This window comes from Odocoileus virginianus, chromosome 33, assembly GCF_023699985.2.
Source record: "Odocoileus virginianus isolate 20LAN1187 ecotype Illinois chromosome 33, Ovbor_1.2, whole genome shotgun sequence".
Classification (NCBI taxonomy): domain Eukaryota; kingdom Metazoa; phylum Chordata; class Mammalia; order Artiodactyla; family Cervidae; genus Odocoileus; species Odocoileus virginianus.
The window spans coordinates 31124267-31585213 of record NC_069706.1 but is presented as its reverse complement, the minus strand read 5'-3'; the positions used below and the strand labels follow the sequence as shown (position 1 = coordinate 31585213).

Here is a 460947-nt window from a genome sequence, read left to right as displayed (position 1 = left end):
CAGGCTCATACACATATTTTTAAAACTGTTAATTAGAGGTGCTGTCACAATCCCCAATTATAGCCGAGTCCTTGGCTCACAGATGTTGGGATTGGCATCTGAGAAAGTGCCGCAGAGAGGAAACCTTCCTCAACCACAGCTCTGAGCACGCCCGCCTGCGCTGCCCCCGGAGGAAATCCTCTGGCCTCGCTCTGGCATCTGGGGCCCAGCCCCAGAACAGCTCCTTCTGTATCTCCCAGTGTGCCTTGGGCTCCAGCCAAACCATGTCCTCGCTGTTCTCAGAACATTCTAGAGGCTCACATACCTCCACGCCTCTGCCCCAGCTTTCAGCCTGGCTGGCCCATCCCTTTGCTTTTCTTGATAAGGGTCTGCCCCGCTCTGTGGTCCAGCAGGAAGGTTCTCTTCTTGTGCCGCCTCCCCCGGCAGTCCCGGCCCAGCAGGTGCTCTCAGAAGACGCCACACAATGTCCTACTGTCCCCTGAGGGGGGAAAAAAAAGAGCTTATTGAACACACAGCCTAAAACAGTAGCTCCTAATATCTCCTAAACGTACGTGTGCTCTGACCCTTTAGTCATGTCCGACTCTTTGTGTCCAGCAGCAGAGAATGAGATGATTAGATAGCATCACCGACTCAATGGACATGAATTTGAGCAAACTCCAGGAGACAGTAAAGGACAGAAGAGTCTGGTGTGCTGTAGTCCATAGGGTCGCAAAGAGTCAGACACGACTTGTCGACTGAACAACAACAATACCATCTAACTCCATCCACGTTGTAGAAAATAGCAGGATTTCATTCTTTTTTGTGGCTGATAATCCATTGTGTGTGTATATATTTATATATTTTCTCATATAGGTTATTACAGAATATTCAGTAGAGTTCCCTGTGCTATCCAGTAGGTCCTTGTTAGTTATCTATTTTCTATATAGTACTGTGATCAAGATTGCCGGGAGAAATATCAATAACCTCAGGTATGCAGATGACACCACCCTCATGGCAGAAAGCCAAGAGGAACTAAAGAGCCTCTTGATGAAGGGGAAAAAGGGGAGTGAAAAAGCTGGCTTAAAACTCAACATTCAAAAAGTAAGATCATGGCATCTGGTCCCATCACTTCATGGGAAACAGATGGGGAGACAGTGGAAACTGTGTCAGATTTTATTTTTTGGGGCTCCAAAATCACTGCAGATGGTGACTGCAGCCATGAAATTAAAAGACGCTTACTCCTTGGAAGGAAAGTTATGACCAACCTAGATAGCATATCAAAAAGCAGAGACATCACTTTGCCAACAAAGGTCCATCAGGTCAAGGCTATGGTTTTTCCAGTGGTCATGTATGGATGTGAGAGTTGGACTGTGAGGAAAGCTGAGCGCCAAAAAAATTGATGCTTTTGAACTATGGTGTCAGAGAAGGCTCTTGAGAGTCCCTTGGACCAGTCCATCCTAAAGGAGATCAGGCCTGGGTGTTCACTGGAAGGACTGATGCTGAAGCTGAAACTCCAATAATTTGGCCACCTCCTGTGAAGAGTTGACTCATTGGAAAAGACCCTGATGCTGGGAGGGATTAGGGGCAGGAGGAGAAGGGGACGACAGAGGATGAGATGGCTGGATGGCATCACCGACTCGATGGGCATGAGTTTGAGTAAACTCCGGGAGTTGGTGATGGGCAGGGAGGCCTGGCTTGCTACAATTCATGGGGTCGCAAAGAGTCGGACACAACTGAGCGACTGAACTGAACTGATATGTGTTTTGTTTTTTGTGTTTGGGGAGTTTTTTGACAGTACCACACAGCTTGTGGAATCAGTTCCCCGACCAGGACTTGAACCCAAGCCCTCCACGGTGAGAGTGAAGTCAAGTGGTAGCTGCACAGTCTTGTCTGACTCTTTGCGACCTCATGGACTGTAGCCTGCCATTTCCTTCTCCAGGGTCTTCCCATCCCAGGGACTGAACCTGGGTCTTCCGCATTGCAGGCAGATTCTTTACTATCTGAGCCACCAAGGAAGCCCCACCGTGAGAGTGGGGAGTCCTAGCCATTGGACTGCCAAAGGATTCCCTGAAATGCACCCTCCTTTCTTGGGGGGTGGGGGGCACACCATGAGGCATGTGGGATCTTAGTTCCAAGACCAGGGATTGAACTTACGCCCCCTGCATTGGAAGGCAAAATCTTGACCACTGGACTGCCAGGCAAGTCCCTAGTAGTGTATATACGTTAATGCCAATTTTCTAAAGATTTTAAGATCTGTGACTTTGTTTCCATTTTAGAAAAGAAGTTCACTGGTATCTTTTTTTTTTTTTTTTTTTTTACTGGTATCATTTTTATTAGAGTCTATATTTAAGTGATATCATATGATGTTTGTCTTTCTCTGTGTTACTTCCTCTGTCCTTTTTTTTTTTTTTTTTTTTGGCCTGCACCCTCGTGGCTTATAGGATTTTAATTTCCCAATCAGAGACTGAACCTGGACCCTCAGCATGGAGTTCTAAACTCTGGACCACCAGGAATTCCCCCTCTGCCCATTTTTTAATCAAATTGTTTACTTTTGCTATTAATTTTTGAGTTCTTCATAGATCTTGGATGTGTTGTATGTGTTAAGTTGCTCAGTCATGTCTGACATTTTGCAACCTTATAGAGTGTAGCCTGCCAGGCTCTTCTGTCCATGAAATTTTCCAGGGAAGAATCCTGGAGGGGGTTGCCATTTCCTCCTCCAGGGGATCTTCTCAACCCTGGGACCAAATCGGAATCTCTTATGTCTCTTGCATTGGCAGGCAGAGGATTCTTTACCACTAGTACCACATTAACTAACCCCTTATCAACTGTATGATTTGCAAATAGTTTCTCCTATTTGATAGGTTGTTGAAGCCTCATTTTGGCGGGGAAGGAGGTCTCTGACACTCTTTCCTTCTCCAACAACTTGCCCTACTCAGCAACTAAAAGATCCTATGTGCCACAACTAAGGTCTGGCAAAGCCAAATAAGTAAATAAACTGTTGCTCAGTCATTAAGTCATGTCTGACTCTTTCCAACCCCATGAACTGTAGCATGCCAGGTTCCTCCGTCCTCCACTCTCTCCCAGAGTTTGCACAAATTCATGTCCATTGAGACGGTGATGTCATCTAACCATCTCATCCTCTGATTAAAAAATAAAAAACAAAACAGCCAACATGTAACTACAAGACCAGAGCTGTGAAGGAAATGAACAAGATATAAGGAACCAAGGCTAAAGTCGGCTGGGGAAGAGACAAGGATGAAACTGAACCCTTAAATGTCAGGAGGAGTCAGCCAGGCAAAGAGCAGAAGGCAGGCAAATGCCCCAAGAGAGAGGGAGCAGGGCATGGGGCCCTGGGGAGGGGAGTGGGGAGGACATGGGCTTCTCTGTGGAGGTGGGGTGAGCGGTGGGTGAAGGGGAGAGAGTGTGAGATGGGGCTGGGGGGGCAAGACTTCATCCACAGTGCCCTGGCTGCCGCCAAAGAGTTTTGTTTTGTCAGGGGAGCAATAGCATCCAATGATGCTTTTTATTTTTATTTTTATTTTTTCCAATGATGCTTTTTAAAAACTCACTCTGGTTGCTGTGTGGAGAATCTAAAGAACTCCAACAACTCAAGAGAAAACACATACGACCGAACTGAAAATCCGGCAGAAGACTTGGGTGGCTATTTCTCCAAAGAAGATATGCAAGTCATGAAAACCTGCTCAACATCATTAGTAGTCATTAGGGAAATGCAAATCAAAGCCACAATGAGGTATCACCTTCTAGCTGTGCTCGTCACTCAATCGTGTTCGAGGACTCTTTGTGACCCCATGGACTGTAGCCCTCCAGGCTTCTCTGTCCATGGAATTTTCCAGGCAAGAATACTGGAGTGGGTTGCCATTCCTTTCTCTAGGGGATCTTCCGGACCCAGGGATCTAACCTGGGTCTCCTGCATTGCAAGCAAATTCTTGACCTATGAGCCGAAGAAGGCTATTATAAAAAATAAAACAGAAAATAGCAAGGGTTGATGAGGATGTGGAGAAATTGGAATCTTCCTTCATTGCTGGTGGGAATGAGAAATGGTGAAGGTTCTGTGGGTTTCTCAAAAAGTTAAACATAGGATTGTCATGCAACCCATGTGATATTGCAATATGATAAGAAATATATATTTTGGCTTTCATCTGTTTTCCCAGTACCAGCTCCTAAAACCCTTGGGATTTCCTGATGAGACAACAAAATGTCTTTTGTAGTTCATAACAAGCCCTTGAAATGTATCTGCATTATGTTAATGAGGTGACTTTTGGACTGCCCCTAAGGAAGGGGGCTGGTTGACAGGTGAACAAACCTTAGACTGGATTTGACTATTCACCAGTAGTCAAATGATTTCATCAGTCTTGCTTACATAATGGAGTCATCCTAAAAATCCCTACGGTACAGGTTCAGAGAGCTTCCATGTCGTGGATGAATCAGAATGCCTCCACTTGCCAGAAGGTTAGCACGCCTCAAACTCCACTGGGACAGAAGTTCCTGTGCTCTGGACCCTTCTGGATCTGGCCCTCTGTACCTCATCACCTGGGCTTCCCAGGTGGTGCTAGTGGTAAAGAACCCGCCTGCCAATGCAGGAGACATAAGAGACGCAGGTTCGATCCCTGGGTTGAGAAGATCCCCTAGAGGAGTAAATGGCAACACTCTCCAGTATTCTTGCCTGAAGAATCCATGGACAGAGGAGTCTGGTGGGTTACAGTCCCCGGGATCGCAAAGAGTCGGACATGACTGAGCGACGGACACACAAAAGACCATTTTTCCTACCATCCATCCATGTTGGGAAAAGCATGTAATATTGACCATACCATCCTCAGCTTGCCATCAAAGACTCCCTGGCCCAAACCCAGGTGATCAGAAGCCCGTAGACACTTATAGGTGGGTGTCTGGGAGACTCGAGCTTGTGTCGATCCAACCCAGTCCTGCAAGTCCCTCCAGAGCATCTTGAAACTCCCTCGTTGTAAAGAAAAAGTACCTGCCGAGAGGGCTTTTTGCCAGTGATGGTAGTGCCAGTGCTAAGTACTGTAAATGCCACAGTAGGTGATGCCACCAAGAGGAAGCCCCTGTAGATCACTGAGTGGCCATGGGCACCAGTAAAAGAATGGTTCAGGGCCCAGTGGGAGCTGAATAACTCTCTATCTAGAGGAGGGAAGAGGAAATTCTATCTCCTTGGATCATGGGGATCCTTTTTTTTTTTAATTTTTTGGCCACACTTTACAGCATGTGGGATCTTAGTCTCCAAAAAAGGGATCGAACTCTCACTCCCTGCATTGGAAGTGCAGAGTCTTAGCCCCTGGACCACCATGGAAGTCGCAGAATCCTTTTTCGTGTCTCTATCCTGCACATACCAACTGCTGGCCAGTTGCTCAAAGGTTCAGGAGTCACACTCCTCTCCCAAGCCTGAGTCTGACACACGGAGGGTTTTCTTGGGACCAGTGGGATGAATGAGTGGGTGCCTGAGGCCACAGACAGCATGCTGGGAGCCAGGCAGGGCCACCCCTGCCCAGGGTGACCCACAGGAAGTTGGTGGCTGACTCACGATTGAACCTGGGTACCCACTCCCAGTCTGGGCCTCTCTGTGTATCTCGGGGGTGCCCCCCGCCACACCGGGAAGAGGCCTCTCCACCCTCAGACCCTGAGCAGGGGTAGCTGTTGTCAGACACTACTCTCTCCACCAGGTGTTTGGTTTTTTTCCTTTTCTTTTGTTCTCTTTCTGAGAAATCTGAAAGCCAACACTGAAAGCCAAGCCATCTCATCCTAAGATTTAGCAAATGAAAATTCGGGATGCTCTGTTAAATGTGACTTTCAGATCAACACCCAATCATTCTTTAGTCTATGTATATCTCGTGCAATATTTGAGATAGAACTTATACTAAAAATAATTATTTGTTGTTGATCTGAAATTCAAATTCCTGTATTTTTCTGGCAACGTTACCTTGGCAGCCAGACTCTGCTAATCTGCAAAGAGAAGGTGGTCTTTGAGTTGGGGGAGATGGAGGAAGAGGCAGAGCAGACAGGCTTGGTTCAGCTCCCCTCTACCCACCGCTGGGCCTAGCGGGCCCGCATCAAGCTGAGCTGTTGTTCCTTCCACTGAGCACCTTTGAACAATCCCAGAGGCTCTCTGCTTGCTCCCAGCCTGTCTGCGTTTCTCAGAAGCAATCCAGACACCTGCTGCAAGATGAGGAAGTTGTTCAGACAGCCAGAGTTGACAGGAAGCCCCTGGCTGCCACAGAGAGGAAATTGGAGCCAGGATGCAGAGCTGGGGGAGGCGGAGCCAGGACCAAAAACCCCTGTGGCCCCCACCCCCTCCCCTCGGTGGCAAGGAGTGGGGAGGGTGAAGGCTCCAGAAATTGAAGACTCACTGAAAAGCCATAGATCAGCGGCATGATTTTGTGTGTGATTTGGTCTGGACACCTGGATCCCGTGTGCCGCAGCCCTGCTCAGCTGCAGGTACGGTGGGATCCAGCTGCAAGTCAAGCCCCACCCCACCCCCAGAGCAGGCAAGGTAACTGAGGCCTGCTCCTCAAAGCCAGGATCACTTGGGAGCCTGGGGCCAGCGCTACATTCCACCAGCCCTGCTAGGTCACAGGTCAAGGCTCCTGCTTGGCATCCCCTGGCCCCAGCTTCCCTTGGCCACGCCCCCTCGGGGCAATTAAGCCTGTATACCACAACTACTGGGCCTGTGCGCAACAGCCCTACTGCAACTACTGAAACTCTGGCGTCCAGAGCCTGTGCTCTGCAAAAAAAGAAGCCACTGCAATGAGAAGCCTGAGCAGAGCAATGAAGAGCAGGCCCTGCTCGCCACAACTAGAGAAAGCCCTCTTGCAGCAATGAAGACCCTAAATGCACAAATAAAGGGGGGAATTTGGACACAGAAACTGACAAGCACTGGGAAGACAATGTGAAGAGACCCAGGGAGAATGCCATGTGCAAGCAAAGGAATTCCAAAAACCACTGATAATCCACTGGAAGCCAGGAAGAGAAACCTGGAAGAGGTGCTCCCTCCCACCCTTAGAGGGAATCACCCCTGCTGGTACCTTGATCTTGGACTTCTAGCCTCCAGAACTATGAAACAATACATTTCTGATGCTTTTATTTTTAGTTTATGGTACTTTATCCTGGCAGCCCGAGGAGGTTAACACCATAACTAAGAGGGACTTCCCTGGGGGTGCAGTGGTTAAGATTTTGCCTTCCAATGCAGAGGATGTGGGTTCAATCCATGGTTGGCGAGCTAAGATTCCATATACCTCGTGGTCAAAAAACCAAAACATAAAACAGAAACAGTATGGTAACAAACTCAGTAAAGACCTTTTTTATTGAATTTGAATAAAGACTCAATGACAGACATCCAAACATTTATATTTATACATTATTTATTTATAAATTAAATATATATTTGTATTTATGTATTTATACTACTATTTCATCACACATATAAAGTGAAAGAACGTCTTAGTTGCTCAGTCGTGTCTGACTCTTTGCGACCCTATGGACTGTAGCCTGCCAGGCTCCATGGAACTTTCCAAGCAAGAATACTGGAGTGGGTAGCCATTCTCTTCTCCAGGGGATCTTCCCTGACTCATGGACTGAACTTGGGTCTCCTGCATTGCAGGCAGTTTCTTTACTGTCTGAGCCACCGGTGATTCATACACAACATTTTTTAAAAGAAAGAAAGAAAGAAAGAAAAAAAAACTAAGAGGGGAAAATGGACATATTGGGAGGGGTGCTGTAGCTCAGTATCTGGAAAGCAAATCTCGGTTCCCACGTTGGGCTTCTGACCCAGATGCGTTACCATAATGGGCACAGGTTCAGTTCTGGGCTACATGTTTCCTGTTGTCTACTTTGGTGCCCAAGGCGGCCTGGAGCCCGGTGTAACGTGTACAAGTTAGAACTGGACTTGGAGTGTGGAGCTGGAACATGCCAGGGCAGGGGTGAGAGAGCTCTGGTCCCAGCACACACACACACACACACACACACACACACACACTCTGTTGGAGATCACCATTGGGACAGTATTCGCGTGGAAAATGAGCTCTTAAGCATGTCGGTTTGTGCATGCCTGCATTCACTAAACACAACTGATTGACTCACTTTGTTCCAAATGGAGGAATCAGATGAAAAAGGCCCGTCCTAGGGAGAGACAGACCTGGGGTATTACAATGTAGACGGCACGGTCGTCCCTGGTGGTCCAAGTGGTTAAGATGCTGTGCTTCCAACGCAGGGGGCCTGGGTTTGATCCCTTGTCCGGGAACTAAGATCCCACATGCTGCACGGTGCAGCCAAAAAAAAAAAAATGTGGACAGTGGTGAGAAGTTGCTGTATAACACAGGGAGCCCAGCCCGGTGCTCTGTGATGACCTAGCTGGGGGAGATGAGGGGAGAGGAGGGAGGCTTGAGAGGAAGGGGATATGTGTATGATCAGGGCTGATCGGTGCTGTGGTATGGCAGAAACCAACACAAGCATTGTAAAGTGATTTCCCTCTGATTAAAAAACAGATGTGGACAGTAGCAGTGAGAGCTCACACTTCCCAGAGGGGTGCCTCTGTGCCAGGCCCTGCTCTAAGCACCCAACACATACTAGCTCATTGAAAGCTTGTAATAACCCTTTGAGGTATGACTATTATTACCTCCCCTCTGCGTCAGAGAAAACTTGCTCAAGGCTACAGAGCTAGTAATAGGCAAGGCCAGCATTTGAACTCAGGAGAGCGAACTTCCAGCTCTCACACTGTTCATTCTCTCTACAAAACTATTACAGTAAAAGGAATGATAATAAGGTGCTACAACAGTAAATACGGTAAGAGTGAATATGACCCTAAGAGCGGGCACAGTTTCCTGCAGAAACAGAGGGAAACATGACCCACTCTGCCTGGATGGGCTGAAGGATGTTTCCAGGAAGGAGCCATCTCTTAGCAGAGCTTTGAAAAAAGAATTCACCTGAACCCAGTGGTGGAAAGGTCGTTTCATGCATGTACGAGACCAGGCAGGTGTGAAGGGGTTGGCCATGTTTAGCTAGCCTTGGTCTGTTTGTTCCAGAAGTGTTCTTAAAATATTAAAGATGAAGGGCTTAAGGGAACACAGTTCATCATTAGGTCCTCTCTGCTCACTTCAATTGCAATTGAAGTCATGTTTCTTTTTTAAAAGAACTATTGAAATTTTTAAATTAAACTTTTTTTCATTTAAAATATTTTGAAAATAAGTATTGTTCTTTCATAGCTAATCTCATTGATTCTATGACATGCTAACGATTTTGAAGCAACCTCCAAGGATATAAAAGGTCCAGGGACTTTCTTGGAGATCCAGGGGTTAGGACTTTGACTTCTAATGCAGGGGCTACAGGTCCATCCCTGTTGGAGTGGGGGGTGTCCACACACACCTCATGGCCAAAAAAGACCAAAACATAAAACAGAAACAATATTATAACAAATGCAACGAAGACTTTAAAAATGGTCCACATCAAAAAAAACTCTTTAAAAATAATAAGAAGAAATAAAAATAACAAAAAATTAAAAGTTTCAGTTTGCAGATCAAAGATTTCCAGCAGTGATTAGAAGAAGATCCTGGAAGACAGCAAACATGGATTCTCCACTGAACTGGAAGTTTATCAAAATTTTCCATGAGGTGGCAGCAGTTCTTCAAGTAGTTGCAGAAAATAATCTCGCTTGAAATTTTTAAAAACATTTTTACCAATGAAGCGTTCTCTTTCCTGCCCTTGAATTTTGCCTGTCTTGAAATAAAATCTGTGATTTATGAGTCCTTTGATTTAAAAAATGGAAACTGTTTTCAAGTGTTGCCGCTCTTCTCTTGACAGTATTTTTTCCCAAGGAACACGAATTGAGGGTCTCCTGTCTTTCAAGGTCATTTCCAAAGCGTCTAACAAAAGATGCAAAAATTCAATTCCCACCGCAGCTACTGGAAAACAGTATTTAATTTTAGCCCTGCCAAACAAAGTGAAGCGGGCGGTAAGTGATTTTGGCATCTGGAAGTGTTTCATGCTTCGAGACCAACCAACTGTGTCCCTTACTTTTCTCTCTCAGGATGGCTGCCCTCTTAATTCCTAGTTTCTCGGCAATTACACTGATCTCAATTTACACGTAAGAGAAAGATTAAGAAAAGAACCAAGCTGGCTGAATTGCAGCAGAGAACAAAAGGTAGAATGGATGGGCCCTTACAGAAGAGAATTGTTTCAGTCTCAGAACAAAGGGGACAGATGGATCAAGCCAGGCTGAGCCCTGGCTCCGCCCCTTGCCAGCTGGGCCCCTCACCTGATCTCTCTAAACCAGCTTTATTCAACCACAAGCATAATGACAACGATATCTATTCACAGGATTGGAGAGAGCAAAGCCGAGTTGTTGCTGTTGTTGTTGTTTAGTCACTAAGAGGTGTCGGACTCTGCAACCCCATGGACTATAGCCCGCTAACCTCCTCTGTCCATGAGATCTCCCAGGCAAGACTACCGGAGTGGGTTGCCATTTCCTTCTCCAGGGGATCTGCCTGACCCAGGGATCAAACCCGTGTTGCCTGCATTGCAAGCGGATTCTTTACTGCAGGGTCACCAGGGAAGCCTCCAAAGCAGAGAACATACCCTTGAAAACACTTTGAATTAACTGCTTCATGTGCTATACACGTTAGCTGGGCTTAGGTCAGCCATCTACCAGGTCACCAGAATATTTTTACCCACTGGCTTTTTTTAATCTGTGGGACTCCCATCCAGCACAGACAATGGAAGTAAAACCAAAGTCATCACCCTCCTGTCAATCAATTCTTAGCTGGTTTTCCTCCCTGAGTCCCTAGGGGAGCCCTCACCCCAGCCCGGGGGCAGTGGACATAGTCCTTCCGGGGTGGGGTGTGGACTTGAATCAGCCACTTCATAAACCTCTGACTGTCCTTGACAGGACTTGGCCTTACCCCGAGTGGTCACATGGTTTCCTTGCTGAGGACACTGCCAGCCAAGAAACCGAAGATTTTGCTTAAATGAATCTCTTAAAGAGCTGCTTCAGATTCAACCTAACAGATCCCTTCGGGCCTAAAGCCGGCCTGACCTCACTGAGTTAAATGGACATCCTTTCATTCTAGTCTTACAGCAGCATTTTAACTAGCACCTTTATAGAATTATTCAACATTGAAAGTGCATATCTGTGGCCTGTAATTTGAGAGATCTTTAATTTAATATAATTATAGGGACACTTCTGAAATTAATGTCCAAATAACCGAAGGCACTAGATGACTACCATGATACATTATTTCAACACCTTCCTCCATTCCTCATCTCTTCTTCAAAATGATGCTTAGATTCAGAGCTTTTAACTAATTTTAAGTACTTCATTTGTTGTGACCAGGGTTTAGTAAGTCCCTCTAGTGAAAATATTAGCAGTTTTTGGTTAGTTTTAAGTCAGAGGCATTAATTAATAAAGAGTCATCGAATATAAATATTCCAGGGAATTCCCTGGCAGTCCAGTGAGTGGTTAAGACTCCACACTTCCAATGCAGGGGGTGCAGGTCTGATACAGAGTCAGGGAACTAAGACCCTACATGCTGCATAGCATGGCCAAAAAAAAAATTCCAGAAATGTTTTCCATACTATCTGATCAAGATTAATTTGCTATATTACCTTTCTCTAGAAGGTATCTGCATACATTTGAATTGAACTCATTATTTTTCAAAATAAGTCCTAAGTTTAAAAAAAAGCAAAACACTATTCTGTAATAAAACAAAAAGCTTCATATAACTTCTCAGGATTAATAGCAAATGAAACAAGTTCTTCTTGTAGAATGTGGTCCTGAAACGTCCTAGTAGACAATAAATGTGCATTGAACATCCCCTCTTCAGAAGCAACAGTATCTTGCAGCCTTGGAAACCAAGGAAAGGCAGCAACTTCTGGCCAAAAGCAAACTGAGGCTGCTGGGGTCCAGGTATTTCTCTATTACAGGCCACACATCCACTGGGATGCAGCCACACTGCATGTCTGTAGCGCCTTTTGTTACATCATCCGAACCATATCCTTAGCCCATCCTAACTACTTCTTTCATTTTTTTACTTAAAATAGAGTTGATGTACTCTTTTATGTTAGTTTTAGAGGTGTGTATTTCCTCAGTTGCTCAGTCCGACTCTTTGAGACCTCATGGACTGTAGCCCTCCAGGCTCTTCTGTCCATGGGAATTCTCCAGGCAAGAATCCTAGAGTGGGTTGCTATTTCCTCCTCCAGGGGATCTTCCCAACCTAGTGATCGAACCTGCATCTCCCACGTCTCCTGCATTGGCAGGTGAGCCACTGGGAAGCCCTAGTTTCAGGTGTTGCTGCTGCTGCTGCGAAGTCGCTTCAGTCGTGTACTACACAGTAATTCAGTATTTGCATACAGCATAAAGTGATCACCCCGAAAAGTCTAGTAATAGACTTGGTCTGCAGACAAAGTCTGCCCCTTTGTAATAACAAGGGTATTACAATATTATTGACCATATCCCTTATGCTATATATTACATCCCTGTGGCTGATTCACTTTATAACTGGAGACTCATAACTCTTAATCCCCTTCACCAGTTTCACTCCCTCTCCCCCCAGAATCCTAACTTCTCATTCATACTCTGTGCCTACGAAGTGCTTATGTTTGACAACTCTCCCTACACATAAAGTCATCCTCTGTGAGTCTTACAAGGCCATAAAACAGTCATGATCTTCTGCAGATAAAGTAAATTAAAAAAAGATTATTGTTGGTTTCCAATGTTGCATTAGTTTCTTCTGTACAGCAAAGTGATTCGGTTATACATATTTTTTCATATTCTTTTCTATTATGGTTTATTACAGGATGTTGAATACAGTTCCCTGTGTTATACAATAGGACCTTATGGTTTATCCATCTTATATATAATAGTTTGTACCTGCTAATCCCAAACTCTCAATCCTTCCCTCCCTTACCCCCCACCAACTGTTTCAATTGTGGTCAAATGAACATAACATCAGACATGCCATTGTAACCATTTTTAAGTGTACAGTTCAGTAGTGTTAAGTATATTCATGGTGTTGTGCAACCCAGCTCCAAAACTCTTTCCATCTTGCAAAACTGAAAACCCATCCAACAACCCCTCTTTCCCCCCACATCTCTCAGCCCCTGGCAACCACCATTCAATTTTCTGTATCTGTGAATATGACTACTCTAAGGACTGCATACAAGTGGAATCATACAGTATTTGTCTTTTTTGTGCAAGCAAATGTTTGTTTGGTTTTGTTTTTAATTTTTTTTCAGGCCAAAGTTTTGAACTATAATTGTGTCCCATCCAGTTCACAGCCAGAGGGCAGACGATCAGAAAACTTGAACTTTGTAAGTATGTAAAATAGATTTACACACATAACACACAGACTGCAGACCACACACTTCCCACAGCCCAAGCTTGGGACAGAGTCCATCTGTGGGGCCACTGAAGGGCTGTTGTGCAAACCTGCTGCCCCAGGTATTTCATCTGAGTGAGCAGAGAATAAAGGTGTGCTTGTGGGCACCGGGAAGGGTCAAGGTCTTTCAAGTTACACAAGAATGGACCTGCAGAGAAGGTTCTTGGGACACAACCTGGAGCTGAAAGTTGACATGCAACCAGTTGCCAGAGGCAACAGCAGCCACCTCCGAGACCACACCCAGGGCCAGGTGTGCAAAGAGGCCTTGGGGCTCAGAGCTCTGGCCTGGGAATTGCGCAGAGGGCTCCATCTGGTTCTGCAGGTTTGGCTTTGAGGCTGGCTTCCTAGGCCTCCCAATGTGATTTGCATCTCCCAGGCCAACTTGGCCCAGGATCAAGGCAGACTAGATCCAGGAGAAACCCGAGAGCAGGTGCCCTGAGGACTGCGACAGGAACACTTCTTACTGTCTGGACGCTGAAAGCCACTGTGTTCTTCCTTTAGGAAAGGTTCTGGCTAATTTGCTCAGGTGTGGAAGCCATGGCTGGCTGGTCTGTTGGTGACGGGGCCAGATTAGGCCCCGCAGAGGCCGGCCATCTGGGTGTGCCGTGCTGCCTGGGACCCGGTCCGGGGCTCCTAGCCTGTGGCTTCTCCCGCGTCCACAGGAGGGATATCAGGCCCGTGGGTGGGGAGCAGCCTTCACTGAGGGCTCTGCGCCGTTCCTCTTCCCCTCTCCTTTTGCCGCTGTGAATCTACCCGAATAGTTCTTCCCTCCCAGAGGGCTTGCAGGGACTGGCTGCCTGTGCTGGCCGCCAGAGCTCCAGTGGGCCCGAACAGGCGGCTCCCCCGAGCCTGCCAAGTGAGCGCAAGGGACAGGCCCCTCCTCGGGCCTCCCGGCCTCCAGCCTCAAGCCCAGGGCCTCGCCAAGGCTGAGTGGATGCTGCCTCTCCAGCGGCCCACCTCCCGCCGCGTCCCACCCTGCCTGCTTTCCGAGGCCTTGATCCCCGGCCTCCAGACTGGCTCCGCCCCAATCTTCCAGGGACTCCTGGCTGCACCTGCCTGGGGCTCTTCCATGGGGGCGCCTAGGGTTCCATGTAATATTCCGTGTGGTTTTATGGATTGGGAGGAGGCATAGCTTCCTCGGGACGCTGTACTGGCCATGATGGTGCAGCAGGGTCACAGATAAGCAAGGGTGAATGAGTGCTGTGGGGCCGCCCTGCAGGCGCCTCCCTCCCTCAGATGATCCCCTTGCATTCCAACTTAATTCCCCCACTGGCCTGAGGGACGCTCACTCTTTATCCCTCTCTTTTTTTTTTTTTTTTTTTGTTCTAGGACCAGGGATCGAACCCATGTGCCCTGCAGAGTCTTAACCCCTGGGCCACCAGGAAAGTCCCTCTCTCCTCTCTCTTATCTCTCTGCGTGCCCCACCACCACCACTTCCTTCCTCTTCTCTCACAGTTCTGCAGCTTCTTAAAAGTTAAACACACATTTTCCTTAACACCCAACAATGCTACCTCCAGCTATTAATCCAAGAGAAGTGAAAATGTGTCCACACCAAGGCTTACACAGGAACGTCCAGCTTTGTCCATAATAACCCCTAACTGGAGACCATCATGGGTGAACAGTGAGTGGTACATTAGTACAAAGGACTGGTATCCAGCGATAAAGAGGAACAGGTTACTAATACCTACAACAGCGTGAATTCATCTCCAAAACGCTCGACTGAGTGAGGGGAATAAGCCTGACACAGAAACTACATAGCGGGGACTTCCCTAGTGGTCCAGTGGCTAAGATTCCGTGCTCCCAATGCAAGGGGCCCGGGGTTCGAGCCCTGGTCAGGGAACTAGATCCCACTGTCACGATAAAAATAAATATAAATTTCTATGAAATTCTGGAACAGGCACACTAGTGACAGAAAACAGATCAGGTAAGGCCAGACCTGGATTTCGGGGGAGAGGATCAACACACGCAGAGGGGCGGGAGGGGATTTTTTTTAGGGTGATAGAAATGTGCTATATGTTGATGGTGGCGGGGGGTTGCAAGGGTAAACACATTTGTCAAAACTCCTTTAACTAAGCACACAAAAAGGAATCATTTTATTCCATGTAAATAAAAGACTTGAATGAAGTTTTTGTTGTTCGTTTAAAGCAGCTTAGTCCGGCTTCCCTGAGTGGGTGGCACAATTTCGCCTGGAAATAGCAGCTGGAATGACAGGCATCCTGACTAACGTGTCCAGCACACACTTTTTAGGCGGCACAGAAGGCCCATTGTCATCAGATGTGAGTCCCTCCGCAGCCTGGTCTGTGCCTGGCCCCGAGTCCCAGCCGGCACCAGCTGTTTGCCACCCCCTCTGTGAGCTGTGCACCGTGACACTTGGGTACCTTTCACATGCTCTTCTCTTTGCCTTCCCAGGCGGCTCAGTGGTAGAGAATTCGCCTGCAATTTGGGAAACCTGGGTTCAATCCCTGGGTCGGGGAGATCCCCTGGAGAAGGACATGGCAACCCACTCCAGTATTCTTGCCTAGAGAATCCCCGGGACAGAGAAGCCTGGTGGGCTGCAGTCCACGGGGTTGCAAAGAGTTGGACACAACTGAGCAATTAACACTTTCACATTGCCTTTAATATCCTCCACCCTCCATCTCCTTTGCTAGAAACTTCCATGTGTCCTTCAAAGCCTGACTCAAGAGGCCTTTCCCTACCTCTTCTGGGCCTCCTGACAGTGCATTGGTCATACTATGTGATGACCTCTTTACGGCTCTGTGCTCTCACCCATCTGTAGACTCCCTGAGAACAGGGCCGTATTCCTCCCCGCATCCTCCAAAGCATTCAAGCATATTCTCTTGAATGCCTGTTAGTCAATATGGCGGACTTCCCAGTGGCACAGTGGTAAAGAATCTGCCCGCCAATGCAGGAGACACAAGAGACTCGGTTTCGATCCCTGGGTTGGAAAGTCCCTGGAGTAGGAAATGGCAACCCTCTCCAGTATTCTTGCCTGGAAACTTCCATGGACAGAGGAGCCTGGTGGGCTACAGTCCATGGGGTTGTAAAGATATAGGCTATATGGCAGACCTAAATAAGTTCTCACAGTCTCCCTAAGAAATAGACGGTATTCTCCCCGACATGCAGATGAGGATATGCAGCTCAGAGAGTTTAGGCAAGGATGCGAATATCTCAGAGGCAAGATGTGGTGGAGTTAAGTCTAAGGATTCAGAGCCTGAGCTTTACCTTCATTCAGTCAGTCAACAAACACCAAAGGTCTACTGTGTGCTGAGGCATTGTCGTCCTAGACCCATCTGTGCTTAGTTGCTCAGTCATGTCCAACTCTGTGCGACCTTATGGACTATAGCCCACCAGGCTCCTCTGTTCATGGGGATTTCTCAGGCAAGAAAACTGGAGTGGGTTACCATGCTCTTCTCCAGGGGATCTTTCCAACCCAGGGATCGAACCCAGGTCTCCCACATTGCAGGTGGATTCTTTACCATCTGAGACTCCAAGGATGCCCAGAGGGTGGGACAATAAATGAAGCTCATTAATGGACCACTCATTACCTGGTAGTCCAGTGATTAACAATCTGCCTTCCAATGCAGCAGACGCCAGTTCCATCCCTAGTCAGGGAACTTAGATCCCACACACCTCAGGGTGTCTAAGCCCACACACCACAATGAAAGATCCTGTTCGCCACATCTAAGACCTGATGCAGCCAAAAATAAATAAATAGGCATTTTTTAAAAATGAAGGTCATAGAGAGAAAAGTTCACGAAGAGTGGAAACGTATACTGGATGGATGGAAACACTGAATGAGTGAGTGAGTGAATGAATGAATGAAGACTAGCTACCTTACCTCCTCTTTGCTTTCTGTACCAGCAGGTATATATATACAGCAGGTACCCACCGTTTCTTCTCTACTCTCCTAACCCCCACTCTGGAGGAAACTAAACCGTAGAACCTTTGCTCACTCCCTCTCAAAGACAGCCAGCTATGGATTGGTTGGGCTAATGGATTTCCAGTTCTTTAGTAGGCTTATAGTCACAGCTGTGTTTTGTATTGTATTAGAAAAAAATCTGGTTGGTTTATTAACCAGGTTTATGCCAGCACTGCTTGCATTTTTGCTAGAATCTGAATTTGGAATATGTGGCCATCACACATGTAAAGGGCCAAACAAAGATTTCCTATCAGTTCATACATCTTAAGGGCTTTTCTGGGGCCTTGAACAATGCTGAAATATAGTAAATGTGAAATATAAAAATGCAGATATTTGTTATGAATAAGTTTTGTCCACTTCATTTACTGAAACTTGATTTTGAGAGAGTGGACTTTCTCAGTCTGAGTTCTAAAGAAAAAAAAAAAATCTTTCCCATGTCTGTCTGCAATATGTCAGGAAATAGCTCAGAGATCATTTCACTTTACTTGAAAACAAAGTTAACCTTTAATTTGGGGCTGAGTGTTACTTGTTTCCTGTTGCTTTCCAATTCATTGGTGAAGCAGAAAATATTGTGCTGTTTTCCTATTAATACATGGTCCCACCCAGAACAATGCAATTTATAAATTAGTACCAATATTTTGCTTTATGTTTTTACAAGAATTAAACCTATTTGGACTTCCCTGGTGGTCCAGGGGTTAAGACTCCAAGCTCCCACCGAGGGGGGCACCAGTTTGATCCCAGGTCAGGGAACTAAGATCCCAAGTGCCATGAGGCATGGCCAAAAAAACAAAACAAAGAAGCAAAGAACACCTATCATCAAGCTAGGATGAAACAAAGAATTGCTACTTAGAACAATGTGGATGAATCTCACAATATTGAGGGAGAAAAAAGAATACAAATGTCATGATTCCATTTCTTTATTTTTTATGATTTTTATTTATTTATTTATGGTTTCGGTTTTTCTCTTGAAATCAAAAACTTGTCAACAAGGAAAAGTTGACGGATGCACACTTCCCAGTTTCAAAACTTATTACAAAGCTACAGTAATCAAAGCAGTGATAATGGCAGGACAGACATTTAGACCAACGGAATAGAAGAGAAAGCCCAGAAATAAACCCAAGGCTATTCCATAGGGAAAGGACAGTGTTTTTGACAAATGGTGCTGGGAAACTGGAAACTAAATATTCATATGCATAAGAATGAAATTAGACACTTTACCCTGAACCACGTACAAAAATTAACTCCAAATGGATCAGACCTAAATGTAAGAGCAAAAACTATGAAACTGTTCCAAGAAAACATAGGGGAATATCTTCATGGCCTGAGATTTAGCAATGGTTTCTTAAATATGATACCAAAAGCACTGGTAAGTAAATAAATAGATGAATTAGACTTCATAAAAAGTAAAATTTTGTGCATCAAAGTACATGTTATTTCATTACTGAAGAGGGCAAAGGAATAAGTTGGGAAGTTGGGAGTGTAATATACACACTACTATATATCACACTGGCCAAAAAAGTTCATTTTGGTTTTCCTTTAAGATGTTAACGAACTTGAATGAACTTTGGGCCAACCCAATATAAAATAGATAACTATCAAAAACTTGCTGTATAGCACAAGGAACTCTGCTCAATACAGTGTAATGACCTGTATGAGAAAAGAATCTAAAAAAGAGTGAATCTATGTATAACTGATTCACTTGCTTTGCACATGAAACTAACACAACATTGTAAGTCAACTGTATCCCAATAAAAACTTTTTTTTAAAAAAGAATGAAGAGACCATGCACAGAATGGGAGAAAATATTTGCAATAAATAAATCTGATGAGAGACTGATATCCAGAATATATAAAGAACTACTACTACACCTCAAGAACAAAACAGACAGCCTAATTGAAAAATGGCCTGGACTTCCCTGGTGGTATGGTGGATAAGAATCCGCCTGCCAGTGCAGGGGACACCGGTTTGATCCCTGGTCTGGGAAGATCCCACAGGCCATGGAGCAACCAAGCCCTACATCATGACTGAGCCCATGTGCTGCAACTACCGAAGCCCAAGAGTCTAGAGCCCGTGCTCTGCAACAATGAGAAGCCTGGGTACTGCAATGCAGAGCAGTGCCCACTCGCCACGACTAGAGAAAGCCCCGAGCAGCAGTGACGACCCAGCACAGCCCAAAATAAACAAACAAGAAAAAAAAAATCAACCGACTCAATTTCTCCAGTGATTTAAAAATGGCCAATAAGCACTTAAAAAGATGCACAACTTCATTCATCATTAGGGAAATACAAATCTAAACAGGCACCATGAGATACCGCTTCATACCCACTGGTGGTGGTGGTGACTTAGTGTATTTGCTATTGTTTAGTTGCTAAGTCGTGTCCAACTGTCTGTGATCCCACGGACTGTACCCTGCCAGGCTCCTCTGTCCATGGGATTTCCCAGGAAAGAATACTGGAGAGGGTTGCCTTTTCCTCCTCCAGGGGATCGTCCCAACCCAGGGATTGAACCCATGTCTCCTGCTTGGCAGATTCTTTACCACTGTGCCACCTGAGAAGCCCTCACACCCACTAGTATAACTAATATTAAAAGCTGGCAAGCACAGACACACACACTAATAAAAAAAGAAAATTGCAAGTGGTAGCGTGGATGTGGAAAAGCTGGAACCTGCCAATTATTGTTAAGTGGGAATGTAAAATGGGGCAGTCCCTGTGGAAAACAGTTTGATGATTCCTCATAAAGTTAAACACAGAATTACCATATGACTGGACAATTGCTCTTGCAGGTTTATATCTAAAAGAAATGAAAAGGAGGATTCAAACAGATACTTGCACATGAATGTCCATAGCAGCATCATTATTTTTTTTTAGTTCTACCAGTTTATTGCTACCAACCCATTTCCCCCCACCCTCATGCACACATGCTCAGTCATGTAACTCCATGGACTGCAGCCCATAGCCAATCAGTTCAGTTCAGTTCAGTTGTTCATGTCTGACTCTTTGCCACCCCATGGACTGTACCACGCCAGTCCTCCCTGTCCATCACCAACTCCTGGAGCTTACCTAAACGCATGTCCATTGAGGTGGTGATGCCATCCAACCATCTAATCCTCTGTTGTCCCCTTCTCCTCCCACCTTCAATCTTTCCCAGCATCAGGGTCTTTTCAAATGAATTAGCTCTTCACATGAGGTGGCCAAAGTATTGGAGTTTCAGCTTCAACATCAGTCCTTCCAAATATTCAGGACTGATCTTTAGGATGGACTGGGTAGATTTCCTTGCAGTCCAAGGGACTCTCAAGAGTCTTCTCCAACACCACAGTTCAAAAGCATCAATTCTTCGGCACTCATCTTTCTTTATAACCCAACTCTCACATCCATACATGACTACTGGAAAGACCATAACCTTGACCAGACAAACCTTTGTTGGCAAAGTAATGTCTCTGCTTTTTAATATGCTGTCTACGTTGGTCATAACTTTTCTTCCAAGGAGTAAGCATCTTTTAATTTCGTGGCTGCAATCACCATTTGCAGTGATTCTGAAGCCCAAAAAATAAAGTCTGCCAATGTTGCCACTGTTTCCCCATCTGTTTGCCATGAAGTGATGGGACCAGATGCCATGATCTTAGTTTTCTGAATGTTGAGTTTTAAGCCAACTTTTTCACTCTCCTCTTTCACTTTCATCAAGAGGCTCTTTAGTTTCTCTTCACTTTCTGCCATAAGGGTGGTGTCATCTGCATATTTGAGGTTATTGATATTTCTCCTGGCAATCTTGATTGCAGCTTGTTCTTAATCCAGCCCAGTGTTTCTCATGATGTACTCTGCATATAAGTTAAATAAGCAGGGTGACAATATACAGCCTTGACATACTCCTTTTCCTATTTGGAACCAGTCTGTTGTTCCATGTCCTGTTCTAACTGTTGCTTCCTGACCTGCATATAGGTTTCTCAAGAGGAGGGTCAGGTGGTCTGGTATTCCCACCTCTTTCAGAATTTTCCACAGTTTATTGTGATCCACACAGTCGAAGGCTTTGGCATAGTCAATAAAGCAGAAATAGATGTTTTTCTGGAACTCTCTTGCTTTTTTGATGATCCAGCAGATGTTGGCAATTTGACCTCTGGTTCCTCTGCCTCTTCTAAAACCAGCTTGAACATCTGGAAGTTCACGGTTCACGTATTGCTGAAGCCTGGCTTGGAGAATTTTGAGCATTACAGTAGGTGGCAATGATCTAGCCAATGAATAGCTACAGCAAATATAGTACATACATACGATTGAATATTATTCAGCCATAAAAGGGATGAATTTCTGATGCATACAACAACATGTAATCTTAAAAATATGTTGATTGAAGCCAGACATAGAAGGACAAATGTTGTATGATTCCACTCTGAAGAGGTATCCAAAGTAGGCAAGTCCAATGACTCTTCTGTGGTCCAGTGGCTATGATACCGTGTTCCCAATGCAAGGGGCCCAGGTTTGATCCCTGGATGGGGAACTCAATCCCACAAGCTGCAACTAAGACCCAGTGCCACCAAATAAATAAGTAAAAATAAATATATAGAAAAACACAATAAGCAAAGTCAAAGAGACAGAAAGTAGAATAGAGGTGACTAGGAGCAGGGAGAGAGAGAAGTGTGGGGGTTATTGCTTAATGGATAGCTTTTTGAGGTGATGACAAAAGTTCTGGAAATAGGGTGATGGTTACACAACATGAGGAATGCATGTAATACCACTGAATTATACACTTAAAATGATTTCAGTGGTAGATTTTATGTTATACATATCTATTTTACTACAATAAAACAGAATGAAATCCATATCAAACTGAAACTTACTCTTCAGCTACTTATAAAGGCTTAGAAGGCATGTCAAAGGGAAATCTTTCTCACTGTTTAGGTAACGATGCTGTTTGTCTGAACAGGACTTGGATGAGGATTAAGGAAGCCAACCCATGCTAAACAAGCTCGTGCAGACTGAACTAGAAAACCAAAATACCTATTCACCTAGTCACAGTTTATAATGAGAAGCAGAAGCGTGCGATGAACCAAAGGTGCTTTTGTTTAAGCTGTTTATGTTCTGCCTGCAAACTGTACCGAGAGGGAAATCCCTGCCAGGCTGGGGATTTCCCCGCTGGTTGGCAGCGGCCGGAGAGATTGCGGCACGGTTCAGTGGTACCCTTGGCCCTTTCTTCCGCCTCCGAATCCAGGACCGAGTATCCTAGGAAACAGTTCCTTTGGCCACGTGCTTCCGGGATTGGCACGGATGCTCGGAATCAGCGCGCTGCGGGCCACCGATGAAGCCGATCAGCCGGTGGTGCTAGCGGAGGGGAACGGCAGGTCTACCTCGGCCGCGCGCCTGGAAAACGATGGCCCGGGGCTGTGAGGGAAGTGAGGAAGCCTGCGGGGTCTGGGAGCCCAGGAGGTGGTCCCAGGCGCGGACGGTCAGCGCGCCCCACCTGGACCCGCGGGGACCCAGAGTGGGAGCCTTAAATGGGGCGGTGAACTGGAAAGCCCCAGGCAGGCCAAGCAAAGGAGGGTGAAGATGAGAGATAGAAATACAGAAATCTTGCTGTGGGGAGAATATGTGGGTGTTTGTGTATACAGGCAGCTCCCTCCCCTCACCCCTCTTTCTCTCTCTTCTCTCTTGGTGTGGGAGAGGATTTTCTTACCATTGGTTAACACCAAAGACATTGGGGGGGAAATGGATAACTCGGACCACGTAAAAATGAAACTTTTCAGTTCAACAGCAACATACAAAAAATGTTACAAAGACAAACTGGGGAAATATTTGTAACCCCTTAAACACAAAATTTGCTTTCCTTTAGAAAAGCAGTTAAGGAAGGGGGAGGGATAAATTAGGAGTTTGGAATTAATATATATATTACAATATTGTGTATAAAATAGATAATTAACAAGGACCTGCTGTATAGCACAGGGAACTCTACTCTAAAACCTATAAGGGAAAAGAATCTGAAAAAGAATATACATTTTATATATGTATATATATATAAGACATGTCTATATTTGAACCACTTTGCTGTATGCCTGAAATTAACACAACGTTGTAAATCAACTGTACCTCAACTAAAAATAAATAAACAGCACTCATGCAATAAATAAAGGGGAAAAAAAGAGACCAAAATACCTAATTGTGAAAATGCAAATGATTAGTTTGCAAATACATAAATGCAAATGGATAATAAAAATATGAAAAGATGCCAAACTTTGTTCACAATGTGCAGATTAGAACCACTAAAAAATCTTTACTTTCCACTGAGATTGGGCAGATATGGAGGAAATGGGCATTTTCACCCTATATATGTATAGTGGTGCTATCTTTCTGGAGAGTAAACACAATACACAATGTGGATCAAAATTTTAGGTGCATTGATTTTTTTCTTTCACATTAAAAAAATCATTTAAATTTTTTATTGTGGTAAGAATATGTGACGTGAGAGCTGTGCTGTTAAAGTTTCAAGTATATATTATAGTTGACTACAGGTACAGTGATTTACAGCAGAATTCTAGAACATGTTCACCTTGCTTAATGAACTTCATCCCTGTTGATTAATATCTGCCCATTTCTCCTTTTCCCCAACCCCTGACAACCACCATTTTGTTCTTTGAGTCTACAAGTCTCACTATTTTAGATATCTCACATTATTGAAAGAGTTGTATTTGTCTTCCTGTGACTGGCTTATTTCACTTAGTATAATGTTCTCAAGGTTCATCCATGTTGTTGCATACTGCAGACTCTCCTTTTTAAAGGATGAATAGTATTCCATATGGGCTTCCTTGATGGCTCAGAGGGTAAATAATCTGCCTGCAATGCAGGCGACACAGGAGACGTGGGTTTGATCCCTGGGTCAGGAAGATCCCCTGGAGGAGGAAATGGCAACCCTCTCCAGTATTCTTGCCTGGGAAATCCGGTGGACAGAGGAGCCTGGCAGGCTATATAGCCCATGGAGCCGCAAAAGAGTTACATATGATTTAGCAACTAAATAACAACAACTATACCACTATAGGTTTTCCTGCCTGCCCCACCCACCAGGATGCCTCTGATTAGAGGTATGGGATGTGTCAATGAAAAATTAAGCAGTCAATCTAAGAAAGAAATGGAGAATTTATTTGAGCCAAATTTGAGGATTATAACCCAGGAAGAGCATCTCAGAAAACTCTGAGATCTGTCTGCCTGGTAGAAGTCAAGGCACAGTTACATAAGTTTTCTGGGACATTTTATTAATGTACATCAAATGTCATATGATTTTTAAAATTGATTTATTAAAGTATAGTTGATTTGTAATGTGTTCATTTCTACTGTACAGCAAAGTGATTCCATTATACATTTATGTACACCCTTTTTCATGTTCTTTTCTGTTAGGTAGTTAGAATAGGGAAAAGGAGTCCAAAATGGCGGTGGCTAAAAGACAGGAAGGAAAAGCCCACGAAAACAGAACAGAGGAAGGTCAAAGAAAGGTCCGAAGACCGGAGTGAGGACTTCAGGTAGAACTGCGCTCCTGCCTAAGCCCAATTTGCATAGGACAGGCCCAGGAGGAAGAAAAACCATATAAAAAGAGGAGCCAAATCTCTCTTCTCTCTCTCTCTCCCACACGATGGGGTGCTCTTCTCTTCGTGTCTTTGGATCGACATGCCCTCGAAGATGGATTTTCCTGCTATCTTCTAAATAAAATAGAGCTGTAACACTGATTCCTCTAAGAGCTATAACACGGTCTGTCCAAGACCCGAGAGCTGTGACACGCAGAGGGGGCTTTAATGTCCGTCACTCCAAATTTTTGTTGTGATGAGACAAAGAACCGAGGAGCATACACTCGCCTGCCATTTTCCATTCTGGTTTATCACAGGATGTTGAATATACTTCCCTGGGCTGTACAGTAGGGTCTTGGTGTTAAGCCATCCTATATATTGATGTAATAGCTTGCATCTGCTAAGCCAAACTTCCCACCCATCCCTCAGGAATGATCTCTTTTAAGGAGTTGTCTTGTTGATGCTGAGAGAAGGTTGCTCTTTGTGGTTGAGCATGTTGAGGATCCAGGAGGTGTGGTCGATACAAAATGCAGATACAACAGATAGGGAGAGAGAGGAGGTCAGAGAAGGAGGAAGGCAGAGAAGAATTTTTCTGTTTCCATTTTTCTTGTCTTGCCATAAAACATGGATTTTATTTCACAGAAATCTAAGAGAGTTTCTCCTCAATTAAAAAAATTCATGTTGTTTTGTTTTTAAAAATTCTTTTTTTAAGATATATGTCTTTATTTTTATTATTATTTTTAAAGTATTTATTTGGTTGTACCAGTTCTTTGTTGTGGCATGCAGAATCTTTAGGTGCAGCACGGGAACTCTTAGTTGCTTCATGTGGGATCTTAGTTCCCTGACCAGAGATTGAACTCCCTACTCCCTGCATTGGCAGAGTGGAGCCACTGGACTGCCAGGGAAGTAGTCATCTTTTTTTTCAGTTCTACCAGTTTATTGCAACCAACCCATCTCCCTCCACCCTCATGCATGCATGCTCAGTCATATAACCCCATGGACTGCAGTCCACCAGGCTCTTCTGTCTATGGACTTTTCTAGGCAAGAATACTGGAGTGGGTTGCCATTTCCTCCTCCACTCATCTTTTAATATTCATTGCAAACGCTATCTCTTCCATTTAAAACTGCCTGCTTTCAGAGCTTCCCTGCCAGTCCAGTGATTAAAACTCTGAGCTTCCACTGCAGTGGCCCAGGGTTCGATCCCTGGTCAGGGAACTAAGATCCCACATAGCCAAAAGGAGTAGCCAAAAATAAAAAAGTTTCTTGCTTTATCACCAGCCATCTCATACTGTCTCATTGTGTTTATCTGAGTGTACCTTGTATTTGATTCATTTGTCACATCAGCCCAGCTGAGATGACTTTAGCCTGCAAAGACATCAGTAGTGAAGAATCCAGACTTGGAGACGTGCTGATTTAGCTTAGAATCTGGATTTTGCCATCTGTATGTTAGCCAAGTAACTTAACCTTTCTGAGCCTTTTTTAGCATATGAGGAAGTTCTAAGCACCTACCACAGGGGGTAGTTGTCAGTGTAGTGAGGTAATCTCAAGTGCTGAGCACAGCATGTGTCCTGGAGGGAATGCTCAGTAAGTATTTCCCCTTACTCTACATTTCTGAAGGACAGAAACCTTGTCTCAGTCTTTCCGGAATTTAATCAGTGCTCAGCCTCTTTGCTGTTGCTCACTTTGGGATCAGTTCTGAGTTCATTTGGGATTGAACTGCACAGTTTGCTGGAAAAAATGGAAATCAAAAACCCCAGGTACAACCCCAAATCTGGCTAACCTCTCTCCTTAGATTCTGGGGAAAGAGAGATAATGGTTGGTGTGCCATTCCACTGCTGGGGAAACAGTTTAAAGCAGTACTTGACCCACTGATGATGGGCTAACTTCAAATTTGAACAGTATCATTTTTGGCTTCTTTCCCCACTAATAAAGAAATAGAGGAAAACAACAGAATGGGAAAGACTAGAGATCTCTTCAAGAAAATTAGAGATACCAAGGGAACATTTCATGCAAAGATGGGTTTGATAAAGGACAGAAATGGCATGGACCTAACAGAAGCAGAAGATATTAAGAAGAGGTGGCAAGAATACACAGAAGAACTGTACAAAAAAGATCTTCATGACCCAGATAATCACGAGGGTGTGATCACTCAACTAGAGCCAGACATCCTGGAATGTGAAGTCGGGTGGGCCTTAGGAAGCATCACTATGAACAAAGCTAGTGGAGGTGATAGAATTCCAGTTGAGCTATTTCAAATACTGAAAGATGGTGCTGTCAAAGTGCTGCACTCAATATGCCAGCAAATTTGGAAAACTCAGCAGTGGCCACAGGACTGGAAAAGGTCAGTTTTCATTCCAATCCCAAAGAAAGGCTATCCCAAAGAATGCTCAAACTATCACACAATTGCACTCATCTCACAGGCTAGTAAAGTAATGCTCAAAATTCCCCAAGCCAGGCTTCAGTAATACATGAACCATGAACTTCCAGATGTTCAAGCTGGTTTTAGAAAAGGAACCAGAGATCAAATTGCAAACATCCGCTGGATCATCAAAAAAGCAAGAGAGTTCCAGAAAAACATCTATTTCTGCTTTATTGACTATGCCAAAGCCTTCGACTGTGTGGATCACAATAAACTGTGGAAAATTCTGAAAGAGATGGGAATACCAGACCACCTGACCCACCTCTTGAGAAACCTGTATGCAGGTCAGGAAGCCACAGTTAGAACTGGACATGGGACAACAGACTGGTTTCAAATAGGGAAAGGAGTACGTCAAGGCTGTATATTGTCACCCTGCTTATTTAACTTATATGCAGAGTACATCATGAGAAACTCTGGGCTGGAGGAAGCACAAGCTGGAATCAAGATTGCCAGGAGAAATATCAATAACCTCAGATATGCAGATGACACCACCCTTATGGCAGAAAGTGAAGAGAGAACTAAAGAGCCTCTTGATGAAAGTGAAAGAGGAGAGTGAAAAAGTTGGCTTAAAACTCAACATTCAGAAAACTAAGATCATGGCATCTGGTCCCATCACTTCATGGCAAATAGATGGGGAAACAATGGAAACAGTGTCAGACTTTATTTTTCGGGCTTCAGAATCACTGGAGATGGTGACTGCAGCCATGAAATTAAATGATGCTTACTCCTTGGAAGGAAAGTTACAACCAACGTAGACAGCATATTAAAAAGCAGAGACATTACTTTGCCAACAAAGGTCAAGGCTATGGTTTTTCCGGTGGTCATGTATGGATGTGAGAGTTGGACTGTGAAGAAAGCTGAGCACCAAAAAATTGATGCTTTTGAACTGTGGTGTTGGAGAAGACTCTTGAGAGTCCCTTGGACTGCAAGGAGGTCCATCCAGTCCATCCTAAAGGAGATCAGTCCTGGGTGTTCATTGGAAGGACTGATGCTGAAGCTGAAACTCCTGCAAAGAGTTGACTCATTGGAAAAGACCCTGATGTTGGGAGAGATTGGGGTCAGGAGGAGAAGTGGATGACAGAGGATGAGAAGGCTGGATGGCATCACCGACTCGATGGACGTGAGTTTGAGTAAACTCTGGGAGTTGGTGATGGACAGGGAGGCCTGGCATGCTGCGGTTCATAGGGTTGCAGAGAGTCAGACACGACGGAGCGACTGAACTGAACTGAACTGATTATTGATTTATTTTAATATTTTTTATTTTTATTTATTTTTATTTAATTTACTTGGCTGTGTGGAGTCTTATTGCATGGGAGCTCCATCTGGGATCTTCAGTCATGGCATGGGAACTCTCAGCTGTGGTTTGTGGGATCTTAGTTCCCTGAGCAAGGATTGAACTTAGGGGCCCCCGAGTTGGGAGTCTTAGCCACTAGTCCATCAGGGAAGAATTCCTTTTGGTGGTGGTTTAGTCACTAAGTCATGTCTGACTCTTGCCACCCCATGGACTGTAGCCCACCAATCTACTTTGTCCATGGGATTTTCCAGGCAAGAATATTGGAGTAGGTTGCCATTTCCTTCTTCAGAACTCCTTTTATTCTTCGATGAAAACTTACCCATTGTATTTGCCTTAATTATAATAAACACAGGTTCAGGAGGGGGTTAAAAAGATTGCTTTGATTCACCAGAGAAAGAGGCTTGGTAAATGCAAAGATAAGAATCAAGCACCCAGACATGAAGCTGACTTTCGAAACAAAAATAGAAAAGGGAAAGAATGGGGCTATTTTTTTCCCTCAGTATTGAGTCCAATGCTGATTTTACAAATGATACGTTGCAAGGCTATCAATTATACATTTTATTTAGAAATAATTTATTTGATTGGATTTTTCCTCAAAGGTTTCTGAATACAATCTTCCTGGCAGAGATAATATTCTAAAAGGAAGTGCTGCTTATAATACCAGTTATTTGATTAGTTGCATCACCTGATCTGTCAGATATGATTACAGGTTCACTGCATCGAATGATAAAGTGTTGTTGTTCAGTCACTCAGTTGTGTCCAACCCTTTGCAACCCCATGGATTGCCCCATGCCAGGCTTCCCTGTCCTTTACTATCTCTCAGATTTTGCTTAAATTCATGTTCATCGTATCCAATGATAAGTTTAAGTATCTGTGAATATATTTTCCTAAAGCTCAGAATAAAAAGCATTTCAAAAATCCTTAAGTAGTTAGAAAAGAAACATGGACATTTTGTTCTTAAGATATTTTAAAATACTCCTTTGAGTGCTAAATTATACCACTTAATATTTATAGAACACTTAACTAAGATTTTATAAAGTATTTTCATTTACATACTGCCTGATTCCCCCAAATCCCTGAGGGAGGCAGGGAAAATACTATAGTGATCTTATGTTTTAAAAAAGAAGTTACGCAACAATTACAGCAAAAGTCACATAATACTAAATAGAAGATAACACTTATCTGCATGTGTGTGTGCTAAGTTGCTTCAGTCGTGAACAATAGACTGTGTGACTATTGTGTGTGTGACCCCATAGACTAGTCTGGCAGGCTCCTTTGTCCATGGGATTCTCCAGGCAAGAATTCTGGATTCTCCTCCGGGGTCTTCCAGAATTTAAGTCTCCTGCATTGTAGGTGGATTCTTTACGATCTGAGCCACCAGGGAAACCCAACATTTATCTAAATCCAGCTAAGTAAATCGTGTCCGACTCTGTGCAACCCCATGGACTGTAACCTGCAAGGTTCCCCTCTCCATGGGATTCTCCAGGCCAGAATACTGGAGTGGGTTGCTGTTCCCTTCTCCAGGGGATCTTCCCAACCCAGGGATCAAACCCAGGTCTCCTGCATTGCAGGCAGATTCTTAAACATCTAGCCATCAAACCAACACATAAAACTGTTTATTTCATTTGGTGTTACATGAATATTAGATTCACAGCTCAGGCCAGATGTTTGCACAAAAAGGCATAGCAAGAGCTAGAAGGTCTATTTAGGTCACATCTACATTATTAATTATTATGAATAAATTATAACTTCGGTTTATTTATTTTTTCCACCTTTGGAAGAGTTCTGTCAAAGATACTGTTTCCACAGTTGTAATATTCAAATGGTTCAAACAAAAAGCTGTTCACAAATAGTGTTTTATAAATAGTTCTTAAAAAAGCATCCTTGTAATAATGAAGGATTTATCTGTTAGAGGGCAGATACCCAGGCAGGAGCTAAAGATGTCATTTTGGCCTTTTCCATGTGATCTGGACAAGGCATGAAATTCCTAACTAAACCCAGATCTAAAAGATCAAACTATTATTTTCATCAAGATATATATTTTTCATCCTATTCTCTCTCTGTAAGTACTAGATGGTTGGGTGGCATCAGTGACTCAATGGACATGAGTTTCAGCAAGTTCCGGGAGTTTGATGGACAGCAAAGCCTGGTATGCTCAGCCTATGGGGTCACAAAGAGTCGGACATGACTGAGCGACTGAACTGAACTGACACCATAAAGAAAACCCAAGAAATTGGATCCGAAATTTATTGGTCCTCCTTCAAGCCAAGTTACAGGGAAAAAGACCTCTGTTTAGTGTTCATCAAAAGATGGCTCTACTTTGAAAAATGGGTATGTCAAGAGTGTCTCAGCTTTTGCTAGAGTTATGTTTTGGGGCAACATAAAATATAGGACAGGGTCACAAAAAGATTAATTCTTCAGTTTGGATTCCAACCAACCAACTTTTTAAAAGGAGCACTAGGAAATTTCCTGGCTGTTCAGTGGTTAGGACTTGGAGCTTTCACTGACAGGGTTTGGGTTCTGTCTCTGGTGTGGGAGCTAAGATCCTGCAAGCTGTGCAAACAAACCCAAAAAAATCAAAGAAAAACTCAATCACAGTGACCTTGACCAAGTGGTAGAGATGCGTTTCTGCCAGCAAAGGCGGCTGATAGGGGGATGGATCCTGTGATGAAGGAGAAAGCAGATTCCTGACACCGGTATTAAAAATCCAAGATGGTGATGATTTTTCAGAACTAGTGAAGGCATTCCAACATTGCCATGTGACTTGCTATTTAAAAGCAGTTAACAAGGTTGTTTGTGCTTGGAGAATGTGTGAAGATGCATTTAAGTTGGTAGAAGAGCTCACACTTGGTTTAGATCTGTCTCTAGCCTGGCTGAGTCTCCTCTGACTTGGCTTTTGTCTCCCACAGACAGCAGCACCCCCGCCCCCTTATCTGCGGTTTCACTTTCCACGGTTTCAGTTACAGGCATTTGGAAAACATTACAGCCATCCCTTGGTCTAGAAGGGTGATTGGTTCCAGGGACACCCCCACCTTCCCAAAACCCCCAGGTGCCAAAATCTGCAGAAGCTTAAGTCCCTTATATAAAATGGCTGTAGGATTCACATACAGTGTACACACACCCTCCTGTGTACTTTTAATTATCTCTGGATTTATAATACCTAATACCATATAAATGCTATGTAAATCATTGTAAATATGATGTAAATGCTATGTAAATCGTTGCTGGGCGCCCACCCAGCAAAAGCAAGTTTTGCTTTTTTGAAAGTTTCTGGCATTTTTTTATTTGTTTGTTTGTTTTGGAATATTTTCCATCCACAGTTTGTTGAATCCGCAGATGCAGAACCCGCGGATATGGAGGGCTGGCTGCAGATGGAAAATTCCAGAAATAAACAATTCATAAGTTTTAAATTTCACACCCGCCCGCTCCGTCCTGCCCTGGGTCGTGAATCATCTCTTTGTCCAGCGTATCCTGCCGGGTAGTCTCTTGGTAGCTGCCTGGGTTATCAGATCTACTGCCGAGGTATCAGCAGTGCTTGTGCTCAAGTTAACCCTTATTTTACTTAATAATGGCTCCAAAGCGCAAGAGTAGTGATGCTGGTGGTTCAGATATGCCAAAGAGAAGCCGTAAAGTGCTTCCTTTGATTGAAAAAGTGAAAGTTCTCGACCTAGTAAGGAAAGAAAAAAAATCTTATGCTGAGGTTGCTAAGATCTACGGTAAGAACGAATCTTCTATCCGTGAAATTATGAAGAAGGAAAAAGAAATTCGTGCTAGTTTTGCTGTAGCGCCCCGAACTGCAAAAGTTACGGCCACAGTCCGTGATGAGTGCATAGTTAAGATGGAAGAGGCATTAGATTTGTGGGTGGAAGATATGAACAGAAAGCGTGTTCCTATTGACAGCAACATGTTGCGTCAGAAAGCACTGACCCTCTATGAAGACTTCAGCCAGGGAGCCCCTGAAACAAGTGACACCAAGCCCTTTACTGCCAGTAAGGGATGGCTATACAGATTCAGGAATAGGTTTGGACTGAAAAACATAAAAATTACTGGGCAGGCTGTGTCTCCTGAGGAAGCAACTGCTGCCCCGTTTCCAGGGGAGTTGAAGATGTTGATTAAGGAGAAAGGATGTTATCCAAAGCAAATCTTCAATTGTGATGAAACCGGGCTCTTCCAGAAGAAGATGTGCAATAGGACTTTTATTCGTAAAAGTGCAAAGGAGGCACCAGGGCGTAAAACGCGGAACAGATTAACTCTGGTGATACCTGGGAGCTCACCTCATCATAAGAAGGGTGAGTATAGTGTAATAAGGTATTTCGAGAAAGACACCAGATTCACATAACTTTTATTGCAATACATATTGTTATATTGTTTTTAGTTATTATTAATCTCTTGTGTGTATTCACTCAGTTGTGTCTGACTCTCCGCGACCCCCTGAACTGTAGCCCACCAGGCTCCTCTGTCCATGGAATTTTTCAGGCAAGACTATTGGAACGGGTTGCCACTTCCTTCTCCAGGGTATCTTTCCATCCCAGGGATCGAACCTGCATCTCCTGCATTGGTAGGTGGATTCTTTACCACTGCCCCTCCTGGAAAGCCCATTAATCTCTCACTGTGCATAATTTATAAATTAAACTTTGTTATAAGGGACTAACTTGGTGGTCCAGTGGTTAAGATTCTGTGCTTCCACTGCAGGGAACTTGGGTTCAACCACTGGTCGGGGAACTAAGATCTTCATGCATGGCCAAAAAAGCCCCCCAAAACAAAGAACTTTACTATAGGTATGTACATACAGGAAAAAAAACGTAGTATACGGAGAATTCAGTACTATCCTCATAGATAAGGAGGGGCTACTGTATGCAATAGAATGGAGTGTCCTGTTTTTGGACACTCACCTGCAGGACTGCATATGCTAGGTTGAACATTAAAAAGAGAGATGTATATGAAATAATTTGAAATAATCTGCAAGATTCTGCCTTGGCAGTTTAGTGGTTAGGACTCTGAGCTTACACTGGAGGCGGTATAGGTTTGATCTCTGGTCGGGGAATTGAGATCCAACATGCCGAATGGTACAGTCAGACTGCAATCTCAGTCTTGGTACACACATCCTGTTATGTTGAATGTGATTTGAAACAAAAGTTGAGTGTGATTTGAAAAAAGGAGTATTCCACAAGAAATCGTTCCTAAATATACAAATCAGTGATTTTTTTTTTTCATTTGTTGCTCAACCCCTAAAACAGCAGTGTGATCTTGTGTTGGAAAACAGCTGGCTGTGCTGAGTTGGTATCTCAAGTGGCTTGTAATTCTGATCACCATTAGCATAGCACCTGCACCTATGAGGGAGGGAAAAACCGGCTAACCAACAGCAAGTGCACCACTAACAGCCAAGGTGAGCCGGGTCTTAAGACTGAACATGTATGATATTTATGACTGTAAGTATGGACTTGAGGGTTAAATCTGCTAATAGCAGTACATGAGGAAAAAAGGTTGACTTCTATACACTGTTCGTTGTCCCCCAAAGGTCCAGCTTTCTGTCCAGAGGCAATTCAAAACCACCTAAAGTTTTAAGACCAGCTTTAGGATTCAATAGTTCAACCTCAACCTCAAGGAAGCTGGAGTTGTTCATGAAGCAGCAGCAAAATTTCAAACGGAACTGTTAACTTCATAAAAAGGGGACTATCTCCCAGATAAGTTTTTAACGACAAGGGTAGTCTTGACTAAATGAACTCTTGTCTTACTTCCTAACACCCTTCCAATGCTTCTCCATTACTCCACCACACCCAGTGCATCCTCCCATCACTGTCCTCAACTTCTCAGTATCCCCAATAATCCGTTCAAGACCAAAAAACAAACAACAAAAAAAGTTGTGTTAGTCCCTCAGTCGTGTTGGACTCCTTGAGATCTCATGGATTGAAGCTCACCAGGCTTTTCTGTCCATGGAATTCTCCAGGCAGGAATATAGGAGTGGGTAGCCATTCCCTTCTCCAGGGGATCTTCTGGACCCAGGGATTAAACCCTGGACCCCCTTGCATTGCAGGCGGATTCTATAACATCTGAGCACTCAAGGCTCCTATCCCTCCATAAAGCATCCTCAACTGATGCTCACAGCAGCTGAGTTTGCAGCTCCTGGGGTGGTTGCTATTAACCAGCTGAATTGTAGGCTTCTCAAGAGTTAATGTTTATCCCTAAGTATGTCAGTTGCACTTGGTATTGGGAAGATGGAGTTTAAATATTCCAAAATGTTAATGAAGTATGAGTGTAAGAAGAAAACTGTTCTTATGAAAAACTAAATGCTGTGCAGAAACTTGACAAAGGAGAGTCCTAATCGAATTAATCGAGGACAAAATGACAGTAAAAGATTGCAGGGGAAATCGGGAAAATGTAGACATCTTCTGGAATCAGATTGTTTCGCAGGGATCTTTTAAATTCTCCATCTATTTTAGAAGAAATCCAGGATGGACATTCTAGATGAGGCTTTATGGGTGCGGTCTACGGAAGAAGATGGGGAAGGCTAATCTGCGAACCTAAATTCAAAGGAAAGGTCTTGGCCCTACATCAAAAGACTAGCTGCTCGGAAAGTTTTCTTGCGAGCGACAAAGGCTGGAAAAAGCGCCGTGGTCGCCACCTACCGAGGAGGAGGGGGAGGGGGGAGGATGGCCGGCGTGGCCAGAATCTCCGGCAGGGAGGAACATCACATAATCACTCGATTTTGTCTTTTTACATAAACATCTAAAATCTCTGGCCTCGAGTTTTTTAAACTTCTAACTTGGGATGAATAGTAATATCTCACCATTTTCGAAATTCGCGAGCTAATGAAAGTTGAGAAGCAAAAAAAAAAAAAAAAAAAAAAAAACCAAACAAACCGGGGGGGTGGGGTTTGAGAAAATTGCTTAGCGGTTGACAGAACAAAACGGGCTGCAAATCACGTTTTCTGTTCGCCCTCCATGGCTTTTCCGTCTTAAGTTTCCTTCTACATGTCGAGTGAAAAGTAAGCAAAGCCTGGAGATGGAGGGGTAAATAAAAACAGAATGGTGCCCTTCCCTCGCCCAGTCCGAAGTTGCGGCAAGAGTCTCTCGAGGCAAGCTTTAGAAACTAACAGGAGTTCTTTGTGTCCCGGAGGGTGGTGCAGGGCGGAGGAAGTCCCTTGGCGGAGCAGGGAAGGCGGCAGGCCGGCCTGGGGCTCCCCGGCTTTTGCAGTATTCCAGCCTCTCAATTTGCAGGGAATCTCGGATGCAAGAGTGAGCGCGAGCCATGGGACCGTGGCTGCGGCCGGCTGAAGCCTGGCAAGGGTACCGACTCGGCCTGGATTTTCATCCCTGCGTCCCCGCTCCCCTCCCCCACTCGGGCAGCCGCGCAGGCCCCAGGTGCAGCCATGTTCCTCGCTCCCACCACCCGCGCCTCCATTGACAGTCCTTGCCCGAGAGGGCCGGGCGCCGAGCTCGCCGCGTCCTCGGGCTCCGGGCTGGTCGGCACGAGGCTTCCTGGGAGTAGTAGTCCAGTGTCCCCCGCCGTCGCATTGGTGGGGACGATTCAGAGACTACAACTCCCGCTGGGCGGCGCTGCGGGTGCGCACGCGCAGCGCGCCTTCTAGGAACAAAAAAAAAAAAAAAAAAAAAAAAAGAGGAGGAGGAGGGTGAGAGAGAGAAGCTCGGAGAGCAGAGAAAAGGGGCCACCGATCGCCCCCCCTCTTCCCTGCACGCGCTCTCTAGCCGTGGCCGCCCGCCTGCAGCGGTTACCCCGGCCTATCCCTCGGTTCCCCTGTGAGAGGATCTAGGCGCTGAGCGAGGCCGTGCCAAGGGCGGCCATGCGGCGGTGACAGGAGCTCGGCCGAGACGTTAGGGCCCCCTCGCCCTCTCACCTCCTGCCCGCTCGCCGGCCCATCTCAACCCCAGGCTGCTCCGCCGCGGCCACAGCTCGCGCGCGCGCGGCCCACATTCGCTTCCCTTCGGCGCCCCCCCAGCCCCGGCGCTGCCTGGAGGCGGCTGCACTCGGGTGAGTCCCCGTCTCCTCATCCCAGCGCCCCCCCCCCCCCCCGCCCCGGTTGCCATCTCGAGCAGGGCTTTTATTTTGAAACTTGCCCCTCCCCCCGGGGGGGCCCTACACGGACAGCTGGGGGGTCTGGGGACCGTCGGTGGCCGTGTTGGGGGGGGGCCCCCACTCCGCCCCCCCCCAGCAGCCCCAGGCCGCCGGCGTTGGGGGTGGGGCAGGAGCAGACGCGGTCGCGGGGGACGACAGTTGACGCGCGCGCCTGGGTGCGTGGGGGAGGGGCGCGCGCACCGGCGCGGCGTGTGGTGGTGGTGGGGGGGGCGCCTCACGCGTGAGGGCCCCGCGCGCGAGCGAGCGAGCCTGCGGCCTGCGCATGCCCGGCCCGCTGATTGGCCGGCTCTGGCGGTGCGGGTGCGCGCTCGGTGCCAGGCCCCAGCCGTGGGGTCGCGCTCGGACTGGTGTCTCCGGGGCTCGTGCGCCCGGGCAGCAGACGCGCCGGATTGGCCGGCGGGCGGCGGGGGTGGGCGGTGCCGCGCTGCTTGGTAACTGCGGCCGGCCGGCGGGCGGGCAGCGAAGCGCCGCCCCTCCCCGCCCCTGCCCGCGCCCAGGTGGAGCTCGGGAGTGGGCTTTGTCCCGGGCCCGGGCCGGCGCGCCTGCCCCCGCGGGGCCTTGCTCTTTGGGGGAAATAAACACAATGACCGGAAGGAAAACCTCAGCCTGCAAGCTTGGGAAAATAAGCCATCGGGATTCGGCCAGTATCCAGAGGGGGTTCAGAGAAGAAAACGAACCCCCAAAAGCAAAACCCCTGCCCTCGTTCCTCCCGACTTTGTGCTTATCCAAGTTTTGCCTTTTAATAAAGCGATTAAAAAAAAAAGTGTTCATGGTTTTACGCTCGTTGGAGTCTGAGAATGTTCAGACATCGGGTCTAGTTGGAGTAGCGCCCACTCCTCGGAATCCGGGGCTCCGGGCACGCTTCTCAGCTTTTTGCGTTCAACTTTGCTGCAGACAATGGCTTGATGGGTCGCTGTGCGTAAAAGTGCTCTCTGGGTGCTCAGAAAACAAAAGGGGAACTTAGTTTGCAGACGAGCGTGTGCATTAGAGTGCCGGGCGGAGGCCGGTCTTACCCGCGCCTCCAATCCCTCCCCCCACCCCCAGCTAAGCCCCAGGATTTGAGGTGACCGATTTTATGTTCTGCAGCATATTTTTTCCTGGTCCGTTTTCCAGCTACTGCAATCTGCTACCGTGCACTTTTCGTTTTTCGCCTGCTTCTTGTGATCTTGGCTCACACCTGTAGGCTGAAATGACTTTTTCTTCCCTTGAGGCCGTGGAACTCTTATTGCTCATATGCAGTCACTTCTTTAAAGCCTTCTCTTATAATGTTGGGTCAGAATTTGTTGCTGCTTCTTACGGTCAGTTCGTTTGCCCCTCTATTTCCTCTTGGAGTTTGGTTGGTTCTGCTTTGTGTACACGTGCCTTGGCCTGGTCACTAAGTTTAAACTCCTGGAGAGGTAGGGATTAAGCCTTTTCTGTCTTTGTCTTTATTCCCCTTCCAAGTCTACAGCCGTCAAAGCTCATATTAGTAGCGACAGCTAGTGCTTGAATAATGTCTTTATATGTCAGGCATTGCTCTTAGAAACTTAACGTGGTTTTCTTATTTAATATCCATAACAACCCTCTGATTCCACTGTTTAGAAGAGAAACAAGTCTAGAGAAGCTGGGTGATTACCTGTTGGTCACCAAGCCAGTAAAACTTGAACCTTTTTGACTCTTAGACCTTAGGCTATCGGTTCTCAGAGCCCAAGCATTCCCTGCGGGGCTTGTTAAAACAAAGTTGCTGGGCCCCACCCCAGACATCCTGATGCTGCAGGTCTGGGATGGGCTGGAGAATTTGCATTTCTGTCCTGTTCGCAGTTGATGCTTCGGCTGCTGCTCTGAGGAGGAACACTGTGAGAACTATTCACTCTGGTATGAAATTAAGTTGTGAGGGAAGTTTATTCTAGGTGCATGCTTTTCCTTACATTGAAAGATCTTAAAGAACCTAAAGATCTTAAAGAATCAAAGTAATTCAGACTGCTTACTGTAGATTACTTGGCAAACAGGGAGTTAAGAATTTTTGTTTATCTTGGCAGGCAGAGCAGCTGGAACTCCCCAACTCTTCCCCCCCACCCCCAGTTCCATGCACCAGTGATGTGACTAACTTTTAAGAAAGTGACTACAAAAACTTTGTCATTGAAGCGTAGGCTTTGGCTTTCATTGTCTTGGGGCACAAGTCTTGGTGAGAATGATTTTAATTTTTAGTATAGTGGATTTCTGTTTTGGGAAAGTAAGTAATCTTAAATTAGATAAGGGGAGTGGGATTAGTTTCTAGTAATGTTCTGTCATTTTATTTGGATGATCCTTAGATCGATGGTGTGTTCCAAAACATAAAATAAAAAAGACAAGGTCTCTGCTCAAGTAAATCAGAACACTGAAAAAGTACCAGACACTTCACCTTTTATGTTATTACTGGTGACCAGCTATTTACCTTGCATTCCACCTAGTTAAATTCTGTCATGTTTCATTCTTCATTGAAAATATGAATTTTTCAAATATTGTAGTCCTCTTCACATAACTGCTGTGGTGTAACTAACATGAAATTGTCTTAGTGGCTTAAACAGATGCTGATCAAGTGATTTTTATGTATGTCTAAGGGAAAGCATTTTTTTTTTGAAGAATTGTTTGAGATGTAATTCTCTTTGAGAATAGTATTAATATTTAACTTTTCCTGAAATGTATTAGAGGTAATCTGCCTGAGTTATGGGCTTCCCAGGTGGCCCAGAGGTAAAGAATTCACCTGCTAATGCAGGAGACAAAAGAAACTCGATTCAGCCCCTAGGTTGGGAAGATCCTCTGGAGAAGGAAATGGCAACCCACTCCTGTATTCTTGCCAGGAAAAGCCCATGGACAGAGGAGCCTGGTGGGCTACAGTTATGGGGTCGCTAAGAGGCAGGCACAGCTGAATACGCACGCGCACACACCTGAAAGATAATTGCCAAGAATTTTTTAATAGCAATTTACCAAAGGTTCTTACATTGATACTTTTTTTCTTCAAAAGTTGTCTACATTTATTTGAGTTAAGCTTATTCATTGTTACTAAAAGAAGGTAGGAAATTAATTAATCAGTTGTTCACTGTAATTGTAGAGTTGGGTTTCCTTGTAATCAGTGAGCTTAAGTGGCAGTATGGCAGTGTGAAGATTGTGAAGTGAAAGTCGCTCAGTCGTGTCGGACTCTTTGCGACCCCATGGACTCTACAGTCCGTGGAATTCTCCAGGCCAGAATACTGGAGTGGGTAGCCTTTCCCTTCTCCAGGGGATCTTCCCAACCCAGGGATCGAACCCAGGTCTCCTGCATTGCAGGCGAATTCTTTACCAGCTGAACCACAAAGGAAACCCAATATGAAGAACAATCCTCGATTAACCAATGTGTAGCTGAGGCTACTTGTGTGGGGGCAGTAAAACTAAGAATTAGTATTTGAGAGAATGTGTGTAAAAATTAGGTGTATAAATCACAAGCACTGAATGCATCTTAATACTCTTCTTTTTCTTTTTTAGCAGTTTCTTCTTTCTTGGCTTTCCTTCACTGGAGTGCTCCCAGATGCAGCTTTCCCGGTTTTGGTTTTTCTTTTTTCCCCTCTTTGTCTCTGCGATCCTTGCCTTCCATACTCCACGCCTGTCTCTGATGCTCCTCCTCTGCTCCTCCCACTTCCACCTGGTGGGAAAATAAGAAAAAGTTGCATAGGGATTGTCAGAGTTGATGGCAGATTGACTCATATTCCTTGGTTGTAAGTTGAAAAATTACGGAGGACTTTAAAAGAATTCGGTTATTTAAAAAGTGTAACTTCAGAGGCTAAATGAATTTACGACTGAGTGAGACGGAGTATGGCTTAGTGGGTGCCTATTGACATAGGTTCTGAAATTATTCCCTCTGTGTTACCTTGAACAATTCCCTTTCACATCTTTGTATCCCAGTTTCCCTGTTTTAAAAAAGGATGATGATAATAGAAACTGTTTCTCTTTTAGGGTTGTTCTGAAGATTGAATGAATTAAAATTAAATACTGTGTTTAATACTTTACAGAAATTGAATTTTCTAAGGAAATAAAAACTGCATGTAGATACCAATCCCTGTTATACTGATTACAAGGTTAATCTCCACAGACTGGAGAATATAAATTCTGTGAGGGCAGGAATTGTTCTTTGGGGATTTTCCCCCTCTGACAAAGTGTTTTTGTCTTTGTAGGATGGCAAAGGAAATACATCCCCCCTCCCCCACCTTAAAGTACTGTCTGTGATTGTGCCTGGGAGTTCGTAGGTGAGAATTGTGGAGTGGGTTGCCATTTCCATCTCCAGGGCATCTTGCCGACCCAGGGATTGAACCCCCGTCTCCTGTAGTGCAGGCAGATTTTTTTCTCATCTGAGGCACCAGGGAAGCCTGTATGTGATTGTCTTCTGGTATAATTGTAGAATCAGAGCATAGTCAAGTATTTGGTCCTGTTTGGGGTATCTGGTTAAAATGAGCCCTGGTTAGTAGACAACTGTCTATAATGTGAATATCTATAATGGAGATTAATGTCTGCCTTGTAATTAGTAAACTTAAAATTGGAAAATAGTCTTTAGAACTGGTTATCCAACACAGAATCCCTCCACCAGTTTTCTTCAGCTATCGTTCAAGTTTTCAAGGCAGTACCTTCTCCCCGCCACCCCCCCGCCCCCCAGGCTATTGACATATTTGAGATAGAAACTCATAAATGTGTTGAAGGGCAATTGGAATTTCTTTGTTTTTATTGGGCAATTAAAGAAGGTAAGAAAAGTTTAGCTGTCTTAATTGTGGTCAGGTCTCATTCACCTTAGTGTTTTCACTAGAAATTGACGGTTAAATGATACCTGAGAAAACTGCTTATTTCTTGTTCATTATTAAGAATTTGATATATTTAGAAAAAGCTCTTAGTATTGACTATAACATAAATGTGAACAGAGTTTTGTCTCGATTGAATTTTCAGACCAAAATTAACTTAAAATGAGATAGTGGAACTGAACTAAAATTAAAAAGTGTTCTTGGCCTCAGTCTTAAACACTTAGGTTAGATTAGTTTATTGAAATGATAATTTGACAAAGGAGGATGACAACATGTAAAATGCCCACTTTATCAGTAAGGAAAGTGCAAAGAGATTGACCCTCCTACTGGAATTAGTTTGAAAAGTGCCTAAAGGGGTTTAGGGAAATTCGGTAGATTCCCACTTTTCTCCTGTTCTTCTCCTTTTTTTCCATTTAAAGCATTTTTAAGCCTTTTAAATTCAGTGCCTTTAATTACAATCACAGCATTGTATAACCATCACCACTATTTCTAAAATCTTTCTCATTGCCCCAGATAGAAGGCCATGAAGTGGTAACTTCCCTTTCCTTCTTCCCTAGAGTTCTGGGAAATCTCTTAATTTACTTTTAGTCTCTGTGAATTTGCTTATTTTAGATAGTTCATGTAAGTAAAATCATGCAATACTTGTCCTTTTGTGTTTGGCTGTTTTACTTGGAATAATATTTTCAAGGTTCATCTGTGTTGTATGTATCAGAATGTCACTCCTTTTCTTTTAAATGGCTGAATAATACTGCATTGTATGATGCACCACATTTTGTTTTCTGTTCTTCTGTTGATGGACGTTTAGATTGTTTCTACCTTTTGGACATTACAGTGTTGCAACATGAACATTGTTGTACAAGTATTTTGAGTCTTCCCTGTTTTCAAGCTTTTTGTGTGCATACTTAGTGAAATTGCTGGGTCGTCGCTTTTTCTTTGTATCAATTTCCTTGGGGCAGAATTTAGATGGATCTGAACAGACCTCTCAATAGCAGAGAAACCGCTGAGAAATGAGTTTGTCTCTTTGTGAAGAATTTGCGTCGGCCATTTCCACTATGAAAACCTCTTTCTTTCAGATAGTTCCTTATAGTGATTAAAAAAAAAATTGTGGTAAAATATACACGGCACAAAGCAGCGTTAAGTGCAGCTTGTATAGTCACAGGGTTGAGCAGCCATCATGAGTCCAGCTCCAGGACTTTTTCATCTTCCTAAACTGAAGTTGCCCATTAACCCATTCCCTCTTCCTTGCAGCCCTGCACTCACCGGTCTACTTTCTGTCTCTAGGGATTTGACTGTGATTTGTTTCATTTGGCTTTGCTGCACAGATCTTAGTTTGCTGTGTGGAATCTTAGTTTCCCCACTAGGAATCAAACCCAGGCCCCCCGCTGCAGTGGAAGCAGAGTCTGGACAAGTCCCCGTATATGTGTGTTTTAGAAATAAGGGATTTAATTAAATTTAAAATTAAGTGCTTATTCAGTTTATTGAATGCTTATGTTTAGCACGCTGTCAGGTACTTGACAGATTCTGATAGGAACCTTGTGAGTTAAGTTCACATATTTATTGTCATTTCCAGACTAGGAGATTTGGGATTAAAGAATCCCACAGCCAACCATATCTAATATTGGAGCTAGGCCTTTAATTCAGAATTTTGGCCTGATTCCAAAGCTGCCGTTCATAATTGCTTGGCTCTGTTCCCTGCTTTCTGTGGACAATACATTAAAAAGAGAAGAGATGGAATTTTAGGCCAGTTACTTGATTTTCATCTCCTCCTCCAATTCATACAAAGTTAGAAAAAAACAAGGGAGCCAGGTTAACAAGTAAACCAAATGTTTTTTAAACTTGAAGTAAAGTAAAAGGAGTACATTCTTTGTGTATTGGTAGAGAAAGCTGCCACTTTAAAAAAACTCTGGACTATCAGTATAAAAGTATACTTTATACATGTGTGAAAAATTTCAAACTAGTGCTGAGAAAAGTTGTGGATTTTCCTGAATAGTTGATAAGGTATGTGTTTGTTTTACAAAGACAGTGTTCTGGATAGTGTGAAACTCAGTATTGAACTTGTGATCCACTATTGGGGAAGATCCTCTTTCCCTGACTCCATTTAATTATTTTTATCATTTTTTCCTTCACCTGTTTTTTTTTTTTTTCCAAGTTATTTTACTTACTTGACTACATCATGGAGCCTGTGGGATCTTAGTTCCCTGAGCAGGGCTCAAATTCAGACCTTTTGCTTGGAGTCTTTAACAACTGGACCACCAGGGAAGTTCCCTGGCTTTTTTATTTTTTAATATTTTATGTATTTATTTGGTTGCAAAGGGTCTTAGTTGCAGTGTGTGGGCTTAGTTGCCCCAAGGTATGTGGGATCTTACTTCTCTGACCAGGGATTGAACCCATGTCCCCTGCATAGAAAGGCGGGTTCTTAACCACTGGATCATCAGGGAAGTCTCTCTTGGCTTTTTAAAAAAGAAAAAATTTGACTATTTTTGTTAGCTGTCTCAACAGTTTTTTGGAAATAGGGTGGAGAGGGTATAATGTTTTAAGTATGAAAGTAAACACTTGGAGATCATTTCAAATCCTGACCTTTGCAATGTATTTTGTTTTGTCTTGAGAGATCACTTGATGTTTACTGATAAAATTACAAACTTTATTACTGCAGAAAATAAGAATTTCCACTAGTGGTAAAGAACCTGCCTGCCAATGAAGGAAACAAGAGATTTGAGTTCCATCCATGGGCCGGGGAGATCCCCTGGAGGAGGAAATGGCAACCCACTCCAGTATTCTTGCCTGGAAAATCCCATGGACAGAGGAGCCTGGCAGGCTACAGTCCACAGGGTCGCAGAGTTGGACACAACCAAAGTGACTTAACAGATCTTAAAATGTAAGCGTAGCCTACTGTAAAAACTTAAAAGCCTTGACTTAAAAATCAGTCTTGATCCATCTTGAATTAACCGGTGTCATGAGTGCTCACTGTGGAGAACTGGATCAAGGACCTGTCCCCAAACCCAAATGCACTACTGTTGAAACTAAAAGACCCTGATAAACCATTTGATTGATACGTAGTCTGTAGGAGTTTTATCTGACAATCTTTAGATAAAGTTGTGTGTGCATGTTTATACTTTTGACATGAAATTCTAATCACTCCTTCCTTAAAATGCAAGAAGCGGAAAAAAAAATCCAATTTTATTTAGCTAATTGGGACAAATTTTAATCAGTAATTATAGTGTAACATTCTTCACTCTCCCAGTTCTAATACTCCACTTGTCACTGCAAAAGCAAGAAAGTTAGAACTCCTTTGAAGTCAGGCAAAAGTAGGAGGAATTTTAATTAGTGCCTATGTTTTAATTAATATGCATTAAATATTTAAAAATTATTTTGAAACACTTTGAACAAAATAATTATAAGAAGAGCAAACAAACAAAAATTTCCCACATAGCCTTCATCCTGCAAGCCCATTCGTGTTTTGCCAAACACCACTGTATGTAGCACAGGGCGCCCAGCAGCACACTGAGTTCTCTGTCCAGGGATTGAACCCTGGCCTCTGCAGTAAAAGCTGAGTCCTGACCACTGAACCGCTGGGGGATCCCCAGCATCACACTCCTCATCCAGTTGTCCCATCTCTATAATATACTTCACTGTAGAGCGGTTCCTCTGTCTTTGATGTTCATGCCCTTGGCCTTTTTGAAGGGTACAGAGCAGTCATTTCATAAAATAACTCTCAACTTTGGTTTGTCCAGTGCAGTTTGGACAGGAATATCACAGTGTTCTTGTGTTTTGTTGGGTGGGCATGATGCTTATTTGTCCCGTGACTGCAGTTACTTTGAACACTTGGTTAAGAAGGTGGATGATGTGCGCTATATTTTCCTTTGCCTAGTGTTTGTGAGGCAATACCTAGGGATAATGAAAATATCTCTTGTCTTTTTAGCATTGTGGAATGCTGGGAATTTTAAAAATTTAGGCTGAGAATTTTAAACTTTTTTAGGGGTGACGTTTAGTGCTTAAACCTAAAAACCTTACGTAGAGGAGTTACCTCAGTCCTTGAAAACAGTGAAATTTAAATATTGTGGGTAGTGGAATTTGAAAAATGTTAAAAATTGGGTTATAGTGTACAGTGTATGCTGCTGCTGCTGCTGCTAAGTTGCTTCAGTCGTGTCCGACTCTGTGCGACCCCATGGACTGCAGCCTACCAGGCTCCTCCGTCCATGGGATTTTCCAGGCAAGAGTACTGGAGTGGGGTGCCATTGCCTTCTCCGGTACAGTGTATAGTGTAGTTTAAAAGAACTTGGGAATTAAGAGCAGTCAGAAATGGATGAGACTCTAGTAATACAATAATTCTGTGATCGTGGGCAATTTACTTTCTAAGTTATCGACTAGTCTTATGTTAGAAAAGGTCTGCTTTGTAAAATGTGTCTGGCAGCTGTCACAATAAACATGTCAAGATACTAAGTTAGCTTCTTGGGATCTTTCAGAAGTTAAACTAATGGAGTCAATGAATTACTGTAAATACATTTTCTTTAGAAACTGCTCAGTGGACATAATTAGAACAAATGGTTCGTGCATGCTCAGTCGTGTCCAACTCTTTGCAGCCCCATGGACTGTAGCCCTCCAAGCTCCTCTGTCCAGCTCCTCTTCTGTCTTCCCAGGCAAGAATACTGGAGTGGGTTGCCATTTCCTCCTCCAGGGGAATCTTCCGGACCCAGGGATCGAACCTGCATCTCCTGCATTGCCAGGTTGATTCTTTACTGCTGAGCCACCTGGGAAGCCCAGAACAAATGGTACTATGCTGAAAAAAATTAAAGATCTTTATAAAATCTTTGTTCACAACCCAAAGTAATTTCACTAAATATATACTGACATTTTAGGGATGAGTGAGTTTTCTCTCCTAAAAACAACTTTAGCTTTTAGGATATTATAGCTAGAACACAGAGGTATTAAATACCAGTTTCAGAGGTAGAAATTTTTAGGCAGCCTAATAGATTGCCAGTGTGTAATATTACATGATAACCTATACTAATTTTAATGGAACTGAATCTTGTTTAGGATAAAATCAGCTGATTCAGCTATTAGGTCCTTGCCTTTTATTTTAGGCACCATCTTAAGACAAAATATATAGTATCTTAGATGATGAATTTTAGCTTTTTCTTAGTTCTCTTCATTAAAAAAAATTACTTTTATAAAATCAGAATTTTGTAAAAGTTTGAAATTCCATTTTACTGTTCTTCTAATTGGGTGATACTGAAAGTTATTTTGCATTTCTCGCTGAAGATGAGTGTAGTTAAGACTGTAATGATGCCTTTAGTCACAGTTTTGCTGAAGTTTGGCTTTCATGGCTCTTAGTAAAATTAAATGAATTGGTAAATTTGAGCTTTAGCTAACCTTATAAACAAAAAATAACCTGAGACTAGATCTCAAATAATGGAGACAACTGAAAAAGATGTGTGTGTGTGTGTGTGTGTGTTTAGTCACTCAGTTGTGTCCGACACTTTGTGACCCTGTAGATTGCAGCCCGCCAGCCTTCTCTGTCCATGGAATTCTCCAGGCAAGAATACTGGAGTGGGTTGCCGTGCCTCCTCTAGGGGATCTTCCCAACCCACGGATCGAATGCACTGCAGACAGATTCTGAGCTACCAGGGAAGCCCAAGAATACTGGAGTGGGTAGCTTATCCCTTCTTCAGGGGAATCTCCCTGACCCAGGAAACAAACTGGGGTCTCCTGCATTGCAGGCAGATTCTTTACCAGCTGAAGCTACCAAACAATAACCAAAAAAAACCAAGGAAGAGATAACTCATCCTAAATACTGGTACAGTGAAAGCAACCACAGCACAGGAAAGCCATGCTGCATTTTGTTGGATTGGAGGTCAAAAAATTAAGTTTCAGTGGAAGATTTTCCTGGTTAATTAAAGTATTCCCCCCCCCTTTTTTTAACTCTTAAGCCTGTTTAATTGCAGAATTGAATACCATATTATCTGTCCTAAATACTGTCTGTAGCCTTCCATGGCCAATATCCTAGGGGTAAGTATGTAAATTGATTTTTAATGTTTTCTCAGTTTTAATTGATCCAGGTATCTGCAGTTTAGTAATTATGGCTCTAGAAATAAAACACTGAGTTCGGAAACTTACTGTTTTTATAGTAAACTTTATTTCACCATACTTAACTAAATGTACAGTGTGGACCGTAGTTGCTTATAAGTAAAAATAATAGAGAACTTAAACTGCCTATAGACAGCTAAAAATGAAATTTTTGAGAAGAAAATATTGAGCCTGGTGCCTGGCTGAGTTCAAATCCATTTCTTCTTAGCTGACCATGGATCTTGGTTTTTGGATTTTACTAAAATAAAGTGTTGCTTAAAAGACTCATGGCTGTTTGTCATTGTTAATGGTGATGTGTGTGCCTGACAGTGCCTGTCAGCAGAGTTTTGTGACGTAAGTTAGGCGTTCATCTAGACAATTGGTCTGCAAATCATTCATATTTTTTTCTTTGAACAATATTCTTTATTATTTCAGAAAGTGCTGTTGATGTTCATATGTACCCTTCAGTGTCCCTCTAGTATTTGCCTTTTGGACAGAAAGGATATACTTTTGCTTCAGTTTGCTTCTAAGTGCCAGTTAATTTGCTGCCTTAGAAAGATTGCCTAGTAGTATAGTTCTAATCACCTTTTAACGTGCCTTTCTTGGATTATTTTTGTGCATGAAAGTTGGAATTTGGAGATACAATTCTAGTCCCTGGTTATAAAATTAGCTGTCTCTATGACTTTATTCAGACAGCTAATCTTGTTGGGTTGGGTTTCTCATTTCTAATATAATGGAACAAAGAGGTTGCACTAAAATATCTTGAATTTTCTTCTTGATCTAAGATTGTAAGCTTTGGGACTGAAATGGAAAAATGCTTGTTGAAAATAACTATAGCATCACAAAAAAGAAATAAGACATAAATGTAATAAAAAAAAACAAGATCAGAGTTATGACCCCTCTTCCCCCACTGATTTAACAATCTGACCTGAAGCTTAATTTGAAGCTGTATTACTTAATTTGAAATTTTAGTAATACTTTAGAAATCAACACAATCAGGAATCTTAGAGTCTCGTTTTTTCATTAGAGTGGATGGCCTATGTCAAAATGTTATAGAGCTCTGTTTGACTCACTATAAAATCTCTTTAATTGTGCTGCTCAGCATTAATGGCAAGGATCAATAAATTAAAAGTGGAAGCATGGTCAAATGAAAACACTCTCATGGGGACTTCGCTGGCGGCCCACTGGTTAAGACCCCATGCTTCCATTGCGAGGGCCGTGGATTCCATCCCTGCCTGGTTGGGGAACTGATATACTACAGGCTTTGTGGAGCAAGCAGCCATAAATAAATAAGTAGCAGGCACACTGGTTACAGCAAAAATAAACCATAAAAAACCCAAGCACTTACATGGAATTAATTATTGGCTTATTTTGAGGTAGAAGAAATCAGTACAGTAAGGACACAGACAAACCTAATCCCCGAAATGGATCTCCAACAAGAAACCCAAGAAGATTTTACAGAATGGCTGGAATCCGTTTTCAGAGATGTAAAAGAAGGCATTGCTTCTTTTTAAACAATAGCTGACAGGTTAAAAGACAAAAAGGTGAAACAGCAACAGGCCAATTAAGTTCAGTTTTGAAACTTATAAAGGAGAATTAAAATCAAATCAGGGAAACAAAAGATGAAGTTAAAAAAAAACATTTGGAGTTGAAGAAGTAAGGAAATTGAAAAAACGGGAAAGAAGGTGGAACGGACTCTGGTAGTCATAATTTTTGTGTCCTCAAACACTTTATCAACCCCTTTCTCTGATGACAGTGTCCTGCTTTGCCTTTTGAATAACTGCTTACCTTCCTATTCCATGCAGTTCTGGCTGTTCTGCCAATCACAGTGTATCCCAGGTAATCTTGTTCTGACTAGCCACTTAAGTGAGCTTGGGATACAAATCCCCAGACCTTCTGTGCAGAAGGTAGCAGGAACATACAGGGATCACAGAATAGGTGTGTGGTCAAACTTGAAAGATAACACACATGGCTGCCATCTCTCTTAGGAAAAAACCCGTCTTCTTAAGGAGAAGTGAGGTCGGCCGGGAGGGAATAGAAGTCTAATGATGTCCCTTGTGTTCCTTGACTGGCTTTGTATGGAGTCAGTGCCACCTTTAGGCTGAATAAAACAAGAAAATTTCCTTTGTTTAGTTGTGGTGCTTTGAATTGGGTAACCTTGCAGTTTAAGAATAGTTCTGGGTAATTCATAAATGGTTCTTGAAGATAAAGACTACTGTAAATTAGGTGTTGTTCCCAGAGTTGGTGGGACTACTAAGAATGCTCTAGAATTATACAGCAAAACTTTTGTAAAACTACCAAAAAGTTGGTAGGAATTTTGAAGATCTGTTATGAGGAGGCTAATTTTAACGGGAGGACTGGGGACTTCCCTGGGGACCCAGTGGTTAGGATGCTTCGCTTCCACTCCAGGCGGCAAGGGTATGATCCCTGGTTGGGAAACTTAAGATCCCACAGCTGCACAGTGGGCCAAAAAAAAATTCTTTTTTAAGGGAACTAATAGTAGAAGTGGAAATCTCTTTTGCTTTGAGGGCATCTGCCAGTTCACCATATGAACCTGGGTTTTGAAAACCTTTTGGGATGAAGAGGCAGAAACCAAAGCACAGAATCTGCACAAAATTCAGGGGTCAGATTCGCCATTCCCCTCAATAACTTGAGACCCCCGATTGAATAAGGCTGATTAAGAAATAAGCCAGCTTATATCCCTGTTTGTGGTCTGGGTTAACATCTGGGGGATCTGAGGAAGGTGAATCCTTGGATTATGGTGCTCTCCCAGGCAGGTACTGTTCCCAGACACCAGGGCTCATGTTTAAAACAAGGTTTTGATGTAAAACGACCAGCATCCAGTAAAAGACAGGTATACATGGGAACAAGAACCATACATTTGAAGGTAGAACTATGAGAAACATCAGAAGTACAACTGCAAAGAATTATCCTAGACTATAAAACAACTCCCACTACTATGTTTAAAGAAATATGTCAAGCTTGAAAATCTTTTGGGTGAAGAAAATTTTAAATGTGACATAGCAGCAAATAGAAATTGTATAAATGAAAATTATAAACAAAGTAAAAAACCTGATGGGTAGTTTTAACAGCAGAATAAGTACAAGTGAAGAAAAAAATGAGTGAAGTGGAAGATAAGTCAGAAGACCAGAGTTTAGTTCCAGGAGGAAAAATGAGAAACATACAGAAGAGAGTAAGAAATTTAAGGATTAACATACATTTAATCTGAGCCTCAGTGTGGGATAGGAGATAGAAAATGGGACAGAACCAATACCCGAGGAAATAACGTGTGTGTGTGTGTGTGTGTGTGTTAGTCACTCGGTTATATCCAACTCCGCAACCCCGTGGACTGAAGTCAGCCAGGTTCCTCTGTCCATGGGATTCTCCAGGCAAGAATACTGGAGTGGGTTGCCATTTCCTTCTCCAGGAGATCTTCCCAACCCAGGGATTGAACCTGGGTCTCCTGCACTGCAGGAGATCTTTACCATCTGAGCCACCAAGGAAGCCCCGAGGAAATAATAGCAGAGAATTTGCCACAAACAAAGGATGACAGCCCTTAGTCAAGATCCCCAGTGAGGGAGGTGGGAGGGGGGTTCAGGATGGGGAACACATGTAAATCCATGGCTGATTCATGTCAATGTATGGCAAAACCCACTACAATGTTGTAAAGTAATTAGCCTCCAACCAATAAAAATAAAAAAATTAAAAAAAAAGATGCCCAGTGAATGATAAACATACTGAATAAAAGGAAATCTAAACTTTGCACACTGTGCTCATATTCTGAAGTGTTTCAGTGCATTTTTTCTTTCTTCTCTGTGTTTAAAAAGATTAAAAGCAATCTGCCATTTTTGTATTTACTCTTACATGGAGGTCACAGTCGTTTTGGTCATTTCCCTTTTTGTTCCAGAGAACTCACTGTCCCATTTTAGTTACTTGAAATTTTTTTGTTTCATGGTCTCTTTATTTGGGAGACTTCTGAGTTTTGATATGACAGATCGTATCCTGGGGGTTTTTTGTTGTTGCTCATTTCTAGACATACAGAGACAGACAGACAGGCAGCCACAGACACACAGAGACAGACAGACACACACACCCCTGTTTAAATTAAACCAAAAGAGTGCCTGTTTCCTTTTTGTGAGGTGTTGTCTCCTTCAAAGTTCTTTTTCTCCTAGGCTCCCTGGATACTTCCGTTTTGCTCTTATTCTTCCTCTCTCCCAGGGTTGTTGTGAATATTTAATAGATGACTAATGAAACATGATAGCTATATTTAATAAATGTTTATTTCTTTTTTGTCTATCTTGCTCTTATTTTAAACTGACTCTTTATATAGGGTGAGAGGTGAAAAGACCTTTCCTGGGAAGTGATTGGGTGTCTCTGGTCAGAGAGGAGGCGGCCCACCGGGGTCTCAGAGCTGGCTGATGGTCTGGGGGGCCCCCAGCCTGGCTTTCGGGCCCCCGGCTCTGGGAGGACCCGCCCATCAGGCCTCGTGCTCTGGAAGCTCGTGTCACCACCCGGCCTGGTGTGTCCTCGCGTGGTCACCATTAATACATTGGTGTGATGACAGTTTCTTTCTGGCAAAGGGCAGAGGAGAGGATGCAGTCACGGGTTAGGGGTGCAGGGAATGTTCCATGCACCGTGTTGACTAAGGGCTCTGTGGGAAGTGATCCAGATGCAGCCATTTCTAGAGAGCAGAAAGCCCCAGACAGAATCAGCCTTCCCCATGGAGCCCAACAGGACTCCGCCACCTCCAGGGTTCTTCCCATCAAAAGTACTGAGATGAGAAAAAAAAAAAAAAAGTACTGAGATGGTCCCAAAAGTTCTGATAATGAAGCCGGAGCTCTCGTCTCCTGTGGCTTCTTCACAGGCTGTTAGGATGGTGATCCTCCCAGTTACTAACACACTTTGAATGTGATGGATATCATAGCATATCTGTGGCAATTGAAGGTGAGAAGTGGAAGCAGCAATAGGCAAGAAATTGTTCTAATGTTATAGTCTGGCTCTGAGGGTGACTGTATGACCTTGAGAAATTATTGTGTTTGTAACATGGGAACACATCTTTTTTCTCTTGCTAGAGAATTAAAGGAAAAGTGAGATTATTATTAAGAAATGCTATGAACTTTCAGAAATAATGATAGTATTAATATATTCTAAATGAAAATTATTATAGAAAAACAGCATGCCTTGTCCATTTTGATTTAAGTAAATTTAAATATAACTTTGGGCTTCCCAGGTAGCACTGTGGTAAAGAATCCACCTGCCAATACAAGAGATATGAGAGACTCATGTTTGATCCCTGGGTCAGGAAGACCCCCTGGAGAAGGAAATGGTAACCCCCACTCCAGTATTCTTGCCTGGAAACTTTCAGACAGAGGAGCTGGGTGGGCTACAGTCCATGGGGTCACCCAGAGTCTGACACAACTTAGCAACTGAATAACAACAATAGTTAAATACCCAGGTGTCTTTAGTAAATTAATTTATATATATGTATTTGCTTTATAGAATTACTGTTGGTCCTTAATTTTTCAGTTATCCTCTCATATTTCATTTCATTATTTGGTCTCTTGCTAAAACCTAGAATTAACTGAATTGAAAAGGGATAGTTTTTAATAGGCATCTAATTTGCATGCTATTTATAGGAAAACAGTTCTTTTAGTATTAGAATTTTTTAAAGTTTGCTTTAGATTTTGGCTTCTTAGAATGTCTTTATATGATGTATTTTTGCCTTTTAAAATTTGTATTATATTAATATCTAATATAAAATTTACCATTTTAACCATTTGAAATCTCCCTGGCATTAGTTACATTCACAGTGTTGTGTGACCACCATCACTGCCTATCTCCAGAACGTTTTTGTTGTCCCAAACTTAAACTGTATGCACTGAATAAGAATTTCTCAGTGCTGGCTTTTTCTAGTCCCTGGGAACTATCATTCTGCTTCCTGTCTCTTAGTCTGATAGGTAATCTCTTTCGAGTGGATCACACATTTGTCCATTTGTGTCTGGATTATTTTCACTTAGAATAATAATATTTTTAAGGTTCATCTCTATTACAGCATGTATCAGAACTTCAAACGTTCTTAAGGCTGAATTACATTCCATTATATGGATGTATGATATTTTGTTTGTTCATTCATCTGACAGTGGGCCTTTGGGGTTCCACTTTTTGGCTCCTGTGAATAATGCTGCTGGGAACACAAGTGTGCAAATGCCTGTTCACGTCCCCGCTTTCAGTTCTCTTGAGTATATACCCAGAAGTGGAATTCCTGCATCATGGTGATTGTGGATAATTTTTAGAGGAATACCAAACTGTTTTCCACAATGGATGCACCATTTTACACTCCTGATAGCAATGCACGAGGATTCCTATTTCTCCATATCCTTGCCAACGCTTCCTATTGAATGGTTTATGTGTTGTATTTTTATAGTGCTTGAAATTCAGCTGAGCCTCTTTGCTGATACTACAGTTTTCTAGAGAGAAAGTGTTTTAAAGGAATCTTAGATGTTATTTGTCCTGCAGCCTGTTTCCTTAGTGGGAAAGTAGAAATCCTGTGCCCCACGGTGGCTGCTTCATCCACTCTTAACTAATCAGTGCCCTCAGGAGAAGGGGAGGCGGTGTGTGTTGAACGGTGATAAACTGCCTGGACTGTGAAGAGCGCTACCTCTTGCTGTCATTGGGAGACTTTCTGGGTGACAGATAAATTTATTTTGGGAGGTGATGCTGACCTAATTTTATGGAAATAAAACTAGATGGAAAATTAGGGGATAGGTTCTGTATCTTATAGGGTAATAGGAGTTTGGGGCAAATAGAATACTTTTCTTTTTTAACAAATTTTATTTATTTAGTTTTTGGCTGCACCTTGTGGCATGCAGGATCTTAATTCCCCAAGCAGAAGTGAAACCCATACCCCCTGCATTGGAAGATGGGCTCTTAGCTACTAGACCACCAGGCAAGTCCCTAGAATACTTGGTTTTTGAGTCTCCTACTTTTTCTCTATCGCAAGAAAACTGTAAATTAGGCAATTCATGGAGGACCCTCCCAGTTCTAAATATACATTGAGCCGGACACTGAGTTTCCAGCACTCACTTCCTTGATGCTTCTCTTTCCTAGGGATCATGGCCCAAGTAGCAGTGTCTGCCCTGCCTGTCGAAGACGAGGAATCCTCCGAGAGCAGGATGGTGGTGACGTTTCTCATGTCTGCTCTCGAGTCCATGGTGAGGTGGCCCAGCAGTTGTGTCAAGTTTTCCACAGTTGGATAACATGGGGCTTGTGAAAATGCGATTGATTGGTTTTTGGAAAACGTATACTATGTCTTTTATTTTTAATATATACAGATTGTTTGCTTGACTAATAGTTAATGGGTTTAAGCCTTTCAAATCAAATGTTACTGCATACTATGTTTCAGAATGTTCTTAACTTACCTGAATGTGTAATTTTTTACATTTAATTTTGATTTTCAACCTCCTAATTGCCTAAGAAGGTAATCCCTTGTTTTGCAAGCCTTAACTTTGAATTTAAGTGTATTTTTGAAGTTAGTCTGAGTGAGTTTGTATATTGTAGGGTATTGCTGGTGTCTTACTGTATAGGTGTAAAGAACATTTCCACAATTTTGGGCCTTAAGCGCATATTCACTATTTTACATCTGCTCTTTATTTTATTGTGCTTTGCATTCACAATTTTCTGAATTTGGTGACCTTCTACCAAATATGTAGTGTAACTTTATTTTTTTAAAAACTTATACATAATTGCAAAATAATTATTTGTTGTATTTCTATATTACTATCATAGTACTATAATTTGCTTATCATGTTTTTATGACTATGTATGAGTTCATAGATTTGAAAACTATCAGACTTACGTATTTTCTGACACAATGAAATTATGTATTTTAAGCAGGAGGAGGCAGTGTATTTCCTGTCTTTAAGTATTATATATATATAATACACACACGTATATATATATAGCAGGATACTAGTGGAATCTCTTGTTTTTCCATTCGGGCATTTTCTCCCCTTCTTTCTACTACATAGGAATTTAAAAAATTATCTCCTTCAAGAAAGCAATTTTAGAGTGGTTAGTGACTGTGTATACTATTACTCTCTGAATGTCACTTATTTTTCGCTTTTGGTCTTAAAAATCAGTCAACATTTGTGGCTGTCATGTTAAATAATTTAGAGATTAAATCTACTCTGTTGATATTAAGTCATTTTCTTTAACACGGATCTCTGCATAGCGTGACATAAAGTTGCATAGGACCCATTCTCCTCAGACTGTCTTCGTGGTGTTCTCACCTTTGGCAGCGTTTCCCTCCTCACCAGCAGGAGTCTCTCCTGTCCCCGGTTGTGTGTTGTGAAGTATGGCAGGTCACAGGTTGGCTTCATCCCTCTTCCCCTGGCCCATAGGCTTCTTTGATCTAAATCCCTAGACAGTGCATGAATCTTGCTTTGCTCTTTCACCAGCCCTTTGGTGACAGGGTTGTCCAACTAAGAGTGGGTAGTGCAGCAAGGATGCACCCTCATCTGTCACACGGTACGTAAATAATAGTTTCTTACAGGTGAGCAGCCAGGGCCCGTCTCACGGAAGTGTATATAACACAATTAGGGTACCGCAGTGTTCGTCATGCTGAGGTGGTCGTTGGCTCACCTCAGGGTCACAGTTTCTCTGCTGTGGCTTTATCATAGCTCAGAAGCTTTCTGATCATGAAAGTAGGTATAAAATGATTTATTACAGATAACATTTTAAAGTGACATTATGCAAGTGATTTCCATTTAAGAAATTAGAGGGTGGTAATGGTACAAATAAAAAACAACTGGAGGAAGCTATAGTTTTCAACAAGTGATACTGAGAACATAGGCTGTTTGGGGGAAGAAAGTCTTTATTGTGTGTTAAGTTAAATTCTAGATGAGTAAAAATTTAAAGATAGTCATGTTAAGATTAAAAAACCAGGAGAAAATGTATGTAAATATGTATTTAATTCTGTAAACAACTTTTCTATGCCTAATATTAGTGAGGTACCTTTATGCATTAATAGAGAAACACTAATATAGTATAAAAATAAGCGAAAGATAAGCCAGTTTACAGAGAACTGTCTTAAGTCCCATATTCTTTAATACCCTTTGATTTTGGTGCTAATCACTGGATTATTGGGGGTGTTTTGTTTTGTGTTTGTGTTTTTGCTGTGGCTTGTGGGACAAGTCCCCAGCTAGGAATTGAACCTGAGCGCCGAGTCCTAACCACGGGCCCACCTGGGAGTTCCCGGATTATTGATTACACTGAAGTGTAATAATGGTTTATACTTTTTAAAAAAATGGTTCTGGGAAAGTCGCACAGTAACGTTTGCTAGGATACTGAGAGTTAGCCCTTCTAGAAGTACAGATGGGAGGGGAGTGTCAACTGATGACCCTTCTTAGAAAGCAATTTTTAGTAGGAGTCTAGGTTTTGAGGACCTTAAAAGTTTTTACTTTTGAGTGTTTTTGGACTGTTGTTTCATGTCTCTGACTGTCTTCTAAGAAAGTCAGTGAAGATACACATAGCTATTTTGTTCCCAGATGATTTTTTCAGTGTTGTGTTTCAGAGTGATAATTGGAATCAGCAACATTTTCTATAAGGGAAGAATATTTAGTCTCTTAGGGATGTACTCAGTAGAAGTGTACCTTTCTGAATGGGTTTCCAGTGGTGTATACATATGGAGATACTTGTGGAGGTGGGCGTTTGTGATGGAAGCTGTAGTGTGGCTTCTAGGCCCCCCTCCCCTGCAGGACCGCTGGCTCCTCTGTGTCAGAGGCTCCCTTGCCCAGGCTCCCCCCTTCCTTGGGGGAGGCCCAAACCAGCTCCCGAGTTCATTCTCGCTCTGCGGAACCCTGCCGCCCCTCACCGCGCAAGGTGGTTGTCACTGGGAGTGCTTGCCAGCAAGCCCGTGTCCACATCTGAGTCTGTCTCTTGGGTTTTTGACCTGTAACAGGTTACAACTTTTTTTCATACAAATTCTGTGACATTCTTAAAAATCAAGGTTGTAAACAATTTAGAAATAGCGATCTCTTAAAAAAAAAATGCGAACTCTCTTCTAGATATGCTAACTTAAGGTGAGAAACTAGAAACTTTACCTTATTCCAGATGAGGCATTAAGGCTGGTCAGGTGATAAGATTTTTTTATTCATCTCAGCTGAAAGAGTGCTGTTAAACGTCTGTGTGTAACATAAGGTTTACTATTTGTGTATTTTAGTGTAAAGAATTGGCCAAGTCCAAGGCGGAAGTGGCGTGCATCGCAGTGTATGAAACAGATGTGTTTGTTGTTGGAACCGAGAGAGGACGTGCTTTTGTCAACACTAGAAAGGACTTTCAGAAAGATTTTGTAAAATATTGTAAGTATTGTATTTTTATCTTCTGTATTCCATAAATATTTATATTTATGGAGAGCACATTGTTTTTGCTTCTAAAGCTGAATGAGATTTATACCCCAAAAAAGACTTCTGAAGTCCATGGTGACGTTTCAGAATGCTCAAAGGAAATCACTGACGTAGTTACATATAAGGGGAAATACTGAAGAGCTTAAGAAAAATAGTCACTGTTTATTGTACTGTTCTCCTTGCTTGACTCTGGCTTAGTGAAATACCTTAGAAGGTAGAGAAGCGTCAGAGTGATTAAAATTTCTTAATTCAGATAAGCAAGTCTTGTCCCTGATAGATGTTTGATGTATTGGAGGAAAAAAAGTTTCCTCTGCATTAAGTTTGAGTCAGCATGAAGAAAGTTCCACAGGTCTTCCTGACCGACCCCTCAATGGAGTCATCTTATCCTCCGTTCTCTGAGGTTTGTGATCCTCCAATCAGGAGTTCATCCAGGTAATGTGTTTATTTTATATTGGAACAAATGCATTAGAGAAATTTACTGTAAGGTGTTAAAAGCTAGAACCTCTCACAGTATGACAGTGTTCATATCTGTGTCTAACCTAACACTGTCCATAGCTTTTGTCTTTAAGATCCAAACTTAAATTTCCATTACCAAGTCAGATCCAATTTGTGATACATTAAGGCAGATAATGGGTGAATAAAAGTTTATTAATTCATTCATTAATTTCAATTCTCAATTGTATTTTAAAAAAAACATCTCTCCCCTTCACTGTACCCGCCGCCCCTGCCCACCATTATCTTTTTAGCTTCATGGTAGTAATCTGTTTAAATTTTTTCCCTCATTGTTTCTTACCATTTAGAGAATTTTTAAGACTTTGATTATGTTTGTGTATTTGAATTTATACTAATAATGTTGCTTTGATTATGTGTGTGTCAGTTGCCATCTGTCCCATGAATACTGTAATCCCACTGGCAGCTGTGTGTACATCCCTGTTCCCTATATGCTTTGCTAATGGGCTTCTTCAGTGGTTAGAACTAAGCATTAGGGGAATTGTCCTCAGTTGCAAATTATAGTCCCTGCCTGTTAGTATTCATACTTTTTTTATTACCAAAATGTTGATGCCACAGAGAATAATCTTTTGGTATATAATGCTTAAGTACCTCTTACTCCTATAAACTATTCTGCAGATAAGATCAGTTGTCTTCTGAAACCAAATCAATGGGTTTATGAGTCAGTTTAGAAATTCTTAGTAGAGAGTTCTAAGCTCTTTTCCAGGGTTTTGAAAGGCAGTATCCTATGGAAATAAAATAATGTGACTCACTTAGGTAATTAAAATTTTTCTAATAAAAAGTAAGGAGAACGCATCGTTTGTTTTAGTGGATATATTTTAACCTGACATCTAAAACATTATCATTCAACATATATAATCAGTATAAAAATTTTTTTGTGCACCTGTGCAAATCCTTTATTAAAGCAATAACCAAAATACAGGATGGCTCACATGGTTTTTTTTTTTTGCTTTTTTGCCTCTATATCAACTTACATATTAATCATTATGTTTATACTTTTAAATAATTTTTAAAAGGTAAACATTTATAGCTCACAATCAACAGAGTGACATTTCCACCAGATGTATTTTTCCATCTTATTTCCTGGTTTTAACAAAGGACATCCAGAACCAGGGGCACAGCACATCAAACTTAAGTGCCAGCACCTTCTGTGAGCAGCACTAGGTCGTCTGAGAGATACACTGAAGGTTTACATTTTTCATTAAATATAATTTATGCCAGAATATTCTTAGACCTGTTTGCTTTCTGTTTTTGCATTCTCTGTGAGCTTCAATTTTGATGGTGGCATTCTGAGAATTAGACCCCTTACAAATGAAATCACTCTAAAAAAATCTCAAAGTTCATTATCACCATCATATAATATTTTCTTGTATAATAGACACTCAGTCCTTCAGAAAGCACACTAAGCAATTGTTTATTCGATCTTCTCCCCACCACTAATTTGTTTAATCCAAATCTTGTTAATCACTGTAGAAACGCTGTAAGTCATTAGGAAGATGAACTTTGTTATCTCCTAGAGAATCTTAAAATGAATAGGTGCATGTGAAAATGACTAGTACCTTGAAGGGTGGGTGGTTGTTTAGTTGCTAAGTTGTGTCTGACTCTCTGTAATCACATGGACTGTAGCTTGCCAGGCTTCTCTCTCTATGGGATTTCACAGACAAGAATACTGGAGTGGGTTGCCATTTCCTTCTTCAAAAAATTATTAATGGGGTATTTTGCATACAATTTTTTGTACTAAATCTTCGAAATCCAGGCTATATTGTAAATTTGCAACACATCTTAATTTGGACTGTGTACATTTCAAGTGCTAAGTAGCCACACGTCAAGTGTCTGTAGAGGTTTTTGTGTTAGACTTGGCAACAAGAATGATTTTTGTGGTGATCATCTTCCCATGTTAAATTTGTAGTTACTCTAAAGTATTTTTTCATTTTAAAATTACTAGTATCTAATTTTTACTGGTAGAATTGTCACCTATAGTTGCTCTTGTTTCAGAGATGATCTCTGTTTCTTATAATTTCCATTCATTTGTCTTTTAGGTTCTTATTTTTAAAGTTCCTCCTCCTCCCTTTCCTTTCTGTCAAATCATAAGTGTTAGCATTTGGAAAAAATATTCTTAGCAAAAATCACATATGGATAATGGATATGGACCTTTTATCACATTAATATTTTATAGGTGTTGAAGAAGAAGAAAAGGCTGCAGAGATGCATAAAATGAAATCTACAACCCAGGCGAATCGGATGAGTGTCGATGCTGTAGAGATTGAAACACTGAGAAAAACAGTTGAGGACTATTTCTGCTTTTGCTATGGTAGGGTTATATACTTGAATTGCCTAAAAAATATGTTATATAGTTGGCTTTTCTAAAGGGCAGATCAAGTAACTGACTTAACAATCACGTAACACATTTTGACAATTGAATGAGTTGATTCCTAGATACTGGGTTAACATTACGAATGACCTTTCTTTAGCTGTTAGAGTTGTTTTTTTGTTTTTTAATGCAGTTTTAGGTTCACAGCACAATTAGAGAGGAGGGTGTAGAGATTCCCTGTCTACCCCTTGCCTCTTCTACACATGCATAACTTCACCGGCTGCATCCCCCACCAGAGAACCTCCAGTGACACAGCGTAATGACCTGAAAAGTCCTGTTTATTTTTGACAAGTGTGCTGATCTCAACAAGTCCCTGGGAAAAAAGCACTTTTCGTTAGTCTGGTTATGCAATATATAGCTCTTAAAAGGGAAAGAAGAAAGAGGGGGAAGATATAGGTTACACTGTGAAGTTGTAGGTAAAGCTCAACTCTGGGGACTGGAGTTTCCAGCATCTGTGGGCCCTCTGTCTGATACCCGCAGACAGCCGAGAGGATATGTTCGTTTGTGAATGTAGGGGTGTGTTTACCTAATAAGGTTTCAATGAGAATATTTGCCCAAAATTGCCTTGTGTTTTATGGTAACAGTAGGATTCGTCAGGGTTCCATGTTCTGAGGCTCAATTGTATATGAAAAGATTGTGTTATACCAGAGTGGGCCATTGCTCCTTTCCTTTTGTGTGAATTTTAGGTGTGTATTCTATCAATATATACTTTCCATTTTGGCCTTTTGGATTCGTTGCAGGTTTAGACTACTGCTAACATAGGAATAGGGCCCTCTAGTATTTGAAAGAGGTTTTGAAATCAAATACTGCAAAAGCATGAATGCGGGGGAGGTCCCTGGTAGTCTAGTGGTTAGGGTTTTGGGCTTTTCACTGACGTGACCTGGATTCAATCCCTGATTGGGGAACTGAGATTCTGCAAGCGACATGGCAAAAAAAAAAGAAAAAGAAAAAAACCTACTAATGCCATTTATTGAACCACGATAACTGATCATGGTTAAGTTTTTCAAATCTTACCATTTAATGATTACTGTCTTTCTGCCTTTTCCATATCTTAACCTCAGGTAAAGCTTTAGGCAAGTCAACAGTGGTACCTGTTCCATATGAAAAGATGCTCCGAGATCAGTCGGCCGTGGTGGTGCAGGGGCTTCCAGAAGGAGTAGCCTTCAAACACCCTGAAAACTATGATCTGGCAACCCTGAAGTGGATTTTGGAGAACAAAGCAGGGATTTCATTTATCATTAAAAGGTGAAGTACTTCCTCCCTTGCCCTCAATAGCTTTTTCAAATAAAGTTGAATGTTCACCTTAAGTTAAATATGTTTTTATTATTGTTTACCATAGAAGCCATTTAACTTTATGCTTTTTGATAACTTTTTGTGTTTACATGTAATATTTTGTTCTGTTTTACTACAGACCTTTCCTGGAGCCAAAGAAGCACCTAGGTAAGTGATTGCTTTGCTTGCATAATAACAGGACTGATTACTAAACCTGTTGTGTCAAAATTTAATATATTGTAATGATGTCTCCTTTTTTAAAAAAAATTTTTTTTAATTTAATTTTTTTTTCATTTACTTTTATTAGTTGGAGGCTAATTACTTTACAATATTGTCCTTTATTTTCTTTGAGAATATGATGTAAGACAGTTTGGAGTGGAATGGTACATGTTTATATAAACCAGTGAAAAGTCTATTGAGACTTACTGTTTTCAGCTCGGCTGCTTGCTTTAAGATGTATTCAAGACTTTGTGTTTGCAGGGCGTAAGGATCTGCCCTCATACCCCAGAATTATGAGGGGTTTAATTTACATAGTATCCACTGAGCGGGCAGAGAGAGATGGAGCACAGGATTGGCCGGGGAGGGGATGCACGGCCGTGTGTAAGCATTAAAGGTTTCCAGAGCAGGTGTCTAAGGGTGGAGTCGCCGACAGAGGAGCTCGGTGGACACCCTGGAGGAACGGCTAGCGGAGGTTCCAGGGAGGAAGCCCAGGAAGGAGTTTACGAGGCAGAGGGAATTAAGATGGGCCATTGAAGAATGAACAGGTTTTCAACAGGACTTCCTTCTGGGAAGTCCAGACACTCTCTTTGAAGGGAAAAGGGGGATATTTAAAAGACTAGCACCCCTTTGAGACTTGTAAAAGAAAATAATCACTGTCATTGGCAACTTCTAAGCAATATAAATGTGAAAGGACAAGATAACATATGGATACCCAAGCATGTATTGTTTTCTGATCGGTAACCTCTGTTATTCTCACCACGATGAAAAGATTAATTTTTTAGAAGCTTTATTGGGGTATCGTTGACATGCCATAAATAAAGTTGACCCATCTAAAGTATACAGTCCATATGGTATATAGAACGGCTTTGGCAGTTTGGTTAGTTGACCCTGTTTATTTTTGGACTTCGTACAGAGTGAATCGTGTTGTATGTAAATCAAGACAGTTGACTTCGCAGTCTGAATATTTTTTATTTCTTAGTCTTGTTGCTCTGGCAAGGATGTTCAGTTCAGTATTGAGAAGAACATGGCTATAGCAGACATCACCTCGTTCTCCATTCTAGGTGGAAGACATTCGAGCTTTCACCGTTGAGTTAGCTGCAGGTTTTTGTATGTGTCCTTTTTGAGATTGAGAAAGTATAGACTTGATTTTCATGTTTCAGTTAAAATTCATTTTTTCTTGATCAACATTTTTTTACCCTGATGTATTGCAAATTAGCCGTAGTTTGCCATTTGTATTTTATGAAGTCTGTGATTCTAGAAACATGTTCTGAAACATTGAGGCCTAGTGGTTAGCTGAAGAATATTTCTATAGAGTATTTATAATAATGAGTTGTCCAAGTGGGTGACTTTGTATGGCTGAGCTCTTTTGCCATACTGACTTCCAAAGTAATTGAAAAGTTGCAATTATAATGGGATTGCATTTTCCAGTGTAAAAACTTTTAACAGGCTTATTGAAATATGATTGGCATACAGTAAACTACACATATTTAAAGTGTATGGTTTGCTAAGCTTCCACACATGTATACGCCGTGAAAACTGTCATTGCAATCAGGATAATGAAACCTGTCTTACCCCCACACTTCCGCACACCCCTTCGTAATTCCTGTCCTCCTCTGCCTTGTCCCCAGACTGTCACTCATGTTGTTGTCAGCAGAGATTTCCTATATTTTTTTATGGAAATGGAATCTTAGAGCATGTACTCTTTTTTGTTTGTTTGGCTTCTTGCTTTGCGATTTTCCTGCATTTCATGTATCAACAGTTTCTATTTTTTTTTTTATTACTGATTAGTATTCCACTGTACAGATACTCCCAATTTGTTTACTGATTCATTTGCCCATGAACATGTGGGTTTCCATTTCTTGGCTTTTATAAAGAAAGCCACTGTGATATTTGAGTGCAAGTTTTTATGTGGACCTTGTTTTCATGTCTCCTGGGTAGATAACTTAAAGGGAATGGTGAGATCATAACAGTAGTTGGTTGCATATTTACCTTTTTAAAACACTGCCAAAGTGGGTTTCAGTGTGGTGGTTTTGGTTTACGTTCCCACCAGCAGTGTGTGAACTGTAGTTCTGCATCTTTGTCAGCATTTGATGGAGTCAGTCTTGTTCTTTTTTCCTGTTTTTTTATTTTTGCAATCATAGAATTCACCGTTTTGTGGTATATAAGTCAGTGGGTTGCAGTATGTATACAAGATGTACAGCTATCAACCTGTCTCATCATCCTCAGAAGGACCTTGTACCTGTTAGCAGTCACTGTTGTCCAGTTCTTCTGAGTCAGATGTACTCATGCTAGATCTTAGTTCCCCAACCAGGGATTGAACCTGTGCCCATTGTAGTCGAAGTGCAGAGTCTTACCCTATGGACCACCAGGGAAGTCCCCAGATCTACTCCTAATAGAAATCTGACTTGCTTTATACATCAGTATTGTCTTATTCAGTAATAGTATATTGGTGTACTTATTTCACTGATAAAAATAGGAGCTTTCCCATTAATGGGAGGTTTGTGGAGGGTTGAGGGGCTAAAAGCTGTTAGATGATTATCATCCCTAAATATCTTCCTTAGAGAATGAAGGACACTCTTTCAAACTAACAGCAGTACTCATTTGAATGACCCTGAGCTGTGAACTCTCTTTCCCCTGTTCATTCTGTTAGGACCTTTGGAAGCATGGTCATACTTCATATTAGTGTTGGAAAAATCTAAATCTTAATTTTTTTTTTTTGTACCTAGGTGGTCGTGTGATGGTTACAGATGCTGAAAGGTCAATGCTATCTCCAAGTGGAAGGTAAAGCATATTTCATTAGTACTAATAAATCTCCATACTTCAGCAAGTTTTAGTGTTTAGATTATTGATGTGTTAGAATATTAAAAAGGCCTGCGTTTGAACCCTTTGGAGGGCCTGTGAAAATGCGCTTTTTGACTTAGTAGTTATGAATGGCAGTAGTTAACCTGAATGAAGTTGGTGTGATTAGTCTGGTGACCACACTGTGAATAGGAAGACCTTCTAGTAAGACCATGTTGTTTTATTTTACTTTTCCCTTCAAAAATGTTGATTGGAATTAGATTTCTAAATTCAGTTGACAGGTCATTGATGCAGGAAATAACTATGTGAATTTTAAAGTGAGTCACTTTTGCACTGACTGGGTCAGGTGAGTGTTTGTCCTGTGAGATCCGGGCATTTGAGCGCCGTGTGTAAGTGACCCTCTGTGCAGAGCTTCATCAGGGCTCCTTTTCCTTTCAGCTGTGGCCCCGTCAAAGTGAAAACTGAACCCACAGAAGATTCTGGTATGTACCAGTGCTTTTAGAATCAGTTGTGAAATGTAAGTAAAGAAGACTTTCCCTTAATTTAGAAGCTTGTATTTGGACTCATTACTTACTGCTTTGATGTGAGGTAGGACAAGTTTATTCCAAAAGGTGACATTATTTGTTAATTTTGCTGCTGCTTCGTGTTCGTGATTTGAGGAACAGCTTCTCAAATCTTGCAGCGTATATAAACAGCTCACACTTGGGTAGTGTTCCCTTGTATGGGATATACTACTTTTTCTTTATCCATTCACAATTTAATGGACGTTTGAGTTCTTGCCAGTTTTGGTAATTTTGAATAACAGTGTGAACAGCTGTATATGTGTCTGTGCGGAGATGTGTCTTCATCACCTTTTTTAGTAGATTCAGCGGAGTGAACTGTGGTTCTTCGCTTCGCTTTTTAAGCTCCTGACGAGTTGTTTTCCTGAGTGACTGTATCATTTTATGCTCTCGGCAGCTGCGTGTGAGGGTTTGGGTTTCCATCGCTTGACCAACGCTTGTTATTGCGTCTCTTTTTTGTTTTATTGCAAGTCTAGTGTTTTCTTGTCTGTCTTCTTTTTCCCTCACTCCCTTCTTTTCTTTTGCTAAGAGATATATGTTGGTGCTAGATGTTACTGCTGCAGTTGGGATGTCATTTCTTCTAAGTAGGCAAAGCTGGAGAATCTGTTTATGTGTATTTGTATTTTCATACATATGTTTATCCATTTCCATCTATGATTTTTCATGCTCCTATCTTCAGTTCCATTCTTGGACACCCCAGGGTTTTTTTTTGTTTGTTTGTTTCCTTCCTTTCCTGGAGAGCTTTCTGAGTCATGGAAACCTTGTTTAGCATGTTTAATATATGTGAAATATAAGTGTATATATGGCCAATGAATAAAAATGCCTGTGACCTAACCCTCAGTGGGATACAGAATATTAATAACAACGCCAAGAAGGGTCTCTCCTTCTCCCCTCTCATTACTCTTCTCTGAAAGTCAGCTGTTTGCTTAAGTGTGTTTTTTTAACCTAAGGCTCACATGCATTTTAATTTTTTTCAGCTTTCTTGAGGTATAATTGACATTACTTGAATTTTAGCAACATAGATTTCTTTTGTCTAATTTTGACCTTCCTCTACATGGAATTGTACAATATACACTCGTTTATATCTGGCCACAAAGATCTACTTCAAATTATTTATCCTCATTGTGGGCAAAATGTTATGCTAAAAGGTATGATTTGTTACCCTTATTAATAAAAGGACATGTTAGGAGGGAAAAAAATCAAGTGTATCTCATTATTAAAATCATTAAGAAGTATGCCATCTTTACTCTAGAATATTGGGTCATTAAAATTGATGTACAGGTGATTTTCATTGACTTATAAAAATATTTTTAACTATGAGTGAAAGCAGTGTGACTAATTTTCTTTAATTGTAACGATAACTTGATGGAGGACAGATTTAGCATTAAATAATCCCAGAATGTTAGTAGTGTGGTTAAAACTTTGTCTTAGTTAGGTTTTAGGTTATTTTTGTCCCCGTGACACCTTGCAAGCTTTTGTCTTTTGGAAACATTTAAAATATTAATTGAATGCATTATTTTGCATTAATAGCAGAGCACAAGGGACTTCCCTATACAATCTGAATGCCTCAGAGTATAATCATATAATTTAATTTTCTTTTATAGGCATTTCTCTGGAAATGGCAGCTGTGACAGTGAAGGAAGAATCTGAAGATCCTGATTACTATCAATATAACATTCAAGGTAGTACTATTAAATAAAGTTTTTCTTTACAGAAATTATTGGTGGTTATAATTAAAATTTGTTAATTGCCTGAATTTCTTAGATATTGTTTTATTGATTGGTCCTTTGGTCCTTGACTAGCAGGTGTACTTGTAATTTCTCATTGGAATAAAATTGATTTCAAAATGGGGCACTCAAAGTCAGTCTACAGGGGAGATGTTAAATAATCATTAATATTCTTAAAAAGGACAAGTAAAAGTTGTAGCTTAAGATAGATTTCAGTTTCACTTTTCAGAGTTATTTGCAAGGCATAAAAGGTCTTCTAAACCTTTAATATCTATTTGTGGGACAAAAATAACTTCACATTATTTTTATTATTTTAAAAGTCTATAAAAGATAAGATATAAAAGATTAAAGACATTATTAAGTTTTAGGTATTTATCATTTTATTCTGTATCTTTGCTTGAATGATAATCAAAAAGGAATTAAAGGTCATAATTTCACAATGCAGTTTGCTTCTCTGCATTGATGGATTTTAGTTTAGAAGAACATCTCTAGTTTATGGTAAGTTTAATTGTCATAGATGCATAAAGTACATTAAACATTTAAAGTATAAGATCTGATTGGTTTTATGTTTACCCATAGACCCAAAAACATAAGTCTTCACTGCACTCAAGATAATGAAGTGTCCATAACCCTCAAATTTCCTTGAGCCTCTTTGTAATTCACAGCTCTCCCCAGCCAATGGCTGATTTGTTTTCTATCATTTTATTTTAATTTGCAGCTTTAAGAAATTTATATAAATGGAATCATCATAAAGTATGTACTGTTTTCTTGGGGTGGGGAGCTGTGACTTTCAAATTCCATGTAATTGTTTTGAAATTCATCCACAGTGTTGCATATGTCGATAGCTAATTCCATCTTGTTGCTGAATGCTACTCCATTGTTCATCTGTACCACAATTTATCCCTCTGTCTATTGATGGACATTTTGGTTGTTTCTAGTTCAGGGCTATTAAAAATAAAGTTGCTATGAACATTTGTTTGGAAATACGCGTTCATTTCTCTTGAGTAGATCTCCTAGAACTGGAATAGCTGAGATCTGTGGTAGGTATTTAAGCTGTTTTCCACTGTGCTTTTACTGTTGTACATTTCCATCAGTGGGGACAGTAGTTCTAGGGGCTCCATGTCCTCGTTAACACTTGTATGGTCCGCATTATTTTTAGCCACTTTCTTGGGTGTCTTGTGATACCTCTTTTTGATTTTAATTTGCATTTCTCTAATAGGTTTAGTTCATTTAAAATAATAAGTTTTTATCAGTTCTGGAGTAGTAAAAGTTAGGGATAAATTTATTCTACTTTGTAACCATGTATGCATATATATTAAATCTATATACATATATTAAGTTGTCTCCTAGTGAATTTCATAATTTTTATGTCAGCTTTGATTGTTTTATTGCTATGATGCTAGTAATCACATGGCTAGAAGGTTTAGGTAAGTCTAAGGGGTTTTAATTGAAAAGTTAAAATTTTGGAAAATATTTAGCTGTTTAGCAGTTTTTGGTACCTTGCTAACATACTTAATAAACACTGTTTAATAAAATCTTTTTTAGCACATTATATTTAATTTTTTAAAATAAAATTCTGCCTTTATCTGTGGCATTGTCTTTTTAGCTTTGCTGTTACTGCACAGGGTTATATAAGATTTTTTTTTTCCCCTTTGAAATAGGGAGTGTGAGTGATTTAAGGTAATGCTTGAGTAATGGGAGTGGAAATCTGATATTTGTAGAAGAAAAGATTGCTGAAAAGATCAAGTGCAGTTGAAGGCGGGAACCAGACTATTGATTTTCATCTAGTCTGAAAGATAAAGTCCATGCAGTTTTGGTATTTTTTGCAGTTCTTTGTATATTCTGAATATAAAAGTAGTTTGTGATTGGATTTGCAAATAGGTTAATTTGATGATATCCAGTTTAGTGGAGAGTTTTTTCCCTTGTATGAATTGTGCTTAAGTACCATATCTTAAAAAAAAAAAATCTTAGTTTACAGAGATTTTCTTCTGTGTTTTATAAACACGTTTATGGTTCTACATTTAAGTCTATGATTGGTTTAGACTTAACTTTTATATAGTGTGCAGAATACCAAGTTCAAACTTACACATACAGATATCCAGTTTTTCCAGCACCTTTTGCTGAAAAGACTATTGTTTTTTTATTGTGATACTTTTACATCTCCGTCAGTTTTCTCCAGTATATTCTGTTACATTGTCAGTTTTCTCAAGCATATCCATATCTCTGTTTCTGCCTTTTTCCAAAGTTGCATTGTCTTGAAGATCACAGTTTATAAAAGCCCTTGGGGCATTTTGGTGGAGATTATGCTCAATCTATAGACTAAATTTGGTTGAGTATCTTAACATTGAGTCTTCTGATGCATGAGCATGATATGTGGATGTTATCAGTTTAGCTCTTCTGTGATTGATCAGTGCTTAGTTTTCAGCGTACATATCTTACACATATTTTATAAGATTTGTATCTAAGGGTTTAATGTTTTTCAGTGTTACTGTTTACTATAATTGGTTCTGGCTCTGGAACTGTTTCTGTTTTTTGTTTCTTTTTTACTCAAACTTCTAGCTTTTGCAAAATTTCAGTAATTGTTTTGTTGTTGCTCGTGTGGTGTGTCTTTTTTGTTGTTGCCTTATTTTTAATTCAGTTTTGTTTCTTAACATGGGAACTTAAACCACTGAGATATTTTCCAATATAAGTACTTAATGCCGTAAATTTACCTTTTAAGCATTAGTTTAACTGTACCCTATAAACTTAGACATATTAGTATTAATAGTTCTTTTTATTCGGTTCAAAACATTTTCTAATTTTCCTTGTGATTTCCTCTTTGTCCTTTGGTTTACATGGAAAGTGTAGTCTCTTCAGATACTTGTGCAGTTGTCAGATAGCTTTCTGTTCCTGATTTTTCGTTATATTTCCGTTAGAGTTGGAGAACATTCTTTGTATAATTTCAGTTATTTTAGATTTGTTAAGGTTGCTTAACAGATGATCTTCAGGTCTGCTGTATTCTCACTGGCGTTTCTCCCCTCTTGTTCTGTCCACCACAAAAGTACGGACACCTTCAACTGCCTCTGTTTCCGGCCTCGTGCGTTCTGAAGGCCTGTTAGGGTCAGTATGCTGGAGGCTCCTTTTCCCTTGGCAGGCCCCTTTCCAGCCCTGTTACCAGTGTCCTGAATGGTAACAACCTCAGTTAGTTTTGTCTGTTTTTGTAGTTCACGTAAATGGAACCCATCAGCATGTATCAGGCCTCTTCTGTAAAACCTGTAATTTATGAGACATGCTGTTGATTGTACTTACAGATCATGTATTTGCACTGCTGTGTTGTATAGTCAGTACCCACGGGAATGGGTTCCAGAGTCACCCCCCCAACCCCCTGCAGTATCAAAATCCACAGGGGATCAAGTCCCTTATATAAAATGGTGTAGTATTTGTATGTAACCTACAAACATCCTCCCCTATTCTTTATTTAAATCATCTCTATATTACTGCAGTATCTAACACAATGTAAATGCTATCTCAGTAACTGCCAGCATGCTTGAAGTTCACATTTTGCATTCTGTAACTTTATGGAGTTTTTCTGTTCCAAATATTTTTGATCCGCGGTTGGTTGAATCTGCAGATGCTGAATGCACAGATTCAGATGGCCTAATGTATTCTAAAATGCTTTTTTAAAATGTTTAAAACCCAGAAACATAATGTACATGTTCCCAGGTTTACAGAATCTCACATGAGGTGACACGTTGACTGTGTTATTGACTCCCTTCTTTAGGCCCTTCCTATTCCTATTTTTTCTCTGAGTTAACCACTTTATTGAAATTGAGGTTTGCCCTTCCTGATAATGATTTTATACTTTACATGAGTATACAGTTCCACAGAATGTATGTGTATCCAGGCACATAACATTTTATGTATTTTCTCAGTTTTCAACTTTGGAACAAACAGTATCATACTCTATATGTGTTTCATGTATGTTCTCCTGTATCAGTACAGGTTTCTGAGATTTACCTATTTTGTCAGGTACAGGTTTTTTTTTTTTTTTTTTTTTTAGTATTTGTCCTTTTTTTGTGACTGGCTTATTTCCTTTATTTATTAATTTATTTTTGGCTCACTGGGTCCTGATTGCTGCACACAGGCTTTCTCTAGTTGCAGCGAGCACAGGCTGCTCTCTCTGCAGCGTGCTGGCTTCTCACTGCTGTGGTTTCTCTTGTTGTGGAGCACCGGCTGCAGGCACGCGGGCTCAGTGGTTGCGGCACACAGGCTTAGTTGCCCCGCACCGTGTGGGATCTTCCTGGACCAGGGATCGAACCCAGGTCCCCTGCACTGGCAGGCAGGTTCTTACCCACTGGACTAGCAGGGAAGTCCCATGTACTGATGAAATACTGTCATTGCAGTAGTTAACAAATGTGATTATACTACAGTTCATTTGTTCGTTCTTGTACTTTAAAACCATTCATGTTTTCTGCGAAACTTTTCGAATTCCAGAATAGACTTGGACACATCTCTGTGTACCTATCAGTCTTCCTCTAAGATGGCTCAGATGTGAGCACTGGGAAAGCGTGATTTGTCTGCAAAAACTCCTCAAGTTGTAAGGATGCATGTGGGACTCATTTAATGACAGAGTCCAAGTCATGTGCTATTAAAACGTGTCTAAAATTAAACAACATAATTTGATAGCATAGTGATATGTGAAGGTAGCTGGGCAAATATTAACCAAAGGAAACCAAGTTTAGTAATAATAATTTGAGGCCAAAAAAAAGAAAAAAGTAACAAGTATAAAGAGTAAGACTATATAATCAATATACTAAGTTGATAGGATAATCATTAACTTTTATTACCTAGAAATGTAGCCTAAGTAAAAAATTGATTCAATTTGATAGAGTTGGTAAATTTGTGAATGTAGTCATATGGGAGATTTTAACAAATGATGAATGCTTATAGAGTAGAGTATTTGAACTCTACAGTTGATGAACATAAACCAATTCATGTATATCCAGAATTCCATACCCAGCAAATAAATGTTTATTTATAAAATATGGAACTTTTACAAAAATTAACTTTATAATTGTTTATGGATAGCCTTAAGAAATTGCCAGAAAACATTGTAATTAATTAGAAGTCAATAATAAGCATGTTATTTAAAGTAGAAATGCTATACCATGGGAATCCTAAGAAATATACTTTAATTGACTTAAAGAGGACCTTATTAAAATAATTTAGAGCAGAACAATATTGATAATGATATATAGCTAGACTTGTAGAAGAGCAGCTAAAGCAGTATTGTGAAGTCAGTACATTTTGCTACCATACAGTACATTTTTTCTGGATATTTTAAGCCAGGGTTACATGACTAGGAAGCAGTGAATCTGGCATTTGAAGTCAGGTCTCTCATTGAACATTTTGCTCTTCATTTAGCTTCCAAATATAAATAATTTTTCTGTTTTCTGTGAAATTATTTTCTATGCTATGTCCTTTACTTATAATGTATAGTTTTGTGCCTCTTCATGAAATTCCTCATGCATTTGCAAAGTCTTAGGATGTTTTCCAAAAAATATTCAGAGAAAGTGAAGCAGTTTGTATTCATATTCAGATAAGAACATGTTTATGTTAAGTAGCCATTGAGAACACAATGTTTTGTTCTCTCTTAAATCTGTTACTGTCACTAAAAGCATAATACATGCAAGTGTGTTGTCAATATCTATAGCATTCTGTGAAGGTTTAATTAAGACAAAATATATTGTATATTAATTATTGGGGAAAACCATGTTATTAAAAATTTTTATGGATCTGTAGGAAAGGATTTTGAATTAATAATTGTCATATTTCTATTTCAGTGGAGTTTCAAGCTTATTAATAGGTTAATTGCATGATTTTAGAGATTCTGAGGAAGGCATAACAATTTGATTCTGCATTTTTCTTTAGTATGGCAAAGCATTAAGACAAATATTTGTCAAGGAAGAAACAAATGCACCTTGTAAGATATATCTGTGCTTGTAATCTATATGAAGTAAAAGTTACAGTTTGCTGTCACAAACATGACCCATATCCACCATTTTAGACATATCATTCCCATTCACTTCATGTCTAGTCATTTTCAAAATTTCTTTTGACTATCTGTATGTGGCTTTATCTGAGTACACTTTTTCCATTCACTAAGACCATAAATTGACACCATTCATTTGTCAGTCTCTCTCTCTCTTTTTTTTTTTTTTTTTGCTTTTTTTTTACCCATGAAAAGGCTGTAGTATTCCATATCTCTCACCCAAATTTGTTTGCTGAAGTGACCCAAAATATATTTTTGGGATTCATTTTGAAGTGTTATCTTTGTGTCCCAAAGCAGGCCCTTCTGAAACTGATGATGTTGATGACAAACTCCCCCTTTCGAAGTCTTTGCAAGGTATAACTTTTTCACTTCCATTTTCCCACATAATGTTCTTATTTAATGTTTCTTTATACTGGACAGACTGTGTTTTTGTATTTATATCTGTATTATTACTTTTCTAAATGGAAAAGGAAATGTATTGGCCTTTTTTTTTTTTTTGAAACATAAATGAACTTCACAAGCAACAATTTTTGAAAACCAATTTTCCCTTTTGTGAATCTAGTAATGAATCTCGAAATGGGTACATGACACACTTTCATATTTAAGGTAAAGTACACATTTATACCTTATATCAGAATAGTCAGAAATAAGGCTTATATTGTATAGTTAGTGATGTAAATATCAGTAAGGTCATGTTGATATGTTTAGAAAGATTATAAGATATCATTTGTAAATCCCTAGTTTTATTGATTGAATGTCTTTTGGGGAATTTCTGTGTAGTGTTCCCTCCCTTGATGACCATAGGCTATTTGTGATGGCTTTACTTTACCTCTGCTTATTCCGGCTTTGAGTGCGTTAGATTTCATTCTTTTTTCTTCTTTGGTTGCACTATGCAGCATGTGGGGTCCTAGTTCCCCCACCAGGGATTGAACCCATGCCCCCTGCATTGGGAGCACAGAGTGTTAACTACTGGACCGCCAGGAAAGTCCCAAGATGTCTTTTCTTTAGCTCTACTTTTAATATAAATGTAATTGCTTAATTTACATTTTGAAAGAACAAAAAGCACCCACAGAATCATCGTTTACATGTACTGTTATCATGTTATGACCTGATGGATAACCTTAGTTATTCTTAGCCAGTCTTCCCTTTTTAAGTACTGGTCCCTTCTCCATTATCTCTCCTTGTTTTGACCTCACATTTTTGTTTTCTTTGGCATTACAGTCAAAGAATCCAGTGCTCCATAAATTCAAATGTTAATGTATAATGGGGAGAGGGGAGCTGTGTGTTGAGAAAGCGTAATTTAAGAAGTTAAGTAAAGAATAATTCTTGGCTACAGAGTTACCCGTTGTTTTGAGCTCAGGTGAGTTTTCAGAACAAAAAATAAATGGAAAAGAATCCCAAGATAACTAGAGCTCCATAAAATTAGACATGGAAAACCCCAAATTTTTGGTCTTAGCATGGCACTTTAAATTGGAAGGTGCTGGGCACTGAGTGACAGTTTTGTTTTTTTAAACTGTAGTCAGTGTTCTTTAAAAATCAAGATAAAGGCATAGAAAACCTGTGTCTGGGGGTGGGGGTCACCTTTAGTATAGTTTCTTAAATTAGTTGTCAATGGATGACAAAATAGACCTGATGTTTCCTCCTGCCCCCTGCTTTATTCTTCCCTATAGGTAATACATTTGTATTTCTACACGAAGGCAGTGGTTTTCAGTCTTCTCGATGTTAGTACCTCAGACATTTAAGGACAGAGGATCAATAGTCAGGGGCAGTTTGGGCACTTAACCTAATTGGCTCTCTTGGGTTTTAGATGACTTCTTTCCTGTTTATGAGTAAAGTTTCTCCATTAGGATGAGCCTGTTCACTGTTGAATGCCTAACCTGATACATTGCTTTATGTTCCAGTTTGTAGAAGCAGGCAGATTATATTACCTGAATTAAAATGCTTTTGAGACTAAAGGTAGTATCTTAAGTTTTAACTTCTGCGTTTCCTTTAAGTGCAACTTTGATTAAATAATGGGGATTTAGTTTCCATAGCTTCCACCATAGTACAAATGGAAAGCAAGAAACATTTCACAGCCAAACCTGAACTTATGTTTCTAGACCTGATAGTCTTACGAGCAAAGAGAGAACTGACTGTGATAGGTGTTTTTGTGTGTGCATCAATGGCAGATGAGCTTGGCACTCTGAAACATACTATTCTACTTCTCAAATTCGAATATCTATCAGTAATTATATTGTATAGTTCTAGTAACTAATATTAAATCCCCAAACCTACTTAGGTTTACTCTATATATTTGCATTTTAAAATAATTCTTTTTCATACCAGAAGTGTTACATGTTTTTCTGAATTAGATAATATTGTTTGAATTAACTGCTAAGAAGTTAAAAGAATCAGCTTGTATTTGTATTTGCATTGTTACCTAGTTTCTCTTCTCCCAGCGTCAGTCTTTATTGGTTTATTATATGGGTTTATCTTCTTTTTAGGAAGCCATCATTCTTCAGAGGGCAATGAAGGAACAGAAATGGAAGTACCAGCAGAAGGTTAGATATGGGAATTTTTACTTTGCTGTATTTATATTATGTTATTCTGTACTACAGGGAATACTATCCTTAAAAGCTTATTTGGAAATAAAATGATTTTTATGGTATGAATGCCTTCTTAAGCCAACAGGTTTTCTTTTTTAGCCCTAAAGATGTTATACCTCTTTTACTGTATTGAATAATAAAGCATGTGGGGACTAAAATTTAAGTGGTAAGTAAAATTCTTCATGATGCAAAGTGTTGTCCATTTTTTCTTGGTCATCTTATGCCATATTTAGAAAGAATGGTTTTAATATTTAAAATTTAAATTATTGCTGGCTCTGTTCATATTAGGGTAATGTAGTCTACATAAGATTACTAAAAAGAGAGATGATCTCGCTGCTCATTTTTATACCCACAGCCACCCCGTGGACTGCTTTGTTAACCAGCCATCCTCCTTTGTTGGATTGAATGAATATTCAGCTACAGCTTTTTAAGTTATTGGAATCTTGAGTTAAACTGTTACCATGCAGAATGGCTTCCAATTTGTAAACTGTTTAGATAGTTCCAAAAGAATTTTTGTAGGTTTTCTCCCAAGGAAAATAAGTGGTAAGGCAACTGGATCTTATTTTAGAATTACTGTTTCTCACATAAGCTGGTCATGTCAAATCTTATTTTTTTAAGACTAAAAAAGGAGTCTATTCTGTACCCTTTTATTCCTTATATTTGCTTTTTAAATTTTTTTTTAAATCCATAATTTGGTATTTTACGCTGTTTGGGTGGTGGGAATTCTGAAGGTCCCTGGAAAGTTGACTGATCTTTCTAAATTCAAATTTAGAATTGTAGTATTCTAATGGAATACATTTCTTGCAGAAATACTGAGATACTCATTTAAAATAATATTTTAAATTTCTTGTTGAATTTTCTTGATAGATGATGGTGTTGGTAAATTTTTTTTTTTGGTTTGTTTTCTTTTACTGTGTGCAGGTAATTAGATATTTTCTGTGTAACAAAATCCTGTTTTAGATAGGCAGTATTTACAACAAGGAAATAACCTGTATACAAGACGAATCGTACTGGTGTTCATTGGGCAATGTGATTTAGATATTAGGCTTTGAATCACTTTATTTTTGAGGACATTTTTATTGTCATATTGCAGTGTTAATAGAGTTGAAGTTAGGTTCTAGTCTTTATTCCTTTACTAACAAGTAAACATAATCTTTGGCAAATCAATTAATCTCTCAACCTTTGCAAAATGAAAGGAGAGTTGATGAAGATACTCTCAAGCTGAGCTTCCAGCACTAACATTCTGATGTACATTTGTTTTATGTAGTAACACAAATATTTAATTTTATAAAGTATGTTACATGCAAAGTTAGTTAGGTGATACAGTCCTGTCTGTATTTGTTACAGTAATCACTGTTTTGATGATATGAAGGTTCCCACCGCAAAAACTTTGTGGTTTTATTTAACAATATAAGCCACTCCTGGTACTTCTGAAAGAAGAGGAGAAATAGTTTTTTTTTTTTTTTTTTACATAATAAAGCCTTTGTTTATATCCTAGCACCTTCTAGTTACAGCAGGAAAATAATTTTAACTTCATTATAATCTTACTCCTCTAGAAAGTTTGAGTCCTTTAATGCAGGTAACTTGGTATTGTCTAGTTTTCCAAAGTTTCTCTACTTTTTGTTTTCTCTTCTCCCTGTTTAAAAGGGTCAGAGATTTTCTTTTAACAAGTATGAGCTGAATTCAAATGACAGTAAAGTTTTATGGTAGGCTGCTTTTGGAATATCAAATCCGTAAAATGTTGGAACATAATAGAAAGTGCTTTATAATGAATGTCATTTTAGAATTTTATTTTTTTCAAGATTCTACTCAACATGTCCCTTCAGAAACAAGTGAGGACCCCGAAGTTGAGGTGACTATTGAAGGTTAGTTATCTAAAACCCTTGATTCCAAAAGTGTACTTCTGGTCATAAAAATTATTTGTCACATTCACATTGCCAATTATGCATTTCATTCATTTTTAAAGGAAACTTGTGGGAAAAAAAAATGGAAGCATATATGTGTATGTGTGACTAAAGTAACCACATCCCACAGCACACCCAATGCTTTGGGAGTTTTATTCAGCAAAAGTAAGCTGTGAAGATGAACGGTGGACCAGGCTATATACTGGTACTTTCTACCATTGGGAAACAGAATTTTTAAAAAGAGAAAACTATGACCAGACCGGGTGCACACAAAAACAGATTCATAACCTGTACTGAGCTGTGACATAGGAGACTTAACTTAGTGCCAGGACCCCGGTTGTCAACCTTAGTGAAGGGGAGGAGAAAGTGTTGATAGTTCAATATCTAAAGCGAGTTTTCCCCATAAAATGCTAACATACAACGTGTCCTCCAAAACTTTTGAAGCGGCAGCTGTAAAAATACTCTAAACTAATGTATATAAAGTTGCTTCAGACCTAGTTTCTTCTTCAGAGACAGCGCATGAATGCAGACGAGCCAGTGTGTCCTGCATTATTTAAAGATTCAGCTAATTATTAACAGGAGCATACCTTATATTTCATAATTTTTAAATATATTGGTTTTTTTCTTTTTAAGTTATCTTACATGACTCCTATAGGTTTTTATTCTCCTTAAAGTAATTCTTTTCTAAAGCAGAAAAGAATTTTGTTAACCGCCCCTCTCCCCCGACTCCAGTGTCCCTGTTCTCAGTGATAGGTGTCACTTTATTGTGAAATCTAAAAATAAGTTAGATGTGTACACATACATGTAGTTTGGCAAAAATTAGTAGGTGTTTTCAGTGTACAGCTTTATAATGAGCAAGTAAAATACACATATATCACATTTCCCATAGTGTTTTTCTCATAACTTTACATCTTTGTACTTCACTTTTTTTTTTTAACTGCTGCATAACCTTTTCTTGGTTTGCCATCTGTGTCTCTCCTTTTCGTCTTTATTTATAATAACCTGTCTTCTACTGGTGTCCACTTGGTTATTTATGGTGTTTGGCTATTTCAGACTATTGAAAATATTTTGCTTCTAAATTATAAGCTGATTGGTAGCTTTTACCCAGTATCAGAAATTTTCTCCTACTTTGCATGTTAACATCTCAGTTAATTTAATATACACATTTTATCATTAGCATAATTTTACTAACCTAAAATTGTTTTGAATTGTTTCTAGTCTAGCATTTAACAATTTAATTTATTCATTTATTCATTCATTCATTTATTCATTTATTTATTGGCCACACCAGGCAGCTTGTGGGATCTTAGTTCCCCAACCAGGGATTGAATCAGTGCCACACCCCCTGCATAGGAAGTGTGAAGTCTTAACCCCTGGACCACCAGGGAAGTCCTCAATAGTTGACTTTAAATTAGAAGCTCAACTATGAGAAGAAAATCTAGGTTATATAATATCTGGATATTATAAAATGAAATTATAAGTTAAAATCTAGATATTACAAATACTCAGAACCTTTTCCTTCCTATAGAGATAAGAAAAATAGATGATGATTAAAATTATCAGTAAAGGGACTCCCCTGTTGGTCCAGTGGCTAAGGCTGAGCACTCCCAACGCAGCAGACCCGAGTTCAATCCCAGATCGGGGAACTAGATCCCACATGCTGCAACTGAGATCTGGTGCAGCCAAATAAATATTTTATAAAATTATTAGCATAAACCTTTAAAATAGGACTAATAACCACACTGATTTATCTTAAACCTTAAAACCCATAAAGGCTATATTAGAATTGTTTAGAAAATAAACACTTGCTTTTGATAGTGTAAACCTTTAAAGGGATGTCAAAATAATTAAGAAATCAATAGCTTACAAACCTAAAACGTGTGTCAGTCTTTTCAGTTTTCATTCTTTGAAGGGAATGATAAATCCCATTTCTTTTAAACTAAGACATAGTGCCAAGATGTTGTTTTATCATCCAAATTTTCCAACTAGTAGAATTTTGCTGTTGAGGCTGCTGCTTTATGTTCAGAAGACCAGAGAAATACCAGGTCTGTGGAAAGTAATTACTTTTCCTAGTACCATTTTCCATGGGATATATGCTCACAAACTATATACCAACTCTTAATTAAATTGCTAATTGTTATCCATATGTCATGGAAGGTAAATTGTAAGTCTGTGATATTAACAAGGAAGGTCAAATGAGAACTCACAGCCACATCTTTTTGATAAGCATATTGTATTTTTTTTTTTCTAGAAAGATGACTATAGATGGTCGAAACTAGAAAAAAATCTATGGTTAGAAAATTAAATTTTGATATTTTAATATTAGAAAAATATCACACATTGAAATGGTAACTTAAAACATACAAGAGATCTGAAAAAAGACCTCTAGTGTAATATGCTTAGTAGCGGGGTGGAGGGGAAGAACCTGCTTTCCCGAACAAGGCACATTTAAAAGGAGAAGTGTACCTAGAGGACTATGTTAGTTTTCTTTAGGAAAATCCTTGTACTCGAAAAGGTTAAGATAATCCTGCTTGCGTGGTGGTGCTTTTGTTTTCTCCTATTGTATATTCCTGCATTTCCCAAAAAGTTTATAAAAAGGAAAAAACTTCAAGTGAGTTTTGTAATAAGATTCTCCACACTAACCTTGATATCTTTATTTGCCGCTATGTGACGTGTTATGAAGGGTCTGCTTGAGACCGACGCAGACACGTTATCCTGCGAGAAATAGCCCCCTGAGCTGAGATCTGCTCTTCCATTTCTTTAAGTTCAGTCTCTCAGTCGTGTCTGCCTCTTCGCAACTGCAGCATGCTAGGCTTCCCTTCCATTTGTGGTGATCTGTTTGCTATTGAAGTCAGTGGTGCACATGTGGAACCTCTGTGACCTTTGGGAAACGGCCCTTAGAGTTATATGGCTGTGCATGCCTTGATTTCATAAACACCATGACTTCATTTGGGTAAAATCAGACTGTTGTCAGGTCTTTGGCTTAGGCATGTGTTTGATAAGGGCAGAGAAAATCTTGCCTCAGAATTATTTGAAGTCTGGCTGTCATGAATGAGCTAAAAATGGGAAGTATTTTGCTTTAAAAGAGGTTTCCTTATATGCAGTTCACTTTCAAACATTTTTCCCCAACTTGAGCTATTCACACGTGTTTATTTGGCTGAGGCATGACCCCCTGATTATTATTATTTGTCTTCAGATTGCTTTTAAATAGATTAAAAGGGTTTCATATCTTCTTTTTTTTACAATTTTTAAAATTTCATGTCTTCTTAAGTAAAACTCTTGGAAATTTAAAGTTTTCTTTGGTAAATAAATTAATTACATAAATATTTACACATAGGAATGCAGTTCATAACACTGCATATATATACATGGACTACTCTTTGGATAATACTGTTTTAGGGTTGAGTAGTTGGATTTCATCCTCTGATGGTATCCTTTTTTGGCTGAAATTTAGAAATTTTTGACTGTCAAATATAATTTTCAGGATTGTGCTATTCAGATGTTCATTTATCAGTCCACAGATACCAGACACCTTGTATGTACTGATGGCTGGAATAGGTGTTAGAGATTTTGGAATGAACAAGATAGGCAAGTCCATTGGAGGGTTTTGAGCAGGGAAGTAGTAAATTCTTTTTGAAGAAACAGGGCCTCCGTAAAGCCTGAGAGAGCAGATCATGATGGAAGCAAAGCTATTATAGTTACTCAGAGGGAGATACTTTAGAATTGCGTGGTGACAGTAGGAACAAGGAGTGATTGAATTCTGGGTATTTTTGAAGATAGAGCGATTGTTTAGGTTGGTTGTTGTTTAATTATTCTTATAAATGTTACTTGAGAGTTTATAGAATCTGTATAGTTGGGTATGTTATCATTTGAATATTTTGTTTTTAATTTTATAGTTGCTAACAAATCACTTAGTTGACATCCAATTATTATATAAAAATTAAGACTTTTGGAGGCTTTAGGACCTGGATCTGTGTGTGAAAAATGCCATTTATTAATTTGAAATGTGGAGGGTAATTAGTAGTTCCAAGTAATTTCGAGGGAAAGAATACCTGATTTATTTTTATTTCATTTCTTTTAGTTTGAATAGGTGTCAGATGATTTGATAAAATGACCAATTTGATCATGTTGAAAATAATAAGTATCAGAAAAAAAGTTTTTATATGTTAATGCATTCATCAAGAATTAGATAAATTCAGTAACACATTTGAGCTCTGATTTCTGTGTTATCTATGGGCATATCTGTAAGTAGTATGTTGCAAAAAGGAAAGCCGGGTTTTTCTTGATAGAAATTTTGAATCGGGGACTATCTCTGCCCTTTTTTTCATCGGATAGGAGGCTTGTTTTTAGCACTGTGCCATAGCTAGGCCATATTCCTCACTCATTTGCAGCTTTTGCATGCTAAAATACCTTGAAATTCATTTTATAAGCTTTTAGTTTTGAAGATATAAACATTTTTAGTTTGAGCTTAAATTTGAAGCATCCAGAGATGCATGGTTATTTTTTACACAAAAGTGATTGTTTATAATGTGGAAGTATCATGATAATTAGAAAACAGTGCTCCCTGCTGAACTGATTGTTAGAGGCAGACTGATTTCTGCTACAGAGAAATAATTTTAATCCTTTGTGAAATGGATTGTGAGGTCAAGAGTAACGTTTCCTCATACTTTCCCAGAATCAGTTTTTTGCTGCAGTAGTGGAGGAAAAAAATAGGTGTGTTTGAGTTCATAGCTCTTCTTGATGTAATTCCATATTTCATATAAATTAAAACACTTTATAATTAAGTAGTAAGTATATGAAATGGGTTAGTCTTTTAATAGAATTTATGTTGTATTTTATCATCACAAATAACTTCATCTGTTCATATTTAATAAATTAAATATTATTTATATATTATTAAATATTAAATATTTAATAGATTGACTTCATTACTGTCTCAAGAGAAATGTGATAAATGCTTTTTAATGTTTTAAAGTCTTTGTTAAATCATTTGTTAACTTGTTAAAAAACACTCCTAGATTTGTCTTTTTTCTAGTTATGGTTAAGGAGGTTATTTTTATAAAATATATTTATACTGTGAAATCCTTTTGTTTTAAAGTAAGTTAATCTGACTGAAGAAATGAGGTTGTTGAACACTAAAGAAAAGCAAAGCTGTCTTGCCCTTTCCCCTTCACCTCGGTTTCAAACTTCTCAGATTACAGTTGGGATGAATTTCGTTAACATCATAAGCTATATTTTCTTTTTTCATTTTATACTCTTTCAGTATTCATTTTATCTAATTTTATTAACAATCATTTAAAGTTATAATTTATAGAAATATTTAGGCTATATTAGCCTGTAAGGAAAATAGTTTTGTTTTAAATATCATTGCTTAATGTTCATAAAGAAATACACTGAACAGTTAAAATGCTTGGACAGTGTTCATAGGTCAGATGAGTATATTTCATTTTATCCTTTGCAAACTAGCCTAAAAATATTCTTTGGCTTCTAAAAATCTGTTTGGAAATTGGAAAAGAAGGATTTTGTCTGTCTGTTTTCAGAAACCAAACATTAGAGATACCTAATATGTTTTCCAAAATGTATCTACTTAGGGCCTTAAATAATTAGGTTCAAACCTATTATGGAATCTTTTGACTATTTTTAATCCTTGCGCTAACTTATGAGCCCAGAATTCTTCATAGTCAAGTTTTTATTTTACTGGTAGTTTGTCATTTTAAAGTCGTTCTTTACTACAGATTTTTTTTTCTGGTTTTGAGCGTGCTTTTCTGCAGTGGAATTTAACACTTGGAAGTTTCTATGGTGTCGTGCGTTGCTCGTATGATACCTTTTGTCTGAAACAGTACCCGTTGGAGTGAGTGCTTCTAGATTCACCAGCGCAGGTGCTGTGCTTGGTCGCTCAGTTGTGTCCAGCTCTTTTTGACCCCATGGACTGTAGCCTACAGGCTCCTCCATCCTCAACATTTTTCAGGAAAGAATACTGGAGGGGTTGCCATTTCCTTCTCCAGATTTACCAGCATGTAAATAGGTCCTAATATGACTTTATCTGGCCCCAGTGACTCAATACCTTTTTCTCCTGTTGGTTTGAATGGTCAGTAAATAATTTCAGGTTTCTAGGAAATCTGTTGATGTTTTAGTTGGCCCTCCATATCTCCAAGCTTTAACCAACTATGGATGAAAAGTATTTGGGAACAGCTTTTTTTAAATTTTCCATTTATTTTTATTAGTTGGAGGCTAATTACTTGACATCATTGCAGTAGTTTTTGTCATACATTGAAATGAATTAGCCATGGATTTACATGTATTCCCCCGGGAACAGCTTTTTTTAGAAAGTTCTAAAAAGCAAAATTTGAATTTGCCATGTGCCAGGGAACTAATCTGTACAGCACTTACGTTGTCTTAGGTATTGTAAGTTATCTAGAGATGATATAAAGTATAAGGGAGGATGTGCATAGGTTATATGTGAATAATATGCTAATTTTATAGTGACTTCAGCATCCCTATATTTTGGTATCCACAGGGTTTGTGGCACCAATCCCTATTAGCCGTAAAGGAAGAACCCACAGTCAGTGAACAGGAGAATCGTTGTGCCCTGTCCTCTGATGCTGTGATAGGAGTGACATTTAAGTATTTTAGGCTTACACTTAGATTCCCTTGATTAATATACAGAGTATATAAAAGTTACCCTTTGCTCAGCAAGGCAACATAGTATATGATGCTAAATTTAGATTTCATGTTATTCTTTGAGAGCTTATCTATTAGTTAATAGCTGAAAGAATTATATCCATGATCTCATAACATAGTTAAGTCATGTAACATTCTCTGATCCTGTTTGTTTAGCTATAAAATGAGAATAGTTACCCTGAAAAGGGTAATTTATTGTATCTTATGGTATCTCTTTGTTACTGCTGTTTCCTTTAACTCAATAATTGTTTTCTTCCTCATTCCACATTTATTTTAAGTGTAGATTTCTTAAAATGATATTTTCAATAATTTACAGATGGTGTTTGAGTAGAAATCTTAGTCGTGTGCCAACTGATATTTTCCAGGGATCAGAAGAATATGACAGTGACAGCTTTTCTTACTTGATCCAATGTCCTTAATTCTAACACCAGATATACTGAAGCATCATAACAGAGTTGAGTTGTAGCCATAGCTACAAAGAAATCTTACTATAGATGTCTTGGGTGGTCTATATTCTGTGCTTAAGTATATGATTGCCATACATAGGTATTGTATCGGATGAATCAACAATGCTTGTTTCACAAATAATGTAATCTTATTTCTTTTAGTTTTGTTTATTTAAAGTTATCTGTACAGTTAGCTATCTGACATCCTTTATGTGCTTGAATATTGTATAAGTTTAAATATTTTTCCAAAAAAATAAAAAAATAAAAAATAAATTTTTCCATTCAAGCTACATATTCTTCCCCCTTTCTTATATATTTGTATGGTTTCCTTAGCTGTCTCCATTGAAGCCTTTTTCATGAAAGACTTAAAATACACTGTCATTCTTGACAGCCCTCTGAGAAGAGTTAGGAGAAAAGGAAATTTCTAATGACTTAATTCAAACTAATTTCAAGCAAATTGGAAAAAGAAGACAAAGGAAAATGAGGATGATTCACTTGATCAGCTCCCAGAAGAGTAGGAAAGCTGGAAATGTAACTGGGAAAAAATGATGCTGAAATGGCAATACAGAAATTAACAACTGACGTTCCAGTCATACTTAAATCCCCCCACGTCTTTCAAATGTTGAGATCTTTACAGGCAGTGGCTGTCATGCATTTTGCCTGTCCCTCCAGTGATGATGGTTTTCTTTTTCAAGATGATGACTATCCTCCACCTGCCAAGAGACCAAAGAGCAGTGAACCTCCCCAGCCACCCGTCACAGAACCTGCCAATGCCGGCAAGCGGAAAGTGAGGGAGTTCAACTTCGGTAAGATCCCGGTTAAGTGTGGTATCTTCCGTTGTTAATTAGAATTGGTAGGCTTGAGGACATTCACTGGTGGTCCAGTAGTTAGGACCACTTTCACTGCTCGGGCCCAGGTTTATAGTCCTTGGTCAGGGGAACTAAGAGCCCACAAGCCGTGGTGCAGCCATCAAAAATGAATGGGCAGGTTGAAGAATCATTGTTACTGACTTAGTAGTTCAGTTATCTGTCTGAGATTTAGATCACTTTTTAATTTCAAATATAATTTTTTTGAAGCTTGATTTTATTTTTTGGCTGTGGTGGGACTTGGTTGCAGTGCACGGGCTTCTCTTGTTGCCTTGCACAGACTCTAGGGGTCTGGGCTGCAGTAGTCATGGCTCACGGGGTCAGGTGCCCTACAGCATATGGGATCTTAGTTTCTGGATCAGGGATCGAAGCCACATCCCCTGCGTTGGCAGGCGGATTCTGAACGACTGGGCCACCAGGGAAGCCCCAGACAGAATTTTGATGTTAATTTTTCTTGCTTTGTGTAACTACTAGCCTCTAATCTAATCAAATCCCAGTGGAGACAATGTATCCATTTGAAGGGACTAAGTGAAATATTAGTGGCAAATTGGGTTTGTGATCCTTATTTTGAATAGGTAGAACAGTTAGCTGTATGTATTTTAAAAAATAGTACTTTAATATATTTTAACTTGTCTTTAGTCATAATTACTGGGCTTCCTAGTGGTGCTAATGGTAAAGAATCCACCTGCCAATTCAGGAGACGCCAGAGATACAGATTCAATCCCTGGGTTGGGAAGATCTCCTGGAGAAGGAAATGGCTACCCACTCCAGTATTCTTTCGTGGAAAATTCTATGGACAGAGGAGCCTGGTGGGCTATAGTCCATGGGGTCACAAAGAGTTAGACATGGCTGAGCATGCATGCAGTTCACCACACCCGTACTAAGTTTACATGTGTTTTTTAGCATGCTATTATGAATTACAACTATGCATAAACTCTTTATTTCCATACAACTCAGACATGTGTTGGAAGGTTTCCTGCACAGTCTTGGAGACTGTCTCTCTCATTTTTGCCTCACTTTGTAGTGTTTAATTGTATGGGTCTTCTCTACCCTCCTGCTTTACAGAATTTATGAATTTAGAAAGAGGTACTCAGTAAAAGAAGGGTTTTTAAAATAAACTTTAAATACCCCTACCTCCAATATCTTATTGAACCAATTCTAAGTACCATTAAAAAAAAATACAACAAAACAGTTCTTAGGAAAGCAGTAAAATTATATAGATGGTTAGTTTCAAATTAGGATATATTATGTAGAAAATAAGTCTTGAGATGTTGGGTCATGTTAAGAGCATATTAGTGCCCCAAAGAGGGATTTATTATTGAGTTTTAACTTTTTCTCTAAATTTTCAGAGAAATGGAATGCTCGAATTACTGATCTGCGTAAACAAGTTGAAGAGTTGTTTGAAAGAAAGTATGGTAAGTCAGTAATTCTTGTGATATTTTGTTCTTGAGCTTTTTAACCTTGGGCTGTTCATCTAACATGAGCAAGTCCCATTCTGCCAGTGTCATGCCTGCCTTTTTTAATCTGTCCCTGAGAAGGCCGTGGATCGTGTCTGTCCACATCTTAGAAGTTTTGTTTCTAGGTTATAGCAAAGCTTTACAAGAGTTTCCTTTATTTAATTATCAACTAATATTTCTTTTAACTTTCAGCTTGCATATTTGAGAGTTTGTTTATATATATTTGTTGTAGACTTTGATGCAAAGCATTTTAAACTCCGGTGTCCAAGACATCGTGTCACATCACCTCTCAGAACTTCTCGCTGAAAAGTGCCAAGTCCAGTGAGAGGAAGGTGTTCTCTTAGTCTCAGTTCCATTGTCACACCTAAAAACGTTGTATGTGCTATGGAATACCCAGTTGCGTTTACATGTCCCTTATTATTTAGACAAACTGACTCTTTGTAGTTTAATAAAAGTATCAGTGTCTGTTCATTATATTTGATTTGTAACACTTCCCATCCTTTTGGCTTTTTGCACCTGTTGTATTCTTTTGCTCTTGGATACATAAATCCTAGAATTTCTACATTTCGGAGAAATGTTCTGCTTCAGTTATTTTACTAAAAAATCCTTTTTACAAAAGTATATTTTAAAAATATTGCTTCTTCATTATATGCTATTTGTACTAGCTGATATTAACTGGTATATTTTTCTGGATTCATTTGTGGTTAAAATTTCAAAAGAAAGTCTGCCTCTATCTGTATTATTTCAAAATAATACATTGTTAATATGTCCTTGCAGTTTGGTTAAGTAAAGCACTGACATCTTTGGTGTTCTTTTCCTTTCAGTTCTTTTGTGCTGTTTTTCTTTTGATGCTGTGATAATAAATGGAATTTAAAAATAAAGTTATAAAAATTACAGTCATATCTATGTATTCGATTATTAGTCTTTTCTGCCGTCTGTGCTGAATCCTTGTCATTTCATAATTTTTCCTTTCTCTTTTTACCTTTAAAGCTCAAGCTATAAAAGCCAAAGGTCCTGTGACGATCCCGTACCCTCTTTTCCAGTCCCATGTGGAAGATCTTTATGTAGAAGGACTTCCAGAAGGAATCCCCTTTAGAAGGCCATCTACTTATGGAATCCCTCGCCTTGAGAGGATATTACTTGCAAAGGAAAGGATTCGTTTTGTGATTAAGAAGTAAGACTCTTAAACTTCTTCTTTGACCTTGATTATTGCATCTTTCTATGTTGTTGACAGATACTCACTGGCCACTAGGGGCTATATCTAAAATAAGGTGTTTTATTTTCTGGTTTTCAGTGTGGCTGTGTAAGTTTTGACAGAGTTGCTTTTGGAATATGAACACCTGTCCAAACCTGACTGGCATACAACCAGTATTTTCTTTTCTATTTTTTTGTTAAGTATGCTAAAGAAAATACTGAAGTATGACTGTCTTATTTTTTTAGGTCTGAATTTTTAAAAACGTATGTGGAAATAAAGTAGGTTGTAAAAAATAAACAATAGAAGTAAGAATGAAAAGAAAGAAAATAGCTGAATGCTATAAGTTCTTTAGTACTGACATAAGGGTTGTAGCAAGAAGTTTTTATTTTAAGTATATGTAACATTTGGAAGTGTATCTGCTTCCATTTAGAAATGGCAACCACGTAACACATTTCCATATTTTCTACCAACTAAAATTCTATTAAGATTACAATAAAAGGTTTAAAAAACTATTAGGACATTTATCAATATATTTCAGCAAATGTAGATGTGTGAAAACTTTCTCTTAGCTACATGAAGCAAGTCCTAGATGCATTTGTAAATGGGAACAACTGGAGACTAATTGTCCATAGGAAATTATTAAATATAATTGCTGAACTAAAATTTTCAGTGAAAAGTCTAGAAGATTTGTTAGTATTATAAATCATAGAGAAGATTATGTACATGAGACATGAGAAAGACTAGTGAGTCCTTATCTAGTGACATCTATTTGTTGTTCTGTCGCTGAGTCATGTCCGACTTTTTGTGACCCCGTGTACTACAGCTTGCCGGGTTTCCCTGTCCATTATCTCCTGGAGTTTGCTCAAACTCATGCGACATCTGACTTAACGTGAAAAGAGAAGGAAAGTGTCAAAAACGCATAGCATTCATTTTCCAAGCGTGTAGAGCAGGATAAATGAGAAGAAAACAAAGATATATGCCTAGTCACATTTCATAAAGTTTCAGCGCCCTAAGGATAAAGGCAGAAAGTACTAGGTTCCAGAGAACAAAACCGTGTCACAATAAAGAATGAAAGTTACACTGTCATATCCTTGATTTGAGCGGTAACAGATATAACACTGTTAAGTCATTCTTTCCAAGTTCTATGTGAAAATATGTTGAACCTTCAGTTCTCTATCCAGACAAACATGTATGAAATCAGAGATTCCAGCATAAAAGAGATTGGGTAGCAGTTGGGATGTTTCCAGCAGTAAATAACAGAAACCCTCCTTCAGACTGGACTGGTACTGTCAGTAAGCTGCTTATCTCACCTAGCTGGGAGATTGGAGGATTAGAACAGTGAGGGCTCTGCTTCTGCTTCTCTCCAGATTCTGCCTTCCTTACACTGATAGCTTCCTTAGACGAATTCTGAGTCTGCTTGTAGTAGCTCCAGGAATCACAGCCAGACGCATCTACTGAGGGAGGCACTAGCTGCCTGTGTTTCTCTGAGAGCAGAAAAACCCGACTTCTCTTTGGTTCAGTTTGTGTCAAATGCTTATTCCTCAGTCAGGCACAGACCTGGGAATGAGAACACCATGATGGATTTATTCTGTAGTCCTCACTTTTCAGTGGGAGGTGGGCGGTTCACTTATATACATGACTTTGATTTTAAGTTCTAATATGGATGTCTTTTTGAGTTATGTGCATATTATAACTGATTTAATTTTTTCCTGACTTTGGGCTATAAATAGTAAGGTCAGTAACAGCAGCAGGATAGTCATTTGTAGAAATGTTCATATTATTCATTCTGGTTGAGAAAATGGAGACAAACACCTTGTCCAAAGAGTATAACCAAGCTGACTTCCTGCTGCGTTGGTATTAAATAAGGGAACAACACAATTTAACGAAGGATTAAAAAAGACTCAATAGACACCTCAGTTAATACGTGAGCTATCCTCTACAGAGAAGCTTGTTACTAAGAGATATTCTTCTTTCAAACAAATGATAGTTTAAAGATTTGGGCCTCCATTTTTCCATGATCAGTCAGGTGTTGTCAAGTGTAACTCTGCTTACATGAGACCACATGGTAGGCAGCCATGCAGACTAGCAGAGTTGGCATCACCTGAGAGCTTTGAGAGACACCGAATCTCAGATCCTACCTAGACCTACTGGGTCTAGCCTGTTTGTGATGCGGGTCCCCGGTGATTCCAGTGATTATTAGAATTTGAGGCTCCTGGGCACAGGGAACAAGCTCTGAAGGCCAAATGACAATAATGGCAGTTCAGTGCAATGTGTCCAGTACAGCCAAGCAGTTTACATGATTGCCCACGCCTTTCTTTTTTTTAAACAGATGAGGGATTATGGGAAAGAGAAGGAGGAAGTAAATATTTCATAGTCTTTCATGAAACTGAATGGTAAACAAAAAGGGCTTGTTATAAAACCCTGACACTAGTCCTAGGCAGGTGTAAACAACCTTACACATACACACACACATATTGAGATATTAAGAGGCATATAGTTTTCAGAACTCCTATACTGTCATTTTCTTACAGTGCTTGGTTTTTAATTTGTCAGAAGTTTTAATTTTTTTTTAATAACTAAGGAAAATATGCAGATTAGTTTGTAGATTTTGCTTGTTGCTAATATTAGAGCATATAAAACTATATATTTGGTATTTAAATCTTTGTGCAAGTTCATCACAAGATACTCATGCCTTGCACGTTCTTTTCAAGTCCCTTTGATATCCTCATTTATTGGAAGCCACTTCCACGTTTGGAAAACACTTAGTAAGCCTTTCCCTAAATGTTAAATGTGGTTAGTCTTGATACACATACACTATTGGTTTATTGTACTTCAGCAAATGTTTTATTTCACAGCTCCTCCATTACCTTAATCCTGCATTAGTTTCCAACATTTCTGAGATTATGGTCAATACATTGTCATGCTTCTCTGTGATTAGACTCTTCCTGCCTCTGCTCTGTTACTTGAGGGTATTACAATAAAATAGTGATACATAAGTCAGATTGTGCAAATTCTCTGGAGTGTTTATGTATTTGGAAAATTTTATTTATTTTTTTTGTTTTATTTATTTATTTTTTGGAAAATTTTAAAAGCATGTGTATTCTGAAATATAGTTCAGTTAGTTTTGAAATTTTTTAGGATTTTTATAATTAGATTATAGATAAGTTAAAGTAAGTTTATCTTGAATGTAAAGTGAAATTGAAGAATCTCATTTAAAATTTTGTAGTTTGATTCTTTTGCTGTTTTGCTTTTGTAAAATACCTTTGATTTACCAAGTTAACTGTTTTTTTTTGTATGTGTGTTTGAGGACACATGTCCATGAAGACCATTATGAAACAACTTGCAGTTACCAAGTTGTCTTAAATCTCTTAGTATTTAATTGTGCTCAGGAGTCCAGGCTATCTTTTGAAAACTGGCCTTGGAAACTGAATTATTATATAAGTGCTGGTAATTACTACTTTTGCTAAATATTGATGGGGTAAATATTTAGTATTTTTTCTCACCTTTCAGACATGAACTTTTGAATTCAACACGTGAAGACTTACAGCTTGATAAACCAGCTTCAGGAGGTAGGTCTCCAGTCTTATGTCAAATTGTATATTAAATCAGAACATGATGTACAAGGAATATTGTTCTAGATTCTTGAGCTCCTTTTCTTCTCAATAACTCATTATAAATAAATGTAAACATCACATTTCTGGGTAGACTATAAAAGGACGATGTCTGTTCTCCATTTGAGATGCAAAATTTATCTGGAATAATGTGTCAAACAGTTTATTATGCTAGTCTAGATTAATCAGTTGAATGATCATCCATCTTGATACCCACAACTTAAAGACTTAGCACAGAAAGCCATAAGCATCATCACTTGTTGGTTAAATGTGTTTTGAAGGAAATACAGTCATGATTTGTTCTCTTAGTTGCTTTTGCTCTGTAGTGGAAGACGTTAGGTGGGGACATAAAATGAAAAGTTTATCACTTACAGTTGGTATAATAAAAGGATTGCCAGCATTATCATAGCCCCAAACGTATTGTAACAAAAACTGTCTGCTAGCTGTACTTTAGTAAAATGGATTCTCTTTCCTAGCTTTAATGATGACACGTTATAGTACCTGTGTAATATGACTATTAAATTATAAATTTTCATTTTGTCATTGTTTTGTGAGTTTTTACACTTTTCATTCAGTGTCAGCACTGTTTTGATAAACACATTATGAAATCTTAGAAATAATTTTAGAACAGGGAAACAATACTGCCTACTTAAAATAATTTATTTCATGATATTTAGTAATTTTATTAATGTCATCAAACTGAAGAATTTGTGTATGTTACCCTTACAGTCAAGGAAGAGTGGTATGCCAGAATCACTAAGTTACGAAAGATGGTAGATCAGCTTTTCTGTAAAAAATTTGGTAAGTCTAATTTCCTCCCTAGCTAAAGTATTAACACAATAATTTTTCCAAATTTCACTTTTTAAGAAAGTAGATGCCGTGGATGGCTCATCTCCAGCTCTCTTGTACTGTTTGCTTTTTGAACACATATTGTGAAAAGTTTTAAACCTGTGCGGAAGGGGAGAGAACGTTGTGATGAACCCACGTCCCCTTGAGTAAGTTACTGGGACTGCGGACAGGCTGTCGGCACTGAGCGGCTCGCAGACAGGGAGTCCGGTTAGCAGCGTGCCCCGGTGGAGTGTGGGGGCCGTCGGGCGCCCTGTCCCGGAGGGAAGGCCGTGTCTGTAGTGGTCGCTGTTCTCTGTGTCCCCAGACAGTTACAGGACTCAGCTTTGGTTTACCACTGTGACGTGTTTTGTCACTTTCTTACTTAGGCATTTTCGACTACTCTTAGGGAAAGTTTCACATATCACTGACACCGCATTTCTTTCCATCTCACTGGCTCTCCTCTCCATTCTCTCCTCGGCCCCTCGCGTGAGTTCAGGCTTTGCATTTTGGATGCTCCTCCACAGCTCAGTCCCGAGCCCTTGGGCTTGCGTTCTCCACAGTTAGTCTCACTCTGTCTACCTTAAAAATGATGTGTCGTCTATATTGAACAGTGACTTTCACATTCAGGTTTCTAGCCCTGAGTCTTTGTAACACTGCGCCTGTGTATTCACCCAGCTGGTGGGCAGCTCTTCCGACCCCATACACCCCCAGTCGGGTCCTTGACTCCCCTGCAGCCTGTCCCTTTCCCCATCCTCCCAGCGCCACCACACTCCCCGGGCATCCAGGCCAAACCCCCTGCAGTCACGCTTGATTTCTTCACTTCCACAAGGCCTCCATGTACAGCATAGCGCAGATCTGCACCTTTGTCTTCCTCACTGCTGTCTCCCGATAGTCAAAGCCGATCACTGTACCCAAAGCCGCCAGCTTTCCATCTCACTGCGAAAACACAGCTCGTCACTGTTCGGTGCGCTGTGGCTTCCCTCTGTGCTGCGAACAAGCTGCACAGCCCCTGACCCCGGCTGCCCCCCGTTCTCCTGGAGCCTCCTCGCTCCCTGTCCTGCCCGCTCACTTCGGTACCAGCTGTAAGGACCAGCTGCTCGTTCTTTACTTTTGTAAGGCCATCCCCTCCTTGGATTGCTGCGCTGTCAGCGCCCTGGTTTCGGGAATGCTCTTGCCTCAGGTGTGTGGTGCCGGTGCTTTATGTCTCAGTTTACGTGCGTCTTCTTTGGAGAGGCCTTCACCGGGTGCTCGTCTGACGTAAACACGAAGCACACTGTATGTCATCATGCTTTAATTTTTCCCGAAGGACTAATGGCTGCCTTTTTCCTCCACTGTAACATGGTTCGTACACCAGCCCGCACCTCATGTGTCTTGGCTGTTCGTAGAACAGTGCGTGGTGCCCGTGCAGACGATCAGCAAATACTGAGTGGACCAGTGTCATTAAAACTACTGAGTGATTACTGAACCTTTCAGTCATGTAGTGTACATGGGGCCTCACTGCATTATAACACTGCGAAGATCAAAGGAAGCCCAGAAGTGCCACAGAGAATCACGAGGACACAGGGCTTTTCTGTTTTGTGAAAGAAACCATGTGAGTTTTACCACAAAAAGTCCGAGTCTTCTGGGTGCAGATTCTTGTTCCTCCCCTGGTTTCCGAGAGTGGCTCTGGCTCTTCCGGACCCAGGAAGCCAGCTTTCAGGTGCAGTTCAAGTGGCAGCTACAAACTTAGTTCATTTAATTGTTTGCTGTTTTCAGAATCCGTGCACTTCAGCTTTACTTACATGGTTTAGCTCTCTGAGACTCAGTGCCTTGAGGAAAAGTCAGAATTTAAGTTTTTCCCCCTCATTATCCTGGATTGCCCAACATGAATACTTGGGTAGCTTAATGAAAATTTACCTCTCTGTGAAATCAGAAATCAGCTAAGGAACAATGAAGAATTTACACTTTAAAAATTCTTATATTTAAAAAAAAAAATCCTTATGTTTCCAAGCCATTTAGTGAAATAAGATTGTGGACATTACCATCAGAGATGCCACTCTGGTATCTCCTAACTCATAACTAGTTGGCGTAGATAATGGGCGTCTACATGAACAGGCTCAAACTTTAGCCTCCAGGACGTTTAGTTCTAGCAATCGAACCTGGTATGTAAGAAACAGCCAATCCTAGTAGATCATTGGTGCTTGCTAATAAGCTGACATTTCCCTCATGGAAGGAGAAAGCTGTGGGTGCGATAGTAGAGTCACAGAAAGAAAAATTGGCCAGTATAAAATATTTTGGCATCGTAGCCGAGCTAAGAAAATAGGTAAGAGTTTGTGTGAGATGGTGGGGGAAGAAGGAGGCTTCAGAGGGAGTGGATATGTTTATACTTACGGCTGAGTTGAGTTGCTGTAGGGCAGAAACCAATGCAACATTGTAAAGCAGTTATCCTCCAATGAAAAATTTTAAAAATAGATGAGAGTTTATATCTTGTTACATTGCAAGCAACAAAATTCTGCTCCTGGCCTGTACTTAAACTTTAGAGAGAGAGACACCAGCAGAATTGTTGCTTTCTTCAAGGCTCCTGACAAGGAAAGAGGAAAACTTAAGATTGTCAATCATATCAAACAAAAGTTACACTGCAGGTCAGCACCTTGAACCCCTGTGTGTCTGGTGCTGAGAACTCAGCCCCACAGAAGACAGTGAGTGCTTCCCCCCTCCCCAAGGATTCATTTATAGATTAGGGTGATGTGCATAGCAAAGCAACAAGTAAATATGTAGTATATTAGGAAGCGTTAAGTGTTCAGGAAAAAATCAAGCACAATCAAGCAGAATGACTGGGGAGATGGGAAAGGCTGCGTGACACAGAGGAGACCTTGTTCCTGGTGAGATGGATGCTGATGCACTTGGCCTTCCCCTTTCTGTAACTTGTGCTGTGTCTCAGCTCCAACAAGTTGGCTTTTTTAATTTTATAGGAAGTTTTGTTAGAATTAAGATTGTGTCCTTTATTGTTACATTTAGCAGAGTAACTATAATAAATATCCTCCCAGTGTGAGTGTGAACGCCTTTACCATGTTTTCAGAGGTAATATTTCTTTAAACAGCTCTGCTCTAAATTACATTGTGTTCGGTTTTTCAAATACTCACTCCTTACTTATGTTGTCGGGATCCTACAATATAGTAGAGCCGTTCAGATTTGGTACTGATGAAATGAAGGAAGGAATTGAGGCAGAAGGTGTTTGAATTTGAGAGGAAAGTCAAAGTGAGAGTCAAAAAAATACAGATTCTTCAAGAAGGCACTCTTTTTTCAACCATCAGATTATAAAATATTTAACACACAGAATACAAGGGACACCTATAAATGCCAATATTTTGTAAATTGATTCTTTCTTGTTACACCTCTGTTTGAATGTGGCTTTAAAGTTGAATTAGTAATTACATATTTACATTTTAAAGTTTCAGTGCTGCGCCTGTTCAGAAACAGAATAGTAAGATGCATTCCCATATTCCTGTTTTTGTATTCAGTGATTGTTAAGGTCATTTTAAAGATACTTTTTAAAAAGTTGACATGTCCTTTATTACGGATTTTTTAAAAAATATAATTTCAACAAAAATTTAGTCTCCAGTCTTCTGAATCGCTTTTCTTTTGTAAAGCTGAAGCTTTAGGGAGCACCGAAGCTAAGGCTGTACCTTACCAGAAATTTGAAGCGCACCCTAATGACCTCTACGTGGAAGGACTACCAGAAAACATTCCTTTTAGAAGTCCCTCGTGGTATGGGATCCCAAGGCTGGAAAAAATTATTCAAGTGGGCAATCGAATTAAATTTGTTATTAAAAGGTAGGATTATAATTTGCAGAAACATATTTCATGTTGTCTTTAAGAAAAGTTAGTTTCATAAATACGGGCTTTTCCCCCTCCCAATTGGACTTTACTCTCCATATTTAAAAGTGAGGTATTAACATTTAGATTCAGTTTTCAAGCAGGTGTCTCTCTAGCACCAGGCACCAGATATACAAAATTGGATCCAACAGGAACTCCGTCCTTGGGAGCCTTATTGCATCGATCCATACAGAAAAGCGCCAGCTTTGGGAAAGAGGGCAAGGGTAACAGGCAGATGGTTCACTTTGCACAGAGGATGCAAGAAAGGGGGTTCGAGTGAAGGAAGTAGCATCAGTGGGTCAGGGCAGGGAGGTGTCAGACGGCCTTGAGTATTCGGATGACCGCAGAGTCTGTGAGGAAGGGAGTGATGCCCTTGAGGGCATGATGCGCGGAGATGGCCCCGGGGAGGAACCTTCCTTTATGTCCTGTCCAGTCAGTGAAGGGCTGAAGCTGTTTTAAAAGCTGATTCCTCTTAAAACATTCTGACCTGGATCTTAAAAGGGTCACTGACTTGAGTTTGGAAGGTAGCAGAATGGGCAGTTTGAGGGCAGAGTGTGGGCGCAGAACGCCCTTTAACACAGACGAGCTGTCCTTGAGGTAGAGCTTGCTTGCTGATTGGAGTGCACGTCTGTGTATCTGTCTGTCGGGACAAGCTTCAGGACAAAGCCAGATCCATCTAACTGGATTGTACTCTAGTTCACCTGAACTGGGGTGGGGCCAAACAAAACTGTTCTGCCACAAGTTAGCTTAAAATGCCTTTGAGGACATATAGGTGGTCCCACCTGAATCTTTATAAATTGCTATTTTCAAAATAATCTAAAGTCATCAAGATGATTTTTTATTCACTGCATTTGAAGGTAGAGTGAACCATATGGGAAGTAAAGGCAGTCTTAAATGCTCTCATCTTGATACCAGTTGTATTTTTACAGACCGGAGCTTCTGACACATAGCACTACTGAAGTTACTCAGCCCAGAACGAATACACCAGGTAAGAAAGTTGTGGTGTCCTTTTTAAAACCTTGTAAATCAAATAGTTTCTAAGCTTTCATTACACTTTTAAAGCCATAGAATTGCTCTTTTCTCCCTTCCACTCAAAAAAACGTTTCTTGGAAGATCAACACAGGCACTCCTTGTTTTATCAAGATGAACATAGCAGTTTGGGACACACTTGAGCTTTGAATTTAGACCCATGGTGTTTAGTAGAAATACAACGTGTCACAAATGTATGTCATGTAAAATTTGTACATGGTGGGTTGGTTTATACTCTTCATTTCATTTATTTACATCCTTTGTTTGAATCTCTGGTGTATGTTGTATACTTCCAGCACAGCCTGATTCAGGTGACCACATTTCCAGTGCACAGCTGCCCACACGTGGCTAATGGCCCAGACCATGAGATTTAGACCTTCATCTTTTCACAAGGACTTTGGTTTTAAAATGACAGATACTGTGATTGCAGCAGCTGCACCGACATCCTGCCCAACAGAAAAGAGCTTTAAAAGTCTCGGTCTCCGTTGTCAGAACGGTTTTCTTTTCTTTATCTGAGGTGTATAACGGTGCCTTTCTTCCTTTCTGATGTTTTTATTTTCATTTCATGATGTCAGATAAAGTGACCGTAACGTGGAGGTCTGCTTATTAGGTTCTGTAGGTTCTGCAGCCTTAGGAGCTTCTGTTGCTGAGAACCAGTAGTGGGTTCTTCTGAATTTTTGTTGTTAAAATCTTCTCCCATTCCTTCTTTTTCTTTCTTTCGTTTTTGCAGTTAATTGTTCTCGTAAATGCTAAGGTGAACTGCTGTACAAAGTGGGTTATTTGTCTGTACTAAAGTACTGATTCTTGAGTTTTAGGTACCTGCGTGCAAGTGGTGAAAGTCATCAGTATGCTAAACAGGTGGTATAATCTTTTTGTGTTCATCACAGCATGGGAAGTATTTGGAAAAAAAAAAAAAACTATGCTAGGGAAACAGACCATCCTCTGCCCAGAATTCTGCCAGGGAGAAGAGGTGATGCTTAATTTTTCAGATTGAATGCAGCTTCATCAGTCCAGCAAGTTCTTCAGAATGCATTTGACTTAGGCAAAGAAACAAGGTATTGGTGACAGATTGAAGACTGATTTGACAGAGACTTTACTAAGCAACGTAATGCAAACAGAAATATTCCCAAAGGTAGAGCTGTGGTATGCATTAGTCTGAATGTGATGGAAGTCTGTGTGTGAGTCTTCATTTCTCAAGACAGACCTCAAGGTCAAGCTTGTGATTATTGTGATGACTGATTTTATTAGGAGCATTTCTCATAGTGACTGTGAACTGAGGATGTTGAACATGTATCATTGGAACAATCTGTAGGCACCACAGAAGTTACTCTGAGGATTAAGTAATAGTTTCAGCAGTACTTGATCTGCTGTTTTCTGGCATAGACAGTTACAGGCCTTGTATCTAAAGACACTCCATTCTCCCAGTCATTAACAGAACTTGCCTTCGGCCTTTCGTGGACGACCTTGGAAAGAATCAAAGCTTGTCCTTCTTCATTCCTACAAAATGGTATTTGGTCTGCCAGTGCCGTGAGTGTTAGTCTTGCCAGGCTGACTCAGGTCCTCGAGTAACTGACAGAAGAAAGTGTCAGTCATTGCCGTCAGAGACGTCTGCCCGGCTCCCGGGTGACAGCTGTGTGCTGAGACACACGTCAGCGCGCGTGGTTCTCAGGTTGGGCAGAGGGAGCTGTCTCGTGTGAGAAAGTTGTGGCACTAGCCAGGTAATTGAGCTTCACGGGGGAAGAAAGAGAAGGCAGGTGGTGCTTGTGTGGAGTGGTGCAGAGACCTGTTTGTATTAGCGTAGAAATACCAGAGAAGGAAGTGCAGGCTGAGGCAGAAGGGGAGGACCCAGCTGACAGATGCCCCTGACCTTGGAGAAGGGAGACTCTGCCGATCGGTATAGCAATGTTCCGATTTGCTTTATACCATATGGACTTCGTCTGGTTGAATGGCTGAGTTACCATATTAAACCCTTGAGATGCTAGGTTTTCTTCTAAAGAAAAGGTTTTAAAGTACCTTCTTGGTAAAAGTAGAAGAAAAGGAAGAGTTTCTGAGGCTCCCAACCTTGAGAGCGTTTTCAGAAGTTCTCCAGCGCTTTCCGCCGCCTCTCCCACAGGCGTGGCTGACTTTGCTCGTGGGACGGCTCGTGTGCGCTCCGCCCTTTTCTCTAAAGTACTGTCTGTTACCCTCCTTCCTCATCCAACACCTCCAAGCATCCTCCACTGTCCCCAGGTTCACCTCCATCCTCTGCATCCTCACCTCCACCAAGCAAGCTCTGATAATCTGTCCAAGTGATAACCCTACCTATCTTTCCTAGCAGCTTATTTTTTCTGTATTTTTATGTTGTATTTAAAGGGATGTGGTTGTCTTACAAACAAAGGGTAAGGAAATAAACCAGATTACATATGTGACTAGTGCTCAGTGACACCCCCCTAATCACTTGTCATTCATTTCTTGCTGTGATGGGTGAGGTTTTCCTTTGTGTAAATCTGTAGGCATACATGTGTTCAATAAAACAAGGAATGCCTGTTTAGAAAAGCGAATACAATTGAAGCTCCTCTAGTTGAACCTGGTACCGGAGTCCTGGGTCCTTATACAGGTGGTCCTCCTAACTCTTGAGAGGGTTCTTCGATGTATCTCCAAGGAGGAATGTTTAAAAACTATTCATTCTAAATGCTTCTGAACAAGTTCTTCTTTGCCTACATTGTGCACTTAAATTGGAATTCTATCTCCCTGAACTTCTTGACAAGTGCAAGAAATCGTTCTTTTCCTTATGAACAGAAGTTTTTGTTCTTAAGAAAAGTTGTATGAAGAGTGTCCCTGGATATACACCTGAAACTGTTACAGTGTAATATGCTGATTATATCTCAGGTTTTAAAAAATGGCATCACTGGGAAGAATAGCATCCAATCTGATTTTGTGTCAGCACCCATAAGGGACAGGCTTAATTTGATTGATTTTTTGCTTGCTAGTCAAAGAAGATTGGAATGTCAGAATTACCAAACTACGGAAGCAAGTGGAAGAGATTTTTAACTTGAAATTTGGTAAGTAAAAGATAGTCTTAGTTTTAAAATGTTAATGGAAAGGCAGTGTTCTTTATGAACATTTTGGCAGTTCAGGACCTAAAGAGGGAAGCTCTCAGAAGTTGGGTTTGACTTTCTTTCCGCTCTGACATTGGCTGCTTAAACTGAGCAAGTTACCTTCTGTCCCCTGGACTCCCGATTTCTCGTGTATCAGAGCGGGAGAGGGTGGGAGGTCTTGGGAGGGACCTCAGTCCCGCTGTCTGTACCTGTGACCTGGCTGGCACCACATGACACATGGGTTTGATCATCTGTTTCAGCGTAGATTTGTTGACAGTGGTTTCTTGGAGTGCTGTCTGGAGGATTCTGACAAAGCTTAGCAGGTGTTTCAGTTGATTGGGTGTGTCTCATGGAGAAGGAAGGAAGGAGTAGAGTGGTCCCAATATTCCCAGGACATTGCCATCATTGATTTAGTATCTGATATTAACGTTTGTGTCCTGGGTCAGGAGCCTTCAGTACACTTGACCAGTCTGCTCAGGCGCATCTTCTTGCGCACCTCTTACCTTCGGCATGTGGGATCTTTGTTCCTTGACCAGGGATCAAACCCAGGCCCTCAGCAGTGAAAGCACACAGTCCTAGTCTCTGGACTACCAAGGAATTCCCTCTTTTAAACAAGATGCTGGGTTCAAGGGCTAGGTACTTGCCATATGGCTGTAGTTCATTTCTTCCCAGAGCACAGAGACAATTTTGATTGTCCTGTGGGGATAATTGATTGTCCTGTCCAAAGGGACAATTAATTATCCCTTTGATTCGAAGTGTTAAAATGTTCCCTTTATTTTTTTAGGCTTGTTGTTCAGTTTTCCCCAATGTACTGAGTAAAATACCTACAGTGTTAAGTGGAATTGCTAGATTGTTGGGAACTTTGGCACAATGTATTTGAGAGTGCACAGATGTCAACTACACTTACTGTGGTGATCACTTGAGAATATATGCAAATAGACCATTATGCCATACACTTGAAACTAACATACTGTTATATGTTCATTGTATCACAATTTAAAAATACATATAATAAAAGCATAAAAAGAGACTGCTGTCAGACAAAAGTAAAAGATTGTCTATAAAATTTTACCTTTTGTAAGTTATGTTTCTCTTACACTTTCAGCTCAAGCTCTTGGACTCACGGAGGCAGTAAAAGTACCATATCCAGTGTTTGAATCAAACCCCGAGTTCCTTTATGTAGAGGGCTTGCCAGAAGGGATTCCCTTTCGAAGCCCTACCTGGTTTGGAATTCCACGGCTGGAAAGGATTGTCCGTGGAAGTAATAAAATCAAGTTTGTTGTTAAAAAGTAAGTTCTTTTTGCCATTGCAATCCTTTCTGGAATTTAGGCAATTAAGTTGTATTTCTGTTGAAAATCTTCTCTAACTTCAGATTATGGCTAAGCCTTTGAGGTCCATGAGAGAAAGTGTAGCATGAGCCTGGGACCTCACCTTGTCCACTGCTGCTGTTCTTTAATCTGCACTTGATTTTTTTTCCCGTTGATTTTCTTCATCAGTACAAGGAGAGCTGTACTTGCCCGCAGCGGTGGTGCTGACATTTGCTGAGAGATGCTATGATGTCCCTATGAGTGTCTTACCCACAGATACCTGAAGGAAGAAAGAGAGTGCTGATTTTTAATGTGCTCTGTTTATTCCTGGTTAAGCTTATGGGCAACTGAATTTCAACAAATAAGTTTCTCATTTGCATGTCTGCAGAATTTCAGGAGCTGAAGAAACTAAACTCCTGTTAGTTAGTTTTCATTTTCATGAAAGTGAAAGTTGCTCAGTCGTGTCTGACTCTTTGCCACCCCATGGACTGTACAGTCCATGGAATTCTCCAGGCCAGAATACTGGACTGGGTAGGTAGCCTTTCCCTTCTCCAGGGGATCTTCCCAACCTAGGAATCAAACTGGGGTCTCCTGCATTGCAGGCATATCCTTTACCAACTGAGCTATCATGAAAGAACTCATTTGCTCTTCCTAAAATCTTTTAGCAGCTAGTCGTGGGAAGGAAAAGTGAATTTTTTTTTTTCAACAATGATAGAGATTATTTTTTCTCTACAGAGTTATTTTGTAGTCACCTTCATTTAAAAAAAAATTTGTCATCACAAGTTTTACTAGCTGTGAAGACCAATATTATACTGGCCACTGTAATGTTTCTTGGTTTTCTCTCTAGACCTGAACTAGTTATTTCCTACTTGCCTCCTGGAATGGCTAGTAAAATAAACACTAAAGGTAAGAGATTATGTATATCTTCGTTATACTTTGGTGTGTTAAGACATGTTGAGTCCCTGGCAGATATTTGTGTGTGGCGGGGGGTGGGGGGGTTGCTTTTTTATTTGTCTTTGAGATTTTTAAGGTATTTTATTTAATTCCTGCCCCCTCCACCCCAGAAGTAAACATTTCATTGGCAGTTTCATATTGCAGTCATCCTTCATTCATGTGTCCACAGCTTTGTTGAGACTCATGTGGAGTATATTATACCATCAGTTTAACTCTTCAGGTTTCTTTGAAAAGAGCCAAACTGTTAATTTCACTACTCTGCTTTTATAGAGCACTTTGTTATGGATTTTTTACAATATCCAAAAGAAATGGTATATGCTTACTTTACAGCTTTGCAGTCCCCGAAAAGACCACGAAGCCCCGGGAGTAATTCGAAAGTTCCTGAAATTGAGGTCACTGTGGAAGGTGAGATTGCTCTGTGGTCCGTTTCTGTCCACTCTCCAGCTCACTGATTACAGCTTTTGCTTCTTCATTCTAGTGTTGACATTTTTAGGAGAATGGGCCTTCACAAAACTTGTTTTAGGTATGGAAAGCTTACCTGTGGTAAGTCTAGATTTCTAAATGTTTCTAAACAGTTTCAAGTAGAAGATGAAATTTCTCCTCAGCCTCACCACTACTTGTTATTTTCTGCTTTTAGATAATAGTCATCCTAATGAGTGTCCTCCGTTTTATTGCTGAGTAATATTCCATTGTGTGGATGTGTACCGCATTTTGTTTATTTATTCATCACCCGATGGACATCTGGGTTGTACTACTTGGCTATTTATGAGTAATGCCACTCTGAATATTCATGTACAAGGGCAGTCTTGGGTTAATGAAAAGCACTTTTGACCTGCCTTCAGGGTGATGGGATGGATAGATCCAGCTTCTCCAGAAATACCTTGCTTTTATCACTATGCCATTTAAGAAAGCTTTGGTTTTTATTCAGTAGCTTGAAGTAATTAAAGATTAGAATGTTGAATCTTCATATTTTATTGAATTCTGAGGTCCTAGTCAGGCTTTTAGTGGAAAACAACTCAGAACCCGTAACATTGTTTCTGTGTATTTCTTAGAATTCAAAGAAAATATATGTCAAAAATAGCTAGAGAATCCAAAGGAGAGCTTCATAGTGGAGATGATATACTTGTATCTAAAGTTGTGTTTATGTTCAGAGGCTGAAAGAAAAACATAAAGGCAAACATGAGAGACCAGTGGCTTCAAAATGGTGTGATGAGTCATTAAGTGAACTGAAAGTTCCTCATATCAGCCAGAAAGCTAGATAGGTTTTGGGGGAAAATGCCTCATTGTAGGGATGGAAGTAGAAAAATGGACAGAGGTCTGTAGAACTCACAGCAGTGGCGTTTTGCTTTGCAGACTGCTTATATCCTCATTGGACTCAACTTTTCCAGCACAGGTTGGCCTTCAAGAGCAGGTTGTACAGAAGTCACTAGCAGGTGATTGATTGTGTGTGCTGACCATGTTTTTTGTTTGTTTGATTTTTATGCTGCTTTAGGCCCTAATAACAATCCTCAAACCTCAGCCGTTCGAACCCCTACTCAGACGAATGGTTCTAATGTTCCCTTCAAGCCTCGAGGGAGAGAGTTTTCCTTTGGTAAATATATACTTCATTTTTCTTGATTTCATTACTTCAAGTAAAAGGAATTAGTAAAATACTCTATTTTACTAGTTGCACTGTTTTTTTATTTGGTGAGTTAGTATATATTAACAGTTAAAAGCAAAGACTACAGAGCCAGATTGAGTTCAAATCTGGCACTAGTACTTATAGATGGGGATAACATTATTTCCTGTACCATAGGGTGATTTTTAAGATGATAAAATATATATCATCTAAAGGGTAGGACTGTATCTGGCACAGAGTAGATACTATAATTGTTTGGGAGGGGCATATTTTGGTCTTTGTTTATTTTGTTAATTTGTAGCTGACATATTAGTAATATAATAAGTTAAAATTAAGTTAGTTGCTCAGTTGTGTCCAACTCTTTGCGACCCCATGGACTGTAGCCCACCAGGCTCCTCCGTCCATGGACCTTTCCAGGTCTCCAGCATTGCAGACAGACTCTTACCGTCTGAGCCATCAGGGAACTCCAGTAATATAATAAAACAGTTAAATAATGCATCAGGATTAGAATATTACCAAGACTGTGTTGAAAACCTATATATTGTTTATTTTGCCCTGAGTAAAAGATGCACAATAAAAGATGATGATGAAGTTCCTAACCTTGGATGTATACTAGTAACTATTACTAACATTTTTTTCCTGCGTTTTTCTTTTTTTTTTTCATGCAGAGGCCTGGAATGCCAAAATCACAGACCTAAAACAGAAAGTTGAAAATCTTTTCAATGAAAAATGTGGTAAGTTTATTTTGAAGTATTACTGTTATTAAAGTGTGAGGTAGCTTTTTTATAAAACAGAAAAATGTGATCAGTGTAAAAATGTTCAGCATTTTAATATGGTTATCATCAGATGTGTGTGGACTTTGCAGGCATGAATTTGATCGTTTTTCCCACATTTCTTCAAGAAATTGAAGACATTTTTCTAAAATTAAAATCCATGTGATTTTTTTTTTAAACAATAGTTTTAGTAACTACAAAATGTAGTTTGAATGCCTTTTTTTTAAAGGTTTAATTTTTTAGAAAATTATGTATATGAGAAACGGTAAGTGTGTTTGTTTTTTTTAGGTGAAGCTCTTGGCCTTAAACAAGCTGTGAAAGTGCCGTTTGCGTTATTCGAGTCTTTCCCAGAAGACTTTTATGTGGAAGGCTTACCCGAGGGTGTGCCGTTCCGACGACCGTCTACTTTTGGCATTCCAAGGCTGGAGAAGATACTCAGAAACAAAGCCAAAATTAAGTTCATCATTAAAAAGTAAGGAGTAAGGTGAAACAAGCTTGCCCCCTGAGTGCGTACCGTTTGACTCGGGGGATGGCATGTGGATTCAGCCTTGGGGTTCAGGGAAGCTCTTTAAGCTGTGCTTTTGTATATATTTCAAAATATTTTTAAGTGGCCAAAAGAGGAAAGGAGAGCTGTGATTTACCAGAGGGATGACAACTTGATTTTTCGAAGTCTCCTTATAATCATGTTTTTACTGGTTGATACGGCTGGAATTGTTAAGTGGAGGTTCAGTGTTCTAAAGCCTTTTTATTTCTCCAGTTTACAGAATAGTTTAAATCTCTCTTCTTTTGATTGGGATCTGTGAATTATACCAGCACAGCTGAAGTAGATGAAAGTAACTGGAGTTAATAAAATATGTATCAGTGTCCAGCAATTGTTCAAAATTAGTTGAAAGGAATTTTAGGATTTATTTATTTATTAATGGCCACCCTCTGTACTTTCATCCAGGTCTCTAGAGGCTAAGACCCTGCCTCTGCTTCCTCAGAGAGACAGAATGTTTAATTTTTACTTTTTGGCCTTGCCATAAGATCATGGCATCCGGTCTTATCACTTCATGGCAAATAGATGGGTAAACAGTGGCTGGCTTTATTTTTCTGGGCTCCAAAATCACTGCAGATGGTGATTGCAGCCATGAAATTAAAAGATGCTTACTCCTTGGAAGGAAAGTTATGACCAACGTAGACATATTAAAAAGAAGCAGAGACATTACTCTGCCAACAAAGGTCCATCTAGTCAAGGCTATGGTTTTTCTAGTAGTCATGTATGAATGTGAGAGTTGGACTATAAAGAAAGCTCAGTGCCGAAGAATTGATGCTTTTGAACTGTGGTGCTGGAGAAGACTCTTGAGAGTCCCTTGGACTGCAAAGAGATTCAACCAGTCCATCCTGAAGGAGATCAGTCCTGGGTGCTCATTGGAAGGACTGATGTTGAAGCTGAAACTCCAGTACTTTGGCTACCTGATGAGAAGAGCTGACTCATTTGAAAAGACCCTGATTCTGGGAAAGATTGAGGGCAGGAGGAGGAGGGGACGACAGAGGATGAGATGGTTGGATGGCATCACCGACTCAATGGACATGGGTTTGGGTGGACTCCGGGAGTTGGTGATGGACAGGGAGGCCTGGCATGCTGTGGTTCATGGGGTCGCAAAGAGTCAGACACGACTGAGCGACTGAACTGAACTGAGGCATGTGGGATCTTAGTTCCTCACCCAGGGATCAAACCTGCGTTCTTGTATTGGAAGCCTGTTATTGGAGTCTTAACCAGTACCTCCAGGGAAGACCCAAGAGAGAGAGACTCTTGGTGCTTGACTTTTCACAGCCTGTCTTTGTATTTCCATGCTGCCTGCATGCAAAGCTCTAGTGTTTCCTTCTGAAGTCTAGCATTGCATCTTTCCATGGCATATTGAAACCATAGGAGGAAGCTATTTAAACTAAATAGGGCTTGGTGGATGTTAAAATCACAATTATAGTTAGTCTTTTTTTGTGTTTTCCTTTAGATATCCATGTTATTTCTGTTCCTGCTAAGATTAGTATGTATGTATAGAAAGTTACTAACTTTTTCAGTATCTTGCCTGTTTAATTTTTAATGTTTTACTATTGGAATACTAACACACATGCTTTTTCTCTTGTTTTTAGGCCAGAAATGTTTGAGACTGCAATTAAGGAGAGCACCTCCTCATCTAAGAGCCCTCCAAGTAAGTTATTTTGCTACAGAAAACACTTTATCAGACATTTACTTTGCAGCAGTAGTTTTAAAAATTATTGCAAGAGTAGCTGTTGAAATAAAACCTGGAAAGTCCATTCAAAGTCGGGGTTGTATCTGGTTTACAATTTTTAAGTTTTTTAATAACTTAAGGATCTCTACATGTCTGATGCTCTACAAAGCAGCATGAGGAAGACAAAAAATGAAAAGCATCTTTCAGGAAGCCCAGTGTCACAGAACAAGAAAACATGTCATGAGGAGCAAATTTGGCTTAAAAAGCAGTCCTTTTTTGTCTGTATTGTAAGCATTAGGAAGATCTAATTACATTTTGTATATGATTTAATCTGAAGTTTCCGTTTTCAGGAAAAATCAATTCATCACCCAATGTTAATACTACTGCATCAGGGGTTGAAGACCTTAACATCATTCAGGTGACAATTCCAGGTATGATCGTTCTGCCTTAATTATAGCTTGTTAGGGCTTCGTGGAGATTGAATATACTGCACATTGTCTGTTGTCCCCCTAGCCCCTGCAGAAATTTTTAACCAAATATATCACTATGTCAGTTTATCTCTATAAACAGTGCTTGGCAATTGTTAGATTCAACATGAGCTAAAACCTGTAGGCTATCCAGATGCCTAGTGTGTTTAAAAAATTTGTATGAAACAGCAAGCAAAACTGTATAGCTGGAATGATGGTGTTGCTTTTTCAGTTTAGTACTATTATTAAATTGTTTGGTTAAATCATTTCAATCTTGATTGATTTTTTAAAAAAATATTCCCAAAACATAAAATTACATAAAGCACCTAAAAATGTATCTAGTATTAAAATGGCATTGTTAAGTTACAGCTTTCTCTTAACCTTTTTAGACGATGATAATGAAAGACTGTCAAAAGTTGAGAAAGCTCGACAGCTCAGAGAGCAAGTTAATGACCTCTTCAGTCGAAAATTTGGTAAGTTTTACATTTGCGTAAGGCTTTCCAGGTGTCTCAGCATCTGCCTGCCAATCAGGAAACGCAGGTTCCATCTCTGGGTTGGGAAGATCCCTGGAGGTGGAAATGGCCACCCACTTCAATATTCTTGCCTGGGAAATCCCATGAACAGAGGAACCTTGTGGCTTCTACAGTCCATAGGGTTGCAAAGAGTCAGACATGACTGAGCATGGATGCAGGCGTTTGCATAGTACAACTTGCAGTAAGCCAGGAAACTTTGACTCAGTTAGATCTTAAAACTGAATTATGCTCAGGTGGTTGTCATCTGTGCTTCTGTAAACCCTCACTAAGGTGGACTCTCTGCTTTTATGCCATTTGTCTCACTATAGGTGAAGCCATTGGGATGGGTTTCCCCGTGAAGGTTCCCTACAGGAAAATCACAATTAACCCTGGCTGTGTGGTGGTTGATGGCATGCCCCCCGGAGTGTCATTCAAAGCCCCCAGCTATCTGGAAATCAGCTCCATGAGAAGGATCTTAGATTCTGCTGAGTTCATTAAATTCACAGTCATTAGGTACGTGAGAGTGACTTGCTTGGTCATAAGAATGAACCTGCAGATCACTAAGGCCGAGTCATCTTCCAAAATGTGGTCCTCTGTAGTAAGTTTACTGTGCAATGAAATGAACTAATATAGTCCTTTAGTTACTGTGAGATTCTTTCGTCCTTGTGCTGACTCTTAATTCTCTGGATTTTAAGGCAAGGTGTTGTTAGCACACCATGACCTGTGGACCAGCTCCAGCCCGCCATGTGTTTTTTTTTTTTTTGTATTGTTAAACCCAGTCACTCCTGCTTGTTTACATATTGTCTGTGGCTGCCTTCATATTGTAGTGATAAAATTAAGTAGCTGGAACAGAGGCAGTGTGGTCTGGACATATTTATGTCTGGCCCTTTACAGGAAACTGTTGCCAGCCCCTGCCTGAGGCATCTCTTCCCGGGCTTCAGGTCAGACAAGGATCCAGTGCTAAGTCACTTCTGTTTCCTTGTCTGTCCCGTGAGATGGTAGTTGTTCTCTTTGAGAGTGTGAGCTGCTTATCCACAGAGTAGGAAAGGCTGCTACACCTGCACACTCACAGCACCGTGAGGATTCCATTCGTTGACATGTGCTTGTCACACTTAAGTGCTACACACATCCTCTTTGCCATCACCTGAGTAGAAGTTCCCAGGGCCCTTCACGCTTCTTTTCCACCTCCCCCAAACTTCGCTGTTACTGAGTATACCCATTCATTGTCAATTCCCACTGTCTGCTTAGGACCAGCACTCCGAAATAGTTAATGTATTATCCTCTCAAAGCTTCTTCTCATTTCACTAAAATTACTCTAATTTCCTATTATTTATTTATTTTTGTGTGTGTGTGTAAAACATAGTTGTGTTTTTTTTTAATGTATTCATTTTTAATTGAAGGATAGTTGCTTTACAATATGGTATTGGTTTCTGCCATACATCAGCATGAATCAGCCATAGGTATACATGTGTCCCCTCCCACGTCCCCCTCTGCCCCCCAATCCCACCCTCTAGGTTGTCCCAGAGCCCCTGTCTGAGCTCCCTGCGTCATACAGCCAGTTCCCACGGGTTGTCTAGTTTACACGTTTGTCCCTCCCTCTCCTTCCCCTTCACTCTCCACCTCCCCAGAACTTAGCTGTGGTTAAACATACCCATTCATTGTCCAATTCCCACTGTCTGCTTAGGACCGACACTCAGAAATAGCTAATATATTACCCTCCCAAAGCCTTTTGTCATTTTACTAAAATTACTCTATTTCCCTTTACTTTATTCCTATTTTTCTCCCTACTGTTTTTCATGTAGCATTTTCTAATAATGTGCCCTAATCGTTACTTATCTGTTTGTAGGTGTAAAACTAGAAGATTAAATGGTAGTGGACAGCTTTTGTCTTTCTAGCACATAAGTAACATGGGCTAAATGTTAGTTGAATAAAAATATACATGTAAAATGCTTGTAGAGTAAAAAAAACACTTGTACCATCTGTTTCTCTCTTTAGACCATTTCCAGGACTTGTGATTAATAACCGTGAGTATTTCTGGATGTCTTTTTTTTTTCTTTTCTGGGATGTGAGAAAAGGGGGTGGGTGGGCTTATGCAGGTCTGCATGTACACTTAGAGGTGTAATCCAGCAGTAATCATTCAAAGTCGTTGTTTTAGCCCTCAGTATCAAGCACCGGCCCAGAAAGTTCTGGATGTGATATTGGGCAAGTTGCTTGGCTTTTTAAAATCATGTAATAAAATAGTAACGATACTTGCACCCACTTTGGCAGTTTCAGAGCATTTTAAATGACACATTGTATATCAAGCCTCTAACACAGGGACTAGCAAGGTCCTTACTATGTAAATATAAAGTTCTAATGCAACACTGTTGGGCCCATTTGCTTATGTCAGACTTGAGAAATTAAAACAGAGCAACCTGCAAAGCCTAAAATATTTACTCATTGCCTCTTTGTGATGAAGTTTGTTGACTCCTGATCTATAGTATGTGTTCAGTAAGCACAATCTATATTTATTCCTGTTTTTCCTGTTAGTACTTTTACTATTATTTTCTGATTACTGGGCTAGAAAAAGCAAGTCTTCTAACGTGATTTAGCGGCTTCTGTTAATATTGAGGCATTGTGTCTGGCAGTCATTGGGCTCTCAGATAATCTTGCACAAATACGTGTAAGTGTTCTTCCAGTTCCCCAATATTCCTCTCATTTTAAGCAGGTTTTTGTGTGTGTGTGTGTGTTGTTGTTGGGTTTTTTTTGTGTGTGAAACAATTAGGCTAGTATGTTTTATGTTCTTCTATTACGTTTCTTGTTAAAAATTTTCCAAAGTGACAGTCATCCTTAACTGATCCACCATTAGCATTTCAGTAATATTTCCAGCTGGTATTGTTTCAGCTCTTTAACACCCATCTGTATTGAGCGTTCTGTTCTGTATTTGTTGGGAAAGTGTTCAGGAGTTTTCAGTGACCGCTGCGCAGCTGAGCCCTGTGAGCTGTTGGTTCCCCGCCTGAGCTGAGAGTCACGCGGCTGTCAGGCCTGTTCCCGCCGCCCGCTCGGGCGTCACGCTCTCCATGCTCTTCTTTGGCTGTCTTGCCTTGAGCGTCACGGATTTGGTCTTCTCTCTTCTGCCTCCCAGTTTTGAGTTTCATTTTATCCTAAAATGTATTTATTTGCTTGTTTTCCCCAGCCACTAGTTCAATAGATTCTGTTTTTATTATACTCTATCTTGGCCAAGTGTGTCAGTATCTGGGGATGTCAATAATGAATGAAAGGAAATCTTGCTTCATAGATTTTTCAGTCATCTTTGGCATTCAGCTTTAATTAACAGCAGGGATCTTTAAATGACCAACCCCATGATAAAGTGTGGGGTTTTTGTTTTGTGTTGTTTTTTGGAAAACTTTTGATTGCAATTCATCTCTCTTCTATGTAACTTTTAATTTCAAAAGACATGTATTTTATGCCTCCTTACCCCTTTACCATATGTTTAAAGTGTTCAGTTTTGTTCTTTTCATTGTGTGGTAATATTTTACAGAATTTTATGGTAATTACTATGATTTAGTTACTTGGATGGTATCTACCGCAACTTTTAATCTTTGTTCCCTCCTTCTCATAAGGAAAATAGTGCCTCTTATAGCAGAGTTGGAGCATCAGGTTAGAGAATGTATGCAAAAATGCTTTTCAAATTTTAGCAGTGTATCATTATTACTTAAATGAATCTGCTTTCTTTTCAGAGTTGGTTGATCAGAATGAGTCGGAAGGCCCAGTGATCCAAGGTAAATTAAGCAGGGTAAAACATGGAAATATTCCTGCTTACGCAGTAAACCAGATCACATCAATTCTGTGGCCTCACGTGCTAATGTGTACCTAACTCTAAGCAGAGTTAACTCCACAGCACACGCGTCCACACGTGTGCACACATGCGAGCACATGCAGACTTGGTCTCTTTGACTCCTCGGTCTGAAGGCCTAGGCGGGCTCACACCGCAGGCCCTCACTGAGAACTGCACGCTTGGCGTTGGCTCCGCCTCCCTACGGCAAGCTCAAGCTCGGGAACCCGAGACCAGTGGCGTTGAGTGTGGTTGTGTGAGGAGAAAGTGTCTTTTAACTTGGTGCCTTATACCCTTCATTTCTAATGGTTGCTGTAAGCCAGACTGTTGGGTGAAAATGCACGTGTTGTAGTTTTAAAAATTCCTTAGAAGCAAGTGTTTGTTTAGGCCTGCTGCATGATTCTCTGAAAGTAATGAAAGACTCATTAAAAGGGATCCTTCAGAAGGACGGGGGAAAAGACATAACCTCCTACTTCCCTGTTGGACCTGTGTTAAGATTGCTATTTAAGATTTTGATTGTGTAAGATAGCAGGTTTCAGAAAAGCAGATTTTTGACCATCCAGTCGAGTAACTGTTTTTAATTCCTCAAATCTGTGGCTATTGTTTCATCCTAGATGGGGGCTTTGTGTATGTCTAAAGAGCTTTCTCCCACTAGGCTTTTTACATAACTGAAGGCAACTTTTGATCAGCGTTTTAATAAAATCATGTGTTTCTCTTCAGAATCAGCCGAGCCAACCCAATTGGAGGTTCCTGCAACCGAAGGTAAAAGGGGTAGCCTGGTTGTCAAAAATTGAAGTGTCAAAGACAAAGGGTTAATTGTGGTTTTGAAGCGCTTTACTTGGAACCACGTGGTGGTTTTGTTTCTTAGTTTCTGGGTGAAGTGGGTTTGTAGTTTATGCCCAGAAACATTGTATTTAGAGATGACTTATGGGTTCTTTTCTTCCATTTTCCCCAAATGACTCTTAATGAATTCTGAAATAGTTGAATGACTGCTTTATAACCTAGATTCAGCTAGTGTGGGTGCTTTACATGCATAATTAATAAGGCGCTTGTGACTTTGAAAATCTAAGTAACACAATTTAGAACTTAACTGCTGTAGAAGAGTCTCTAGTTGCTACCATTTTTAATATCCTATCGAGTTGTAATGAATAGTTTGGTATGAGTAGATGTATAATCAAGCAGATCTGCATTCATAGTGCAGTTAATCGGTTCCGTTTTGTTTTTCTTAATAGAAATAAAGGAGACTGATGGAAACTCCCAAATCAAGCAAGAACCAGACCCTACGTGGTAGAACTCTTCCCTCCTAGGGTAAATCAGCTTCTGTGTCCAGGACACCATGTAGTGTCTAGGTGGACCTTCCTGCATATTCGTAAGCTGAAGTGTTTTCCCTGCTTCGGCCATAAACAGTGGCCCCACCTTCGGGGCACATGAGGACCAGGTATAAGCATGCTGGGTGGTCTGAGCTAGAAGGCTCAGGCATAGAGATTTTCCTTGGATCAGCGTATGTCTATCAGGCGAAGATGTTAAAGCACTTTGCTTCCAATGGAAAATGTTTTGTTTTTGTAGGTTAATTCTGTTCTTGCCATTGGATGTACTTTGAGTCAGTGTCACCAGACTGACTCTTGCCTAATTACAGTAACAGTATTTGCAGAGTCTGGCCGAGCTACACAATCCATTGTGTATCATGCATGTGATTCGGCCTGATCCAGTCATTCCAAGCATCTTAAACCTTTCCAGGAGGGGCATTCCTAGACCAGGAGTCATTGAAACTTGGTATTCATGTCGTGCGGAACCTCACTCAGCTGTTTTCATGATAGTTAGAGGGTACAGTTATCTGTCACCTGTAGCTGTAGTTTTTTTATACGGAGACTTTTTTGGTCGTGGAATGGGCCATGTACCTCCAGTCCCTGGACTGAAGTGGTAATTAAGTTGTGATATTAGTGAAAATCATAAATTCCTATAACCAGATTAACCTGTTTTCTCACTTGTCTGTTTTCTCTCCTGTTTTAGCTTAAAGTATCAGTGGGTGAGAAGAGCTTTTCGGACCTGTTACTGCCCCAGGCTGTGTAATATACTTGTATAACAGAAATACCTTCTATACAAACCTTTTTTTCTACTTTTAGATAGAAATGTCTACTTTTTCAGCAGTTCTGTGAATTGAATTAAAGAGCAGAGTGACTGTAGATTTGGAATGGCTGGTTTCCTTGGGAATGTATTATAAGGATTTTACAGCAGTGCTGGAAAAACGACAGGGAAAATGACAGGGGTGGAGCTCATCAGATTCTTTACGTATTCAGCAGAGCCTTCAGCGATGGTGTTTGTTTTCCAATCAAGTGAAGATATCTCCTACTGGAACATCTCAGCTTCGGCAGTGAAGAAAACCCCTGTGATATAGTTCAGCTCTTTAGTTTTTTTATTGGAGAAAATCATTTAAATGATCCTTTTGTTCACGGCTCTCCTTAATGACTGAGTGAACAGTTAGTATCTGTATATTTGACTAAACCTTTTCCTAAGCTCTCTATCATGGTTCATATGTTTTTTATCATCATTAAAACCATCAGGATCAGCTAACAGCCAAGTAAGAGGTCGGTAATCTCAGCGTGTGGCTTATAGATGGAATACAGAGAACCTCTTCCATCCACATTTACTTTTCATCCAAATAAAGTGCATGGCGTACCCGAAGTTTGAGGTCAGGGATGAGTGTTGGGGCGAGCCTCACTGCCGTGTGCCCAGTCGTGGCGTGGAATTCCTTGGAACACTGCCCCAGCTCGGCTCAGAACTCGGGGGGCAGGGGGCGTTTCGTTGCCTTCATTACTCTGCGGTTGAACCAGTGACACTGAGGCCCCAGTGTGGGTGGTGAGGGGTCAGTCAGCTGACCAGGCACCCTCTGACATTCTGCGCCATTTGTAGGAGAATCTTACATGTGTTGAGATTTCACCAACAGTAAGCGATGTAAAATACCAGCTATCCGAAAAGCTAGAGTATGTGATGGCATAGAGTTTTCATTAGCTTTATCACAATATTCACAATGGAGAATTATATTACATGGTAGCAGAAATAGGCATTTTTATGTGTTGCTTATATTTTACCTCAAATTAAATTGTAGATATAGGGTAATAAATAAAATCCATCCATGCCTTTCACACACTAGCTCATTTCTTTCTAAAGTGTTTTCGTGACTGTTGGGAAACCTGGGGTGGCTCGGCGGCAGGCGGATTGTGAAGTGAGGTCAGGTCGCCGCTGTCCAGAGGCTCCGTGCCTCTCGTTAGGACACCCTTGCCGAGGGTGACTCTGAGACCACTGTGCCTCTGGCCTGAGCTGGGGCTGGAGCCCCCACCTTTTTGTCCGTGACCTGCCAACTGCATGTGATATTTGAGGTCAATCCCTCCCAGGATGGTGTCCGTGCATGAGCCCCTCCCATGTAAAACACTGGCTCCAGGTCTTTTCTATTCTCTCCGCATCGCCTTCTGGCTCTCCACGACCCTTCCCAGTGTGACCTCAGGGAAAGCCAAACCGATTTGTTGATAAAGGTAGCAGCCGACCACCCCGAGGAGACAGCTGCTCCAGTAGAGCCTCGCGGTTCCTCTCAGGTCTTCTTGCCCTGAGAAGGTGTGCCCCATCTCGCTGCCGCCACCACACGTCCCGTCCCAGTCCCTGGGGATTCATGGTCATCCAGAGGCTGCTTTTTAAAAGGAGTTACGCTTGTACACATAGCCCTTTAACAGAAGTTTTGTGGGAGCACAGACTTGGAAGGAGATGTACTTTCCTACTCAGTATAAGTATATATATATCTCCAGTATGAAAATTCTGTATCTATGCATACACATATGTTTGGGGATTTTTTAAGTTTCTTATAGCTAAAAATGAGCGCATGAGTCTCTGCATTGTAGACCACAGCTCAGAATCAGTGTGGCATCCTCCTCCTCCTAACTTAGGTATAAAGATGCAGTCCGGTCCCATCCTACCTCTGAACAGCTTACAGGTTGCTTTAAGAAATGTTGAATCTCAGTTGAAGCTGTGTCTGTGAGCAGAAGAGTGTGGAGGTGGAAGAAGTCGCTTTATTAACTCACTGTGTCTCCCAGAGGTTTTCACACACCCCTGTTCACTCTGCTTACCCACAGTCGGGGGGCTCTCAGTACAGCCTCTCCTGGCAAGGTGACTGCCTTAGCAAATTGCCTCCTTACTTACAGTGGTCAGATGAGCCCTAGTTTCAGCACCACAGGTTTGTTTAAAAATGGCTGGGGTCACCCTGGCTTGCTCATGTGGAGCCCAGGAACCGTCTTAAGGAGCAAGCCTTCTGCCACATGTGTTAGCAAATAGGTTTTGCCTTCATAAATGAGACAGTTGACAAAGCATGATTCTTCAGAGGGCAAGGGGTGTAAAACTCGCCCCATCAAGGTCTTTCCTGGAGGACCAGACGGAAACACGAGCTACAGGTCACATAGGTCCTATCAGTAATTCTAATGCACCCTGTGTTTCCAAAACGATGTGATGGCTGATGGTTCAACATTATTTTATTAGGAAATATAGCAGAATGACCAGGGACATAGGCTTTGTGACCAGCTCCAAGCCATGCTTCTGGAAAGCTGTGATCTTGAGTAAGTTTCCAACAGTAAAACCAAGGAAGCGTGTACCATTGTAGGATTGTTACCAGTTAGACCCTGATGGTGAAATTGGGCCAACTGCTTACAGCCTCTTGCCCGGCTCTGGGCCTCAGGTGGCAGGGAGAGCCGTGCTCTGTTTCTGGGTCAGCTTCTGCCCTGGGGCGGGCGGCAGGGCTGCTGCAGGCAGGGCCGCTGGCACCTCCAAGAGAAACCTTCACATTTACCCACCTACCGCCACTCAGACTGTGCAGTGCACGTAAGCTTACCCTGTTAAGCAGTTAGCACATCCCAAGAGATGTTTGATCTCTTCATTGGTCTAAATCCTCTATGATAGCTGAAGTGCATTCATATCATGTGCCCAGGTCACCTTGGGACTTGAGAGAAGAGGAGGGAGACCAAGAATCCAGCTGTGGCCACAGTCTTCCCTCTGAGACTGCAGCGTGGACTGGGCTTGGGTCTGCAGTGCCCACTGTTCCCAGGACAGGGCTGTCTACTATAGCAGGCCGCCAGTCCTGTTTGCAAGTAGGTCATCTCTCTGAGCATCCTTCCAGCAACATTTCTGCTGTTGTTTTTTTTTTTTTTCCTCCCCACCAGGGACCAAAATTCCATTGGAGAGGAAGATTGAGAGACCAGCCCCTTCCAGTGTCCAGACCCCAAGCCCCACCCGAATAAGCTCAAGCTGCTGGTGGGTTTAGCCATTAGTGACCCGTGATTGTCACACAGCACAGCGCTCCTCTGGACACCTTCCGTCTTAAGTGGAAGAAGCCACATGTGTGTATTTTGAAAGGTGTGGTGTTCTCCACGGATGCCTCAGTTTCCCTTTGATAGGGACGAGGGGAAAGGATGGCGGGAACTGAGGCGACCTCTGGCCCCTTGTTCTGCTCGGGTCCCCATTCTGCTCAGCCCTGAGTCCAGTCGGATGAGCACAGATAGGGCTGTGCAGGTTTCTGGCTAGACGCCCCCATAGAATTGCTCTCCAGCCCCTGTGGTTTGGGTTCTGTTTTAGTCCCACGTGTACTGAGGGGCGGTTAACTTCTCATGACCGCCAGCTTTGGCTGAAAGGGCAGATGGTGAAAGCAGGCTGTTGAAGTCCCAAGTCCCTCAGGTTATGGGGGCCGGTTGACAAATCAGTGGGTAAAGCTGGCTGCTGCAGCTCCCGGGCTTCAAATCCCTGTGAACTGAATGAAAAACAGCCAAGTTGCTTGTCTTCCCAGCTCCCCAACTCTGATCAACAAAGGTTTTGCGTGTCAGCTCCCTCCTGCCCCATCCCACCCTTCAACCCCCCTTGCCTTGTGGTTTTATTTTGAGGAAGTTGTCAGGAAAAGTAGCACTGAAAACATGCTGTGATACAACACCCATGTGTAACAGTGTTTCCTGCCCAAGTTTCTCAAGCCAGGATAGGTGGGTCCTGGTGGGCCTTCTGTAGCACTGAGTTCCCGCGTGACCTCAGGATGCCTATTGATGCCCATCGTTGCTCACCTGGAAAGCGGTTGTGATCCTTACCGAAGACCATGTGCTGGTCAGGGCCTGGGGGGACCGAGTGAGAACTGTCCCCACTCAACCCCAACCAGAGGCAGCAAGAGAGACGCCACCTCCAAGGCTCTAGGAAGATTTTAGATAAATCCCCAAAGAATCTGTAGATTTGCATCATCTGTAATTGAGACAAACTGTTCTCTCCTTCATAACAGCCAATCTTGATCCTCAAGGAAAAATCCTTAAGACAGCAGGCGCAGGTTTGCAGAAAGGCTGGGTCAGAGTAGGCACCCACCCCATGGCATAGGGTCAAGAAGCCACAGCAAGTGTTGGCCTTCAAGAGAGGAGCTCTCAGTTGGGGGAAGTGGCTTCGTTGCCCCCGGTGCTTGATGCAAGCCGGGCCGCCACCAGACACACATAAGCAGACCCGCTGTCCACAGGTGCCCAGCACCTGTCTGTCCTGTGACCCCTCGGACGGGGTGGAGGTGCCGAGTCCATGGCCAAGTCCCAGACTGAGCATGCTGCCGGCTGCCTTCGCACAGTCTCTGGGCAGGGTGGGGGAGACAATGGCAACCCAGCCGTGATGACTGGATTTAGGAGGTGGGATTTTTCTCATTACTGGAATTAGCTACAAGTTCAGAAGAGCTCACCGCAAAACCCCCTGTGGCGGTACCACACGCTGGATTTAGCCTTGATGGTTGATGAGCTTCAAATGACTTTGGCCACATGATGCATCTGGCCCCAGTGAGGAAGTGGGGCAGGAGGCTGGGCGCAGGCAGGCCCCAGGGCTCCCGGCTCGAGCGGGACCAGATGGTAGTGAAGCGAGTGAAAGTCGCTCTGTCGTGTCTGGCTCCTTGTGACCCCATAGACTGCACCCCGCCAAGCTCCTCCGTCCATGGAATTCTCCAGCTCGGAATTCTGGCCATGGGTAAGCCGTTCCCTCCTCCAGGGGATCTTCCCAACCCAGGGATTGAACCCAGGTCTCCTGCATTGCAGGCGGATTCTTTACCATCTGAGCCACCAGGGAAAGACCTGGCTTTGGAATGGGACCAGATGGTAGAGTCCCTTTGATTTGGCTAAGCACCCTCTTGGTGTCATGACGTCCACCAGGCGTCTGCTACAGTGCAGAAGGGACAGCCCCAGCCCCACCCCTAGGACTCAGGCTCCTGTCTACCATCCTCCCCAACCTGGCCTGGGAAAGCCCCCCCAGCTTTCCTACCCCCATGGCCTGGGCACAGCCAAGGCTGAGCTCTCCCAGGGCTAGTCCGGGGGCTGCCCCACACACAGCCACCCAGCTCACCAGCGACAGCCCCAGCGGAGAACACAGGCCTGCCCTGGGTCTGAGCCCCACACCGTTTGCCCCAGCAGCCAGCGGTGCCAGCTCTCATACACCTGACATCTCCCTCATTCCAGGCCCAGCTTAAACAGCGAGAAACTGCCTTGGACTTCCCCATACACTCCTAATACAGTCCTTGGAATAGGTACAGTTGCTAATGTCCTTTTACAGATGAAAAAAACCGAGGCTTGGAACTTGCCAAGGGCACCCAGCCCGGTGTGAACAGGTCTGTGTGGGCTGGGCTCCAGGCCACTGTGCCCAGAGCCGGCATTTGGTGTGTGCATGGCCTCCTGCAGACCAAAGGCTAAGGCTGACTCTTGGGGTGTCCGGGCGCTCACTCCTGTGTCCCTAGGCCAAGGACCCGGCCGCCATGTCATCAGGCCCAGGGGAGAAGGAATTCGCAGGATGTGTGGCCCAGCTGTGTCCTAGCTCCACTCCTGAGTCCAGGCTCCTATTTCTCTCCTGATGAGGCCGCAAGGCCCACCCCAACCCAGCCAGAGCCCGTCCCTGGTCTGATCTGCTGAGAAAGGAAGCCTCAGGGGTCCCCTGGGAACGGGTGGCTAGGGGCGTGCATTTCCACACTGAGGCACCTGCTTGCCCTTCAAAGCCTCTGCCGCATAGAGCCAGGCTCACGGCCAAGGAAGCCCTCAACCAGCGGCTCAGGGACCCCTCCTGCACCTCCTGGCGGTGGGCGAGACCCGGCCCGTGGGCTGACCCAGGGGGCCTTCGTCACAGGCCTGGCTGGAGGCTTACCTTAGCCTCTGTGAAAGAACCGTCACGTGGTGAAGGCTGCTGTGTTCGCGTCTTGGGAAGCCCGACAGAGGACCCCAGAGGGCACCGCCTGGGCCTTGGGCGCTCAGGCTAAACCTGTCTCCGCACAGCCCGTCCCCGTGGCCCAGCCTTGGTAGGGGACTGCCCAGCCCCATCCATCCGGGGAAGGCGGCATCTGGAGCGAGGCCAAGGTCTTCGGGCCAGGCCGGGAAGCCCTGCCTCCCCTCCTGGCAGGCCTGTCGTGAGCACCTCCCTCTTCAGGCAGGTCGAAGTCTGGCTTCTCCCTCCTGAACCCCCCAATATCATTCATTCATTCAGAAGGGCCGATGGTTTAGAGCGTGGGTCCAGACTGCCTAGGTTCAAGACCCAGCTTTTTTGCTCCGCAGAGGTGACAGCCCGTTTAACCTCACTGCACCTGTTTTTCCCATCTATCAAGTGGGGGAAATCACAGTGCCTTCCTGAGAGTCACTGTGCAGATGAGATGAGATCAGGTCATAAATGTAAGACTCTCCGAACCCAGGCTAAGTCCTCTGTTAGCCCTTGATGGAAAGTGGGTGGGGGAGATTCTAGGGACTCTGGTATTTTTTTTTTTTAACATACCTATCAATAATCACTTAATTTTTTTAACTTAAAAAAAAGCTTTTAATTTTATATTGGAGTATAGCTGATTAACGTTAATGGTGTGATAGTTTCAGGTGGACAACAAAGGGATTCAGCCAATCATACACAAGTATGCATTCTCCCCTAGACTCCCCGCCCATCCAGGCTGACCAGCATTCCCTGTGCTCTGACCTTGCTGATTATCCATTCTAAATATAGTCGTGTGTACGTGTCCATCCCAAACTCCCTAACTATTGGTTCTGGGGATTCTACGAGCTCTGGTATTCTAATACCTGGGGGATGTATAACAAGATCTGCATAATGCTAGCTAAAATCTTACAATGTTTAGTTCAATTTCATTTTTTTTTGCAGTGTTCTATAATATCACAATTTGAAATTTCTAAAATATTTATTTGTATCTTACCCCCTCCAAAAGCCAAACTTTTATTTATTAATGGCGTCTAATTTTGCTCATTTTTGTTTGTCTGTTTTATCTTTTTCTTTCTAGTTTTGCTCATTTAAAAAAATAAAAATCATTTGGTCACTTGTTTCATTCATGCATTAAAATAAACCCTATCTCATCCTGACAAAAAGCCTGCTTAGGGAAGTCCTATGAGGTAAACATGAGCTCTAAGCGCTTCATACTTTGGTCCCCTCCTCTCTGGCCCGGGTGTGGTAAGGAGCAAGGGGAGGTTGGGGAGACCGCAGGAGGGAAGTGGAGAGGTAGCAGCTGACGGCTCAGGCCGCTGGGTCATGCCTGGTGTCTGCAGGACAGGGCAGTCTGGCTGGGCGGTTATGCAAGAGTGGAAAGACTTCTGAGAAGAAAGGAAGTCAGTGGCGGGCCGCGACCAGGACTGGTGCCCGGGAGGGGGTACCGCTTGCAGCCAGCCCCACCTGCCACTTCCTCTGCCCTTCCCAGGTGAGCAGAACTGGGCGTCTGCCCTCGGTGCGGGACCGCAAGGCAGCACCCCGTGAGACGGGGAAGACCAGAGACAAGCTGAGCATCCCTCAGGGCGGGGGCGTTTAGTGAATGATTAAAGCACCATCTCTCAGCTGTGAGCCAAGAGCCGTGTGCTGTGGGCTTAAGGGAGGACTGCCATCCATCATGGGACCCCACTCGGTCTATTCTTGCTTCCAACTTTCTGTTGCGGTAAAAGGCACCCACAGAGAAGGGCTGTGCATGAAACTCAACGTGCCTAGGGCCGGGCTAATTTTAGGAAGTGAGCGCACTTGTGGAACTGGCGTCCTTATCAACAGAGCGAATCGCTTGCGGCCTCCGGGCCCCCTCCGCTCACTGCTGGCCCCCGCCCCTGCCCCCAGAGGTCACCCTGGCTTCCAACCCCACTGACTGGCCTGGGAAGAGTTTGAGCTTGGGGTCAGTGGCATCCTGCAGGAGGGGCATTTTGTCCGCTTCTCTATCCCCACGTTGTACCTGGAAGGTTCCCCCGTGTTGTGCAGGGCAGTTCTTTCCCATCGCTGAGCCGTGCATCCTTCTCTGCAGGCAGATCCCAGCTGTGTAAGTGGAAGTGACCAAGGACTGGCAAGGCTGGTCACACCCAGGGTTGGTGACCTCGGGGTAACTGAGGAGCAGCATTGTCTAGAGGGGACCTGCTGAGCAACTCTTCCAGAACAGAGGAAAGAAATAGACTCCGAGCTTCCGAGATAACACCCCCTGCCAAAGGTCAAGCCTTGCCCCTGGTGGTCCCGGGGGACCCGTGGCTCTCAGAGTGCTCCCAGCGCTGATGGCCTTGGCCACCATCTTTCCCTCTTGGAATCTGAGAGTCTGGGCCACAAAGTGACCCTGCCCACCTGAGCCTGCCGTCAAATTTCCTGGGTCTAAGACCACTTGCTCTGTGACCTTGAACCAGCCCTGTAACCTCTGAGCTCCCGGAGTCCCAAGTCTCCCTGGCCAAGCGCCCCAGGCTTTGGCATCACCGACTCAATGGACATGGGTTTGAGCAAATCCCGAGAGTCGATGAAGGCAGGGAAGCCTGGTGTGCTGCAGTCCATGGGGTCGTAAAGAGTCAGACACGACTGAGCAACTGAACAACAACCCATCCTCTCCCAGCAAGCTGCTCCTCCCTCACCCCTGCATCCCAAATCCCCTTCTCCCCGTTATTGGCAGAGATGGGGGTCCACTTTCACTCAGGAGGAAATCAAGCTGGCTCTGAGGGGCCATTCTTTGATTAGGATTTGAACTCGGGTCTTAGTCTGCCCGCCCACTACTGTTCTCAGTCACACTCACCCAGGGTGTGCACCGGAGGCTTGTACACACTCCTTTGGAGGATTCATCACTCCACGAGCAATGCAGTCACTATCCGAATATTTGCAGAGGGTCCACTGCCTGCCAGGCACCAGCTCTGGGGCATTGGGGCCAGAGCCCTTGTCAAAACAGGCCAGACCCTTCTCTCACAGGGCTCACAATCTGGCCTGGAAAGACATTGTAAAAATAAAATAAAACAGTGGTCAGTGCTCTGAGAAAAAAAAAAAAAAAGAAAAGAGGAGTAGGGGCTTGTGAAGTGTTGCTATTTTATGTGAGGTTATCAAGGAAGGCCTCTCGGAGGAGGTGCCCTTTCTCAGAGGAGAAACCTGCAGACAATGAGGGTGGGAGTTTCAGGCCTGCCTGAGATGGGCCAGGTGGAACAGGGCGTGCAAAGGCCCTGAGGTGCAAGTAATGGGGGAGTTCCCGTAACAGAGAAGCCAAGGCCGCTGGTGCAGGGAGCCAGGAGGAGAGAGTGGGGAGTCGGGCACCCCACTGGGGTCCTAGAGGCCACGGGGAGGACAGGGGCCAGAGTGTCCTTGCACACCTGCGTGCGTGTGGCCGCCCACGTCCCGCCACGGGAGCCCCAGGAATCCCAGAAAACGAAAGAAGAAGCGGAGCCCTCTCTGCACGCTCCCTGCCCCCTCTTGCCACCCCCCCCCCCCCACCCTCCGCGACAGAGGCGACTTCCTCTTTCCAGCCAATTTAAGTCCCAGCCCCTGAGCACCCCGGAGGAGAGGGTGCCGCGCGCAGCCGAGCCATGGGGGACCACTTCATCCGCCACATTGCCCTCCTGGGCTTCGAGAAGCGCTTCGTTCCCAGCCAGCACTACGTGAGTACCGGCCGGGAGCGCCCCGCGCGGGGACAGGCCCGGGGGTTGGTGGGGGGCGCACGTTCGGGTCCCCGCACAGCCCCGGCTCTCCCGGCCGGAGGGGAGAGGGTGCAGGGTCGTGGCCGAGGCTCCGGGTCCCCGGGGCTCAGGCCGCCCATCCAGGGCCGCAGTCCATATGAGCCCTTCAGGTGATGCGCGCCGCGCCCCCCAACCCCAACTCCCTGCTCTCCACGCCAGCACGTGTCTCCCCCGGCCCCTCCGGGAGGGGTTCCCGGGAGGGCGCGGTGGTGGTGATCAGTTACATCAGAGTCACGGCCCCTCCTGTAGGGTGACACCACTGCCGGGACTCGAAGAGTCCCCCTCCTGCCCCGGGGGAGCTGGGCAAGTGTTGGCTCAGACCGGCCACCCCATCCATCATAGGGTCTCCAAACCCAGAGGAAGACCAGGGAGGGATCCACCTTGTAAATTGGCGCGTGGGCTGCATTCAGAGTATATGCAGAGCCCTTTCGTCTTTTTTTAACTCTTAATTTTGACATAATTTCAAATTTACAGAAATGTTGCCCCCGCAAAATGCCAATTACTCCAGCATTCCTTCACCCACATTTTCTCTCTGTGTGTCTCTCCCTCCCTTTCTCTCTCTCTGAATGTGTATTTCTGAATCGTTTGACAGTTATTTGGAGACATTGTGCTTCTTTACTCCTAAATATTACAAGTGTGTATTTCTTAAAACCAAGAACATTCTCTTACATAACCAAAGGTGTCAAACTGAGGAAATTAACCTTGATAAAACACTGCCATCCATCCCACAGACTGTATTAGGATTTCAGCAATTGTCTTACTTGTCCCTCGGCAGGGATGTTTTTTCAGGCCCAGGATCCAATCCAGGTTATCCTATGTATCTGAGTTGCCTCATCTCTTTGGTGTTCTCTGACCCGGATCAGTCTTAACCAGTCTTTTCAATTTTGACTTTTTGAAGACATGGGACCAGTTATTTTGCAGAACGCCCCTCAATTTCGGTGTTTCTGATACTTCTCAGGGACTTTCCAATGGCTCAGCGAGTAAAGAATCCTCCTGCAATGCGGGAGACACAGGTTTGATACTTCCTTAGATCCCATGGCTTCCCTGATAGCTCAGATGGTAAAGAATCCTCCTGCAATGCAAGAGACCCTGGTTTGATTCCTGGGTTGGGAAGATCTGCTGGAGAAGGGACAGGCTACCCACTCCAGTCTTCTAGGGCTTCCCTTGTGGCTCAGCTGGTAAAGAATCCGCCTGCAATGTGGGAGACCTGGATTCGATCCCTGGCTTGGAACGATCCCCTGGAGAAGGGAAAGGCTGCCTACTCCAGTATTCTGTCCTGGAGAAGTCCATGGACTGTTTAGACCCTGGGGTTGTGAAGAGTCAGACACGACTGAGTGACTTTTCACTTTTCACTTTAGATCCCAATTATTCAAGGACACCCCGGAAGTGACTCTGTTCTTCTCTTTGATCCCATCAGGTGGCAGTTGATTTTTAGTTATTCCTGTATTAGTGATGTTTGATCACTAAATCCTAAGTGTGTCCTCCAAGTTTCTCTGCTGTAGAGTTACTGTTTCCCCCTTTGTAATTCGTAACTGGGCTTTCCTGGTGGCTCAGTGGTGAAGAATCCACCTGCCAATGCGGGAGATGTGGGTTTCATCCCTGGGTCTGGAGGAGATCCCCTGGAGAAGGAAATGGCAACCCACCCTGGTTTTCTTGCCTGGAGAATCCCATGGACAGAGGAGCCTGGCGGGCTGTGGTCATTGGGTTCTCAGAAGAGTTGAACGAGACTTGGTGACTACAACAGGCAACAAAATTAATAACGACCCCACGGGGGAGGTTATGGAAAGCTGTGTGAGTGTCCTGGGCCTTACAGACACCGGGTGACTCTTGCTTGAATCAAATGACTGTCATGATTGCCAGATAATGATTTTTAGACTCTACCGGTCCTTCTGCATGCATTAGTTAACATTTTCCTGTGTCTTCCCTTCTTCCTTATCTCTGTCTATGGATCCGTGGATTCAGTGGGTCAGAGTCCATTACTATCAGTACTTATTTTGATGCTCAGAATGTTCCAGATTTGGTGACTGGGAGCTCCTTCAGGTTGGCCTCTGTGCTTTTTTTTGGATATATCATGTCATTCTTTGAGCACATTATTATTATTATTTTGGAGAGGGCACCAGAATTCATTCTTATGGCACAAGATGGTCCAGCTTAACCTGGACTCTCTCAGCCCTAGGCCTGGACTGAACTATTTCACTAAAGAACCCGGGTTCTTTAGTGGGAGTGATATTAGGACCCAAAATCTGGAAGCTAGGTGTGCTCATTGCCACCACGTTGTCAGGCTCGTGACTGCCTTTTCAGGGGACAGACGGGGAAATAGCCGTGTCTTATCCTTCTTGCCTCTCACCATTTTGTATCTGTAGCTCCTTTCTCTCACTGTGGGAGCAGTGGGTCCTGAGGAGATTGGTGTTTCACTCCTCTGCTCAGTTCTAAAGTAAACATAAATTTGTTTCAGAGTGACTACACCCACACCATTATCAGCAAGAAACCTACTAACATATTAAGTCACTACATCCATGCCACTATTAACAATAAACCTACTAACATAATAAGTCAAATTTAAGTTTTCCTTGCAGTTCTTTTTGTCCTTTAGTACTGAGAATAGTGACAGCGCTGTAACTAAAAGCTACTTGGAGTCTTTTCCATTAAACAAAAATTTAATTATTACCCATTTTATGTACTGTTAAGTTCATTTGGTTTTGTTTGTTTTCCACTTTAAAGTTAAAAAATCCTTGTTGGTTTAATTTTATTTCTAAATATGTAAAATATTAGCAAGTTCACCCATTTAAAGTGCACTGTGGTTTTGGGTATATTGAGTTGTTCAACTATCACAACTATCTAATTTTTAGAGTATTTTAATCTTCCCCAGTGGTAGCTATTCTTTTTATTCCCCAATATTTTATTCTGAGAAACTTCAAATATAGAGAGAAATTGAAAAAAATTTTACAACAAAACAAAACCAAAAAATCTAACCAGTCATATGCTCGCTATCTAGATTCTTCCATTAACATTACCTGTAGCAGTTGTTTTATCATGCAAACCATCCATTCACCCATCAATCTATCTTTTTTTTGATGCACTTCAAGGCAAATCACAAATATCAGTACACTTTGCCCTGAATATTTCAGCATGCATATCACAGCTAGAGTTAAGCATTTGCTTATAGTTTTTTCTCTTTTGATGTAAAATTTTTGTAGAATGAAACCCACAAATCTTAGAGATACATTTACTGAGTTTTGACCCTGGGAGTCCCTACAGAATCCAAACTCTCATCGAAATGTTGACCGTGACCTTCACTCCGTCTCATGTCCCAGTCATTCCTTCCCAGCCCCTGGAAGCAACTATTTAAGGTGTCTTTTTCCACCTTGAATTAGTGTGGTCACTCTAGAATGTCACAGACGTGGAATGATATGTAGCTTTTCATGCCTGACTTCTTGCATTCAGCAAAGTGCTTTTAAGATTCATCCACATGGTTGCAAATATCAGTTATCTGTTATTTTGTGTGGCTGAGTGGTGTTCTCTTAACTGTTTTTGCAGGCTTATTTTTCTGTATTGAGTTTTGTTTGTTTGTTTTTTATAATGGTTTTTTTTTTTATATATTGGAGAAGGAAATGGCAACCCACTCCAGTATTCTTGCCTGAAAAATCCCATGGACACAGGAACCTGGTGGGCTACAATCCGTGAAATCGCAAGAGTTGTATATGACTTAGAGAATAAAACCACCACAATTCTTTTTTTTTTCTTCTTCCATTTATTTTTATTTGTTGGAGGCTAATTACTTTACAACATTGCAGTGGTTTTTGTCATACATTGAAATGAATTAGCCATGGATTTACATGTATTCCCCATCCCGGTCCCCCCTCCCACCTCCCTCTCCACCCCATCCCTCTGGGTCTTCCCAGTGCACCAGGCCTGAGCACTTGTCTCATGCATCCAACCTGGGCTTGTGATCTGTTTCACCCTAGATATACATGTTTCGATGCTGTTCTCTTGAAACATCCTGCCCTCGCCTTCTCCCACAGAGTCCACAAGTCTGTTCTACGCATCTGAGTCTCTTTTTTCTTTTTTTGCATATAAGGTTATCGTTACCATCTTTCTAAATTCCATATATATGTGTTAGTATACTGTAATGGTCTTTATCTTTCTGGCTTACTTCGCTCTGTATAATGGGTTCCAGTTTCACCCATCTCATTAGAACTGATTCGAATGAATTCTTTTTGATGGCTGAGTAATATTCCATGGTGTATATGTACCACAGCTTCCTCATCCATTCGTCTGCTGATGGGCATCTAGGTTGCTTCCATGACCTGGCTATTATAAACAGTGCTGCGATGAACATTAAAACCACCACAATTCTTATGTCATATGATTAACTCATGTGAATTGCACAATTCAGTGGCTTTCAGCACATTCACAGAGTTGCACAATCATCACTATAATCTGTTTTTTTTTTTTAATCAGCCCAAAGAAATCCTATTCCAGTCAAGCCTCAGCCCCTCTACCCCTAACCCCGCCCAGCCACTGGCAACCACAAATCTACTTTCTGTTTCAATAGATCTGTCTCTTCTGGACATCTGTTTTTCTTTTCTTTTTTATTTCGTGGCTGCGCCCTCGGCTTGTGGGATCTCAGTTCCCTGACCTGGGGCTGAACCTGGGCCCTCAACAGTAAAAGTGCAGAGTCCCAGCCGCTGGATCATCAGGGATTCCCTGGACATTTCATATAAATCCAGCCACACAACGTCTTACTGTGTTGCGTTGCGTTTTGTTATCTGAGCCCAGCCCTTTCAGTGTCTTACCTCCTGTTAACTCTCACACCAGCCCTAGCCGTGCAGTCCTACTTTTACCTCGAGTTTACAGAGAGGAATTTGAGTTAATCTGAGAGAGTTAATTTGCCCTGGGGTCCATGAACTTGGTGCTCTTTCTATGGCCCAGGTTTCCCCAAATAGCACTCTCCCTCCCACCCCCAGTCCTGTGGGTTTCCACTGTGGGTGGGGGGCTGCCCAGAGACGTGCTTGAACAAGGTCCCCCACTGCTGCCTCCCCCCTAGGTCTACATGTTCTTGGTGAAATGGCAGGACCTGTCTGAGAAGGTGGTCTATCGGCGCTTCACCGAGATCTACGAATTCCACGTGAGTGCCCTGTGTGTGTGTGTGTGTGTGTGTGTGTGTGTGGGCGTGAGGAGGAGACACCACGTCCAGCCCCAGCTCTGCCTTCGGGGATGGAGACTTAGAAAACCCCTCCCCTTCCAGCCCACAGTTAAGGGGGCATTTTTTAAAAAATTGAGGTGGAGTTGACTTACAATATTGTGGGCATTATTTTTTTTTAATTTAAAGAAAACATTTAAAGTAATTTTTATTGTAAAAATATACATAACATACACTTACCATTTTGCCTATTTTAAGCGTACAAGCCAGTGGCATGAAGCACGTTCGCTATGTCACGCTACCATCACCACCATCCATTTCTAAATATTCTCATCTTCCCAAACCAAAACTCTGCATCCACCCCACAGGAACTCAAGGGGGCTGTCTCTAGGGTCCTCCTGCTTGCTCTGTGCCGGCAGGGGGATGTCATCCTGGGAGCTTGCTCTTTCACTCACGGTCCCTGGTCTGATGAAGACCCTGGTGGACCGGAAGGAGGGTGGATAATCCTGATACCCATGGAACCTGGTCTTCTTGCTTTGTGGGTGCCTGTTATCACCAGGGTTTACATGGGCGAATCCCCCAGGGTTCCCAGCACCAGAGGCTGTTTGGACAAAACTGGGGGGAGCTTATGGTGGGGGTCACAGTGTGTGGAGCTTGGCTACCGGGTCCTGGTCTAAGACATGGAGGGGCCACAAAAGCACTTCTCTTATTTGAATTATTTAAAGTGAAATGCAGGTAAGTATGAAGAAAAACTACCTCCAGCCTTGTACTCCGGCACCTGGAATCACAGCTGATGTCACTGGGCTGTTTGCACAAGGCTTTTAGATAAAGGAGATGGGGCGGCTTAAGAGGGAGGGGGCATATGTGCACATATTTAAATGTTTAAATATATACATATAACTCTGGGCTTCCCTGGTACCTCAGCTGGTAAAGAATCTGCCTGCAATGCAGGAGACCCTGGTTCACTTCCTGGGTTGGGAAGATGCCCTGGAGAAGGGAAAGGCTGCCCACTCCAGTATTCTTGGGCTTCCCTGGTGGCTTAGTCAGTAAAGAATCTGCTTGCACTACAGGAGACTGGGGTTCGATCCCTGGGTTGGGAAGATCCCCTGGTGGAGGAAATGGCAACCCACTCCAGTGTTCTTGCCTGGAGAATCCCCATGGGCAGAGGAGCCTGGTGGGCTACAGTCCATGGGGATGCAAAGAGTCAGACACGATTGAGCGACCAAGCACAGCACAGTTCATATATAATCATGACTGGTCCATGTTGTTGTGCAGCAGAAACCTACTCAACATTGTAAAGCAGTTATCCTCCAATTAAACTTTGTAAGAAAAGATAAAGGAGATAAAGCATTGCAAAAGCAGTGGAAGCCTCCCTCCATCTCAGAGCCCATACCGGCTCCTACCCTTCATGGAAACACACACACCACACACACACACACGCACACACGCACACGCACACACACACACGCACATGCACACACGCACACGCGCAAACACGTGTGCGCGCGCACACGCATGCACACACGCACGCACATGCACACACACGCAGCCCAGGAGCAACATACAGTAGTGTGGAGCGTGCATTTTCTGAGGTGTAGGTAAATGCCAATAGTGTGCCTTTTGCCTGTTTCTCAATCTTATTACCATCACCGGGTTACAATTTTGAGACCAGTCCATGACGATACATTGTGGGGCTTCATCTCACTTATTTAAACTGTTCTATTGTAGGATTAGCAACTCCCCCTTGCTTTTTTTTTTTAACTTTTTGGCCATGCCACGTGGCATGCAGGATCTTAGTTCCCTGTTGGGGGATTCAACCCACATTCCCAGTAGTGGAAGCATGGGGCATTCACCACTGGACTGCCACTGAAGTCCCAGGATAAGCCCCTTTATCACCTAATGGACTCATTCATTCATCCAACCACTATTTATTGAGCACCTACTAAGTGCCAGGCACATTCTTCTTAATTGGTAGGCAATGCTGCTGAAAGGTATAAGAAACAGGTGCAAATCCTTGCCTGCCCTTGTAAACTGTATGTTCCAGTGGAGAAGTCAGGATAACAGACAGACAAACAAACAAGTGATTTCTATAGTGTGTTAGATGGTCCTTAGAAGGAGCAAAATAGAGCAGGGAGGGGGGGTGGGAAGGGTGGGAGGAGGAGAGGCAATTGTCAGAAGGAGGCCTTGTGAGGGGGAGATAGCTGAGCAAGGAGTTGAAGGAGAAAGAGGGAGAGAGTGAGCTATTGATCTGCGTGTAGGGGGAAGAATGGGGATAACACATGCAAAGGCCCTGGGACAGGAGTGGGCCTGGAGCTTCCGAGAGTGGCTGGGGCAGAGGGAGCAGGGCGAGAGTGATGGCAGGAGAAGTTTGAGCTGGCAGAGGCAGGTCACATGGCACTGCGTGGAACAGCGTGGCCTTTGTTTCCATTCTGAGTGAGTTGAGAGGCAGGGAAAGTTCTGAGGGAGGGACGGAGGGAGAAGAGGAGAGACAAGATACAACTTGGGTTTTAAGAGGATGCCTCTGGATGGTGGATTGAGGACAGACCAGGAGAGAGGGGGCAATGACTTAAGAAGGTTGTAATAATCAAACCAGGCAGAAGTGGGCATAGTGAAAAGGATCAGATTCTGAACAGATTTGGGGAGCAGAGCCAAAAGGATTGGCTGGTGGGTTGGATGTGAGGCAGGAGAGAAAGAAGAATTCAGGATGCCACCAGAAGCTTCTTTCTTGCTGTTCAGTCGCTAAGTTGCGTCCGATTCTTTGGACTGCAGCTCCTCGCCCCAGTGATTAGGAAGTATTTAGGTCATGTCCAATTCCGTGCCTTTACAATGCTCTAATAAAACGATGCCTCCATGTCTGCTTTTCTGTCTAGAAAGGCTTAAAGGAGATGTTTCCTATTGAGGCGGGGGACATCAACCCACAGAATAGGATCATCCCGCACCTGCCAGGTGAGGAGTGGGGCTGAGTCACCTTGGTGGGCTCCCCTGCCCCGGCTCCCCTCATCTGCCCTCTGACTGTCCCCTCCACTCCCACCGTCTCTGGACTTGACCTTGCAAGTATGCTCACTGGTCCTCTGGTGTCCTTCCCTGGTCCCGCCAGCCCCGCGGTGGTTTGATGGGCAGCGGGCGGCCGAGAGCCGCCAGGGCACTCTTACCGAGTACTGCAGCGCGCTTATGAGCCTGCCTGTCAAGATCTCCCGCTGCCCGCACTTCCTCGACTTCTTCAGGGTGCGCCCCGACGACCTCAAGCTCCCCACAGACAGCCAGTGAGTGGTGGGAGAGGGAAGGGTGGTTGGCTCAACCTGGAGAGGGCAGGGCTTTCCCATGTTACACAGGAAGAGCCTGAGGATCAGAGAGGGCAGGCGACTTACCCAAAGTCACACACCAAGAAAGCGGAGGAGGCAGGATTCCGGCTCAGAGGGACACCCCCAGCATCCCTGCCAGGCTTCTACCTGCACCCCTCTGAGCCTCAGGATGCTGGGGGTGGGGTGGAGGACGCACTCTGGGCTGGGGGTCCTAAGTCCACGATCCTTGTCCTGGCTTTGCCTGGCCATGGGACCTGGAGCCTTCTGAAAGCAGCTTCCCCAACTGTGACCCAGTGGTGAGGGCCAGACGCAATAGTGGGTGCCCAGGAGAGTGCTTATAAACTGGGAAGTGCAGAGCCCCCGAAAGGATATGGGGCTTGGTGGCCTCTGTTCATTCCTGAGCATGTCTCAGGCCCCTCCTCTCCTTTGCCACCTCATTCTCTGCCTGCCCTCGCCCTAGGGGTCTCCTGGACGCAGGGCCCTCCATGGATGGCATCAGAGAAGCTGAGTGAGATCTCAGGGGAATGTGCTGCCGAAGATCCCTCTCTCTGTCCCTCTCTGGTACTGAGTGCCAGGGGAATGCCTGGAGGGCAGGGTTTGCCATAGACAGACAGCAGCACTCCAGTTAGTGCTTACGGACCCCTGAATACACCCCTGGTCCCAGGCATGGCAGCTCTCCTCGGCCCCTGGGGGACAGGGCGCCCACCCGCAGTTGGCTTCTCTCTCCAGGCTCCAGCAGAAGGGAGCTGGCCTACAAGCCTTCTCCTTTGGGTCTGCAGGAAGCTGGGCAACCCCCCCTCAGGCTCCAAACAGCTCCTTCTTTCTTCAAAATCCCTTCCTCCCAGTCTATCTAGCCGCTCCCTTCTCTCTGCGATGGCCCCCATTTCCCACGTTCCTTTTGGGAACTGTCTCGGGAAGTTCTTCTGTAGGCCTGTCCTGAGCATCCCAGGGGGAAGCCCAGTGGTCTAACCCAGACTGTTCTCTGCTGCAGGGTGAAAAAGCCAGAGACATACCTGATGCCCAAAGATGGCAAGAGCAACACTGCGGGTAAGAGGCTGGGGGCAGCCCAGCGTGGTCAGCCTCAGGGACTGTTGACACGATCAGGGACCCGGAGCTCGGGGTATGCAGGGGAAAGAGCAGGAGATGAGAGCAACTGCGAAGGGTCTTGGCGGCTGCACTAAAGAGTTGGGGTCTTGGGACTTCCCTGGTGTCCGGTGGCTAAGATTCTGCACTTCATGCAGGGAGTGTGGGTTCAAACCCTGGTTGGGGCACTAAGATCCCACGTGCTGTGGGGCATGGCTAAAAAGTTAAAAAAAAAAAAGAAAGAGTTGGAGTTTTGGGAGCTCACCACTGTGGCTGCAGCGCCAAGCACAGACCCTGGCTCCAGACAGCCCAGGGAATGTTCTGGCTGAATGAATGATCAGATTTGGGGGCAAAAGTGGCCTTTAGTGGCCCAAATACACTCGATTCTAAGGTACTGGGGATTAGGGCTTCAATATATGAATTTGGTGGCGGGGGTGGATACAAGTCAGGGCTTAACAGGCAGCTGCAGCATCACCTAGGGGCTGGTTAGAAATACAGACCCTCAGGTCCTACCCGAGACCTATGAAATCAGTGCTTGTGTTTCAGCGAGATCCCTGGGTGATTTGTTTGCACATTAAAGGGTTTTTTTTTTAAATTATTTACTTATTTATTTGGCGGCACCGGTAGAGGCATGCGAACTCTTAGTTGCAGCATGTGGGATCTAGTGCCCTGATCAGGGATCAAACCCAGGGCTCCCTGGAGCATGGAGTCTTAGCCACTGGACCACAAGGGAAGTCCCCTGTGCACATTAATGTTGAGAAAGGCTGCTTGCAAACCTCATCAAAACCTCATTTGGGGTCAGAGAGCGTGTGTAAAGTGTGCGGCCAGTGTCTGGCACACAGTAGGTGCTGAATAGGTGCAGGGCTGCGAAGCCTAGCTTGTTTTTGCTGCTTTCCAGTACACAGGGCATGTCCACCCCTGGCCTGTCTGGAGCTGGGTGGGGACAGGACGTCAGTTCCCATCCTGGTGATCCACCCAGGGCCCGCAGGGGAGAGCCAGGAGGAGGTGCCCACCGTGTCCACTCACCCTGCCCTCCCTCTGCCCAGACATCACGGGCCCCATCATCCTGCAGACGTACCGCGCCATCGCTGACTATGAGAAGGGCTCGAGCTCCCAGATGGCACTGGCCACGGGCGACGTGGTGGAAGTCGTGGAGAAGAACGAGAGCGGTCAGCTTCCTCACCCTGCCTGGACCTCTCTCCCCTAGTGCCTGGGCCCCCGGCCACAAGCCCCCACCAAGGCTCTGCCCCCTGGGGAACAGCCTAGGGCCTCCTTCTCGCCTGGCCCACAGCGGGGCTCTGGCTCCTTTGGGGGCCCTGACTGTCCTCCCCACACTGGGTGGGGCGGGGTGCAGAGGTGGGGGGTGGGGGTGGTCACCCTCTCTCTGAGAGTGCGCCCCCTGCTCTGGGGATCTGCACACATTCGGGGCCATGACGGAGCATCTCTGCCGGGATACAGCCGGGTGGGGAGGCAAACTTCTCATCACACCTGTGAAGTGGACTCTGAGCTGTAGCTCTGTGGTTCTCCATGCATCAGTGTGTGTGATTTTGGCATGCAGTGTGGTGAAGGGGACAGGCTTCCCAGGTGGCACAGTGGTAAAGAATCTGCCTGCCAATGCAGGAGATGCAAGAGATGCGGATTCGGTCCCTGGGTCAGTACGATCCCCTGGACTAGGAATTGGCAACCCGCTCCAGTATTCTTGCCTGGAAAATTCCATGGGCAGAGGAGCCTGGTGGGCTACAGTCCAGGGGGTCACAAAGGGTCAGACACCACTGAGCACGCACACACACAATCAGTCTGAACGCGAATGTTGCATGTCTGTGTGTCTGCGTCTGAGTGTCCTCACCCCTCCCCACCCGGTGATGGCTGAGGGAGGCTCCCAGGCCTGCCCAGACTTACTGCCCCGTGTCCCTGGCTCAGGCTGGTGGTTCTGCCAAATGAAGACAAAGCGTGGCTGGGTCCCAGCGTCCTACTTGGAGCCCCTGGACAGTCCTGATGAAGCCGAGGACCCAGAACCCAACTATGAAGGTACCTGCTGCCTTCCCCAGCTGCAGGAGTGGGAGGAGGAGGAGGAGAGGCCCAGGGATATTGAGGAGCCACAGTAACTGCTTTGGGGTCAGACCTGACCGAGGGCTGGGCAGAGACGGAGGCAGGGCTGAGACCCCAGAGTATAGGTTGGGGTAGTAGGTGGTGCCTTTGGTCAGGACAGGGGGAACCAGGAGGTAGAATAGAGGAGAGAGGGTGATGAGGTCAATCTGGACACGTGGTGGCTGTCAGCCTGGGGCTGGGTCCAGTGGGAAGTGGCACCGTGAGCCAACCTGAGTGTCAGGAAGGAGGGCTGCCTGGAGGTGGGGGTATCATGGCTGACTTAGAATGGGAAAATGGGCAGCCTCTGGGTGGGAAGGGGCCCATGTGGGGTTTGATAAAAAGTTTTGGTTGCCCATATCTTCAAATATTAATAGAAAGAGTTTACAATTTTATGTGGATTTGTGGCTCCTCTTTAAAAACTGGGCAAGACGTGTATACAGGGCTGGCAGCCCCACATGTGAACAGTGGGCTGGAGTGATGGCTCAGGTGCCACTGGATGGGTCCTCTTCCTCCGCACTTCCTGTCTGCCCACTCCTCGTGTGCAGGTGGCTGGCCGGGTCTCTGGGGTCATGGGAGCTCCTGGCCTCCAGTGTGGATGGCGGTGGGTGGGAGTGGGCGAGCTCCCCTGAGTAGAGCAGGCAGAGGATCGAAGTCCAGGGTGTCCCCAGGAGGAGTGGGGAGAACTAGAGCAGATAGTGTCCTGAGCTCCAGCTGGAGGAAGCCCCAGGCCCAGAGCGGAGGGGAAGGGTGGGGAGCCACGTGCTGGGTGGACCTTCGCAGTATGCCCCTCCCCCTCCAGGTGAGCCCTACGTCACCATCAAAGCCTACACTGCGGTGCTGGAGGATGAGATGTCCTTGGAGGAGGGTGAAACCATTGAGGTCATTCATAAGCTCCTGGATGGCTGGTGGGTCATCAGGTAGGAGAGTCGTGCCCCCTCTCTCTCCCACTGCACCTGTCTTGAGAGTCACCCTGGCCCAAGACTGGACCTGTGCGGGCTCAGTGCCGACCTGACTGTGTGACTCTGGGTAGGCCACCGCCTCTCTCTGCGCTGTTCCCATTTTGGAAGCAGACTCCTTCCATCCCAGTCTGCTCGGATCGTGGGGTTCGGTCTCCTTGTCTGAGTGGGCACTTCTTTCCTTTGTGACTTGGGGTCATGTCCCCTGACCAGTCCATCTATTCATTCTCCAGCAACACAATTAATTGTGTTAATTATTATCTTTTTAAAAAACACAATACCATTTTAAAAAGATTTATTATTTACTTTTGGCTGCTCTGGGTCTTTGTTGCTGCATGCAGATTTTCTCTAGCTGCAGTGAGCCGGGGCTGGGCTCTTCGTTGCGGTATGTGGGCTTCTCCTTGCAGTGGCTTCTTGTTGCAGAGCGCGGGTTCCAGGTGCTCAGGCTTTAGTAGTGGCGGATCAGGGATAGAACCTGTGTCTCCTGCATTGGCAAGTAGATTCTTAACCACTAGACCACCAGATGAAGTCCCTGAATGAATTATTATATTTGACAGCTGCTAGAACAGGCCCTGTCATCCCTTTTCCTTTTAAATCCTTATAATTTTCACCAGTTCATTCCTTCAAATGAATGTAAGAATACTAGTTTTCCCTGATTCTGGGGAAAGCAGAGTGCTGGGGTCTTACACACAATTGCCAAATCTGGAGTCACAGTGCCTATCTGTGACCCCCATGAACTTGTGGCCACAATACCCCCCATCAGCGTGGCCCTCCACTGAACACTTTGAGGCAGGATTTCTCCGACTTTTATTTATTTTTATTGGTGAAAGTTGTTTTACAACGTTGTGTTAGTTTCTGCTGCATAGCAAAGTGAATTCGTTTTTAGACTCAAATTCAGTGAACCCCCATCATGCACTCCTGAGACAATATTTGTGATTCTCCCACCAGCCAAGAAGAATGGGTTTTACTGAGTGAAGTCTGTATCATGCAAAGGCTACTGGGTTTTTTTTTCTTTCACTCCCAAATGTAGTAGTAAGAATGGGAAGAAGAATCTCAACAAATGGTGCTGGAACAACTGGATATCCCTGGGAGGGGGCTGTGGGAAATGAAACTTGACCCTGCTTCACAGGGTCAAATAAATACACCTTTATTTCGGGTGGATCGCAGGTTTTACCTGCACAAAACCCCAAACTAAGAAGCTTTTGGAAGAAAGCATAAGGGAACTTGTTGACTTGGAAGTGCGCAAAGATTTCTTAGGACACAGGAGACCATCACCTTATATAAGAGAAAAAAGGGACAAATACAAGATCGCAGAGGTTTCATAACAAACACCTGTCCCGGGAGAGCTGGATCTGCTAATTGGCTCACAACCAGGAAGGCCTGAGTCACACCCATGAGGAAGTCGAGGCACACAGGTGCAGGGGCTGGTGCTGGCTGCTGTGTGTGCAACCTCCCAGCGGCCTTGACCCCAGATGACCCTAAGGGACCTTTGACCCCATGTCTGAGGCTCCATCCCCTCTCCTGGCCGTCACTGCTCAGACCTCAGCGGCTGCCTCTGTTACAGGAAAGAAGATGTCACAGGTTACTTTCCATCCATGTTCCTGCAGAAGGCAGGGCAGGACGTAGCCCAGGCCAAAAGCCAGATCAAGAGCCGGGGGGCGCCGCCCCGCAGGTGAGCAAGGGTCCCGGGGGCAGTGGGGGCAGGCTGGGCGGGGCTGAGGAGGATGTACCGCGGCTTCCCTTTGTGGGTCCAGGCCCTAGGTTGGCAGTGCTAGGGCGGGGGGCTGGGGGGAAGACGGGGCCCTGGAGTGCCCTCCTACACTGTGGGGCCGGCACAAGGGCAGCAGGGAAGCGGGGCTGAGAGATGGAAGTGGGGGCACCGGTGCCCACCGTCCTTGGGATGGCCCCTGAGGGCTGGGGCAGGCCGGAGGGCTTCCTGCGGTGGGGGTAGGCTGAAGGCCGGAGGAGGAGGGAGGGAGAAATGGGCCTGGGCTCTGAGTCAGGGCAGGGGGTCCGTGTAGGGGAGGCGCAGTGGCCTTCATGGCTATCGGGGCTGGGCAGGACTCCCTCCACCGGCTCCACTTCCTCGGCCTAGTCGTTGCACCCCAGGGCTGGCCATGAGAGTCCCCTCGGGTAGGGCGGCGGCAAGGGTGCGGACGCGGGGCGCTAACGAAACCCCTCTCCTGCTGGACCCAGGTCGTCCATCCGCAACGCACACAGCATCCACCAGCGGTCACGGAAGCGCCTCAGTCAGGACACCTATCGGCGCAACAGTGTCCGTTTTACGCAGCAGCGCCGCCGCCAGCGGCCGGGACCACAGAGCCCCGGGAGCGCCCTGAGTGAGTGCGGGCCGGGGCCTGGGGGCGGGGCCGGGCGGTGGAGGCGGGGTCTGGGCGGGGCCTGACGGTGGGGGCGGGGCCATGAGGGTGGGGCCCGAAAAGTGAAGCTAGGCGGTGCAGAGCAGGAGGGGCGGGCTTCACCTGGTGCTGTCCACCCGCAGAGGAAGAGCAGCAACCCGAGACCGAACGCCCCAAGCCGCAGCCGGCCGTGCCCCCGAGGCCCAGCGCAGACCTCATCCTGCACCGCTGCAGCGAGAGCACCAAGCGGAAGCTGGCCTCCGCTGTCTGAGGCCGCCCCCACGTGATGCTCTCCCCACCCCCAGCCCCTAAACTTGTATATACGTGTATAGAGCCTGAGGCTGGCAGCCCCTGGCCGCGCCCCACCTAGCTGTTTGATACCCTTAATAAACATTGCTTGGAGGGGACTGATGCTTTGAAAAGTCGCGCCGCGGGCAAAACCCTTGATATTTCTAGACTTAGGACTGGAGGCTGTGAGGTCTGTTGGGGAAGTTGCAAGAACTGAAGTCCGGCTGCATCCTTCTCTGGCCTTGGCCAAGACTAGGTTTGCACAAGGCCAAGTGCAAGAGGAAGCGCCAGCTTCCTCTGGCTGTTCGCCTGGAGAGACTGCCTGCTTGAACTCTGGCCTCACTGCAGAAGAGTCCTGAAGAAGAGTGGACACGGTGCAGAGCTGGGGTGGGGCGGGGTGGTATGGATTCGGGTCAGGGCTGTAGTTGACTTTGCGTGTACACTTTGATTGCCAAAAAAACCCCTGTAATTTAGGTTTAGGGAAACACACACTAGATGTAAAGCTATACCATAAACTGAAAGGGAAGAAATGGAAAAAGACATTCATGCAAACAGAAACTGCTGGAGTAGCTATACTTAGAGAAAATAGACTTTGTAATAAAGACTGTAATAAGAGACAAAGGCATTCCATAACAATAAAGGGGTCAATCCTTTATAAGGGGACATAACATTTGTAAATATTTATGCACCCAACATAGGAGCACTAACATATACAAAGCAAATATTAACAGACCCAAAGGGAGAAACAGACAACAATACAATAATAGGAGGGGACTTTAATACTCTGTTTACATTAATGGACAGGTCATCTACCCAGAAAATCAGTAAGTGTTTTCCAAGATAAATCATATATTGGATTGCAAAACAAGTTTTAACAAATATAAGAGGATTGAAGTCATATTAAACTTTTTTTTTCAGTCATGGTGGTATGAAACTAGAAATTAATTACAGGAAGAAAACTGTAAGACTCACAAATGTGGAGATTAAACAAGTTATAAACAACCAATGAGTCAAAGAAAAAATCAAAAGAGAAACAAAAACACCTTGAGACAAATGAAAACGGAAGTGAAACATACCAAAACTTATGAAATGCAGTAAAAGCAGCTCTGAGAGGGAAGTTCATAGCAATAAATGCTTACCTCAAAAAACAAGAAAAGTCTCAAACAACCTAACTGTACACCCCAAGGAACTAGAAAAAAAAAAGAACAAATGAAGCCCAAAGTTAGTAGAAAGAAGGAAGGAACAAAAATTAGAGCAGAAATAAATGAAATAAAGACTGAAAAGACAATAGAAAAGATCAATGAAACTAAGAACTGGTTCTTAGGAAATATAAACAAAATTGACAAACTTCTAGCTAGATTCAGCAATAGAAAAAGAGAGAGGACTCAAATAAGAAATAAAAGAGATGTTACAGCTGATACCACAGAATACAAAGGATCAGAAGGGACTACTATGGACAATTATATGCCAAACTAGACAAAATGGATAAACTGGGCAACCAAGAAGAAAGGGATAAATTGCTAGAAACATACAATCTACAAAGCTTGAATCATGATGAAATAGAAAATCTGAAATGAAAATCTCAAATGAAACAGACCAATTGCTAGCAAGGAGATTAGGAGTTTGAATCAGCAAAACAAACAACGAAACAAAAAACTCTCAACAAGCAAAAGTCCCGGACCAGATGGCTTCACTGGTGAATTCTACCAAACATTCAAAGAACAGTTATTATAAGATCAATCTTTATCAAACTCTTCCAAAAAATTTGTGAGAGGGGAACTCTTTCAAATGTATTTTACAAGGCCACCATTACCCTGACAAAGGATGCCACAAAACAAGAAAATTACAGGCCAATATCTCTGATTACCCTAGATACAAAATTCTTCAAAGAATATTAGCAAACAGAATTCAACAATACCTTTGATCACACCGCATGATCAAGTGGAATTTATTCCAGGGATGCAACGATGGTTCAATAATCAGTCAATGATACACCATAGTAAAGGCCGTGTGTAAGGAGTACATAGCTAACATCAAATTCAATGGTGGAAAGCTAAAAGCTTTTCCTCTAAGATCAGGAACAAGAAAATGATGTGTGCTCTCACCACGTTCACTTCTCAAAAAAGATTAAAAACAGAACTACCATATGATCCAGGAAGTCCATGAGAATCTGAGTATTATATGAAGAAAATGAAAACACTAATTCAAAAAGATAACTGCACCTTGAAGCTCACTGCAGCATCATTTACAATAGCCAAGATATAGAAACAACCTAAGTGGCCATCAGTGGATGACTAGATAAAGAAATTGTGGCATAAATATAAAATGGAATATTATTCAGCCATAAAAATAATAAAATCTTATCACTTGCAACAAAATGAATGTTATTTGAGGGCATTATGCTAAGTGAAGTCATGCAGAGAAAGACAAAGAGTGTATTCTCTCTCTTATATGTGGAATCTAAAAGACAAACAAAAAACAACATATAGAAAACAGGTATTCAGAGAGCCTGTCCAGTTAGGGAGTTGTACCAGAAAGCAATTATTACCACCCATTCCAGCACTGCAGCTGGCCCAGGGCCTTCACATCTCTGCTGATGGGTTTTTCTCCAGATGCAAAGACACTACGGTGCAAACTAGAATTGCAAATCTTATAAAAAACAGAGGTGGACCTTAAAGAAATCTGACTGCCGAAGAACTGATGCTTTTGAACTGTGGTGTTGGAGAAGACTCTTGAGAGTCCCTTGGACTGCAAGGAGATCAAACCAGTCAATCCTAAAGGAAATCAGCCCTGAATATTCATTGGAAAGACTGATGCTGAAGCTGAAGCTCCATTACTTTGGCCACCTGATGCAAACAGCTGACTCATTAGAAAAGGCCCTCATGCTGGGAAAGATTGAAGGCAGGAGGAGAAGGGGACGACAGAGGATGAGATGGTTGGACGGCATCACCGACTCGATGGACAGGAGTTTTGAGCAAGCTCTGGGAGTTGGTGATGGACAGGGAAGCCTGGCATGCTGCAGTCCATGGGGCTGCAAAGAGTCAGACACGACTGAGCGACTGAACTGAACTGAGCTGACTGATAGAAGGCAGCCTGTCCCCACAGCCATGGGACGCGTGGAGCGCTTCTGTTCCTGTGTGGGAAGCGGTATATGAGTGAGGCTGGACAAGGCTGGTCACTTAAGAGAGAAGTCAGTTTCTCCCAGTCTTGGCTCAGTCATACAAGTCATTGTGCTGGTCAAGCCACCTGGTCTCAGGACACTGTACAGGTCAAGAAGGAACCTGGGGACCTTGGGAGTTGAATCAAAGTAAAACAGTCCCAAGAATAGCCCAGCCAACAGAAGCCAGCCCTGGCTGAACGCTATGGTCCTCTCCCTAATAATGGGCTAACCACCAGGGAGCCACAGGTGACAGGGATGAGCAGGGCTCTAAGACAGATGCCTCCTAGGTCTCCACAGACGCATGGTGGCTGCTTAGAAAAGGAAGAACATGGACTTCGGAGTCATGCAGACCCGGGATTGAATCCTTTCCTGGCTATGTGGCTTCAGGCAGGCCATTTAATCATTCTGAGCCCCAGCTGACTGTCTGAAAACCTGGGGGCTGGTATTTCCTGGCAGGTTTGTAGGACCATGCCTCTTATGCTGAGTCAACTTCTGCCCTGGTACATCAGCAGCTGGCCTCCCGCAACTCCCACTGTGAACCAGTCCAGAAGTCACCGGACTCACTTTCCAGGAAGTGAGCCTCGGACCCAGCTGGACCTGCAGTCAGCCTCCTAAGGACAGGAACTGCCCAGCGTGGGTCATTCCTGTGTCTGAGGACATCCATCCAGGCCCCAGCTGGGGCGGGGTCCCCTCCACAGGATGACTAGTTGGAGGCTGGTCTCTCCTCCCGTCAGCTTCCTTTAATTTCCATCAAAGCCTTTTCCCCCATTGCTTCCTGGATGTGTCATCAGGTAGGGTCTCCAACCCTCTTGTGCCCTAATCAGATTAATTCCTCCAAATCTGGAAAGTATTCGCAATTTCAGGTCACTAATTCCAGCAACTAATAGATACTAAGAACACATATCTTTAACTTTATACCTGTTCAGTTCAGTTCAGTCACTCACTTGTGTCTGACTCTCTGCGACCCAATGAACTGCAGCATGTCAGGCCTCTCTGTCCATCACCAACTCCCGGAGTTTACTTAAACTTATGTCCATTGAGTTGGTGATGTCATCCAACCATCTCATCCTCTGTCGTCTCCTTCTCCCACCTTCAAACTTTCCCAGCATCAGGGTCTTTTCCAATGAGTCAGTTCTTCACCTCAGGTGGCCAAAGTATTGGAGTTTCAACTTCAGCATCAGTCCTTCCAATGAATATTCAGGACTGATTTCCTTTAGGATGGACTGGCTGGATCTTCTTACAGTCCAAGGGACTCTCAAGAGTCTTCTCCAACACCACAGTTCAAAACATCAATTCTTCAGCGCTCAGCTTTCTTTACAGTCCAACTCTCACATCCATAAATGACTACTGGAAAAACCATAGCTTTGACTAGGTGGACCTTTGTTGGCAAAGTAATGTCTCTGCTTTTTAATATGCTGTCTAGGTTGGGCTTCCCTGGTGGCTCAGAGGTTAAAGCGTCTGCCTGCATGTGGGACACCTGGGTTTGATCCCTGGGTCGGGAAGATCCCCTGGAGAAGGAAACGGCAACCCACTCCAGTATTCCTGCCTGGAGAATCCTATGGATGAAGGAACCTGGTGGGTCGACGGGGTCACAAAGAGTCAGACACAACTGAGTGACTTCACTTTCACTTTCTAGGTTGGTCATAAATTTTCTTCCAAGGAGCAAGTGTCTTTTAATTTCATGGCTACAGTCACCATCTGCAGTGATTTTGGAGCCCCTCAAAATAAAGTCTGTCACTGTTTCCACTGTTTCCCCATCTATTTCCCATGAAGTGATGGGACCAGATGCCATGATCTTAGTTTTCTGAATGTTGAGTTTTAAGCCAACTTTTTCATTCTCCTCTTTCAAGAGGCTCTTTAGTTCTTCACTTTCTGCCATAAGTGTGGTGTCATCTGCATATCTGAGGTTATTGATATTTCTCCTGGCAATCTTGATTCCAGCTTGTGTTTCATCCAGTCCAGCATTTCTCATGATATACTCTGCATGTAAGTTAAATAAGTAGGGTGACAGTATACAGCCTTGACGTACTCCTTTCTGATTTGGAACCAGTCTGTTGTTCCATATCCAGTTCTAACTGTTGCTTCTTGACCTGCATACAGGTTTCTCAGGAGGCAGGTCAGGTGGTCTGGTATTCCCATCTCTTTAAGAATTTTCCAGTTTGTTGTGAGCCACACAGTCAAAGGCTTTGGCGTAGTTAATAAAGCAGAAGTAGATGTTTCTCTGGAACTCTTGCTTTTTCGATGATCCAACAGATTTTGGCAATTTGATCTCTGGTTCCTCTGCCTTTTCTAAATACAGCTTGAACATCTGGAAGTTCTTGGTTCACGTACTGTTGAGGCCTGGCTTGGAGAATTTTGAGCATCACTTTGCTAGCATGTGAGATGAGTGCAATTGTGCAGTAGTTTGAGCATTCTTTGGCATTGCCTTTCTTTGGGATTGGAATGAAAATGGACCTTTTCTAGTCCTGTGGCCACTGCTGAGTTTTTCAAATTTGCTGGCATATTGAGTGCAGCACTTTCACAGCATCATCTTTTAGGATTTGAAATAGCTCAACTGGAATCCTATCACCTCCACTAGCTTTGTTTGTAGTGATGCTTCCTAAGGCCCACTTGACTTCGAATTCTAGGATGTCTGGCTCTAGGTCAGACCATCACACCATCGTCATTATCTGATCTCTTTTGTATAGTTCTTCTATGTATTCTTGCCACCTCTTCTTAATATCTTCTGCTTCTGTTAGATCCATACCATTTCTGTCCTTTATTGTGCTCAGCTTTGCATGAAATATTGCCTTGGTATCTTTAATTTTCTTGAAGAGATCTCTAGTCTTTCCTATTCCATTGTTTTGCTCTATTCTTTGCATTGATCTGTATCTATGCTTTTTTTTGAGTTAGTAAATTTTTGTAACTTTGGATGATTTGTTAAAAATTGAAGTATAAAGCAACCCAGGACATGGAAGCAACCCAGATGCCCATCAGCAGACGAATGGATGAGGAAGCTGTGGTACATATACACCATGGAATATTACTCAGCCATTAAAAAGAATTCATTTGAATCAGTTCTAATGAGATGGATGAAACTGGAGCCCATTATACAGAGCGAAGCAAGCCAGAAAGATAAAGACCATTACAGTATACTAACACATATATATGGAATTTAGAAAGATGGTAACGATAACCCTATATGCAAAACAGAAAAAGAGACTCAGATATATAGAACAGACTTGTGGACTCTGGGAGAAGGCGAGGGTGGGATGTTTCAAGAGAACAGCATTGAAACATGTATATTATCTAGGGTGGAACAGATAACCAGCCCGGGTTGGGTACATGAGACAGGTGCTCGGGCCTGGTGCACTGGGAAGACCCGGAGGGATCGGGTGGAGAGGGAGGTGGGAGGGGGGACTGGGATGGGGAATGCATGTAAATCCATGGCTGATTCATTTCAATGTATGACAAAAACTACTGTAATGATGTAAAGTAATTAGCCTCCAACTAATAAATGGAAAAAAAAAATTAAAAAAAAAATTGAAGTATAGTTAATTTACAGTGTTGTGTTAGTTTCAGGTGCATCTATATGACAACCCTCCAAGGGAAAAATGCTACAAAGGAAAAGTAATTTGATCAACTGACAAAATTGGAGTATGATTGCTAAACTAGATAAAAATATTGCACCAGTGTTCAATTTACTGGAATTGGTAACTAAATCATGGTTATGGCCAAGAATATCCTTCTTCTTAAAAATACTCCCAAAAGTATTTAGAGATAAACAAGGTGTAACTTCCCCTCAACCGGTTCAGAAAAGAACTATGCACATATGTTTATACACATATACAGATAATCATAAACAAGACACTTATACACACAGGAAATGTACACACACACACACACACACATACACGCATGTGCACGCACAAGAGAGAGACGGGGGAAGAGAACAAACATGATAAAACAATGTGAGAATCTGGCAGAAGGGAATTAACTATTCTTCATGCACTTTTCATTACTTTAACTTTTCTATGCATTTGAAATTATTTCAAATAAAGGTTTAAAAAAAGCCTCCAAACTTCAACTTAGTCTTTGAAAGCTTATGTTATTTATTTTTGGATTTTCTATTGTATTTTGCTTTCCATCATCATCATCTGCTTTTATTTTTACTAATTTTTATTGAAGTATAGTTGCTTCCCAGGTGGCTCAGTGTAAAAAATTCGCCTGCCAAGACAGGAGATGTGGGTTCGATCCCTGAGTTGGGAAGATCCCCAGGAGAAGGAAATTCCAACTCATTCCAGTATTCTTGCCTGGGAAATCTCATGGATAGAGGAGCCTGGTGGGCTATAGACCTTGGGGTCGTGAAAGAGTCAGACAGGACCCAGCGACCAGACAACAACAATAGTTGCTTTACAATGGGAGTTTCTATTTTAAGTCCCACCTTTCTGGGTTCTTGGGAGGCAGAGACACCACAGTATGTGAACACGTCTCTGATTCTCCTTCAATTTGGAAACATATGAAGTCACATGGAATACCATGCAAATGACAGGGAGGTAGATGTGCGTGTTACGTATAACTCCATCTCTCTCTCCGATTTAAACTGCAGGATGCAGTCCCAATGCCCACAGGGGTCAAGCAAGCATGGCAGTGAGTGAAACAAGCCAGGCGTAAGAAGAGTCAACTACTAGAAATACAGTAAAACTTTCTTGATTTTTTTTTTTTTTTTTACTGGGCTATGGGGAAGCACAAAATGTCATACAAACAGGTATGCTAACTGCAAATGATATTTCCGAGTCAAACTGGAAAAAAAAGAAAACCAGAAATATTTAATAACATGTTTTCATCTCGCAACCCCTCGGACCTAGAGGATTCTAGGCTTCCAGCCCCCGGGACTGTGCGGGAGTGTGTTTTTGTCACGTTGAGATGTGCAGTACGGAATCCCACTGGGAATCCTTCAGCTGGGAGCAGTACTCAGCTTTACTCAGTTTCATAATGGAAAAGAGCTGTTCACAAATGTAGGTGCTCCCAAACATCGAGAGGATCTTGGCACAGTGGGTCTTGTACTTGGGGTAACTGCCCCAGAGGTATTTATAGAATTCCGGTATTCCAACCTTGTCGTATTTGGTTTTCAGGACTGTGTTGCACTGCAGGTCAATCACCTCCATCTGCAGGGCTTCCTGGACGCTCTCGATCTTCATGGAGAAAGGGGAGCTGAACAGGGTCAGTTCACTTTCGTAGAGTTTGAAATCAGACAGCCTTTTCTGGAACTCTGTCTTCAGCTCCACGATTTTGGGAATGTAGTTCAGGCCGTCGCTTTCGTTCCTGGAAACCGATTTCAGGGTGGGAAAGTGGGCCAGGTTATTCCTGGCCAGATGAGTCTCCCAGAGGCACAGTTTGGCCAAGAAGGCCCGAATCAAGTCGTACATCTGAGTCACGATTTGGGAATGCCCTTGCAGGGAGATGTTCAACGTGTTCAGGTGCATGGTCATGTCCACCAAGAAGGCCAAGTCTTTGATCCAATCTTGAGAGCTCAGCTGGGGCAGGGGCTTGCCCCTGGAGGACATGAAGGAGTCAATCTCTTCCAAGGATTCAAAGAACCTCTTCAGCACCAGCCCACGGCTGAGCCACTTAATCTCCGTGTAGTACAGAAGGCTGCCGTATTGGCAGTCCAGCTCATAGAGCAAAGTCGTGAACTCGCTGTGGTTCAGTCCGCGGGAGCAGATCCAGTTCACGGCATTAACTACCACACTCATGATGTGGTCCATCTTTAACTTCTGAGCACAGAGCGACTCCGGGTGGATGATGCAACACACGGACTTCAGGTCGGAGCCCTTGGAAACCGTCGCCACCTTGGACTTGAGCTTCGTGACCAGCCCGTCGTTGGCGTCGACCATGGCAGGGGTGCCGGTGGAGGCTACGCTGACTAGTTTCGACCAGTCGATATTAAACTTTTTCAGGCTTTTCTCAACACGCAGAAAGATCTCGTTTCCAGACTTCGTACCCGTCATGGGCACCGTATCTAAAAGTTCTTCTGACACATCAAAATTCTCATCGACTCCCCGGATGAAGATGGCTAACTGGGTGGTGTTGTTTATATCTGTGATCTCATCGATGGCAATGGAATAAGCCACAAAAGATCTGATTTTTTCACGTAACTTCTCCCACAGGTTCCCAGCCACGTCTTCCACGGGCTGGACGGCAGCATTTCCCCTTGGACTCACCTTGGCAAACGCTTGTTTTTGCTCGGGACACACGATGTCTGATGACCCTAGGAGATACTTTCTGAGTCCTTCCTTGAGCTCCCGGAGCTTCTCATCGCGCATCTTCTCGGTGTACTGGTCATAGTGCTTGCTGTGGTTGGTTTGATAATGGCGTCTCAGGTTGTACTCTTTGGATACCGACATGCTCTGTTTGCATATTAAACAGGTAGGGATATTCTGCACTTCCACGAAGAAATAAGCTCGCTCCCACTTTTCTTGAAATACACGGCCCTCTTGATCTATCTTCCTTTTTCCCACTTTTGATAGAGACATGGAGACAAGAAAGAGTTCACTTTTCTCTTGACTGTTAGAAAAACATCAGCAAAAGCATGATGACAAATGCAGGGTAAGGTGGCTGAGGGGGCGTGGGTTAACTGGAGAGTAACCCAGCTCTGCAGAGGTGGGGGATGGGGCTGGGCCCCATCTCAGGGCCAGCAAACTATTGCCAGGGGAGCATGGCCCCACGCTGGCTGGATCTTCAGATTTCTAAAGAAAACCTGGAAATGAATTTTTATGAAAAAGCCCCTGGTTTTTCCGTATTGGCCACTAATTCCCTTTTTCAAAAGGTTGACGAGTCAAATGAAAGACGTCTTTGGTGAGGATCGGTAAGTGGCTATGTTTGTTCCACCTGATTTAAATGAGAATGATTTGAGATTGTATCTGCATTTTAACATACTGGGCTTCCCTGATGATTCAGCAGGTAAAGAATCTGCTTGCAATGCAGGAGACACAGAAGACTCAAATTCAATCCCTGGGTCAAGAAGATCCCCTGGAGGAGGAAATGGCAGCCTACTCCAGCATTCTTGCCTGAAAAATCCCACAGACAGAGGAGTCTGGCGGGCTATAGTCCAAAAAGTTGGACATATTTTTTTTCAATGGCTTTTCAAGAGAATTTTGAAATAACAGAGAAGGGGATGAGTACAGAAGGCATATGATTTACCTGCTATGAGTCCCAAAAGACCTGGTGACAGCCCACAGACCCTCACAGAACTTACGTGGTTTCAGTGTAAAGAAATGGGCCACAATGTATGTGAGCTTTACTTCAAGAGAACATGGGTATAAAAATTAACTTTAAGGAAATGCAGACAGAGACAGTCAATTCAGTAGTTGCCTGGGGCTGGGGGTGGGAATGGGAAATGACTAGAAATGGGTAGGAGGAATCTTTGGGGGATGATGGAAATGTTCTAGTATTAGATTATGGTGACAGTCGCACAACTCTGTAACTTTACTGAGAAAAATCACTGGACTGTGTATAGTTTGCACAAGTGAATGTTATGGTATGGAAATTATGCCACAATAAAGCTCTTAAAAAGGCACAAAGCTATTTAGCAACCAGATGAATTTAGGAATAATAACTGTGCATTTCAAGAGAAGAGTTTTGCTTCCAAAAATTAAAAAAAAAATTTTTTTTTTAGATGGACCATTTTTAAAGTCTTTATTGAGTTTGTTACAAGATTGCTTCTGTTTTAGGTTTTGACTTTTTTGGCCCGGGGGCATGGGGGATATCTGAGTTCCCTGACCAGGGATCGAAACCTGCACCCCCAGCACTGTAGGTGAAGTTTTAACCACTGGATTTCCAAGGAAGTTCAGAGCTTCCAAACTAGAGGAGGTTCTCTAGTGATTCAAACTTTTGGAACCATCTCTACATTTTCTGCTTTTTTTTTTTTCCTAGAACTACCTTATTTTTAAAAATTTACATTGAAATATAGTTGACTTACAATGTTGTTGTGTTAGTTTCAGGTATTATATACATACGTTCTTTTTTAGACTCTTTTCCATTATAGGTTAATGCAAGATGGGTATAGTTCCCTGTGCTATACCGCAGGTCTTTGACAGTTACATTGTCCACTTTAATATCCAATAGGATTTTGACTTGCTTGCAAGGACTCTAGGGGAGACAAGAAAAATATCTGGACTTCCCCAGTGGTCTAGTGGTTAAGCCGAACTTCTATTGCATGAGGCGTGGGTTCGATCCCTGACTGGGGAACTAAGATCCCACATACCAAGTGGTGTGGCCAAAAAAAAAAGTTTTAAATGAAAATGAAATTAAACAAGCAGAAAGGCTGGAACATTGCTCCATCAGAACAGAAGTCAGCCTCGGCACTGACTGGAGCGGGTTCTGGGAGCCCTGCTGTGCCAGGCAGTAGCCGTGTTGATTCTGAACTGTGAGGAGGTCAGTGGTTAGAGATCCTGGAGGTGGGACTGGGGTGACCAGGCGGGTACTATTTACCAGCTAAGGTGGAGCAGCAGTAGTTCAGTATTACGAGCACCTTCCTCCAGCATAAAGGACTCTTGAATAAGAGTGTGGTGTGCCATCACTCACAGCAAGCTCCACCAAACTAATATGAGAAAAAAATGCCTGGCTAAGAAAACACAAGCAATGGAATTAAAGGGCTTTATAAGCAGCAGGAAAAATGAACATAGAGAGCGACATGTTTTGGGACTTGCCGCTGGTGGTCCAGTAGCTAGGATTCCAAGCTCCCAATGCAGAGGTCCCGGAGTTCAATCCCTGGTTGGGGAACTAGGTCCCACATGCTGTAACTAAAGATCCTGCATGCTGCAACTAAGAACCAGAGCAGCCGAATAAATAAATAGAAAGTGGCATGCTTTGCTCTGAGACTCAAGGCTCAGGAAGCAAGGACCCCATGGTGAGTGTCCCTGAAGACAGCTCACACCTCACATTGGGGGCTGGAACCATCTTCTCACCCCTGGAATACTCACCATTGCTGAGCTCGAGACCTGGAAGTGGTCTGAAGAGAAAAAGAGACATTGGTGAGTGCAACAAAGGGCACTTTTCCTCTCTTGTCCATTTAGTTCTATTTGACAAACTTTTGTGACGTCAGCTATCGGCTAAAGCAAGACTGGTTGCCCAGCGACAACCAAGAAATGGGAGCTAAAACACACAGTTCCCAGAAGCAGAAGCCAATGAACTTGGACTTCCCTGGTGGTCCAGTGGTTAAGACTTCGAGGTCCCAATGCAAGGGGTCTGGGTTTGATGCCTGGTCAGTGAACTAGATCCCACATGCTGAAACTAAAAGTTCCTGCACGCTGCAATGAAGATCCCGCAAGCCACAACTAAGACCCAGTGCAGCCAAAGAAATAAATTAAAACAAATATTTTTCAAAAAGAACACCATGAACCGAGTATGAGGGGCGGTATCACATAGCACTTGACCGACTTGACCGCAAGGACCCACCGCCCACCTGCTGGGGTTAGAATCCCGGTGCCCCCTGACTTGTCCACCTTGAGGAAGTTAGGATCGGCAGCTCATTCTCCTGACCCAGCAGGGAACCCTCACGTACCTGATGACTGTGAATTTGATAAACTCTGCAGCATCCAGGATTCTTCTCATGGAGCTGATTTCTAGGTAGCCGGGGGCTTTGAAGACCACCCCCGGGGGCATGCCATCGATCACCACGCAGCCAGGGTTGAAGGTGATCTTCCTGTAGGGAACTTTCACAGGGAAATCCACTCCAATGGCTTCACCTGTGGTGAGACGCGCATAAAACCAGCTCAATTTTATCTTTAACGTCAAGCTTTCAAAATTATTCACGTCAAGTGATAACAATGGTGATCTGCCATTATTTTATTTTCCAGGCGTGCTAGGATGCAAGAGTGATTTTAGTGATTTTTGAAATTAGGAATGTGTAGGATAGCAGACTCGGTTTCTCTATGCATGAAATAGGGATTATCTACCTAAAAAGGTTTTCTGAGGATTAAATGATTCATCACATGTCAAACGCTAAAATCAATACTTAGCCACAGGAAGAAGTCGGTAAGTCAAAGATAGCTATGATAATTATTTTTTAAATTGAGATAAAATTGACATATAACATTATATTAGTTTTGGGTATACAACATAATGATTTGATAAAGATAGCTTTTGTAAAAATTTTTTTATTGAAGTATAGTCAATTTATGTGTTAATTTCTGTTGCACAGCAAAGTGATTTAGTTATACATATATATCTATATCTATATATAGATATAGATATACACACACACATATTCTTTTTAAAATATTCTTTTCCACTATGGTTTATCATAGATATTGACTATATTTTTCCATGTTATACAGTATGACTTTGCTGTTTATCCATTCTATTTATAAAAGCTTACATCTGCTAACCCCAACTTCCCGCTCCATCCCTCCCCCGACCTCCTTCTCCTGGGCAACCACCAGTCTGTTCTCTGTGTCCATCATTCTGTCTCATAGACAGGCTCATTTGTGTCCTATTTTAGATTCCACAGAAAGTGCTATCATATAGCGTTTGTCTTTCTCTTTATGACTTACATCACTTAGCATGACAATCTCTAGTTGCGTCCATGTTGCTGCAAATGGCATTATTTCACTCTTTTTTGTGGCTGAGCAGCATTCCATCATACACAGGTACTACATCTTTATCCATTCATCTGTCGATGGACATTTAGACTGTTTCCACGTCTTGGCTATTGTGAGTACTGCTGCTATGAACATAGGGGTGCACGTATCTTTCTGAATTATAGTTTTGTCTGAATATATGCCAGGAAATGGAATTGCTGGATCATATGGTAGTTCTATTCTTAGTTTTCTAAGGAATCTCTATACTGTCCTCCATAGTGGCGGCACCAACTTATTCCCACCAACAGTGTAGAAGGGTTCTCTTTTCTCCACAGCCTCCCCAGCATTTATTATTTGCAGATTTTTTTAATGATGGCCAATCTGACTGTGTGTGTGAGGTGGTACCTCATTGTGATTTTGAGTTGCATATCTCTAATAATTAATAATGTTGACCATCTCTTCATGTGCCTATTGGCCAAAAGATAGCTATTATTATTATTATGTAATTAGTGTTTCCATGTAAAAATACACACTAATTTTGATCACAGCTACTTAAGAGGAAGATCAATTTCTTAAAGTAATCAATTAGAAAGAAATAGTTCAAATATATATTAAAAAATCTGAATATGCAACAATATAAAAACGTACCAAATTTTCGGCTAAAAAGGTCATTGACTTGTTCTCTTAGTTGTTTTATTTTTTCAAGGCTTGATAATCTTTCCTTCTCATTATCTAAAAAAATTAAAAAAAAAAAAAGTTTATTCATGTATTTGCCCCCGACCCCAAAAGGCCATTGGAGAAAACACCATTAGCTCATGAGAAAGTACTTTACCTGGCTTATCAATTTACTTTTAGCAAAAAGTAAGCATTTTGTAAATTTGTAAATTTAAGGTATTAGAGATGTCTTTCCTTAGTTGACAGGGTGAACTTAGCAAAGAAATAGCTCCAAGAGATCAACCCATGTCACCAAATGGTTAAAATAAAACAAAATGAAAAACACAGTCTAGATTATGACAAAGTCAGATAGAATTCTATACCTGGAACTGTCACCTGAACGATGTTAAGATCTTCAACACCTGCTGCAGAATTAGTAATATTGGGTGAACTGGTGTTTCCTTAAAGAGAAATTGAAATTTAGAACTTATAGAAAACTAGACTACTTCTGCTATAAAACTACCAAACTGCCATTCTGATCAGAAGGCCCGAGTAGGGAATTCCTGGTGATCTAGTGATTCTGACTCGGGGCTTTCACTGCCAAGGGCCCGGGTTCAATGCTGGACGGGGAACTAAGATTCTACAAGCATCACAGTGTGGTCAAAAAAAAAAGAAGGCCACATTAAATTTTTAAAATTCCAGAGAATATTTAGCTATGGAATAACAAGCTGGCTTGGCATTAATTGATGCTTGAGTCTCTGCAGTTTAATGTCTATGTCAAAGGAGAAGGCAGTGGCAACCCACTCCAGTATTCTTGCCTGGAGAATCCCAGGGACGGGGAAGCCTGGTAGGCTGCCGTCTATGGGGTCGCACAGAGTCGGACACGACTGAAGCGACTTAGCAGCAGCAGCAGCGGGGAAAGGACTCCAGGGCTTTTACTTAGATTGTAGCCCCTGATACTTCACAGTCTAAATTGATTTAAAAAAAAGACTGATAAAAATATATTTCCTGGGACTTCCCTAGTGGTCCAGTGGTTAAGACCCCAAGCTCCCAATGCAGGGGGCACAGGTTCATTCCCCAGTTGAGGAATTAAGATCCTGCATGCCACTTGGCCAAAGGAAAAGAAAAAAAAAATTCCTTTATTGTTAATTCTCAATTTAAGGAAGGGTGAAGAAAGTAAGACATATGAGTGCATACAAGAGGGCACTTAAGAAGCAGACGTCCTATGAGAAATGATGTAACAGGACAGTCAAGGAAAGGCTCAGATGGGGTTGAATAGTAAAAGCACAGTTGACGGTATCACGGTCTGGTCAAATGACAGACACTACGCTCACTTAAGTTCTATGTGAGAAGTGAAATGAGCCTTTCTAGTCCTTTCTGAGGGACTCAGGGCTCAGTCCCTGTGTTCTGTGAACGATCAACTATTTGGATATCTGAGATTCTACATCTGAGAGCAGACCCCAAAAGGACACAAGAAGCCACACCACAGTGCTCCTCCCTCCCCTGGTCTCACACACACACACACACACACACAAACACACACACACACACACACACACACACACACACAAACACACACACACACACACACACACACACATCGATTTCACTCTTTCCCCCGGAGCAATCCTTTGAGGAAAAATGAAAAACTATACTTAGCAATATGAATTCGGCAAGGTTTTGGGCAACCAACCTTCAATTTTCACCTCAGCTTCAGGGTCCTCACTCATTTCTGAAGGGACAAGTTGAGTAGAATCTTGAAAAAAAAATTTTCTAAAATGACATTCGCTGTTACGTATTCTCATGTTCCAATATTTTACTGCTCCTCTACCCTAAAAGTCGCTTATCCTGGCATTTTAAATGCATTTCATATTTAATAAACAGAGGTATAAACACAAAGGTACTTTTAAGTTTAAAAGGGATAATAGAGTAATAAAAGATGACCTTAACTTACAAGGGATAAGAGGAGATAAGAAACTTTCAGGGAGCAAATGATACAAAGTTACCCACAGTAAGGGACACAGAATATTCTTCTCTTTGAGCTAATGGAATTCATGTGGCAACAGTGTTTTCTGGTTGTTGTTGGGAATTACTGAGATTTTTAAAAAGCTATTTGCTCCTCCCTTATCCGGCCAGCAGCCCCCAGGTGATTCAAGGTCTATCGTTACTTGGACTCATAATTGAGTTTTCTGCTGGATAAGAATTATGACACGTACATCAAGCTGGCATCACAGACTCAATGGAAATGAGTCTGAGCAAGTTCCAGGAGATGGGGAAGGACAGAGAAGCCTGGCGTGCTGCATGCAGTTCATGGGGTTGCAAAGAGTTGGACACAACAGAGCGACTGAACAACAGTAACAATATACAAGTTCCACATACAGACAAAAGCCTGGCTAGGTTATCCCACCTAACTGGCTCATTTTAGAATGATCTGTCAGTTGTTACATTAATTAATTGTTAGTAAAAGAAGAAAGACTAGAACACAAGACTGTTTTGATTTTGTACTATCATTGTATAAGATGTAAACTTTAGGGAAAAATGGGTGAAGGCACATTGGATTGCTTGTACTATTCTTGCAGCTTCTTGTGAATCTATTGTTGTTCAGTTGCTAAGCTGTGTCTGACTCTTTTTGACCCCATGGATTGTAGCCCACCAGGCTCCTCTGTCCATGGGATTTCCCAGGCAAGAATACTGGAGTGGGTTACCATTTCCTTCTCCAAGGGATCTCCTTGACCCAGGGATCAAACTATAACTATTTTAAAATAAAAAGGTTTCAGGGAGTTTTCTGGTGGCCTTGTGGTTAGGATTCTGGGCTTTCACTACCATGGCGTGGGTTTTAATCCCTGGCTAGGAAACTGAAATCTGGTAGGCCATGTGGTTCGGTCAATAAAGAAAGAAAGAATTAAAGGACTGGCATGAAATAGAAAGCTTTAAAAAAATCAAACAAGGGGCTCCCCTGGCAGTCCAGTGGTTAAGACTTCACCTTCCAGGGCAGGGGGTTTGGGTTTGATCTCTGGTCGGGGAGCTGAGATCCCACATCCCTCGGGGCCAAAAAACCAAAACATAAAACAGAAGCAGTATTGTAACGAATTCAATAAAGACTTTTAAAGAATGGTTCATATCAAAAAAAGTCTTTTTTAAAAAAGTTTATTCTCTGCAAAATACTGTAAACTTAAAAAAAAGAGAGAGAATGCCTCAATTTTCTAACCTTCCATTGGTAATTCCATTTCAATTAATTCAGTGCCTGCAGAAGGACGACGGCTCTCTGAAAGGAAAGCAAACGATATATTAAAAAGGCAGAAACACATATTTTAAAAAAGACATCATTTGAAACTAAGGCAAAGAATTCAAGACCCACACAGGAATACCCACGAAATATTTATAGACTCCTGGAAATCGAATTCATATAAACGATCCTTTCTTTATGTTTTTTTTTTTTTCCCTAACCTATGCTTTGGAAAAACTTAAAACAGAAAAGCAGAGAGAAGGCAAAATGAGGCCATTTGTCCATCCTCCAGCATCAAGTCATTGACTCAGGTCATTCTATCTGTGCCCCAATCCCCGCCCCCCCAACACTGGTTGTTGTGTCAGACTCTTTGCAACCCCCAAAACTGCAGCACACCAGGCTTCCCTGTCTTTCACTGTCTCCCTGAGTTTGCTCAGACTCATGTCCATGGAGTTGGTGATGCCATCCAACCATCTGGTCCTCTGTTGTCCCCTTCTCCTGCCATCAGTCTTTCCCAGCATCAGGGTCTTTTCCAATGTGTCGGCTCTTAGCATCAGATGGCCAAAATATTGGAGCTTCAGCTTCAGCATCAGTCCTTCCATGAATATTCAGGGTTGGTTGCCTTTAGGATTGACTGGTTGGATCTCCTTGCAGTCCAAGGGACTCTCAAGAGTCTTCTCCAACACCACAGTTTGAAAGCATCAATTGTTTGAAGCTCAGTCTTCTTTAGAGTCCAACTCTCAAGACTGCTGGAAAAACCATACCTTTGAGTATACGAACTTTGTCAGCAAAGAAAAGTAACTACACCCATTGGTAGTTTACGGTAAATCTTGGAATTCAGTCTGCAAATACCTGCATTGAAGGAAGTACATCTCTCTTCTGTTAGCGTCACCACATCGTGATGACCCACACAATGAAGAATTATTCCTTATCATCATCTCATATCTAGTCATTGTTCAAGTTTCCTCAATTCTCTTACATGTCTTGGAGGAAAAAAGACACATACTTTATACTGGACGTAGTTTTAAACTTACGGGAAAGTTGCAAAAATAAAATAGTACAAAAAAGATCCATCTACCCTTTATCTTTGTCTTTCCCGATCTCTGGCTCCAGATGGAGACACACATCTGGATTTCTTTTTTAATCTTGCCTAATTGCTCTGCCTAGGACCTCCAATACACTGTTGAAAAGAAGTGGCAAGAACAGACATACTTGCCTTTTTAAAAAAATTAATCATCACTTTTCACTGTGCGGGGCCTTTGCTGCCGTGTGCAGACTTTCTCTAGCTGCAGACGGGGGACTACTCTTCCTTGCGGAGCACGGGCTTCTCACTGCGGTGGTTTCTCTTGTTGTGGAACACAGGGTCTAGGCGCAGGGGCTTCAGTAATTGTGGTGCACGAGCTTAGTTGCCCCGCATGTGGGCCCTTTCTGAATAAGATATCGAACCCACGTCCCCTGCATTGGCTGACGTATTCTTAACCACTGGACCACTGAAGAAGTCCCAGACATACTCGTCTTGTTCCTGGTCTTGGGGGATAGTCTTCAGTCTTTAAGTACGACATGATCTATATAAGTTTTTAAATAGATGCTCTTAATTATGTTGGAAAAGTTCCCCTCGGTTCCTAGTTTCTCGAGCGATTTTTAAAAATCATGAAAGGTATTAGATTTTGTCAAACGCCTTTTTCCTACATCTGTGGGGACAATCGTGTGGGTTTTGTCCTTTATTCATTATGTTGCTATTCTGTTGATTGATTTCCATAGGTTGAGCTAATCTTGCCTTCCTAGGAGCAATCACTATTTGGTCATTGTGTGGTCAGGCCATTCAAGATGGCTGTTCTCTTGCTCTTAGTACATCTCCCTGCTCAACCAGACTCTGCATCACACACACCCTGCATCCATCCTCTTAATTACGGCTTAATTAGTAACTACCTACCTCTCTTGCCCCCTACCCACCACTGCTGGTTTCCCCGGTAACTGATGAGCCCATGTGACGTCAGTTCCTCCCTATAAATGGAAGCCTCCTCCGAGTTAGCGAAGTTGCTGTCACTTCTTGTCTGCCGTTTGCTGCACAAGGTGCGTGTTGCTCCAGGACTTTGCTTCAGATGTGCAAGGTCCCCTGTCCAATAAGCCATTGATGTCCTTGTTGCGGGGCTTTTTCTTTGTTCTCAAGCTTTGCAGGCCTGGGGCGGAGGTACATACCCAACAGGTCTGATGGATAAACTTATGACTGTTTTATTGAGGATTTTTGTTTATCTGTTAATAAGCGATATGGTTCTGTAGTTTTCTGGCGGTGTTTTGTCTGGTTTTGGTATCAGGGTGATGCTGGCCTAACAGAATGAGTCGAGAAGCATTCCCTCCTCTATTTTCTGTAAGAGTTTTTGAAGTTCTGGTGTTCACTCTTGAAACACTTGGTAGAATTCACCAGTGGAGTCACCTGATCCTGGGCTTTTGTTTGTAGAAAGCTTTTCAATGACTATTCAAAATTCTTGTTATGTGACGATTCAAAATTTGTGTTTTATCCTTAGTCAGTTTCAGTGGTTTGTCCATTTCATTTAGGTGACTCAATTTGTTGGCGTACAATTGCTTACTATTTGTATAGGCAGATGCCCCCACCCCCCACCCTACCCTGGCAATAAAAAAGATATCCAAAACCTGTGAATATATATAATGTTACATGGCAAGGGGCGGATAGGATGCAGATGGGATTAGGTGTCCTCATGGTTAATCTTCAGAAAAGATTATCCTGCATATCCAGCTGGGCTCTGTGTAATCAATGTATTGGGTATTTCAATGTGGAAAAGGAAGGCAGAAGGGTCAGTGCTAGAGTGATGTATTTCGGGGAAGGCTATATTAATTCCTTGACCTTGGGCTTCTGTATCCTTGTTCCCCCATCCCGGAAGCCTTTCCCCCCACATCACACAGCATCAGCCGGGAAGAAACCAGAACGGTACTGATGCTCTGACATCCATCAAGGAAGGCTGGGTGCAGTAGAGCTCAGCAAAGCTTGTACAGGGCAGTCTTCATTTCCAGGGGGGAGACGGGGTCCCCACGTAGAAGACCTGTGGGACTTGCATGGGCTTTGCGGGGGCCAAGGTACTATATGCACCTGTGTAGACGTTGTGTTGGGGGTCTTCTGAGAGATCTGTGTTGCAGATGGATCGTGAGGTCCTGGTGTGTGTGAGGGTAGCTTCTGAGCACTTGTGGGGACATGGCTGACTTCACTGGGGGCGTCCTAGGGACCCGCCGCCATTCTGAGCAAGTCACGTTGATTGTCTTTTTGGATTTAAAACTATCTCCCTTACTTAAAGGAGACAGAAAGATATCAATACTTCAGCACATATTTAACCTTAAGTGGTTATAAAAACATTCAGTGCTATGGAATATTGTCCATGATGTCAGGCAATCTGGAACTTTTTCGGCATCAAGAAGGAAGCTGTTCTACAAAGATGTCTTGAATGGTTCTGTCACTTCCAAGCCAAGCAGGAGAAAGACTATAAAGTCACAGGTTTAAAGTGAATATTTCTCTTCAAATAATGTACTTCTTTCTGAAAAGTTAAAATAGAGTGATTGCAGGTGCATCTAATTTATTTCACTGTTGCCTTTCAGAGCAGAATCTGTTAAGTATCTTATCCCTGATTGTACACAATTTGATCATTTAAGTATAAAAATATATTCTTGGGAGTCAAGAATTTGTTTCTAAATGCCTGTTGTTCCAAACAACAGGCATTTAGAAACAAATGTTACACTGATTCTTCACCCTGAATTCAGCAAGCACATCTGAGTGTCCAGGATGTAGAAAGTCTTGGGCTTGGGACTCCGGGGGGTTGGGGGGGGGGGGAATAAGATGCTGTGTTTCCTGCCACTAGCTGAGGGAGTCCTCGGCAAAAGTATAAATACAGGACTTCCTGGCGGTCCAGTGGTTAAGACTCCACCCTTCCAATGTGGGGAGCTGGTGGGGGGTGGCATCAATCCCTGGTCAGGGCACTAAGATGGCACACACACAGCAGGTCATACTAAATGCTGGAAGTTCCCTGCAGGAGTTGAGGTTCTGACTGTGCCCAGAAAGAAGGGGGACGCTCCTCAGAAGTCTGCAGGATAGGATGGGGAGCCACAGTGAGGGATCAGCTTATATAAAAGCCCTGTGGAAGGGGGATTCAGGGCTTGTTCGAGGAACCATATTCAGAGCAGCATGTCTGAAGAACAGAGGGAGGGTGATGGTGGGGGAGGCAGATGACATAGGAGGGGACACCAGAAACAGCAGTAGGGGGCCTTTCCTGGTGGTCAAGTGGTTAAGACTCTGAGCTTCCGCTGCCTGGGGCACAGGTTTGATCCCTGGTCTGCTCAGCTGGTAAAGAATCCACCTGCAATGCAAGAGACCCTGGTATGATTCCTGAGTCGGGAAGATCCGCTGGAGAAGAGATAGGCTACCCACTCCAGTATTCTTGGGCTTCCCTTGTGTCTCAGCTAGTTAAGAATCTGCCCACAATATGTGAGACCTGGGTTCGATCCCTGGGGTAGGAAGATCCCCTGGAGAAGGGAACAGCTACCCACTCCAGTATTCTGGCCTGGAGAATTCCATGGACTGTGTAGTCCACGGGGTCTGAGCAATTTTCACTTCTAGGGCTTTCCCGGTGGCTCAAGTAGAGTCTTCCAGCAGTGCAGGAGACCCAGGTTGGATCCCTGGTTTGGGAAGATCCCCTGGAGAAGGAAATAGCAATCCACTCCAGTATTCTTGCCTGGAAAATCCCATGGATCGAGAAGCCTGGCAGGCTACAGTTCATGGGGTTGCAAAGAGTCGGACATAACTGAGCTACTTCACTCTGTCTCAGGAAACTAAGATCCTGCAGGCCTCATGGGGCGGCCAAAAAAGAAAAGGAACAATAGGAACATGGAAGGAAACTGGGACTTCACAGGTGATAAGGAGCTGCAGACAACATGAATGGGGGAGAGACATGGACAGATCCCAGTTTTCAAAGAATACACGACTGGGGTGGGGTAGGGCGTCTGGGATGGGCTGAAAAAGAGATCCTCTGCCCCTCTGCCCAGATGTAAGGAGACTGGTCATGGGGCACAGGGCAGGACGGGGCAGAGGGGGTGGGTGGGGTTGGCCCACGACCGAGCAACTACAACAGAACTTCTGTTGGTCTCTGCCTTTTAGATCTTTCGGAAGAGGTGTTTTTAGTAAAACTTACAGAGCTAAGTAATGCTGCAGGGAAATTCCAAAGTTTACGATTTTGTAAGGAAACATTTTCAATCTGATAATGTTTGAGGCTCTAACTGCAAATTGTTCCACACTCTGCATCCACTCACAGTGGAGGTGGAAGATGGAGAAAGGATCTGAACACCGTGCAGTAGTCATAGCAACAAGACGGTATCCTATCACTATGACGACCCCAGCCGATCGTCAACCATCGTCAGTTGGGGTCCGGCAGGATTCTGGTCTTTGGGTAGAGAACTGAGCCACCCAACCACATAGACACCCCACCTGCACCACCTTTGGAACGTTTATATATTTGGTAACGACCGTCTTCTTCCTGTTGAACTTATATGCTGGCAGTGAACTCATATGCTGCCTTTCTAGTAAAAAAAGGCACTTGAGTTTCTTAACTCTGTCTGCATCTCTTTTATCTCAATATCTTCTCAGCAACTCAGACTGGACAGAAGAGGATTAAGAGGGAAATATTTTAGAACACCCAAAACAATATTTAATAGACAAACTCAAGTAAAACAAAGCCTGAAATACCTTTACAGTCACATATGCCCAGAATCATATGGATTCAGGCTACATATTAATGCAATCTATTTTATGACTGTGAAATTGTTCACCTTAATGGCATTGTAGAAGACTCTACGTAAATATACATGGATCTTTATGACTCTTTGTTTGTTCAGATGAGCACTAATTAAAAGCTTCCATCACAGATAACTGTTAGAGAAGAAAGTTATTATAAAATGGTATTACCTTGCATACCATATTCATAGTAATTAGGATCTTCTGATTCTTTCTTGACTGACACAACTGCCGCTTCCAGTGAAATACCTTGGAATGCAATGGAAATTATAAAATGATGTGTTAAACTCACCAACAGAGATGTGACCGGCTCATACACCTTCCAGGTTGTTTGGATTAACACAGTAACACTGCAGTCAGCAAAAGCACTTGTAGCTCATGCACTATGAACAAATGGGTTAATCCACATAAAATATAATAACACAACAAAAAAGGAATGAAAGATGGAGGGGAAGATGGAGGGAGGGGGGAAAGGAGAAAGAGGTCTAGTTCCAAGTTTGGGGAGATTTTCTCTTTCAAGATGGCTGAATATGTACATGTATTTACATGAAATACTGTAAATCTTCCTCTGTAACAGGTCCTGAATTGGCACAGATTATCTTAATTTACTTACTACAACACGATGAATTTCAAAACCTGGGGAAACTACATTAGTAAAACCAAAAGGTTTTATCAGAGAAAGGTGTGGGAGAAGGCAAAAATTAGCCACAGATGTCTCCCGTCCCATATACATGCCTGTGGGCACCGTAACTTTCCCACTCCTGATTTCTCCAAGTGGAAAACTACTCCACCTTGTAAAGCCAGGCCCGGCCATGTGACTTGCTTCGGCCAATGGGATGTAGACAGAGGGTTGAAAAGTGCCTGTGCCTCCGCTTCTGCTGTTTCTTGAGCAGAGCTGCCGGGTGAATGAGCCTGGAGAATGTGGGGCCCAGAGGAGAGAGACCCAGGAGGACGGCCTGGTCCACACACATATGTGTGAGAAAGACTGAGTCACAGTTTGAAGCCACTCAGTTCTGGGGTGCGGGTGGTCTTTTATACTGCAATAGATAACTGATACCGAAGTACACATATAACCTAACTGTGAAAGTTAACAGATGCAAAACAGTAATTGTGACACAGCTTGGGATTTCACCGTTCAGCATTAATTAACAAGTTCCAGGGTGGGGCTGGGGGGGGGGGGTCTTCTGAAATTAACAGCTCTGTTGGCAAAGGGATAGTGAGATGGGGTATTAAAGAATGTGATTATTAAAAAAAAAAAAAAAGAATGTGATTATCACAAGGGCTTCCCTGGTGGCTCAGCTGGTAAAGAATCTACCTGCAACGTGGGAGACCTGGGTTCGATCCTGGGTTGGGAAGATCCCCTGGAGAAGGGAAAGGCTACCCACTCTAGTATTCTGGCCTGAAGAATTCCATGGACTGTATAGTCCATGGGGTCGCAAAGAGTCGGACACAACTGAGTGACTTTCACTTTTCACATATCACTAGCCTGAATTTTGTTTGAAACGTGTATAGCTTTTGTAACTTAGAGTCAAACTTTTAGGTACAACTTCCAAGTTGATTAGGCACTAATGACTCTACTAACAAACATCTGAAATACGTGACGGCTGGGCTGTCAAAGAAAAATTCCTGTTCAGTGCAGGCAACTGAAAGCAGATTTGATGCTGCAGAATGCAGAATGTGTTTGAAATGGTAATGAAAACAGACTGGCTTCAGTTTTTCCTCAACACATGACTGGGGGGAGGGGAAAATTCAAAAGGCAAAACCCGTTTAAACAGCTGTTCGGTGCGTCAGGTGCTACACAGACATCACGGGAAGTAAGGCCAAGGGATGGTCAGCTCTCAGAAGCCTGTAGGCAGCTGGAAGCGATTCGTACCATGAAATTCACAGCAGAAAGTCACATTATTAGGGAACATATTTTATCTTAAAGGGAACCACATCTCCAAAGAAGAGAGACCTCAACAAAAGAGGCCTATTTTAAGGCCAGTGGGAATGGCTCATCCACCCTACAGCTGGTGAGGAAGGAGAGAAAGGCGGGGGGTGGGGGGGTGGGGACCATGGTTCCATGAAAGGGCCCCCCCACTCAGGGAGGGCTAACAACCGCTCACTCTCATTTCATTTGTTTTCCTAGTTTCTAACAGGGAAGAGACTGTGGCTTGGGGTTTTAAATTCTCCATGACCAACAGAGACACAGGCAGAATGTATTTGAAATGTATCTCTGAATCTTGGAAATGCATCATGGCCAAGATTAAAGGGGCTTCTCTGGTGGCTCAGCGGTACAGAATCCGCCTACAATGCAAGAGATACAGGAGATGAGGGCTTGATCCCTGGATCAGGAAGATCCCCTGGAGGAGGACATGGCAACCCCACTCCAGTATTCTTGCCCGGGAAAGCCCATGCACAGAGGAGCCTGGTGGGCTACAGTCCATAGGGTCACACAGCCAGACATGACCGAGAACACACACATCCCTAAGATTAAAGGGGCATCACGCATAAGGGGGATGAAGACTACACAGCTGAATTCTGCTAGCTGAAATCCTCGGCTCCGCACTGACCTGTGTTGGTTTTACCTAGAATAACTATAATGCACAAGCACTCCTTTTTCAGACCCTGATATTTAAGGTGGAGCTTCCACCGAACACACATTTACATGTAGACGGGAGTGACCCTGGTGGATGACAAGGGAGGGGTCAGGCTCTCCTTCCCCGAGGGACAGGGGGAGGCAGCCTGGCATAAACCACACCCTGACACCTTCAGAAACGTGGGTGCTCTGACCTCCATGTCACTGAAGATAAAGTCTCTCTTTGCCTTTCCTCTACATGTTTTCTTAATATTGAATATTTTTCTTTTAGAGTCTCTCATACTTAATTTTAACTTTTCGAAGTTTGGAACTGTTTCTTATTTTTAGATTGCTTTTCTAAACATTATTAAATTCTAGTTTTACCCCCTTATGGTAGTAGGTGGTTTAGTTACTAAGTCACGTCCAACTCTTTCTTCCCCAGGGACTGTGTGCCTCCAGGCTCCTCTGTCCATGGGATTCTCCGGGCAAGAGTACTGGAGTGGGTTGCCGTTTTCTTCTCTAGGGGATCTTCCCGACCGACCCAGGGATCAAATTTTTGTCTCCTGCATTGCAGGCAGATTCTTTACTGCTGGGCCACCAGGGAAGCCCTTTCCCCCCTTAGAGCCAGTTTGCATTCATCTTTATCTTTCTGAGGTTTGAGCTTTAATTTTATGTACTTGTTTAGTTTAGGTTGCTGAAGCTTTTAACTCCTAATGCTTTCAATATTTTCCCATCCCTTGATTAAACATTTGACTTTTAAATTTTTTTCTATTTTTAACCTCTAACATTTTCCCCTAATGCCATTTTTCTTTTTTCTTTTCTTTTTTGAGAAGTGGGAGAGGCAGGGATGGGGGTTAACTGCTCTCATCCATCAAAGAAGGATTTCTTTTCTGCCAATATAGCTTATTTTAGTAATGCATGTCTACTGTAGAAAATTTAGAAATTACAGAGTGTAAGAAAGCAATAAAACAAGTTGTTTATTCATACTTTATTCATAAATCAAATTCATAATTCCAAATATATGTTTAAGACTTTTTTACTTATTTAACAGTCAAGTTCTAATTTCCATATGATTAAAATAATACTTTACCTACAAATATATCTACTTAGTGACCCCATGGACTGTAGCCTGCCAGGATCCTCTGTCCATGGAATGCTCCAGGTCAGAATACTGGAGTGGGTAGCCGTTTTCTTTTCCAGGGGATCTTCCTAACCCAGGGATCAAACCCAGGTCTCCCGCATTGCAGGCGAATTCTTTACTGTCTGAACCACCCAGGAAGCCCGATAACATTTTAGTACCCAGTATTTATTGAACTAGAAGACTTTTTTCTAGATATTTGAGTAAAATATGATTCTGCAAATATGGCCACAGTTGAGGTCAACTGGATTTTCTACATGGACCAATGGATCATCTGAAAATTAAAGACAATTTTATTCATTATTTTCAATCATATACCGTATATTTCCTTTTCTTGTCTTAGTGCATTAACTAGGACTTTCAGTATGATACTGAAAGGGAGTGATGAGAGGGGACATCCTTCCTGATCTTAGTGGGAAAAATTATAGTTTCTCACCATTAAATATGATGTCAACTATATGTCTTTTGAAGATTTTTTTTATCAAGTTGAGGAAGTTCCCCTCTAGTCCTGCTTTACTGAAAGTACCATTTTTACATAAAATGTGAAGTGAAAGTAAAAGTTGCTCAGTCGTGTCCAACTCTTTGAGACTCCACGGAACTGTAGCCCGCCAGGCTCCACTGTCCATGGAATTCTCCAGGCCAGAATACTGGAGTGGGTATTAAAAGGAGTCAAATAATAACCTGCTGAATAACTCATTCTACAAGCATCAGTGTACATACCAGAATCTTCCATGGGTTCGGTCTTCACACGGATGGGGGCGCAGCTAAAAGGAGAAGGGAATGCTGGTCAAGATGGGCAGGGAAAGAACTGCCCACAGGCATCGGGACACTGAGCCCACTCCCCAGATATCCATGATGTCATGGTTCCCCTCCCCTCCACAAACTGAGTGCACAGCTACCTTGACTTTAATTTGTAAAGTTAAATGACACCACGAAGAAAGTTAAAGGTGTCAACAGAATATAGTTTCATAATCCCAAACACCCCTTTGAATAAGGAACATGTAACAAAATAAGTCATTCCATACCCTAAAAACTAATACATTGGGTTTAGATGTGGCGTTAATTTTCTTTTTGTCCCTTACCTTTCACTTGGTGATGTCACTGACCTATCGGTGTCGGTTACCAGCCCAGGCCCACCTGCGCAGGTGTAAGAAGACACACGCTAGCTGGTTTCATGCATCTTGAAACATGACAACATTCAAAGGCACATAAAGGGAAGGGAAATACAGAGAGGACAGAACTCCAGGTGCCAGGTCATCAGAGAAGGGCAGCTGAGGGACCAGCTCAAAGCAGCCCCCAAGGACTGGGCCACCAGTGTGGGCAAGATGGGGGCTGAGCAGCAGCCTGGGGCCAGAGTGGCCTCCAGCAGGTTACTAAGCCTCCCCATGCCTCAGCGTCCTCATCTGAGGATGGTGGCTGAGTACGGATCCATTCATCCATGCAAAGTGCTTAGAACAGTGTCCATCACAGGATGTGTCAGCAGTTATTATCATTATTCTGTAGGGACAACACAAGCCGCCTGGGACAGCAGTCACCAGCCACCCCTCACCCTCCAGTCCCTCCTTTAAGGTGAGCTGGGCCCCCAGGAAGTCACAACTGCTCCAGAAATACTTGCTCTGTGAGCAGTCCATGCACAGGGGTGTCTCATCACCCTCTGTACCCCGAGGTGTGGACAGTGAGACCCCCACCCACCCCATAAGTGGTTTCTGCACTTATGTAGGCTCAGCACGACACTCTCTTTAGACCTGGTCTTTCATGACCCTTTCACGACCCAAGGTTTCCAACTACATCCAGAATAATGATCTGAGAAAACAAGAAGTGGGCGTAGATGGATCTCTAAATGCTCCTGGTAAGATAGCTTCTTTTTTTGGTCCCTTCATCATCATGAGGAGAGTATAAGTCATCCTGGGTTCCCAAACACAGTCTCCAACACCCTGCACCTAGCTTTCTGCCTGACCACATGGAATCGGCTTCCTGGGGGAACCAAGCTGTTAAGACCCTGCTTATCTCGGGAAGCTCTTCTGACCACACAATTCTAACCCTGTTCCGAGGGCTCTCAGGGTCAGCACCCCTGGTTCTCTGAACAGCCTCATTCCTTCTCGCAGACATCTTAGAAATGGCCACACAGCCCAGACCTACTCCTGAAGCCCACAACGCCTAGCCCGCAGCTGGTGCGCAAAGACCAGCATCCTCACATTCCTATGCATGTGGACAAGGTAGGTCTCCAGCCCTGTGAAGGCTGGACGCAGAAGTCCGCTGGCACGCAAGCTGGAGGAGGGTGGTGTCTCAGCTCCTGGGCTGGGTGTGTGTGTTTCCCTGAGCTGTCGTCCCTGCAAACATCACCCCAGGTCCCGGGATCAGAGGGGGCCTCCTCAATGTGGGAAAGGCACAGCCTAAACAAGTGTGAGAATGTGCCAAACTCGCACTTTAACTAAGAAAAGCAAAGTGGGCAGTCACCAAGTAGGAGAAGCTGTCACTTACCTGGCTGATTCACTGGACCCGGGAAAGGTCTGCAAAAAAACCCCATATGTTAGCAGCTGACATAAACACACCAGACACAGAGAAACATCTGAAGAACCAACTTCCAAACGTAAGGGGACAGGCTTCCTAGGTGGCTTAGTGGTAAAAAAACCTGCTTGCCAATGCAGGAGACATGGGTTGATCCCTGGTCTGGGAAGATCCCACACTACTGAGCCCGCGTGCCCTAGAGGTTGTGTTCGGCAACGAGAGGAGCCACTGAAATGAGAAGCCTGCGCATCACGGCTAGAGAGGAGCCCCCGCTCGCCACAACTAGAGCAAAGCCCACGCAGCAGTGGAGCCCCAGCACAGTCAAAAGTAGACAAATAAAATTATTTATATAAATACAGCAATCCCAATAAATAAATGTAACGGGACAGATTTAACCAGCTGAAATTAAGTTGTCAGTTTATCTTCAGATGAACCAGCTGTGAGAAAAGGGGGAGAGCCTGTCACCTGTTGATGAGGAATGAAATCCCCGCTTTGTTCTCCAAAATCCACTTCAGCGTTGCAAGGTCATAGTTCTCAGGGTGTTGGAAGGGGACCCCTTCTGGGAGCCCTTGAACCACCATCGCCTCCTGGTCCGTCAGCATCTTCTCGTAGGGAACAGGTACCATGGCTGTCGTCCCCAAGGCTTTGCCTGGAAGCACCAGCAGGATATCTTTAAACAACAGGAGTGTAAAAGACCCTGACCATCAATTTCAGTTAGTGTCAAACCCAGGTGGTGACATCTGGCTCCAAAGTTTATGAAAATCCTAAAGTGTCCCGTGCCGCTCTATCTCAAGTTTGTAACATTTCCAATCAAAGGGCCAAAAGAATACATAGAATCTGTTTTCCTTTAAATCTTCACAGAAGGGAAAATAACCGATGGCATAATCTATAAAAACATGGAATCAGTATGTTGTACACTGGAAACTAATATAAGGTAAGTCAACTTATATTTACTTATATCTCAATAAGTAAACTAAAAATGATCCATTTCTGAAAGAAAAGACAATAATAGGTCTTTTTGTCTCTTCTCTTGGCGGTTGCACAATGCAGGGTACTCGCCCTGGTGCAGGGCTGCAGGGAAGACCCCACTGGTTACTCACGATGCTGCCAGCTGAGGATGAGGGCCCAGCCCAAAGCCTACTCCCTGTGTCCACGGCACAGACCAGGCCTTGCCTGTAGAGAGCTGAGGCCTTATGTCCTCCACCACCTGGGGCTGTGACAGTCTCTCTGCACCACTGGCCATCCCCAAGGTCCTGCAGCCCCATTTCCCACAGGGAAGTTTAACCTGAGACCCTAAGATCCCCTAGCTGGGGCCCCCAAATACAAACGCCCACTGCAGGTCACACAGATGTGTGCAGCTGTATAGGAAAGGGGAGCCAGGCCCGAAGATGCTAACGGGCTTCTAATGCAAATATTACACCTGCAGACATCCTTGTTATCTAGCTTTTAAGTGGTTTTTTGTTTTGTGTGTGTGTGTGTTTTTAAATGCACTGTGTTGCATGCCAGATATTACTTCTGGCATAGTACCATGCCCCTGGCAGTGGAAGCACAGATTCTTAACCACTGAACCACCTGGGAACAACCCTATCTAAAGCACTGTGCAGGTACTTAAAAAAAAACCACCACCGTCTCAGGGAAGTGAGGCTCGGGAGGGAGGGGGTATATGTATAATTATGGTTGATTCGCACTGTTGTACGGCAGAAACCAACGCATTTCAAAGCAATTTTCCTCCCATTAAAAAATAAATTAAAAAAAATTTCTGTCTCCAGGCCTGTGGGGAGACCAACGATGAGGCTGGTGTGTGAACCAACCGTGAACATCTGCCATAACTACATGGCTGTGGGGAGCAGGCTCCACAAAGACTGAAGGCTGATGTATACAGAGGTTCTGACAAATGGGAAGAGACCATGTTGATCTGGTACTTAACTGGCTGTTCGCTTGATGAAAATGTGGATTTCTCTAATGTTAGAGATGGTTTATGTAGTCACGCTGATAAAATGATCTCTAATACCATCTTTACCAACAAAGGTCCATCTAGTCGAGGCTATGGTTTTTCCAGTGGTCATGTATGGATGTGAGAGTTGGACTATAAAGAAAGCTGAGCACCAAAGAATTGATGCTTTTGAACTGTGGTATTGGAGAAGACTCTTGAGAGTCCCTTGGACTGCAAGGAGATCCAGCCAGTCCATCCTAAAGGAGATCAGTCCTGGGTGTTCATTGGAAGGACTGATGTTGAAGCTGAAACTCCAATACTTTGGCCACCTGATTTGAAGAGCTGACTCATATGAAAAGACCCTGATGCTGGGAAAGATTGAAGGCAGGAGGAGGAGGGGACGACAGAGGATGAGATGGTTGGATGGCATCACCGACTCGATGGACATGGGTTTGGATGGACTCCGGGAGTTGGTGATGGACAGGGAGGCCTGGCATGCTGCGGTTCACGGCGTCGCAGAGAGTCGGACGTGACTGAGCGACTGAACCGAACTGAACCGAACTGAACGCCATCTTGTGGGCTTCCCTAGTGGCTCAGTGTAAAGAACCCGCCTGCCAATGCAGCAGATGAGGGTTCCATCCCTGGGTCGGGAAGATCCCCTGGGGAAGGAAATGGCCATCCATTCCATATTCTTGCCTGGAGAATCCAATGGATAGAGGACCCTGGGGGCGGCTACAGTCCATGGGGTCTGTAGAGCTGGACACGACTGAGCGACTAAACAACACCGTCTTCTGTAGTGAACTAGTCAGGGAATGAATGCCTAAGGTGAGCTTTACCGTAACAAAAGCAGAAATAGTCTTCGACAGCTTTTCTGAGGATTTCCGTTTCTCCTGAATCAACCTGCATCCCGCTGGCATTGGCGGGGCCTGGGGGTTTCATCTCCTGCGGCCCTTCGGCAACACCTGTGAATGAGCCATCAGTACAAAGTCAGAAGCCAAGCATCTGTACAGTACATTTCCTTAATATCCATGCTTCCAGTACTCAAAGGAAAAAGGGGAAAAGGAATTGACATAAAACAAGGTCTTTTAATTTAAAAAATAGGGTAAAATAACAAGGTGATAGTCTCTGAAATGACTCTAAGGATAAACAATAATTCAACATATGAGGAAACAGAATTTAGCAGTTCAAAGGAAAATATCATAGAAAATTATTTGCTACCTAGTTTGCAAGCGACAGTCACTAGGCAGGAAGACCCTCAGAACTGGAGAGGTTTAGGACCAGCCCCCCAATAATAAGCTCTGAACAAAATCTTAACATCAATTACTTTTTTTTTTTTTTTGGCCTAACACATGGCACGTAGGATCCTTGTTCCCTAATCAGGGATTGAACCCATGCATCCTGCATTGGAAGCAGGATCCTGTATTGGAACACCAAGGAAGTCCTAAGATCGATTACATGAAAGCTTTAAAGAACAGTCAAAAACAGGCGAAACCAGAAAGGGATGATGTCCTTGAAAGAAGGCGGGAACACAGGGAGTGAGCTGTACACTGACCTGGCTTTTCCCTGTGGGAACTCTTTACTTCCTGTGGGATTCCGGGGGAAATAGAGCTTAACCAAAAAAGCAGCGAGGGGTAAAGAATCTGTCTGCCAACGCAGGAGACGCAAGATCCCTGGGCCAGGAAGATCCCCTGAAGGAGGAAATGGCTGCCCACTCCAGTATTCTTGCCTGGAGAATCCCATGGACAGAGGAGCCTGGCAGGCTACAGTCCACGGGGTCACAAAGAGTCAGACATGACTGAGCACCTGGGCACTAACAGCATCAGTCTTAGCTGAAATGAGGAGATCTACGTCACAGGTCGGGACTGCCGCTGTGGTCAGACTAGGAAGCAGAAGTTCTGGAGAAGAATGAGTCACAAGGCGGGAGACCCAACATCATCAGACCAGCCTCCCTCGGATTCTTGTTGTTTTCGTTGCTAAGTCATGTCTGACTCTTTGCGACCCCACGGACTGTAGCCCCGCCGGGCTCCTCTGTCCATGGGATCTCCCAGGCAACAATACTGGAGTGGGTTGCCACTTCCTCCTCCAGGGGATCTTCCCGGCCTAGGGATCGAACCCGAGTCTCTTGCATTGCAGGCGAATTCATTACCATCTGAGCCATCTCAGAAGCCTTGACTGGTCCTCAAACTGTGCAAGCACGCGGTGAGGCTTTAAGGAGAAGCAACGTTTGCAAGCTAAATTGCTGGGCAGAGATTTAACAGCCAACAGGGTTTAAACATATTTAAACAGGGTTTTGGATTCACCAGGTTCGGGAAGCTGTTGAACACTCTGTAAAACTAAGGGGCACATCGTAGGAGGAGGGGCCGCCCTCCAAGACTAAGAGAGGTGGATGCTCCAGGGCCAAGGGCGTCACTTGTCCACATGGGGACCGGGTGACCTGCCAGTAACTTCAGTAACTTCTGCCTGCCAGAACAAAGTGCAATTTTTTTAACAGACTTTTACAACATAGTATGCATAATACCCGGTATGAAATTTAAAATTAGTAGGGACTTCCCTGGTGGTCCAGTGGTCAAGACTCTGGGCTCCCAATGCAGGGGGAACAGGTTCAATCCCTGGTTGGGGAACTAAGATCCCACATGCTGTGCAGCAGTTAAAAAAAAAAAAAAACCCAAAAGCTCCACACACACAAAAACAAAACTTAAAATTAGTAGAAATGTGAAGAAGCAGGAAATTGTGACCCATGATCAAAAGAGAAAAAAAAGCAATTTATAGACTCAGACCCGCTAATGACTCAGTTGAAATGACCAGATGAGGACTTGAAACAACTGCTATAAATACACGAAGGACTTTGTATAGCTGTGGTGAACACAACAAATGAATGTAAGGGGAATTCCAACAGAGAAATGAAAATGCTAACCAGAGAAAGAAGAAAGAAAATGGAATTTTAGAAATGGAAAACAGTTGGGAATGAAAATTTACCCAGATGAATAGTGCCCTGGATATGGCAGAAGGAAGAATCAGTGTCCTCAAAGAAATGCCAGTAGAAACTATCCAATCTGAAGCTTGAATACAAAAAGAAAAAGGGGACACACACACACAAGAGGGGAGAGAGCCTTAATGACCTGTGAGTCAGTAAAGAGCAATTTTCCCTCTCTCTGCAAATGAAGAGAAGCAGAATAAACATTTGGAGAGATGATGGCCAAAAGCGTCCACTGCTGATTCAATAAACTCCACAGACCAAGTAAGGTAGGAACAAAGAAGGTCATAAATGGGCATTTCATGGTCAAATGGCAAAAAACCGAAGATGAGACAGAGCTAGGGAAAAACATACGTTACCTTCAAGGGAACAAGAATAAGAATTCTAACCTAATTTTGTTATCGAAAACAGTGGCAGCCAGGAGACAATGGAATGAAACTTTTGAAGGGCTGGAGGAAGGAAATTCCCTGGCAGCCCAGCAGTTAGGATGCCATGCTTTCACTGACGAGGGTGCAGGTTCAATCCCTGGTTGGGGAACTAAGATCCCATAAGCTTTGTGGCATGACCAAAAAAGAAAAGAAGGCTGGAGGGGAAAAAACTGTCAAGCCAGGTTTCATAGCAACCTGTTTTAGCAGGTTTCACTAAAAAACAGTCTTCAAAAAAAAAACAGGAATCTACTGTATGGTGGCCCAGGGAACTATATTCAATAACCCATAATGAAAAATAACCTTAAAAAAATATATAAACATAGGTATAACTGAATCACTCTGCTGTACCCCTGAAACTAATACAGCATTATAAATCAACTGGATTTCAATAAAAAAAAAATTCTTCAAAAACAAAAGCAAGGAGAATGATGTTGGCATGATAGCAGACTAGGAAGCAACAGGCCTTCTTTCTTCCACAGATACACCAAATTAGCAATACACGGACCAGAACACCTCTGTGAGAACTGCAGACCATCTGAGAAGCTATGGCACCCCAGCTAATAGAAAACCAAGAAGAGATTTCAACATAGGCGTAGGAAGATTCTCAGCATTTGGTGTGCCTGTGTGTGCCTCTCCTTCTACATGGCATAGTGCAGAGCAGCTGGGAAGGAACCCCTCAGTCTGAGGCTCCTCCCTTGGGGTGCAAACACAAGAGTGGACTGTGTGTTCAACCTTGTGGCTTGTCTGGGAGTTGCTGGAGGAACTGATTTCTATCTTGCCTGACTCAGAGCACACGACTTAATTCAGAGCTGCAGTTCTTCGGGGAGACACCAGGGGGCGAAAGAGATTCCAAAAAATTTGAGAGGTTCTAGAACAGACAGCATGGCACCCACTCCAGTACTCTTGCCTGGAAAATCCCATGGATGGAGGAGCCTGGTGGGCTGCAGTCCATGGGGTCGCTGAGAGTCGGACACGACTGAGCGATTTCCCTTTCACTTCACTTTCACGCATTGGAGAAGGAAATGGCAGCCCACTCCAGTGTTCTTGCCTGGAGACTCCCAGGGACAGAGGAGCCTGGTGGGCTTCTGTCTATGGGGTCGCACGGGGTCGAACACGACTGGAGTGACTTAGCAGCAGCAGCAGAACAGACAGTGGGTCGCGGGGTGGTCTTCCCTGCCTGGAGCCAGTAAGCAAAAACGGAAGAGGTCTTGGACTCAGTGTTTTGCTAGGTCAAAGGGATGTGTCCGAACCATTTTTAGGATAATGCTGATGACATCTTAAAAGAAAACAACACACAAGTCTTGCCTGCAAATATTCTAAGATTTATAAATACAAAGGGTAACATCCTTAGCGTGTGTGCATGCAGAGTGGCTTCAGTCTAGTCCAACTCTCTCAGAGACTATATAGACTGTAGCCCGCCAGGCTCCTCTGTCCATGGGATTCTCCAGGCAAGAGGACAGGAGTGGGTGGCCATTCCCTTTTCCAGAGGATCTTCCCCACCCAAGGATAGAACCCAGGTCTTCTGCATTGCAGGCAGATTCTTTGCCACTGAGCCACCAAGACGACATCTTAGAAGAAAACAATATGTAAGTCTTGCCTGTAAATATTCTAAGATTTATGAATACAAAGGATAAAATCATTAACACCTACAGTATTTTGCAAAATCCTTCTGTAAATCCGTCCTGGCATTGACAAAAGCACGTCCTTTCTCTGTTCCAATAACAAACACATCTGCTTCATACATTGCGATGCAGGCCACTTCCGCCTTGGACTTGGCCAGTTCTTTACACTGAAATGAAAAAACAGAATGAAATATTATCTACATGGATGGATCCCAATTTCGTGGGGCCTGGGAGGTCTGCTTTAAGAAAAAAATATAAAATTACAAAAAAAAGAAAAATCTCTCTAACTGATTTTTTCCTGGTCCAGGATCCATTCCAGGGTTGCACTTTCTGTTTGTTGTCCTGTCCTTCCAGTCTCCTTGCATCTGGGACAGACAGATCGCCATCTTTCCTTGTCTTGCAGGAGACTGACATGTACGGAAGTGCAGCCCAGTTATTTTCCAGGTGTCCTGAAATTTGGGTTTGTCCCATGCTCCCTCCTCAGAGGCATGAATGCCATGGAAGCCGTACTGTTGCTTCTCAGCGCCTCCTGCCAGGAAGCTCCAGAGCTCCCTCTGGCCCATCTCTGCCCGTGTTCGGGTTGGTCACTGATTAAGGAGGTGGCTGTCAGGTTTGTCCACGTTTATAAAGTTACTGATCGTTCCTTTTTTAATCCATAAGTATCTTGTAATCAGATGCTCTGAGTTTATGTAAGTTAGTTAGTGTTAGTCCCTCAGTCGTGTCCGACTCTTTGCGACCCCACGGACTGCAGCCCGACAGGCTCCTCTGTCCATGGGATTCTCCAGGCAAGAATACTGGAGTGGGTAGCCCTTCCCTTCTCCAGGGGGTGTTCTCCAACCCAGCAATCAAACCCAGGTCTCCTGCATGGCCGGCAGATTCTTTACCATCTGAGCCACCAGGGGAGCCCCTGAGGTTTTGTAAATTCCCCTCAGATTTTTACCCACTGGGTAAAGTTTATACTTTGGATGTAAATAGATGCATATAAATAGATTATCAATTGACCTTTGAATTTAAACAAAAAGTATTTTCAAACAAGGTAACAGAAATGTCTGCATTAAATTTTCAGATCTGGAGAGTTTACCTTTATACGATTCCATCCATAATGTAGGAAAATAGTTCTTAATTATCTGACAAGCCCATCATTCTTTCTTAAAAAGGGTATGTGTACACAAATAGGACTTAACACTGTAGCTGAATGTCAAAAGTGTTGGTGAAGTGTTTCATAATTCAGCAGTGACCCAACCAGATGACATTTTACAGAACTGCAAACCTTCTCACCATGGACTCAAGAGCAGACACGAGGAACGTCACTACCATCCTGCTCTCCGAGGACTCCTCATTTGCAATGGGCAGGGTGGACATTGCTACTTGTGCCATAATCCCTGGGAAAGAAAAGTATTAAGAAAGTGAGTGGCAGAAGTTGTGTGCTGCTCAACACGTTTAGAACTGGGAGGGTCCTCACAGGTGACCTAGTTCAAACCTTCCTTTAAAGCTGATACTTAACAACAGTACATGGGGGCTTCTCTGGTGATCCAGTGGTTGAAAATTCACCTTCCAATGCAGGGAACTCTGGTTCGATCCCTGGTCGGGGAACTAAGACCCCACAAGCCAAGGGGCAATTAAGTCTGCATGCTGCAACTAGAGAAGACTGTTTGCCACAACAAAGACCCAGAGCACCTCCCACCCCTCCCAAAAGGACAGTATATGATCCAATGGTCATGTATGGATGTGAGAGTTGGACCACAAAGAAAGCTGAGTGCCAAAGAATTGATGCTTTTAACTGTGGTGTTGGAGAAGACTCTTGAGAGTCCCTTGGATTGCAGGAGATCCAACCAGTCCATCCTAAAGGAGATCAGTCCTGAATATTCATTGGAAGGACTGATGTTGAAGCTGAAACTCCAATACTTTGGTCACCTGATGCGAAGAGCTGACTCATTTGAAAAGACCCTGATGCTGGGAAAGATTGAGGGCAGGAAGAGAAGGGGATGACAGAGGATGAGATGGTTGGATGGCATCACCGACTCAATGGACATGGGTTTGGGTGAACTCTGGGAGTTGGTGATGGACAGGCAGGCCTGGTGTGCTGGGGTTCATGGGGTTGCAAAGAGTAGGACATGACTGAGCAACTGAACTGAAGATCGTGTATTTCCCACTAAACCTAGACATGTATTTCATTAAATAAATTTGGGTATTACACTAAAGAGGCATGTTAACTATTTCCCAAGTGAAGAGGAGAGAAGGTAATGTCTCTTACTGATCCAGTGTGGTTTTGTCAGATTCTAGCATTGTGGTGACTGATACCACATTCCGGTCCACATACACAGAAAAAGGAGAGCAGTGGGTTTGTGAACTAGAGACTGGAAGAGAAAAAACCCCCTTCCTTCCTCTCCTGTTAGGACTTCTCCTGCAGTGAAGGCTCATTCTAATTTTTGCTAAATTCTATATCAAGTGAGCATTAGAATGCTTCTTTGAAAAATTTTCTGCAGCACCATAAAAAGAGTTCTTTGAAATAAAGCATGCAGTGTATTAATATCTGTCATGTCCTGTCCCAGCAATAGCTGACTTAATTATGTTTGTAAGCAAAAGATAAACAGATCAACATATTTATGTACATGGGAGGAAGCCCAAAGATCTCTGGGCATGAAGTATGGTGGTCCTACAAGGCTCTTCAGAAGTATTTGCAAATGTTTCTTCCTGAATTGATCTCTTGACCACTTGAAGGTGTGTGGCCACGTGCCTTGTGCTGGCCGAGGATGTCAGGGAAGTGACGTCATCTCCACGCTGGCGATTCCACCATACTCCCTCTTCCTCTGTAGTTTGATCTGTCAGGTTCCATGTGATCAGGTGCCAGAGAAAAATGCAGCTCAGACGCACAGCCAACTCACAAGAGACCTCCAGTGCAAGCAAGAAATCAGTCTGTGCTCCCTGAATGCACCCAAATCTGGTGGCGTTTTTGACCATCGCTTACCCTAGCCAATCTGCATGGGCAAACCATGCTGAAAAGGAATTCTAAAAATGTAACTCCTCATCTATCTAGATTTTCTGAAGCCACTGGAGGATCCTTGAGGATCTCTTATGTTAGAGTCAAAGCCTCCCTGAGAAAGAAAGACTAGCACGCACAGAGCCATTAGGATGCAAATTGCTAGAATTAAAGGTTTTTTCCCCACAACTCTCCCTATTATGAAATAGAGCATAAGAGTGTGACATCATACCGAGCAAGTGAGCTAAGTCACTTCAGTTGTGTCCGACTCTTTGCGGCCCTGTGAACTCTAGCCTGCCAGTCTCCTCTGTCCACGGGGATTCTCCAGGCAAGAACACTGGAGTGGGTTGCCATGCCCTCCTCCAGGGGATCTTCCCAGCCCAGGGATCAAACCCATAACTCTTTTGTCTCCTGCATTGGCAGGCTGTTTTTTTTAACCATTAGAACCACCTGGGAAGCCCAAGAACATGAATTAACAGGCATGACCTGGGCATGAACAGGTGAGGAAATACACTTTGACTTGAAGTTTTTATTTATTTACAAATTGATTTATGTATTAGGCATGCCACTTAGGCATGCTGGATCTTAGTTCCCTGACCAGGGATGGAACCTGTGCTCTCTGCAGTGGAAGTTTGTAGTCCTAACTACTGGACCATCAGGGAAGTCCCAATTTGAAGCTTTTAAACAATTATCTTAAAATCAAGCCTTTGACTCTCTTCTTGTTATCACACCCCTATTTGAGAACAAACAGAAGTTGGTGACTATTGCTGGTCATCACAAGGACTCTGTTTCAGCAACAGAGTTGGAGTCAGAAAAAGCAGCAAACAGGATAACCTGGAAGAAATGGATGGATTCTTAGAAATGTTCAATCTTCCAAGACTGAAACAGGAAGAAATAGAATTATGAACAACCCCAATTACAAGCACTGAAGTTGAAGCTGTGATCAAAAATCTCCCAAAAAACAAAAGCCCAGGACCAGATGGCTTCACAGGAGAATTCTATCAAACAATTAGAGAAGAGCTAATGCCTATCGTTCTAAAACTCTTTCAAAAAATTGCAGAGGAAGGAACACTTCCAAATTCATTTTATGAGGCCACCATCACCCTGATACCAAAACTAGACACAGACAACACAAAAAAAGAAAACTACAGGCCAATATCACTGATGAACATAAAGGCAAAAATCCCCAACAAAATGTTAGCAAATATAATTCAGCAACATATCAAAAAGCTCATACACCATGATCAAGCTGGGTTTATTCTAGGGATGCAAGGATTCTTCAATATACGCAAATCAATCAATGTCATACACCATATTAACAAATTGAAAGATAAAAACCATATGATATCTCAATAGATGCATAAAAGGCCTTTAACAAAAATCAGTACCCACTTATGATTAAAACTCTTCAAAAAATGAGCATAGAAAGGAACCTACCTCAACATAGTAAAGGCCATATATGATAAGCCTACAGCAAATATTATTCTCCATGGTGAAAAACTGAAAGCATTCCCCCCAAGATCAGGAACAAGACAAGGGTGTCCACTCTCACCACTATTATTCAACATAGTTCTGGAAGTCCTAGCTACAGCAGTCAGAGAAGAAAAAGAAATAAAAGGAATCCGGATCAGAAAAGAAGTAAAGCTCTCACTGTTTGCAGATGACATGACACTGTACATAGAAAACCCTAAAGATAGTATCAGAAAATTACTAGAGCTATTCAGTGAATTTAGCAAAGTTGCAGGATACAAAATCAATACACAGAAATCACTTGCATTTCTATATACTAACAATGAAATTCAGAAAGAGAAATTAAGGAATCAATCCCATTCACCACTGCAACAAAGAGAACTAAATATCTAGGAATAAACTTACCTAAGGAGACTAAAGAACTGTACACAGAAAATTATAAGACACTAATGAAAGAAATCAATGATGACATAAACAGATGGAGAGATATTCCATGTTCCTGGGTAGAAAGAATCAATATTGTGAAAATGACTACTACCAAGTGCAATCTACGGATTCATTGCAATCCCTATCAAGTTACCACTGACATTTTTCACAGAACTAGAACAAAAAATTTCATAATTCATAAGGAAACACAAAAGACCCCAAATAGCCAAAGCAGTCTTGAAAAAGAAGAATGGAGCTGGGGGAATCCACCTTCCTGACTTCAGACTATACTACAAAGCTACAGTCATCAAGACAGTATGGTACTGGCACAAAAACAGAAATACAGACCAACGGAACAAGATAGAAAGCCCAGAAATAAACCCACGCACCTATGGGTACCCTATTTTTGACAAAGGAGGCAAGAATATACAATGGGGCAAAGACAGCCTCTTCAATAAATTCGTGCTGGGAAAACTGGACATGTAAAAGAATGAAATTAGAACACTTCTTAACACCACACACAAAGACAAACTCAAAATGGATTAAAGACCTAAATATAAGACCAGAAACTATTAAACTCTTAGAGGAAAACATAGGCAGAACACTCGATGACATAAAGCAAGATCCTCTATGACCCACCTCCTAGAGTAATGGAAATAAAAACACAAGTAAACAAGTGGGACCTGATTAAACTTAAAAACTTTTAAACAGCAAAGGAAACTATAAGCAAGGTGAAAAGACAACCCCCAGAATGAGAGAAAATAATAGCAAATGAAACAACTGACAAAGAATTAATTTCCAAAATATACAAGCAGTTCATACAATTCAATACCAGAAAAACAAACAAGTCAGTCATAAAGTGGGAAAAAGACCTAAACAGACATTTCTCCAAAGAAGACATACAGATGGCTAACAAACACATGAAAAGATGCTCAACATTGCTCATTATTAGAGAAATGCAAATCAAAACTACAATGAGATATCACCTCACACCAGTCAGAATGGCTGCTATTAAAAACTATACAAACAATAAATGCTGGAGAAACACTCTTGCACTGTTGGTGGGAATGTAAATTGACAGCCACTATGGAAGACGGTATGGAGATTCCTTAAAAAACTAGGAATAAAACCACCATATGACCCAGCAATCCCACTCCTAGGCATATACCCTGAGGAAACCAAAACTGAAAAAGACACATGTATCCCATTGTTCACTGCAGCACTATTTACAATAGCTAGAACATGGAAGCAACCTAGATGTCCATCGACAGATGAATGGATAAAGAAGTTGTGGTATATGTACACAATGGAATATTACTCAGCCATAAAAAGGAATGCCTTTGAGTCAGTTCCAATGAGGTGGATGAACCTAGAACCTAATATACAGAGTGAAGTAAGTCAGAAAGAGAAAGATAAATATTGTATTCTAATGCATATATATGGAATCTAGAAAAACGGTACTGAAGAATTTACTTACAGGGCAGCAGTGGAGAAACGGACATAGAGAACAGAGTTATGGACATGCGGAGATGGGAGGAGAGGGTGAGATGTGTGGAAAGAGTAACGTGGAAACTTACATTACCACATGTAAAATAGATCGCCAACAGGAATTTGCTGTATGGCTCAGGAAACTCAAACAGGCTCTCTGTATCAACCTAGAGGCGTGGGATGGGGAGGGAGATGGGAGGGAGGTTCAAAAGGGAGAGGATATATGTATACCTATGGCTGATTCATGTTGAGGTTTGACAGAAAACAACAAAATTCTGTAAAGCAATTATCCTTCACCTAAAAGAAAAAAAAAATTGAAAAAGAAAAAGCAGCAAGCAGCACCCAGAAGGCACTCATGTTAAGTCTTAGAAACTCTTTCCTCTAGCATCTAGATTCCATGGTTATCACTTGGCACATCAGACCAAGGAAATGCGTATCATAAAGTATGAAACCGCAAAGGCATGGTATGTTTCCCACTTACCAGAATGTTCACTTAGATTATGCTCTATCCTTATTATTTTGGGAGCTCAGAATACTTTCATTCATAATTCTTATTTTGCTTACTATCCCAGACAGAGAAAAAGGAGCAGACGCTTTCTCAGGTCACAAACATGTTGATTCATCCATGCAAAGCTAGAACCAGGGCAACTTTCTGCCTACTGCTGTTTCCACGTCTCACCTTCAATTGCCCTAGGTTGGCTAAGATGTCCCAGGTGGTACTAGTAGTAAAGAACCTGCCTGGCAGTGCAGGAGACGTAAGAGACAGGAGTTTGACTACTGGGTTGGGCAGATCCCCTCGAGCAGGGCATGGCAACCCACTCCAGTATTCTTGCCTGGAGAATCCCCGTGGACAGAGCTGCCTGGCAGACTACAGTCCATGGGGTCCCAAAGAGGTGGACATGATTGAAGTGAGTTGGCATGCATGCATGCATTGCTATGATGTCAATCACATTCAATGTGTGTTAAGAAATGGGGAAAGACAGGGTGGGACGAATTGAGAGTAGCATTGAGATATATACATTATGGTGTGTAAAACAGATAGCTAGTGGGAAGTTGTTACGTAACTCAGGGTGCTCAGCCTGGTGGTGACCTAGAGGGGTGGGAGGGAGACTTAAGAGGGAGGGGATGTATGTCTACATATGGTTGATTCATGTTGTTGTACAACAGGAACCAATACCCTGTAAAGCAATTATCCTTCAATTAAAAAATTTTTACAAAAAGAATGGGAGGGATGCCATCCTAACAGCCTGCGGGGAAGCCACAGGAGACAAGAGTTCCCGCCTCATTATCAGAACTTTCGGGACCATCTCAGTACTTTTGATGGGAAGAACACTGGAGGTGGCGGAGTCCTGTTGGGCTCCATGGGGAAGGCTGATTCTGTCTGGGGCTTTCTGTTCTCTAGAAATGGCTGCATCTGGATCACTTCCCACAGAGCCCTTAGTCAACACAGCGCATGGAACATTCCCTGCACCCCTAACCCGTGACTCCTCTCCTTCGCGCTTTGCCAGAAAGAAACTGTCATCACACCGCCGCGTTAACGGTGACCACTCGGGGACACACCAGGCCGGGTGGTGACACGAGCTTCCAGAGCACGAGGCCTGATGGGCGGGTCCTCCCAGAGCCGGGGGCCCGAAAGCCAGGCTGGGGGCGCCCCAGACCACCGGCCAGCTCTGAGACCCCGGTGGGCCGCCTCCTCTCTGATCAGAGACACCCAGTCAATCACTTCCCAGGAAGAGTCTTTTCACCTCTGACCTTTTATGAGCCCCCTCACCTTAAAATCAAGGGAATCACACATTTATAGGAGTCTATGAATATGTAATGTTCAGAATGGGGAAATCTACAGAGATAGAAGTAGACTGGTAGTTGCTTAGGGCTGGGAGGTGGGTTGATAAATGGTACAGGGTTTCTTTTCAGGGATGATGAAACTATTCTAAAATTGTTTGTGGTTACGATTGCCCAACTACATGCATATATTAAAAGCCACTGCATTGTATACTTTAAATGGGTGAATTTTATTTCAAGAAAAGAAAAGGGGAATTCCCAGGCGGTCCACGGGTTAGGACTCAGTGCTTTAGTTAAGACTGCCAGGTCAGGGGGTTCACTCCCTGGTCAGGAAACTACGCTCCCACAAGCCAAGCTGTGGGCCCAACAACAACAACAACAAACTATTAAAAAATCAAATGATGGAACTTCCCTGGTGGTCCAGTGGTTAAGACTCTGCACTTCCACTTCAAGGAAGGGGCTTGGGTCAATCCCTTTTGGGGAAATAAGGTCCTACATGCTGTGCAATGTGGCCAAAAAATTAAAAATTAGAAAATCAAATGAAATCAAAGAGAGGTTGGATGGCAAGAAAGGAAATTAACACTCACCAAACATACACCACATGCCAGTGCTTTTCTGATCATCCGATTTGATACTCACACACTGTCTAAGGTCCCATGGTAACACACAGGATGACTCGTGGCAGAACGGGGCTGGGAACGCAGGCGAGGAGCGGATGGCAAACCAAGGAGCACAGGGAGCTTAGATCAAGGACCTCCGAGGGCAAGAGCCCCCTGGTTAGACTATGCGGCTTGGGCTAGGATAGACCTAGTGCACCTGCCTTGCAGGTAAATTATTAATAGTCCTCCCTTCTCTCCCTGTGGCTCAGACGGTAAAGCGTCTGCCTGCAATACGGGAGACCCAAGTTCGATTCCTGGGTCAGGAGATCCCCTGGAGAAGGAAATGGCAACCCACTCCAGTATTCTTGCCTGGAAAATTCCATGGACAGAGGAACCTGGTAGGCTGCAGTCCATGGGGTTGCAAAGAGTCAGACATGACTGAGCAACTGGACTGATGAATAAAACCACTATTGTGTCAACCTAAGGTTTCATTTCTCTTGTGTAAACACCTAAGAGTGGGATTGCTGGGTCATATATCTTGCGGTTTTTTTTGGTCTGTTTTTTTTAGCTTTAAAAGAAGTGAAACTCTTTTCCAAAGTGGTTTACCATTTTGTATTCCTTTTGTTGTTGTTCAGTTGCTAAGTTGTGTCTGACTCTTTTCGGCCCCATGGACTGCAGCAGGCCAGGCTCCCCTGTCCTGCACTATCTCCCGGAGCTTGCTCAAACTCATGACCATTGAGTCGGTGATGCTCTCTCACCATCTCATTCTCTGCCGCTGTCTTCTTTTGCCTTTTTAAATCTTTCCCAGCATCGGGGTCTTTGCCAATCCCTACCACTAATATATGAGAATATAGAGAAAGTGCAAGTCTCTCAGTCGTGTCTGACTCTTTGTGACCCCATGGCCTATCCAGTCCATGGAACTCTCCAGGCCAGAATACAGGAGTGGGTAGCCTTTTCCTTCCCCAGGGACTCTTCCCAACCCAGGAATCGAACCAGGGTCTCTTGCATTGCTGTTGTATTCTTTACCAACTGAGCTACCCGTTAAGCCCTATGTGAATATATCCCTACCACTAACGTGTGAGAATCCCAGTTGCTCTGCATCCTTGTCAACATGCAGTATTGTCAACTTAAAAAAAATTTTTTTTAGCAGTTTTAATAGGTGGGTAGTGATATCACTTTGCAGTTTTAGTTGGCAATTTCCTAATGACTAAAGATGCTAGGCATCTTTTCATATGCTTTTCTGCCATCCATATAGCTTATTTAGTGAAATGTCTTGTTCAAATCTTTTGTCCATTTTGAAACTAGATTATCTGCTTATTTTTTATTATTGAGTTTATAGATTCTTTGTATTTTCTGGATACAAATCTTTTATGTGTGATGGGCAAATATTGGGCTGGCCAAAAAGTTTATTCAGGTTTTTCTATAAGATGGTATGGAAAAAAAAAAAAGATGGTATGGAAAAATCTAAATGAACTTTTTTTGCCAACCGAATATTTTCTATATTGGGAAATGTAGCAACCCAATGTTTTGCTATAGGGAACAGTATACAGAGATAACTGATAAAACTTTATGATGTTTATCAGTAATCTAAGGATGATGTGGCCACAGGTATTTTTATCTCAAATGGTTTAGAAAAAAATAAAACTTCTTTATACCACACTTGCAATTTTTCTGTAAGTTTGATATTGTTTCAAATTTCTAAAAATTATTTTTTAAGCTTACATCAAATATCCACACATTTCTGTTTCTTAAAATTGTAGAGTCAGAGGGTTTTATAATTCCTTTAATAAGTATTTAGACTATATTATTAAGAATTCAGATTAAACTACTTCATGTGAAAGCCCCAGCTTGAAATAATTTTTATTTATGCAAAATCCATCTATTGGCAAAGACAGAATTTCACTCCTATTTCTTTTCTGTATTTTTACACATCACCTGCATTACTTGGTTGAAATATTAAAATCTCTTTCCCATTGTAAATTATAGAAATCTCACAAGGATTTTTAAATCAGCTTTTAAATATATTGAACATTGGCCAACTTCTATCTTGCTGTTGATGTTTAGTCACTAAGTCATGTCCGACTCTTTGCAACACCCTGGACTGTAGCCCACCAGGCTCCTCTCTCTGTCCATGGAATTCTCCAGACAAGAATATTGGAGTGGGTAGCCATTCCCTTCTCTAGATCTTCCTGACTCAGGGACTGAACCTCTGTCTCCTGCATTGCAGGCAGATTCTTTACCATCTAAGCCATTACTTAAAACTGTGATGAAGAAGCTGATAGTCTTTTTATTATTATTATTATTTGATGTGGATCATTTTGAAAGTCTTTACTGAATTTGTTATAATACTGTTTTTGTTTTATGTTTTGGTTTTTTGGCAGCACTTCCTGACCAGGGATCAAACCCAGAGCCCCTACACTGGAAGCTGAAGTGTCAACTATTAGACTGCCAGTGAAGTCCCAAGAAACTGATATTCTTGACCATCATCTTTCTGAGTCAATTAATTCAAACACTGCTTAAAAACAAGACTATCTCTCATTTGGCAGAGTTGTGTCTTCCAATGGAAGTAGGTACACCAAAAGGCAAATTCAAGTATGGTCAACAGTGTTGGAGGAAGCAATAAACACCTTTCACAGAAGGAACATTTTTCTTCTATGATTTCTTTAATGTTTTAAGAGAGAGGCTTTTCAAGCTCTTAATCTGCATGTGCAACTTTGCTGACACTGCACACATTTTCAGGTAAGTAGTTCTGAAATGTGTCAACCACCCTTGGCAGGCTCTGTGTTGTCTATCACCAGTCCATCCCCTCTTTGGTGGTGGTTTCCCTTTTGTCTTAGAATTCTGCCATTGACAGATACGTCCTTAGAGTTCATGTCTTCCAGCCACAACTTTAACACTTTTCAGCCTCTCTAAAGCCTTCTCTTGGCTGGTCTCTTAGCAATCACTGGGGCCCTCAACGCCACAGTTTGGTGACTCTCGTGTCGATGACATGAATTCTGGATTCATCGTGACGTTGCTGTGATCTCTTGCTAAGCCCCTCAGAGCCAGTTTTCCCTGCAGTGTTGACATGGGTCATTGTTTCCACCAGTAATTATCCAATGATGTAGTGAGAGGCCATAATGTATGAAAAATACACATTTTAAAATAATATAATCAGACTTGATGTTGTGAGATGCTCACACTGACAGCCACCAGAGATGAACCCACTTAAAGGACTGGCATATTCCAGCATCTTATGCTCGCATCCAATCTGTAATTACACCACAATAATCTCTGAGAGGACTATGATGCCAAAACTTTAACAGAGAATAAAATAATTCGCAGAATGAAACTAGCTGGAACTCAAAAAAGATCTTATCAATGGGCATCAATGGTAGTAATTTTAAAAAATGAATCTTTTTTAATTTTTAAAAATGAATGTTTTATAATTATCGCCTGCTTGCACCCTTAACAACAAATGAAGGCAGGAGCTTTGTCTTTTATACTTTATGCTTTAGAACACATCATGCGTTAATAGCACATCAAAACTAATGAACCATGATTATAAGCTAATTTTGTGGTTTCTCACCTTGAGATCATTGAGGGGGAAAAAAAAAATCACTGCATTCTAATAAAGCTAAAAATCCTAGACAATGAGAGCTAGTACCACAGAGTTCAAACCCCCACAGCCAATACAGTGATTGAAATTCAAAGCACTGGGTATGTTCATTTAGATCACAGATTTTACAGCGTGCTTAACTTTTTGCTTTTTTAAAACTGGAGATGTAAACTAAAACATCTCTCAAATCTCACAACTTTCCCAGAAATCTTTGATTTCCCAGAAATCTTTCTCTCCTTTTCAGTGTTATATTTTACTAATGAAAAGCAAACATCATCTTCCTGTTTCCCGTCATGGCGCAGGATCAAGGTGAGAAGAACCCCATGCGGGAACTTCGCATCCGCAAGCTCTGCCTCAACATCTGCGTCGGGGAGAGCGGAGACAGGCTGACCCGGGCGGCCAAGGTGCTGGAGCAGCTCACGGGACAGACCCCAGTGGTCTCCAAAGCTAGATACACTGTCAGATCCTTCGGCATCAGGAGAAATGAAAAGATTGCCGTCCACTGCACTGTCTGTGGGGCCAGGGCAGAAGAAATCTTGGAGAAAGGTCTAAAGGTGCGAGAGTACGAGTTGAGAAAAAATAACTTCTCAGATACTGGAAACTTTGGCTTTGGGATCCAAGAACACATCGACCTGGGGATCAAGTATGACCCGAGCATCGGTATCTACGGCCTGGACTTCTACGTGGTGCTGGGTAGGCCAGGTTTCAGCATCGCAGACAAGAAGCGCAGGACAGGCTGCATTGGGGCCAAACACAGAATCAGCAAAGAGGAGGCCATGCGCTGGTTCCAGCAGAAGTATGATGGGATCATCCTTCCTGGCAAATAAATTCCCGTTTCTATCCAAAAGGCCAATAAAACATTTTCAATGAAATGTAAAAAAAAAAAAAGAAAAGCAAACATCAAAACCAGACTGCCTCCTATTTTGGTAAATAAAGTTTTACCGGAACACAGCCACGCTCATTGGCTTACATCTTGTCCACTGACTGCTTTTCCAAAAAGGCAGGATTGCAGGTGACAGAGACCACATGCCCTCAGAGCTGGAAATATTTATTTATTGGAAATATCTATTATCTGACCCCTTACAAAAAAAAGTTTGCCCATCCCTGTTCTAGACTTCATTTCCACCACTTATAATTTTCATCATTTGGAATGGCACCTACTCCATTTATCAAGACTCTGAAATCTTGAAACAGATGCCTGCTTTGCTTTTTAAGCTGTTTCCGATGTTCCTTTCCAAAGGTTTATTTGTTCAGATCCCTGAAGCCTTGATGTTAATTAGCAAGTTCCTAAAGTGCCAACTTCCCTCAGGTCTACAATAAATGGAAACTGCAAACCCAAGTGTACCTATTCACCATTCAACAGAAATGTACTGAAGTGGTCAAGAGGTACAAACTCCCAGTTATAAGATAAATAAGTTCTGAGGATGTAACAGACAGCTTGGTAACAAGTTAATAATGTGTGCATGTGTGCTCGGTCGTGTCTGACTCTTTGAGACCCCATGGACTATAACCGCCAGGTTCCTCTGTCCATGCGATTTGCCAGGCAAGAATACAGGAGTGGGTTGCCATTTGCTTCTACAGGGGATCTGCCTGACCCAAGCATCGAACACACATCTACTGCGTCTCCTGCATCAGCAGGTGAATTTTTTACCACTGAGCCACCTGGGAAGCCCATAGCTAACAATACTGTACTGTGTATTCGAAAGTTGCGTAGAGAATCGATCTTAACAGGAGAAAAACAAATTGTAACTATGTGATGTGATGGATGTTCACCAGTCACTTCACAATACATACATATGTCAAATCACTGTTTTACTCCTAAAACTAATACAATGTTATATGTCAATTATATCTCAACCTGGGGAAAATATTCTAAAAAAAGAATAACAACAAATTTCAAGACAACAAGGACTCTTCTGGAAGGACCAAGGAGTACAGAAAAGAACTAGAAATGTAACATATTTTCAATGTTAAAAAATGAAAAAAAGAATTAGTTAAAATTAAATGCTTAACAAATAGTCAAGTACTTCAGCTTGGCCAAACAAGTCCCTAAAATTTTTAAAAATGTAATGCACACCTGCTGTGTGAAAACATATACTGCTGACAGGAAGGACAAATGAATAAAATCCACATCCTGTGCTCTGGAGTGAGACAGACTAGCAAAGACACAGCAGAATAACAGGTAATAAAGGCAAAATGGGAGCCAGATGCTTCTGAAATGGTCCACGCTGCTGTCAACAATGTCAGGGATGAGAATGAAGGCATGTGAACAAGTTCTGAAGCCTGAGAAAAAGTGAAGAAACCATCCAGGCTGCAGGTGTAGGCAAAGACCCAGAGCTCTGGGCAGCAAACATCGGGGCTAAATAACAGGAAGGCAGGAAGAACAGGGACCCACTCCAAATGAACTGACACCTGCAGTTGCCTGGCGCCAAGCCCTGTGTCCACTGAAGGCAAGGTGGCCAGTCATGCAGACCAAACCTTCCTCTCCAAATGTAAGAAGAGAGAAGAGCCTGCTCAGTTCTTCACTTGCAGCTGTGAGCAATACCGTTTCCCAATTCCCAATCTTATATCTGCATATCTGTTTGCTTCAAATTACCAGCAGGAAACTAAATGGTGACATTTTTGGCCCAGCAATTCCACTCCTTGGTACATACTCAAGAGTTGAAAACAAATGTCCACACACACACACACACACAAAACATGAACATGGATGTTCACTGCAGTATTCATAATAGCCAAATAGTGGGGAAAAAAATTCATCATTTGACAGAAAATGAAAATGTGGTATACCCATACAATGGATTACTAGTCAGTCATAAGAAGGAATGAATGAATGAATGAAGCCAGATCTCAGAGATCCTTTGATGATTCTGTGCTTAGGAATGATCTGGAACAAGAACTAATTGGAATGTCAGAGACATAGGGACAGAATGCATATTGGTAGCGTCCATGGCTGGGGTGGGAAAGGGGAACGATTGTCTTAATGGATAATGGCATTTCTTTTGGGGTGATGAAAATGTTCTGGAATTAGTGGTGATGGCTGCACAACTCTGAATAAACAAAAATCACTGAACTATAGGGGCTTTCCAGGTGGTGCTAGTGATAAAGAACCTGTGTAGGAGGCTAAGAGCCATGGGTTCAATTCTTGGGTCGGGCAGATCTCCTGGAGATGACAACCCACTCCAGTATTTTTGCCTGGGAAATCCCAAGGACAGAGGAGCCTGGCGGGCTACAGTCCATGGGGTAGTTAAGAGTCGGACACGACTGAAGCGATTTAGCACTGCACACACACTTAATTTCAATTTCATGGAGCGTCAATAAAGCTATTAAACAGCAAGGCTCTGGTTTGAGGGATGGGGAATATAGCCCTTCAAGCCTTTTTTCTCCTTTACGTATAATGACACCACCCTTATGGCAGAAAGTGAAGAGGAACTAAAGAGCCTCTTGATGAAGTGAAAGAGGAGAGTGAAAAAGTTGGCTTAAAGCTCAACATTCAGAAAACTAAAATCATGGCATCTGGTCCCATCACCTCATGGCAAATAGATGGGGAAACACTGGAAATAGTGAGAGACTATTTTTTTGGGCTCCAAAATCACTGCAGATGGTGATTGCAGCTATGAAATTAAAAAACACTTACTCCTTGGAAGGAAAAATGACCAACCTAGACAGCATATGAAAAAGCAGAGGCATTACTTTGCCAAAAAAGGTCCGTCTAGTCAAGGCTATGGTTTTTCCAGTGGTCATGTATGGATGTGAGAGTTGGACTATAAAGAAAGCTGAGTGCCAAAGAACTGATGTTTTTGAACTGTGGTGTTGGAGAAGACTCTTGAGAGTCCGTTGGACCTCGAGATCCAACCAGTCCATCCTAAAGATCAGTCCGGGGTGTTCATTGGAGGGTCTGATGTTGAAGCTGAAACTCCAATACTTTGGCCATCTGATGCAAATGGCTAACTCACCTGAAAACACCCTGATGCTGAGAAAGATTGAGGGCAGAAGGAGAAGGGGACGACAGAGGATGAGATGGTTGGATGGCATCACCGAGACTCAATGGACATGAGTTTGGGTGGGCTCCGGGAATTGGTGTTGGGCAGGGAGGGCTGGCATGCTGCAGCTCATGGGGTCGCAAAGAGTCGGACACGACTGAGTGACTGAACTGAACGTCTAAATCATAACCGTGGCGGAGTGGAGTTCAGGACCAGAGACTCTTCTTCCGGCCTCTGGGATTGGTCTTCCGGCCTCTGGGATTGGTTTTCTGGTCACAAGCAGGCTGCGGGTGGCCGCCCCACTAGCCACACCCACGACAAAACCCACGTCGCGCGGCACTCGTCAACGCGCGCGACAGTAGGCTAGGGGTCGGGACGCCTCCGCCGGGGAGCCCGACGCAGTTACCAGGCAACAGCGGCTAACCCGCCCCACCACCTAACCAATCACGCACTTAAGCACGCAGCGCAATATCCCCGCGTACTACCGCTGGAGCGTGACCTGCGGCACACCGGGCCTTAGCGTCCAGAGCCTGCAGCACCCGCCCCCACCGCCACCGCTCAGCCAATCAGAAGGGAGAGGGATGCGCGTTCCGTGCGTGCGACCTTTGCCCCGCGCCGGGGCTTCCCCGCCCCACCCCCACTCCTTGGGCCCTGCCCGCCGGGAACCGGTTCGGGGGGCCAGCCGGGCCGCCTGAGGAGGGGGCGCTCGCAGCGCGAGTCTGGGCGGGCAGCCCCCTCAGGCTTCCCCTCCGCCAGGTCTGCGGGACGAGAAAGTTCCAAGCAAAGCACCCGCTCTTAATGGCGGCTGCGGCGGGGGCGGGATACGCACCTGAGGTCCCCGCCGGCGGGCAGCGCCCGGCCGGCCGCCGGGTCCGAGGGCTGGGCCACCTGGGAGTGCCTGGGGGCCGAGCGCGGCCTGCCAAGACCGTCTGGAGACGAGGGCGCGGCGTTGTGGGCTGCGGCCGAAGCCCTGCTCTCCACTATCCCTCCTTTTTCTTTTCTTTCTTTTCCTTTTTTTTTTTTTTTTTTTGGCTTCCTGGAAGGCAGCCTGGACTCGTGTGTCCGCAGCGCCCCAAGTGGGAGTTGCCGTTTCCGGTGCCGTGGAATCCGCTTCAGCTGCACATTGAGCTTGTTGGAAGTCCCTTAGCCCCGCGCTGTTCAGGGCCAGACGTGCTTGTCCATCTCCTGCCTTTGATGAGTGGCTGCACGTGTCTGGTCTCACCCCCACCGACACCGCCCCCAGACGTGGACGTCCTTTCTTGCTCTTATTTTACACTTTTTAGCATGATTGCAGTTTGTAGCTTTAAGCGGTGAGGTCACAGCTCCAGCGACCGGTGAATTTGCCTTAAAGCCATTGAGTTATGTTGTAATACTGTAACAGTTGTGTCCTGACCTTTTGATCGGACTCAGTGACATTACTAAGGAGTTGAGAGCTGTCCTTCTGATGGTGCTGGTTCTCCAGCAAATAGTCAAGTATTACTTCAGTGCTGTTTAATCAAAGTCCAAATATTTTAAATATGCCAGGAGGAGAGCTGCTGCTGTTAGTCGCTAAGTCGTGTCCGACTCTTACCGTGAACTGCAAAAGAATTGGGTAATAGAAACCGTTTACCCATTGCTCAGATTTACGTAGCATGCCTTATTTTAAAGGGCTATTTAGACACAATTGAAGACACTGTTCTCATTTCTTTTTCTTTACTGTCTCGGAGTTCTAATACGTATTTTCTTTTGCAGAAAGGCAAGTGTCCCAGATTCTCTGACTGTTTTTTGTGTGTGTGAGTGGCTAACAAGGTTATGCTTCCTAGGAGATGCTATTTAAAAAAGCTGCCCTTCCAAGGTAAAGATAACGAGCGATTAGCTGAGATGGTACCTGCTTCATGATATTTTTAAAAGCGGTGTTTGAAAATCCTCGTGGTATGTTTTAGTTGATTCTTCGTTATTCAGAAGAGTGGCCTGTAAAGTCTTAGCAAACAGGGTTCTGCGAGCCTCTTCACGTTTTTGTGGAACTATTAAACATACATTTGTTTTATGTGTGTGTCTGTTTAAAGACACCGTATTTAATGTGTTTTGTAGATTTGTTAGTTGAACTCATGGCCAACAGTGCTGTAACTTGTGTGTGAAGGAAGCTTGGCCAACACAAAGTGTTTTCTACCTAACGTTGCAGTGTTCAGTGCTTACAGTTTGAGGACCATTTTAAATAGCAAAATCATCAAAAACAAAAACAAAACCCAACCCCCCAAAATGTGGAAAGTGTGGCATTAAATAGACCAGAAAAAGGACACGTTTATGGTGTAAGAGCTGGTACCACCCTATTCTACCTCAGCCTGGAACATGTGTGGCAGGCAAAAAAACTTTTTTTTTTTGCCACTCTACTCTGTCTGGAAATGATTGGGGAAAGTAGGGTGAGTAATGCTTTTAAATTTACCTGTGAGTTGTAATGAGCAGGTGAAATCCCAAATCTGGAGCTAGTGAATAATAATGATGAATTTAAAACTTAACCTGTATATCAAGAGCTTCAGGCTTCCCTGCTGGCTCAGCGATAAAGAATCTGCCTGCAATGCAGGAGATGTGGGTTCAGTCCCTGGATTGGGAAGATCCCCTGGAGAAGGAAATGGCGACCTGCTCCTCTCTTGCTTGGAGAATTCCATGGATAGAGGAGCCTGGCAGGCTGCAGTCCATGGGGTGGCAAAATAGTCAGGCATGATTTAGGGACTCAGCAATAACAATATGTAGAAAAGGAAACTTGGCTAAAATAAATAAGATGTTTGTTTTTAAATTATTATTTATTTAATATTTATCTCATTATTTAAATAATTTCCTTGTATAATTCATAAACCTCATATTAGTAGCAGTTCAGTTCAGTCACTCAGTCGTGTCCAACTCTTTGTGACCCCATGAACCGCAGCACACAAGGCCTCCCTGTCCATCACCAACTCCCGGAGTCCACCCAAACCCATGTCTATTGAGTCGGTGATGCCATCCAACCATCTCATCCTCTGTCATCCCCTTCTCCTGCCTTCAATCTTTCCCAGCATCAGGGTCTTTTCAGATGAGTCAGCTCTTTGCATCAGGTGGCCAAAGTATTGGAGTTTCAGCTTCAACATCAGTCCTTCCAATGAATATTCAGGACTGATCTCCTTTAGGATGGACTGGTTGGATCTCCTTTGAGAGTCCAAGGGACTCTCAAGAGTCTTCTCCAACACCACAGTTCAAAAGCATCAATTCTTTGGCACTCAGCTTTCTTTATAGTCCAACTCTCACATCCATACATGACCACTGGAAAAACTATAGCCTTGACTAGATGGACCTTTGTTGGCAAAGTAATGTCTCTGTTTTTTAATATGCTGTCTGGGTTGGTCATAACTTTCATATGCAAATAACTTGTATATATTTTCTCATGCTTACCAATTTTTCCCATAGGGATGCATAATCAAAGTAATTTGAAGATTAATGCCCTAAAAAGTTGGAAGTACCCTTTTCTTAGAAAATTGAAAGAAGAATTTATCCCCAAGTAGTGAGCTGGATTCATCAAGCAGATGGCTGAAACCAATGATAATATTAAAGTATACCACATTTATGTGCCATGGGAAGACTCAAGATTGTAAAAATGTCATTTCTTCTAGTTAATTTCTCTAAATTAGCTCATGAATTTAATGCAACGCCAATAAAAAAAAATCCCAGTGGGATTTTTTTAATGCAACTTGGCAAGATGATTTTAAAATTTATATGAGAGTAAATGTTATGAATAGCAAAGGCAATTTTGTAAAAGAACAAAGAAGAGGGATTTGATTGAATAAAAGAGCATATTGTAAAGCTGTAGCAGGTGAAACATCATGTTAGTTGAGAATAAATCAGTAGAAAGAAAAATTGAGTCCAGAAATTGACCAGTGTATAAGGAAATTTATCATATGTTATAAATGGCATTTCAGATCTTCAGATAAAGTCTGTTAATAGCCAATAATTTGGGGACAGTGAGATATCTGTTTGAAAGAAGAATTATACAGTCTAGTCTCATACCACTCATAAAAATCAACTCCAAATACAAGTGTTACATTAAGGGTTTTACAAATATTAAAGAATATCCTTATTTTCTTGGGTAGTACTTTTCTTAAGCAAGACATAGAAAGCAAAAGCTCTAAGTGATAAATTTAGTAAAACTAACTACAAGAAAATGAAATTGTATAGAACAAAAGACACCATAAATTAAAAAAATAAGATAAAAATTTTCAACACATTTCAACACACAACCATTTCTATGCAAAATACATCAGTCACTTCTATAAATTAGTAAGATAAACAATACAATAGAAATGTGGCCAAGAATATGAATAGGCAATTCTCAGTAAAAGAAAAACATGAAATGCTAGTAAGCATGTTTAAACCTTCTAGAGATTACAGAAATAAAAAGTGAATCAGTAATGAAATGTGCTTTAGGTATTAGATTGACGAACAGTTGAAAAGTTTTTATCTAGGTGTTAGGTGTATGGAAAAATGAATCTACCCATATTCTATTGAAGCACAACTTTTGGAGAACAAATTGAAATCATTTATTAAATTTTCCACATGACTATTTTCTATGACCCAGCAGTTTTCGTTTTCAGTATCTACCCTGGTTGGGGATGTTGCATGTGTGTGCTCAGTTATGTCCGACTGTTTGCCACCCCATGGACTGTAGCCCACTAGGTTCCTCTGTCTATGGAATTTTCCAGGCAAGAATACTATAGTAGGTTGCCATTTCCTCCTCTAGGGGATCTTCCCAACCCACGGATGGAACCCACGTCTCATACATTGCTGGATTCTTTACCTCTTGAGCCACTGGGGCTTCCTATCTGCCCAAGAGATACCCTCAAATAAATGCAAAAGGAACATATACAAGAATATTCACTGTAATAGGAATAAACTGGAAACAACTTGAATGTTCATCAGAAGAATGGTTAAATAAGATATGGTTCACTTACACTAATATCCAAGAGAGGAAAAGAATAGGGTAAATCCAAACACATTGTTATAAAAGTATTTCCAATATAGTTTTGAGTAAGAAGATGAAGTTGCAGCATGAAATACATATCTAATTTTTAAAAAACACACAGCAAAAATAAAATATTTTTCCATAGTACCATATATATGTGGTGCTGTGGTTAAATGAGTTTTTAGCCTTAGCCATGTATAGTGTTTTATTAGTTCTTCTACAAAGGTAAAAGTCATAGATTAATTGTATAATTCAAAGTTAATAATAAAAATTAAAATATATAGGACTAATTAAGTTCACTCTTTCCCTAATTGGAGAATTTTAGCTATCCCAAAGTAACAAAAAAATTAGGATGTCTACGGAAAGATGACATTATGAGTGGGGAGAAGATTTAGTTTGGCTAACAGTTCACAGACATTTTAACATTTGGGGGTAACTGATATTTTGCTGTAGGACCATCTTTTCAGAATAGCAATTTGGACAAAAATGTAAGTCTTTGCCAGCATAAAGCCAGTATAGAAAACCAACCAGGCTTTGATAGCAAAAGGTAAAAGCCCAGGTGTGACTAAATCCAGGTCTCCTTGGGCCAAACTCAACTTTTCGGCTGTTTTATCCTGTGTCTTCCTTAGTGGGAGCCAGAAAATTAATGGGCAAACATTGCCACCCAGTGGCTCTGGTTCACCTTGCAGAGTATGACTCGGCGCCCTTTTGTTCCTAAATCTCAAACCAATGGTTCTTTCAGATAGCCCTTAAAAGAAAAATGTTCTGGAAATTCAAAGGACCCGTGTAGGGTTATTGATTGTTTAATTCTGGCAAGTAAAGCCTACTATATACCAGCATTGTCAGTTTTGCAAAAGAACAGATATTTAAAACCAAAAAATGAAAAAGAAAATTAAAAAATGCACTAGATAAAAAGACAGACCTGCTTATGAAAGAACAGCTGACAATTATATATGCATTTTATACCTATACAAGTATATCATAACTATATTACTAATTGTGATGGTTGATTTAATATGTCAACTGAGCTGGGCCACAGAATGCCCAGAGGTGGTTAAACATTTCTGAGTGTGCCTGTGATGGTGTTTCTGGAAGAGATGAGCACTTGTATGGGTCAACCGAGTACAGAAGCTGGCCCCGACGTGCCTGGGCCTCAGCCAGCCCACTGACGGCCCCAGTAGAACAAAAAGGCAAAGGAGGTTGAAATGTTCTTTTTCTTTCTCTCTGCCTGTTTGACCTGGGACATTGATCTTCTCCTGCCCTTGATCTGGAACTTCCACCATTGCTGCTCTGGTTCTCAGGCCTTTGGGCTCAGACTGGAACTGCACCAGCAGTGTAGTTCTGCACCCAGTCTAAAACTACACCCAGTCTCCCGGGTCTCCATCTTGCAGATGGCACATAGTGGGAATCCTGTTCCTCTTCTTGGTTCTCAGGAGAACCCACATACAGTAATCTTCACATAGTTCTCCTTTATCAATATGTCTCAGCTTTATCAATAAAAACTGAGATGGACACAAAGTCTTGTACATAGAACCTTAGTTTTGGAGGTTTCAGTAGTGAGGGCAGGGAGAAATAGCAAGTAGTATTGTCCTTCCCATCCAGAGGCAAGCTGCCTTTGGTCCTCTACCACAGGGATTGAAAAGAACTCATTCACCAGATCAATATCATCTGGAAGTTCCAGAAACCGTGTTGATCTGTTCTGGTAAAATACCACCCCTGACTCGAAAGCCATGATTGGATTAAGCAATTGGCTTAGTCCATAGTAGTTTACAGTTGTCTGCCGTTATCCATCTGGTGTTTGCAGGAGCCAAACGGGCTCTCAGGTCTACAGTTCCACCTCGGGTGCAGTGTGGCTTCTCATTTAATACCGCCTAGGTCAAGACACAGAGAAGGCAATGGCAGCCCACTCCAGTACTCTTGCCTGGAAAATCCCATGGATGGAGGAGCCTGGTGGGCTGCACTCCATGGGGTTACGAAGAGTTGGACACGACTTCACTTTCACGTTCACTTTTCACTTTCATGCATTGGAGAAGGAAATGGCAACCCACTCCAGTGTTCTTGCCTGGAAAATCCCAGGGATGGCGGAGCATGGTGGGCTGCCGTCTATGGGGTCGCACAGAGTCGGACACAAACAAAGCGACGCAGCAGCAGCATCAGGTAAGACAGGGCGAGGAAACCAGTGTGAGCTGCTAGAAATGTGTGTCCCAACTGTGTTCCCCAGGAAAGAGCAGAGAGGTGTGGCAAGAGTCAGGCAGGAAAGGCAGATGTAAGGGGCACTGTTGAGTCTGCCTCTGTGGTTCTTGGGCTCCTGATTCTGCCAAGATCCTGAGAAGTGCACAGCCAGCCTCCCTAAATAGGCCTCAGTGGTAGCATTTATCCATGGGCTCCTAACCCCATTGGTTGAAGTTTTCCTTAGGGTGTTAATTCCTCATCTCTTCCAGGCTGTGTGTGTGTGTGTGAGCCCCCCTCTGTGTCTGAGGCATCTCTGGAGTGTTTGGTAGAGATTTAAAAATGCCTGGCATGCACATGGGACAAGAAGCTTGAAGAGAGCCAAACCTTGCATGGAACTGCTCACCCCACCATGTCAGAGGTGTCAGACTAAGGCCGAGAGGGCTGACTGAGGACACTGGATGCACCTGCTCCAGCACACATCTATAGAGTCACAAACCCAGGTAAAAGCCCCAAACTTTGCCATGGCCAAGAGGTCAGAGTGATCTGCCGTCCTTCTTCCTCTCCAACCTTGTCTCTTACCTGTCACCTCCGCACTCAGCTCTGACCACCCCACCCTCCTGGGGGTGTTGGGGTTGGGGTCCCAAACACACTCCTGGTGTGTGGTCAGGTAGCATTTCATTGAAGGAGTCACACACCAGAGGCAGCTCCTGGGAGCTGCCAGGCATCTCTCTTTCCATCAACACTAGAGGGTTTGCTAATTAGTTTAATGAGTGTTAGAAATGGGTTTAATGAAATTAGCAGCTTGTTAGTTGGTGGATCAAAATTCAATGAGGAGAGGAGAAACCACCTGTGATTTGAACAGGGGAAGTTTAGTATGAAGAATTATTAGTGGTAACAAGGGTTTGGCTAGCATGAAGTAAAGATAACTCTAAAGAATACAGGCATAGTAGACACAGGGAGCAGTCCCCAACCCTAGGGCTGAGATAGGGGACCCCAGAGATTGTGAAGGACAGGGAAACCTGGCATACTGAGTCCATGGGGTCCCAGAGAGTCTCGATCCAACTGAGCAATTGAACAACAAAAGAAAGAGGCCACCCCCAGAGCTGAGATCCAGACCTTGGTAAAGACTGAACCACGGCTCACTGAATGGTAGGCATCATTGTAGCACTGTGCTGGCAAAGGACACAGGAGATGTGCGTTCTGGTACTTTACAGAAATCCACTCTTTTGTTGGGGGACGATGAAAGTCTCCCACGGGGAGGTGCTTCATAGGAGGCATTTTGCTGAGACACTGCCTGAGCAGGCTGCTCTGTGCTGCTGCCCACCGTCTGCTGCAGTAGCTGGGTGCTGGTTGTGGTCATCATTGGTTGGGCTGCTAAAGTAGCGGCACCCTCTGGTTGCAGATGTGGGTATTGGTCTGCTCTTGTTTGGAGTAATTGAAGAAGCTTGATTGGGTATGAGAGCTCCCCCTACCGGCCTGTTCGGTTGTAGCTGAGTTTCTTGAATCAATTCCACTCCTGGAACGAATCCAGTTTTAAAGTACTCCCAAGATCAGTTGGTAAAGAATCCGCCTGCAATGCAAGAGACTCCGGTTCGACTCCTGGGTCGGGAAGATGCCCTGGAGAAGGGAACGGCTACCCACTCCAGTATTCTGGCCTGGAGAATTCCATGGACTGTATGGTCCCTGAGGTCCCAAAGAGTTGGATATGGCTGAGCAACTTTCACTTTCACTTTCTCTAGATCAGACAGTAAAGAATCTGCCTGCAATGAGGGAGAACAGGGTTCCATCCGTGGGTTGGGGAGATGTCCTGGAGAAGGGAAAGGCTACCCACTCCAGTAGAGGAGCCTGGCGGGCTGCAATCCATGGGGGTCACAAAGAGTCCAACACGACTGAGGGGCTAAGCCCAGAAGATCAGTTCGGATTGCTTTGTTGTCCTGGAGTGTGCCTTGTATTCATTCTATGAAACATGTTCCTACTGTTCTGTGGTGCGATGTGATTGATGTTTTACCCTTGTGTAGGGCTATTTTATAGAGGATGGTGGAGGGAAACTGAGTGATAAGATGTGGTAGCTGTGAGACTGCTCCTCAAAGGCCTCCAGCTACAGGTAATGTAATTAAGCAAAGATATGAAATCTGGCCTGTTTGTACCGAGGCCATACTTCCCTTGGACTACTCCCAATGACTGAATGAGGCGGGGATAGACACTCAGGCAGACCAGATCCTGGGAGGCATGTATTCCCCTGACGGTCATCTTGGGCGCCAGGATTCCCTGGTGACCTTACCAAGCCTTCCTTGGTGAGCATAGGACACTTTTATTCAGACTTCCTTCTTCTCCCTCATTTAGAGTCAGATTGTATCATGGCCTGATGGTTCTCCCAGCTTTCCCAGCACCTCCCTTCTCCTTTTTCTCTTACAGAGATATTTCCCCTAATAAAATCCTTGCCCATCTAATTCCAGGGAGGAGGTGTTGAATTAAAAAACCTCAGCTAAAATTGGGAGGCTTCCCTTGTGGCTCAGATTGTAAAGAGTCCGCCTGCAATGCAGATAGACCCAGGTTCAATCCCTGGGTGGGGAAGATCCCCAGGAGGAGGGCATGGCAATCCATTTCAGTATTCTTGCCTGGAGAATCTCATGGACATCAGTGACAGTGGATTGGGGGGAGCACTATGCTGGAGTCGTGCAGGGCGGGCAACCCCTAGTATTTTACTTCTGCTGATTGCCAAAAAAGCAAAGGACTTTTTTAAGATGAAAGGGCTCTCCAGGGGCTGGAAGGTGCTCAGCAAACATGCGCTGTGCGGGAAGGTGAGTTCGGGGTAGCTTCAAGCCTGGAGAAAGGTTGCGCACCAAGTCGGGCCGCGACCGATCCCCCAGGATCTCTCAGGATCGGGGGATACCAGGTTCTGCTTAGCCCTCGCGCCGCCCTCTCAGCGCCTTTGCTTTCAGCCAATAGTAAACGAGGCCGCAAAGCTCTTCCGCAGGGGCGTAAGGTCAAGGGTCACAAATATGGCGGCGCCCAGGAGTTGAGAAGGCGTGATACGGATGATGGGGGTGGCGACGCTGGCGGCGGGCGCTCGGCTGGGGCGCTGGTTGAGCGGGCTGGGGCCGGGCCGCGGACACTGGACAGCGGCCGGGCGCTCGCGGAGCCGGCGCGAGGCGGCGGAGGCAGAGGCGGATGCGCCCGTGTTCCAGTATGTGGGCGAGCGTGCGACTCGCGCCGACCGCATCTTCGTGTGGGGCTTCAGCTTCTCCGGGGCGCTGGGCGTGCCCACCTTCGTGCTGCCCGGCTCCGGACCCCAGCCCCGCGCCGGGTCGCGGCCGCGCCGCAGAATCCAGGCCGTGCCCTACCGCCTGGAGCTGGACCAAAAGGTGAGGACTGCGGCTTCTTCCCTCCCTCCCTCCCTCGGTGCCGCTCTCTAGCCTTCGCCGTTCCTCCTGAGACCCTCTTGGAGGGTTGGCGACGCTCGGTGGACAGACTTCGGGGAGAACGACCCTCGAGCGGGCCCCAGGCGGGGAAGGTGTTAGGGCCCTGCCAGGATTTACGGAGTGGCCAAAACGTTCCAGGTGTTGTGTTACTCGCGCGACACCCCGTGAGCCGGGGTCGTTGCCACAGTTACGGGAGAGGAAAGGGAGGCTCAGAGAGGTTAAGAGACCGGCCCGCTGCCCCACAGTTGGTAAGTGTTCGGTACTTTGGGATTCGCCCTCGGGCCAGACTCCAGAAGTTCTGCTGCTAGGAAAGCGGACTACGAAAGGTCTGAGAAAATGTGGGCCGGCTGGAGTCGGTGAATAGCTCTGAAAGGAAATATTAACTGGAGTAGTAACAGGAATGAGAGAGAGGTTGAAAGGTCTAAACACACTGGAATGGCTGCCCAGGAGGCCCCTGAGTTGACTCAGACTTGAAAAGATGCAGTGAAGTACAGCTCCCGGAGGGCGCCTTATTGTGGCAGCCAGTATTTAGAAAAGCAAAAATGGATGTTTAGGATAGGTTCTTGCTTGGCGTGGTTGTGGACATCTTGGTAAGTGGTGGAAAAGAAGCAGATTTGACCACCTCGGCTTCTGACTTCTCTGTCAAGGATAACATGATCTTTTGCCCTAAATAGGGAGCATCAGAGAAACCGGGATTAAGCTTCAGTGAAAGGTTGACTTCTTAATACTGTGTTGTGAGAGTTATTTATGTGTCTTGGATGTAGGTCCTTTATCACATATATGATATGTGCACATATTTTGCCAGACCTTGATTTTCTTTTTATTTTAATAGTGTCCTTTAGGAAGCAAAAGTTTTTAATTTGAATGAAGTTCAGTTGATGAGGTTTTCTGGTGTGGATCAGGCATTTGGTGTATCTAAGAAGTTTTTGCCCATCCCAAGATTGCAAAGATAATTTTCCTATGTTTATGTCTAGGATCTTCATAGTTTTGAGTTCTTATATTTTTGTCTGTGAGCCAGTCATTTGAGTTAAATTTTACATATGGTATGTGGGCTTCCCTGGTGGCTCAGTGGTGAAGAATACGCCTGCCAATGCGTATTCCATTGGATCTTTCCAACGGAAGATCCCCTGGAGGAGGAAATGGCTACCCACTCCAGTATTCTTTCTTGGGAAATCCCAAGGATAGAGGAGCCTGGCAGGCTACAGTCTGTGGGGTCGCCACAGAGTCGGACAGACTTAGCGAGTGAACAGCAGCAACTCACTTTTCTGTAATCTCGGCAGTCAGTCTCCTCTGCTGTGTGTGGCTGCTGACCTTGCTTGGGTTTTTGTTTTGTTCTGGCCTCCTCCCCAAACTGTCTTTTTTTTTTAAAGTTAGACTTCTTGGGGTTTGCCAGTGATTTGGACAGAGGCTGTGCTCAGACATCTTGAGCTAATAAGTTTTCTGCTCTCCACCTTTGATTCTGTGTGTGGGTTGGGGCTCACATTCAAAGTTCAGCCTAATCTCAAGTCGTCCTCAGCTTTTCTTCCCACTGGGAGCTCCTTGTGCAGTTTCCCTGTCAGCCATGCAGGTGTGAGAGCTTTCTGTGACCCTCATTTCTAGGACCTGCCCGTTACATTGCTGGCTGGTCTGCCTCTCCTCTTACCCCGGTCAGGATTGCAACCTCAGACTCACAGAATTGTGAATCTTGTTTGTTTCCTGCTGAATTTGCTGTGCGGTACGAGTTTTCACCCTTTACCCCCAATTAAGTCTGTCTAAGCAGCAAAACTGGTGGTTTTCACCGTCAGCGCTGCCCTTTTCTAACTTTTCTAACTTCTGAGCTGGGTTAGCTGGAGCAACTCGGGACAAGAAGTCTATAAACCCTGGTATTCTTGCCCGTAGGTCTAGCAGCACTTTGTGAGTAATTTCTTGATTGGTTTGCCTTTGATTGACGTCTGGAGCCCTGAAATGGTTGTGGTATGGTTTTTTGCAGTTTTCTCCAGTTTTATACTTGTTGTTTGGGGGAAAGATTAGCTAATCTCTTCACACCACGGGAGTTGGAAAGTCCCCTTCTGGTGCCTTATTATAACAAACACTTCTTAATGCTGACTCTGTGTCAGGTATTGTTCAAAGCCTTTTCACATGTTGGCAGATTTAATAATATAGCAGGTGCTTCCCAAATATTTGTTGAATGTTGAATAAACAGATGAGAGTAATCATATAGTGTGCTGGGCATCAGCTTTGGAACTCACTTTTCTGTGTTTCCTGCTGTGTGGTCACGGGATGTCTCCTGCCTCCCCAGTGGGTCTTTTCCTTGGAGGTGGAGCCATTCCAAGAGACCTGAGAACTGAGCTGTTTTTTTGTTTTTACTAATGTAATAGTGCACCTGTGTATGTTCCATGTGAATGTTATGAGAGAAAATGTCACAGGGCAGGAGGAGGGATCTATAACTTTTGGATGATTCAATTAAACAGGTCATCAAATTTAAAAGAAATATTTAGCTCGCTTTCTTCAAGATATGCTGGAGTTAAAAAATGTAAAAACAAAACAAAACTCATGTTTGTTCATTATCATGGTAAGCTAGCATTTTCATCAGGATTAGGTTAGATTTACATGTAGTCTCTGAGATCAACTACATAGGCCTTTGTAAGCTATAAACAACCAAGAGATAGTGGAGGAACATTAGGGTGACCATTTAATTTGTTCTCATTTGCTTGAGACTGAACTTTAGGGCATCAGGTGCAAAGCAGGATTGTCTCAGGCCACTCTGGGTATCGTGGAAAGGGAGTTGACCTTATGAAGCCAGGCTGCCTTTGGGGTTTGTTTCCAGCCCCACTGAAGACTCAGTTTCCTTATCTGATCTGTGAAGGTGGGGATCAGTCAGTGTGTTGTATTCACGGTAGCTGTGATTCTTCGTGGAAGAATTCTTCATGGAAGTAGTGGTTTGAGACTGTAACAGTGAAGCAGAAGGATTAATAGCACGCAATCCACAACCAGACAGTTTAGGCAAGTTACCTAATCTCTAGGAGGTTTGATTTTCTTATATACCAAATGCTACTATTACTACCCTTCATAATAATAATCATCACGTTATATAGCTCTTACATTAAGCCAGGTACTGTTTACTCTTAAGAGTTTTAACTGTATTAACTCGTTTAGTCTTCACAACTACTCCTAACTTACAGGAGAGACACTGTTATTAACTATTTTGCATATAGGGAAAGAGACACAGAGAAGTTAAGTAGTCTGTCTCAGGTTACACAGCTGGTAAAGGTCTACCAGTGGTTAACCCTTTGATCTTGCCAAGATTCAAACTAAAACAAAGATAGTCTTCAAGTTTTCTCTGTGAGACTGTGTCTTGGTGAATGGGGATCATTTGATACCTAGACCGTTGGGTGACCGAAGATTAAATGAGATTGTGCATATCAAGCCCTTAACGCATGGTAAACCTCCAGTAAGTGTTAGTTGCTATAGTAATAGTGTTGGTTCTTGAAATAGATAAACAACCTGTGATTCATTGCTGGGAAAACTTACGTCCCATATCAGTTAATGCTTTATGGGAATTTTTTTTTTTCCTTTCAGATTTCATCTGCTGCCTGTGGATATGGATTCACGTTGCTGTCCTCTAAAACCAAGGACATTACGAAAGTTTGGGGTATGGGGCTCAACAAAGATTCCCAGCTCGGATTTCACAGGAGCCAGAAAGACAAAAGTAAGTATTCTCACCTTGGTTTCTCTCTGCTGTGAGTGATCTGAAAAGGCACTCTTTGATTTTTAAGAATATGGTTTCATAAACCAAACCATAGCAACAGAATAGATGGAGTCTTTAAAGTGTTGTTTGAAACCATCTAGACCAGATTATTTTTCAGCCTGTTTGGTAATAACATTGAACCTTTAGGCACAGGAGCATTTGCTGATGAGTAAAGGTATTCTTTTTGGCCCCAAAGAGACGACGCTTTTTTCCCCTAACTTGGAGATCACTTGACATATTCTGTAGTGCCTACAATATGGTCTAAGGGGAAAAATTCAATGAAATCTTTAAGATGGAGGTTTGATTACAAGTATTCAAAACTTGAATTGTTAAAATGTTAATTATTTATAATGACAGTTTTACAAGTAGACAGTAGTAAATCAATTATAAGTACAATAAGAAGCATTAAAAAAAAATAAAGGGGTAATTACTCAGAAATAGACTGGATGAGCCTTCCCCCCCATTTTTTTCCTATTCCTTTATTCATATGCAAATATATTTAAAATATAATTTTGATTACAGCATATGTTTTGTTTTCTGCCTTTCTTCACTTAATTTTATATTGGGAGTCTTTTATAGATTAGTACTGAAGTCTTTATTAGCTGCAAGATGCCACATTACATTTTTTATGCCCTTTACTATATATGGAAATGGACAGAAGAGTCTAGTGCACCCAGTGTACTGCCACCAGCTCCAACAGTCATCAGCTCACTCTAGTCGTGTTTTATTCAGTCTCTCCCATCCCCCTCAACAAATTTGAAGCAAATCCTAACATTATTGATTTTTTTCATAAATATTTCAGTACATATCTAAAAAAATTAAGGATTCTTTTAAAAAAAGGTATCATTATCACACCCAGAAATAATTAGCAATATAGTCATTTGATATCATCAGATATCCAGTGTTTATTTTATTTTATTCTTTTTTTATGGCTGTGCTGCTTGGCTTGCAGGATCTCACTTACCTGACCAGAGATTAAACCCCGGGTAATTAAACTTTCACAGCAGTGAAAGTACCAAATCCTGACACTAGACCACCAGGGAACTACCCCTGATGTTTAAATTGCCTATTATCTCATGAATATCATTAGGTTTATATTTTTAAAAATTTATTTGAATCAAGGTCCAGATAAAGGCCAGACATTGTTTTGTTGATAAGACTTCTAAAAGTCTTTTGAGTTTGTGTCCGTCTTTTTCTCCTTGGTATTTGTTTATTGAAGAAATCATGGCGATTGTCCCGTGGAAGTGTCCAGTCTGGAGTTTGCTGATTGCATCCCCGTAGTGCTGTTTGACGTGGTCCACTGTCCTCTTTGTTTCGGGTCGGTTGGTAGCTGGAAGTAGAGCCAGATTCCCGAGAGCTGCACACTTCAGATTCCCTGCAACTGTTATGTCTCTGCTGCTTGCCAGGCCCTGAGGGGTCAGTGACTGTAGTAATAGGAGATGGGAAGTTTTCAGTATTTTAAAATTCAGTATTTTTGCGGTTAAAAAGGCTGATACACTAACAGCATTGTCCAGTGCCTTTGGTTTAGCTTAGAATTACATCACCTTCTGGTGATAAATTACAGTTAATCCATGCTGATCAAAAGCTCTGTTTGAAAATCATATCAGTCACAAGTGAATACCAACAGGCATGTATGATAGTAGTGCCATATATTTGGTAAATGAAATGTTTTTAAATGTGGGGTTCATGGGAGAAAAGAGTGGGGTCATGAGTGGTTGAGAACCAGGACATTTGCAGATCTTACCTCTCGCCTCTGTTTCAAATATTCAGAAGCTCATCGTTTAAAACCTACTGTAGTGAAAGTGGTATACCTCAGTCATGTCCCTCTCTTTGCGACCCCATGGACTGTCGCCTCAGGCTCTTCTATCCATGGAATTCTCCAGGCAAGAATACTGGAGTGGAGTGCCATTTCCTCCTCCAGGGGATCTTCCTGACCCAGGAACCTCCTTCATTCCCTGTCTGAGCCACCAGGGAAGGAGCTCCCTATGTAGGCCTGTCTGGCTTCTCCAGTAGGATGATAAAGAACAATAGGGTTCTTCTTTGGGGTGCCTTCTAACGCACTTTCCTCCCTTTCTTGCTTATTTAAATATTAAAATTTTCTTTGAATAGATAACGTACACACTTCAGAATCCTACAGGCGCAGTTGAATATATAGTGACAAGTCTGCTTTCCACCTCTGTCCTCCAAGCCACACAGCTTTTCTCCCTGAAGACAGCATATGTCAGCAGTTTCCAGTTTATCCTCCTAGGGAGATTTTGTGCATGTGGAAGGAAGCATATGCATCTATGTGTTCTTTTTACTTTTACTATAAGTGGTATCATGCTATGCATGCTATTCTTTACTCTGCTGATGAATTCTAGTGGGGGTTGCAGGAAGAAAGTGCTTTTCCTTTCCTTAAAAATCCAGAAGGTGGGACTTCCCTGGTGGTATAGCAGTTAAGACTCCGCACTACCGCTGTAGGGGATGTGGGTTCGATCCCTGGTCTGGGAGCTAATATTCTGCAGGCTGTGCATTGTGGCCCCCAAAAAATCCAGCAGGTTTTAAATGACATGGGAAGTGTTTTCTTTAATAGGACTAAGTAAGCTTTACAGTAACTCATCTTGTGATGGACGCCGGGGGCTGGGTGTGGGGCTGGAGTTCTCGTCTTAGCTCTGCCAATACCATCTGTCTCCCAGGCTGTGTAACGTGTGTGCACCTGGTTGGTCTTGTTTCAGCGAGGGGATATGAGTACGTGTTGGAGCCCTCGCCCGTGCTGCTGCCGCTGGACAGGCCCCAGGAGACGCGGGTGCTGCAGGTCTCCTGTGGCAGAGCCCACTCGCTCGTCCTGACGGATGGTGAAGGAGGTGATGGACCTGCTCCAGGGGCGTGGGAGAGTGGGGGCCACTTTCCTGAGGTTGGGCCTGAAGCGGCTTGTGGGGTTGAACCCCATCTAGTTAGTGAAGCTGTTGGCATTTCCCGAGCAAGTTAGTGGGATGGCTCAAGAGAGCTGTGTGGGGCCGTCCTTGGCAACTCTTTCCTGTTCTCTGCCCTCTGTGGTTCTTGGAAAATCTCTGTCCATTTTTATAAACATGACAGCACACACTGTATCATGACCTACTTCTCCTTAGCCCTGGAGCCACCAAGCCGGACTCTGTGTGTATGTTTGTGTGTGTGTGTGTGTGTGTGTGTGTGTGTGTGTAGATGGCTTTTTCTCTTGTACTGAGAGCAGCCTGTTTGCTGACACGCCAGACCGTGTTTATGTGTGCGTGTGTGTGTGTCGGAGTGTGTGTGTGTGTAGATGGCTTTTTTTCTTATACTCTTTTACTGAGAGCAGCCTGTTTGCTGATACTTCTTCCACATGGGGAGGGGGTGGGGAGTTTCCCTAGTCCAAGCTCCTGGCTCACCCCTGGCCCTCTTCAGAAGAGCGGTTGTTTCCAGGGGAAGGTCAAGTTGACTGAAGTTTTCAAATTTCACTTTTTTGGCTCAGTGTGCTTTGTAGGAAATGGTGAAGGTGGTGTTAGGAGCTCTTTCAGGGGGAGGCTTGGCGTTGCGGCCAGCCTAGTGACAGGTCCAGGGAATGGGGTGCTGAGGCCTTCCTTTTGCGGGATGTGCTCACCTCATCACGTGGCATTCCTGAGAAGCCCCCCAGGGCCCAGGCGGGGAGGCAGAAGGCATGGCAACAGTGGCCCGGGCTGTCTCGGCCGGCCCGGACCCCAGCATGCCTGTCGGGGCGCCTGCAGAGGCTGGGAATGTTGGAGAAGGAGGTCGAGGGGCAGCTGGGGCGAGCGGTCGGACTAGGAGCGCATGGGAGACCCTCCTCCCGGTCCTGATGTTTGCGGGTTCCAGGGCCGTGCAGAGCTGATTTGATTGGCGCTTTATCCTTTAGTCTTCAGCATGGGGAACAATTCTTACGGGCAGTGTGGAAGAAAGGTGGTCGAGAATGAAATTTATAGGTGAGTTCCCGAAATTGCTACCCCTTCCCCAGGTTGTGTCGAGTGTTAAACACCTTGTGAGATGTGAGACCCCCAGAGTCATCAAACGCAGCGGGAGGTCCCCGGAAGGGGTGGAGAGCATCATTCTGGTGCGGGTGGCAGGGAGGGTGCCTGAGCCCTGTCTGATGCGGGAATGTCTTTGATTTCATTTGTTGCTTTCACCAGACCGATGAACTTAAAAATTCCGCTAGTCTTTAAAAAATTTCCCTCTAGCTCCTCACATTATGCTGGTAGATCTAAATAACATTCAGAAATCTGCAGCATATTAAAGTCGCCAGCGGATTTTTTTCGTTTTACTTTCATGCCCAGACCTACCTCTTCCTTGTATTTGACCCTGACGGTTTTCCTAACGTTACCGTGTGCACGTGGGGGCCACCTGTTGGGGTGACGAGAGGGGCTGGAATCACCCAGTGCTCACCATGCTTCTCCCCGAATTTCTCCTGGCTGCAGTGAAAGTCACACAGTTCATAGGATGCAGGACTTCGATGGACAGGTGGTCCAGGTAAGAGATGGGGGCTGAGGACCACTGGTCCTGCCCTGCCCCCCCCCACCACCCAGAGGTGATTTTGAAAGGGTGAAAGTTGGGTGAGGTGATGACAAACTGTTACTGTGATTTTCTGAATTAATAAATGATTTTAGTAAGTATTGTTGCCAGCCTATTCTAGGTCAGGGCTTAGGCCAGGTTGTGGGAATACAGCGTTTAATAAAGATTGGGGAGGGTGAGTAACACTCTGGGGAGAGGCAGGTTATATACCAGCCGTATCAGAGTGTAATTTGAGCTGCATTCCAGGCTGCTTTATCCTGCTGACCATTTTATTCTCATCCATGGTACAGTGCCTGGCACATGGTAGAGACTTAACTGTGAAAATGAGTGTATACAGAAAGCACTTATGAGAGCACCAGAGATCTGTCACTCCTGCCGGGGGTGGACTGGGAGGAGGGGAGGGCTTCTGGAGGAGGGCGTGCTTCCTCGGGTGGAATGGGGTGGAGGGCCGCTGGGGTTTGCTCCTTAGGATACCTTAGTTTTGTTTTTAGCCAGAGCAGTTTCAGGGAGCGGGAGACACAGCTGGGCTGTGCTGGATTGAGTGCTGTGGAGCAGGGCGGGGCAGCCTGCCGCCCGGCCCCCGGGGCCCTCCAGAGTGGTGGGCGCGGGTGCCTGGCTTTGGGCACTTGGGCCAGGACAGCGGAGCTCTGAGGATTCCTTCTCACCTGTCATCTTGCCTCCGTTTGTGTGGTAGGTCGCCTGTGGTCAGGACCACAGTCTGTTCCTGACGGATCGAGGAGAAGTGTATTCTTGTGGATGGGGTGCAGACGGGCAGACAGGTACTGTCCCTTCCCCCCGCCCCTCCCCGGGGGTGGCACAGCTGCCTCTGTCCGGCTCTTCCCTCTCCTGTCCCTTCCTGCGTGTCGCCCCTCTTCCCCCTCACCCCCAGCTCCTGGACTGGACAGAGGACTGGGGCTGCCCCACCACACAAGTCTGAGTCTTTTCAGAGACAAATGCCCCCTAATGGGAGCTCGGCTTCAACTGATTTGCGAAGAAAGTGATTAAGGGAGGGAGGAATGAGAGAGGCGCTTTATCATCCTTTCTGTGTTCCATGTTTGTCTGAAGGGAGGACCTTAAATTTAAGATTTAAGCCTTGTGTAAATCCTCTGTCATCCTGCCACCTCAACACATCATCTTTGTCCCTTGACTCATGTTTTCTCCCAGTCCTTGTTCGTATGTGAACATCGTTTAAGGTACTCAGAGGTGTGATTTTTGTATGCCTGTTTTATTGTTAAATTTACATGGAACATTTTCCCACGTTGGTATACTCTGCAGTTACAGTTTTTAATATTTGTATGACCGAGCATCTGATTCATGTGAAGTGAATTAATCACTCAGTTACTTTATCAGGCTACTCATTAGCCTGTAGTCAGGAGGCATACTTTTGGCGGCTCGGGGAGGCGGTGTGCAGTAGCCATCGCAGGTACGACATTTGTCGCATATACATGTCTGGCTTTTCCCTTCATTTGGATTATTGCCCTGCGATAAATTTCCCAGGCATGGGTCAGAGGATTAGAATATTTTCAGTGCACAGAAGTACTGATTTAATCATCACTCCTCTAGCAGGGATTATTGTCAGTTCAAGTGTCCTAATTTAATCCCAGTGCCAGTTTTTAAAGTGTGCATTTCTTTAGTATCTGCAAAGTTGAAGCTTCCTTTTTATTTTTTCAAATCTTGGTGTGAGTAACTTTTAAAAATCTGCTTTTTATAAGAAGAATGAAATGGATACATCTTTGGCAGCACAGACCGAGGAAGGAGGCGAAAGTCCCAGTGCTGGAGAGAAGCGGGCTTTGGTTTCCTGGGGCCACTCCAGAAGCGCCGCGGTCACGTGGCCTCACTGCCCTTGCTCGCCAGGCTCCGAGTCCAGCCCTGCGGGCCCCCTGCACCCTGATCGGGAGCCTCGCTCCTCTGCCGCCGCCGGGCCTTGGACACGCTGTTCCCTTAGCCTGGCATGCTCTTCTTCAAAACTCTCCCTTTCTTCCTGCAGACCTTGGCTTGAGGTTGTCTCTTCATTGAAGGCTCCCCTGACCATCGGGTCTAAAGCAGTTCCTATCTCAGTATCCACTTTCTTTCATAGCCCTTCAACGTTTTAAGTTAGTTTTAAATTAGTATGTAGATTATATTTGGTGTATACAGTAGATGATATATAGGTTTCGCCTTGCCTGTTGCCGGCAGGTGTTGCCAGTCTGACACTGCTTTGGGCCCCTGGGGGAAACCTAGTATACGCAGGGCTCTGTGGTTTGGGGGTCTCCCTCGTCTGCTGCCCTAGGAATTACCCTCCATCGCCGAGCTGATGGTGACATTTGCCCTCCTGGCAAGCCCTGCCTTTTCCTCGGCTCACTGTTTACCACACCAGTTTGCCAGTTTCTATTTGTCGTTTTGGGTGGATGGCGTGAGGGGTGGACATGGCATGGGCTCTCAGAAATTTCCTTTATTTTCTCCCAAGCCCAGCAGTGCCTCAGGAATTGCTTGCTATAACTTTGGTTTCCCAGTGCATACAGAAGTTATGTTTATACTGTAGTCTATTAAGTGTGCAATAGCATTATGTCTAAAAAAAACAATGTACATATCTTGATTAAAAAAATACTGCCTCCAAAATATCAACCATCACCTGACAATACAGGGTTGCTACAATCCTTCGATTTGTTAACAGTGCAGTACCTGCAAAGTGCAATAGAACGAGTTGTGCCTGTATATTGTATACAAGGTCTGATAGGCTCATTGTGTGGTGGCGTTTCGTCTTGAAAAGGTTTCTAACTTGAGTCAAGCTTAGAAAACATCAAGGGTTTTACGTGTAAACGATCACTGTGGTGTGTTTTCCTTTTAGAGAACCTGGAACAGGAAGCTGTGCAGTGTGTGGAGGGAACTGACTAGGATTCTGAGTTGATCTTTGCAAAGTGCGTAAAACTGTGTTTGGCACATAGTAAGTCAACGCAAGGGTTTGAGTAACACAGTTTTCCATCGTGTCAGGCCTGGGTCACTACAATATCACCAGCACGCCCACCAGGCTGGGCGGAGACCTGGCCGGAGTGAACGTCGTCCAGGTGGCCACCTACGGGGACTGCTGCCTGGCCGTGTCAGCCGACGGCGGCCTCTTTGGCTGGGGCAACTCTGAGTACCTGCAGCTGGCCTCCGTCACCGACTCCACACAGGTACGCGGTCATTGGCAGCCTGGGGCTGGGGGCTTGGAAATAGTGTTAAGGACATGCAGAAGAGGGCCGTCCCCAAGGGGAGATGTACAGACTGCTGTGGAGGCCTCACCTGAGCTGAGGCTGCCTCTTCAAGGGGCCGAGTGCTTGACGATCTCATTGGAACCTAGCAAGAAAGCTTAGGTTCAAAAGCCATCGTTATCAATACTAGATAAGCTAGTCCTGGCTTAGCGCAGTAGTTTGGGTATGTCTGTGTGCCCTGTCCTGTTCTGTAAGGGGAAGTGAGGCTGTTTACACACGTTCCTGCGACACCCCAGTGGGCCTCTTGCTGCCGTCCAGCGTGTGCGCCCCCGAGCACACAGGTCCGAGGTGTGCCCCTGATGAAGACGCTGTGTGGCCCCCACGTCATGCAGGAGAGCCTGGCGCCCCCCCGCGCTGTGTCTCCCCATCATAGCCCTGCCTTCACCGCCGGGGGCCGCCATCTGTACACTGCAGTAGGGTTTTCAACATTTTATTAAGGAAACTCCCAAATATAAGCAAAAAGTAGACCTTATTGCATAATTAATCTCTATGTAGCCATTACCCATATTCAATAATTACCAACTAATGGCCCATTTAAAAAAACAGATAATTTACTGTTTTAAATTGTATGACTTAGTGGTTTTTAGTATATTCACAAGGTTGTGTAACTGTCACCAGTACCTGATTCCAGAACATTTTCATTAACCCTCCCCCACCATCCTCTCCAGAAAGCCCTACACACCTAATGGCCAGTTCTGTTGCATCTGTAATTCCATCTACTTTTCTGTCCTACATTATTTTGAAGCAAATCCTAGACTTTATAGCTATAAATCAGTATGTGTCTCTAAGTGATAAGGATTTAAATTAACATCATCAAGCTTCTGACAACATACAGAAGAGTTTTAAATATATGTTAATAGCTAAAGAAATATGCACAAAGGGATTAAAGGTCAGCTAATCAGATGAAAATAGTTGGTTCTCTGTGGTCTGACACAGTGGCTAGAAGTGGCTGCAGATCTGGCTCTGAACTTTCTAGTAGCCAAAACAGAAGAAAAGGTCATTTATTATTTTAATGTGTTTATTTTTATTTATTCATTTGGTTGTGTCAGACCTTAGTTGTGGCATGTGGGATCTAGTTCCCAGACCAGGGATTGAACCTTCTGGAGTTGGAAGCTCAGAGTCTTAGCCACTGTATCACCAGGGAAGTCCCAGAAAACGTGGTCATTTAATGATTCATTGTTTCCGTTAAGATAAACTGCAAGTAAAGTGTTCAGGAGAAGGACTGGGCTTCTTGATACCAAGGCCTGAGATCAGTGTCTGCAAGGCCTTCCTGTGGGGACGGGTCTAGGGTCACGTTGTTGTTACCTGTGCTGCGTAACAAAGGACCCCACCATGTAATGGCTTAAAACAACCCGTATTTATTCTCTCAGTTTTTGTGTCACAAATCTAGGGCTGGCTTGGCTGGGTCTTTGGCTGAGAGTCTCTTTCTTGGGGTTCACCTTGGGAAAGCTCTGCTTTTGGGCCCACACTGGTGGTTCACAGCAGGGTGCAGGTCCCCACGGACTGCTGGCCCCAGGGCCCCAGGTCCTTGCTGGCACCTGGCCAGCTCGTAGCGGCTGGCTGAGCCTTCCTCGGCTCCTTGCCATGCAGGCTTCTCCACATGGCGGCTCCCAGCACAGCAGCTGGCTTCAGCCGAGCAAGCAGACGAGAGGGTGAGCGAGCATGTCAGTGAGACAGAAGCCAGTGCTCTACAAGTTCATCCCGGCAGTGGCTTCCCCTCACGTTTGTCGGAGTTCTGTTCTGTAGAAGCAAGTCACCAACCCAGCCCCCCACACAGCAGGGTGCAGACAGCACACAGTGTGACCTGCAGGAGACAGGTCACTTGTTTGGAAGCAGCCCACCACAGCCCTGATCTGTATGTGGCCTGAGCCTCACCCTGTCGGGCCAGCAGTGGTGCGGTTCCATGGCTCTTTGCTGGAGCGTTTCTCAGCCTTTGCTGAGGGCCTTGTGCCAGAGCCCAGTCGGGCAGAGGAGCCATGTGAGCTGGGTAGTGGACGCCAGGCCCGGCCAGCAGCCTCGTGCCATCTCGGATCAGTAAGCCCCTTTAGTCACCTTAGGGGTCGTTATCCTCCAGCTGTCTCCATCTGCCCGTGACTCTGAAAAGACCCATGCCTGTCACTGAAGCACTTAAAATCCATCTTTCCAAAGTCACTCCTCAGTAGAGGTGCCAATACCAAAGCCTGCTGGAAGGCTAAGTAGGCCACTTGGCCGTCTTTAGGCACTGCAGGTTCAGAACATCCTGGAGTGAATCTGTGCTCATCCCCCCACCCTGGCCCTTCTCCATCGTTTCCCATGTCCACTCACCTTCCCCTCTCAAAGTCACATCCCTCTCTCTTGGAACCCCTACTGCCGCCCTGTTATGCTCAGGGTAGAGACCAGATCCTTACCATGGTCAGCCGCTGTCCCACGTGGTCTGGTTTCCCCTCTCTCCACTAGCAGCTTGCAAGTACTCCCGCTCGTTCCTGGCTGCGGCCACCCTGACCTACTGAAACTCCTGAACATGCCACGCGCGCCTCACCCCCTCTGCACTTCCACCTGCCCGACCTGGGGTTTCCTTCTCTTCCCCCCGGCTGCTTCCTCCTGACTGCTCTCCCGACACGTGCCCTGAGACCCCCCCTGCTCCCCTGCACTGTGCTCAGCGCAGGTCCATCCTGTGTTCATCTTGGCTGACATCTGCCTCCTCCACTGGACTACACTCCCAGAGTGGGACTGGGTGTCCTGCTCCCTCGTCTCCCCCGTGCCCTGTTAGACTCTCAGCACCTGGGCAGTATTCGGGATTTTCTAGGGGAGGGCATGAATGAACTGGGACTTAAACCTACCCTGTACATGAAAGTGTTTCCAAGTTCTCGCTGGTTTGTCTTCCTCCTAACGGTGTGGCCCCTTCCTCTTATGCAGGTGAACGTCCCCCGGTGCTTGCCCTTCTCAGGAGTGGGGCTGGTGAAGCAGGCTGCGTGTGGGGGCACAGGCTGTGCGGTATTAAACGGTGAGCCCCTCTTGCGGGCTGTTTACTGGGAAGCTGCGGGTGGGATGGGTGCGGAAGGGCTGGTGTCCACTGGGTCCGGCTCTCAGCGTGGGGAGTGGGCCTGTGGGAAGATCAGAGTTCAGTCCACAGTGGGGGAGGGTGACTGATGTTCTTGACAGAAGGCTAGCAGCTGTGATTTATATGTTTACAAAGAGCCAGCGTAGAACTTTGTATCGCAGACCTCTGGCTTGCTCGCTTCCTCTCCCTAAGCCTGGGCCAAAGACTCCAGCCCTGCCTTCTCCAGAGAGACTGTGCGGGCACCTGAGAGCCACGCCCCCTGGGATTACGCATCTGGCCCCTCTGATCAGTGTTAAACTTCTTATAACCTGAAAGTCATTGCGAGTTTTAGAATCTGGCCAGGAGTTGTGTGGGTACTTGGCTCGATCTCCTGCTCTGTGTCGGGAAAAGCTGTCCTTGTAAGGCTCCCGTGTTCACGTGGGGTCTGGGTGATTTATGGAGCAGCCCCGTCCAGCACGGTCAAGATGTGGGATGTTTGTGTGCTGAGATTGGTTAGTTGGCTAGACATCCTCCACAAGCACGAATTTGAAAGAGGAGAAAAGAAACATTAATTTAAGTGTCTATCTCAACATGTTCTTGCCAAGCAAGAAGAGGGAAAAGAAAAAAGGAAAAAAAATGCATGTGGATGTAACACATCTTGGTGGTGTGGTTTGAATTTCTTGAGAGGGAGGGCTGTGCTTGGTTTGACTTCCTGACCGTTGTTTTTACTGTAATCCAGGAGAAGGACATGTTTTCGTCTGGGGCTACGGAATTCTTGGGAAGGGACCAAACCTCTTGGAAACCGCTCTTCCAGAAATGATTCCACCCACTCTGTTTGGCCTGACGGAGTTCAACCCGGGCGTCCAGGTTTCCCGCATTCGCTGCGGACTCAGCCACTTTGCCGCCCTGACCAGTAAGTGACCGAGCCCGTGCGGCCCTAAGGCCTGGCCGGGCCTCTGCCTCTCGGGTTCAGCCCCAGGCCGGGGGCTGCTCTCAGGCTCCATCCGTCCAGCGGAGTGGCGCCCTTGTGTGGATAATTAAAGAGAGCGGCTGATCCAGAAGTTGTTTGGCTTGAGGTTGTGTAATGTGTGTCTCCTTTTCATCCCGGAGGTTTGTTTTCGGTTCATCTGGTTTGTGGTTAGGCTAACGTTACAGTGAGTTTCTCAAGAGGACACCGTCGGTGGTTGGAAGAGGGGACCCTGGAGTGGGCCCGGGGGAAACCAGTGGGGGTTTGGCGACATCCGTGGTGGGCGAGCAGGAAGTGACCACGCAGGGCTTCCTCCTGGTCCCCTGGCCGCGCCCACCCCTTATCCAGCCTGGAACGCAGGAGGCGCGTGTGTCAGACAGGCCTGTGGTTTCCAGGAGGTGGACGTGCCCGGTTTCTCCAAAGTGCCGGGGGAGAGTGATCAAAGGGGAGGCGGAAATGGAGGCTTTCTCAGAGGTCTGCCCAGTTAAAAAGCCATGAGTTCTCCAGTTACCCTGCAGACCTCCAGCGTGTCTGCGCTTCTTGATTACAGCCCTCATCCCGCCACCGCGGCTGTCGGGCCAATTTGCTTCTCTCTAGTTGACTTGAAATGTAACACTGAGCTAAATAGATTTCATTTTATGACTTTTAAGTATTATAAATTCGCTTTTTCCTTGCAACTTAAAGCCCTTTTCGTCTCACGGCAAGTAGTTATTTTCTTCTTAAAACATCTGGGCTGGGACAGTCAGTTTGGGGTCACCTTCGTCTGTGTTCTGTGGCCTCCTGCTAACGTGAGGACCGCTCCAGATAAGCACTCTCTGGAGGTTCCAGAGTCCTCACCACCTCTCAGTCACGGCCTGCATTTCGGGTTTGGGGGTTCTGAAGCAGCGGCAGCTGCTGTGCTGGTGGGTGTGATGTTGTCTGACTGTGCACTGAGGCACCCCCATGATAGCAGGGGGACCTGGGGTGAACCCTCACCGCCCCCCACGCAGGGTCGGCCACCTCCATCTGCAATTGTGTGTGTCACATGAGCGTTTTAAAGCTGTTCCCATGTGGCAAAGAAGAGTCAGTATGGGTGAATTCTAGAGGTAATGATTATCTGTAATTTCTCCAATGTTTAAGGCTTAACTGTGTGCAAAGTCACGAACTTCAGAATCCACACACAGCCTTCACCTGCGACTAAGGTAGATTCCTCTGTCTGCTGTTCTGCCATGTAGCCGTGTGGGTCACACGGAAATGAAATCCTGCTTAGATTTCCCCCAGGACCAACAGCCACCCTCCCAGTGACTGTCCCTCAGTCGAGGGCGCCCCGGGGCCCGGTGTCTCCCCTGTCCCTGGGCCTGGCGTTTGCCTGCGGCCACCTGGCGGTTGGAGTTGGTTCGCCCTGAGGTGTCCTCTCAGGGGGGAAGGCCAGGAGAGCGGGCCGAGCAGAGGGCTCTGACGTTGTCACCGGAGGGCCCGTTACTGAGTCAGCAGGTGGCTTCAGTCCCAGCTCCTAGTGTCCTTGCTTCTTCCCACGACCAGAGGCTGCTGCCCGCTGGGGCTGGTGAGTGGGGCCTCTGCTGAGGACGCCCCACGCCGGTGTGGGAGGAAGTCTGGACCGAGAGCCCTTCCCAGCCTGGGGCTTCGTCCTGGAGGCTGCGGTTCCCGGAGCCCCAGTCTGGCTTCAGTGCCCTGGCCTGTCCCTGCAGCACTCTGCCTGCCTCTTCCTTCGTGGCGCTTGTTACAGTTGGAAATCATGCATTTGTTGGGTTATTTATTTTTCGCGGTTGGACTGGCTCCCCCCAGACGAGGACGGGAACATGCCTGTTGGTCCCCCTGCCGCCCCCGCTTCTAGCACACAGATGCAGTCCCAGCCCAGAGAGGTGCCCCATCGCCATGTGTCACTTGACCAAATGCTCCTGAGACCAGACAAGGAGTGACAGATTATCCCACTTCTCACTCTCTCAGGGTGTGGCTGGGATTTGAGGATGCTGAGATCTCAGGATTGTGGAGGGCAGGGTCACACAGCTGGGTGATGGGGGTTGTTCACAAGGGCTGAGCAGAGGGGGCTATATGCATAGGAGCCCCTGGGCCCACCTCTGGGCATGTGCTCATCTCCCCTGAGAAGTACGCTGCGTGAATCTGGGCTGGGACACCCAGATTTGGTTTGGGGATGGTACTGTTTACTTGTCCCTTCAAAAGCAAGCATTAATAAAGCTGGGAGAAATTGAAGGTTAACATTGATCTTTTTGTACCAGTTTCTAGAAGGCCTATTCTCATGACCCTTCCTCCTCTTGGAGACTTGCCTTTGGCCTAAGCCCCAACCGAGCCACTGTTCTTTCTTTGCAGACCGAGGAGAGCTGTTTGTGTGGGGCAAGAACATCCGAGGGTGCCTGGGAATCGGTCGCCTGGAAGACCAGTACTTCCCGTGGAGGGTAAGGCTGGGCCGGGCGTTCTGAGGGCGTGCCTGCGGAGCCGACACTGGACGCGGCAGCCGGGCCAGACCGGGTCCTGGGGCTCCGGTCTCGTGCTGTCCTTAGGGTGCCTCAGAGGGGTGAGCTGCAGGCCGGGGTCCCGGCTCTCCACGAGGGAGGGGGTCGGGATGAAGGAGCTGACGTGCCAGGAGCTGTTTACCAAGGCCTGTGGAGAGGAGTGTCTTACAGCGAATTTAAAAGAAAGCAGGATGTTTAATATTTAGAGTGCCTTACCACAGCCACCAGATTCAAACATAAAGGCTCTTCTCAGGAGGAGGGTGCAATTATACAAAAAGGCTCATTTCAAAATTAAAGGGGAAGGAGATTCCTTCCTCAGTTATAGTTTATCTTCACGTTGTTTACTAAGTCAGTTCTTTAAGTTCTTCTAAACAAGGCTATTTATTCTTTTGAGTACAGAACATATGGACCTGGTACAAAACATATTATGAAAAATAAGCCTCCCATCTCCTGTCCCAGAGGCAGCTTCTGGTTTCATCCTTCCCTTCCGGAGATGGTCTCTGTAGAGAAGCAGGCACTCGTGTGCATGCATGCTTGTGTGCTTGTGTGTGTGTGTGCATGTGTGCCTGAATGTTTTGTTTTGAAGGGTTGTTTTTAATAATGTGTTTTGAGGTTGTGTAAAAGCATCTTTTAAAAAAACACATAAAAATGCAAAAGAAATGTTTTAAATTTTTAAAAAGAAGATTTATCTGTCAAAAACCCACAGAAAGTGTCTGGAGGCACTTTGGTATTTCAGCGGCTGTTTCTCCCAGCCCTTCCCTTAGCGGCTGGCTCTCCTGGCTCCCGTGAACTCGGCTGGCCCTGCCTCCGGTGCAGTCTCTAAAAGACACTGGTCAGAAGGGAGGCTTTGAACTTGTTGGGGAAAGATGAGTGTGTCCCCGAGTTGTTCCCAGCCTGGTGGGGCAGCCCCGCTGTCCCCTGGGGGTCTTAGCCCAGGAGAAGAGCGGTGCTGCGGCAGCAGGCAGTGGCCGGCTGCTCCAGGGGTGGGGGCGTGGGGCAGTCAGGATCCCGCTTGTCCTTCGGGAACTCCGACCCCACCCAGAGGGCTCCCTTCTGCGGGGGCAGCTTGGGAAATGGCCAAGCAACCAGGTATTGAATGAATGACCACTGTGACTCGGGGCTCCCCACCTGCCTTCATTTTCTCTAAATTAGAGTGAACATCAGCTGTGAAGTCAGGTTTGACATCATAGGGTGTCTTCATTGCTGAGGTGGCCGGGCCAGGCTTGGCTTCTGAGGCAGAGCAGGGGGCACCAGGCCTGCAGGCGGACCCCTTGCTCTTCAGGCTGGACCCCCGAGCATCCCTCTGACACGCTCCCGGCCCCTGTGCTGTCAGGGCAAGGATGCTCTGGTCTGTTCTGTGACGGCCGCCCTCGGGCCACATGCTGTCTCCTCTTGGGCATCTGCAGAGCTCCTTCACCCCCTTGGCACCTTTTGGTTGGGGTGGGAGGATGGTGCTGAGGTCCGTGCCAGCTCCAGGATGTGGGGCTGGGGCTCGGGGAGAGCAATGGGGACAGGAGCCAGGTTTTGGATCAGCTAGGTTGGAATCCTTAAAGTTAGTCTGATATTGAGTAGTTGGACCTTTCTCCAGTCTGTTCTGTTGTCTCACTTAAAAAAACAATTGCACGTGATTTTTTTTTTTTTTTTTTTTTTTTAAATTTTTATTAGTTGGAGGCTAATTACTTTACATCATTACAGTAGTTTTTGTTATACATTGATATGAATTAGCCATGGATTTACATGTATTCCCCATCCCAGTCCCCCCTCCCACCTCCCTCTCCACCCGATCCCTCTGGGTCTTCCCAGTGCACCAGGCCCGAGCACTTGTCTCATGTACCCAACCTGAGCTGGTTATCCGTTTCACCCTAGATAATACACATGTTTCAATGCTGTTCTCCTGAAACATCCCACCCTTGCCTTCTCCCAGAGTCCACAAGTCTGTTCCATACATCTGAGTCTCTTTTTCTGTTTTGCATGTAGAGTTATCGTTACCATCTTTCTAAAGTCCATATATATGTGTTAGTATACTGTAATGGTCTTTATCTTTCTGGCTTACTTCGCTCTGTATAATGGGCTCCAGTTTCATCCATCTCATTAGAAGTGATTCAAATGAATTCTTTTTAATGGCTGAGTAATATTCCATGGTGTATATGTACCACAGCTTCCTCATCCATTCGTCTGCTGATGGGCATCTGGGTTGCTTCCATGTCCTGGCTATTATAAACAGTGCTGCGATGAACATTGGGGTGCATGTGGCTCTTTCAGATCTGGTTTCCTTGGTGTGTATGCCCAGAAGTGGGATTGCTGGGTCATATGGCAGTTCTATTTCCAGCTTTTTAAGAAATCTCCACACTGTTTTCCATAGTGGCTGTACTAATTTGCATTCCCACCAACAGTGTAAGAGGGTTCCCTTTTCTCCACACCCTCTCCAGCATTTATTGCTTGTAGACTTTTGGATAGCAGCCATCCTGACTGGCGTATAATGGTACCTCATTGTGGTTTTGATTTGCATTTCTCTGATAATGAGTGATGTTGAGCATCTTTTCATGTGTTTGTTAGCCATCTGTATGTCTTCCTTGGAGAAATGTCTGTTGAGTTCTTTGGCCCATTTTTTGATTGGGTCATTTATTTTTCTGGAGTTGAGCTGGAGGAGTTGCTTGTATATTTTTGAGATTAATCCTTTGTCTGTTGCTTCATTTGCTATTATTTTCTCCCAATCTGAGGGCTGTCTTTTCACCTTGCTTATAGTTTCCTTTGTTGAATTGCACGTGATTTTTATTCCTTAAAAACTAGATTTTCTAACTCATCTTCAGCAGGGATATGTTACATCATTTAAAAAGTATTCCACAAAAGGGAAAAAAAAAAGTAAAACTGTATTTGTAGCTCCTATAGTAGTACTAACTGGTTACTCTTAGACGCACAGAGCCGGGGCTTTTCTCATGGTTCACAGGCCCAGGAGGTGACCTCTGAGTCACCTGATCCAAGCCTCTCCTTCCGGAAGCATCTAGGATGTCTTCCTGCTCCACGTTGATGCTCAGAGAGGTTCAGTGATCTCTTTAAGGTCACACACCTAGTGAGAAGCAGAGCCCCGATTCGGATTCAGTGTCTGACTTTGAGATGTCACCAAGGCCCCCCTCCCCTGTGAGGGCCTGAGCTGGGTCCCCTGCCGTGGGAGACCTCTGCGCAATAGTGGCCCCGCGGGTCTGGGCTCAGGCTGCACCCCCGCCCAGGCGGTGCTCTCCCTTTCCATCGATGGGTGACGACCATCCTGGGGGCAAGGCGCTCTGCTGGTGAAGGTGGGGCTGTCCCCCCAACCTGCGCCCCTGCACGTGCCTTCCCAGGCTCAGCTGTCCTCTGGGCTGGGCTGCAGTGTGAACTTGGTCCTTTGCAGACTGTGCCTCCCCTGCGCTGTGCGCCCCTCTGGTTGGTTGGAGCCCAGGCTCGGGACCCTCTGCCTTCAGGGCCCCTTTCTTGGCCTCCGGCAGTTGTGATGCCCTGGGGGATGGTGCACTGCGGGGCCGGGCCTCCTCGCAGGCTGGGCGGGCTCCCCTCTGGGGTGTGGCCCCACTTCTGGGTGCTGGGCAGGGTGTCTCCGGGTGCAGCTGAGAGGGGATGTGGTGAGTCTAGCGGCCTGGTCACAGCTGGTCCAGTGTCCTTGCGGCCTTCCTCTGTCTCTGACCTGGTGGGCATGTGTCCTCTGTCCTTCACCTGGTGGGTGTATGTCTTGGGAGCTTGTCCTTGTGTAGAGAGTTGCTCTTACACTAATTCTGCTCATACTTTTCAGAGTTACTCAGGCCAGATAGGGTTCAGCTTCTGGAACTGTTTGCCTTTGCGATAATGGGAGTGTAAATTGGTTTAAAATAGAAACTCCTTTCAACCTTGGGGCAGACACAAACAGAACACGGCTGAGGGCAGCCGTCTCTTGGACTCGAGGGGCCGGTCACCGGGGGAGCCGCCTGCTTCTCCCCAGAGAGGCTCCCGGGGCCAGTGTCAGCCAGGGCAATGTGGCCCCCTCTGCTTTGGGCTCTCGGGCCACAGCCCTTGGGGAACAAGGACAGAGGCGCGCAGAGAGTGGCCTCCCCCGGGGAAGGTCAGTAAAGGCGCCCTCGTGGCTGGGGAGGTTGCTGGGAGCTCACCTGGCCGGTCATCCCGGGCAGCATGTTTTCTTCTGCTTCCATGGCCAGCCCGGAACACTTTATGCAGCTCTGAGCCTTTGCGATGAGCCGGGGGCACCGCGGCATGTTTGCTCAGTGATTCCTGTAACAGGTTTTGCTGAGGGCGTTTGTTTAGAGCAGGGCGGGCAGCATGACTTGGTGCTACTGTCCGTTTGTCTTGCGGCCCGGCGCCCTTAATGGACTTGTCTCTGAACCGTGGACGCTGCTGCCTCTGGGCTTTTAAAAGGCCAGGCCATCTGGCCGGGGCCGTCCCCTCGGAAGCTCAGTAAACTCCGCAGGCTGTTGCAGAGCTGTCTCCAGCTGTCACTTTGCCGCCCTGGGGAGGGCGGGCAGGACTCGTGTCCGGCAGAGGCCGAGGAGGAGCCGAGATGGGAGCTCTAAGGAGACACCGCACCCCCACCGGCTCTCCGCACCCAGAATCTCTTGGAAGAGCAGAAACCAGTGAGAAGTTGTTTCCAGTTCTGAGGGAAGGTGGGGAGCAGGGCAGATGATGACTTGGTGGTATCCAGAGGCAATAATAGCTTTCTTTTCTACTGAATGTCATTTTATATGGTAGCCATGTGACTATCACCTATTCGAATCAATAACAGTAATGATAACAACAATAATAATACAACAAAAAAAAATAATACAACAACAATAGGAGAAAGCCAAGTGCCCTTCTCCTGGAGAACTGGGGGGCTGTGTGGGCCTGGAGACCCCGCTTGTGTCATGGGCACCGTGAAGTGTGTGTGTGTCTCTGTCCTTCTCCAGGGCTCAGCTGTGGAGCTGTGGGATGATGAGCGTCTGTGTAAAGGCCAGCAGGCCAGGCCGTAGCCTCCACACCCGCGCAGGGTTGTCTGCACGTCACCCGGAGGGCTGGCCCTGCCGGTGATGAAGTGTTGGCAGGGCCGCCAGCCAGGCCTCTGACCCCTTCTGAGACGCAGTCAGCACCCCTCCTCCAGGGTGCATGGGACTTGGGAGCAGCCTGCCCAGGCCTGGGGCTGATGGGTGAAGCGGGTGAAGACACTGGGCTGGCAGTGGGCCATAGTGGGCCCCATGGGCAGGACAGGGCGGGACAGTTTCTGGAGCCGCTCAGGGAGCTGTCTGGTGACCCCTGGGGCAGACCCCTCTGGGGAGTCCCCTTCACAGGGAGCAGCCTCTGGGGGGTGTCCATGTCCTGGGACGGTGCACGCAGGGGCCCAGAGTGGCCTCTTGGGTGTGCGGAGTTGGAATGGCCCTTCCCAGCTGACCTGCCAGGTGCGTGTAAGCCCCTGTTTCCAGGTAGGCGGCTGAGGCTGAGCGGTTCCGTCACCGACCCAGAGGCAGAGCCAGGGTCAGGCCCGCCTTGGGCCCCTGCCAGGCCCCCTCCTCTCACGGTGCGCCGGGTCTCGCTTTTTCAGGTGACTATGCCTGGGGAGCCCGTGGACGTGGCGTGTGGTGTGGATCACATGGTGACTCTGGCCAGGTCCTTCATCTGAACTGCCTCCTCCATCTGTTGGAGCCTGGCCCTGGGCTCAGGACCGCCTGGCCTGCTCAGCCAGGGCGGCCGCGGGGCTCTGGATGGGGCCCGAGAGGGTCAGGGCCCTCCGTGTGCTGGGCCATGCTTCCCGCAGCCTGGAGCGGGGTGCCTGGAAGTGCTGGAGGCGGTCCCCCCTCCTGCCCAGGGTGAGGCGTTTGGCACAGACTCTGCCTCTGGACTGAGTGGCCCTGGCAGGGCGAGGAGGATCTGCTTCATCTCGGCTCCTTCTCGGGGACACACGGTGGCATCTGGTGTCACGTCTGGTCTTCAGAGAGCTTACCCGCTCAGCCGTCTCTGTGCGCTCTGGGATACCCGCTGATGGCCCTGCACGGGGTCCTCCCTGGAAATGCCCATGGGCGCCAGCCTGCAACCCTGTGGGCCTGCAGCAGTCACCTACCTTCTAACACTTCTTCCTGCCTGGCTCGGAAGACCTCATCTTCCCTTGGGAAGATGAGCAAGGCCAGATTTCTACGGGCCAAGGGCTTTGAACACAATCCGCAAAAGCTTGGCTGGAGTGCTCGCCTTGGAGAAGGAAAACTCAGACGGTGAAAAACATTTGTGTTAGTAACACAACATGTCCTTTTCTTTAACAATCTTTTAAAAGTCTTTTTCGGAATAAAGTCTATTTTCTGCCTTTTCATTTTTAAGAACTTGAGAGGCCTTTTTATTTTAACCTAATCATTTAGGGATTAGCTTTCCAAAACAAGGCATTTGGTAAAGAGGCTACTAGAAGCCAGTGAAAAGAACTCTGGAAGACAGTCCTGCCCCCTCACTGCGACTGGGAGAGAACGCTGTATAAAAATAACCGGTTATCATGTCACAAACCAGGGTCTCACTCGAGGTGTGCATACATCCCCCTCCTTTTAGCTCTTCACTCAACAAATGTTTACTGTTGTGTCCTGTATGTGCCAAGTATTGTTGATCACATATGAGTCACATGGGGACAGAAAACCCCCGCAAGCAGGTCTCATGATGCTTACATTTCGAGGAGGCAAAACAATCAACAAGCCAAGCACGAAGTGTGTTAGATGTTTGCGTGGGCTGTGGAGAAAAAGCAGGAGGGGGGGGCGATGCTGGGAGGGTGGCATTTAAAGTGGGACGGTCACTGTCGACGTCCCTGCTGTGGCCCGAGGCGGTGGGAACCACCAGGTGGCGTCTGCGGGTGGGGTGTGGTCCTGGGACCCCTCCTCACCTGGGCTCGTACTACTTCTCTGTGGGCCGACCAGTTCTTGTGTTCCTTACAGCAAAGGTCTTCCATAAACTTGAAACAGAAATTGAAAACTGTCATTTTCCTTCCCAGAGTCCCTCTTGGGCCAAGGACCACGTCACCCTGGCGGTGAACAGTAACCCGTCCTCCGGGAGATACACGCCTCGAAGCTCATACTGATTTGCAGAGAGTGATGCCCCCGAAGGGCAGTCAGGGGACCCCCCAGTGATGCTCAGGGACCGTAGGGGATGGTGGTGATGGGGGGTGGTCTCCGTTGAAGGTGGGGGTGGTTTTTAGCCTCCCCGTAAGTGGCAGCTACGATAAGATCCGGTCACTACCTCCTCCTCGGACACTGTGTGTGTGAGTCGCTCAGTCGTGTCTGACGCTTTGTGACCCCATGGACTGTAGCCTGCCAGGCTCTGTCCATGGGTTTTCCAGGCAAGAATATCGGAGTGGGTCACTGTTTCCTTCTCTAGGGGTCTTCCTGACGCAGGGATGGCACCTGGGTCTCTTGCGTCATGGGCAGAATCTTTACCATCTGAGCCACCAGGGAAGGTACACAGTTAGATTTGTCTTAAAACTCAAGACAACGCTGGCCGGGTCTGTTCCGCCCGGCCAGGCAGCACAGCCGATCCGTCTGTGGGTGACGGGGGTTCCTGGCCGGAGGGGATGTGTCAGGCCCTTCCCACGACTTCCTCTGTGCTCCTCTCTCTCTCCAGTTCTGTCCTCTCATTCCCAGCCCCACTCCCCAGCCCCACAGCATTGAACAGAGAGGCCTTCTGTGCCACTGGCTTGGTCGCTGTGTTTCTCTTTTTGTTCCTGCGAAGGGTCAGGCTCTGGACACCTCTCACATGAGCAGATGCGTGGCTGACACCCTGAGTGAAGCAACCCCGGGCTGGCCCTGATGTGACCTCTCCTCTCACACTCAGACTGCGTCTGTTCATGGACTTTGGGGTCAGTAGCTGGGGCCAGTGCAGACCCCTGAAAAGGCAAAAGGACTCCACCACTGGCTCTCGCGGTAGACTATCTCTTCTAAGATGCCTGGGTCCTTCTTTTAAGTTTTGACAGCTATCAAGGGGCTGTTGGAGTAACTCCCATCTTCTTGGCCATCCTTCCTGCGGTGCATCCACATCTGGCTTCTCTAGGACATTGTTTTTTTAAAAAAATGGAAATGTGAGACATATACTCTAAAACCATTTTCAAGTGTATAAGTGGGTTTAGCCTATTAGTCTTTTGTGCGACCATCACAACGATCTCGTTCCACACGCTCCCTCTGGAGAGCTTTTCACCATTGTGAGCCCCCCACATCCCCACCAGCAGGGTTACACATGATCAAACCAAGGGCAGGTGGGGACTTCCCTGGTGGTCCAGTGGCTAGAATGCAGAGGCCCAGGTTTGATCCCTGGTCAGGGAACTAGATCCCACATACCACAACTAAGACCTGGAGCAGCCAAATAAAATTTAATAAAAAACCAAAAAACCAAAGGGAAGGCAGAGTGACCACTGAGGGTGCTCTTTCCTTCTGTGGCCCTGTATTTTTAAGAGCGGGTTCCGTGCTGGGGCTCTTTGTGACCCTCCAGACTGTAGCCTGCCAGGCTCCTCTGTCCATGGGATTTTTCTAGGCAGGAATACTGAATGGATTGCCATTTCCTCCTCCAGAGGAGCTTCCCGACCCAGGGATTGAACCTGCATCTCCTGCACTCCAGGTGGATTCTTCACCCACTGAGCCATCAAGGAAGCCCCTAAGAGTGAGTTGGGGAACTTTAAAAACTATACTGAAGCCAAGAATTGAATCACTCTTTGGGGGGCGGTCCCAGCACAGGGAACCCCTCCCACCCTCCAGGAGTGATTTGCTGTGGTGAGATCCCCGCCACGCAGCAGCCAAGCTGCTCCCACGTGGAATTATGCCTGGCTGGGGGGAGGGGCACCAGCCAGTCCCCCCACATCCACGGTACCCGCCGTTCCTGACTGCACTGGGAAGGCTCTTGAGTCGGCCAGGGTCATCTCTCCTGAGATAGGCGGCTGGGCCCCTGGCTGCCCCCTCTCCTTCTCCTATCAGCCATATTCAGTAACCCAGACTCACCATTCAGGTGCGAAGTTTGATCTCTTGCACGAAGTCCTCCGCGGCTCCCCACGGTCTGTAGTGGACTGTGAGGCCTCCAGCTGGCCTGACAACCCACCTTGTATTTCAGCCTCATTTCCTACCAGCCCCGTCCATTTCCGCACTCCCCTACTTCTCCCCGCTTCTCTGCTAGGCTCTCTGCGCCTTTGTTGTCCCTTCTGTTTGGGTGCCCTGGCTTAACCAAGCTCAACCTAACATCCTGACTACTTCTTCCTCCTGCCTGACTGTGGTCATGGCCCCAGGGCACGGCAGCATCCCCTTGTGGTCGAGCCTGGCACCGCACTTCCCCGAAATAGCCCATTTCCACATCTTTAAACCTGGAGCAACTCAGGGGCCAGGGGCCGTGGCGGAATCATCTGGGTCTCCAGTGTGCCCTGCTGCCAGCCCCCAACCCGAGGTCTGGCCCTGCCCTACAGACACTAAACATGAATGAGCAGTGGGAAAAGGAGGCCTTTGCCACTGTTAGGGGCAATTGAGTCCCCACCGATGCTGTGGCCCCTGTTTGAAATGTGAGGGGTTGAGGAGGGTGCTTTGTGCTTGCAAACCCCAGGAAGAAAAGCCTTTGCAGCAGCCAGAAGGACTGAGGGTCCAAGCACCTCCTTGGACTGAGGGTGGTGAACGAGCGCTTCAGCTCCCGTTTTCACCCCCTCCCATTGTTAGGGCTACTTTTCCTGCAAGGCAGGGCTGGGGGGGAGTGTGGGGTCTGATGTAGGCAGAGCCCTGCCCTGCTCACACCTGCCCTCCCTGGAGAACACCAGCGAGGAGCAGAATGAGGGTGCGCAAGGTCCAAACCTGCTGGTCTCAGGCCTCTATTTTTTTCAGCCATGTCGCACAACATGTGGGATCTTAGTTCCCTGACCAGGGATTGAACCCATGCCCGCTGCACTACAAGTGCAGTCTTAACCACTGGGCCCCCAGGGAAGTTCCTCAAGCCTTTCTTGCCAGGGCAGCCTGTGTCCACCTGCCAAGGGAGCAGGAGTCCCAACTCCAGAGTGCTTGTGGGAGGGATGCTAAGCCTCCTGACCTCAGGTGTCTTCTCTGGAGGCATCAGCTCCTGGGCTTCCAGCCCCAAGAGACCTTTTCCTGGGGGTGTGACGTCCTCAGCAGGGCCCCCGACCCCCAGGCCCACCTCTGCCAGAGATGTGAGGTGGGGGGGGGGATGGTGAATGTAGCAGCCAGGCCAAGGTGGCCCCAAGGTTACCTTGACCTCTTGGTTTTCACACCCCTATGGTCTCCTCCAGGGCTCAGTCAGAGCTGGGCTGCAATGATGACAGAACATGGTGGAAAGGATGGTACATGAATTCTGAGGCTAGAAGAAAAACAATTTTTTTTTTTTAGGTTCTGCCTTGGTCCTTGAATCACTTACTCTGGGGAAAACCAAGCACTTACTGTCAGGACATTCAAGCAGTGGAGACTCATGCGGGGACGGGCTGGCAGCCAGGCCCATCTCGCCAGCCTTGTGGAGGGGAGCACCTTAGAAATGGACCCTCTGGTCCCAGCAGAGGCTCTCAGATGCCTGCAGCCTCCTGAGAGTCTGAGCCCAAACTGTTCCCAAATGCCAAACCACAGAGACCAAGACACACAGATGGACCGTTTTAAAGCCTTACGCTTTGGGGGCAACGTGTTACACAGCATTAAGACAACCCCTCTTGCTCTCAGGGCGATTTCCTCTCATATTCTTGTTCTGCCTCCTCGCAGCTCCAGGCCGCTGTTCCCCCAACCACGGCACAGAGAAGGGAGGCAGGAGACGTGGCCCCGGATCAGCATGAAATCAGACAGCCGTCAGCCAGCATCATTTGTTTTTTCTTCCATTTTAATGAACACTTTACAAAGTACAAAATATACTGTCTTTTTGGGGGGAACATTAGGTACTTTTTTTCTCTCCGTCATACAGTACATGAATCTCGAGGGTTTTGTGTTTCTTCAAGAAAGAAAGAAAGCGTGAGGGCCCTGGGCAGGGCTGCTCTGTTCTCCCCGTGCCCAGAACGTGGGACAGATAGATCTAAGTGCCACTGGTACTGCTGGTGACCCGGGGTGTGCCAGACCCCCAAGGCAAGGCCCCGGGCAGGGCAGAGGCCTCTCAACCCCGCTGTGCAGCCAACAGCCACTCACCCCCGTCTCGGGATAACGGAAATGGTTTTGGCAAAGAGCAGGAGGAGAGCTTGGGATTTTGTTTGCCGTTAGCCTCTCCACTCCACCTCCAGTTTTGGAGCCAATGCTGCCCTGCTCTCCCTGGACCGTTTTCTGAACAAGATAAGCTGAAGCAGTGGACAGGAAGATGCACTAGGCTTGGCCTCTGCCCCGGGACCTGAATTTGGCCTGTTTTCCACAAGCTCCTTGCCCCCCACTCTGGCCTTGTTGGATGGACGCTCTCTGTGGATGAGCCCCAATGCAAGGGGGGCACTGGCCCCCAGAACCTCTCCTTGTAAATACTGTCTTCAGGGCTGGCTGCTTCTGAGGAGTCTGCTGGGCAGATCTAGCCCTTGGGGCTGGCCGCGTGGACCACCGGGCCTCTGCAGGGTGGAGCAGGGCCCCATGGGGACCCCTCTGACCTCTCCCCAGTGTCAGTAGTTCAGTCGTGTCCGACTGTTTGCCACCCCATGGACTGTAGCCTGCCAGGCTTCTCTGTCCATGGAGTTCTCCAGGCAAGAACACTGGAATGGGTTGCCATTTCCTCCTCCAGGGAACCTTCCCGACCCAGGGATCGAACCCGGGTCTCCTGTGCTGCAGGCACTCTGCCGTCTGGGCCACCGGGGAAGCCTGCCCCCTCCCCGGAGCGGTCTTAACAAAGTCAAGGGGAGTTCGAGGCCTGCCATCCCCACCCCTTCAATTCTGCATGTGGCCCACAGTAAGAATACACCGAGGCCTTGAAATACTGAACGAGTCAGTCCTTTTGCTCAAGTTTGGGCTCTGCAGGTGTGTGCTCCCATATACACCAGTGTTGACACAGCACACGTTCACACTCACATGCACATTTACACACACGTGTGCCAACGCTGCTCTGACTCCCAACCTTCTCACTCTCACAGCCTGCCCGACCAAGAACCAAGAGCCACAAGCCCCCTCACCTCCAGGTTGCCCACGGAAGCCACGGGCCAGGCCACAGGCTTCTACCTCCATTCCAGGCCGTTCCCGGGCCTTCAGCTCCAAGGGCAGAGGTTGCCTCAGCCCACAGCTCCCATCCTCCCCTCCCAAGAAAACAGGCTTTCCCGGAGGATTTGGGTTTCAAAGCTGAAGGCCATAGCCCACCCCACAGCTTTCTCCCTTGGTCTATGGAAAAGAATCCTTTTGCTGCCTCTAATTTGAAAAATGAAAGAAAGGAAAAGAAACTGGAGTGTAAGAAAAGCTATCTAGCTATACCAAGGCTCAACTCCCCTCACAAGTCCCGGCCACTCTTCCCAAGCCTGCCCTCTGCTGGGCTGACCACCGTCCGCCATCTTGGTCGACCAACAGGCGCCATCTTGGTCACGCCCCTCCCAGGCAGCCTCTCTGAATAGAGCCTACTGCCCACTCCAGGCCTCGCCCTTGCCTCAGCACAGCATCCGGGAAACCTGAAAAGCCAAAACCCCTGTCTTTCCACTGTTGGGAGACCCCATCGACCTCCCTCCCCCAGGCTGTTTGCCAAGTCAACAGCTGACTCCACTTCATGGCGGCCATGACAGTGGCAGGCTGACGACTCCCCAGCCCTGGCTGGGCAGACAGACTGGGGGCACTTCCTTTCTATGCCCCTACCATTTTCACTCAGGGAAGTGGCCATACACCTTCATCAGCCACCACCTGGAAGGTCCCCACTCGTAGCTGGGGCTGGGACGGGCCCTGGTTGTGCCCACATCCTGATCCAGGGACTCAGAAAGGTGGCCCAGGGTGGCTGGGAACTGTGACTGGAAGGCGCTGGTGGCGGGTGGGCAGGTTCATCTTCAGTCATCAGGCAAATGGTGCCCTTGGCTTGGGGTCGGGGCCTGGCCCTTCCTGTCACCCCAGAGCCTCCTGTCCCAAGCTCTGAGGCCTCCTCCTCTGTCACCTCCCAGGGGACATGCCCCAGCCGACCATGCATCTTTTGGGCACACCACACTGGTCACTGTGTGGTGCGCTGCCTGAATGGGGAGGTCACAGTGGCCAGCTCCAGGTCACCCGGTCCCTCCCTCCCCACCGGGGGCCTGGGGCCTGGAGCTGACGGGAGGGGGAGAATGCTGGTGCTTCGGGGGTTCTGGGACCCCTGAATCCTGGGGAAGGGAGGGCTGTGAGCCTCTCCTGCTTGGATGGGTGTTCTGGGTGGAGGGCAGTGGGGAGGGCACCACCTCCTAGGGGGCTTTGGAGACCCCCGTGGAGAGAGGGGGTGTCGAGTGGGCACTGCTGAGTCTCTGCTGCGCCAGGACTGGGGCTGAGGTGGAAAGGGGTTTCTTAGGAGCCAGGGGAGTGCAAGTTGAGTGTTGAACCAAAGAGGCAGATTTTCATAACGGGGGGTGGGGGCGAAGTGGGGGTCTCGACTCCCCATCTCCCTCACTCTCCCTACCTTAACCTCTCACCCTGTGTTCACGGATGAGGCAGGTGAGGAGTGAGGGGGCGGTGAGACAGTTTGCGCTTTTCTTACCAGGGAACAGCGCACACGAGACACAGCTGGGACCCTGGTGGCGGCTCCGGGGCTCCATGCTCAGTGAGCCCGAGCCAAGAGCGTCTCAGCTCAACAGGGCCCCTTCGGGCCGCCTCCCTGTGGGTCTGGAGACCCCTGGGGGCAGCCAGCCAGTGGGGTGATCATTTTCTCTTCCCCAGACTGCTGGACATCAAGTCACTGGCTCATGGGCACATAGACACTGAGGATGCTCTGGCCTCCCCGCATGGCAAGAGGATGGGGAGGGCTGGGAAACAGAGGGTGGGGTTCCCAGCCCATGGGTTGGATACACACCAGTGTAACCTGGAGAGCCGAATCCTTGCACCAACCTCTCAAGGAAACAATGTCCAGGGCTTCCATCTCTTTCTCGGTTACCTGGGGCCAGTCCCCAGGAGGAGACCCGAGGAAAGAACCTGTGGCTTCTAACCTTGCAGGTGAAAGAAATCCAGTGATGGAGGTGCTGCGGGGTGGAAGCAGACCTGGACTGGGCAATGGCGAAGGGGCTGTTCCTTTTCAAACGCGCTTCCCCTTTATGGCCCTGTCCCCAAAATAAAACAAGGGTGTCCAGGGGCCTTGGAAATGGAACTAAAGGGAGGGGCTGGATCCCAGCTTTCAAAGGAGATTCAGGGAGGAGGGGGTAGGGACCCTCAACCCCTACCCTGGGGCTCTGTTCTCGGTTGCTGGTCTGATTCTCTCAAGTCAGGGCCGAGGCAGCCAGCCAGCTTCTCTGATCATCGTATTGCCTATATACTTGAATTAAAAATACATGGTGGCTCAAAACGTGCCTGTGTGCACGGCAGACACAGCAGGGCGGAGGCCCTCACGCCCACACATACACGCACACACGTGTGTGCACGCTCACACGGTATATATTAACATATATATTGCTCAAGTATATATGCTATTTACAGTATATATCTATATCAACATAAAACACAGGTATTTATATGTGTGTACAATTACGTCCTAGGGGGTCTGGGGGGATCACACGTTTCTTGGGGTCACGGGGCCGACACACTAGCTTGGCGGGGAGGAGAGGCGGGGGAGCGACACGGGCAGGAGCTGACAGGAAGGGGTCTGGAGGGTACACCACAGAAAAATCAAGGCCTTCCCGGAACAGAGGGGGTGCTCAGGACGTGGGAGGCTGCCCTGCCCACACGGTCACCCCGGTTTTGGAACCAGCAAACAACTGACATGTTTTGGTTTTTCTGGAGTTTTGTGCAAAATGACTTCCAAAAAAGAGGTTCCGAATCAGTGCTTGGGCTCTGAACATCTGTAAGGATTCAGAGACACGCTTCCATCACTGGGTGGGTTTCCAGGGCTCAGAGGGTCCCATGTGGCCTGGAGAAGGGGGAGAGTGGGGCTTCACCCGGTCAAGAGAATGGCCCCTCTCCTCCCAGCTTCTCAGGGATGGCCCAGACAACACCGCCAGCTGGGGAGGAGGCAGGGGCGTCGCCCTGTTCTCCGGGGTGGGGGCTGGTCTGCCACCTGGCTGTCCGTCTGCCCACAGCCCGTCAAACCTTCCTCTGAAGGTTAAAACCACTAACCTTCAGAGTGGTTAGACACGCTTAGAACAGTGCTTAGAACCACTCTGCCCTGGCAGCTCTGTGTGGGGTGCCCCTGGGGACCCCTGGATCGTAACTGACCTCTGCTCCCAGCTGCCTGCTCTGAAGGGAAAGCCAAGGCCCCTGGCGGCAGCTCCAATTCTCAAGCCTGTCCCTGGAGCCACAGGATGTCAAACCAAGCGATGTCACACTTTGGGTCCCGACAGCGTCTGCAGGCCCTGTCCCCTGAAACTATTGCCAGTCGCAGCCTGGGTAACAAACACATTAAATAGGAAGCTACAAGGTATGGTTTTCTCTATTAAGGCTCAGATAAGCTGCCTCCCAGGTCAAATTCTCATGAACCCCACGGTCCCTGGACAGAGGGGTGGGCGGGCGGGCGAGTTGGGGGCAGGGGCCTTCCATGTTCCCCCACAAGCGGGGCAGGGAGAGGAGGGCAGGACGTTGGGGGAGCCCTGTGCTGGTCTCGTTGATTGCTGGGGAGGTGGGGGTGACCTAAGAAAACCCCAGCTCAGAATGCTGGGGATGCCCCCACTTGGGGAAAACTGAGGCTCTGCCAGCCCCAGGAGGGTCCGGGGAAAGCAGACGGGATAGGAGCTGTTGCCCCAGGCTGGTGGGTCTCCTGGGAACCACCCCCCCACCCCCCAGGATGAGCGCTTGTGGTGGGGAAGGTCTGGACAGGGCCCCCTTGGCAGTCTTGCTGGGAGTCGGGGTACAGGCCCTGTGGTTGGCAGCCAAGGAAGGTTCTGGGTGGCCGAGGTCCCCCCCAGCTCAGGGCCCCACCCTCAGAGCTTCACCAGCACAGGATTAGAGAGCCGCCCACTGGCCTCCACTCTGCAGGGACCAGCCCAGAGCCGATGGGACCAGAGACAAGATGGGGTCCAGAGCCCCTGCCCTCATGAGGGCCTTCCCCGGCTCTATGAACTCGGCCCTGCTCAGCCAGCCCCCCAAGATGACGCGAGAATCGGTACCCCAGTGTCCCGGAGGCACCAGCTTCCTTTGGCGTTTGCCCTCGGCCGTGGGTGAGACTGGACGAGAAGGTGGGTCAGCGGAGAAGCTCTCTTGGCCCTGGACATCATTTTCTGGAGTGAGGGTGGGGGAGGAGGAGAGGGCGTGCTCTCTGGAGGGTCTGGGGGCTCCAGGAAGGCAGGAGAAGGGCATGGGGAGGCCTTGGCTTGGGTCCAGGCCTGGCGGGGTCAGCCATCGGGGGGTGTCTCCTAGAGACCCCACCTCTGGGGGCCCCGGGGCCGGTTTTCCAGTCTGTTGAGAAATACTGCAAGAAGAGTCTTCAGGGTGGGGCCGGGTCCAGGCCTGGGGAGGGGACGCGGATGGGGAGGAGCGGAAGGGGCCCTTCTAGTGCTTCTCTGCTTGGCTGACTTTCAGGGCGCTGATGACGCTGTTGATGTTTTCTTCCGGTACCTGTGAGGGGCGGGAAGTAAACATCTGGGAGCCGCCGGACCAGGCCTCCCCTGCCCCGGGGTGGGTGCCCAACACTCACCAGTGCGTGGTCAAACTTGAAGGTGCTGATGTAGTAGGCGGGGATGTCTGCGGCAGCCAAGGGCTCGGAGATCTGGGCCACGATGCCGCACTCATCTGGGGACAGAGGCGGGGACCACGCTCAGCCCTCCCCGCTGTTGGCACCCAGCGCAGCCTCGGTCGTTCCCCGCCAGGTCTCTCAAGCTCCTGCTTTTCTGCCTGGTCTCCCGGGGCTCCTGGCGGGACCCACAGGCCCCTCTGGCGGTCGTACAGGCCTCGTGCCTGCACTCCTGGTGACTGTCCTGCTACGTGGTGGAGACTGGTTGTGTCCTAAGATTCTTAAACTACAGACACATTCACTTTTATTTCTATAAAATAAGGCGGGAGGGAGATGAGGGACTAGAATGGTACCTTTCAAACAGTGGCTGGTGACCTGTTTGGGACATGAATTTAGAAGGCTGGTGACTAGCGCTTTAGAAAGCGACAATAAGGGACTTCCCTGGTGGGTCCGATGGTTAAGAATCCGCCTGCCAATGCAGGGGACCCAGGTTCGATCCCTGATCTGGGAAGATTCCACATGCTGCGGGGCAACGAAGTCCTCGCACTGCAATGAGCGAAGGCCAGGAGCCTGTGCTCCGCAACTAGGGACGCCACCGCAATGAGAAGCCTGGACACTGCAACTAGGGAGTAGCCCCTGCTCTCTCCAACTAGAGAGAGCTCTCGGGCAGCAGCACAGACCCAGCGCAGCCAAACATAAGTAAATAAAACTAACAACAACAACAAAAGACAACAGGAACGGGAAGGGCCAAGAGCTCGGACAGCACTGCCGTGAGTGCAGTTTTGTGAAACTGTAGAGTTGTTTAGGGTATGTGTGTGCTGGGCTCTGATGGAAAACACATTTCCGGCAAGCCATGGTCAAAAACATATGGCGTCTGCCAATCTAGAATCTTTCTGATTCTCAAAAAGTTGTTTTTCTTGCAGGGCTATTTTTAATTGTTTTTGGCCGAGGTGGGTCTTCATGGCTGCATGGGCTTTGCTGGAGTTGCAGCAGGTGGGGGCTACTCTCCGGTTGTGGTGTGTGGGTTTCTGATTGCCGTGGCTTCTCTTGTCGCAGAGCACGGGCTCTAGGGCGTGTAGGCTTCAGGAGCTGACACTCCCACACTCTAGACCACCGGCTCAATAGCTGCGGCGCATGGGCTTAGCTGCTCTGCGGCATGTGGGATCCTCCCGGATCAGGGATCGAACCTGTGTCTCCTGCCCTGGTAGGTGGATTCTTCACCACTGAGCCACTCGGGAAGCCTTGCAGGGCTATTTATAGCTATCAGCCTGGCCTTAACACCCTCCACACTCCAGGAAGGCAGGTTCCACTGCTGCTTCTTATATGCCAAATGCTAGGACCCCTGGTGCCTGCCCATGAGGCCACTCAAAGCAGCACTCAGCAACTACACATGCTAAGATGATTCACGTTTCATTCACTATCCCACCTCAATTCTCCCTTCATCCTGACTTTCTTTTTTCTGTAATGTTATTATACTGGGTGTGCTTTGGTAAACTCTAAACCAAAACTGGGAATAAAAAAACAAGCTGATACACATGGCTGATTATTAGAGAAATACATATAAAATGACAATGAGGTACCACCTCTCACCCCAATCAGAAGAGCCATCATTAAAAAAAGTCTACAAATAACAAATGCCGGGGAAGCTGGGGGGAAAAGGGAACCTTCCTATAATTGATGGTGAGAATGTAAGTTGGTGCAGCCATTATGGAAAACAGATATGGAGGTTCTGCAGAAAACTAAAAGTAGAATTATCATGTGATCTAGGAATCCCACTCCTGGACATATATCTGGACAAAACTCTAATTTGAAAAGGAACACACGTCCCTGTGTTCACAGCAGCCAAGACGTGGAAACAACTGAAATGTCTACTGACAGATGAATGGATAAAGAAGATGAGGTGGAAGAAAATCAGGAAGGACAAGCATCCTATGATATCGCTTACATGTTGAATCTAAAATATGATACAAATGAACTAATCCACAGACTTCCCTGGTGGTCCACTGGTTAAGAATCCACCTGCCCATGCAGGGGACTTGGGTTCAATCCCTGCTCTGGGAAGACTCCACATGCCAAGGGGCAAGTAAGCCTGTGTGCCACAACTGCCGAGCCCACGAGCTGCCACTACTGAAGCCCCAGTGCCTAGAGCCCATGCTCCACAACAAGAGAAACCGCCACAGTGAGAAGCCGGAGCACTGCAACTAGAGAGTAACCCCTACTCAATGCAGCTAGAGAAAGCCCGTATATAGCAACGAAGACCCAGCCCAGCACCCCCTCCCCCCAAAAAACTGTACTCACTTACAAAACAGAAACAGACTCATAGACACAGCAAATAAACATGGTTACCAAAGGGGAAAGGGGGTCAGTGGGGGGATAAATTAGAATGAGTATGGGATGAACAGATACCCACAACTACACATAAAACAGTGTCGAATCCCAGGGGCTCACCAAATCCCAGAGGCTGTCCTCCGATCCGCACCATCTTCCAGAGCTCCCCAGATGCGCTCGTGAACAACAAATTACTAGGAAACCTTAAAAGGGAGCAAGATATGTCAACCCCCAGATGCTGAGAGTGCACCCTCTGCCAGCTGTCCCTGGAACGCTCCCTGTCGCGGGGGCATTGATGCTGGGCTGGAACTCAGGGGCCCCTAGGACCCTCCGAGCCCTCAGCCCACGCGCTCTGCACCTTCCTCCTCCAGGGGTGGGTGGGGTGGGGAGCAGGACGGCAAAGCTGGGATTGTGCTTTGGAACAACTGCCCCCTTTGCTCAGGCTGGTCAGGGTACCCCTCCTCAGCTCCAGACTGGAGGGATGGGGTGGGGGGGTCAAACAGCACTGGATGGCGCTGGGTGACTCAGGGCCTTCGTCTCTGAGTGGCCTGTCATTTGTAAGGTGGGGCCACTCACCTGCAATGAAGGGCTGGGGCGGGGACTTGTTAGGACCGAGTGGGTAACAGGCCCATCGTCAGCTTCCACCCAGGGCCCGGCTCACCTCTGCTGGGTCTGCACATCCATCACCAGGGAGATGTAACCCTCGATGAGGGAGAAGGAGAAGAAGCGGATGTGGTCGCAGTCATCGCCGGACGCCAGCGGGTCCTTCACTCTGGGGGCCGGGCGAGATGGTGAGCGGCGGAGGAGGGACCCACTGCACCCTGACCCGCGCCCGGCCCACCTGCCCTGGCTGTTAGCTACGGGGTGTCCAGGCAGGCACCGACCAAATCCGTGCTCTGCTCCTGCCTTGCTGGGGGACCCCTGAGCCCCCCAATACTGGGAGCCCCCGCACTGGTCTCCACACCGGTGAGATGCAGGTGATTCCACGGCATTCACGGGGGTGAGCACCGCCTTTCACAGTGTTGAAGACCCAGCCAGCTCTCTGCATGAGCTTATACTTGCCCCTTCCTGGACAGGGTTTCTCTGTCCCTGTGTTGGCCAACATCTCAGGGCACAGTCTGTGGTCACTGCCAGCTTGCTAGCCCCTGGCCCCACCCCACTTGGTGTTGGCCGAAACTTAAAATCTGCCCGGAGGAAAAATGTAAAGTTGTCCTCCACCAAATGAAAAAAACCTGAGTCCCTGGCTCTTCAAATGACTGGGCTTGCCCAGGAGCTCAGGGGACCCTGGGGTGTTCATAACATCTGTATGTGGGCCTGGGGTTTCATCAAGTTTTGGGGTTTGCAATGAATCAATTCTCACCTTTAAGAAAGGGGATCTGGGGTAGAGTCATGTCTCTCTTCTCAAGCTAGCTCTCAGGGCAGGTCTGTGCCTCCTCCCTCAGATTAGCTCCCAGGGCAGGTCTGTTTCTCCCCCCTCAGACTGGGGCTTGTAGGCAGATTCGTGTCTCCTTGGCCCACCCTGCAGCCCCTCGCCCCCGAGGGGGCCCTACCCGTTGGAGTAAAACATGACGTCCATGAGGAGTGTGGCAACGGTGGGCAGTGTGTCGGGGTCCAGGCTGGTGACACAGAACCTATTGCTCGGGCTGGACAGTGGGTGGATGACGGGCCTCTGGACTGCGGGAGCACAAATACAAGGGATGCTGAGGGCAGGAGGAGAGGAGGCGGCAAGGGGCCTGGGAGGAGGGGGGTGGTCAGCCAGCAGCTGCTCTGGAGAAGTCCAATGGCAGGCTCTGAGATCCGGCCCCAGTCACTTTTGCAGCTCCCAGCACCCCCTGCAACTCTCCTAATTCTCAGACCCCTGGGCCTTTGCACGTGCCATGCCATCTGCCCAGAAAGCCCTTCCCAAACTTCACCACCTATCTTATTAGCTCCTACTTGTGCTGTAAGTTTTTCAGCCTGAGAGTCACTGCTTCTGGGAGGCCCACATTGATACCCCGCGCTGGGTCAGGAGTGGCCCCTGGCCATTTCTGGCTATGTCCACATCCGTCACCCTTTGGAGATCCTGGGTCTGAGGACTGTTGAACCATGTGATGCCTGGCCCTCAGCCGAGGTTCTGAGAATGGGGGTGCCCTGGGGCAGCACCTGGTCATTTCCTAAAGTTTCTCTGCACAACCCTCCCCTCCCTCAACTCACCCATCTTGGGCTTCACAAAGCCATTGGTGATGCCGAGGTTCTCAGCTGCCACCGTCTCGCCATTGACGACCCGCAGGATGGTGAACTCTGATGACAAGGTGTGGGTGACGAAGGGCAGGTCCCGCTCACGCACCTGGGGATGAGGAGTCAATGAAGTGAGTGTACCATGATCCCCGGATGGAGTGGGGCTGGGGGCACCGGCCCCTTCACTCTGAAATTCTGTGCCCAGAACCAGCATCCCCCTCCCGTCCTCCCGCTGTCCTGATTGGGACAGGGGCACGTGGGACCAGGGACCAGGGACCTGGTACACGTGACTCTCCAGGGACAGAGGAAGGACCAGAGGGGAGAAGATGCTCCACTGAGGGCCAGGATGTGTGGGTCCACGCCCCACTCCCTTTAGAAAACGGGGCCGGGCCTGCCCCTGCCCCTCCTGGGCCCACACCCTCCAGGATGGCCACGCCCCATGGGAGAAGAGCATGAATAACAGTGGCCAGGAATTGCTGTCGGCTCTGTGACTGGACAGCGAGATCAAACTAGTCCATCCCAAAGGAAATCAACCGTGAATATTCATGGGAAGGCCTGACGCTGAAGCTCCAATACTCTGGCCACCTCATGCGAAGAGCTGACTCACTGGAAAAGACCTAGATGCTGGGCAAGATTGAGGGCAGGAGGAGAAGGGGACGACAGAGGATGAGATGGTTGGATGGCATCACCGACTCAATGGACATGAGTCTGAGTAAACTCTGGGAGATAATGAAGGACAAGGAAGCCTGGGGTCGCAAACTGCCACACGATTTAGCAACTCAACAACAACTGTGACCAGAAACGCCTGCCCTCCTGGAGGAAGTGGTATGGGATTGGGAAGCCCACACATCTGGCATCCAGTTCAAACCAAACATAGTCCACTCAAGGGGCAGGTAGTGGATGGAGCTAGATCCTAGCCTGGGCCATGCTGACACTGGACTGATGACCCCAAGGTCCCCTTCACCTCTCTCTGAGCAGATCATGAAATGGGGGTGGGGGCACAGACTTTGCAAATCACGTCGGTAGGGGTGCCGGCGTCATGGCTTACCAAGATGAAGTCCGTCTGGTAAGTGGACAGCATGAACACCGAGATGTTCTGATCGGCCAGCGGGGCGATGACCGACTTGGCGATCTTGGTCACACCAATGGGCTGGGAGCTGGAGAAGCTGCCACCGCCAGACACCACATTGAGGGCCAGCCAGGTGGCATCAGCCACACTCAGGTGTTCCGAAGAGGGCAGTTCTGGAGGGGGACACGGAGGGCCGGTCTGTGACTGATGGGCCGCTGCTGTGTGACCTCGGCCAGCCCGCCCTCTGGACCCCAGCACCCTCATCTGTCAGAGGATGGGAGACTGGCCTCCTCTGTCCATCTTGGGAGGATTGAGCAGGGAAGACCTTCAGTGGAGTCTGGACGTGCCGGGCAGCTCAGGGCGGGGGGGGGGGGGGTGGGGGGGTGGGCTGGGGACGAAGGGTTTATCTGCGCTGGGCCTCAGCCCCCAGCTGTGAAGGGTGAGTACTCGGCAGCGATTCTGCTGTTTCTGGTTCTCACGACCCTCCCGGGTGCCAGGTCCTGCTATCACCACCTTATCCAGGTGGAACAGGTCCTGTGGTTTTCAAACTGGTTCCCAGGAACCTCCCAGCGGGGCTGGGGGTGGAGGGGAGGGTGGCCAGGAGAAGACAGGATCGAGGGCCTAAGATTTCTCTCTCTGCTTTCATCAGACCTGTCACCCAAGTCATCCTGAGAGCCTGCAGATCCTGCTGGGAGGGCCCACCAGGGACACGGTGGGGTAGGGTCAGGTGGCCAGTGATCCCGGAGTCTCCTGCGCTGGCTTGTGAAGACCATCCCACCCACCCCGTCCTGCAGAGAGAGCACCGAGGGGAGGCTATGTGTGGGACACGGTACATGTGTACGCGTGGCTGCACGGACAGGCAGCCACTGAACTCTCTGGGCCTCGTGGCTGTCTGTTCAAACCTGCCCCAGACCAGGACTGTTATTTCACCCCATTCATGCGACAAACCAGAGCTCTGAGTGACTGCTGACTTAACCAAGATCACGTAGGGAATAACAGAGCCAGAATTCAAACCCAGGTCTGACTTATACACAGACACTCATGCTCCGTGCCGGGCATTGCATGGGAAGAAGGGCCAGGTCCCCAGTTAGTGCAGGGGCTGAGAGGCCTGGACTCTAGGGAGTTAAGGGGGCTCTCAGGATCAAGATGACGCCCAAGGGAGGCTGTGCAGGACGGCTCTGGAGGCCTCACCCGGGCTCCTACCTGCCCAGCTCCGGTCGTCATGGCAACCACAGCCTAGGGAGCCCATTGGCCCTGCTGCCTGAGAAGGGGCCAGTCCTCCGCTAGGCTGGCTGGAGAGGCAGGCTGCCTCCCAGAGAAGGGAAGGGGCTTGGGAGGTGGAGCGGGAGGAAAGGCTTAAAAAAATAAAATGTTCTGATTTCGGGCTTCCACCTGTTACCTGGGGTGTCGGAAAAGAGACTTCTCAGCCCCAGGACCACCAGAGGAATCACGGCCCCGCCAGAGCCAAGAGTCCCAGCTCAATTCTGAAATCCTAAGGGGCCTGGAACTGGCCAGAGGGGACTTCCCAGGGGACAGCATTGTGAGCCCAACCCGCCATCTATTTTTCTCTCTTGGTAATTTTGGCCATGCCATGTGCCAAGCAGCACGGTCCCCCGACCAGGGACTGAGCCTGGGTCTCTGCAGAGAAAGCACCGAGTCCTAACCACCAGGCCGACAGGGAATCCCCCTAACCATGCCATCTTGAGCAAAGACAGCCCGAGGAGCCAGCGAGGGCTGGGGTGGCCTGTGGTCCTGTCATCTAAAGCCATTTGATAAACATATTAATAAACAAAATATTAATAAATAGATTTAACAGGAAAAGTTTAAAAAAAGTCCCTTTTCACGAGGACTGAATCCCCAAAGCCTTCTTGGGAAAACTCTGGACAGGTCCTTCCCATAAGGGTCAGCTCAGGCATCACGACCACGTTGGCTGTCACGAACCTGCCCTCTGCCTGCCTATTCCAAGCTCCTCACAACTCAGAGCCGCCCGGCAGCTCCCACGTCCTCTGGAGCAACGGCTGAAGTCCTTGTGACCTGGGAACCAGCGCTGCCCCAGAGGGCGTTCTGGGTTCAGGCAGACAGTCTACACCTACGCTGTCCAAAGGTACTCACCTCACGTGGCTATGGGGCACGTGAGATGTGGTTAGTGTGACAGAAAAAGAAATGTAATCGAACGTTTTATTTAATTTTGGTTCATTTAAGTGCCCACAGTCATATGAGGTGAGCAGCTGGCTGGAGTCTACAGTTGGCCCCATTCGCCCGTCTGCTCCCCTAGGGTAGCTGCCTCGGCTGCCTTTATCTTCTGCCATCCTCAGCGCAGGGGGCACACGGAGGCAGAGGGCGGCTGTCTGCACCCCTCTACACTCGCCCCAGGCCCCTCTTCCCTGCCCCGTCCCCCCAGCTCGGTGACCTCTGACACCCTTTCACGTGCTCCTATATTTGACTTCCCAGGACGGGGCACAGGGCCCCGGGGGAGCCAGTGCCATCCCCTTAACATGGTCTGCCTGTCTGAATTCTCAGGGCAGAATGCTATCCATTTGCTCAGAGACCCGGCTCAGAAGTCGGCCCCACTCCCATTTCACAGACTATGAGACTGAGGCCCAGAGAGGCAGGTTGGCGGGCAGGTCATGGTGCGGCAGACGCGGGGGCACCTCACTCTGGCCTCGTGGCATGGCTTGCGGTCTCGCCTTGCCACCAGCCTGCGGTGGGGTGTTGGGAAAACCCCTCTCGCAGGGCTGAGCCTCAGGACTGTCAAGCAGGGGACCCAGGCAGCTGGAGTTCCAGGGCTCCAGTTCGGACAGCATGGTCCCACTGGCCCCGTAAGGCCTTCACCTGGCAGGTGGAGCTTCGGCTGCCCCAGCCTCAGGCCTGCCCTTCCCTACAGGAAAGGTGGACCATCTCAAGACTGAAAGGGATTATTATTTCTGTCACTACCCGTCACCCAAGGCCCTAAAAATAGCCTCTTAGAGCTGAGCACGGTCCCTGGTGGATCGCTGAGGACGCCTGTCACCTCCCAGACACCAGGTGGGCAGCTGTCGTTGGGAGCCCCCTGACACTTCTCCAGGAGCCCCCCACTGACAGCAGGGCTCGTGGGGCCCTGTGCTACATGGCCCTGTCCTCTGCACAGAGTCGGTCAGGTCTTTCCTGCCCCACCAGCATCAGGGTCAAGAGTCCTGGGGTCAGGTGGGCAGGGTTTCATCCTGGCTGCCTGACTCTGGACAAAGTCACCATGTCTCAATTTCTTAAGCTTTCAAATGTGGGCTGCTGAAATCAGGATGGGCTCCAGAAGACGCCTGGAGGATTACGTGAGATTAAACCCCATCCAATGCTTAGCTAAGGGCCCGGTGTCTGAGGGCTCACCAAGCGCCAGGGTCTTTCTGTTTTCACACAGGTGGTGCCAGGGGGTGCTGGTTTGGGGATAGGAGTTGGGGAAACGTATCAATACCAAGAGTTTAACATGCGATTTCACTGTAAAGGAGGTACTTCTGGGACAAAGGAACAGTCATGGGTCTGAGCGTTCAACTCAAAAGGATTTAAAACAAAGACCTAGGAACCACCTAAAAGTCCATGCTGGAGCCCGGCAGATGAACCCATAGTTCATCTATGACAGAAGACCACGTATCTGTTTAAAAAGCAGTTTTTCCATGGGACTTCCCTGATGGTCCAACGGTTAAGGCTCCATGTTCCCAATGCAGGTGGCACAGGTTCTATCCCTAGTTGGGGAACTAAGATCCTACATACTGCATGGTGAGGCCAAAAAAAAAAAAAAAAAAAAAAAAAGAACTCTACAGTATGCAAATTATATCTCAATTTAAAAGATGGAAGAAAGAAAGGGTAGGAACTTTGGTGATACCCTGAGGCATTGTATAAAAGATGGAAGAAAAGTGTTATTCCCTCAGTCGTGTCCGACTCTTTGCCACTCCCATGGACTGTAGCCTGCCAGACTCCTCTGTGCGTGGAAATGTCCAGGCAAGAATACTGGAGTGGGTAGCTGTTCCCTTCTCCAGGAGGTCTTCCCGGCCCAGGGATCAAATTCAGGTCTCCTGTATTGCAGGTGGATCCTTTACCATCTAAGTCACCAGGGAAGAAAGACAGTGGAAAATCACAGAAGGATGGTGACCAGGGCTTGTTCCCATGGGAACAAGGACTGAGGATGCTTGAAAGCACCTCCCTTGTGGGAGGAGCCCCCCAGAGAACAAGCCCCCTGCCTCCCTGGTGTCTTCAGCTCTGGGCGGGGTAAGCACTGCCCCCCTCAGCTGTGGGTCCTTTCCTGAGGGATCAGAACACGGGGCTGGGCGGGGGCAGAAACAGGGTGCCGAGCAGCCAGCACTGACCACAGGCCACGGTCCAGCTAAGCCCCCGGGGAGAGCAGCACGTACCCAGGAAGCCCTCCTCATCGACAATGATGGTGTAATCCTCCGGGGTCTCGGTCAGACTGAAGAACTTGCACCTGGGGGGACAGACAGACAGACACAGAGTATCGTTAAGTCCCAGCAGCCCCTGCGGCAGCCACCCACCAGTGACCTGGTGTACCCAGCGCTCTGATCCAGGCTGCTGGAGCCGGGGTGGGGGTCACTGATTCTCTCTCTCCAGTGCCCCAGCTGATTCAGGGGGTCTCAGAGAGGCCTAGAGGTGATGACTGTTTCCTCCACCACCCCGAGTCTGTGGGGACCCCCAAGCTGGCCAGCCCTCAGGGTCGCCTCTAGGCCCAAGGGCAGCTCTGGCAGGAACCATGCAGATGAACTGTGTTTTCCAGCCTACCTGAACCCCCACATTCTGACCTCTGGGCCTCTGTCACTGTGCTGTGTCCCCTGCCTGTGGTCCCGGCCCCTCTCCTCACCAAGTCAAGAGCCCCCCCTTCATTCAGGGCCTAGTTCACATCACCCCACCGAGAGCTCCGCCTTTAGGGCACACTTCTTCCTTGCAAGATAGAGGGGTGTGGTCCTGTGTGCCATTTTGGGGCATGGATCCCTGAACCGCCTCTGGTAACACTGCTTAGCCTGGGGTGTAAATTGCTCATCCTCTACCCCAAGTGGGACCATCCATTTCCTAAGGCCAGGTAGGGTCCGGCAATCACCCTGTCCTTCTGCATCTCGTCCCTGCTGGTCTCAGCCCTGAGCGCGCTCTGGGCACCTGGCGGACAGGCTGGGCTCCGTGTCCAGACCGCCCTTGGGCTGGGCTCTGAGGCTGTCACCGGGTGAGGGGGAGGGTTACCTCCTCTCACTGCCTATCTCCCTGCTCCCCATCCAGCTTGTGGCCCCCAGAACACCCCAGGCGCCGCAACAGGGAGAGATGGCATGCTCAGGCAGCGGTGTGTGGGAAACTGCCCACAGTCATTTATTTTTCCGGTGTCACCGATCTCATGAGTGAGGCGCAGCTCGGGCTCTGCGCCCAACGTGTAAAACCCATCCATCACGGGACGTCGTGACACAGAGAGGCCCAACGAGTAACCCTGGCAAGGGCCCGAACGGCACTTCTACGAAGATTAAAATGGGAAAGGAATCCTGAAGTGTCACGGGATGGGGGTGGCCGGAATGTCACACAAACCTCTCTCCTCCTGGTTTCCCCTGTCCTGGCAGCCGCCCTCCGACACTGAAGCCTTGTCACCAGAACCCCCGCAGAGCCCTTTCCCCTTTTTTATTTTTTAAAAATTAATTTAACTGGAGGATAATTACAATACTGTGGTGGCTTCTGCCATACATCGACATGAATCAGCCACGGGTGCACATGTGTCCCCCCATCCTGAATGCCCCCTCCCATCTCCCTCCCCTTTTTTCTTTAAATTTTTCACAAGGCATGAGATCCACCGGAACTGGTAGGAACGCAAAATGGTGCAGCTGTTAGGGAAAACGGTTTGTGTTCCTCACACACTGAAACATACATGACCACAGGCAGTCCTACTCCTGGGTATGGGCTGGAGAGAGATGAAAACATGCCCACACAAACAACTGTATGCAAAATGTTTAGAGCCTTTATCTGTAACCACCCCGAACTGCAAACATTCCAACATCCTCCCTGCAGCTGGAGAACTGGGTAAACTGTGTGGCACATCCACGCCAGCGAATACCAGTCAGCAACGAAGAGGAGTGAATTAGTGATTCCTGCAATAAAGTGGATGAAACTCAAGAGCATTGGGCTAAGGTAAAGCCACACTCAACAGGTTAACGTACCCCGTGATTCCATTTATGTGAGATTCTGATTTAGCTATCTTTTTAAATTAAACTTTTTGTCTTGTATTGGAGTATAGCCGATTAACAATGTTTCAGTAGTTTCAGGTGGACAGCAGAGGGACTCAGCCGTGCACACACACGTATCCCTTCTCCCCCAGACTCCCCTCCCGCCCAGGCTGCCACGTAACACGGAGCAGTGTTCCCGCGCTCTACAGTAGGACCTTGCTGGTTATCCATTTTAACTGCAGCAGTGGGCACCTTCCAAGGTCCCTAACTACCCCCATCGCTCCCCTCACCCCCAGCAACCATAGATTTGTTTTCTAAGTCTGTGAGTCTTCTCCTGATCTGTAAATAAGTTCATCTGTATCATGTCTTTTAGATTCCACATACAAGGGATGTCATACAATGTTTCTGCTTCTCGGTCTGACTTACTCCCGTGTGTCATTCTGGAAGAGGCAAAACTGTAAGGATGGAGAACAGAACAGATCCCTGGCTGCCTGGGGCTGGGTTGGGGTTGATGTTGGAGGGTCACCAGGAACTTTTTGGGGTGAATGAGGTGTTTGGTTTCTTTCTTAAAAAAATTTTGTTTATGGCTGTGCTGGGTCTTCTTTGCTGGGCAAAGGCTTTCTCTAGTTGTGGCAAGCGGGGGCTTCTCATTGCCGTGGCTTCTCTTGCTGTGGAGCGTGGGGTCCAGGCACACAGGCTTCAGTAGTTGCGGCTTGTGGACTGAGTTGCTCTGAGGCACGTGATCTCTTTCTGGACCAGGGAATCAAACTCATGACCCCTGCACTGGCAGGCGGATTTTTAACCACTGGACCACCAGGAAGTCCGGTGTTTGGTTTCTCGATCATTGTGGTGGTGACAAGATCATATACGTTTTTCAAAACGGAAAGAACTATACCCTAAAAAGGGTGACTTTTACCGTATATACAGATTATACCGCCATGAACCCGGCCTTAAGAAAAGTGCTGGTGCCAGACTCATAAATGAGGGGGCACCCCTCCCCCTCCTTGACATTCAGCTCACCCAGCAGCACACACTGTTCAATTTCCCTCCAGGTCTTTGGTTTTCAAATTACATCTCTTGCCCCTGCCTGTCCCACATCCAATTTGCAACTATTGCTTGGACAAGCGAAATCTATAATTGCTGGGGGACAGCAACGCATTATCACCTTAGTGAGTGGCAATCACTGGTCTGGCCTAGTTCCTTCCTGGGGACCCCCGTGTGCTCAGAAAGTCTCAGGAACCCCCTCTCCCCAGCCATCGTCAGAATGCCACAAGCAAGTACACCCTGGGAAGGGGCAGGCAACCCAGCCATCCGAGAGCCCCGGGAAGGCAAACAGATGCGGTGCTTGCTCTGGGTGCCCTCTTGGCGGTGAGGGATGCTCCAGAAATAGACTGCATAAATGACCCTGAGGGCATAAACACCGGCAGAAGGCAACATCGGCCTCTGCATAAATGGGGGTATGACTATGCTGTTGATGTGACCCACGGCTGAGGGCCAGCTGGTAGACATCCATCTCGGAATGTGCACCTTGGCATGGGCAGGCCTCTGGGAGGGCGAGTTGGCCAGAGGGACCTGCAGCTACTCCTCTGGTCATCAAGCTCAGGAGGACCTATTCTATTTCCCTCTCATGTCCTATACGTCTCTGAGCTCACCCCATCTCCACCGCCTCCCACCCCAGTCGCTCTGAGATCTGTTTTTGCCTCTCCCCATCATTCTCCTCCACACAAATGCTTGCCTAGAAGCCTCTCCAGTCTCCTTCCCAACTCTTGCCTGTCTCATCTCATGCATCCAAAGGCTGACAGATATTCTTTCCACTGCCCAGCACCCTCTTCCCTGCTCTTTGGCTGGACACGTGCTGCTCATCCTTCAAGACTCAGTTTAAGCATCTTCTTTGGGGTGAAATCTTTTCTAACTGGCACCAGCCACCTCCTCTGTCTCACCTCCCACCATAGGAGGGGTCTTCCCTGGATGTTAAAGCCATTGCGGACAGTTAGGCTTGGTGGTGCATCACAGCTTTAGGGGACAGTTCATTCATCTCAGAGTGTCTGTGAAGGATGCCTGCAAGAGGTGGGCAGTGCACAACCTGTACAACTGCACATGATGGTCCTGAATGCTTTCCACAGTCTGTGACAGGTAACACCTGTTTCCCCCCAGTGGACCATATAAGCTCTCAAAGGGAAGGACGGTGGGTTCTCTGTACATATACCTTGTATCTGACATGGGCTGGACAGAGTATCAATACTCAAAGCCTGATGAGCAAAAGAGTGAACTATGGCCACATACCTACCCCCAAAGCCAGAGAAGCCCCCATCACAGCAAACCCTGCCTGCCTGTGTGTGGCACTGCTTGGACTTCCCCACCTCTGGGAGATGCTCAAGTCTCCAGTCCCAACCCCACACTCTCTAACGAGCTGTGGCTAAACCCACTCCCCAGATGCCGGGCCTCGGTGTTTGTGGTGTCTCTGTGCTTTGTCTAAGGAGCCGGGGAGAGGAACAAGACCCAGCAATTACTCAGGCTGCTGCTGAGTGCTGTTAGGAAATCCGAGGAGGAGGGGAAGCATTTGCCCTCTAGATGCCCTCATGGCGCTAAGGAACACGATGGAAATAACAGGGTTAGAGAGAGCCGCCTGGGGGAGCGGGAAGAGGACCAAGGTCCTGGAGGCAAGAGGTCCGAGTCCCAGTCCCAGTCTGGCGCCGGGGGTGGTGAACCCTGGGCCGCCTCATTCCTCTGTACGTGTCCAATGAAGGACACGTTCAAGGGGGACTGGGTTCCCTGTAGTCCCAGCTTGGGCAAGAAGGGCACAGGCCCCGTGGAACCCTGCCAGCTCCATAGCAAGCTGGACCTCAAGGGGCCTGGCGACAAGGCATGGAGAGACGATCCCAGAACCATCAAATCTGTCTGGGAAACGCTTTTCAAGGGCAGGCGAAAATCCCATCCAGCTCTGATCAGAACCCAAGGCAGATCTGTTGCCCAGGCAGCTGGGCAGGTGGTAACATCACACCTCTGGGGGGAGGGCTCATTCATCACACAGTCTGTGTGAAGAGCACCCTCAGGATTGGGCAGTGCACAACCTGTGCAACTGTGTGTGATGGTCGATTGGCAGGGACACTCAGGTAGAGTCCTGGGCGATGCAGGAGGGAGACTGGGAACAACAGCCCTAGAGGCAGTCCTGGTTCACTGTGGTTCAGGACACACTCCAAGGGTTGTAATGCAAGTCCCCTGTCCGGGAGATGCCAACACATCCTTGGGCTCTGTGAACAAAGCACAGGTGCTAATGGCTTATGTCTGTTCAGAGACTCACAGGTCTGGTAGAGCATGCCCAGGGGAAATGAGGGGACTTTAGACAGCACCCCCTTCCTGCCTAGAGGAAGAGTCTAGCTGTCATCTTTAAATCTCCGTGGCTGCTCTGGACCAGAGAAGGGAACAGTGCTGCTGTTTATGGCTGTGTGACCTTCGGCAAGTTACTTAACCTCTCTGTGCCTCAGTTTTGTCATGTGAAGAGTGAGGGTAACAGTGTCAACTTCCTAGGGTTGCTGCTGAAGAATAAATGAGTGTATACCCAGCACGGCCATGGTAGGCACTCAATATGTTGGCCATTTTTCCTTCTCAAGGACAGAGGCAGCTGAGTTGGGGACCACGGGGAGGCCAGCTTCTGTTGCCAGTTAGAAAAGCTCTGAAGCCAAATAAGGGCTTCTCTAGTGGCTCAGTAGTAAAGACTGCACCCGCAATGCAGGAGGGATGCGGGTTCGATCCCTAGGTTTGGAAGATCACCCCTGGAGGAGGAAACGGCAACCCACTCCAGTATTCTTGCCTGGGAAATCCCCGTGGATAGAGGAGCCTGGCAGACTATAGTCCATGGGGTGACAAAGAGTCGGACATGACTGAGCAATTGAGCCTGAGCAAAGCCAAATGGGCTACAGAGACCAGCAGGTAGTGAGATGTTATGAGATGTTACCTTTCGGAGGGGCTGAGCCCCAGGCTGGTGGGCTTCAGGGGTGATGCTACATTGACAGGGAGGATGGATTAAGCCACTTTCAAGGTTCTGGGAAGCGCTGAGTCTCTGGATTCCTTGAGACATTTGGCCCTTACATGCTGACCCCAAGCAACAAGCTTTGGCTAAAAAGTCTCCATTTATCTTCCCAGTAGTTTGGCACCCATCAGGTAGCCAGCAAAGGGATGATGGTCTATGACGGAAGAAACCAACTCAGCCTGCAATTCCCAGTGGATCTGCTGGAGCCAAACCCACTCCCTGGTCCCAGCTCCCTGACATGCCATGCTGGGACCTCAAGAATCTACAGACATTCAGCATGTCTGACATTCAGCATGTCTGAGCACACAGACTGTCGGGATCAGGGGAGCCAGGAAGGTGGCCTGACACATCACCATTGGGTGGGAGCTCCTATCAGCATCCTTTTTGCCTTCCCCATTCACCTGAGGGCTGGGTGGTGGTCCTGCCCTCCTCTCCTCGTTTCCCAGACATCACAAAGACCCTCTGACACAGTCAGGGCTCAGCAGAAGTCACCTTTCCGTGGAATCCTATGCGGAAGTCTTGGTCTCTGTGAGGCTGGAGACAGCTTTGTGGGCCAGACCCTCCCGGGACCAGGGCCTGTTTTCTGCAGGGTCACCACGTGCTCCTCCCAGACAGACCTTGCTGAGGTTGCCTGGCCACAGAATAAATCCAGATAAATCCAGCCCTTGGCAATTAGAGCCCTGGTCAGCTGGGCTTTTTGTCTTTTTATACAGTTCATGGGGTTCTCACGGGAAGAATACTGGAGTGATCTGCCATTCCCTCCTCTGTGCTAAAGCTGAAGCTCCAGTACTTTGCCCACCTGATGTGAACAGCTGACTCACTGGAAAAGACCCTGATGATGGGAAAGATTGAAGGCAGGAAGAGAAGGGGACGACAGAGGATGAGATGGTTGGATGGCATCACCGATTCGATGGACATGAACTTGGGCAAACTCCGGCAGACAGTGAGGAACAGGGAGGCCTGGTGTGCTTCAGTCCATGGGGTCACAGAGTCAGACACGACTTGGTGACTGAACAACAGCTGGGCTACGGCGTGAGCACCAGACAGGCCCTGCAAACTGGACTTGAGAACAGGCTTCCAGCATGTCCCAGGTACCCATAATTCCTTTGCTCAAGCAAGGCCTCTGAGCGCTCATTTTAAATTTCAGCACCTGGACACCTATGCCTGTTTCCCACCAAGGGAACGAGGGAGGTTCAACTACATCTTCCTCTGCAGCACATCACAGCGAGCAGATGGAGGGAGGGGCCAGGCTCCGACCCACTTCTGGGGGCCATCCCACTGCCTCCTCCAGCCCCGCTGATGCATTCCTGCAGTGGAGCACAGGAGCCTCGAACTTGGATTACAGCGAGGGACAGACGCGCTTCTGGGGTGCTCACGGCGCTGGTCTCCCTCCTTCCTGGGCTCCTCTTCTCTCAGGACATCCAGGCGGAGGGTGTGGGTCAGACTTTCTTCTGTTACCCAGCCGTGACTTTTTCTTCTGCTTCTCCTGGGTCTTTGATAGGTCTTTTGTTATTTACAATTCATTTCTACGGTCATTAACAACTAGAAGCTGCCAATTCAAGTTTTAGTTAGAAAAAACTAAATCAGTTGTTTTAGTTAACAACTAGAAGCTGCCGTTTCAAGCACTGTGTCAGTGCTGTGATTTGAAGGGCAGTCCTAAAGAATGTCCTTTTTCTGTTAAGATGGAAAAAAAAATCTGCTTCAGTCTTGGGTGGTCAGGAGAATCAGACAGCAGGGGTATCAGTGCTCACAAATTCCAGGGTGATACGCAGAGACAGGACTGCAGAAAGGGGCTGGGTAGGGCGGAGGGAATCGGTAAGGTCTGGATAAATCCCGAGAGCCAGGCAAGAGTCTAATGCAGTGGCTAGATCACTCAGTCTTTCAACAAACAAATGGTTAAGTGCCTTTAATGTATAAAGGCACTGCTTCGTGTGCTGGAGACACACCTTAAATAATTGGACAATTAGAATTTCCATGGGGGCTGGATAAATAGTGAGTCAGACAGTGGTGTGTACCTCAGAGCCAATGAAAAAGGGAGTCTGCAGTTTAAAGCAGAGTGGGGAGTGGCTGCCAGGGGCTGGGGCGGGGGGTGGGGGCTAAGGGAAGGGGGAGCAATCATTAAATGGGTGCAGAATTTCACTTTTGAGATGATGCAAAGTTCTGGAGGTGGATGGCGGTGAAGGCTGCGGAACAATGCAATGTAAGGATTTAATGCCACTGAGAAATACACGAGGCACTGAAAAGCTTCTACAGGACTCATGGGGATTTTCTCTCGCTCTCTTTTTTAAATGGTGGACAAATGTATTTAACAAGAAATATTACAAAAAATTAAAATGATAATACTTTCTGTTAAGTACATTTGTTCACCATTAAAAAAAAAAAAGAGGGGACTTCCCTGGTGGTCGAGTGGTTAAGAATCCACCTTCCAAGGAAGGGGACTCGGGTTCGATCCCTGGTTGGGGAGCTCCTGATCCCATATACCACGGGGCAGCTAAGCCACAGTGCCACAACTAGAGAGAAGTTCGCCCACCGCGATGAAAGATCCCACATGCTGCAAAGACCTGATGCAGCCAAATAAATAAATAAACCTTTAAAAAAAAAGAGCGAGCAGGGAGGGTCTGCTACGAGTTCTTTAGAAACTGGAAGGGTGAGCATGTGGCTGTCCCAAAGGCCTGAGGTGGGTACCTGCCGGGAGAGACGCAGCCAGGAGTGGCTGCTGGTGGGGGAGGGGGAACGGCAGGCTAAGACAAGGGAGATAACAGGGAGGGAGGCGGATGCCTGGGGCCCCTGTAAGGACCAGGTGGGGCTGAGAGGCCGGTGAGGAGGCACCTGTGGTCTTCAAGGGGGCTGGCTGGTGAGCTGGGGGCTCGGACCTGGCTGGCGCTGGTGGGCGTGGCTCCGTTTAGGAGCCTGGAAGTCGTATTCAACAACTGGGGGCTGGTGAGGTTGGTGAGAAAGACTGAGGACAGGGCAGGAAACCATCGTCTTCCACCACACGTTCTCGGCAGAGGCACCAGGGGAGAGGTCAGCAGGCGGCCGGGGCTGCCCCAAACTGACAGAATGTACACACCTCAGAATCCCGCCCGGACCCACAGCTTTGGTCCTTTCCTCCAGGGGAGACCCCAGCGCCCCAGCCCTGCCCCAAGGGCTCAAGCACAAGTCACAGGGAGCTTCCACATGGCCCCTCCTAGGCCATCCCTGCGGCCTGGGGCACCGGCCAGTGTCAGAAGGGTCATGCCCCAGGTCAGGAACCATGTCTGCGGAAGGCTGGCCTCCTGCTTTGTAAGCAGTTCCCAAGTGCAGGGCACACACGAGGCACTGAGTAGTGAGTGGTCCCCCTTCTGCCTTGGGAGGGACTGAGATGTAAAAAACCCAAGTGGACATCGTGGCTCTTGCCACCTCTCCGAGATGAGGCTGGAAAAACTGACTGGTCCTCGAATTGTCCCAAGTTCCTTATCTGTGAAAGAGGTTTGAAGATACCTCTCCTGCAGGATCGTTCAGGATTTGAGGAGGTTCCAGAACACACATGGGAAGTGCTCAAGACCCTGCGTAAGCATGCGCGGTCTCCTGATGCCGTGAGCTGGCCCGGAGACTGAGTGGACGTCAAAGGCAGCGTTCTCATCCGGGCAGTGCTCAGCCTTGCAGTGGGCTCTGGGTCTCTGCTTAACTTCTAGTCTCCCCATTTCTCATGGCCTCCACCCCAACCCTCACCAGCAGGACAGTCAAGTCTCACGCAGCGGCCAACGAACCCAACCCAGGTCCCCCAGGCAGGCCACAGCCTCCCACCCCCACCCGTCCCCCCGCGTACTGTCACCCCCGTCTGCCCATCACCTCCCAGCAATGATCATATGCACTGCGGTGCCGAGATGACTTCCTTCACGGTCTCTCTCTGCTGGTGAGATAACCTGCTCCTCGGGAGATGACTGAGTTTTTCTCATCCAAGTTCCCCATGCCTCCTTCAGGACTCCACGCAGAGTCTGTGTGTCATCACTGCTAAATGAATGTATGCGTACTGTCATTAATGATTCCCATTTCACAGGTGGAAAAACTGATGCTCCGTTAGGTTAAGGCAGTTATGGCCTTGGGACCGCTGTGCTGTGCAGTCTCTAGGATGGGGGGGGGGCAGCCAGGGGACAAGTGTGGCTTGTGGCATATTCCCTATGACTCAGCTCTTCCCCTGGGAGCCATCCACCCTCTTAAACATGGGTAACCAGAGACAGGGATGAGAGAATTGATAACAGCCCATCCTTGGTAACAAGCACCTGGCTGCAACCCAGATGCCCATCACCAGGAGAGAAGGAGAGTGATGATAGAATACTACCCAGCAGTCAAAACGAACACTCTGCGGGGACTTGCAAAACTATGAATGCGTCTCAGCAATATAATCATAGATGGAAAAATAAGTGCCCAACTATTATACATAGCACGGTATTCTCTTCACAGAGTTAAAAGCCGTTACAATGAAAAAACAACAAAACTCAACACTTTTAAGACTCCACAGAGTTGCAATATAACTCCATATAAAGGAAGCCAGGGAATAAAGAACACGTTACTTGGGGTTGGGGGGCTTCCCTGATAGCTCAGTTGGTAAAGAATCCGTCTGCAATGCAGGAGACCTTGGTTCGATTTCTGGGTTGGGAAGATCCCCTGGAGAAGGGAAAGGCTGCCCACTCCAGTATTCTGGCCTGGAGAATTCCATGGTGTGTGTAGTCCATGGGGTCGCCAAGAGTTGGACATGACTGAGTGACTTTCACTTTCACTTTACTTGGGGTTGGGGGGTCTGGTGAGATGCAGGCTAATTTTTAAAAAGTAATGTATTTGTTTGGTTGTGCAGGGTCTCTGCCGCTGCTCGTGGGCCTTCACTGGTTGGGGCGCACAGGCTCCTCAGGGCCGTGGCTGCTCCTGCTGCAGAGCATGGGCTCTAGGGCACACGGGCTTCAGTAGTCGCGGCTCATGGCTCGGCAACTGTGGCTCCTGGGCTCTGGGGCACAGGCTCAACAACTGTGGTGCGCAGGCTGAGTTGTTCCGAAGCAGGGGGGAACTTCCTGACCCAGGGATCGAACCCGTGTCTCCTGCACTGGCAGGCGGGTTCTCTGCCACTGAGCCACCAGGGAAGTCCCAGATGGAGGGTACTGTCTCCCTCTGACTCTTGCTCTGGCTTTGCACGTGCCGATTACACTATCAACTAGTCAGTTAAGCAAATGCAGGTGGGCTGTGCAAGTGACACGAGATGGGTGAGGGTTATGAACCTGATGACGAAGGGCTGCAGGCAAGTGGGACTGGGTCCTCGCAGAAGGGACCTGGCCACAGATGAGAGGCCAGGGTAGGCCGCAAAAAGGTGGAGGAAATGCAACTGAAGAGCCACCCAGAGGAGGTGGCCAGAGAAGTTCCTGGTCCAGGAGCCAGAGTCGGGCAAGAGTCCTAGGATGAATGGACAGGTCTGGTCCCAGGGTTACAGCTCACCGCCATAGGGGTCATTCACCTTGGCCCTGGCTGGCCAGTGATTTGGGGCTCACTTTAGCTCAAGAGATGCATATCTGATCCCCAACTTGACCCCCACAGTCCAGCCTCTAGTAGTCTGACAGTGCTGTGGGTAACAGGCTAATGCTCTGGGTCTCAGTTACTGCACCAGCCCCAATGGCCTTTTTTTAAATTTAAAAATTAAAAAAAATTTTAATTTTATATTGGAGTATAGTTGATTTACAATGTTGTGTTCATTTCAGGTGTATAACAAAGTGATTCAATTATACATATATATATATATAATTATAATATATAGATATATTCTTTTTTACATTCTTTTCCTTTATAGATTATTACAACATATTGAATATTGTTCTTTGTGCTATGGGCTTCCCAGGTGGCTCAGTGGTAAAGAATCCGCCTGCCAATGTCAGAGACGCAGGAGAGCGTGATTTCCATTCCTGGGTCGGGAAGATCCCCTGGAGAAGGAAATGGCAACCCACTCCAGTATCCTTGCCTGGGAAATTGCATGGACAGAGGAGCCTGGCGGGCTACAGTTTATGGGGCTGCGAAGAGTTGGACATGGCTGAGCACACACACACCACTCAGCGATACAGCAGTTCCTTGCTGATTATCTATCTTGTATATAGCAGTGTGTATATGTTAACCCCAAACTCCTAATGTATCCCTCCCTCCTCCTGATTTCCCCTTTGGGAAGCCCCTGAGCCTGTGTCCTCTCTGATAGTGACCCCCTGGCTTTCTCCTGACTTAATGGGAAGCTTGTTCAACACCCCCCAGCCCCGTTCATCCTGCTGATGCTGAGAACACACGCACACACACACCCTCCAAGGACGCAGACAGCGTCTGGTCAGCAAACTGAAAACAGTAACCAAAAGACTCGACCTATAGCCACGGTGGTCCTTCTCCCCCTGCCCTGCCCCAGCGTGGGGAACCACAGCCCCTAGAGGGTCTGTCATTACAAGACTTTGGAACCACACTGAGGTACCACCTGGATGGAGCTGCCAGTCTGTTGCCTGGCAACTCCGTGATGCCCCCACTCCCAGGTCACCCTACGCCTCTCTCATCTCCTGTGGCCACTCCAATTCTGTACCGCCTGATGCTGCCTCGGGGGCAGGGTGTCCTGGGTGACCCGCTTGGCCGATCCTTAGATGGCCCCTGATCAGCACCATCTTCCTCGGCAGTGGCCTCCAGCTCGGAGATCCCCCAGGTCCTGCCTCTTACCCCCCACCCCTTGGGGGAACGGCTCAGCCCTCCCTCTCCCGTGCCCCCCGGTGCCCACGCTCTGCACCCAGTGTCCACCTCCAAGTTCCTAAGGAGGGGAGGGCCTCCTTCCAAAACCCCTCTGCCTTTCCATTCATCTCAGCCCCTCTCTTTGACCTCGGAAAAATGGTGCCACCAGGGCAATCTTTAAGTCCCGGTTCCCACCAGCGCCGCTCTCTCAGGAATCTTGTCTCATACTTGGCTTCCTCCTGGTCTTAGTAACAAACAAGCTCAGGTTTCCTCCATCCTAAAAAAAGGCTCCCCTGTGCCCACCAACCCTCCTCCCTCCGCTACCTCCAGCCCCTGCCGCTGCCCGGCCTCAGCTCTCCAACGTATCCTGCTCCCCTGTGACCTCTACCAGCCAAAGATGACGGCTTCCTCCCTCCCACCCTCCTGTCCTTGGGCCTTTAGGCAGGACCCCACACGGCTGCCCAAGGCCTCAGCCTAGACCTGGGTATTGACCACAGGGTCTCCTGACGTCGCCTCTCCTTTCGCGTCCTGCAGTGCCTTCTCTTTCAAGCCGCCCCAACGCTCTTCTCACATTGCCCCCTCCCTGCAATTCTCTCCCTCGCAGGGTCCCGGTCACTGCGACCCAGGCCTTCTCCCCAAGCGTCAGACACCCAATTCTCCTCTGACGCCGGCTGGACTGGGCTCAGACTCATTTCTCACATCCAACCACTCAGAGAGGAAGTGCTGGGGCCCATTTCACAGATAAGGAAACCGAGGACAGCCACCCGAGGCCACCTCCCATGCCCTCACCCCAGTGGGACGAAACAGAATCGAGTACCATTCGCTTGACTCTAAAAACCCACTGCAGGGAGTTCCCTGGTGGTCCAGTGGTCAGGACTCTGGGTTTTCACTGCCGAGGGACCGAGTTCGATCCCTGGTCAGGGAAGTAACATCCTACAAGCACTGGCCAAAACCAAGCAACCAAACACCCCTGCTGTTCCACCCTGGGCGTGGCCAGCAGCTGACCGCCAGGACACAGTCAAGGACAGGGGACTGCCCCAAGCCTGGGGCTGAAGGCTGAGTCATCTCAGAGAACATTCTCCTGTTCAATGGCTGTGGCTGCCTGTTATGGGCAGTCGGCTGACACTTGATCTGTTTACTCTCAGATTCCTAGCCCAGCAGAGTGAGGCCCTCACGGGGGCCTCTCTGGGGCATCCTGGGCAAGGAGCCCCAGCCAGTTAGAGTCTCGTGGACCTTAAGCCAGGAGGGGGGAGGGCCACTTCCAGGTAAACTTGTTCAGCAGACCCACCCTGAGACTTCAGATTTACGAACCAGATAAAATTAGCAGAGGGAAGAGATTTGCAAGGGTTGGTTTAATTTGGTAGAATCGCTTGCCACAGATTCCCATTAAAACCACAACACAGGGGAGAAAGGGGGGGGATCTTCCTGGAATCACCCAGACATGAAGGCGGAGCACGAGAGGCATGGAATCAGGCGAGAAGGCCACTGTGTGCTGCCTTCGGGTAACGGGATCCCGGAGACCCCGCCAGTGTTTGCTTACCCCTGGGGAGGGGGAGCTCACTCCTTTGGGCAGCAATTCATTGGATCCCGGGAGAGCTTATTTCTAGAAAGCTCTATCCGTGGGGCCTCCTTAATAACTGACACCCAACCAGTCTTAATTCTGCCCTCCAGGGACCCAAGAAGATTTATTCCAGCTGGGAAAACGGCAGGAAAGGAGCCCAGGAGGACTACCACCTCTTCTCACAGTGGGAACAGGGCTTATGGGCAAAGATGTTACATAAACCTCAGCTGTTTGCTTAAAGCAGGGGTCCCCAACCTCCGGGATCTAAAGCTTGATGACCAGAGGTGGAGCTGATGTAATAATAAGAGAAATAAGGTACATGACAAATGTCATGGACTTGAATCATCCCAAAACCACCGCCCACCCCTACCCGCTCCCGGTGGCGCTAGTGGTAAAGAACCCACCTGTCAATGTGGGAGATGTAAGAGATGAGGGTTCGATCTCCGGGCTGAGAAGATCCCCTGGAGAAGGGATGGCCACCCACTCCAGTATGCTTGCCTGGAGAATCCCCATGGCCAGAGGAGCCTGGCGGGTTACAGTCCATGGGGTCGCAAGGAGTCAGACACAACTGAAGGGACTTAGCACACACACCCCCAGCCTCGGTCCGTGGAAAAACTGTCTTCCACGAAACTGGTCCCTGGTGCCAAACAGGTTGGGGACCACTGGCTTAAAGCATGGGTTCTCAACCTTGGCTGCCCACTGAACTCACCTGGTAAGCCCTAAAAAATACTGAGGGAGCCTACGGAGGATCTACAGCTGAACGGAAAGCCAGAGAGGCAGGCGGCCAGCCTCCCTTGCTGGATGCTTGGACCTTCCTGGCCAGGAGAGGCTGCCGGCAAGCTGCCTAACCAGGGGCTTGAGCGCAGCACATCCGCCACCACATTCTGGGGGGACCACCCTGGGCGGATGTCCACCTGCAGGCACCGTCCACTGACCGGGCCTCCGCTCTGCAGGCTCCCCCAGGCAGCTGTGGGGGTGGCACGCCTGGCCTCCCCGAGACAAGGCTAAGCACGCCTGTGAGACCCGTGGAGCACACTGCCCCCTAAATCAGAGGTACCACTGCTCCCCGGAATGTCAGTGCCCAGGGTTTCGGGTTTAAGCTGGTCCCGACAACACCCACTCACCGCAATGCCAGCAGGGAGGTGACAGATGGGGACGGCTTCTTGGTTTGCCTGGGATGGTTCGAGCCTGGGCACCAACAGTGCCTCAGAAATGGGCAGAATCACGCAGAAGCGACAGAAGTCGGGTGGGGAGTGGGCAGGAGAGGGGAGTGGTGACCGGAAGTGGCTATTGGGAAGACTTCCGGGAGGCCGGGAACGTACTCTAGGGGTTTCTGCCTGGGAGCTGGGCCTCCAGGTGTGGTCACTTTGTAGGAATTCACAAAGGCTCATTTATAAGGTCTGTGCACACCCCACCTTGGCCGCTACTTCACTAAAGTAGAAGGGAAGTCCCAGGGCAGGGTGGGGAGTGGGGGATAAAGGCTAAAGGGTCCAGTTCGTGCCTTTCTTCCCGTTTAACCTGAGTCTTGTTTGCATCCCAACTGAGCAGGCTGGTTTGCTTGGAGGTGGCCAGGAGGCTCACGTGCCAGGGTGGACCTCAAGGGTCCTCTGAACAAGGGTGTGAAGGGGCAGAGGTGGTGAGGAGGCGACCTGAAGATGCATGAGGAGAAAGGATTCTACAGTGTTTCCATGTGACACCCCTCTCGCTGTGCCAGGGCTGAGCAGCACTGAACAGCACTCATCAATTCAGGCGAGAAATGCTTAAAAAAACAAAATCATCTGGCTGTGTCGGGTCTCAGCTGTGGCATCTGGGCTCTTTGCTGCATCACGGAGGGTCTTTCGCTGCAGTGCAGGTGCTCAGCAGTTCTGGGTCCCCGCCTGAGCTGCTCAGCAGCTTGCGGGATCTCAGTTCCCTGGGATCGACCCCGGGTCTCCCGCATTGCAAGGCTGATTCTTAATCACTGGACTACCAGGGAAGTACCTGAGAAATGCTTTTAATGACATCAACTTGGGTTTTGATCATGATTTGTTATAGGTTTTATATATATATACACATTTTTTTTTACCCCAAACCTTTTTCTGAACTGTGGCATAATTTACCATAATGAAATGTGCAGACTTTAGGTGTATGGTTAGATGAATTTTCACAAATGTACACTCTCTTTTTGGAGAAGGCAATGGCACCCCACTCCAGTACTCTTGCCTGGAAAATCCCACGGATGGAGGAGCCTGGTAGGCTGCAGTCCATGGGGTCGTGAAGAGTCGGACATGACTGAGCGACTTCACTTTCACTTTTCACTTTTATGCGTTGGAGAAGGAAATGGCAACCCACTCCAGTGTTCTTGCCTGGAGAATCCCAGGGATGAGGTCGCACAGAGTCGGACACAACTGAAGTGACTTAGCAGCATGGTCTCTTTTAACCAACACCCCAATCAAGATACTGAACATTTTGGGAGGGGAAAAACTGGGAGTTTGGGACTGACATATACACACTCAGTTAAGTCAGTGTTAAGTGTTAGTCGCTTAGTCGTGCCCAGCTCTTTGTGACTTCATGGACTATATACAGCCTGACAGGCTCCCCTGTCCATGGCATTCTCCAGGCAAGAAACTGGAGCTGGTAGCCACTTCCCTCTCCAGGGGATCTTCCCAACCCAAGGATCAAACCCAGGTCTCTTGCATTGCAGGCGGATTTCTTACCATCTGAGCCACCAGGGAAGCCCTGACATATACACACGACTATATATAAAATAGATAACGAATAGGAACCTGCTGCATAGCATAAGAAACTCTAATTAATACTATGTAATGGCATATATGGGGAAAGCATCTAAAAAAAAGTGGATATATGTATAACTGATTCACTTTGCTATACATCTGAAACTAACAACACTGTAAATCAACCATACCCCAATAAAAAAATTTAAAAAAAAAAGACACTGAACATTCTCTTCACCACAGAAAGCCGTGTCCCTTGCCTTTGGGTCCCTACGACCACCCGACCACCCAGAGGCCACCCGTGCTCCAGTTTCTACCATCATAGACTATTTAGTGGTTCAAGTGCTTCACAGCCGTGAAATTGTATGGTGTGTACTATTTTGTGTCTGGCTTCTTTGGTTCAGTGTATTGTTTTTGAGATTCATCTGTTTTTTATCATTTGTAGCAGCTTTGATTGCTGAGTATATATGTTTATATATATTTATAATGTATTATATTTTCATCTATTCTTTCTCTTGTTGATGACATTCGGTTGTTTTCAGCTTTGGGTTATTACGAAGGAAGCTGCTATAAACATCCTTATTAAAAAAAGATTTCCTGGCTGGCTTCCTCTGCCCCAAGTTCCCATAATTCCACAAAAGCAGCTCAAGTTTGCCCAAAGAACTCCTCCGCAGACCTCAGCCCATCCAGGTGCACCAGAGCCCTCCCCTCTCCACGGGGTGGGTACTGCGGCAGGGTGGTCACACCTGCTGAGATGAGGAAGGACCCTGCTGATGTGCAACCAGGGAAAAACAAGCACATAAAGCATTACTGTAGTTCGATCATGGGAAAGGCTGTGAAACAAGGATTTTAAAAGGGAGCAGCTGTGTGGACTTCTTTTGGACAGGGAGCCCGGGAAGGGCTCAGGGAAGAAGAGATCCATGCAGGACAAGCAGCAGACACGGGGGACTCCGGGAGAAAGACACCCTGACCCTCAGAAGAGAAATATCCTACAGGGTTGTGGTCCAACCATCCACAGCCACGGAAACGTCCAGTATCATCCACACGATGTAATACATCGCTGAGTGGGAAAAAAGCAAGCTCCAGAAGATAACACACAGCCCGATACCCTTGCCAGCTGTATACGCAGGACGAAACTGTTTATAAAAGTCAAGGGAAAGATAAGCGTGGGTGGACCACAGTTACCATCAATGTCATGGTTGCAGTGCGGGGGATATTCTTATTCAAACGATCAACAGGTGAAACGTGGAAGCTAGGATAGATAAGTAAGTCACAGGACAAGGATGGTGAGTAATCACACTCTGTGCACCTGAGGTCTATTAAAACAATAAAAATAAGGCTTTGAAATGTTTGAGGGTGTATGTCTTACACAGAGAGCGGTTCCTGCATCTTGCTGGCTGTCTCGCTGTTGCATCTCTGCACTTGCCCGAGTCCCATCTTCTCTTAGCTGGGGGAGCTGGAGTCATGCTCCATTCACTGTGGACCACCAGGGGGGTGGGGAACTCCGAGGGATGCATAGACCCCGAAGTCTATGAGCCTAGCCATATCAGACCCCAGCTCCCGTGTCCCTCCAGCTAGGAGCCTGGGAGGACGGTGAGGAGCCCCAAGAAGAGGTTGCTACCATCTTTATTAAGTGAGTGGTATCAGCCGAGCCCCTGCTAAGACAGGTAGTCAGACACAGACAGGTTTGTGTTTCTGCAGGGGTCCCAGGGACAGGACACCAAAGGGGGTGGATTGAGAGGATGGGCAGAGGACCTCAGTGAAGGAAGAGCCGGGAAATGCCTTGAACAGGGGGTTACAGCTCAGAGGTCCGCAAGATACTTGGGGTGAAGAGAACTAGGACTCACACATGCTTTGCACCCTCCACACCTGAGAAAATTCTTCACTTGCACCAGGAAGCACGTGGCTCCCTCACTCTTTTTCTCCCTAGCACTTTTAGGAAAGAACAGCACAAACATATTTTTCTGTACCCAAGAAACAGGCCAGTAATAGCATGTAATGACAAATGGGCCTGGTACCTGGTCTCAGCGGAGGTGTGTGTGGGTGGGTGGGAGGTACCAGAGTATGAAAGGGACTGGGGCTGCCAGGCGGGGCGGTGGGGGGAGCTCCCTTCCTACCAAAAAGAGGGGAAGCTGCCACTCAGCTTCGATAAACTGCAGGCGCCGGGTTGCAAGATCTTCCAATTTTTCCAGAAAAGCTGGAAATTCAGATTTTGGTGATCTCTCTCAATACTTAAGTACTCGTGTACTTAAAAAAAAAATACACCAAGGTGGGCCAAAGAAAACATGTCTGACCTACAGATACCCCATTTTTTCCCCTCCCAGCCCCCTACCTCCCCGCAAAGTTCTCATGTGGGATTTAGGAGTTGCAATGAAGCCTAAGCCACCAGCACTGGGACCACCCTGGGCTCGGATTTCATCTCTGGCTCCATAATGTCCAGAACCTCACGGAGGTCCTCAAGAGTGAAGGACCTGGTGCTGGCATGAGGTGGGGTCTTGAGTTTACCACTACCTTTTCCCAGGAAAAGCCCCCTCGGCCTTCACTCAGCTCAGGGGAGAAAATATTTAGCATTGACACTTGGCTCTTTTTTTCCAAAATTTTTTATTTTTGGCTGCGTTGAGTTTTCACTGCGTTGCACGGGGTTTCTCCCTAGTTGCGGCAAGTGGGGGCTATTCTTCACTGCGGGCACAAGTGATTCTCACTGCAGCGGCTTCTCGTGTGGAGCGCGGCTCTAGGGTGCACAGGCTCAGCCGCCCTGTGGCACATTTAATCCTCCTGGACCAGGGATCGAACCCGTGTACCCTGCAGCGGAAGTACAGATTCTTCATCACTGGACCACCAGGGAAATCTGACACTTGGCTTTCTTACTGAGCTCAATCTGGAGCCAGGGAGAAAGGGCAGGAAAACTGCTATGGAGCCCATGAGTCCCTGGCCTACCTGTCTCTCTCTTCACCCTCCCGTTACCAAGCAGGGCTTTGTTTACTAACTGGACTGGGTGGTCCTTCCAAAGTGCTCGGGTACCTGGCCGGGGGCCCAGTGATGGCCAAGACATGCCTACAAAGGGGCTGGGCTGTCACGGTCTTGTGCTCCTGGCTGATGGTGACACCAGCTTCCCCGAGGCAGGGCTGGGGCTGAAAATCAACACAGGCAACCACTGCCGGCTCCTCACTCCCCAGCCTCTCCTGGAGGATGCAGCGCTTTGCTTTGCTGCATTTGTACCTCTCATTACCTCTCTGAGCTCCCCGGAGCAGCTTACTGACCATCCAGGGGTCCCGCCCCACAGTGAGGAGGGCCAGGCCCCTAGGGCCTTCCATGGACTCTGGGCCAAACACTTCACTTTTATTAAAATTCTCACTTGTCTGGGGCCAATATCCCTGAGGCTATGTCCAATTTGCCAAAGTTGTAGAGACAGAGAAAGTAAGGGAGATTGCAGTGTTAGGAGAGAGAGAGAAAGTCATTAGAGCATCCACCTGCCAACGGAGGAGACACAAGAGCTGAGGGTTTGATCCCTAGGTCGGGAAGATCCCCTGGAGGAGGAAATGGCAACCCACTCCAGTATTCTTGCCTAGAAAATTCCAAGGACAGAAGACCCTGGTGGGCTACAGTCCATGGGGTTGCAAAGAGTTGGACATGACTGAGCATACACACACACACACACACACACACACACACACTCGGAGCCTAATATAAAAATGCATTTCTGACAAACTTGGCCAAATCAGTGTCATCACCCCATTTTGCAGATGAAGAAACTGAGGCTTGAAAAGTCAGTACCCCACCAAGGGCCATGAGCCAAGCAGGCAGAATATGTTGCCTGTGACTTACAGGGTAAGGGGGTAGACCTGGGCCTCTGCGGTGCCAACACCCTCTACTCACATAGGAGAGGCGACCTCAGGGGTAGGCATCTTTGGCAACGGCAAGGAGGCTCCTCAGAGCCCTCTGAGGGTAACAGGGGCCAGCGGCTGCCTCCCCACCGCCCTGGGGCAGGAAGGTGTCTTTCTGGGGTGTGGAGCACTTTACCTCTGCGACAGCTATGAAGCCCCGGGGAGGGCACTGCTCAGACTCAGCTGCTCCCAGAGCCTGGAGCCTCCCCATCAGCTTAACCTGGCAGGAAGGTGAGAAGGCCTGGGGTGCTGGGACCCAGGACAGTTTCTGCCATTCAACACCGGTGGAGGTAAGAGAGCTTGGGAATCTGGGAGGGGGCGGCCCCTGGAGATGGGGACTCAGCTTCGAGGGCTGGGGATGGCTGAGAGTGGGTCTGGCTACCTGGGCCTGGCAGATGGGTGCCTTCATCTGCATGTGGAGGGGCCAGAGGGGGAGATGGCCATACAGATGGGCAAATACATTGCTATGAGAGCGAACAAAAGCAGGGCTTTAACTCTGATGGGCCGGTAACAGGCTGGGTGCTCTGGAGGTGAAAGGCTTAAGACCTGTCACAGCCCACTGGGGGCCTGTGCGCTGGCTGGGCGAGAAGATAAAACGGTGATGAAGGACCCCAAACAAGACAAGTAAATGCCCCAGGGCCTGTATGTACCTGCTGCATAATCACACATCCCCAGGATGGCAGGGGACACAAAAGGGTCCTTCATCTGCCAGGCTGATGCATGCTGGGTAGTCAGGTGGTGGGAAGTGGGCTGGGGACACCCAGATGGATGGATGAGCTGCTCTGGGCAAGTGCCACATGGAGACTTTTCCAACACGTGTGCTCTGACCCCGGGCTCTGCTTCTGCATCTGCCTGCAAGCGTATTTCCACACGTGCAAAATTAAGGCCTGTGCCCTGAGTTACGTGTTATAGCATTAATTGTAAATAATGACAGAAAAGACTGGGAGGAAATGTCCGCCACTGAGAGACAGTTTAAAGATAAGATGGCCACCTGGTCCTCAGGGAAACTATGCGATGGTTCAAAGTGTGAAGGCTGCTCAGTCGTGTCTAACTCTTTGTGACCCCATGGACTGTAGCCCACCAGGCTCCTCTGTCCATGGAATTCTCCAGGCCAGAATACTAGAGTGGGTAGCTGTTCCCTTCTCCAGGAAATCTTCCCAACCCAGGGTTCGAACCCAGGTGTCCCACATTGCAGGTGGATTCTTAATACTGTCTGGGCCACCAGGGAAGCCCAAGAATACTGGAGTGGGTGGCCTATCTTCCTGATCCAGGAATTGAACTGGGGTCTCCTGCACTGCAGGCAGATTCTTTACCAGATGAACTACCAGGGAAGCCCCAATGGTTAAAAGGAGGGAAGCAAATTATTGCTAAGATGAATTTCAGCTGAAAAATCCACGATGCAGAACAGGAATAGTGAGCATGGTTTAATACCAACTTATGTTTAAAAAAAAAAGAGGGAAAATACTGTATATGCACATTTGCATATATATACATACATGTATACATACACACAGACAGACAAAGAAAATACCACCAAGATCCTACCAATCTCCTTGTGGGGGTGGGAACTGGGTGGCTGAAGAATAAGGGTGGGAGGGAGCTTTTACTGGGTACTTACGTGTATCTTTGCAATTCTAATAAATTGTGAATTTATTATCTATCCAAAAACTAAAAATAAAGAAAAAAACAAAGCCGAGGCAAGGAGGCAGCAGGGCTGGGGTGGACTGTCCAGGCAGGGAGCCAGGTAGGAGTGGGGTGTCAGGGGGGGACCCTGAGAAGGTGTGGGAAGGAGGGCACAGTGGCCAAGGTCATGGTGTCAGAAGCCGGACTGTCCCGGGGGTCAAAGCCCAGGCCTGTTGTTGACCTACGCGGTGACCTTCCTGCCCACGGCCCAGGCATGGCCCAGATATAGCCTGATGCCAGGAGGACTGAAGAGAATCAGAGGAGTCAGCCTCTCCTGCCCACCCCTCAACCCTCTACTTGGTAGGGGTGCTGACCCTGAGCCACCTGAGGGGCCAGGGGACACGTCATCACCACTTATTACTTATCACCACCCCCCGTAATTGGCCTGAGCCCTTTGCGGGTGGGTAAACAAAGGATGGGGGAGCGATCTCAAGGTCTCTAGCCTCCTTGTGAGGACAAACAGCCCACCCAAGCCTTCCTGGGACCTTCTGCTCACCTTCCACACCCCCTCTTAGAGACCAGAGCACTAGGCCAGTCAGAGTGGCCCAAACCACATTCTGTAAGTGTGTGTGTGGGGAAGGCGGGGACAGGAGGGTACTGAGCATCTCCAGACCACCTGGAGACACCAGGAGGTGATGGAGAGCGGCATACTCACCTCGCTTATCCGTTCATCAGTCAATGGATCGTTGGGTTGCTTCCATGTTTTCGCTATTGTGAGTAACACTGCTACGAATGTGAGCCCCAGCTTCTAATCCTTTCTAGGACGCACGCAGAAGTGGCGTTTCACTAGCCTGCATGCATGTGGGCTCAGCCGCGTCTGACTCTCTGCGACGCCATGGACTGCAACCTCTGTCCGTGAGATTACCCAGGCAAGAGCACTGGAGTGGGTTGCCATTTCCCCCTCCAGCCTTCTCTGGCCCAGGGACCAGATCCTGACGGAGGAGGCGGGGTGGAGCCTGCCCTCTCCTCGTAACAGGGCCACCCTCTCCAGCCCCCGGCTTGCTCCAGCTCACCACGGGCCACACCGGCCAGGCCTCTGGGCTTCCTGCACATGCTGTTCCTCCTCCTTGGAAGTCCCTTCTCTGCCTTGATGTTTCAAGCCTGGCTCAAATGCCCTCTCTCCTAGAAGCCCACTCTGAGCCCCCTGGACTCCCTGCATTTTCTCCCCTGCACCTCGAGCTCCGGAGCCAGGAGGACTGTTCCTCTCGCCAGACTAGCATCGTCAAGAGCCTGGAGAGAGCCGTCTCCCCCACTGTGCTATGCACAGTGAGCCCAGGGTCGGGGTTCAAGTCCTCAAACGGCCAGCATGTGGCACAGAATGGGTATCACGGGGGACTTCCCTGCTGGGCCAGTGGCTAAGACTCTGCGCTCCCAATGCCGGGGGCCCAGGTTCCATCCCACGTCAAGGAACTAGATCCCACAGGCCGCAACTAAGAGTTCACATGCCGCAGCTAAAGACTCCGTGCGCTGTAACTAAGACCTGGTACAGCCAAATAATAAATACTTAAAAAAAAAAAAAAGACACACTTGGGAACTAGTGGAGATGAAGGAACGCTTGAGGGCCAAGAATCCAGGCCAGGTGTCAGGAAACCCCAGACAGCAAGAATGAACCGTCTCTCCACTCCCAGCCTCTGCCTTCCCCGCCACCTTCCCCTGGGCCTGATTCCCCCTGGGGCGACAGATGACAGATAAGCCCTGGGAGACTGGAGGCACAGGCTTCCGGGGACCTCACACTCACCTAGCTGCTCCCTCGGGGCCTGTTCCTGCCCTTGGAGGGAGAAGGGACAAGGCTGTGGAGGAAACCTGACCTCACAGGACAGAGGTGTGTGTGCCGGGTCAAGACGCGGGTGATGATGCAAGAACCTTCATTCCTGGGGAGGACGCAGAGGTCTTGGCTTTTGGGAACAAGTGCTCCTTGGGCATTAACCCAGAGCAATCTTGCAATGGTTTGGTTTCTCATGGGGCATTTTAGCATCACAGCTGGTGTCCAAAGGAGGCCAGGAGTACAGGTGGGTGCTGAGGGGTCTCACGATCGCCAGTGTCTCCAGCCCCGCAACCCTCCTTACACTCAGACACTGGTCTGGGCACCCACCTAAGCACCTGACCTGCTGGATCGCATTTAGTCCTTGGAGCAGCCCTCGGACGGGGTGTGATCGCTTTCTGCGTTTTTTTTCAGTGTAAGTTGACAACTCGAGGCAGTTAAAGCCAGGCTGATTTGGACTGAGAAGCAGAGAGAGGAAAAGGGCTGGAGGGAAGCTGAGGGGCCATCACTCTGAATAGGCCTACTCTGAAGAGCGTTTAGAAAAGAGTGGGTAAAAAAGGAAATGTGGGGACGTCCCTGGAGGTCCAGTGGTTAGGACTTGGAGCTTCCAACGCAGGAAGGGTGCAGGTTCGATTCCTGGTCGGAGAACTAAGATCCCACATGCCATGTGGCTTGGCCAATACATAAATAAAATGAAAAAGAGAAAAAAAGAAATGTGGTTTCATCGCTCCAAGCATGTACTCCATCCACCTGGGCTACCTGCTGGGGTCCTCAGAGACCTGGCTCTGGGAGATGATGTGGACCAGCCATCCCACAAGGACGCTCAGTTCAGGGGGCTCCAGCCCGAGTGGGTGCAAATGAGTTCCACGAGGTGGGTCATCGTGGGGTTGCCCCCAGGCCACTGCTGCACCTCTCTGGGGTCAAGCCTGGGGAAGGTGAGAAATGGATCCCATCTCTGAGAGCCCCGCGCCAGTCTCACAGGGAGGCGGTGAAGGTGGGAGAGTCCAAGGAGACCTTTCTGAAGACTCCGTGCCTCCCACGTCCACCGCAGGGTCCCAATCCTAACCCTTGCCGAAGCAGGGGTGACAGCTCTGTCCCCCGTCCTAAGGCTACGTACAAACCCTCCTACAGAAAGCACAGTGTGGGCAAAGTAGAGGTAGTCCTGGGGAGAGAGGAGGATCCGGGCATCGGAGGGGGGCAGGGAGCAGCAGCGAAGCAGCGAAGGAGAGAAGGCGGGGCGGGGCTCTGGGAGCCCAGAGGGCGGGGCCTCGGGGGGCTCCGCTCTGGGCCTGGACTTCATCCCAGCGCAGTTGCAGGACGGGATTAGATTTCTGTGCAAATCAAAGCTGCCCTCCTGTTGGGAAAGAGCCTGGAGGGGACGATGAGGGTCAAGGGGTCTGGTGAGGGAGGCAAGGGAGGCGGGACGGTCAGAAAAAGGGCCTGCAGAAGGGCTTGATGGAGACGGATGGATGTGGGGATGCAGAGGAGGGTGGGAGCAGGTCTGGGCAGCAGATGAGGAGGACCACTTGGGACAGGCCAAGGACAGGCGGGGAGTCTAAGCACCCGTCAGGCAGCTCCTGGGTGCAGAGAACAGCTCCCAGGACCTGGCTGGGAGTGGACCTCAGCACTCTTGGTTCTGACAAGCTGCTCTTACAGAGGGCCCCCTGCCTAACCCCAAACGTTCTCAGGTCTGTATGCCCACAGACTCCTTTGCTGCGAGCAAAGAGTCCCTTGTCAAAATAAAAAAAAGAAAAAATCATAATTAGACATTCCATCCTGCACCCACCAGCTCAGCCCTTCCAACGATTCCAAAGCTGAACAGACCATCAGCGCTGTGGGAACCAAGGCCACTGCTGCCCCCTCGCTGAGGCGTGCAGCCCAGCGAAGGGCGCTTAGGTCCTCCAAAAAATATCCCTTGAATTCATACGAATAACCAGCTCACTGTGGGTAGGATGCCTAAGCCCTTGATATAAAGTTTCCCATTTAATCCTCAGTGCAATGCAAAGGGCCCCATATACTGATGCCCATTTTAAAGATGCAGAAACTGAGCCTCCTTTAAGGTTCTCAAGAATCTGCCCAGGGTCACAGAGCTGGTAAGTGGTGGTGATTCTTGCTGTTCAGTCTCTAAGCCATGCCTGGCTCTTTGCGACCCCATGGGCTATGGCCCACAAGGCTCCTCTGTCCATGGGATTTCCCAGGCAAGAATATTGGAGTGGGTTGCCATTTCCTGCTCCAGGGGATTTTCCCAACCCAGGGATCAAACCCACGTCTCCTGCATTGGCAGGTAGATTCTTTACCACTGAGCCACCAGGGAAGCACTGGTAAGAGGTGGACTTTGAATTAAAAACACATTTTCTTAATTCTTCCAAGTGTGCACATGCCCCTGAACCCATCTGCTAGGTGTCCGCCATGTGACTGGGGGTGAGTTATGAGCTGCTGTCTCCCCTGTGGGCTGGGGAGGGAAAAGGATGGAAGGGGAAGCAGCCTGGCACATAGTAGGCGCTCAAGAAAGATCTCTGAGGCTAAGCTTTGTTCTAAATCCACTCTATCAGTCACCGCTTCGGTGACTTTTGAACTCTGAAGGAAAAAGACTGAACTTGGAAAACACATTTCCACCCCCTGCCTTTCCTGCCTAAGAAAGGGAATACATCACGAGGTGGGGAGGGGCTGGGACTGAGGGTGGGGAGGAAAGTCCAGGGGAGCGCCCAGGAGGTCCGCCTTGGAGGGAAATGACCCTGCCTTGAGAGAATGCACCTTGTTCCTGTCCAGGGTCCCGGCCCGTGCAGGAGGAGAGAAGCCTGACCGGATCGCCTCTCCCTCCCCCCTTCCTGGGACTGTTCAGCTCCCGGCAGCCTCAGCTCAGGTCAAGAGGCCACAGCCTAGGCTGGGTCAGCTGGGGAGCCCACTTTCCCCTGACCCTTCCCCAGAGCCCCTAGGTATGGCCACCCCAGCACCCCCCATTCCAGACAGGTGAGACACAGAAGGTATCTGGCAGTAGTCTCCAAGGAGCCCAAGAGCCACGGGAACCCGCATATGACACATCCTTAGAGATGCGTCCACGTAGGTGACACCAACTTCCGGCGAGCTCGGTCCCAGGAGGACCATGGGCGGAGCCTGCTGTGGCCAGGTGCTTCACCTGGGTTACTCTCTCCCCGTAATCCTGTTCATGCAAACAGAACCTGAGTCCAGGCTGGGGACTCCAGTAGGGGACTGGACCAGAGGGGACTCCAGGCTCCTACCCACGCAAAGCTAATATGGTGGTTTACGAACATGGACTCTGCAGCCAGAGGCCCTGGGTTCAAAGCCCTACTCTTCTTAAGTGCGGCCACCCCGAAAAACAGCCTGGCGGGTCTTGAAAATGTTAAACACAAGAGTTACCGCCTGATGCGGCATTCCCACCCCAAGGCTCTACCCAAGAGAGATGAAGACACATATTCACACCAACATCTGTACAGAGACGTTCACGGCAGCGATCTTTGTGATACCAAAAATGCGGAAACCATCCAAATACACATCGATGGATGAATGAACAAGATGTGGTCCATCCATATGATGGGAGATTATTCTGTGGTAAAAAGGAATGGTGAACTGACACACAGGCTACAAGACAGATGAACACTGAAAAGACGATACTCAGTGAAAGAAGCCAGTTAGCAAGAACCACATACCGTATGGTGATTCTGTTGGTATGAAACGTCCAGAAAAGGCAAGTCCCTAGACACAGAAAGTGGATTAGTGCTGTCAGGGGCTAGGGATGTCTGCTTAATAGGCATGGTTTCTTTTGGGGTGACAATGAACGAGTTCTGGAATTAGACAGTGGCAACAGGTGCACAACCCTGAATACACAAGAAGCTTGTTGGGTTGCTGTTGCTGTTTAGTTGCTAAGTTGCCTCCGACTCTTTTGTGACCCCATGGACTAGAGCCCGCCAGGCTCCTCTGTCCATGGGATTTCCCAGGCAAGAAAACTGGAGTGGGTTGCCACTTCCTTCTTCATAGGGGATCTTCCTGACCCAGGGATTGACCCTTCTACATTGGCAGGCGGATTCTTTGCCACTGGGCCACCAGGAAAGCCCACCCAAGAAGCTACTATGTTGTAAACTTAAAGAGGGTGAACTGCATGGTATTTTATGTGAATTTTATCTCAATAAAGCTGCTATTTAAAAAAGAAAACAACCGCTCTTCTCTAGTTGCTTTTGTGATCTTGGGCAAGGTATGAACCCTCCATGGCTCAATTTCCCCATCAGTAAAATGGGGCCAGTAACTGTACCGAGGTGCTAAGGGTTGCTGTGAGGATTAAGTGAGTTCATGCATGACGTGCCCTGAGCAGTTGTCTCGCTGGGTGCCAGCACTTCCCCTCGGTCTGGCTCTGCCACCCACGCGGCCCTGGCACACTGCCATCTGTCACCCGCCACGCTGCCCTTTCAGTCTGCACGCTCACCTCGCTCCTGTCTCCCGCACCCAGTGCCCGAATTTTCGTAAAACATACATCCTATCAAATTTATCATCTTGATCATTTTAAAGTTGACAGTTTTCAGTAGTTAAGTGCGTTCATATTGTTGTGTAACCGATCTCCAGAACTCTTCATCCTGCAAAAGTGAAACTCTATACCCACTGAATAACAACTCCCCACTCACCCCCCTCTCCCCAACCAGCCTCTGGCAACCACCACTAGACTTTCTGTCTCTAAGAATTTGACTTCTCTGGGTACCTCATGCAAGTGGAATCAAACGGCATTTGTCTTTCGGTGAATGGCTTATTTCACTTGGCATAATGTCCTTAAGGCTCATCCATGTTGTAGCATGTGTCACAATTCCTTTTTAAGGCTGGGTAATACTTTATTATCTGTAGAGACCACATTTTGCTTATCCATGCATCTGTTGATGAGCACTTAGGTCGCTCCCACCTTTTGGCTATTATGAACGATGCTGCCATGAACACGGGTGGGCAAGAAGACTCCAAGCTTTTAAGGCCAGACCTTAGAGGTGTGAGTGTGTCCAATATAAGGAAAGGACTGTAAGTCCAATATAAGTGTACTGGCTTCCCTGGTGGCTCAGTGGTAAAGAATCTGCCTGCAACGCAGGGGATGTAAGAGACACAGGTTCAATCCCTGGGTTGGGAAGATCCCCTGGAGTCGGAAATGGCAACCCACTCCAGAATTCTTGCCTGGGAAATTCCATGGAATTGTCCAGGGCAGGCCACAGTCCATGGAGTCACAAAGAGGATGTTACCTTTAAGGCAAGGAATAAGGTTTTGGGAGACTGGCAGCTGGGGGAGATGTTAATGGTGGTAAGAGGCAGCACTGGGTCTTAGACAACCAGTACCAGTGGGACGAGGCTGGTTCGTTTAGGGTTAGTCCCTCAGATCAGAGGTCTGTTACAAGAAAATCATTTGCCAACACGTGCAAGCTCAGTGCTTTGCAACAGAAGATAAGTCAGTGCGGTGAAGCTCTGGTCCTGAGGCCTGGACATGCACCTGGGGTCAGCACACAGGGAGATAAGCCCTCCCCGCTAACAGCCTGAGGCACAGGTGATTCTAGAAAGTCACTAACCCAGCCCCAGGGCGGCTTTGAGAGCTGTCTGGCCGGATGAAAGCTAGCTAGGGTGATCACACGTTCTGGTTTGCCCTGTTGTCTGGGGTAATTATTTTTAGTGCTCCTTGTTATTCTCAGAAGTGTCCCCATTTAGATGATAAATTACATAGTCACTCTATCAGTTACCCGCTGCATAATAAATTGCCCGAAAACCTAGTCACTTGAAACAACAAACTGGTGGATCTTTCACAGTTTCTATGGGCTAGGAAGGTGTGTGGCTCACAAGGGTACTTCCGGCTGAGGGTCTCTTACGAGGTCACAGCCCACGTGCAGGCTGAGGCTGTGGTCACCAGAAGGCCTGCCTGGGGGCAGGAGGATTTAATGTGAAGGTGACTCCCAGGCTGGCTGCTGGTGCTGGGAGGTCTCAGCGCCACTTCACTCTGGGACTCTCCGCAGGGATGCTTGAGCGTCCTTACAACATGGCAGCCGGCTTCCCACAGAGCAAGTGGAAGGCAGAGACAGAGCGAAGCCACGCCAGGCGGAAGGTATCATTTTGATGCCTCAGAAGCATCACAGGATCACTTCTGTCCCCTTCTGCTCATTAGAAGAAAGTCACCAATCCAGACCCCACATGTAAAGGTAAGGGAGCTTTAGCTAGCTTTTCAAGGGAGCATTGTCAAAGAATCTGGGATATTTAAAAACGACCACAGTTACTCTAAAACTAGGGCACATGAGGTGGAGAGAGGGAGCAAAGCCAGAGAGGACAGAAGTCGGATCAAAGAATATTTGCAATGCCAGATAAAGAGCATGAACCGGGATCTGGGGACATGGAGAGAAGGGACTGTTCTGAGCAAGGCAGAGATACAATCAGGGATGCGCAGTGAATCATGACATCCACCCCAGCACCAGCCTCTGGTGGGGTCACAGGGCTCCACTCAGCCCCCGCAGTACCAGTCATCACCTCCTTCTGGGTCTTTGGGCCTTCACCCTCTATCTTTGGCAGAGAACACACCTCTTCTCCCCACTGGACCAAAGCTCCTTTTGTGTCTCCCACAGGGCCCTGCACACAGCAAGTGCACACGGCAGGGTTTCTGTGTGAACAAAACAGATCAATTTACGCCAACCCCAAGCTGTGGTCACACCGGCCACAAGTCCCGGCCTGTTCCCTGCACCCACCTTTCTCTTTCCAGCCTCCAGGCTTTGGTTCTTCCTGCCCAGAGGGCTCTGGCTGTGCCAACCATCTGCACTGCCCTGGGGGCAGATGGGACCGGTGGGAAAGTGGTTTGGATAATTTAGCGGGGAGATGAGCAGGAAGAGGTGTGGATCTCATTAAGCAGGTGGATGTGGGGCAGGCCAAGGATAACTTTGTATATTCCATTCCTTGGGCTTCGGAGCTGGTGCTGAGCCTATGTCTTTCTCTGGGGCAGCAACAGGCCGTGGATACCCCAGGCAGGCGTGAGAATTGGCTCTGTGCTCCCCGACTCTCTCCATCTGTGTCCACCCACTCCTGCTCATGGCCCGGCCTGTTTCCCTTTGTCCCCAGCACCTCTCCCTCCTGACACCTCCCCATTCCACTCAGACTCAGCTCACAGGGCCGTCTCTTCTAGGAAGCTTTAACTGCTTGTAGCTCGGGATGCTACAGGCCTCCCAGGTGGCTCGGTGGTAAAGAATCCCCACCTGCCAATGCAGGAGATGCAGGTTAGATCCCTGATCTGGGAAGATTCCCCTGGAGAAAGAAATGTCAACCCACTCCAGTATTCTTGCCTGGAGAATCCCATGGACAGAGGAGCCTGGCGGGCTACAGTCCACGGGGTCTAAAAGAATCAGACACGTTTAGCAACTGAACAACTGGGATGATACAGCATTTTGGCTGTCACACTCCGAGGTCCTAAATGCCTGGTGTCCTCAGCGAGGTTCCTGGAGGGCAGTGACTGACTCTCCACTTCCTATATCAGAATGTGATTGTATGTGCATTGTTTTGTTGCTAAGTTGTGTCTGACTCTTTGTGACCCCATGGACTGCAGCATGCCAGGCTTCCCTGTCCTCACTATATCCCGGAGTTTGCCCAAGTTCATGTCCATTGAATCAGTGATGCCATCCAGCCATCTCATCCTCTGTCACCCTCTTCTCCTGCTTTCAATCTTTCCCAGCATCAGGGTCTTTTCTAACTAGTCAGGTCTTCGCATCAGGTGGCCAAAGTACTGGAGTTTCAGCTTCAGCATCAGTCCTTCCAATGAATATTCAGGGCTGATTTCCTTTAGGATGGACTGGTTGGATCTCCTTGCAGTCCAAGGGACTCTCAAGAGTCTTCTCCAGCACCACAGTTTGAAAGCATCAATTCTTCGGCGCTCTGCCTTCTTTCTGGTTCAACTCTCACATCTGTACGTGACTACTGGAAAAGACCATAGCTTTGACTAGACGGACCTTTGTCAGCAAGGTCATGTCTTTGTTTTTTAATATACTGTCTAGGTTTGTCATAGCTGAAGGCTCCTTAACACGGACACGTAGCTTTGTGTGTGTGTTAAGGAGCCTTAAAAAGTCCCCTAACCCTGGGCTTTTCAAACTGCCTCCACAGACTCTCAACGGCTAGCTTAAAGAGCATTCTCTCTCTCAGTTAACACTGGAGTCCACAGTGGACCCCAGGCTCTATTTGAAGTGCTTGACACGGTTTGTCTAAGTCCCCACAACAACCTAGATGGTGGGCATGAACACTATTCTGATTTAGAAACAGAGCGGACAGTGAGGTCAAGCATCGTGCCCCAGGTCCCACCGCCAGGACGCAGGGCTGCTGAGATTCCACCCAAGGTGCCGGGCCCCAGGCCCTCGTTCCCCTGCTCATCTGTCTTTCCCTAACGTGATCAAACAGTGGCCTCAGCCCAACACCCTCAGAAATATTGGACTGTTTGCACTTTTGAGCTTTTCTCCCGTAAATGCCTCTTAAGTCTTCAGTGCTCACGATGGCTCATTGGCAAGACTTCCCAGAGGCAGCACCATGGATGAATGATCGCGGGCCAAACCATACCCGAGACTTAACAGACAGCAGATCCGGCCCAGGCGGGCAGTGTGGGTTTCTGTGAGCACGGGCTTACTGCATATCACTTAGGTGCTTTTTCTTGTCAATCAAAAGAGATGGACTTTCTAGATACGAGCATCTCATGGGCAAAAAGAGGATGCTGCAGCTTCCTGTGCCCCCACCCCCAACATGCATTTCAGGATAACGATCTTGCCCCTGCCCCAGCTTCACTGTCATGGCCTCTCAGAGACACCTCTGCTTAGCAGCCCCCAGGAGGGGGTATGTCCAAACCAGTGTGATTTTAGACCTGGCTGAGAAGTCTCAGGACAGGTTCCACAACCAGAGTGTTGTTCCATTGCTCAGTCGTGCCTGACCCTTTGTGACCCCATGGACTGCAGCACGCCAAGGCTCCCTGTCCTTCACCATCTCCCAGAGTTTGCTCAAACTCATACCCATCAAGTCGGTGATGCCATCTAAGATTTTCTGGGTTCAAATCCCAGTTCTGCCACTTGGGTGTGTCCCTGGGCACTCAAGGTTCTCAGTCCCTTCATCTGAAAAGTGGGGACAATCCTGCTTCAACTTTAGAGGGTTGTTGTGAGAATTAAATGAACTAACAGATGTATAGTGCCTGAAATGTACTAAGTGCTTTATAAGCATCAGATATTATTATTGTCGTTGTTGTTTTCATCATACACTTATTGATTACTGCCAGTTTTGCCTTCTGCGGTTGCAGACAGCAAATTGGGGTCCCCGAGGAGCTCCATCTCCAGATGGCCCCAAGACTCTAGCCAGGCATCCCCAGCTGCAGTGGTGCATCCTGATTGGCTCGTGATGGTCTCATTTCCTGTGCCTGTGATTGGTGGAGATATACTTATGTGCCTGGTTCTGACCAATGAGATGAGGAAGTCTGTATATGAGGGGGATGTGATCCCAGAAAGGTTTTCTCATAGACCTTCTCAAGGCAACAGCCCTTTCTGTCCCCAGGGTCCTTGCCACTCCCTCCCATGACTGCCCATATTGCCTGGAGGTGCCCCAGCCAGTCCACAGAGCCAAAGAGAAAGACGGGGCCCTTGATGACATCAAGCTTTTAAGTTACCAGCCCTCAAACAGTCCGATTCATGACTTCATGGCGCAAAGTTCATACTTCTTATTGTTTGTGCCAGCTTATTTGCAGCCCAAAGGATCCCAACTATATGCCATGGTTGGTCACATTATATCTTCTTGGGATTAAGCCCACCATACCAGAGGAAGGATCTGAGCTCAGCTGTGCATCAAGGAAGATTTCCTAGAGGAGGTGAGGCTAACATGGGATCTAAAAGAACGAGCAAGTGGACAAAGGGGGTAGGGCAAAGAGAATATTCCAGGCTGCGAGATAAAGGCCTGAGGCTAGAGACACTATAGGGTGTGTGTATCCATGCAAATAATCTGTGTGGCTGGGAGCCATATGAGATGAGACTGGAATGGTGTGGTGGGCTTTCCAGTGGGCCCTCAGCCAGGCTATCACAGGGCTGCAGGAAAGCTCTCTGGTCAGCCTGGATTTGGCTCACCTCAGGTCTTCCCCTCCAGCCGTGGGCCTAGAATAAATGTACTCAGCCTGCCTTCTGCCCCCTTTTCCAGCCACACTCAGATGCTGCCCTGACAGTCCGGGCAGGGGCACTGGGCCTCATTTCTCCAGGTGTGATTCAGTCTGCCGAGCCTCTTCCAGCCCCCAAGGCTCTCAGAAAAGGCTCTGGCTGGAATCTGGGTCACTCCGCACGAGTCGGACATCCATCAAGTAAGCAGTTACTAAGTGCCTACAAAGCAGAGTGCTAAGCACAGCGGAGAAAGGACCTGGTTCAAATCCCAATTCTGTTTCTTCTGTGACCTTGAGCAGGCTGCTTTACTTCTCCAAAGCTGGTGTCTTCACCTCTTTGGAACACGCAGTAAAAGCCACAGTGCCAAGTCGCTTTAGTTGGGTCCGACTCTTGGCGACCTCATGGACTGCAGCCCACTAGGCTCCTCTGCCCATGGGATTCTCCAGGTAAGGATACTGGAGTGGGTTGCCGTGCCCTCCTTGAGGGGATCTTCCCAACCGAGGGATCAAACCCACGTCTCTCACGTCTCCTGCATTGGTAGGTGTAGTTCTGTTTTCTCTGGTACTGGCAGGGGGGTGGGAGAGAAGAAAAAGATAAAAAGATGCAGAAAAAACTTCCTGAAAGGTGGGAGAGTAAGACAAGCAAACGATATGCTTCTGTGGACAAAACTTGAGAGGTGATGGTTACAGGGAGGAAGTAGAACGTCTGGATGGGGGGTGATGAGGGACAAGCATTCCTAGCAGAAGATCAGGCAGGATGGAAGAGATGCTCCTAAAGCTTTAGAACAGTATGCTGCAAATACATGGGTTGGATATAACTGTTGAATATAGGTGTCACTGAACCTGTAATAGCAGATTTCTGAACTTGAGCCAGAAAGATGCTGATTCAAATTCAGGCTCTATACTGACAGCGTAACCTTGAATGAGTCACTTAACATCTGAGCCTCAGACTCCTTCCTTGCAAAGCAGGTGTAAAACCTAATTCAGAGAGTCGTGTGCTCAGTCTCTCAGTTGTGTCTGACTCTTTGCGATGCCATGGACTGCAGCTTGCCAGGCTCCTCTCTCCCTGGGACTATCCGGGCAAAAATACTGGAGGGGGTTGCCATTTCCTCCTCCAGGGGATCTTTCCAAACCAAGGATTGAAACCACCCTGCATTGGTAGGCGGATTCTTTACCACTGAGCCACCTGGGAAGCCCCAATTCGAAGAGCCGTACTGTGGTATATGCAGGATCCTGAACCAGGATCTAGCTAATTCCCACTTTAATGCCCTAAGATGCAGTGCCACCTCCTGCAGGAAGTCCTCCAGGCTCCCTCAGGTCATCCCCCAGATCCAGCTGCTAGCCCCTAGACACTCCCCTCTCTGCTGCGATGGCCTCTTCCTTCTCTCTCACCAGGCTTGGGGCTTCGAAGAGGAAGAGGCAGGGATCTCAGCATCTCTTGAACTCAGCTGCACCCCCACAGGGAGTGGGCATTTACTGATGCCACATCCCTCCCAAGCCTCCACCCAGGTAGACATGAGAGGGAGGAAGTGACTAAGTCTGCTGGGGGTGGAGGGAAGCAGGGCTCAGGAAAGTTTTGGGTGATAACACTAGATCTTGAGGGTTCAACAGGAATTTACTGGTGGGAGGTGGGAGGAGGGGGTTTCAGGCAGAGAAAGAGAGACAGAGATAAAAGAGAGAACTAAAGCAGGGAGGTGTGAATGGAAGTAAATTGTGGGTCAAACAGTTGAGCCAGAAAATGTCTAACTAAAGATGAGAATTCTGGATTCAGATCCCAAAGGGTCTCAAATGCCACGCCAAGGATTTGCCCCTTCAGGGAGTGACCGAAAACTTGTCAACAGGTAACACAGTGACAAAAATGACAAGGCTCTGGGCCACCACTTGGGGGCAGATACTGATGGAGGAATCAAAAAAGGACCAAAAGTTCTACCTGGATGACTGACTGTTGAAAACTGCTCCAAGAATACATCCACACCCTGCTCCCCCTTATACTTGCAGAAAAGCCAATTTCCACAATCATTTCACGCTACACCCACAGCAGCTCCGTGAAACCTACAGGGCCGAGAGGTGCTATCTTCATTACAGATGGACAAAGTAAGAATCAGAGAAGGAAATGGACCTTGCCACGGTCACAGGGGCAATGAAGGGGCTCGTCACAACCTGAGGTCAGCAACCTGGCCCTGCCTGGGAGGCAGGCCTCTGGCCATTGGACAAATGTGCTCAGCACCTTCTAGAGCCAGATCTTGGAGACAGGGAGACGACCTTTGACCTCTGAGTCATCTTGAGACTGGATTGATCACCTGGGCTTCTTGCAGGAGAGGGAGAAGCGGGATGGGTTTTCTGTGGTCCAGACAGGGCAGCAGGGGCTCACTCCCAGGATAGGCCTATCTATGAGACCTCCAAACTGGACCCTGGGATGGGGGCTGGAAGGGGGCCAATCCCCCCACAAAGGGAACGGGATAGAGGAGTGGCCCTTGGCTGCCTTTCTAAGAAGCCCCCAAATGCCCCCTCCTGCCAGCACCCAGGCCCCCGCACCGCAGCAGCCTGAGTCATCATCCTGGTCGTTTGAATGGTAGCCGAGAAATCAGCCAGGGGGGCTGCCTGGGGCTGACGGCCAAGGGTTGGAAAAACAAGGCCGCTCTCTCTTACCTCCAGCCTTGGAATTTCAAGACAGGCTGAGGGTGGGGAGTAGAGGGCAGGTAGGTGCAGGAGGGATGGGTATCAAGAGCAGGAGAAGGCTGGGGTGGGGGGCCAGAAGGAGAGGGAGAGGTTCAGAATCTGAGCTGGTGGCTTTTGTTTTCAAATGACCTGTTTAATAATTACCTTTGCAATCAAAGGAGCCAGGGCCCAGGGAAGGTGAGCATTCAACCCTCCATACCCCACCAGGCAGCCGGGCAGCCGGAGCAGAAAGTAAACAAGATGCCACTGGCTCTCTGCTCCACCTCGCAAACAATGGCGGGACTGAGCTGCCGGCTCACACACACACACATCAAAGTGAGATTTCCAGGCAAGAACTTTAACAGGCAGATAAGAGGCTCGGATTGAATTTCCCCCCCACATCCCGGCAGCTCCCCCTGAGCTTGCATCCAAGGGGGTAGCCTAGGGGCTCCTGTCATTTTAAGTTAACCTTGATCTGTAATTTATTCATTCATTTTGCAGAGAACTACCTCCGTCTCAACCCCCGAAAAGCCTAGCCAGCAACAACTTCATCCCTTTAAACAGTCACAATGGTGGACAAACAAGGGATTTAAGTTACAGCGGCTAGCTAGCACTCACACTACGGCTTCTTAAAAAAACATCACCCTAACCCAAGCCCCGATCGGGGCTCACAAAGTCAGACCCTGACCGGCAGTGGGAAAAATCCAACTTGGGTTTTTTTTTTTTTTTTCCCTCAACCTCCCAAGGCCTTCAACTATTTTTCCCCCTGCAGCATCCAAGCCCAGCCTCAAGGCAGAGCCGTAAACACGCCTGCTCCTCCCCCTTCCACGGTTCGGCAAAACAGCCCCCCCCCCACCACCTTCCCGGACCCCGAGAGAAAGAACCACAGCGACCCTCACCCGCAGCCCCCCTCCCCTCCCCTCCCCTCCCCCAGCCTCCGGCGCCGTCCGCAATCGTCGCAGGCACCTTGAGATAAACACCCACTAATGATTTTATGATTTTTCTGCTCTGGGTAGCCGCGCTCAGCAGAATCCCTTCCCCCGCCCTGGCGACAGGGGCCGGCCCAACCGAGGGATTGGGGGATGGGGGGGCGTTAGTTTTTTGTTTTTTTTTTTTTACACGGCCGCGAGCCCACACCTGTTTTTCATTCATTCATTCGTTCGTTCATTCATTCATTAACGGATTCGTCACAGCTGTCTGCCTGGCCCTCTGGATCTCGGGGAGAGGATGGGAAGGGGGCTGAGATGGGGGGAGACAGCGGCAGGGTCTCTTGTGTGTGCGCGTTGGTGGGGGGGTCGGGGTGGAAGGACCCAGTTGGAGGGCAGATCGGGTGGCTTTGTCAAACACAAGACAAGCGATGCGGCGGGGGCGGGGCGGGGGCGCTCCCCGGCGCTCGAAGTTGTTTTCCGAGCCGCGGCGGCGAGGACAGCCGCCCGGGTGCGCCTCTTTGTCTCTCCCCGGCCGGCGCCGCGTCCCCGCGCGCTCACCTGGTCTTGGAGGACAGGAAGGCAAGTTTGATCAGGCCGTAGGTAAAGAGCGGGATACTCTCCTTGGCGACGCTGGCAACTTGCAGCCGGTGCTCCAGGATGTGGAGTTCCATCGTCCGCCCGCGCTCCGCGGCGGCTCATCCGCGGGGGGCGAGCCGCGGCCCCCGCCCCCCTGCGCGCGCCCAGCCGGCACCGGAGCGCCGCGGGCAGCCGGCCGGGGGGACCGGGAGCTCGGCGCCGGGCGGGCCGGGGCGAACAAAGTGGGAGGCCCGTCGAGCCGCGAGGGGGGCCGCGGGCGGCGGGCAGGCGGCGGGCGAGGGCGGCAGCGCTGGCGGAGCAGCGGCGCGCGGCGCCCGGCGCGGAGAGCAGCTGGTGTTCGCTGTAACAAACAACTTGCCACTCAAACGCCGGCCCGCTGGGCATGCGCGGCCGCCGCGGGGCGTGTCGGGACTTGTAGTCCCGCGGCCGGGGCGCCGGAGGCTGCTGATGTCAGGGGGCCGGGCGGCCGTGCGAGGGGCCGGCCGGGTGCTGGGGAAGGCTGGGGGTGACCGGAGGGGCGGGTGGAAAATGCTGGAGCGCGGGGCCCCAGGGGCCCACGGGGAGGCGGAGGGCAGAAACGGGGGCCTTTGGAGCCGGCCTGAGCCGGAGTGCAAGCTCTGTCTCTCCGAGCTCAGGACTTGGCGCTTTTGGGTGCAAAGCGAGTGGCCCACAGAACTCCCGCTCTTGAGGAGGCCCGAGTCTAGGAGGGGAGAGATTTGGAGAAACCGGTAATTGCAGTGCAGAGAAGCAAAGCGAAATAAGTAAATAAATAAGGGTGTGTGTGTGTGTGTGTGTGCTGGGGACGGAAATGGGGCTTCAGGGGGGTTTCCTGGAGGAGGGGACATCCAGGCTGGGTTCTGAAGGATGAACTGGAGTTCGCTGAGGAAGGGGTGGGGCACGCGGGGATGGAGGCGGCCGGCGGCCTTCCAGGCAGAAGGAACAGCGTGTCCAGAGGCACAGAAGCGTGAAAGCCCCCACGGAGCCGTGTTTGGCTTTGCTGGAGCGGAAAATGTGAGGGAGGAGAGGCCAGAGATAAGGCAGGCGCAGTCACCAGGAGCCGGGTCGAGAGGGTCATTGTGCAGAACTAATGAGGTGGCCGTTTATCCAGGGGGAGAGAGGGCGAGGGGGCTGCGAATGAGGGAAACGTCGAAATACACCCCCACGGGCTTCTCACCCCACGGCCAGCATGTCCCCGACTAACGTCCTGCCACGGCTCCCCCTTAATGGCCTATTGGAATTTTGAAATTTTCTAGGTTAAAGTTACTGATGCTTGGCTCTTGGGCAGAGCATTTTGGGGATGTGATGGATTAGGTTTACCTGCTGGGGCTGTCTGAGAACTTTCTTTTTGGGGAAGATTCTGACCATGCCCTACCTCCATCTCTCAGCCCACCTCTCTGAGGTGGGGGGACATGTTTGGGCTATCTTGTTTCCACAAAGGGGCTTGAAGCCTGCAATCTGGTGGCTGTTAAAGCGTCTTGACCCCCTTCCCCTTTTACTTTCACTCAAGAATTTATCTCCATCTAATGAAGAATATTCTTTTTGTTTTGTTTTGCCTGTCTGTCTCCCTCTTTTAGAATTTCAGCTCCGCGAAGGCAGTGGTTTTTGTCCTCTTACTGTATTCCCAGTGCCTGAAATGTGGCTGGCAGGTGAGAGACATGTATTCAATATTCATGGGATGTATAAATGCATGCATCTCTTCCTTTAGCATGGAGAGACTTAGAAGGCCCAAACAGAAATGCATTCAGTGGCCAGGCAAGTGTGCAGGTGAATAAAGCAGTTGGGTATCAGACAGTTGGGAAATGGTACAGGGGAAGGGTGGCCAGACTGAAGGCCTAAAATTCTTAAAACAAACGAAAGCAACCCAAGAGGTGAAACCAACCAAACAAGGCTAAAGGCGGGATTTGGTCAGTTTTCTGATTTCTGCTCTGGATGGCCTTGGTCAGTGTTTTTTAATCTGTAGTTTATGATCCATGAGTGGGTGGTGAAATCAATATAGCGGGGCATGACTAGCATTCAAAAAGAAAATTGAATAGAAAATTACAAAGAACTTTGCACATAGTACAGGTCATCTATTACTGTGATCTCTTCTATGTTTCAGGAAACTTTCATCTTGGCCACGTGTATACTGTGTGCACGCCAGCCTAAATGTGCGTCTGTGAGCATACATGCACTGGATCTTGATGCAAAGGTATTTCTCTGCATCTTGGGTCAAAACAATTTGGAAACCCTAGGTTTTCTAGTTAATTAAGCCAGGCTGTTGGGAAGTTTGCAAATTTAGAGCATGTTGGTTGGATTTACAGAATTGCTTTCACTGAGCTGAATTTGGTGCTTAAGTTTTGAGACACACCTGAAATGATCATTGGGAATTTGAGGAAACTGACCTCTAGGTTATCAGATCGAGAGGATGGTTTCAGGCAGGGCCTAGGGTGAGACATTCACTGTCAAGGTCATGCCTGTCTTGGCTCTGCACGTTCTTGTGGAATTCACTTCTCACTTGCTCCCTTAGCTTTGCACCCTTCTGGTTCTTTCTTGGTTCTCCTGGTTTTTGCCTCTTTGGTTTCTTTTCCGCCCAATCCTAAAATATGTGGAGGCCCACCTGGTGTTCCTTCTTGTAGTATGTTTTTACAGCAGTGGCTGCCAGTGAATCTTGTCTCCTGGTTAGGTATCCCACATTGATTTTGGCCTTGTGGCTTTCTTTGGCCAATAAGGTCTTAGCTTGGTAGTACATGTACTTGGTAACTCCTGTGCATTGACGCTTCCCGCTTGGATGTTCCCCTGAATCCACGATGCTGTGAAGAAGCCTGAGTGAAAGTTCACATGGAAAGAGAGGCCAGGTGTTCCAGCTGTTGCCACTGAGCCCCATTGTCTGCTGACAGCTGGCGTCAACCAGACACGTGAGTGAGCTGATCTGGGACCTTCTAGTTCACTATCCAGACACATGCAGCCCCATGAATGAGCCAGGTGAAGCCACAAGAGGAACTACCCAACCAGTTTATAGAGGAATAACAAATACAGCTGACCCTTGAACAGCATGGGTTGAAACTGCTCAGGTCCGTTTATACATTGTTTTTTTTTAATAGTGAATAATGCAGTGCCTTAAGATCCATGGTTGTTTGAATCTGTGGATGTGGAACCATGGATACTGAGGAACCACATATATGGAGGGTCATTTATAAGTTATAAGCAGAAAGTTCCCTAAGAGTCTGCCTTGCAGGAGATGTGGGTTCCGTCCCTGGTTGGGGAACTGTTAGTCAGATCCCACATGCTGTGGAGCAACTAAGCCTGCACACTGCAACTACCAAGCCAGGCGCCTCGAGGAAAGATACTTCATTGTGCCACTAGGACCCAATGCAGTCAAATAAACAAAAATAAATATTAAAAAAAATTATAAGCAGATTTTCAACTGATGGAGGATCAGCATTCCTAATTCCCACCTTGTTCAAGGGTCCACCGTAGTTATTTTTAGCCACTAAGATTTGGAATGATTTATTATGCAGAAATAAATCGCTGATATTTTCCCTCTCCCCTCATCTTCTTTCACTCTGTGGGTGGACTCAGCCTCTGACTTCTGATATGTTGAGGGCCCCTAAATTGACAGTTCTAGCCCAGAACATGTTCCTGAAGCCCCGATTCACATATCTAACTTCCTGATGGTTGGGGATGTGTGTGTCTGCGTGCTGTCATGTCTGCCTCTTTCGACCCTATGGTCTGTAGCCCGCCAGGCTCCTCTGTCCATGGGATTTCCCAGGCAAGAATACTGGAAGGGGTTGCCATTTCCTTCTCTGGGGGATCCTCCCAACCAGGAAATTGATCCTAAGTTTCTTGTGTCTCCTGCATTGGCAAGAGGGTTCTTTACTACTGTGCCACCAGGAAAGCCTGGTGGTTGGTTACGTCCACCTAAATGTTCACAGGCTTGGGCAGCTCACCCTGTTCACACCTTACCTTATCATCTAACCCAGGTATCTCCAACCTCTGGATCTAATGTCTTATGATCTGAGGTAGAGCTGATGTAATAAAAAATAGAAATAAAGTGCAAAGTAAATGTAATGTACTTGAATCATCCCCAAACCACCAACCCCACCATTGCCCCCCAGTCTGTGGAAAAACTGTCTTCCATGAAACCAGTCCCTGGTGCCAAAAGGTTGGGGACCACTGATCTAACCCATCCCAGACCTTCTCCTCTTCCTCCGGTAATCTCTGTCTTGGTTGATGACATTGTTGCCAGTCCCTAAAGTTACCAGCCTGATCTGGCATGTTGTGTTTTCTAAGATGGTCACAAGATCTTTTATTCTGCATGCTCTCCTGGCAGTGTGACATTGATCAGCATCCCTTTAGGAGGTGGGTCAGTGTTCCTTTGTCTTGAATCTGTGACTACAGAGGAAATGACACCTGTGACCTCTAAAACTAGGTTATACCTGGTCATCCTGTGGCCACCTGGTCTCCTTGGGACACTCACTCTTTGAAACCATCTGCCATGCTGTGAAGAAGCATAGCCTCCATGGACGGATCACAGGTGGAAATTCATATTGGTTTGTTAAGTTTGCAGAACACATACTGGGGGCTTTAAACAACAGAAGTTTATTGTTTCACAATTCTGCACACTGGAAGCTCAAGGTCCAGGGTATGTTTCTTCCGAAGGCTTTCTCCTTGGTTTTTAGATGGTCACCTTCTCCCTGGTGTCTTCGCGTGGTCTTCCTTCTGTAGTGTGTATCTCTGTCCAAATCTCCTGCTCTTATGAGGACACTGGTGATATTGACTAGAGCCCCCCCGATGACCTCATTTTAACTTAATTACCTCTTTAAAGACCCTTTCTCCGAATACAGTCCTGTTCTAAAGTAGTTGGGGTTAAGACTTCAACGTATGAATTGTGAGGCATGGTGGACACACTCTGGCCCATAGCAGAATTCCAACTTCCCCAGTGGCTCAGCAAGTACAGAATCCACCAGCAATGCAGGAGACACGGGTTTGACCCCTGTGTTGGGAAGATCCCTTGGAGGAGGGAATGGCAACCCACTTCAGTATTCTCACCTGAAACATCCCGTGGACAGAGGAGCGTGGCGGGCTATAGTCCACAGAGTTGCAAAGAGTCAGACACAGCTGAGTGACTAAACACAGCACAGTGTTCCAGCCAACAGCCCCAGTGGATGGCTGAAACCTCAGGGTAGATCTGACGGCCCCCAGGCCTGTGGAGGGAGGCTTCACCAGACACGAATGAGTGACTCTGAGCAAGAACCACTTAGCTGAGCCTGATCACCCGCTTGAACCATGAAAGGTAATAACGAGATAATTGTTGTTCTAAACCACTGTATTTAATAGCAATAGATTATTGGAATATCCTTGAATCAGTCTGGTTGCTGGTGGTGGTGGTGGATGGGGTGGAGGGAGCTGACCAGGGAATTATCCTGGATTGGTCCCTCTTGCTTCCCCAAGTCACCCCCCCCATCTAATCTGTCAACAGGTTTTAATGATTTTATTTACTGCACACCTCTAATCTAGCTGTCTCTTCACCTTGACCATCCTAGACCACCATGTCCTAGATTGTTTACAATGGCCTCCTAATGTCCATCCCATCCTCTCTGTGTTGCCTAATAGATGTTCTATGATATGGGCCTACCACCTGTAACTCTTTTAGGGACCCCGGCTCTCCTAAGAAAACCAAGCCCTGATCCTCCATAGTTGATCTTATGGAAAGGGAAAGAGGCTTCCTCACTCATAGATCCATACTCTCCAATATGGTAGACATTGGCTGTACATGGCTATTGAATACTTGAAACTGGAGCTAATGTCATGAGAAATGGAAGCTTTAATTCTGCTTCATTTTAATTAATTTAAAATTAAAAAATGATGTTTAGTTATTGGAAAACATTGATGTATGTTTGGAAGAGGCTGCCTAGCTGTCCTGATTGTCCTGGAACTGGGCTTTCAGGATGTGGAACGGTGAGTTTTTAAAACCAGGACTTGCAGACTTCCCTGGCAGTCCAGTGGTTAAGACTCCGAGCTTCCACTGCAGAGGGTACAGGTTCAGTTCTTGGTCTGAGAACTAAGATCCCACATGCCATGCAGCATGGCCAAAAGAAAAACGGAAACCCAGGACTTGAGTAAACGAGGATGAATCGGTGACACTGCTTTGAAACAGCTTGGTTATGGACATCTGTGAAATCCAAATACAGCCTGAGTATCGTGGATGAGAATTTAGCAGCTGGATGGAGATGTGCCATAACTGTCAAACACACCCTAGCTTTCAAAGACTTGGTATAGAAAAAAAAAAAAACTAATAATTTTTTATATTGATTACATGTTGAAATGATAATATTTGGGAAGTTGAGTTAAATAGACTATATACTAAAATTCTATCTGTTTCTTCTTTACTTTTTTAAAATTTAAAGTCACATATGACTTGCTTTATATTTTTATCCAGCCCTGCCCTTGAGTAGTGACTCTCAAACTGTGGTTTAGTGTCAGAATCACTGGGGCACTTGGTAAAGATGCCCAGGCCTTGGCCTGCTTGGGGAGCCTGGGCCCCTGTTTTCTGTCAGCTTTCCTGGTCCCAGTCACCCTTCTATGGTGGGGTGCGATGTGGGAATATAGATGCTGGCCACCCATTTCTTCTTAAGTCTGGGGTCTCTGGACCCAAGAAAACAATGCCCCAGGACAGGCAGGAGTTCTCATTCTGCCTGGCTAAGGCCTAGCATGGGCTTTACCAGCATGAGCTGCTCATGAGGTGTCATAGAAATAGAAAAAGAAGAGAGGGAGGGGAGGGCCAGAACTAAGGGGGCATCTTTATCTGGGGCTGTGGTTCTTTCTGGATCCTTCCCTAGTCCCTAGGTGAGCTGACCTTGAATCTCCTTCCCTGGGTTTGACAGACAGCACCAAGGGCCATGGGGAGTCACTGAAGGTTCTTGAGCAGGGGAGGAGCCTGATGAAATGGATATCGTTCCGAGGGAGCCCAGGCCTCCACCACCTCCTTTCCCCGCACTTCACCGCAGGGCTGCAGGAGAAAGAGATTTCTCTGATTCTTTGCCTGAGAGCCCCATCCCACATGCTCGCCTTCACCCCCACGGAAAAGGATTGTGTGCTCAGTCGCTCAGTTATGTCTGACTCTTTGTGACCCCATGGACTGTAGCCCACCAGGCTCCTCTGTCCATGGGGATTCTCCAGGCAAGAATACTGGACTAGGTTGTCATGCCCTCCTCTAGGGGATCTTCCCAACCCAGGGATTGAACCCAGGTCTCCTACATTGCAGGAGGATTCTTTACCGGTTGCGCCACCAGGGAAAGGATTACTGGTCCCCAAAGTGTGGTGGACTGAGCTCACATCGCAGCTTAATCCCCATCAGCCGGTATCCTCATCTCAGGCACAGGCTCTTCCTTCCTTCATGCTCCCAGGCCTGCCCAGCCTCACCAGGATCCCCCAGAAACCAGGTGCTGGCCTCTCTGCTGCAAATCCACACTTAGACATAGATGCTAGGCATCACTTGGCCCCACGGAGGGAGAGAGTGTGGGGTGTGGGAAACCAGCCAACCAGCCATCGCTGCATCCTTGAGAACCAGGCCTGGTCTGAGTTTGGCCTCTCTCCCATTCTGCACTGTGCAGATTACCTCTTTCTCTGCTTTGGTTTCCTCGTCTATAAAATGGGCACAATGATGCTTTTCTCACAGAGCGTGCTCATGTGGGGATGAAAGTAAAGAATGCCTTTGGGAAAACATCCTGCCCTGCTTCTGGCATTCGGTAGATCCTCATTCAGCAAATATTTGTTGAATGAGTGAATGAATGAGTGTGTGGATGGGCACATTGGCACTCTGGCCTAAGGGCAGCCCCCTCTGTAGTTTCCAGTCTACTCCCTCCTGGCTTGTGGCTCCCCTCATTGAAGGAGGAAAGGAGGGAAATGGGTATGTCTAGGGCTTCCCCTCCGTGCCTGTGTGTGCTCGTTGCATCTACTTTCCAGAACAGGTAAGGATTCATATGCTCATTTTACAGATGGGGAGACTGAGGCTAGGGGACGGTCAGGAGGAGCCGATTGTGGACACAGCTTTTCTTGGGTCTCCCAAGGGTCTGCACCAGGGCTGAGCACACAGTGTTACTTAAGGAATGCCGATTGGTTGAATCAGTGAGTGAACATCGGGCACCAAGGTGATAGTGGAAGCCCCATCCTCTTTATTCTGACATCCTTGGGCAGGGCAAGAGGCAAGGAGTCTTTCTCTCATGCTCTGTCTTGGATTATTTCCTTTCATACCCTCTTCCTGCCTCCTCTCCTCCTACTTCTCGGCCTGCTCTTTCAGCATTTTTTTTTCCCTTTTCTTTTTTCCTCCCCTCTCCCTTCTTTCCTTCCTACCTTCTTTCCGCTCTCTTTCTTTCATGTAACCTGTGACTGAGGATCAGACTGCATAGCCTCTAAGAACCAAAAGGTTGACATGGTGGAAGGTAGAGGCTGAGGGGGCTCCAAACCCCTATCATTCACACCCTGGTGCCTCAGTTTCCTCATCTGTAAATTGGGTTGTTTTAAGGAGTTGGGGTAGTATGCGTAGGTGCCGAGTACAGGCTTGACCAGTGGGAAGAGCCTGAGGGATGTGACTTGTTGATGTGGTTGTTTCACCTGTGCTTAAGGCTGGCCTTCCTGCAGCTCTCTGATATCCTGGGAACTGATTTGAAAAGCATCAGGGCCTGAGATTCTGCAGGTGTGACTTGGGGTAAATTGTGCATCAGTTTTACGATCCCTAAAATGCAAGTGTCTGGATGGCTGCTTCCCAGGAAGGTGGTAAGCTGCTGGTCATTACGTCTTTGGGATGGGAGAGCCATAGCTGAGTCCTGTGGAACTAAGGAACTCTGGGATGATGTGTGGCCTTCCCCGGGGTGGTGTTCCTTCAAGGCTTGTGGAGTGACACAGGAGGCACATGTGCTGATTGACCAGTGGGAGTGGCCTGGGGGTCCTGGGTGACTTCTGATCCAGAGCAGTTCCAGAATTCCTTCTTGGCAGGTGACAGGAGAGGGAGCTGTACCTGGGGTGTCTTTTTGCACATCGCAAAGGCGATTTGCTCTCTTGGGAGGGAATCTGATCTCTAACATCCTTTGTGAAGATGCAGAAACATCTGCAGTGGACGCTGCTGGGATTGCTCATGAGATATTAGTCTCGTCTCAGTGAAGAGAGCAATTTATCAGAGGCCATTCCTTCCAGCGATGAAGAACCTTTCAGAACTTGATTGCACTTAATGCATCAGCCTTTCCAAAGTGTTTTATTCCACCCTCAAATGAGATAATGAAGCCCTTTAATTTACTGTTCAACTCCCGCACAGAGTGAGTGGGTCAGGCCCGAGGAGACAGAAAGCTGGACCCTGGCTCAAGAGGCCAAGTACACCCGGGGTGTTGTCAGCCTGGAACTGCCTGTCTCCTGGCAGGAGGTGGCACGGAATCCCAGGCAGCTCAGAGTAAATCCCAGTCTGGTGTCTTGCTTCTTGTGCACTCGCAAGCAAGTCACTTATTCTTTTGAAGCATCAGTTTCGTCTTCTGTAAACTTAGGATGGTTGATGACACTGGTGTGGCAGAGTTGTGGAAAGGATTAGGGATGATGTCGCTAAGGGGGCAGTGCCTGCCACTGGATAGATCCTCAATACATAGCAATTGTCAGTGGGTAGTGAAACTGAGCTCTAGGACCTCAGAGGAAGTCGTTCTTGCTCCTGGTCATGGGGGACATTCACATCCATGGCTCTGCCCTGGAGTCACCATCGGCACCAAATAAATCAGCCTTCAAGGCCTTCACCTCCTGCTTCTCTGCCCATCTCATCCTGACCATTTCAATGGAGCTAGCCCACTCAAACGGTAGATGCTGGATGGAGCTAGCCTACTCAGATAGTAGATGATGGATGAATGGCTGTAAAAATCCAGCCATGGACAGCATTGGAGCCCAAGCTGAACGTTGCTCAAGCCTCCTTCAGCCTCCCATTTTTACCTGGGAGCTTCTCAACCTCCCCTCCCCTGGTTCTCACCCCCTATTGGATGTGTGTATTCTGACATATGTGATGGTGCAAGCTCTGGGTAAATTTAAGGGGCCTCATTAGATTTGTGTTGATTACAGTACTCTCCCTTGAAAGCAATAAAGTTGCTTGCTCTAACAATATCAGCATGGGCTTCCTAGGTGTCTCAGTGGTAGCGAATTCACCTGCCAATGCAGGAGACGCAGGGAAGATCCCCTGGATGAGGGCATGGCAATGCACTCCAGTATTCTTGCCTGAAAAATCACATGACAGAGCAAACTGTCAGGCTACATTCCATGGGGTCGCAAAGAATTGGACCCAACTGAGCATGCACGTGTTGCGTGTGCGCACACACACACACAAACACACACAAACACAATATCAGTATATTATGATACTTTTCCAAGGATGGAAACAAAGCATCTTGAGAAAGGGATGTGTTTTCTAATTTGCTCACAGGTCAGTAGAGATGAATGGCTTACCCTTCCTTCCTCCACTGCCTCAGTGACCGTCCCTGGCTCAACCCCACACGCCCCTGATGGCAGGATTCTGGTATTTGTCCTCTGTTCCTGCTCTGGCCTCGAGGGGTCAGCCAGGACTTGCACTGTTGGCTTCATCTCAGGAAGATTCCTGACCGACTCTTGTCTCCTTGGATCCTGACCCCAGAACAATTCCTATCGATGTCTTCTCCTCCCTCAACTAAGATCCAGTGCAGCCAAATAAATAAATATTTTTTAAGAAGTATTCCTCTGACTTATTTCGTTCCCCTTCTAATGGGACTTCTGTGCCTTTCAAAGTTTCTGCTATTTATTTCCAGGAGCCCCAGTGGGTGTCTCAGTAGTGCTCACAGACATTTTACTGCTACATTTTATTGCCATTTTCCTCCTCCTGTGATTGACTTTCAAGCTGGGAGGGTTGCTGTCAAGGTTTCTGCTGTCTCCTCCCACTGCTGTGGCCCTCACTCCTCGGAAAACTGAGAACCTCTCCAGGATGAAGGCTGGCTTGGACACACCCCTCTGAGCTGCCCCCTTCACCCTAAAATGACTTTCTCTCCCTCCCAGGCTTGCTGTTTCATGGTCACACAGCTACAAGATATGCCATTATCCCTTAGTATTGTGCAGACAGCTTAGGGAAAGGGCTTGCTGCAGATTGTATTCTCCCCAAAATGGTAGCAACAGTGACTCCCCATGGTCTTCATACAATGGGACTCTGACACCCCTTCTTCTTGGATTGGGATGGATTTTTGACTATGGCAGAAAACACAGAGGGTCATAAAGAGTGATGTAGCTTCAGCTAGCTTGATTGGGATGCTTTCTCAGGGGACCCAGCCACCATGCTCTGAGGAAGCCCAAATAGTATCCACCTTCCAGCCAGGTGAATGGCGCTATCTTAAAAAAGTGGATGGTCCAGCCTTAGTCAGCCATCCTAGCCCGTGCCATCTGGAGCAGAGATGAGCTGTCTCCACTGAGCCGTGCCCAGACTATGGATTCATGAGTAGAGTGAGTGTTGTTTGAAGCCACCAAGTTTGACATAGTTTGTTGCACTGATATAGACAATGGATACAGAGTTTCTCCAGTTTCTAGTATTTTCCTTGCCTGGGACTCAGACCTGGAGCCATGGGGCTGAGCCCAGGGCCAACCTGAAGGACTGATCTGGCTCCACCCACTTGGGAATTACATTTCCCTTTCCTCAAGTTGAGCCTCTTCCTGGGAAGCTCTTGGATCCTTCTCAAAGACTGACCCATGGGGCACCTGGTCCTCTGGAATTGACTGAAAGTGAAAGTCGCTCAGTTGTGTCCGACTCTTTGTGACCCCGTGGAATTCTCCAGGCCAGAATACTGGAGTGGGTATCCTTTCCCTTCTCCAGGGGATCTTCCCAACCCAGGGATTGAACCCAGGTCTCCTGCATTGCAGGTGGATTCTTTACCAACTGAGCTATCATGGAACTGGACATCCTTAAATCCTGGAGGGCCAGGGTTTAGGTTAAAACCAAGACATCTCCTTCACTTCCTTCTTATCCTCCACTCCTAATCACAATCTCAGTTATTTTATGAGAGGGAAACTGAGGCTCAGAGAAGTTGAATCACTCTCCCCAGGCAGTACAGCCGGGAAATGGGAGACTGAGATTTGGACCCACATCTGTCTGCCTGTCCGCTACCCTGGGGACGTCTTCTCTGTGTTATGTGCAGAGGCTGATGCTCCAGAGGGGCCCCTTGTGTCTCCCTAAGGCCCTAAGCCACTTCATCACCCTCTTTACAGACGCCCCTCAGATGAGATGTATGCTCAGACGGCTGATAAGCATATGAAAGGCACTCAACCTCATTTGTAGCTAGGAGATGCAAATAAAAACCCCAAGTTGGCATTCCAGTGGTTAGGATACTGTCATCTCACTGCCAGGGATGTGGGTTCAATCCTTAGTCAGGGAACTAATTCTATAAGCCACATAGCATGGCCAAACAATGTCCCCCCAAACAAAACAACAACAAAAACGAACCAAGCATACCCCTGTGATAGAATGCAAAAGTGCATCTCTCAGACCACCTCCCATGGATTTGTGGCCCCAGCAGTCCTTTTGGCCGCCTCAAGGTATTCCAGCTTTGGTGCACCCTCTGAATTCAGTGGGGGCTCACTTTCTCCCTCTGTTTGCACCTGCTTCCTTCCTGACCACAAGTGTCACTCTCAAGAGCACTTCTTAATAAACATCCTGGGTGCTAAACTACATCTCTGTTTCCAGGGGAACCTTACCAGTAACAACTACACATCCACTAGAATGGCTGAAATATTTTGGAAAAAAAAAATTGAATCCTGGTTTTCATGTTTTTGAAATATTACAGACTGGAAACAGACTCACGCGTACATGGCCAGTTGATTTTTGACAAAGGCGCAACAGCAATTCAATGGAGAGAGGATAATCATTTCAACAAATGGTGCTGGAACAACTGGACAGCCACATGAGAAAATAAAAAGCAAGCAAAAGAGAGAAAAGAAAAGCCTTGATTACCTGTACCTCACAACTTATACAAAAGTTAACTCAAAATGGATCATAGACCTAAAAGCAAAACTTAAAATACTCCCCAGAAGGAAACATGGGAGAAAATCATTGTGACTTCAGGTTAGGCAAAATTTTTCTTATTTATAGCTTCTTTATCCATGAGCTATAAAAGAAGACTATGGTAAATTAGATTTCATCGAAATTAAAAACATCTGATTTTGAAAAGACATGAGAATGAAAAGACAAGCTACAGCCTGGGGGGAAATATTTATAAAACACATGTGATAAAGAACTTGTATCCAGAGTACAAAGCATCCTGAAAGCTTCATAATAAGCAAACAAGTGACCCAATTCAAAATTGTCCAAAAAATTGAACCAACCCTGCAGACAAGAAGATACATGGATGGCAAATAAGCATGTGAAAGGATATTGAGCATCATGAACTATTAGAGAAATGCAGATTAAAAACCAAAGGAGAGGGACTTCCCTGGTGGTCCAGTGGTTAAGAATCTCCCTGTGTTCTTTTCTCCGCCATCCTGTGTGGGATAGAATTTGTTCCGCGCCAAGTCCTCTCACGAGACTGTCAGTGAGGAATCAAGTGATTCCTGGCCAAGACAGAAAGGCAGAATCATCCCATTCCCCAATGGACTCGAATGAAAACTGATAATAAAATCATGTACCGCTCCAAGAGAAGACAGACATCGGAGAAGAATCAAGCTGGGTCTGTAGGGAGCCTCACATGTGAAGTGGCACATTTATACTCTGTCAAGGTCACTTCCATCTTAACTGAATCACAGTGCTGAGAGCATCACCACTGTCTGAACAGCTCATGGGAGAAACGGAATGTTTGGCTCATGGTGTTTCCTGACTAGCGGTCCATTTGGCTCAGGAATAAATATGTGAAACCTTTTATTGGAACTGTTATTGTATTATTCTGGTCTGTGATAATGTACTGAACCAATACCTCTCCTGTTAGGTAAAAGAAAAAGAATCTGCCTTGCAGTGCAGACGATACAGGTTTGATCCCTGGTTAGGCAACTAAGGTCCCACATGCCTCAGAGCTAAGCCTCTACATCGCAACTACTGAACGCCATGGAGCACAAATAGAGAATCTGTGCAACACCATGAAAGATCCTGCATGACGCAGTGAAGATCCCATATGCCACAACTAAGACCCAATACAGCCAAATAAATGATAAAATTAAAAAAAAGCGCAAAATGAGACACCACTAGACATCTGTTAATGATTTAACAAACAAGCTTGACAAGACCAAGTGCTGGAGAAGAGGCAGAGCAACTAGAACTCATGCAAAATTGTACAGAATATTTGGAAAATGGTTTGGCAGTTTCTTATAAAAGTAAACATGCGCTTATCATGTGATCCAGCAATCCCATTCTGAGTTGGCTACCCAGGAGAAATAAAGACATGTGGTCCCACAAAAACCAGCCCACCCATTGTTTACAGCAGATTTATTCATAATTTCCCTTCCTGGAAGCAACCCAGATGCACTGTAATTGGGGAATGGATGAATAAACTGGTACATCCATACAGTGGAATACGATTCAGCAATAACGAACTGTGGAGACACTCAATAACATCAATGAACCTCACACACTTGATGCTAAGTGGATGAAACCAAAGTCCAAAGGCTGCATACTGTATGATTACAGATGTTGGGAGTAGGGTAAAGGATTTGGTGCCTGTCAAGTAGCACCAAGGAATTTTGGAAAGTGACAGAACTGTTCTACATTATGATTGTGACCGTGGTCACTCCACTGTATGCATTTACCACAACTCACAGAACTTACACCAAGAAGAGTAAAATTTACTGTGTGCAGATAAACTAGACTGAAAGTACTGAACCCAAAAGCCCTTTATGTAATTAATGTCATACTGCGTGTATCCTTCTGCAGCTTGCTTTTTTTGCTTGCCCTTAAATGCTTTATACAGGTTGACACTATGTATGTAATAAGAATACATGTAGCTCTTGTTCATTCATTTTAACTGCTAATGGTATTCTATTTGCATTATATCTTAATTTGTCTATTTTTCTTCTTCTGGTGGGCATTTCTTTGTGTCTGTTTTTTCTTCCCTCTGTTTTAAGCAATGGAGCAATAAAGACTCCTGTAAATGTACCCTGGAGCACAGGTGCAGAGATTTCTCTCTTGAATATTTACTGAAAAGACTAAATTGAATAGGGATAAAGACTGTGAGCATCTTCACATTGCTCTCCACCGGCTTGTACCAACTGACTCTTCCAACAGTGCGTGAGAATTTCATTCCTCTACATCTTCATCAGAAATTGTATTATCAGACTTGAACTTCTGCTTAGCTGATAAATGTAAAATGGTACCTCATTGTTGTCTTATTTTGCATTTTCCCTGATTACTAGGGAGGTTGATTTATATGTTTGTTGGTCAATTTGGGTTTTTTTCTTACGTGAATTGCCTCCTCATTTTCTTTTTTTTTTTTTCCCCCTACTGTGTTACACATCTTTTTCTTCTTGAAAAAGTTTCTTTGTTTCTCCCCCTCAACCTCCTCCTGATTGTAATCCCTTATTGGGTAGCAGATATCTTCTCAGTCTGTGGATTTTTTTTAAATAGCAATTTGATAGTGTCTTTTGTTGATTAAAATCTGTAAATTTGTTAGTGTTTTTTTTTTTTTCATCCTTTTTGTGTCTTTTCTAAGAAATTTTGCTTCACCTCAAGGTCATAAGAGATATTTTTCTATAAACTTTAAAAAGTTTTGCTTTTCACAGGTATGTCTTTAGTTCAGTTGGAATTGATCTTTTTGTGTGTTGTAGACCTCTAATTAGGAGAAGGCAATGGCAACCCACTCCAGTACTCTTGCCTGGAAAATCCCATGGACGGAGGATCCTGGTAGGCTGCAGTCCATGGGGTGGCGAAGAATCGGGCCCTACTGAGCGACTTCACTTTCACTTTTCACTTTCATGCATTGGAGAAGGAAATGGCAACCCACTCCAGTGTTCTTGCCCGGAGAATCCCAGGGACAGGGGAGCCTGGTGGGCTGCCATCTATGGGGTCGCACAGAGTCGGACACAACTGAAGCGACTTAGCGGCAGCAGCAGCAGAGCTCTAATTTTATTTTTTTATGCATAACACTGCACCATTTATTGAAGAATCCATCCTTTCTCCACTGATTTATATAGATTTATGGGCTCCCTGTTTTGTTGGTATAGTTGTCTACCCTTGAGTCTATGACACTATCTTAATTATGTAATCAATCTTGCTATCTAATAAATCTGTCTGGGGCTATTCTTGGCCCTTTGCTCTTCTCTATAAATTTCGGAAGCATCTTGTCAAGTTCCCAAAGACAGTTTTGGATATTTTTGAAATTCTGTTTAATACATAAATTTAGGTACAATCAGCATCTCTATGATATTGAATCTTTCTGTCCATGAATGTGGTATATATATTTCTTTACTTACTCAGATATTCTTTTGAGTCTTTCAATAATGTTTTGTAATTTGGACTATATAGTTCTCGCACAACTTTCTGCTGCATTTATTTTAGGCACCTTACAGTTTTAATTGCTTTTTTGTTGTTGCTATGGTTGGTAAGTGAAATTAAAAATAATATATTCTAGTTATTTGTGATACATAGGAATGTTATTGATTTTTATATGTCAATCTCACGTATAGCAATCTTGCTGATTGAAAGTTTGTGTATGGATTCTTTTGGATTTTCTCTGTAAATAATTATACTTTCTCTAGATATACTTTTCCTTTACACTTCATGTCTTTTTATATCTTTTACTTGCCTTATTTAATTGTCTGGGTACTTCAGTGTAATGCTAAAGGGAAGCAATGACAGAGGACTTCCTTTATTGCTCTGCGTACGCGCTCAGTCACTTCAGTAATATTCAACTCTGTGACCCAGTGGACTTTAGCCCACCAGACTCCTCCGTCCATGGGATTCTCCGGGCAAGAACACTGGAGTGGGTTGCCATGCCCTCCTCCAGGGAATCTTCCCGACCCATGTCTCTTTTGTCTCCTGCATTGGCAGGCAGATTCTTTACCACTGGTGCCACCTGGGAAGCCCCTTTATCGTTTTGAGTCTAATTGAGTTGTCTTTAAAGTTTTACCTTTAAATATAATATATGCAGTGAGTTTTGAACAATTACTCTTTATCCCGTCAGTGACATTATATTCTATTTTGAGATTGCTTTTGAAAATCTTTTTAATGGTATAAATGAGTACAGAATTTTGTCAAATGCTTTTCCTGCAGGTATTGAGATGATCATATGCTCTCTTTTCCTTTTAATCCTATAATGTGGTGTATTACATTAATAGATTTACTTATTATTCATGAGATAAATCCCACCTGGCCAGCCACCATTTTATATATATATTTAATTTCACTGAAATTAAATTAGCTGCTGAATTTAATTTGCTGATATTTTATTTAAGATTTCAAAATACATGTTCATAAGTGTATAATGGATCTATAATTGCCTTTTAAAAAAATTATCCTTGTCTGGTTTTGCCATCAAGGTTATTCTGTCTTCATAAAATGAAATCAGTAGCGTTCATTCTTTTCCTGTCCTTTGAAACATTTCTGTAAAAAGCATATATTTTCTGGTCCTCAGAATTTTCAGAAAATTTGCCTCTAAACTTGCTCAAGCTTGGGATGGTGGAGGTCAACTTGTGGATGAATTAAATGTGTTTACTAATGTGGTTACTGTGGAATGAATATCTTTCTTTTCATTACTTACTTATTTTGATTATTTGTACCCTCTTCCTTCTCCTCTCACTTCCTTGTCCTCCATCTTCTTGCACAGGCTAACTAGTAGTATCTTTATTTGATCACCCCCCCTCCCCCGCAAGGAACCCGCTTTTGATTTTGTATTTGGATAGGATATAAATTTGAGTGCTGCAACAGAAACCTGAAATTATTAATGACTTAAATAAAGACACAGATGTCGAGAACAAACGTGTGGACTCGGGGAAGGAGGAGGAGCAGGTGGGATGAATTGGGAGATTGAAATTGACACATATGCATTACTATGTATAAAATAGATGGCTAATGAGAACCTGCTGAATAGCTCAGGGAACCCTATTCGGTGTCCTGTGGTAACCTAAATGGGGAGGAAATAAAAAAAGAGGGGGTATATGAGTACATAAAGCTGATTGACTTTGCTGTATGGTAGAGACTAACAACATTATAAAGCAAATATACTCCAATGAAAATGAGTTTCAAATAAATGTAATTTAAAAATTTTAATGACTTTAAAAAATTATGCATTATCACCAGTTATGTTCTCAATTGTATACCCCACCCTCTTGGTGTTGTTCAGTTCCTCAGTCGAGTTTGACTCTTTGTGATCCCATGAATGGCAGCACGCCAGGCTTGCCTGTCCTTCACCATCTCCTGGAGTTTGCTCAGACTCGTGTCCATTGAGTTAGTGATGCCATCCAACCATCTCATCCTCTGTCATCTCCTTTTCCTCCTGCCCTCTATCAATCCCACCCTCTAGCTCCCTGTAAATTCACATGTTGTAGCCCTTTGAATGTGACCGTGTTGAGAGAGGTAATTAAGGTGGAGGTGGTAATTTCCCACCTTTAAAGAGGTAATTAAGTTAAAATGAGGCACCTTTATGATGGATGGGCCCAAATTCAATCCAACTGGTGTCCTTATAAGAAGAGAAGGACTTCCCTGCTGGTCCAGTGGTTAAAACTAAGGATTGCAATGCAGGGGCTTTGGATCCCTGATTAGGGAACTAAGATACCACACACTGTGTGGTGCAGTCAAAAAACCCCCCACAAAAAACAGAAGAGGAAATCTGTACACATATGGAGACACCAGGCATAAGTGTGCCCAGAGAAAAGATTATGTGAGGGTACGGAGAGAAGAGGGTCATGTGTAAGCCAAGGAGAGAGGCCTCAGAAGAAACCAACCCTACCAACACCTTGGTCTTGGACTTCTTAAATGTCTTTGTTCAAGTCATCCAGACTGTAATATGTTAGTATGGCAGCCTGAGCAAACTAACATACCACCTCACGTAAAGTGCCAACCTTTATGGAGTTCGTCAATTGCCCAGGCTCTTTCTATCTTGTTGCTCTAACATCTTCAACATGACCTGCCTTCCTGCCTGCATCTCAGCCAGCTGGAAAAGAAAAGGGGAAGGGACAGCACACTCCTTCATTTTTATAGACATGACCCAATACTTGTGCCCACTTCCATGTTTTATATTTGGCTGCAAAGGTTACTGGGCGACCAGTTAGGAACACGAGTGGAAAGTGGGGAGCAAGGGCATTTTCTGCCATGAGTTTTTAAATTCCTTTCTGGGAATTCCATAGAGGTCCAGTGGTTAAGACTCCATTGCCAAGAAAATATTAAAAAAATTTAAAAGTTATGTGTATTCTCATACAGAGAATTCCTAAATTCTCAATTTGTTGGGTGATATAGTCTCTCTCTCCTATATATGATTCAACTTCTTATTTGTGTTGTCCAGATGACATATATTGTGATTAAGAATATATTTGGACTTATTATACCACCCCATTATATGTTTTCTGTTTACTTTATCTTTCTTTCCCTTTTTGTCTCCTGTGGGCTATATATGTATACATAACATACATATATACATGCATATTCTAAAGTTTAAGAATTTACTGATTTGGTAATGGAAAAGAATATGAAAAACAGTTTGCTGGTTTGGAAGATTGAGATTTTTATTTCTCTTTTTTGTGGTTATGCTTAATTTTTAATGATTTAAAAGATTTCCTCTTTATCTTTGATTTTATGTGGTTTAATTATAATAGAGCTATATATGGTCTTAATTTATGCTGTATATTCTTGGGGTGTATTTAAATTATTTTTTACTTTTTGGCCACACCACACAGCATGTGGGATCTTAGTTTCCCAACTAGGGGTTGAACCTGTGCCCCCTGCATTAGAACCACAGAGTCTTAACCACTGAACTGCCAGGGAACTCCCCTCTTGGGGTGTATTTTTGATTTGCAGTTTCATATTGATCTTTAACTCTTGAAAATCCTAACTGATTGCCTTATTACATATTGCTTCTCCATTGTCTCCTCTTTTTCTGGAACTTCTATTAAATATATGTTGTAGTCCCTCCATCCCTCCTCCAGTTCTCTTAACTGCTCCTTTGTATATTTTTTTCCCCTTTGACTCTTGGTGCTGTCATGGGGGTCAGGACACTGCTGGTAACATTGTGGTCATCTGGATGGGCGTCTATGGAAGGTCACCCTCTGAATGTGGTGTTTGAGTTGAGATCCAGTGAGGGTGGAAGAATGTCATGTGGGATCAGAGAATAGTGATGTAGGGGGAAATTCCTCCAGGCAGAGGGAGCAGGATTTGTAAAGGTCCCAAGATGAGAAAGTTCATGAGATGAAGACCAAGAGGATGTTGGCCATTGGAAGCCCCCGAAAGCCTTTAAGCCAGGAAAAGACTTGATCCACTGGGCCCATCTTTCTGGTTGCCTTGTGGAGCACAGGACAGAAGAAGGGCAAGGACAGGAGTGGGGAGACCAGTCTGGAGGCTCCCTCAGCCTGGGTAAGAGACGGGTGGTAGCTGGGACCAGCAGCTGGCAGTGGGGATGGAGGGAGAGGATGAAGGACTAGATATTTAGAACACAAGCTGGATGGTGATGGGCTGCATGGGAGCAGGCTGGCAGTGGTGAGGGGAGCCCAGGGCCCAGCTGCCACGGGGAACACATGGAGGTTTGGGTGCAAATCCTTGTCTTGCTTATCCTTGTCCAGGTGAGACCCTTCTGCACAGAATTCACCTGCTCTTCATGAGCCATTTTAGATGTTCTCCCAGGGATTGGATTTTCTATGTGTCAGGTGTCCTGTGGGCCCCAGGAATCCTATCTCCTTCCCGCTCTAGCCTCTTCTCTGACCCACATCCCAGCGGCCAGCCTGGACATCACCTTCAGCCTGGCTATCCTGTCCCTGGACCACCTCCACCCAGGCTTTACAATGAGGTAGCCGCAAGTTGTCCTCCTGGTTCTCAGCTTTCTCCTCCTTATCTGCTTAGTTTGAGTTCCCTCAGAAGCAAGCTTTTAGACAGGGATTCAAGTCGTCCCAGAAACCTAGGTAGGGTTGTGTCCAGATAGAAAAAGGAAGGCGGCCAACACGAGGACACCAGCAAACTAGTCTCGACAGAGATGAGCAGCTGAGCTGAATCTGGTGTGGACCTCCAGAAGACAGTGCAGATGCAGGAACTAGGAGCTTTCTCACCTGGGAGGTGAGGTTGTCCTGGGGAATAGGCACAGACCCCCATTGGTCATTGGTGAAGGGCAGCCCTAGGGACATTTCACTCCCCAACACTTGCCCCTGTCCTGGTTGGGCAGAGCAGACTCAGACCCTGGAGAAAGCCCTAGCCAGGAGTTGCAAATGCTGGATCCTGGCCCTAGAATGGGGGGCCTGGGGTACCCTTTTATGCTAACCCCGAAGCTGGAGCTCCTGTTCCACCATCTGCAAAGCCAGGGCAATGCCACTCGCCTGTCCCCTTGCTGTCAGCGCTGTGACTTAACACATGGACCGTGCCCAACACTACTGGGCACAGAGCAACCTGATAAGGCTGAGGAGGGCGAATAGTTCTCTGTGCTGTGCAAATGTGCCCTAGATACGTGGGCAGCAGACCCAAAGCTCTGAGACAGAAGGTAATCTCTTTTGCTTTGCCCCCACCCCCCCCATATCTGGCCACTGGTTCCTGCTGATGTGACATTCTTGTTCTAAAAACAGACATATAACACCTCAAGCAGATTTGCAGTCCCTTGACAACGGTCTTGTCTGGCACATAAAGGGCCTCTGCCTTTCTGCCTGGCTTCCCAGAGCTCAGGAGAAGAGGTCAGTCCAAGGGGGCTGCTCAGAGAGCAGCGTGGTGCCTGACCCTACCACCCATCCCTCTGGAAGAGGGAGGTACCAGGAGTCAGAGTTCTGTCTGTCTTGGAGGCCATATAATGGATCGCTGATGCTGTGGAAGGCTGACGATGTGTCCTTTGCTGGTGGTTGGATTCTTTGCCCCTCTAGACCCTTGGTTACTTTGAGTGACCATTCAGAGCATACCCCCGAGGTCAGGCACTTTCTCTTTAGAGCAGGGTGACCCTACGCTCAGTTGGAGGCCTTCCACTGCAGAGACACTGAGGCCCATGGAATCCAGGCATGCTCCCCCCTCTGCTTCCAGGAGGCTGCCTGCCCCAGGCACTTTACAAGCCAGCCGTGAAGCATGGCAGCAGGCCAGGAATGGCCCGGCATTGCTGCCCTGGGGTCTCCAGGGCGCCCTGTCACTCTGGCCATTCTATTATTGCCGCCCATGGGGGTGGAGGCTCTGGGCACAGTCCTGGCCAGGGCAGAGCGTGGATAGTGCCTCAGCTCCTACGGTGGCCGGGGCTGGCGTTGTTTCATGGTCTCAAGCCCGGTACCCAGTGGGCCGGTGAGCCCTCTGAGAGCCCTGTGGGCCGCCTATGAGAGCTGCCTTCCCTTGTCAAGTCCCCCTAGTCCGCGTGCGGCTCCTGCCTCAGTTTCCCCGCCCAGCTCTGGCACCCGCTGGAGCTCCCAGTGTTCTGTTCCTCCCTGAAGCCTGGCAGCTTGAAGGACGGATGCCCCTCCCCAACTCCTGCCAGCCCCTGAACCGGGGACTATCTCTTTTCCTGGGTCCCTTTACTAGAAGACTCAGTCTCCTTGTCATTAATGGGAGTGATGTCACCTGCCCTGCAGAGTTGTTGGATGGGACAGTGAACATGTTTCAGAGCCGGGGAGTGGGATTCACTGGAAGAAGGGGATTGACGGACATACGTGCATGTGCGCTCAGATGCTCAGTCGTGTCCCACTCTTTGCGACCCCGTGGACTGTAGCCCTCTGTGCATGGCATGTTTCAGGCAAGAATACTGGAGCAGGTTTCCATTTCCTACTGCAGGGGATCTTCCTGACCCAGGGATCGAACCTGCATCTCCTGCCTTGGCAGGTGGATTCTTTGCCACTGTGCTGGCTGGGAAGCCCAGCATACATACACTGCATGTATAAAATAGCTAACTAAGGCGAGCCGACTGTGGCAGAGGGAACTCTGCTCGGCGCTCCGCGGTGACCTAGGTGGGGCGGAAACCCAAGGGAGTTTTTGTGTGGTTCATTCACCTGGCTGTGCAGCAGAAACACACCACATTGTAAATCAACTGTACTTCAATAAAAAATAGTTTCTAATGCATCTAACAAAGTCCCTGGCAGAGAGCAAGTGCTCCGTGGAGGGTGGCCATGATCACTCCTGGTGTTGAGAACGACTTTCTCCATCTGTCTGCCTCCCACCTGACTCTGAGAGATGCTAACTGCTGAGAGCCCCATCTTTTGACCCCTGGGAGCAGTGCCGCCCCGTAGAACCTTCTGCAGTCGTGGAAATGGTCTGTGTTTGAGCCGTCCAATATGCTGGCAGGCCCTCTGGAAAGGTGGCCAGTGAAAAAACGTTTTTTAAAAATTAAATTCAGATTAATTTAAATGTAAATAGCGTCACGTGACCAGGGGCTACTGAATGGGACAGCACAGCTTTGGGTAGGAACACTGGCCTGGTTCATTCATCACACAGATGTTTATTGAGAGCCAACTCGATGCCGTTTAGGTGCTGAGATTTCAGCAGCAGACAAGACAGGAGAAGGCCTTGCTTCATGGTGACAGGAGAAGTTAAATAAATAAATAAGCAATTCAGGCAATGACAAGGGATGTAGACAACTCCAGAGCGCCCTCAAGTGCTAAAGCAAGCGTGTACTTGCTGTCTTTTTTTTTTTTTTAATCTTTATTGGATGAAACGATTCCCATTCTTTTATTTTAAAAAATGTCCAATATATCAAAAATTCCTGATCTGTGTAGAGAAATTCCATTATATCATTTAAATAGATTTTAGCATATTGTTTTGTCTCTTGATGGACTAGTCCTGTTTATTATTATGGGCTTCATGAGTAAGCTTTATTTAAAGTTTTAAATGGGCTTCCCTGGTGTCTCAGATGGTAAAGATTTAAATAACACATAATTTCAGTTACTTAAGTTATTCCAAGACAAAGAAAATGACGAACAGCTCCTTGATTTATTATTTGAAGTCATAGTGACTAAATAGCAAAATTTTATACTATCAAAAAAGAAAAATACATACCAATTCCACATATACATAGAGATGAAAATTTTCTAAATAGTAGCAAATAGAATTTATTAATCTATCAAAAATAATTCACTATGGCAAGTAGGATTTATTGCAGTAATGCAAATGTGGTTCAAGAAGTTAATCAGGTAGCTAGTGGGAAACAGTTGTATAGCACAGGGAACTCACGTCAGTGCTTGTCACAACCCAGAGGGGTGGGACGGGCAGTGGGAGGAAGGCTGAAGAAGGAGGGGATATATGTATACTTACAGCTGATTCACGTTGTTGTAGAGCAGAAACCAATGCAACGTTGTAAAGCAGTTATCTTCCAATTAAAAATAAACAACAACAAAAAAGTCCCTTTCAAAAAGTAAATAATTGAAGACTCTGATAAAAAGGAAGCTCATTAACATAATTTATTATACCAACAGATTACTAGAGCAAAGATTGTTAGACATGTAAAAGCATTTGGTATAATTCGTGTTTACTATTGGGCTTCCCTGGTGGCCCAGTGGTAAACAATCTTCTGGCTAATGCATGGGACATGGGAGACGCAGGTTTGATCCCTGGGTTGGGGAGATCCCCTAGAGAAGGAAATGGCAACCTGCTCCAGTATTCTTATCTGGAAAATCACATGGACAGAGGAACCAGTTCATGGGGTTGCAAAGAGTTGGACATGACTTAGCAACTTAACAACAACATACATCAAAAGATTTGCCTTTGTATTAGTGTGTTTGAGCTGCCGTAACAACATCACAGATTAGGAAACTTAACAACAAAAATGTATTTTCTCATAGTTCTGGAGGCTGAAGATCCAGGATCAAGGCTTGGGCAGAGCTGGTTTCTTTGAAGGCCCCTCTCTTTGGTTTGGAGATGGCCCTTATTCTTGTGTGCTCACATGGTCTCTTCTGCGTGTGGACCTGCGTCTATCTCTTCTTCTTCTGAGGACACCAATCATACTGGACTAGGACCCACCCTAAGGGTTCATTGTTCCTTAAAGATCCTGTCTCCAGATACAATCACTGTCTGAAGTACTGGGGGTCAGGACTTCAACATATGAACCTTGGGGAGATACAACTAAGCTCATAGCAGGCTTCAACCAGCTCATGTTAAAGCATATCTCTAAAAACATAGCGACATTGAACTTCAGCTACTTAGTATAGCTTGCAAAGCTTATGCCCTTGGTGGCATCTTGAAATGACTCATGTGTGCATGGTGGCCTGTGGACCATGCAGGGCCACCACCTCAAACAGCTCACGGGAATGACTTCCATTTGGCTTTATTTTGTGCTTGAGAGCTGGCACCTAAGAGAAGGGGGAAAAAGTACTTTCTTCCCAACGTTTTTCCAACAACACTGGCTCCTGGCTCTTTTGAGTCTCTTTGTCTCCTCGGATACCATTTACAGAGGAAGACCTGCCAACAAACAGCCCGATTATCCCTGGTCCATAGAGCACCTTAGGTCCATCTACTGGATCCAGGTCTTAGCATCTCAGTGGATATAATGGCTATAATGTATATATAGTGGATATAAACATGGACCCATCACCTAGCTTAAGTAATGATCATCATATTGCCAACCCGGCCTCATCCTTTCTCCCCATCCTCTCTTTTGAAAAACAGCCAATTTGAGATGAAACTTAGATATAAAAATCAAGGACTAAATGTTGAACAATGTGGTGTCCCCCAGGGTTGTATCAATGACATAACTGCTGATGAATTACACCCACGGAGAGGGTGAGTTGGATCAATCCATATGGCCCTGCAATGTGCCCAGGGAAAAACTGTGCTTGATTTAGAGACATTAAGTTTGACAATATATTTATTAAGTGAACCAGAGAGGGAAGCCTAAAGTATAATATGTTCTGAGAGAGAGGCATGGAAACCTTTGTGTACTCATTGGTTTTATTGTAACAAAGCAATATGCACATTTTAGCATTTAAAATAGAACATGTTTTTTCCCTTCCAGTGAAACAAAAAGAAAAATAACAAACTTTTTATCATGGAAAAATGTGAAGCATTTGCCAAAGTAAAGCAAGCAGTACAATGAATCCCTGTGGGCCCATCACCTAGTTTAAGTAATGATCACCATATTGCCAACCTGGCCTCAGCCCCTCTCCCCATCCTCTCTTTTTCTCAGTTGGAATGTTTTAAAGCACACCATAGACATGTCATATTAAGAAAATTAAAAAAAAAAACCCGAACAAAAATTACAATACGGAATGTCATTTCCAAATAAGATCCCTTACATTCTGCTGAATTGCCTCCATTAAGTGGCAGGGCTCCAGTCATCGTTAGGAGAGGATTTTATTGTTGAAGCAAAAGTTTCAATGGCGAGGACATCCATTAAGCATCATCCAAGAAGAAGCTGTTTTGTCACCATGCCCGTTTCACCCTCCCAAACATCTAGAACCACCTTCTGCCGATTTTCTATAATCCTGCTTTTCTAGTTTTACAAAGAAAGAGTAGAGATCTAAGGACTGGTATTATATGTTCATATTCACATGGATATGGTTGCAGGGAAAGAAAAAAGAACACTAGGGCTCTGCCTGCTTCCCCGCGGGTGCCCAGCAGCCTCCGGGCTCACAGGAGTGCACATTGTCTTTTTTCTCATCAAGCACAGTGGTGTATGCTTTCAAGGGTTTTGTTGAGAAAGGAAGGGATAGAGAGGGAGTTGGAACAAAAAAAAAAACTGTGTATCAGGTGTAAAGAGGCCAAGAGAGACTTGAGGAACACCAGGGGATGTAACGTAAGTGAAAAGAGCAGACCATTCCCTCACTGCCAAGGTCCTGAGAAAATGAGAAAGGCTGATTGGAAAAAGAAGGTTGAACTGCATCAGTGTTGTATTCGTCTTCCTCTCTGTTTTCTCACTCCCCATCATCTTCATCTTCTTTATCTTCACCCCCATCTCCTCCTTCTTCAATGTCCTCCAAACTTCTGTAGCCAAACACTCCCTCCCTTGACACACCTTCCCATCCACTGTACTTTCCCCTTCTCTCCTGGTTATGGCTATTATAGTTGCATAGCAAATTACCCCTAAATGGAGCCGCTTAAAATAACTATTTTATTTTGCTCACTATTTGGTAGATCAGAAATAGAGAAAGGGCTGGGCTGGGCAGCTCTTGTTTGGGGTCTTCAACTTGGTTGAGGTCGCTGCTGGCTGGGAATGCAGTCACTGGAAGGTACTACGGGGCTGGCTGTCCAAGACGGCGCACTCATGTGGCTGCCTGTTTTTGCTACCTAGCTGTTGGCTGCTCCACCTGGCTGTTCCTGTGTGGCAGATAGTTGCACTTTCATTTTCATTTGGTTCAAAATATTAAAAAAAATTTTTGAGACTTCTTTGACTTCTTCTTCTTCATGTGTTACTTAGAAGTGTGTCATTTAATCCCCAAGTGTTAAGCACACAACTTGGAAGTTTCTATTTTTATTTTCCTTTTTAAATAATAGGCTTTTAAAAATATGTATATATTTTTGATGCAGACTATTTTCAAAGTCTTTGTTGAGTTTGTTACAATACTACTTCTATTTTATGTTTTGGAGTTTTGTTCGTGAGGCGTGCGGGATTTAGCTCCCCAACTAGGAATCAAACCCACACCCCCTGCATTGGAAGGTGAATTCGTAACCACTGGACTGCCAGAGAAGTCCCTCTAGCTTTTTTTCAATACTGATTTTTTAGTTTAATTTCATTGATATCTCATGGCATAATTTGTATGATTTCTATCTTTTAAATTTGTTAATGTGTATTTTATGGCTCACAATATGGTTATTTTGGTGAATGTTCCATATGAGTTGGAGACAAATATATATTATTCTTTTGCTGGATTAAATACTCTATAGAGTCAATTAGAACCGGTTGATTGATGGTGCTGTTCAGTTCAACTGTGTCTTCTCTGATTTTCTCCTTGCTGGATTTGTCAGTTACTGACAGAGGGATTCTGAAGTCTCCAACTGTAATACTGTATTCGTTTATTTTTCTATGAAATTCTGTCAGTTTTTTCCCTCATGTATTTCAATTCATTATTGTTAGGTGCAAACACATTCAGTCAGTTTAGTCTCTCAGTTGTGTCTGACTCTGTGCAACCCCATGGACTGTAGCACTCCAGGCTTCCCTGTTGATCACCAACTCCTGGAACTTGCTCAGACTCATGTCCATTGAGTCAGTGATGCCATCCAACCATCTCATCCTCTGTCATCCCCTTCTCCTCCTGCCTTCAATCTTTCCCAGCATCAGGGTCTTTTCCAGTGAGTCAGTTCTTTGCATCAGGTGGCCAAAGTATTGGAACTTGAGCTTCAGCATTAGTCCTTCCAATGAATATTCCAATGAATATTCAGGACTGATTTCCTTTAGGATGAACTGGTTGAATCTCCTTGCAGTCCAAGAGACTCTCAAGAGTCTTTTCCAACACCACAGTTCAAAAACATCAATCCTTCAGCTCTCAGCTTTCTTTATAGTCCAACTTTCACATCTATACATGACTATTGGAGAAACCATAGCTTTGACTAGATGGACCTTTGTTGGCAAAGTAATGTCTCTACTTTTTAATATGCTGTCTAGGTTGGTCATAGCTTTTCTTTTCTTTTTTTTTTTTTAGGTCATAGCTTTTCTTCCAAGGAGTAAGTGTCTTTTAGTTTCATGGCTGCAGTCACCATCTACAGTGATTTTGGAGCCCAGGGAAATAAAGTCTCTCACTGTTTCCATTGTTTTCCCATCTATTTGCCATGAAGTGATGGGACCAGATGCCATTATCTTCATTTTCTGAATGTTGAGTTTTAAGCCAACTTTTTCACTCTCCTCTTTCACTTTCAAGCACATTAACCACTATTATGTTTTCTTGGAGAACTGACATTTTTATCGTTATGTAATGCTGCTCCTTACTCCTGCTGACTGTCCTTGTTCTGAGGCCTGTGGGGTCTGAAGTTAATGGACGCACTCCACTTTCTTTCGATTAATGTTGGCTGTAGCTTTCTTCATCCCTTTTATTTCAAAGCCTGTTATTTTAAAAAACATTTAACAAAGGTAACTGTGGCTCAGCTGGTAAAGAATCCGTCTGCAATGCAGGAGACCTGTGTTCAGTCCCTGGGTTGGGAAGATCCCCTGGAGAAGGGAAAGGCTACCCACTGCAGTATTCTGGCCTGGAGAATCCCATGGACTGTATAGTCCACGGGGTCGCAAAGAGTCGGACACGACTGAGTGACTTTCACTTCACACATGATGTTACATTTACCATCTTAATCAATTTTATGTGTATAGATCACTCATGTTTTGTGTGTTTACTTGGTTGTGTAACCAGTCTCCAGAACTCTTTCCATCTTTCAAAACTAAAACTCTATACCCGTTAATTAACAACTTCCCTACTCATTATCCCTGAAACCACCAAAATTAACTTTCTGTCTCTATGAATTAAAAAAAAATTTTTGCTGATGTATTTTCAGCTGTGCTGGGTCTTGGCTGCTGTGTGGCTTTTCTTTAGTTGTGGAGAGTCGGGGCTGCTCTCTAGTTGCAGTGCTCAGACTTCTCGTTGCAGTGGCTTCTCTCGTTGCAAAGCACAGGCTCTAGGGTGTGAGGGCTTTAGTAGTTGCAGCGTGTGGGTTCCATAGTTGTGGCTCCTGGGATCTAGAGCACAGGCTCAATAGTTGTGGCACACGGGCTTAGTTGCCCCGCTGCATGTGGGATCTTCCCAGACCAGGGATCGAACCCATGTCTTCTACATTGGCAGGTGGATTCTTAACCATGGAGCCATCAGGGAAGCCCTGTCTATGAATTTGACTACTTTAGGTTCCTCATGTAAGCGGAATCACATGGTATTTGTCCTTTGGTGACTGGCTTGTTTCACTTGGCATGATGTCCTCCAGGCTCACCTGTACTGTAGAATTTCCTTCCTCTTGAAGGCTGAATGATATTCCATTGTATGCATATACTGCGTTTGTTGATCCATCATCTGTCGATGGAAAGTTCCATTGTTTTCACTTCTTGGCTGTTATCAACTGCTACTTTGGATATGCTTGTAAAAATATCTCTTTAGGACCCTGCTTTAGACTGTTTTCTGTATATACCCAGAGGTGGAATTGCCGGGACATATGCTAATTCCACTTCTAATTTTTTGAGGAAGTGCCATACTCTTTACCGTAGTCGATGGCCCCGTTTTACATTCCTGACAGTGGTGCATGGGGTTCCGAATTCTCACATACTTGTCAACACTAGTTATTTTCTGGGTTTTCGTTTTGACAATAATCACCCTACCTGTGTGAGGTGGTATCTCATTGTAGTTTTGATTTACATTCGCTTAAGGATGAGTGATGTTGAGCATCTTTCCATGCATTTGTTGGCCATTTGTATATCTTCTTTGGAGAAATATCTATTCATGTCCTTCACCCCTTTTAAATCCACTTTTGTCATTGTAGAAATTATTTATGTATTTTTTATCAGATATATGATATGAAAATATTTTCTCCCATTCCATCAGTTGCCTTTTTACTCTGTTTAACATGTTTTTTGATGCACAGAAGTTTTAAATTTTGATGTAGTCCAACATGTCTGTTTTTTCTTTTGTTGACTGTTCTTTTGGTGTCATATCCAAGAAATCATTGCCAAACCCAATGTTACAAAGATTTTCTTATATGTTTTCTTCTGAGAGTTTTATAGTTTTTGGTCTTACCTTTAGGTCTCTGATCCATTTTGAGTTAATGTTTATATATGTTCTGAGGTGAGGGTCCAACTTCATTCTTCTGCATGTGGATCTCCTGTTTCCTAGAACCATTTGTTAAAAAGCCTGTTCTTCCCCCATTGAATGGTCTTGGCACCCTCATCAAAACCATTTGACCACTTACGTGAGGTTTTATTTCTGGCATTTCTATTCTATTCCATTTGTCTATATGTCTGTCTTTATGCCAGTCTTCATTACTGTTTTTTTCCCACTGCTTTTATTACTGTAGGTTTACAGTAAGTTTGAAATCAGGAAGTCTGAGACCTTGAACTTTGTTCTTTTTTTTTTTTTTCATGATCATTTTGTCTATTTGGAATCCCTTGAGATTCTTTATGAATTTTAGGATAAAATTTTCTATTTCCTCTGATAGCCTCATTCTTGTCTATCCCACTGTTTCTGAGATTCCCTATTTAAAATTAATTTACTGTAAATGCATTTATTTATTTATCTGGCTGGGCCTGGTCTTAGTTGTGGTACCCAGGAGATTCCATCTTCGTTGTAGCATACAGGATCTTTAGTTGCAGCATGTGGAATCTACTTTCCTGACCAGGGATCGAGCCCCAGGCCCCCCTGCATTGGGAATGCAGAGTCTTAGCCACTGACCAGAGAAATCCCTTAAAACATATTTAAGTCTTCATAGCACTTTTCTGACTCCCTCTGTCCCTTCTCTTCTTGTCTCTTTTTCCGTTGTTTCTTCACATGCCTGGATCTTCGGAATCCTGTACTTGGGGGTGATCTAATTGCTTGACTAGATTCCTAGATCAGGATTGGCAAAACAGTGGCCCATGGGCCACGACCAGCCCACTGCCTGTTTTTGTAAATAAGATTCTGTTGGGACACAGCCGTGCTGGTTTGCTTGTGTGTTGCCTGTGGCTGTCTTTGCACTTCAGTAACAGAGGTGAGTAGTTGTGACAGAGACCATATGGCCAGAAAGCCCCAAATATTTGTTAGTCTGCCTTTGGCAGGAACAGTTTGCCGACCTCTTCTGTGCATGTATCAGCCTCCCTCACCTCTCGCTTTGACCTTGGCTCTGATGATGTCCGCGTGAAGTTGTAACACAGAAATCCTTCCTGGTTGGTTACATGGGGGTGACATCTTGAGGTTGGATCAGGCTCCCAGATCATAGCTAGGAGGCTGACCATGGTGGGGGTCAGGGGAGGCTCCTCTGGTGGGGGAACGTGAGAGCAGAGACCTGGATGATATGAAGAAGTTGTGTCAAGGCTTTGAGGCAGAAAGCAGCTTGGTGACTTCAGAGCATCTATAAAGAAGTCTGCTGAGGCCGGAACAAAGAGAGGTGGGAGGGAGGTGGTGGGACAGGGGTGGCAGGAAGGTGCCCCCACCGAGGCTGCGCGGGGCCGTGGGGACTTTGTCACTGTCCTGCTTGGGGGTTAACAGTTGCATAAAGGGTGGGTCTTGAGTGTGTCTGTCACATTCAATGTTTCATTTAATCCTTGCCCATGCTGGGGGAGGGGGAGCATCATTGTACCCGTTTTAGAGGTGAGCAAACAGAGGCAAGAGAAGTAAAAGGACTTGCCCAAGACCACCCTGGAGAAGGAGATGGCAACCCACTCCCGTATTCTTGCTTGGGAAATCCCATGGACAGAGGAATCTGGCAGGTGACAGTCCCTGGTGTCGCAAAGAGTCGGACATGACTGAGCATGCATGCACGCAAGACCACACAACATTTTGTGTCTAAATTAGACTCTGAACAGAAACCCCCAAGTTCCCACCCTAACTTTTAATAAAGTGTAATGAATTATCCATTGTTGACTTTTTAATTTTTCGAGGCAAAATATCACTGAGCCTGGATAGAATGGTGTTTGCGATTCTTCCTTGTGCTAGAATCTAGTAGGTGCTGTCCCGAGTCAGTCCTCAGGTTGGCTTGGGAGGTGAGTCCTGGGCCACAGCAGACTCTGCCTGACCTGTCCAGCCTTTGGACTGAGGTCTGATTGCCTCAGTGTTTGACTCCCGGATTCATGGGGGCTCATAAAGCTCCTCAGACGCCAGGTCTGTGTCCAGACTCCGTCGCGATGGTTGAGAGGGGGCAACAGAGGCACTCGGTCATGAAGTTTGTGCTGATTTGTTACAGTAGCAACCGGAAACTGAGACAGACACTAAAGCAGCCGGCAAGAGCCCTCCTCCCGCCCCACACTGAGTCCAAGGCTTGAGGTCTGGGCCAGATTCCAGGGTCACTTAGTTGGTCAGAGTTGACTAAGCCTGCTCGGGCTTGCAGACAACATTATTCCAGCTGGCTGGCCCCTGGCCCTTATGAGAAAGGCCGACTGAGACCCAAATGAAAAAGGGGTTATTTGAGGGGCGGCTTTGGCATGCTAAGCTTCCCCCTACCCCACTCCGCTCAGCTTCCCCTCTCCCTCCCTTGCCCTTTATGGGGCTGGCTTCATGCAGAGCTCAGACACTCCTCAGCCTTCAGCAGATCAGGCCCCAGGGGACTTCTCTTTGTCACTGGAGAGTGATCAATGTGCCTTCTGTCGCAGCACAGGCTGTGAGCCTGGCCCTGTCCCCCTCCTCCCAATGAGGCCTGCCGCCTACCATCCTGCATTGACCTGGCAGCGTGCGGTGCCTTTGCAGCAGAAGACACAGATTATTAACACACGGGTCAAAGACCGTGACCCTGCTGCGGTTTCCCCCAAAGAGGACGGCGGCGTGGACTCTGACCCGGAGCGGGGGGCCGGAAGACAGGGCTTCTCCCTGCCTCTCTCCTCATTAAAGCAGCCATCCTTCACGGGGTAATACATGCAGACCTACCTCACATTTATCAGCTTTATTAACCTACTTTTTATTCCAAAGCTACACGGCCCTTCTCAGCATAACCTGTCTCTCACTGCGCCCTGCACACCCTCTGTCCACCTTCTTTGTCTTCCTGCTGACTTTTTCCCCTCTCTTCCTCTCTTTCCCTAACAGGGCTCCCCCCCATCACCCCTCCGCGAGGTACATGACCCAACAATCTGTGATGATTTAAAAATTCTTTTTGGCATTTCAAAGAGAGATTTCTCCTCTCCCGCTTGTGAATCTGAGAGGCAGTGTGGTGTCAGGTTCAAATCACAGCTTGGCACTTGTATGACCTTGAGGTTTGTTCTGCTATCTATTGGTGCTTAAACTGACCACCCCAAAATGGAGTGGAATAAAATAGATCATCCCAAACCTCGTGCCTGTCATGACTTGTGTGGGTCAGGAATTCTGGAAGTGCTTGGCTGGGCTGTTCAGGGCAGGATAAATCTCTCACGCTATTTCAGGCAGAAGGGTGGTGGAGGGGTAGGAGTGGCAGGAAGGAGGTGGATGGGGTAGCTGGAGGCTGTCTGGGGATACCTTTTCATGTAGACGCATTGCAGGGTTAGTGTGGGCTTCATCGTAGCTCGGAGGCCCCAGGGAAGTCAAACTGTTTACCTGGCCGCTCAGGGCTGTGGCTTGAATGTCCATCACTTCTGCCCGGCTCAGTTGACCATCCTGTTACTAAGATAACCCCAGAATCAAGGAGCCACATTGTGCTCAAGCAACTTGAGAGCCCCCTCCAGCCCTAAGATTTTGTAATTAGCCTGATTCAGCCATGGCAATCTCATTTCTCTTTGCCAGTGATTGGTCTAAGGTTAGATTTTAAAACAGTGCTGGCCAATATCAGGGAAGGTTGGCTGGGGCTTCTGGAAAAAGATTTTCTTTCCTAATAAAAGAAGAAACTCATGGAAGGAGATAGATCTCTGTTAGGCTCTGGCAGCCTCCTGCTTCCTACCTTTAACACAGTAGTATGAGGATGTGATGTTTGGAGCTGTGGCAGCCATCTTGGAATCATGAGGCCCAAGAGTTGAAAGGCAAAAAGTCCCAAGCTGAAAGGGCAGACAGAAAGATCTTGGGGCATCATTGATAACATTACCCAGTTGGCTCTCCCTAGTCTGAAATCACCTCTAGACTCTTTGAAAAATTAATTTTATTTTTGGCTGTGCTGGGTCTTCATTGCTATGCTCGGGCTTTCTTTATTTGCGGCAAGCAGGGGCTACTCTCTAGTTGGAGTGTGGTGGCTTCTTTTGTTGCAGAGCATGAGCTCTAGGACCACAGGCTTCAGTAGTTGCAAAACTCTTGGGCTCTAGAGCATGGGCTCAGTAGTGGTGGCACATGGTCTTACTTGCCTTGCGCCATGTGGAATCTTCCTGGACCAGGAATCAAACCTGTGTCTCCTGCATTGGCAGGTGATTCTTAACCACTGGACCAGTAGGGAAGCCCACCTCTAGACTTCTTAAGTTATATCCCTGTTGTTTAAGCTTAAGGGATTCCTTCACTTCCCAGCCAACTCTTTCTCATGGGTTCCACACCTCCGAACCTTTGTAAATGGGGCTCAATAGGCTTGAAATATTTTCTCACTCTGTCTAATCAGAAAACTCTGACTCATTCTTGAAGACCCAGCTAAATGTCACCAATCTCCTTCATCAAAACCTTTACATCGTGTGGTTTCTGAGATGCTCTATGCTTGGTAAATTGATGAGATCTGTTGGTCCAGGGGATCACGGCTCCTGGAGGAGAGGTGTCAGCCTTCTGCATGTGTGATGAGGGACCAGCTCAGGGATCTCTCGTCTTGACTGGTGCTTGGTGATAGAAGGAATACGAAGGGGTTAGATGTGTAGTCTGAAGTCAGGTTACCTGGTTGAGACCCTGCACCTCTGTCTGCTAGCTGTGTGACTTTGGGCAAAGCACTCCTCTGTGCTTCAGCTTTCTCTCTGTCGGATGGAGATAATAGTGGTGACCCTCTCATAGGGTTATTACGAGGATTAAATGAAGTGAAATGTGGAAATGCTGAGCAAGGTCTCTGCCCCAGTGATGACTCACTTTTGCTGAGCTCTTGCTACTATGTAACTGGCATTGTTGGGATTCCTCCATGGCTCAGCAATGAAGAATCTGCCCGCAATGCAGGAGACGCACAGGAATCAGGTTCAGCCTCTGGGCTGGGAAGATCCCCCGGAGAAGGAAATGGCAACTCACTCTAGTATTCCTCCCTGAAAAGTCCCACGGACAGAGAAGCCTGGCGGGCTACAGTCCAAAAAGTTGCAGAGTCGGACACGACTGAGAAACTGGCATTGTTATTAAACTATATCATCTAATTAAATTTAATTAAGTCTCGATTGAAGTAAAGTGCATTGTAGATATGTCTCATTTGATCACTGAGGCAAGTTTGGCAGGTATTAATAGATTCTACTATTTTCCCCTTTTTACAGATAAGAAAACTAAGGCACATGGAGGTTAAGTGGCTTCACTATGTACTAAATAGGATTTGGTTTGATCCAGGCTGCAGATCCTGGAGGACCCCTGATGCCCTTGACCACATCTCCCCACTGTTGGGAAGGTTGATCAAATCTGCTGCTACCTCCGTGGTGGGCATGTGCGTCCCAAATCTTTTCACTATTCAAGAGGCAAGGGATTCACTCCACTTGAAGAGGAGCCTTTTTCTGGGCCCATCTCAGAGCTGGGTGGAGGTGGGCTTCTGTTACCTTGCTTTGCCTTGGGGCACAGGGCAGGCAGCCCAGGAGCTGCTGGCACTGACCAAGGACCAGGGTCCACTTGGGGTACAGAAAGGCCGGGGTAGAGCTTGTCCTCTCTGGGTAGCACAGGTCAGTGAGGATCCCAGTGAGAACGAAATCAGAGGGGCGGAGAGGGGGAGTCCTGGGGGCACTGGGAGCCTCCAGAGATCAAGTTCAAAGGGTCCCAGCCAGGGCACAGTAGGGTTGTGGACAAAGGTCAACCTCACTGTGGGAGGACATGGGCTGAGCTGGAGCAGGAGGAGTGATAAGGCAGGGTCTTGGCTAAACTGTCTTATGTATCTGAGGTTTAGCTGTGCTGGATCGTGCATGCGTGATAGGAGGGGTGGGTTGTGCTGGTTTTAAAACCCTGTGACATAGCCATCCCCACCCCATCCTCCAAATCCTAAACACCTTTCTAGAACCTTTCTACACTGGGGCTTCACCCTTAGCACCTGTGAAAAACCACTATGGTATCTCTAGGTTTCTCTTAGAGATAGATAAGCATCTTGCTGCAACAGCTAATGGATAAAAAGCCTGTTGTCAAGATATGGAGAAACCAGAATTGCAGGTGGGAATGCAAACTGGTATAACTACTCTGGCAGTTAGGTTAGCAGTGTCCGAAATATAAACACACCCCTACCACTGAAGCCAGCCCTCTCACTCCTAGGCATTAACCCAAGAGAAAGAGAAATGCGTGTCCATCTGAAGACCTAGATGCAGTTGTTTACGGCAGCTTTATTTGTAATAGCTCACAACTAGAAACAACCCAAGAACTTCCCAGGTGGCACAGTGGTAAAGAATCCGCCTGCCAGTGTAGGAGATGTGGGTTCAATCCCTGGGTCGGGAAGATTCCCTGGTGAAGGAAGTGGCAACTCATTCTAGTATTCTTGCCTGGGAAATCTCATGGACAGAGGAGCCTGGAGGGCTGCAGTCCATGGGGTCACAAAGAGTCAGATACAGCTGAGCAACTGAGCAACGGAGCAGCTACTGAATATCCAGCAGCTACCGAATCGATAAATACATGATAATATAATCCTACAAAGGAATACATGTGGAGCGGCCAAAAGGAATGAACTAGTGATACGGGCAGTAACATGGATGAATCTTAAAATGATGATGCTGAGTGAAAGAAGCCACATGGAGGAGAGTAATACAGTCAAGGTCTTTTGACATAAAACTGGAGAAATTGCAAACTCATCTACAGTGTCAGAAAGCAGAGCAGTGGTTGTCAGGGGACAGGGATGGAGGGCAGGGAGGGACAAGAGGAAGGATTGCAAAGGATTTGAGGAAGCCTTTGGGGATAATGGATAAATGCATCATCTTGATTGTGAGGACGGTTTCACGGGTACCTGTGTCAAAAATGAGCTAAGTAATATACCTTAAGTACACGCAGTTTATGGTATATTAAATTATGGTGCAGGAGAAGACTCTTGAGACACCCCCTTGGACTGCAAAATCAAACCAGCCAATCCTAAAGGAAATCAACCCTGAATATTCATTGGGAGAACTGATGCTGAAGCTGAAGCTCCAGTACTTTGGCCACCTGATGCAAAGAGCTGACTCACTGGAAAAGACACCTACTCATTGGAAAAGACCCTGATGCTGGGAAAGATTGAGGGCAAGAGGAGAAGGAGGCAGCTGAGGATGAGACGGTTGGATGGCATACTGATTCAGTGGACATGAGTTTGAGCAACCTCTGGGAGATGGTGAAGGACAGGGAAGCCTGGAGTGCTGCAGTCCATGGGGTTGCAAAGAGTCCGACACGACTGAGCAACTGAACAACAACAAATTATACTCAATGAAGTTGTTTAAACACAACAATAAAAAGGGAGCTGAGAGCAGGGCTCCAGGTGCCCTGAGAGCTTTCTGACTGGAGGAGAGCAGGAATCCGCTCCTCCATCTCTAACGCTGCATTCCTACCAGCTGTTGACTCAGCCTCCTGATAGAACACACCCTCTGTGCTGATACTATTGAGTATTTGTACGTCTGTCTAGAAACTCAGGGTGGAACAGCTTGCTCTGTGGGAAGCCAGAAAGCCCTTACAAGACACGCAAACAATATTTCTCGGCCCCCAGGACCTGCTCTCCACCTTGGCAAAGGCAGCATTTATGAAAAGTAAAGTCTGATAAATAATCGAGTGGATTCCTGAATATTTCAAGGTTTTCTTGGAGTGGGTTTTAGAAGTCTATGTAGTTTCCCTACTGTTACGTCAGCTTCTTATAGTCAGTTCTCCTTTCTCTTCATCACTGAAACAGTCTAAAGTGCCTCCCGTATTAAAAAATAAAATCTCCCTCTCTGCCCGGTCTCCCTAGAGCTACCCTCTTTCTCTTTCTGCCCTAACCGTGAACTTGGGAGAGTTTCCCTGTACACCCCTCCCTGCCCCCTGCCCCAGAGCATGCCTCCAGGCTCCTCCTCGGCCCACTGCAGTCTGGCATTTGCCCCCTCCCTGCCCTGAGAGCATTCCCACGGATGTCAGGAAAGCCCTCCTTCTTGCTGAACCTCCTGAGGCTTTCCTGTCTAAGACCATTCAGTGGCATTTCATCCCAAGGGCCATTCGGTGCTTCTAGAAATTCCCCTCTCTCTTGGCATATGGTCACCACTCAGCAATAGCTTCCCCCTACTTCTCTGACCATGAGATTGCAAAGAGTTGGACACAACTGAGCAACTGAACGACAACAACTACTCTGATGGTTCTTCTATGTAATTTTGTTTATTTATTTATGGCTGTGCTGGGTCTTCGTTGGTGTGAAAGCTTTCTCTAGCTGCAGCGAGTGGGGGCTACTCTCTGGCAGCAGTGCTCGGGCTTCTCCCTGCGGTGGCCTCTCTTGTTAAGAAACACCGGCTCTAGGGCACACAGGCGTCAGAAGTTGCGGTTCCCAGGCTCTAGAGCACCAGGCCCTTGGGGTTCACTTGCTCGTGTTTGAGGCTCAGGTGAAGCCCCCTACTCCATATTATGCAAGGAACGGGGGAGACATTCTTCATGGTTGTCTCCCAGGGGAGTGGATTAGTGACTAGGCACCCGAAACTCTCATAATTGCTAACGCTTACTAACGGAGGCATCTGGATCACTGGTGTTCTTTGCCCCCCGCCCTCCTTCTGCAGAAACCTCTGGTAGTCAGCTCACTGTGCACGTTTGAGTCTCAATGGGTCAGAGACCATGGGAACTTCACACCCCAGATGCAGCCACACCGTGAGGCCCAACTCACGTTGTTGTTCAGTTGCTCAGTTGTGTCTGACTGCGACTGCATGGACTGAAGCACGCCAGTCTTCCCTGTCCTTCACCATCTCCTGGAGTTTGCTCAAACTCATGTCCATGGAGTCAGCGATGCCATCCAACCACCTCATCCTCTGTTGCCCTTTTCTCCTCCTGCCTTCAATCTTTCCCAGCACCAGGGTCTTTTCCAGCGAGTCAGCTCTTTGTGTTAGGTGGACTCAGGAGCGGTGAACAAATGGCTGTTTCTCATTCTATCCTCATGACCGAGTTCTTCTCTACCTTTGAGAGGCAATATGTCTCTTGTGAGTGGATTGTCCACCCTGCAGCTCACCTAAGCCAGTCTTCCACTGTGGGGTGGGAAAGCACAGAACCAGGCACACAGAAAATCAGAAGAAAAGCTCTTTTAATTCTTGTGTGATTGTAAGTTAGTGTCATTCTGAAAAGTACCATTTTGTTGTGAACTGTGGGGTGGATAGAGCCTCATCATCTTCAGTGTTTAGAACCAAAGATCTAACCTGGTCCTGGGGACTCACAGGGCCAGGGGAAGCCTAAGCTGGATCTCCCAGCCTCTTCTGCCTGCTTCTGCCCAGCTGGGGGTACTGAGAACAGACCGCTCAGGACCTAAGTCAGTTGGTGGACAGATGGGGACCAACTGGAGACTGTTGCTAGGGAAACAGTGCTCTATGCAAATTCCTCTGGACTGGGAGGGGGCATCAGTCAGCCTGCCCTCTTCTTACCCCTCTTCCCGGCCTCTCAGTGGCCCCAGTCCTGTTTTTCTCTCTTTTTCTCTCCACCATTCTTTAAATAGATGGTTCCCCACAGATGTCTGCTCTGACACTGCATCAGTACTCATAGGAAGTGAGTCTGTAATAGGCATAGGATTAAGCCAGCAAGACTGACAAAGCAGATTTTTATGACCCAAGCAGCCCTCTGGGGTGAATTCAACATCACCCCTTGGTATGGGGAGAGCTGGTTCGGTCCAGTTTTTTCCAGGAGCTTTACTGGGAGAATGAAGCTTCAGGCTCAGTGCCAGCTGACTGGGGGCAAGATCGGGAGTGGCCCATTAGCCACGAGCAGCCCATCTGAGCTCTGCACCTGCTCTGACGATGGACCCCACCAGGCTTTGGCAGCCGTGCTTCCTGAACTGACGCATGGCTCCTCTCTCATGGCCCAGGCTTGCGACATCTTTCCACAGTAAAACCACGATGGAAGTTAATTGCCTGCATCGCTGTGCAATTGAACAGGTCCATAAAATGTTTATTAGATGCAGTTGGGGGGACTGAATGGGTGGCCAGTTGCTCAGTTTTGGGCTGTGGTTCACATCTAGGGGAGGGGGTGGTCCTAGGCAAGGAGGTGTTCTAAAAAATTGCTGACACTGGGCATTCAGATGGACTTGTTTCGGAGCTGCTCCAAAGCTTTTAGGAGATAGGCTTGGTTATTTACTTGGGAATTTTTGCTGGTGGTTGTCGAGGCTGCTGAATATCCTCAGCTTCTTCTGCAAACCTTCAGAGCATTTCAGTTTCTCTTTTCTTTGACTGTGTGTTTAAAATTGAAGTACAGTTGGCTTACAATATCACATTAATTTCAGATCTATAACATAGTGATTCAATATTTTTATAGACTATACTCCATTTAAAATTATTATAAAATATTGGCTATTCTCCTTGTGCTGTATAGTATATCCTTGTAGCTTATTTATTTTATACATAGTAGCTTGTATTGCGTAATCCCCTACTCTTATCTTGCCCCTCCCCTCTTCCCTCTCTCCACTGGCAACCACTAGTTTGCTCTCAACATCTGTGGGTCTGTTTCTGCTTTGTTATATACAGTAGTTTGTTTTATTTTTAGATTCCACATGTAAGTGATAACATACAATGTTTGTCTTTCTCTGTCTGACTTGTTTCACTTAGCATGATACCCACTAGGTCCATTCACATTGCTACAAATGGCAGAATTTTATTCTTTTTTTCTGGCTGAGTAGTATTCCATTGTGTATATGTACCACATTTTCTTTAGCCATTCATTTGTCAATGAACACTTAAATAGTTTCCATATCTTGGCTACTGTAAATAATGCTGCTATGAACACATCAGGGTGCAGGTATCTTTTTGAATTAGTGTTTTCATTCTTTTTGGATAAATACCCAGGAGTGGAAGTGTTGGATTGTATGGTAGTTCTATTTTTACTTTTTTTGAGGCAGAGCATTTCAGTTTCTGAGAGATATTTGGAAGTCCAGTCTTCCCCTCCTCATCTATGGTTTTGTTGTCCATGGTTTCAGTTACCGGCAGTCAACCGCAGCACGAAAATGTTAAATGGAAATTTCCAGAAATAAACAATTCATAAGTTTTTCATTGCATGCCATTCTGAGCAGCGTGATGAAACCTCACGCCATCTGCTCCGTGCTGCCTGGGACGTGAATCACCCTTTTGTCCACTGTATCCTGCCCATTAGTCACTTAGCAACTGTCTGGTTATCTGCTCGCGGTCAAGTGACCCTTATTTTACTTAATGATGGTCCCAAAGAGCAAAAGTAGTGATGCTGGCGATTTGGATATTCTCTGACTGTGTGTCGTTTATAAATTAAACATTACCCTCGGTATGTACGTGTAGGAAAAACATACATAGGGAATGTAATTATCTGCGGTTTTAGGGTCCACTTGGGATCTTGGCACATCTCCCCATGAATAGAGAGGTGCGGCTTGCCACTAGACAGGTAGTTGCATTGGTCGGGATGATTATGTTAACTGCTGCCACGAAAGAATCTTGAATTCAGTGGCTTGAACAACAGAGGTTTATTCCTCATGCCTGTTACATCTCTAGTGAGAGCTGACAGGAGCCTGTGCTCCATACAGGCACTCAGGGACCCAGGCTCTGAAGAGACATCTTTGAGATCGTGTCATCCCTGAGCTCTCTGTGGCAGGAGACGGGAGGGGTGCATGAGGCACGTTGGCTTTGGATGCCTTAACTTGGAAGTGACACATGTCATTTTTACCCACAGTCCATTGGTCGAAACTATTTGCATGCTTCCGTCCCATCTGGAGAGCTTCCCTGGTGGCTTAGCAGTAAATAATCCACCTGCAATGCAGGAGACCCCAGTTTGATTCCAGGGTCAGGAAGTTCCCCTGGAGAAGGGATAGGCTACCCACTCTAGGATTCTTGGGCTTCCCCGGTGGTTCAGATGGTAAAGAATCCACCTGCAATGCAGGAGACCTGGGTTCAGTCCTGGGTTGGGAAGATCCCCAGGAGGAGGGCGTGGCAACCCACTCCAGTATTCTTGCCTGGAGAGTCCCTATGAACAGAGGAACCTGTTGGGGTTGCAAAGAGTCAGACATGACTGAATGACTAAGCACAGCACAGCCCATTTGGAGAGCTTCCTGGTGGCTCAGTGGTAAAGAATCTGCCGGCCAATGTAGGATATGTGGGTTCGATCCCTGGGTCGGGAAGATCCTGTGAAGGAAATGCCACGCCACTCCAGTATTCTTGTTTGGGAAATCCTATGGACAGAGGAGCCTTGGGGCAGTTACAGCCCCTGGGGTCACAAAGAGTCGGACGTGACTTAATGACTAAACAGTAACAGTGAACCTATTTGGAAGCGAGGCTGAGCCACACGGGGCCACACGTGGCAGTTTTGGAGAGCACTCATGTCTCCGTCACAGCAGCTCCTGTTGGCAATGGTGGGACCCTCTCCAGCTGCACCTCCTAAGGGGTGGGGTCCACCGTCTGGCCTCCAGGAGTCAGCCCACCTGTGGAAGGGAATGAGCTGCCCTGATCGATGAGCAGACCCAGGGGCACCTGTCTCTCCTGCTGACTCCCTGAAAGCCATCGTCCCCAGTGGAGCAGTGGCTCCACGATGCTGTCCTAAGATGGGACACCGGCATCCCTTGAGACACTTAAAAATGGTCAGCTGTGGGGCTGGAGATTCTAGTGGGCGGGTCGGCCGTGGGGCTGGGTTTGGGAAGCACTCGGGCTGACACTGCAGACAGGGAAGGTCCGTGGGCGAATCATTCCACTGGGCCGACTTGCAGGATTCCTGAGAGGTGACGGTGCAACCTGTCTGAGTCCCTGCGGACGTGGGCAGAGGCTTCAACAAGCGTTTTACAGCTGACAACATACTTCTGATTACATTCATCTTGTTGTTGTTTTGAAGTTTACAGACTATTTGGTCTCAAAGTACATATGTTTATCTTTAAAAACATTTTGAATGGTTATTTATTTAATTAAAAAAATTTTTTTTTAGCTGCACCCTGTGGCTTGTCTAGTTCCCTGACCAGTGATTGAACCCTCATCCCCTGCAGTGGAAGGTGGAGTCTTAGCCACTGGACTGCAGGGGAAGTCCCTCTGATTATGTTCACTTAACTTTTACCAGGTACCTACAGTTTTCCAGTGTCTCATTTGCTCTCTGTGGCAATATCCAAACCCCAGTTATTGCTATGGTGAGTGTGTTCTCCATATTTTACGGATGAGATGAGGTTAAGAGATTAGCCTACACACTTGATAATGTACATGTTTCGATGCTGTTCTCTCAGATCATCCAGGCTGGTGCACTGGGATGACCCAGAGGGATGGGATGGGGAGGGAGGTGGGAGGGGGGTTCAGGATGGGGAACACATGTAAATCCATGGCTGATTCATGTCAATGTATGGCAAAAACCACTACAGTATTGTAAAGTAATTAGCCTCCAACTAATAAAAATAATTGGGAGGAAAAAAAAAAGAGAGATTAGCCTACAATCGTGAAGCCAAGTGACTAGGCTGGGTCCAAAACTTGTTTTTCCTAGCTCCATATTGGCCAGTCTCTCCACCATGCCAAGCTACCTCTGATCAGATTCTCTGCTTCCAGAAAGAAATTGTACCCTACCCTTCCTGCCAAATAGGTCCCCCCACTTCCCTGTCACATGCGTGTGTGCTAAGTCGCTTAAGTCGTATCCGACTCTGTGTGACCCCACGGAGGTTCCTCTGTTCATGGGATTCCCCAGGCAAGAATACTGGTGTGGGTTGCCATTTCCTTCTCCGGGGGATCTTCCCAACCTAGGGATCGAACCAACATCTCTTAAGTCTCCTGCATTAGCAGTTGAGTTCTTTACCATTAGCACAACCCGGGAAGCCCTCGTATTCCCCGTCACATTCTATTCCAGTTTCTCTTGGTGTAAATTGGACAGGCTGATGCAGAAGGAGCTGACATCTGGTCTCTTCTCACAAACTATGGTATGAATAAATGATGAGTCCCCCTTGCATTCAGTCAAAGTAAATTTAAGGGCAGACATCATCTAAGACTGGAGATTGTTCAGCAGAGCACTTTGCCTGAGAGCTGAGGTCAGAGTGAACACCGTAGGCAGGCTAGATCTGTACATTTACTGTGACAAGCCTTAGCCAGATAGTGATAAAGTGCTTCATGCTAAAATATCAAAATATGTCTTGTACTGAAAAAGTCAGTATAACATGACAATATGAGTAAATCTGAAAAACAGTTGCAGTTTGAATACAACCTTGTACCAAAGAGTATACAATGTATAGTTTGATTTATATGAAATTTCTAGAACAGGTGAAGCCAACAGATAGTAGTGGAAATCAGATCAGTGGTTGCTTCTGGGTAAGGGATACAGACAACTTTGTGACCCAGTGGACGGCAGCCAGCCTCCCCTGCCCTTCACTTTCCCAGCATCAGGGTCTTTTCCACTGAGTGTGCTCTTCACATCAGGTGGCCTAATTTCTTGGAGCTTCAGCTTCAACATCAGTGCTTCCAATGAATATTCAGGGCTGATTTCCTTTAGGATTGACTGGTTTGATCTCCTTGCAGTCCAAGGGACTCTCCAAAGTCTTCTCCAGCACCACAATTTGAAAGCATAATTCTTCAGCACTCAGCCTTCTTTGTGGTCCAACTCATACATCTGAACATGACTCCTGGGAAAACCACAGCTTTGACTAGACGGACCTTTGTTGGCAAAGTGATGTCTCTGCTTTTTAATACACTGCCTTGGTTTGTCATAGGGTTTATTCCAAGGAGCAAGCATCTTTTAATTTCATGGCTGTATTTAGCTGTAAATAAATAATTTTTAAAGAGAAAAATGTCAGTATACTAAGACACTTTTCTGGAAGATGGAGGGAAGCGAAGGAAATTGAATGATAGCCACTATTTCAAATTTGTGTAAATGCAGATACAATCTGGGCTTAAAAAAAGCCACCAACATGGACGGAGGCTCCAGGAACACCAGTATTTAAAGACTGGGAAGAAGGGACTTCCCTGGTGGTCCAGTTTTAAGACTCCCTGCCTCCACTGAAGAAGGCACAGGTTTGATCCCTGTTTGGGGAGCTAAGATCCTGCATGCTGTGTGGTGCGGCCAAAAAAAAAAAAAAAAAAGACTAGGAAGAAGAAGAGACATGCAGAGGAGACTAAGAAAGAAGTGAGAGAGGCAGAAGTAAAGGCAAGGCCATGGAGCCTCAGATTAACCCTAAGATTAAGCCCACATGTAACCCTAAACCTAGAACTAGTCCTACCCTAACCCTAACCCCAACCCTAAGACTCACCCTAATCGAAACCTTCAACCTAGCCTGAGTCCTGGCCTTTGTGCTAACCTAATTCTAGTCTACCCCTAGCCTAGGCCTATCCTCAACCCTAAACTTAACCCTAACTTCAATCCTAAAAGTAACCTTAACCCTAACCCTAGCCCTAACCTTAAAGTGAAATTGCTCAGTCATGTTGGACTCTTTGTGACCCCATGGACTGTAGCCTACGAGGTTCCTCCAATCCATGGAATTTTCCAGGCAAAAGTTCTGGAGTGGGTTAGCCCTAACCTTAAGGCTAACTCTAAGTGTGGATTGAAAAATGAGCCTGGCTATACTACCCAAAGCAATCTGTAGATTCAATGCAATCCCTATCAAGCTACCAACGGTATTTTTCACAGAACTAGAACAAGTAATCTCACAATTTGTATGGAAATACAAAAAACCTCGAATAGCCAAAGTAATCTTGAGAAAGAAGAATGGAACTGGAGGAATCAACCTGCCTGACTTCAGACTCTACTACAAAGCCACAGTCATCAAGACAGTATGGTATTGGCACAAAGACAGAAATATAGATCAATGGAACAGAATAGAAAGCCCAGAGATAAATCCACGAACCTATGGTCACCTTATCTTCGACAAGGAGGCAAGGATATACAATGGAAAAAAGACAACCTCTTTAACAAGTGGTGTTGGGAAAACTGGTCAACCACTTGTAAAAGAATGAAACTAGAACACTTTCTAACACCATACACAAAAATAAACTCAAAATGGATTAAAGATCTAAATGTAAGACCAGAAACTATAAAACTCCTAGAGGAGAACATAGGCAAAACACTCTCCGACATAAATCACAGCAGGATCCTCTATGACCCACCTCCTAGAATATTAGAAACAAAAGCAAAAATAAACAAATGGGACCTAATGAAACTTAAAAGCTTTTGCACAACAAAGGAAACTATAAGCAAGGTGAAAAGACAGCCCTCAGATTGGGAGAAAATAATAGCAAACGAAGCAACAGACAAAGGATTAATCTCAAAAATATACAAGCAACTCCTCCAGCTCAACTCCAGAAAAATAAATGACCTAATCAAAAAATGGGCCAAAGAACTAAACAGACATTTCTCCAAGGAAGACATACAGATGGCTAAAAAACACATAAAAAAATGCTCAACATCACTTATTATCAGAGAAATGCAAATCAAAACCACAATGAGGTACCATTACACGCCAGTCAGGATGGCTGCTATCCAAAAGTCTACAAGCAATAAATGCTGGAGAGGGTGTGGAGGAAAGGGAACCCTCTTACACTGTTGGTGGGAATGCAAGCTAGTAGAGCCACTATGGAAAACAGTGTGGAGATTTCTTAAAAAACTGGAAATAGAACTGCCATATGACCCAGCAATCCCACTCCTGGGCAGACACACCGAGGAAACCAGATCTGAAAGAGACACGTGCACCCCAATGTTCATCGCAGCACTGTTTATCATAGCCAGGACATGGAAGCAACCTAGATGCCCATCAGCAGACGAATGGATAAGAAAGCTGTGGTACATATACACCATGGAATATTACTCAGCTGTTAAAAAGAATTCATTTGAATCAGTTCTAATGAGATGGATGAAACTGGAGCCCACTATACAGAGTGAAGTAAGCCAGAAAGATAAAGACCATTACAGTATACTAACACATATATATGGAATTTAGAAAGATGGTAATGATAACCCTATATGCAAAACAGAAAAAGAGACACAGATGTATAGAACAGACTTTTGGACTCTATGGGAGAAGGCGAGGGTGGGATATTTCAAGAGAACAGCATCGAAACATGTGTATTATCTAGGGTGAAACATCACCAGCCCAGGCTGGATGCATGAGACAAGTGCTTGGCCCTGGTGCACTGGGAAGACCCAGAGGGATCGGGCGGAGAGGGAGGTGGGAGGGGGGATCGGGATGAGGAACACATGTAAATCCATGGCTGATTCATGTCAATGTATGACAAAACCCACTACAATCTTGTAAAGTAATTAGCCTCCAACTAATAAAAAAAAAAAAAAGAAAAAAAGAAAAATGAGCCTGGGAGGGGGTTGATGTTAAATGTCCCTATTCCATTATGGTTGGTCCAAGGCCAAATGAGCCCAGTGGTATTGGAAAAAAATGGGGGTAGAAGGGGAGCCTCAGCCTCCCACTGCAGAGGCAACTTTCAGCATAATTGTCCATGAGAAGGCCTATAGGTTTTCTAACTAGTAATCTTAATGGAATCTTTCCTGAGATAAGGGTTCACGGTGTTGTTACTAGGACACGCTCTCGAAACAGGTCCCAGGATTATGAGCATCAGGGCTGGATGGGACTGTTGGGCCATCCCTTGCAGTTCCTCTTTTGACAGGTGGATCCTGAGTCCCAGTGAGGGGATCTCAGTGATGCCCGGGATCACTGGGGACACTGGAATCTGCGTCTGTTTCCCTCGACCACACCGGCTTCTACTATTTGTCCAGAGGGGTGATCAGGCCACATGTGAGGTCCAGCCATCTCTAGGGACTCTTATGAAAATCCCTGTTGCACAAATCCAGGAGTGCTATTCATTTGGCATTATACATGAACAGCATTTACATTGAAACAGTATGTGAGAGGTCTTTCTTGGATCTGGACAATGCAAAGCTCTTCTTGCCCTCAGAAAACTGGTATTTATTCTAAAATTAGGGAAGTATCTTCCAGAACCCAAGCAGGCCAGAAGAGAGACTGACTGGGCAATCAGGAAGAGACTGGAACCAGATCTGAACAGTACTGGTCTCACCTCTTTATACCGAGTAAAACAGACATGAGGTACCCTGTGAAGCTCTGCCCAAATTTCAGGCTCATTAGGACAAAGTTGTCTTGAGCCACTAAGTTTGGGGTGGTTTGTTATGTAGCAGTAGCCAGTTGAAACCTGCCTGGACAAGCCAGTTTCTCTCTGATTTCCATTCCTGGGTATCTTTCTGACTCCCAGCTTCGGTCTTCTGGAGAAAAGAGTTTCCACCCTGTGGAATCATTTCAAACCCCAGGAGAGAGCAAAGAATGACCCAGTTCTAGGGAATCTTATTTTACTCTTCCAACCAGTGCCTCTCCCCTAGTGTATAAATGGGTGGATGGACTTCAGTTCTAGGTGCCTTTTCATCCCTAGGTGCCTCATGTATCCAAGATGGGATTGAGGACACCATATTCCATACCTCCGTATACACCGAGCCTTCTGAACAGTCTTCCTGATTTCACATCTTCTCTCTCAACTTTGCATACCCTCAACATGTTCCAGAAGGTCTAATGCTTTGAAAAATGCATACCCGAATGAATGAAGCATTATAAGTAAAATATAGACTTACACGTAGTGACTCCCAGAGGCCCACTCCTGGATGTAAGCACACGGGGCACATTCTTGAGGAGGAAAGTCAGGAACTCGGCTCTCGTGTAAAAGCACTGGCAATTGAGGAATAAGGCTCGCGGCCACCAGGTTTGAGAGGGACCACAATGGTCCACCTGCCCAGTTGACTGTTCCCTGACTTTGCCTTGTGATGTAACATGACTTGAATTATATTTGAAATTGCTATAAGGTTTTATTTCAGCCAAAGGTGAAGAGCTCTCTAGGAGGCCTGGGACTTATTCTTGACCTGAGGCTGGAATGGAGGAGGGTGGAGATGGGAATGAGGTACCCTCATTCCAGAGTTTAGTTCAATTCAGCTCAACAAATATTTATTGAGTGCCCACCCATGCTGGGCTTCCCTGGTGGTTCAGTGGTGAAGAATCCACCTGTCAATGCAGGAGACACGGATTAGATCCTTGGGTCGGAAGGATCTCCTGAAGAAGGAAATGGCTCCCCACTCCAGTATTCTTGCCTGGGAAATCTCATGGACAGAGGAGCCTGCCAGGCTACAGTCCATGGGGTCACAAAAGAGTTGGACACGACTGAGCGACTATAAAATCAACAACAACAAACCCACGCTGGACTCTGACGCCCATGGCTAAGTGTCCACTCACATGACCTCCCATTTGCTTGCCTTCTATGAAGACCCAGCTCCCCTCTTTACCCCGGGGCTGTTCTCTGATCCTGGCAATGGTGTGATTTGACCCCCCCACCAAGGCACATGCTGCATTATTCTCCTTCTTGGTTGTAGAACTTGGTATAAAGTAGTTACTCAGGGAAAGTATTCTGACTTGATGAAATGGAATACGCTGTGATCTAGAAGATGTTCACCCAGGGGACCAAGGTTGGGGCAATGGGAAGAAAGATATTCCCACAATCCATCACATCCACAGGAAAGGTGATAAACCACACGGTTATTTCAGAAGAAGAGAGGAGACATGTGATAGAATTCAACGACAGTTCTCCCCATGCCTAGCCTGTATTCTTTGCACAAACAAATCACAGTGATTATAAGAGAAATAGAAAAAAAGATTGCCTATAATATACCACTCTAATTCGAAAACCTTCCTCACCACCCATCCTGCCCACCCTCCCATCTTTCTGCCTTGTTCTTGTTCACAGGCACAGTTTTTTATTATTGTAACATCATTTTGTTTTCTGCTTGAAAAAAATCAGCAAAATTTCAGTTTGCTCCATTATCTCTGTAATGACAGTCCCTAATGTTTGCACCATTCTTCATGGGGTGGATACATCCTAATGTGCTTAACATTCCTCTGGTTGCCAGGGTGGGCTGTTTCCAAGTCTTTATTTTGATGATAAAGATAATAAAACTGTCTTTTATGTTCAGTTACAAAACATTTAGGCACATACATTGCATTCAGTCCTTCCAGTGTGATTCAAGGAACCATAGGTGACAAACGAAGGCAGGAGGACAAACAGAATTTGAGTCCATTTTTTGGAAACTGAACGCTTTACTCTGTCCACAATACTATGTTGCTTTTTCCAGATTTTACAAATAAAGCTGCAGTGAATATTTTAAAATAGCCTTTTCTCTTCTTTTGGATAATTTCCTAAGGCCAAGTTCCTGACAGTGTGATTGTTGGATCAAAGGGTATGAGCATTTTTGAGGTTCTGTGTGTGCATTGTCAGAGTGTTTTGCAAAGGGGTTTCAAGCATTTCTCCGGTCCATTGTTCCAGCAACATACTTTAAAAAAAAATTGCATCCTCACTAACACTGGATAATACAATGAAGAGTTCTAAGCTCACTTACAATGTGTTTGTTGTTCAGTCGCTGAGTCATGTCCGACTCTTTGTGACCCCATGGACTGCAGCATACCTGTCCTTCAGCGTTTCCCTGTCCTTCACTTGCAACGTATACATGATTTATCTGGTGGTTTAATTTGTATTTCTTCGATTGCCTTGAGGTTGAACCATTTAAATATAGGCATTCCCTTTTCTGTGAATTGAGTTTCCTCTTTTGAAGAACATCCCTCTCCCTGGTACACTGCCCACTGACACACACACACCCAAGACTTGGAAATTAACACTTTGTTGATCATATTTCAAGTGATTATGTTCTCCAGTAGTTCCTTTTTAATTTTAATTATACTACTTTCAGGACCTTTATGTGTTTTAAACTGATATTCTTTTCATCTGTGGTTTCTTCTGTTGCCTCAAAGTTTGGAAAGTAATAATGCCATCAAAGAAGTGATAATTAGGCAGTTTTATTTTTTAAGCTCTATTATATGATATTTTAATGTTTAGCTCTTTAATCTACATGGGAAAAATGACAGTATTTATGGTGTTCTCTTTCTCTTTCTCTCTCTCACACACACACACACACATATATACACATGGAGTGTTAGAGACGCAGGATATTTATGAAAAAACCACAGGTTGTGAATGAACAGGGGAAATGCCATGTTTCTGGTTAGGAGATTAAAGACTGTAAGAAACATATTATTTCCAAGTTAGTATAAATATTTAATGTCATGTAAATTAAAAAAACTAAACACATTTAAAAAATATAGAGATAATAGACATACATGACAACATTATGTTAGTTTTAGGTATACAACACAATGGTTCCATATATAAATATGGAACAAGGGTGGCAGAGGATGAGATGGTTGGATGGCATCACCAATTCAATGGACATGAACTTGGTCAAACTCCGAGAGATGGTGGGGGACAGGGAGGCCTGGCACGCTGCAGTCTGCTGGGTCGCAAAGAGTCAGACATGACTTGGTGACTGAACAATAACAAATAATTGACATACCTGACAACATTATATTATTTTAGGTATACAACATAATGGTTCCATATTTATATATATTGCAAAATAATCACCATGGTAAGTTCTAATTAACACCTATCAACAACACACAGTTAATATTTTTCTTGTGATGGAAACTTCTGAGATCTACTCTCTTAGCAACTTTCAAATATACAATACAGTGTTATTATCTAGAGTCACCAAGCTGTACATTCAGTTCAGTTCAGTTCAGTTTCTCAGTCGTGTCTGACTCTTTGTGACCCAATGAACCGCAGCACGCCAGGCCTCCTTGTCTATCACCAACTCCCGGAGTTTACCCAAACCCATGTCCATTGAATTGGTGATGCCATCCAACCATCTCATCCTCTGTCATCACCTTCTCCTCCTGCCTTCAATCTTTCCCAGCATCAGGGTCTTTTCTAACGAGTCAGCTCTTCACATCACGTGGCCAAAGTATTGGAGTTTCAGCTTCAACCTCAGTCCTTCCAAAGAACACCCAGGACTGATCTCCTTTAGGATGGACTGGTTGGATCTCCTTGCAGGCCAAGGGACTCTCAAGAGTCTTCTCCAACATCACAGTTCAAAAGCATCAATTCTTTGGCACTCAGCTTTCTTTATAGTCCAACTCTCACATCCATACATGACCACTGGAAAAACCATAGCCTTGACTAGATGGACCTTTGTTGACAAAGTAATGTCTCTGCTTTTTAATAAATTGTCTAGGTTGGTCATAACTTTCCTTCCAAGGAGTAAGCGTCTTTTAATTTCATGGCTGCAGTCATCATCTGCAGTGATTTTTGAGCCCCCCAAAATAAAGTCAGCCACTGTTTCCCCATCTATTTGCCACGAAGTGATGGGACCAGATGCCATGATCTTAGTTTTCTGAGTGTTGAGTTTAAAGCCAACTTTTTCACTCTCCTCTTTCACTTTCATCAAGAGGATCTTTAGTTCTTCTTCACTTTCTGCCATAAGAGTGGTGTCATCTGCATATCTGAGGTTATTGATATTTCTCCCGGCAATCTTGATTCCAGCTTGTGCTTCATCCAGCCCAAGCCCAGCGTTTCTCATGATGTACTCTGCATATAAGTTAAATAAACAGGATGACAATATACAGCCTTGACATACTCCTTTTCCTATTTGGAACCAGTCTGTTGTTCCATGTCCATTTCGAACTGTTGCTTCCTGACCTGCACATTACATCCCTAATGTCATGTAAATTAGAAGTCCCAAAGGCATTTTTAGTGGATTTTTGTCAAAAAGATGTTTTACAATTCACCTGGAGGAACATGGTAGATTTTATTTTTGTTCCCTCTTTCTGTAGGAGAACTGTACATCTTGTCCACTGCCAAGTGGCTTGTCAGCCTTCTTGCCGTACAAATGCACGTTCCATGTCAACAAAAATGGGTCTGGTCATGTGGCTTGGTTTGGCCAATGGCATGTGAGCAGAAGCTTTACAAGGCATTGTGAGTCCCTAATATCGTCTTGCTCTTTTCCCTCTGCTATGAGCCTAGCATGTCCCCGATGGGGGCAGCTTCTTCATTCTGGGTCCCGGACTGAAAAGATTCATGGAGCAATAGCACAGGAACCGTCACAGCTGACCTTTGCAATTGTCAGCCGCTGAGATGTGGGGCCTGTTTGTTACTGTAGCACCATTTGGCAAAAGCTGACTAATACAGTGAACAAAAAGGCTAGACTATAACACAGTATTTTAAGTGTTGAGCAATAAGCAATCCTGAGGCTGTAAAGAACAAAGAACTTTATTTGGAGTCTCTTAAAAGAAGTCATTTACTGATTAATTTTAAATTTTGGTTGGGCTTGGTGTTTGCAGTGGTGTGCGGGCTTCTCATTGCAGGGGCTTCTCTCGTTGTGCGGCACAGGCTCTAGGGCTCATGGGCTTCCGTAGATATGGTGCATGGGCTTTGCTGGTCCATGGCATGTGGGATCTTCCCAGACCAGGGGTCGAACCTGCGTCCCCTGTTTTGGCAGCTGGACTCTTATCCACTGTGCCACCAGAAAACTCTATTTGGGGTCTTAAGAATAGCAATTCAAAAGACCCAGCTTCCGGTAAAACAGAGTGTTCCAGAGAAGAGAAAGAGTCAAGGGCTCATAAAGACAAAAAGTCAACAGATTGTCGAGGTTGCCCAGTGGGAATGTGATTGATTCTGACACAAGTCGGGCTTTCCTGATGGCTCAGCTGGTAAAGAATCCGCCTACAATGTGGAAGACCTGGGTTTGATCCCTGGGTTGGGAAGATCCCCTGAAGAAAGGAAAGGATGCCCACACCAGTATTCTGGCCTGGAAAATTACATGGACCATGGGGTCACCAAGTCAGACATGACTGAGCGATTTTTACTTTCTGACACAAGACAGGAAATATTTGTCCTTAGATCAAGGATTATTTTAGGACTAGGGTCTGATAAATAGATAGGCTATCGTGAATAGGATAAGGATCTCCTAAGAATCTTGAATTCCAGGCAGATCTTCTGGAGGCCTCCCTAGGATAATAAATGATCAGAAGATCATAATCCATCTAGGCTGAGACACGTCTAACTTCCTCAGTTGCTTCCTAGCTTCGTTTTGGAGAGCTGTCTTAGCAATGCTGACTTTATTTTCATATTCCTTCTGTGTAAGAAAAGAACAGCATTGGAAGCTGCTAAACGTATTAGACTAAGAGCTAAACAAACAAACAAAAAAAAAGTGAAAGTGTTATTTGCAGCCATATTAGACTCTTTGCAACTCCATGGACTGTAGCTCACCAGTCTCCTCTGTCCATGGATGGGATTTTGCAGGCAAGAATACTGGAATGAGTAGTCATTCCCTTCTCCAGGGGATCTTCCTGACCCAGGGATTGAACCCTTGCATCTCCTGCATTGGATTCTTTACCATCTGAACCACCAGGAGTTAGTAGAATATATGTATGCTAAAGCAGACCTCACAAATAATGAGAGAAGGACTACATAATTTATAGTATTGAAGAGCTTATTAGCACTTTGGAAAGCTATTAGGTACGTATTTACACTCTGTAACAAAAAATAGCTTTGCATTGGAGAATGTACAAATATAAGAGGAATTCAAGTGGATGCTGAGTGCAAATTAAACTGTATCAAGCACACACCCCCCCAAATACCAGTCTTCTTGTTTCTCCATTACTCTTGGCCCCCATGACAATCCTGGCACATGGGAGGTATATTTGTTTAGGGACATGGTCATTCCAGACAAGCCTGTTAAAATATGTGCCTTGTTCCTCAGACTGTGCCAGCCTATGGGTCTCTCCGGGGACGTGGGCAGTACAATCAATCATCTTTGATCCTAAGCCATCCTCACTGCTTTAGTCTGCTTGGCCCACCTTCACAAAATACTGTGGACTGGGGGACTTAAACCACAAGATTTTTATTGTCTTCCAGTTCTGGAGGCTGGAAGTCTGACATCAAGCTGTGGGCAGGGTTGGTTTCTTTTTTTAATTTTTTATTTATTTTTGGCTGCATGAGCTGGGTCTTCCTTGCTGCGTGGCGGCTTTCTCTAGGGGTGGCGAGCGGAGGCTCCTGTCTAGTTGCAGCCCACGGGCTTCTCCTTGCGGTGGCTTTCACTTGTTGCAGAGCATGGGTTCTAGAGCCCGTGGGCTCAGAAGTTGTGGTGCATGGGTTCAGTTGCCCCTCGGCACGTGGGATCTTAGTTTCTGGGCCAAGGGTTGAACCCATGACCCCTGCACTGGAAGGCAGATTCCCAACCACCGGATCACCAAGGAAGTCCCAGGGCTGCTGTCTGCTGAACTCTCCCTCTCTGGCTTGCATATGGCCGCCTTCTCCCTGTGGCTTCATACGTCCATCCCGCTGTGTGTCTCTGTGTCCAAATTTCCTTTTCTTTTAAGGGCACCAGTCATTGTGGACTAGGCCCATTGCTGATAACCTCATTTTATCTTAGAGAACTTAGCTCCAAATACATTCACCTTCTGAAGTCCTGGGGGTCAAGACTTCAACATAAGAGTTTTGGGGGCTGACGCAGTTCAGTCCATAACGCTAACCCCGTGATGCTGCCCGGCCTCCAGCCTGGGTGTCCTCCAGCCCAGGGGACCCAGAGCTCTTCTAACCCCAGTGTTTCTGCTCCACCAACTGGGCTCCAATCAGCGGTCCTGCTGCTTCCATTGCTTCTGTCCCTACAGGCGGAAGGACGTCTCCCTTGGAGAGACATGCTATTTACTCCCATCTGACAGCATAGAGCGGTTGGGACGCTGATCTAAGGTCACACAGGATTCACATTAGCCCAGGACTGCTCCAGAGGCAGTCCTCTTAACCAGGACTCAGGAGTCCACTCCCCAGACTCAGGAGGAGGAGCTCAACATCGTGGTCCCTGGTGGCGTTTCTCTCATGCTGATAGTTTTATTTATTTATTTTTGGCTGTGCTGGGTCTTCGTCACTGCGAGGGCTTTTCCCTATTTGGGGTGAGCGGGGGCTACTCTTTGTTGTGTTGCACAGGCTTCTCATGGAAGTGGCTTCTCTTTTGCTCTGAGGCATGAGGGATCTTCCCGGACCAGGGATCGAGCCCGTGTCTCCTGTATTGGCAGGCAGATTCTTTATACTGCGCCACCAGGGAAGCCCTGGTGATGTTTCCTGAAGCCACTTGGTTGGGCTTTGGACCACTTTGTGTTGTTCTGGAATTGGGATCTCATAGCATTAGTTAGAACAGGGATGAGCGAAGTGTCTAGAGACAGGATCTTGTTAACGTTTCTGAGATGCTGGACACAGCCCCCACCCACAGCCCCACCGGCTGTTCCCCATGCAGAGAAATTGCTGGATGCTCAGTCCTTACTCAGAAAACCTCGATGTCCAGAGTCTAAGATCTGGTCTTCTCGGATGCCTCTGACATTTGTAGCAACTTCCTGGGAACCGGCACAAGCCTGGGGAGGAAGTGGGGACACGCTGTCTGCTTCGGTGGGAGTGTGGTGTCAACACAGCGCAGCCTCCTGCGGGCCACGGCAGAAGCCTGGGGGGAGCTTTGCTCAGCTAGTTCTCCCTCCAGAGCCCAGGCCTCCCGCTCTTCTCCTGAGGAAGTTTCCCGTGCTCTGTCAGCGGGCTGGCTGGCTGGAGGGGAGCTGGGTTCTGCTGGGGGATTTTGTTAGGCTGCCTGGGTGGGAGCCTCTGGCCTGGGCTGGATGGCAGGGGCCTTGGTGAGGCTTTGAGCTGCCTGGGGTCCTGGGAGGAGGTGGTGGCCCCTGGCTGGGGTGAGCGTGCTATCTGCTGGGGCTCAGATCAAGCGCTGAGCTCAGGTTCTATGTCTGGTGGCCTGGTCTTGGGCTCTGATTCTTGGCTGAACCCTGGCTTGGACTGTGCTAAGCACCAGGCTGGGCTCTGGAAGGCTCTGCACCAAATGTCTCTAGCTCTTGGGCTGGGCTGGTTGACAGGCCAGGCTAAGCTCTGAGCTTCGTGTGGGCAACCTTGGATGATGGCTCTGGCCTGGCAGGACCTGGTGGACTGGTCCCAAGCATCTGTGGATGAGCTGGCCTCCTGATCCAGTCTCAGGCTGCGTTGGGTGGGGAGTGGGCCTTGGCTGGTGCTGGCTGCAATGCTGTGATCTCTTTCGTGGGCAGTGATGACTTCTGGGCTTGGATTGAGTTCTGGGCTGGACTGGGAGATGTTTTCCTGACAAACTCCAGAAATCAAGGGCTTCAGTTTCAGGTTTAAACACTGTGTCCAGGTAAGGTGGGTACAGTCTCATCTGGCCATAAAATACCTTGGGAGAGTCCCACTAGCTATCCCACTAGTTTTACACGTCAGTTCAGTTCAGTTGCTCAGTTGTGTCTGACTCTTTGCCACCCTATGGACTGCAGCACGCCAGGCTTCCCTGTCCATCACCAACTCCCGGAGCTTACTCAAACATGTCCACTGAGTCGGTGATGCCATCCAACCATCTCATCCTCTGTTGTCCCCTTCTCCTTTCACCTTCAATTTTTCCCAGCATCAGGGTCTTTTCCAATGAGTCAGTTCTTTGCAACAGATGGCCAAAGTATTGGAACTTCAGCTTCAGCATCAGTCCTTCCAATGAATATTCAGGGCAGGTTGGATCTCCTTGCAGTCCAAGGGACTCTCAAGAGTCTTTTCCAACACCACAATTCAAAAGCATCAATTCTTCGGCACTCAGCTTTCTTTAGAGTCCAGTTCTCACATTCATACATGACTATTGGAAAAACCATAGCTTTGACTAGACAAACCTTTGTTGGCAAAATAATGTCTCTGTTTTTAATATGCTGTCTAGGTTGGTCATTGGAGAAGGCAATGGCACCCCACTCCAGTACTCTTGCCTGGAAAATCCCATGGACGGAGGAGCCTGGTAGGCTGCAGTCCATGGGGTCACGAAGAGTCAGACATGACTGAGTGACTTCACTTTCACTTTTCACTTTTATGCATTGGAGAAGGAAATGGTAACCCACTTCAGTGTTCTTGCCTGCAGAATCCCAGGGATGGGGTCGCACAGAGTCGGACACGACTGAAGTGACTGAGCAGTAGCAGGTTGGTCATAGCTTTTCTTCCAAGGAGCAAGCGTGTTTTAATTTCATGGCTGCAGTCACCATCTGCAGTGATTTTGGAGCCCAAGAAAATAAAGTCTCTCACTGTTTCCATTTTCCCCATCTATTTGCCATGAAGTGATGGGACCAGATGCCATGATCTTAGTTTTCTGAATGTTGAGCTTTAAGCCAACTTTTTCACTCTTCTCTTTCACTTTCATCAAGAGGCTCTTTAGTTCTTCTTCACTTTCTGCCATAAGTATGGTGTCATCTGCATATCTGAGGTTATTGATATTTCTCCTGGGAATCTTAATTCCAGCTTGTGCTTCATCCAACCTAGCATTTCATATGATGTATTGTGAAAGTAAGTTAAATAAGCAGGGTGACAATATACAGCCTTATGTACTCCTTTCCCTATTTGGAACCAGTCTGTTGTTCCATGTCCAGTTCTAACTGGATGCTTCTTGACCTGCATACAGATTTCTCAGGAGGCAGGTAAGGTGGTCTGGTATTCCTATCTCTTTAAGCATTTTTCACAGTTTGTTGTGATCCATACAGTCAAAGGCTTTGGCATAGTCAATAAGGCAAAAGAAGACATTTTCTGAAACTCTTGCTTTTTTGATGATCCAACAGATGTTGGCAATTTGATCTCTGGTTCCTCTGCCTTTTCTAAATCCAGCTTGAACATCTGGAACTTCGTGGTTCACATACTGTTGAAGCCTGACTTGGAGAATTTTGAGCATTACTTTGCTAGTGTGTGAGATGAGTGCAATTGTGCAGTAGTTTGAACATTCTTCATCATTGTCTTTCTTTGAGATTGGAACGAAAACTGACCTTTTCCAGTCCTATGGCCACTGCTGAGTTTTCCAAATTTGCTGGCATGTTGAGTGCAGCACTTTAACAGCATCGTCTTTTAGGATTTGAAATAGCTCAACTGAAATTCCATCACCTCCACTAGCTTTGTTCGTAGTGATGCTTCCTAAGGCCCACTTGACTTTGCATTCCAAGATGTCTGGCTCTAGGTGAGTGATCACATCATCGTGGTTATCTGGGTCATGAAGATCTTTTTTGTATAATTTTTCTATGTATTCTTGCCATCTGTTCTTAATATCTTCTGCTTCTGTTAGGTCCATACCATTTCTGTCCTTTATTGAGCCCATCTTTGCATGAAATGTTCCCTTGGGATCTCTCATTTTCTTGAAGAGATCTCTAGTCTTTCCCATTCTATTGTTTTCCTCTATTTCTTTGCATTGATCACCGAGGAAGGCTTTCTTATCTCTCCTTGCTAGTCTTTCGAACTCTGCATTCAAATGGGTATATCTTTCCTTCCTCTGCTGCTTTCGCTGCTCCTCTTTTCTCAGCTCTTTGTGAGGCTCCTCAGTCACCGTTTTACACATGGCAGTGTGTATATGTCAATCCCAATCTCCCAGTTCATCCCCGTCCCCCGACCCTCCACCCACCGTGCATCATAAGGAGCTCAGCTCAGTGCTCTGTGATGACCTACAGGGGTAGGATGGAGAAGGTGGGAGGGGGCTCCCAGAGGGAGGGTATATATATTTATATATATGTATGTATATATAGGGCTTCCCTGGTGGCCCAGCTGGTAAAGAATCTACCTGCAACATGAGATAGCTGGGTTCAATCCCTGGGTTGGGAAGATCCCCTGGAGAAAGGAAACGCTATCCATTCCAGAATCTGGCCTGGAGAACTCCATGGACTGTATAGTCCATTTGGTCATGGAGAGTTGAACACTACTGAGCAACTTTCACTTTCACACACACACACACACACAACTGATTCATTTTGTTGTACAGCAGAAGTCAACACAACATTGTAAAGCAAATATGCTCCAGTTAAAAAAATTCTGTACTATTCTTGAAAACAATACCTTTGAGATCTTTGGGGACCATCCCATGCTGTGTCCTCCACCCTGGAAGAGCAGGGCTGCCCAGATCCTTGACCAAGTGAGGGAGCAGGCGGCAGGGGTCAGTGCTATCCTGCCTGCCGAAGGAGGGGCATCAGTTGGGAGCTGATAACCAGCTTGTTGAGCTGGCCCTTCTACTTCTACCTGTGTGACTTCAGGCTGGTTATCCAACCCCCTGTGCCCTTACTTGTCTCATCTGTAAGATGGGAATAAATAGAACCTCCTGCCTAGGACGGATGTTTGCTGCGAAGGAGTTGTGTGTGCACGCCTATGTCTGTCTGTCCATCTGTCTCTGGAATCTCTGAGCGCTGAGATACAGGTCTGTGGGGGCAATCTGAGTCGAACATTTCTCCGCAGGCTGGCCTTGGAGCTGATATGATGAGAGGGGGGTAGGGCCTTGTCCTTCCTGTCTGGAGAGGCCCATCAGAGTCCCTGGTGTCCCCCTTCCTAAGTCCAATGCCTGGGCAGAGCTCTGCTGGTCAGGGGCAGCACAGATCCAGGGTGCAGTGGCCACAAACAATACACGCTGCTGAGAAGGGAACATTGCCACAGGCTTGGATGCTGCTCCAGGCCTCTGGCCTCCAGCTGGCAGCATCCCTACCTATCACAACAGGGCATGGAAGCCCCCAGGCTGGCGTTCTAAACTAAGGAAGCCCAGCTGGGGGTGGACAAGAGTCAGCCATGAGAGCGCTCCTGGAGTGGCCCCCAGGCTCCAGCCCACCCTGTTCCCCTCAGGCAGCACCAGCGGTGGCCCTGCGCTGAGGTTTTGGATCAGGCTCTATTTGTGTGCTGTCTCTGGGAAAAGGAAAAATTAATAAATCATTTTAAATTGAAATTTAAAATTATCATTTTATTTATTTATTTTTGTCTTTTCTTCCACATGGCCCATGAGTTGAGGTGTATAATGGAAGCCAAGCAGAAATGCTCTGCATAGCTTATTTGCATGCAAACATCAGTGTGTTAGACGGGTATCAATGACAAGGGTTTACTTTCCATGGTGGATTAAAACCACTTTAAAAGTACCCCCAAATGCACTCGCAATTGTGCTTACTCAGAGCCCTCTCAGGTGTTTTTTATTTAATATATATATTTTACTGAGGTATCGTTGATTTGCCATGTTGTGCCAGTCTCTGCAGCATGCAGGATCTTTGATCTTCATTGTGGCATGAGGGATCTTTAGTTGCATCAGGAAGGATCGAGTTCCCTGACCAGGGATTGAACTTAGGCTCCCTGCATTGGGAGCATGCACTCTTAGCCTCTGGCCCACCAGGGCAATCCCTCGGTGTTTCTGTCTTGAAGGAGAGAGTGATCACGCTTCCTTGTGCTGTGTTGGGATTTCCAGGAGGCAGACACTGAGAGGGAATTAGATGTGCGAGAGGTTCACGGGGGGAGGATGTGAAAGGCAGAGGGGTAAGGAGAGTGGCATTGGGTGAGAAACAGCCTCTGGCCAAATGCGGGTCTGACACCTGTAAGAGGAAAGATGGGGGGAAGCAGAAGGGTGCAGGGAATGCTCCTGACCGAGGTAGAGATGAAGTCTTGGCCAACCCAGTGGGATGCTCTGGAGTAAAGATTTCCCAGAGAGGAGTCCTGTGTGGATAGAAATGGCTGGGCACATGGTGGGTGCTGCTTGGGAAGAGGGCGGCCTTTATAGTGGATCCCAAGGGCATTGCAAATGGAGGCTGCCAGCTGACTGCTCTCCTTGACCGGCCGGCGAGCCCTTCTGCACAGGGGTGTCTGAACAGCGACCTCCGCGCCGCCTCACTCCCTCGCCTGTGACGGGGGAATGGAGCGGACCTAACGCTATGCCTGGCCTGGAGAGACAGCTCCGGCATAACCCTGCTTTCCCGCCTCGGGGACAGCGCCCCATTGCAGGGCTGCCATGGGAGACTCCCGGTGGGAAGGGAAGAGCTCCTGGAAGGTGAAGCCAGCTCTCCTTCCTTAAGTTCTCCATCATGCTAGACACAGCCACGCTTCTGTTTTTTGGAGACTTTCCAGAGGCTCCTTACACTTCCCACGGCATCACGGCTCATGGGAAAAGCTGGGGTCGCCTGGCAGGAGATGAGAGTTCTCATCCTGGCTCTGTTGCCATTGTGGTTGTGACCTTAGGCAGGATCTTATACGCTTAGTTTTTCCTTGTTGCTGTTTAAGGATTCACATATAAGTGAGATCATGCAGTATTGGTCTTTCTCTGACTTATTTCACTTAGCATGATGCCTTCAAGGTCCATCCATATTGTTGCAGATAGCAAGATTCTGTTCTTATGGCTGAATAATATTCCATTGTGTATTTATGCAACAGTTCCTTCATCTATTGATCCATTGATGGATGCTAAAATTGTTTCCATATCTTGGCTGTTGTAAATAATGCTGCAGTGAACATGGGAGTACAGGTATCTTTTCAAGGTAGTGTTTTTGTCTCATTCGGATGCATACTTAGAAGTGGGACTGCTGGGTCATGTGATATTTCTATTTTTTTGAGGAACCTCCATACTGTTTTCCATAGTGGCTGTACCAATTTATATTCCCATCATCAGTGCCCAAGGCTTCCCTCTTCTGCACATCCTCCCCAATACTTATAGCCATTCTAACAGGAAGGAGGCCATTCTGATAGGATTGTTGTTTTGATTTGCTTTTATCTGATGAATGGTGTTTTTGAGCACCTTTCCATGTGCCTGTTGGCCATCTGTATGTCTTCTTTGGAAAGATGTCTTTTCAGATCCTTTGCTCAGTTTTGAATGGGTTTGTTTATTAATTTATTTTCTGCTGAGTTGTATGGGTTCTTTCTATGTTTTTGATATGAACTCCTTAGCAGATGTATGATTTGTTAATATCTCCTCCTATTCTGTAGGCTGCCTTTTCATTTTGTCGATGGCTTTCTTTGCTTTTTGGTTTGATGTAGTCCCACTTGTTTACTTTTGTTGTTGTTGTTGGCTGCCTTTGCTTTTGGTGTCAAATCCAGAAAATCAGCTCCGAGACTGATGTCAATGGGGCTTACCGTATATTTTCTTCCATTCTTAAGTTTCCCCCTCTGGAGAATGGAGGCAGTGACTCCTGAGTGGTCTAGCTGAGAGTCTGTGAGAGTAAATAAGACTGTGAGTGGGAGGATGTTTTACCAGTGGGTGAAGGTACTCTAGATCTATGAGCTGCTAAGATACAACATTGTGCTAACCCTCCAGTGTGGACACAATTTCAGGCAGAATCAGCACTGTTTGGGGAAGGGGGAGCATCAGGAGTGAGGATGGGGGCAGGTTCAAGAAATGAGTGAAAGCACTGAAGTCTTGGGTCCAACAGGGTGTGCCCTTGCTGCTGGCTGGGCTCCCTCGCCTTCATCCCGTGGCTGCAATCAACTGATTTTTCTGGCGGTGTATCCCAATGGGTTAAAAGGCTCTGATCAGACTCCCCCGCCGTGTATTTGTTATTTATAAGTAATAACACATGTCCCTCAGCTTTCCAGGGGCTCAGAGAGTTTGCCTGGAATGCAGGAGACACATGAGATGAGGGTTCCAGCCCTGGGTTGTGAAGATCTCCTGGAGGAGGGCATGGCAACCCACTTCAGTATCCTTGCCTGGAGAATCCCCATGGACAGAGGAGCCTGGTGAGCTACATGGGGTTGCAAAGTGTCAGACACAACTGAAGCGACTGAGTGCACACACACATATCCCTCAACATAAATACCCCCAAAAGCAATTAATAAGGAGTGAGATATAAACTAAACATCGATAGACTTTGTAGTCTTTTCTTCCCTCATGTGATGAGGTTATATTGAACACTATGAGTAGGGTGGGGGAGGACAGTGCTGGGAGCAACATGGAACATTTCTAAGGAAAAGAATGCCAGGGTCAGACACGTGCTTTTAGATGAGTCGTAAAGTGTGTGGTGTCACGGCAGGCAGCTGGAGGCAGGAGGCCAGTGAGCAGAGGGTGGTGTTGGAATGACTGTGGAAGATACACACGAGGACAGTGCAGTGTGGGTGCATCAGAGAGCAGGCCTGGAGGAGATGGAGAGGTTGATGGGGTGTGGGCTGGGGTATGAGGGAGATGTCCTTGGGCCGACTTGGCTTCCAGCTTCCGGGCCCGAAAACCTGAAGTGCCAGGACTGAAAGTCGGGACCCCCTGCTCCAGTGGCCTCTTCCCCCACAGGACGAACAAGTAGCTGCTGCAGGATGTGAGGGAGGGGCGGCCCATGAGGAATTGCTCACGATCGGATGCTTTTGAAACTCAGTGCAGTGAAAGAAAACCCGTGGAGTTGAGCCTGTAGATTTTGGGGTCTTGGAAGCAAAGGAGAGTTGGGGTGACTACAGCATGGCAGGTATTGAAGAGACGGCCTGGGGGTGGGGAGTGGGGGGTTGCTTAATCAATATTATCTTCTGAGCCAGCATGCCCTGCCGAGGTGACCAGGGAGCTCTTCTCCAGTTCTCATTGCTGTCCACATTGGCTCCTGGCCACTGGCTCCTCCAAGGTCCTGCCTGCCCAGCCACCCCCACCCCATCCCCATGCTCCTCATCCCTGGACAGCATGTTGTCTTAACTGATGCATCTTATCACTAAGCAACCAGAGCTCACTCACGGTCCCCTGGGGACTTGGAGGCATTGGTGGGGCAGAGAGGCAATCAGAACCACACCTAATCGTGATCTGGGACTGTCCCTGACTCCACTCCTGACCCCCACCCAGGACCTGGCAGTGAATCAGGGAAGGACAGGAGGAGGCTGAGCAGAGAGAAGGGTGAGCTGAGCTGAAGTCTGGGCTTTTCCCTGCACCCCAGCTTTGCCAGACCAGCTCTACACTGGATCAGACCTGTAAGCCCCTGGGAGGCGCCCAATCCTGAGGGTGGAAACCAGTGGTCCGGTTAGCTCTAGCTGTCTTAAAAAAGCTGAAATAATCTCCAATTTATTGTTGCAGCAATTGTATAAATAATAGTGTAACAATAGTAGTATGATGGACAGGTGTACAAAGACCAAGAGTTCAACCACAGCATAAAAGCCAACTATTAACCTTCTGCCACATTCTGCCTTCAATGTGTGCATTAACCGAGAGCTAGTTGTAGATATCGTACCTTTTACCCCTAATCTAAGTATTTCAGACATTCCCTACCAAAGTGCTCTTATCCAATTCAACTCTGATACAATCCTATTATTTAATATAGATGCTCAGTCGTGTCTGACTCTATGCGATCCCATGGACTATAGCCCGCCAAGCTCCTCTGTCCATGGGAATTTTCCAGGCAAGAATACTGGAGTGGGTTGCCATGCCCTCCTCCAGGCTATCTTCCCAACCCAGGGATTGAACCCATGTCTCCCGCATTGCAGGCGGATCCTTTACTGTCTGAGGCACCAGGGAAGTCCATACAAATATATAAATTTTACCAATTGTTCCAAAAAGACTGGCAGTCTTTTTTCCTCCACTGCATGTGGTGTTCAGCCCAAGACCACGCACTGCATTTAGCTGTCCTTTCTCTTTACTTTCTTTCATCTGGAACAGTCACAGTTTTGGCTTTCTTTATCTTGATATTTCTGAGACCCACAAACTAGCTGTTTTGTAGAATATCCCTTAATTTGGGGCAGTCTGATATTTCCCAAATAGGTTACTGCGTTCTATCAGGAGTAATTCCTTTCTTGTATCTTCTGCTTCTAGCCTTTGAAAAAAAGAAAAAGGCACCAGTTGCAAATAAAAACCTGAGAGAGTTAAGATATTGTCTCCATTTCTGGATCCTTTCATGGACAAATAGTTGGGTTTCCCAGGTGGTGCTAGTGGTAAAGAACCTGCTTACAATGCAGGAGACATAATGAGATGTGGGCTGGATTCCTGGGTTGGGAAGATCCTCTGGAGAAGGAAATGGCAACCCACTCCAGTATTCTTGCCTGGAGAATCCCATGGACAGAGGAGCCTGGTGGGCTACAGTCCTTGGGGTTGCAAAGAGTTGGATACTACTAAGTCACCAAGTGAAGGGACTTAGCACCCATGCCCGGGCCCTGGGCCTGGGATCCCACTGGAGCTGCTTTGGTGGGTGCCCTAGATGGGGCAGAAGCACTAGCATGCCAGCGCCTCACTTGGCCTGCCATCTTCATCTTGGTGCACCCAGCTGGCCAGGCACTGTGTATAATTCCCGATGGTTCAACTATAGAGGTAGATAGAGGGCCAGTGAGTGACCTATGGGCTCACAGCTGGTCCAGGGGCCCTCTGGACCTTCAGCAGCCCCTATTTTGTTTGTGTAATAACAAGGGGGTAGGTTCTAATTTTGCTTATCAAGCTTTATTAATACAGGAATGGGGCACTGGCTCTTTTTGAGCAATTGTATCCTCAGTTCAATTCAGTTGAGTCACTCATTTGTGTCCGACTCTTTTTGACCCTATCAACTGCAGCACGCCAGGCTTCCCTGTCCATCACCAACTCCCGGAGCTTGCTCAAACTCACGTCCCTCAAGTCAGTGATGCCATCCAACCATCTCATCCTCTGTCGTCCCCTTCTCCTCTTGCCTTCAATCTTTCCTGGCATCAGGGTCTTTTCCAATACTGGTGTGTAATTCCGGTTAGGAAGGTGGGGGAGTGTGAATATCCCTAAGTAGCAAGGGGTGTCTTGGTCCCTCTCCAGGGCTTCCCTAGTGGCTGGGTGGTGAGGAATCTGCCTGCAATGCAGGAGACTGGGGTTCGATCGCTGGGTGGGGAAGATTCCATGGAGAAGAAGATGGCAACCCACTCTAGTATTCTTGCCCGAGATATCCCATGGACAGAGGCACCTGGCGGGCTACAGCCCATGGGGTTGCAGAGTCGGCCGCAACTTAGCGACTAAACAACAGCAGCAAAGCAAAGAGTGTCTCTCGGAGCCCCTGCAGCCTGCCTTCCTCCCCGTCTGGCTTCTCCATCACGGGCCTTATCTTTTTTTTTTTCTTGTTGTTTATTCCACTAGATGAACACTAGGTGGCAGTGATCCCCCATTAAAAACCCAGAGAACCCCAGCAGCTTGGGACATTGGCCCCCAGCACAGGCCGCCCAGGCGGCAAACGCGTGGACGTCAGCCAGCAGGGGTTCTGTGCCCTTTTCAGCCCTGGACTCCTTTCTTGTGATGAGATCTCCCCTCTCCCCCTTAAAAAAATTGAGATAGAATTCATATACCATAACATTCAAAAGTGTACAACTCAGTGATTTTTAGTATATTCATAAGGCTGTGAAACCATCACCATTATCGAATTCCAGGACATTTTCATTATGAGGAGATCTTATATGGAAGGCTTTGACTAGGGGCAAGAAGCTGTTGCTAGCCCGCTTGGCCCAGAGAGCTGTAAACCCTGGGACCACTCTGCCCCTTGAAGCCAAACAGTATTTGCTCTCCCTGCCTCCCCTACCCCGCCCCAGGTCTTAGGCATCTGATAATGGCAAGGATGGAGGAGAATTTGAAATAAATGACTTTTTCTAGCATCTCCCCATAGTATTTCCTTCTTCTGCCCCCAAAGCAAGTGAGAGAGTGAGGAGGAATCTCTGGAGGCGGTTGGGAGCTTTTCCGGTTTACGCCCTGCCCTCGCCCTTGCTAGGCCATTAAGTCAGCATTTGTGCTGTGGTCTTGCCATCAGCCTGGCGTGCAGTGGGCCGGCGGGCTTGTTGGGAGAGCTCGGCATGACTGTGGTCAGTTTGTGGTCTGGAGAATTCCAACCTCACACGAGACACTCCCTTTCCTCTCTCCTCTAGCCCCACCTCCCACCCCCCAGTTCTCTGCAGCTTCGGGAAAAGACCACAGGGTTTCTGTAGCTCCTTGGGGGAGGGCTTCCCCAGTGGCTCAGAATCCGCTTGCCTGGAGACCTGAGTTCGATCCCTGGGTTGGCAAAATCCCTGGAGGAGGGCATGGCAACCCACGCCAGCATTCTTGCCTGGAGAGTCCCGTGGACAGAGGAGCCTGGCGGGCCCCAATCCATGGGGTCACAAAGAGTCAGACATGACTGAGCGACTCACACACTAACACACATCAAGGAATTTAGCATTCTGTGTATCGGAAGATGCAAGCCTCTGGGCTCACTGAATTAATTCCTTTCATGTGCCCTTCAGCTCACTGGGGCCAATTGTGTTTCCTTGTTCACTTTGCTTCTTGCACTCTCCCATCTCCTAAGCAATCACCGTGGTGGGTGGTAGCATCTGCTAGATCGCAGTTTTGGGAGCCCTCATTCACATTTGGAGGCCTGGAATCACTGATGGCCATGACATTTCTTGTTTATTAACATAGCAGGAGATATTTTCATTTCACGGGGCAAATGCAGTTAGTGTTCATTCAACAGTCTCCGAGCTGGTTCCCTGCAGGGTTAGTTGGGCGTTGACTAGTTCTGGTTGAGTGACGGCCACTTCTGGGTCAAGGCAACACTTGGCCTGCACAAGGCCTGCACTGGCCCCCTCTCTTCTGCTGGAGCAACATCCAGAGAGGACAACTGCTCATCAGAGGAGGACGGTCTCAGGCCTGTGATGTGAAGGGAGGTGCTCCTTGCCAGATGCAGCGTTGCCTGGTGGGCTGGCCTCCTGCAGTTGTGGTTGCTCCTCATCTTGACCGATGTCCCCTTCACCTGTGCAAGGACACCCCCCCACCCCCGCCCCGCCCCAGCGTGGACCCAAGAGCAGAGAAGAGAAGGACCCACCAATCAGGCAGCCCGTTTCCATGACAACACCCCTTCTTCCTCTCACTGTCTCTTCTCCCTGCCCCCAACACATCCTGGGCCAGAGTCCCAGGGCCCAGGAGACCACCCTCTCTCCTCACTTCAAGACCATTGGGAGGAAGCCCATTCTGCACGTGGGGAAAGAGAAAAAACAGATGCTAACTGCAGATTGATCTTTGGACTGAACTGGGTTTCTAGGAACTGCAAGTACCTGGAACACTCTGGGATCCCCCAGGAAGTGCTTGAAGGGCAGGAAAGGGAGATTATTCCTTGGAGTGTGGCCAGAGTGATGGTTGGAGGCAAATGAGGCTGTTCTACATTTGTCGTCCCTTCTCGATGGAGCATTTCCTTTTTTAAAAGATTTTTTTTTTTTGATGTGAATCATTTTTAAAGTCTTTTATTGAATCTGTTACAACATTGCTTCTGTTTTTCGTTTTAGCGTTTTGGCCGCAAGGCACGTGGGATCTTAGCTTCCCAACCAGGGATCAAATCTGAACCCTGTGCACGGGAAGGCAAAGTCTTAACCACTGGACCACCAGGGAAGCCCCTAGGGCACTCCTTTATTTCTTAGGCTCCCAGGATGCCTGGAGATGCTCTGGAGGAAGCGAGGCCAGTGTGGGGTGGGGCTGTGGAGCGCCCTCGCCCCGTCTGTGGCCCACGGCTCCTCTGCGGGCACTCTTGGGCCGTCTGGAGCACTGTCTGAAAACCACGGAAGAAACTCCACTCGCTCGCTGTCCCGGCAGCTCTCAGCAGAGCAGCGCCAGGGCTCCTGCATCAGATGGTGCCCGATGGGCTCAAAGATCCAAGCGCTGAGGATGCGTGCAGCCAGCCTCTCTCTCCATCCAGCAGCTGTGCCATGTCCGCCAAAGCCACAGAGGAAGGTGTCAGCGTGGCTGCGACTGAGGTCAAGGCTCCCCTCCCTGGAGCTGATGCTGGAGTCCTGTCATTAGTGATTTAGTGAGGTCCAAGTCACATGGATTGAGTTGCCTGCACTTAACATCTGGATAACTAACATTTGCTTTCTCTCTGTGTCTTGGATCTTCTGAGAAGACTCAGCTCCTGCGCGAGGAAGTTAGAGTTCGGGGTGGGGAGGATGGAGAAACTTGCACATGCACACGCGCGTGCACACACACACACACACACACACACAAGAAATATACAGAGTGGGGTCTAGGATATATACACAGCTCGGCTGGGGTCTAGGTCCTGCTCCTGGGCCAGCCAGGCCCTGGGAAGACGTCACCTACTCCACACAAGGCCTGCACCCAGTCCTCAGGGTGGGGTGAGGTGGTAATGGCTTCCTGCCAGGCAGAGGTGGAATCCTGATTGTGATCAAGCAGAGCAACACAGGGACCTCCCTCCACGCTGTTACCAAATCCTATAGATTTTTACCTGCTACGCCCTGCGTCCCTCTTCTTCACGGCCATCAAGTTCAGTTCAGTTCGGCTTTATTCTGGCCTGTTTTGGGCTTTTCAGGTGGCGCTAGTGGTAAAGAACTTGCCTGCCAATGCCGGAGACTTAAGAGACTTGGGGTTCGATCCCTGGATTGGGAAGATCCCTTGGAGGAGGGCATGGCAACCCACTCCAGTGTTCTTGTTGGGAGAATTCCATGGACAGAGGAGCCTGGTGAGCTACAGTCCACTGGGTCGCAAAGAGTCAGACACAACTGAAGTGTCTTAGCGCACACGCACGTGTATAGCAATACAAGATTGGCCCTAAAGGAGCCCAGCTAAGCTCTGGGTTGGGAGGGTGCGAGGAGGGCTCAGAGAGGAATCCTAACATCCGAGCCTCGTCAGATTCACCCAGAGAGCTCCTTAAAACCAGGAACGCTGGTCCCATCCCAGAATTTCTGATTCGGCAGGTCCCGGGTGTGGTACCAGGAATGAATTGCATTTCTAGTATGTTTACAGCTGCGGCTGGTGCTGCTGGGCTGGGAAGCACCCTGGAGAACCTCTGGTCTGGGAGATGGAGAGGCTGGAGGCTCAGAGGTGGGCTGGGGTGGGGGCGCTGGGGGTGGGGGCGTGGTCAGGATGGTGGATAACATGGTCACATCCCGTTGCTGTCTGTGGGGCCCATGTATGGAAGGGGGGGTGCCCCTACAGCAGGTGACCAACCTTGCCACCACATCACCATCACCACTGCCATCTGCTGAGATCTTGCCATCCGCCAGGCACGGGGCTAAGGGCACCCTTGATGTGAGCTGTGGGCCTCCTGTGCACCCACCTGAAAGCTGGGGGTGCTGACCGTTGTACCGCTTACCTCCCAGAGTCACTGGGAGGATGAAAGGTGACTCTGCAGCTTGGATCAGAAACTTAAAAATGGCAGAGTGAACGACAAACAGGAGGCCCCCACCATGGCATCATGCGGGCGCAGAAGGCCATTCCTAAGAGTTTCCTTCTCCTCTGAAAAAGGAGGTGTCTAACTCTGCTCCCCTGTCTAGTGCAGAAGGAGGAATGATGGCCCCAGAGATGTTCTTGTCCTGATCAATAGAACCTGTAGCTTGTGTGGCACAAGGGACTTTGTAGATGTGATTATAAAGGACCTTGAGGTGGATAGATGATCTTGAACTATGTACATGGGTTTGATGTAGTCATAGGGTTCTTGGAAAGGAGGCAGCAAAATCGGAGACAGAGAAAGAGATGTGATGATAGGATCAGAGTCAGAGAGAGAAAGAGATTTGAAGATGTTTCGCTGCTGATTTTGAAGATTGGAAGAGGGGGCCATGAGCCCAGGAATGCAGATGGCCTCAAGAAAGTGACAAAGCCTAGGAAGTGGGCTTTCTTCTAGAACCTCCAGAGGGAAGCAACCCTCTTGAGATCTTCATTTTTGGACTTCTGTCCTCCAGAACTGAGAACAGTTTTGTGTTGGTTTGAGCCACCATCTCATTGGAAAAGACCCTGATGCTGGGAAAGATGAAAGGCAGGAGGAGAAGGAGATGACAGACGATGAGATGGTTGGATGGCATCACTGACTCAATGGACATGAGGACAGGAGTTTGAGCAAACTTCTGGAGATGGTGAAGGACCGGGAAGCCTGGCATGCTGCAGTCCCTGTTCGCAAAGAGTCAGACATGACTGAAGTGACTGAACAACAACACTAAGGAATGGTTAAGATGGTAAGCTTTATGTTATGTGTATTTTACCACAATTTAAAAAAATCCCCTGTATCTAAATAAAACTGCCTCTGCAGAACCTACCACTCACATCCGTGAGTTCAAAATGATTCACTGAAAAAAAAAAAAGTACAATTTTGGATGTTGCTGGGAGAAAAGTGAGAAAGTTGCAGTCTAGTCAAAGCTGAAGAACCACGTGCCTTAGGGACATGTAGCCCCTAGGTTCAGTTGGAAGATGTGGTCCCTGTGGGGAGATGCATTTCTGGGAGGATGGGGGACCTTGGAAGGCTTCGGAGGAGGTGGCCTTCCAGCTGTAGCTTGCCGAGTAGGTGGTGGAAGGCTGGACAGCGGGGTATGTGGGGGCCTCCTGGGCCCTGAGTTGGGCTTGTGAGTGGTCCTTACAGAAGAAATTCTGCTAAGAAGAGGTGATTTTTTAAAAAAGCTGTTCATTTTGGATGGGGGTACAGCCAGTTAACTGGAGAAGGCAATGGCACCCCACTCCAGTACTCTTGCCTGGGGAATCCCATGGATGGAGGAGCCTGGTAGGCTGCAGTCCATGGGGTCGCGAAGAGTCGGACACGACTGAGCAACTTCACTTTCACTTTTCACTTTCATGCAGTGGAGAAGGAAATGGCAACCCGCTCCGTTGTTCTTGCCTGGAGAATCCCAGGGATGGAGGAGCCTGGTGGGCTGCCGCCTATGGGGTCGCACAGAGTCGGACACAACTGAAGCGACTTAGCAGCAGCATAGCCAGTTAACAATGTTGTCATGGTTTCAGACGGACAGCAGAGGGACTCAGTGATACATATACATGTGTCTGTTCCCCCCAGACTCCCCTCCCATCCATGCTGCCACATAACCTTGAGCAGACTTTCCTGTGCTCTACAAAAGGTCTTTGCTGATTAGCCTTAAAATGCATCAATAGCATGTATGTACATGTCCACTCCAAACTCCCTAACTATCCATTCCCCTCATCCTTCCCCCGGCAGTAAGAGACTTATTTATCTTACTTGACTTGGCTTGGATGGTAAAGAATCCGCCCGCAATTTGGGAAACCTGGGTTCGATCCCTGGGTTGGGAAGATCCCCTGGAGGGGGGGCATGGCAACCCCCTCCAGTATTCTGGTCTGGAGAATCCCCTGGACGGAGGAGCCTGGCAGGCTATAGTCCATGGGTTCGCAAAGAGCTGGACATGACTGAGCGACCAAGCACACGTCGTATCTTCTTTGACTAGTGAGAGTTCCTCCCGGGGGCAGGACCACCCCTTCAGCTGGAGGGGCAGGGACCCAGGGCGGGGATCCCCCTGCCTGGCAGGACCCCTGGAGTCCTCGGGGAGGACCGCTGGCCTCAGGGAGGAGGCTGGGCCCGTCAGGCTGGCGCACTGGCTGGGGCGGCTGGGCCAGGTGGCGGGCCTGGGAGTCCAGGCTGGACGGGCACCGGTGGCCTGAACGGGCGCGCCTGTGCCAGCCACCAGGTGTCTCTGTTGATTCGTGGAAGACGTTCGCGGCTCCCTGGGCTCAGGCCTGTCTGCAGCCGGGAGAGGCCCCCAACACGGGCTCTTTGGCGCCTTGGTGGCGGGGTGGGAATGAGGACTCTGCTCTCCATTTAGCTGGGCACCCAGGCCTGGCGGACCACCCCCCGCTGCCACCAGGGACTCTGAGCAAGGCAGCCCCTGTCAGGGTCGGTGCTTCCCGCTTGGCCCTGTTTTGGCTGGTAATCCAGGCAGCTGGCACTGAGTCTCTTGGTTCATTGCCCGAAATGCGAAGAGGATTAAAGGGGGTGGCACATGCAGACTGCAGAGCCCGGGGCGGGACATGCCAAGGCTCAGGTCATGGTTGCTGGGGGAACAGTGAGCATTTGGGATCCTAAAGCAGAGGGGACCAGAGTGACAGGACATGTCCGGCCTCGGCCGGGAACGGGAGTCTTGGAGAGCACAGGTCTTTCTGGTACGTCTGCGTTTGAAAGGATGAGTGACCAGCTCTATGGGGCGTTGTTGTGCAGCGGGGCAGAGGGAGGGTCAGCTGTTTCTGGATCTATGTCCTCCTCGATGGGGCTGGCGTGGGCCCTCCAGACCCCTCCCCGTGCCTGCCATCATCAAGAAGGCTCAGCTCTCAGGTCGGGATTCCAGGTCTTAAGGAGCCAGTGGGAAGGATGTCAGAGACCCAGGCCCTTCCCATTTCCCCTTGTGTCTCCCCTGCCCCTGGCAAAGGATCAGCTTCAAGGGCAGACAGGGAGGTGATGTCTGTTCCTTTCTCTTCTAGAAAGAGTCCCTATCCACCTGCCCCACTATGACGGACAGAACAGCCCGGCGGCACTGTGTCTGTCTGCGTATTCAGCCCTTGTTCACCGAGGGCCTACTGTGTGCCAGGCACTGACCTAGGCCTTGGAAATCCAGTGGTAAACGAGGCAGACACAGGATCAGCTCCATGGAGTTCGTGGCTGAGAGAGGGCTGAGATGAAACCTGTAGACAGATAAACGGCCCAGTGTATTTCAGATGGCGATGGCATGTGCCTTCTACACTGTAGATGCTGACAAGGGTCCCGCGGTCACAGGCCTCACCCTGTGTGTGAACCGACTTTCCTGGCGGGACCCTGCAAGGCCACATTCCAGCCTGAGGACGCTGGGGCGCCCCACCGGCAGGTTTCCGGGGCTGAGATCCCTGCCTGCAGAGAGCAGGTGGGCTCACCCCTGCAGGACGTCTGAGCGTCGTCTGGGGGAGACAGCTGGCCTCTGGACATCCTTTGCCCCCTGCCGGGAAACCTCAATGCCCCAGGATGATCTCTTTTCGTTCTAGAAAGCAACTCTGTGGGTGGGACCCGTCCCTTTGGAGCTGTTGCGTGGAGATGCTGGGAGAATAGGGCTGGGCCTCTGATCCGTGTCCTTTCCACAGAGACAGTGGCCCTGGTGGCCAGGTCAGCTCTGGGTGACCTGTTGGTCCACAGTCAGGGACCAGCCCTCTCAGCTGGTTTGGAGGTTGGAGCACATGGGCAGGTGTGCTCAGGGCAGTCCCTGGGCGCAGCTACTGTCCCTGCGAGGCTGGTCATTCACAGCGACCCCTTCCCTTCCAGCTCTGTCCCTGTTTGGGTGGTAACGTCAGTTGCCACTCTCTCTTCTATGCAATATTTGACTTGGATGATGCTTCTTTTCTGAGGTTAGAACCTCCCTTTTATCCCTGGGGAATGGTTTGCTTTCCCTCTGCCTTGAGATGGACAGGAAAGAAAAATGAGCAGAACTCCAGTATTCTTGCCTGGAGAATTCCATGAACGAAGGAGCCTGGTGGGCTTTATATAGTCCCTGGGGTCTTAAAGAGTCGGACACGACTAAGCGACTAATACTTTCTCTTTGTTCTGCTGGAGGAAATGCTGAGTTTTCTCCTTTTCTTGAGATGAGACAATAATGATCCTAATCATGATAATGGATGTGATCCATTGGCAGCATGTGGTCAGGCTCTGAGCTGGGCATGGGGTAGAGGGTCCCTGTCCTCAGGGGTCTCAGAGTCGGGGGTGGGCACTGAGAAGTAAAGTGATGAGGATAGGGCTGGCATGGAGGGCATCCCAGACTGCTGTGGAGACCGGGGTTGGGGTCTTACTTAGCCCAGAAGAGTGTCTTATAGTCCAACAGCCTGCTGAGACAGCACATGCTGGGTGCTCTGGGGGCCGAGGAGGGAGAGCAGATGATTTGTACTGGGGATGGAGGGTGCTTTCTAGATGCAAGGAGTGGGCATTCCTGGCCTGGGAAAGGCCTGGTGATGGGAGCAGTGACTCAGGGCAGTGGGGGCATCGATCTCCAGGATAAACAGGGGGAGATGCCCCGAAGAGGTGACCAGGGCCCTGGGTTTCGAAGGGCTCTGTGAGTCATGCTGGTGATTCTGCTCTTTCCTTGGAAAGCTGTGGGTGAAGAGGGGGCTCTCATCACCCCTTCTTCCAGGTGGCACACACGTTAGGCCTGGAGAAGGTCTGGTTGTCAAGAATCTCAGGCAGCAAGAGGGCAGCCCTGGTGAGGAGGTGAGAGGAGCGCGGTGATGTGAGCTGAGACGCAGTGGATGGGGCCCCGCGGGAGGGTCCCTGCCGGGGCAGGAGTGGCCCTGAGGCTTGGCAAAGATTCTGCGCACAGCAGGTGTCTCCCACCCCAGGTATCTTATCTTCATTTACTGACCATTTAGGACCATGCATGTGTGCCAGAGACACGGTCCCAGGACGCTGAGACCCAGGCAGGGCAAGCTGTGTGTGGGGTCATCCCGGCCTTGAGAGGATGCACCCCAGAGGTAGCCAACACCTTGGCTGGCCCCGGGAGGGTGCTGAGCTGGGAGTCGGAGGACCTCGTTTTAGGCTTGGGCTCAACTTTCCTGCCAGACTGTTGGGTTTGGCACTGCCCTCTTCAGGATCTGTTGTTGTTGTTGTTGTTGTTGTTTCGTGCTAAGTCCTCACTGTTGCTCTTGGGCTTTCTCTAGTTACAGCAGGGGGTCCTGTTCGTTGCGCTGCGTGGCTTCTCATCGCAGCGGTTTCTCTTGTGGAGCAAGGGCTTTAGGCTGCACGTGCTTCAGTAGCCGTGGTGCATGGGCTTAGTTGCTTTTATGGCATGTGGTGAGGTTCGATCCCCTCCCAAACCAGGGATCGAACCCGTGTACGCTGCATCGGCAGGTGGATTCATATCCACTGTACCACTGAAGAGATCTTCCAGGATCTGTGCTTTTTTTTTTTTTTTTAAATCATTCATTGTAAATTATTCTTCCTAATGATCTTTTCTCCATGACCCAAGAAGCTGGGCTAGTATGAGAACTTTGAGCTTTTCTGTTGGGGCAGCAGCAGAAGGGAGAAGCCCGTCCTGGAAAGGGGGGCCTGTAAGGGCAAGTGAAGGGCAAAGTTCGTGAGCATCCCGGTTCTACTGGCTCTCTGGAGTGGTATCGGATCAGGGAGCAGCAGAGCCGGGAGGGAACTTATTATCCTCCCACTTTATAGAAGAGACACCAAGCCCCAGAGGTGGGTGTAAATTGCCCAGGTCAGGACCCTTTTCTCTTGAGTTGTGCCTCTTCCCTGCTCCTCCGCTTCTACACTTGGACATACTTGGAAGCAGGGGGAGAGTAAGGAGGGAACCTAGGGTCCCTCAGGCTGAAAGAAGCTTGTGGAAGTTCTCAGAGGTGTGGCGTTCTGAGTGTGGGGCAGGCTCCAGGCAGGCTGGACTTCTGGGAGACAATAACCTGCCAAACTGCATACAGCAGACGATGGGCCTCTGAGCCTCAGTTTCCTCGTCTGTAAAATAAGCCAGTTGGTCTGGAAAACAGCAGAAGCCCTGCTGCCTTGGATTCACACTCTGTGCCTCCCTGATCCAGAATCACAGTCCATCCTCCACTTTTCTGTAGGCTACTCACTTCTGCACACCGGCCAGAAGGAATCTGAGCCTATCTGGTACCCTCTTCCACCAGCGCTGTTTGTTTTCTGATCTACTTCCAGCTAAAGATTCCATGTGCCAGTGAGGGTCGTTTCTGGTACTGGTAAATGTACTTACCTACCTGTATTTTCTGCATGTGTCTTCCAGGCCTCGATCTGGTTACCATATGGCCTGAGCACCTCATGTGAATCTGGGCAGACCAATTAGTATCTTGGACTTCCCAGGGTCTTTGTGGACTGATGCATCAGCTCCTGGGAGAGAGTTGAAGGGGAAAATGTATGTGGATGGTGTGTGTATGCATGCGTGTGTGTGGGGCATGGCCTGTGTGTGTGTGTGTGTGTGTGTGTGCCCTGTGTGTGTGTGAGTGTGTATACACATGCACAGGCATATGTGCCTGGGAGATGGAGGTGGGGTGGGCCTCCTGGGAGGGCAGGGGCTGGGGCACCTGCAAACTCAATATGTCTCCCTTGACTCTCTCCAGGCAGGTTCTATTATTTTCAACCAGTCCTTAAAGGGCTTCGTGAGTTTAAATGGAAGGGAAGCAGGCTCTGTGGGAAATAGAGAGCTTGGTCCTTGAAATCAAACGCTTGGGAGGCACTTGACATTTTCTCAGGGATTTAGGGCTTTTGTGTGTCTGGGATGAGTGGAATGTGATCTCCTGGCTCCCACTTAGGAAGTGCAGAAAGCCTGGGTTCTGGCTCTTTCTCAGTAGCCCCCATCCCAGTTCAAAGCCTGCTGTGCCAGCGTTGAGGCTCCGGCTGCCAATGTATGGGACGCCTTTGGTGACTCAGATGGGGAAGAATCTGCCTGAAGTGCAGAAGACCTGGGTTCGGTCTCCTAAGGTGACAAAGAATCAAAGGCAACTGCGTGAGAATGCAACAATTCCAAAGAAGCCGAGGCAGTTTAGAAAGCAAAAGCTGCACATTAAAATAGGAAATAAGGAGAAGAATGAATCAGGATAAGGGGAAAATAAAAGTAGAAGAGGAAGACAGGCCAGAATGAAATCATAATATGTAAGAATATAGGCTAAAAAGTTGGATAGTTTTACTAATGCTGGAACTAAGGGGTAGGCACAGCTAATTGGTCCTAAGTGTCCTTGTGGTCAAAGCAAGAGAGAAACATCACCAAGTATGTGTGTGGCTGGTGCTCGAGAGGACTTCAGTGCTTGTGTAAGGACACTTAGCAGAAGGAGGGTGAAAGTGACCCCTGGACCAGAAGTAGTGGTTGGCTGGTGGAGGCTCAATTCTGGGGGAGAAAGGAACTTGGCTAGGGTGTCCCCACGTGGTTCCAGCTTCATGATTTATCACCCTGAGATTTAGCCAAACCCAGTATTCCCTGTTGGTTTTACCTCCCAGGATTCAATTCATTCCTAGATGTTGTTCTTAAGTCCTAAAACTGGACAACTTTGGATTGATTCCTCTGAGCCTCATTAGGGCTAGTTCAAGGAGAGGGATTTAAAGATCTCCTCCTTACCCACCTGCAGGGAAAGCACTGTCGTTTGGGGATGGTCAGTTCATTTAGTTTTCATTGAATTTTGATCATCATCACCACCACCACCACCATCATCAACACCATAATTATCACCACCATCATCAGCATCATCACCATGACCACCATCACCATCATCAACACCATCATCATTGTCGTTATCATCACCACCATCATCTCTGTTTTCTAAGCACCTTATTATGGTCCGTCTGCAGGTATGATTCAAGCATTCCACAGATACTTATTGGGTGCCTACAGTGGGCCCAGCACTGTTTGAAGGCTACGATGGCCCAAGTACCTGCATGGTGGAGATTACTGTCTTGTAGGGAAGTAGACAACAGAAGGCTGAACAAGGTGAGAATTGGCACTGGATTAGGGGCCACCCAAAGAGCCTCCTTTTTAAAAATATGTATATTTTATTGAAGTATAGTTGACTTATAATGTTTCAGGTGTATAGTAAGGTGATTCAGTTATATACATATATTACTTTTGAAACTATTTTCCATCATAGGTTATTATAAGATACTGACTATAGTTCAAATTTTCCTATGCTGTACAGAAACCTTTGTGGCTTGTTGCACATCCCAAGAGCCTACTTTTAACTTACTCATTTTTTAATGACCTATATCTTCAAATACAGTCACATTCTGAATCATAGTAGAGCTAGGACACCAATGTGTGAATTTGGCAGGAGACAATATTCAGCTCATAAGAGAAGGGCTCAATAAATAGTGAATGAATGAATGAATGAATGATGTGAGTCCAAGGCAGATTTAGATGTTCATTTTTGTGCGCCGGGGGACTGAGGGAAGGGGATCTGGGCATCTCTGTTGTAAACAGGAGGGAGAGGCCGGGGGACAGCTCAAGAGAATTCTCCTTGTGACACCCGTTGCTTGTTGGGGCTCTTCCCTGCCGTCTCCTTCTGTTGTATGTGACATCCCGACTGGGAACACGCGAAACAACAGCTGATGCTGTCAGTGGGACACCCGCCTCTCTGCCGCACTCACGGTGGTACCTGCCAACACCGATGACATGCCAGCCTTGGCGGTGACATTGATCCTACTCCTGCAAGAACAGGGCCAGGAGCATGGGAGCAGGGGGATAGCTTCCTTTTCATAAGCGATGACAAGGCTGCAGCCTTTCATATCGAACTAATTTTAGTTTAATCTTGGAGAGCCTGAGAGGAAAAGCAAAATTCTGTAAGAAGCTTTCGTGGGGAGCCACAAAGTCATTAACAGGTTGGATGTCAGCAGTTATTTATTTTCTTTCTCTCTTCCCTTTCTTAAAAGGAATGGGAGAGGGTTTATTTTGTTCCATGAAAATGATGTTTCCACTGAGATAAGAAATGGATGGAGGAGACTGACCCTGGTGGGGTCAGCCAGAATAGATACTACATAGCAGTTCAATAACTCCCGCTAAAATGACTCTCCTCTATTTGGGTCTCAATTTTTGTTGGTCTGAACACTTTATACAACATAAGAAGTAATATACAAGGCCCAGGGAATGAGGCATTTTCCAATAAAACTGGCTGATCATGTGGATGAAGGGTCACTTGTTAGGAGGGCAGTCACTCCACCCCTTCCCAAGTATTCCCCAGGGAAAAAAAGCTCTGAAGACAAAGAAGGCTTGGATCTGAAGAGCCAGGCAGGGATCTGAAAGGAAATGCATTTGAACTTCTGTATGTGAGACTTGGCTGTAAACACATGGGTGAATTCTTTCATGCACTATGAGCTGGGGAAGAATTTTGGATGGTGATGATGGTGGTGGTGGCACTAGGAGTGTGGACTTCCCAGGGGTCCTGGCGGTTTGAGTCAGTGGATTTAGCAGGAGGAAATGCCAGAAATAGAGTAGGTCCAGCTGAGGGGCAGCAGAGACCCCAAAAAGGCCAAATGAGCAATTAACTTGTTAGGTGGAGAGGTCCTATGGAGGCAAGTCAGACTTTGGGGCTGCTGGTTGATGCTTCTGAACTGTGATGTTGGAGAAGACTCTTAAGAGTCCCTTGGACTGCAAGGAGATCCAATCAGTCCATCCTAAAGGAGATCAGTCCTGAATGTTCACTGGAAGGACTGATGCTGAAGCTGAAACTCCAATACTTTGGTCCACGTGATGTGAAGAACTGACTCATTGGAAAAGACCCTGATGCTGGGAAAGATTGAAGGCAGGAGGAGAAGGGGACAACAGAGGAAGAGATAGTTGGATGGCATCACCGACTCGATGGACATGAGTTTGAGTAAACTCCGGGAGTTGGTGATGGACAGGGAGGCCTGTTGTGCTGCAGTCCATGGGGTCACAGAGTCAGACACAGCTGAGCAACTGAACTGAACTGAACTGTTGGAGGAAGTCATGGACAGGCCTGCCAAATGTGGTTATGAGGTTTGTGCACTAAACAAAGGCAGAAGGTAGAGGGGTTTGTGAATTCTAGTGTACATTTTGCTGGCCACGTCATGCACTGTGACATAGGCCTGCTTCTATCCAGAGGTAGGATAGCTTTTTCTCTGCATAAAGTTTCCTTCTACCAGCTGGCCATGTGTAGAGAGTGCTGGCTCTATGAAGAAGGAGTGTGCTTAGCTAATTTGCAAAAGGATGTTGTGTAGGTTGGTAGGGTCCTGGCATGTGGGCCAAAGTACTTGAACACTGGGAGCCAGGGTGAAATGATCTGCACCTCAGGGCCCAGAAGAGGCCCTGCGCCCCTGAGACAGCAGTGACATTCCTTTTCTGAGGCAGCATCATGACTGTCTTGAATGACCATCAAACTAGTTTTGGGGTCTCTGGCTTTCTGATACGCCATGCTGTTCTTCAGGGATGAAATACCGGTAATTTAAAAAATGAAGAAACAGATCTAAAAACATAAAATTTACAAAAATGTAACAGCTCTAAAACATAAAAAATTTATCATCTGTAAAATTAAAAAAAATACATTTATTTATTTGGCTGCCCTAGGTCTTAGTTGTGGCATGCGAGATCTTTGATGTTGGTCGTGGTACGCAGAGTCTTCAGCAGTGGTGTGTGAGCTCTGAGCTGTGGTGTGTGGGATCTAGTTCCCTGACTAGGGATCGAATTTGGGCCCCCTGCACTGGGAGTGTGGCATCTTAGCTGCTGGACCACTAGGGAGATACCCAAGCTTACCAACTTTATACCATTACCTTGCGACTGTGCTTTGGGGAAACTTTGACAGCAAGAATAGGTCTTTATCCATGAAAGACTATTGCAATAATGGCCCAGTGGCTCATCCACGGGTTGGAGGGAGCTATTAAGGATTCTCTGAGGAGTCATGAAAAGGAGAGAACAAAACGCAGAAGGCAAGAAGTATAAAAGTGGGCAGCCGTTCCCTTCTCCAGGGAATCTTCCTGACCCAGGGGTCAAAGCCGGGTCTCCTGCATTGCAGGCAGATTCTTTATGATCTAAATTGCCAGCTCTGCTATGCATGCTCAGTTGTGTCTGAATCTTTGCGACCGTATGGACTGTCGTCCTCTATTCATGGTATTTTCCAGGCAAGAATACTGAAGTGGGTTGCCATTTCCTCTCCAGGGCATCTTCCTGACACGGGGACTAAATCTGAGTCTCCTGCAACTCCTGCATTGCAGGAGGCAGATTCTTGACCTGCTGAGCCATCCAGGAAGCCAAGAAATGAACAGAAACCTTAATGAGATAGAGACAGGGGACCGGAAGGGGGACCTCTCACACGCTGTGACAATAGCAGAGCCCAACAAGAAGGAGAAAGACTCCCTTTTCTTGCTTGCAAGAGCGCAGCCGATGGAGAGACCGTCACAGCTCAGCCAACGAATGGCTGTATGCTTACTGTAGTCCCCTCTCAACTTCCCTTTCCTCTCTATAAAAGAGTTCTCCTCTCTATTTTTTGCTGGGAACTTGCATGTGACTCACCACGGTTGTGGACCCTGAATTACAACTTTTTGTTGATCCCAAATAAAACCTTTTTTTTTTTTCCCCCTCCCATTGCTGGCAGTCTGCTTAAGGTCAACATTTTGGTGACCCATACAGGTTTCTAGACAAGACCCCTGAGAACTCAGAGGCTGGGGAGCAAGCGGGTGCAGTATGCATATTGAGCCTGATGTTGCTTACTGCTTTTCTCACTGCCTTGGAATTTGAGGGTTAGATTTTCTCTTGGGTCTGAGCTTCTGCCCTCCTTGCATTTTTTTCTTTAATTAAGGGAAAGAAATTATTTTTTGGCCATGCTGCACGGCATATGGGTTCTTGGTTCTCCAACCGGGGATGAAACCTACACCCCCTACGCTGGAAGCATAGAGTCTTAACCAGGAAAGCTGCATTGTGATGCAATGCAGGAATGCTCCTTGCATTGTGAAGCTCTCCAGGTTTTATTGGGGAGCTATTTTAAGGCCTTGTTCTTGAATGTAAGTTTTGGCCTAATTTTGAAATCAGACTGTCCCAAGTGGATCTGGCTAAACTTTGGCCCATTCCCTTGGGAACAGGGGCTGTTTCATTGGAACTGTGCAGGTTCAACTTGGCCCAATTCATTTGTATTAGGGGCTATTCTATTGGAACTCTGTTGAGCAGCTTAGGGCCTGACTACTCTGGGGCCAGACCTTTCCCTTAGAACTGGCCGGTATTAGGCCTTCAGGCTATTTGAGCTGCAGGCTATTTGAGCAATTTGAGCTGTTTAGGCTGTTTGAGAATTATTTCTTTACTCTAGAGAAAAAAGTCTCTGAGAGATGCGATCCCAGTTATCTAAATATTTTGAGGTTCAGGGAACTAGATCCCATATGCTGCAACTAGGAATTTGCATCCCACGGTTAAAGATCCCATGTGCCACAACTAAGACCTGGCACAGCCAAATAAATAAATATTAAAAAAATAAAATAGCCCCTGTGTTAGTGTGTTAAAATGGTTCAGATAGTGGGGATCTCTACTGAACCTCCAGGGGTTTCTTTCTCTGAACCTATTCCCTTCCATTTAGGCCTCCTGGGAGTTGCACATTTCTTTCTCCTTAATTCTGCTGCCCCACCCACTTATTAGACTGAGGCTTCTTAAAGAAATATGCCAGAATTTCTTTCTTCCAAAAGGGGGAAATTGTTTTAGCATTTGACAGTAGTCATCAAAGCAACCAACCAGGTTAGTTTAACGACTTTTCGACATCTTTTATTTGCTCCCTCTATACTGTACTAGGGCTGATTCTGCAAACAATGATCATCTATTTCTATTGAATCAGCTACTGCCTTCTATATGGGCAAAATCTCTGACCGATACTGGCGAAATTCACAACGCTGCTTCCATCAAGATTCAAACAGATCCTTCAAAACCTCTTCCCAGAATGAATCGATAGCCTGTATGGAAAGAAGCATTAAAGCTTCGGGGCATTTAAGCTCATGGTAGAAGATTACAAGGATCAAGGCCTCATTATTCCTTGTACTAATCCCTATAATACTTATGTTTTGGGGCTTCGCTAGTGACTCAGTGGTAAAGAATCTGCCTGCCAATGCAGAAGACACAGGTTTGATCCCTGATCCAGGAAGATCCTACATGCCTCAGAGCAGCTAAGCCTGTGTCCCACAACTACTGAGCCTGTGCTCTAGAGCTGGGAGCCACAACTCCTGAGCCCATGAGCCACAGCCACTGAGGCCCAAGTGCCTAAACCTTTGCACCAGAGAAGCCACAGCAATGAGAAGCCCACACACTGCAACTAGAGAGCAGCCCCCGCTCTCCCCAGTTAGAAGAACAGCTAATAAATAAAATAACGAAGATCCAGAGCAACAGCGAAGATCCCAAACAGCCAATATATTAAATTAAACTAAAAAGTATATTGCATAACTTAAGAAAAGTGATTCTGTTTTACTGGTGAGAAAGCCTAAGGCCTTAGGGTGGAGGCTTGTCCAGGGCCTCTGAGCAATAAATGACACTGTTCTTCCTCTATACCTGTTGTTCCCAAGCTTCATTTTCCTAACATCCATTCCCACCAAAAGTAAACTATTGACTGCAGTTGATTTATGCAGTGCATTCTTCCGAATGCCAGTTGTTGAAGCTAACCAATGCTTTTCCTTTGTTTGGGAAGAAAAACAATTCACCTGGGCAGTAAGGCCTTGGGGTTTTACGGGGAGTCCTTCTTCTCACAAATCCTGAAGGCCGATGTGGATGATTTAAAGTTCCCCAGAGGTCCTACTTGGTTGCCATTTGGGGATAATTTGCTTCTTTGCTCTCCATCTGAAGCTTCACCTGATGAAGTTTTCCTGCAAAAGGAAAATTCTTTTTGCCTAACTCTAGAGGTGCTGGACGGAGAAGGCAATGGCACCCCACTCCAGTACTCTTGCCTGGAAAATCCCATGGGCGGAGGAGCCTGCTGGGCTGCAGTCCATGGGGTCGCTAAGAGTCGGACACGACTGAGCGGCTTCACTTTCATTTTTCACTTTCATGCATTGGAGAAGGAAATGGTAACCCACTCCAGTGTTCTTGCCTGGAGAGTCCCAGGGACGGGGGAGCCTGGTGGGCTGCCGTCTATGGGGTCGCACAGAGTCGGACATGACTGAAGTGACTTAGCAGAGGTGCTGGAAGACCTTATGGTCAGAATTTTCTCCCTTTTGTAACAGATTCCTCTCCTTCTGAAACAATACTCTGCACGCCCCCCCCCCCCCCCCAATAATCCTTTTGAATAGTCTTTGCTTACAAGGTCTGGATTTGTTTGTTTTTTTAATATTTATTTATTTGGCTGCACTGAGTCTTAGTGTTGGCATGTGGGATCTAATTCCCTGACCAGGGATTGAACCCAGGCCCCTTGCATTGGGAGTGTGGAATCTTAGCCACTGGACCGCCTAGGATGTTCCTGGATTTGTTTTTATTTGACAATCCTAAGGGGTCCCTGTCCGACTTTTTGCGACCTCATGAACTGCAGCACACCAGTCTTCCCTGTCCTTCACTATCAGACATGACTTAGCCACAGAACAACAAACAAGGTGTCCGTAGGCTCCTGTTGGGGAGAGATGGATGGAGTGGGCGGTTTTGTCTTCCTGGTGTTTCCTGTGCTGCAGTAGATGTGTTGTTGTCAGGGAAGTTGTGAGCCCTGCCGTTGAGCTGTCATGGGGACACACCATCCTGACCTGGCTGCCCTTAGAGATGAAGCCGCTGAGACTTGGTTTACAATTGGGCTGGAGCTCACTCACTCCAGTGTGAGACTCTGTCTATGACCGTCCAGTGGAGGCGGCAGCAGGGGTTCATGTGACTGAGTAGAACCTACAGACTTTGTAGAATCCAGCTCCTTAGGTGGTAATCAGCATGGTCCCAATTTATATGATCTTTAGTCTCACTCTCTGAATTCCCATTCCTGCCTCTGGTTTCATTTTCCACGGTGGTTCCAGCACCTTCACTTGCCAGATCCAAGCTCTCTCCTCTTAGCCCTGGTGTTTGTATCCCCACCCCTACCCCCATCCCTTTTCCTTCTTACCACTTTTCACCATGTAGATCAATTTAGCTCCTTTTCGTTTGGCATTACTGAGTGTCCTGGAACCAGCTGACAAAGAGGTAGTTGTTTGTTTCTTTTTTTTTTTTTAATTACTTTATTTATTTTGGGCTGTGCTGGGTCTTCGTGGTTGCTCGGGCTTTTCTCTAGCTGTGCTGAGTGGGGGCTCCTCTGTAGTTGAGGTGCGCTGGCTTCTCACTGCAGAGGCTTCTCTCGTTTCAGATCATAGGCTCCAGGGCGCACGGGCTTCAGCAGTTGCGGTGCGCAGGCTCTGAAGTTGCATGAAGCTCCCGGGCTCTAGAGCACAGGCTCAATATTTGTGGCGCACGGTTGTAGTTGCTCCACAGCATGTGGGATCAGGGATCAAACTTGTGTCTCCTGCATTGGCAGATGGATTCTCTACTACTGAGCCACCAGGGAAGCCCAGGGTTTTTTTTTTTGTTTGTTTGTTTTTTTTTTTAAATAAATTTTTTTTTTAGCAGGATGAGGGAGAGAGGCAGCGAATGGGAAGGTGGAGAAACTTCACCTGCTAATAAATCTTGCTCCTGTCGCGTTGTAATCCGAAACAATGTGTGAAAAGGGTCATATGTACAGAGTCCAGACACAATGCTTCAGGCATCCCTGGGCAAGTGGGGTCATCAGGCTTTCTCACGGGTGCTCCCTCTCTGCTAATCCATCTGCCAGGGTGCAGGCTGAGTGCAGAGCCTCAGACACACTCGCTGCGCTCAGGTCAGCCTGCAGATGCTCCGCCAGATGACTTTGATCCGTGAACAAATCTGTTACAAGCTGGTCCAACCTCTAACCACGGGTGGGTTAATTAGAGCTTGGAGAGTTGTGAACCTAACAGAGAAGTGAAGGAACACAGGGGCTTCTTACCGCCACCCCAGCCAAGAGCACCTCTGGGGCCTCTTAGCTGCCTAGGGGTGTGGGGTGAATGAGGGTTCACCAGCTAAAGCAGGCCGGCTGGGATGGAAAGAGCTTATTAACCTCCACTCCCATCCCCCATATTTATATTGTGTATCAACACAACACAATATTGTGAGTGTGTGTGTGTATGTGTGCGCTCAGTCGTGTCCAACTCTTTGCGACCCCATGGACTGTAGCCCTCCAGAATCCACTGTCCATGGGATTTTGCAGGCAAGAATACTGGAGTGGGTTGCCATTTCTTTTTCCAGGGGATCTTCCCAACCCAGGGATTGAACCCAAGTTTCCTGCATTGGCTGGTGGCTTCTTTACCATTGAGCCACCTGGGAAACCCCCTTTTAAAAAATTACCCCCTAATTTTAAAACTAAAATTAATTAATTGACTTCTGGCTGTGCTGGGTCTTCGTTGCGGCATGCAGGCTTTCTCTAGTTGTAGTGAGCAGAGGCTCCTTTCTAGCTGTGGTGGTCAGGCTTCTCATTGTGCTGACTTCTCTTGTTGCAGAGCTCGGGCTCTAGAGAGCCTGGGCTTCGGTAGTTGTGGCACTTTGAGGCATGTGGAATCTTTCTGGACCAAGGATTGAACGCGTGTCCTTTGCATTGGCAGGAGGATTCTTAACCACTCTCATTTTACACATCAGAAGACAGAGACTGAGTTGCGTGAAAGGACCTGACCGGCCCATAGCAAGCAAACGACAGGGAGGAAATCTGAGCCCAGGCGGCCTTAACCTCAGGGCCCATGCCCTGTGGATCCTCCTATACCATTGGATCATTGGTATAAAGTGATATAAAGTGACCTGTCCCACCACTAGCTGGTAAGCCCGTGCAGGGAGGTGATGGGGCCTGGGATCCACCACGTGTGGTCTTGGAAGCCCAAGGAATTGGATAGACAATGCTGATCCCGAAAACATACAACAGGGGTCCCAACCTCGTAGCCTTCCAGCACCATCCCATCCTCCACAGCTCTTGATTGTAACTGACTCGAGTCCCAGCCCGCCCTCTGGATTGTGACATGTGGCATGTTCTTTATAATTGCTCACTTTCTTTATTTTTAAAATTTTTTAAAAATTTAAAAACTAAGAAAAAAATTTTTTATAATGGGGGCCGAAAGTGTGTTTGAAGTGTCAAGGATCAATGTGTCCTGCAGTTCACATTAATTCTCGCAGCTAGCGCGTTCTTCATCGATGCATGAACTGAGTGATCCACTGCTAAGAGTCATGATGGACTATAGTTGATTTACAAATGTTATGTTAGTTTTAGGCAAAATGATTCAGTTGTACATATATCTATTTTTTTTTTCTGATTCTTTTGCCATTTAGGTTATTAATTGAACAGAGTTCCCTGTGCTATATAGTGGGTCCTTGTTGATTATTTATTGTATATATAGTAGTAGGTATATCCCAACATCCTAATTTATCCCTCCTGCTCACCTTTTCCCCTTGGTAACCTTAAGTTTGTTTTCTAAGTCTGTGAGTCTGTTTCTGTTTTGTAAATAAGTTCATGTGTATAGATTCCACGTGTAAGTCCTACCCTATGATATTTGTCTTTCTCTGTATTTCTCAGTCATAAAAAAGAATGAAATAATGCCACCTGCAACAACATGGATGGGATCTAGAGATTATCATACTAAGTGAAGTATGTCAGCTGCTCATTTTCAAACCTGATGCTCACTCTGACTTTGTTTTTTATTTAAAAATAAAAGGAGACAAGACTGGCATATAATGTATAGTTTTAGGTGTACAACATACTGAATATATATATATATATACACTCTTGTTACTGAGTCCAAGCTCATACCTGTCTCCCCACAACAGGCCAATAAATCTGGAGATGAAGTGTTGAGGCAAAGAATAGCAACTTTATTCTGAAAGCCAGCAGACCAGGAAGATAGTGTCCCAAAGAACCATGTTCCCCGAGCTAGAATTCAGGTTTCTTTTATACTTTTATGGCCCTCGTGCCTCACACGGTAAAGAGTCTACCTGAAATGCAGGAGACGCGGGTTCAATGCCTGTGTCAGGAAGACCCCCTGGAGAAGGGAATGACAACCCACTCCAGTATTCTTGCCTGGAGAATTCCACGGACAGAAGAGCCTGGTGGGCTACAGTCCATGGGGTTGCAAAGAGTTGGACATGACTGAGCAACTAACACTTGCTTATACTAAAAGGGGAGAGAGCATGGAATCCTCTGTTCTTGGAATTACCCGTGTGGCTCACCTGCTTGGTAGCCCACCCTTTGTGTCTGCCTTCCCCACCTCCTACCAGAGTTTCCTAGGACCAAGTCTCCAGTAAGCTGTTTGATCTCCAGTCCTTGTCTCAGGCTCTGCTTCTGGAGGACCCACATGAAGACAACTGTGGTCCATAGTTTTCTTCTGATTCCAGTCCCCTGAGATTGACACCCTTTCCACCTGGACTTGGGCTGGGGGTGGCATCTTCTCCCCCTTGTGACCCCTGAGCCAGCATTCCCACCAGCTCTTGGCAGCCAGTGCCATGGGCTCTGTCTGAACATTCCGGACCCCACCCAAGAGGCTTGTATCCAAATCCTCCTTAACTAAGCACACATGTTCTCACAGAGGACAGACGGGGGAATTCCCTGATGGTACAGTGATTATGACTCTGTGCTTTCACTGTCAGGGATGCCGATTCAGTCCCTGGTTGGGGAACTAAAATCCCTCCAGCTGGGGCCAAATAAAAAAAAAAAAGACGGGGTTGAAACTCATTAGATGATACTGGTTCGCACTGAAGAAGATTGTCAATCTAAGTCCCTGAGCTGGACCCAACAGCCCATCCTTAAGATGTTGACCCACTTTCTGTGGGTCTTTTCTTGCACTATCTTCTGTTTCCTTTATCTGCTTTTCATTATTTCCCCATGCTTCACCTGTGGTCTCTCTTCTTCACTTTCCTGCCAGGCCACCTCTTAGTTCCACACACAGGTTCAAGAGAGAATGGAGACATTTTCCTCTGAATCACTTCTGTCGCCAGGAGGCGGGCGGTGGCTTTCTTCCAAGGATTTTTCTTCCTAGTCTCATAAACTTCTTTACCGTGGTGAGGGAGAAGCTATCAGAAGTCTGTTTATCTGCAGAGCTGAGAGCCGAGGAGCTACTCGTATTTATAGGATCCTGAGAGCGTCCATGATATTGGGTAAGAAATCACACCGAGGCAAACTGCTGACACCTGAGTGTCGAGAAATCTGTCTCTACTAGGTTAGGCCGAGGGCAGCAGAAAGTCAAGACAGGCTGGCTTCAGACGCCAGCGCCGTCCCTCCCCGCTTGTGTGATCTGGGACAAGTGACCTCCCTGAGCCTCAGTTTCTTCATCTCTAAGATGAGATAGACAAGACCCCACCAAAGGGCTGCTGGAAGGGTTACAGGTGAGGATGTATTCGGGGCACACAGCCTCCAGCTCACAGGCTCCCCTCCCTGCTTCGTGCGCTGCTGGGTCTGTGAAGCTTGGTTCTTGCTCCGCCGTTACTGTGCAGTCTGGGGGACTGAACTCTTCTTTTCCAGAGACCTTGATTTTGAATTTATGATGCCTTCGCTGGTACTGTGCCTGCCTCTTGGGATGTAGATGGGATGTGATCCCAGGCCAGAGAAGGTGTCAGGGATTGAGAGTGAGTTTGGCTGGGTTTAGGTGGCCCGGCTTAAGCAAGAACACTGTGCCAGGGCCTGGCTCGCCCGGAGACAAGGTAGGACTGTCAGAGAAGCCCCTGAGAATCATTAGTAGTCGTGCCTTTTGTCTGAGCCAGGTGGACGAGCTCGCTGACTTCAGACTTTGATTTTCAGATGTCAGTGTTAGCCCGAGACCTACCCCAAAGGTGGAGGGGCCCCGGCTGCAGAGAGAGACCGGGTTCATCACCCTCCCTCCCACCACGTCCCTCTTCCTATGAAGCGCTGTGCACAGCTTTTATGAAAATATGACTACAGTGTGAGTCAGGTCATCCCGCGTGTAAGCCTCTGCCGACTCCAGCGATAAGGAATTCGGGCCTTATTTATAGGGCAGCCCGGAGGATCTGACAGGAGGAATTGAGCTTGCTGCCAGGGTGCGAAATGAGATTTCCCAGAAAGATGTTCCCTGGGCTGAAGGGGCCTCTGGGGATGGTGGAGGAGACCGGCAAGGTGAATCAGACAGAATGATCTGGGCGGCAGCCCGCCAAGGCCGGGCCTCCCTCCTCCTTGAGGGGGTCGGCAGCAGAGATGTCTCCGGGCCCTGGGCCTTAGCATCTTCCCACAGAGCCAGGCAAAGGTCAGAACGCTCAGATGCCCTACAAGTCCACGTAACCACGCGTGTTCTTGTTTATTCTGGCATTGTCTTCAAGGGACACCTTAGCTTTGGGCACCTGGGCATCCCTTCCTCTCCCCTTCAGTTTCTTTCCACCTCCTCCTCCTCCCTCTCCTCTCATCTCCCTCTGCCTTTTCTTCCCTTCCCTTTTCTGATGCTCCCCACCCCTCCCACCGTAGTTATCTGGGCTATGCAGGAACATTCTGGCTCTCTCCTCTGGTAGACTGACAAGACAGCCTTCCCCTCCCATTTAAAATGAGGTTTGGCTGCGTGACTTGCTCCAGCCAGTGAGGTGTAAGTGGACACATGTGTGTTGCTTTTGGGTGGAAGCTTCAAGAGCCAGGGCCTTGCCGGCTCTTTCTTGCCGGCCTTGCCCGTTTCTCTTGCCCTGCTGCGGTGCCTTGTGTCCTCTGAGATGCTGGCTGCCCCATTAGCGGGGTCCTGGAATGAGCATGACCCAGAGCAAAGCCTCCAGCTGACCCACGCTGGTCATGCAGGGAAAAAGAGAATGAAAATGAAAGCGTTAGTCGCTCAGTCGCATCCGACTCTTTGTGACTCCATGGACGGTAGCCCACCAGGCTCCTCTGTCCATGGGATTCTCCAGGCAAGAATACTGGGGTGGGTTGCCCTGCCCTCCTCCAGGGGATCTTCCCAACCCAGGGATTGAACCCAGCTCTCCTGCATGGCAGGCAGATTCTTACCATCTGAGTCACAAGGGAAGCCCCCCTTTTGCTGTTTCATGCCACGGAGACTTTGAGATTGTTTATCACCACAGCATCACCTTCCCTGACTAATACGCTGTCCTCCCCAGAACCTTGGGAGTGACTCTATATCCATACCCCACTTTCAATACAGTGCTCACCCAGCTCCTTTCCATAATCAGAAGTGTGAGTCTGGGGTGCCATAGGGAATGAATAGGATAACAAGACATTGGCATTGGAGAGTGGGAGAGAGAGGAAAGTTCTTTGAGCTGCCAGTTTAATGAGAAAACCGCTAGGTGCGCCTGGCTGGGCACACAGCTGCCCAGAGTTCCCGTCATCACGATGTTCCAGGGAGAAGTTGATTTCCCAAAGTGGAAGAGTTTTTCTCACTCTCTGGCAATAAATGTGTCTTACCCTTCACACTGGCCGGCTTCGATCTGGGATCTATGTAGTGCTCCCTGCAGCTGTGGGCTGGTTCTCTTTTGCTCCGTTTCCTTGCCAACTGGGGCTTTGGAGAAGCAATTCCTTTTCTGGCGCTGATGAATATTTTTCTAGCCCGGAGTTTTAATTTCTTCCTTCTTAGTTTTGCTGGGTTGACTGACTAGCGCTTCAGGATATTAAGCCTGATTAACCTCTTCCGCCAAATCTTACCTTTTCTTCCTGGAGATGGTGTTTTTGGGTGTTTGACTGGAACCTCTGAAGGATGGGGTGTGGGAAGAGCAGCTGACAAAGTGCTTCGAGCCCAGGTACCCCTGTCATCCCTCAGTCTAGAGAGAAGGGTGGGGAGGGGGAGATGTGGTCCAGCCCTTGTCACCATCATGCTTGATGCTGCCCCTCGAGCCCCCCTGGAATTGTCTGGTCAGCCTCGGGGCTCCGGTGGGGCTGTGCGTCCTCAGAGCAAGCAGGCTTTAGGTGAGTGGACCACAGGCTAAGAGCAAGGCTGACGAAATGTGCCACGTGTGCATACATGTGTGCATGTGTGTGTGTGTTTTAGTGGGTCAGAGCATGCCCCCAACTGCAAGGGGAGGAAGGAGTGGATGATAAAGGGTGCAGAGTTGGCAGGTGGGGCTGACGTTGGTGGTGTGACCCGTGTTTTGTGGCTGCTGCTAACAGCTGGCGTTCGGGGGTCTGTCTCTCTGATCCCCGAACAAGGGAGGGAACAGTCTCACCAAGCTTCACTGTAGCATGACTGTGGGCGTCTGTGGGGTTGAAGACCCCATCCATCCTCCATCCCTCCATCCCTGCCATCCCTCCCACCACTCCTGGCAGCAGGAGTCAACTGGCAAGTGTGTGCATCCCATGTGGGGTCCTCTCCTGAGCACCCCGATATTCCTCATGTGGCCTGTGGACCCACAGCATCAGCTTGTTAGAAATGTAGAACCTCAGGCCCCCCGAGGCCCCCACCTACTTAATCAAAATCTGCAATTTGACAGGAGCCGCGGTGATGTGTGCGCACTATGAGAGGCACTGCCGCCTGGGGGCTGGAACTATTAATAATCCCCACGTGCAGGTGTGACTGGGGTTCTCTGTGGCAGAGAGGTTGGTATGTCCTTTGGCTTTGTCCTGGCTTCAGCGTCCATCGGGTTTGAAAGTGACCCATGCAGGTTGAACCTGTTTCCTAATCTCCACTCCCTCATCACCTCACTCTCCCGTGGGAAGGCAGGGGGTGGGTGAGGCGGATCCTTGGGGCTGTGGTCAAGAAGGAAAGCATAATGATGGTCTTCTTTTTTTTTCCCAATTATTTTTATTAGTTGGAGGCTAATTACTTTATAATATTGTAGTGGTTTTTGCCGTACATTGACATGAATCAGCCATGGATTTACATGTGTTCCCCATCCTGAACCCCCCTCCCACCTCCCTCCCCATCCCATCCCTCTGGGTCATCCCAGTGCACCAGCCCCGAGCACTTGTCTCATGCATCCAACCTGGACTGGCGATCTGTTTCACACTTGATAATATACATGTTTCGATGCTGTTCTCTCAGATCATCCCACCCTTGCCTTCTCCCATAGAGTCCAAAAGTCTGTTCTATACATCTGTGTCTCTTTTTCTGTCTTGCATATAGTTATCGTTACCATCTTTCTAAATTCCATATATGTGCGTTAGTATACTGTATTGGTGTTTTTCTTTCTGGCTTACTTCACTCTGTATAATGGGCTCCAGTTTCATCCACCTCATTAGAACTGATTCAAATGCATCCTTTTTAATGGCTGAGTAATATTCCATTGTGTATATGTACCACAGCTTTCTTATCCATTCGTCTGCTGATGGGCATCTAGGTTGCTTCCATGTCCTGGCTATTATAAACAGTGCTGTGATGAACATTGGGGTACACGTGTCTCTTTCGGATCTGGTTTCCTTGGTGTGTATGCCCAGGAGTGGGATTGCTGGGTCATATGGCAGTTCTATTTCTAGCTTTTTAAGGAATCTCCACACTGTTCTCCATAGTGGCTGTACTAGTTTGCATTCCCACCAACAGTGTAAGAGGGTTCCCTTTTCTCCACACCCTCTCCAGCATTTATTGCTTGTAGACTTTTGGATAGCATCCATCCTGACTGGCATGTAATGATACCTCATTGAGGTTTTGATTTGCATTTCTCTGATAATGAGTGATGTTGAGCATCTTTTCATGTGTTTGTTAGCCAAATGATGGTCTTCTTTACACTCTGTGCAGAGAAGCTGGGAGGGCAGGAACCATCCAAGAGGATCTCCTTCCATCTCTGGGGGGGCTCTGATCGCAGGGGCGGGGGGTGCATATCTCATATGGGGTGTGCCCCATACTTGAACCGAGAGCTGCATCCAGCACTCTTGGCCGTGGAGACGTTCAGGATGGTGAGGCCAAAAAGCACAGTCAGGCAGGAGGAGCTGAAGAGTAGGGAACAGCATTCCCTGGCCAGTGAGCAAAGCAGAGCTATAGCTAGGAGCACGAACTGGCTTGCCAGCCCTCTAGGAAGTTTCACAGAGGGGCAGAAGAACCTCACCTGACCGGTTATGGGGGGAGGGTGACACTCGCTGGTGTCGGGAGGACAAGAAGACGTAACTTTTACTATTGCTCCACTGGTCATCCACATTGTGGCCGTGAGTATGGCCAGTTAGGATCCATTGCCCATTGACTCTGCCACTCCACAGAGTGGACTCTGGCCCCTCCTTTGCCAAGAGAATAATGCATGAGGATTCCAGGCAGAGCTGGACAGCGCCTGCCTCAGCCCCAGAAGGAGACCAGCCCAGAAAGCCCAAGGGCTCCTGCCTTCAGCTCAGAGCAGAGCTGCCCACCGCCACCCCCCACCTCACCCACCCCACACCGCTGGGTGGTGTGCACGCAGGGGACTGTGGGGAATCAGAAGCAGGACCAGCGGGATGGGTTGGGGAAGGTCTGTGAGAAGGGAGGAATCTGGAGAGGTAAGTGAATGGTGTCCAAGGTGATGATCTTTGTCTTTGCCGGGAGCGTTACGCCAGCAAAGGGTTGGCTTAAAGCAGAAGTGACCAGGATATCTCGAAGTAACGAGATGAGGTTTTCAGCTGCTAAATAGAAATATCTCAGAAGGGCAACAGTTGGATTGGAAAGTGGACACATCTGAGCTGAGACCATACAATTCCCATCTGTTACATGAGGACAGTTTAGGAAGGTGGGTGTGGCATGTACAAGATGCTCCTGTTGGAATCCCCAGACCCTCACGGCTTTGTAGAGTCCAAGACACTTTACGGATGTGATTAAGTGAAGGACTTTGAGATGAGGAGATTATTCTGGATTATCCAGATGGGCCCAGTGCAATCGTAAGAGTCCTTACTGGGGGCGGGGAGAGGCAAGCAGGAGGGTCTGAGTCAGAGGTGACATGACAGTGGGAACCAGAGGGAGAGAAGATGCGATGATGGAAGCAGAGGTTGGAATGGTGTGATTGTTGACTTGGAAGAAGGGTTTCCCAGGTAGTGATAGTGCTAAAGAAGCCATCTGCTAAGGCAGGAGACGCAAGGGATGTGGGTTCGATTCCTGGGTCAGGAAGATCTCTTAGAGAAGGAAATGGCATTTCCTCTTGTCTGGAAAATCCCATGGACAGAGGAGCCTGGTGGGCTATAGTCCATGGAGTCTCAAATAGTCTGATGTGACCGAACACACACACACACACATACAGAGGCATGAGCCAAGCAGTGTAAGCTGTCTCTACGAGTTGGAAAAGGCAAGGAAACAGATTCTCCCAGACACCCATTTTAGACCCATCTCTCACTGCTGACCCATTTTAGACCTCTGGTCTCCAGAATTGCAGGAGAATAATTTCCTGTTCTTTTAAGCCACTAAATTACCACAGGGATAGACAGGTACTGCAGGCTTTCCAGGTGGTGCTAGTAGTAAAGAACCAGCCTGCCAATGCAGGAGATATAAGAGACATGGGTTCAATCCCTGGGTTGGGAAGATCCCCTGGAGGAGGGCATGGCAGCCCACTCCAGTATTCTTGCCTGGAGAATCCCCATGGACAGAGGAAACGGGCGGGCTACCATCCATAGGCTCACAAAGAGTCAGGCACGACTAAAGCGACTTAGCATGCATGCATGCAGACAGATACTACAGTGAGTGAGTGGGTTTGTCTCCTTAAGCAGTTGCTGAAAGACGCCTGGAGCAGCTGGGGTGGGGTGGGGAGGTCAGAGTACAGTGAGATCAGACTGGGCTTGGGATGGGAGGTCTGCTGGGGACAGTGAGGACTTGGGTCTGTCTGAGCTGATGTCCACGTGAAGGGCAGGATGGAAGAAGTCAGGGGGCTAGCAAGGCCTGAGACCCTGGGTGAGGGGACTGGGCTTAAGCTGCATTGTTGCCACGACTGCTTCATGGAAGAGGGATATGATGAAGATGTGCTTCTGGAAAGGAAAGCAAGTGAGCGGCAGGGATACAGAGCAGTGAGGTCATTGCAGGACAGCCGGAGAGAAGGTGGGAAGTCTGCAGTAGGGAGGAATGCTCAGAATCTGAGTTTGGAGGCTGATAAGTTCAAACCTGAGTTCCACTCTAACTACTGTATGACCTCGGGCAAGGTTTCAATGTCTCTGAGCTTCAATTTCCTCAGGCTGTGAAAAGGAAGATGATAGCAATGACTGAGTAAGGTTATCTTGGGGACAAAATGGAATACAGGAACGAGGCATCTGGCACCACATGCCCTTCCATGCTATGAAAACTGATCTTGCCTTCAAGACTGTGGGCTTCCCTGGTGGCTAAGATGGTAAAGAATCGGTGTGCAGTGCAGAAGACTGGGGTTTGATCCCTGGGTTGTAAAGATCTGCTGACGAAGGGAATGGCAACCCACTCTAGTATTCTTGCCTGGGGAGTTCCACGGACAGAGGAGCCTGGCGGGTTACTGTCCATGGCGTTGCCAAAGGTCGGATATGACTGAGCGACTGACTTTTCTGAGACCTTGGACTTCCTCTGTAGGTTGCAGGTGGGGGTGGTGTTTGTAAGACAGCCACTCTGGAGCAGTCCCTTCATGCTCGGGACGCCTGTCTGCATGTCTCAGGATCAAATCATGGTCCTACAAACTGCTGACGTGTATTTGATAGATTGCCATTTCCAAAGGTTTCAGTTGATAGTATGATGAGTAATAGTTCTGTTCCTGGAGAATGATTTTAAAAGGAAGCCAGTGTATCTGCTGCTGCATATTAAAAAGCAAGATTTCCCCCGTCATAAAAATAGTTACGGCTTGTGCAGAACCTACCACGTGACAGGCGCTGTGTCAAGTGCTTCCCTCGTAGCCTCTTGAATCCTTACAATAATTTGCAAGGCAGGCATTTGTGGCCTCATTTTACAGATGAAAAATGAGGCTTGGTGATATAAGGTCCAAGGCCTTGGAGCAGCAAGTGTGGCTGACATCACTTAATATCCTTTTCTCTTCTGTGTTTTCCATCCTCACTTTTTTTTTTCTTTTTGGTTTTAAAAACCCATTGTTTAATATGGTTCAACTTCTTGTTCTTTAACAATAGCTATTGGTTAGCATTTTTGTTTTGAGGGAAGGAAACATTTTCTGCAACATTGTCTTTATAGGCAAAGCAGTTCCTAAGATTTTTAATTGCTACCATATGTTGTTGATTCTTGATCTTATTTGCCAAGTCCTCCAGGAAGAGCCAGGGTAGCTCACAAAAGGAAGAGGGGACAATCCACATTTCCTGTCGAATCCCATCAATCTAATCCCATCAGATCGAGTTAAGTGTATGAATATCTTGATATGATGAGCACACACACACACACATATTGAGATTTTGTGCCTGCGTCTCAGTACACACGCTCAGACATCGAGGAATGCACATACCTGTTGCAATAGGCATGTGGATCTTGATGTATATGGAGATATGCATATCATGACATGCATATATCAAGACACACAGAACACACATACTGAGACATGTATATCACGACATGGAGATGTTGAGACAACACGCTTGTTAAGACATGCATAAAGCATACTGCAACATGCACATAGGTATTGTGACATGAAAGCACATGTCAAGGTGTACACATGAATGTCTTGACACAAAGCTTATAAAGACATGCGTGGACACTGCAATTTGTGTGCCAAGGTCACAACACAAACAGCATATTGTTGTACACAGATGTCACAACACATGGAAATATCATGACAGTCACAGGTGTTGTGACACGCTCACAGATGTCGGGATGTCAACTGTGTGTTGAGGTGTTGTCACATATATGTTGAGATATGCCTGTGCATGTCAAAATATGCATATCGAGGTATGCACACCATTTACACATTGATATACATATATGTATGTAGATATTTATATCTTTGAGACCCCATGGGCTGCAGCACACCAGGCTCCCCTGTCCTTCACTATCTCCCTGAGTTTGCGCAGACTCACATCCATTGAGTTGGTGATGCCATCTAACCATATCACCCTCTGCCACCCCCTTCTCCTCTTGCCCTCAATCTTTCCTAGCATTTCAGGGTCTTTTCAAGTGAGTTGGCTCTTTGCATCAGGTGGCCAAAGTATTGGAGCTTCAGCTTCAGCATCAGTCCTTCCATTGAAAATTCAGGGTTGGTTTCTTTTAGGATTGACTGGTTTGATCTCCTTGCTGTCCATGGGACTCTCAAGAGTCTTCTCCAGCACCACAGTTCCAATTCAGAGGGTTGGCAGTTTGAACTTGAGACAGCTGGGTACTACTTCTTCTGGTCTTCACTGAAATCACTGCGAGGATGCATTCATGTGGTGTCTTGACACTTAAGCTCGATGACCTAAGATTGTCTCACTCTTGTGCCTGGAAAGGGCATTGCCTATTGGCTTGGAAACATTACTTCTCCCGCATGAGCCTCACATCCTCCAGGAAGCACTTCTGTAAATGGCCACTTCAGGACTGTGTTCCCAGAGGGCAAAAGTAGAAACCCTCTGGGAACATAGTCCTCTTGGATTGGGGTGATGGGATTAGATTTCTGGAAATCAGGGCCTGTGCAGGATTTTTCTTGGAACTCTCACATTCCCATTCACGTCTTTGATTTGGGAAAAATTGAATCCACTTAGGGATGGAAAATTAATCCTCTAATTCTTGAAACTCCATTTTGAAACAAATTTCTCTGTGTTTCTTAGCTCATCTTTGTTACTACCAAGAGTTAGGTTATAGCAGTTGAACAGTGTGGAGGGTAGGGGCACCAACCTGCTGTGCAGTGGAAAATCCACAAGTCCATGTATAACTTCACATCTCTCCGTATCTGCAATTCTGCACCCCCAGATTCAACAGTCATGGGTGGTGTAATACCGTGGCCAAAAAGGAAAAAAAAAAAATCCTTGTATAAGTGGACTCATGCAATTTAATCCTATGCTGTTCAGGGGTCCACAGTAAGTAATTGCAGCTTGGAGTTTTGGTGCATTTATAATTTCATTTATTTATTTTAAAGTACTGACCATTTTAAGTATTTATTTTAATTTTTTGGTCACAGCATGAGGGATCTTAGTTTTCCGACCAGGGATTGAGCCTGCAGCCCCTGCATTGGAAGCATGGAGTCTTTACTACTGAACCATCAGGGAATTCCCCATTCATCATTTTAAAAGATGTTATGGAAGGGCCAACTGACCATGTTCCCCTCAGCTGGGCAGCAAGTACTCCCTTGAAGTGACCCCTGGATGTTGCTCCCTCATCCCACAACCCCCTCCACCCACCTGGTACAAAGCAACGGCTCTCTTCAGCCACCTCCCTTAATGGGAGGAGAGTTTGTTTAAATATTGGCGTGTTAATGGCTGTGAAGTGGTTTGAAAGCACCTCACTCCATTTGTGTTAACACTGTTAACCTCTGTTGAAGATTTCCCCTTGGACTGCAGCTCACGAGAGCGGAGTTTCATTGCCCTGGCACAAGGGAAATGATTTCCCTCTATTTAAAGGCAGCAATGATGCTTTACGAGGGTGCCCTTCACTTGCTCAGATATTAAAGGACAATAAATCAAAATTCAGCACTGTGGTTGAGCCACAGCTCCATCAACATTGAGAGAATCCATTGTAGATCTCCTGCAGAATTGCCCTGTACTCAGGAGCCCTGAGGAAATTTGAAATGCGACAGAGAGAGGCTGAGAGATGCAGGCGGGAGGGAGGGAGGCTTGTGATTTTGGTTTCCCTGATCCACGGGGAACCCATGGCCGCTGGAGCCAACAGGACGGGCTGGCTGGCTGGGTGCATGACTCTCAGGGGTGGGATGGGCTGGAACCTGCCATTTCACATCCCCCATCGTAGCATCGCTTTTCTCCGGCCAGGTATCCAAGAGGCTGAGAATGTTCTATACCTTCAAGAATGAAAACCCTAACAGGGAAATCAACACTCCTCTTGTGGGATTAAGAGGAGGAGAGGGAGTGGAGGCACTTTGTGAATAGTTGTTTTCATTTATGACCTGGAATGGAAACGCTACTCAGAGGCAACACAGCGGGCATATTGGTCAGCTCAGCCATCTCAACGAGACACTACAGACCTGGAGGCTTAAATAACTGACATTTGTGTTTTCTGGTTCTGGAGGTTGGAAGTCTGAGATTAAGGTGTTGGCGGGGTTGGTTTCTCCTGAGGCTGATCTCCTTGGCTTGCAGATGGCCACCTTCTAGCTGTGTTCCCCACGTGATCTTTATATGTCTCTTTTTCAGATTTCCTCTTCTTATAAGGACACCAGTCATGCTGGGCTGGGGCTCACCCTAATGATCTCATTGGAACCTGGTGGGCTATAGTCCACGGGATCGCAGAGAGTCGGACAGGCCTGAGTGACATCACATTTTACTATAGTTATTTATAATAACTTAATTGGGCTTCCCTGGTGGCTAGGACGGTAAAGAATCTGCCTTCAATGCAGGAGACCCAGGTTTGATCCTGGGGCCGGGAAGATCCCCTGGAGAAGGGAACGGCTACCCGCTTTAGTATTCTTGCCTGGAGAATCCCATGGACAGAGGAGCCTGGCAGCCTACAGTACCTTAAATACCTCTTTAAAGGCCCTATCTCCCAATACAGTCATATTCTGGGCAACTGGGGTTTAGCCCTCTAACATATACATTTTTTGTGGGGGGAATACTCTTCAGCCCATTACAGCCAGATTGGAAAAGAGAACACAAGAGGACGTGACAGAGACCCTGACCATTTCCGGGAAGCTCCCTTTCTTGACTTGGCAGAGTGTGCACCAGGATCTGACATCACGCTTGGTGGTTATGGGACCCCTGGTCTTTTGGTGCCTCCCGAGGAGGGCAGGCGGCCTCCATGGGGACTCACAGCTTCTTTCTCCCTGACCCTGCTTTGACTGGGCCCCTTTGCTTGGCCCCATGAAGCAGGTAGTGTGATCAGGGCTGGGTCTGCACAGGCTGACAGGGGGTCCTTGGTGCCAGGTCACCTGCTGGGGGCACAGGGAGATGTGCCAGCCTCCCTGGGCCCGTGTGCTGGCAGGGGAAGGAGCACATCCTCAAAGCAGGAAACCATGGGGAGCCTCCCCTGTGAGCTGTTGGTGCAAGACCTCAGGGAAAGGAGGGGGTGGTGGGGCGGACGTTCCTGGAGGCAGCATGACTAGGCCACTTTTTTTTCTAAATGTTAACAGAGTTTACATTACTTTGCCAACAAAGGTCCATCTAGTCAAACTATGGTTTTTCGAGTAGTCATGTATGGATGTGAGAGTTGGACTAAAAAGAAAGCTGAGCGCTGAAGAATTGATACTTTTGAACAGTGGCATTGGAGAAGACTCTTGAGAGTCCCTTGGACTGCAAGGAGATCCAGCCAGTCCATCCTAAAGTAAATCAGTCTTGAATATTCATTGCAAGGACTGATGCTGAAGCTGAAACTCCAATACTTTGGCCAGCTGATGCAAAGAACTGACTCACTGGAAAAGGCCCTGATGCTGGGAAAGATTGAAGGCGGGAGGAGAAGGGGATGACAGAGGATGAGATGGTTGGATGGCATGACTGACATGATGGACCTGAGTTTGGGTGGACTCCGGGAGTTGGTGATGGACAGGGAGGCCTGGCGTGCTGCAGTCCATGGGGTCGCAAAGAGTCAGACACAACTGAGCGACTGAACTGAACTGAACAACTGAACAGAGTTTATTTTATTTATGATTTTATTTAGTTTTGGCTGTGCTGGGCTTTTCTTTAGTTGCGGTGAGCGGGGGCTCCTCTGCCGTTGCAGTGCTGGGGCTTCGCATCGCAGAGGCTTCTCTTGTTGCAGAGCACGGGCTCTAGGGCACGCAGGCTTCAGTAGTTGTGACTTGAGGGCTCAGTAGTTATGGTCCCCTGGCTCCAGAGCACGGGCTCAGTAGTTGGGGTACACGGGCTTTGTTGCACTGAGGCATGTGGGATCTTCCTGGACCAGGGGTCGAACCTGTGTCTCCTGCATTGGCTGGTGGATTCTTTACCACTGAGCCACCAGGGAAGTCCTGGCCATGTCATTTTAGAAATGAGAAATAGTAATGATTGGAGTGTCTAAAGCCAGTTTTGCTGGATTCCATGACCCACATTCTTCTTGATATATCACCCAGCCTCCCAGGGACCATGTGTCTATTCAACAATGGTGTCACATGGTGATTGCCAACCCTCCCATTGCCTGGGAGCTATTTGATTATATATCTCTCTCCCCCATGCTGTGTGAGCCTTTCTCGAATGGGACCCGGATCCCCATCGGTACGTGTAGCTTGACACAGTGCCTGGATGCGGGAGGTGCTGGTCTGCTGAAGAACAGAAGAGAAAAATGCACAGCTCGAAGAAGCTGTGATGGCTGTAATCTGGTGGTGTTTGGCAGCGATCAGAGGAAGGAGGGCAATAACGCTTCCTGGGGTGTTCCCATTTCAAGTCATTTCTTCCTGCACTTTCCGCAGCATCCTCTGAAGCCCAGCCAGTGTTCTCCTGCTGCACGCAGCCGTCCCATCCAGAAGGTTTGTTGCATGCGGATCTGAGCGGGAGCTGATTCAGTGCAAACATCTCTGCTGCTGGACACCCACAGCCAGCTGCCCACGGACACTGGCAGCTGTCTCAGTTTTCTCTGCCAGCGGGAGCTCTGGTGTGCTTTTTCTGCCTGCACGTCTGCGGCAACGAGCAGTGTAATCAAAGCCAGGGAGACACGACCAGGAGGAAGTTGTGTCATCAAAATCCACGGCTTTAGTCAGGGCTCTCAGGAGTAAGAGGGAGCAGGTCATTGAGGATTTAGTCCAGGAAAGCCAGCTTGAAGTGCTTCTAAAAGCTGCCTGCGGCCAAGAGGGCTTGGAAAGGCCCCTTCGTGAGCCCACTGAGTGATTCCTTGTCAAGTCAGAATTTCATAGCTGTGAGGGGCTTGGCATGCGTGCGTGCTCAGTCATGTCCGACTCTTTGTGACCCCATGGACTGTAACCCATAAGGCTCCTCTGTCCATGGGATTTCCCAGGCAAGGATGCTGGAGTGGATTGCCATTTCCTCCTCAAGGGGATCTCCCCGACCCAGGGATCGAACCGGCATCTCTTATGTCTCTTATATCAGCAGGCGGATTCTTCACCACTGAGCCACCTGGGAAGGGAGGGGCAAGAGAGGTCATCTCAATGGAACACTTGTCATGTTGTAGATAGGAAACAGATCTAGGAAGGAGAAAAACTGATTTAAATAGAGTTGATTCACTGAGCTGTGAGAATTAGAAAAATGTATGCCCTCCAGGCAGACAGCCCCAAGCCAGGGAGCAAAGGTTGAAGAGCAGAATGCAGCTGACTCTCGGCCCCTACCTGTCCACTGGGACAGGTGACTTTGTGCAGTAAACAACCTGTACAACTGCACATGGTGACCTTGATGTCAAAGTCACACAGTCACTTGTCACTTAGTGATGAAGGTAAAATCAGAGCCTACTACCTACTGCTCTGTAGATAGTTGGGTTTGAAAAGCAACCTTTACACTCACTGTTTATGTGTGTTTTGGGGTCTGGGTTTAACTAAGCAAGGAGTAGCCTTGGGTCTGGTTTCTGAAGCCAGCCTAACTGGGTTCTCACCCCAGTCTTGCCCCTTCTCACCTGTGTGGACTTGGCGAGGTGTCTCCATCTTCTCATCTGTAAAATGGAACGAAGAATAGTCTCTACCTTTTGATTTACTTGTGAAAATTCAGTGAGTTCCGATATATAGAATGTATAGAAAAGTACACAGTGAGTCATGCGTAAATGCTGTAATTGTTATTCTACTCCTGGGCATAATAGCAACATATTTGGACAGCCCTCTTGACACCCACGTCTCTTAAGTCCCTGGATTTCATGACACCTTTGTGGGAGAAATACTGACCTCTGTCTTTCATTTGGTGGACCTGAGCTCACAGAGGCTCATGGAGTCAGTTGCCCCTGATCCCACTCTTGCAGGGGAGCTGAGCTGGAATCTTATGCTCCAGAACTTGCCCCATAATTTCCTGATCAATTCAAGTATTTATAGGGACACTTGGGCCTCTCAGCAGACTGGTAGCATCTTTTGTAGGTGCTGAAGTTTTTACATATTGCAGATCCTCCCGAGTCACACTTGGAACAAATGTCAAAGTTTTCAACACTTACAGAAGAGAGGGCAAGGCTGGCAGAAGCCACTTTCTCAACCATAAACCCTGGGGTATGAGACTCATGCCTGGTAAAGCTGCATTAGTGGGGCTTTGTCTTCGGGGCTCTCTTGAGCCTTCCTGGGTGCCTCTCCCCAACACTCAGGTCTTGGTTCTGCCCCGGCCCTGAACCCATCACGTGCTCCCCACTCTTCACAGGGCTCCATCGTAACTTATGCTTTCATCCTCCGGATGGGCTGGTCTTTCACAGAGCAAATGTTTTCAATTTCGATGAGGTCTCATTTATCTAATTTTTTTTCTTTTATGGATTGTGCTTTTATGTCATGTCCAAAAACTCTTCACCACGCCCTAGGTCCTGAAGATTTTCTCCTATATTTTCTTCTAAAAGTTTGAGAACTTGCTGTTTTACATTCAAGTCTGTGATCTATTTGGAGTTATTTTTTGTTTCCAATTTGAGGCTTAGGTTGAGTTTTATGTGTTTGCCTATAGGCATCCAGTTTGTCCGGCACCGCTGATGAAAAGATTATCTTCCTTCCATTGAACTACTTTTACTCCTTTGTAAAAAGTCAGTTGGCTGTGGTTCTGTGGGTCTGTTTGTGGATCCTCTATGCTGTTTTATTGATCTATGTGTCTGTCCCTCCGCCCGTGTCACACAGTCTTGAATGCTGTAGGTATAGAGAAAGTAATTCTGCCAAGACTGATTCCTTCCATTTTGTTTTTCCTTTTACAAAATTATTTTGTCTATTCTCCTTCCTTTGCCTTTCCATATATTTAAGAAAAAATTTGTCTATTTCTGCAAAAACTCTTGCTGGGTTTTGATAGGAATTGCATTAAGGCCACTAGATCAATTTAGTGGCTCACACAGCAGTGGGGGATAGACACATATAGGTCAATACATAGAGCAATTGGGATTCCTCTTCTGGGCTGGGAATCTTACTATGCATCATTTCATTTTATCCTCCCAAAACCCAGGTGGCACAGTGGTTAAGAATCCACCTGCCAATGCAGGAGATGTAAGAGATGCAAGTTCCATCCTCCAGTCAGAAAGATCCCCTGAAGGAGGAAATGGCAAGCCACTCCAGTTTTCTGGCTTGGAAAATCCCTTGGACAGAAGAGCCTGGCAGGCTACAGTCCGTGGGTTTGCAAACAGTCGGACACAACTGAGCACACGCACACACACCCCACTTTGCATGGATAACCTTATCCCTGGTTGGAAACTGAGGCAATCCAGGCAGAGGGAAGGGTTGACTTGCTTAAGGTCACATCTGGTAGAGAACAGACTGGAGTTTTAAATGCAGGTCTCTCAGACTCGTTTTTCTCTGCAGTGTTTTGGCCAGTGGCTCCCCCCAGCCCCCTGCCCTTTCTCCTGTCGCCTGCCTGTCTGAAAAATGTTTGTCCTGTTCTGTCAAACTCAGGCCCTCTGCTCCCCAGAAACAAGCCATTGTCAGGAAGACAGCCTTCCTTGGAGGGTCGTAACTACATAGCAAGAAGCAAAGCGGCCCCTCAAGACTATGGTCTGTTCACAGGAAACTTTTTTTCTTATGGATTCTGCTATTAACACTTCGAGTGAGTTTTCCTCTGGGGGGGCATTTGTCATGGAACAGATCTTCCTTGGAATAGATCTTCTTTCAGAGCGCTGTCACAGCCTGGGAGGATGCCTGCCACTCCTCAGGCATCTGTCTTCCTGAGCCTGGCCCTCCTCATCTGTCTGGGGGTCCCACACCCTCTTTCCATGGAGTTACTAGTCTGAGGATTAAACGTAGGACCGCTGTGAATGGTGCAGAAAAATGAGGCAGGGGACTTGTCTTCAGCTTGGGATGTGTGAGCCGAGCCTGAGGCTTTCTCTCCCAGATCAATGCCGGCTTTGGCCGCATCTTCTTTCCACATCCATCTTTCTGTCTCCTGGGACTTAGGAAAGACGGGGCCAGAGTGGGTGGGGCTGGAGGAGAGAAGCAGAGGGAAGAGGGGGAGGGATGGAGCTTTGGATACTTTCAACTGTGAGCTCTCTTATTCTTACTCCTCCTCTGGACTTGTCCCCTACCCCTAGGCTCCTCGCCTGCTCCCCACTCACGTCACTCTGCTCCGAGATCACTCTCTGAAACCAACTGGGTGTCCCGCTATTCAGTCTAGTTCTGACCCCGACTACCCGGATTTAGCAGAGACCCCCACCCCCCCCGCCTAAGAGCACAGTCTGATAGACTGGCCCCCTCGACTTCAGACACCAGCTGCAAATCTCGGGTATCCTCAAGCCGTTCATCCTGCTGGGGCTTGGTGAGTACAATTCTTGGGTTCCCACACCCCCTCTCAGGTTCGAGAATTTGCCAGAACAACCCGCAGAATCGAGGAAAGCACTATACTTATTTTTAAAATTTATTCGTGATTGGAGGATAATTGCTTCACAACGTTGTGTTGGGTTCTGCCTACAGCAATGTGAATCAGCCACAAGTATGCACATGTCCCCTCCCTCTTGAACTTCCCTCCCCCAGCCCCACCCCCTAGGTCATCACTAAGCCCCAGGCCAGCTCTCTGTGCTATAAAGAAACTTGCCACTCGCTGCCGGTTTTGCATATGGTAGAGAGTGTCGATGCCACTCTCCCAACTGCCCCTCTCCCCTTCCTTTCTGTGTCCGGAAGTCCATTCTCTATGTCCCCGTCTCTATTCCTGCCCTGCAAATAGGTTTATCAGTACCCCTTTTCTAGATCCCATATATATGTGTTAATATACGATATTTGTTTTTGTCTTTTTGACTCACTTCACTCTGTATAACAGGTGCTAGATTCATCCACCTCAGTTCAACTGACTCAAATCCATTCCTTTTAAGGGCTGAGTAATATTCCACTGTATATATGTACCTCATCCTCTTTATCCATTCATCTGTTGATGGACATCTAGGTTGCTTCCCATGTCCTGGCTATTGTAGATAAGGAAAGCCCTATACTCGTGATGGTAGTTTTATTAGAAAGAATCCAGCTCAGAAACAGCCACATGGAAGAGATGCAGAGGGCCAGGGATGGGAGGGGCCCAGCACTTCTGAGCCTTCTCCCATGGTGCCACCTCCACAGCCTGGGATCTACACACCAATCTGGGAGCTCTCTCAGCCTCATTGTTTCTGAGTTTTTATCTGAATTTTCATCACTAGGCATAATTGCCACATAACTGAACTCAATCTCCAGCCCCTCTCACCTCCCTAGAAATCAGGGATGGGGCTGGAAGTTCCAATCCTCTAATCAAGCTGCTTTTTCTGGAGCTTGACTCCCACTCTTGAAGCTACCTAAGGGACTCAGCCATGGGTCAAAGGGGACTTGTTATAAAGACACTCTTATCATTCAGGAAATTTCAAGAGTTTTTGAAGATTTGTGTGAGGAGCTGAGAAGAAAGATCACAGATACTTTTTATTAAGCCACAGTGACAGATCTCATTCTCCCTTTCCTGGTGGTTTGGGTTCAGGCTTGCTTGTCCCCACCGGAAACCACACTGTCACCATCTTCACCACCACGGCCACCACTGGAGACTCACTTCATGCAATTGCTTCCACGTGAGGTTTTCCAGGCCCTATGCCATTTAATTCCTGAAATGACCTCATGAGATGAGAATTACACTGATTTCGTAGTTGTGGAAGCAGACTTATAGTTTAGTGACTCTCCCAAGGGCATACAGCCAGTGAGCGCTGGAGCTGGGCCAAGTCATTTTGAGTCCAAAGGCTTAATTCTTCATCTCTGTATATCCTGCTTCCTATGTTTTTCCTTTCAAGGGTGACTGCAGTCCTTTAAAAGGACACTTTACATGAGTTTTCCTGGTTTCACATCCCTAATCCCACAGAGATGGCTGAGCCATGGATAAGACAGGACTGGAGATGCCCTAGAATGTCTGTTCAAGCAGGGGACAGAGTGTTTCTGGCTCTTCTAGTTGTTTTGGTGGAGGAGGAAGCCCTTGCCTGGGGCCTGCCTAGGGTTCTGAGTGAGTTATGATTTTTGGACCCCTGCTTCTGGGACTCAGACCTATTTCTCTCAGGATCTGGAGGGTATCCACGAGGTCTCTGGTTAACAGGTCTGGGTTAACAGCTGGGCAGGGTCAGACCCACATCTCTTATCATCGTTGGGGACAGCATGGGTCTCACGATGTGGTTTGGGTAACCCCCTCTCCAAGCCCAAATATCTCACATACCACTCCCTTGAGGCCTCAAGCTCCTTTTATCTGGGGATGAGAGGTTTTATTCCCTAGGGGGTTAGGTGGAAAAAGGGCAGGAGACTGGGTCACACTCAAGGGCAGTTGTCCAGAAGCAGATGTTTTATTCATTCTGTCATTTATTTGTTCACTCACAAACTTATCTATCCATCCATCCATGCATCTATTCATTCATTTCTCAAGCCATCATCCATTCATTCATCCATCCATCCATCTATCCACTCATCCATCCATCTATCCATCATCATCCATCCACCCAGCCAGTCATCCTGCTAGGGTTTATTGTGCTTCTTGTGCACCGCTGGCCCCGTGTCTGTAGTGACGTGAAGGAGGAGCAGAAGGGTCCCTGCTCTCTCAGAGATCAAAACTCAGGAGGGCAGGTAAGACCTTATCCATTCTAGGGCAGATCCCTGCCATGCAGTTTCACAGTAGGGACCACTGAGTCCTGCAGTGAGGGGCTACTGCTCCACATGTTTCACTGCCATCACTGAACCACCAGGGAAGTCCCCTGTCTCCCTCTTAAAAAAAGTGAGATTACAATAGACCTCTGGATGATCCAGGATCATCCCCATTGCAAGATCCTTAACTTAATCACACCTGCAAACTTCCCTTTGCCCCATAAGATGACATATTCATAGGCTGTGGGGATTCAGATGGGGATATCTTTGTAGGACCATTATTCTGTCTCCCGTACATGGAATGGCTTGAACTGAGGGTTTAGAGAGCCTGGGGAAAGTTCAAGGAACTGCTGTAGGACAAACAATTAGGGCATTAGTGGTGTAGGGATGGCAAATAAATTTTCTCCTGTGGGCCTATTCCAGCAGTTGGCAGTGGTTTCCTGGAGCCCTGGGTTGGTGAGTGAACTTAATGGGAAAGTCTCAAGATTGATTAGCAATGTCTGCCATGGACTTGGAAATAAGAGGAGGCAGTATGCCTGCCAGCTATTTGCCCTCCTGACTATGTTTCAAACCCTTCAATTTCCACATCAAGATAAATAGGCTTGGAAAGGGTCAGTGCTCATCTGAGGTGCCCCAGCTAGAGGCAAAGCTGGGCCTAGAAGTCAGACCTTGTGATCCATGTTTAAGTGCAGCTAGCTGAAGCACTGGCTTATAACATAATCTTCAAGGCAATGAATTGAGTCAAGTGGTGCCCAGATGGCTGGGAAGAGGGTGGAAGGGCTCTGGATAAAAGGTGAGATGGTGACACTGAGCTTGCCTGGGAATACAGAAAGGGGACTGTCACCAGAGTGAGTGAGCTTGGACTAAGATTGGGACGAAAGTGATTGAAGTGAGCTAAAGGTTTGAAATCTAATGGGCCATCTGCAGCTGAAGGATAAAGCATGTAGAAGGTCAGAGAAGATAGTGTCTGAGCTGGAGACTGAAGTTCAAGTTCCAGGTACCAGAAGTCAAGCTCAGGAGTGGAATCTGGGAAGAACCTTAAGATGGAGAGGTGTAAAACTAGTTGTTTGGCCAAAAGAGTTTTGTCTTGCTTGATTTCTGTAATCGATTGGTAGTGGCAACTTGGAGCACTGCAAGGAATGTGATTCTGAGGCCATACCTTAGTTTAGAGAGAAAAAGTTCATGATTGATTAGTGATGCCTGGCATAGGTACCGAAATGGGTAAGGTGATACATATGCCAGATATTTTCCATTCCTACATAACACTATTTTTCCGGATGAAGTCAAGTCACCAAGAGCCTTGAAGGCAGACTAGAAAGGAAAGAGGGTCACAGAGGGCTAAATACTCCCCTAAACAGCTGAAAAAAGGTGGACCATCTGGTTCTACAGCAGCTCAGAGGGGTGGAGGAGACTTAGCTTTTTGTAACAACTCAGAGTCAACCTTCACTCTCTGATGGGGAGAGAATCTCTTTCCCATAAAGTGATTGGCCCAGAGATGTTGACTCTCACATAATGAATGTTTGTTGAATGAATGCATGAATACTTTCATTCCCTGAAAACTCAGCACTGTATTTCATGGGCACAGATATATAATCTTGAACCTGCACTTCTAGGGAGGGTGGAATCCTAAGGGCAGATCAGTATTCTTGCTAAGAACCATGAGAAAAGTTAGAAAAAGTACAAAAGCTTCTGTTTAAAGGCAAGAGAACCGTGGAAGCAACAAGGACCAGAGCGGGGACTTCCCTGGTGGTCCTGTGGTCAAGACTCCGCACTCCCAGCGCAGGGGGCCCGGGTTCAATCCGTGGTCAGGGAACTAGATCCCATATGCCGCAACTAAGAGTTCAAATGCTACAGTGAAGATCAAAAGATACCATGTGGTGAGTTCTCACACTGTAAATAAAGATCCTGCTTGCCTCAACAAAGCTCAGAGATCCTTTGTGCGGCAATTAAGACCCAATACAGCCAAATAAAAGCAAACAAATAAAGTAAATATTAAAGCAAAACAGAACACCCAAGGACCAGAGGGGCTAAGAATTTGGAGTTGGGAGGTGGCAGGGAGGTGAGCTAACGATCTGTAGCTGTTATTTCCCTGAGGATATTTGCCAATTCTGGGTTCAGGCAAGAAGCTGGTAATTCCAGGCTTTGCTGCTGGGGGCAGAGAAACCAAGAAGTCCATCACCTCTGTTTACAAAGCCCATTTCCTCTCAAGTCAAATGGGAAAAGAGTGGGCCTGGTGGCGGGGGAGGTGGGAGGGAGGCTGAAGAGGGAGGGGATATATCTATACTTCTAGCTGATTCATGCTGTTTTATGGAAGAAACCAACACAACATTGTAAAGCAATTATCCTCCAATTAAAAATAAAATTAAAAAAAAAAGTGGGCCTGGGGATTTTGCTTAGTGACCAGCACATCAGTAGACCTTCAACCAGTGCTGAAACGGGGAACACTGGAGCTTGACCCGTCCTCTCGGGCCTCCCATTTCTTTTAGGTTTCACTTGGCTCCAAATTTTGGAGTTTTTCTGGAAAATGTGCCGCATGATTTGCTTTTCTTTTCTTTCCTTTTTTTTTTAAAGTTAAGATGAATTAAAGATTCATGTTGTTTAGAGGAGTATTTTGAGAGAATTTCACAACATCCCCAGGAGATAATTGGTGTCTCCCCAGGGAATCACCAGGCGCAGGCTGGGCATGATGGTGTAAATCACTTGAGTGCCAACAGCAGTTTTAATTAAGTTTTTCCAGAATCAGATGCTTATTTCACTGAGAAGTGCTGGGCCTTGTTGACAAGTGACACATAACATTTCATTCTCCAGGGACTTTTTTATCATCAGAAAATGTCCTGGTGGAGGCCTGGTCTCCACATTAATTAACCAACCAGTCAATCAGGGCTGGTTCTGGGCCTGTGGGGGATACAGAGAGGGCAACAGTTGGCCTGAGCTTCCAGGAGGGGCAGGAAGCAAGAGGCCTCTCGTGTGCTCAGGCCTAGGTCCTTGGACAAGTCTCCTCACCTGGGAGGGAGGTACCAGTATCCCCATTTGGCAGAGGGGAAGACCAAGGCTCCAGAATCCTTAGGGATTAGAATGCTGTCACACAGCCTGTAAACAGGCAAAGCAAGAACCAACCCTGCATCTTCTCACTTCCTGGGGTGGGGTGGGGAGTATATTTTTCCACTATCTCACTATCACCCTGGGCTCCTCAAAAGGTTTCTGATCCAACTGGGGATGTAAGAGCCCAGTGCAGCAGAGACAAGCAGCTATGGCCCCTGATTATTGTTATTAGCTCTGATTGCCCAATTCAGGGACCTCCTTCTCCCAGGCTGCCCCGGCCCCACTGGGAAGAGACAAGGAAGCTGCAGGTTAAATCAGAAGGAAATGAGGGCAGGGGAGATGATATTTTGCTTCGATCTCTCTCTCTCTCTTTTTAGATGGATGGCTGGAAAGGCACAGGGCAGGGAGGCTGGAGATGTGAGTTCTAGTCCCATGACCTTGACTGGACCCCCTCCTCATCTCAGGGCTTCTGAAACAGGTACACCCCCAAGCATCCTCTTCTTGGGAGAGACTGGAGTCTGCTCTTCGAGGAACTCACTTTAACCCATTAGTATCACCGACCCCATCAGAAATGACACTGTGCAAGCCCAGCCTCCAGACATGATCATGACCCCTGCTTACGTGATGTGGCCCTGACGTCTCCCTGTGTTCCTTCACCCCGTTTGCAGTTTGAATGGGGCCGTCCAGGAGACGCTGGCACCTTGGCTGAGTCTTTGATGCTGGTTGGGCATTCAGAGTGCTTGGGGCGTGGCTTAAAAATCATAGATGCCCATGTCCCCCGAGTCTGGGACTGAGTTTCGTGGCCCACGGTGCTCCGTTTTCTCCCCCTGGAGAGTAGTATGTGGACTGTGGTGTCTAAATAGTCAGGAGATGGAGCGTCCTTGGGGCTTCCTCTTTCTCACATCAGCCCCAAACCAGGGTCCCTCACTGGGTGCCCTGATGGGAGAAAGTGCCCAGGGCCATAGCGAGAGGATGGAGGGCCCTTTGAACAAACTACTTGCTAGAGGGCCCAGCCCCGTGTTTCCTCTGGGAGAACGGCTCCTCTCCTTTCCCTGTGGGTTTTGGTAGGATCATAGATGTGTCATTTCCACCTCCATCAAGGCCCACCTAAGCAGCAGTGGTGAGCATGCGACCCAAGCCCGTGCTTGACATGCTCAGTCGCGTCTTGACTCTTTGCGACCCCATGGACTGTACCTTGCCACTCTGTCCATGGGGATTCTAGAGGTAAGAAACTGGAGTTGGCTGCCATGCCCTCCTCCAGGGGATCTTCCCAACCCAGGGATTGAACCCAGGTCTCCCGCATTGCGGGCGGATTCTTTACCTTCCGAGCCACCAGAGAAGCCCAAGATACTGGAGTGGGTATCCCAGCTCCAGGGAAACTTCCCGACCCAGGAATCGAACCGGGGTCTCCTGCATTGCAGGTGGATTCTTTACCAACTGAGCTACCAGGGAAGCCCAACCATAATATTCCATCTGTTCTTAGTAGTGATTGGCCCAGGAGATGGGGCAGGTCCCCAAGAAGAACCAGTCAGAACCCCTGTCTCAGAGCCAGTCCACAGCTGTGTGTGTGTGTTTGGGTTTTCTTTTTGTTTGGCAATCATCTTGCTTGGTGAATGGGAAAGGTTAGTCTACATAGTAGGAGAGAAAGCAGGCAACTGTGTAGAGGGATATAGACCTGAAAAATAAATAGGTAATAGGGAGACGATAGATGGATGATGGAATTCTGGCTCCGTTATTTGAGCCTGTGGGTCTTCTTTCCATGAAGCCAGTTCATGTTCTGGCCGTCTGCCCTGTGAAATGACGTGGCCTTTGGCTTCTGTCACCTGCCACAGGAAAAACCCTCCATTCATCCCAGCCCACCCACTATCCTTACTGACCTGGACCTCGGCCCTCCTGACAATAAGGGGTTTCTAGGTGTTTTCTGCTGGCCCTTCCCGCAAAGACTGTCATGCCTTGCAACTGCTTACGTTGAAGAATTGCAGCTTAAGCCACCAAATGTTCTTAACAAAAGTGTTGATAACATAAGAGCTTTCCAAGTAAATCCAGAGCCTTCCGACTCCAAGGGATGGTTATTGGGGCGGAGGGCGGGGGGCATGTGTGCTGTTGAGGGAGAGGGAGGCAAATTACATTTGTTCACCGCAGGGCCTGTTCCGTGTTTGCCTGCCTCCCCAGGTGCTCTGCTGACTGGAGAGTCTTCCAGCAGGGCTGGCTTCCAGGCGGGTGACCATCAGATTCAAATCACTTCTGCTCCCCAGCTCAGCACTGAGGCCCAGGTGCCTGCTGGATTCAGAACGCGGCCGCTCCTTCCTTCAAGAAATCTCTACTTAGCACAGCCAGGGCCCGGACTGTTGTCATTAGGAGGTATAAAACCCTAATTTATATTGCTGGGAGGGTAATTTATACACTAATGTAAATTTCTTTTACTGCTGATTTTTGAGCAACTGATGTGCAATTATTTCCAGCTCCCCTTCCAGTGCAATTCTAAAGCGACGGCTGCTAATACCTTAATATTCTTTATGATTGCCAGAGATGATATTTTTTCCCGGATCAAATGTATCCAGTGGGGTTTGACATAATTGGGTTAAAGATTTCTTTTTCTGAAGCTTGAAGACTTGTTAGGCTTATCTGAGCTGGGGGAGATTGTGGCAGAGGCTTTTGTTTGTGTTCTGCTATTCTCCCAGCCTGGTCTTTTGTCCTTTACGAAACCACAGGTCTCTCCCGTGGGCCTACTGTGTGCTCAACTCAGAAGGGAGTATGCTATACAAAAGGCGGTGTGAGAAGAAAAGAAGTTATATGTGAGCAGCCCACTGCAGGATAAACTTGCTGGGGGAGAAGGGTTTTGGTTAGGAAAACACAAGAGCTTGCCTGGTTGACTTTTGTGTAATGAGTCACCGTGCATGAAACTTGAATGGTGGTGTTTCAGGCATCGCTGTCAGCTGGTGAATGTGATAGTATGTTTGGAGGGGTCTGTCTGTGCCCAGAGGTGGGTTTCGTCTCTACATCAAGAGACGACGGTGTTTTCACCATGTCTCTCTCTCCTCCGCCCCGCCATGAGCAGCTGAGCATTGGCCAGGTTGAAACCAGAGACCACAGAGTTTTTTTTTTTTTTTAATATTTATTTAATTTATTTGGCTGTGCTGGGTCTTAGTTGTGGCACACAAGATTTTCAGTCTTTGTGGCAGCATGCGGGGTCTTTAGTTGTGGCATGTGGGATCTAGTTTCCTGGCTAGGGGTTGAACCTGGGCTCCCTGAATTGGGAACATGGAGTCTTAGCCACTGGACCACCAGGGAAGACCCCCCCAACCACAGGCCTTTTAATGTCTGTCCCAAAGCTGTGCTCTGGCCTCTGTACCATGCCATCCCCTTCTGGATAATAACACCCATCCTGAGACCATGATTAGCACCAATCTAAACTACCACCAAGCAGAAGTATTGGCTTTTATCCTCCATTTTCCTATCATGCCTAGTTGGGATCTGCCAGAAAATCCTCTTGGCCTTTTAAAAACTGAGGCCATTTTGAGAATGTACTTAAATCCTTTGAATTGTACACTTAAAAATAGTTAAAGTGGTAAATTTTACTTTATGGGTGTGGTGCAACGCATATGCACTCAGTCGTGTCCAACTCTCTGTGACCCTGTGGCATGAGTCCCAGGCAGGACCATCCAAATCAGGATGTGGCTCACTCCGCAGCCATTCCAGCTGTCACAGAGCAGCGCCCTAGAGTCCTTGCCCCCAAGTCCTCAGCCTGCTTTTTGCCTGCGGAAAAAACTTTAGCCAAAGAATGAGTTTAATCAGGGAAATGAGAAATGCAGAAACAAAGGAAAACAGTCAAAGGAGACCAAATGATAATACTGTAGTTATTAAGCATAGTCAAGGCCTTAATTTCCTTCTCAAGGGATGTAGATAATACTCTGAGCCATATCCTGTGAGCTGTCTTATAGATACTGAGACCCCCACCAGGTGGGAGAAGTTAACTTCATGATGATCAGACAGTGTAGACACAGGCTGCCACAATTCTGAGAACTGGCCTCAAAGAAATGGGAAAAACCTGACCCTGGAACTGAAGAGTAGCGGTACCTAAAACAACCAAGATGACGTTGGTCAGACCACGGATAACCAAGCTGAAGATGACTGTCAGAGCTGACTGTACTGTTTCTGCACATGGCCCTCTCCCTCTGTCTATAAAAGCTCTTGCCCACTGCTTGTCTGGGGGGAGGGAGGAGTTGATCTTTGGACAGGGGTCTGCCCTGTCCGGTTGCTGGCATCCAAGATAAAGCAAACCTTCCTTTCCACCAACTTGGCCTCTTTATTGGCTTTTGACTGTCGAGCAGCCCGGACCCCACCTTTCAGTAACACTAAGTGTTAGTTGCTCAATCGTGCCTGGCTCTTTGCATCCCCAAGGACTGCAGCCCACCAGGCTCCTCTGTCCATGGATTTTCCAGGCAAGGATACTGGAGTGGGTTGCCAATTCCTTCTCCAGGGGATCTTCCCAACTCACGAATCAAACTCGGGTCTCCTGCACTGCAGGCAGATTCTTCACTGACTGAGCTGCAAAGGAAGCCCTTGTAGCTACCCTCTTTTTTGTGCTTACAGGTCCCAGTTTTGTTCCACATTTAGGAAGGCAGTGATGTGTCCAGGGAAGGTAAACCTGCCCCCGACCCAGAGAACGAGACTTGAGTTCCCTAGATCAGGCAAATACACATCTGAGAATTTGTGTTTTGAACTCAGTCTCTCTCCAGAATCTGTGCTCTTCTATAATATTTCCTAACCAAACTACTGAATGAATGATCTCATTTCATGCTTTCTCATCTCAGGCTTCAGGAAGGACTCTTAAGTGATGCCAGAATAAGTTACATACTTCTCAAAATCAGGGAGATGATCTTTTCATGCAGCCCAAAATTCATCACACTCTCCTTGGAATGTTCCATGGCAGCCCCAGGGCTCAGCGGAAGAGGTAGGGGTGTGTCTGCATGTGTGTGGACCTGGGTTGAGATAAGGAAGGGATGGTTTTAGTACCTGTGGGTGAAGCTGGTCTCACCACCTCTATCCCCATCATCCTGCCATTGTAAATACACCTCACCTCTGTCACCTTCCCATCCAGACCTTTGTCATGACAAGCCCAAGTTCATGGTCTCCTGCAGGCAGTCACTCAGAAAGCTAGGAGCCCTTCCTGGATCACTTTCCTGACTTGATATGGAGAGCAAATGTTTTCAAAGGGAGTACTTTTATGGGCTTCCCTGGTGGCTCAGATGGTAAAGACTCTGCCTGCAGTGCGGGAGACCTGGGTTCGATCCCTGGGTTGGGAAGATCTCCTGGAAGAGGGCATGGCAGCCCACTCCAGTGTTCTTGCCTGGAGAATCCCCATGGACGGAGGAACCTGGCAGGCTACAGTCCAAGGGGTTGCAAGGAATTGGACATGACTGAGTGACTAACACACACACTTTTATGTTATCAGTAGTGGCCTCAGCCCCCATCAGACAGTGTGTGAATCAGTGTGGAGGGTCAAAGCCCCTTCTATGGTGTAGACAAAGGTGCTGTGAGTAGGAAGAACCCAGAAACATCCTGAGACATTTCAGGGCTGTGTCACCATGATTCGACTCTGTTTATCTCTGTGACTTTGGACAGATTTCTTAAACTCTGTGAGCCTCATTTATGAGGTAGAATTGTTCTTACCACACAGAATTAACAAAGCTAATATCTATAGATACAAATGACCTAGCACAGCTACTGATTCATGGCACGTGCACCCCAAGCAGTGGTTCTCTTTCTTTTTGCATGGGGGACATTTGAGTGACAGAGGCAGAGAGAGTGGCAGGGCACACAAGTGCCCTCCCAGCCTCCCTTGCAGGTAGGTGGGGCCATGTGACTGAGTTCCCACCAACATCAGTTCAGTTCAGTTGCTTAGTCATGTCCGACTCTTTGCGACCCCATGGACTGCAGCACGCCAGGCTTCCCTGTCCAACACAAACTCCTGGAGCTTACTCAAACTCATGGCCATTGAGTCAGTGATGCCACCCAACCAAGAGGATGTCTGCCTCCCCTGCCCTCAATCTTTCCCAACATCAACGTCTTTTTCAGTTCTTTGCATCAGGTGGCCAAAGTATTGGAGCTTCAGCTTCAGCATCAGTCCTTCTGATGAATATTCAGGACTGATTTCCTTTAGGATTGACTGGCTGGATCTCCTTGCAGTCCAAGGGACTCTCAAGAGTCTTCTCCAACACCACAGTTCAAAAGCATCAATTCTTTGGTGCTCAGTTTTCTTTGGAGTTCAACTTTCACATTCATACATGACTATTGGAAAAACCATAGCTTTGACTAGACAGACCTTTGTTGGCAAAGTAATGTCTGCTTTTTAATATGCTGTCTAAGTTGGTCAGAGCTTTTCTTCCCAGGAGCAGGCAGTCTTTTAATTTCCTGGCTGCAGTCACCATCTGCAGTGATTTTAGAGCCCAAGAAAATAAAGTCTGTCACTGTTTCCATCGCTTCCCCAACTATTTGCCATGAAATGATGGGACTGTTTGCCATGATCTTTGTTTTTTGAATGCTGAGTTTTAAGCCAACTTTTTCATTCTCCTCTTTCACTTTTATCAAGAGGTTTTTCAGTTCCTCTTTGATTTCTGCCATAAGGGTGGTGTCATCTGCATATCTGAGGTTATTGATATTTATCCTGGCAATCTTGATTCCAGCTTGTGGTTCAGCTAGCCCGGCATTTTGCATGATGTAATCTGCATATAAGTTAAATAAGCAGGGTGACAATGTACAGCCTTGATGTACTCCTTTCCCAATTTGGAACCAGTCTGTTGTTTCATGTCTGGTTCTAACTGTTGTTTCTTGACCTGCATACAGACTTCTCAGGAGGCAGATCAGGTGGTCTGGGCCCACCAACATAATGGGAAGCAATTAATGCAGGTTGTTTCTGTAAGTGGCCCATAAGGTCCTCTCTCCTAATCCTCCACTTTTGCTTTCATTCTATTGGCAAGAATTTTTTCAATATGGCCATAACCTTCCAAAGAAAGGACCACAGATTTTGGTGGATGGCTTTATCATAAAGCATGAACTTGTCTTGCTTTTCTCCCACCCTGCTGTTAGGAGGCAGATGTAATGGCAGGAGCTGAAGCAGCTGTTTTGGATCCAGATTGGAATGGTTATGTTGAGGATGGCAGAGCTGCCCTCCTAGTCCTGGGATGATTTCTCTGGATTATTAAGTAAGGAATATGATTCAGTGTTTTTGAGGCCATTGTGTTTTGTTTTTTTTTTTTTGTTATAGCAGCCCAGACTGTCCCTTAACAGATATATTCCTGCTGCTGATAAACTCGTTATCTGGTAGAAGATCCAGTCTTTAACTCACTTATACATTATTTTGGTCTCTTTGCTCAGGACAATCTTCTGAAATAGAAGGATTGTGAACTTTAAGGTAGTTCCTCTCCTGCATGGTCCTCATCACAATTTTCCTGGATAGCCCAGCAAGTTATTATTCAGTAGTATTCCTGGTTTCATGTAGATAAAGCATCAAACTTGATACCCAACAAAGCTCTCTAACTCTGATCATGAAAACAAGAACACTTGAAGTAAGAGAGCAATAGGCTGAAGGAAACTACAGAACAAGTCCTACATACTTAAAATGGCTTAATAAATAAAAAGAAAGCACAGAAGCCCCAAGGAAAGAACAGTACACCAGCTTTTTTTCTTTCAAAAATTTTTTTCATTCGCCACCCACACCTGGTATTGATCCAATACAATTCAAAACCCCAAATAACTCATACAAAACCCTCATGAGCTTCAGAAAATGCCAGACATGTGTATGTAGTTAGATTTTGCGATTCTCTGAATAAGGAAAACGAGCTTAAATATTTTAATTGGACTCGCATGTCTCTTGTGGCCCTTGAACATGTGCTTTCAGAATGCTGCTTGATTTAATGCCCACATCAGGGATGTAGTTCAGTTTCCAGAATAAATGGTTCTTTTTTAGCCAAGAAATATATCTATTGGTTCTTGCAGAATTCCCCCACCTTCCCCCATCCCGTGATCCCACTTAAGCTAAAGTCCTTGAGAATTAGAGATGGATGCAGCTCCTTGGACTCTTGGAGGTGGATGGAACCTCAGATCATGCGCTCTGCCACTTTACAGATGAGTGATTGACCCAGGGAGGCAGAGGGACCTGCCCATGGAAGCAGCTGGTAAGGGCGAGCAGTGGGATTAGCACATGTGCTTTGGTTTCCTCAGTCTGTTGGAAAAGAATCTGCCTTTTGTGTTTATGAGCTTGTGTTTATTTTTCACTCTGTTCTTGCCTAAAGAGCTCTGAGCACAAAGGCAGACCAGAACTAAGTGGTTGAGAGGAGCATATTACTTCCATCTGGTGGGGTGGATCTTTGGAATTTACTCTTTGTTTTAATTTCGGTTGTGATGAAAATCTGCTCCACTTTCAGCCCTGTTGAACTCTACCCTGTCCCTGGTCCCCTCCGAGGGCCTGCCATGGTAGGGTGGAAGAATGCTGTGTGGCAGGACCCAGGGGCTGGGTTTACTGTGTGTCGGCTGGATGGGGGTGTAGCAACCATTTACATTTGAGTTAGAATTTTGATTCTCATGCCTCATGCCAGAGGGGAATTGCATTTTATTTTATTCATTATTTTAAAAAACAGTTTATTTTTATTTTTTGGCCTTGCCACACAGCTTGTGGGATCTTAGTTCCCCAACTAGAGATTGAAGCCAGGCCTTTGGCAGTGAAAGCTTGGAGTCCTAACCCCTGGACCACCAGGGAATTCCCAGGCTTTGCATTTTAGTCTAGGTTTCTCTGGCTAGAGTAAAGGGCTCATTTCTTGGTAGCAAGTTTTGGGGATCACAAAGCTGATGGTGGGTGGGGCATCTTGGGAGCTCTGCAGGGCTCCCCTAAGTCTTCTTCTGTCTTAGCATTTCTAATTTATTTGTTTATCTCTGTGTTTCGGCTACAGTGCAAAGCCTGTGGCATAATTCTTCCACTGGGGATCAAACCCAGGTCTCTGCACTGAAAGGGCTGAATCTTAACCTCTAGCCCCCCGGGGAACTTCCTTCCCTAATCTTAGGTCAGTGTTCCCTATGCCAGCCTGTGAGTAAGGCCACGGGATGAGCTTTCCCAGACAACCCTGGGAAGATCAGGGTAGAGGATGGCAGACACACCAAGGGTCACGAGCCTCCCTGAGCGGTCAGTCCATCTGCTTTTCCGCATCTTGAATCTCGGGGGAAAGCAGTTACCTCTTTTCTGTTCCAGACCAGCTCAGCCTAGTCCCACTGGCCTCCTTGCAAATCTGTGTCTCTGGTTGGAGATAGAAGCTGGAGTGAAGGGGGGTTGATGGTTCTGGACAGACCATCTAACCGTTAGAAAAGCTTGTCATGTGACCACGATTGGTAGCCGGCTACTGCATCTCTTTATGCCTGGGGTTACGTTGTCCTCTGAGGATGGTGATGCTTCTCTGTCAATCTTTGTGGGACAAAATCTGCTGAAGACTCTCTTTCTTTTCTCCCCCCCTTTTTAAAAAAATTTATTTGGCTGCATCGGGTCTTAGTTGCAGGACATGGGATCTTCATTGAGACGTGTGAGATGTTTCCTTGTGACGCACAGGCTCTCTGGTTGTGGCGTGTGGGCTCAGAAGTTGCAGCGTGCGGGGCTACTTGCCCCAAGGCACGTGGGGTCTTAGTTCCCAGTGCTCAGTTGCCCAGTCGTGTCCGACTCTTTGCAACCCCACTATAGCTCGCCAGGCTTCTCTGTCCCTGGGATTTCCCAGACAAGAATACTGCAGTGGGTTGGCGTTCCCTCCTCCTTAGTTCCCAGACCCGGGATCAAACCCACATCCTCTGCACTGCGAGGTGGATTCTTAACCACCGGACCCCCAGGGAAGTCCCATGAGGGCTCTCTTTCTTAGCTATCCTATCAAACTTGTTGTATTGGTCAAGCCAGCCCAAGGGGACCTCACCCACAGCTCTGGGCCCGCTCGGATGATCCTGTACTTCTAGAAGGCAAACAGAGGGGGCCACTGGCTGTAGGCTGCTCCCCCGAGAGCATTTCTGGGGGCTCTGGAGAGAGTCAGAGTCTCAGCCAGTATAAGCCGACTGCCCTGTTCTCAGCTTCATTTTTTCTTAATTAGCTCTAATTACTCTGTCATCATAAACGTACTGACATTGAAAGCCTTCAAGTTCCTTTTAGCAGCTGGCAGTAATCGGCCTCATTAATCTTGCCGATTCCCATCTTTTGAAGATTGCTGGTTTACTTTAGAAAGGATGCTCCGTTCAGCGCTGTTTCTCACCTCTCCCATCGCATGTCCCACTTCTGCAGGGAAAACGTGGCCAAGTTGCTGGGCGCTGGGCAACACCTCCCCGACCTCTGGTGCCCGTCACCTGTTCTGAGGTCTGGGGTGGGGGCAGGTGCTTCTTCTGAGGAGAGGCTGGGAGGCCTTGCTTGGAGTTACAGAACCTGAAGACAGGGCATAGCGTATCACCCAGGTCTATCTGCACACCTTGGCTCTCCCCAGCCTTGAGAGAGAGAGTCAAGGCTTCTACAGGCACGATCCCTAAAATATTGATGTTTAACATTGGGTGTTCTCTCCACTCTGCTCCTCCATCAATGGGGAATTTTGCAATTGGGATTTCAAGCTGTCCAATGTGTGTGTGCAACGCTAAGTCACTTGCGACGCTAGTGGACTGTAGCCCGCCAAGCTCCTCTGTCCATGGGATTCTCCAGGCAAGAATACTGGAGTGGGCTGCCATGCCCTCCTCCAGGGGATCTTCCTGATCCAGGGATTGAACCCACATCTTTTACATCTCCTGCATTAGCAGTTGGGTTCTTTACCACTAGCGCCAGCTGGGAGCCCAAGCTGTCCAGTATTCCCCCTCCTAACTGGGCTCCGAGGACTTGACCAAATGTCAGTCTTATCCTCCTCTCTACTGGGTCTTTGGTAATGGGGACAGCGGGGGCACATAAGCAATTCAGGAGCAGAGGTAGCAAGTTCTGGAGTCAGGATGACTTGAATGTTTGCTGAGGGTAGATTAAGGTAGTGCAGAGAAGGTGAGAGATCGGTGTATAAATGAGAGGGCTAAGGTCATGGCTGGAGATGCTATTATTATCACTGGGTCTCGGTTTCCTTGTCAATGAAATGGGAATAATTATCTCAAAACCTCCTAAGACTTTGAGATAATTAAACAAGGAAATGCACATAAAACACCCAGCCCCTCCTGGGTGTGTGGCAGACCTGTCTTTTCTTTTCTGTTGTTATTGAAAAAGAAGGATTCATTTATTCATTGAACATTTCCTGCCTGGCTGAACAGAGCAGGCAGATCCGCCCTGTCCATCAATAATGCAGCAGGTGTCTCCGCTGGGGGGAGCCGCCAAGCTTCCTGGCCAGGATTTCTGCTCATCAGCGCACTTTGCACCCAAAGGGGCAGGAAAGAAGGGAAGCCTTGCTCTCTGCTCTTCTTTGTTTGGGACCAAAAGTAAACATGCCTCTTAAACAAGTCAAGGCAGGTGACAGACCAGTATCTGACTGAAAGCTTCAGGCCAAGACTTGGAGAGAGAGAGAGCATCAAAACAATCTAGGATGAGGGGAAATCACACGCTGAGGGTGGGGCTTGGGAGATTGATGGCAAAGGAAAGGCTGACTGGATGGACCGAAGGGGTAGGGGGATCCCTGACTAAGGCTGGCAGTGGGGAGGGGCAGGACAGAGGCGTGGTGGGGGGTGACTTGAGGGGCTCCACCACACAGGGATGGGTTTTTTTTTTATCACAACAGTGAAAGATGTTTATTACTTTTCACAGTCAATAGCCAGACAAAAAACAAAAGATAATTACAGTTGCAAGCCATAATGGGAACATTATTAATGTAACAATATAAAATAATTACATACAGTTTGCGGGGTCAAGCAGAGGGATGTGTTAAGTGGAGGAGCATCTATGCACATGTTTTCATCCACCCAGCCAGTCTATGTCTTTCCTTTGGCACATTTAATCCATTTCCATTTAAGGTATTGATTGATATGTATGGTTCTATTATCATTTTCTTAATTGTTTTGGGTTTATTTTCTGTAGGTCTTTCCCTTCTCTGTGTTTCCTGCTTAGAGCCGTTCCTTTAGCATTTGTTGTAAAGCTGGTTTGGTGGTGCTGAATTCTCTTAACTTTTGTTTGTCTAGAGAGCTTTTGACTTCTCCATAAAATCTGAATGAGAGTCTTGCTGGGTAGAGTGTTCTTGGTTGTAAGTTCTAGGGACAGGATTTTGCGCTGAGCTCACATCCTTTCAAACAAGAGAAAGGGGATGGAGCAGAAGTACAAACCTGTCTTTTCTGCCTGCTCAGCTGGATCACGAGAACTGGAAGCAGGGGGCTCAGGAAATGCTCTTTGGGCTAGCCTCTCTTAGCTCCTGCCCCTGGACTGAGCCTTAAAAGAGACAATCCTTGCTGGGATGGACAGGATAGCTCTTCCAGTTGGCCAGGCAGGGTCTTTCCAGGTAAGCAGATGCCACTTTGCCTCTATCCGACCTCCCTGCTTTGTTGACAGGATGCTCATCCATCAGCAGATGAAGATTCTGTCTGCTCTGAGAAGAAAAACTCTGGGTTGGGAGTGGGGTGGGGCGACGAGGTGTCGCTTCCAGGGCTTGCCCCTTGGAACAGCCTCCCTCTGACGCCTCCTGCCCCCCTCCTGCCTTCAGCAGCTCAGCCCTGCAGCTGACAGAACTGATTACTGGCCTGTGAGTGATAATATAATTCACTTCCCCTCAAGGAGAGACGCTATCAGAGAGGCTTTTTTAAGAGGAAAAAATATATAATATACTGGTTGAAAAGGGCTATCTTTCTTCCTGGAAGAACAGTTATTAATCTCTTCCTAGTACATTTTCATACCATTTTGGACATTTATTTCCAGGCGGTGATATTATAAAACCAGGTGTTTGTGTCAGTTCTGATGCGGTGGAACACGCTGGAACATGAAAGGGCGTAATTACCGCGGTGGCCATTGGAATTGCTAACGAGATCCTGACATTTTCAAATCGGACCCGTTTCTCAGTGATCCAGAAGGAGCCCTGCGGTGGTGTGGGCTGCATGTCAATGAGGCAGCTCCCAGCTCAGGGGCAGAGGCCGGAGGGAGGGATGCGGTGGGCGCGTGTGTGTCCTTCAAGCCGCACCCCAGGGAAGGGAGCTGAACAGAGCGAATGGGGGCAGGAACTGGCCGTCTGTCTCAGCGCTGCCTCCTCCGCCCCAAAAGAGAGGAGGTTGGCCTTGGGCTTTGGGGCCTTTATTTTCTGATTTAGGGTTGTCAGTCCAACAAATCTTCGTTGAAGACTTACCCTGCATCTGGCGCTGGGGAGAGAGCAATGAACAAGATGGGGTGTTCCTTCTCCCTGAAATTGGAGCCAGGACTCCCCATCCTGGGCAACCATCCTTTCCCTCTTTTCTTTAAGTGCTGGGAGCTACAGGGCATCTGGAATTTGTTAGAGATGTGGATTCTTGGGCTCTGCCCACAGACCTACTGAGTCAGGAACTCTGGGGGTCAGGTGGGGGCGGCGTTCTGTGCTTCAGCAGTCCTCCAGGTTGCGTGTGCATGTGTGTGTGTGCTGAGTCGCCTCAGTCGTGTCCTACTCTTTGCTGCCTTATGGAGCCCATGAGGCTACTCTGTCTGAGAAATTCTGCAGGCTAGAGGTCTCCAGGACAGCAGTCCCTAACCTCTGGGATCTAATGCCTGATGATTTGAGGTGGAGCTGATGCAATAATAGAAATAAAGTGCACAGTACATATCATGTGCTTGCATCATCCTGAAACCATCCCATCCATGAAAAGATTGTCTTCCACGAAACCTATCCCTGGTACCCAAAGGGCTGTGGATTGCTGGTCCAGGCAATATTGATGTACCTGTATAATTTGAGAACCGTGTCTTCTATCTTCCTGTTCTGTCTTGGAGCTTTCAGGTGTTAAAATGCAGATCCCGAAGCTGGCTTCCTGTGTGGAGGGACTCAGAGGCTGCTGCAGCTGAGCTGCCTGGGTCTCCTAAGCCATGTCCCCGTCCCATTCTTCCAGCTGCCCCCCACCCCTGAAAGTCAGGATGCTTGAAGCCTCATTGGCCTCTGTGAAGCCAGATAGAGCAGGAGCATATGGAAGGCTGAGTGAGTGACGGTTGTCAGCTCGGTGCCCCTAGAATGAGTGGCTAGGGGTAGGGTGGGGGGGGGGGTGGTTGGATTTGGGGTTTAGGGAGCCAGAAGCAGACCTGAGGGAGGGGTATGAGAAAGGGCAGATGCTTTGCAGCAAGGTCACATGGATGTTCCTTCTGCATCCTCAGAGCTCGATCATCCTTCTGGATACTCTTGAAAAATGGCACTAACCCTTTGAGAAGCTGTAGGGAAAGAGAACATTAGCCAAGATGGCGGTGGTCAGGCTCTCTTGCCCCCACAGCCTCTCGCTCTTGCCCCACATTTTGTAAACACACGGTTATGGAACAGCTAAGACCATTTGTAGCTGTGCACGCACAATGCCCTACATAAGCACCACCTGAGAAGCCCCTGCGGCTGCCTTATGGCCGTGTGTCTGCTGGGTCAACCACGAGACTGAAGCATGTCTGCCTTGCTGTTGTAAATAAAGCCTGCATGCGGTTCTGAAGGCTCCTTGCATCTTCTTCCAGCTTCTCCGCTCGAGCCTGGTCTCCCCTGGGTTCAGCGAACAGTGAGATACAGTAAGACAGAAGCAAACTTGGCCGTCATGCTGGGCTCCCCTCTCTCCTGCACCCCATCCTTGTCGGTGATTGGTGGCTTTTGAGAGAACTTCTCTCCTCCACTCTTCCCCTGTACCCTTTAAGACCAGTAACCAAAGAAAAAAAGAGTAGCTTTGAGAAGTGGAATCTAAACGATCCCAGGTGATTGGATCCCAGGAAAACAGCCCAGGACAGATAACACAGGGTCCCAAAGGGACCCAACAACAACGGTTATTACATCCCTTATTAATAGGTGAGGAATTGCATCCTGCCCCCCCCCCCCCCCAATTTCCCTGCTGGTAAATAAGAGGGTCAGGGTCAGATCCCATGGACCTGTCCCTGGTGCCAGGTTGTCAGTCTGACCTGCACCAGGAGTGAGCACCTTCTGATAAGCCTCGGTCTGGGATGGTGGCAGGGGATAGGGAGGGGGAAGAACTTCAGAGAGGCCTGGCCTTGGCTGATGTGGTCAAGTTGGCATCATCTTGGAGATGAGTGAGGAAGAGTAGGTCTGTTTGGAAAGTGATCTCTAGACAATTCCAAAGACAAGGGGAGATCACAAGGAAAACTCCTCCTGGTGTTGGCCGTTGCCAAGGCAATTCCTAGGTGCAGGGGGAGGTGGTAAGGGGTCCTGGGCTCTGACACTAGTGGCTCAGGGAGGCGACCAATGAGGACAGGTCAGCCCAGGCCTTTGTAACACCTTTGCCCTGGGAGACAAGGTGAAAAGAGCCACAGTGGAGGTCACCCAGGAGCTGAGACTATTCCCCATGGGTCAGAGAGTCTTAGGTGAGTGCCCTGGTCTGTTCCTGCCTCGTTTCCCATCTCTGTCCTTCTCTCCCACCTCTGCTTCTGTCTATCTCTTTACTTCTGTCTCTCTCTCCTCCTTTCTGTCAATCCACCCATCCATTCACTTACTCACCCATCCATTTACCCATCCAATTATCCCTGCATTCATCCATCACAACATTCATCCATCCATCCTCCCATCCATCCCCCTGTCTGTCCGTCTGTCCATCCATCCATCCATCCATCCATCCACTCACCCATCCATCCATCCATCCATCCATCCATCCATCCATCCATCCATCCATCCACTCACCCATCCATTTACTCACCCTCTCATCCATCCATCCATCCATCCATTCACTCACCCATTCATCCATCTATCCATACACCCATCTTTTCTGTGCACTCATCCCTGGCCCTTCCAGAAGGTTGACACAAGCCTCACTGGGATCTCAGTTTTGCCAGCGTTAGCTTTGGAGAAGGCCCTTGTCAAAGCCTCCAAGCTGAATTCCGGAGTCAGGGTCTTAGTCTTCTCATTTATAAGATGCCCCCTGATGGTCCCTGCAAGCTTAAAGGTCCTATGAGTCTATAAGCCTTTGACCTGAAGCCAGGAAACTTCCTGGATGATGGTCCTGGAGGTGCTTTGAGGGTTGCTTTCCGGCTTTCCAGCTTGCTTGGCAGCCACAGATAGGCCTCAGGGGCAGCAGGAGAGGCAGGAGCCAAGAGGCTGCCTTGTGTGAGTGAGCGATTTGACCGAGGATGATTTGCGAGGGCAGAGCTGAGTGCAACTGGGCTTGGGTTTCCTGGGGCTGCTGGCTAACTCTGACATCTGCTGTTTTTCATTCCAGTGAGACTGACTTGCTCCAGAGTCCCCCGCAGACTGTTTTCAGCTGTGCTGGGAAGTGTGGCGGCCGGCTGTGTTTCATCTCAGAGCCCTCCACGAGACAGCAAAGCACATGTTAACTGCTTGAGCTAAGAGGCCAGTGGGTTCTACAGGAGGGCCCCAAATTCCACATGATCACTTCTGAGCAGACAGACTTTTATTCCCTGAGGTGTTACCCTCACTTCAAAGAGATGTCTGCCCTGGATCTGAAGCTGGGCTGCCTGGCTTGGCTCCCCGCCTTGGGGAAGAAACCACATTACTCCTGAGTCTTTACTTCTACAGAGTAGCTTGGCACAGCAGAAAAATTACCAGCCGGGAATCAGGACGCGTGAATTGGAAACATGAAATCTATTGCTTCTTGGCTGAATGGTCTTGGACCAGTCATTTGATTCTCCAGGACCTCAGTTTCTTTCTTTGTAACTTTTGAGGATCATCTCTTTCCAAGATCTGATGCTCGTTGCTTGTATAATGCATGCAGTTGAGAGCCCGGCATGGCACCAAGTGTTTTGCACCTCATTTCCAAGATTATTTTTACAGGCTCCCCAAGGGGAGCAAGGTCAGCTGAGAAGTTGGTTTTAAAAATAAAGCCAAAGGGAAGATAAGGGAGTTTACAGACTGTTGCCTCTCAGAGGAGGCTTGGACTGAGGCAGCGCCTCCCGCCCGAGAGAGTCCGTGTGCAAACCCCGGTACCTTGAACACCTGAATGCCTTGAACACCTGATGCTGAGTCGGGAGGAGCTGATGGAAGTCCCACTAGGACATTCAGTGTCAGAAACAAGGCTGCCGGCTGTGATGTGGGATCACTGACCGGTAGGTTGTTTTGTTGTTTAGTTGCTAAGTTTTGTCCGACTCTTGCGACCCTGTGAACTGTAGCCCCTCCACCCCAGGCTCTCTGTCCATGGGATTTCCCAGGCAAGAATACTGGAGTGGGTCATCATTTCCTTCTCCAGGGGATCTTCCGAATCCAGAGATCAAACCTGCATCTCCTGCTTTGGCAGGGTGGGTTGTTTACCACTGAGCTGCCAGGGAAGCCCCTTGTGCAGTAGGGATGGAGTCCAAAGGGAGAGCTGGACAGAAGGTCAGCCGGGGGATCCGACTGGAGTGCTCAGGGAGAGACCCCTTCAGAAGGGGCCGGTAATACCCAAGCAGGGGGCTTCCATGCTCCGAAAGGACAAGGCACCTGGGTGGGATCGACTCCCTGTGTGTCCCCACGTCCCATGATAGCAGAGATATCACCAGGAGGAGCCGCGGGCTCTGGGAGCACAGCCCATGTGTTGGAGCAGGAGGATGAGAAGAAAGAAGAAAGGGGGTGCTGGAGGTGGTGGCTGGGATTTCTGGGGGTCGGCGGGGTGAAGTGTGAGGGTTGAGGAGAGTTGTTCAGGACTGAGTCCATGGGTGGAGAACCACCCTCGATCCACTCCCTTTTGGAGGGACCTAATGAATGTGGGTCTTGGGGCACGCATCCCCATGAGTTTGAAAGGGAAAGAGGTGACTGCTGATACCCACGAGTGGTGCAGGGAAATCGCCCTGCGAGACTTCCTCCTGGGCTGTTTTGGACCTTGGCAGATTGTCCCTTTGTGCTTTTCTCCGTGGGGTGGCTGGGAAAAGCTGAACTGACTCTGTCAGGATGTTTTAGGCCTGCTGGTGGTAAAACGGTGGTGTTACAGGGTGTTGGGAAGGAGAACCTATTCACAGTTTGCTGATGTGTGCAGCTTTCCAAGGTCAAAGCTGGACATCTATTTCAGCTGGGTGCAGGATTACCTACCTGCAGCCTTGGCCAGGAAACAGTGGCTCATGGGGACCCGGGTCATCCCTAGCTTTTCCTATTTCATAAGGAAATCATATATATCGAAAGCAGGTCTTTCAGGTCAGACTTGAGGAAGCCAAGTAAGGTTTCCTAGAGTTTTCGAGGAGGGGGCACCTCCCCAGACTGGACATTTCTGTAAGAAAGGAGCTCGAGTACAAATTTGGCATCATTCAAACCCCACAGCGTCAGTGTGTTAATGGCACAGACTGGGACCCAGGAGCTCACAGTGAGAAAGGATGGACAAACAGTTTTTCTGGGCTTCTTCCTCAGAAGAGCGTCGGATCTGTTTTCTGTCTGTTTTGTAGGTGAGGGCACGGAGGTGCAGAGTGGTTAAGGAGCTCACCCACGATTACACAGCTTGTGGGTGGCCTGATTGGGGTCTAAGCCGAAGCACTGGCTGCACAGTCCATACTCACTTGGCTCCATCCTCTTCTGCGCTCCCTCCCCTCCCCGCTCCCTCTTCTCCTCTCTTCTTTCTCTTTCCACCTCCCTTTTCATTGCATACGTTTTAACATTATAAAAGTAGTGTTACTATAAAACCACTCTGGAAAATTAAGGAAACAAACAGAAGGAAAAGAGTCCGCATTCACAATCCCACACCGTAATGCACTCTTAAAAATTTTTGTCTCTTGTTTCATGCCATGCACATTTTTTTATGCATTAATGACTCTTTTTTAAAAAGTTGATTTTTAATTGGAGGATAATTGCTTTGCAATATTGTGTTAGTTTCTGCTGTACACTGTGAATCAGCTCTATGTGTGTGTATATATGCTTAGTCGCTGCAGTCGTGTCCGACCCTCTGCGACCCTATGGACTGTAGCCTGCCAGGCTCCTCTGTGCATGGGATTCTCCAGGCAAGAATACTGGAGTGGGTTGCCATTCCCTTCTCCAGCGTGTGTGTGTATATATATCTCCCCTCCCTCTTGGACCTTCCTCCCAACCCGCAGCCCCTCCCACCCCTCTTTTCACCCACAGAGCCCCGAGCTGAGCACCCTGGGGTGTACAGCAGCTTTCCACTAGTTATTTTCCACATGGTAGTGTGTATATGTCAGCACCTCTCTCTCAATTCATCCTCCCTCCTTCCCCCAGCCCCCATGTCCACCCGTGCACATTTTTTAATGACTGCAATTCTAATTTAGATACTGTATTTATGTATCTTGATTCCCCTCCCCCCTCACTTCACATTGCGTTATCACAGTCTTCCATGTTTTCTCACTCTACTTTAGCTCTGCCCCACCATGCATTAGTTACTAGGAAGACCAAAGAGAACAGGAGGGCGCGGCCCCAGGCCTCATGGAGGTTTCTAGCTGGTGAACATTGCACGCGTTTATAGTACAGAGTCCTCATGAGAATTCGCCTTTCCTCGGGTTTTCCATGACTACCCCTGATACAGTCACAAAGCTGCATTCTACACCATGTAATGTTTTGGATCACGTTCTATTCTTCCTTGTTTTTCCATTATGTTTGCCAGTCCTTGAGTCATCTTTGTTGCCTTTCTTGAACTCTCCAGTCTCAATACATCTCTCAAACTTGCTTGCTTTCTTTCCTTATATCACCATATGTCTTTGGAAAAAAACTGTATTTTGCATTTCTTTATCACCCATGTCTTTTGGCTTCCTTTGTCCAGGGTTAATCCATGTCTGTTTTATAACTCTGCTATATAATAATTGTTTTATAATGGTCATTATATAATACTAGCAAGGAAGGTACAGAATAGTTGTACCATGATATACACAATCCCCTATGACTGGGCACTTAGGTTGTGCCCCTCTTTCTCCATGACGTATAATGTGGTAATGAACATCTTCCCAAGTGATGCTAATGGTAAAGAACCTGCCTGCCAATGCAGGAGACATAAGAGATGTTGGTTCGATCCCTGGGTTGGGAAGATCCCTTGGAGAAGGGCATGGCAACCCACTCCAGTATTCTTGCCTGGAGAATCCCCACAGACAGAAAGAACCTGGCAGGCTATGGTCCATAGGGTTGCAAAGAGTTTGACTGAGACAACCTAGCATGCACGCAATGAACATCTTCCATCCTGTTCTTTCCATTTACTGAAATCTCACGTACACCACTGGAAAGATCCTGCCCAGAGAGCTCTTTGTGGCTAAATCCAATAGACCCTGATCCTTCTTTTAGTTGTTTGATCCATCAGCTGCCCTGGGCAACTTCTTCTCAGAATGCTTTTCCTACTTGGCTCCTGTGACACATTCTCTCCTGGTTCAACTGGAGCTGCTTTTTTGCTCCTTTTCACAGATCGCACCAAGCAGTTTCTTAGCATCGGTGGCACCAACGTCCGTGTCCTGTTCCTCTGTCTCCTCACTGTGCATGTTTGCCTTGGGCGGTTCTGTCCTTTCCTGCGGCTTCACCTGCCGTCTGCATGGGGTGATTCCTGCCTGTAGATGCTTGGCCTTGACCTGCAGGCTTACAAAATAATGATCTTGTTTTTTTTAAATGTTTAATTAGAGGATAATTGCTTTACAATGTGTTGGTTTCTGCAAATCAGCCACAAGTATATATATATATACTTATATATACATATACATATATATGCATATATCTAGATTCTTTTTTTGATCCTCTTCCATGACAGTTTATTATAAGATATTGAATATATGTCCCTGTACTATACAGTAAACCCTTGTCGTTAATTTTGTACATAGTAGTGTGCATCTGTTTATCCCCTCTACCCTGCCACTTCATAACCATAAGTTTGTTTTCTATGTCTGGGAGTTTGTTTCTGTTTTGTAAATAAGTTCATCTGTACTATTATTTTTAGATGCCACATTCCAGTGAATATTATATGATATTTGTCTTTCTCTGACTTCACTTAGTATGATAATCTCTAAGTCCTTTAATGTTGCTGCAAATGGCCTTATTTAATTCATTTTTATGTCTGAGTAGTACCCCATTATATATACCTATATACCATGTCTCCTTTATCCATTCATCTATCGAAGAGCACTTAGGTTGCTCCCGTCTCTTGGTGAAAGTGAACAGTGTTTTAGAAGCTCATCTTTAATGAGTTAGACAAAGTCAGACACTTTTCGTCCTCTTTTGTAATATTTAATTTGGCCGCGTTGGGTCTTAGTTGCGGCACGCGGGATTTTCACTGTGGTGCACGGGCTCTCTAGCTGTGGCTCATGGGCTCAGCTGCCCCGCAACGTGTGTGATCTTAGTTCTCGACCGGGGATCAAACCTGGATCCCCTGCATTGGAAGGCAGATTCTTAACCACTGGACCCCCAGGGAAGTCCTCCAGACACTTAAGCACTTGGCACGTGTCATTTTACTTGCTCCACAAACTCCCTTAGCCACAAGTCCTGTGATGGTTGTTGTCAGTTGAGGAAATTGGAGTCTGTTACCTGTCCCCAGTGGAATGTCCCATAGTCTTCAGATTCTATCAGTTCCACCCTCATGATATCTCCTGAGTTTTTCTTCCCTCTCCCTCCTCACCCATCTCTTATGTGGCCTCAGCGTCCCCCTCCTCGACAGTTACAGCATCTTCCTAACATCCTGCAGCCTCAAGGTCTTGCCTCCTCCAAGTCTTCTCAATGCACAGAGTGATCTTCCTACAATAAAACACTTCTGTGTCTGTCTGGCTTGGACCGAAGTTTGTGATGAAAACTCTTTCCCTTGGCTTTGGCCTTTTATCCTGAACACAGCCCTGTTCCCCCTGTCCCCACCTTTAATGCATTGCCTGCTCCCCCTTGGTTGTGCCATTGTCTCCCAGCCACCAGCTCTGGGGTTACCTCTGAGAAGTGGTGGGTATTCCTGTCCCGAGCAGGTCTGGCTCCTCCCAAAGCCAGATGACTCCTCCCTTCCCCTGATGGCTGAGCCCCGGCTCAGTGTCTGAGCATGCCTGGAGCCCTTCTCGCCAGGTCTGTAGTAGACTCTTCTGCAGTGATTTGTACTTGCTTGGGATTAAAATCATCCTACCTCTTCCCTCCCAACCCGCCCCCCCTCCCAACTAAGCAGCGAGTCTAATTTTGAGAAGGACATTCTGTATATTGTGTAGAAGGGACTGGAGAGGGCTGGTGTGTCTACAGCCAGCTGAAACTCATCCAGCCCTTGGACAGGGGTCCACGGTCTGGGCCAAGGCATGCTCTTCATGCTCCTTTGATACCAGTTGGTTAGCATGCTGCATGGTCCTCGCACAGGGCTTGGGAGAGTCTTGCAGGGGAGGTGGCCAGGAACTTGGCCACTTGGTATTTCAGGAAAGACAGGCCCAGACCATAAGCTGGCTGGGCCCTGGGCCTGGCGGGAAAGTTCTGGGGAGCAGGACTTCACAAAAGCATTCTCGGGCGTTATTAAAGCATCATGTTCCTTTGGCAGCGGGAGAGACTAGCCACTGTTCCCTGGTGTTTGCTCAGAGACCCAAGGACCCTAGGGGTTTTATTCCATTTGGTTGACAGTGTGTGATGACAGCGTTGGTGGAGCTGAGCCGGCTCAGGCTGGTTATAAATCACAGGGTATGGGGAAGGAAAAAGGTTCAAATTTCCCCCAAGAAAGAGTCAGTAAATGTCTTCCAGAAACTGTAGGCTCCAAAAAAAATGTGGCCATGTGTATCCTTTCACAGTCGGCAAGAGGACCCGACAACACTCTCTCGGGAAACTTTGTCATGAGCATCAACCATCTTGGACATATTCGAATCTTTTAATCCTTGGATCATTTCAGAAATTTGTCTTAAAGAAATAATTAGAAAAGAACACCCAAGATTTATACACAAGCATGTTTGACACAAGGTTTTTATCATAGCAGAAACAAAACCAAATAGAAAACAAACCCCACACGCATGAAAACGGCTTAAATGTCTAATGGTAGGGATTAATTTAATTTAGGTACACCCACGTTGGGCTCTCTTCAGCCACTTAACAAAGCATATTTTCCAGGAAATATGAGAGACCTAGACGAATGCTTAGACTACAAATTAATCAGATAAAGCAAATATGTATAAATAGAAGAAACATTGAATGGGAATATCCCCAAATATTAACAATCTCTCTGAGAAGTGAGGTTATGGGTGACTTCTGTATTATTCTCTGTACTTTTATGGGTACTTGATATGTTGATGTTGTAATTCTCAAAAAAGATACTTAATAGAAAAAAACTTAAACAGAGTTTGTCTTTTCTTTCTTTTTTAAAAAGCAATTTTATTTATTTACTTTTGGTTGTGCTGGGTCTTTGCAGCTGCATGGGCTTTTCTCTGCTCCCTGGAATCCGGGGGCTGCTTTCCAGGTGCGGAGCGTGGGCCTCTTGTGGTGGTTTCTCTTGTTTCAGAGTTTCGGATGCGCGCTCCAGGGCACTCCGGCCCTGGTAACCGCAGCGCGAGGACTCCGTAGTTGGGCTCCGTAGTTGGGCTCCGGGGCTCCAGAGCACAGTCGTTGTAGCGCAAGGATTCAGATGCTCCACAGCATGTGGGATCTTCCTGGATCAGGGATCAAACCTGTGTCTCCTGCATTGGCAGGCAGATTCTTCACCGCTGAACCACCAGGGAAGCCCTGGGTTCATCTTTTCTTGGTGTGGGGTTTGGGAGAGCAGATGTACGCTCTGATCCTGTTGGAAATGGGGAAACCAGAGGATCATGGGAATGAAGAGATTCGAGCATTTCATATGGAATCAGGCCTTGGGATGTCCCAAGAGCCAGGGGTGAGTTGCTTAAAAAGAGCCAGAGGGGACTTTTGTCTGCCCCTCCATCAGGCCTGCTCCTGCTGCCATTGGCAGGCAGTTGAATGGACCCTTCCCAGCCAACAATCTGGGATCATCCTTGGCTGATTTCTCCGCCCCACCCAGTTGATCTTCAGACGGGCTTTGTAACTTTTTCCAAAGAAATGTCTTCCACATCTCCACTGCCCTATTTCAGGATCCCCTCATTTCCTGACCCGGCTACTGGAAAGGGTCCCAGTTTGCCCTCTTTCAATATGCTCCTGTCACTACAGCCAGACTGTTCTTGATGTTGTTTAGCTGCTAAGTTGTGTCTGACTCTTTGTTGACCCTACGGACTATAGCCCATGGCTTATCTGTCCATGGGATTTTCCTGGCATGAATACTGGAGTGGGTTGCCATTTCCTTCTCCAGGGGATCGTCCCAACTCAGAGATTGAACCTGTGTCTCCTGCTTGGCAGGCGGATGCTTTACCGTTGAGTCACCTGGGAAACCCAGAAATGCAAGTTTGTTTCTGCTATGCCTTTGCCAAAAATCCCTCTGTAGCTCTTTCAGGTGTTCAAGGAAAAACCCAGACTCTTCTCTTACAAAATCCTTCTTGATCTAACTCTAGGCTAGTTTCACAGCCTCATCATTCTGCTTCACGCCTTTTGCTGCTCCCATCACGTCAGCCTCCTAACTGACCCTGAAAGTGCCTGGTCCTTTCATGGACCCTAATTCCTTCTATCTACCTCATTATCCTTCATTTCTCCCTGTGGGAAATCCTTTTTATCCCTCTGGAGTCAGTGCGCCATCATCCCCCACCAGGCAGAACACATTTCTTTCTTCTCTGAGTTTTCTTAGAACTGCATGATACTTCTTTTCTCATTTGACACATTGCCTCATTTGGGAGGCTTCAGATCTTCTTCTCCGCTAGAGCATAAAGTCCTTGAGACAATGACTGGTCCATTTTTCTCTTCCATAGTCTTAAGCATAGTGCCTGGTGGGTGGTGGTAGGTACTATAAGTGTTGAATGGATGAATGAAGTTAAGGAAGGCAAGGCTGTGTCTCGTCATAAGGAAGAGTCTTTTAATCAACTCTTGGATTATAGTGTTTAATTCCCAGCACCGACTCAGATCAACTGGAAGTGGCTCCCTTATAAGCTTATTCTGTAGGAGTTAAGGGTAATTCTCAGATAAAGAATAAGATGTTTCAGTTCTTTCAGGATGTTTCATTTGTTTATTGCAGTTTAACTGATCACCTCTGGATTTAGAACCTGTGAACAATGATGATTATTCATTTGGCTCATGAATTTGAAATTTGACTGGAACTTGGTGGAGATGGGTATGTCTGCTTCATGTGGCATCAGCTGCGTGGATGGACTGCATGGTGCAGCTGAAGATTCACTTCCAAGATGGAGCCCTCGCTCGGCTGGGAAGCTGGTGCTGGCTGCCAGGCAGAGCTCAGCTGGTGCTGTTGGTCAGGGGCCTGGGTTCTCCTCCACTGGGGCATCTCCATGTGGCCACTTGGGCTTTCTCACAAGGTGATGGCTGGGTTCAAGAGACCTGGGTGGAAGTCACTTCTGTGATATTTTACTAATCAAGCCAGTTATTAAGCCCAGCCCAGATCCAAAGGGAGGTGGGTGGAATTAGACTCCACCTTTCAATGGGAAGAGTATCAGAAAGTTTGTCCTGGCATAAAAAAAGGGTTGAGGTGGGACAAATAATGGCCTGTCTTCTAGTTTTATTCTAACTGACAAAAGTAACCCCACAGTGGTATAGCATGGATGTTCTTAGAACCGTAGAAATATTAAAGCCCTAGAGTCAAGTTGTTGGATCTGGCTGTTGGACGAACTTCCTGGGAAGGCAGTCAGTGCTCCACGAGGGGAGGAATTCAAACATGGATGAGCAATGGCTTTGGAGAGACGGCTTTACTATTTTTCAGGCACTGTCTTATGTACTTTATATATATTAAAATATAATTTAATCCCCATAATAATCCCTATAAAGACCCTGATGCTGGGAGGGATTGGAGGCAGGAGGAGAAGGGGACGACAGAGGAAGAGATGGCTGGATGGCATCACCGATTCGATGGGTATGAGTTTGAGTAAACTCTGGGAGTTGGTGATGGACAGGGAGGCCTGGTGTGCTGCGATTCATGGGGTCGCAAAGAGTCGGACATGACTGAGTGACTGAACTGAACTGAACTGAACTGAATAATCCCTACAAATATTAGAGATCATTATGACGCCCATTTTACAGATGAAGAAACTGAGGTAGAGAGAGGTTACATAATGGACTCAAAGCTGAACAGTGGAGCCGATGGTGGAGCTGGCTGGCCGTTCAAGGAAGACTTCCAGACCAGTATAGCATGTTGACCGCATGATCTTGGCTTTTCCTTCTTTCCCTTGTGAGAGTGCTCCTGTCTCCCACTGTGAGTGGTTTGGCTTAGCATGCATCTGGCCTTCTGAAATCAGAAGTGCTCAGGGTGAGCCTGCAGGTGGCAGAGGACTAGCAGGAATATTATAAAGGCAAATGCAAGTATCTGATGAGGAAGTGACTCTTTTAAGTTCCTTCCTGGGCAGAAGACAGTAGGATTATAGCTGGTCTGAGCCCTCGTTCCGGGGAATGACTCTGAACACCCTGAAACCCCTCTTCCACATAAAACGACACCCTTTGCTGGGCCTGGAGGGTCATTTTAAAGCAACTGAACCTACCACATACTTCTCACTGCTGCCTGGGGCCATCAGGTCCTTTTTCTGCTTCTCAGTTTTCCTTGCTTAACAGGTAATTCTCACTTCTTCCTCGACAACTCCTGCTCTTTCAAGGCTGAGTTCAAGGGTTTTCTCCCCTGTGGATACTTCTTGTGTTGCCCTAGCCAGAGCCAGGCCTCCCTCTCTGCTGGCTCCATGGTCCTAACCACATCTCTTAACACTTGGGACGTCTAACTATCCTTAGGATGCTCTTGTTCTCTCACAAAACTGGATGCCCTTTCAGGTGGGGACCACTGCTCATCCTGCCCCAAATTCCCACTTCCTGGCAAAGTGTGGGACCTTCATCCATGTTTTTATTTTTATATTTTAAAAAATATTCATTTATTTGGCTGTGCTGAGTCTTAGTTCCTGCACGTGGGATCGTCAAGCTTTGTTGAGGCATGTGGGATCGGTGCCTTGACCAGGGATCGGACTCAGGCCCCCTGGATTGGTAACAGAGTCTCAGCCCCTGGACCACCAGGAAGTCCATTCATCCATATTTTTAGGTGAATAACCCCCCCAAAGCACAATATGGTTAGAATTTTCCTGCTATCACCTTGCGTGGGGACTTTCCCTCTCTTCAGAGACTGTGACTATATATTAAAAAATAAATCTCAATTCTATGATTTCTTTAAGCAATAGTTTACTTCCACTCTTTAAAGAGTCCCAATCTCTAGGACTCTTTGGTTCTCTAACTTAAACGTTAAACAGAATCACCTGGAGGGCTGGTGAAACTATAGATCCCAGTGTTTCTGAGTCAGGAGGTATGGAGAGAGTTTGAGAATGTTCATTGTCCACAAGTTCCCAGGTGATGCAGCTGGGGCTGGCCTGGGATCTGCCTGAGAACCTTTGCCTGAGACTTCATGTACGAGGAGGCCAGGCAACAGTCAGGCTTTGAGAGTACGTACCATTTCTTTTGTTTTTAGAATCTGCAAAATGTATGTGCTGCAGCTTGATTCCATCAACGCATGGCTCAATTTCTGTTTTTAATAATAACCCGAGGAAAGAGAAATGTATCTTGTTGTGGAAAATGGTATCTCCATCAAATAAATGCCTAATACCAAGCATTTGAATTGCACTCTGATCTTTCCATTTATTAAAAACAGCATTAAATTATTTGATGTGTTAGCGGCAGCCCTGGAGAAGCAGAGGACACTCTGATGTTCAGAAAACCAGCAAGCATGCAAACAGTGGGCTTTCCAATGTGTTTAGAATACATGGAGAGATTTCTTTGGGGGAATGTATTTCATCCAAAATGCAGAAGGTACGTGAAATGTGAATAAATATGATTGCTTTTAAAAAATTCCGTTTCATGAGCTGCACCATAGATACACTGGAGATTTAAATGTGGGGGACCTCTGGCTCTAGGCAGCTGGAGATGGAAGAAGACGGGAAAAGGGAAATGATTTTTCAATATTCTTGACCAGTGGCCTCTCTCTGTGTAGGTGTTAATTGTAGATTACAGCCTGGCAATAGTTGTTCTTTCTCTATCATACTGCTGCTCTCCCAGGCAAAGATGGCAGGGACAAGAGACAAGATGGTGAGATGTATACAGATGAGTTTGCTTAAAAGCGATGGGCAGCTTATACAGGATTTAGATAATCCCAGGTATGGGACCCCCCAGCCACTAGACACAGTCAAAATCCTTGATGTGTGGAAACTCGGCTCTGCCCCCAAAGTAGTTTCCCATTTGTCTGATAAGGGTCTTAGGGCACTGTCTTTCGTGATCTTATTCTCAGAAGCCTATAATGTCAAAACACTGCAAACATATAGAAAAGATGGACCGTGAAAATAAATTCCACTAAAGAAGAGGAGGACCAGTTCCCCCCGAGAGTAGCAGATGATGTGCATTTGTTTTTCAGGCCCTCAAACATTTACGTCCAGCATCTCTGGATGAATGGTGCTCCTTGGAGATGTGCAACACAGTCTGAAGACTTTGGAGTCCTCCTAGTTGTTCCTTCTCTTTTCATACAGTGCCTAATCTCTCAGCTTGGCTCAGCCACCCCGATGTACCCCGAATCTGGCCACTTCTCATGCCCCTTACTGCTACCACCTTGTTCCCGTCCACGTTCTTCTTTGCGTAGATCATTGTAGTAGCCTCCCAGCTACTCCATCTCTTCCTACTATTGTTCCCCTTCCCTTCATCCTTAATAAGCAGCCAGGATGGGCTCAGAGGTCACATCCTTAAGCCCTGCAAAGACCCCTCCTTTCATCAGAGCGAAAACTAAGGGCTGCACAGTGGCCTTCAGGTTGCTATAGAATTTGGGCCCCGTGACCCTCCGTTCCCCGCCGTTTCTTCTCCATCTATGCTTCTCTTCACTTGCTTTCTTCCTGCCATATTGACTTCTTAATGTCCTTAAACACGGCAGGCATACTCTTATTGCAAGGCTTTAGTGTTTGCTGTTCCCTCTGCCTGGAATTCCCTTCCTCCAGAAGCCAGTGGTTTATTTCCTCTCCATCTTTAGGTTTTTCCTCTGTATCCCCTTCAGGCCTTCCTGGAACCCCTTTTGGCGATGGCATTGCCCCCGCCCCCCACTCCTTATCACCTTTCATGGTTGTCATCATCTTCCAATACACAATGCATTTTATTCACATATTTTATTTGTCTCTTTGTTGTTTTTAGCCTCTAAGTTGTGTCCAACTCTTTGCAACCTCATGGACTGTAGCCTGCCAGGCTCCTCTGTCCATGGCATTTCCCAGGCAAGAATACTGGAGTGGGTTTCCATTTCCTTCTCCAGAGGCTCTTCCCAACCCACGGATCAAACCCGGGTCTCCTGCATTGCAGGCTGGTTCTTTACATTACATGGTTGTTCTCATCTTCCTCAGCATCTTCGAACATACTATGCATTTTATTTACATATTATATTTGTCTGTCTTTTTGTATTAGAAAGCAAACTCCTGGAAGGCAGAAATTTTTGTGGATTTTCTATTCTTAGCACCTAGATCAGTGCCCGGCACTATAAAAGGTGCATTGAGTGAACACATGAGTGAATCTAGAAAAATGAATAAATGAATTGAGAGACTCATCCCTCTCATATTCTAACACAATAACTTTCACTTGTTGAGGAAACACCAGACACAAACATATGTGACTTATATAGGTAAACAGCTGTCAACCTCGTAATTTTTCCCCAGCAGGAAGCTTGAGTGCAGACTCTTGGCTTCCAATCTGGAGCCCTGGTTACACTGCCTTGCGCCCTTCCAAGTATGGTTCCCGTGCCAGTGAACCAGGTCTCGAGAGAGGAAGTCCAGCCCACGTCACTTTTACCCACAGGGACATTTCCTCCTGATCCAAAGGGTGGCCTCAGAGTTTAATTCCCTTACCCAAGAATTCTTTTTCCTCATTTTGCTTTGAGTCACCCAGCTTTTCTGGTGACTTGCTCTCCATTTCCAGAATTCTCCTTGCAGAACTCCGTGCTTGCTCAGCGGCTCAGTCATATCTGACTCTTTGCAACCTCATGAGCTGTAGATTGCCGGGCTCCTCTGTCCACGGGATTTTTCAGGCAGGAGTATTGAAGTGGGTTGTCATTTCCTTCTCCAGGGGATCTTCTCGACCCAGGGATTGAACCTGCATCTCCTGTCTCCTGCATTGGCAGGCGTACCACATGGGAAGCCCCCAGGGAGCAGGGGTGTCCTTCAAATGGAGCCCAGGAGTGCTGTGAAAGCCATCCTCCAACCATAAAAGGGGAGCCTGCTGCAAACGAAATCCACACTTTGGCCAGAGGATGGCACTGTGGTTGTTTCCAAGAGAGAGCCGAACAATTTGAAAAAAAAAAAAAAAAAAAAACAAACAATTTCCAAATGGCAATAACAGCTGTGCTTTCAAACCCTGCGGGGAACATCAGAAAATGTTAACCCCCAAATGGTGGGGAAACCTGGGCTGGAGGCAAACGAAGGGATCTTGACCATGGAGGCCAGGCCTGGAGGAAGGGAGGGGCCGGAGAGGGGCCAGAACGGAATGAGGAAAGGGAGCTGCAAGAAGGCAAGCTGCTGGGGGCTAGCACCTTCCTGGGCCAAGACTGAGGGCTCTGTGGACCCCAGAGCTTACCAGGGCTTTCAACAGGGATCGGCAGCCCCAGTCGCAGGTGGGGGTGGGGGGTGCTGGTCTCCCAGATTGGGATTCAGCAGCAGAAAAACGGGGGAGCCGTGGTGGGGTCTTTCTTGCTTTCCTACTCCTGCACCCATTTTGTGTCAGTTTATTAAGAGGGTGAGCTGCAGTCCTGGAGGGCACAGACCAAGACTCCTCCTTCATATTTGGGTTTTCCATAATGCCTGGCATGTATTAATAATAGACACACCGTAAGTGATTGTCAGAAAGATACATGATTGCCTGATTGAATGCATAAATTGTAGACTTGGGAGAAGAATAGAGAGCCTTCGAGAGAGCCACGCCCAGAAAGCAGAGTGATTTCAGGTATCTTCCAGCCTCTCTAGGATGCTTGCCACCATTATTACTGCCACCGAAGTATCAGCCCGTGGTGGTTTTGCAAAGGGATTTCGCTCATGTTTTCTGTGTCTGTCACCCGCCTGTCCATCCCTTGCTCCCTCCTGCTTCCCCTAGCTCCTTATTTCTGCCTCCTTTCTAATGCTTGATCACATTCACCCTTCAATAAGAACCACTGAGGGACGTGCCCCGCCTCCCAGCTGGACAAGGGGGATTTGAGGGCATCCCCTGGTGTTAGGAAAAGGCAGGTGCCTGGTCAACGTTTGTGGGATGCATGGGCACGCTTGGGGCACTTTTCCCCCTGTGATCTTCACAGCCTTCAAGGCATTTAATCCTGGCGTCGCCTCTTCAAGGGAGATATTAGCGTGTTTTTGGAAGATGGCTGCAACAATTAAAAGGGATTCTGCCCACAGCCCCAGTGTGTGGAGGGGGAGGGTTTCCGCCACATCACCAAGCAAGATGTGTCTTGGGAACTCTGAGTTGATGTGGAAGAAATCCATTTACCCTGGGCCCTCTGTGCAGAACAGCGCAGACCTCAGAGAGACAGAGAGAGAGGCCGGAGGAGAGAGGCACCTCAGCTGATCAAGTTCCAGCTGTTTGAATTTCCCAGTTGAGGCCTTGCGCACGTTGGGGCAGAGATGAGGCGTCCTGTGGTGCACTGTCCTAATTCCTGACCCAGAGAATCCGTGAACATAACAAGTGGGTGTGTCACGCTGCAGTGTTTTAGACTGATTCATTACACAACCATAGCAATGGAACATTCTTCTGCCCTCCTCCCTTTTTTATTTTTAAATTTTTTTCTAACTTTTAGCAATTTTTTCCATCTAATTTTTCCAAAATTTTTCCATCCCCCCCATCCTTTAAAAAAGAGAGTTATTTAAGTAAATTTATTGTCTTGTTTATATTTGACTGTGCAGGGTGTTCGTTGCCGTGCAGACTTTTCTCTAGTTGCAGAGAGTGGGGTCTATTCTCTGCTTGCGGTGCACGAGCCTCCCACTGCGGTGGCCTCCCTTGTTGCGGAGCACTGGTTCTTGGGCGCGCGGGCTTCCGGAGTTGCAGCATGTGGGCTCAGCAGTTTCAGCTCCTGGGCTTCAAGCACAGGCTCCATAGTTGCTCTGTGGCGTGTGGGACTCTTCCTGGATCAGGGATTGAACCTGTGTCTCCTGCATTAGCAGGCAGATTCTTCAGCACTGAGCCACCAGGAAAGCGCTTCATCCCCCTTTTTAAAGAAGACTGAAGCCTAACAAGCAGATGAGCTGGCCCTTGGACCCTGCGCTTTGGGCCCCCAGGGCATCTTTCCTGCTGTTAGCGTTCATGGCCAGGCAGGAGCTGAAGAAGAGACGTGGACTTGGTTTGAGATCCCTCGAGGCTGGGAGAAGCCTTTGTTTTTTTTTCGCAGGTCAGCAAAGCGGAAAGGCAGGGTTTCTGATCTGTCTGGGGTCTAGTGGGTGAAAGTGAAGCTTGCAGTTTTGGGGGTCCTGGTCTGAGACTCCTGGCCCCAGGAACATCAGCTGGTGGTGGGACTCCTTAGAAGTTGCTGCCCACACAGCCCTAGACACCTGCCAGAAGATGGCTTGTGACATCACAACTCTAATGCAAGTGTTAGTTGATGTGATTGTCACAACGTGCCATATTTGAGGGTACAGTCAAGAGGCCACAGAAGCAGGGAGAATCCTGCAGGCCTCAACACTGCTATGAAGACATAACTGCTCTCCGTTTGTCTTCACTGTTAACATCGCTTTCAGGAATCTCCCTTAGACCAATTAATAACCTTGTGGTGAAGCAACCTTGAGATGGCCTTGTCAGTGGAAGTTCTCAACAGGGTTGAATTTGGGGATGAACAGCTCTTCCTGATAGGACGGCCTCAGTCTCTCCGTGAGCCTGGAGGACAAGCTGGTGGGCTCCTTTCTCTGAGATGAGCAGTGAAGCCTCAGTCTGGGCTTGAGGGTTGTTGATAAGGAGCCTTTCCATGGCAACACAGGAAGCCTAACGCTGAAGGTGAATTTCAGCATCATCGGAAATCATACACCACAGACAGACTTGGCAAACCCCATAACCATTGAGAACTTTGTGGCAGTAAGTCCTGAAAGGTCTCTGCCTCTCCTAGTTTTCTGGAGAAGCCCCCTTCCTGCTTCCCAAGTCCAATTTGGAACCCCAGTTACGGGGGAGCTGACAATTGGATACTCTGATGTGGAGGGCAATACTGTAGCGTCTGGCAACTGTGATGGTGTGCTGTATGTAGCCAGGACCTTGTTTGTAGAGTAATGGTCCGTGGCTGTCAGGTATGGAGGTCATGATGCCTGTGGCCTGTCAATTGCAATGTTGAGTTGTTAGGAAGCCATTGTGTTTTGGGATGTGCAGTCACGGCCATGCTGGGTTCACGGAGGCTGTAAATATTACCCTGCCCTAACGCTGGTGGGTTCTGTGCTGTTCTTCAGTCACCCAGTTCTTCTGTTCTGGATGGTTCAACCCAGGGTTGCTCAGACTCTAAGGTGCTTTCCAGTTATGCAGGGAACTTGGGAAGATGCAGGTTCTGAACCAGCAGATCTGGGATAGGGAGAGAGTCTGCGTCTAACATGCTTCCAGCAAGGCCAGTGCTGCTGGTCAACGGACTACACTCGGAGAAGCACGATCCGATGGATCTTCCTGCAGTGATGGAGATGCTGTATTTGTGCCCTGTCCAATATGGTATCCACTAGTTATGGGGCTGTCGAGCTCTTGATATGTGTGAGTGGGGGATTGACGGTTCAAGTTTTATTTAGTTTTTACCAGTTTAATTTGAAATAGGTGCATATAGTTAGTGGCTCTCATGCTGGACGGTACAGTTCTAGAATGTTCTATAGTGTGTATCAGAGTTCTCTAGAAGGTTTGTTAAAACACAAATTGCTACCCCGACTCCTGCCCTTGGTCTGGGTTAGGGGCTCAGGATTTGTATCTCTAATGGGTCCCCAGGTAATGCTGATACCATGGGCCTGGGGAGAGTACTCTGAGAACCATGCTACCTGCTAATCTCCCATCTCTGGGCTCCTCTGGGTGCTTCCTGCAGCAGGAATAAAAACTGTATGCCAGGGCTTCCCTGATGGTCCAGTGCTTAAGAATCCGCCTGCCAGTGCAGGAGACTCAGGTTCAATCCCTGGTCTGGGAAGATACCACGTGACGAGGGGCATCTAAGCCCCTGAGTTGTAACTATTGAGTCCAAGCTCTGGAGTCTGGGAACTGCAGCTACTGAGGGTAACCTCATGGGAGGTTTAGGTGGGCGCATGACTTTGAAACAGAGGGATCCCTAGTGAAGGCTAGCTTCTACAAATTCAAAGGCTCCTACCTGGGAAGGACTTCAGAGGTCATCTGATCTGCATTTCCAGTTTACTGATGGGAAAACTGAGGCTTAACCAAGCACTGTTGGCTGGGGAAAGGGCCTCATGACACCCAGCAGAGAACCCAGGTTTCCACCCACCTAGAGTGGGATCCCCGTGCCCCTGAGCCTGAGCTGGAGGAGGAAAGTGGCTGGGACACAGACTCTGGAATGACACGGGGACCCACAGGCTCCGTTCTATTGCCAGAACAACTAGAGAGGCCATCCCCGAGGCCAGGGATGTCACCACTCAGAGGTTACAGCTCTGCATCTTTCCCCTTCTTTTATATCCTTCTGGGAGATTTGGTTGGTATTTAGCAGCTCTGGTTAAGAAAGAGAGGAAAAAGAAAGACATGGGAGAAGGTTGAAACCATTGGCGGCAATGCTATTATGAGGACCTTACTTCTGTGTTTCAATAATCTATGCCATTCTTACTCCCAGTGCTGAACATGCAAGGACAGATACACCACGGTGACATGAAATTGCTGCCGTTTATCAAACTCCCGCAGTGAGCCAGACACGGGATCAAGTCCTTTATATTCCTGATCTCATTAAAACTTCACAAAAAGCCTATGAGGTAGATGTTATTGTTACCATTTTTTTTAGATGGAAAAACGGAGCCTTAGCATGATTAGATAACTAACCTGGGTCATGCAGCTGGTAAATGGAGGGATGGAGATTTGAATACAGTCTGCCTGATGCCAAATTTCTGGCACTGTTTTCATTGTGCCAAGTGGGTGTAACTAAGAGGTGCCATGAGCTCCCCTGCCGGGTTTTGCCTGCCTCAATCTTGCTTAGCATCCAGGAATGAAGACAAGACACGTGAAGAATGAATCAGCCTGGCCCTGAGCCAAGGAGCCAGGTGTGTAAGTCAGAATGATTTTAGTTACAAGTAATAGAAACCTGAATTAAAAGAAAAAGGAGAGTTACTGGCTTGTGTCCCATGGAAGATGTGTTCAAGGGAGATGAATATGGTCTTCAGTTACAGTTGGACCTAAGGATTTAACCCATTAATCACTGAGAGTCTCTTTTTCATTTCTTCTTGGGTTCTTTCTCTCTTGGGCAAATTTTATTCTCAGGCAGCCTCTCCCCATTGTTTGCAAGGACAGCCTCCAGCAGCTGTAGATCCACGTTGTCCTTAAAGCTGGGAAATTGAATCCCAGTGGAAAGAAAGTACTGCCTTCTGCTGCCTAACCCCAACTCCATCCAAAGTCCCAGGGATGACTCCTGTTGGTTCAGCTCTGGCCATGTGATCCTTTGTTGACCAATCACTGCAGTGAGGGGGATTCAATACTGTGATTATACCGACCTGAGGACTCATAGCTACACGGAAATGGGATCAGTCTGATCTGTGTCTGTCTTTGAAAGTAGGATATATTCTGTTACCAGAAAAAAGCATTAAAAAAAAAAAAAAATCCTGCCACTACCGCCATCTGTTAAAGTGGTCAACACAATAAGCTGAAGGCACCTTCTCTGCTGATGGAGGGGCCTGGAATTAGGCTGCTGCATGTGTTATTCCAAATCTGAGTGATTTTTGAACATCAGCTCCCTGCTTAGCCTCCCATCTGCATCATACGTCCTCTGTGCCAGCACCTGCCGCACCCGTGGAATCTGAGCTCACCATACACAGTGGAGCTGATCACATGCACTGCTGGCTTCTGGTGGGGAGGAGTGTGTGTCTTAACCTCCTGGCTTCCTGGCTTCTTCTCCAGGTGCCTTAGCGGCTCTTCTTTTCACCCTCCAGCCCTCTCTAGACCCCATTATCCCCTGTGAGACCACCTCCAGCCATACATTCTTAGGGAGAAGGTCATTGAAAGAACTTAGTTTTATATTCCCAGGTACTGAGTAATATCTTGTTGGTTGGACATATCTCTGGATTGTTCAGAAGTAAGAAGTGGCTACTCTGATCTGGACTTTGGCAGTCCATTTCTTTGTTCATTCATTTATTAAAAAAAATTTATTTACTTATTTGACCGCACTAGGGCTAGGTTGCAGCAGGCAGGATCTTCCATCTTTGCTACAACATGCGAACTCTTAGTTGTGGCATGTGGGATCTATTTCCCTGACCAGGGATTGAACCTGAGCCCCACTGCATTGCAAGTTTGGAGTCTTAGCCACTGGACTACCAGGGAAGTCACCATTCATTCATTTTTTTCCCAGGTGGACATTATCCATGGGCCCTACCTGTCTGCCAGAGGCATGTCCCCACCAGTGATAAGCTAGAGTTCATCATGATTTTTGGATCCTAGCTCTTGGGCTGCTCCATCACTGGCTGCTCCAGGCTCTGCGATGTGGAGATGTGGGTCCAGAACCTGGGGCCCGCCCAAATGCCCCCACACACCCTAACATTCCTCTTTCTCTCCTCGATCTACATGGCCTCAGTCCTATGCACGCTGGCGCCAAACTGCCCTGTTGTAGGGCAGGGATTATTAGCACGTGTTGGGGGTGCAAAGCAAAGGAGTGAAGACTTAGCAAAGGAAGGACTGCTTAGCAAGCATGACCAACCTTCAAGTTGGCAGTCTCATTAGGAAGAAAGGAAGAGGGTGTAGACAAATGGCAGGTGAGTTGGGACAGGCTGCTTAGAGGAAAGGGTTGCTTGTAAATCTTAAAATCACACATGTTCTATGCATGGAAGCACCTTCACTGCAAAGAAGAGCTGACAAATGTCATATAACACTTCCATGCCTCTCTCCATGTGGATGGATGGAAGTGTTTGGGTGTTTTCACCCAGATATGGTAAAGAGCTTCTTCTGTGCCGGATGTGGTTATCTTTTTTGAGGGGGGGATCTGTGTTGGTGCATGGGCTTTCTCTAGTTGCAGCGAGTGGGGGCTACTCTCTAGTTGCAGTGCATGGGCTTATTATTGCAGTGACTTCTCTTGCTGCAGAGCCTGGGTTCTAGGGCATGCAAGCTCAGTAGTTGTGACACATGGGCTTATTTCCTCTGCGGCATGTGGAATCCTCCCAGACCAGGGGGTCCCCTGAATTGGCAGTTGGATTCGTGACAATTGGCCCACCAGGGAAGTCCATCTCCCTCGTTTTAATTCTCATAATCTTGACCAGAGATGTGACCCGTCTTTAAGTGGCAGAGGATTTGAACCTTGGGTCTGCCTGACTCACCGGCCAATGGCCTCATTTGGATAAACGCAGTAGAGGAACCGCTTGAAGGCCCAGAGGCTGGGTGGGCTGGGGATTCAGCAACAGGGCAGGTGACAGAGGCCCGAGGCTGCTTAGGCAAACAGGGAGGGGCCATGTGAGAAGGGACCTTCTCAGCTGTCACCGTGGGTGACGAGCAACCAGGTGCTTGGACTTCGGGTCAGAGGGTTTTGTGTTGACACAGAGGTCCGTAGAGAGCCTCGGAAGTTTCATGAAAAGGGATTGTGGAGTCAGAAATGGTATTTGAAAAAGGTTGTTGGTGTAATTGAGGGCAAGGCAGTCTTTCAAGGAAAGCAGGGGTTAGGGAGACATGTTAAGAGGAATTCTGTGTGTTGTCCTGATTCTCTGATGAATCTAGACTTCATCCTCAGCCTCTTTCTTGTCTCCAAGAGAGGCCTGGAGGCTCCAGTAGACAGCCAGTGTTTCCTTCTCCCCCTGACAAAGGGGCCGTGGTAGCTGGGTCACATGGCTAGGGGCTTTTTAAAATTTCTCCTGGAAAATAGGAAAAAGGCCTTACGGGCCTGGCTACTGCTTCTGCACAAGTCTTTATGAGCTGCGAGAGCTAAGATCATAAGGCTCCCATATTTTGCTTTTGTGGAAAAGCCAATAACTTAAGAAAATGTTTTCTCCATCAGAGAAACTTCAAAGATTCATGAGAATAATGCACTAAAAATTATTGAAAGGCGGCCTCGCACACATCTTGAAGATCGGCACAAAAGAACGTGCCGAAGCCAGGCAGGCCTCACCACGGTTTAAGAATTCCTTTGTTTTTCTTCATCGCTTGCAATCAAATGCAGGACCGAAGCTGTTAGGCATTTGGCTGTGGCCATCTGCAGGGCAGGCTCACCAACCGGATTCTTTTTCATCCAGAAGAGAAGGCTTACAGAGGCTGGAACTATTGAAAACCCTCTCTGGCGCTTTCAAAAAAAAAAATTTAAAACCTCCTTGCTGCCGTTGAAGGGGAAAGGTGGACTCTTGATCCTCCCTGTGAGCATCTGGGAGTTATTTAGGGCAATAGTGCGGAGAGGCGGAGAGTGGATGGCCCCAGAGCCCGGGCCTGAGTTTATCGGTGGGGTTGAATTTGGCCAGGTTGTTTAAACTTGCTGCAGCTCAGTTTGATCATCTGTTAATTGAGATAATAATATTTGCCCAGACAGTTCACAGGCCTGCTGAGAACATCAAATGAGGTTGTGTTTAAATGTGTGTATATGTGTGTGTGCGCACACACCCGCAATCCTGGTTGGCGGGGGAGGGGGGGGGCGGATTTCTGCTTTTTCTGTGTTTTTACTCCTTTCCGTGGGAGGAGAGAGGCTTGTCTCATGGGTCAGAGACTAGAATCCACCGGCTGATGTTTATTGAGCCCGCAAGATCTCGGCAAGTACTTTCTCCTCTGGTCCTGCGTGCCTATGGGTGCCAGCTGGCTGCAGTGGACCTCATCACTCAGCTGGTCATGGGGAGAATTGGATGTGGGTCTTCAGGCCACAGCACATCCATGGACAAGCCTTCCTGTGATGCTCTTGAGGTGGGAGGTTCCATGGTGCCCTGTTGGCGGGTGCCTGGGCACTTTCTCAGCACCAGTCCAGCAGCTGTTTTGGCTCCCAGTGGCTAGTGCTCTCTGGGTGGAGAGCAAGGGGTGAGCTTAAGGCCTGGCAAACCCTACAGGGACAGAACATCTTATTCAGGAATTGTTATTGAACCAACATGGAAGACTGGCTTCCAGCCAGATTGTGAATGTGCAAAATTTTGAACGTTGGAAAATTGTGAATAGGCATTAGGCAATGACCTCCTCTCTCTGCAGTTGAGTTTTCTCACTTCCTCCACTGATTTGTGCCAAGAACTCAGTGTACTGAAACCCTGCCTTTCAGAAAGACCCTGATGCCAGTCATCCATCCTTTAAAGAGAATTTAGGTTCCCATGCCTTCTGTCCCCAGTGGGTTTGCATTTGAGAATCAATGCTCATTATGGAAGGAAATCTTCCATCCTCTTAGAAAGATTTCATCCAGAGAGGTCAGGGGCAGGGTTCTCTGACTCTCTGATATTCTGCCCCCTAGATTTCCCTCTCTGCTTCCTAAACGGAAAACTAGCCCAGTCCACTGTCCCTAAGAACACAGGTGCTTGATTTTGACACTTCTCCTGGGACACACTCAAAGCCCTTCTAAAGCTCTGTCTCTGCTCTTGATATTAAGGAAGGGGCAACAGCTGACAACTCCAGTCTCTCTCTAGATGAGTCTTTAGAGACTCATTTAAGTGACCCACTGGCCTCTGAACATGAATATCATGGCAGCTCAAATGCCCCTCAGTGGTTGAAAAGTAAAAGAAAGAAAAAAGGTATAATTAGCTTATTCATAATTGTTCCTTCAAGGAAAATGAAGCCTTGACCTCTTGGAAAGAACCAGTTTAGCTGAAATAACCCACATTTGCTGAGGACTCACTCTGTGCCAGGCCCTGAGCTAAGTGCTTTTCATTGAAGTCACCCTTTGAAGTGGGTACTGTTATCATATTCATTCTTTAGATGAAGAAACTACGGGTTGGAGAGATAAGTAACTTGCCCAAGTCCACCCGGCTTATGAAGAGTCAGAGATGGGACCCAGATTCAGGGCTGTCAGATCTAAGTGTATGCTCTTGCCCAGCCCCCGGTGGGTATCTCCTCTAGTTTTGTTGATGTGCCAGTTGTTTCACCCACAGTTTGCCTGCGTGTAAGGGAAAATCAATTATCTTGACTTAACCAAGCAAGAGTTTATTTCCCCCACATAATCAGAACCTTGTAGGAGAGCAATTCTGGGCTGGTTCGGGCCCTTCTGTCTCATCACCCTGAGAGTGACTCTTCCACCCTCATGGTTACATTCCAGGCAGAAGGAAGTAGGAAGAAACAAAGGGATTTCTTCTTGTTGGGCTTCATCTTTTTTTTTTTTTTTAAACTTGGAGGAGGTGGTTTTCTTAGGAAATTTCTTTCTATGTCTCCTTGTCCAAAACTGTGTCACTGTGTGATCCCTGGCTGAAAAGGAGACTAAACATGGGCTATGTTAACTTTCTCACCTCGAAAATAGAGGAGGGCACAGGACTGAGAGTAGTTAACAGGAGCCAACCTATCGTTTCTGTTCAGCTTGCACCTTGAATGCTTTGCTCGAGGTTATGGGTGGGCATGGTTGGGGCAGAGCCAATGTGTTCCTTAGAGAGAGAATTTCTTTACATTAACTTACTGTGCCAAGTCAGCCCTTGCTTTTATCAGTCTTTCCTGGTCAGCAGCATGCCTGCCTCTGCTTGTACGCTCAGCCCCACAGTTGCCCGAGTCGGCACCGGAGCGTGGGGTCTGGCGCTGGTTTCCAGGGAGCCAAAGGTTTCACATCGTGTCTCGAGTTTAGTCTTTCCTGACCTCTGCTCCACGTCAGTCCAATTAGAACCACTGACTTGAACTCCAGTTTTCCTGCCCCAAACTCCAGCTTGTTTGACTGTGGGGGGTTGGAACTTCCTCCCTAAGTCTTGCCAGCTGGTGGGGTGTCACCCCACCAAGGTGGGATCAACCCCTCCTCCCGAAACATGTGGCTCAGATGTTGAGGCTAGTGCTGCTAGAGAGGCAACTAAGAGGATAGGAGGGGATTTATTACTCGTGTAAGGAGCTTTCTGGGAAGAGGAGGGTGGGCCCCCCAGCTGCTCTCACCGTGGCATGAGAGCATAGGGAAAGGAGATTGGCTGGGGGTTTTACGGTGGTGTCTTAGTCAGCTTGGGCAGCTCTAACAGAATTCCATAGATGGAGAAGCAAATGGCAACCCGCTCCAGTTTTCTTGCCTGGAAAATTCCATGGACAGAGGAACCTGGCGGGTTACAGTCCACGGGATTGCAAAGAGTTGGACACGACTGAGCGCAGCACAGCGAACAGCAGAAATCTATTCTCGAGGTTTTGAAGGCTGGAAAGTCCAAGGGGAAGGTGGCGGTAAATTCAGTGTCTGCTGGGAACCTGCTTCCTGCTTCATGGATGGTTCTCATTTCGCTGTGTCCTCACGTAGTGGAAGGGACAAAGGAGCTCTCTGGGGTCCCTTTTATGAGGGTACTGATTTCATTCCTGAGGGCTTCACCCTCATGACCTAATCACCCCCTGAAGACCCCACTCCCAAAACCATCGTGTTGGGAGTTAGGGCTTTAACACATGAATTTGGGGAAGGGGGAACACAACATTTCAGTCCATAGTAAATGGTTGGGGGGTAAGGCCAATGTGAGTGTTCCATGGGGTTTGATCTTCCAACCTGTGCTTTGGCTTGCTTCTTTCTTTTTCTAAAATTATTTGCTTATTTGTCTGTGCCAGGTCTTAGTTGCATCTCGAGGGATCTTTGATCTTCTTTGAGGCATGAGGGTTCTTTTAGCTGGGGCATGTGGGATCTAGTTCCCGACCAGGGATCAAACTTGGGCCCATGCATTGGTAGGGCAGAGTCTTAGCCACTGGACCACCAGGGGAGTCCCTGTCTTGACTTTCTTATCATCTTGTGCAGATGTGGGGCAGGTGGGGATGGAGAAGTGAGAGATTTGGAAGCGGACAGCAGTCAAACATCCAAAATGGAGTCAGATTCGCAGATTCTTTATTGCATTAACTCCCTTGGGCTTCCCTCATGGACGGGGTCCCTGGGCTGTGACCTGATGCCTGGGGCAGAGGAGATGCTTCCTCCTGACTTTGGGCCTCACTTGCTGCCCGATCTTCCCCAGCAGGGTCCCATTCCCTTGAATCTCCATGTTCTCCTGAACCACACTGTAGTTTACCACAGCCCTGGACTGCATCTACTGGACCCGGGTTAACCCTCCCAGAGCCGATTGGTCTGCAGCTGATTGGGTTGACTCTTCTCTTTTTCTGCCAGCTGGGTCGCCAAGACCTCAGCATCATGCAGAACCATGGGGTCACAGTGTTGAGTCCCTATGTGTGCTAAGTAGCTTCAGTTGTCACACTACGGACTGTAGCTCACCAGGCTCCTCTCTCCATGGATTCTGCAGGCAAAAATACTGGAGTGGGTTGCCATCTCCTCCTCCAGGGGATCTTCTGGACCCAGGGATCAAACCCATGTCTCTTACGTCTCCTGAATTGGCAGGTAAGTTCTTTTTCCACCAGCGCCACCTGGGAAACCTGTGAGTACTTATGCACTGTGCTAAAATCATGCAGTGAAGTCTGCTGAATTTGTGACTTTTAGCTCTGTCCCCTCCTCTAGACCCACAACTATTTGCATCCAGTGAGGGATGAAAATTCTTCATCCTCCCTCTCTCTCTAAAAAAAGAAATTTATTTATTTGACTGTGCTGAGTCTTAGTTGGGGCACACATGATCTTCAGTCTTCACTGTGGCACATGGGATCTTCAGCTGTGGTACATGAGCTCTGGTTTCCTGACCAGGTATCGAACCCTGACCCCCTGCAATGGGAGTGTGGAGTCTTAGCCACCGGGCCACCAGGGGGTCCCTCATTTTCAATTAAACTCTGCAGCGGATGTAAGAGTTTGTCCTCAGCATTCCTAGGATGCGGCATCTTCGTCTGTGGGATGCTGAGGTTTTCTACCCGCCTGAGCGGTTTGGCACTGCCTTTGGATGTTGATATGTTTTTGGAAAACACACACACACACACACACACACACACACACGGCCCTTTTCTCTTCCTTTTATTGCCAGGCTGGCCTTCAAGTCCTACTTGGTTGCGTAGCAGGGTGAGCTGGAACTCTTGATAAAGGACTTCTGTACAGTGATGACAAGAATTGATTTCCAATTTCCTGCAGAATGACTCTATCATCGCTAGTGACTCAGGCAATTTAGCTCATATTCCAGGCCTGCCTGGGGGTTGTAGATCACGCCGACAGCTTCCCAGCCACGCAGGTGGGGGATTTTGACAAGATGAGAGAGGAGACATGTTCAGAGAGTTTTGTGTTGGGGGTGGCCAGAAGGGAACGACTGCCCCAGGAATCAGGGCCCTGCAGTGTCCCGTTGAGAGCAGCCACGTCTCGACCATGACGGCTTATGTTTCTGGGGGGAGCGTAGCTACCCAGGACACCCTCCTTCCCCTTCTCCACACACTTTTGGGCCCTGCTTGGCATGAGAACATCCAAAACCCCAGGCAAAATATAGAGGGGGTCAATTTCCAGTAGTTTCCTCCATATCAAACACCTTTTTTTTAAGGTTATTTATTTTGGGCCGCCCTGGGTCCTCGTCGCTGCGAGGGCTTTCTCTAGTTGCAGCGAGCGGGGTCGACTCTTCATTGCGGTCTGCGGCCTTATTGTGGTGGCTTTTCTTGTTGTGGAGCACAGGCTCTGGGTGCAGGGTCTTCAGTATCTGTGGCGCGTGGGCTCAGTTCATAACATATACTCCGAGACAGCATCTGTCTTTTAAAAGATTGAACACACAGCCTGGGCTTTTTCTTTCTCAATGGACTCTATTATAGCAGGTATGATTCTTCGCGTTTACTCATGAAATCATTTTCGTCTGCTAGACTTGCATTGGTTGTGCGCTGGGTGCCGGATGAACTTGCTCTCCAGGAATGTATGTCGAAAGGACAGCCGAGGTTCTGCCTCTCAGAGTCACCCAAGCAAAGCAGAACACGGCTACATCAGGACCAGGAGGCTTCCAGGGGGTTGTGACTCTAAAGCCCAATTCATTTAATCCTCACGACAATGTTGGCAGGTGGGGCCAAGACTATTTCTGGTTTGTAGATGCAGAAACGAAAGCACAGCGGATGTGAAACTTGCTCAAGGTCATATGAGGAGAGGGGCAGAGCAGAGACTTGAACTTGGGCCCTTGGGAAGCAGTCTGTGCTTTTTGCATTGTACTATATTCCTCATGGGGTTTCCCTCGTGGCTCAGATGGTAGAGAATCTGCTTGCAGTGCAGGAGACCCGGGTTCAATCCCTGGGTCGGGAAGATCCCCTGGAGAAGGGAATGGCTACCCACTCCAGTATTCTTCCCTGGGAAATCCCATGGACAGAGGAGCCTGGCAGGCTACAGTCCATGGGGTCGCAAAGAGTCGGACATGACTGAGCGACTAACACTTTCAGTATATCCCTCATGGGCGGTGGATGAATATAGATGACTTTCCATCTAGTGGACTGAATGGGGCCCCTGGAAATTGATTATCAATCATCCTGCTTTCATTAGGACTTCGTCAAATTCTGACAGCATGAGCAATTGCTGGAGGCCCGGGAATAGAGCCCATCCAGGCATATGTGTAGGTGTGAGTGTGCACAGATACACCCGCATGCAGACAGGCACATACATGTACACATACTCACACTCACACGCACACACAACCAGGACATAGCTCAAAAACTACAGAAGCAACGGTTCGTGACATAGCTCTACAGAACAGACATACTGATTTCTCCTGAGTCGTTCAGCCAAAAAATTAGTTTTCAGAAATTGTTGTCAAGCTACTTCCCAAGCCGAGGCTAAGCTTGAGTCCTGTAATAGGAAGCTGATGATCAAGCACATTCTGAGAACCGCCTGGGAGCTGGGCTTTTTGAGAGAGATTATAATATGCCAAGGGCTTCCCAGGTGGCTCAGTGGTAAAGAATCCGCCTGTCAGTACAGGATTGGAAGGTTCAATCCCTGGGTTGGGAAGATGACTTGGAGAAGGAAATGGCAACCCACTCCAGTATTCTTGCCTGGAGAATCCCATGGACAGAAGAGCCTGGTGGGCTACAGTCCCTGAGGTCACAAAGGGTGGGACACGACTGTGCAACTCAACAGCAACAAACAGTAATATGCCAATGTCCACACATTTTACTCTGGGAGGACTGTTAGCCCCATCTTACAGCCAGAGAGACTGAGACTCAGGAAGATCCCTCCAGATCCCAGAGCTAGCAAGGGACAAGGACAGCGTTCCAACACACACCTCCTGGGTCCCAGTCTACTTCTTTCCAGAATAATACAGACACCACTTCCCACGCACACTCTGTTGATGAGTATTTTATTTTGACAAATCGAATCCCTATTTTTTTAAGACTTTTTTTTTAAACTGCACCGGGTCTTACTTGTGGCATGTGGGATCTTTTTTTTTCAGTTGCAGCACACAAAATTTTTAGGTGTGGCAGGTGGGGTCTAGTTCTCTGACCAGGGATCAAACCCGGGTCCCCTCCATTGGGAGCATGGAGTCTTAGCTGGTGGATCACCAGACAAGTCCCAGCTCTCTAGAAGATTTCCAAGGTGTCAAGAGCAGCTCTGATTGCCTGATTTCCTGTTCTGAGAACCTGGTCTGTTTTTTGGTTCAGGCTCTAGTGAAGGCTCCGGCTTTGACCCTCATTTCTCATGCTGGTCAAGAGCCCCACGTGGACTCTTTGCTCTCCACCCTCCAGCCTCTATGTGGAGTTTGTTTGCTCTGATCCGCTTCTTTCCCCATCCCTCCCAGAAGCCGCCTCTAAGGCTGCCAGTCATGTTGCCTCTCATTAAAAGCTTCCGGGGATGGAGACGATATAATCACTCCCTGCACACCTGTCAGGTAGATGCCGCATTAGGCAGCATGTCTGAGGTTGTTTTTAGTTCTGATCAAAGTGATTGAAACAGATGTACCTCGTGGGTCTTATTAACGGCGAGGAAAATGACTCATCAGCCATCTGACTCCTCTCGCAAATTCTTTGTATGCAGGCAAGGCTGCCAATTCCTCCTTAAATAAACAAGTGCTTAGTTTTCTGATCAATAGTTAAGATTAGGCTGGCTGGAGAAGAATCTATTTAATCCCTGACACATAAAGGCAATGGCCTATTGTGATGCTCTCCTGATACAGAGTTTAGAAGTAATTGCTCCCTTGGACAGAGAGAAACATTATCTGTTTCTCATTCATTCACTTATTTATTCAGTTATTCAATAAATATTGACTGGGTACCTATCTCATCATGTAGCAGGTACAGTTTTAGGTGCCAGGAATGTCCTAGTGATGAATCTGACTCGATCCCTGCTTCCAGGAAGCCCCAAGCCTGGGGCTGAGGGAGAAATAAATGTGTAAACAATGATACTAGAAGTATGATAGATGCTGGATTACTCATTTGAGGGATATTTATGGATGCATGTAGGGAAGACAGCTTCCGAAATGGCTCTAATGATGGCTGTGCTGTGCTGTGCTTAATCGCTCGATCGTGTCCGACTCCTTGCGACCCCATGGACTGTAGCTCGCCAGGCTCCTCTGTCCATGGGGTTCTCCAGGCAAGAATACTGGAGTGGGTTGCTACTTTCTGACATCTGGGCTCATGTAAAATTCCCTCCCATGGGGTGTGAGATGGACCTGGAGACTGACTTCTACTACTAAAGAGGCTCTGGCAAAATGATGGGATGTCACGTCTAAGATGAGGTCACCATGATGGGTTGAGTCATGTCCTCCCCCAAAAGATACAGTGACGTCATTTTAAAAAATCGTATTTATTTATTTTTGACTCCCCTGGGTCTTTGTTGCTGCTCACGGGCTTTCTCTAGTTGCGGGTGAGCGGGGGCTACTCTTTCCATCGCAGCACATGGGTTCCTCGTTTGGTGACTTCCCTTGCTGAGGAGCATGGGCTCTAGGAGCGTGGGCTCAGTAGTTGTGACACATGGGCTTAGTTGATTCCATGGCTTGTGGAATCTTCCCGCACCAGGGATAGAACCCATGTCCCCTGGACTGGTAGGCGGATTCTTTACCACTGAGCCACCAGGGGAGTCTGATACATTGACGTCTTAACCCCTGAAACCGCCGAATGTGACTGTCTTTGGAAATAGGGTTTTTGCACATGCAGTCAAGTGAAGATGAGGTCATTTAAGTGGGCTCTAGTTCGGTGTGACTGGTGTCCTTGTAAACAGGGGAAGTATGGACACAGAGACACACATACGTGGGGAGATTGCCAAAGGGAAAGCAGAAATAGGGTTGATGCCTCCCTGAGCTGAGGGATACCAAAGGCCTCCAGGACACCACTGGAAGCTTGGGGAGAGGCGAGGAGCAGAGCCTCACTGCTTGCTCTCAGAAGAAACCAACCGTGCTGACACCTTGAACTTAGCCTTCCAGCCTCCGGAACTGTGAGACAGTCCACTTCTGTTGTCTCTCCCAAGTCTGCCGTATTTGTTGTGGCAACTCTACCAGACTGATCTTATTACAAAAAGACTGCGATTCCTGTCTCACTCCCACCCTCACTGGGTCCTCTCACTTGCTCTGAGGAAGCCAGCGGCCTCGTCGTGAGCTGTGCCATGGTGGGGCTCACATGACAAGGAGCTGCGGGGAGGCCTCTGGACCAACAGCCAGAGAGAGACTGAGGCCCTCTGCCCAGCAGCCTTTGAGGAACGGAATTCTGCCAGTAACCACCGGAGTGAGCTTGGAAGCAAATTCCTCCCCAGCTGGCAGCTTGGCCACAGTCTTCTAAGAGACCCTGAGCCAGAGGAACCAGCCTGGATTCTTAAGCCACAGAAGCCGAGATGATAAATGTTGTCTTAAGCTAATGCCCCGTGGGGCACTTTTGTTACGCAGCCATAGCTAGCTGATACCATCTGTAAGGTAGACTGGACACTGTCCTAAGCACTAGGGTAAAGCAGCTGACGTGGTCCTGGCCTTGGGAAGAGGCAGCTTGATTAAGGAAGCTTAGGCTCTGGCCTCTGGCTGTCCTTGGTTCAAATCCCAGCTGTGTCCTTCACGTGTGGTGCTGTGCCTGCAATTCACCTTACTTTGGTTTCTTCCTCTGTAATAAAAGGAACATGTCATATAAAGTAAATTAGAAGGAGAAAAACAAATATCGTATATTAACGCATATGTATGGAATCTAGAAAAATGGTACTGATGAACCTATTTGCAGAGCAGGAATAGAGACACAGACATAGAGGATAAGCATGTGGGCACAGTGGAGGAAGAAGGTGGGACAAATTGAGAGAGTAGCATTGAAACGTACACTTTACCATGTGTAAAATGGGTAGCTAGTGGGAAGTTGCTGAATATCGCAGGGAGCTCAGCCTGGTGCTCTGTGATGACCTAGAAGGGTGGGATGGGGGGTTGGGAGGGAGGTTCAAGAGGAAAGAGATATACATATGTTTATGGCTGATTCATATTCTTGTATGGCAGAAATCAACATAACATTGTAAAGCAATTATCCTCCAATAAAAAAGAGGGGGAGCAGTAATGGGGATCCTGTGTGCGTTATTTTTTGTAATGACTTTAAAGAGATTATTTCACATTCAGTGAATATGTACTGGATATCTATGATGGGGCAGTTAGGGGATGCCTGGGTGACAGAGATGCTTTGTCTGCAGTGGGTCTCTGCCCTCGTGCGGTTTACCTTAGAGTGAAGGAGCTGGAAGAGAGACAAATAAACAAAGGTATTTGTTGCAACCTCAGCAGGTGCTATTTCCTGTGTAGGAAGAAGAAGCACTTTCATTTTACAGGGTTCTTTTGTGACAAGAGGTTGGGGAAGGCTTCTCTGAGATGCTGTTTTCCAGAGATGGGAATGAGCTAATCAAACGGAGGTCATGGGGTAGGGTGTGCCAAGTGCAGGCCAGCTGAGCGATGGTGGGTGTGGTCCAGGACCGGTGGATCTGGGTGGTGTTGCCAGGATGGGACCAGATGATGTCCAGACCATGCTGGGCTGGAGGGCAGGCAAAGAGCCAAACAGGACTGGTAGGTTTGAGGCTTGAGCAACCGGGTAGATTGAGCAACTGGGTAGATGGACTGAAGTGGGAAGCTTGGGGGCTTAGCAGGTTTGGAGAGGGACTCAGGAGTTTTGAGTTGGGGTATGGGAGTGGGTAGGAAGAATGCTCTGGAGAGGGGAAAGGAGGGACAAAGGCACAAGGGTATGACAAAGTGTGGGTTTAGGATGCTGGCAGCTCTCTGGTCATTCAGAGCTCAGTACAGTACATTTCCTGGTGGCTCAGATGGTAGAGATGGAGGGGATGACAACCCACTCCAGTAGTCTTGTCTGGAGAATCCCCCTGGACAGAGAAGCCTGGGGGGCTGCAGTCCATGGGGTTGCAAAGAGTTGAACACGACTGAATGACTAAGCATAGCAGTGTAGATTCTAAAGGCTGCCAGGGGGATGTGGTGAGGAGGTGATGATGAGGCTGCGATTGCTGGTCTTTACTCCACTGTCCATAGGAGGATGGGATGTATGTGTGTGTGTGTGAGTCATGGGGGGTTGGTTTATGCTTTGAAAAAGATTACTGGGATGCTTGTTAAAATCCAGACTCCTGAATTTGGAGCGTGAAGTGAAAATGTTAGCCCCTCAGTCATGTCCGACTCTTTGAGACCCTATGAGCTGTAGCTCGCTGGGTTCCTCAGTTCATGGAATTCTCCAAGCAAGAATACTGGAGTGGGTTGCCATTTCCTTATCTAGGGGATCTTTCTGACCCAGGGATCAAATCCAGGTTTGATCTGCAGGCAGAGGAACTAAAGGTCAAAGGATTTTGGGACACTCAGGGTGTCTTTTCTCTAGATGATTTGGTACCTCCTACCTATTTATCCAAATCTGGGAGGGCAACCAACCAGAATCAATCAATCCAAATAATGCATGTGGCTTAGAAGCCTACACGTTGACTCACCATCTTATTTATTTATTTAATTCAACTTTATTTTATTTCTGAGAATGGACTTTTATAAATTTTTTTTCCTGTCTGTTGAGTTTGAGTTGCATTTCAGGGCCACTTTGTAGCACTGTAATTCATCTGCCTGTAGTCTTTTAAAATATATATATATTTTTCATGTATCTTCTTATTTAATTGATCAGATACATTTATAATTACAGATCAGTAAAAATTCATGTACTGCATCTTGAAGTATTACATAGCTACTAAAGTTTTAAAAAGCATCACTGGTCATTCAGAGGGGGTAACTCTCTACATTTCATCATAATAGGTATGATCTGTGCTCTGGGGCAACCAGAATTTGGGTCTGGAATGTCTCTGTCAGAATAGCTTTTTTTTTTCTTTCTGAAATCAATCTAAGCCTGAAGAAGGTGGCAGTCTGCAAAGCTTCTTCTTAATTTAATCATTTGTTTTTCATTCATTTCCTGATCTAATGATTCTACTGGGAACTAGAGGTAGCCCAATGAAACAGACTCTTGTGACCGCCCTCCTGTGGGTGTCCCAGGACTGTAGACTGCACAAGTATGTAGCATTTGCCCTTCTCCACGTCCTCCCGTCTCTCCCCACAGGAACCCACACCAACGCACACAGTGAGATGCCTCCCCATCATTGTGCATTCATGCCCTATCCCTGTATAGACCCGCTTTGTCCCACCTGATGCCCTGCCCTTGGTTGTTTTCAGGCTTCTGACAGAGAGCTGCATGGATGGGCAGTGGGCACTGTGGATGAGCCCTGCTCTGGGTCAGGCTCACCGGCTATCTGTGCTGTGCCTGGGAAGGGACTCATACATTCCGAGCCTCATTGACAAAATGGGTGTATTAACACCCACCTTGCAGGGTTATTGTGAGTGTGTAAATGGAATACTGTGTGTCAAGCAGTGTCGTGATTGTGGCTTACCTATGCATTGTCCCAATCTCTTCTGCTTCCTTAGTAACAGAACCCTATATTTTAATTTTTTGTAAGCTTTAAGAAATATTTATCTATTTGTTTGGTTGTGCCCCATCTTAGCTGTGGCATGAGGGATCTTTAGTTGCAGAATATGGGATCTAGTTCCCTGATCAGGGATCAAACCCAGGACCCCTGCATTGGGAGCATGGAATCTTATTAACCACCAGAACTCCAGGAAAGTCCTCAGAACACTGTATTTTTAAAGGTAGTTCTTGCTTGGCTGAAAACTTCTTTTCTCAATCTCTTTTGCATTGGGGCGACCAATGAGATTGAAGCAAAAGTCACTGGGTGGGAACTTCGGAAAATCTCCTTGAAGGGCCCTTTCGCCTTCTCCCTGACTCTACATTCTCTTTCTTTCTGTCTGAAATATGGATGTGATGGCTGGAGCTCCTGCAGCCATTTCTGACTATGGGGATGACCTTGAGGATAAACGCCACCTCTTTAAGGATACTGGGATAGAAACACTGGAGAAGGGCATTGATTTTTTTGAGCCTCAGTTTCTTATCTGTAAAACAGGAGCAATAAATATGGCACATATTACTAGATACCAGGAATGAAGTGCCTAGTACAGCAGCTGACATGAGTAGGTCCTCAACTAAATGCAGTCTGTGCTTTTGGTTCTTTCTCATCAGGCTTTATGGGACCTGCAGACAGTTTTCCTACTTGGATATATTAACTGCAGAAGGGGTGACCTTCACATGGCCACAGCCTGTCATGCCAAACTGGTGAGTAGAGCCAAAATTGGCTCAGAGATTCCCTTCTCTATCTAGCGTGGCCAGACATCCTTAGAGGCAGCTGTCTGAGTATGCTTTCTCTGTAGGCTGGTTGCTAATCTCTTTTCCTTGAGAACTCTGCTTTAGTATCTCACCTTCCTGCAGGGAGGTGTCATTTGCAGGAGCAGTCAGTTTGACAATAGATGTGCTAAGAATGGCATCTCTAAATCCCACAAGTATAGCTTGGGTCCTCCTCACTCAGGTCCCCAGGAGTTTCTTCTCATTCCTTAAGCCAAATGGATGGCACTGAGGAGAGAGAGAAATCTTTGATGTAGAAGGCATTTGGACTAATGACATAATTACTCTGCAGAACCATTTGCAAAGTAATTATGGGCTATTGTTAGGATGCTCCAGCTTTTTTTTTTTTTTTAAGTAATGAGACTCTGCTTAGAGTAAGTGATGATGGGGGGAGAAAAAACAATAATGTGTATGTGCATTCGCAGAGGCAAGAAACATTCTTCATGCCCGTCCTCCTCCAAAGCAATCTGCCCCCTTTGCCATCTCCCTAATGCAAAACCAGAAACTTCCCCAGAACCCACCACGGACCCCAAGTGTGCATCGCTGTGTTCTCTGCCCTGTTTGCAATGTTTCTGATATTAAAATGCAATTTCGAGAAATACTAGCTGTAGAATAATTTGCTGCGAAATGCATTTCTTCTAAAGATGGAAGGACCTTGAGGCCATGTAGTTAATGTAATGAAGCCCAGGGGTGTTCTGAGGGGGAAAGTTCTCGAGTAGCTCTCTTTAGCACTTTGTGCTGGAGCCAGGCTTCATCCTGGTCCTGGCCCACCTCCTAGGATGTCCACCAGATCCCATCCCTCATCATGGTGCCTGCAGCCTCCGCTCCAGAGGGGCTGCACAAAGCTAATTGAGATACATATTACAATATTAACCTTTTAAATATCGTGTTAGCTTTCCATTAGGATAAATGAAGCACGTGGAAAAACTGTAACAGAGCATTAGTCTCTGCCTCCACTTAGCACATTGGTTCTGTCCAGATGCCATCCTGAGAGTACCCCCCAGAGATGAATGGGAGGGGCAGGCTGAGGCCGAGAGCACTCTTTCTAGATAGAAATCCAGTCTGAGGGTGCAGGCGGTGAAGGAGAGGGCAGCATGGAAGGGCTAAGTTTTGGGGGGAAGGAACTGGATCAGGTCATATCCTCCCTGATGTTGGTTGCCTGGATCCCAGAGGAAACTGAAGGAATTTTCCAGGCAGCCTGACTCTTAACTGATAACATCCATTGTAAGTAATCACAGTGCTGTCGGCTGTGGTTCTAGAAAGGACAAGTGCTCTGTGGACATTCTCTCTTAATCCTCATTCCAGTGACAGAGAAACAGGGGCCAGAGAAGGAAGGGACTGTCCCAAGGTCTCCCAGCCTCTCAAAACAGCACTTCTGTCTGAGGAGAGATGTCGAATCTAGGCCTGCACGACTGAAATCTGCTGCCTTAGTGCCTTAGTGTCTGGCCCTGATGTCTTGCTGGGCCAGGGAGGTGTAAATTTGCAGGGGCAGCCTACAAATTCCCAGCCAGAGTATCTTAGCCTGTTTGGGCTTTGCTGGTGGCTCAGACAGAAAGGAATCTGCCTGCAATGCAGGAGACTTGGGTTTGATCCCTGGGTCAGGAAGATCCCCTGGAGAAAGGGGATCTCCAGTTTTCTTGCCTAGAAAATTCCATGAACAGAGGAGCCTGGCCGGCTACAGTCCATGGGGTGGCAAGGAGTCAGACACAACTGAGCGACTGACACACTTGGGCTGCTTTAACAAAATATCACAGGTTAGGTGAACTTAGGTGAACTTCAGGAGATGGTGAGAGACAGGGAGGCCTGGCGTGCTGCAGTCTATGGGGTCACAAAGAGTTGGACATGACTTAGCAATGTGAGGCTGCCAGGGCTAACACCATGACAGGCAGCCCGGACCTAAGTTTCAGCTTCCCCCGGAATGGTAAGATTCCCTACCCCCATCAGGCCACCTGGAGCCAGCCAATCACTATGCGCCCAGTAAGAAAAAAAAAAGGGAATCTATCAGGGAAAAGCTGAAAAGCCTGCAAATGCCTAAGTTTGAAATAAGCCCGCGAAAGTTTAGACCAATAAAATTGCTTTGCAAACATGTAACCAATCCACTTAAGCCAGCTACTAACTGCTTATGCACACCCTATACATTTGGGTAACAGCTTGGGCTCGGGGCTCTCTGACCCCGCACCACTGCGTTGGATGCGGCAGGAGCCCTGACTCGAGTCAGCAATAAACTTCCCTTTTTGCGAGTTGTATTGTCTTGGAAGTCTTCTCTCTTCCCGCTCGGGGATTCGGACATCGGGCATAACAAGCAACGGAACAACAATAACAAGTTGTCATAAAAACCAGACATCTACTGCTCACAGTTCTGGAGGCTGAAAGTCTGAGGTCAAGTTGGAGTGTGGTCAGGTGAGGGCCCTCTTCCAGGCTTCAGCCTTTTCCCTGTGTCCTCACATGTTGGATGGGGTAGGGGAGCTCTCTGGAGCCCCTTTTATAAGGGCATTAATCCCATTCATGAGGGCTCCACCCTCCTGAGTTAACCACATCCCAGAGACCCCACCTCCTAATACCTTCACGCTGGCCATTGGTTTTCCACAACACCTTCCACACTGGCATTTTAGGGGGACAGACAGACATTCAGCCTACAGCATAGGGCTCTGTGGACAATCATCCTTTTTTTTTCTTTCAACTTTTAATTTTGCATTGGAGTATAGGCAGTTAGGCACTTCCCAGGTGGTGGACCGGTAAAGAATCCTCCTGCTAATGCAAGAGTCGAGGGTTTAATCTCTGGGTGAGGAAGATCCCCTGGAGGAGGAAATGGCAACCTGCTCCAGTATTCTTGCCTGGAAAATTCCATGGACAGAGGATCCTGGCAGGCTACAGTCCAGGGGGGTTGCTGAGAGTCAGACATGCTGGAGCACACACACACAGCTGGTTAACAATGTTGTGATAGTTTCAGGCGGACGGCGAAGGGGCTCAGCCACACATACACATGGATCCACTCTCCCCCAGACTCCCCTCCCATCCAAGCTGTCACATAACATTGAGCGGCATTGTCTGTGCACTGCAGTTAGGTCCTTGTTGTGGACAACCACCCTTTGGCTCTGTCCAGGGCTCTGTAGCCAGGTGGCCCACCCACCAGAGATATGGACTGTCATCAGAGCAAGTCGGTCATGAACACAGAAGGTGCGTGTGGACAAAGCCGGAAGCCCATTCAGACCCAGCCACTGTCATGACCTTGGGTCACTGGTGATTTGCCTAAAGGAGGTAGCGATGCCAGCATCTGATTCTTAGATGACTAAGACCTTGAGACACTTAACCTCTCTAAGATTCAATTTCTTATCTGCAAAATGGGTTCAGTAACCCAATCTCATGCGGTTTTGGGGAAATTAATGAAATAGTCCACATCACACACTTGGCTCAGTGTTCACATATATTATGCCTAGAAACATTCATGTTCATGCTCATTTGCTCAGTTGTGTCTGACTCTTTGCAACCCTATGGACTGGAGCCCAGCAGGCTCCTCTGCCCATGGGATTTTCCAGGCAAGAATACTAAAGTGGGTTGCCATGACCTCCTCCAGGGGATCTTCCCCACCCAGGGATTGAACCCACAACACTTGTATCTACCTGCATTGCAGATGGATTCTTTACCCACTGAGCCACCTGGGAAGCCCTTCCTTATCTATAAGATGAGAATAATAGATGTACCTAGTTCAGAGAATTAAGAAAAGAGTCCTAATACTGGATTGGCCCAGTGTATTTATTATTTATCTCTGTGTTCAGCTGTGAGTTTACCCATAGGTGGAGGAGGTGCCTGCCTTTTGGTGTTCAGACCTGTGCAAGGCCTGCTGGACAGTGAGTGGTTTGAGGCTGCAGGCATACAGGCACAGGGGTACCCTAGATGGGCTGGGCTCCCAAGCTGAGTCATTAACTATCCACACTACCTCTCAGGCCAGGCATTAGGCGGTCTCTTCCGAAGAGAGGGGCAGCTTGCTTGGGAGCGTGACTGTGGGGTGCATGTGGCTCCAAGAGCAGCCCCTTCAGGACAGAGGTGTGGCTTGGTTCCCTTTGCTTTTCCTGTTCAGCTCAAACCCTGGAACATGATAACACCCTTGGGAGTTGCTCTGAGTTGTCCGTAACACAAGAAACAAAGGTGAGCATCCAAGATGGCGTGTCACTGTCTCATGGTGTATGGTGCACAGAATTTGAACAGAAAGGGTCCAGAGGAGAGGTGGAGCTTTTTGGAGGTGGTGATCTGGACCTGCTCTGAAGAGGCTGTTGGGAAACAAGAGTGGGGTCTGGGATTGGGGGAGCAGGGGGCCTGAGTGCAGTATGTGGGGGGAGCAGAGGGAGCATGTGTGGCGAGGAGCAGTTTCTTTGGAGCAGAATATATGGGTTAGAAGTTAGAAGTTGATGGAGGTCTTGAGAAAGGAGCAGGAGTTTGAGCTCAATGTAGGGGACTACAGCGAGATGCAGAAAGTTGCAGAGGTGGATCCGACCTCCTGGGAGTACTTTAAGAGGGTGACCTGGTGGCTGTGTCGGATGAATGGAGGGTGTGGGGCGGGGAGCCGGGACTGCAGACAGCCACACTCACTGGAGCACAGGGTGGGGTGGGGCTGAGCCTTCAGTCTTCCTGGGAGAAGCTGCCTTGTGTCCCCAAGAGGTGCAGTCACTTAACCATGACCTGCCGATTAAGTCACCTATTGTGTCGAGTAATGAGTCATTCTCTGAGGCTTTTGTGCAAGCAAATCGAATATTTATCCAGGTCCCAGGGAACTCGGGGACACCTTGGAAAGCAGGCAATAGCTTTGAAGTGAGGTCAATGAAACCCTTAAGCTTCCGCATCTCTGGACCTGCTCACAAGTCAGCGCCTGTCGGTTTTGAGGGCAGAATATTTTCAGCATAAAGCTTTGAATTGGAGGCCAACCTGGAGCACACACAGCTTTTTATTTTTCAGTCTCATTAGCAAGGGCATTGTGCGTGGTGTGACGGCAAAAGAGAGGGGGAAAATGACTGACAGGCAGGGGTGCTGGAATGAGAAAATATGTGACCGTGGGGAAGCCACAGGTAATGACTCCTGTGTTAGACTTTCCTGGACAAGGAGCTCCGTTTTGGAGTCTCCTTCCTGGGAAACCCAACCTGTGACAAGTGGTGATAAAAATGCTGAAGCCTGGAGTCAGTTATTCTCTTTCCAGGCCCCAGTTTCTCCATCTGCAAAATGAAAATGGCATGCCAGATCAGAGGTTCTCAAAGCATGGTTCATGGAACTGTGAGGGTGCCCAAGATATTCTCAGGACAGCTTATTTTCACAGGACAAAACTGTTTTCACAAAATACCACTTTTCCTTGAAAGAACGATGGACAGAGAAGCCAGAGCGCACATTTTCTCAAAAATGAACTGTCTGTCACTTCAAGGAAAACAATTCATGTAATTTGTTACCAGTGATAACAGTCAAGCACTAAAGTAGATACATGATTATTAGATATTAGTGCATCGATCCATTAGTAATGTCTGCTGTGGCCCATAAAAGCCCCTCTAGCTTTGCTGGTCTCTGACTAAGTGGACAGCCTGAGAATGTTCTGAATGATTTCAGCCTTTTCTGGAAGAACTAGGTAACAGCACAAGAAGAAGCAACACAGACCTAACTAGGATCCTGACCCGACAGGCAAAGCTATCCCTGGGAAAAACGACGAGAGAGTTCCATTTTTTGCTATTTTTCCAATTTCTCTTTTCAGAAATATCTCTTCCACCCACAATCTCAGGGTCCTAGCTTTTTTTTTTTGCCCTCACTTAAATCTCATTTTATAAAGTGAAAGTGAAAGTCACTTAGTTGTGTCCGACTCTTTGTGACCTCATGGACTATATAGTCCATGAAATTCTCCAGGCCAGAATACTGGAGTGGGTAGCTGTTTCCTTCTCCAGGGGAATCTTCCCAACCCAGGGATCAAACCGAGGTCTCCCACATTGCAGGCGGATTCTTTACCAGCTGAGCCACCAGGCAACTTTATAAAGGGATGCAAAAAATTCATTTTCACTGAAGAGAGAAGGAAATAGCAATCGACTCCAATATTCTTGCTTGAGAAACCCCATGGACAGAGGAGGCTGGCAGGCTTCTGTCCATGGAGTCACAAAGAACTGGACACAACGGAGCAACTAAACAACAACAAATACAACTGGTTAGGCATCACTAGGCTTCTTGGGAGATTCACCTTTTATTGCTAGACAAAGGCTTCAGCCAGTAGATTGCAAACTTATAAAACTTGTGGTCTTTCTTTTTTAAATGTAAAGTCTCACATCTTCCATTTTGATATGGTTCCTTGGGAGACTGAGTATTATCCATAGATTACTATCAGTCAAGGAGATTTTTGTTAAGCTTTATTTCCCTTTTCAAAAAAATTTATTTATTTGTCTGTGCTGGGTTTTAGTTATTTTAGTTGTGGCATGTGGTTTCTAGTTCCCTGACCAGGAATTGAACCTGGGGTCCCCTGCGTTGGAAGTGTGGAGTCTTAGCCACTGAACCACCAGGGAAGTCTTAAACTTTATTTTCTAAAGTTTGTGCTGTGAAAACATTTTTGCATTTTCCAAATATGAATTATAACATTAGCTTATGCTCTTTCAACCCTCCCCCACCCTACCTTGACTCCTGTAATCGCAAAGTAGTCTAAAAAAGTGCAAGTTTCTCTCCCCACTCTACCCTCAAGTTGTGCAGAATGTATCTTCCAAGATGGCATCAATAAAATCTCCCATACCACGTGTTCTTTGAACACTGTGACAATGTAACAAAACTCCTGTCACTGAGAGGTGAGGTCTAGGTCCCCTCCACTGAAATCTGGGTCACCCGTGACTATGGAAGAAGTGGCATGATGTGACTTTTGCTGCTAGGTCATAAAAAGTCATGCAGTTTCCATGGGGTCCTGTTTATTCTTGGAGCCCACCACCATGCAGTCAGGAAGCCCAGGCCACAGGGAGAAACCATGTGTTGGCTCCAGCCAACAGCTCCAGCTGAGGTTCCAGCTGACAGCATCAGCCAGACTAGTTATCATGAACATGGCTTCAGAGCCCTAATGGTCAAAGTTGTGCCCCAGACATCATGGATCGGAGATGAACTGTCCCCAAACTGCAGGAACACAAGAAAATAAGGGATTGTTGTTATGCCTCCACATTTTATGGTGTGTTTGTACATAGCAACAGTAGCTGGAACCAAAGTCAAAAGAGGGCACTGGCAGGTATAGGGAGAGATGTGTGTTGGCATAAAGTGCCACCCTTTGTCTGCTTCACCCTGACCACTGTGGTCCATGGTGCAGTTGGGAAGAGTTGAAGAGAGACAACCCCTGAGACTGAACTTTGGTTGGTTCCCCCATTTCCCTTTTCTCAGTGTCTGTTATTAGTCACATCCATGTAAAGTCCTTTTCTATTTTTTTTAAGCACTTGGGTTAAGTCAAGCTACTTATTTCGGGTTTAGCATCCTCATCCGTCAAAGGAGGAGTTGAACTAAATCTCTCAGCTCTTTTCCAGCTCTGACGTGCCAGTTTCCTCTCTTCATTTTATTTTCCCCACGTTTCTCCTTTTTTCCCAAATTTAACAATGAAAATTGTAAGCTCAACAAAATCTCCACGTCTCTGCTAGTATCTAATCCACTTGGGGCAGATAAACTGCAGGAAAAGCTTTTTCTGGCTCTGTGAATTTGACAAGTGTGTTTGCATACCGCCTGGCGTTTTGTCTGCATTTTCTCACTTGTGGATGCCAGGAGTCCTACTGACAACACAGCTTTCCAAGGACAGCAACCATTTGTCCTCTTAATTCTTTCATTTTTTTTCAAACCTCCATACTGAAATATTTATGAGTCTTTATTTTTCTTAGAAAGTTCAATCTAGACATAGTATAATTTTTCTTTTCAGGGAATCTCTGATTGGAATAGATTCAGGCCAATGGGTTAGCATGTAATTTAAGAGCTGTATTCAAGGTTGGCACACTGGGAGACTGGTCAATGACGCACTACCCAAGGAGAACTCGGGTGGGTACTGATTAGCCAAAATTTGGAGAAGGAAGGATCCTGCTGTGTCTCTCTGCTCGCACTGTTGCTTGATCATTTTACCCCTAGTCATGAATGGGTCAGAATCACAAAATTAGAATGTTGTTGTTCAGTTGCTCATCTTGTCCGACTCTTTGTGATCCCATGGACTGCAGCGCGCCAGGCTTCCTTGTCCTCCACTATCTTCTGGAGTTTACTCAGACTCATGCCCACTGAGTTGATGATGCCATCCAACCATCTCATCCTCTGTCGCCCCCTTCTCTTTCTGCCCTCAGTCTTTTCCAGCATCAGTGTCTTTTCCAGTAAGACATTAGAATAGTCCTTCCAATTTCCAGACTTTAGGAAGAAGAGCCCTGTGGATCCTGATCAGTTAGAGTGACCTGGAATATAAAATCACTTTTCTGTCAAGCTGGTGAGCAATTGGAGAAAGACCTCGAAGGTTGGGGATTAGCAAAATACTCAGCAGCCATAAAGCCAAGTTGACTAGAAAACTGCAGGGTATGCAAGATAAATTTTGTTTATGTACATTGCATACAAGCTGCCCCTGCTTTCTATTTATTCATTTATTTAATTTTTTTGAGATATAGTTGACATACAATATTGTATCAGTTTCAGGTATACTATATAATGATCTGACATTTGCATACAGTAGGAGATGTGCCTGTTTTCTTTTTGATAGCTAAATATTATGTTTATTAATAAACACTGGCGATGCATATGTATTTTTAATGTGGTCATGCTTACCCGGACATTCAAATGATCTTTGTCTTTAAAAGTAACCCATCAAAACTTATCTACAAAATAGAAATAGAGTTAAAGAAGTAGAAAATAAACTTGTGGTTGCTGGGGGTTAAGCGGCAGAGAGATAAATTGGGAGATTGATATTGACATATACATAGTACTATATATAAAATAGGTAACTAATAAGGACTGACTATATAGCACAGGGAACTCTACTTAATACTCCGTAATGGCCTCTATGGGCGTCTCAGGTGGTGATAGTGGTGCCAGAACCTGCGTGCCAGCACAAGAGACCTAAGAGAAGTGGGCTCAATCCCTGGGTCCGGATCATCCCCTGGAGGAAGGCGTGGCAACCCACTCCAGTATTCTTGCCTAGAGAATCCCATGGACAGAGTAGCCTTGGTGGGCCACAATCCATAGGGCTTCAAAGAGTCAGACATGACTGAAGTGACTTCACACACACGTGCAAATGGCCTATATGGGGAAAGAACTTTATTTTTTATTTTTTTGGGAAAGAACTTTAAAAAGAGAGGATATATGTATATATGTGTACACCTGAAATTAACACAGAATTGTATCAACTATATCCCAATAAAAATTCTAAAAAGTGACCCATCATATATATTTTATATACACATCTATATTTTTGATATTTAAGTACCAAAATAAATAGATAATTACAAAAATTGATATAATTTAGACATATATATTCTGGTCTGTAATATAACGTGGAAAGAAAATGTGTATTGGAAGTTTGTTGAGGCACATATTCTTGGGGACTGTCAGCATAATGCTAATTAAATTGGATTTGAACTTTTTCATTGGCTTACTGAACCCATTTTACTTATTATCATAACCTACTATGTTTGGTTTTATTTATCAAATTATTCATGCATTCATTCATTCACATTCCATTATTTTGCCTTATGGATCCTTTTTTCTTTGCTTTTATTTTCTCTTGTGATAGCTGATGGAATGTGACCAATATTTAGTTTTAATAAGTGGTTGAT

The 460947-nt window shown here is 46.6% G+C and overlaps 6 protein-coding genes and 2 long non-coding RNA genes across 30 annotated transcripts; 5 read left to right on the top strand and 3 right to left on the bottom strand.

The window, feature by feature from the left end:
* Positions 1 to 36153: 36153 nt before the first annotated feature.
* Positions 36154 to 115713, top strand: GTF2I (general transcription factor IIi). Of its 6 annotated transcripts, none has more exons than XM_070460203.1 (35): positions 36154 to 36537; positions 54594 to 54697; positions 57706 to 57844; positions 60576 to 60710; positions 61832 to 62015; positions 62182 to 62210; positions 64988 to 65042; positions 65499 to 65542; positions 67225 to 67302; positions 73676 to 73732; positions 75862 to 75918; positions 77766 to 77828; positions 85690 to 85800; positions 87210 to 87275; positions 88308 to 88491; positions 92023 to 92081; positions 92853 to 92924; positions 96581 to 96764; positions 97736 to 97794; positions 100805 to 100876; positions 102018 to 102201; positions 103067 to 103125; positions 103504 to 103578; positions 104666 to 104764; positions 105460 to 105525; positions 105853 to 106036; positions 107698 to 107756; positions 108128 to 108208; positions 108634 to 108717; positions 109086 to 109269; positions 110752 to 110780; positions 112476 to 112517; positions 113291 to 113332; positions 113803 to 113878; positions 114581 to 115713. In XM_070460203.1, the coding sequence occupies exons 2-34, from the start codon at positions 54599 to 54601 to the stop codon at positions 113859 to 113861; spliced, it is 2994 nt and encodes a 997-aa protein (XP_070316304.1). In that variant the 5' UTR covers positions 36154 to 36537; positions 54594 to 54598; the 3' UTR covers positions 113862 to 113878; positions 114581 to 115713. The 6 variants fall into 6 exon arrangements, with proteins under 6 accessions (XP_070316304.1, XP_020750567.1, XP_020750570.1 ...); XM_020894908.2 differs by having other exon boundaries at positions 73673 to 73732; XM_020894911.2 differs by lacking the exon at positions 73676 to 73732.
* Positions 115714 to 117066: 1353 nt separating this feature from the next.
* LOC139032701 (uncharacterized) lies at positions 117067 to 121279 on the bottom strand. The gene is made up of 2 exons (XR_011485270.1): positions 120737 to 121279; positions 117067 to 118352 (listed from the first exon to the last, which is right to left on the bottom strand). It is a non-coding gene; the product is annotated as an uncharacterized lncRNA (long non-coding RNA).
* Positions 121280 to 124318: 3039 nt separating this feature from the next.
* Positions 124319 to 139860, top strand: NCF1 (neutrophil cytosolic factor 1). Of its 2 annotated transcripts, XM_020894902.2 has the most exons (11): positions 124319 to 124446; positions 129572 to 129652; positions 132538 to 132613; positions 132765 to 132930; positions 133961 to 134016; positions 135099 to 135221; positions 135973 to 136080; positions 136940 to 137057; positions 138661 to 138768; positions 139293 to 139435; positions 139597 to 139860. In XM_020894902.2, the coding sequence occupies exons 1-11, from the start codon at positions 124375 to 124377 to the stop codon at positions 139722 to 139724; spliced, it is 1179 nt and encodes a 392-aa protein (XP_020750561.2). In that variant the 5' UTR covers positions 124319 to 124374; the 3' UTR covers positions 139725 to 139860. The 2 variants fall into 2 exon arrangements, with proteins under 2 accessions (XP_020750561.2, XP_070316302.1); XM_070460201.1 differs by lacking the exon at positions 124319 to 124446 and having other exon boundaries at positions 129568 to 129652; positions 132542 to 132613.
* Positions 137375 to 194006, bottom strand: LOC110138134 (general transcription factor II-I repeat domain-containing protein 2). 9 transcript variants are annotated; one of them, XM_070460192.1, is made up of 16 exons: positions 192594 to 192913; positions 177573 to 177676; positions 176323 to 176461; positions 172107 to 172232; positions 169803 to 169986; positions 169311 to 169339; positions 167912 to 167966; positions 167550 to 167593; positions 163306 to 163383; positions 157326 to 157382; positions 155811 to 155873; positions 154501 to 154578; positions 154112 to 154195; positions 152446 to 152629; positions 151865 to 151893; positions 137375 to 137580 (listed from the first exon to the last, which is right to left on the bottom strand). In XM_070460192.1, exons 1-16 carry the CDS (start codon positions 192670 to 192672, stop codon positions 137399 to 137401), a joined length of 1515 nt encoding a protein of 504 aa, XP_070316293.1. In that variant the 5' UTR covers positions 192673 to 192913; the 3' UTR covers positions 137375 to 137398. The 9 variants fall into 9 exon arrangements, with proteins under 9 accessions (XP_070316293.1, XP_070316292.1, XP_070316290.1 ...); XM_070460191.1 differs by lacking the exons at positions 137375 to 137580; positions 192594 to 192913 and adding exons at positions 146969 to 149400; positions 193450 to 194006; XM_070460189.1 differs by lacking the exon at positions 137375 to 137580 and adding an exon at positions 146969 to 149400 and having other exon boundaries at positions 192594 to 192911.
* Positions 188920 to 189509, top strand: LOC110138127 (large ribosomal subunit protein uL5-like). Its single transcript, XM_020894886.2, has one exon. The coding sequence runs from the start codon at positions 188931 to 188933 to the stop codon at positions 189462 to 189464; it is 534 nt and encodes a 177-aa protein (XP_020750545.2). The 5' UTR covers positions 188920 to 188930; the 3' UTR covers positions 189465 to 189509.
* A 6039-nt stretch (positions 194007 to 200045) lies between the features above and the next one.
* On the top strand, positions 200046 to 232991 carry RCC1L (RCC1 like). 6 transcript variants are annotated; one of them, XM_070460198.1, is made up of 12 exons: positions 202745 to 203123; positions 206739 to 206868; positions 209622 to 209750; positions 210773 to 210839; positions 211329 to 211380; positions 212117 to 212201; positions 214393 to 214574; positions 217548 to 217635; positions 218411 to 218584; positions 220967 to 221052; positions 229649 to 229737; positions 231810 to 231973. In XM_070460198.1, the coding sequence occupies exons 1-11, from the start codon at positions 202797 to 202799 to the stop codon at positions 229733 to 229735; spliced, it is 1407 nt and encodes a 468-aa protein (XP_070316299.1). In that variant the 5' UTR covers positions 202745 to 202796; the 3' UTR covers positions 229736 to 229737; positions 231810 to 231973. The 6 variants fall into 6 exon arrangements, with proteins under 6 accessions (XP_020750557.2, XP_070316299.1, XP_020750554.2 ...); XM_020894898.2 differs by lacking the exons at positions 202745 to 203123; positions 229649 to 229737 and adding an exon at positions 200046 to 200258 and having other exon boundaries at positions 231810 to 232991; XM_020894895.2 differs by lacking the exon at positions 229649 to 229737 and having other exon boundaries at positions 231810 to 232991.
* Positions 232992 to 235588: 2597 nt separating this feature from the next.
* CASTOR2 (cytosolic arginine sensor for mTORC1 subunit 2) lies at positions 235589 to 286605 on the bottom strand. Its single transcript, XM_070460202.1, has 9 exons — positions 286216 to 286605; positions 247810 to 247880; positions 243410 to 243603; positions 242338 to 242470; positions 241695 to 241818; positions 240806 to 240916; positions 240265 to 240347; positions 237781 to 237875; positions 235589 to 237701 (listed from the first exon to the last, which is right to left on the bottom strand). The coding sequence occupies exons 1-9, from the start codon at positions 286326 to 286328 to the stop codon at positions 237636 to 237638; spliced, it is 990 nt and encodes a 329-aa protein (XP_070316303.1). The 5' UTR covers positions 286329 to 286605; the 3' UTR covers positions 235589 to 237635.
* Positions 286606 to 286736: 131 nt separating this feature from the next.
* On the top strand, positions 286737 to 303913 carry LOC110138126 (uncharacterized). 4 transcript variants are annotated; one of them, XR_002314135.2, is made up of 4 exons: positions 286737 to 287029; positions 287829 to 287900; positions 288353 to 288442; positions 296681 to 296965. It is a non-coding gene; the product is annotated as an uncharacterized lncRNA (long non-coding RNA). The 4 variants fall into 4 exon arrangements; XR_011485267.1 differs by lacking the exons at positions 288353 to 288442; positions 296681 to 296965 and adding an exon at positions 298955 to 303913; XR_011485268.1 differs by lacking the exons at positions 288353 to 288442; positions 296681 to 296965 and adding an exon at positions 299055 to 303913 and having other exon boundaries at positions 286738 to 287029.
* Positions 303914 to 460947: the final 157034 nt, after the last annotated feature.

Excerpts from the sequence above, each read along its gene's own strand:
- GTF2I (XM_020894908.2), top strand. The coding sequence starts at position 54,599 with ATGGCCCAAGTAGCAGTGTCTGCCCTGCCTGTCGAAGACGAGGAATCC. Across the intron at positions 65,043-65,498 it reads ATGCTATCTCCAAGTGGAAG|CTGTGGCCCCGTCAAAGTGA; the intron begins GTAAAGCATATT and ends TTTTCCTTTCAG. Across the intron at positions 103,126-103,503 it reads TAGTAAAATAAACACTAAAG|CTTTGCAGTCCCCGAAAAGA; the intron begins GTAAGAGATTAT and ends CTTACTTTACAG.
- NCF1 (XM_020894902.2), top strand. The coding sequence starts at position 124,375 with ATGGGGGACCACTTCATCCGCCACATTGCCCTCCTGGGCTTCGAGAAG. Across the intron at positions 129,653-132,537 it reads CCGAGATCTACGAATTCCAC|AAAGGCTTAAAGGAGATGTT; the intron begins GTGAGTGCCCTG and ends TTTTCTGTCTAG. Across the intron at positions 132,614-132,764 it reads GATCATCCCGCACCTGCCAG|CCCCGCGGTGGTTTGATGGG; the intron begins GTGAGGAGTGGG and ends TGGTCCCGCCAG.
- LOC110138127 (XM_020894886.2), top strand. The coding sequence starts at position 188,931 with ATGGCGCAGGATCAAGGTGAGAAGAACCCCATGCGGGAACTTCGCATC.
- LOC110138134 (XM_070460189.1), bottom strand. The coding sequence starts at position 192,672 with ATGCCATCCAACCATCTCATCCTCTGTCGTCCCCTTCTCCTTCTGCCC. Across the intron at positions 167,594-167,911 it reads GTGACATCACCAAGTGAAAG|CTGCGCCCCCATCCGTGTGA; the intron begins GTAAGGGACAAA and ends TTCTCCTTTTAG. Across the intron at positions 155,874-157,325 it reads AATGGAATTACCAATGGAAG|ATTCTACTCAACTTGTCCCT; the intron begins GTTAGAAAATTG and ends TTTTTTTTCAAG.
- RCC1L (XM_020894895.2), top strand. The coding sequence starts at position 202,797 with ATGATGGGGGTGGCGACGCTGGCGGCGGGCGCTCGGCTGGGGCGCTGG. Across the intron at positions 214,575-217,547 it reads CCGTCACCGACTCCACACAG|GTGAACGTCCCCCGGTGCTT; the intron begins GTACGCGGTCAT and ends CCTCTTATGCAG. Across the intron at positions 218,585-220,966 it reads CCACTTTGCCGCCCTGACCA|ACCGAGGAGAGCTGTTTGTG; the intron begins GTAAGTGACCGA and ends CTTTCTTTGCAG.
- CASTOR2 (XM_070460202.1), bottom strand. The coding sequence starts at position 286,328 with ATGGAACTCCACATCCTGGAGCACCGGCTGCAAGTTGCCAGCGTCGCC. Across the intron at positions 243,604-247,809 it reads CGATGAGGAGGGCTTCCTGG|AACTGCCCTCTTCGGAACAC; the intron begins GTACGTGCTGCT and ends GTCCCCCTCCAG. Across the intron at positions 242,471-243,409 it reads ACCAGACGGACTTCATCTTG|GTGCGTGAGCGGGACCTGCC; the intron begins GTAAGCCATGAC and ends CCTCATCCCCAG.